Source organism: Heteronotia binoei, chromosome 8 (assembly GCF_032191835.1).
Source record: "Heteronotia binoei isolate CCM8104 ecotype False Entrance Well chromosome 8, APGP_CSIRO_Hbin_v1, whole genome shotgun sequence".
NCBI lineage: Eukaryota > Metazoa > Chordata > Lepidosauria > Squamata > Gekkonidae > Heteronotia > Heteronotia binoei.
In genome coordinates, this window is record NC_083230.1 from 78,770,289 (window position 1) to 79,310,129 (window position 539,841).

The 539,841-nt window shown below is 44.0% G+C and overlaps 3 protein-coding genes across 9 annotated transcripts; 1 reads left to right on the top strand and 2 right to left on the bottom strand.

The window, feature by feature from the left end:
- Positions 1 to 34,507: 34,507 nt before the first annotated feature.
- TCF20 (transcription factor 20) lies at positions 34,508 to 384,733 on the top strand. Of its 7 annotated transcripts, none has more exons than XM_060245336.1 (8): positions 34,508 to 34,700; positions 121,694 to 121,760; positions 203,148 to 203,217; positions 310,768 to 316,422; positions 349,068 to 349,161; positions 370,746 to 370,795; positions 377,969 to 378,096; positions 383,482 to 384,733. In XM_060245336.1, exons 4-7 carry the CDS (start codon positions 310,804 to 310,806, stop codon positions 378,050 to 378,052), a joined length of 5,847 nt encoding a protein of 1,948 aa, XP_060101319.1. In that variant the 5' UTR covers positions 34,508 to 34,700; positions 121,694 to 121,760; positions 203,148 to 203,217; positions 310,768 to 310,803; the 3' UTR covers positions 378,053 to 378,096; positions 383,482 to 384,733. The 7 variants fall into 7 exon arrangements, with proteins under 7 accessions (XP_060101319.1, XP_060101324.1, XP_060101325.1 ...); XM_060245341.1 differs by having other exon boundaries at positions 378,002 to 378,096; XM_060245342.1 differs by lacking the exon at positions 377,969 to 378,096.
- Positions 384,734 to 416,869: 32,136 nt separating this feature from the next.
- On the bottom strand, positions 416,870 to 436,766 carry LOC132576306 (cytochrome P450 2D14-like). The gene is made up of 9 exons (XM_060245333.1): positions 436,378 to 436,766; positions 435,770 to 435,941; positions 434,802 to 434,954; positions 430,864 to 431,024; positions 426,114 to 426,287; positions 424,697 to 424,838; positions 421,274 to 421,461; positions 418,414 to 418,555; positions 416,870 to 417,213 (listed from the first exon to the last, which is right to left on the bottom strand). Exons 1-9 carry the CDS (start codon positions 436,612 to 436,614, stop codon positions 417,035 to 417,037), a joined length of 1,548 nt encoding a protein of 515 aa, XP_060101316.1. The 5' UTR covers positions 436,615 to 436,766; the 3' UTR covers positions 416,870 to 417,034.
- Positions 436,767 to 466,378: 29,612 nt separating this feature from the next.
- LOC132576307 (cytochrome P450 2D14-like) lies at positions 466,379 to 494,069 on the bottom strand. The gene is made up of 9 exons (XM_060245335.1): positions 493,833 to 494,069; positions 491,950 to 492,121; positions 479,180 to 479,332; positions 478,657 to 478,817; positions 476,631 to 476,804; positions 474,139 to 474,280; positions 470,076 to 470,263; positions 467,719 to 467,860; positions 466,379 to 466,813 (listed from the first exon to the last, which is right to left on the bottom strand). The coding sequence occupies exons 1-9, from the start codon at positions 494,055 to 494,057 to the stop codon at positions 466,635 to 466,637; spliced, it is 1,536 nt and encodes a 511-aa protein (XP_060101318.1). The 5' UTR covers positions 494,058 to 494,069; the 3' UTR covers positions 466,379 to 466,634.
- Positions 494,070 to 539,841: the final 45,772 nt, after the last annotated feature.

The window sequence follows — 539,841 nt, forward strand, 5'->3', positions numbered from 1 at the left end:
CGTCCTGTTCACTGGCCCTCCAAGGCAAGTGTGTGGATTAGGAAACTCATAGGAAGGATTTTGAATAGGAACTGAGTGTCAAAGAACAAGAAAGAAGAAATGTACTTAATTCTTGTGGCGGTGCTTCTGTGTGAACTGTCCCAGTTCAGACTACATGGTGTGCTTACATGACTGAATGCTCCTCTCCCCACCACCACAGACACACAAACAATGCACATAAGAGTAGGTGTCAGTGAGAACACTAGATTCTCCTGACTCCCTAGTTTTCCATGTGCAAGGATTTTCTTTTTATAGAGAGAGACACATTCAGTCCCACTGCCCAGAAATGTTTGGATCACACGATTATTCTCTATTAACATAAAGCATTTCCATCAGTGGATTGTGACTTCCTTGCACCTCTCCTATTGAGCAGCCCCACCCCCCACAAGAACAGCATGAAGGGTGAATTGAAAGTCTGTAGAAGAAGGGGGTGAAATCACCCAAAATCCCCCCTTTCCATTTATGGAAATTTACTGTGGAACCCAAGCTCGGTAAGCGCCAAGCTACAAATGATGCAAGAGATCCATGATTGGATTTCCAGGTGCCTTAAAAAAAATTAGAAGCAGCTGCTGGTAGCCCCAAATTGGTGCAAGGAAGCAGTGCTGGGAAGAAGGGGTATTTTACCTTTTTGATCCAGCATACTTTATTGAAATCACACCATGGGGTTAACATTAGTATTAAGCAGCTGCCATTCCAACTGGAATCTGTCTCAATTGCCCTCAGCTGATGAGGAACCTCAGGTACTTTAACTTCTGGAAGCTGATATAACTGTTCTTTGGCATTTGTTAGCATTTGGACAACTTGGGCCAAGTGTTGCACATGAGTGGGCCAGTCAAGGCTGCAGATAATTATGTCATATATGTAGGCAAAAGCAAACCCGAAACACTGGGAGAGGGCGTGGTCAACCAGGTGCTGAAAGGTCCCTGAGGTCCAATGGAGACCGTAAGGCATCCCCTGGAATTGAAACAGGCCCTGAGGGGTGAGGAAGGTGGTCTTTTTTATCTGCTGGGTTCATGGGGACCTCCCAGTAGCCCTTTGTGAGGTCTAGGGCCAAGAGGTACTGGGCCGTACCCAGCTGGTTAATGAGTCATCAGAAAGTGGGGTGGGGTGGGGAAGGAAATGTCTGCTGGAAACTCTATACCATAGAGTATAATGGAAAATTGGTCTGTGGGTATCTGGGGCTCTGGGGGGCTGTTTTTTGAGGTAGAGGCTCCAAATCTTCAGCATAACACCCTCCAAGTTTCAAAAAGATTGGACCAGGGGGTCTAATTCTGTGAGCTCCAAAAGAAGGTGCCCCTATTCTTCATTATTTCTAGTGGAGGGAAGGCATTTAAAAGGTGTGTGGTTCCTTTAAATATGATGGCCAGAACTCCCTTTGGAGTTAAATTATATTTGTCACACCCTTGCTCCTGGCTCCATCCCCAAAGTCTCCTGGTTCCACCCCCAAAATCCCCGGATATTTCTTGAATTGGACTTGGCAAACCTAGTCCCAGATATCTGGCAGTTACCTGGATGACCAGACACCACTCCATGTGCCTGTGGAAGTAGACAGTAGATACTGTCCTCACCACAGTCAGGCACAGGTAGAAGAACTGACTGGATCATGGAGCTTAAGCTCACACTGTCTAGCATTGTAGTGAGCAGGTGACCAGCCTCTTGGATGTCCACCATCAATGGGGGTGGGCAGAAATCCCGTGAGGAAACCTGTATTTTGACCACTCAGCTTGCATTGCATTCCATTAGAGGGCACTCTTTAAAATGGCCCCACTGCCCACAGGTGAAGCGCAGGCCTTGGTCAACTGCTCTGCCTGTAGATAGGGCCACCTTCCATTTGGGACATAGCGGGGGTTATGGGTGGTCCATGGGGCTCCAGAACAAGGCCTGGGCTTCTCTAGTGGGGGATTTCAAGTGTGGCATCTATCTGAGTGAGGGGTGCCCAAGTCCAGCCACTTTGGAGTTGGGATCCCTCAGCTCCTCATTTAGGTGGCTGCCCCCAGGTTCCTAGCTCAGAGCCACTCCACCACCAGTTTTAGTGCCCTCCTGTGGCTGATCTCAACTCACAGATGCCAGGAAGTTTTCCCACAGATCTGTGGCCTCTTTTAATCCCATCAGTCTCCAACAGGCTATCCAGTGACATACCCTCAGGGATAGGATTTGCAGTAATTGTTCAAGCACAATTTGGTCCACTGTATGCCACTCATCATCGGTTGTGGGTTGGAGACATCAGGTGGTAGTGTCCCTAGGGGCTGCAACTAACACTCATGGATGCCTTGTGGGTTAGTGGGTCATGGCCCTGAACTTCTGAGTTTCCAGGGTGACCTCGTATTAGTTTCAGTGCTTGCAGGGCAGCTTGGGTCTCTTTGGACAGGTTTGCTCCTTGGGCCTCTGTGGTCTGCTCTGAGGTCTCCAAGAATGCTTCCATGTCATCTTCTGCCCCCAACTTTGTCAATGGGAACCATGGGGTACGTCCCAGACCCATGGCCGGACCTGGTCCATCTGACAGGGTTTAGGGATGTCCTGGTGGCTTAAAGGGCTTGTTGGAAGTCCTGGAGCAGCATGGCCTGGGCCTTCTGCTGCCTCTGGAGCATCTCTCGTAGGATCTGGGACTGGTACTTGACCAGCCACTGCCCAAATTGGGTAAAGTCTATATTGGTCCCTGGCCCTTCCTCCTTGGGGCCCACCTGGGCTTCCAGTGCTTCAGCAATATCCACTGGCTGTGTTGGGGTGAGCACCTTCAGTGATTGCAGCACATGGTGGGTGCTGGACCACCTACCTGGGGTTGGCAGGTCAGTCAGGGACAACTTTGGCAGAGTCTCTGCCCACATTCTCCACCACCTTGTTATGCCCCCCACAGCCTCTGTAGGTGTAGACCTGGTGACTGCAATATCTATAACCAAGTTCCTGAATAAGTTAGCCAGTTTGGTGTAGTGGTTAAGTGTGTGGACTCTTATCTGGGAGAACCAAGTTTGATTCCCCACTCTGCCACTTGCAGCTGCTGGAATGGCCTTGGGTCAGCCATAGCTCTCACATAGCTTGTCCTTGAAAGGCAGTTTCTGTGAGAGCTCTCTCAGCCCCACCTACCTCACAGGGTGTCTGTTGTGGGAGAAGAAGATAAAGGAGATTGTGAGCTGCTCTGAGATTCAGAGAGAAGGGCGGGGATATAAATCCAATATCATCATCATAAAGGCTGCTGAGTGTTTGTTCGGGATCTGCTCTCCAAATTTTTGACCCTTTCAGTCATAAATGTCCTGGATGCACTAGTGCTCTCTCTCTCTCTGTGATGCTTGCAATTCTGTTGAAATGGGGTGGGGGGAGAGGAAATCAAGATCATTATGAGTGACTTACTCTTCATTTTCGCTGCACAATCAACCCATTCAAACATTGCACAATTCCAGTTCTTCTGTTAATGCCACCTGTCTGTCTTGCTTGCTATGGCTCTTCCCGCCTTTCTGTTCCCAGGGAAACAGCCACCATGTCCATGGCAACCTGTCATTACCACAAACACATGCAAATAGACTTCCTAACGGCTGTTTTAGGTCTTTTAGATAGAACTTTTAATGTCAATAAAAAATTTAGTGATTTCTTTGGGGAAAAGGGATGGCTCAATAATGTAAGATGTTTGTCTTTCTGTATGTGCTTATTTATGAACTTAGATTCTACTACTGTATATTCTGAGGAGAAATAGCAGCTCTAGCCTTGAAATTCAAGCAGAAATTTGCTGTTATTGGAGAATGCTATAAATGCATCACCTTTTGTATTCTTTTCTTACTGCTTATCAATAACAAAAACAATTCAGTGCAATCCTAAGCAAAGTCAGACCCTCCTAAGGCCACTGACTTGAGTTGACTTCAGAGAGTTATAACTCTTCTTAGGATGATTGCCCTGTTACTCATCTCAGCTCCACCTCTCCAAAGAGATTACAAGAGGTCTGAGCACAACACACATGGACACAGAATAACTGCACAATTTCAATCCATCAAGCACATTCAGCTGGGCCTTCCTTCCCTATATTACAGTCTTGTGTTGCATTTGTGATCCTTTTAATGGGAACTTTTTGGCAATGTACATATTTAATCTGACCCCCTAATTTTTGAATGCTGATAGGCTTGCATTTTGGCCTCTTGGACCCCTAGTAAAATTCCCCAATATTTCCTTATTTGCTTAGGCTGGGATGTCAAACATGCAGTTCGGGGGCCCTATCAGGCCCCCGAGTAACTGGCTGTCATCTACTCCCTTCTCCCCCTCTCTTGAGGGAGAGGAGGCGGCTGAGAGGTGATATGATCACCATCTTCAAGTACTTGAAGGGCTGTCATATAGAGGATGGGATGGAATTGTTTTCTGTGGCCCCAGAAGGTAGGACCAGAATTAATGGGTTGAAATTAAATCAAAAGAGTTTCCGGCTCAACATTAGGAAGAACTTCCTGACCATTAGAGCAATTCCTCAGTGTAACAGGCTTCCTCGGGAGGTGGTGGGCTCTCCTTCCTTGGAGGTTTTTAAACAGAGGCTAGATGGCCATCTGACAGCGAAGAAGATCCTGTGAATTTGGGGTAGTTATTTGTGGGTTTCCTGCATTGTGCAGGGGGTTGGACTAGATGACCCTGGAGGTCCCTTCTAACTCTATGATTCTATGATTCTTGCTTCCTTTTGCATCACAGCTTGCTTTGCAAGGCTTGCTCAATCATACAGGAGCTACAGAGCGAAGCCTCTATTTTCGCCATTGGATGAGGTTCCTCCCTTGGTGTAAGTCAAAATGCCCTCAAAACGAGGTTGGGGAATTGTCAGGTGGGCACCAGGCTTAATAAGGATCTTTTATCTGTGTATACAGGATCCACGTCCAGAAATTAATGCTTAAATTTATCAAGGACTCTAATTAAGTAAAACAATTAAAATTTATTCCAGAAAAATATAGGCATACATACAAGGCAATGTGCTCATGAAACATACATACAGTCCAAAGGAAAAATAGAGAGAGAGATAGAGATAACACATGGGTAGACAAACAGGGTGATAATTACCAATCATAGTCTTCCAGGAAGGCTCCAATAGTGACGTAAGAGGACGGGGGAAATAGGACCCTCAACTGATCAGGAATCAGGGGTTGATCTATACAGCGGAGATAGGGTACTGCTAGATGCGCACATGAGTGGAGTTAGTTCATAGGTTAAATAGACTACCTTGGACCCTCAGGGGATGGGAGGTATAGGGGTGGAAAAAGGGGAGGCTCTGTGGTGACCATAAGGGCTGGACTTCTGCAGTAGCCAATAGCAAGTTAATTGGTGGCACCTAATTGGGTACCCATAACTGACCAATGAACAAGCTTGGGCCCTGGTTACCTGATTGGACCTCCGGGTAACAATGAACCAGGGTGGGGATGCTCCAGGATGACCATTGGGGAGAAGAATGTGGGAAATCACTGGGTGGAGGGGTGCTTAAGACTATTAAACTTATCTAAAAAGGTGACAATAGATGGCCAAATTACTACCTAGGTAACACCCGGTTTACACAAAGAACTTGGCTCTGCTTGAAGATGGTCTTCCTCTTCTTCAGTGTTCTTCTTGGCACCAGTCTTTGTCCTTAGTTCCGTTGGACAAAGATTTGCGCGTTCCGGTAGGGTCCATGCCTAAATAAGCTTGATGGCCTCATGGATGGGTGACATCTGTTGAGTACGTGAGCCTTCTGCTTTGCTGAAATGGAGTCTTGGCACTGCTGGAAGATAGCTGGTGTTAGCCTCCCAAAGTGGATTCTATGGTCAAAGCTGAAAACCGCATGGCTTGGATAGCTCCTAGCGGTGCACTTTCTTCCGCTCCAACGATAGAGGTGGTGTTCGCACAAAGCGACTGGAAACCATCCGTTCTTCTTGCTAGCACTCCTCCTGGAACACGGAGTGCTGGCTTTAGCGTTGTGGCTGTTAGTACTCATAAGTCCTTTCGAGTCTGGCAGCCAAACCCACGTCTTCTAGCAGATGTGTGTGAGTTCATTCTCCAGGCGCCCTGGCAACCAGGCGGGTGCCTACGATGTTCTGAATATTAGGGGTATTTTCTTACATTGGGGAAGAAGTGGGAAGGGAGAGCTTGCTTTGCCAAGCTCTCTCAATTGCACAGCAGAGCTACTGAGCCAAGCCTCTCTTCCTTCTATTGGCTGAGGTTCCCCCCTCTCCAGTCCCTTGGGGAAGGAAGGAAAGAGCCAGAGCTTCCTTTGCCCAGTTCCCTGGATCCCATGAGAGAAATACAAAGAAAGCATCTTTAAGACCAATGAGTGTTAATGTTTTAAGCATGTTTAAGTTTTTTAAAAATACATATTTGTGTACCTGTATTCTTTATAAAATGTATATCTCTGCTACCTAATCTTAAATAGGTACACATATGGCCCAGCACAATATGGGCTTGGCCCAACCCGACATGGCTTGGCCCAACAAGGTCTCATTTATGTCAGATCTGGCCCTCATAACAAATGAGTTCAACATCCCTGGTTTAGGCCTTTCAAAACATACTTATTTAATTTGGATGCATAACAAACATCTGTCTTTCCCCCTATTTCTCTGTCTTCAGGCCTTAGGACCTCATGAACCTGACATCTATACAGTCATTGAGGATAAATCATCAGAGAAAGAGAAGCCAACACCTAAGGTGAATTTGATAAGTTTGTTATGTCTTTGCTGAGGGTTTCCTTTTAGAAAGGTCAATGTAATAGGAATCCTCATGGGCTCATTTCTGCATTAGGAAGGCTGGCAGAAAAGGAGTGAGCTATGGACTATAAATTGTGGACAGGCATAACTACCTAGCTCAATCTATGCACTCATTCCACTCAGTGGCATCTTCTGCCTGTTTAAGACTAAGGAAAGCTACTTCCAGCAAAACTAATTTTCAAGGTTATCTGTAGCCACTGGTACAATAACAACTCTTCAGTGGAGGAAAATCCTTCTTTTTCTATGTTTTTGACCCTTGTGTTCAGGACCATATTGCCCACTAGACAAATTAGGCAATTGCCTAGGGCACAATGATCCAGGGACGCAGAATTAGATGTGGTGCCACCTCCCCCGTGCCTCAAGGAGTCTCCAAGAGGCGTGGGCGGTGGGGCTTTCTTGTTGCTTTTGCACCCTGGAGTGCAGGAAAAAGGAGTCTCCTTAGGTGCAAAAACAGGAAAAAGATTCCCACCCCCCCACTTCTCAGAGTCTTCAAGAGGCATGGGCCAGCAAGGCTTTCTTCCTGCTTTTGCATCTTGGGGTGCAAAAGCAGGAAAAAGATCTCTCCCCTTACTCCTTTCAGAGTCTCCAAGAGGTGCAGGAGATGAGGTTTTCTTCCTGCTTTTGCACCTTGGAGCTCAAAAGCAGGAAAAAGATCTCCCTGTTGTACTTCTTGGAGTTTCTGAGACATGCGAGCTGTCAGGGCAACCTCTTTTCTGGGGTCGGGCTGCAGTGATCTGATCTCTTCATTCTGTCCAATGGGCCCACAAGATAGATTGAGCTGCTGCTGCAGTGAGATCCCAGATAAGGGGTTTAAAGTTTAAACCCCCTTCTCTAGTGTTGCACTGCAGCAGCAGCCTGATCTCTCCATTCTATCCTATATAATGGAGAGATCAGGCCACCACTGCAGCACGATGCTAGAGAAAGGGTTTTAAACTTTCAACCCCTTCTCTGGGGTCATGCTGCAGCAGCTGCCCAATCCCTGCATTCTATCCTATGGACTATTGTGTGTATGTGTGTGTGTCAGTGGGGGGGGGGGGGGCAGGTAGTCTTGCCTATGGTGCCAAACAGTCTAGGTCTGTCCCTGCTTGTGTTCTAAAAGTTACCTGTGATAGGAACTGAGTGCCAGGAGTTTTTTTTTTCCTGGATAGGGTTGCTAGCTTTGGGTTAGGAACAAGATTCCCTCTAAGCTGAGTTAGTATGAGCTAGCTCACAGATCTTCTTCGTGGTCTCTGTGCATCACACTTGTGGGATACTGCGCCTGTGCCGGTCCCCGATCGGTATCTGTAAGAAAGCCCGAGAATTTTCCGTGGTCGGCGCCACTGGGCATGCGCAGGCGTCCCATTGCGCACGCCCAACGACGCCATCGCGGCAATCCCGCCAGTTCCTTTCTGACCGCTGCACAAAGAAGCTGCCTTTCCTCGTGTTCCCGGTCGGTGAGCTTCGGGTTTTACCCTTTTTTCCCCTAGCCTCTGTATATATTAGCCTGTTTGTTGTTTTCCTTAGAGTAGTAGTTAGTTTAAAAAAAAAAAGACTTTGTTTTTTCCAGGTGCGTGTTGTGGCGGGTCGTCCTCCGGGGCCTCCCCCCCCGTTGCTCCCTAGTTTTTCCCCTCTCAGAGGACTCTGAGAGGACCTTCCCAGCGACGATTGTCTATGGACAGTCGCTGGGTTTTTTTTAAGAGGTGCCAGGCCTGCGGGAAGAAGATCGCCCCTCCCGACGGCCATTCCCTGTGTCTTCTCTGCTTGGGTGAAGCGCACCATGTGGAGGCCTGCCCGCACTGCCTCCGCTTCTCCAAGCAAACCAGGAAGAACAGGGCGGCAAGGCTCTCGGCCGCACTAACTGCCTCGGCACTTCGTCCTCCGAAACCAACGGCGGGCCCTTCGGCATTGGTACCAAAAATGGCGGCCGCCCAACCCCCCACGGTCCCATCGGCCGATGCGACCTTGGTCGAGGCGGAAGCTCCGAGGGAGCAGTAGCCCGCGAAACGAGCCCTCGAGGCGTCGGTCGAGAGGCCTGCGAAGAAGCGACGGGAGGAAGCGGGGCGGGAATCCTCCAAGAAGGCGAAGAGCAAGGAGAAGCGAAAGCGACCACGCTCCAGTTCACCTTCTCCCGACGTGTCGGCACCGATCGCCACCAAGCCGCCGAGAAGGGTTCCTCCCTCTCCTCTCCGCAGCCCTCCGACTCCGGGGGCCAGCGCGCATCGCCCGCACAGCCCTCCAACTCCAAGGGCTAGCAGCCATCGGCCACGCAGCCCTCTGACTCCAAGGGCTAGCACTCATCGGCATCGCAGCCCGCCAATCCTCGGGCCCAGCGCTCATCGGCCGCAGCCTCCAGCATCGGAAGTGGAGATCGACCTAACCCGTCGATCCCCATTGGTGGCATCTCGTTGGCGGAGCATCGACTCGGCATCGGATGTTGAGCCATTGGCACCGGCCGACGCGGCGACGCCTGCAGCGCCCAAGCGCGTGCGACGAAGGGAGCCGTCGGTCGAGTCTCGCCGCCTCCCACCGATACCCCCTTGGGAGCAGCATAGATGGCAGTCCACCTACCCCTGCTGCCCGCAGTACCATTGGTACCAGCCGACGGAGCACCCAGAGTGGGAGCATCGGTCCGAAATGTCCTCGTTCTCCAGGACATCGCACCGATCCAGACGACCATCGGCATCGGTCTCGATCCCTCCGGAACGACGCGTCGCACCGATAGAGCCCCCGCACCGACCACCGACGCCGATCCAGTCACCGCAGAGGGAGCCAACACCACCCCTGTCGGAGCGCTCGGAGCACAGAGAGTCTTCGCCATCGGGGTCGGAGAGCGACGAGGAGAGAGCCTGGGAACCCTCGCCGGACCCCAACACAGCAGAGGACCTCCCAGTCTCGCCCTCTGAAGACCTGCGGTCCTATGCGGAGATGGTTAAAAGGATGGCAACCACCATTTCTCTGCCCATCTCCCAGCCCAAGCCAGTGGTGGACGATAGCGTCTTTGATATCGTCCAACGGGACACCTCCACGGCCGTAGCCCTGCCAGTGACCAGGGTCATACTTCAGGCACTCAAGGACCCATGGAAGAAGCCATCCTCGGCACCAGTGTCCTCGAGGAAGCTGGAGGGGGAAGCTGGTACAAGGAAGCTGGTACAAGGTCCAGGAGACGGGGGCTGAGTTTCTCTTCACGCACCCAAAACCAAACTCAGCCATCGTCTCGTCTTCCTCGAGGTCGCGCAGGGTGCATTCTGCCCCTCCTGACAAGGAAGGGAAGAAATTGGATACCATGGGCAGGAAGATCTACTCGGCGGGGTCCCTGGGCGCGAAGGTATCGAACTATGCGGCCTGCATGGCGAGGTACCAGTACGCCATGTGGGAACAGCTGTCCCCCCTTCTGTCCTCCCTGCCCGAGGACAAGAAAATGGCTGCCAAGAGACTGCAAAAAGAAGGCCTTGCGGTGGCCAAGCAGCAGCTAACAGCAGCGAGGCACATGGTGGACGTGTCTGCATCGGCCATCATGTCCGCCGTCTCTGTCCGGAGACACTCCTGGCTGAGGTCTACTGCCCTACAGCAGGACACCAGGGTGCTCATCGAGGACTTACCCTTTGAAGGGGACGGCCTCTTTAGTACAAACACGGACAATGCCCTGCAGGAGCTAGACAAAAACCTGAAGATCTCCAGGAGCCTGGGGGTTCAGGCACCCTCCAGACAACCCAGAGCCAGGCAGTGGAGCAGATCTTGGTCTAGGAAACCCCCCCACAAGCTGCCCTCAGACCACCAGTGGCGCCCTCATCCCTCACAGCCCGACAAGCAGGCCTACTCGGGTAACAACAGAGGTCGCTACAGCACCCAGCCCTCAGGCAAACCTAAGGGTGCCCGCCCCTCCAAGCAGGGACTTTGACTTTTCTGTCCCACGCATCGTCGCCCCCACCCACTCCACTATCCGCCTCCGCCCTTTCCTGCCTGCCTGGGAGCGGGTCTCCTCAGACAGGTGGGCCCTTTCCATCATCAAAGAGGGCTACAAAATAGACTTTGCTCAGATTCCAAACCAGTCCGTAGTGATTACCACTCCTCCCTCCCCACCTCTGCTGGCGGAGGTGGCCACCCTCCTACAGAAACAAGCCATAGAGAAGGTACCAGCAGGGGACAGGGCAGGTGGGTTCTACTCCCGCTACTTCCTGGTTCCCAAGAGGGATGGAGGACTGAGACCCATTATGGACCTTCGGAATCTGAACAAATTCATCCTGTACCAGAAGTTCAGGATGTCCACATTGCAATCAATCCTGCCCCTCATCAACCAAGGGGATTGGATGGCCACCCTAGATCTCAAGGATGCCTATTTCCATATCAGCATCCACCCAGAGTTCAGAAGGTTTTTAAGGTTTGCGGTAGGCCCACAGCACTTCCAGTTCACGGCCCTACCATTCGGACTCTCCACAGCACCCAGGGTGTTTACAAAAATGATGAGCGTAGTGGCTGCCCACCTCCGGCTGCAGGGGGTGATAGTCTTCCCATATATAGACGACTGGCTCCTGGTAGCCAGGTCAAGGGAAAGCCTGTCTGCTCACATCACAACCACACTACGCCTTCTCGATGCCCTGGGTTTGCAGGTCAACCTAGAGAAATCAAAACTCACTCCATCAAAGACAGTGCAGTTCATAGGGGCAGTACTGGACACAAACCTGCATCGAGCGTTCCTGCCCGCCCAGAGGGCAGAGGACATCATCAACACAGTACAGCTGCTCCAGAGACAAGGGTGGGGCACAGTAAAACAGCTTCAGCGGATGCTGGGGCTGATGGCGGCGACGACAAGCGTGCTTCTCTTCGCGAAACTGAGGATGAGAGACCTGCAGCTATGGTTTCTCCGTCAGTTCCGCCCAACCAAAGACTCACCTCGAAAGAGGCTCACTATTCCTCCTACGACGCTCCAATCGCTCCAGTGGTGGGAGTCGAAGGACAATATCTGCCAAGGAGCGCCCTTCCACCTCCCGGCCCCCACAGTGACCATCACCACAGACGCTTCCCAGTGGGGTTGGGGCGCCCACATGGACGGACTGTGCGTGGGGGGCCAGTGGCCTCCCAAGCTGGCCTTGCACCACATAAATTACCTGGAACTGCTGGCGGTGCACTTTGCCCTTCGTTCATTCCGCCCGAGGCTGGCGGGAAAGACGGTGGCACTGCTCACAGACAACACCACCGCCCTAGCTTACATCAACAGACAGGGTGGGACGGTGTCCCGTCGCCTCTGTGCACTGGCGATGGACTTGTGGACGGAATGCATCCAGCACGACGTCTTGGTGAAGGCTGCACATCTCCCAGGGGTCCTCAACATACAGGCGGACTCCCTGAGCAGAGGGGGGGCCTCACCACACGAGTGGGAGCTCCAGTGGCGCTTCCTGCAACCAGTTTTCCAGCTTTGGGGATACCCACAGCTGGATGCCTTTGCCACAGCAGACAACAAGAAGTGTCCCATGTTCTGCTCCAGAGGGGGGGCCGACCCAGCATCCCTGGGGGACGGGCTCCTCATCCCCTGGGAGGGCCGTTTCCTTTACCTGTTCCTGCCCCTCCCCCTGTTGACGAGAGTAATCAACAAGATAGCAACGGAGAGGCCACGTTGCATCCTGGTGACCCCCTGGTGGCCCCGCCAGAACTGGTTCTCCTCCCTACTACACCTGTCGGGGGGGAACTTTTACCACTTCCCAGCGGAACCAGACCTCCTGTCATCTCAGGGGGGGCTAGTGCTACACCACAACGTGCCACACCTGAAACTGACAGCGTGGCTCATAGACCCTTAGAGTTCTCGGGCAGGGTCCAGGAGGTCCTACTAAATAGCAGAAAACCCTCCACCAGGGTGTCCTACGATAGGAAGTGGAGGAAGTTCTCGAACTTTATGGCTGACCGGCCAGGCGCACCAAGGGAGGCAGGCCTGCCGGCAATCTTTGACTTTTTGCTGTCCCTAGTCGACGCAGGCCTAGTCTTCTCTTCCATTAAGGTCTACCTGGCAGCCATATCTGCCTTTCACGAACCTGTGGGCGGATACTCAGTTTTCGCCCACCCCCAGTCCAAAAAGTTTATGAGGGGGCTATTTAGACTGCATCCACCATCTAAGCCTCCCACTCAGCTGTGGGACTTGACTCTGGTCCTAGACATGCTAACCAGGCGTCCCTTCGAGCCTATGGCCACATGCTCCCTGCAGCTCCTGTCCTGGAAGACTGCCTTTTTGGTGGCCATCACCTCCGCACGTCGTGTCGGGGAGCTCACGGCGATGCGTTGCGACTACCCTCACCTAGCCTTTAGAGAATCTGGTGTCTCCCTGGCCCCAGACATCAACTTCCTCCCTAAGGTGGCCTCCCAATTCCACCTCAATCTAGAGGTTTGGCTACCCGCCTTTTTCCCTAATCCCTCCTCGGACGAGGAGCGTAGATTGCATGCCTTAGACGTCAAGCGTGCCTTACTCTTTTACCTAAAGCGCTCTAAAGCCTTTCGCAGGGACCAGCAGCTATTCATCTCATACACTGTGCCCAGACTGGGCTCCAGGATCTCGTCACAGAGATTCTCGAAGTGGCTGACGGAGACCATCAAGATCTGCTATCTCCTAGCAAAGAGGCCGCTGCCAGGACCTGTCCGTGGACACTCCACAAGAGCGATGGCGACATCGGTGGCGTTCCTGAAGGGCGTACCCTTGACGGACGTCTGCAAAGCTGCTACCTGGTCTTCCCCGCATGCCTTCATGAAGCACTACGCGCTGGACGTGCATGCTCAACAGAGGACTCGGTTGGGGACTGCGGTTCTACAATCTGCTGTTTCCGGTTGACCGTCTTCCCACCTCCAGGTATGCCTTGCTTGCTAATCTCCCACAAGTGTGATGCACAGAGACCACGAAGAAGATAGACAGGTTGCTTACCTGTAACTGTAGATCTTCGAGTGGTCATCTGTGCATTCACACTACCCGCCCTCCTTCCCCACTGCTGACGGTCTCCCTTCTATAGGAGCTTTCAGCGGTCATGAAGGAACTGGCGGGATTGCCGCGATGGCGCCATTGGGCGTGCGCAATGGGACGCCTGCGCATGCCCAGTGGCGCCGACCGCGGAAAATTCCCGGGCTTTCTTACAGATACCGATCGGGGACCGGCGCAGGCGCAGTATCCCACAAGTGTGAATGCACAGATGACCACTCGAAGATCTACAGTTACAGGTAAGCAACCTGTCTTTTTTTAGCCTCTGACTCACATAGTTTTGTCTTAGCTCAGGAAAAATGGCCCCAGAGCAAACTAATTTATGCAGTAACTCACAGCTTTAATGCCAGTAGCTCACAAAGTAGAACTTTTGCTCACAAGACTCCACAGCTTAGAGGGAGTATTGGTTAGGAAATACCTGAAGATTTTGAGAGTGGAGCCTGAGGAGAGCACAGTTTGGGGAGGGAAGGGACTTCAGTAGACTTCAAGGGACTTCAATAGTGAAGGGACTTCAATAGAGGTGCCAGACTCGAGGAGGGTGTGGGGATCCCCTGATTTCACAGGCCCCCACCTGCTCCCAACAACTGCGATGCAGCATGATGTACCCAATGCAGTGACATCACACTGAAGTGACATCACACTGATTTGATGTTATCATGCCAGGGATGTCATATGGTGATGCTCTGGTATTTGGGTGTTTGCCCCAAACACTGGATTGTCACTGAGCAATGACCCCAGCATGATGACACCACTTCTAGTGATGGCATTGCATTAGGGAAGTTGCATGCAGTTATGTTGCCCTGTCCCCTGCTCCTGGAAAGCTCCCTTCCACCCCACACCAATGAGAGACAACCACCTAGTAACCCTAGGCTTTAATGGGGTTTAATGCTGTAGAGTCACCTTCCAAAGCAGCCATTTTCTCCTATTTATTTATTTACCTTAGATTTATATCCCGTTCTCTCCGTGAATGGACTCAGGGTGGCTAACAATCAGACAAAAAAACTTACAATCCTAAAATCTCTAAAGGAAAGGAAAGGTCCCCTGCGCAAGCACCAGTTGTTTCCGACTCTGGGGAGATGTTGCTTTCATAACATTTTCATGGCAAACTTTTTATGGGGTGGTTTACCATTGAATCTCTAAACTTGATACGAAAATCACTAAAATACAAACATTGTGGCACTACTCAAAATAAACAGGCAGATTCAAAATCATTCTTCAGCAGGCAATTCAGGGCTCTTAAAATGTTGGTGGTCCTTAGGATGTTATAGTTTCTCATAGTTGGTATTGCTGAATCACTATTAGAGTGGCAGCACTCTCCCACTCAGGTGCAGTGCTGGATTAAACCCTGTGGAGGCACCTAGGCAGGTGAAATTTCAGGGGCCCACTTGCAAATTATCTCAGAGTCAGAGTGCCATCCCACTGCCCTTGGCCCCCACTGCAGACACCTTCTCAAAAGCCCCTTTGATAAAGCTGTGGAGGAGAGGCAAATTTGGCAACAGCAGCCAGCAGCAGCTGCACCAGACAAGTAGGGCAAAGAGCAGCTCTGTTGCTGGCTGTGCATGCAGGCTGGGAGGGGGGCAAGCAGGGGGCAAACCATGGGAGATAGCTGGCTCCGAATCCCCAAAAGTGTGGGGGCCCATAAGCCAGTGCCTAGTTGGCCTGTTAATCCGGCCCTGCTCAGGTGTTATAGGCCAATCAAAATAGTTCTGCTTTACAGGCCCTGTGAAATTGGGAAAGATCCCAATTGGGAAAGATCCCTTATAGCCTCCAAGTGAACTGACTTCTGTCACCAGGAGATTGTTTTTAATCCCAGGAGATCTCTAGCCACCTGGAGGTTAGTAACCCAGTTTATGGGCTGGAGGGATTTGGCAGACTTTGCCTTAACCAGATCATAAACAGATTACTCCCAGATTGGTTAAGATAACCTCTGTCCAGTTCAATCTGATTTTACTTTTGCAAGATTTAGGTTAGATTTATATTAATAACCGGAGAATTCAAGCCACCTCGGAGTATATGTAGAAGGGGGAGAGCAGATATCAGGTTTGAGCTGACTGTAGAAAATAATGCCACAAGTGGTCTGAAGGTGTGTGGGTGTAGATGTGATCCTCAGTCACAAGATGCTTGTCATCCTCTTTATAAGTACCTCCTCTCTACTAGATGACCCTGGAGGTCCTTTCCAACTCTGTGATTCTATGATACTGTTGCACATTCAATAAAGAAGGCAGGCAATTTTTGTAGCCATTTTATAGGGTTAGACATAATGGTGTTATGCTAGTAGCTGTATTTAATGTGAATAAAAAATAGCTGGATTTAATTTAAATTCAAAATTGAAATGACATAATGGAAAGTGAATGTAAAAGAATAATTGCATGGTAAGAGCCTTCTGTATTTCTTTTCTTCCAAAACAAAACTAGTTCTTCAAACTGAAGTTAGAAAAAATAACGTTTTGAACTTCATTGTCATTTATCTGCTGTCTTGTTTCATGTACCAGGCTCTGGAAAAGCATAAAGGTTGCCAGAGCATCTCTCTCTAGACAAGACCAATTGGAATGGCAGCTGCTTAATTCTCTGTTATGCCTATTTTGCTCTTGGGGCTGATATGCAAGTTTGTTGTTCTGAGAAAATAGCAGATGCAGGGAGTGATTAGCTCAGCATAGTCACAAAAATGAAATGTGTGAATTAAAGACATGTGGGTCCCATCCCATTCATGGACAGATGCATAGGCATCTTCTTTCACTACTTTGACAACTGAAGCATAAGTGGAGCTTAAGTGAAGGTGTCAGCTGTTCTTTTGAAAGCCTATGAAGTGGTAATATCAGTACCAAGGGAAGATTTTTGGTAAAATCCTGAGACTGATGTGGCAGAGGTGGCTGGTCACACTCACAGGTATAACAGCACTACTGCTGGACTCTTCCTTAAAGGGAAAACACAAAAGTCAGGGACCAGACAAATGCCCCTGCTGAGGGGCAGCATTGGTAGTGACTGGGCCAGTGTCCCCAGCAACTGTGCCATCATTACACCCACAAGATGTTACAGAATGCAACCACTTAACTATGACAGACAGGGGGCAAACAACCAGCCTCAGGACAGTAGCCATGGATTTTTGCAGATGGAGCTCTTCATTGTTACCAGAGGGAAGGATGTTCCCAGGCTGGGGTGGTTCAGGGAGCTGACTGACTCCTGCCACATCTCTGGGTGAATTATCTGGGTCAGCACTCACAGCACTTTGGTGGAGAGCCACAGTATTGCGTGCTAGCATTTGGCAATGGCATAGCAGCACCAGGTCACTATGCTGGCACATCTTTGGGGTGTGCTGATGTAGCATCTGGCCAGTTCCTGTCAAGTCCTGATATTTTCAATAATGAAGTCCTTTGTTTTGTTTCAAATAGACTGCTTTATTTAAAAACTCCAAGGTGCCCAAGGAACATGGTCCTTGGAAAGACTGAGATACCAGAGGTTACAAGATGCTATACAGGGTATCATAAACCGTTACAAAAAAGCACTCTATTCAGATCTAAGGTTCAAAAGGTACAGCAGTAAATTTCCTTTATTCTACAAAAGCATTCTATCACCAACCCGAGAACCGATAAGGGCCTGTGAATGCTGGGGAGTATGTGCTTTAGACATAGCAGGCCAGTTACCGTTACATAAGCATCCTTCGCCAGATGGCAGAGTGTACGTGGAGAGGGTGCTGTAAATAATGGAGGAAAACCAGAGCTTAGGTTTGACATTTGTTCAACCATTTTATACTGAAATAGCCAGGCTTGACAGTTCCCTGAGCACTTTTAGCTCCCTTCCCCTCAAAACCACACTGTTATTTTTAGCTGGTACGGTATCTATTGGCTGTTGACCAGTGGAGTTATTTCAGAGCCTGAAGAAACTCCCTCCTGAACAAGTAATCATTACTATGCACCCTGCCTATCATCCTGAAAATTGTTAATTTTTTTGCTTGTTCCCTGAATTTCAGGTATCTTACAAGAAAACACAAGAGGAATTCTATGATAACGTGTATGAGAACTTCTAACCTGCCTTCACAGCTCAAAAGAAGGTTCTTATTTCCCTTTGTAAATAAACATGGAACTAACACATTGTTGTATAAAACAAAAGGACCTTCTGATTTCAGTACAGATCAGGATCAAGAGAAGGCCCACTTGGAGTGGTTCAGTGTTACTCCTATTCAGACAACCAAATTCAGTTCTGTGGTACACATGCTTGCTGCTGAACTGAATCAAAGAGTGGAAATAGAAAGCATAAAAGGACCTAAGTAAGAACAAAACTAGAATCCCCTCAGCTTGCCAACTTGGTTTGCAACTCCAGTTCCAGGGAGATTTATATGAAGGGCAATGTAAATGTCATTGTTTTGCAGAAGTGCAGAAGAGTATACCATTGATTCACTACATGGAAGTCTGATGTTTTCCAGTTCTTGTTGACATGAGGCCTTCTTACTTTTCATAGGCTTTACTTCACATGGACTGCATGCATGTAGGTGAAAATATTAATTTCTGGATGTTTAGGATGATGTTATCCTTAAAAAAACCCATTACTAATGAGGGTAGTGTCTCACAGTACAATCCCAGGGTGTAATCCTACTTAGGTTTGCACAATCAGTAGTGCAAATAAGAGGTTATGTCTGAGTTTCTCATTCCTTAGTCTCCTCCCCGCCTTGCTCCTGGAGATCTCCTTTTCTTCTAGAGTTCATTATCTGACTGAGGAGGGGAGGAAATTCCATTAAATTAATTGATTAGCCTGATTTAAGCAATGAATAAAAAAAGACTGAGCCACTGTGTGTCTCAAATTTAAATTACAAAATCAGATCACTCAGACGTCAGAACATCAGAGAAGCCATGTTGGATCAGGCCAGTGGTCCATCCAGTCCAACACTTCGGCTGGGATCACACATGAACATAACATAAGAACATAAGAGAAGCCATGTTGGATCAGGCCAACAGCCCATCAAGTCCAACACTCTGTGTCACACAGTGGCAAAAAATTTTATATACACACATACACTGTGGCTAATAGCCACTGATGGACCTGTGCTCCATATTTTTATCTAAACCCTTCTTGAAGGTGGCTATACTTGTGGCCGCCACCACCTCCTGTGGCAGTGAATTCCACATGTTAATCACCCTTTGGGTGAAGAAGTACTTCCTTTTATCTGTTTTAACCTGTCTGCTCAGCAATTTCATCGAATGCCCACGAGTTCTTGTATTGTGAGAAAGGGAGAAAAGTACTTCTTTCTCTACTTTCTCCATCCCATGCATTATCTTGTAAACCTCTATCATGTCACCCCGCAGTCGACGTTTCTCCAAGCTAAAGAGTCCCAAGCGTTTCAACCTTTCTTCATAGGGAAAGTGCTCCAGCCCTTTAATCATTCTAGTTGCCCTTCTCTGGACTTTCTCCAATGCTATAATATCCTTTTTGAGGTGCGGCGACCAGAACTGCACACAGTACTCCAAATGAGACCGCACCATCGATTTATACAGGGGCATTATGATACTGGCTGATTTGTTTTCAATCCCCTTCCTAATAATTCCCAGCATGGCATTGGCCTTTTTTATTGCAAACGCACACTGTCTTGACATTTTCAGTGAGTTATCTACCATGACCCCAAGATCTCTCTCTTGGTCAGTCTCTGCCAGTTCACACCCCATCAACTTGTATTTGTAGCTGGGCTTCTTGGCCCCAATGTGCATTACTTTGCACTTGGCCACATTGAACCTCATCTGCCATGTTGACGCCCACTCACCCAGCCTCAACAGATCCCTTTGGAGTTCCTCACAATCCTCTCTGGTTCTCACCACCCTGAACAATTTAGTGTCACCCGCAAACTTGGCCACTTCACTGCTCACTCCCAACTCTAAATCATTTATGAACAAGTTAAAGAGCATGAGACCCAGTACCGAGCCCTGCGGCACCCCACTGCTTACCGTCCTCCACTGCGAAGACTGCCCATTTATACTCACTCTCTGCTTCCTATTACTCAGTCAGTTTTTGATCCACAAGAGGACCATGTCCACAAGAGGACATGCTAACTAATGCAGTTTCAATTCACTTTCAATGCACTTTCCAACTGGATTTTGCTATTTCACACAGTAAAACTCAGTTGAAAAGTACATTGAAAGTGGATTGAAACTGTATTAGTTAGCATGTGTGATCACAGCCATAGTGTCCCACAATGGCCAAAATCCGTGCCATCAGAGGTCCGCCAGTGGGGCCAGGACTCCAGAAGCCCTCACACTGTTGCACCCAACCATCAAGAATACAGAGCATCACTACCCCAGGCATAATGTTCCATCTATACCTTGTGGCTAATAACCACTGATGGACTTCTGCTCCATATGTTCATCCAATCCCCTCTTGAAGGTGTCTGTGCTTGTGGTCACCACCACTTCCTATAGCAGTGAATTCCAGTGTTAATTACACTTTGGGTGAAGAAGTACTTCCTTGTATCTGTTCTAAGCCTAATGCTCATTAATTTAATTGAGTACTCCTGAGTTCTTGTACTGTGAGAAAGGAAGAAAACTTTCTCTATTCCAAGCATAATTTTTAAAATCTCTATAATGTCACCTCTCAGTCATCGTTTCTTCAAGCAAAAGAGCCCTAACCTCTTTAACATTTCTTCATAGGGAAGGTGTTACACCCCCTTTATTTGCCTTTTTCTGCACCTTTTCCAATGCTATATTTTTCAAGTTGTGATGACCAGAACTGTGCACAGTACTCCACATGAGGCCACACCATAGATTTATATAGGGACATTATGATACTGGTGGATTTGTTTTCAGTCCCCTACCTAATAATCCCCAGCATAGCATTTGCCTTTTTTATTGAAGTTGCACACTGAGTTGACATCTTCATTGAGTTATCTACCACAACTTCAAGATCTTTCTTAGTTACCACAGTTTGGACCCCATCAATATATATTTATAGTCAGGGTGTTTGGATCCAATTTGCATTACTTTGCAGTTACCTATGTTGAACTTCATTTACCATGTTGATACTGACTCGCCCAACCTTGATAGATCCCTCTGAAGCACCTCACAGACATCCCTGGTTCTTACTGTCCTGAACAATTTAGTGTCATCTGCAGTTTTAGCTACTTTATTGCTTATTCCCAACTTCAAATAGTTAATGAACAAGTTAAAAAGCACCGGACCTAGTAGTGAGCCCTGCGGTACCCCACTGCTTACCACTTCCACTGTGAAAACTGCCCATTTATACTCATTCTCTGTTCCCCGTTAACCAGTTATTAATTCACAAGAGGACTTTTCCTCTTATCCCATGACTGTTGAGTTTACTTAGGAGGCTTTGATGAGGAACATTATCAAAAGCTGTCTGGATGTCTAGGTCAGAGGTGTTACACATATGGCCCAGGGGCCAGAACCAGCCATCCCAGGGCCCTTATCCAGCCTGTGAACAACTGGTCATTACCGTTATTGCCAAATGACAGCGGCTGTGCATTATGTCCCTATATATTGTCCAAATGCTAATATGTAATGGGTGGTGGAAGTGGGAGGGTGGAAATCAGGGATATGAGGTTTGCCCACACCTGCACCCTGGTGTCTTGTGGGCTGTAGAAGGAGGGGGAGTGAGTTTTGATGCTAGCTCATGTGTGATAGGCAGGCTTGGGGGTGGAAAGAGCCACCGCTGTTGCCACCTGGACTCTGAGATAATTTCCTTGTTCTTGTGCCTTTGCTGCCATCATTGCCTCTGCTTGGGCCTGCTAAGCCACTGCTACCAGAGTCCCAACGTCTCCCATGGGGAGGCAGGAGGGTCCTGGGAGCTGATGGAACAGATGGGATCATTTCCTGGCATGGCCAGGGCAGCAAACTGCCGATGACAGCGTGCACTGTGAAGGGTGAGGGGGCTGCAGGGGCAGCCACAGCAGAGGGTGGTTTCTGTTACCTGAAAATGGCAGGGAGATGTAGGGGCATAAAGCTTCAGCATTATCATCATCTCTGCAGGTGGAGGTGGATTTTATCATCTCTGCAGATGGAGGTGGGAGAGGCTAAATGACTATTAATTCTAGAAATCCTCCATAATATTATAATGGTAGTTATTTATTAATAGTGGCTATATTATCCTGTTTCAATGAAACAAAAGGATTGAAAAAACTAAGGCCATCCTTTTTTGCATGGGGTGGGAAATATGGGGCATCCTCTTATTTTAGCGGTAAGAAACTAAATTGAATGAGCCTATAGAAGACCTGAAGCATGCGGGGTGTGCTTTGTGACATCCTTTCATTAGTAGAGTAGTGTGATGCTATACTGAAGGATAAACTTTCTGAAGTTGGCATTAGCAAATATTACCAGTTTTTGGGTCTGAATTACCCCCAATTTAAGGCTTTTGCTTTCAAAATTCTGTCTATATTTTGGACAATGTACATCTGTAAACAGTTCTTTTCTGTAATGTCAATACATCACAAGAATGTTGATATACCAGATTACAGACATACACCTGAACATACTGATTGCTACAGCACAGACATTTACTCCAAATTTTGATGCAGTAATTCAGAGCAAGAGACATCAGTTATCAAAGACTGTTAAATAAAGGAAATACCATGAGTGCTAATTTTTAAGCATGTTTGTATTTTTTTTGTTATTTGGGTTCACCTGTGTCCTTTATAAAGTTTACATCTCCAGTGTTACCTCAAGCAGCTTTTATTGGGGAATATTATTTTTCTTAGCTCAAAATGGTAGCCTATACAAGAGGTGAGGTAAGCGAGAATTCTGTCAGTGTTTACCGAGTGAGACCACTGAAACCCTTGGTTAAGATAATGGATTTTATTATTGGAAATGGTTTTCAACAGTTACATCCCAATCAAAGAATTTCAAGCACACAAGAGGAATTTCAGAGGTTAGCTGACAGGGAGGGAGGGGGAAGGTGATACAATACCTAGTTCTTGCAGTATAGGCTCAGTTAGGGAGTGGTGAGTAGGAGGCTCCCAGAGGAGAGCCCAGGAAAGAACTCTCAGGAAGGGACTCCCATAAGGGATCTCTCAAGAAGGGACTCTATCATGACCTATTTTTCTAGAGTAAATTACATCACATCAAGAGATTCCAGGTATCCAATGAAAAAGAAGGGTGTCAAATACACGCAACCCCCCCAAAAGTAATTTTAATTACTTTGGGAAATGGTTTTATGGCCATGGTATTGCAAAGGCTAGTTTCCCTTGAAACTCAGGAAAAGTGATGAATTTCTCTCTATGTGTCAAGATGGATATCCATTCATCATGTGTTTAGGAGATGGTTTCACTTTGATGGCTTTCAGCAGTAATGAAAAAAAATATATAGATTCTATAGTAAATAGTTTCCCTGACAGAAATATGAGATCAGATTAGAGATATACCACACATTCACCACATAGCCAAATGATATTAGCCTTTCACAGTGTCTCTGCTGTCTTTCCTGAGAGACAGCAGACCATACCATCCAGGCCATTTTTTAGGAGTTGCAAGAGTGTTTGTGTCCTGTTGATATTTATGGTTTGAGAACAGGTCCTGGGTTTCTTCATTTCTTTCCTTTCTGGTCCTGGGTTTCTTCATTCCCAGAAACAGAAAATGGATGCCTCTTAACCTTTCAGCACAGCCAAAATGTTTGCCAAGCCTGTGAACTGGACTTGGTGTCATATTGACCTACCTAGGGCTTAGAGATTTGTTTGGGTTTGCCTCTCTTCTGTGGAAAAGAGACCATCCCAGTTCAGGTGGGCATATGCTATATCATAATCCAGGAGTACATAGCTATATCCAGGCCTTGGATTCAGTGGGAGCTCACAGGAGCGCAGCTGCTGAACCTTTCTGAGAGTTCCACCTCCTCCTGAGAGTTCCACCTCCTTGTCCATTGAATAGTATGTGCAGCTGCATAACAGTCCCTGGATGAGCTCCACCACCTATTTTTCTACAGAATGTGTTATGTACCAGTCTGAGAGACGCGAGTCGGGCAACATAGTTTATTGCATGGTACAAACACGAGGTAAGAGGGAGAACACGCGGGCCGGGTCCCGCATATATACAGCTCCGGAACTATTCACCCTGCTGGCCAGTCCAATGCTGGCCAGCCGTATTTCCCGCCACTCACTGTGATTGGCGGATGACCAGCGCTCTTTGCGGAGGCATCTGGTTGTCACCTTTGCCTCCGCGGCTTTAGCGGACTAACGCTTTATCGATGGTACGTTATAACGAAATGGTCGCGCTGTCTTGAATGATGGCGTTCTACGAACGCCATACACTACACTCCTCCCCCCTTAGTTAGTAACATAGTCCTGGAGGTAGGCGGGAGGCCGGCGCTCTCGAGTCGAACGTCGGGGGGTGGCCTGCGGAGTCGTGGTGGCTTCGGGCCCCGGCGTCTCCTCGGGAGCCTGAGCATCCGAGGGTTGCTGGCCGAGTTCGGGGGCTTGGTTTGGCCCTGCGGGAGGGGGCAGCGTCATGGATGGCGGCAGGGTTGTGGTAGGCTCCTCGGGTTGGGCTGCCCCCCTTGCTTCTGTGGGTGCTTCGGGTAGGGTCCTGCGGCGCATCTGGTCGATGTGCCGGCGTAGGATCTGGCCCCCCTCAGTGGATACTTCATAGTGACGGGAGCCCACGACCCGTAGCACCCGCCCAGCCACCCACTCGGGTCCCGAGGCGTAGTTGCGGGCGAACACTGGATCCCCGGCAAAGAACCCCCTGGCTGCCTCGCGGACCTCTGGGGACCCTCGTGTGTCAGAGGCTCGGTCGGGGTGTAGTCTGTCTAGCCTTGTGGTGAGCTTGCGCCCCATGAGGAGCTCTGCTGGACTGATCCCTGTGACAGGGTTTGGGATGACCCTGTTGTCGAATAGGAATGCGGCCAGCCTGTGATCCCAGTCGCCCTGCACGATCCTGCCCAGGGCCTCTTTGGTGGTGCGGACCATCCGCTCGGCTTGGCCGTTGGTGGCGGGGTGAAAGGGGGCCGACCTGATGTGCCTTATGAGGTACCTCTGTAGGAAGGCCTGGAACTCTCCCGAGGTGAAGGCGGCCCCGTTGTCCGAGACCAGGGTGTCTGGGATGCCGTGGGTGCACAGGACCCGGCGCAGGGCTCGGATGGCGGCTGCTGAGGAGGTGGATGCTACAGGGAGGACCTCTAACCATTTTGTGTAGGCGTCCACGATTATAAGGAATATCTGCCCCTGGAACGGCCCCGCGAAGTCTATGTGGAGCCTGGACCAGGGTTTCCTTGTGGTTTCCCACCTTGTGGCCGGGGCGCTGGGTGGGTCCGGCCGCGATTCCTGGCACGCACTGCATCTCCAGACCCAGTCCTCTATTTCTCCGTCCATCCCCGGCCACCACACATAGCTCCTGGCTAGGGCCTTCATCCTCACAATGCCCGGGTGCGTTTCATGTAGTGATGCAAGGACCCTTTTCTGAAGGGGAGGGGGAACCACCACCCGGCTCCCCCATAGCAGGCACCCCTTGTGGGCCGCGAGTTCCTCCCGCCTCATTTTGTATGGTTTGAACTCTCCCCCCAGGTCCCTCTCTGGCCACCCCCTCACCACCCAGTCCAGCACCCTCGCTAGGGTTTTGTCTTTCCCTGTGGCCTTTGCCACTTCGGCAGCGTGTATGGGCTGGTCCGGGAGTGCCTCTATGGACATCACCTGGTGGGCTGGTGCTGGGTCGGGCCCCGTGTCTGGCAGCGGTAAACGACTGAGTGCATCGGCGTGGCCCATCGCCTTGCCCGCCCTGTGTACCAGTGTGTAGGTGTATGAATTTAGGAATTGGTTCCATCTCAACACCCTCTGGGACAAGATTTGGGGGGTTTGACGGTCTGGGGCTAGCAGACCCAAGAGAGGCTTGTGGTCGGTCGCTATCGTGAACTTGCGACCGTACAAATAATCGTTAAATTTGTGAACCCCTGCTACGATCGCCAGGGCTTCCTTGTCTATTTGAGCGTAATTACGCTCCGCTGACGTTAAGGTGCGGGAATAGTAGGCGACCGGTACCTCCCGGCCGTCCGATAGTTGGTGCCCCAGAACAGCGCCCACCCCGTACGGCGATGCATCGCATGCCAGAATGACCGGAAGGCGCTCGTCGAAGTGGTGAAGCACCGCGTTAGAGACCAGGACGTCCTTCACTGCCTGGAACGCAGCGGCTTGCTTCTTCCCCCACACCCAAGGAGCTTTTTTGTCCAGTAACCGGTGTAGGGGTTCCGCGATGGCCGCTTTGTGGGGTATGAACGTGTGATAAAAGTTGAGCACCCCCAGGAAGCTCTGTAGCTCCGCTTTACACGTGGGGGCCGGGGCTTGTACGATGGCCCTGGTTTTCTCCTCGGTCGGGTGGATTCCCTCTGCGTCCACGGCGAATCCTAGGAACTCCACCCGCGGTACCCCCAGCAAACACTTCTCCCTCTTCACCTTAAGTCCAGCGGTTTGGAAACGACGGAGCACCTCCCTGAGACGGTTGCTGAACTCCTCAGGGTTCGGGGCGGCGATTAAAACGTCGTCGAAAAAGGGCTGGACTCCTGGGATCCCTTTGAGGAGAGCGTCCATTATACTCTGGAAGATCCCCGGAGCTACGCTGACCCCAAACTGTAGCCGGTTCACCTTGAACGCCCCCCTATGGGTCACAATCGTCTGTGCCTCGGCCGTTTTGGTGTCCACCGGAAGCTGCTGGTAGGCTTGTGCCAAGTCCAGCTTCCCGAAAATTTTGGACCCCGCGAGGGCGGCCAGGACGTGGCTGACAACCGGCACTGGGTAGGGATTATCCTGGAGCGCCTTGTTGATTGTGCACTTGTAGTCGGCACAAATCCTCAAGTCCCCATTCGGTTTGACCGGAGTCACTATGGGGGTTTCCCACATGGCGTAATCGACCGGCTCTAGGACCCCTTGTGCTACTAGGCGGTCCAGCTCAGCCTCGATTTTTGGTTTTAGGGCGAAGGGGACTCTCCTTGCCTTAAGCCGGGTTGGTCTGACCGTAGGGTCGAGCGGCAGGGAGATGGCCGGGCCCTTGTAGCTACCCAACGACCCGTCAAAAACCTCTGGGAATTCTCGGCACACCTCCCCGAACCCACCGGCTATGGCCGTTTGTGACACCTCAACTCTGATTCCTAGGGGGCCGAACCACGTGAGGCCCAACAAGGTCGCCAGTGGTCGCTTGACTACCAGGATATCTAGCAGGCCTCTGAAGGACCCTCGCTCCACGTGCACCCTCGCCCACCCCGCGATCTGGACCGGGTTTTTCTGAAAGTCCCGCAGTACAAAGTCGGCCGGCCGCAGCTGTCCTTTGTAGCCGGGGTGTAACTGCCTCAGGGTCTCCTCCGCAATTATGGAGATGGAGGAGCCCGAGTCCACCTCCATGAGGCAGGGGGCCCCCTCTATGCGGACCGACACCTTAATCTTGTTGGGGGTGGCCAGGGGCAGGTTCAGTACCTGTAGCGTGGTGGAGGCCGTGGAGTGGGACTCGGCGGCCTCGTGGTGCGTGGTTGGCCGCGGGCGGTGGAACTTGGCTCGGCAAGCCCGCGCTATGTGACCGGTCTTCCCGCAGCTCCTGCAGTCCCAGGTCCTGTACTTGCAGTCCCGCCGGTCGTGGGGGTCGCCGCAACTGGCGCAGTTCGCTCCTTCGTTGTTGCGTTGGTTCGATCTTTCGTTCGCCCGGGGCCGCTGTGGGGCTCGGGAGGCTGGTCTTGTAGAGTGGTGCAGCTGGAGCGCTTCTCCTTCGTCCTGGTGATGGGGGTCCAGCTCCTCGTGGTGGACGGCTTCCGACTTGGCCCTGGGGAACGTCCGGGAGGCGCGCTCGAAGGCCACGGCCTCGCTGAAGGCGCCCTGAAGCGTGAGCTCTTCCTTTGCGAAGAGCTTTTGCTGGAGCCTCTCGTCGCGGAGGCCCCAAGCGAACCGGTCGGCCAAGGTCTCTTCCAAATTCGGGAAGTTGCAGCTTCCGGCGATCTGGCGCAGGGCGGCCAGGTAGTCTGCAGCGGATTCTCCCTGGGCCTGGTCCCTCTTGTGGAAGAGGAACCGTCGGGCCACCCGCGACGGCTGCGGCAGGAAATGGCCCGTGAGGAGGCGGACGACCTCCGTGTACGTTTTCTCCGTGAGGCGGGCGGGCGCCGAGAGACCCTTTGCGATCTCGAAGGTGGCGGCCCCGCAGATGCTCAGGAGCACGTCCCGCTTCATGCCGTCCTCGGTTACTCGATTCGCCCTCAGGTAGCAATCGACCCTCTCCGAATAGGATTCCCATCCCTCGGGATTCGTGTGGTCGAAAGCTTCGATGTGACCGGTGTTCCCGCTGGGACTGGCCATGGCGGCGGTCGTTGCGAAGTAGCGATTCAGCGATGAAGTGACGGGACGACGGGTTGCCCGTGAGTCTCCTTCGTAGCCCTTGCCGAAGGGCTAGGATCCCACCTTCGTCGCCACTGTTATGTACCAGTCTGAGAGACGCGAGTCGGGCAACATAGTTTATTGCATGGTACAAACACGAGGTAAGAGGGAGAACACGCGGGCCGGGTCCCGCATATATACAGCTCCGGAACTATTCACCCTGCTGGCCAGTCCAATGCTGGCCAGCCGTATTTCCCGCCACTCACTGTGATTGGCGGATGACCAGCGCTCTTCGCGGAGGCATCTGGTTGTCACCTTTGCCTCCGCGGCTTTAGCGGACTAACGCTTTATCGATGGTACGTTATAACGAAATGGTCACGCTGTCTTGAATGATGGCGTTCTACGAACGCCATACACTACAGAATGACCCCGGGTTATATCGTATTTTAGGGGTGCATTGCTGGGTATCACCAGTACCTGGCATTCCTTTTTATGGCTCACAGGGCCTGGCCCAACAAAGTTACATTTATGTAAGATCCAGCCCTTTTAACAAATGAGTTCAACACTTCTGTTGCTACAAGAAAAAGGAGGAACTTTTTACCAGAAATCCTGAAGAAAGGACAAGAAGGCATTGGAAAATACATCTTCATTGCTGTACAATGAAGCAAGTTGCCCAGGGAAAATAAAAGCTTTCCATCCTTGGTTCTAAAAGAAGTATCTGGGTATTTATCAGTAAAAGATTATATCAAGCAAATTCTGAACTGTGCAGCCAAATAGTCTTCAACTTCCATTGAAACATATGATTTTAAAATAAGAGATCTCTTACCCATCACAGAAGGGAAAGGAGGATGGGTTTTAGAAAAGCTATCCCTTACACCAGCAGGTGGTGCCCTTTTCTCATTGGCTATTTTCTTTACAGGTCTTTCACCTTTGCCAAAACCTTGTACTGTTTTGTTTTGGGGGGAATCAGTAGAATTGTATAAACATTTAGGCAACAAGAAATACAATCAGCATGGAAATCTGTAACATTATTGCTTAGCTGCTAGTTGTGATCATGCCATTTAGACACAATGGTTCACCAAATTCCATTTTGTATCACCAGATAATACATTTGTGGGGTGAGGCTGTATGTCAGAAAGAAAATCTCTACAGTTCTGCCGCAGTAATATTAAGGTCCCTGATGTTATATGTACGTATTTTGAGAGTGGCATGGAATATGTGGAAGGTCCTCTTACTACAGAAGCAAATCTGGAAAGAAACCTAAGTATCAGATCAATATAGCAGGCATAATACCCTTTTAGCAATGGCCAGGCTTCTTCAGTGCCAAGACTATTGAAGTAAAAGGGACTGCTCTTCCATGCTGTTTGGAAAATCATGCTCCACAGTAACTTGTCTTATAGAATCTGTCTCACCTGCTGAATGTTAAAAAAGATATTGCCATGGCATGCTGGTAGCTACCCCGGAGATAGAAGATAAAAGGGGAAGATGCAGAATTCTATTTTTTGGGCCTTTCTACACATTGCGGATTTCCTGGGGCAGGTGGGAACTGTACAGCGATTGCTGATCCATGCAGACAATACTAACCTGTTGTAAGTGAATCATTGTTTTTATAGCACTCAGATTGCTAAATGCAGCTGTTATGAAGCAAAACTTTTTTTCCCTTTTATGAAAACAATTTAACTGGTGCCCTCAAGGATAAATATCCACTTGTCATAAAGACTGGCCTGACATGGAGACAGAAAAGAGCCCATGGGCCACTCTCCCTGGAGGCTTGTAAGGGCTCTAAATATGTCTCTAATTTGTTAGGAAGATAGCTGTTCGCTGTTACTATTATAGATCATTATTAGCAATGTGCCCTTAGCTGCCTTAAGGCAACTTCCTGCTTCCAATATCACATTTCCTAACTAGTTTTTTCTTTAAAAAACGTACAGGAAAAATACAGAATCTTACATAAGGAATGTTGCCACCCTCTCCTGTGCAAAGATACCCCAAAATATGAAACTGCCAGGAATACCAGTCTCCAGGTGGGAACTGGAGTCCCCCTGGAATTATAGTTCATCTTCAGACTACAGAGATCAATTTCCCCAGGGACAATGGATGTTTTGGAGGATGGGCTTTATGGCATTGTATCCCATTGAGGTTCATGTCCTTCCCACACTCCATCCCCAAATATCCAAGAGTTTTCCAGCCTGAATCTGGCAACCCTACTCTCTAACCCTATTCCCCCATCCCCACCGATGGCCTAGGGGGACCTGGCAACCCTAGAAAATGGTTTTCAAAAAGCTCTAGCTTGTCAGGATTTCCAATCTGTATGCTAAAGCATTCCCAGGAGTAGAAAATCATCATGCACTTAAACATCTTAAAGTTGTCACAAATTGCACTCTATCAGGATTTCATACAAGGAACAAGATCTCCTTCTCTGGTTCATGCACAGCACAGTAGGGCTTTCCCAAAAGGCCTGCTTCCAAATGGGGTGACAGGGATATTAGATCATTCTTTGATTCAAGGTAAGCAAAATGATGTTGGGCATGTGCCAGTTGCACAGGTTGTAAGACAAGATGATCTCTGGCAGGGCCAGTTTCAGATATTCAAGGGCCCTGGGTAAAAAGTTGTTGGCTGCCTCGAGCCAAAGAAAAAGATAGGATGTGAAAAGAAATATGGGGTGTAAATAAAATAACAGCTTAATCCTAGGATATTTTATGTAGAACACTGGCTCCTCAGGTCCATTGCAGCAAAGTATGAAAGCTGATTTTCAAAAAGCTGATTTTCCCATCTAGTGGTGTTGAACTCATTTGTCATGAGAGCCAAAACTGACATAAAAGAGACCTTGTTGGGCCAGGCCAACCAGGCTATGTGCGTATCTATTTAAGATCAGGTAGCAGAGATATAAACTTTATAAAGGACACAGACAAACACAATTAAAGATTTTTTTACAAATACATACATAAAGTACATACATACATACAAAAATATATACTTAAAACATTAGCACTTGTTGGTCTTAAAGGTGCTTTTCTTTGTATTTCTCCCAGATCCATGGAACTGGGCAAAGGAAGCTCTGGCTCTTTCCTTCCTTCTCCAGGGGACTAGGAGGGGGAGGAGCCTCAGCCAATAGAAGGAAGGGAGACTTGGTTCAGTAGTTTTGCTGTGTGATTGAGAGAGCCTGGCAAAGCAAGCTATTCCTCCTCCCTACCCAAGGGAGGAGCCTCAGCTAATGGAGAAAATAAAAGACAGCAGATTTATATCTCGCCCTTCTCTCTGAATCAGAGCCTCAGAGTGGTTTACAGTCTCCTATATCTTCTACCCCCACAACAGACACCCTGTGAGGTGGGTGGGGCTGAGACGGCTCTCACAACATCTTCCCTTTCAAGGACAACTCCTGCGATAGCTATGGCTAACCCAAGGCCATCCTCACTTTTTTGTGAATGGAGGAGTGGGGAATCAAACCCAGTTCTCCCAGGTAAGAGTCCGCACACTTAACCACTACACCAAACTGGCTTTCTCTCTGTAGCTCCTGTGCTACGGAGCAAGCCTGGCAAAGCAAGCTGTGATGCAGAAGGAAGCAGACGACAGCCAGTGGTTTGGGGACCAGATAGGAGCCCTCCAGGCACTTGTATTGGCCCCTGGGCCACATGATTTGACACCCCTGCTCTAGACCATCTTGTTTATATTAGATTGTTCTCTATTTCAGGATTATTAAAATGACATGAGATATATTTGCACCGGCCTCATGTGTGGTAAGAAATTGCTACATATCCAGGATCTGATACTTGAAATGCAGCATGTCTTGCTGGACAAGGGAAGGGAAACTAGCTGGTTTTCAAAAGCATTGCTCACAATTCCCTGCCTGGAGAACAGGAAAACGTTTTAGTGACAACACTAGGGTATGCTTGAATAATTCATATGGGCTGAAAAAGAGAAATTACTGTCACAAGATCGTGGCATAACAAAATATGATAACTGGGTTTCAAAAACCGTATTTGTTAGGATATCCTGCCTTTAAATCTAAGCCCTGTATAGATGTTCAGTCATACAGTCATTAAATGAATCTAAAAACCTGGAATCTTTCCACTGGTCCACACTCAATCTCTGTTTGTTCAGCATCATAGGACCTTTTGTTCATATCAGTGTACATGCATAGACTGCACAGTCAGAACTGATCTTTAATTACACGTGTGTGGAGAAGGCTTGGTGCTGTTTGGGGGCAGGGCCAGCAAGCACAGTCATTCTTGTCATCAATGTACATGTGATAGAAAGTTTGCATGCAGGAAGCTGCCTTATTCTGAGTTATAGTCCAATCTGGGCTTTTTTTTTCCTCTGGAAAAAGAGGTGCCAGAATTCTCAAGAGGGAAATGAAGGAGAAACATACGGGTGCCCCTTATGAACTTTTAAACATTTTTTTGAGAATTTTGTTTTCACAAAAAGGTTCAAGAACCCTGTTCCACCATGTTCCCCCAGGAAAAAAACAGAAGCCCTGCCAATGATTATTGGTCTATGGAGGCCAGTATTATCTACTCAGGCAGGTAGCAGCTCCTCAGGGCTTCAGGCAGACATCTTTCACTTTACCTCCTACCAGATTTTTTAAACTGGAGATGCCAGGGATTGAACCTGGGACCTTCTGCATGCAAGTTAGAAGCTCTACCCACTGACTCACATCCCTTTTCACAAGGATTGAGTAGCAGTGATGATGATCCATTTGGGATTTTCCAGAAGTTAATTTGCTGTCCTGAGTTGAACAAATATAAACTGTTTCATTTTATTTTATTAGTGTGTGCATTTACTATTAAATGTAAATGAAATGTTTTTACTGAATATATTTTAGGGCTTGATATACAATTGGATAATCTACTGGCGGTGTGGATGTATGAACATGAAGTCCTATGTTATTCAGTGGGGCTTACTCCAAGCAAATGTTCTTAGGATCACACCCCTAGAGTGGTCCAAGTCTAGTACAACTCCAATCCCAATCCTTTGTTAAATGTTACAATTATTGCAGTGCTCTGTCGGGAGAATTTTGCACAAAAACTAGTATTTGGCCCAGACATGCTGCCAGGAAACGTAGTATCTTCCATAGCAGGGGTGGCCAAACTCTGGCTCGGGAGCCACATGTGGCTCTTCCACACATGTTGAGTAGCTCTCGATCTCCTCATCAGCCGGCTTGGAGTAGGCATTTCTCTTTAAATCACCTCTCCAAGACAAACCAGTCAGTGGGTTGGATAATGTGTTTAAAGTTGCTTTCTTTCCACCCCTCTCCCCCCATCTATTTTCCTCCCGCAAACATCTGACATTCATGTCTTGTGGCTCTCAGACATCTGATGTTTATTCTATGTGGCTCTTACATTAAGCAAGTTTGGCCACCCCTGTTCCATAGTGACATATCATCAAGATGGGTAGCTATGTTAGTTTGTCTATAGCAGCAGAAAAGAGCAAGAGTCCAGTAGCACCTTAAAGATTACAACATTTGTGGTAGGATATGGGCTGATGAAGAGAGCAGTGACTCACAAAAGCTCATACCTTGCCACCAATGATCCCTCTAAACTGCAGAGCGAAACTGTGAGCAAAAATTCTACTTTGTGATCTACTGGCATTAAAGTTGTGAGCTACAGCATAAATTAAGTTTGCTCTGGGGCCATTTTTCCTGAGCTAAGACAAAAACGTGTGAACTGGAGGGTAAAAATCTGTGAGCTAGCTCATGCTAACTCAGCTTAGAGGGAACACTGCTTGCCACAGATGTTGTTAGTCTTTAAGGTGCTACCAGGTCTTGCTCTTTTCATAAGGAAATGTTGTGTCAGACTTTGATCTGGGAGACCCAGATCTGACTTCCTCTTCTGCCATGGAAGCTCACTGGGTGACCTTGGGCCACTCACGCTCCAACAGCTTAACCTGGCTGCTTCACAGGCTTGTTGTGAGCACAGAATGACGGGGAGGGGGGGGGGAGAGAATGGTGTGTGCTGCTTTGGGTCACCAGCAGTTGAGGAGAAAGGGGGAAAATAAATCAAGAACAAGTAAATGTAGATCTATGCAGGGGTGACCAACGGTAGCTCTCCAGATGCTGGCTGGGGCTGATGGGAGTTGTAGGGAAAAACATCTGGAGAGCTACCGTTGGCCACCCCTGCATTCTATTCTTTCTTTCCTTATTCATTCTGCATTGCCGCCTCTGAAATGGGGGTAATGATTTGCAAGTAAGGAGTCAAACTAGTTTCAACTTGCGGCTGCCACAAGCCCACGTGAGCCTTGTTTCAGTAGCAGAAGCGCTCCAGCTTTTCACCAGCCTCCGAGGACTGAGCTCGGGTCTTCTCTCAGGAAACATGGGATAGGGGAGAGGAAGAGGTGAAGGACCGCGAGGAGGAAACAAGGGGAGAAATCAGATAATCTCCCCCTCCTACTCCTCAAGGCATCACTGTGAGATGCCAGACCCTAATCAACAGCACTCCTCGTACCTCCAGGCTCTATCCTCTCAGTCCCAGCTGCCGCGAAGGGAGCCAAGCCCTGGCAACGGCCGCGGCGCTCCTCCTCTCTGTCATCAGCCAGTTTTGCCTGACACATTGAGTCCCGGCTGCTTGAGCATTGTCCTGAAAGCAGAAAGAGAAGGGAGGGGGGAGAGCGAGAGCAAAGGAGGGGTGGAAATAATTCAATCAATCACATGACTTGACAGGATTTCTAACCATTTTTTTTTGTGTAACAAAATCATATCTATACAAAACACAGTTCCTCACCCCCGCCTCTTCTCACTACACACACACACAAAGGAGCTAAGATGGGACATTAAGGAAGCATCTCAAGGTAAGACCCTTCTTGTGGAAGGCTGATCTCTAGAAACTAAAAGGTATTCGTTTCAGACGACCACCCTTGAGGCGTGGGAGCGGGGCTGACATGCCTAATTTCCCCCCTTATGCCCCGGGGTCAGCAGGAGAGGAGAAAGAGAGGCTGCTGTGGTTCCTGCTGTCCTAGCTTCTTTTCCCACGTTGTTTTTGTGGCTGCAGGGGGGAAAATGTTGGCAGAAGAGATGTGGACTGTATTCATAACTCCTTGATCTGTGTGTAACAACTTCCCCTTCCGAAATATTGAGGTTTTCGTTCAATCGCGCTGAACGAAATACGAAGAAGGGAAACTACTCAAAAGCGAGTAGCCCTGAGTAAAACAATAAACAACCCCGGGTGGGGGAGGTGTGTATGTCAGAAGGTGGTTACAATACTTTTAAAACATGAGCTCCTATACAAGATGTGCAGATAAAAGGGACTCCTCCTCCCAGTGCCAGCAGATTAAAAACTATTAACATGTTTCCAAAGGGGGGAAATGGTTTTCGTGATGATGAGGGTTAAAGAAGAATTCTTGAAGTGTAACCTGAGTCCTTCCGGTTGGGAAGGGGTTTGGGGATCCGCTGTTGAGAAGATGTATTACTGAAGGGAGGGACATAGTTAGTGGGGAAGGATCTGTAGATCGGGATGTACTAAAACGAATGACAGGATGGTCCATAGGAAAATAGCAGAGTCTGGATGGTCCATAGGATATAATGAGAGAGAAGATTGGTCATTGACTTGCATGGGCTTCATTGAATACATTGAAGCACAGAACGGCTGCAACAAAAACCTGGAATGGATAATCTTCTCTCCCACTATATCCTATGGACCATCCAGGCTCCCACCCAGGCTCTGCTATTGTTACCTATGGACAATCAACTGCCAACCTCCAGGACTGGATTGACAGGGGAAAAGGTACCTTGCCAACCCCCAGGACTGGATTAACCGGGAGAAATGTACCTTGCCAACCTCCAGGACTGGATTGACAGGGGAAAAGGTACTCTGCCAACCTCCAGGACTGGATTGACAGGGGAAAATGTACCTTGCCAACCTCCAGGACTAGCTTGACAGGGGAAAATGTACTTTGCCAACCTCCAGGACTGGATTGACAGGAGAAAATGTACCTTGCCAACCTCCAGGACTGGATTGATGGGAAAAGGTACCTTGCCAACCTCCAGGACTGGATTGGCAGCGGAAAATATACCTCGCCAACCTCCAGGACTGGATTGACAGGGGGAAATGTATGTTCCAACCTTCAAGACTGGATTGACAAGCGAAAAGGTACCCTGCCAGCCTCCAAGACTCGATTGACAGACGAAACTGTTCTTTGCCAACCTCCAGAACTGGATTGATAGAGGAAAAGGTACATTGCCAACCTCCAGGATTGGATTGACAGGAGAAAAGGTGCTCTGCCAACCTCTAGGACTGGATTGACAGGCAAAAAGGTACTCTGCCAACCTGCAGGACTGGATTGACAAGGGGAAATGTACCTTGTCAACCTCCAGGACTGGATTGGCAGGGGGAAAGGTACTCTGCCAGCCTCCAGGACTGGATTGACAGGGGAAAACGTACTTTACCAACCTCCAGGATTGGATTGACAGGGAAAAAGTTACTTTGCCAACCTCCAGGACTTCATTGACAGGTGAAAGATACTCTGCCAAACTCCAGGACTGGATTGACAGGCAAAAAGGCACTCTGCCAACCTCCAGATCTGGATTGACAGGCAAAAAGGTACTCTGCCAACCTCCAGGACTGGATTGACAGGGGAAGATGTACTTTGCCAAACTCCAGGACTGGATTGGGGAAATATACTTTGCCAACCTCCAGGACTGGATTGACAGGCGAAAACGTACTCTGCCAACCTCCAGAACTGGATTGACAGGGGAAAATGTACCTTCTCAACCTGAAGGACTGGATTGACAGGCAAAAAGGCCCTCTGCCAGTCTCCAGGACTGGATTGACAGGGGAAGAGGTACTTTGTGAACCTCCAGGACTAGATTGACAGGCGAAAAGTTAGTCGGCCAACCTCCAGGACTGGATTGACAGGGTTAAAGATAGTTTGCCAACCTCCAGGACTGGATTGACAGGGGAAGATGTACTTTGCCAACCTCCAGGAATGGATTGACTGGGGGAAATATACTTTGCCGACCTCCAGGAGTGGATTGGCAGGAGAAAAGGTAGTCTGCCAACCTCCAGGCCTGGATTTACAGGGGAAAGGTAGTCTGCCAGCCTCCAGGACTGGGTTGACAGGAGAAAGGGGAGGTTGACAGCCTTTAGCACTAGATTGACGGGGGGATTGGGAGATTGGCAGCCTCTAGGGCCAGATTGACAGGCAAGAGGGGACATTGGCAGCCTCTAGGGCCAGATGGACAGAGGGAAAGGGAGATTGGCAGGATCTAGGGCCAGATTGTCAGGGGAAAGGGGAGATGAACAGCCTCTAGGGCCAGATTGTCAGGGGAAAGTGGCGGTTGACAGCCTCTAGGGGCAGATTGTCTGGGGAAAGGGGAGATTGACAGCCTCTAGCACTAGATTGACAGACAAAATGGTAGACTGACAGCCTCTAGCACTAGATTGTCATGGGAAAGGGGAGGTTGACAGTTTTTAAGGCCAGATTGCAAAGGGGAAAGGGGAGACTGACAGCCTCCAGGGCCAGATTGACAGAGGAAAAGGGAGATTGGCAGCCTCTAGGACTAGATTGTCAGGGGAAAGGGGAGGTTGACAGCCTCTAGGACTAGATTGACAGGGGAAAGGGGAGATTGACAGCCTCTAGGACTAGATTGTCAGGGGAAAGGGGAGGTTGAAAGCCTCTAGGACTAGATTGTCAGGGGAAAGGAAGATTGGCAGCCTCTAGGACTAGATTGACAGAGGAAAGGGGAGACTGGCCGCCTCTAGCACTAGATTGACAGGGGAATGGGAGATTGGCAGCCTCTAGGACTAGATTGTCAGGGGAAAGGGGAGGTTGACAGCCTCTAGGACTATATTGTCAGGGGAAAGGGGAGACTGAAAGCCTCTAGGACTAGATTAACAGGGGGAAAGGGAGATTTGCAGCCTCTAGGGCCAGATTGACAGGCAAGAGGGGAGTTTGACAGTTTCTCTGCCAGATCGACAGAAGGAAAAGGAGATTGGCAGCCTCTAGGACTAGATTGATAGGGGAAAGGGCAGACTGACAGCCTCTAGGACTAGATTGACAGGGGAAAGGGGAGATTGACAGGACAACAGGAAAAGAAGCGTAAACCTAGGTGGGCCCATTTAGGTGGGTAGCCCATTTAGCTGCCTGGTCGAAGCCATTGATGGGCGCCTCCTCTGCTCTGATCCAGTTACCCAGGAGACCCACCCGGTCATGCTCCAGATCCAACACCATCCCGAGCAAGTACAATTTGATGTTGCTCACATGCCCCGCTTTCCCCTCATTCTGGGTCTCTCCTGGCTCGTAAAGCACAACCCCCTCGTGGACTGGGCACAGGGAAAGCTGAGCTTCAAGGACCCTTGTCCTCATCAGGCCCGGTCGGCCACTCTGGCCACTGCTGCCCCGGCTGCCGGTCCTCTACTTCCCCCGGCCTACACAGACTTTGCCGATGTCTTTGAGGAAAAGGGGGTCAGCCAGCTCCCCCTGCACCAGCCTTATCACTGCACCATCAATTTGGTACCAGGGGCACCCCTGCCTATGGGGCGGCTCTACCCCATGTCTGAACTGGAGCTAGCAGCCCTGCGGGACTTCCTCGCCAAAAACCTGGAATGGGGTTTCATCCGGCCATCCACATCCCTGCTGTCCACCCCTGTTCTCTTTGTCAAGAAGAAAGGCGGCGAGCTCTGGCCCTGCAATGACTACTGGGACCTGAACAAAATTACCGTCTGGTACCGCTACCCTTTGCCACTGATCCCAGAACTACTGGATCGCCTTAAGGGGGCCCAGGTCTATACCAAGCTGGACCTCTGGGGTGCGTACAACTTGGTGCGGATCTGCGCAGGAGATGAATGGAAGACTGCTTTCGGGAACCACTATGGCCAGTACGAGTATCTTGAGATGCCCTTCGGCCTGACCAACGCCCCGCTGTCTTCCAAAGGCTGATGAACGACATCTTCTGTGACCTGCTTGACCACTTTGTTTTTTTTGTAATTTTTTGTATTATTTTTTATTTTATTATTTTTTTATTATTCTACAACATATTATATTACTATTTCATTTACTTCTCTCAAATAAAAGTCATTATGTTGCATCACATTTCCACCTCCCCTCCTCCCTTTCAAGACTTCCCCAGTGTTACTTACAATATAAAAGCAATAAAGGTAATTTAACATTTTAAAAAAACTGTTTAAAAAGAAAAAAGGAACTTATACTTCTTTATGGTTATTACCTCATTCGATTAATGATTCAATATATTACCAAATTACCGTAAGTCATATTATCTATCTTATTATAATCTTTTAAGAAAGAACAAAATGTTTTCTCATACTCTCATTTTAACTATCATTCTTGTCTCAGTAAATTAAAAATAGCTGATAAACAAGTTATCCATTATCAAATATACCAAGTGTCCTTTCACTCTCCAATGTTCTTCCACATAGTTCTGAAACTTTCACCATTCATTACTAAATTTTTCCATATCAAGTTCCTTTAGTGTTCTTTTAATTTGTCCATTTCACTCCAGTGCATAGTTTTCATAACCTAGTCCCATTTTTCTGGAATTTTATTTTGCTTCCACAACTGTGCATACAATGTCTATGCAGCTGAAAGCATGTACCAAAGTAATGTTCTGTCTTGCTTTGGAACATTTTCTATTTGTAATCCCAACAAAAAGATTTCTGGTGCCTTCTTCACTTTGTATCTCAAAATCTTTGACATTTCTTGCTGGATCATTTGCCAATATTGTACAGCCCTTTCACAAGTCCACCACATATGGGAGAAGGACCCTTCATGTTTTTTACATTTCCAACATTGATCAGACATCTGATTATTTGTTTTCGACAGTTTTTTTGGTGTCATATACCATCTATACAACATTTTGTAACAATTTTCTGTTATGTTATTACATATCAATATTTTTATAGAGTTCTTCCACAAATATTCCCATTGTTCCATCTAAATTTCCTTGTTTATGAGAAAAAACCATCCATTTTACTTTTTCCATAGCACAAATATGCATACCAACCAAAAACCTTTCCATGGCCTTCTAATGTTAATAATTTTCTGTTTAATAACACTATCCAATCCTTGTTTCCTTACCAATTTTATCATTTGAGATTTTACCACTTCTTCCTCTGTAGACCATTTCAGTAACAGTTTATATACTCTTGAGATCAATTTTACGTCCTCACCAAACAGCACTTTCTCCATTTCTGTTTGTTCTTGTCTTATTCCTTCATTCCTAATATCCTGCTTCAGTAGACTTTTAATTTGTAACCATTGAAACCAATTACATTTATAATCCAATTCTTCCACTGATTTTAATTCTGCTTTGCCTCCTTGTATTTTTAACAATTGTTTATATGGTAACCATTTCTCTTCCTCAATATCTGAATATAACTTTATTACTTCTGTTGGCACAATCCACAGTGGTTTCCTCTCATCTCCATATTTTTGGTATTTCAACCATGTTTTAAGCAAACTACTTCTTACATAATGATGTGAGAAAAAACCATCCATTTTACTTTTCCCATAGCACAAATATGCATGCCAACCAAAAACCTTTCCATGGCCTTCTAATGTTAATAATTTTCTGTTTAATAACACTATCCAATCCTTAATCCATACCAAACAAACTGCATGATGATATAGTCTTAAATCCGGTACTTGGAAGCCTCCCCTTTCTTTAGCGTCTGTCAGGATCTTCATCTTAATTCTTGGTTTCTTGCCAGCCCATATAAATTCCGAAAGTTTCCTCTGCCATTTATGAAATTGTTTATCTTCTTTCACTATTGGTATAGTTTGAAATAAGAACATTATTCTTGGTAATACATTCATTTTTATTGCCGATATTCTACGCAGGATAGACAAATTCAACTTATCCCATTTTTGTAAGTCCACCTCAATTTTCCGCCAAAGCTTTTCATAGTTGTTTTTAAATAACTCAGTATTCTTTGTTGTAATTTCTACTCCTAAATACTTTACTTTAGAGGCCACTTCACAGTTTGTTAAATTTTGTAATTCCATCTGCTTAGATTTTGACATATTTTTACAAAAAAATTTGTTTTCTCTTTATTTACATAAAAGCCTGCCAGATCACCATATTCTTTTATTTTTTGGAGCAACAACGGTGTAACTTGAGTTGGGTTTTCATTTATAAACATTACATCATCTGCAAACGCTCTGTATTTGTAAGAAAAGCCTTTTAATTTCAAACCCTCTATCTCCTTATCTTCTTGAATTTGCATAAGCAGTATTTCCAGCATCATTATAAATATCAAAGTGGATAGAGGGCACCCTTGTCTTGTTCCTTTACAAATGGCTATTTTCTCTGTCAAATCTGCATTTATACAAAGTCTTGCTTATTGGTAGGTCTATATTGCCTTTACCATTCTAACAAAGTCTTCGCCCAATCCCAGTTTCTCCATTACTGCAAACATAAAGTCCCAATGAACATTGTCAAAAGCTTTCTCTGCATCAGTGAAAAGCAAAGCTACTTCTTTTTCAGGATGTTTTTCATAATATTCTACTATATCTATTACAGTTCTGATATTTTCTCTTAATTGCCTTCTGGGGAGAAACCCTGCTTGTTCCTCTTTAACAAAACTATTCAAATGCTGCTTCAGGCGTTCTGCTAAAATTCTAGCATATATTTTGTAGTCATTATTTAGCAATGAAATTGGTCTATAGTTTTTTACATTAGTCACATCTCTGTCTTCTTTTGGTATCAACGAGATTACTGCTTCCTTCCAAGTATTAGGTATCTTCCCATCTATTCTTATAATGTTCATCAATTTCTGAAGTTTTGGAAATAGAGTTTCTTTAAGAACTTTATAATATCTTGCTGTAAAACTGTCAGGACCCGGAGCCTTCCCTGGCTTCATTGAGTTAATTGCTGCTTCAATTTCTTCCTTACCAATTGGGTCATTTAAGATCTTTTTCATATTGTCCGTTAGGGGTTTAACATTAATTTCCTGTAAATAGGCATCTATTTTCTTCCCCCGCCACATGATATTATACAAATTTGCATAATACTTATAAAACTGTCTTTTGATTCCTTCCTGGTCAACAATTTCTTTGTTGTCCAAACTAATTTTATTAACAATTTTATTTTCCCTTTTTCTTTTCATTTGCCAGGCCAAGTATTTTCCAGCTTTATTTGCACTCTCAAAAGATTTTTGTTGAAGCCTTTTAAAGTTCCATTCTACTTCTTTATTTAACAAGTGTTTTAGTTGGTCCTGTAGAATTCCAATTTCTTTTAAAGTCTTTTCCCCTGGTCTCTTTATAAACTCTCTCTCCTTCTTCTTAATCTCCTTCTGTATGTCTGTCATTTGTTTCCTTTTAGCTTTTCTGTCTTTATTATTCAATGTGATTAAAATACCTCTCATCACCACTTTATAAGCATCCCACACTGTTTGATATTGAACGTCCTCATTTTTATTTACTTGGAAAAAGGCTTTAGTCTCTTTTTGCAGAGATTCTACTACCCCATCTTTCTGCAGTAAATCTTCATTTATTCGCCATCTTAAAGTCTTTTTGGTAGGTTTCGCAGACCACATTATTGGATTATGATCTGCTCTTATTTTCAGAAGAATCTCTATTTCTTTTGTTGTAAGTCCCAATTTTTTTGTACATAACATATCAGTCCTTGAGAAAGAGTTATGTCGAGTTGAGAAGAAGGTATAGTCTCTAACTGTAGGATTTTTCTCCCTCAAAATGTCTACAGGATTTTCTTGCTTGGCTAATTCAAAAAAAGACTTTGATAGTTTACCTTCATTATTCTTCTTCCCAGATCTGTCCAAAATATTTTTAACTGTAACATTAAAGTCTCCCATTAACATGATTTGCTCATATGTCTCTTGATCAAGTTGCTGCATAATGTCCTTAAAAAAAGAATCTTTTGCTCCATTAGGAGCATACAGTCCCAATAGCAAAGTCTCCTTGTGGTTCATCATCCCTTGCACTGCAATATATCTACCATCATCGTCCTTAAAAATCAATTTTGGTTCTAATTCCTGTTTTACATAAAAAACCACGCCTCTTTTTTTCTCCTTAGCCAATGAAAAAAATTCCATCCAAATTGCTTATTCCACAAATATTTGTAATCCAATCGTTTAATATGTACTTCTTGTAGACAAATTATGTTACATTTTTGCTTCCCAATCCAATGAAAAGTTGCCTTTCTTTTTTGTGGTGAATTAAGTCCATTTACATTCCAAGATAATAATTTGTAATCCATCATGGTTTTCTATTTTAATCTGAACCTCCAAATTCTTTATTCTCCACCAAAAACTTCTCCATCTTCTGAGTGCTTGTAATGGTAATCCTCTTCCCCTTGTATTCAAAAACCAATCCTTCTGGGAGAATCCATCTATATCTCATTTGATTCTCTAAATTGCTCAGTCTTTTTTTATATAATCTTCTGTCACTTAAGACTTTCCTTGGTAATTCTTTCATAATTCTAACATCACTGCCTTCCACAATCAGCTTGCCTTCATACTGTTTACTTAGAATCCTTCCCACCAAGTCTCTTGTTACACATCTCACTACCACATCTCTTGGTAGTTTATTTTTCCTTGCATATTCTGAATTGACCCTGTAAATATAGTCATAAAAGCAATTAGTCTCCTCAGGATCATCTCCAACATATTCAGCAATATTCCTTATTATGTATTTCCTTAAATCACCATCCTTTTCAGGCACACCTCTCAAACGTATCTGATTTTCCATTGATTTGCAGTCCTGCAGTCCTGCTTTGTCCTGCAATTTTTTAATAGTGGAATCCACTGTATTAATTCTTTCATCATGGTCTTTCACTTTCTCTTCCACCTCTTGGATTTTTTTGGATACTGATTTAAACCCTTTACTGAGAACTTCTATATCTTTTTTAATTCCTTCTTACAATCACTTATAGAATCTTTAATCAGTTTAGACAGTCTAGCTTCCATGGCATCCATCTGTTCTTTTTTATCAGCCTTTTTGCCTTCTTCTAGTGTCTTGGCTCTTGTCTGTAATGGTTTTTGGGCTGACATTACTGCCTTCGCATTATAAATATAGGCTTTAAAATTGAAGTCACCAAGTTCTTTTTAAATGGTCTAGTCTTATAGATTAGGGCATGCCCTTTCAAAAAAGCCCAAAATCGCCATCCTCCTATGCCCCTGGGTCCAGATATTAATTTTTAAAAAGTTATAATTTCCCAAAATGATGTTTGATGTTTCTCTATGGTTTAGTCCTAGAGGGGCTTAAAAAAACCTGTAGTTTTCCCTTCCCTTGATGGCCTCTTTCGCCTACACTTGCCACAAAGTCTTGTTATCTATGGTTGTGAAGTCTCACGATGTTCCCAGATGTCATTCCCTTAATGACTTGATCTGCAGTTCTTCCACTCTCGGGGGGAGTGACCACAAAAATTCCAAACAATATCAGCTTTTGCCTTTTTTAAGCCTTATATCTGTTTAACTCAGTCCAAGATTTTCCCCTCCTCCTCCTTCTTTATTATTACAAGTTGTTTATGTGTCCAGACCTTCGTTTGCCTTCCAAATATTTTCCAATTTAGTCCTGGAGCAACAGATAAAAATCTCTTTACCTTTGAAGTCCTGACATCAAACACACTGGTCTGTTTCTCATCCACGATTAATTAGCCCTTAAGAAGCTTGACACGTTTAATTTATGTCGATTTTACGACCCGAGATACCCTCTATAGACGTTGGAAGTGGTTCTTCTCCCGAGACTCTTCAAAGCCAAAAAGAACCCCCCCCCCTGGGATTTCTCGTTAGCCAAAGTACCTCTGCTCAGAACTTTAAGCATATCTTGGCCATCATCTTGCCTAGATGATGTAGACAGCAGGTATTAAAACACCTTCTCTGTCCAGAATAGAGGGTCTGGTGAGCTCCCCCACTGGAAAGCTCATAAATTCTCCATGAAATTCAAACCAGAAGCCATGCTCGACCACTTTGTGATCATTTATTTAGATGACATTTTAATTTATTCCCAAATCCCCAGCCAGCATGCAGGGCACGTCCACCAGGTCCTGCAACGCCTGTGCGAGCATGGTCTCTACGCCAAGCTAGAGAAGTGTGCCTTCAGCAGCAGTTGAGTTCCTTGGCCATAGCGTCTCACCCCATGGGACTCGAATGGACCTAAACAAAGTCAAGGTGGTCCTGACCTGGCAGATGCCATGGAATGCAAGGACGTACAGCAGTTCCTTGGATTTTTCAATTATTACCGCCAGTTCACCCCTGCCTATGCCAATGTAACCACGCCTCTGAGCCAGCTCCTCCGGCCCAAAGAGCCATTTCATTAGACTCCCAAGGCAGACCATGCCTTCACCACCCTGAAAACCTGCTTCACCACCGAGCCGCTCCTGCATTACCCAGACCCACAGCTGCCATTCATAGTAGAGACCGATGCCTCCAGCGTGGCCCTCGGCGCAGTGCTATCCCAGCGGGAGGACCCCTCCCAGCTGCTACAACCCTGCGCATACTACTTGTGGCAGCTGACACCCGCAGAGCACAACTACACCATCTGGGAGTGGGAACTCCTGGCCATCAAGACCATCTTTGAGGTTTGAAGGCATCACCTTGAAGGGGCCCGCCATCCTGTCCAGGTCTTGACTGACCACCAGCACCTGCAGCATTTGCAGACTGCTCAATACCTCACCCAGCGTCAGATCCGGTAGTTCCTCTTCTTTTCCCGGTTTGACTTCCGGATTACCTACATCCCACAGAACCAGAACCAGAAAGCGGACGCCCTCTCCCGAAAACTGGAGTACGCTGTACCTCTAATGGAGGAGACCCCAACTGGGCTAATCCTTGTACCCGTGGTCATCGCTGCCACCATGACTCGCCTGACCTTGGCTGCAGACATCCAAGCCCAAGACCCCTGGGCTCAGCAACGCCTCCTGGAAGTGCAAGATGGCCTGGCCGGGGACTTCTCTACCCGCCAAGGTCTCCTCCTGCACCGTGGGCGCCTATATGTGCCTCCGGGACCCCTCCAGGACCTCTCCGGGCTGACGTGCTCCACCTGACCCATGACTCCCCTCCTGCGGGGCACTTTGGCCAACACAAGACCCTGCACCTGCTCACGCGGGAGTTCTGGTGGCCTCGCATCTGTGCTGACGTGGCCCGCTATGTTGGTTCCTGTGAGGTCTGCTGGCGTGCCAAGGATGTACAGGCCAAGTCCCCAGGACTTTTGGAACCCTTACCCACGCATGCAGGACCCTGGGACACCGTCTCCCTGGAGTTTATCACTGAGCTCCCCAGGTCCAAGGGGCACGCTTGCATTCTGGTGATGGTGGACCTCTTCACCAACATGGCTCACCTTGTTCCATGTCCCAAGCCGCCATGGCTCCTGAAACAGCCCAGTTCTACCTCCAGCACGTCTTTTGCCTGCATGGGCTCCCGGCACACTTGATCTCAGACCGAGGCCCCCAGTTCACCCCCGGATTCTGGCAAGTCCTGCACTCCAGTTTAGGCACCCAAGTGCATTTGTCCTCAGCGTACCATCCCCAAACTGATGGGCAGACCGAATGCACCAACGCCACGCTGGAACAATACCTGTGTTGTTACACCAGCTACAGGCAGGATGACTGGGCTGCCCTGCTGCCCCTGGCCAAGTTTGCCTACAACAACGCCGTACATACGTCCATGCAACAGACTCCATTTGCTGCCATCTATGGGTACTACCCTCACTTCTTCCCCGCAGTCCTACCCCCCACAGCAGTCCCTGCTGCTGATGTGCACCTGCAGGAACTCTGGGCTCTCCAGGACTTGCTCTGAGAGCAGCTCCAACAGGCTAAAGAGGCTACAAGACAACCGCCGACTGAAAGCAACAGGTGGGGCCCCCACTGAAGCCTGGGGACCATGTCTGGCTCTCCACCCGTTGCCTGCGTCGGTCTGGCTGGTCTTGCAAGCTGGATCCTCGCTTTGCGGGGCCTTACCTGATCACGGACCAAATCAACACCATTGCTTTCCGACAACAGCTGTCGGCCACCCTCCGCATCCACCCGGTCTTCCACCGGTCCCTCCTTGTTCCTGCTACACCACCAGATCCCATCCGACCACCCCCTCCAGCGCTGCCTCCTCCTTTCCTGGTTGATGACAAGGAGGAATACGAGGTCCACCAGCTCCTGGACTCCCGAATCCACTGTGGAGACCTCCAGTACCTCGTGAACTGGGAAGGCTATGGCCCTGAGGACCGTTCATGGGAACCTGCAGACAACCTACATGCCCCTGACCACATGCAGCAGTTCCACACGGCCTACCCTGACCGGCGTGGCCCGTCTGTGGGGGGGGGCGGTCCTGCAGAGGGGGATACTGTCTTGAGCCCTGACGAGGAGGAGCTGGAAGGGTTAACAGACCTGAAAAAGTTGCCAGTCAGTTCCTCAGCTGAACAAACAGCAGTTGGCCCATCAATCACTTTCCAGGCACCAGTGTCAGCTGTTGACGATCAATCTCCTCCAAACTCTCCTCCTCCTATCTCAAGAGTTCGAAGCAGGCTCCAGAAAGAACTTTCAGAGTGAAGACATGAGGCACGCCGAGGCTTCAGATCTCTTAGCCCTGAGTTCTAGCAGAGACACTGCCATCCAGGGAGCAGGCTGATTGAGACTCCCACATAGCTCCCACCCAGGACCTGGTAACCTTGTGGAAGCAACAAGTCTATTCTCTGGCTTGCATCCAAGCTCCTGCCTGATCCTGACCCGCTTGATTTCCTTGGCACCCTGACCTTTTAGCTTTTGGGCATTGACTTCTGATTCCAGTTTGCGATTCTGCATTGGTGACTTTGCTTCTGCTTGACTTCCTGGACTTTGACCTTGGACTGGCTTTGGACTCCTGCCTGCCTGCACCCTGAGAACATGACATTTATCGTGTGTTATGCTAAGATTATGTTTGTGATTTTTCGCTAGTTTAAAAAAATGAACCTTTAACTATTTAAAGGTTGGCAGTAAACCTTTGTACCACATAATTTCCCAACCGCCTTCAACCATGCTACTGTAGGGAGTCTTGGGAAAAGAAAAGGCATACAGTTGCCAAGGGTGCAAATCCTCCAGGTGTCTCCCCAAAAAGGACTTTGGTTTCCATGATAACCAGATACTGGGTGCCAGAGCACCTCGAGGCAATCTCCCTTTTCTGCTAGCAATCCACTCTCAGAAGCTGGGAATCTAACATCTCCCCTGACAACCCAGTCCTAGAGGCTGTCAATCTGCCCTTTCTCCCCGACAATCTAGTCCTGTAAACTGTCAATCTCCCTTTCCCCCTGACAATCTGACCCTAGAGACTGTCAATCTCCCTTCCCCACTGACAATCTAGTCCTAGAGGCTGTCAATCTCCCTTTCCCCTTGACAACCTGGCCCTGGAGGCTATCAATCTCCCCTTTCCCCTGACAATCTGGCCCTAGAGGCTGTCAATCTGCCCTTTCCCCTGTCAATCTAGACTTAGCTATCAAACTCCCCTTTTGCCTGTCAATCTAGAACATAAAAACATAAGAGAAGCCATGTTGGATCAGGACAATGGCCCATCCAGTCCAACACTCTGTGTCACACAGTGGCCAAAATAAAAAACCCAAGTGCCATTAGGAGGTCCACAAGTGGGGCTAGAAGGCCTTCCACTTTGCCCCCTCAAACACCAAGAATACAGAGCATCACTGCCCTAGATAGTTCCAATAAAGTGCTGTGGCTAAAAGCCACTGATGGACCTCTGCTCCATATTTTTATCCAATCCCCTCTTGAAGCTGTCTATGCTTGTAGCTGCCGCCATGTCCTGTGGCAGTGAATTCCACATGTTGATCACCCTTTGGGTGAAGAGGTACTTCCTTTTATCCGTTCTAACCTTACTGCTCAGCAATTTCATTAAATGCCCACAAGTTCTTGTATTGTGAGAAAGGGAGGAAAGTACTTCTTTCCCTACTTTCTCCATCCCATGTATAATCTTGTAAAACTCTATAATGTCACCCCGCAGTCGACGTTTCTCCAAGCAAAAGAGCCCAAAGTGTTTTAACTTTCTTCATAGGGAAAGTGTTCCAAACCTTTAATCATTCTAGTTACCCTGTTCTGGACTTTTTCCAATGCTATAATTAGGGCAAGAGGCTGTCTAGCGCAAGAGGCTGTCAATCTCCCATTTCCCCTGTCAATCTGCCCTAGAGGCTGTCAGTCTCACTTTCACCCTGACAATATGGCCCTACAGGCTGTCAATCTCCCCTTTCCCCTGACAATCTGGTCCAAGAGGCTGTCAGACTCACTTTCCACTGTCAATCTGGCCCTAGAGGATGTCCATCTCCCCTTTCCGCTGTCAATCTGGCCCTAGATAGAGGCTATCAATCTCCCCTTTCCCCTGTCAATCTGGCCCTAGAGGCTGCCAATCTCCCTTTCCTCCTGTCAATCTAGCCCTAGAGGCTGTCAATCTCTCCTCTTGCCTGTCAATCTGGCCCTAGAGGCTGCCAACCTCCCTTTCCCCCCCGTCAATCTAGTTCTAGAGGCTGTCAATCTCCCTTATCCCATGACAATCTAGTGATAGAGGCTGTGAATCTCCCTCCCCCCCGTCAATCTAGTCCTAGAGGCTGTCAATCTCTCCTTTCCCCTGACAATCTGGCCTTAGAGACTGTCAACCTCCACTTTTCCCTGTGAATCAAGTCCTGGAGGTTGGCAGAGTACCTTTTTGCCTGTCAATACAGTCCTGGAGGTTGACAGAGAACATTTTCCCTGTCAATCCAATCCTACAGGTTGGCAGAGTACCTTTTCCCTGTCAATCCAGTCCTGGAGGTTGGCAGAGTAACTTTTCACCTGTCACTCCAGTACTGGAGGTTGACAGACTACCGTTTCTGCTGTCAATCCAGTCCTGGAAGTTGGCAGAGTGCCTTTTCGCCTGTCAATCCAGTTCTGGAGGTTGGCAAAGTACCTTTTCGCCTGTCAGTCCAGTCCTGAAGGTTGGCAGACTACCTTTTCCCCTTTCAATCCAGTCCTGGAGGCTGGCAGAATAACTTCCCCTGTCAATCCAGTTCTGGAGGTTGACAGACTACCTTTTCCACTGTGAATCCAGTCCTGGAGGCTGGCAGAGTACCTTTTCCCCTGTGAATCCAGTCCTGGAGGCTGGCAGAATACCTTTTCCATTGTCAATCTAGTCCCGGAGGTTGGCAGAGTACCTTTTTGCCTGTCAATCCAGTCCTGGAGGTTGGCAAAGTACCTTTTCCCCTGTCTATCCAATCCTGGAGTTTGACTAAGTACATTTTCCCCTGTCAATCTAGTCCTGGAGGTTGGCAGAGTATTTTTTCACTTGTCGATCTAGCTCTGGAGTTTGACAAAGTACTTTTTCCCCTGTCAATCCAGTCCGGGAGGTTGGCAAAGTACCTTTTCTCCCTGTCAATCCAGTCCTGGAGGTGGGCAAGGTACATTTACCCCTGTCAATCCAGTCCTGGAGGTTGGCAGAGTGCCTTTTCCCATGTCAATCCAGTCCTGGAGGCTGGCAGAATACCTTTTCCCCTGTCAATCCAATCCTGGAGGTTGGCAGAGTGGCTTTTCTACTGTCAGTCCTATCCTGGAGGCTGGCAGAATACCTTTTCCCCTGCCAATCCAGTCCTGGAGGTTGGCAGAGTATATTTTCCTCTGTCAGTCCAGTCCTGGAGATTGGCAGAGGGCCTTTTCACCTGTCAATCCAGTCGTGGAGGCTGGCAAAGTACATTCTAGCCTGTAAATCCAGTCCTGGAGGTTGGCAGAGTACCTTTTCGCCTTTCAATCCAGTTCTGGAGGTTGGCAAAGTACCTTTTCTACTGTCAATCCAGTTCTGGAGGCTGGCAGACTAACCTTTTCCCCTATCAATCCAGTCCTGGATTTTGGCAGAGTACATTTTCCCCTGTCAATCCAGTCCTGGAGGTTGGCAAAGTACCTTTTTCCTTGTCTATCCAGTCCTGAAGGTGGGCAAGGTACATTTCCCACTGTCAATCCAGTCCTGGAGTTTGGTAGAGTACCTTTTCGCCGGTCAACCCAGACCTGGAGGCTGGAGGCTAGAGTACTGTCAATCCAATCCAGGAGTTTGGCAAAACACATTTCCCCCTGTCAATCCAGTCCTGGAGGTTGGCAAGGTACATTTTCCCCTGTCAATCCAGACCTGAAGGTTGGCAGAGTACCTTTTCGCCTGTCAATCCAGTCCTGGAGGTTGGCAAATTAGCTTTATCCTCATCAATCCACTCCTGGAGGATGGCAAGGTACATTTTTGCCTGTCAATGCAGTCCTGGAGGTTAGCAGAGTACCTTTTTGCCTGTCAATCCAGTCCTGGAGGTTAGCATAGTGTCTTTTCACCTGTCAATCCAGTCCTGGAGGCTGGCAGAGTACCTTTTCGCCTGTTAATTCAGTCCTGGAGGTTGGCAGAGTACCTTTTTGCCTGTTAATCCAGTCCTGGAGTTTGATAAAGTATATTTTCCCCTGTCAATTCAGTCCTGGAGGTTGGCAAAGTACCTTTTCCCTTGTCAATCCAATCCTGGAGGCTGGCAGAATACCTTTTTCCCTGTCTATGAAGTCCTGGAGGTTGGCAGAGTACCTTTTCGCCTGTCAATCCAGTCCTGGAGGTTAGCAGAGTACCTTTTCGCCTGTCAATCCAGTCCTGGAGGTTGGCAGAGTGCCTTTTCGCCTGTCAATCCAGTCCTGGAGGCTGGCAGAATATCTTTTCCCCTGTCAATCTAGTCCTGGAGGTTGGCAAAGTACCTTTTCCACTGCCAATCCATTCCTGGAGGCTTGCAGAATACCTTTCCCCCTGTCAATCCAGTCCTGGAGGTTGGCAAAGTACCTTTTTGCCTGTCAACCCAGTCCTGGAGTCTGGCAGATTACCTTTTCGGCTGTCAATCTAATCCAGGAGTTTGGCAAAACACATTTCCTCTTGTCATTCTAGTCCTGGAGTTTGGCAAGGTACATTTTCCCCTGTCAATCCAGATCTGGAGGTTGGCAAGGTACATTTCCCCCTGTCAATTAAGTCCTGGAGGCTGGCAAAGTACATTTTTGCCTGCCTATCCAGTCCTGGAGGCTGGCAGACTACCTTTTCCCCTGTCAATCCAGTCCTGGATTCTGGCAGAGTACCTTTTCCCCTGTCAGTCCAATCCTAGAAGTTCGCAGAACCTTTTCGCCTGTCAATAGAGTCCTGGAGGTTGGCAAGGTATATTTTCCCCTGTCAATCAAGTCCTGAAGGCTGGCAGACTACCTTTTCCCATGTCAATCCAATCCTAGAAGTTGGCAGAGAATCTTTTCACCTGTCAGTCGAGTTCTGGAGGTTGGCAAAGTACATTTTCCCCTGTCAATCTAGTCCTAGAGGTTGGCAAAGTACATTTTCTGCTGTTAATCTAGTCCTGGAGGCTGGCAGACTACCTTTTCCCCTGTCAATCCAATCCTAGAAGTTGTCAGAGTACATTTTCCCCTGTCAATCCAGTCCTGGAGGTTGGCAAGGTAGCTTTTCCCCTGTCAATCCAGTCCTGGAGGTTGGCAAGGTACATTTCCCCCTGTCAATCCAGTCCTGGAGGTTGGCAAGGTACAGTTCTCCCTGTCAATCCAGTCCTGGAGGTTGGCAAGGTACCTTTTCCCCTGTCAATTCAGTCCTGGAGGTTGGCAAGGTACATTTCCCCCTATCAATCCGGTCCTGGAGGTTGGCAAGGTACATTTTCATCTGTCAATCCAGTCCTGGAGGTTGGCAGACTACCTTTTCCCCTGTCAATCCAATCCTGGAGGCTGGCAAGGTACATTTCCCCCTGTCAATCTAGTTCTGGAGGTTGGCAAGGTACATTTCCCCCTGTCAATCCAGTCCTGGAGGTTGGCAGGGTACGCTTTCCCCTGTCAATCCATTCATGGAGGTTGGCAGATGATTGTCCATAGGTAACAACAGCAGAGCCTGGATGGTCTATAGGATATAATGGGAGAGAAGATTATCCATTCCAGGTTTTTGTTGCAGCCATTTCTGTGCTTCAATGTATTTCTATGAAGCCCATACAAGTCAATAGACAATATTTTCTCCCTTTATATCCTATGGACCATCCAGGCTCTGCTATTGTTTCCTGTGGACCATCCTGTCATTCGTTTTAGTACATCCCTGTAGATCTCATGTTTCACATTCTTTTAGCAACCTTCCTCCTCTTAAGTGTGAAGGACACATGCACGGAAGCCGTCAGCATTGAAGCGTTTAATCCTTGGGGATTGGTCTTTGCCTTGCTCTTCTTTGGAGCAAAGACTTTTCAGACTCCTAGGGTGGGAGTCAGAGAGGTGGTGGTGTGGGACTATCATTTTGCACTGACGAACTAGGACTGTTTTCTGTGTAGCCAGTGAAGGTGGACTGGCTATGCAAAGAACTGGATGATTTTTTTCCCTTTTATCTCGATTTTCTTCTGCTGTAATTTCTCCTTGCCTGAATCCTTGACCCTTGTGTGACTACTTATTGGCTCCAATTCGGTAGCTTGAACCCAACCAACATATAGCCACTCAGAATTCTAACACTTGCCATGCCTTTCACAGGGACATCAATCTTAATATTTAAAAAGCATTTTCCCCCAGGAAGCATTGCCATTGCATGGTGACTTCATACATCTTAAAGTGCTTTTTTGAACCAGTCAGAGTTACATCACCTCTGGGCATAACCAGTGGAACTTCAATACTGTGTTTAAAAACTTGTAAAGTACTGGGGTCGGCGCAGTAAGAGACCAGAGTCGGAGAGTGATTTCAGCAAGCTTTACTTCAGGAACACACACACAGACTGAGCTCTGTTCAAACTTCCCGCTCCTTTATACAATTCTTGCTCCCTTCTGATTGGTCCTTAACTATCTACACGGATTGGCTATTTACAGGGCCCTAAGGGCCTATCAGGGTACAGTATGAGCCTGGATGTTGATTGGCTGCTTATGTTTCAATCCTTCCCCTGATTGGGCACGCTTAGGCCTTCTCTGGAACCCTGGTGTGGAGTTCAAGCTCTGGCTTGTTCGCTTCCCTCCAAAAGTAACAGTTCTCCCATTTGAGCCTAGGACACAACAAAACTGTTGATAAGAAAGATGTGTATTATTAGGTGAGCCACCAAAACATTCCACTGATATGTCAAAAGTTTGTGAAAGAAGTCTCTTCAGGATGACCTGAAGCTTTGAGGGGTAGAGTCTTCAACTGAGCTTGCTCAGCTAGGTGTATATTGAAAAGAATTTTGAATGATCCAATTCTAAAATTCTACAGTGAAAAGAATTTTAAATGATCACATTCTATTCAGGGGCAGCAGGTGAAGCCAAATAGTATGTAATGGGTCAGTTCATTTTCTGTGTTAATGTGTGTGTGTAAACTACCATAAAATCACAGTTGACTTATGGCAACCTCATAGGTTTTTCAAGGCAAGAGATTACTCAGGGATGGTTTTGCCATAGGTTGCCAATCCCCAGGTGGGGGAGGGGATCCCCCGGTTTGGAGACCCTCCCCCCGCTTCAAGGTCGTCAGAAAACGGGGGGGGGGGGAGGGAAATGTCTGCTGGGAGCTCTATTATTCCCTATGGCGATTTTGTCCCATAGAAAATCATGGAGAATTGATCCGCGGGTATCTGGAGTTCTGGGGGGGGGGGCTCTTTTTTGGGGTAGAGGCACCAAATTTTCAGTATAGCATCTAGTGTCTCTCCCCAAAATGCCCCCCAAGTTTCAAAAAGATTGGACCAGGGGGTCCAATTCTATGAGCCCTAAAAGAAGGTGCCCCTATCCTTCATTATTTCCTATGGAAGGAAGGAATTGAAAAGGTCTGCTGTCCCTTTAAATGTGATGGCCAGAACTCCCTTTGGAGTTCAATTATGCTTGTCACAATCTTGTTCCTGGCTCCAACCCTAATGTCTCCTGGCTCCACCCCCAAAGTTTCCTGGCTCCACCCCCAAAGTCCCCAGATATTTCTTGAATTGGACTTGGCAACCCTATTTTGCCATTGCTTCCCTCTCTCTAGCAACACACTTCCTTGGTGGTCTCCCATCCAGGTACTAACCAAGGTGAGCCCTACTTAGCTTCTGGGGATCTGACATGATCTAAGGCCATCTAAGTCAGGGAGTTGTGGTAATAGTACATTATAACAGTTGCAGCCTTAGTTGAGAAAAGGAATACAGGTTTTTCAAGTGGCAATAGGATTGTCCCTTAAATGTCATACCTCCATGGATGTAAAATTATAGCTCTGACAAGAAATCTACAGCTTCAAAGACCAGTAGAAGACACTGAATTTGCAGCAATGTTTATGTCTCCAAATTCTGTCTGATAATGTTACTGTGGCATTTGTAGAAAGCCTAATTTGAAGAGAAAATTGCTATGACATAGTTGCTTAAGATAGATTCATGTGCTTAAGAGTCTGGTTTCTTCTTGTGCAGGTAAAAGTACTGTAAAAGTTGTGATTTAAGTGTAAGTAGCTCCCCAACCTGGAAAGAAGTTCAGTCTTGAGTTTATTAGGTCACTGTGCTAATTTGCTGCAGGCTTGGGCAGAACCAATATGTGTATGCAAGCACACACCTATTTACCTTTATGACTCTTACCAAAGAAGCCTAAATATGACATACATAGCATGGAAATACATAGCTTTCTTCTATGTTGAATGATGGGTCTGTGAAGAAGATTGTCTTTTGTAACAGTTATATTTTGCTTTTCAGTGAAGAAAGCACCAATGGTAAAAAACCAAAACCCTATGCTGATAAGGGAAATTTGCTTGCGAACTTACCATCATTAGTATAAGGTTACCTGGGGACAGTGTAGTATCAGGCGGAAAACCCAGACTTGTAACTTCTTACTGGCCACAGCCACCTGCTATTCTGAAAAGAGCAAAACATTCTTATGGAGAAGAAAAATGTTACTTCATGCTGCAGAGAGGCAGGACACAATGTTTAACTGAATAAACAGGCATGTGCACAACTAAGACAATTGTCTGAAATCACTTTGAAGTGCCAGCGTAAAAGCAGTAGAACAGCCCATGGTCTTGACTTCCTGCTAGTCCCTAAAGAGGATTGTTGCATCTTACATAATGCTGTTAAGAAAAATGCTCTTAATTCTTCTTTACCTAATTTTTCCCTGAAACAATCCGTTTGCCCTCTCTTTTTTGGTATTAGGACTCAGTATCTAATCACTTCAGTTTTGATCAAAGAGATCGTCCCCCAGGCAGTTGGCAACCCTAAATTAAATATTTGTATTTTTTAAAACCAATACTTGATATAAATGTGATTCTTACTCACTTAGAGCTGCATTCTCTTCTAAGTGTTGGCATTCTGGCAAATCATACACGAAGTACATTGCAGTGAACTATTTTGGAATCATGTATTTCCTATGAAACTCAGTCTGCGTTGGCACTGCAATTTCTCTCCCACTTAGCATGGTGTCACTAATTGAGGTAGGGATGCCAGCCTCCAGGTGGGACCTGGGGATCCCCCAGAATTACAGTTCATCTCCACACTACAGAGATCCCCTGGAGAAAATGGCAGTTCTGGAGGATGAACATTACTCCAGTGCCTTCTACTCCACTGTGCCTTGTACTCCACTGAAGTCCCCATCCTCCCAAGGCTCCACCTCCAGATCTCCAGGAGTTTTCCAATCTGAATCTGGTGGCCAGGGAGGATGTGGCAATCCTAAATCAAGGGCTATTACAAATAGTTGCGGAATAGCAAAGGATCTCTGCTTTGGTTGTGGGACCTTCCTACGGTCCACAGGGCTTTGTAAGGCTGAGCTTTTCCATCAGGCCTTTCCTGGTTAAGTTTATTTTGTGGGGCTTAATGTTGGATCCACTGCTATCAGTTATGAATGGTATGTTTTTTATGCTTTGTATTTTTATACTGTTTGGACTATATTTATTACTAGTTTGATACCCATCTTCACTACAGTATGTAAGTACTATTTGCATATTTCTTTGCTGCATCTCTAAGTTGCTTCCTCCTTGTAGAGTTGGTGTATCTTACATAACGTCTGCCAGGAGTTTCTTGAGGGCAATAAAAAGTGATGGCTATGAGAGGTGTGTGTGTGTGGGGGGGGGGGGAGTTGGCCTGAGGGAGCTGTGGTGTGGTGGACATTTTGGCATGTTCATGTGAGAGGTTCACTCCAAGTGGACCCTTGAAAGGTTGTGTGCCATTTCCCCAATCATTTTGAAAGCTCAGTTTCCATACTGGCTTTTATGTAAAATCCCTAGTGAATTTTTAGAGGAAGACTGGGGCATGCATTTTTTTCAGGGCACTTTCAATGTCTCCCAGTTGGAAATGCATACTGTTTAGAATGTTGTGGGTGAGGACCCATCAGGACGCATATGCAAGTGACCTCTGTGTTCCAAATGTTTTGGGGGTGGGGGGGAATGAGGTATGGACTGTTGTCAGCAGTTCCTTGTAACTGTTAACTCAGACCAGCCAGGCTCCACAGGAAGATTGGCAAGCCTAGTGAGCTTTAGAATGTTGGGGGTGACGTCCAATCAGGTGGGTTATGCAAATAGCCTTTTGCTCTGACTGTCTCTGTGATAGGGTTGCCAAGTCCAATTAAAGAAAAATCTGGGGACTTTGGGGGCGGAGCCAGGAGACTTTGGGGGTGGAGCCAGGAGACATTGGGGTGGAGCCAGGAACAAGGATGTGACAAGCATAATTGAACTCCAAAGGAGTTCTGGCTATCACATTTAAAGGGACGGCACACCTTTTCAATGCCTTCCTTCCATAGGAAATAATGAAGGATAGGGGCACCATCTTTTGGGGCTCATAGAATTGGACCCTCTGGTCCAATCGTTTTGAAACTTGGGGGGTATTTTGGGGAGAGGCACTAGATGTTATACTAAAAATTTAGTGCCTCTACCTCAAAAAATAGCCCCCCCAGAGTCCCCAATACCCACGGATCAATTCCCTATTATTCCCTATGGGAATCGTTCTCCATAGGGAATAATAGAGTGCCCAGTAGACATTTCCCTCCCCCCATGCTTTCTAAAGGGGGGGAGGACCTCCAAACTAGGGAATCCCCTGCCCCCTCCCTCTCACACACACACAAATACTTACCAGATCTTCTTCCGGACAACTCTTGCTGTGAAAACGAAAGGAAAAAAAGGGAGGGGCTGTTCTCCGAAGCCCTTCCTGCTTGCTGCCCAGCCTTAAAGGGGCCACACATTTTACAAACGGCTCAGGATCTCAACAATATGAAGCCTGCAGGTATGTTCTCCCCCCCTCCACCCCCCCCCCCCCCGCTTCCCAATTTCTGGGGGGCGGGAGATTAGGCTGCGAACCCAGAAGTCCCCCGCCAGAGTGGGGGGGTTGGGAAGCCTACTCTGTGAGCAGGGGAAGAGGCAGCAGCCTCCAAGCCACACTGTATCCTTATGGGGAAATACATTTTACTCCTTTTTTACCCTTTAGGGGTGAATTTTTTAGAATCCTTTTGTTGTGGCTGTCTACATCATGAAAATAATATTCTCCCCAAATTCCAGGGGCTTGATTTGTAGGTCAGGAGACTTGTCTATATACAAACATACACACACGCGCGCACACACACGTATGTGTGTGTGTATATATATGTGTGTGTGTATATTGTTATGAGCCTCTCTGAGCCCCACTTTGTGGAGGAGAGGAACTATATAAATTGAAATATTAAATACATAAATTATCTGGATAGTTCTTATAGCATATTTTTGAAGTCTTCATACCTATATTAATTTATAATTCAAAATAGGAAACTAAAATGCATTTCTATTTATATTGCATGTTTAAAATGCAGGATATTTCTATAATGATCTACATGAGTAATATACTTGTAAAAAACATGAAAGAACTTGCTTTAGTGCTAATTGGGCAAGCTTGAAAATGGCTATTGAGAGGGCCCTTGAAATAGAACATTTTTCTCACTGGTGCAGCAACGTGAAATTGTAGCCTGGTCCAGTGTGGATTTGTGAGTGCCTTCATACCTGACCTCACAGGAGTTAGATATGCTAATTCTCCATAGACTTGAACTATTACTTGTTGTCTCAATTTGTTCTGGATTATCTTCAAAGAAAATGGTGGTAGTGAATAGATGGACCAACCATTGGTTTGGATGTTGACAGTTGGAAAAGTGGTTATGCAAGGAAATAAGAAAAGTTATCTTGTACTATATTCGTTTAAACCATGGCAGGGACCGGGTCAGTTGCATCATTTTAGTGCATTGTGTTTTAGTCTAGAAAAAAGCCTAGGTTCAAATCCCTACTTAGCCATGAAACTCACAGGGTAACTTTATTTCGGTCAGTCACTAACCCTAACCTACCTTACTGGTTTGTTGTGAGGGCACTTTGAAGTATGCATCACTGTGAGCTCTGTGTAGGAAGGGTGATGTACAAATGTAAGGAATATGTGAGCAAGTTATAGAGGTAATTTACAGTGCATGTTAATTTCAGTAGATTTAGACCAGAGTAATTCTCCAAGATTGCATTGATAGTAACTTCCCTTCAGCGGCTGTCTAGCAACTTCCCTTCAGTGACTGTCTAGCAACTTGTGGTAGGTACAATACAGAGTCTGGTTCAGAGTTAGTTTTAATAAGGAAGAAATTGGCACTACTGACATGAACAGGGTCCTTTGACAACAGTGTTTAATATCCCAAGGAAATATGTCACCAAAAGATGCTTCAGTGTGAAATTGCAAAATGTTTGAAAACCTGTCATAGAAATCAATAAATGTATTATATAATCATCACCAAGTACAGCTTAAAAATGAAAACAAAACAGCTTAGTAGGATAGTTCAATAACCCTAGCAGACATACTTTTAAAAACAAAATTTAATTGCAGATAGAGTTCATTAATAATATTAGATTTTTATGACTATTCATTTATCATGTTTGAAGTAGCTTTGCATTCACTTTTTAAAAATCACTGCCTTCCATATGGCATAATTATTTTCTCAATGCCATTTTTTTGCTAATTATCAAACCTGTTTGCCTTAAAATAGGTGTTTACCATTTCACATCCTCCACCCTGTGCTTTCTTTCTTGATCCTGCCCTGAAACCAGGATGCTGAAGCTTGTGATATAACATCCATTTACCATGGCAACAGGCACTGATTTACTTATTTCAATTTAATTATAAAGCATTTTCAATTTTAGATGACTTAAACATCTTTTGTATTAAAAAGAGGAATATCATACTGCATTCAGCTCACTCTATCTGGAAAAACTTAGTAACAAGAGAATTCTTAATCTTTGAATTAATTCAACCTAGATTTGCCAGTTTGTGAGTGCCAAGAGGCCATAGTCCTAAAAACTGTGATAGAAATTCCCTGTATTCAAAGCTGTTAGATGTTCCTTTTTGTTTATCTGCAAGTACCTGAGGTGTTTCCTGCAGTACTTAGGAACCAAGCAGTTATTTCTCAGGAAATTTTCAGCAGTTGTGGCACAGCACAGTTTTTATGAGATATCATGGTTCTAGTCAGTGTGATTTTACTGTTTGTCCATTCTTCATTAGTTCTGAGTTTTGTGTAGTCCTCAGAAATTAACCTCCAGAGTGATTAAAAACTACTGAGTGAATGTAGCACTGCAAAGGGGAACTATTAACTTGAGAAGAAAATATTGACCATGGTTGTCATGGAAATGCCAAGTCATAGAGGTTAGGTCTTGCTCTGTTTTTGTTATATGTGATTTGTGGCATCTGTATAAGAATATTTACCAGGTACATCTTTCTTTTTTAGAATTTACATTCATTATTTGTTTCATGCCTGAATTTTAGGAAGGCTGAAGAAGAAAGGAGTGCCTTGGGATTTTGTTTCCCTTTGTTGTTATACAGGCACAGCCCAGCATCATGGGAGTTGAGTCCTAATTGAGTCTTCTGGGCTGTTTCTGTGGTACAAAATAATTCCTTGCTATAGCCATTGGATTGTACAGGTGATAGTTATGTGTGGTTTATAGAGAGTATCTGCTTTTTGAGCAAGGGAAGCAGGACCAGACAATTGATATGGTGCATTTATTTAAATGGATCATACTGTACAAGCTGGATAGTGACTTCCATGGCAAAAAATTGTATCTAATTCAGGGTTTTTTTCTGAGCAGGAACGCACAGGAGCACAGTTCCAGTTGGCTTGGTGTCAGGGAGTGTGACCTAATATGCAAATGAGTTCCTGCTGGACCTTTTCTGCAAAAAGCCCTGTGTGTAATAATGGTGATGTCAGGGGTGTGTGGCCTAATATGAAATGAGTTCCTGCTGGGCTTTTTCTAATTCCTCTCCAGCACAGTTGACATGTTGTAGAATCTAGAGAGCTTGACTTCTTGAAGTACTGGGGTCTTATGTAATGAATAGGTTAAGAAATGCTTCCCAATCATGCTTCAGTGTGTACTTGAATATCCTATATATGTAAAAACTTGAATATCCTATATATGTAAAAACTGTTTCATCTTGGCAAATCCAAGCCCCCTCATTGGTTGGGACTGGGTGGGACTGTAGTGCATCAACCTTTGCCCTATCAAACCATCAATCAACTGCTCTTGTGTCGCTTTGGCTGTCTCTGCTGGCCCCAGGACAGACAAGGATTGGCCTTTTGGGGAAACTGCTAGGCAATGGCTGCTGTTAGGCAGCTAGCCTTGCTTCTCTCAGTAAAAAGCAACCAAGCTTGGTTCTCTCAGTAAAAGGTGGTGGGGGAGACCATTTCAAGTCCTATTGTGGTCTTTGATGGAGAACTCATTGGTTGATTCCACTCCTCTCTCACCTGAGTGGCTGTTGCTAGCCAGCCAAGCTGCTTCTCTCAGTTAAAGACAGCCAACCTTGGTTCTGGCAGTTTATGTCTCTCCCCACTCTCCCATTGGCTAAGCTGCCTGTCGCTCTGCTTTGTAGAGGAGAGAAAGAAAGCCTTCCTTTCTGGCTGGGGGACAGAGGAGGAGGAGGGAAAGAGCCATAGAGAAAGCCTATGGCTAAGGAAGGGAGGCGGAGGGAGGGAAGGAGGATGAAAGGCTGAGGGATTGGCTGAGGGAGGGAGGAGGAGGAGAGGCTTTCTCTCGATTGGTGAGGACTCCCTTGATTTTATCTAGAACACACTGTCTTTTTGTCAGTCCATGGTATCCATAAAACTCCATCAACACCATATTTCAAAGGAATTGACTTTCATCCTGTCAGCTTTCTTGGTTGTTCAGCTTTGACATCTATACATGGTAGTGGGAATACTATAGTAAGAATTATCTTGATCTTGGTCACCAGCAGGGCTTTTTTTTGTAGAAGCCCACCAGGAACTAATTTGCATATTAGTCCACACCTCCTGATGCCACCAATGTTTAATACAGGGACTTTTTTGTAGAAAAAGCCCAGCAGAAACTCATTTGCATATTAGGCCACACCCCTGACACCAAGCAAACTGGAACTGTGTTCCTTTGTTTTCCTGCTCAAAAAAAGCCCTGGTCACCAGTGACACTTCTGTACACTTAAGGATTTTCCCCTTAATGTCTGCTCTTCCTAGTCTCTATCTCCTTCTGATTTATTGGTTATAGTCTCCCTTTTGGTTGATGATGGAGTCAAAGTATAGAAAATCTTTAACAATTTCAATTTCTCCATCATCACCCTTAAAGTTGTATAATTCCCCAGTAATTATTACTTCTGTCTTCTTGATGTTCAGCTGTAATCAATAGTTGTTTCAAGTCATCAGTATTTTTTGCCAGTGATGGGGTGACTTGGGATAGCCTAGGCTACTGTGGTCTTGTCAGATCTTGGAAGCTAAGCACTGTCAGCCCTGGTTAGTATTTGGATGAGAGAGAACACCAAAGAATATCAGGGAATACCAGAGCTTCTATGCAAAGGCAGGCAATGGCAAACTACATCTGAATGTCTCTTGCCTTAAGAAAATCCTACAGGGTTGCCCTAAATAATCCGTAACTTGACAGCAGAAAATAAAAAAATTATAAAACGCCATCAGTGTATCTCAGATTGATAATATTCCTTCCACTAAATTTTCATTTAAATTTATTCCAGTTTTTATGATATGTTCTGCATATAGATTGAAGAGATATGGAGATAACGCACATCCTTGTCTGACACCTTTGCCAGTTGGAAGTCTTTCCATTTCTCCATATTCTGTCCTAACAGTAGCCTTCTGTCTGGATTATAGGTTGTACATTTTTAAAAAATCAGATGTTGTGGCACACCCATGACACAGTCAGAAGTCTGTGAAACACAAACTGATTTTCTTCTGGAATTCTCCTGCATGCATCAGTAACCAACATAAATTGGCAATATGATCTCTGGTGCCTCTTCCTTTTCTGAATCCAACTTGAACATCTGGTATTTCTTGTTCCATATGTGCTAGCAGTCTTTGTTATGAGATTTTGAGCATCACTTTATGTGCTTGAGAAATTAAGGGGATGGTCCAATAGCTGCTGCAGTTTTTGACATCTCCTTTTTCCTGGAATTGGAATGTAGATGGAACATTTGTAGTCTGCAGGCCATTTTTTTGTTTTCCATATTTGTTGGCATATTCTTGTTAGGATTTAGATGGACTTGGTTTCTGGCTTGAAATAACTCTACTGATATCCCGTCTACTCCTGGTGTTTTGTTTCTCCCAGTTGCTCTCAGTGTAGCTTTCACTTCACTTTTGAAACTGCAGGTTCTTCTTCAAAAGATTCATCTTTGATTTTGATTATTGGTTCTTAAAGGTTTTGTGGACTGAGATGGCTCATAAAATTGTTTTGTGGAGCCATAGGATCAAAGAGCCAGAATGAGCTTTGGGAGATTATTACAACTGTTGTTCAGCAGCTGATCCCAGTCAAGAGCAAACCTTTTACCTGTCTTCAGGGCAAGTTTCCTTTCACAGGCTGAGGGAATTTGTGTTCAGGCTTTGCCAGTGTTTGACCTCAAACATTAAAACTGGGGTAATATCCCAGTACTCAAAATCTTGTTCCTTGGTGGTGTATGCATTACATTTATATCCACTCCTTCCTGCAGGTTCAGAACAACTTTTTTAATGCTCACACCCAGGGGTTATTTTGTATAAAAATAGAAGGTGGAGCTCATTAGCATAACATTAACATATGCCCTCCCCTCCAGCCAAAAGCGATCTAACGCAAGAAAGGAGAACCCCGGGCGAGTGAGATCTGCTTGGGCTGGCTAGAGAGCCAGCCAGCCCAAGCAGGCCTCACTCACCTGGGGCTCTCCTTGGCCACCGCCTCCCCCCCAGTCAATAGGCCAGCAAGCCACCCGCCACCCAAAATCATATAAGAAATGGAGAATGGGTGGCGTGGGCTTCTCCAGGGGTTAATGAGGGCTGCTGGGGGTGTGGCAAAGCACCTGGTGGCTGGCTGGCTACCTGCTCTCCTAATCCAAGGATTGTTATGCAGCTGCACCTACTATTCAATGGGCAAAGTAGGTGGCAGAAAGGTTCAGGAGCTGTGCTCCTGTGAGCTCCTGGTGAACTCAAGCCTTGCTTACACCATTGTGAGGTAGCTGAATGACTTGCTGAAGACCACCAAGTAAATTTCATACCTGAGTTGGAATTTGAACTTGTGTTTCCCATTTCTCAACCAAATACTTCTAACTTCTGTAGTGTATTCTCTTTTGGGGCCTATTTCACATGTAACAGCAAAAGGCTGGTCTTTGTGCTTTCTCTGCAAACTGATTTTTTTTCTTTTACTGGAGTGGAAGCTGCAGGCATTTTCTTCAAGGGGGTGGAGTTGACAGGGTTGTACTGTTTTTTGGGGCGTATGTTTTTAATTTTTAGATTTGTATATGTTGCCTTGAGCCACAAAGGAAAGGAAAGGCATAAATATTTTAATTAATACATTTCTACAGTGTTAGAGTAACATTTGCATGTCTGAAAAATGTGAAACAGACTTTCCACCTGAGAGCTTTGGCAAACTGTGCTGCCAGATATATGTCTACTGTACGTTTGTAGACACATAAAAGCTTTAGAAATGTTACAGAAAAGATATGGCCAACACTCATGATGGAAGTAGGGGAACCCATTTTGCTGTAGTGTGTGAAATTAGCCTGAGATATGGTATCTAGTTACAGAGATCCTTTGAGTTTGTTAATATGGTGTAAGATACATATATCAGGGACTGCTGAACTTTCAGACCCTTTGAGCTACATAGAGTAATCTTTAAAACTTCAAGAATGACAATTATGTGCACATCCTTCAGGTGTATATTAAATATAAATGTTGCCCTCTGGAAGGGGAAAAAGGCTTCTGTATGGTACAGACCAGGTCTTTTTTTTTACCAGGAATGTAGTTCCAGCTGGTTTGGCATCAGGGTGTGTGGCCTAATATGCAGATGAGTTCCTGCTGGGCTTTTTCTACAAAAAAAGTCCTTGTACAGATTAATTCCCCCTCCCTTAGAGAGTGGGTGAGAGGGGAAAGGGGAGAAGGTAGACACACAGGTACAGACCCTCCATCTAATTCAGATGTGTCAAACTTGTTTGTTATGAAGGCCGGATCTGACATAAATATCATTTTGTTGGGCTGGGCCATGCTTGCCATAAAATGTAACATGAGGTACTGGAGATATAAACTTTATAAAGGTGATTTCAGATGTCAAATGGCAATAGGAAGTGAATGACAATAGCAGGCTTGAATGGTTTAAGTGTGATATGCAGAGGGGTAGTAGGCATGGAGATGCCAGCTGTGAGGAATCAAGTCAGAACCTTACTCGAGAGGGCAACCACTTTAAATTTCTCCCCAGTCACCTTCCCTCAGTCAGTTTCACAGAAATCCTGTCAGAACTCCCAAAAATTGACACCAGTCAGTTTTAAACTCAAAAACCACAAAACTATTTATTAGATAACAAAAGGCAAGGGAGAGGGCTAAAATAATATTATTATGACTGTTCAATATTAAAAAGGCAAATCAGTTGGCAGATGGTTGGCAGAATAAATCAATTACTGAGAGTAGAGATTTATCAGGCTGAAGTAAAATATGACAAATAACTTTGGCAGGAGATCTTTAACATAAACAGACAGGTTTTAGAATTCAACTGAATTCTTCTTCAGGCAGGCTGTGCCTTCTGGGCACTCACAATGCTGTTACTTCAGTTGTTTAGCCCTAGCTTCAGCAATGCCAAATCATAAAAACAACAAACTACAATCACTTTTTCCACACACACATAGAGAACTCCTGACTGGCGTCAGTATATTTTCCCTCACAGACCCTCTCACACCAGCTATCTTCCAGGACTCGCACCCCTCAATACCAATGCGTCTCAGCCCAACATCTAGTCTTCTGGTCTGAGTCTTGGGTAACCCTGGTGACCATCAGAATCCAGTTCTCCCCTCAGTGTGTTTTTGTGTGATCTAGTTTGTACATGAAGACTGCCTGATGTGCTGGCAAAATCTCCCTTAGAGAGTTCCAAACCATCTGAAAACTCTCTCAGACAGAGACTACACCGCTCTGTCTCCCACAAGGAGCCCAGCCTCTCTGGCTGCTCTCAGCCCGTCATCCAGTTGTCTTTACAACTGACCGGTCTAAGCCCACTGTCTTTACTTCAGACTGGTTCTCTGAAGACTTCTCTGGAAGACTCCCTGGCTAAGACTCCAATCTTGAGATGCTCCACTGCTGAGCAGACTTCATATGGATACTTTTTCATTGCTCGGGTAACGTTCCAGCCAATCACTGCAAGCCTGTTCCCCCAGCTACTCAGGCTAAGTTCCTGAGTCCGTCACACCAGCATTGGTAATAAGACAGGAAACCTGAGTCTCAGTTCCATCCAGCAGGATTCAGTCCAGGAGAATGCAAAGAATAAATGGACATAAGTCTGACATTAGAAACCACAGCATTCAGTTGCTGACCTAAGAGTAGCAGTGCTTTTACAAAGGAATTTCAAAGGGAGATTAGAATGAGAGACTGTTGCATTGTAATTGATACTGAATCTCATGCTCTACATTGAATTGAGAGCTAGTTTTCCTGACTCATTACCAATGTGTGCTATTATCATTTGACATCTGAAATCACTCCACTTTCAAAGCTATAAGGACAAATCCCAGTGTTCTAATTCATAATCAAGATGTTTTTGAGATGAAAGAAACTCAGATAGGAACAGAGAAATGTAGTCTTTTTTTTTTAAATCAGAATAAGCCAAAATAATTTTTTCAATGTATATTGTGTTTGTCAGAAGAATCCAATCACCCTCCCTGTCTCCAAAGAAGAAGTGGTAGTAGTGTCCTTGTGCACGAAAGCTTATACCTGGAGTAAAACATTGTTGGTCTTACAGCTGCCATGGGAACTTCAACTTATTTTCTCTCTCTTTCCATCCCCTCCCCCCCAAAAAGAGGAGGAGCAGCCCCAGAGAAGGAAGCAGAAGCTGTATGTGTGTTTAAGAATCTTTCCTACACGAAGCAGAAAGCAGCTATGGAGCTCTGTGTGTTTGGGTGGGGGGGAGGCAAGAAGCAAAGAAAGATAAAAGGTAAAGGTAGTCCCCTGTGCAAGCACCAGTTGTTTCCAACTCTGGGATGATGTCGCATTATGACATTTTCATGGCAGACTTTTTATAGGGTGGTTTGCCATTGCCTTCCCCAGTCATCTACACTTTACCCCCAGTAAACTGGGTACTCATTTTACCAACCTCGGAAGGATGGAAGGCTGAGTCAACCTGAGTCAGCTACTTGAACTCCGCTTCTGCCAGGATCAAACTCAGGTTGTGAGCAGAGCTTGGACTGGAGTTCTGCAGCTTACCATTCTGTGCCATGGTGGTACTGCAGCTGCAGCCCTTGAAATTAAAGCAGAAGGAATTTGCATGTGTATCAGATTTGACCTCTGTATGAGCCTTATTTGAACCGTCATCCACATGTTTTCACCCTTGATTTAACTCATGGAAGGAGACCACATGTGTACAAAAGGTAATACCTTCTTTGCACCTTGATAGTCCTCTCTCTCTCCCCCCCCCCCGGCAGGGGTTTATGGCTTGGGCTATGCTCCTTCTTTCTTCTACACTCTGTTCATACTTCCTAATGGTCTTTTCTGCCTTCTGCAGTGCATGCCTTCACACTTTATCCAGTTGCTTACTTAGCATTGCCAAGTCTGTGTTGGAAAATAAGTGGAGACTTTGGGGGTGGATGTGGGAGAGGGTGGGGTTTGGGAAGGGGAGGGCCTCAGCATGGTACAGTGCTATAGAGTCCACCCTTCAAAGCAGCTCTTTTCTCCAGGGGAGCTGATCTTTGTCAGCTGGAGATTAGTTGTAAAAGTGGGAGCTCTCCAGGCCCTGCCTGGAGGATGACAACACATGGTCTTCAGTGGCATCTTCATTTTGAGCGCCTCCATCAGACAAGGATTGCCTGTCTGTGAAGAGGATGTCAGAAGCAGGAATGTCTTTATTTTTCTGGACTACCTCCAGGCAGGAACAAAACATGATATATGTTGATGGATGAACATAGATTAACATTATTAGTAAAAATTTGGAAAAAGGAACATTTTGCAACACTAATCTCTGAATAAGAAACATTCATTGTGCTTTATAGTGTAACTGAGTATGGAACAGTAATGCATATCAATGAATTCTGATTTTTTGGGAATGGGTAAAATTTAATTTGGATGAAGCACAAACCGGAATTAAGAATGTCGGGAAAAACATCATCAACCTCAGATATGCAGATGATACCACTCTAATGGCAGAAAGTGAAGAGGACCTAAAGAATCTCTTGTTGAGGGTGAAAGAGGAGAGCACAAAAGTAGGCTTGAAACTCAACATAAAAAAAATAAGATCATGGCATCCATCCCCATCACACCTTGGCAAATAGAAGGGGAAGACATGGAAGTAGTGACAGACTTCACATTTCTTGGGATCCAAGATTACTGCAGATGGTGACTGTGGCCGAGCGCAGAAGAATAGGTGCTTTTTAGCTGTGGTGTTGGAGAAGAATCTTGAGAGTCCCTTGGACTGCAAGAAGATCAAATCAGCCAGTCCTAAGGGAAATCAACCCAGACTGTTTCCTGGAAGGTCAGATGCTGAAGCTGAAGCTCAAATACTTTGGCCACCAAAGGGAGCACTCACTGGAGAAGATCCTGATGCTGGGAAAGACAGAAGGCAAAAGAAGAAGGGGACAGTAAAAGATTAGATGTAACAAACACGAATTTGAGCAGACTTTGGAGGATGGTGGAAGACAGGAGGGCCTGGTGTTACTTTGTCCATAGGGTTGCAAAGAGTCGGACTCGACCGTGCGACTGAACAACAAAAAATTTAATTAAAACCATTTAGTTAATTTTATTTTTAAAATTCACTTTTAACAATATAACATACAAATATTTAGCTCAACAATCCAAACAACTTGAAAACATAACATCAGATTATGAATGGAGATATCATACATGAAGTCATTAATAAAGAGAAAAACAGTATTGCAATAAGTTTTGTTAGCTTTGGAACTGAACTTTTAAACCACAAATTGAACAAAATAACTTCTGGGTTATTAGGTATTTTATAATTGGTAATATCTTTTATACTGTATATTTAAGGATTTTATCCCCCAAAGGTTGAATTTTGGGGTACATTTACAATAGTGAACATGCCTGTAATTGCACAGCTTTCCAATGTTGTGGGGAGCCAATTGATTTAGAGTGGTAAAGTCTTATTGGGGTTAAATACCACTTTGAGTACAGGTAAAGTTTAATTTTTAACTCCACTGATTGGGCATCATCGTTTCATTTCTTTGGAATCCTGGTTGATCCTGTGCTTTGTTTTACTGAAATCTTTCTCTGTGAGTCAGATGAAAGAAAAGTTAATCTATATACAGTATGTTGAAAAAAAGACACATTAGAGATACTGAAATTAACATGGAAACAGAGGTAAGTGTACTACATACTTCAGTGGCTAATGTGGTCATTATATCTGTCTGATCCATTTTGTAAATCTGAAGCTAAAGATAATGTTGTGAAAAGCTAAAGCACACTGACAGACATCCTCCTGTGCACAGATGAGTGGGCAAGTGAGGAAAATGTAAATCAGTATATTCCACGCCTCACTAGCATCCTCTTTCTTTCTGGTGATGTGTTTCAGGAACCAGGCATCTCTCTTCCCACAGTCCTACTGAATGTGCCACTGTGCCACTTAGGGTTGCCAAGTCCAATTCAAGAAATATCTGGGGACTTTGGGGGTGGAGCCAGGAGACTTTGGGGGAGGAGCCAGGAGGAAGGGTGTGACAAGCATAAATGAACTCCAAGGGAGTTCTGGCCACCACATTTAAAGGGACGGCACACCTTTTCAATTGCTTCCTTTCATAGGAAATAATGAAGGATAGGGGCACCTTCTTTTGGGGCTCATAGAATTGGACCCCATGGTCCAATATTTTTGAAACTTGGGGGGTATTTTGGGGAGAGGCACTAGATGCTATACTGAAAATTTGGTGCCTCTACCCCAAAAAACAGCCCCCCCCCCAGAGCCTCATATACCCGTGGATCAATTCTCCATGATTTTCTATGGGAATAAATCTCCATAGGTAATAACAGAGTTCCCAGCAGACATTTCCCTCCCCTCCCCCGCTTTCTGACAACCCTGAAGCAGGGGGAGGGCCTCCAAACCGGGGGATCCCCTGCTCCCACCTGGGGATTGGCAACCCTAGTGCCACTCTAAGCAGAGTTACAGCCTTCTGTTGAAGAAAATTATTTGGTGGAAGTGTACAACTCTGTTTAGGATTGCATTGTCAATGGTAAAAGCGGACTGATCACGAAGATCTGCACTGTGATGCTGGTGCAACCCTTCCTTCTCTGGGTGGCCCTACACAAATGCAGTTATTGCTCATCTTGACCTTTCTTTGGGCAATGGAATTATTAATGGCCTTTGTTTTGAAGGTGAATTGTTTAAATCACTTTCTGTGTAGAAGTGCTATATAAAATATGAACAATACTGGACACAAGGCATAGCTATTTCTTTTATCTTTATTCATGGCATAGCTATTTCTTTTATCTTTTATCTTTATTCAGCCTTCAACACAAATAGACATAATTGTATTCTCCAAATGAAAGTCACAGTCTTTTTGGGTACCCACCCCTATCCCATACATTACTGTGGTGGCAGCAGCTGTTCTGTAGGACATTCTGTAAGGAGTTCAGCTATGTGTAAGAAAGAGCAATTGTTTTCCTTCAACCCCTTCCATCCACTGACCATGTTATTCTCAAAGCTCCATCACCTTCCAGCACAGTTATCAACAGTGATTTGTTTCTTTCCATGGTACTTTGCTGTTAGTTCTTGGTGCTGTGTGTTCTGCTTGTTTCTCTTTATTTCTAGGAATGCTACAAGTGACGCATCCCAGCCTACAAGGTGCAAATTAGGCATGGGGCAGTTGATTGAATATAATTTGGGGGCAGAATATAGCAGAGTGAGCCATTTCATACTTCCATGCAGCTGGTTTTCTTCACTTGTTGCTTTACAGCCACTGTTGTTTACATGTTGAGGAAGTATATGGAAGAATGAGTTGCTGCAGGCTTGTGCTGTTTAAGTGATGGGAATATATAGTGTATTATAATGAAGGTATAGTGTCATTACTGTTTAAACTACAAAAAGTTTTTTCTTCAGAAATAAATGCTATTATACGCAATGGATATTTGCAATGGATTGTAATAGCAACAACAACAGAAGTGCCATAGGCTGAAGAAGGGGCTGTTCATGATCCCAGCCTTTCCCAAGGAATGGAATTCTACAGTTCCCAAGGAATTCCCGAAGAATGAAATTCTTCACCCCACAGGGTGTTGGAAAGTTTAAGATATTTGGCTATACATGGTTTCTGCCAGTGGTGCATAGACTCCCAGCAGTGCCAGATAGGTTACTGTTGGTGCCCAAAGCCCTGATAGGGCAGGAGGAGTGAATACAGGAAACATCCTCCTTGAAGAAAGGCAGAAAATGGAAAACGTAAGAATGTAGGTAAAGGTTGACAGAACAAACTGCATTAAAGGGATGAATTTTTGAGTATCTTAGCCCTCTCAAGCTGTACTGAAATCCTGCTTTATTAGGGTTGCCAAGTCTAACTCAGAAAATATCTGGGGACTTTTTTGAGGGTGGAGCCAGGAGACTTTCACATTCACTAAAATAAATAAATACAGCAGTGCAATTCCCCTGAATACAGTCTTCATTTCCTCACCCCCCAGCAGCTGCACGTTCCCCCTTCCTCACACACACAGCACAGCCAAAATAAACAGTTTACAAGTACACACTTTTGTGATCTTAATGGGTCAATTTACTCACTGAGTTGTTTGAATGTCTGCTGTATATTCAATCAAGTTCTTCAGACTAACACAGGGAAACCAAAGGTTTTAGTTTACTATTTACTCTCCATTTTACTGTGCAAACGACTTCTGAAAGGAATATAAAACAAATGGAGGAACTGGGATAGTTTCCCTTTCTTACTCACAGTTTCACAGCTCACTGGGTGCAGCCACCAATGTTCTGCCAGCTTGCCCCACTCCCATTCAGCCTGGCTCCTACAGATTTAAAGGTACACACACCTTTCAAAAAGCAAGCAGTTTCCAAGCTGCTTCTAGCCTTTGGAAGTGGAAAGGCACATGGTGGCTATTGGGCTGGGGCTTTTCCCTGCTGGCCAGCTGACTGGGTGTGTAAAGGAACCTGCAAAACTGGGGGATTCCCTTTTGGGACCTGGAGGTTGGCAAGCTTATCTTGGTGTCTTAGAACTGATATTAATTAATAATATCAGAATTAGCACCAACTGTTTTTAAATTGTTTTGAATGTAATTGATTTTATTATGATGATGCACTGTTTTATGATGACTGTTGTAAGCCGCCCTGAGCCTGCCTCGGCAGGAAGGACGGATATAAATTTAATAAAACCTAAAACTACCTTCACACCATAAAACGCACTTTTTCCTCCCAAAAAAGTGTGGGGGGAAAGTGTGTGCGTCTTATGGAGCGAAGGTACCATACGTAACTTCCTGGGGGGGGGAGTGATCCGCTGCCTCTGTCCCGGCGCTTCCCGCCCCTGCCTGCCTAGCTCCAGCTCTGACGCTTACAGCAAGCGTCAGGATCGCTCCCTCCACCCTCCGATCCCAGCGCTTGCTTTAAGCATCAGCGCTGAAGCCAGGCAGGCAAGCAGGGAGAAAGCACGCCGCCCCCTCCACAGCCAGCGCTTGCGAAGCGCTGGGTTTGTGGAGGGGGCGGGTGCTTCCTCTGTCCCTATCTGCCTGGCTTTAGCTTCTGCTGATAGCAAGGGCTGGGTTTGGAGGCAGCCAAGCTTCGCGAAGCGCTGCATTTGCGGAGGGGGCGGGTGCTTCCTCTGTCCCTGTCTGCCTGGCTTCAGCTTCTGCTGATAGCAAGGGCTGGGTTCGGAGGCAGCCAAGCCTCCGATCCCAGCCCTTGCTATCAGCAGAAGCTGAAGCCAGGCACAGAGGAATCACCCCCCCTCTGCAAACGCAGCGCTTGGCGAAGCGCTGCGTTTGCGGAGGGGGTGTGTGCTTCCTCTATCCCTGTCTGCCTGGCTTCAGCTTTTGCTGATAGCAAGGGCTGGGTTCAGAGGCAGCCAAGCCTCCGATCCCAGCCCTTGCTATCAGCAGAAGCTGAAGCCAGGCACAGAGGAATCACCCCCCCCCTTCCGCAAACGCAGCGCTTGGCGAAGTGCTGCGTTTGCGGAGGGGGGGGTGCTTCCTCTGTCCCTGTCTGCCTGCCTTCAGCTTCTGCTGATAGCAAGGGCTGGGTTCGGAGGCAGAAGCTGAAGCCAGGCACAGAGGAATCACCCCCCCTCCGCAAACGCAGCGCTTGGCGAAGCGCTGCATTTGCAGAGGGGGGGGGGTGCTTCCTCTGTCTGCCTGGCTTCAGCTTCTGCTGATAGCAAGGGCTGGCATCGGAGGCAGCCAAGCCTCCGATCCCAGCCCTTGCTATCAGCAGAAGCTGAAGCCAGGCACAGAGGAATCACCCCCCCCTCCACAAACCCAGCGCTTCGCTAGCGCCGGCTGTGGAGGGGGCAGCATGCTTCCTCCGTGCCTGCCTGGCTCCAGCTCTGATGCTTAAAGCAAGCGCCGGGATCGGAGGGAGAGATCCTGGCGCTTGCTGTAAATGTCAGAGCTGGAGCCAGGCAGGCACAGAGGAAGCACGCTGCCCCCTCCGCAGCCGGCGCTCACGAAGCGTTGGGTTTGCAGTGGGGGCAGCGTGGAGCAATCCCAGTGCTTGCTGGAAGAAGCTGGAGCCAGGCAGGCAGGCGTGGGAGAAGCGCCGGGATCGGAGGCAGAGGCAGCGGATCGCCCCCCAGGAGGAAGGTGCGTCCTATGGTCCGGAGCGCCTTATGGACCGAAAAATACGTAATTTAAAAGGTATACAAACTCCATCCTCATGACATTTTAGACCACAGTTTAGCTTCTTACATGGCAATCGTGATGTGATGGCTATGTGGAGATGACTGGAAATGCTTCAATAAAGTGCAGGCTGAACAGCACAGCCATAGTACTTGTAAGTGGCTTGCACATGGATTCATCTCATGGTGCGAAGAGTCTCCATACATGACAGTGCTGCATATTGCTCACCAAGGTTGATTAGGGTTGTCAGGAAAATACCTGGAACCTTTGGGGTGGATTCAGGAGAGGGTGGGGTTTGGGGAAGGGAGGAGTTTCAGCGTGGTACAGTGCCATAGAACAGGGATGGCCAACAGTAGCTCTCCAGATGTTTTTTGCCTACAACTCCCATCAGCCCCAGCCAGCATGGCCAATGGCTGGGGCTGATGGGAGTTGTAGACAAAAAAAACATGTGGAGAGCTACCGTTGGCCACCCCTGCTATAGAGTCCATGCTTCAAAGTAGCCATTTTCTCCAGGGGAGATTATCTCTGCCAGCTGGAGATCAGTTGTAAAAACAGATCTTCAAGCCCCACCTGGAGGCTGGCACATGACAAACTGCTTATTATGTCCCTCATAATGCAGAAGGGCTTCTTAGCAGCTTCTGTAAACTGCTGTAATCTGTGAAGTCATCTTGAGACCCAGTTTTCAGTGAGGCTCCAGGGGGCAGGGTCTTCAACAACAGTGAAGACAGCTCGTGAGACGGTCTTGGTGTGACCTTCCTGTTTAAATATTAAATATTGTTGTAGTGAGGGGTGTTTTCATGGATGAACTGCAAGATAGCAATGGGACATTGTGGGAACAAATAAGGTATTTCCTATATGGAAAATGCTTCATTCTAGGAAAAAGTTTGAAAACTGCATATATGAAAATAATGCATGTGTCTAATTTTCTTCTATAAGTGGCTGTTCAGGGCTTTAGCATACACGTTCTCCCTTTTATGCTAGCATGGCTTCAGTGGGCTGTAGAATATCTCTGCAGCCCATAGGAGCCGGCTGGGCTGGGAGGTGATAGGCATAATGTTTCCACCTTTCCTGTGGCATCCCCTGACAATTGGGCACTCCACGCAATTACTTGGATTGCCTTGGAGATGATCCTGCCCTACTCACTGTCAAGTGGTTTTGTGTTGGGGAGGAATTTGCAGATGTTGCCCCTGTGTACTTCTTATGGAGATGATGCCTACCTATATTGGGAACTCTGGCACTTTTAATGCTTAGTGGAATTCTTTCAAGAACTAATGACACAAGGCAAGTCTAGTTTAGAGGACTATATAAGATGTACTTGTTCAGATTGATATTTTGTGTTAGTCTGAGAGTGCATGCAGGAGCCAGCTGATGCATCAGAAATAGGCTTGCCAATCCCCAGGTTCCAGTGGGGGATCTCCGAGTTTTGCAGGCTCCTTCCCACCCCTAGTCAGCTGGCCAGCAGGGAGAAGCCCCGCCCCAACAGCCACCATGATGTGCCTTTGCACTTCGGAAGGTTTAAGAAGATGCTTGGAAAGGCTTGCTTTTTTAGATGGTGTGTCTGTGCCTTTAAATCTAGGACTGAGGCTGAATGGGGGTGGAGTGAGCCGGCAGAACAACATGGCTGCTCCAAGTAGCTGAGAAAATAGCCCAGGCCCTCCGTTTGTTTTGCAATCTTTTCAGAGTTCATTTGCATAGTAAAGAGTAAACTAGAACCTTTGGCTTCCCTGTGTTAGTCTGAAGAACTTGGAACTTCAGCAACTTGTGAGTAAATTGCCCCAGTGAAACCATACAAGTGTGGGATTGCAAACTGTTTATTTTGGCTGCTCTGTGAGTGTTTGTGTGTGACAGAGAGAGAGAGAGAGAGTGAGAGAGTACAGGTCTTGGGGATGAAGAAATGAAGACTGTATTCAGGAGAACTGCACTGGTGCATTTTTACTTATTTTAGGGAATGTGAAAGTCTCCTGGCTCCACTCCCAAAGTCCCCAGATATTTTCTGAGTTAGACTGGCAACCCTAAAAGAAATAACTTTTTCCTTTGTTCCTTTTAAATTAACATTCCTCTACAATTATGTCCCATATGTACATTTCCTTTTCCTTCCTAATTCATCCTCACTCATCTTTCTCTTGTCCTGCTTTTTTTACTAGTGATCCAATTTCATATTTCTGATGCATTTAGCATTGCTTCATGTTTTTGCCTTTCTATGTTATTGTTTTTATAGGGACTGTTTGGTTCTCTGCTGCACAAATTCAACTGCTATGACTCCAGTTTGTTGGCTCTAGAGCAGCTAGGAATGCTTAGCTATGTTGGCAATCTAAAAAAGGATAATTCTCCATCTGCCCTATGGACTGGTAGTTAAATGAGCAATTTGTATTCTTTCTCTTGTTAGCATTTCCTGTGCCTACTAATTGTGGTTTTTATACTCATTTAAGAATGCCAGGTTGCTGTTATTAGACTTTATGTATCATGCATGAAAGCAATTTAGTGACTAACAACCTGGGCTATGAATGAGGAAGCCCCAGTTCAAATGGTGCCTTGACCATGAGCGAGTATTCTCTGAGCTTCTTCCTCCTGCATCTTCTGCTTCTTCCTCTTACAATATGAAGATAATAACATACTGAACTAACATATTGGTCTGTTGTAAGAATCACAACAGGATAATGTCTCTGACTTGTTTTGAACCCTCTAGAAGTGCTAAGCATTACATCTGTTATAATAAGCAAGGGGCTGGAGGGTACCACTTTAAGAAGTGGTGAAGCAGGATTTATAGTGCTGTGGCCATTGCAAACAACACAAGTTTAATACTAAGCAAAATCTTCCATATCCTTCTCTTGGTTGAAAGGAATCCCAGCAAGTAAAGGCAGGGTTGTTTAAAAGGAAATTCTGATGAATCTGCAACAAGGTGTATTTATTGCTTGGATGATCCCAGTGGATGGAGTCTCTGAGCAGATCTGTGTGTGCATGTAGATGTGAGCAGGGAAATGCAAGGTCTCCAGAATGCTTGATTGCAGCGTTCAAACACTTGCTGTCTGAAAAGCTTGGGGAGTTAATTGGGGTGGGTGTGTAGAAATAAAGGCTAAACCAAATAGGTAGGCTCTGCTGGATTGTCACTTTTTGTGCCAATATTCTGGCAGTGTGTTAGTCATGCATCAATATTTTTTTTATTTCCAAACGTGCTTTATGTTGCTTGAAAGGAATTAAACAGAGAGGCAGAATAAATCTGAATTAGTGCAGCTTTTCGTGCATTAAGCTAAATGGGAGAGATGGAAAAGTGATTTCAAGATACGAGGCATGCTGTTGAGGAGCCACAGATCAAGGCTGATTGCTGAAATATATCACATATTCTTTGACTGGTTACCTAGTGCATGTGCACTATGAAGTTTCTTGTAATAAAAATTTGCTGCTTTCTGCCATTGTTCCTTCCTTGTCCTATTTTTTTTTCCTTGTCAGCCATTTTGAATCTGTGAAACATAGTTTTACTACTAATGGAGAGCCTAAGAATCTGGGCACTTCAGCTGGAAACACCCAGACAAAAATGAGAAATTGAGTGCCAAATGAACTGCTGTAGTTCATAACCCATCTAGTTTAGCATTCATGTAGAACAGATGCCCAGTCACACTACCCTCACTCTACTGACTACAAATATTTGACATCCATAGTCAGATAAGTGTGGTGCCCTTGCTTCCTGATCTAGATTTCTTCAGAAAATGGTATCTGTTACTTCATTGCTCATTTATAGGCAAGCAGAGACCATTTTTCTGAAACTCCAAATTACCAGTAGCAGACATAACATGCAAAGCAGAATTCTTATGTTTGCTATATATTTTGGAGTTTTAAGGAAAGAACATGTCTTTGTGTCTGTGCAGATTTTGAGGTGTAAAACTCTCAGTGGTTCAGTTCCCTATTTATTAATCTGGCACAATATTTTATCTCTTACCAGCAGTGAATATTTCCAAAGAAAAGTAAAAGAAAAACCAGCAGTCAGTTGTGAATTACTCCTTCTCTTGTCCAGGGTTAGCCCTAGACTGTCTGGCACCCTATGCAAGGCTAACTTCTGGTGCCCCCCCTGCACTGATAACGTCACCGAGTCATATGGGGGGGCACACAATTCATCACCTCTAGAAGGCTGGCGCCCTAGGCAACCACCTAGTTTGCCTAGTGCAGAAGAAGAAGACTGCGAATTTATACCCCGCCCTTTCCTCTGAATCAGAGACTCAGAGTGGCTTACAATCTCCTATATCATCTTCCCCCACAACAGACACCCTGTGAGGTGGGTGGGGCTGAGAGAGCTCTCACAGCAGCTGCCCTTTCAAGGACAGCTCTGCAATAGCTATGGCTAACCCAAGGCCATTCCAGCAGCTGTAAGTGAAGGAGTAGGGAATCAAACCTGGTTCTCCCAGATAAGAGTCCGCTCACTTAACCACTACACCAAACTGGCTCTCTACACCAGTTGTGGCAGGGCCGACCCTACTCCTGTCCATCACTCACATTAAGGCTGCAGTTCAGGTGTCATAGTTATATTGTGATTAGTTTAAATCAGTGGTATTCATTCTACTACTAACAAAGAACCACATTTGTAAACCAAAAGAGTCATGTTTACTTCCACCTCTGGGGTTAAGCATGTACTTCAGGGAGGCTTACAGTTTACCTGTTCCTTTGGAAATGGCTACTTCAAGGTGAGAACCACTTGCCAATCACAAGCCCCACTGAGGAAGAACTGTGCCGCTTTCATGAAACACAGGGCAGGTCCTAAATTGGCAATGATACTCAGAAAAGCCTCATGTGACTTTCAAGCCGCTGCGTGTCACTGGTTCAAACCATTGTTTGGGCAACAAACTCTGTTCTTTTTTTGTGAGTGATAAACTAAATCTTGGTATGTGCGTAAACCTGTGTTTGTCTGCTTCTTGCTTTCTCTCACTCTCTCAATAGGGAGCACATCTTCCCCAGAATGCCATCCATCTCTGTGACCAGGTGGTAGAAACTAGAGGGCAGTACTGCTCAACAAAGTGGTCTGTGAATTCAGATATCACAGCACTTAGACTTACCAGGCTGCCCACCACTCAGTGATGCAGTGGGAACAAAGAGCGGGGCATCACACAATACTCTAGGAATTTCCCTGTTCTCTTTGGTAAAAACCATACTGATTGGAGGAATTCCTGGGGCATCTACAACACCATTCCCTTCTCTTGCCTCCAAAATACTTCCCCCACAACTGCTGTCAGCTGGCAACTCTACGCAAACTGGTTAACAGACCAGTTACTAACTCTGGTTTGAAATTCTACTTTTTGGTGCTTATACCAACAATTCACAGCTTCTTGTTTTAAGCAGTTTATCAAGATTCTGGAAGAGTCACTGAGCCTTTCCATTGATTCACAGGTGTAGAAATAATATTGTGTTGATCCAGTGGGGAACTAATTTTATGTACATGAATTCACCATATGCTCAGCAAAGACATAGCGACATGCTAGACAGACAAGTGCATGTTTTCCAGTTGCTAATGTCTGGTGTGTGTGTATGAAATTGGCCTGGGAGGGAATACCTCTGAGTTGGTGATGTGAAAATGCCTGAATCAGGAGTGCATCCCTCCCCCGAGAGCCAGTGAGGTTTTTCTGGGAGACTCTAAATGGTCTCTGATCGTGTTAGAGTGCCAGTGTCCTGGTCTCTTTCCTTTCCCCTTTCTTTCAGACAGTGTTTAAATGAGAGCCCTCTTTGAAATAGTAGCCTGTGCTAGGGAACTCTTCTTCCAACCTGTTGTTAGTGGTGATGATTACTCACTGATGAGGAGAAAAGCACTCTTCATATTCACACAGCCTTTTAAATACTACTACATTTTTTCCAGTCCCTCACTCTTAAAGAGATCTAGAATTATGGTCTGGGAAAAGCACAGTAAATTATATAAACCCTTTCAAGACAATACCTTGCTCACCAGTTGCCACTGGGGGCTGAGTCAGGGACAATATCAGGAGTTTGCATGGTTGAGCAGTTGTCAAGACCTCAGGAAAGTCCACCAGTGATGATCCCTGACTGATGGGGCATGAGATCCCAGGACTGATCCTTGAACAAAGGGTAAGGGAAGTTACAATTCTTCCTAATTCCAGTTTGCTGCTTCCTGCTAGGTATCGTTCTCAAATGGGTGTTGCTCAGACCCTCATGGCTTTCCTATTTGAGGCTGGGAAGAGTGCTAACATGCACCAACACAGCTTGAGAAGAATGAGACAGCCATGTTTGACTCCTTTCCTGAGCCCTGTTCCCAGACGGAAATGTGAAATTGCCCCAGAGTTCCTTGTGACACTGCAGGAACCTCTGGGGTGATCTCCAATTTGCATCTTAGAGGAGTATAACCCAAGCAGCAGGCTGAGCATAGATGGAACTTAAAAATATATGAAGAGTTGCAAATTGTGCTCCATGCGGGAGGAAGGATTAATATATGTGCATGTGAAAAATGCATGCATGGGTTGTGTGCGAGGCAGTGGTGGCATTGTAGGCCTTTTTCTTACCCCTTTGCAACACACAAAGCCAGCTAGGATTGCCAAGTCCAATTCAAGAAATATCTGGGGACTTTGGGGGTGGAGCCAGGAGACTTTGGGGGTGGAGCCAGGAGACATTAGGGGTGGAGCCTAGATCAAGGCTGCGACAAGCATAATTGAACTCCAAAGGGAGTTCAATTCCTTCCTTCCATAGGAAATAATGAAGGATAGGGGCACCTTCTTTTGGGGCTCATAGAATTGGACCCCCTGGTCCAAACTTTTTGAAACTTGGGGGGTATTTTGGGGAGAGGCACTAGATGCTATACTGAAAATTTGGTGCCTCTACCCCCCCCAAAAAGCCCCTCCCCCAGAGCCCCAGATACCCACGGATCAATTCTCCATGATTTTCTATGGGAATAAATCTCCATAGGGAATAATAGAGTTCCCAGCAGACATTTCCCTCCCCTCCCCCTGCTTTCTGATGACCCTGAAGCGGGGGGAGGGTCTCCAAACCGGGGGATCCCCTGCCCCCACCTGGGGATTGGCAACCCTAAAGCCAGCCCTGGGAAGAATGATTCCCAAATGTCACAATACCCGAGTCTACCAGATATTTTAACAGCTACTGCTAATAGTTTTTTCTTAATTCCAGTAGCTCCTAAGAAATAAATTCTAGTAGATCCTAAGAAATAAAAAGAGTTGATGGTTGCCTAACCTTGCCTCAAAGACTAGCCCACTTGCACCTCAGCTTGAAAGTGCTGTAGGCCAAAATGCTTTGAAAGTGGAATGCAGCTGAGGGAGCAAACTGACCAGGGAAAGGAAAAAAAATGGAGTCTAAGGAAGTAAGGCAGCAGCCTGGATCTACATACAGCAGCACATATGGGAGGAGGAGAAACCAATGCGGTTTAATTTATAGAACTAAGATGCAGCAGACAAAGGTTTAAATCACAAGTTAGCCATGATGCTCCCTGGGGGTATTCTTACTGTGTTTGGCATAACAGTTTACTTTGTCAGGCTTGGTCAATCACACAGTAGCTACAGAGCAAAACCTCTACTTTCTCCATTGGGTGAGGCTCCTCCCTTGGGGAGGAAGGGTGGGGGGAGGCAGAGCTTGTTTTGCTCAGTTCCCTGGATCCCATGGTAGATATACAAAGAAAGTACTTTTAAGACCAATGAGTGCTAATGTTTTAAGTATGTTTTATTTTACTTTAAAAAAAATCTTTAATTATGCTTGTCTGTGTCCTTTAAAAAGTTTATATCTCTGCTACCTCATCTTAAATAGGTACACAGATGGCATGGCCCAACATGGCTTGGCTCAACAATGTCTCATTTATGTTAGATCCGGCCCTTATAACAAATGAGTTTGAAGCCCTGGTCTACAGAATCCTGGACAAGTGTTTGTCCAGCTACTGCTGAAAGACTGCCAGTGAGGTTGAGCTCGCCACCTCCCCTGGTAGTGGATTCCACTGTTGAACAACTCTTACTGTAAAAAAGTTTTTCCTGATATACAGCCAGTACCTTCCAGCCCTAGGGTGACCATAATGTCTGAAGGCCAGCCAGGGACACTGGGGGGTGGGTGGGTAGGGGTGTGCGCGCGCGAAGTGCGCGCGCCGCCGGAAACAGGAAGTGACGTCACTTCCGGTGACGTCACTTCCGGTGACGTCATGCCACCACCGGAAACAGGAAGTGGCATCACTTCCTGTGACATCATTTCCCCCGCGTCACCTGCCGGAAATGGGAAGTGACATCACTTCCTGTGACATCATTTCCCCCAAATGACATCATTTCCCCCAAATGCCACTGCCGGAAACAGGAAGTGACTTCACAGCACTTCCTGTGACGTCCCCAAAAATCCCCCAAATATCACCGCCGGAAACAATTTTGTTCTCAAATCCTGTATATACTTCATCAGTATATGGGATAAGGCACTTTCTCAACTGTGCTGCATAATGCAGCCTATTTATTTTGTCCTGTTGGCTCTGTTGGCTCTATCTGCGCCACCATCATCACTTTCGGGGTGTGGATCCCCCAGTGGGGTGGTCTCCCGACTCCCTCCGCCGACTGTTTCTGATAGCCCTGCGCCCCCTCTTTCATTTGATATGTGTCCCGTGCGGGTGCCACCCTCCCGCCGGGAGATGCCACAAAATGAGCCCCCTTGAGGCTTATGGCGGCAGGGCTCGGGGGAAGCGAGCTAGACTGCTGTTCTTTTGAGGGGTTATAGAGTGTTTCGAGCCCGTCCCTGTGGCATCGGTCCCATCGTTGAGGGACCCAGGGGGCCGGCGCAGCGGCACGCCGAAGCAGCCTGTCACTAATAACACCGGTCGAGATGCAGGACAGGAACCTGGAAGTGACCGACAGGCTGCTTCAGCGTGCCGCTGCGCCGGCCCCCTGGGCCCCACAATGATGGGACCGATGCCACAGGGACGGGCTCGAAACACTCTATAACCCCTCAAAAGAACAGCAGTCTAGCTCGCTTCCCCCGAGCCCTGCCGCCATAAGCCTCAAGGGGGCTCATTTTGCGGCATCTCCCGGCGGGAGGGTGGCACCCGCACGGGACACATATCAAATGAAAGAGGGGGCGCAGGGCTATCAGAAACAGCCGGCGGAGGGAGTCGGGAGACCACTCCACTGGGGGATCCACACCCCGAAAGTGATGAAGGTGGCGCAGATAGAGCCAACAGGACAAAATAAATAGGCTGCATTATGCAGCACAGTTGAGAAAGTGCCTTATCCCATATACTGATGAAGTAAATACAGGATCTGAGAACAAAATTGCACTAGAAGACACAAACACAAAGCTCCCTTACACTGAATCAGTGCTTGGGTCCACCAAAGTCAGTATTGTCTACTCCAGTCACAAACACAAAGCTCCCTTACACTGAATCAGTGCTTGGGTCCACCAAAGTCAGTATTGTCACATAAGAGAAGCCCTGTTGGATCAGGCCAGTGGCCCATCCAGTCCAACACTCTGCGTCACATAAGAACATAAGAGAAGCCCTGTTGGATCAGGCCAGTGGCCCATCCAGTCCAACACTCTGCGTCACATAAGAACATAAGAGAAGCCATGTTGGATCAGGCCAGTGGCCCATCCAGTCCAACACTCTGGGTCACATAAGAACATAAGAGAAGCCCTGTTGGATCAGGCCAGTGGCCCATCCAGTCCAACACTCTGGGTCACATAAGAACATAAGAGAAGCCCTGTTGGATCAGGCCAGTGGCCCATCCAGTCCAACACTCTGCGTCACATAAGAACATAAGAGAAGCCCTGTTGGATCAGGCCAGTGGCCCATCCAGTCCAACACTCTGCGTCACATAAGAACATAAGAGAAGCCCTGTTGGATCAGGCCAGTGGCCCATCCAGTCCAACACTCTGCGTCACATAAGAACATAAGAGAAGCCCTGTTGGATCAGGCCAGTGGCCCATCCAGTCCAACACTCTGCGTCACATAAGAACATAAGAGAAGCCCTGTTGGATCAGGCCAGTGGCCCATCCAGTCCAACACTCTGCGTCACATAAGAACATAAGAGAAGCCCTGTTGGATCAGGCCAGTGGCCCATCCAGTCCAACACTCTGCGTCACATAAGAACATAAGAGAAGCCATGTTGGATCAGGCCAGTGGCCCATCCAGTCCAACACTCTGGGTCACATAAGAACATAAGAGAAGCCCTGTTGGATCAGGCCAGTGGCCCATCCAGTCCAACACTCTGGGTCACATAAGAACATAAGAGAAGCCCTGTTGGATCAGGCCAGTGGCCCCTCCAGTCCAACACTCTGCGTCACATAAGAACATAAGGAGGGAGGGAGGGAAGGAAGGAAGGGAGAAAGGAAGGAAGGAAGGAAGGAAGGAAGGAAGGAAGGAAGGAAGGAAGGAAGGAAGGAAGGAAGGAAGGAAGGAAGGGAGGGAGGGAGGGATGGAGGGAGGAAGGAAGGAGGGAAGGAAGGAAGAAAGGAGGGAAGGAAGAAAGGAAGAAAGGAAGGAAGAAAGGAAGAAAGGAGGGAGGGAAGGAAGGAAGGAAGGAAGGAAGGAAGGAAGGAAGGAAGGAAGGAAGGAAGGAAGGAAGAAAGGAGGGAGGGAAGGAAGGAAGGCCACCCCCTCCCGCCAGCCCCCCCCCCGGCCCCCTTACCTGCGGCTAGTCCGGCGGCGGCGGCGAGTCCGGCAGCGGCGGCGGCGGCGGAGAGGGCTTTCCGACGCCCCCCCCCCCGGCGGAGGAGAACGGGGGGGGGAATGCTAGAGGCCCGGGAGGGCGTCGGAAAGGCCCGCGGGGGTCGCTGGAGGGCCTCCAGCGACCCCCGCGGGCCTTTCCGACGCCCTCCCGGGCAGGTAAGGACGGGGGGTGGGGGTTGCGAGGCCGGGGAAGCCTCGGGAAGGCCCGCGGGGGTCGCTGGAGGGCCTCCAGCGACCCCCGCGGGCCTTTCCGACGCCCTCCCGGGCAGGTAAGGACGGGGGGTGGGGGTTGCGAGGCCGGGGAAGCCTCGGGAAGGCCCGCAGGGGTCGCTGGAGGGCCTCCAGCGACCCCCGCGGGCCTTTCCGACGCCTTCCCGGGCAGGTAAGGACGGGGGGTGGGGGTTGCGAGGCCGGGGAAGCCTCGGGAAGGCCCGCGGGGGTCGCTGGAGGGCCTCCAGCGACCCCCGCGGGCCTTTCCGACGCCCTCCCGGGAAGGTAAGGACGGGGGGTGGGGGTTGCGAGGCCGGGGAAGCCTCGGGAAGGCCCGCGGGGGTCGCTGGAGGGCCTCCAGCGACCCCCGCGGGCCTTTCCGACGCCCTCCCGGGCAGGTAAGGACGGGGGGTGGGGGTTGCGAGGCCGGGGAAGCCTCGGGAAGGCCCGCGGGGGTCGCTGGAGGGCCTCCAGCGACCCCCGCGGGCCTTTCCGACGCCCTCCCGGGCAGGTAAGGACGGGGGGTGGGGGTTGCGAGGCCGGGGAAGCCTCGGGAAGGCCCGCGGGGGTCGCTGGAGGGCCTCCAGCGACCCCCGCGGGCCTTTCCGACGCCCTCCCGGGCAGGTAAGGACGGGGGGTGGGGGTTGCGAGGCCGGGGAAGCCTCGGGAAGGCCCGCGGGGGTCGCTGGAGGGCCTCCAGCGACCCCCGCGGGCCTTTCCGACGCCCTCCCGGGCAGGTAAGGACGGGGGGTGGGGGTTGCGAGGCCGGGGAAGCCTCGGGAAGGCCCGCGGGGGTCGCTGGAGGGCCTCCAGCGACCCCCGCGGGCCTTTCCGACGCCCTCCCGGGCAGGTAAGGACGGGGGGTGGGGGTTGCGAGGCCGGGGAAGCCTCGGGAAGGCCCGCGGGGGTCGCTGGAGGGCCTCCAGCGACCCCCGCGGGCCTTTCCGACGCCTTCCCGGGCAGGTAAGGACGGGGGGTGGGGGTTGCGAGGCCGGGGAAGCCTCGGGAAGGCCCGCGGGGGTCGCTGGAGGGCCTCCAGCGACCCCCGCGGGCCTTTCCGACGCCTTCCCGGGCAGGTAAGGACGGGGGGTGGGGGTTGCGAGGCCGGGGAAGCCTCGGGAAGGCCCGCGGGGGTCGCTGGAGGGCCTCCAGCGACCCCCGCGGGCCTTTCCGACGCCTTCCCGGGCAGGTAAGGACGGGGGGTGGGGGTTGCGAGGCCGGGGAAGCCTCGGGAAGGCCCGCGGGGGTCGCTGGAGGGCCTCCAGCGACCCCCGCGGGCCTTTCCGACGCCCTCCCGGGCAGGTAAGGACGGGGGGTGGGGGTTGCGAGGCCGGGGAAGCCTCGGGAAGGCCCGCGGGGGTCGCTGGAGGGCCTCCAGCGACCCCCGCGGGCCTTTCCGACGCCTTCCCGGGCAGGTAAGGACGGGGGGTGGGGGTTGCGAGGCCCGGGAAGCCTCGGGAAGGCCCGCGGGGGTCGCTGGAGGGCCTCCAGCGACCCCCGCGGGCCTTTCCGACGCCTTCCCGGGCAGGTAAGGACGGGGGTAGGGGTTGCGAGGCCCGGGAAGCCTCGGGAAGGCCCGCGGGGGTCGCTGGAGGGCCTCCAGCGACCCCCGCGGGCCTTTCCGACGCCCTCCCGGGCGGGGAAGGACGGGGGGTGGGGGTTGCGAGGCCCGGGAAGCCTCGGGAAGGCCCGCGGGGGTCGCTGGAGGGCCTCCAGCGACCCCCGCGGGCCTTTCCGACGCCTTCCCGGGCAGGTAAGGACGGGGGGTGGGGGTTGCGAGGCCGGGGAAGCCTCGGGAAGGCCCGCGGGGGTCGCTGGAGGGCCTCCAGCGACCCCCGCGGGCCTTTCCGACGCCCTCCCGGGCAGGTAAGGATGGGGGGTGGGGGTTGCGAGGCCGGGGAAGCCTCGGGAAGGCCCGCGGGGGTCGCTGGAGGGCCTCCAGCGACCCCCGCGGGCCTTTCCGACGCCTTCCCGGGCAGGTAAGGACGGGGGGTGGGGGTTGCGAGGCCGGTGAAGCCTCGGGAAGGCCCGCGGGGGTCGCTGGAGGGCCTCCAGCGACCCCCGCGGGCCTTTCCGACGCCCTCCCGGGCGGGGAAGGACGGGGGGTGGGGGTTGCGAGGCCCGGGAAGCCTCGGGAAGGCCCGCGGAGGTCGCTGGAGGGCCTCCAGCGACCCCCGCGGGCCTTTCCGACGCCCTCCCGGGCCTCCGCCGCCACCGCCGGGCCCCGTGGGCGGGCGGGGAAAGCGGCGAGGGAGGGAGGGAGCGTCCCTGCGCGTGCGCAGAGCGATCTGCGCACGCGCAGGGTCGCTCCCTCCCTCACTCGCCGCCTTCCCCGCCCGGGCGCGCAGCCCCCGGCTCTCTGGCTGGCTAAACCGGGACCTCTTAATGGTCCCGGTATACCCAGCCCGGGAGCCGGGAATTGGGGGCCAGAACCGGGAAAGTCCCGGGAGACCGGGACGGTCTGGCCACCCTATCCAGCCCCTAATTTAACCCCATTATTGTGAATCCTCTCCTTTGCTGCCAACAGGAACAGATCCCTGCCCTCCTCTAAGTGACAGCCCTTCAAATACCTAAGGAGAGCAATCATGTTTCCCCCCTCCTCTTCTCCAGAATGAACATTCCCAAGTCCCTCAGCCTTTCCTCGTAGGGCTTGGTCTCCAAGTTCCTGATCATCCTCATTGCTCTCCTCTGCACCCGCTCCATTCTGTCCACATCCTTCTTGAAGTGAGACCTCCAGAACTGCACACAATAATCCAAGTGCAGCCTGACCAATGCAGTATACAGTGGGACTATGACCTCTTGAGAGTTATGCCTCTGTTGATACACCCCAAGATTGTGTTAGCCTTTTTTGTTGCTGCATTGCACTGGCTGCTCATATTTAACTGATGGTCCACCTTTACCCCAAGATCCTGTTCACAAACACTGCTACCTAGAAGTATATCCCCCATCGAGTATGTGTGTTTCTCATTTTTGTTACCTAGATGTAGAACTCAACACTTATCCTTGCTAAATAGCATCTTGTTCCTTTCCATCCACTTTTCCAGCATTTTCAGATAAAATGTATAAAATGGAGCTAGAGACAGATGGGGGAGGGATTTCCTACAAAACTGAGCCTTCCAGGCCTTGGTTTCCATAAAGCAAATTAGAACTGTGGGAGATGGAAGCATAGGTGGACTTGGAGGCCAAAAGAGCCCTAGAAAGGGTCCTGTCCTCCTCACCTATCATACCGCCTGAAGGAGAAGGCAATCACTACCCACATCACTGGGTCTGGATCACTCTGTGCCATCATGCAGTTACTGTACAATTTGACCAGACTTTTTCTTAGGAGGGGCTGCTGGGGGGAGGGAAGGAGGGAAATCTGAAGACAGGGAAGTAGATAAAGGTATATTGGTTGGTGGAAGGGAGGGAGAGAAGGAAGCAGGAAAAGAGGGGAGACTATGGAACCTACCAGGAAAGAGAAAGAGGAGATGATGGGAGAGAGAGATACAGGGGGAAATGAGATGTCCCCTGCAGGTCCTTATGGGTCCCCTACTTGTTTTGTTCTCTTGATGTTCTGTGTCTGTGATACCGAACAGTAGTACACTGTGTGACAGACAGCACCATCCTAAGCAGAATTACACCTTTATAAGCAGGGTGGATTTAGAAAGGTGTAAATCTCTGTAGGATGATACCATAAAGCTCTGAACTATTGCACATTTGCTTTCGAGAAAACCCTGCCAAACAAAGTGGGAATTAATGTGAAAAAAAAACCTGTATAGGATTAAAGGTAAAGCTAATCCCCTGTGCAAGCAGCAGTTGTTTCCAACTCTGGGGTGATGTTGCTTTTACAATGTTTTCATGGCAGTGGTTTGCCATTGCCTTCCCCAGCCATTTACACTTTACCCCCAGCAAGCTGGGTACTCATTTTACTGACCTCGGAAGGATGGAAGGGTGAGTCAACCTTGAGCCGGCTACCTGAACCCAGCTTCTGCCAGTATTGAACTCAGGTTGTGAGCAGAGCTTGGACTACAGTACTGGAGCTTACCATTCTGTGCCATGGGAGGTCTCTCTCTCTCTCTCTCTGATTGGACTAGAATAATTCTTGCTAGGTTAACCCAGCAACTTTAGCAATTTTCTCCACAGAACTGTACTGTATAATTTATAATGTGACAGTACAAAGTTTGAGTCTAGTGGCACCATTAAGACCAACAACATTTTATTCTGGGTGTATGCTTTCATGTGCAATGCATACTTCTTTCAGATATACTAAAGTTTATACCCAGAATAAAACGTTGGTCTTAAAGATGCTACTGGATTCAAACTTCGCTCTGCTGCTTCAGACCAACATGGCTACCCACCTGAATTTATAATATGACAGTTTCTACCTGGAAAACTGTACCTCTTCCCTGTGGGTTTTTTTCATACTATGGTTATACAGTTTGATCTGAAGTCATCAGAACAGGATAGAACCTGCAAAATATGTGCACATAATGGGCACATGATAATTTATGTACTTGGACTAGCTATTTTCTTTCTTGTTGTAAGAGTTCTTAATATTCAGTGTCTTAGCGATAGCTGTGTGCTGAGCCAGTGTTTAAACAGTGTGTATATAGAATGACTTCAGAATTCTTCTCTTGAATTTCTTTGTAAAATCCAACCATAAACTAGTTCAGATTATTTTTCCCCAGTGTGACAATTTCTCACTTAACATTAAATTTCATAGGCTCACTGTGTTCTTCAGTAATCCAATTATATGAGATCTTTCTGAAATACTTACGCAGGCTGCTTTGAAATCCACTGCAACTATAACAGCTTTGTATTAGTGGCCTATTTTGGACTTCATTGTTCAACTTTTGCTTTAGATTGCTAATTAAGATGTATACCAGAACAGGTCATTTCTGTATGCTACTGCTGCAGCAGTGAAGAAAGACATACAGGTAGAGTTGTCACCTGTCTGGTTTTATTTAGCAATTAAATTTCTATTCTGCCCTATCCATTAGGCTCAAAGGAGAACAATAACCATTGTAAAAATACCCACAGAAACATACCTTTATCTATCTGAGCTGCAAAACCCTGTTCAATTAAAAAAAACCACCCTTATCTTACTTGTGAAAGAAGCTCAATAAATATATGTGAAGCTTCTGAATCTGACTCAGATCTTGGTGTTGCTTAACCTAGTGCCATATATTCTGACTGGCACATTCTCAGCAAAGGTCTCTCGTCTTTGCTACTTGTGATTCTTTTTGCTAGAAATGCCAGGATTGAATCTGAGAGCACTGAGCCATGGCTTCAAAAATATCAGTTTTATACAAACCTGCATAGTATACTAAAATACTCTTTTTGTTAATCTGTATTGTTAGGAAGAAACTGCAATTAAAGATAAGCTTGAGAAACCCTGTCTCAATCCTGCATATGGTGTAGAGCAAAGGTCCACAAGGTTACTAGCAGAAACGCAGTTCCGGCTGGCTTAGCGTCAGGGGGTGTGGCCTAATATGCAAATGAGTTCCCGCTGAGCTTTTTCTATCAAAAAAGTCCTGGTTACTAGTATTTAATTCCTAATAGTATTAAATTCCTAACAATACTAATGATGATGAACAATTACATCAGTTAAAGGATATATTAGTTAAGGCTTCTGGAAACTTCTTGGAAGCTTTGTCTCTTTAGACCTGTATGTGTATGGTGTGGTTACTTAGTGCTGGTTTACATGTTGCTGTTACTGCATGGATGTTGCTGGAGATGGTATGGGAGACATTCTGAGTCTCCCATACCATCAGTAGTACTTTAATATGTTATATAAGTGGTTATCAGACTGGGAATGGAAGATCCAGGTTTGTATCTCCATTCTGCCATGGAAGCTTGCTGGGTGACTTTGGGCCAAATGCATGCTCTCAGCCTAACATAACTCACAGAGTTGTTGCGTGAGGATAAAATGGAGCAGAGGAGAATAATGTAATAGGTCCCCATTTAGGAGGAAGGCATGGTATAAATGAAGAAAATAAATATGTAACCTTTTTTCACTATATGGTGCTGTCTATGCTCATGAAAGGCACTTGAGCTATGACCGCTGAGCTACTCTATACTGGAGAACACCTACCCATTGAAGCCTGGTGCAACCAGAACCTTCAACTTAATAGAGTAAGCACCAGAACTTATGATCCAGTGCCCAGTACCCATTGGCTCCTTATACTGGGAGCAGTGCAAACATGCAGATAAAACTGGATTGTCCTAGCACGGGGTTCCCTGATGTGCTATCCATGGGAATCATGGTGCCCTCTGATACCTTTTCCAGCACCTGCCAAATGTTTTTAGAAGGTTGTTGGGGCCAGCAAGGCTTCTGATTGGCCATTGGAGCTTTGATTGTCTATGCAGATTTTAAAAAAATTGCTTCAGCAACAGCTGCTACCACAGCACAAGGATCTTCACTGTGTGTCTGAAGACAGGATGCTGCAGTTATTGCATGGCTGGCTGCACCTTCCACGACAACCATTTTGTGGCTGTACCTACCAGGCTGCGTCAGAATTCCAGACTCAGAAAGGTTGGGAACTTCTATCCAAGCAATTGCACGGAAGACGAGAAAAGACAGTCAAGCTGACCTGCTCCCATTCTTCCCTGAAGCATCATGATCACTGAGCAAAGGTTGTTCCTTCCAAGCTAATTAGTGGTGATGCAGAGGTATTTCTCACTTGCAGAATAGGAGGAAAGAGAGGTAAGGGCAAGGAAACCCTGAGATCAGACTATACTGTCTGGTGCATGAATTCCAGAGAGACCCATGTTCTTATTTTGTGCAGTCTGTTCTGGACCAATTTACCTTAGGCCAGTGCTTTCATGGGAGTAGATGGGGAATATTTGAGATATCAACAGGGAATCAAGACAAGGAATTAGTGTACTGAACACTTGCTATTTTTAGAGACAGGGAAGGCTAAGCAACAGTATTGGGAGGGACTAAAACACAATCAATAGTTGAATTTTGAATGGGAAATAACTTCTATTTAAAATAAGTTAATTTTTTTTTTAAATCATGAAGGTACTTCATAAATTATAGTAATGGAAGCAGGTGAATAAGAAAGCTTTTCCCAATGAAGATCATTTTTCTCTCATGGGTTGGGTAAGCGAATCAAAAAACCCCCAAACTTTGGACATACAGGAGCTTATTCTACTTTTTCCATTGTTCTGTGAATAGTAACTTTGCCTGAAAAAGATTTTTGTGTAAATTAAAAGCTTGCATATGCATCTTTAACAATATAACATTCTAAGCCCACTGACTTCAGTGCATCTAGAAATGTGTAACTTTGTTTAGAATTGCTCTGTAAATTACTTGCAAGTCTAACAGAGGAAATCACTGCGTTAGTTCTATGTTTCAAAGAGTTTCTGATGTAGTGAGATGGGTAGGGCTTTGATCTGGGGCCTTGGTTTTTTGACCCCACTGGGTTGAAACATGACAGAGTTGCTTTGCTCAGGAAAACAGCTCTTTGATTAACATGCAGAAAGAAAAACAAGAGAAACAGAGATACCAAGCCTTTTGTACCATTTCTTGGGTAAGCTCGAGCTTCCTTTGCCTGGCTGTATCTAGCCTTCTGTTCTGTCCCCACATGTTTATTTAAACAGCGCATTCTGTTATGTAGTTCTGGAATACTACCAGTTCTGGAATACTACTACTACTACACTACTTGGTGCCAAATTAATGAGCTTGAAGGGAGCACTACACTTCATATTCATGTGCAGCAAGCTTATAACCCTGTTTTTGGCAAACCAGGGAGTACCATATAATAGGGGTGGCCAACGGTAGCTCTCCAGATGTTTTTTGCCTACAACTCCCATCAGCCCCAGCCATTGGCCATGCTGGCTGGGGCTGATGGGAATTGTAGGCAAAAAAAGATCTGGAGAGCTACCGTTGGCCACCCCTGCCATATAATGAAGGAAAGCCCCTCTTTCTTCTTTTATTTTAACAGCTCCATTTTGTGTGAACCAAGGAGAACCAAGGAGTATGATGTCAACTCTGCAAAACACTAAGATTTGCCAAGTCCAATTCAAGAAATATCTTGGGACTTTGGGGGTGAAGCCAGGAGACATTGGGTGGAGCTAGTAGCAAGGTTGTGACAAGCATAATTGAACTCCAAAGGGAGTGACTGCACACTTTTTAAGTGCCTTCCCTCCATTGGAAATAATGAAGTATGTTGTTGTTCAGTTGCACAGTCAAGTCTGACTCTTTGTGACCCCATGGACAAAGTCACACCAGGCCCTCCTGTCTTCCACCATCCTCCAAAGCCTGCTCAAATTTATGTTTGTTACATTGTCACGTGCTGGGGCTGGGTCAGGCAAAGTCCAGGGGCAGTCCAAGGTCTGTAGCTGGGGAGCAACGAGGGTCCAATACACCAAAACCGAATCACAGTCCAGGTATCGCAAGTCAAAGGTCCAGGAGCCGAAGTCAGGGGGGTCCAGAAGTCAAAGCCAAAGTCAGGGGGTCCAGAAGCCAAAGTGGATGCTAGAACGTCAGGTAAGTGACTAGTTGCTTCCACAAAGCCTTCTCCCAAAGCCTACAGTTATATAGCCCTCTGCTGGCTGTTGCCCATTTGGATTAATTGCTGACTCAGAGGGCGGCCAGGATCCTGCTGGGACTCAAGCATCCTCACTCCTAGAGGAGCCAGGATCCTTTTAAAACTCAGGGCTCAGGGAGCGTCTTGCTCGTGAGCGTGCCGCCCTCCTCCGGTCCCTGAGATCCTGACGCAGGTGGTCACGTACACGAGCCACCCGAGAGGGCGAGGCCGGGGGGCTTGGATCTTCTCCAGTAGGCGGCAGGGGCATGGGTACAGGTGGCAGGGGTACAGTTTCTTCTGCAGGCTCAGCTTCTTCTGCAGGGTCCCCAGCACCCATGACATACATCAATAATGCTGTCCAGCCATCTCATCTTTTGCCGTCCCCTTCTTCTTTTGCCTTCTGTATAGGGGCACCTTAGGGGCTGTATAGGGGCTCATAGAACTGGACCCCCAGTACAATATTTTTGAAACTTGGAGGGTGTTTTGAAGAGAGGCACCAGATGCTATGCTGAAAATTTGGTGAGTTTACCTCAAAAACAGAACCCCCCAGACAGGGCCGTTGCTACGGGTTCTGCTGCTAGAGGCAGTTCCCTGCGCTGCGCTTCTCCCCAACCAACTTCCTTTTAAAAAATTCTGCATATGCACAACATAATGATGTCACAAGAAGTTACATCATTGGAGGGCTTTCCCTGTGCCTAGTAAGCCTCCCTGTTGCCCCCCCGCCACCCTCCCAATCCTTTTCCTTCCTTTTGCCTCCCCCCCTCCCCGTGCAATCAGAGCAGGCTGCACTCGGGCCCTGCCGACAGTGTTGCTGCATGCATTTTATCTTCCAAGAACATGCTGGAGGAAGCTTGGCTCCCCCTCCCTTCTGATTCCGGAAAGGAGGGGGGGGAGAAGCTGCCAGTGTGGTTTTTTTTTAATTGTGGTCTAAAAATGGTCTTCTAAACCTGTTGGATGTCCCTTCATCCCCCGAACTAACAGTAACATGATTACCTGTTTCCATAAGAACATAAGAGAAGCCATATTGGATCAGGCCAATGGCCCATCCAGTCCAACACTCTGTGTCACACAGTGGCCAAAAAAAAAAAAAAATTATACACACACACACACACACACACACACATATACACACTGTGGCTAATAGCCACTGATGGATCTCTGCTCCATATTTTTATCTAACCTCCTCTTGAAGCTGTCTATGCTTGTAACCGCCACCACCTCCCGTGGCAGTGAATTCTACATGTTAATCACCCTTTGGGTGAAGAAGTACTTTCTTTTATCCGTTTTAACCTGACTGCTCAGCAATTTAATCGAATGCCCACGAGTTCTTGTATTGTGAGAAACAGAGAAAAGTACTTCTTTCTCTACTTTCTCCATCCCATGCATTATCTTGTAAACCTCTATCATGTCACCCCGCAGTCAACGTTTCTCCAAGCTAAAGAGTCCCAAGCATTTTAACCTTTCTTCATAGGGAAAGTGTTCCAACCCTTTAATCATTCTAGTTGCCCTTTTCTGAACTTTTTCCAATGCTATAATATCCTTTTTGAGGTGCAGTGACCAGAATTGCACACAGTATTCCAAATGAGAGCGCACCATCGATTTATACAGGGGCATTATGATACTGGCTGATTTGTTTTCAGTTCCCTTCCTAATAATTCCCAGCATGGCGTTGGCCTTTTTTTATTGCAATCGCACAGTCTTGACATTTTCAGTGAGTTATCTACCACGACCCCAAGATCTCTCTCTTGGTCAGTCTCTGCCAGTTCACACCCCATCAATTTGTATTTGTAGCTGGGATTCTTGGCCCCAATGAGCATTACTTTGCACTTGGCCACATTGAACCTCATCTGCCACGTTGATGCCCACTCACCCAGCCTCCACAGATCCCTTTGGAGTGCCTCACAATCCTCTCTTGTTCTCACCACCCTGAACAATTTAGTGTCATCTGCAAACTTGGCCACTTCACTGCTCACTCCCAACTCCAAATCATTTATGAACAAGTTAAAGAGCATGGGACCCAGTACTGAGCCCTGCGGCACCCCACTGCTTACCGTCCTCCACTACGAAGACTGCCCATTTATACTCACTCTCTGCTTCCTATTAATTAGCCAGTTTTTGATCCACAAGAGGACCTGTCCTTTTACTCCATGACTCTTGAGCTTTCTAAGGAGCCTTTGATGAGGAACTTTTATCAAAAGCTTTCTGGAAGTCAAGGTAAACAACATCTATTGGGACTCCTTGTCAGAGTCTCCATGTCAGAGTTAGAAACAGTTAGATCAGCCCAAGAAACTCTCTTCCTGTTTACCAAGCTTCCTGAGCCATACCATCTGTACACTAACATCATCACCCGTTTCCATGTCAAAGTTAGAAATAGTTTTTCTTTTCACTCTTGCCTTTTGCTTTCCATCTTTCCTCAACTTATTTGTAAAACCTCATCAAACAGTCACTTTGCTTTCTTGCATTTCTTTTCCTTTGGGATGGTGCTGATTGCTGCCTTCTGTACAGTATCACGAACCTCCATCCATAGTTCTTCAGGCACTCTGTCTATTAGCTCTAGTTCCTTAAACCTATTCTTCAACTCCACTGTATATTCATAAGGGATGTGATCAAGGTCAAACCTGAATGGCCTAATGGCTTCCCCAGTTTTCTTCAGTTTAAGCCTGAATTTTGCAATGAGTAACTCATGATCTGAGTCACAGTCAGTTCCAGGTCTTGTTTTTGCTGACTGTAAGGAGCTTCTCCATCTTTGACTGCAGAGTATATAATCAATCTGATTTCTGTGTCTCTCATTAGGTGATGTCCATGCGTAGAGTTGCCTTTTAGGTTATTGGAAGAGGGTGTTTGCTATGACCAGTTTGTTCTCTTGATAAAACTCTATTAGCCTTTGCCCGGCTTCATTTTGTTCTCCAAGTTCAAACTTGTCAGTTGTTCTGGTTACCTTTTTACTTCCTTCTTTGGCATTCCAGTCCCCTATGGTGGTGAGGACATCTTTTTTTGGTATTAGTTCTAGAAGGTGTTGTAGATCTTCATAGAACTGGTCCACTTCAGCCTCTTCTGCATCAGTGACTGGCTCATAGACTTGGATTACTGTGGTATTGAATGGTTTGCCTTGGATACAGACAGAGATCATTCTGTCATTTTTGAGATTGTATCCTATTACTGCCTTCCTCACTCTCTTGTTAACTATAAAGGCCACACCATTTCTTCTACGGGACTCTATTTTAGTTCACTGATTCACAAGATGTCAGCGTTCAGTCTTGCCATCTCTTGTTGACCACATCCATCTCGCTTTGAATAATAGATCTTACATTCCACGTTCCAATGCAGTATTGTTCTTTGCAGCATCAGACTTTCCTTTCACCATCAGACACATCCACAGCTGAGTGTCCTTTTGGCTTTGGCCCAGCCACAGTGTCATGGGTGATGATAAAGGGGAACTGCTAACTGCAGCAGAACCAGCAGCTGAGCCCTCTGACAGCACAGCAGCCAGTCCCTTGGAAAAAAATGGCAGTTGGCTGTTGCCACCCTCATTCCCTGTAGTTGAGTGGCCACAAGCAGAAAGCCCTCGCGACTCACCCCTGCAGATGGTTCATCTTTGACAGACACTTTGGCAGGATTGGGTTACCCGGTGCCGAGAAGCACGGTTGAGAGCTAGGCGTTCCCTCAGCTCAGAGTTCTAACAAGAGCCTGGCCACTCTCTAATTGGAAACAGTGGCAGGAAGCCATTTAGCTCCCTGCTCTGGGCTGATTTCCCCTGTGGAAGCAATTTGTCTAATCTTGCAATGTGCATCCACCCTGGCTGGCTTTGAAACCTGATCTTTCAGCTCCTGAACTCCCGGCTATGAGCAACTTGGCTATCGGTTGGTGTGTTTTGGGACATTGTTCTTTATTGGTTCCTATTCTGCTCTGCTTTGTTGGCTCTGACCTCGGACTGCAGACTCTGTGCTTTGGACTTGCCCTGATGGTTCTCCCTCCAACTCATACTCTGTCTGGGATTGGGTCTCGTTCCCTGCCTGCACCCCAGGGCATGACACACTTCACTCTTTCTGTGGTTACTTGTACTTGCCCTCTGCTCTTCCCCAGTAGCATATTGGGCACCTTCTGACCTGAGGGCTCATCTTCCAGTGCCATATCTTTTAGCCTTTTGTTACTGTCCATGGGGCACATTCTGCTAATTAATGGTCAAGACAGTTGGAATTAGCCAAAGTGACACCTTTTGCAAACCCTTGTAAACCATGTGGAGTTCAAACCTACCCAGTCCTCGGAATCAATTTTAATCGGCCTTAACCATGGTGGAACAATTTGCTTAACATGCACCATTTTCTGTTTAGAAGACCACACCTCTTACCTGAGCCCCCTCAAGAATACCCAGAAAGACAGACCTGTAACTTAAAGTGGCACAGATATTATTAGAGATACAGGTACTTGATAGTACCATCTTGTCAGAAACTTTCTTCCTGTGCTTAGAAATAAAGTTGAAAGATTATATCACAGATTTTGGGAGACATTATTAGCTATCTGCTCTCCACTCACAGCCTTGGTTTCTCAAGTCCATGTTCTATTTGGCTAATGATGGCAAACTATCCTGGGACATTGCAGGAAAGGGTTAATTGCCAGCTGTGGTTAATGGTGAGTAGAGGATCTAGAGAGAGTTGCATAGTATGCAAGGCACTGTATTCCTTCACAACTTTACATCTAAGTCAGCAAATCTGTATCAGGATTATAAATCACAATTTGCAAGACTATGCACAAATCATAGTTTTTTAGTTGGAATACACTGGCAAACTGTGGCTTGCCAGAAACCATGAATGAACTTGTTAGTTTGTGGCATGCAAGGGGAGGAAGGTGTGTGTAAACCTGCATCATTTCTGAGTTTGTTCATTTGCATTTTCTATGGTTTCGTCTTACATCAGAACCATGCTGCAGTGTACTGCCCTGCTGAAAGGCATTTGATTGATGATGGTGGAAAAGTGTTTTCGGGGGACTGAGAAGGGATATCAGCATTTCAGAGGCTATGCCATAAGCAGGAGATGAGGTAGTTCTAGAACTAGGAAAAACTGTGAGTAGATTCTGGCATTCTGCAACTATTTAAAGGGGTCACAGTTAAAAACAAGCAACATTGTTGTTAGCCTTTTCTGTCGAGGTTAGGACCAGGAGCATTTGCCCTGATCCAGCGAGGGAGATTCCTGGATCAGGAATGTAGATGCTATGCATGTAGATGATACACATTGCCATCTTAAGCATTTTAAACCCACTGACTTCAAAAGGGTACTGACAGATGCATATCGGCATGTCCCACCCCATCCATTCTGTGGTGCTATTCTAGACAGGATTGAACTTTCAGGATTCTACTTTGATGCCCACTGGGATGTGTATCCAGAAAAACCAGTTGTTATGCATGGCAGGCTATCTGGACTAGAGTTGGATCCGGATAGGGTTGCCAGGTCTGTGTTGGAAAATAAGTGGAGACTTTGGGAGTGGATTCAGGAGAGGGTGGAGTTTGGGAGGGTAGAGGCCTCAGCATGGTACAGTGCCATGGGGTCCACCCTTCAAAGCAGCTATTTTCTTCAGGGGAGTTGCTCTCTGCCAACTGGAGATCAGTTGTAAAAGCAGGAGATCTGGAGGCTGGCAACCCTAGATCAGGGCCAGTTTTTTTTTTTTAATTACAGATCTATGATAAGCATCAGAAAAACTTTAAAATTATTTGAGCAGTTAAGCAATGGAATAAGCTGCCTTTGGAAGTTGGGGAGCTTCCTTCCTTAGAAGCTTTGAAGTGAATGTTGGACAAATACTTGTCCTGTTTTGTTTAGGTAAAGGAGTTCCTGCTTTTGGGACAAGAGCTTGAAAGAGTTAATCCACTGGGTCCCCAGTGATCACCACTCATTCTAGTCCTGAAATTACCTTTGTTCCCACTTCTATTGCTCAAAAGCTATTTCGATTGAATTAATATTGACATTGTGGATGCGAAGACATTTCATTGCATTACAAGAGTAAATTTTACATTTTCTGCTGGAACTGTTTTTGTACGCGTCCTTCATTTTGGCATTTGGTCCATATATTCTGTAGTTTGTGTTGGCCTAATGGAGAAAGGGTTGCTTGGGGCAAATGCTTTCACTGCTTTGTATCTATTTATGAGGCTTCTTTGAAAGAGAAGGCTTTATCCTCCAGGATTTTGTGATGTGAAACCTTTGCTAAAGATACATTTTAAAAAATCACAGCTTTTCACTCTTTTGCACTGCTGAGGGCTGAAGGGTGCATCTAGTTCAGGATTCTGTTTCTGAAAGAACTGGGAAGCAACTGGATTCCCATAATTCTCTTCCCAGTAACATTTAATGTATTTATAGCTAGTTGCAGATGTCCTTGCAATATACAGCTGTGCAGGGGTCATTTCATAAAAAAAGAGTTGCCAGAGCTCATTAACACAACTTATTTGCATAACTCATTTGTATATGCCACACACCCCTGACATTACTGGAAAGTGTACTAAATTATATCAGCTCAGCATCTACCTTAAAATGCTTCTTGATTTATAATTGTCGTAATAAAACCTTACTGCCATCATACTTTTTAAATTACTTTCTCCTATGTGGCCACAGTGGCATGATGAAGATTTCCATCTGTCTACTAGATATGTTTTTGTTATTTTCTCATTTTTGTGGGGAAAAATATTAGAAATTTTGTCAAAGAGTTCAACAGAATTCTCACAGGGTGGTTGAACAATGGAGCTCAGAAGCAAGTATTTTTTTTTGGGGGGGAGGGGTAAGAAAGAGCACAATGAAATTTAGAGGTTCTGCAGCTCTGCTCCTGTGAGCTCCTGCCCAAAATGAGGCCTGCAGCTGTGTGCTTCCATTGTTTCCCCTTATTTCTATCTTCCATTTAGATAGCTATACCCATTTTTCTCCCTGTGAGGACCCAAAGCAATTTTAAGTGGGATAGATCCTACCATCCTCCAGTGAGCCTTCGTCCAACTTAAGTGGCTCTTCTGTAGGAAGAAAAGCCACTTAGATTGGAGGACACTCCAGATCAGGGGTGGTCAAACTGCAACTCAGGAGCCACATGTGGCTCTTTCACACATGTTGTGTGACTCTTGAAGCCCCCACTGCCCTCTTAGCCAGCTTGGAGAAGGCATTTTTTTCTCTAAATCATTTCTTCAAGTCAAGCCAGTCAGTAGCTTAGAGAATGCATTTTAAGTTAAAGTTGCTTTCTTTCCACCTTTCTCTTCCTGTTACCATCTATTTGCTTTCTTTCCTTTGTGTCTTGTGTCTCTCAAACATCTGACATTTATTCTATGTGGCTCTTATGTTAAGCAAGTTTGGCTACCCCTGCTCCAGACCTTGCTCAGTGATCCACATCAACATCCTTCTCCTCTCCTCTGTTTTATCCTCACAACAACCCTGTGAAATAACTTAGGCTGAGAGAGAGTGACTGGTCCAAGGCCACTGTGCAAACTTCCCTGGCAGAGTGGGTGGGGATTTGAACTTGTGTCTCCCAAAGAACATTAGATGGGCATTCTTTTTTCACATATGTGAATAAACTTGGCAGCAAAGAAGCCAAATGTGCAAGCTTATTGCTATAAAATTGGGTGCAGGGATCCATACGTGGTGTTTCGACAACTCTGCTCCTTGAATCCAGGTCAGTGTTTTGGACTGTCCAAATTCATATCAGGATGTGGTGTAAACAGGAACAGAGGAAAAATGAATAAATAAATAAATACTCATTGCAGCTCCACACAGAGAAAGAACTAGCATTAAGAACCCAATACCATAGTTATAAAATGTCCCTACAGTCGGCTGATCAAATAGGAATATCATACGAGCAGAATGGCTGAGACTGTCTAATCTGAGCTGTGCCGATTGGTGGGGGAAATTGTGAGATGTACCCTGGCCATCAGCTGCAGCCAGTACACTAAGAGCCGCCCCCCCCAATCTTGTTTGATTGCTAATTGGCCCTGAGGGCCTTGCAGATTTTTCATCTTCATGGGTCTCAGCCCTACAGTTCTAGTTTATATTCATGTGGGCTGTGGTGGTAAGTACAGCAAGCAGCAGTGGGTGGTGACATTATTTAGAGTCTGAACTCCTGGGTACAATAATTCACAACAGTCAGATCCACCGGCATTTTTCTCTTAATATACCACTCCCTTTCTGCTGATCTGTCTTTAATGGCACAACACATCACAGTGCTGCCTGTTATGTGTATTGTAGATACAACTGGTCAGTGGCAGACCCCTAGCCAGAACATTTTGGGTGGAGGGGCCCAGGTGAAAAAAAATTGGTGGGGGGGCTGCAGGGCTTGGCTGCTTCTTCCTGGTTCTCCTCCACCTGCCCCCAGGCGAGGATCACTTCCCCTACTACTCAAGAGAAAGCCCATGCCTGCCTGAGCAGCCTGCAGCAGGCCAGAGTCTGACCATAGGGGGGGGGGGAATGCTAACAGGGAAGAAGCCCCCCTCCCAACCTTGTCACACCTAGTATGTGCATTTGCAGCACTCCTACAAAACCAGTTAAATTGAAGGGTCACAAGTGGCTAATTTTCAGTCTGCTATGGCAGGCAGCTAAAATCCTTGTACTGAAAAATGATGCTTTCACCCATGAATCGCTTGGCAGTCCGCGGAAGGTCAGCCGCTTACAGAAGTGGGATGGACCATTGATAGGTGGGGTTTAGGCTCCTAGCGACCCTCTTGGTCTCCCCCTCTGCTCAGGCAGTAACAAGAAGGTTGGGCTGGAACATGCTATTATAGCAGGGAGGAGCAAGATATCGCAGTGTGTTTCAGAGCTCTGCAAAGTCGCTGTCGTTTTAACTAAGCTGCCAATGCTGAGTGACAGCTGCCAAACAGTCATGCCCTGCTGAGCAGACTTTCATTTGTTGCTGAGGGCTTCAGGAAGGACATAACTCTCTCCCCCCCCCCTTTAGAATGCAAGTTGTTTGGCCCAACAGGCAACCACTTCCTCCTTCAGCTCACTTGCCTTTCCAGATCTTTGCCACCGCCACCTCAGAGGCAGAGGACAGTTTGAGAAAGGGCCTGTGGTAGCACAGATCCCCTGTTCACACGGGCCCCAAGATGTCTGTGGCATTCACAGCCCCCAGGTGTTGTCGCTCTCTCTCTCACTCCCCCTCCCCCGCTCTCTCTCGCTGTCCGTCTTTCTCTCGTCACCCCCCCCCGCATGCTCTGTTGCTCTCTCTCTCTTTCTTGCTCACTCTCTCGCTGCCCCCCCCCCTTTAACTCCACTTCACCACCTCCAGACCCTGCTCGGAAAGAAAGTGCGTCGGGTTCCTAGAGGGCGGCTCCAATGGAGGGGCCCTATAGTGGGAAGGGGGGTTTAAACAGAGGGGCTGTGCCCCTAATGTAGCTACAGGCCTGGTCTGTGGTATGCCACCACCACCACCTTTTTATGGACAAAGCCGTAACATAGCCTTAGTTGATTTAGAAAACTTAGCTAGCTGCGCACAGATGGCTCAGTGTAAACTGTTATGGGTTTGTTCTGTATTCACATTAGCATTGTCTAACTTAAGTCATTTTAGACTCTGTTCAGAGACTTTCTGGGCACCTATCCCAGAGTTCCCTGCAGAGATTCCCAAAACACTGCACTGTGGGTGGGACGTTTCAAACAGGCTGCATCCACATTAGGATTAAAACAGCAGAGAGAGAAACAGTTCCGAGTTAAATAGGTGTTTGGCCCTGCTGAAACATGATTTACTCAGAACAGCTTGATGCAAGTATGTAAATAATGCGGAACAGTCATATGGTCAGGCAGCATTACTTTCCTAGGGTGAAAAAGCAACATGTTGCATGGTTAATTTCTTTAGTGAGGCAACATGACTAAAGAGACTCACAATGAGTGCCCGGAACCAGGAGGGAAGAAACAAATAGTGTTTCCTCAAACTGGATTCTCTTCTTCTCTGCTTCTATAAACCCATACAATATTTGCCTAAGCCCTAAATGCCTACTCTAAAGCAGTGCAACTGTTTTAAGTTCCACTTATTCTAAAATTTAGATTTTGTGCTGCAGGTGGCTTAAACTAGTGCAACACAATATGCTACTGCCGTTACAAGAATAACCTACACTACCGGTTCTAAAACTTTAGCAACCTAAGAATCCCCCATTTTGACTAAAAATACCCCTGAACCCTCCCCTCCTCCTTTGCAGGTACACATTAAATTTTTCAAGCATCAGATCATATATGCCTCATGAGGTTTTCTGTCCTCAGACCAAGACATTGAGAACCGTATTTGCTATACTTTAAAAGCAAGTCTACAAACATAGTTTTAATTTTCTGTATATGGCACACAAGGTCTCAGAGGGTGACTGATAGGGCCACAATTGAAAACCCAAGTTCTCATTGGTCTCACTTCTTGATTGGAGATGACTGTGTGCTGGAGACCATTCCCACCTTGACGCAGCTATTAGCCTCCCTGGGTTGCAGACTCCATGCTAGGGATGGAAGTAGGGCTGCCAAGCCTCCGGGCAGGGTTTCCCCCACCCTGGAGGTTCCCAGCCCGCTGGCCCAAATTCAACTGGCTGGGAGAAACTCCCCCGAGGTCACCGACACGACATCACTTCTGGGTGATGTCATCACACTGCTGACGTCATGCGCCAGCCGCTCTAGGCATTTCTGGGAAAACAATATGGTTTTCCTGGGTGCTTTAGGAACTAGGGAGGGAAAACACTATGGTACAATAGGTACCATAGAGTTTTTACCTCCTCAATTGCTAGAGCATCCGGGAAATCCATAGAATTTTCCCAGAAATGCCTAGAGTGGCCATGGCACTGCCACAATGATGTCACTTCTGGGTAATGCCATTGCACCAAGAAAAGTCCCCCGCTGGAGGCCGCGGGGGGCTTGGCAACCCTAGATGGAAGGAAACAATATTTTCTCTAAGCTGAGTTTGTGTGAACTAGCTCACTGTTTTTTAGTTCCAGGTCACACATTTTTGCCTTAGCTCAGAAAAATGGTCCGAGAGCAAACTCATTTATGCAGTAGCTCACAACGTTAGTGCCAGTAGTTCACAAAGTAGAATTTTTGCTCACAAGACTCCACAACTTAGAAGGAGCACTGTAAATGTGGCTCTTTTTGTTGGTGGTAATTGTGGATGGGTTATCCATGAGCTGTGTAGTCATTACGACTGCACTGTAGCTTCCTAACACCATAGTGGTTTTCCTACTACCAATCTAAAAACATGGCAAAAAGCCCACCAGAAGTGAGGGAGAGGAAGGAAATAGTAAGAAGAAAAACAGGAAAACATTGTAGTGTGGGAGATTCCATTGCTGCTCTGAATGCTTTTTCATTTGCACTGGCAATGAGAACAAAATGGGGGATCGCCCCTATGTGCAAGCATCACCTATCCTACAGTAACTCATTGGCATGAAAGTTAAGAAGGATCCTTAGGAAAGAGATCCTTTCCAGAGTATGGCAGTCTCCCTTGCAGGGACAGTGACAGCAGGCAATTTATGTTTAAATGCTAGCAGCCCCACAATATCCCCATCAGTGGGAATGGGGAGGATAGAAATGTGGTCCTCTCCCTATGCCCACTGTTGCTGCTTGCTTGCCAGCTTGGAAACATATAAGTTGCTTTGCTGGCATAGCACTCCCCCCCCCCCCCCCAATTTAAATCTTGAGGAATGGGAGTGCTGTAGAGAAATGGCTAGTTATGGCAAGAGTATATTGAACAGGGTGGCCAAACTTGCCTAATGGAAGAGCCACATAGTATAAATGTCAGATGTTTGGAAGCCATAATACAGGAGGGAAGGCAGGCAAATAGACAGGAGGAAGAGAGAGGTGGAAAGATAACTACTTTAAATGCATTCTCCAAGCCAGCCAATTAGACGGTGAGAGCTTAGCCACACAATATGTGTGAAAGAGCCACATGTGGCTCTCAAGCTGCAGTTTGGCCACCCTGATATTGAAGCTCACTCCTTCCTGGTGGGCCAGTGAGGTCAGACCAGTGGGCCAGTGCTGCTGTTTAGGAGTAAGTCACAGTGTGAATACATGAAAAGTGTTCTGTATGCATAGAGTTGCTAAGAAATTCAAACTGGGGTGGGATGGGGAGAACATTCCCTGCATTTAAAACCATTGTAGGAATAGAGATATAACTGATTATTTTTATTGAATCCTCTCACTGGTGAGGTAAACTTGGTCCAACATTAAACAGGAATAGCTGGCACTTCACAGGGCACTGCTGATGCTGTAATTTTCTTTTACTGTCCGCACAGCACCAGGAATGGGACTGTGGGAACTGGATAAATACCTGTGGATACATGGATAAGGGGATACATTGTACTAGTGGTGTCTGTGATGATAGTATTTCCTAATTGTCTGTGCCTGAAATAGTCTGTGTTCTGGCTCTGATAGCAAGGGCTTGAAGCATTTAAAGGATTCCTCTGAAGCAAGAGGTTTACTCAGTAGCTGGAGGCCAACTCCAGTCTTCTAAACAGCAGTGAGCTACTGGGTGCCAGAAGAACTTGGGGAACTAGCAGTCCCGGATCTGGCCCTCCAGGACAGGGAACTGGCAATCTAGGAGCCTGGAAGGTTGGCAGCATTACCTGGAGCTCAGGATTTGGGGACTCTGGATCTGGAAGTCCAGAGGGGGCTCAGTAGTGTCAGGTGACTCCTGAGGGCTCTTCCTGGTCATTTGAAGACCCTGTTCCTGAGTCCAGCATGGGGAGGGGTCATAATAGTGTATCTGCCTGATTCTAGGGGTAGGGGTCAGGGTATGCTTCTACTTAGGAGACCTCCTCCTTCAGGCCCCAGCCCTTTCCATTCTATCTCTCAGTGCATGTTTGCTCTTCTAGTAAGTTCTGCATTTGAGGGGCTTACGTTTTAGGGAAGATTTTTTTTAGAAAGGGGAACTGGAGTATGTTGCGCTGAAAGTGATCTTTAATCATCCTCTGACTGTGCTCCTGCTAGAGGGACTAGTGCAGAGCTGAACATTCAGCTAGCAGTATTGTGGAGTGTTTGGTGCATTTATGATTTTTTAAAGACGAATGTTTTTCTTTGCACAGCGTTGAGCTGGTGCAAGGAGGAGTGGGTCTGTATCCTGGAATTATGGGTTAATCCTGGTGAACCTGTCAACTCCTCCTTCCCTATGACCCGTTCTCCACCCCCTTTTGACCTTGTACCAGTCTAGGTACAACTTGCTTCTACTGTCATCAAGAGCTGAATCTCATCCTGTAATGTGAATACTTAAGGAATGGAACAGGAACTTTTGCACTGATGGTCGATGAAAGAATGCAGGCAAATGTTTAGTCTCACCATTCACAAAAAATTCTGGAATAAATGCAAACAAGACAGAGATAACTCTGATCATGTGTATTTGATCATTTATCAGCATATGGATCAAATAATGCAGGGGTGGCCAACGGTAGCTCTCCAGATGTTTTTGCCTACAACTCCCATCAGACCCAGCCATTGGCAATGCTGGCTGGGGCTGATGGGAGCTGTAGGCAAAAAACATATGGAGAGCTACCGTTGGCCGCCCCTGAATGTATTTCCTCCCCTCCTGGTGGATTTCATTGTAATTTTTGAAACCATAACATTAATTTGTATGGATAGAGACAGCAATCTGCTAATAAAAATCTGAGCAGAAAGACAAAACTAGTGGACCATTTTACTTTTCTCTCAGTCATATCCTACCCTGTGATCTTTACTGCTGACTCCACTCTCTTTAAAATGAGCAGAAAGATGAGGGGGGGGGGGTTTCCACTGGTTCCCTTGGGAGCCCATGCACCAGTCTAATAGACTTCACTGTCAGGAAACATTTCCCAGAGATTTGCTTTAATCATGGGTGTCAGACATTTGTCCTCCAGGGTGGCGTTCCCCCTCTTTGCCTGTATCAGTTCAGGCTCCTCTCTTATAATAGCAGCTGCTCGACTGCCTCTTTCTGGTGCTTGCTGATTGCCTCTGTCAGCTGATGGCCTTTGTGGTTGGCCCTGGAGGTATTTCCCTATGTGTGGGAACCATAGAACCAGGAAGACACTGGCTTGTGGAAGGGGTTTGCTGTGAACTCACTGCAGTTTTCATGCACAATCTGCAGTCAAAGCAACATTGCACTGCTTCATAACCTGTTACAACACAACTGTTCACCACATAGTTAAAATTAATATCATTAGCCAGACCCAACATGTCTCTGAAATTGAGCTATGACTCAGCTTTAATTCCCTTTACTTTACTGCTACCTTGTGCAGTATTAACCAAAGCTGAAGCCAAAACTCTGAGTGCTTTCAGATGTCACATCTATCCCCTGAGCAAAGCAACAAGTAACATACCCCATGGTTTTCCTGTGATGGCATTCATATTCTGGAACTGTTTGGATGTTGACCCATTTTGGCAGTAATACGGTGTTAGTTTTCCATCAAACACATTTCTTCCTTATGTGTGAATTCCTGGATGACATTTGAAAATGCCCTGTCTCAGGATTTGGCATGGTGCCTTACAGTTAATAGGGTGTTCTGAGAAGAGATTGGAAGCGGTTACTCGTCTTTCTGATTGCTTGGAAGACCCAGAAATGAAAACTGTTATTGGAAACCTGTTCATATGTAAATGCAGATTCCTGAAGGCTATAGGAAAGTTGAAAGGAGACAAATTACAAACATGTTTAGACATTTTAAAAGGGGAAAAGGTAAAAATTCTGGAAATTGTGAAGTCATAGAAAAAAAAATTAAGTTCCACTTGAGAGGAAAATGGAAACATCTGCAGCTGTTAATTGCTTTTCCTATGCAGCTTTTTCTACTTAAGATTGATAAATGTGTTATGCATACCTTTGTTAATGCATATAACTGCTATCAAATGGATTTATGAAACTTGTATGTATGCAATATAAATAAGGACAAAAGTATTTCATACTGGTTATGGAACAGAATGTGTTTTGGTATAATCTCAAGACCCAGGAATATTCAAACATCTGGGGCTCGGTCACCTCCTTGTTGTCTGCTCCAGGGACTTGTCACTAGCAAACTGAAATCCACATTTTAGACTCCATGGCAAGGTTAACAATCTCAGTCTTTTGATTGGCAGTGATATTATTTCTTTAGCTGCTGAGACTGATACAGTGAGCTGGATTTTAGAAGCCTTCTGATTGTTTTCTGCAGCTGTTTTGTGTTTGCAGGATCAGATCTGAGATCTAGAAACAAGAACACATTTTAATTTGGATTTAATTTCTGAATACATGAAGCTGTCTGTCATGGAGTGAGATCATTTATTCTTGTAGTCCAGTACTGGCTGGCGGCAGCTCTCCAATGTTCCAGACAAGGGTCTGTCTCAAACCCTACTACTTGAAATCCTTTTTTAAAATGTGAGGAATTAAATTTTCCATATATAAAACATGTGCTTTAGTACTGAGCTATGGCCAGCTCCATCAACCGCTAGTGATCTGATCCTTATGGAGAAAAGAGTCAGACAAGGTTGATCTGAGGTCAGAAACAGAAGAATCCATTCAGAGTGCTGAAGCAGAAATATAAAGTGTGGATCGTGTGTAGTTGGCGGTGGGTGGTGGGTGGGAAGAAGGTCTTTATTTGCAGAGATGATCCAGAGGGGGAATCAGTGGGAAGGAAGAAGAGCACACCAGAGGCAGAGTGCTGCACAGAGGCCTTTTTCTCTGTACCAAATTCCACCTTCAGAATACCAGGGGGAGGCAAGATAAGAAAGAGTCTTGCTGTTTGCAAACAAGGATAGTAGCACCTTCTGTTGCCCCAGGCTTTAACATGAATTTATATTTACATATATAACATGAGCTTATATTTGCATATATATTGTAATGGACAGCTGCTGCTTTGTTACTTGCTGCATTAATTTTACAGAGTAGGTACTGTCTGAATGCATGGAAGAGACAGCAAAAGAGGGTATTATTTGGAGGCAGGTTTGTTTGTTTCCATTTATATCCTGCCCTCCCTGTGTGTGTGTGTGTGTGTGTGTGTGTGAAGCAGGGGGAGAGAGAGAGCACACCAAGCTACAGGCAGAACAATCCTGTACTGCAGCAACTGGCTGCTGTGCTACTACAGTGGTGTCAGTCCTTGCCTTAGAGGGATAAGCTACATGGCAGCCAACAGACAAATTTGTGGGGTTTGCAGTGATTTCTGAGCGTAACCTGGGTAATGTCCATAGCAACAGCCCTGCTGCAGTCAGTGGAAGCATGTGTGGATGCTGTGGCATTGTGATGGACAGATCAGTCAGAACCAATCAGGGGTCATGTGACAAGGGGTGAAGTCCAGTGTTCATCTCAGGCAGGAGGTGGAAGAGGCAGGCCACAGGAATTCTGCTTGTTTTCTGCAGCAACCCCCTGCACCCTTAGGAGTGGGGAGGGAGTGCGACAGGGAGAGCTCCTGTCATGTAATTGAAACCAAATGTTCAAAGACATGGTTGTGGCGCAACACAGATGTCTGTAAACCATGGTAAAATGTGAAGACTCCATTTCCTCCCTCCCTGGGGCCATGGGGAAGAGGACTGAAGGTCCCAGGCACGGCATGCATCTTAGTGGGATGGAATTGCAGGTGAACATCGGAAGCTGTCTTATATGAAACAGTCCCTTGGTCCATCAAAGTCAATATTGTCTAATCAGGTTTGCAGCAACTCTCCAGGGTCTCAGGCTGAGGTCTTTCACATTACCTCACTGGAGATGCTGGGGACTGAACTGGGGACCTTCTGCATGCCAAGGAGATGATCTGCCACTGAGCCATAGCCACAAGTCTCCCTTTGAATTTTCACCTGCAAGAATGCAGAACAGAGATACATGCAGCCATATCAACTGGTGTGAGTGCAATGCTGGGCTCAGCCATGGATGTGTTGTCCTGACAGGGTCTGCAAATGTGGCCCCACGGGGGGGGGGGGGGGTTCACCATGAACCCCCTTTGAGGCACATCATGGTGTCATCTGAATTATACTCACCTGTCCTTTGTTGAAGCACTCAGGGATCAGAGATTGCTGGTGATCCATCCACAGCAGCACCTGAAGCTGCTGCTCAAGGCTCTGATTCTGCAAGGAAATGAGTCAAATGGTTGCCTGGCAAGCTGGTTCACCATGTGCAGTGGAACAACTGCCAGACCGCCCCCCACACAACTGACATGCCCTGTCCTCTGCTAAATGTGGGAAACAGGCAAAGGACACAGCATTTCACATATACGCTCCAGTTCTCCTGGGAAACTTTCCTGGGATTTTTCCCCATGGCATGTCAGGGGACATGATGCTGTGAGGCCATGTCTTGCCCCCTTCCTGCACAAACTCAGTGCTGGGCTTGAATGCAGAAGGTGCTGTCATGGCATCCAGCCTTAAGCAAGAAGAATGGGGGAGCAGGTTTGGGATCCTTGCTTTTGCTTACCTGTCTGTCAGTGCATGGTTGCCCCTTTTGGTCAGGCCTCCAAAGGTGGGGTACATGTTTGGGTTCTGAAATGGGAGAAGTCAGCCACAGAGTATGGACTTTGCTCTCCTTCTTGGATGTTAGCACTAAGTGCTCTCCCTTTTGTGCTAAGTGCCGTCTTTGTGCTTTTCCCACCACCAAAGCGCCTTGCTGCTTGCTCTAAGTCTGCAGAGCAGGAAAGTCTGAGACAGAGTCGAAAAAAAGTTAGGAAAGCTAAAGCTCAGTATGAGCTTAGGCTGGCCAAAGGTGCTAAAAACAACAAAAAGGGTTCTTTTCTTATGTTCAGAGTAAGAAAAAGAGCAAGGACATGGTAGGCCCATTGCGAGGACAAGAAAGTGAAATTGTAACAGGTAATGAAGAGAGGGCGGAACTGCTCAATTCCTATTTTTCCTCAGTCTTCTCTTCTGAGGGAAACGGCGCTCAACATGGCAAAAACAGAACATATAAGGAGGGTATGAAGTTCCAACCTTGGATCAGCATAGGGGTAGTACATAAACACCTAGTTTCTTTAAATGAGTCCTCAGGGCCAGATGAATTGCATCCAAGGGTTCTAAAAGAGCTTGCGGATGTAATTTCTGAGCCTCTAGCTATTATTTTTGAGAATTCTTGGGGAACAGGAGAGGTGCTGGAAGATTGGAGGCAGGCGAATGTTGTCCCCATCTTCAAGAAGGAAAAAAAAGAGGATCCGGGTAACTACTGACCCGCCAGTTTGACGTCTATACCTGGAAAAGTTTTAGAATAAATCATCAAACAGTTGGTACTGGAAAATTTAAAAAGAATGGATGTGATCACTAAGAGCCAGCGTGGGTTTCTCAAGAACCAGTAATGTCAGACTAACCTGATATCTTTTTTTGAGAAAGTGACTACCTTGCTGGATCAGGGGAATGCTGTAGACATCGTTTATCTTGATTTAAGTAAGGCTTTTGATAAGGTTCCGCATATTATGCTTGTTGATAAGTTGGTAAAATGTGGTTTGGATCCTGTAACCGTTAGGTGGATCTGCAACTGGTTGGCAGATCGCACCCAAAGTGTGCTTTGTGAATGGTTCCTCATCCTCTTGGATGGAGTGGAGTGCCTCAAGGATCTGTCCTGGGACCTGTTTTGTTCAACATCTTTATCAATGATTTGGATGAAGGAATAGAGGGAATGCTTATTAAATTTGCCAATGATACTAAAGTGGGAGGGGTTGCAAACACAAAAGAAGACAGAAACAGGATAAAGGATGACCTTGACAGGTTGGAAAACTGGGCTAAAACCAATAAAATGAATTTTAACAGGGATAAATGTAAAGTTCTGCATTTAGGTAGGAAAAATCCAATGCATGGTTATAGGATGGGGGAGGCCTGTCTTAGCAGTAGTATGTGCAAAAAGGAGCTAGGGGTTTTAGTGGATCATACGCTGAACATGAGTCAACAGTATGATGCGGTGGCTAAAAAGGCAAATGCAATTTTGGGCTGTATCAACAGAAGTATAGTGTCCAGATCACGTGATGTCATGGTATCACTTTACTCTGCTCTGATAAGACCTGACCTGGAGTATTGTGTTCAGTTTTGGGCACCACATTTTAAGAAGGATCTAGACAAGCTGGAATGGGTCCAAAGGAGGGCAATGAAGATGGTGAGCGGTCTGGAGACCAAGTCCTATGAGGAAAGGTTGAAAGAGCTGGGGATGTTTAGCCTGGAGAGGAGGCAGCTGAGAGGTGATATGATCACCATCTTCAAGTACTTGAAGGGCTGTCATATAGAGGATGGTGTAGAATCGTTTTCTGTGGCCCCGGAAGGTAGGACCAGAACCAATGGGTTGAAATTAAATCAAAAGAGTTCCCGGCTCAACTTTAGGAAGAACTTCCTGACCATTAGAGCGATTCCTCAATGGAACAGGCTTCCTAGGGAAGTGGTGGGCTCTCCTTTCTTGAAGGTTTTTAAAAGAGGCTAGATGGCCATCTGACAGCGATGAAGATCCTGTGAATTTGGTAGGTATTTGTGGGTTTCCTGCAAGGGGTGGACTAGATGACCCTGGAGGTCCCTTCCAACTCTATGATTCTATGAGAGTCCCATTCTGTGTGCTCTAACTACTGAGTTGTAAAGATACCCTGGCTGAAGTTTTTTGTTGGGTGGGGGATCATGATTGGGTGTTGGGGAGAGGGCTTGGCAGCCCCAGGGAGGGAGGTGATTGGCTGAGCCCGTAGTATGTATTCTGAGCTCCTCTGTGCTTAATGGGCATAGCTGCTGGGGTGTGGGTGTGGGGACTTATTTATTTATTATGTCATATTTATATCTCTCCCTTTCTGCGAGCAAACTCAGGGCGGCTAACAAGCCAAAGTGGTATCTAAAAACAAAGTACAACATTAAAACCTTAAAAACATTGGGAGAACCAAATGATTCTGTTTTAGCTTTGAACTGAGTCCGTGCAAGAAATTATTGAAATCAGGTTCCATTTTAACAGCCTGATTAACTGAAGAACTAGTATTGAAACATCTTGAAATCTAAAGGAGACGTCAATTATGAAGGGTTCAAGGATTTCTTGGCCCCTCCATTTGAAAAAATTTCACAAGAAGTTATGGACCTGCATTATGAACTTTGTTTACTGAAGGAAGGATTTCTGAAACTTTCTCTATTGGAAAGTATTGGAACTAATTGTTGTTTGTTAATAATTTGTAAATTTTCTGGAGGGAAGAAATTGGAAATTGATGTTGATATTTGTATACACTGGTTTAAAGCTGTATATAGGATAAATCATATGTAAGGACTGAAGAATATTCATTGTTTTTCAGTGGTATTCTATCTGCTCTGGTAAATTCTAGAGCATTCCTTGCCAGCAGCCAGGTAAGACCGGCAACCCTATGTTGCCTCTGTTTCCTCAAGCCAAGAACTTTAGCACAGTGCTTGTCCATTCAGAAGATATTAGACAGACTTGTGATTAATTGCTTGAGTTGTTAGGGCAATGTAGGGTTGCTGGTACTGCCTCAGTAAAGGCCTGAGATACTGAGGGCAGTATCTGGGGAGAGCAGTGTTTTAGAGGATGTGATGCTACTTCTGGGTGACATGCTAGGAATTTCCACTAATATCTGTGGTAAAGGTCATAGAGAAACTGGCAAATCCCTAAAGCATTGCTATGGAGGCCATTTTCCAACTATTTTTGCTTCTGCTTGTCAGTTTCTCAAGGACAGGGGGCAGGTTGGGACTAAGGCTGGGGTTTACCTGACAGAGGCAGACGACCAGTTTAAGGTAGGAAAAGCTCTGAGTTGTAGTCTGCAAGTCCCAGTTCAATTCCAAAATGATGTAGATATAAAGGTAAAAGTAGTCCCCTGTGCAAACACCAATTGTTTCCAGCTCTGGGGTGATAGCACATCATGATGTTTTCACGGCAGAATTTTTTACGGGGTGGTTTGCCATTGCCTTCCCCAGTCATCTACACTTTCCCTCCCAGCAAGCTGGGTACTCATTTTACCGACCTCAGAAGGATGGAAGGCTGAGTTGACGAGCTGGCTACCTGAACCCAGCTTCCACTGGGATCAAACTCAGGTCATGAGCAGAGCTTAGACTGCAATACTGCAGCTTGCCACTCTGCGCCATGGGGAGACGTAGATGTAGAGATGTAAAATTTCTTGAAATTTTGAAGCCATTGGGTGAAAAAAGTTTTCTTCCTCCCCCCAAAAATGCAGGGAATGTGGGGAAAATAGAAATATATGCAATAGGCATAATTGATAAATGATCATATAGAGTTTTATTATTTGGCATGCTTATGGAATTTAAAAGTTTAGTGTCTTCATTTTTCTAGAAGAAAAATTGCAAATATATCCTGTACTAATGTGTGCCATTGTTTCCTAACCGGTGAGTTGGGACCCAAAAGTAGGTTGCAAAGCTTCTGAAAATGGATCACAGGTCATCCTTCCCTAATGGCCATGCCTGTCTTTTGAATTATTTTTCCTTTCCTCTTTTTCCCTGCCAGCTTCTCACATTCTCATCTCCCACTTCCTATGTGACAACCAAGGGCTGGGGGGGAGGGGGGGAGATGCAGGAACACTCCACTCAGCGATTAGTAACTTTATGGTAGTAACTGGAACAAGGAGGGAAAATGTTGGAGAGTGAGTGGGAACTGTACAGTACATGGAGAAAAAGAGGATATGCAGTGTCTGGGCTTGGTCTTGGTGTTGCTCCTTCAGCTGCCCAGCCTCTTGATCAAAGGCTGTGTACTTGAGCATGCCACTTGTCTGGGGGTAGCTGCATCCTTTGTGCAATTTTTGCTGGTTTTTCAAAAACATCTAGCTGTCTACTGTAGAAAATGGAATGCTGGGCTAGATGGATGCAAAGTCATAGTTCACCTAAGGAGCCAAAAAATCTTGGGCTGGCCTTCGATGAGTCAATATGCTAAATAAATTTGGATTTGAGGGTCACCAAAACAAAAAGGCTGATAGCTATGTTTTGTTACCATAGCACACTAATCTTAATTTTTACAGCAAAAAGTCTGAGTCCAGTGTGGGGATAAACACAAACCGGAAAAATGGTGGTTTGTGTTGGTTTGTGGTTTGTTTGATTTCATGAACCATGAAGCATGAACTTACATGAACCACTATTTTCCTTAACTGGTTCATGGTTTGTTTGGTTTGGAAGGTAGTAGAACAGCCCTCTCATGAGCTATAGATGCCAAGCTCACAGGGAATATTCAGCAGGGTCTCCTCCACCTGCCCTCCAAGTTTGGTGAAGGCTGGGATGTCCGAGTTATAGCCCCCCCCCAAACAGGTGCCCTCAGGAAAGGTAAGCTCTAGCTTCAGGTTTGGTCCCTGAAACCACAGTAAGGAACACCTTCCCAGCCAGGAGAGGTGTTTAAAAAATTGTCCCACTGTATGTGTGTGTGTGTGTGGAGGGGGAAGAATCCCTCAAAGCCTCCCCTAAATCAGCCATGCAGCAAAAAACAACTGAACTAACTCTTCTCTCTTCATACTGCTAAGTAAAACCAGCTGAGTCAGGGAGTTATACTAGTATATAATCTGTTCCCACAGAGCAGAATGGGAGCTCTGTGGTTGGCTCCCAGAGCTGCCAGTCAAGGTATAGACAACTGCTTTGAGTTCTAAGGCTCTCTGCAAGTCCACCCCCAGTGTTGCCTAGGAATGGACTGAATCTGTGCCGGGCTGTGTGGAGAATGAACCACTCAAACTTCCATAGGAAAAAAGCAGTTTGATTTCAGGTTCAGGAATAATGTGACCAAACTGGGGCTGATTCCGCACTCACCTTTCTCTGTGGCAGGCTTCCGTTTCTGGGTGGAGCACACTGGCGATTTTGCACCAGTTGCTCCATGCTGGCATTTTTCACGGGGCAAACCCGCGATTTGCCCCGCCACAGTGTAAAACTGAAAAAACAGCCTGGTACCAAACAAACCATGAACCGGCCCAGTTCATGCTCGAACCACAATTCATTTTTTGGTTTGTACCCATTCCTAGTACAGTGGCACCTTTAAAACCAATGAAGTTTATTCTAGATACAAACTTTTGTGTGCATGCAGAATACCCAGAATAAAACTTTGTTGGTCTTAAAGGTGCCACAGAACTCAAACTTTGTTCTGCTGCATCAGACCAACATGGCTACACACCTGATTGATCATAATTTTTACAGTCCGAGTGGTAGGAGAAATGAAAGCAGAAAGTAGAAAATGCATTATGTAATAAACAGAAGGAAGTGGACAGAACTCATACAGATATAATAGTCAGGAGTCAGGACTACTAGCATATTTGGATATTAAGTTAAATTTTATAACATTGAAAAAACTGAATTATTTAATAATTATTATGAACACGTTATAAGATATCAATTGTTGCTGAAACATATTTAAACAAAAATCTTGAAAATGCTGTATTTGTCTATAGTAGACATAGGAATTATCACTATTTAATATATAAATACTCTTAAAATGGATAATCTTTTTTCCCCTCCATAAATCAATGCAAAAAACACGTGGCCAAACTGATATTTGCCAGAGATAATATTTTCATACTACACAGTTTGAGTAAAAACGTATCTTTCATTTTGCTTATTGCAAAAGGGGAAAAATAGGAATCTTTTCAGTGCTCCCCAAAACTGAAAAAAAAATCCTTGAGAAAACCCCCCCACATTTCCCCCCTGAAATTTTCAGGTCCCTCCCCCTCTTCACATCTCTATGTGGGTGCAGTCCTACTCCACAAGATCTAAGGAGCGAATGGCTCCCTTCTAGAGAATTATAGGTAACCAGAGAGATTGGGGATAGTCATCCAGTAAGGGAGAGGTTATCAAGGATTCATCCAAACTAGTATGATTAAATAAAAACTTGTAGATGTTGATGATTACTGTGCAGAGCCCTGCTAGATAGGAGGATTAAAGGAAAAATGGAAAGTACAGCACCACACAAGTCAGTGCATCCCTTTAAGAGCATGCCTTTAAGAGTGTTATCAACATTTTGGCATCATCATGCCAACACAAAAGTGATTCTTGCTATTACCATTTACTATTGCTAGAGAGAGTTACATTTGAAGAGCATGAAGGGGAAAATATATTTCCAGGACCAGTCATAGCATTCACATGGATTAGGCTGGAAGAAATGAAGGAAGAGTTTATGCCACCCATGAGAACTGCTCGTGCGTACCTAGTGAGGTTTGCCTCACTGCCTGGGGAACCTGGCTTTTGATATTCTAGTGCTTCCTGAAGGAAGAATTCCACCAAGGAGCTATTGTAAAGCTGTGCTTCTCCTGTAAGCATTTCAGAGTTATGACAGAGTTCTTTTTCCATGTATCTCTCCCTCACCCACCCACCGTGCCCTTCTTTGCGTACTTTAAACTGCATGCATATCTGGCTTAATTCTTGTTTAATATTTTTCTGTGCTTAATGACAGCAGACTGCTTTCTGTTGGAGTGAGGTGTGAGGTACTTGGTACAAGGAATAGAGATTTCATTAAAGTCTCTCCTCACCACCCCGCCATGGCATAGAAATTCTTTTAACAGGCATATAGTCTGTATGTACGTACCCAATTTAATGGTTTGTATATTTATATCTGAAGAGAGGTCTACTAGAACCCTTCCTTTCCCAGTACATTTAGTTTTATCAGCCAAGCATGTGAATGGTTGATGTTTAATTTTTCAAAATTGAGGGTGGATGGGAGGAGAGGACCACACAGGTCAGTAATAAGGCACCTGTTGAAAGCCAAATGAGTAACAGTATAGAAATCCCTATTCCGGCTTCCAAATCTCTCTTCTGGAATGTTCCATAGGCTGTAGTAATCAGAGAAGCATCAGCCTTAGATTGTGATTTTTCTGCCAGTAGAGGAGATATCCTTTTCTAGAATAATTGCAGTGTATCCTAGGAAAAATGAGTGCCTTGCATTATAACTGAAAGCTAGAAAGAAGACAGAGTTAACACATTTAATAAGAGCTAGGGAATGGATTGCATTTATTTGGATAAAACACTGCATTCAAATGTAGAGTAGATTCTTGCCTCTTGAGTTCAAAATGCTGTTTAGGTGACAAATGGAATTAGCTTGGTGGCCTAAATTGTTCCCAGGTGGATGCTTTTTGAAACAGGTTTTGTGATACAGACCCTACAGAGAGAAAGCTGACCAAACACAAGATAGATTCAGGACTAGGGCAGTGGAATCTTGCATGTCAGCTATGAGAATTTATTCAGAGAACAGCATGTGTTGTAATCTAGAAAGAGATCCATGCCAGAGTAAGATACACAGAGCTACAAAGTTGTGTGGGTGATATTTGCAGATCAGAGTCTGCATGGCATTGACAGAGTAACACAGAGAAATTTGCACAGTGACAACCAGATTGGCTTCTGCAGAATTTAATGCTGCATAGCTCACATCAGAGAATGCAAAGAGAGACAGAGAGAAAATGCAAACAGCAGCAAGCTCCATCTGTCTATGTCGCTCTCTTACACACACCGTCTGATGAAACAGAGCTGCCAAAAGAGGTCAGCCCTTGTTGACTTACTGACAGGTTGGCTGGAAGCAGATATAATTTGGAAGGGAAGTGATATTGATCAAATTTTTTTTTTTAAAAAAAACACCCCTTTCTTCCTGAGCTCTTTAAGACATGTCATAAGTTAGTTTTTAAGGGTTTCTTGAAAATCTCAAAATAAGGATGCTCTGTCCTTGGGGAAGAGCAAACCTGGTAGGATGTGAGTGCCAGGAGTAGGCGAGGAGGAATTTACTAGCATCTCTCTCCCTCCCTTTCCGAATATCTACTGTTTGGGGTGGTGGTGGTGGTATTATTTTCCATATTTTTTTCCTGCCAGGTTTAGCTGGTAAATTGATTATTATTAGCCGTGATCATGAAATGCAGTCTCCATACTCAAGGGCATACTTTACAACAACAGATTTGGAGCAATCATTAGGAAATAGTAGTCACCATCTTGTTCTCCTTTTAAACTTCACAGATGATCTGACTGCTGTTGTTGGTGTGCTGGTCTGGTAGAACTTGTATGCTATCCAGCATAAGCAGTTCCTATGTAGTGGGCTGTGCACCTCCATCGCTGAACCTAATCATGCTCTACACCAGCCAAACTTGCTTAACATAAGAGCCACATAGAATAAACATCAAATGTTTGAGAGCCAGAAGACATGAACAAATATCACACATAGATTTTTATTAAAACTCTGCACAGAAAGATAAAATATACATGCATGTACATTACAATATGACCATGCTAGAAGGAGGCTTTTTAAAAAAACAAAAGCTGGGAATAACAGTCCCCATAAGACCCAGCATAGGTAAAGGTTAGGGAATTATTATTTGGCATCAGCGGGAGAAGAAAACATATTTACCATATAATCACTGACCACAGTTTGCATCATTATGCATGTCTCTTTGCCTTGACACCAAGGTTAGTAAATACAGCTCCTACAAGAGTTATGAAACCAAGGGGAAACCCTGCACCACCCTCTTTAATTCCATTCCTCCTTCCAGTGGGACAGCCTAATGGGGGAGGCACCTGAGTGAAGGTGTGAAGTTTTATCACAGGTGAACCAAGGGACACCCAACTTCACCTCCACTTATGCAGCTGCCTGGAACCTGCTTACTTCTAAAGCCCATTGCAGGAGGAGGAAGCAGCAATTCCACAATGCTCAGCAGCCCTGCAAATCTGTCAGGGGACAGCAGCACTTGGCTGGCTCCAACCCCCAACTACCAGGCCTGCACCAGCTGGCCAGCCAAGGAAGGGAAGCAAGCCTTTTCTATCAGTGCCACAGCTCACTCAGCCAGGCTGCAGGGCCTGCCATTGGCCATCCTGGTGCAGTTCACAGGGGAGGGGTGAGGGCAGTTGTCACCCTCTCCCCAGTCCTGTCACTGCTCGATGAGCCAAGGGCTACAACTGGTACTTCCCTTATATTTCTTCAATCAGTCACCACTCTCAATCTTGGTGCCTTTCTTGGTGGCGGCTGCATTTGGGTCATTCTGTCCATTAGGGTTGCCAAGTTTAAAACAGAAAATACAAATACCTGGGGACTTTGAGGGTGGGGATAGGAGACTCTGGGGGGTGGAGCCAGGAGTCTTTTCCATTCCCAAAAATAAATGAAAATACAGCAGTGCATTTCTCCTGAATACATTTCCTCATCTCCCAGCAGCTGGTTTTCATTCATTCATTCATTCATTCATTCATTCATTCATTCATTCATTCATTCATTCATTCATTCTCTCTCTCTCTCTCTCTCACACACACACACAGAGCAGCCAAAATAAAAACAGTTTGAAAACACACTTTGTGGCCTCATTGGGGCAATTTACTCACCAGAAAAGGTGAATGCTGTACACTCAACCCAGTTTGTCAGAGTAACACTGGGAAACCAGGGGGTCTATTTTACTGTGCAAACAAGTTCTGGAGGGGCTGGAAAACAAATGGAGGGGACTTCCTCCCAACAGCCCTGTTGTTCTGCAGGCTCACCCCACCCCCATTCAGCCTAGCTTCAACGTTTTAAAGGCACACACACCTTCCCCAACCCCCCCCCCCCCAAGCCCTTCCCAAGTCTTCTAACCCTTTTGAGGTTTGAAGGCACATGGAGGCTGTGAGGGCAGAGCTTGCCCACCAGTCAGCTGACTGGGGGCAGGAAGGAGCCTGGAAAAGTGGGAGAACCCCCGCTGGGACCTGGGGCTTGGCAAGCCTACTATCTGTCCAGCAGGAAAGAGTGGGAATTCCAAGCACGTGTCCAGCTGGTTTTAGTAGCGTACCAGAGGCTTTCCTCCCCTACATGCTCACTTTTCTCCCTCATTTCTTGCCCCCTTTCTCCCTGCTCTAGGTCTCCAGGTGACCTCTATGGTGGAGGAGAAGAACCTGAAACCCTGCCTATTTCCCCCCTCCTTCCCCATTTCACACACAACAGAAATAGTCACATACCTATGGGTCAGCACTCAGAGGCTGAGGTCCCAATGTTACACACACTTTCTTAAGAGTAAGTCTACATTAAGTTCCTTCTCAAACTCTGGGAGCTGTACAATATGTGTGAAAGAGCCACATCTGGCTCCTGAGCTGTGGTTTGGCCTCTCCTGTTCTATACAGTGTTCTCTACTGCCTCTGGTGAAGCTCTGTAGGTGAGGAGCATTTGTTTATCTTAACTGAAGAACGTCTCTTTCTTTGTAGCTTATTATGCATTTTGTTGTATATCTGATTTGGGTTTGATTTCATGATGAATTTTTATTCACTGTTTGTAACTCACATGTTCTTCCTAATTTTTAATCACATTTACCCCCAACTCAGCTCTATGAGGTAGGCAAAACTGAATGACGGTGACTTCTCCCAAGTCATCTATAGAGTTGGTATTTGAACCTGGGTCCATCTGTTCAGTCATCTGCCTTTTTGGTTCCTGTGCAGAGTTCTGTGTGACAGATGAGAGTTTTGCCACTTTTTATTTTCAAAACAACGCTCTGAGGGGGGTTATAGAAAGGATAGGCCAAGGTCACCAAAGAAGCTTCATAGCTGAAAGGTTGGATATAAATATAAGAAATGAACTTGTGTTTTTGTTCGTGCTTAGTTGTATATATATACAAACCAATTAATTATTTTCATCTCTCTGTGTCTTCCTCTCTTTAGTATTTTCTCTGGTTCTATTTTGACAATGGTTCACAAAAAACTTTGCACTTCTTCACAGAGGATAAAGGTATGAAATAATCCTTTTGTGGAATGGGGGTGGGAATGTTGCCTTATGAGGTGAGAGTTGCCTTTTCTCAACTTTTCTGGACTATCACTAGGATGAATTATCATATATATGTGAGATTTAATGGCCACTTCATATGTTGTACTTAGTATGTACAAATGTGAGCATCAGAAGCTGGTTTTCTAACTCATACATATTACAGGAACGTGTGAAAATATGCTGAGACTGTCTAGAGTTCCCTGCTGCATTTATACATGGTGATCAATGCATGCTTGTCACAGTATAGTGTGTGAAGTGGCCGTTAGTCTTAATTGAAAGCTGGGGATGCAGAAATCTTAAGACTCCTTTATTGTAAATATTTATTAGTCATGCATATTAAACAGCAGAGCAAATATGAAGGCAGGAGATTTAAAGCCAGTGGAAATTAAAATTCTTCTCTTAGTTTAGCATCATTCAGTCTTTTCTGAAGTCACCATTTTACTTGCTCTTCAGTTAAATGCTTTTAGCTGAGACCTAAATTTGCAATGGAAGGAAGCAGAGAACAAAATATTTGAAACAAACATGCTGCCTCTAAAAGCTGCTTTTTGCAGTAAGGCACATATACAACAACCATTCCCTCTCCCAACCTTGTAGATCAGCTTTTCAAAGCCTCATGCTCTACAGCTTCTATAGCAACTCCTTGGGGGGCTGGAACCCCTCCCCCCAAATATATCAAACTCTACCACTCATATAATAACTCCTAAGCATAGCACTTTGTATGCTGGCTTCTGTCCTTTGGGCTGCCTGTCAAATCTGAGCTGCTGATTCTGGCTGAATTTAATGAAAAAGCCCTGGAATGATTCCTGAGAACCAATATAAAGATTCATGTGGAATCTTTTATCAAAAAGCTTAAGACAGAGCCATTGCTAGGGTCTGCTGACCTTGTTGTTATAACTCCTGCATAATGACAGGTAAGCACAGGTAAATGGGAAAGGTCAGCTGCCATGCATCTCTTGGTGATCTGGAGATGCCTAACTGAGGTGGCAACAAGGTTTGCTAATCTAACAGTCCTCCATCATTGAGGAGTGCAGGAAACTACAGTCAGTAAGTTGCATCCAGCATCTCTGAGTGGCTGCTGCCAAATCAGCCAGTTGAGGCACCTGCTTCTCAAAGCTAATGGAATTGAAGAGCTGGGTTTTCAAACTGAAAGCAAGAGAGTCAGATTTTTTTAAAAAAAAATACATAGAATGTTGCACAGTGTGTCCTTGTATGGCTTAAGATCAGTCTTTTTCATTGTAATAGAAGAAGTCATGAACCTCTAAACAATTTTTGCTTTATATGTATAGTGTGTCATGCTTTTTTAAAAAATATGGTCAAGAGTTTATTCCGAGACTGAAAGAGAGGACAGGATAGATTAGGGAAATTATAAACCTGGAATAGATACAAGCATACTTGCTGAGCTGGAATTATTATTGCATTTCTTATGTGTTTTGACTTTTCCTTAAAACTGCCCTGCTTTTTACTGCAAATTTAGAGCCTCTTTTGAACTACTTTTTGATCAGTTGTTGGAACTGTGTGGACTGTCAGTAACCTTTTGCTGCTTTAGTGAAAATGTTGTGGATGCCATGACAACATGCTATACTCTGTGTTGTATGCTGCCTCACTGTCTGCTCTGAACCACATGGTTTCATTTCCTGAAGTGCAGAATTGTCATGTCATTTTTCCTAATGTCAGTCCATTTGGAATGTGGTTCTGGATTGGCAGCATACACCTACATGATCTTATTTATAGAAATGACTGCCAGCCGTAGAAGGTGGAAGCATCCTTGCAGAGTGGCACCAAACAGTTTCTGAATCAGTATAATGAGACTTAGTAAAAAAATATTAAGGAAAATTTTCTACATGTTTCAGAGTCCAAATCTTAAAACAAAAATCAAGGATCACAAAACACTAGCACAGTAACAGTAAACATTAATGTAGAAGAAAAAACAGTATGATCGTGATCTTGAATATTCAGGAGTGGGTGGTGTTTAGAATCTGTTATGCACACACACAGGCAGGCTGTTTCTACTTGTGTTATTTGGCTCATGATTGCTGCTGTTGAAAAGTGGTTTCCACTTGCTTCATCCATCACCCCACTTCCCTACAGCATCATGGTGCATTTTTACACCTCCTGGGGATTTCCCAAACCTGCTGTGCTGCTGTGAGTTTTGGGAAAGATCAGAGCAAAGGCTGCCATGTGGGTGAGAAAGTTCAGATTTTTCCTGGTTCCATCCATACAGCAGCTACTTTCTCTGCTCCTGTTGCCCCGTGGCAATTCCCCATCCCCACCAAAGGGCTTTTAAAAAATCAGTTGGATATTCTTATATCAGTATAACAATATTGGTATCAGGTTCTCTGGATTCTCAGTTTTCATTAATAAAAAGTAAGTCTTTAGACCTTTCTGTCGCAGAGATAGCCTTTCCCCTAATATCCCTGCAATGAAAGATGCGAGAGACTTAAAACAAAGAAGAAAGCTGGGAATTTATAGAACCTGATACAGACTGTAACATAGTTGTAGTGGTAACATGGTATGGGAATGGATTGATGCTGAAGGGGGACTGGGGCCAAGAAACTACAGGAAGACCTGCCATGTGGAATCCTTATTACTGCTGGCAGCTGCAGGAACAATGGGGAAACTATACAAGCCTGAGTCTTTGTGAAAAACACCACAGTAGTATGAGAGAGGATAATGCAAAGAGGCATGACCAGATTCAACCATAATTCCCAACAAGAGTCCTATTGAGATGCCAAACAGGGTTCATTGAAAGTTTGGGGAGAGTGAACAGGATTGAGGTTGGGTAGCAGGGCTCACCATGCTCTAGAGCCCAGCATTAAGCATAAGATTTGAAGAGAGCTGAAAGCTTCTTCCGCATGGTTGGGAACTCTGCAAAAGAGCTGTGTGCTAAGCTTGTGAAGATTAGAAGCCTGGTTAGCCACTGCAGTCACCCCTCATCACCACATTTACAATGCAATCCAAAGCAGAGTTACACTCTTCTAAGTCCGTTAAAATCAATGAGCTTAGAAGTACAACTATGCTTAGGATAGCACTTATGTTGGTGTAGCTTGCTTCGTGACTGAACATGCCCAAGACCTTCAAGAAACAACATCAAACAAGATGTGAAATAGCCCCAAGTGCCCCTGGGCACTGAACATAATCTTACTGAGGCTAATGCCAGGCAGTGAAGAATTGGTCAACAGTGCGAGCCAGTTTGGTGTAGTGGTTAGGTGTGCGGACTTTTATCTGGGAGAACCGGGTTTGATTCCCCAATCCTCCATTTGTACCTGTGGAATGGCCTTGGGTTAGCCATAGCTATCTCAGGAGTTGTCCTTGAAAGGGCAGCTTCTGTGAGAGCCCTCTCAGTCCTACCCACCTCACAGGGTGTCTGTTGTGGGGGGAGAAGATATAGGAGATTGTAAGCCGCTCTGAGTCTCTGATTCAGAAAGAAGAGCGGGGTATAAATCTGCAGTCTTCTTTTTCTTCTTCTTGAGTGCTGAAATTGGTCCTGTTCAAAATGTTATGTAGCTACTTTTGTATTTTGGGCATGACACATTGTGAAAATAAGGAACTTTGGTAGAAAATTGTAGGAGAACTGGTAGTTTGTAAGAGTTTTCTAAATGCTGCACAGATCCTGAAATTTTTAAGAAATTACTTGATAAATTATTGTCAAGGTTGAAATTTGAGAGTCTACCTTTTTGAGAAGTGGGTGTACCTTCCAAATGAATTTTATGCATAGAAATTTGTTTTGCTAAAATGATCTTTCTTTTCAGTTGCTATGGTTATACATTTTCTCCATACTGTACTTCTTGTAACTTTCCTAATCCTTCAGCTTCTGATCTTCATGCTTTGAAGCCTGTTTTCCATTCTTTGGTCCTGATTATAGCCAGTTTCTCACAGTAATTATTGATATGGTGAAGTGTCTTTTATCTCTGCATTTGGTCATCCCAGCCCATGTAGGTGAAAATACCAAGTTGCAACAAATAAGAGTCAAACTGATATGAGAGTTGTGCATGCTTTTCTTATATTTAATAAGAGGCATAACAACTTCACTGTTCACACGCCTAAAGAATAATAGCTATAGGAGGCCAGAAGATTTGAGTAGCCCTGGCCAAAGTGTATGATTTTAAACAAAATAAGAGGTTTATTTTAAAAAAGAGAGGTGACATAAAATCTGACATATGTGGAAAATAACAACAAAATAGCATTCTAACTTAATCAAAACCTTGATTTTGCTAGAGGTATAAAATGCAATGTTATGGCAGGAGGCTTATGGTAAAGTTATATTTGGATTTGTTGTAAAACCCTGTCTTATTCTGTTGATGCTAGTACTCTTTTAAAAAAAGCTGGTGTGGTTTATCATCATGATTCTCAGACTATTGGGTGGTGGATCCTTTGTTTCGGGAGAATGTTTTGGGAAGGGGGAAAGGAAGAAGTTTCTTAGGCAGATGCAGTCTTTCTCCACTCATCAGGCAAAATCTGGAACTCATTAAGGATTCTCATTGATGCAGATAAGATTGGGGATGACTGGCAATACCTGTTTCTTCAAATCTGTTTTTGGAAGAAAAGGCACTGTTTTACATCATGTTTCCTAATGAATGGTTTTAGAAAGGGATGAGACATAGTCTGTTCTTTCCATCTTAATGCCACATTGGTATCAGTACCTCAGTTTACAAATATCAGTTGAGTTATTAGCATTAGACAGAAATCACCCATGGAAAATATGGATGGTACTCAAAGTGAGTGGAGTGGAAGAAGGTGATAAAAATAATGGGTGAGGGAGAGAAAATTACTTAATTTAAAGTAAGGAGGCCTGAGTTCTGTTATTTCTCATTTTTAAAAAGTCTTGTCTAGCAAGTCTCTGACGTGAACTGGTCAGTTTTGTGGATTATGTTTCTTTGAAAGTAATCCTTTTAAAAATTGTGCACCACAAGGGGTTTTAGGATCTGGGGAAACACTGCTGTGTGGGTTTTCAGAGGCTAGAAGTAAAAAGGGTTTGCAACTTAGAACAGATGTGGTCAGGTCACTGATACCCAGGAGAATGTACATAGAAGTTTGCTTGTCTTGATTTTGAGGAGATGTGAGGTTGGCCAGGAGGCCAAGAGGTTATATAGCTTTGTTCCTTTTTAAAAGAATGCAGAGCAAGTATCTTCCTATGTCACAGTAGATGAAATGAGACAAACTGGAATCCAAACCAGTGTTACACAAGGTATTCTGCCTTCTAGGAAAAACAATTGGAACTTCTTGTGTTTTTATTGAATTATTTTATAATTTTAATGTTATTTAAAATTGTTTTAATATTTTATGTGCACCACCTTTGGGATCCAGATCAGATGGAAATGATGCATAAAATGTAAATAAATACAATTAAATAACAACTTTCTGATGAACAAAATTATTTCTTCCAGTTCTAGCTAGTAATATCAATAATCAGGCTTCTTTTGGAAGCTAATCCTATTTTGATTACTTTTCCAGTAAGAACAAACAGTTTAATATACAAATCTCTAATGGGAATCGGGAAAGGGGACAAGTGAAATCCATAAAATTCTTGCAGTGTGATATGTATCAGGAAAGGGCAAACTAAATAGAATAATGATCAAAGGGCTAGTTGTGAGTGGCTCCCCATACACATTTCAGAGCAGCGATTGTCTCTGTCTGAAAGCTTAACCTTTTGGGTCTTGCAGGCCAGACAGAACAAAAATGGCAGCACTTAACAAGAAATGCTAAACATGATGAAGTAAGGTAAGCCTATTTTCTCCACCTGGAACCCTGCAACTTACTTTGTTTTGTGGACGGGTGACAGCAACAAGGCATTGTAGAAGTCTGGCAGGAATAAAGCCTCTATTTTGTGCTCCCCTGTGGCTCTACACTAACAGTTTATTTACTGACCCTGCTAGCACAGTCATTTTGTTATCACTGGCTATTCTGGAATGTGGAGGGAGACACACAAAGCAATGGGAAACAGTGCCAACCATGTGGTAAAAGCAGGGCTTTTTTTGCGCAGGAATGCAGTTCCAGCTGGATTGGTGTTAGGGGTGTGGCCTAATGTGCAAATGAGTTCCTGCTGGGCTTTTTCTACAGAAAAGCCCTGTGTGAAAGAATGATGTCAGGGGGTGTGAACTAATATACAACTGAGTTCCTGCTGGGCTTTTTCTATATAAAAAAAGCCCTGGGTAAAAGACTAACATACTGTCTGGGTCAAAAAGGATTTCTCATACTTTATGGAACCAAAACATCCCAGATTAATTTTAACGCTGCATTTTCACTAGTTCTATCACCAATGTATTATTTGATAAAGAAATTGACCTTTCCTCTTCTCCTCCTCCAATGTTTCTCATTTGTCTCTCCCCCCTCCCGCCCCCACATTTGCCTTACAGTGCTGGATAGTGGCACTGATGAGCTGAGGGAGGAAAGCAGCTGAACAGGGTAGGTAGTGTTGAATGGCAGATAGGCAAGAGGAAGACAGCATCTGTGGTGATGCAGGGAGAGGCAGATTAGTGGGCAAGAGATACTGTCTAGTGGGCAACTGCAACTGAGGAGGCCAAGGATGTGTGTTTTCTTTGCTGTTCCACTGCTGGGGAAATGGTTCCATTATGGTTTCCTTGTGAATGTACTTCTTCCCTTTGAAGCTGGCTATAAAGTAGTGTGGGTGGGAAGATGAACTGAAGTTGTGGTGCATAGCCTAGATTATGACACACTGCCTGAGGGCTGCCTACCTATGATCACAAAACAAGATATTGGAGACTGAATACATACAACCATCTTACCAAATGATAGGGCTTTCTGTGCTATGATTTTTTTGGTCATCAGTAAAAATTTCTGATCTCCCCTCAACCAGATGTCCTCATATGCAGTGAATCAGAGGAGTGGTGTCTGTGATATGCTGTGTTTTCCTCATGTTTTCAGAATGGTTGCATGATCACATGTAGTACTAATTAATAACTAATGATACTGAGTGAGGAAAGTATTGCCATAAATTACATAGTTCCATGCCTGGAATTGTCTTTTTAGGAACATCTTGTCTGTCTTGCTTTTTATGCATGATTTTTCAGATTCTGCAATTACAATTATCTGTTTTCATGTGGTGATTAAAGTACTTGCAGTTTTCCTGGATAATTTTTTTTTGTCTTTTTGGTGCATTAATGATTTTATTTTAAAAACCCTTATTTCTATTTATTTCTTTTGCACCTGATCTTTCTTCCCAGGAGGAATCTAAAGTGGCTTCCATTGTTCTCTTCTGATCCATTTTATTCTCACAACAACCATGAGAGATAGGTTAGGCTGAAAGCCTGTGACTTGTCCAAGGTCACCCAGCAAGTTTCCATAGCAGAGTGAGGATTTGAACCTGGGCTTCCCAGATCCTGGTCCAGCACTCTAACCTCTCTAATATTTCAGAACTGGTGTTTATAGGGATGTTGTGTGATGGAGACTGGGTGAAGTGGGTATGTACATACCGTTCATCTTATTTTCATTGTGTAGAGTTGCCATTTAGTGTTTTTATGCATTTTTTCACTTTGCAGGGTTAGCCTGCAACTGTGTGTTAACCAGGGCTTTTGTTGAGCAGGAACACACAAGAACGCAGTTCTGGCTGGCTTGGTGCCAGGGGATGTGGCCTAGTATGCTAATGAGTTCCTGCTGGGCTTTTCTACAGAAAAACCCTATATAAAACAATAGTGATGTCAGGGGGTGTGGCCTAATATGCAAATGAGTTCCTGTTGGGCTTTTTCGACAAAAAAAGCTCTGGTGCCTCCCTCCTTCACCCTTGTGCTAGCAGTCAAAAGTCTTCCCTCAGTAAAGCTGTATTTTAAAGAGAGAGAAAATTACAGGGAAATATTTTATATTTGGAAACCAGTGCAAGCAGTATCAATATAAGTCAACATTTAACACAGCAAAAACAAAACAAACCATCTACTTCAATCAAGAAGTTTGAACCAGGAATTAATAACAAAATGTTGCCATAATGGATGGCGAGAGTGAGCTAATATCTACATTCCACGGCAATAGATGAGGTAATAACTAGTGGTGAAGCAAGAACAACCACAATATAGTACAAAATAGATCATGACAAACTTTATTATGATACTTTAGATTACATTTAAGAAGTGAGCAATCTTTCCCACATTTTCTTGATGGTAAGTGGATAACTTTTCATTCAGAGTTGGGAAATAGCAAGGGGATCATTAAATTCACCTTCCTGTTGTGAAACAGAATATCCTGTATTTCACACAAGGTCAGCTGGCAACATGAGTGCTACAAGTATATTCTTAAAAATAAGGTGTACCTACAAATATAATGTACGGAGCAGTCTTAATTCCCAGTGGTTTACTTTCAAGTTCCAGACAGTTTCCCCAAACTCACAGATGCATTGTAAAGGGCAGGAAAGCTAAATTGTTCCTGTAAATCAACCTTTTTTGTGAAACTTGACACAAATGCATTTCAAAGTGTTTCTTATGCATGCATACCAACAGCTGATGTGAGACTGAAAAACTTTTAAGTGGAATATGGGAATTACACTTTAGGATTGCAGAGTTAAATTTTCTATTGGGTAAACATGCAATGCAATAATGCATTATGGCACCTGGAAAAAGTCAAATTTACCTTCAGTCATTGCTTAGTATCAGAATGTTTGAAACATTTTAATAAAGTTAACTTACTATGCAGAGTTCAATAATGTTTACTAATAAAATTATTAGGGATGGTGGCTCAGTGGTAGAGCATCTGCTTGGGAAGCAGAAGGTCCCAGGTTCAATCCCTGGCATCTCCAAAAAAGGGTCCAGGCAAAAAGGTGTGAAAAACCTCAGCTTTAGACCCTGGAGAGCCGCTGCCAGTCTGAGAAGACAATACTGACTTTGATGGACCAAGGGTCTGATTCAGTATAAGGCAGCTTCATATGTTCATATGTTCATATGTTTCTGTTATGCCTTGGAATAGTAAACTGTAGCATTCATCCTTTATGTATCTTTTAACTGGGTTTAATTTCTTAATAAAAATAAACATGCTAGTTAATTCAAACATTGTTTGTATGCTTTGTCATCAGAATACTTTGCAGCTTCTCTTCTCTGTGTTACTACCAACCTGTCAAGTTGAAAAATTACTCCCTTTTACTCCAGAGTAATCAATTTGGAACAACTACATTCCCATGGTTCTTTACTAGCAATTGTCTATCATCAGTAATCCTATAGAAACGCGAAAACCTATCTCCTGCCACCCTGATTTTATGCACAAAAGAATGGTTAAAGTGTGCAAAGCGGTAACAAATCAGAATTAACAATGACCTGGGGTGTGCACTGGAGAGTAAGACGTATTGTTATAGTCCTTTGTCCTGGCTAGGGTTCTGTTGGGATCACGTCTCTTTCCTGTCTAAAATTCTCTTTGATGTTTACCTCCTAGATCTTCTACCCCCCCCTCCCATCTGTCATGTGGGTGGCACAGAACTGCTGTCTCACTGTAACCCAGGGATCCCTGAATGCTGTTTTCTGGCTCTAAAGCTCTTTGGTATAAAGGAAGTGCTATCAAAATGCAAAGGTCTTATTCAACGCCTCTCTGGCTTTCTAATGTTACTTTCGGCTGGTGTTTTCCTAAATCTACAGGCTCAGGGTATATTTGGAGTGTGTGTGTGACTGTGTGAGTGAGAGAGAGAGCAGGAGCGCGCCTCTTCCTCAGAATAAGAAGAATGTGTTGAGCCCTCTGGCTGGAAGCCAGGGCTCTCTCTGGAAGTATAAATCGACCCATCAGGGAGGGGGGGGAGAGATTAACGTTGGCCGTCTTCATTAGTGGGTCCCCAGGGGAAGGCAGGACTGCCATGAGCTGTGAATGAGACCAAGCAGGGGAGGGGAAGGGAGGGCTTGCAGTTTTTATCACTCCCTTTAGAGTCTCCTGAGGAGAGGAGAGAATGATAGCAATGGAAGGACATAAAATGAAGGAAGCTGCAGCCTTGTAGCAGAACATTTGCTGCCTTCTGATTGGGTAAAGGGGTATTTGGCTGCTATTCCTCTGCTCCAATCAGTACCCAGTGAGCTGTTTGGACTACTTGGCATGCTAATTGGGAGAAGAAGAGAGGAAATTGGCCCCGTGGCAGCATGATGCCCTGCCATGCCAAACAAGCGAGAGTAATTACACTCACAGCACCTTCATTATATAGATTTTCAAGGGAACCATAAAGGAATAATTCTCCTCAGACCTTTTTCTCTTATTTTTTCCCTGGGTATTTTAGTCCAGGTGATTTGTCTCCAGTCCTCCCATGCATTTTGCATATTTAACCCCCTTTCACACTACATTTCCCCCGCCCCCCTTTCAGGCCCATGTTTTTGTGCATGCAGTGGCCTGTTTTCACATGTATGCAAGTTTGTTTTTTAGCCTAAGCTGTTCAGTATGGAAGTGATTACATTTCTGGGTGTGGAGATTTTTTTTCTCTCCCCCCCCCCCGTTTTTTTTTTGTCTAAATCTTGGAGAAGCATATTTCTTGGTACAGTCCTTGACAGATTGAATTGTGATGGAGCTGCTACCGGTAAAATCCAGTTAAAGCTAGTTGCTCCTCCCCTCCCTTTTCCTCCTCCCCTGTTTCTACATGCAGTGGAAGGATGCAGATATGACAGCTCTGGATCTTGGAATTCTTTATGCATAAATACAGGTATGACACTCACTGCCTGCCTGAACTCTGATCTCAGGGGATCATAGAGAGGGAAGCTTGTCGTCCCCTGCTCTTTCCCTCTTCCTTGGCCTGTGCAGTCTTGCAGTCAAGGGGCTTAGTGACTGTATGAAACGTGATGCTGCTTTTTTGGCAATGGGACACAGAACTGTTTAAGATGTAAACAAAGGTTTGATACATTGGAACCTTAGTTTGTCTGCCTGTCCAGGGACTAAGAGGTCCTCAGAAAGGTGAAATCTAGAAATAGATTTAGAGTCTGTGTGGATAACACAGGGCAGGAATTTGGGCAGAATCCAGCGTATTCCCTATTTCACAATTGCCTGGTACTGTCTGAAATCAGGCACTCAAAGCAGGTGCTGTTGCTTCCTTGGCTCAAATGAGCATCTAGCCAGCCAGGAAAATTGTAGTTCGAGCTTTGAATGCCTGCTTTTCCCCTGTGGAATGAGGCCTGAACAATTCCCTTCCAGACAGCTGATCTGACAGTCCTCCTGTTCCTGTTCTTTTTCATTCCTGTGTCTCTGTGGGAGTCAAAATGAGCATGGAATGGTTAAACAAGATCCAGTGTTTGTCTTTTGCTCTTCCTGGATCAGAGGTTTATACTTATGAATAGTAGATATGTTCCCTGTCTTGAAATGTTGTCAGATATGTGTATGCAGACATATATGTAACTGTGTGTGAGTCATTTGTGTTTTCAGTTAGTGATGGGGTGGTTCATTCATTTTACAGGAGCCTACATTTCATTTATTTAATAAAAATATTATATTTCTAAAGCACCTTGAAGCCCCAAGTCTCTCCTGCCACATATATTGATAGAGAAATTGTTTCTTCTTCAGCGTTTCTATCTCAGAAGGGTTAAAAAATGCAGTTTGAATAATAATAATTATGGTTGTACTTGAATATTGCCAGTTTATATAGGTGAATTTTCACATTTTATGTTTGTACTTGTCATGGCCTTTGATTAGTGCAGTTATATGAATGACTGAAGCATATATATTTTGTACAGTATTGGAATAATAATGGGGCTTATTGTTCATATTTTCAATATATCCTGAATGTTCAAAGTGCTTCATATATATCATTAATCATTACAACAACCCTGTAAGTTGGACCAATATTATTATCCCTAGAGGGCTGGGGTTAAGAAGTAGAGGAGTTTATGGCTAAACTGAGATTTAAATTTCTGCATAATTATCTTAACTATTCCAGTGGCTCTCAAAAAGCATTTTTCTGGAACTGCACATAGAACAACTGAGACAGTCCATTTTCTTGGATTAAGTAATAATTTGTAAACTGTTATAGATGCTGATCCTTTGTCCCTGGGAAACAGGCATCAGTTGCCTACTTCGGGCTAGGTAACTTCCAGTGTTTATACTAAATGGCAGCATGTCAGGCTGTTTTGCTTGGCATAGCAGCTCCCTTGCTCCATTCCAAAAGCAGGAGTGTAGATAAGCAAGGATGAGCTCAGATCAGAGCTGGGAAGCAGCAGGGCATGGTGGGAGTAAATAGGATTCTGGGGGGGGGGGGGGGGAGAGAAATCCCCTCTTTAGAACAACAGTTATTTAAATTTTGAATTTGTACTGTGGTAGCTCTGAGAGTGAAAGTTTAAGTGTAAACTCTCCCAGTGATGTCCTACTACAACCTTGTTCACAAAGGAACTTTAGAGCCAAGCATTATGAAGATATTACTCTTGTCTGTTTCCATCACATTCCCAAGTGTGTACATCTCTAAATATTTTAGTCTTTTAGTCCCATGTTCGCAAAATAGATCTATCCCCAACATTTGCACTGCCTGGCTAAGTACAGCCTTGTTTGCCATAACAGCTGCATATTTGTGGTAGAGGCTGTGTATTTTTTAAGTTCTTGGGCTATAAAGGTAGCCTGCTGTTGGTCTACTTCCTGTGCTGTCATTACACTGGAAGCAGCCTGCAGAGAAGCAAAACTGAAGTGGGGTGAGAGTTAAGACCACAATATGTATGTATGTACTTGCTGCCAGGTTGCAGCTGACTTAAGGTGACTCCAGCAAGGGCTTTCAAGGCAGATGAGAAGCAGAGGTAGTTTGCCATTGGCTTCCTCTGCAAAGTCCTCTGTAGTGGTCCAACTAGGGATGTGCAGCATGAACCCCTCTCCCCCCCCACAGTGGTTTTTGGATGCAGGTATCAGGAGTGAAAAAGTATTGTTATTTCTGGCAGGACTGGATCTTCATGTTTTTTGAGGGGGGTGGAATTAAAAAAATGATGCCCCCTTGTGGGCCCATTCTATCTTATGGGCCCATAGAATAGAATGGACTCCATACCCAATTTGGCTCCCCTTCTCTGGCGGCACCCAGGGCAAGTGCCCCCTCTGCCCCTCCCTAGATCCGGCCCTGATTCCTGGTTATGTGGGTCCCAAATACTGGTTTGATATTTGGATCCATTTTTTCCTTTAGGATTTCTGTATTATTTGGATCCATTTTTCCCTATGGAGAATCTTGAGGGCCTGCAGAGGCTATTTAAAAAAAATCAAAATAGTGGCACCAAAATCACAGCAGAATTGGCGGTGCCTATTGGCTAAATAATCTTCAAGTTTCAAAGCTCGTGTGGATGTCCCACCCCAAGCCTGGTTAGGCAGCGAGTGTATTTTAGCTCGCCCGCGGAGCCTGATGGATCCGGAACTGACGGCTCTACAGGACCCCTGGCCTCCTGGCAACTCTTTAGATGATCTGGTGGAGTCTTGGAATGATAGACTCTCCAGAGCAATCGATGAGATCACACCTAGGCGTCCTCTGCACCCTCGTCCAAAGCCAACACCTTGGTATAACCAGGAGTTGCGGCAATTAAAGCAAGGGCTCAGACGACTAGAGAGGCAATGGCTGCGTACTCGAGATGAAACGACTAGAACACCTTATAGAGAATTTATGAGGTCCTATGAGATGGCAGTCAAAGCCACAAAGAAGACATACTTTGCGGCTACGATTGCATCTGCAATTTCGCGCCCGGCACAATTGTTCAATACAATTCAGACTCTTACAACGCTGCCCCAAGGCAGACCAAATTCTAAGGAATTGGAGATCGGCTGTGAGGCTTTTGCGAATTTTTTTGCAGATAAGATCACATTGCTCCGCCGCAACTGCCCTGCCATATTGGAGACAGTATGTGAACCCGAGGCCTCGTGCCTGTCTTCGGATTATATTCTGGATGGTTTCGGTGCTCTCAGCCTGCAGGAAGTTGACAGGATCCTCCTATCTGCACACCCTACAACTTGTAATCTGGACCCGTGCCCCTCCTGGCTTATTTAAACCTGCCAGAGGGAGCTTAGATATCCTGTACGGGATATCATAAATAGATCCCTGATGGAAGGGCATTTTCCAGTGCCCCTCAAAGAGGCGGTGGTCCGCCCTCTCTTGAAAAAAATCAACATTAGATCTGGCCGAATTGGCACACTACCGGCCGGTCTCGAATTTGCCCTTTTTGGGTAAACTCATTGAGAGGGCAGTGGCGTTGCAGCTACAGAGTTTCCTGAAGGATGCTTCCATTCTTGACCCCCATCAGTCTGGCTTTTGCCCGGGTCATGGGACGGAGACAGTGCTGATTGCCCTGGTGGATGATCTTCAGTGGCATCTGGATCGAGGTGGCTCGGCGGTACTGGTGTTGTTAGACCTATCGGCAGCGTTCGATATGGTCGACCATCGGTTGCTGACTTGCCATCTCACTGACGCGGGGATTCAGGGGCTGGCCTTACAATGGCTTTCCTCTTTCCTTGAAGGTCGGGGACAAAGGGTGGTGATTGGGGGTGAACTGTCCCAGAGACACACGCTTGATTGCGGGGTTCCTCAGGGGGTGGTGCTCTCCCCGATGTTGTTCAACATCTATATGCGCCCCCTTGCCCAGATTGCCCAAAGGTATGGGTTGGGTTGCCATCAGTATGCTGATGACACCCAGCTCTATCTACTTATGGATGGCCATCCTGCCTGTGTCCTAGAAAACTTGCACCTGGCGTTGCAAGCCATGGCTAAATGGCTCAGACTGAGTGGATTGAAGCTAAACCCAGCCAAGACAGAGGTCCTTTGCCTGGGTTGTCGTGGCCCGGGAAGGGAAATCCCCTTACCAGCCTTTGACGGTGCGCCACTGACAATGGCACACAAGGTCAGGAGCTTGGGGGTACTATTGGAGCCTTCCTTGACAATGGAGGCTCAAATAGCAGCCACTGCCAAGTCTGCATTCTTTCATCTTAGGTGGGCGAGGCAGTTGGCCCCTTTCCTGGAGCATGACGATCTGGCAACGGTGATCCACGCAACGGTCACCTCAAGGTTGGACTACTGTAATGCCCTCTACATGGGGCTGCCCCTGTGCCGAACCCGGAAGTTGCAGCTAGTGCAGAATGCCGCTGCTTGGCTGCTATTAGGGCTTCCTAGATGGGAGCACATCCAGCCGGGGCTCCGGGGACTGCACTGGCTGCCAATAACATACCAAGTTCGGTACAAGGTGCTGGTTATTACCTTTAACGCCCTATATGGCCTAGGACCTGCCTACCTTAGGGACCGTCTCTCCCCACATGTTCCTCAGAGAGTGCTGAGATCGAGTTCTCAAAACCTGCTTGCAATCCCCGGGCCAAAGGAGGCCCGACTTAAGTCAACCAGAGACAGGGCCTTTTCAATCACAGCCCCTTGCTGGTGGAACCAGCTACCAGAAGAGGTGAGGGCCCTGCGGGACCTTAGGCAGTTCCGCAGGGCCTGTAAGATAGTCCTCTTCCGGTTGGCATACAACTGATCGGTACTTGAAAATTTCTAATAGAAGGCTATAGTATGGTACTTTGGTAAATGGCTTTGTTTTACTGTTTTACTGTTTTTACTGGTTTATTGTTTAAATATTGTAAATTGATGTATTTTAAAACTTAATCCTATGTTAGAACTTTTGTGTTGTGAGCCGCCCTGAGCCGCTTTGGTGGGAAGGGCGGGATATAAACTAAATAAAATGAAATGAAAATGAAAGTAAATTAGTTCTTTGGCTTCTGAACAATGTGCTTCCACCATCCTCCTTTGTTTCCTAATGATGGGGAAATTCCATGCTTTTTCCAGGGCAAAGAATAGGCAAAGGTACACGACCAAGCAAACCAATGACTGGCCAATGCAAATAGAACCAACAAGCTAAATAGGACCATTGTGGGACCAGGAAATTACAACAGAACCAAGGGACAACACAAATAACAACCAATGTCAACATAGACAAGCCAAACCCATTTAGCAGGGAATACTGTTACAAGGCCATCAAAAGTCCAACTGGCGAATCCAAACCAATGTCAAGTAAGAGAATCCAAGCCAATGTCAAACCAGATAATCCAATACAAACAATCTGGAGCACAGAACACAATATAGCAAGACCAACAGAACTAATTTCAAAAAACAGATTCCAAGTCAAGGTGACCTGGCAAGCTGATAGGATGCCCTGACAAGAAGATACAGGCACAGACACGCAGAAATATTAAAGTAAAACAGTCCTGGGAACCTTAAAATGCTGCCCTTCCCATATTCCTGGTTACTTCTGACTATTTCTGGAATTTTTTGGGACTCATTTACTGGTATCCTAGAAAATGCCAGATACCAACTGGACACCTGAATATATACAGAAAATATGAATAAGATATGTTTTGGATATGTATTTAGACCAGGGATCCAAAAAACATCCCTAGCTACAACTACTGACCCTGCTTAGATTTCCCAAGCTGACCAGGTTACGCCATGCCACCTTCCCTCCCAGAACCACAGTAGGATCTTTCAGTTATCTCAGAGACAGACTTATAAAGAAGACTAATATGTGTTTACACGAGTTACTGAGAGAAAAACAAATTCAAGACAAAGACTAGAAAAATCCAACTGGAAGAAAGCTTGAAAAGTTAAACAAATTATTTGAGAAAATGTGTCATTTCATTAAATACCTCCAGCCAATGACGGCTTTAAAAAATGGTGGCATTTTTTAAAAATGTAACCTTATCCAGTAATGGTTGTGAATTTCAGTTTTACAGGGGGCTGAACTAGATAAACCATGAAATTCCTTTAAAATTAATTATTGTGTGATTGATCAGTACCAGGTGCATAACCCAAAGAGATTTGTTGCAGGGCTAAAAGTTCATGTCTACCAGTTGAAACTGTGTCTTGTACAGTCAGTTGGCAACTCTGGGCTGGGGAGGAATGTAGCTGTGTTGCAGAGGATCTACAGAACAGCTATTATAATTGTACCCAAAGTATTTCCCATTTTTTCAGAAGGCTTGGCTGTCAAAATTGAGCTGTGTACCATTATAGATATTTGATTATTGTGGATTAGATTGACACTGACAATCATATTACATTATCAGCATCTGTATTACTGTTCTAAAAGGTGGATTAAGGAGGTGGAAACTGTAAATGTGGGCTGTAAGAATGGGTGGCATGAAAATTTCCCCTCCCCCAGCATTCTTTAGCCCCACTCCATGGGATTCCTTCAATCCAGAGTGGGAGGTAATGATTCCCTCCCCTCTGCTCAGCCCTTTGGGCTGCTGTCAATAACAAGTGATTTTGCTATGCCTCATTTGCATATTGTTTTAAGTCTCTGCATCTTCCTGCTCTCCCTTACATCTCCTCCTCTCTTCTCCCACTGCAACACTGTGCTAAATGTTAAATTATCCCCCCCCCCCCCGCAATCCTCTGCTCTCTTTCTTTTTAGTTGTTGTTCTGGTATCCAACGCCCAGGAGCAAAGAAAGGGAGATAAACAGGAGACATAGTCTCATTCTCTTTCTCTTACATAGAATTGTAGGCAAGCAAAGCTGTCAGCTTGGCAGCATGAGACAGACTCCATCTCTGAAATGTGCAGAACATGTCTGTCAGCCATGAGTGATCTGCTTACAGTTCCAAACATCATAGTAACTCTCCTGACAATTGTGGATGGGACTTCCCTGCAGAATACTTGCATCTTCTGCTGCTTTTGTTGGGTCAGAAACCAGGATTAGTTGCAAGTCAGGGGGTCATTCTATATGGAACCTCCCCCCTTCTCACTGCATTCATACAAAAATCACGGTGTGAAGGCTCTATATAATGGAAGAGAGGCAGCCCTGCTGTAGGAAAGCAGTTTGCTTGATAAAAAGCAAACCATCTCTAACCCAAGCCAAGTTCTTGGGGAGGGGAGATATGCACTGCAAAGTAAACAATGAGCAACTAGCCATCCTTCAAAAAACTATGTTTTTTAAAAAGTAAAAAGTTTATGAAATGGTGGGAGCAGGTGGCTCTACTTGTGTTAGGGGGAATCCATGGCTCAGTGATAGAGCAACTGCTTGGCATGTAGAAGATTCCAGGTTCAATCCCTGGCATCTCCAGTTAAAAGGAACAGGGGCAGACTGGCCATTTAACTCACAAGGAAATTTTCCAGTGAGCCACTGTCCAAGAGGGGGACTAGTGGCCAGGAGCAAGCAGAGCTGAGCCCCAGCAACTCTGCCAGTTCATCAAGGCCATGTATTTCAGACCTTTCATGAGCCATTACTGCTGCTTATTTGAGGGGAGAATGAAATGGTGATCTAATGCCCATTGTTGTCCCACTGAGCTCAATGTCCTTGAAGTCCTGGTTTATAACACTACAGGGACCACTTAGCTTGGTTTGCTCCAGGGCCGTTTACACTCCCCAGTCCACTTCTGACCAGGATTTAGATGATGTGAAAGGCCTTGACCTGAGAACTGAGAGAGCTGCTGTCAGTCTGAGTAGACAGTGCTGAGGTTGATGGACCAGTGGTCTGATTCACTATAAAGCAGCATCATGTGTTCACTAGCATTTTTTTTGTAAATTATATGAGTGCTTTGGAATGTAAAGTGGAACATTTTGGAGTTTTCAGTTTCTAAAGAAGCTTTACAATTCTTTAAAAGGTTTCTCAAAATTGTATAATCATGGTGGGGTTGTGTGAGAGATAAGAGAGTCCATGACCGGTGCAACTAGCAATACTAGCAACTGCAAGAAAATAAGAAATGTGTGTGTGTATAAGAGAGATGACAATACATTTTCTCAGCAACAAAATACTGCAGTTTTAGATGCTGGAAAAAATGAAATCCCATTTCTTGATGATAGGAAAGTCAGGATATAAATAGTTTAATAAACAAAACATGAACTGAAGTATTTCCAAGAGAGAGAAAAATCTGGATACCCTGCAGCATTTGGATAGTAACTGAAAAAATACACGCACTGATACATCCAAGTCTCTGTTTCCTTGCTTTCCCTCTCCTTCCTTCAGCATGTATCCTGCATCAACAGTGCAAGCTTGACCTCTCAGCATGAGCTCTCTGTTGTAATACTATGTATATTTAGACAAACATCAAGCATAGTATTTTAGAAAATCAAAATGATGATTCAAATAGCTATGCAAGCTTACCCCTTTCCACTATTACTAAATTAAAATGGTTGAACTCTACTGATGTTACTGTTCTGAAGCTTTGTTTTCTTATTCTGAAGTAGGGAGCAATCTTGGCCGGTTGCGGTTTCTTAATTCTCTGTGACGGGTGAAGATTTTTCTTGTGTAAAATGCTTTTGCTGATTCTGAGGTTGGCTAAGAGATTCCTGTATATCAAAGCTATCACTAATTCTGTTGCTCAATAATAGCAGGAAGCATTTATGCTAATAAAAAAATTACTGCTTGATAACGGTAGTGAAAGTCATTACTGTGCCATAAAAGGACATCCTCTAGAGGCCATAGCATCAAATGATGCCCTTGGGGAAGGGATGCATTCCAGCCATCTGGGAGCTATGATGTTTGGGTGATATACGCCTGTGGTAGAACAGGCTCTGGCAATTTTCCTTCTGAAAGGAAAAGCTACAGTGTAAATGCTGTCTTACTACACATTCTCTCAAACTGTGAAGCACATTTTAAAAATTAATAACCATACTGTAATTACTGTGCAATATTTCTCTAGTTTGAGCATAGTCCTCCAATGGATTGGAGACATAAATATAATGCACGAATAACAGATTAAGAACTTGGATAGTTAGTGCTTTCAGAGAAATGGAAACAAATTTTGTAAGGATTTAATTCATTTCCCGAGATAGTCTTTCTCTGAAGGCTTCCATTGTGTTTTCTACTCCTCCAACTGCATTCATAAAAATTCAGATCTGTATGTTTTTCGCGTGCTCTGCAGGTTTTTAGAAGTACTTATTTTAAACTTAGTTTTCTGTCCCCAAAACCTCTTACACAGACATCTTAGTTGGTAGTAGCCAGCTAGTATGTACTTACAGGAACTCACTGGGGCGGGGGGGGGGGGGCCTTGAGAAAAGCTGCTTCTTAAAAACTGTAGTCTCGGTATGAAAAATAAATTTTAAAAAAATCTCATGGGTTAGTCGAGGGCTTCTGTGGTGGAAGTGACTGTCTCCTGGTACAGCAGTATTCCTGCATTGGCCAGGGATCAGGCAAAAGCTCTTGAAACAAGCCTGCATGGGCCAAGATGGCAATAGCGTCTGCAGCAGCTGCACCACTGTGCCCAGAAGATGTCACATGGGCACAATGGCATGGCCATGATGGATAGGGTGAACAAACTAACCACTAACCACAAGGTGGCAGCCATGAGGGACCAGCCACAGAGACATGGGAGGGTAGGGGTTAGCCCATGCAGTACTGGGCCAAGGCACCTCTGCCAAACAGAATAAGAACATAAGAGAAGCCATGTTGGATCAGGCCAATGGCCCATCCAGTTCAACACTCTGTGTCACACAGAGTGCCATCAGGAGGTTCACAAGTGGGGTTAGAAGCCCTTCCACTTTGCCCCCCACCAAGCACCAAGAATACAGAGCATCACTGCCCCAGACAGTTCCAATAATATGCTGTGGCTAATAGCCACTGATGGACCTCTGCTCCATATTTTTCAATCTCCTCTTGAAGCTGTCCATGCTTGTAGCCACCGCCACCTCCAGTGCCAGTGAATGGACACAGCAGCCCCAAAAGGGGAAGGAAGGCACAACACCCTGTACACCATCACACAAAGCACTTATAACATGACCATCTAGCAGCACTGCCCTGCTGGGAAGGAAAGGCTCCCAACCTGGGGGCATGGACAATGAGCCAAGTACTCTGATTTTCAATAATCGATGTAGAAGGAACATGAACTTTGCAGCCTCCATGCCATTTTTAGGCCCATGAACAAGCTGAGGAGCATATGAACTCGGTCTTGCCAAAATTGTTGGAGGAATCTGAGCTCCAGCTGTTATGCACCAAGGCCTAATTTGACTGAAATACCTTGCCTTGGCCTCAGACTGAGAGGGGCAGGGGTTAGGGACCACCCTAATTCTGAGATGGGAACCAGCATTGGTCTGTCCTCCTTGACCTCTTTTCTAAAGGCTTTTGAAGGCCCTAGTTTGGCCTGGAGCATGGCCAGTGGCCTCCTTCTGCCCAGAAGCCATGGTGATGTGGCTCATCCTGTGAGGGACCCGTAGTGCTTCCTGAGCAATTTCTGGCTCATCCCTTCCCTTCCCCACCCCCAAGGTGCAGCTGCCCAATAGCTGATTGTCAGACAACTGGCTGTCATAGGGCCAGCTGTCAGTGGGCTCCTGACTCCTAAAGGATCAGGTGCATCAGTCACTTCACTGGGCCTAGAGGATACTGGGCTGACTCTGGGGGCGGGATCATGGTATAGTCTCCATTCCCCCCTCCCCCGACAGTTTGTCTTCCTATGGCTTGATTGTCTTCCCTGGAAAATGTAGAGAGGTCTTTGCAGTAAAACATTAGACTAAAAGTCTGCTTAGCCACTTAAATACAAGATTTAGCCAGTTTATACTTATCTTTTATTTATGTAAAACATTTTATGCTACCTTTTCATCTGATCTACCCGCGAGCTTTAAAAAACCTAAACATTTCAGCAATTAAATCAATTATGAAATAATTTAATTAAAATGCATAAACAAAAATTCCTAAAAGGAGGGCCAGTAACCATTATAGGGGGTTTGCTAGAGGAAACAAAAAATTCACCTGCTGGTGAAAGACAATGCTAGAGGAAGGCAGCTGAATCTCCCTGGGAAGGGGATTCCAAAGTTTTAACACTATGACCAAGAAGGCCCTTTCTTGAGTTGCCACGTATGTAACTTCACATGGTCAGGGCACCTGAAGCAAGGCTTCTGAAAATGAATGGAATGTATAGTCAGATTTATATGGGAGGATGTTGTCAAGATACGTTGGGCCCAGGCCATACAGGGCTTTAGAGGTTAATACCAGCATCTTTAATTCAGTCCAGAAGCAAATTGGAAGGTAGTGTAGATGGAATAAAACTAGAGTGATATGGTCCCTATGACTCCAGTCAGCACTCTCAGCTTTCTGTTCCAAATGTTGCTTCTGGAAAGTCTTCAAGGGGAAAATCATGTAGAGCTCACTGCACTAATCCAACCTAGATGTTTCCATGGCATGCATCACAGTGTCAAGATCTTTTCTGCCCAGCAAGGGCCGCAGCTAGCTCATCAGCTGAAACTGGCAAGAGGCTAGGGTTGCCAAGTCCAATTCAAGAAATATCTGGGGACTTTGGGGGTGGAGCCAGGAGACTTTGGACGTGGAGTCAGGAGACATTGGGGGCGGAGCCAGGAACAAGGGTTTGACAAGCATAATTGAACTCCAAGGGAGTTCTGGCCATCACATTTAAAGAAACAGCACACCTTTTACAATGTCTTCCTTCCATAGGAAATAATGAAGGAGCGGCACCTTCTTTTGGGGCTCATAGAATTGGACCCCCTGGTCCAATAGTTTTGAAACTTGGGGGGTACTTTGGGGAGAGGCACTAGATACTATACTGAAGATTTGGTGCCTCTACCTCAAAAAACAGCTCCCCCAGAGCCCCAGAAACCTCTAGATCAATTCCCCATTATACCCTATGAGAATCGATCTCAACATAGGGGATAATGAAGTGCTCAGCAGATGTTTCCCTCCCCGCCCCCAGTTTCTGGCAACTCTGAAGTGAGGGATTGGCTTCTTTACTCATGAGTTGCTGACAACTTCTTCCAAGTAACACAGACACACCATCCCAAGAGGAAGCCTTTGAATCAGAGACTGAAGCCTCCGGAGGTGGAAAGGCACATGGTCCTCTGGGGGCGGGGCTTCCCCCCGCTGGCCAGCTGACTGGGGGCAGGAAGGAGCCCGGGAAAGCGGAAGAACCCCCGCTGGGACCTGGGGATTGGCAAACCTACAAGAGGCACTCCTGGCCCTGCTGCCACCTGTTTATCCAAATATGTGAAGCTAGGTGTCCTGAGCTGCTCAAAAATCCCTTAGGATGCTAGTAATGCATAAGGCATTACTACTGACTACTACTACTACTACTTAGTATTACTGAGTAGGAGAGTGCAATGCTAGTAATGCATAAGGCATTACCAGCATTGCACTCTCCTACTCAGTAGTACTCCATAATCAGGGGTGTAACCATGGAGGGCATGCACTGGCACATGCTGCATCACTCATGGCTCATGCCCCACAACTCCCCCTGCCCTTATTAGTCAGCTGCACTTGTTCATCATGGCTGCTACAGGAGAAGGAGAGGCAGCTGGTTGGCTGGTGCAATTAATACTCAGCGAGTACTGTGCTACAGTTGCAGGTGGGTGAGGCCTGCCACTACTGTAGCATGGAGTGCATCTTCACTGAGAATTAATTGCACCAGCCCATTGACTTCCTATCACAGGCCAAGAGAGTGGGTGGATGAGGCAGGTAGGTCTCACTGAAGTCATGTGACCTGGTCTGGGTCATATGAATGCAGCAAGGCCTGCCTCATCTGCTCGCTCACTGCCTTGTCACCTGGCCAAGGAGAAGGAGAGCTGGTTGGCTAGTGCAATTAATACTCAGTGAGTATGTGTTCTGTGCTACAGTACTGGCAGGCCTCGCTTGCTCACTACTGTAGTACAGAGCCTATACTCACCCAGTATTAATTGCACTGGCCAGCTGGCTCTTCTTCTACTGTAGCGGCTGAGATGAATAAGTGTGACCGGAAGGTAAAGAAAAACCTTTATTTTCTTCACCTGCCTGTCAGTGGGATCTCTTTCCCTTCCCCCTCTCTTCCCCATTCCACCACCCCACAGCATTTCCCAGTGCCCCACCAACCAAAGTTTTCTGGCTATGCCCTGTCCATAAGCAAGGAACTGCTGTGTTGTATAAGGGACTTTGTGGATGTCCAATTGAATATCATGATTCCTACAAGGAGTATTAATGAAAAAGAAGAATTAACAGGACAATAGCTTTTATATAAATATTTTAAATAACTAAGCCAGGGGTTCCTAACCTTATAGTAGCAAACTGCTTTATAATGGGGCCTGAATTACTTATCTATGGCCAGTTCACACATGCATGTGTATCACTTGTTTGTCATCACTTGACCACTTGATGCTTCATGACTGGCAGCTGAATGTGTAAATTCACTCATTTAAAAATATTATTTTTAGGTGAAATGGAAGTTCTGACTACAATGTTTGATCAGTGATGAATTATTCATGTCCTCTGTTTTTTATCCCTTCCTTTCCCCTAGGAGTTCCTGTCCTATTTTGTCCACACAACAAACCTTTCAGATAGATTAGGCAGAAAGAGAATAAATGGTCCAAGATCACCCACTGAGCTTCATGACTGGGTGGAAATTTGAACCCAGTTCAAATTTGAACCCAAACCCTTGGTTAACACTCTAACTGCTGTCCCACTTTGGTTTTCATTTTACTGTGGTCATCAAGCAATGCATTTAGGAACCAGACTTTGGCCCCTTTCAGACTTTGTAATGTGTTTTAGTAGCCAGTTGCTGACTGATTTTTTGGGTCATTTCAGACTGTTTTAGCAACTTGGCTGCTAACAGATTTTATGTACCTTTTCATACAATGCCACTTGTGTCTGGTTAGCAAAGCAGGATTGAGCGGGGTTTGAGGCAGACTGCTTCCTTCCATTTTCTTTGCACCTCTGAATTGCTGTAGTGCCTGTTTAAAATGTCTGCAGCTCTTTCAATAGCGCTGCTTTCCCCTACCCTTATTTGCCACATGGCCTTTCTCAATTTCTAAAAAAATCATTCTTAGTTGAGTGCTATAGTGTTAGACCCAAATAACACTTCAGTGCTGCTGGAGGACCATAGAGATGCCTTGGAGCTATTTTGATCTAGAGCTAGAGAGCCAGTTTGGTGTAGTGGTTGTGTGTGGACTCTTATCTGGGAGAACCGGGTTTGATTCCCCACTCCTCCACTTGCAGCTGCTGGAATGGCCTTGGGTTAGCCATAGCTCTTGCAAGAGTTGTCCTTGAAAGGGCAGCTTCTGTGAGAGCTTTCTCAGCCCCACCTACCTCACAGGGTGTCTGTTGTGGGAGAAGGAGATAAAGGAGATTTTAACCCACTTTGATTCAGAGAGAAGGGCAGGTTATAAATCTACGGTGGTCTTTTTCTTCTGCATTCAACTTAGAAAGGTTAAAAAAATGGAAAAAAGACTGCATGGTGAAAAAGAGAAAAAAAACCCAGCATTGTTTGAAATTGCCAGAGCTCTTTGAAGATTGCTCATTAAGAGAATGAAATTCACTGTATGAAATCCCTGTCTCACTTTATTCAAAATGGACCCAACAACAGATAATATCCAGTGAAAAAGGCCTTAGATTAACCCTTAATTGTTTTGTTCAAAGTGTATGATGTTAAGCATGAAGTGATGCTTGAAGTGAAACTATTTCCTATCTAGTTCAGGACTTTTGTCATGGCTTTAAGCTATGATAAGTAACCAAAATATTCTTATCTTCTGAAATGTGATGTAGTATTTAAAAAAAAAACTGTTTTGTGGCTGAAATACTTTCTGTTGCAGAAAAAAAACGTGCATACATTCTGGAGGGAAGATGATAATGTGACATCCTGTGAACATTCGTAGTAACACATTAACAAAAGTATTATGTCTTGTGTGTAAAGAGTGAAGGAGGACCTGATATAACCATGCTTTTAAAACGAGTTACTGCAGTGATAAACAAAATGCTTCGATTTTTAACAAAGTAAGGAATATTGAAAAAATTTTTACATTTTAGTCAACATGCCTTTTAATTTTTCCGAATTATTAGGTCACAAAGTAAAACAATCAATCCTCATATTTTAAAAGGTGATGATGCCTGCTTTCAGATGTCATGATAAACTGGTTTGTCAGGACATCCAAACCACTAAAGTCTAACAAACTATGATTTGTAGGTTGGCAAACCAGAATGTGTGTTGTTTTGTTAACACAGTCTGAACAAATATGGTTTGTTGTGATATCCAAATAATCAAAATTTCTTGAACAGAGGAATGAGGCCTCAAGACAACACTGGAAGCAGAACTGCACAGCCCAACAAGCATTTGTTGGCCAGTAGAAGGACTCCTGTACCATCCGTATCTTCTACAACAACCATGCTGTCAACCTCTAGCCTTCTGAAGATCTTCTTCGTAGTCTCTGTGCAGTCACACATATGGGGTAATCCGCAGGATTGGCCCTGACCTCGGAGAATTCAAAGCAATCTTAATCGTAGATTTGGCGCGCCTCCCTCTCGTCCTGGGGAGGAGGCATCGTCTGCGCATGCCTGGACGAGGGGGGGTGCCTAGCCACTCAGTTTCTTCTTTACCGCCGACCGGATCACACCATGCCCCACAGGGCACAGCAACAACTCTCGCCATCTTCCCCACCTCTCGCGGGAATGGCGCAGCCGGCAGCTTCCGTGGCTCAAGGTCCCTGCAAGCCTAAGTCCGGCAAGCACACCAAAAAGTCTGACGACGCCAAAAAGCGCCGCCGCTCCAACTCCACTCACGCAGATCCGACGAGCAACAAGGCCCCAAAGAAGCCTAAAACGGGACATAAATCCTCCGACCCATCTGCGCAACCTGCGAGTTCGAACCCGACCACGAGCTCGAGCACAGCAAGACCTATGGCATCGAACCCGATCACGAGCTCCAGCGCCTCGATACCTAAGACACCAACGTCGAAGTCGACATCGACGTCGGCTATTACACCACTAGAGATCGTGCGTATCTCTTCCAAATCCCCTTCAATACCCAACTCTCCACCCGACCAGATACTCGACGTCGACTCACCCACCTCCATCATGAGTCAACGTCGCCATACGCTGGACTCACGCGCCTTCCAAGATGTCCCATTTCAACCATTGGAGGCTCACTCTCTAACCAGAGAACCCTCGACTCCGAGGGACATACCACCCCGGCGTCACACACCAAGATCTCACAGCCGCCAACGATCTCACAGCTGCCGGAGAGAGAGATACCATTACTACTCTCCCTCGAGGTCCAGATCACCGTCTCCTCGGGACCGAAGAAGGCACCGACGATCTCCTTCCTTCGACACATACCATCCCGGACCCGAGAATCCGCTCCTACCGCAGTCATCACGACTCTCCTCGCTACCGGGACCGTACCGACAGACTTGATCGTGACGCATCCCCATGTAGGCACCACCTCGACTACGAAGGACTCCCTCGGTACCGTGACGACCACGTTCGCCTTAGCTTCGAACCGAAACCAACATCACCGACCAGGTCCGCATCGGCCGCTTCCGTCAAACAGCCTCCACCCCTGGAGCCTCCGACTGAACTGCCACACAAAACTGATGACGACTCCGAAGCGGAACTCTCTGACTCCGCTCATTTTTCTGCTTCAGATCTACACTCCCCGGCCTCTGATATAGCCAGACCAGCGGACTTATCACCATCAGAAGGTCCTAAATCGTACCTCGACCTCCTCTCGAACATGGCAAACTCACTGAATATCAAACTCAACACCGACGCACCCAGGGTCTCGGACGTCATGTATGACTTAGTGCACGCAGACCTCCCTTCAAGCTCCTCCTTCCCTATGCTCCCCGTCCACCTCGAAACCCTCAAGGAGGCGTGGGACAAACCGGCATCAGTACCTCCAACCTCCAAAAAGGTGGAAGCCCTCTACAAAGTTCATGCACCTGAGTTGAAGTTTCTATTCAGCCACCCAGCTCCGAACTCGATGATCGTGCATTCTTCCTCGAAGTCGAAGCAAACCAGACACCCAGTGCCCCCAGAGAGGGAAGGCAAGAAGCTCGACACTATTGGCAGAAAGATATACTCACTCACTATGGCCACGACTAAAATACATAACTACATGGCGTACTTCTCAGCCTACGCATACAACCTGACAAACTACCTCAATACCTTGGTTCCCTCTCTACCCGAGGCATCCCAGAAATCAGCCACTAATGCCCTGCAGGAGCTGGCAAGAGTGAACAAGCAGCAGATCAACACAGCGCGCCACGCCGCACAGTGCTCGTCTAGAACCCTCGCTTCAGCCATAGCCCTACGTAGACACGCGTGGCTTAGATCCTCATCCCTCCAACCTGATATCAAGTACAAGATTGAGGATCTACCCTTCGATGGCCTCAGCCTGTTCAACGTGACTACGGACGACATTCTCACATCCGTAGACGATAGCAGGAAGAGAGCGAAGAGGTTAGGGGTCTCCCAACACCAACCCCAGCTCAACAGACAGAGGAACTGGAGACCGAGCTACTACAAAAGTTCTAGGTCCCCAAGACAACAGGAAGCATGGAGACGAAAACCTCCACAGTCCAAACAGCCCTTTCAGCACAGGGCACGCCCTCAAACATCCAAGAAGGCCACAGCTACCACCAAACCGTCCCTTTGACCATCCTGCCCCAAGACGTCCAGATACCTCCCCTCAGCCAAACCCCCACTCACTCACCCGACTGCAACCTTTCTACCCCGCCTGGGAGGCCATAACATCGGACTCATGGGTCCTGGCCATCATACAAAGGGGCTACATAATAGAATTCACATCCACCCCAAAACATCACAGATTTCTCACCACACCGCCGTCCGCACCCCTACAAACAGAAATCACGACCTTGCTGGACAAGGGCGCGATAGAACCGGTTCCACCACAGTACCAGCGTACCGGATTCTACTCCCGTTACTTCTTGGTGCCGAAAAAAGACGAAGGACTCCGCCCCATCCTCGATCTCCGCAAACTCAACCTTCATATCACCTACAAGAAATTTCGCATGATTACCCTCCAATCAATCTTGCCGCTCATTCCAGAACAATCCTGGATGGCATCCATAGACCTGCAGGATGCCTACTTCCACATTACCATCAATCATCGTAACAGAAGATTCCTCAGGTTCGCCATCGGGGATCAACACTTCCAATTCTGCTCCCTCCCATTCGGCCTCTCGACGGCACCAAGAGTCTTCACCAAATGTATGGCAGTGGTGGCCGCAACACTGCGTCAGCAAAAGATATCAATCTACCCGTACATAGACGACTGGCTGATCGTCGCTCACTCAAGAGAACAACTCCAACTGGACGTCGCCACTACCCTTTCCCTTCTGGCCACACTCGGCCTCCAAGTCAACGTATCAAAGTCCAAACTAACTCCTACCCAGACGATTCAATTCATAGGAGCAGACATCTCCATGGTCTCCCAAACAGCTTCCCTACCACAGGACAGAGTACTCAGCATCCAGTCTCTAGCCAACACAATTATTGGTCACCGCTCCCAGCCAGCGCTCACATTTCAGAGAATGTTGGGTCTAATGGCAGCGACCACTGCAGTCCTCTGCTTCGCAAAGCTGCACATGCGACCTCTACAAATGTGGTTCGTCAGAGCTTTTCACCCTCACACACAGCACCAATCCACACTACTGACCCTCCCGTCACACATCATTACATCCCTGAGATGGTGGACGATAGAGCGTCATCTCCGTATGGGAATGCCATTCAAACAGGCACCCCCCTCCGTGATCGTCACCACAGATGCCTCCAAGAGGGGATGGGGAGCCCACTTGGGAGCCCTCACAGTTCAAGGCCAATGGTCGGACTACGAACGCTCCCTCCACATCAACTGCCTGGAGCTGCTCGCAGTCCACAAAGCTCTAAGGTCCTTCCTCCCATCGCTACAGAACCGGCATGTCCAGGTCACTTCCGACAACATAGCCACGGTCTTCTACATCAACAGGCAAGGGGGCACCGCCTCCACCAGACTCTGCAAGAGGGCCCTAGCACTATGGCATTGGAGCATCAGCCAGGGCATCTTTCTCACGGCCGTCCACCTACCGGGAATCGAGAACGTGCAGGCGGATGCCCTGAGCCGCCACTCGACCAACAACCACGAGTGGTCCATCAACAGCCAATACATACAGCAGATCTTCAAGGTCTTCGGTACCCCGAAGATAGATGTATTTGCATCACCGTCAAATGCCCAGTGCACCCACTTCTACATGAGAGGGCCTCCATCCCAACTCTCCAGAGGGGACGCATTCCTCCAATCTTGGAAGGGAACGCTCCACTACCTCTTCCCTCCAATTCCACTTATCACCAGAGTCCTACAGAAGATACAGGTGGACCGCACCAATTGCATCCTAATAACTCCATGGTGGCCACGTCAACCCTGGTTTACCACTTTGCTGCTCCTGTCCAACAACACATTCCTCCAACTCCCGCAAGCACAGGACCTCCTCTCCCAACAACATGGCAAGGTCCTACATCACAACCCAGCGTCATTCAAACTGACGGCCTGGAGGATCAGTTTTTAGAATTCCCCCCCGAGGTCCGCCAGGTCCTAGTGAACTCCAGGAAGCCATCCACCAGAAAATCCTATTCACTCAAGTGGAAACGCTTCACACACTACGCCTCGCAACACAACTTTAACCCCAGCTGCGCTAGCATCTCACAAGTTCTGTCTTACACCCTAGCGCTCTCTAGGACGGGACTTTCCTACTCCTCCTTGAAGGTACACTTGGCAGCCATCTCTGCCTTCCACCCCCGCATCGAAGGCGTGACAGTCTTCTCTCACCATGCTACCAAGGCCTTCCTCAAGGGCATCATTCGCCTACATCCTCCAATCCAACAAATTCTACCGACTTGGAGCCTCTCCCTCGTCTTAAGCCAGCTCATGAAGCCACCCTTTGAGCCCATGGCTTCTATTCCACGTCACCTGGAAGACAGCACTACTCACGGCACTCACCACAGGCAAGAGAGCCAGCGACATCTGCGCGTTCAGGGCGGACCCACCATACACAGTCTTTCATAACGACAGAGTGGTCCTCCGCCCCGACCCTACCTTCCTGCCAAAGGTTGTCTCACCCTTCCATCTTGGGAAACCCTCAACCATACTGGCCTTCTTCAAGCACCCTGCGGATGCAGGCCAGAGGGCACTACACAACCTAGACGCCCGCAGAGCCCTTGCCTTCTACATAGACAGGACTCGACAATTCCGTAAAGATTCGAGACTCTTTGTCACATACGCTACTCACAACATGGGCAGAAAAATATCTACCCAGAGACTTTCCAAGTGGCTCGTTGCCGCCATTGAACTCTGCTACCAACTGGCAAAGCAGCCAGTCCCACAGCACATACGAGCTCACTCTACCAGAGCCGTCGCTACCTCGTCAGCATTCCTGAAAGGCATCCCAATAAAGGACATCTGTGCCGCTGCGGTCTGGTCCTCTCCGTCTACCTTCGCCTCGCACTACGCCCTTGACGTTCGTGCCCGGCGTGATTCGTCCTTCGGACAGGCTGTACTGTGCTCCATCTTCAACTGACAGCCCGTGAGTACTACTCTCGTTACGTTTCTTACCTAACCACACATATTCTTGCAGATCCAGCACCCTCCTCCTAAGGGAATAGCTCGCTAATCACCCATATGTGTGACTGCACAGAGACCACGAAGAAGATGGACAGGTTTCTTACCTGTAACTGGTGATCTTTGAGTGGTCATCTGTGCAGTCACACAAACCCACCCAGCCTTCCCCGCTGCTGGACACTCATCTAGCAGATTTTTCCACCTGTTCGGCGGCGGGAAGAAACTCAGTGGCTAGGCACCTCCCCCTCGTCCAGGCATGCGCAGACGATGCCTCCTCCCCAGGACGAGAGGGAGGCGCGCCAAATCTACGAGTAAGATTGCTTTGAATTCTCCGAGGTCAGGGCCAATCCTGCGGATTACCCCATATGTGTGACTGCACAGATGACCACTCGAAGATCACCAGTTACAGGTAAGAAACCTGTCCTTTCCTAGTGCATCCACGGTTGGCAGCACCCACTTATCAACGTGGTTGTTCACTTTCCATCACTTCCACCAGGCACTGATACTCCTATTGCCCCTTCAATCTACAGTGCAGCAGAAAATCAGCTTGTAAAAAGTGGGTCAGAGATGAACACCCGAGTAAGGCTGAACACTGCCTGATTCCTGTCTTCAACTCCAAACCTTTAATTACTTGTAATGTGCCTATACTTTGCACATATTTCTTACTGAACACAATTTTTGATTGTGAACCAGGCATATACCGTACCTTTCAGCCAAAGATAACAAACTGTACTGTACAGAACTATACCCTTAGAATGTGGACATTGTGGTGGATGTGGTGCTGGTATCCTGAATTCTGGACCGTGTAGGCTAAATGTGCATGATGAAGGGTGGGAAGATACTGTCTTGCCTGCGAAGTGTCTTGAGCTACCTGGTCCACATTTTGCTCTGGCCATCATTGCTCCCAGAGATGTTGAGAAGGAGCAGCCACCAGTAGTCTTTCTAACGCTAGCTGGTGTCCTGAGACATACAGAGGAAATTAGAAAGGCAAACCTAATTCATTTGAGGCACATTTTCCTATGTTGGCCACAGAGCCTGAACTGCCTATAGCTGTCTTGCGCTACATCCTTAGTAATCTCTCCTTTTAATATTCACTGTTCCTGATAGAATCTGTGAACTTCTCACAGGTTACGCTTCTTATTTTTTAGCAAGTAAATTTCCCTAAATCCAGACTGTGATTGTCATTATTTAATGAAGGGCAGGCAGGGATTGGTAGGGAGGAGGTTGGGTGGAGCTTGAGATTGCAATTTAAGGAATGTACTAGATGCTGCATGCAGAAGCTTGATAAAGCATGATTTAGACTGGCATACATGTAAGAGGGTGGCTCATTTCAATACTCAGTTCAGTATTAATTTTCATGCTGGATTTTGAGAGTACAGACTTGAACAAGCATTAGCTTGAACACAACACATATCTATCTCTCTTTATGAATTCCTATGGTATGGTGAAACTTCATTGGTTAGGGATACTAAGCAAGAATATTTACAGCCTACATCGTGGGAGAGAAAACATTTGGGAGTGTGAATTCCTTGGATGGGGAAGGAAGGTTTGATAAGGCAAATTCCTTGGTTAATTTCAGTATATTGTTCTAGTTTAGGGATCACTAAACTTGCTCAATGTAAAAGCCACACAGAATAAATGTCAGATGAGTGAGAGCCACAAGACATGCACAAACATTTTTGTTAGAACTCTTAATACTTTCTTTGCACAGAAAGATAAAATCCATATGTATGCACCTCACAATATAGCTATGCTAGAAGACTTTTCTAAAAACAAAAGTTGGGAATAACAGTCCCCATAAAACCAGCATAGGGAAAGGTTAGGGAATTATTATTTGGCACCAGTGGGAGAAGGAAACACACACATTCCATAAAAATCACTGACCACTATTTGCATCATAATGCATCTCTCTTTGCCTTGACACCAAGGTTAGTAAATACAGCTCCTACAAAAACTATGAAACTGTTGAGTATCGGACTCTGCACCCGCGCCGCGCAAGCCGGGACGTCCTCGGGTTACCTGGCGCAGCGCGGGAAAAGTCACCGCCAATCAAGACCAAGCGCGGGAAGTTTAACTGGCCAGGATTGGGCTGGCCAGCAGGGGGGTTGATCCGGGGTGCATGTATATATTAGCGGACCCGGCCGCGTGTTCCCCAGTTCTGTAATGTATCAGCGATTAAAGACCAATGCCTTTACCACGTCTCGTCTCCCAGTACATTACACTGGCGACGAGGATGGGATCTAGATAGGTCCGGCCGGAGACGAGGAAGGCGAGAGACCGCAGGATCGGGCAGCCCGCCGCCACCATGGCGAACTCGAGCGTAACGACGGGCCATCTTGCGGAATTCAACCCGGAGCACCCCGAGAGATGGGAGACCTACACCGAAAGGGTCGAGTGCTACCTGCGGGCGAACCTGATCGACGATGACGAGAGAAAGAGAGACGTCCTGCTGAGCGTCTGTGGCGAAGAGACCTTCGAGATCGCACGAGGTCTCTCCGCTCCAGCTAAGCTGACGGAGAGGACCTACCGGGAAGTCGTGAGGCTCCTCACGGGCCACTTTTCACCCCAACCGTCCATCGTCGCCCGCCGATTCCTCTTCCACAAGAGGGACCAAAAGTCGGGGGAGACAGCGGCGGTCTACCTGGCGGCCCTTCGGCAGATCGCCGGAAATTGCAACTTTGACAAAAGGGACGAAGCCCTGCGGGACCGTTTCGTCTGGGGCCTCCGCGACGAGCGATTGCAGCAGAAGCTCTTCGCGAAGGAGGAGCTAACGCTACAACAAGCCTTCAACGAGGCAACGGCCTTCGAGAGGGCCACCAAGGCGTTCGGCCAGCCACGAGGTGAAGCAGTCCACCAAGGGGAAACGGAGCCAGAAGACCGAACAGAGGAAGAAGCGTTTCAACTCCGGCGGCCCCAAAGAATGGACACAAGGGCCCCCACTAGACAGCGAGCGACGGAGAGGGCCACCGCCACCACCGGTCCCAGGTGCGCCAGCTGCGGCGACCCCCACGAGCGCCGGGACTGCCCGTACCGCAACCTGGACTGCCGCAGCTGCGGAAAGACGGGCCACATCGCTCGGGCTTGCCGGGCCAAGAACAGCCGCCGACAACCATCAGCGCATCACGACTCCCTGGACACCCACACGACGGCATCCACCACTCTGCAGGTATTGAACTTGCCCCTATCGGCCCCAGACAAGGTCAAAATGTCGGTCCTAATCGAGGGCGCCCCCTGCACCATGGAAGTGGACTCGGGTTCCTCCATCTCCATCATTTCGGAGGAAACCCTCAAGAAACTATGCCCCCACCGCCGCCTTCAAACGAGGCCAGCGGACTTCGTACTGAGGGACTTTCAGAAGAACCCAGTACACATCGTGGGGTGGGCCCGGGTGCATGTGGAAAGAAGGGGTTTCAGAGGGCCCCTGGACATCCTAGTGGTCAAGCGCCAACTGACCACACTTCTAGGGTTGGCTTGGTTCAATCCCCTGGGGATCCAGCTGGTGGGGGTGGACCACTTGCAGGCAAGCAATTTCGACGGGGTCTGCCGAGAGTTCCCCGAGGTCTTTGATGGGTCTTTGGGGAGCTATAAGGGTCCGCCCATCACCCTACCGATTGACCCAATGGTCAGGCCCATAAGGCTTAAAGCGAGGCGCGTCCCGTTCGCCCTTAAGCCGAAAATAGAGGCAGAACTGGACCGCCTAACGGCCCAGGGCGTCCTAGAACCGGTAACATACGCGGAATGGGAAACCCCCATAGTAACGCCCGTCAAACCCAATGGGGAGGTGAGGATCTGCGCTGACTACAAGTGCACGATCAATAAGGCGCTACAAGACAACCCCTACCCAGTCCCGGTGGTCAGCCACGTCCTAGCAGCGCTAGCCGGGGCGAAGGTTTTTGGGAAGCTGGACTTAGCACAAGCATACCAGCAACTGCCGGTCGACGCTAAGACAGCGGAGGCGCAGACGATCGTGACCCACAGGGGCGCGTTCAGGGTTAAACGGCTGCAGTTCGGGGTCAGTGTGGCTCCGGGGATATTCCAGAGCATAATGGACTCTCTCCTTAAAGGGATCCCCGGAGTTCAACCCTTCTTTGACGACGTTTTAATCGCCGCCCCCAATGAAGGAGAGTTCTGCTGCCGCCTGCGCGAGGTCCTCAGGCGGTTCCAAGCGGCGGGGCTGAGAGTCAAAAAGGAGAAATGTTTGTTAGGGGTCCCGCGAGTGGAGTTCCTGGGGTTCGCCGTGGACGCGGCGGGGATACACCCGACGGCGGACAAGACCAGGGCCATAGTCCAGGCTCCTGCGCCCAAATGCAAGGCAGAACTACAGAGTTTTTTAGGATTGTTGAACTTTTATCACACGTTCCTACCGCACAAAGCCGCCGTAGCGGAACCGTTGCACCGTTTGCTGGATAAACAGGCCCCGTGGGTCTGGGGCCAACGCCAAGCCGCGGCGTTCCAAGCAGTGAAGGACCTCTTGGTCTCTAACGCGGTACTTCACCACTACGACGAAAACCTACCCCTGATCCTAGCTTGCGACGCCTCCCCCTACGGAGTAGGAGCGGTTTTGGGGCACCAACTCCCGGACGGGAGGGAAGTGCCAGTCGCGTACTATTCACGGACTCTATCTCCAGCGGAGCGGAACTACGCTCAAATTGACAAGGAGGCCTTGGCGATCGTGGCGGGGGTGCACAAGTTCAACGACTACCTCTACGGTAGGCGTTTCACCATCGCCACGGACCACAAGCCGCTCCTGGGCCTCCTAGCTCCAGACCGTCAGACCCCCCAAATCCTATCCCAGAGGGTCCTGAGGTGGAACCAGTTCCTGAACTCCTACACGTATGAACTGGTCCACCGCCCGGGTAAAGCCATGGGACACGCCGATGCCCTCAGCCGCCTGCCGCTCCCCATGACAGAACCGGATCCCGCCCCTGCACATGGGGTAATGCTCATTGAATCGCTCCCCGAGCGCCCCCTGCACGCGGCGGAGGTGGCTCGGGCAACAGGGAGGGACCGCATCCTGGCACGGGTCAGGGACTGGGTGGGGAGGGGGTGGCCATCAGGCAAAGTCGAAGACGCGTTCAGGCCATTCGCGTCCAGGAAGGACGAGCTATCAACCCACAAGGGGTGTGTGCTTTGGGGCAGTCGGGTGGTGGTTCCCCCCCCCTTGCGCAAGCAGGTGCTGGAAGACCTCCACGAGACCCACCCGGGCATCGTGAGGATGAAAGCCCTGGCCCGTAGTTATGTGTGGTGGCCGGGCATGGATGAGGAGATAGAGGGGTGGGTGAGGAGGTGCCAACCCTGCCAAGAATCCCGGCCCGATCCCCCATCAGCCCCGGTCCACAGATGGGAGTCTAACAGGCGACCATGGTCCCGCCTCCACTTAGATTTTGCAGGCCCGTATCAGGGCCAAATCTTTTTTATACTTGTGGACGCCTACACAAAATGGCTGGAGGTGATTCCAGTAGCCTCAACCTCCACAGCAGCAGCCGTCCGGGCACTCAGGAGGGTCCTATGCACGCACGGGATCCCAGACACCCTGGTGACGGATAACGGTACTGCATTCACCTCCCGGGAATTCCGGGAGTTCACGGAGAGGTACCTCATACGACACATAAGATCCGCACCCTTCCATCCGGCCACCAACGGCCAGGCAGAGCGGATGGTGCGGACCACCAAGGAAGCACTGGGGAGAATAGTACAAGGGGATTGGGACCACCGCCTCTCAGCCTTCCTGTTCCACAACAGGATCACCCCAAACCCTATAACGGGATCCAGCCCCGCAGAACTGCTTATGGGGAGGAAACTGACAACACGCCTAGACAGGCTGCACCCCGACCGGGCCCCCGAGGTCCGCGGGTCCCCAGAGGTCCGGGAGGCGGTGCGGGGGTTCTTTCCGGGTGACCCGGTATACGCGAAGAACTTCGCAAGCGGTCCCGAGTGGGTCGCGGGGAGAGTCCTTAGGGTGACAGGTTCCAGGTCATACGAGGTGACCACCGAGGGGGGCCAGGTACTAAGGCGGCACATAGATCAGCTGCGCCGCCGCACCCTACCCGAAGAAACAGAGGAGGTAGGGAATAGGGATCCGCGGGCAACCGAAGGTCCGGAAGGGCGCTCGCCAATACAGGAACTACCCACTTATGACGCCCCCAGAGACACCGAACCAGAGCCGGAGCCTGAAACAGACCCCAACATCCCGCAGCCAGAAGCAGCATCGCCCACAACGGAACCAGCCTCCGCACCAAGAGCGACCCCGAGGAGATCGACACGGGAACGGAGAGCACCGGCGTACCTCCGGGACTATGTGGTTTAAACTAAGGGGGGAGGAGTGTTGAGTATCGGACTCTGCACCCGCGCCGCGCAAGCCGGGACGTCCTCGGGTTACCTGGCGCAGCGCGGGAAAAGTCACCGCCAATCAAGACCAAGCGCGGGAAGTTTAACTGGCCAGGATTGGGCTGGCCAGCAGGGGGGTTGATCCGGGGTGCATGTATATATTAGCGGACCCGGCCGCGTGTTCCCCAGTTCTGTAATGTATCAGCGATTAAAGACCAATGCCTTTACCACGTCTCGTCTCCCAGTACATTACAGAAACTAAGGGGGAACTCTGCACAGCCCTTTTTAATTCAACCCCCTTCTTCCAGTGACTCCCTTGGCTCTTGCACTCTGTTCCCCTGCTCTAGGTCTCTGGGTGACCTCTGTGGTGGAGAAGAAGAGTTTGCAAGCCTGCCTATTTTCCCATCCTTCCTACCCTCACAGACAGTGGAAAGAGTCCTACTTATGGGTCAGCATTCAGAGGCTGACTGAGGTCTCAATGCAAAGCACACTTATGTGAGAGTAAGCCTGCATTAAGTTCCTCCTCAGCCTCCAGGAGCCGCACAATATGAAGAGCCCTGAAGGGTGCCAGGGCCACACTGCATCTCTTACATAATCCCTCCTGATATTTTTTCCAGAATACCAAATGTAAAACTACCACTCTTGACATCTAGTACCAGTGCTTAGATAACTTCCTAGAAAAAACAGGCACAGGCAAACTGTGTTGAACTGTTGTGTACAAAACATGAACCAACAAGTATCTGGAGCTGGGGTGATAGGAGAAATTGGAGAGCACAGAAAGCAACTTGTGGCAGAATGGGAGGCAACATTAGACTGAGGAAAGGCCTTTTTAAAAACACCGTGCTCTCCTCCTCTGATCTCCCAATAATTCTGTTTCCATTTAGCAGGTATTAATGAACATCTAATTAGTGGAGAGAGCCTCTTTAGCTACAAGTGCAGAAGTTCCAAGTTTATCTTCAGTCTTTCCCCCACTTGCTGGCTAAAAAAACAGAGTGTGGCTAAGATCTAAGTCAGTACTGGCCAGCGAAATGCCTTCTCTCGATTCACCAATGAACCCACTGCCAGTGTGCAAGCGGAATCCTGCCAAAATGCCCAGCTGCCCCCCACAGGAGAAAAAGAGACACACATCCCAGACACACATGGGGAGATCCCTCAAGAACTTCTGTCCCACCCCACACTGGCATCTCCCCCCCCCCCACAGTTGTGAGATAAGGAAGTGCAGATAGGGCAGCCAGATCCAGGCAGCTGCTCTGAGAGCTAGAGTTGACTGCAAGGGTTTTTTTGTAGCAGGAACTCCCCCCCCCCCGCCACATCGATGTAGCCAGTCCTCCAAGAGCTTATAAGGGCCCTGTAAAAAGAGCCCTGTAAGCTCTTGGAGGATTGGCTACATCAGGGGGGGAGAGTGTAGCCTGATATGCAAAGGAGTTCCTCCTACAAAAAAAGCCCTGGTTGACCGTATCTGGTTGGGTATGGTGAGAGCTCAGCATTGCTATAAAGCAGGGGGGGGGGGGAGTGGCAGCAATTTTCTCCTCACCTTGGTGGCCATGTGGCTGGGCTGTGGTAGCGAGCCTCCCCCTACCAGTTTGGTGTAGTGGTTAAGTGCACGGACTCTTATCTGGGAGAGCCAGGTTTAATTCCTCACTCCTCCACTTGCAGCTGCTGGAATGGCCTTGAGTCAGCCATAGCTCTCGCAGAGCTGTCCTTGAAAGGATAGCTTCTGGGAGAGCTCTCTCACCCCTACCTACCTCACAGGGTGTCTGTTGTGGGGGAGGAAGGTAAAGGAGATTGTAAACTGCTCTGAGACTCTGAGATTTAGAGTGAAGGGTGGGGTATAAATCCAATATCATCTTTTACCCTAGAATGGGCCTTGGCTGGTTCCTCTGGGTCCTTCCTACTGGGCCGCAATGGTAGGGGTGGAGAAGGAGGCTAGTGGCAATGGCAGCAGTTCTCTTTCTTGCCTTCCTTTCCATGCGCTGGTAGCCACTTCTCACTTCTTCTTTTTCTCTTCTCGTGACATGCCTGAAGCAGACCAAACTAGGCAGGCACTGAAAAGAAGGGATGCAAGCTCTTGAAACCACAACCAGGCAGAGTTTGGGCTGGACAAACCCCTTCACACACACTTTCTTCCCCCTAACTTACTTTTCCCTTTGCCTCTTCCTCATTTATTTGATCATATCCAGGGGCAGAGTTTCATGAGACATCCCAAAACCCAGGCAAGGAAAGCAAAAGAATGGGAAGAAGACAGGCATCTAGCATTTTTGCATGTGATGCAACCAGGGCCGGTTTGCCCACTAGGCAAACTAGGCAATTGCCTAGGGTGCTGGGAGGGTGGGGGCAGCGAATCTTCCCCCTCCCTGCACTCAAGGCAATGCCTAATTTACCTACCGCCACCGTCCTTGCCGCGCAGCCACCTCCTCCCTCTCTCCCGTGGGTAAAACGCTGCCACCCTCCCTCCCCCTTCTGTGGGAGCACACTCCGCCTCCCCCCCATGCTCAAAGGAGTGCTAGAATTGGCCCTACCCACCTAAACGCGGGCCAGGCCTCTCAGCACTTGAACGAGGCTTCGCTCCTCCCTCACTTCAGAAGTGAGGGAGGAACAAAGCCTCATTCAGCGTTGAGAGGCCCAGCCCATGTTTAAGCGGGTAGGGCCAATCTAGCAGCGCTCCTCCTCCCTTCCTCCCCCCTCCCCTTCTGCGGTGGTGTGCTCTGCCCCCCTCAAAGTAGCGCTAGAATTTGCCCTGAGGGAAGAGGGAAGCCTCATTCAGTGCTAAGAGGCCTAGCCCGCTTTTAAGCGGGTAGGGCCAATTCCAGCGGTGCACCTGTGATAGGGCTGCCAAGTCCAATTTAAGAAATATCTGGGGACTTTGGGGGTGGAGCCAGGATCAAGGCTGTGACAAGCATAATTGAACTCCAAAGGGAGTTCTGGCCATCACATTTAAAGGGACGATACACCTTTTCAATGCCTTCCTTCCATAGGAAATAATGAAGGTTAGGGGCACCTTCTTTTGGGGCTCATAGAATTGGACCCCCTGGTCTAATCGTTTTGAAACTTGAGGGTTTTTTTGGGGAGAGGCACTAGATGCTGTACTGAAAATTTGGTGCCTCTTCCTCAAAAAACAGCCCCCCCAGAGCTACAGATACCCGCAGATCAATTCTCCATTATTTTCTATGGGAATAAATCTCCATAGGGAATAATAGAGTTCCCAGCAGACATTTCCCTCCCCTCCCCCCGCTTTCTGACGACCCTAAAGCGGGGGGAGGGCCTCCGAACTGGGGGATCCCCTGCCCCCACCTGGGGATTGGCAACCCTAAGCTGTGAGCATGGAGGAGGGGTGCACCACTGCAGAAGGGAAGGGGGGCGGCGGCGGCAGTGTTTTACCCACCAATCAGCTGATTGGCAGAGGGAGGCTTCCTGGGAAGCGTGCCGTTCCACTGCCCCTTCCCAGGTATCCCGGAGTCTGCCTGTGGAGGGGGGGGGCGGTGGGTGGAGAGTCTGCCTGGGGCGCCATGCACCCCAGGGCTGGCTGTCATGGGTGCTGGGGACCCTGTAGAGGAAGTTGAGCCTGCAGCAGAAACTGCCCCTGCCACCTGCACCAGTGCCCCTGCCTCCTGCTGGAGAAGATCCCAGCCCCCCTGCCTCGCCCTCTCGGGTGGCGCGTGTGCGTGACCGCCTCCGTCAGGACCTCAGGGATCGGAGGAGGGCGGCACGCTCACAAGCAAGACGCTCCCTGAGCCCTGAGTTTTGAGAGGATTCTGGCCCTTCTAAGAGCAAGGATGCTTGAGTTGCAACAGGATCCTGGCTGCCTCTCTGAGCCAGCAATTAGCCCAAATGGGCAACAGCCAGCAGAGGGCTATATGGCTGTAGGCTTTGGGAGGAGGCTTTGTGGAAGCAACTAGTCATCTACCTGACGTCCTAGCATCCACTTCGGCTTTTGACTTTGGACCTCCTGACCTTGGCTTGACTTCTGGACCCCCTGACTACGGCTTCTGAACCTCTGACCTACGATACCTGGACAACGATTTGGCTTTGGCACCTTGGACACTCTTGCTCACCGGTTACAGACCTTGGACTGCCCCTGGACTTCGCCTGGCCTGGCCCCAGCTCGTGACAGATTGCTTCCACCCACACAAACACCCATTCCACAGGATGGATGCTGAAGCAAGTGGAACCGCAGGACTACTGGCTGCCCTCCAAGCCCAGGTACAGCAGCTGACACAGGCAGTAGTGCACTTGCAGCAACAGCCTGCAGCCAGTGCTCCAGCCAAGTGCCCAGTTCCCCCACCTGACAGATTTGGGGGTGCTGTGGAAGAATTTCCTGCGTTCCTGGCACAGTGTCAGCTGTACTTTGAACTAAGAGCACGGGACTTCCCCAATGACAAGACGAAGGTGTGTTTTATCATTAGTCTGTTAAAGGGGCAGGCGGCCAAGTGGGCCACACCCCTACTGGTTGGGTCCTCTCCCCTACTGACTGATTACCAGGGGTTTGAGGCCCACCTGTCTGCTGCCTTCTCCAACCCAGTCCAAGCAGCCACAGCCAACCGGAAAATCAGGGCCCTGAAACAAGGCCAGTCCTCGGTGGCTCAGTATGCCACCGAATTCAAGCTCCTGGCCCAAGACTTGGCATGGAATGAGGCTGCTCAGATGGACCAGTTTACCGAGGGGTTGGCAGAGGAAGTCCTGGACGAACTGGCCAGGGTGGAGCGGCCCCCCACGCTCCAGGAACTTATCACCCTCTGCCTCCGCATCGACGGCCGCCTGGAAAGTCGCCACCAAGCCAAGACCCGAGGGCGCCAGCTCCCTGCGCCATGCCACTTGGCTCCTCTCCCATCCCCAGCTAGTACCAGAGACGAGGGTGAGCCTATGCAGCTTGGAGCTGCTCGACCCCGCCTGACTCCAGAAGAAAAGGCCAGACGCCGCACGCAGAACCTGTGCCTCTACTGCGGCACGGCAGGCCACTATGCCTCTGGCTGCCCTGCTAAACATCGAATACCCAGACCTACATTGCCACCGCCGCCAAAAGGCCAGCCCCAGGCGTAAGTGGACCCTCCAGCCTGGGGCGACTAGCTGGGTCCTCCGAACAACAGGCTGATACCCCTGGCCCGTTCCTGCTACCAGTCAAACTCCATCTGCCCGATGGACGCTGGCTGTTCGTGTATGCCATGCTGGACTCGGGAGCGGCCCACTGTTTCGTAGATGCCGCCTTTGTAAAGCAGCACCAGATCCCAGTGCAGCCAAAAGAGATTCCGACGCTGGTGGAGGCTATTGACGGGCGCCTCCTCCGTTCTGGCCCCGTCACCCAGGAGACCTGTCCCATCACCTTCCACGTCCAGCAGCACCAAGAACAGCTGCAGTTTGATGTCGCCCGCATGCCTCGCTTCCCGCTGATTCTAGGCCTTTCCTGGCTGAAGCTGCACAACCCCATCGTGGACTGGGCTCAGCAAGAACTACGCTTCCGAGACCCATGCCCCCATCTGACTCCTCCCACCACTCTAGCAGCCAGCATCCCGAGTGGTGGTCCTCAGCTCCCTCAGAAGTATGCAGATTTCGCCGATGTCTTTGAAGAGACAGGAGCAGATCAGCTTCCCCCTCACCGACCCTATGACTGTGCCATTGATTTGGTACCTGGGGCACCACTCCCGGTGGGGCGTCTGTACCCAATGTCGGAGCCTGAGTTGGCAGCTTTGCGAGACTACCTGGACAAGAACCTGAAGCGCGGATTCATCCGACCCTCAACTTCTCCCCTGTCTGCTCCAGTCCTCTTCGTGAAGAAGAAAAGCGGGGAGCTCCGGCTGTGCAATGACTACCGGGCCCTGAACAAGATCACCATCCGCGACCGGTACCCTCTACCACTGATCCCTGAACTCTTGGATCGTTTAAAGGGGGCCCAAATCTACACCAAGCTGGACCTCCGCGGAGCGTACAATTTGGTGCGCATACGGCCCGGAGACGAATGGAAGACCGCGTTTGGGACCCGATACGGGCAGTACGAGCACCTGGTGATGCCCTTCGGATTGACCAACGCCCCCGCTGTCTTCCAGAGGTTCATGAATGATGTATTCCGGGACCTGCTCGACCGCTTCGCGATCATATACCTGGATGACATTCTAATTTACTCCCGCAATCCTGCCCAGCATGCCGAGCACGTCCGCCAGGTCCTACAGCGCCTACGAGCCCATGGCCTCTACGCCAAGCTGGAGAAGTGCGACTTTGACCTGCGCTCCGTCGAGTTCCTTGGTCACATTGTGTCACCACAGGGAATCCTCATGGACCCGAAAAAGGTGGAAGCGGTCCTGACCTGGCAGGCCCCTCAGAATCGCAAAGACCTGCAGCGGTTCCTTGGTTTTGCCAACTACTATCGGCAATTCATCCCAGCCTATGCATCTCTGACAACACCCCTGACTCAACTACTCCGCCCCAAAGAACCTTTCCACTGGTCCCCAGAGGCCGATAACGCTTTCTCCACCCTGAAGACCCGCTTCGCCACCGGGCCACTCCTGAGATACCCCGACCCCCAGCTTCCCTTTACGGTGGAAGCTGATGCCTCCAACGTGGCCCTGGGAGCAGTGCTGTCCCAGCGCGAGGAGCCGTCCCAGCCACTCCAGCCCTGCGCCTATTACTCACGCCAACTCACTGCGGCAGAGAGGAACTACACCATCTGGGAGAGGGAGTTGCTCGCGATCAAGGTGGCTTTTGAGGTTTGGAGACATTACCTTGAAGGGGCTCGCCACCCTGTCCAAGTGCTCACCGACCACCGGAACTTGGAGCATCTCCAGACCACCCGCCGTCTCAACCAGCGCCAGATCCGGTGGTCCCTATTCTTCTCCCGCTTTGACTTCAAGATCACCTACATCCCCCATACCCAGAACCGGAAAGCCGATGCGCTCTCGCGGAAACCGGAATACGCTCCTGCTTCGACTGAGACCGTGCCTGCTGCTCCCATCCTGCCACCCTCAGTGTTTGCAGCCACCTCCACTTCACCGGCACTCGTGGAGGACATTCGTGCTAGCCAGGCCAATGATCCCTGGGTCCAGCAATACCTCCAGGCACTCCAAGATGGCTCAACAGGCGAGTTCACGACTCGAGGCGGCCTCTTGCTACACCACGAACGCCTCTATGTGCCGCCCGGGCCCTTGCGGGCAGAAGTACTACGCATGACCCACGACGCGTTACCCGCTGGGCACTTTGGACAACATAAGACCACCCACTTGCTGACACGGGAATTCTGGTGGCCACGAGTTCGCTCCGATGTTGCCCGTTATGTCAGCTCCTGTGACGTCTGCCGACGGGCCAAAGACGTCCCAGCCAAACCCTCGGGGTTGTTACAGCCCTTGCCCACACCCTCAGGACCCTGGGATACCATCTCGATGGACTTCATCACGGAACTTCCACGATCCAAGGGTCAGACGTGCATCTTGGTGGTCGTCGACCTATTTACCAAGATGGCCCACTTCATTCCGTGCCCGAAACTTCCCACAGCTCAGGAGACAGCCCAGCTCTACCTGCAACACATCTTTCGTCTGCACGGACTCCCAGCCCACCTGATCTCAGACCGGGGGCCCCAGTTCTCCTCTCGGTTCTGGCAAGCCCTCCATTCCAGCCTGGGGACTCGAGTGCACCTGTCCTCAGCTTACCACCCACAGACAGATGGTCAGACAGAGCGCACCAATGCCACGCTAGAGCAATATCTCCGCTGTTACACCTGCTACCAGCAGGACGACTGGACCACTCTGTTGCCTCTAGCGGAATTTGCATACAACAACGCGGTCCATTCCTCCACCCAAATGACCCCGTTTGCTGCAACCTACGGGTACCACCCTCGGTTCTTCCCGGCGATCCTGCCACCCACGAATGTCCCCGCCGTTGAGGCCTACCTGCAAGAACTCCGTGCCAGCCAAGACTTGCTCCGAGAGCAGCTACAGCGGGCCAAAGAAGCCTATAAACTAGCTGCGGACCGGAAGAGGCAGGAAGGCCCCCCAATCCAGCCGGGGGATCAGGTGTGGCTCTCAACTCGCTACCTGCGCCGGCCTGGTCGGTCTCACAAGCTGGATGCGCGGTTCATTGGACCCTACCCTGTCTTAGAACAAATAAACCCCGTCGCCTTCAGGCTCCAGTTGCCACCCCACCTCCGCATTCACCCCGTGTTCCATCGCTCCCTCCTTGTTCCAGCTGCACGCCCTGACCCAGCTCGGCCTCCTTCTCCACCGCCACCACCACCAGCGTTGGTGGATGATGAAGAAGAATACGAGGTGCGCCAGATCCTGGACTCCCGGTACAATCGTGGAGGCCTCCAGTACCTTGTGGACTGGGAGGGATACGGCCCAGAAGACCGGTCTTGGGAGCCCGTGGACAATCTTCATGCCCCAGACTTGGTGCAACGGTTCCACAACGACCACCCCGACCTCCCAGGCCCCTCGACGGAGGGGGGCCCTGGGGGGGGGGATAGTGTCATGGGTGCTGGGGACCCTGTAGAGGAAGTTGAGCCTGCAGCAGAAACTGTGCCCCTGCCACCTGCACCAGTGCCCCTGCCTCCTGCTGGAGAAGATCCCAGCCCCCCTGCCTCGCCCTCTCGGGTGGCGCGTGTGCGTGACCGCCTCCGTCAGGACCTCAGGGATCGGAGGAGGGCGGCACGCTCACAAGCAAGACGCTCCCTGAGCCCTGAGTTTTGAGAGGATTCTGGCCCTTCTAAGAGCAAGGATGCTTGAGTTGCAACAGGATCCTGGCTGCCTCTCTGAGCCAGCAATTAGCCCAAATGGGCAACAGCCAGCAGAGGGCTATATGGCTGTAGGCTTTGGGAGGAGGCTTTGTGGAAGCAACTAGTCATCTACCTGACGTCCTAGCATCCACTTCGGCTTTTGACTTTGGACCTCCTGACCTTGGCTTGACTTCTGGACCCCCTGACTACGGCTTCTGAACCTCTGACCTACGATACCTGGACAACGATTTGGCTTTGGCACCTTGGACACTCTTGCTCACCGGTTACAGACCTTGGACTGCCCCTGGACTTCGCCTGGCCTGGCCCCAGCTCGTGACACTGGCCCTGAATTAACAAGGTTGCTGATGAGGAGAGATGGGCACCCACAGCCTTCCATCCACCCCCACACCCTCCGTCTGGCTCAAAGACACATGTGTGCATGCAAGCAGCCTTCTCAACAGTGTTGGCTGTGGTAGGCCTCTAAAGGGTGCTGGGCTGTGCTGCCAAGGGGAGAGGATAGCATGGGGTGAACAGAGGGCAATTTTGTGCCCCTGGACCACCGTTGCCCTAGACAATTGTCTAATTTGCCTAGTCGACAGCCTGGCCCTGTATAGGATGTTTGAGCAAGCCATGAGAAGTCAAGTGAGTGGTGGACTGGTTGGCTGAAATTGCAAACAAATGAATGTAGATTTTCTTCAGAAGTCCAGTTTTGCTAACATGAGATCCCCACTCCCAGTTTGGTGTAGTGGTTAAATGTGCGGACTCTTATCTGGAAGAACTGGATTTGACTCTCCACTTCTCCACCAGCACCTTCTGATGTGACCTTGAGTCAGTCACAAGTTCTCATAGAGCTGTTCTACTCAAGAGCAGTTCTGGGAGAGCTCCCTCAGCTCCACCAACCTCACAGGGTGTCTGTGGTGGGGAAAGGAAAGGAGATTGAAAGCCACTCTGAGACTTCTTCGGGTAGTGAAGGGTGAGGTATAAATCCAATCTCCTTCTCCTCCTCCTCACCTCAAATTCTCTTTGCCTCTGGCAGATAACTGAATGGGACCCTCTCTGCTTCCAATTAGGCTATGAGTGAGTAGTGAGAAATACACGCTTCATCAATGGTTTTTATTATATTTCATTTCAGGATAAAAACTTTACTCAGGTAATGCATTTTGTCTGCACAAGTGTTGCTTTCACAAGTTGTGGTGTATTATGACATCTGAAAGCAGCCTGTAACTTTCTTAAGCAGTTTTGTAATGTAGTCATTTTCTCTGTTATGTTTAGATTGAACATTGAATGACAGAACAAATAGAGGACAACACCAATGAGTGCGGTTTGGGGCTTCAAAGGTTGTGCATCATGAATATGCAAATCAGATGCACTAAATTAGCATTCTTCATATGGGTAACATCTAACAGGTACTTTATCATGGTAATTGTTATATTGTGTGTATAACTCCAATTTCATAATGACGCAGATAAGAAAAGTTAGATGGAGTGGGGACAGTATAATGGACTAGATGCAGGAAAGGAAGAAAAGAGGGTTTATTGCCAAGTGTTATCCAGTTACTGTAAAATAATCTAAAGAGGCTGGAAATTATTCCTGTTGCAAGAAACATGTAATGCCTTTACACCCCTCCCCCATATTCTCTTGCCTGGTGTATAGCTTCCAATAACTGGTTTCTGGGGGTGGGGGGCATTGAACTTTGGAGGCTCCCTGGCATCTCCCTGGAGTCTCAAAACCTCTGACTTGGAATTCATGTCCCCAGTCCAAGATATTTTGGAGAAGACTGTGGTTATGTAATAATGAGAGCCGGACACTTGACATATGCCACTTATAAGCACCACTGCTTAAATGCCCAGGAAAAAAAATCTTGTTTGGCTCACAATGCAAAATAAGATTCATTCTGTAATGCAAGATGTACTGATAAAGCGCAAGGTGTGCTGTAAGGTGATGCGCGTTGGGACAAAACCCCCACCTTCATGTATAGGGGTCTGAACTTGCTGAGACTGAGAGGGAAAAAGATCTTGGAATTGCAGTGGATAGCTCAATGAAAGTGTCAACCCACTGTGCTATAGCAATGAAAAAAGACAAACTCTATATTAGGGATTATTATGAAAGAGATTGAGAATAAAATGGCCAATATTATAATGCCCCTTGGCAATAAACCCTCTTTTCTTTCTTTCTATATAACGTATAGATCTGTGGTGCAGCCTTAGTTGGAATATTGTGTACAGTTCTGGCCACTGTATCTCAAAAAGGACATTGCAGAGCTGGGAAAAGTACAGAGGAGGACAGTCAAGATGATGAGTGGGTTCGAGTACCTTCCCTTTGAGAAAAGGCTGAAGAGTCTGGGACTTTTCCGTTTAGATGATAAAGGGGAGACATGATAGAGGTTTATAAAATTATGCATGGGCTGGAGAGAGTTGAGAAAAAAATTTCCCCCCGTCTTCCAAAATATTAGAACTTAAGGGCATCCAATGAAGCTGAAAGGCAGTAGGTTCAGGACAGACAAAAGAAAATATAACTTTGCACAGGAATAGACAGATTTATAGGGGGTTAGATAGATTCCTGGAGGCAGGGCTTTTTTGGTAGAAAAAGCCTAGCAGGAACTCATTTGCATATCCGGCCACACCCCCTGACATCAAGCCAGCCAGAACCGTGTTCCTGTGCGTTCCTGCTCAAAAAAAAAAAAAAGCCCTGCCTGGAGGATAAGTCTGTCAATGGCTACTAACCATGGTGACAGAGTGGGACCTCCACATTCAGAGATACTAAGAGTCAGGAGACAACATCAGGGGAAGGTCTCAGCCTCTATGCCCTGTCCAGAAGAACTGGTTGGCCATGGTGTGAGATAGGATGCTAGAGGAGATGGACTATTGGTCTGATCCAGCAGGGCTCTTTTTATGTTCTTTTGTTTATATTTTTGTTGTAGTCATTGCTAATAATTCCAATTCTTGCAGAGCTAAACAGATGCCCCGAAGGGTAACATTTAGGCTTGAATGAAATGGGGGACAAGCCCAGGGAAGCTCTGGAGCTGGGGAAGGGGAGGAAGCTGTGTATTCTTTGTACTTGTTGGACTCACCTCTGAAAGCTTTTCAACTTGGTAGGTTATGCAAATAGTTTTTAAAAATAAAATGGATTTGATATTAACTATTCTCCCTAGACCCTTTTTCTTTTCCAGTTCAAGGTAAACCATTCCCTATTGTTCCCCAAAGCCACAATGTGAAATACATTCCTACTGGAAAACAAAAAGTGACTTCAAAAGGGAAGAAAACTGAGAGAAGTATCTGCCAATAAATACATTCATTTTAGTTTCCTTATTATTACTTTCAGTTGTATGTTATGGACCTTGAGATGGTTCACACACTCATAATTCAGCTAATTCCACAAGGACGTCAGAAAAATCATTAACATTAATGAAAATTTCAAATATCTGACTAGTTGTTTCATTGGTGCATGCTTATCCATGATGAATTCAGTGGGGCTTCCTTCCAAGCAAGAGTATAGAGGATTGTGGCCTTAGGGTACAGTCCTGTGCATACACATCTGGGAGTAAATTTAATTAAATCTGGGTGTAAATATGCATAGGATCAGGATGCTTTGTTTGTAGCATAGGCTACTGCCAGGAAGTAAGGATTTTTATGTCAAGGTAGGAGTTGGGGATTTCTAGGCAGAAATCAGCATTAGCCACTTCGGAATTTTCAGAGACTGGGAGGCATGGGACTAGCATCTCTAGGGTTTTGATGCAACCCAGCCTTCTCTCCTCCAGCCTTTGCCAACTTCTATATCGAACCTCTGTTTTAGCAAGAAGCTTTGAAATACACCAGAAGGTGTATTAAAGCATAAATCGACAACCTCCTTGTTGCCCCTTGAATGTTTGCTTTATTTGAAATTATTTGGTAAAGATTCAGACACATAGCTGAAGTTCTTTTTATGGAGTTCTGATAGTTCCCCCCCACCCCTCAACTGTTATATATGTGTGTGTTTTTGGTTGCAGCCTATAGCAATAATTGAATTTTAACAGTAAGCTCAAGCTGCTGTTATCTGAACACAGATAAGACATCTGAAAAAATCTTAATTAAAATGCCTGTCACCACCATTTCTATGTGTTATACAGATATTTGCCACACTTCACTTGGTTTGTGTGCAGGCTTCCAGCTAAATAATAATAAACATGGGGCTGGGTCCCTCCCCATCTAAGAAAGAATTACAGGAACTGGAATTTGGAGAAGTGATTTCAACCACAATCAATTATCATTTGCAACCTTCCTGTGCTTGAAAATTAGTTTTGGAATATTTTCATGTTTTGCTTCTTTTTCAATATTACAATAGTCCTGCATTTGAAATATCTTGTACTAATAGGAATAAATTAGAATTGACCTGTATGTACTATGTGCAGTATTGCACTCTATACATTCATAGTTTAGCTTTCTCTTTGTATTTATAAAGCCTGTATGAGATACCTGTGAGATTCTCATGTGTCAGAACATGCCTCCCAGAGATGGTGTTGAAGAAAACATAGCAGCACTGCAGTTTTTTGAAAACTGGGGAGTGTTAGCAACAAGATATAATAAGTATAGAATTGGTTCATGAATTCTTTATACAGCACCCAGGGATTTTCTTCGATCCAACATGACAGAAGGTCTTGTAGGAATACCTAGTAGTTGCCTTTAGTTTTGCTGCATGTTCTGATAAATAAGACATTCATAAGTATATTGTCTAAGGCTAATAATAGGGTCTTGTGCCTTACAACTTCAGTTGTCAGACTTAGAGAGACTGCTGTACTCTTTATGTTGTGTAAAACTGCTTAATTTGACCTTGCAGCATGGTAGGAGGAAATACCACACCCTGCCAAATTCTTCCTTCTGTATAATTCATAAAGTTACGGACTCTGTCCAGATTTGAACTTCTCATCTCTACAGAAAACTGAAGGACACAGTGCACAACAAGTACAGGTTTTCTCAACTTGGGAATGCAACAGCAGAAAAAACTTTCATTTGTCAAGGGTGTCTGTCTGTCCAGTTGTTATGGAAAGTACATGGAGCTCCAACCAAGTTCCAACTGAAAGATAACTTTCCGCAACATACATACCTTGCTTCACCATTGGCCTTGTAAATTGTGCTTTATGGTAGCTGCAAGACATCATTAACACTGTAAGCAATGTGACGCAGTTGCTTTGGGCAGCAGATTACAGAGCAGCAGCATTTTTCTGTCTCCCATCTTGACTTTTGTAATTTTAAAAAAACAATTCCTCTAGTATGTGTGTGAGAGAGGTGTTTGTTATTTTGACTTCTTGTTTCAGATATGAAAATCTCTAAGGCCAGTTGGAGAACTGCAACAACTTGGCTTCTAAGGATCTGATCTGGTGGGAAATGGGATTCTGGGCTACATGGTCCAAAAATCTGACTCAGTAATTAGTTCCAGTATTCTGTTCCATACTGATTTTCTCTTTTAGTCACTGCCTATCAGTTTCTTTAAAATGGTGACTGATAGCAGTGAATTGTGCCCTGCATTTCAGCATTTCCTTCTTGTCTTTGAGCTTCTTTTCCCTCCTAAGATTTCTCTACAAAACTAGGTTGGTTATTAAATTGTTACTATTGTCAGACAACTGTATGATTTTCTGAAAGAAAATTTATAGGGATTGTATGTGTGTATGCGTGCAGTTGCGGTATACGAGCCCCAATCACTTGGGTGGAAAAAATTGAGTAAATTATATATTGAACTGCTAACTGGTGCGAAGGCCTTGTGGTTTCCATGGTAACTGGGCTGGAAATAGCTCCATGTGACATCAGAACAGTACAGGTAGAGTTGGATCCAGCCTTCTCCCCCCCACACAAGTAAGCACAGTAAGTATACATATCATGCAAGTGATTAGCATACACACTTACATTAACATCACATTTAACATATGTAAATATTCAAACAATGTGGAGTTTCTAAGTGGTCTTGTTTTTTCTAATTAATAAAAAAGAAAGATTCATATACCTGAAAAATATGTGGAGTCTCTTGCTAGTAAGAAAAGGAACGATCCTGCTCCCATACAAGTATCTGTATATCCTTCTTTTTTCTGCAGTTCTGAACTGCACAGAAAAAGAGAACATTAAGAATTTGATTAAAAACTGCAGTGATGTTATTGTGTACTTTAATTTTGTCCAAGCAGTTGTGGTGCATGGTTAAAGGAAATAGGTGAACTAGTGTTTGCTTTTAAGTGTGGCACTAATAGCCTTCTCCCTTTACTTTGTAAATAAAGATGATTGTCTTGCGCTCATGCAAAGTTTTAGCTATAAGTATGCAAAAAAAAAAATGTAAAGTTAGATCACTCTGTCATGGTATTTTAGACTTGTTCTCTGAGTGTAAGCCCTATGATATTGCAGAGTAAGTGCCAGTACAAAGCTTGAAAGATTAAGTTGATTGCTAAAAGATCAGTGGGAGGTATAAATGAATTTATTAATGCAAGCATTTTAGACTTTAATTGAAAGAGAGAGGGTGTTGAATTTTTAACAGAGGCGTCTTCTAATCAAAATGTTAATTAGTCATTGACTTTAAATAGTTTTACAGAAACAAGCAGATCTATTTAAATAGGTTCACTAAAGAATAATAAATAAGAGTATTGTGTATTACACAGATATTACCTGCATCATGTCCTTGCCCATATTTCAAAAGGTATTGCAAATACACAGACTGAAAACTGGCAACTTTTAGAGATTTTACAGTGGAAATGGGCACAGCTATATAGGAAGAAAGAAGTATGTATATTTCAATTTTGGAGAGGCCTGAGTGAATATGTGGGTAAAAAATCCCCTGTGCTTTATGCATATGATGAAATATTCTCTAAGTAATGAAAGCATATTTATTTAAGTACCTTTACCCTACATTTCACCTTGTCCTGGATAGTACATCTCCTGCTTAGGGTTGCCAGGTCCAAGTCAAGAAATGTCTGGGGACTTTGGGGGTTGAGCCTGGGGGTGACCCTGGGGGTGGAGCCAGGAGCAAGAATGTGATAAGCACAACTGAATTTCAAAGGGGGTTCTGGCCATCATATTTAAAGAGACCACACTCCTTTTAAATGTCATTGTAATCAAAGCCAAGCAGTTTCTATGCACATGCTGGGAGAAGTGAAAGTAACAGAACTGCCAGGTAGATCATCTAAGTGACAGAAGGTGGCTGGTTGCCAGATTGCATCAACCTGGACAATGTCAGCATGACTCAGCAGCAAGCTGATTGGTTACCTGGGTGGATGGTTTGTATAAAGGTACAAAGACACTTTACTATGTGTGGGATATGTATGGTGGAGTTGCAGCGGAGTATTCTGTCGGTTTGGAGAGTGGAGGCGTAAATAAATTGTATATAGTGGTTTTATCACTGCTGTGTGCAAGCCTTCATTCTTTGCGTCACTAAAGACCACCCTCACTAAGCACAGGTGCATCAACAGGGTTATGGGCCCAGCACGCTTCCACTGCGTCTGTAAGCTCTGAGAGAGGTGGTGAAGAAGGACGCTGAGGTGCTCCAGAAGCTGTCTTGGAGGAGAGCACCAGCAGTGGCTGAACGTCGGAGGCTGAGCAGGATGGCTACAGCAGCAGCTACTGTGCTGGTGGATAAACTGACTACCACCAACTATAATACCTGGTCATTGAGGCTTGAGCATTTCCTGAAGCGAGAGGGGCTATGGGACTGTGTGTCTGCTCCTCCCGAGGATCCCACGCCGGCAGAGGCCGTTCAGGACCAGAAGGCTCTTGCCACAATCATCTTGAGTGTGTCTGATGACCAGCTGGTGCATGTTCAAGGGCACCAGAAAGCGAAGGAGGCTTGGGAAGCCCTCAAGGGCGTGTATGTCCAGAAATCAGCAGGCTCGCTGGTATCTCTAACTCGGAAGCTGTACAGGAAATGAATGCTGGCCGGGGAGTCGATGAGGGACCACCTCGACGGTATGTCTATGTATTTCCAGGAGTTAGAGCAGCGGGGGAAGGCTGTGCCTGATGAAGACAAAGTCTACTTAATCCTCAGCTCTCTTCATGAGAGATTTCACATGCTTTTAATGGCGTTGGAGGGCCAGGATTCAGATAAGCTGACTTTGCCATATATAACGGGAAAGCTCCTGGCTGAAGACCAGAGGCAGCTGGAATGCAAAGAGCAGGCTGACCACGACCACAGGGAGAAGCAGAAGCCTGGGGGAGTCGTTTCCAGCTGGCAGGCAGAGCCGGAGGAGAGAGCTTTATAAGTGAAAAAGAAAAAATGTTATATCTGCAACCAAGGCGGGCACCTGCGGAGGAGTTTTCCCCAGCAGAGGAGAGGCCGGCAGCCGTCTTCAAGAACAGCAAGCAACTCTGGTGAGAACTGGCTCAGGGCTACAGAGTGTGCCGTGGATTATAGACTCTGGAGCAACTGAGATGTTTTGCTGCAAGGAGGAGCTGTTGCAGGACACCAAGCCGGCCGGTCAAAAAATTGTAAGCCTAGCTGACGGCCGGGAGGCTGACGTGCTTTGCCAAGGCACAGTGCATTTTCCGGGACTAAACTATACCTTTGATAATGTACTTTGTGTGCCACGTTTGGAGACGAGCCTGCTAAGCGTCTCAATATTAGCAACAGCTGGTTTCATGGTATCTTTTGATGTTAATGGCTGTAAGATACTGAAAAAAGGTAAACTGTTGGCAAAGGGTGTGCTAAAGGAAAATGTTTATGTGTTGGAACAGACGGTGGGAAAGGCACAGGCAGTGTGGAATAAACAACCCCACAGTAGGTGCATTCATTGATTGTACAGACGTCTGGGACACGCAAGCTACAATATCATTAATAAAACACTGGCTATATTGCAAGGGAATAAGGTTGATAAATGTGATGTGTTCCTAGATTGCAATATATGCAAAGAGGCAAAGTCTAAAGCGTTTCCAGTAGCTAAAAAGAGTGACTGGGTGTCAGTAAGACCACTCCAATTAGTGCATGCAGATGTAGTGGGGCTGTATGCACCCAGTGTATCAAAGAATAGATATGGTTTAATCATAGTAGATGACTACAGCCGCTTTGCGTGGGTGTATGCAAGTAAGCAAAAATGTGATGTATTTCCAACTTTCCAGTACTGGGCAAAAAGAGTACAAAGGCAATTAAACTGCAAAATAGCAGCTCTCCAAAGTGATATGGGAGGTGAATTTTTGAGTAAAAACTTTGAGACCTATTTAAAGGAGGAAGGCATTAATCACAGAGTTGCCAACGTCTCCTCTCCAGCCGAAAACGGTGTGGCAGAGCGAAGAGGAGGCGTCCTCCAAACCATGTGCCACGCTTTACTGGCAGACAGTGCACTGAAATTGGCATATTGGGGAGAAGCATTAAAAACAGCTTGTTTTATCTCTAATAGATTATGGACTCAGGCTCTGGATGATATACCATATAGAGTACTGTATAGAAAAAAGCCAAACCTTGACTACCTTAGGATCTTTGGGTCTAAGGCATGGATGAATATTCCTCTGGACAAGAGGAGGAAAGGGGGAGCCAGAGCCAGAAAGCTATTATTTGTGGGCTATCAGAATGGCATGAAGGCATATCGGTTTGTGGACTCAAATGACATAGTGAGATTTAGTAGGGCAGCATCATTCTGTAAGGATGAGAACTGGACTAGAATCCATGCAAACGAAATGCCTAAGAGTGTTGAATTCCAGCTATCTCTACAGAGTGAGGAGGGGCACGGTGATGTAAACAGAGAAGCTCCCTCACTGAGAGAGAGAGAGGAAAGTGCTGGCAGTTCAGACAGTATAAAGCAGGAAAGCTCTGAAGCTGTAAGGTGCAAAACGCCTGAGGTCAGAGTGTCTGCTAGAGAAAACAAGGGAATACCACCTAAACGGTATGGGTATGACAGTGACATAAATTATCTGTCTAATGGAGGTTATCTGTCTAATGGGGAGCCCAGGTGTTACCAGAGTGTACTGGATCTAGATTATGGTACCTCTTCCACAGAGGAGGAAGAGTCACAAGTTAAGAGTTCTGAAAAGGTAGAGGCTTCAATAAGGTATCTGGAAAACGGGCTCTATGTGCCAGCAGACTGGTAGTGTTAATGCATTGAATGTAACTCCAAAGACAATGCTGGCTGCTACAAATGTATTAATTAAAGAAATAAACTCGGAATGTCAAACCAATGTGTAAACTCAAAGCTGTAAAAATAGTGTGCCTCTGTAATACAGATGATACGGTATGTGCTCTGGCAGAGTGGCCAGAGGAGAAAAAGGGATGAGCCAGGGGAGGCTACCTAAGTAAACTATCTAACTGATAAGAATGTACTTGGAACAGTAATTAAAGAACAGAACTAAATGTGTGTGCCAACACAGAGTCTCAGAGGCAGTATACTGAATGGTGATGATTGTATATCTGAAAGCAATGTAAAAATATGAAAGCAAATGTGAATGTAAACTGTGTATCAATGTTACTATAGAACATGGGTAATATGTAATATTAAGATATGTTGCAGCTATGTGCTTTATAAACTGAGGAGGGGTGTCATTGTAATCAAAGCCAAGCAGTTTCTATGCACATGCTGGGAGAAGTGAAAGTAACAGAACTGCCAGGTAGATCATCTAAGTGACAGAAGGTGGCTGGTTGCCAGATATCATCAGCCTGGGCAATGTCAGCATGACTCAGCAGCAAGCTGATTGGTTACCTGGGTGGATGGTTTGTATAAAGGTACAAAGACACTTTACTATGTGTGGGATATGTATGGTGGAGCTGCAGCGGAGCATTCTGTCGGTTTGGAGAGTGGAGGTGTAAATAAATTGTATATAGTGGTCTTATCACTGCTGTGTGCAAGCCTTCATTCTTTGCCTTCCCTTCATTGGAAATAATGAAGGGTAGGAGCATCTTCTTTGGAGGCTCATGAAATTGGACTCCCTAGTCCAATCTTTTTTAAACTCGGGGTGGGGGGGGGGGTTGAGAAGAAGCACCAGATGCTATGCTGAAAATGTGGTGTCTCTACCTCAAAAAATAGTCTCCCAGAGCGCCAGATACCTATGGATCGATTTTCCATTATTATAACCTATATAGGAATTGGTCTCCATAGTATATAATGGAGTACCCAACAGACATTCCCCCCACCACACTTTTTGATGACCCTAAAGTGAGGGGAGGGCCTCCAAACCAGGAGATCGCATGCTCCCAACTGGGGATTGGTGACCCTACTCCCGCTTTTACAACTCATCTGCAACTGGCAGAGATCAGCTCCCCTGGAGAAAATGACTGCTTTGGAGAGTAGACTCTGTGGTGTACCATTCTGAGGCCCTTCCCTTCCCCAAACCTGCCTTCTCCCAGATCCACCCCCAGAGTCTCCAGGTATTTTCCAACCCAGACCTGGTAACCCTATAGCATGATTTCACCATATCTTGGGGTCTAAAACAGTTTTGGCTCTGGCTAGTTTTTGGGAGAAACTTCCAAGGAATACCAGGATCATGACATGGAGTCAGGCAATGGGAAACCACCTCTGAATGTCTTCTGCCTTGAAAAACCTATGGAGCCACTATAAGTCATCTGTGACTTGATGGCAACAACTCCATGCCCTACTTTTCTCCTCAATAAATATTCAGAGTAATTCAAATGCAATCTAAATAAACTAAAATAAATAAGTGAACAAGAATACTCCAAATGTTGGGCAGGTCATAGGGTTGTCAACTTCCAGGTGTAGGGACTGGAGATCTCATGGAATTACAACTGATCTCCAGGCTACAGACATCTGTTCTTCCAGAAAAAAATGGCTGCTTTGGAGGAGGGACTCTATGGTGTTATACCCTGCTGAGTTCTCTCTCTGCCCCAAACCCCAGCTTCCCCAGGCTCCATCCCCATATCTTCAGGAATTTCTCAAACAGGAGTTGGCAACCCTAGACCTGGATCCATGAGCCCAACTGCCTTCATTGCTTTAGGCTGTGAGTTAAGGACCATGAGCCATTCGGTTCTTGCTCTTCTGCTTATGCCCCTGGCTGTGCCCAGGCTAAATATCTGGAAATGGAGAAGAAACAAACTATGGCCAGATCTTGTTCAGTGGCTCCTAGCGAGATGTTCCCCACTCCCCACTCTCTCCTGGTAACAATAAATCCCACTAGTTGAGGTTCCAAATAAACTCCTTTTTGTTTTTTTCTGAAACACAGCTATCTCTAGCAAAATTATCTCTTTGGAATTTATTCTTCACTTTGCAGCTTTGACCAAGCAGTATGAACACGTGAATCCATGTATATTTTCAGATTAGCATTTTTAATGCAATAAATGAAGTAATAATATTGGACAGGATCCTTGAAGTGGCTAATCTCTTGTTTCATTTTCCTGGCACTCAAATATCATTATTTTGGCACACAAAAATGTAATTCTCTCTCCCTCCCACTCCTGCTACCACAGTCATTGCAACCATGAGTTTATGCTCTGTGAAATACAGTTGCACAAACCATGTTTGCATCTATTGGCTCATGTTTGTGACATTGCTAGTGATCAGTGGACTAGTCCTGCTTTTGCCATTACCTTTCAAATTTCTCACCTATCATTGACTTATTCCTGGGAGTGCTAATGAACTTCCAGCTTTCAGTACAATTGTCAGCTGCCTCATAGCTGGAAAGGTTTTGCAACTGAATTCATAAAAGGAAAAAGTTAGAGGAAAATAATAAAAGATAACAATAAAGGATCAACTCAGGTTGCAAAGCAGCCAGAGACACTTTCTTCCTATTCTTGTGTCTGGCACATGTTTCACTTATTGTAGTCTTCTGGACACTTTCCCAGTAAGTTTTCCAGAGCATGACAGAAAAGCAGTTAGGCCAGTTCCACACTAGACCTTTAATCCTGGTTCAGGCCTGTCCCTAAACTAATTTTCTACACTAAAATTCATAAAGTCATAAAGTTGGTTTCTATGATTCCATGAGTCAAGTGTAGAATGTCAGTTTGGGGACAGGCCTGAACCAGGATTTTAGACACAGATGGATAAGGCGTAGGTTGTGTATAGGCAAGGATCAGAAAATGGTGTGTGTTTTTGGGGTGGGGGAGTGGGGAAAAGATGAATTAGCTGAGAGACTGTAAAATAGGCTGGCATGACTCTCTGTCTCTGTGTATGAAAAATATATATTCTAGGATCAGATGTCTCCACTGGGAAATACGCAGCAGTGCCTGGCCAGGAACCCTAGGAGGTTTCTCAACTCTCAACTGCTGCTGCTGTGGTTGTTTTTAAAGCCAGAGGGGAAGCAGAAGGCAAGTCCCAGAGGTGATTAATCATGTATGGCAGAGAAGAACTACTTCAGAGAGAAGACTCCACAACCACAGCTGCCTTTTCCCCTTTCACAACTTTCCTTTACCTTGCCCTCATGCTCCCTTTTGACAGACTGACCAAATCCCCCCTCCCTTTTTGTATCTGGGAGGAAGGGGAGCTTAGGCATAGTAAGACATCCATCTTTCTCTTACTCAAAAGGATGTAAGCAGGATATTTAGTATCTCTGAAGAAATGTCAGAAAAATAGCCTGAAGAAGAAAGAATCTAGGATGGGTGTAGAGCTGATTGTAGCAAAGAGGTTGAGAACATTTGTGAGTCCCAGATTCAAATCTCAGTTTAGTTATGAACTCTGTTGGAGGCATGCCATAGTTGACCTATGTGTCCTATACCTAGGGTGCAGTACTGCGAGGAGTTAACATCTTTTGTGGGCACAAGATCTCTGGATCAAGGCTGCTTTTGATATGTGCTAAGAGGGAAGTTGTCCTGGTAACACTCTGAAAGAATGTGTAGGGCAGTTCAGTGGTGAAGGACATGTGTAGCGTCTTCACAAAGGAGTGTCAGGTAGCGTGGCTAAGAAAGGCCAATCTGAGTAGATGATATTAGGCTGTATCACAGCACCCGCCTCACCGTCTTACTGGATCACTTCTATGTGCTGTTTATGGCTACCCCAGCTCCTTTTCCTTTCCTCAGTTCTTCCTGATATAACTTTTACCTCAGGAATATAAAACTCAAGGGGTGGGTATGATATGGATTTCTCTATCTTAGTCTCTTCGGGGTTTTTGCTTTCAGTTGGATGTATAATACAATTCGTAGGGGACCACAGCAGCTTTGACAGTTTTCCCAAATTAAAGGCACCAGAGAACTTTAACGTAAACCACAGATATTTATTTTAAACACGAAGTCTTAACTGGGGATATGGGATATATTTACATGGGCTATAAAGAATCTCATGCAGTTAACAAGTTGCTCAGTTGCTTCAGGCTTTCTAATATATCTTTTTCTTTCTCTTAGGTCTCTCAGGTTTTCAGTTCACATATAATACACTCTCCAACACCAGTATAGGCTGGCCTTTTGGGTATACTGTGCCAAGTCTCTCAAGTCGACTGGAGCCTCTACTCCCAGCCCTTCAGACTCTTAGACCCACATATATTCCCTCAACCACCTCTCTAGCTCTTAAGAGATATGTGTCTGTGACTGTTCAGGTCTTCACGATGACTCTCCCTTTTAGTCACACACAGCCCCTTGCTGTTTTTATAGAGTTAGCAGTCAGCTTTTCTTCTCACGAAGAATCTTCTTAGCTACTGTCTCACCTCCCTCAAAGACCAACTCTCTCAGACTCTGACAGACCACTCACTCACTCCGGCTCTGTTAGGCACTAACTGACTGCCTCAGCCGTTAGCTGTCAATCTTATACTCTGAGAGTTCTCGCCCCCACCCTCAGGTCACCTGACTCAAGCTCTGTGTGACTTCAGTTTTCTGTTTAACCCATACCTTACCATCACAGGCTGTTTTTTATATATTCATCTCATCAGCCTTTCTGCATTAAGGGGATAATGATGGCTTCTGTTTCAGGGTTGTTGTATAGATTACTGAACTAATGTTTGAGGTATGCTTTGAATGTTCAGGGGAAAAAACACTCTATAACATTGTCATTTTTGTCAATAGAAGTTGAAGACCCAAACAGAATGGGGAGCAAAAGGTGAAAACCAATATGCAAATTTAAATTGGCAAAGCTAACACAATGAGGTGAAGAGGTTCACAACTGAATGGAAGATGGAAAGGACATGGCACAACCAGTGTTCCCTAGGTAGCAGAATGTGCTATTTTTCCAAATGAAAATTGAAGGCATGCTTCACTGTTATACCCCAAAAGCTTTACTTTTGCTTCCCTGTGTTCACACTTTACAATGTCTATGCTGAGATGTGACAGAAAGTTAGAACCTTCTAAGTCCATGGACTTTAGTGCACTTAGAAAAGCGTACCGTATTTTTCGGTCCATTGGACGCTCCGGACCATTAGACGCAGGTGCCTGGCTGGGAGACAAGCGGCGAGATCGCTCCCTCCGCCCCCACCGCAAACCCAGCACTTCGCAGGGAGCGATCTCGCCGCTTGTCTCCCAGCCAGGCACGCAGGCGCTGGCGTGCTTCCCCCGCGCTTGCGTGCCTGGCTGGGAGACAAGCGGCGAGATCGCTCCCTGCGAAGTGCTGGGTTTGCGATGGGGGCGGAGGGAGCGATCTCGCCACTTGTCTCCCAGCCAGGCACGCAAGCGCGGCGTGCTTCCCCCGTGCCTGCGTGCCTGGTTGGGAGACAAGCGGCGAGATCGCTCCCTGCAAAGTGCTGGGTTTGCAGTGGGGGTGGAGGGAGCGATCTCGCCGCTTGTCTCCCAGCCAGGCACGCAGGCAGGGAGAAAGCACGCCTCCCCCTCCACAGCCGGTGCTTGCGAAGCGCTGGGTTTGTGGAGGGGGCGGCGTGCTTTCCCCGTGCCTGCCTGCTTGGCTTCAGCTGATGCTTACAGCAAGCGCCAGGATCGCTCCCTCCGCCCTCCGATCCCAGCGCTTGCTATAAGCAGCAGCTGAAGCCAGGAAGACAGGCACAGAGGAAGCATCCGCCCCCTCCGCAAACCCAGCGCTTCGCGAGCGCCGGCTGTGGAGGGGGCGGCGTGCTTTCTCCCTGCCTGTTTGCATGGCTTCAGCGCTGATGCTTAAAGCAAGCGCTGGGATCGGAGGGTGGAGGGAGCGATCCTGGCACTTGCTGTAAGCGTCAGAGCTGGAGCCAGGCAGGCAGGCGCGGGGAAGTGCCGGGACGGAGGCAGCGGATCCCCCCCCCCAGAGGAAGGTACGTACGGTACCTTCGCTCCATAAGACGCACACACTTTCCCCCACACTTTTTTTTTGGGGGGGGGAGTGTGTCTTATGGTGCAAAAAATACGGTAATTCAGTTTAGGACTGTATTGTCAGTCACTGAAAGTGTAGAATAGCATTATATGCCCTCAGAGGATGCCTGTTAAAAGGAAACATATGCAAGATTTTCAAGACGCCATTAATTTAGCACCAGAGCAGTTTTCTGAAGTTGCATTAGTGTGCTCTGCCCTGGCATGTCCCTTAGGAAGGACCAGCACACGCAGGAACAGTGCAAGTATTAAGATTTGGATGATTTTTTTTTTGTTCTAGCCATCTATCTAGCAAATGGCTGGCTCCCAGATGGAGTTCAAATGATGAATACAATGGGACCATCCAGGGCTAGCATAAAGATTTTTGTAGTCCTGGGGGTGAGGCACACCCAGGTTTGCAGAAAAATCTGAAAGTAGAAAAGGAAGTGGAATGCAAAAAAAAGGTCACTGCTAAAAAACCAAATACTTTGACATCTGAAGTCTTGCAAGAATTTCTCATGAGATCTCAGCCATTTTTTTTTGTTGCCAGGGCAACCCCAAGCAATGAAGGGCCTGTTTCCAAGCATTGGGGAAAATGTAGGGCAGAAGGGTATGTGTGAAAGGAAGTAGAGCAGGATGAGAGTGGAGAAGGAAGTAGAGACAGAGCAAGTAATCTGAAGGAAGGGGGAGTGGGAAAGGGTGGGATAAGAGAGCAACAACTAGAGCCATCAGGAAAGAAGTCGGGGCAATGTTGGAGGAAAGCAGAAGATGGCATGGGATGGGGGAGAAAAGTCAGAGTAGGAAGGAGAGCCAACAAGGTTAAAGAATGGCATTTCCTCTTTCCACACAAGTCCCTGACTTGTCTATGTATGATTTTTATAGACATAATGGAGCGATTCTGTCCATGAATAACACTTAGTGTGCAAGTTAGGCATGTTACTGGCACACAGTGCTACACTGCCAGAAACAATTTATGACAGCATAATGATACTTCAGTGTGAACATAGATGTCCTAGAATGAGAATCCAGATCTTGTATGCTATGACACCTGGGATATGGGGACACTGCCCCTGTGTCTTTAAATCTGCAAATATATAAATGGGGACTTCCGTGATGGAACTTGATGCAAACACCTAATGGCCATGGAGAGAAGTATAGGTCAGATGTCTCAGAAACTTACAGGGGCTCTGTTGAAGGACCCCAAACACCAATACCCATCAGCATTCTCAAATATACTGCTAAAATTAGTTCTGCAAGGACAAGGCATTCCATGCTGTTAAATGGTGATGGTGGGAATCACCAGGAGAAGTGACAGTATGCCTGGAAGCATAGCTTCATCCATTCCTTCCAGTCCCTTGAAGAAAAGCAGGAGGCGTGAAGAACATTCAAACACCCATAGACACAGGATGTTCCAATCATCCCACCAAGGTTGGTCCCATTGGAATAGCTATGTGACCTAAACCAGTGGCTCCCAATTTTTTTGGTACCAGGGATCGGTTTTGTGGAAGACAATTTTTCCATGGACTGGCAGAGGGAGGGGTGCTGGTGCTTTTGCTGCCCCCCTGCCTGCGCTCTGTCCCTGCCCCCATAGGGATCTTTAAATGTGGGGAGGGGACACAAAGGCTGCTTCTGTCACAAGGGGAGGCAGCTTTGGAGTGTGGCCACGCTGCCTCTTTCATCTGCCTGGGTCCTGGGTAGGCAAAAGGGGTGGTGGGGCTGCTCTGCTTTGCTCTGAGGTTGCAGAGCAAGGATGTTCTGACTCTTTCATCCACCTGGATCCCGGGCAGGCGAAAGGGGCAGTGTGGTACTTCTACCTCGCAGCCTGGTTGCTAACAGGCCACGGACCAGTACTGGTCTATGGCCCGGGGGTTGGGGACCCTTGACCTAAACAACTCTCCTTTATTCAACGGATTGTAGTACTGTCTCCTGTACATGAGGAAAAGGGCAAAAAAGGTGCCCTATTTTCCGTAATCCCACAAATGATCGTAGGCTGATACCATACACCAGTAAAGCAAAGGGAAATACGAACACTTTTGTGGGTGAACACCATCTACTTCACTGTTGCCACTGCTGACCTACCATTCATGGCCATGTTTTTCATTACAGAATGAGAACCAGTATGACAGATTTCAGAGCACAGACTAGAGAAACTCTTCACTGAATGAGTTAACCCCATTGTCATCCTCAATAAGAGAACAAATGAAACATACACATTATTATGAAAAACTGGAGCGATTGGGTAAGGCAGGGTAGAGAACCTAGATGGCTGCGCTCTTTCTTAAACAAGGCCTTTTCAGTCCCAAATAAACCCCCAGCACAGATCTTGAAGCAGGTTGTTTTCCCCTGCAATCCTGTTACTTGCCCAACTGGGACTATTCCAATAACTGCTGTGGCTGGCTCACCAGCGGGTGTCCAGCTCCACCATTGAAAGTCACAGTGGAAACCTCATGGCTTGGGGTTTCCCCCAATCTCAGGGTTTCCAACCTACTGGCACAGGATTGACCGGCGGGGAAGCCCCACCTGTTCCAATGGTGTCCAATGTCCCCAGTACAATGATGTCACCTGGAAGTGATGTAATCACACCAGACACATTGCATGGGGACACTTTGGTGTAAAACTCTATGGCAGGATAAAATGTTAGAGCTGTCTATGGGGGATTTGGGTTCAAATCCAAACTTAGGTAAAGTCTTACTGGATGTCCTAGGGCAGTGGTCCCCAACTATTTTGGCCCCAGGGACTGGCGCCAGAGCTGGCCCACCCACTGTGGCCCCAGGACTGGCAGGGTGGGGGGCTGACTTTGATGCCCCGCCCCCCACAGCACATCCTCCCCCGTTTTCACCATTTTAAGGCCTGGGAAGGGGCCATGAAACGCCTCCCAGGCTGCCTCCCCCACCAAGCAGCTGATCAGCAGGGAAAACTGCGGCAGCAGTGCCAATGACCCACTGAAAGACTGGTGCTGCCCTTGCCTCATCCCCACTTTCTTCCCACGCCCATGAAGGAAGTGGGGAGGAGACAAGGGCAGTGCCGCTATTTCACTGGGTCGCTCGCTACTGCTGCCATGGTTTCCCCCACTGATCAGCTGATTGGCAGGGGGGTCAGCCTGGGAGGTACTTCACCATCCCTTCTTAGGCCTTAAAATGGTGAAAATGGGGGTATGTGTGCTGCAGGGGGCGAGGCTGCACGGGGGAGCGGGGTGGCAAGACTGCGCTGCCCAATTGCAAACAGGCCGCAGACTGGTACCGGTCCATGGACCGGAGGTTGGGGACCCCTGTCCTAGGGCCAGTCACTATCTTTTAACCTTGATCTGATTGCTGCTGTATAATTTTTTTAATAATGTATATTTTAGCCTTGTTTGTTTTATATAGTTTTGATTGTTTTCTTGTAAGCCTCTTTGAGAATCTTGATTAGGTAAAAAATTGACCCATGAGTAAGAAATAGAATCCTAAGAGATAAAATGGTAATAGTGACTGTGCCAAAGATGTATTGTGAGCATTAATGCCATGTGAAACATTACTTGTACCAACTGTTGTATAGATTATTAATAACAGCAATGGTTGAAAGCTCAGAGGCGGATTTCCAATTTACTATGCTTCAAAATCTTTTTATTTCTAATGTCTCCTCTTTGAGGAGGGGCAGTTGCTCAGTAGTAAAGCATTTGCTTTTGCATGCAGAAGGTTGCAGGTTCAATCCTTGGCATCTCCAATTAAGACTGTAGGTAATGTGCAGCATCTCTGCTTCAGCTCTGGAGAGCTACTGGCCAGTCTTACTGATATTGATAGATCTGATTCAGCTTCATGTGTGTATGCATCACCAAATTCTGGGCCAGTTCTCATCATTGTCAGATGAGAAAGCCACCAGAAAGCAACACTTTCTCCCAACTTCTATGTGGCAAAGCAGCCTTGTAAAAGTGCCTCCATGTGGCAATAAGTTACAACATCCTGATATTCATTTGAAAATCAGTAGAAAAGATTAAGAGTCAAGCAGGACTTTAAAGCTAACAAAATTTGCGGCAGGGTATGAGTTTTTGTGAGTCACTGCTCACTTCTTCAGAGGCAGCTACAGTGTGAGTTCATCTATCCTTATATCTTGGCGTGTGGAATGATTTCACATGCTGAATGACAATAGCAGGTAAACAGCAATAGCAGGTGTGATTGGATTAATTTGATATGTAGAAGGGTAGTAGGTGTGGAGGTAATGAGACAGGAAACATAGGTCACAATTTTAGTCCGGGAGGATGCACTGTCTTGAGCTACATTATCAGTTGCAGTTCAGCAGTTGCTCTTTCTAATCTCCTTTTGACATTCTTTTGTAAGAGAACTGCTACTCTTAGGTCAGCAACTGAATGTCCTGGAAGTTTCAAATGTCCCCCCCCCCCAGTTTTTTTTAATGTTGTGGTTCCTAACGTCAGACTTATGTTCATTTATTTTTTGTTGTAGGGACTGGCCTGTTTGTAGAGGGTGAAAGGGCATTGTTGTCACATGATGGCATAAATCACGCAGGGGTGGCCAACGGTAGCTCTCCAGATGTTTTTTGCCTACAACTCCCATCAGCCCCAGCCATTGGCCATGCTGGAGAGCTACCATTGACCACCCCTGCATTAGAGGATGAGTAGGAATATGAACCTGAGATGGTACGGTTAATTTTGCTGGGTCAGCTATGGTGTTGCTGATGGTGTTGCAAAACTGGCATCTTGGTTTGTTACAGTCCTTGGTACCAGAGTCCCTGCTACTGTTAAGTAGTTGATCATTGTGGGTGAGAGATTGTTTTAAGTTAGCAGGTTGTCTGTAAGCAAGAAAAGGTCCCCCACCCCACCTCAATCTTACTGGATGTCCTAGGGCAGTGGTCCCCAACTTTTTTGGCCCCAGGGACTGGCGCCAGAGCTGTGAGGGAAGTGTCACTATCCAGCATGAGTTGTAGGCTGTTAATACGTTGAACTGGCTTATGTTGTGAGCTGTAGGTGCACCACCTGTGGTGTTCTGTTGTCATTTATTTTGGGCTTGTCTTGTAGCAAGCTGTCTCTGAGTTTCATTCTGGCCCTTCCAATAATCTTTCTCACTATATCAGGAGGATATTGTGATTGCAAAAATGCCTGTTGTATCTCTGTCTGAGGGGTTGGAGCAGATGTGACTATAATGTAGGGCTTGGCTATAAAGGGATTGTTTAATGTTGTTGGGGTGGTAACTGGAGGCATGTAAATATGCTTGCTGATCTGCTGGTTTTCAGTATAGTGTGGTACATATGTGTCCCTCATGTATCAGTACTGTGGTGTCTGGGAAGTTTATTTCTTGTGTGGAGTAATTCATAGTTTAGATTGATGGTGGGGTGGAAGTTGTGGAAAGCCTGGTGAAATCTGTTGAGAGCTTCTTTGCCATGGGTCCAGTCAATAAGTCATCAGTGAATCTCAAATAGAGGAGAGGTGCTATTGGGTAGGAGTTCAGAAAATGCTGTTCTAGATCCACCATGAAAATGCTGGCATACTGTGGAGCTTTGTAGGTGCCCATGGTTGTGCCATTGGTTTGAAGGTATTAAGTTCTCAACAAACCTGAAGTAGTTGTGGGTGAGAAGAAATATGCAGAGTTCAGTGGCTGGATCTGCTGTGGTGTTATCATGGATGATTTTTCTAATGGTTTGTAGTCCATTCTTATGGAGATGTTTACCTCTGCATATCACAACTAATTCAATCACACCTGCTATTGTCATTCACTGGCTATTGTCATTTGGCATCTGAAATCACGTTTAGATTTTCTGGATGACTCATTGGAATTGGCAGGGCTTTTTTGTAGCAGGAACTCCTTTGCATATTAGGCCACACACTCCTGATGTAGCCAATCCTCCAAGAGCTTACAGGACTCTTAGTACAGGGCCCACTGTAAGCTCCACAAGGATTGGCTACATCAGGGGTGTGTGGCCTAATATGTAAAGGAGTCCCTCCTACAAAAAAAGCCCTGGACATTGGACCCACTCCAGACTGGCTTTCAACCCAGCCATGGGATGGAGATGGTGTTAGTTGCCCTGATGGATGAACTAAGCTGGATTGAGGTGGATCAGTACTGCTATTGTTATTAGACCTTACATTTGACATGATTGATTGCAATCTCTTGATCCATCACCTCGCCAACATAAGAGTTGGCCTTTCAATACCTCATTTTCCTGTGGTTGGGGACAGAGGATAGCACTGGTAAGAATGTGTCCTCTAGTTACTTCTTAACATGTAGGGTCCCTCAGGGGGTGCTTCTCTCCCTGGTGTTATTTAACATCTACATGCCTCCCCTCTCCCAGCTGGTGCAGAGTTTCGGGCTTGGGTGTCATCTGTACCCTAATGACACCCAGCTGTACCTGTCATTGGACAGCCACCTGGATACTGCTCCACAAAATTTGGCCATGGGTTTGGAGGCCAAGGTTGGGTGGTTGAAACACAGCAGATTGAAACTGAATCCAACTAAAACAGAAGTTCTGTGGCTGGTGGGGGGGGAGGGGGGCTTTGGGATAGGGGCATAGGTTGCCTGCTTTTGATGAAGTGCCGCTGGCACTGTCTGCCAAGAGCTTGGGAGTAGTTTTGGATGCCTTCTTGAATATGGAGGCTCAAGTCACACATATTGCCAGACCAGCATTTTTCCATCTGTACCAGGCCCAGCAATTGTCCCCTTTCCTGTCATGCCCTGACCTAGCCATGGTAATCCATACAAGGCTAAACTACTTTAATTCTCTCTAAGCTGGTCTGCCTTTGAGACTGACCCAGAAGCTCCAACTGATCCAGAATGTGGCAGTGAGTTCTGATGGAACCTCATGGATGGCACACATACATCTGGTGCTGTGCCAGATGCATTGGCTTCTAGTGGAGTACTGAGTCAAGTTCAAGGTTTTGCTATTGACCTTCAAGGGCCTCCTTGGTCATGGCCCCAAACTTGTGGAACTCTCTGCCAAACTCCATCAGGGCCCTGCAGGACCTTATGCAATTCTGCAGGGCCTGCAAGGCGAAGATATTCCACCAGGCTTTTGGTTGAGGACAGTGATGGCTACCATCTTGGCTGACACCCTCTTCTGCTCTCTATATTTGCCTCACCCCTCTATGCCTCCTGCCTATGAAGTGGCCAGTAGTCTGTACCTGAAATAATTAGAAGTCATCATCTGACTCTTAAATTTGTGGTACTAATGTTTAATGGTTTTACCTTATATTGATGTTTTTATTGTTGTTGTATATTATCCAGAGCCCTGCAACAGCAGGGATTGGGAGATTCATAAATCTAATAATAAATAAAATAAATTTTTAAAACTTCATTCTCCAAGATGGAAGGACAGATGAACTCATACTCTAGCTGTATCTGAGCTCATACTTCTGGAAGTTCATACCCTGCCACAAATTTTCTTAGTCTTTAAGGTGCTACTAGACTTTTGCGCTGTTCTACTGTTATGGACAGACTAACACAGCTACCCATCTCAATCTATTTGAATATCAGCATTTGTCAGGATATGTTAACTTATAATGGTGTATGGGGGAAAATCGACAGAAGATGAAATGACTCTGTTTCGGGATGGCTCATCTCACAGAGTCAACATGGGTCCTGTAAGGGACCATCTTGTCTCACTAACCTGTTAGAATTCTTTGAGGGGGTGAACAAACATGTGGACAAGGAGGACCCAATCGTTGTTGTTTACCTTGATTTCCAGAAAGCTTTTGATAAAGTTCCTCATCAAAGGCTCCTAAGTAAGCTCAATAGTCATGGGGTAAAAGGACAAGTCCTCCTGTGGATCAAAAACTGGCTAATTAATAGGAAACAGAGGCTGTGATCACACATGCTAAATAGTGCAGTTTCAATCCTCTTTCAATGCACTTTCCAACTGGGATTAAGAGTTAGCTGTTACTTTTCTGCAGGGCAATGGATTAGGGTTGTCCACTGAGATGGTGACAAACAATATGGACTACCTGGCAAGGTCTCAAGGCGGCAGGAGGAAGGTTATGGGCCTAACATGCCTGGGAAATTACAGATGTTTATATACAAATGCTAGCGAAATGACTGAGGCGAAATTGGGGAGTTGGAATGCTTAGTGTTCGGGGGAAATATAGACAATAATTAAAGATAGTGGCTAGACGTGAAAACTGTGTTGTAATAGATGATTTTAACTACCCATACTTTCCAGTTGGAAAGTGCATTGATGCCCACTCACCCAGCCTCAACAAATCCCATTGGAGTGCCTCACAATCCTCTCTGGTTCTCACCACCCTGAACAATTTTAGTGTCATCTGCAAGCTTAGCCACTTCACTACTTTCTCCCAACTCCAAATCATTAATGAACAAATTAAAGAGCATGGAACCCAATACCTGCGGCACCCCACTGCTTACCATCTTCCACTGTGAAGATTGCCCATTTATACTCACTCTCTGTTTCCTATTAATTAGCCAGTTTTTGATCCACAAGAGGACTTGTCCTTTTAATCCATGACTCTCGAGCTTTCTAAGGAGCCTTTGATGATGAACTATCAAAAGCTTTCTGGACATCTGTACTGTGTACAATTCTGGTCACCACACCTCAAAAAAGATATTATAGCACTTGAAAAAGTCCAGAAAAGGGCAACTAGAATGAATAAAGGCTTGGAACACTTTCCCTATGAAGAAAGGTTAAAGTGCTTGGGGCTCTTTAGCTTGGAGAAACGATGACTGAGGGGTGACATGATAGAGCAGAGGTGTCAAACTCATTTGTTAAGAGGGCAGAATCTGACAGAAATGGGACTTTGTGGGGCCGAGCCATGCATCTCCTAAAATATAATGCCAGATAGAGGAGATATAGACTTTATAAAGGACACAGGAAAACACAATTAAAATATTATTTTTAACTTAAAATACAAACATGCTTAAAACTCTTGGAATAATTTGTTTAAAGTGGAAAGTAGGGGAATAGTGGGATTTCACAATGCAGTTTTAAAAAGGAAAAGCACAAGGATCACACAGCAGAAAACAAAAAAGGATGCTCTCAGCCTGGGAAAACATTAAATGACAAGGCAATGCAAGATCCTGCCCCCCCCTCCCCAGTCTACTCAGATTAGCAATGCCTCTCCTGTGTAATATCCCCCTTTGGCTGTGGGTTCCCGAGTTAGAGTACTGAATAGGCACTAGTTCTCACCTCACTGAGAAGAGACAAAGCTGACTCAGCATGGATGCTTGATTTGCTGGCACACAACTCCAGGAAGTTTCAGCTGGCCATAGAAATGCTGGGAAGTTAAACCTCTCCATTGAAACAAAGTTGCAAGGAAAACGTGGAGTGGATTTCCCATTCCGGTCTGCTCTGCCAATAGGCCAAAATGGGAAATCCAGTCCACATTTTCTGTGCCACATCACTCTTGGTTTAACCTCTGCAAAGAGAAGGCAGAAGGAGCTGGGAACTTTGTCAGCAGCATTGGAGCTTCGCAGGGTAGGACAGGAGGGGGGGGAGAAGAGAGCCCCGTGGGCCTGATTGAAGCCCTCAGGTGGCCAGTTTGACCCCCAGGCTGCATGTTTGACACCCTGTGATAGAGGTTTGCAAGATATGCATGGGATAGAGAAGGCAGAGAAATAGGCTTCCCAATCCCCAGGTCCCAGTGGGGGATCCCCTGGTTTTACAGGCTTCCCCCCTCCCCCAGCCAGCTGGCCGGCGGGGGAAGCTCCACCCCCATAGCCATTATGCACCTCCAGGAATGATTCCCATAAGGAATGATGGGGAATTGATCCACGGGTGTCAGGGGCTCTGGGGGGGCTGTTTTTTGAGGTAGAGGCGCCAAATTTTCAGTATAGCATCTAGTGCCTCTCCCCAAAATACCTCCCAAGTTTCAAAAAGGTTGGACCAGGGGGTCCAATTCTATGAGCCCCAAAAGAAGGTGCCCCTATCCTTCATTATTTTCTATGGAAGAAAGGCATTATAAAATGTGTGCTGTCCCTTTAAATGTGATGGCCAGAACTTCCTTGGAGTTCAATTATGCTTGTCACACCCTTGCTCCTGGCTCCGCCCGCAGTGTCTCCTGGCTCCACCCCCAAAGTCTCCTGGCTCCACCCCCAAAGTCCCCAGATATTTCTTGAATTGGACTTGGCAACCCTACAGAGAAATAAGTACTTTTCTCACAATACACTCAATGTATTGGACACTCAATGAAATTGCTGAGCATTCGGGTTAGAATGGATAAAAGGAAGTACTTCTTCACCCAAACGTGAAAATAAAAAATACACTCTTCATTGTAAAACTGTTTACCCCAAAATGGTCACTTTATTTGGCCATTGGAGCCAGTTTTCTTATTTTGGAAGTTTAGCATCCTTATGGGCAAAACTCTTGGTCATCCTCAAATGGCTTGTGGCACTGATAGTTCACATTTATCATGTTAGGAACTGTTTCCCTAATAGTAATTTAATAATAAGACTCAGGGTTTGACTCACAGTGGAATCACCAAGCGTAATGTGCCCACAAGCAGTGTGTTCTGGTATATAATTTATGTTCATCATGTATACATAAAATATGCAAATTATCTGTGGTTTTTGATTCATTGTATATTTCAAGGTATCCTTTGGTGCCTGGCAAGTTGTTAATCTCATGGCATTAGCATTTGATTTATGGGAATATTTAGTGAAGTATGTATTTGTCAGTGAATCATACAATTTTGATTCTTTCTTTCTCAAAAGTGCTGACCTTTTCATTTTTGGTGCAGTTACATTTTGGATGAGCTGCTCTTCTGAGGTTCAGCAGGGACTCTTCTATGTTGCCTGAAGGGGGCCTGTGTCTGTTTAGAGTGGGAGGAGATGAGCAGGACAGAACAAGTAAAGAAAGCCTCTGCACTGCCAGGCCTGCCAGGCAGCCAGGGGCCATTTGAGTCTATGCTCTTCACAGAAAATAAAAAATACAGTTACATTTCTTTTTCAGTACTGCGAACCTCCCCCCCCCCCCCATTATGGCAGCTGAGTTAGTACATGATAGATTAATAATATGAAAACTCATTGAGCATGTAAGATAGAAACATATAATTGCATTTATATATTTTCTTGTTTGTGACTGTGTCTTCCTGTATTTTTTCCCTTAAAGTTTCTCCATTTATTTATTGAGCATTTTTGAAGGGATGGAAGTGACTGTATTTTTAATTGTATTTAAGAATGCTGAGAGCCCTACAAAGGGTAGACACATTGTTGGCCTCCAGACATGTGAAGTAAAAGGTGAAAATCACAATGTCTCTGGTAGACTAGGTCTAAACACAAATGGATAAAGGTTGGAACCACAGAAAAATGCCCTCTTGCCATGGGATTTGCTGCCTGAAGCAACTGCCTTCATGCTGCCTCATGATAAAGGTGGCGCTGCTCAAATACACTCAGTGTGAAGGAAAGAGACTGAGCTGTAAGTAGGTAGCACAATGAAATGGTGACTCAGTGGATGACAGGGGTGAAAAATGCCATCCCCTTGCTTGGGATTATTAGGAAAGGAACTGAAAAGCAAATGGCTAATATTATAAAGCCTTGTATAGATCTATGGTGGGGTTCATTTGAAGTATTGAATGCAGTTCTTGTTACTATATGTCAAAAAGGATATTGTAGAGCTGGAAAATACAGAAGAGGGCAGTAGATGATTAAGGGGGTTAAGAGAGTCTGGGTCTTTGCAACTTAGAAAAACAACTGTGGGGGAAATGATAATGGTTTATAGAATTATGCTTGGAGTGGAGAGAGTACTTAGAGATAATTTTTTCTCCTATCCCATAATTCTAGATTTTGGAGCATCCAATTAAGTTGTGCAACAGATTCAAGTACAGACAAAAGGAAATACATCTTTACTTAATGAGTAACTAAATTGTGGAATTCACTGTCAGTGGATGTAGTGATGGCCATGAGCATGGATAGTTTTAATGGGGTCAGACAAATTCATGGAGGATAGGTCCATCAATGACTGCTACCATCAATGACTGCTACCCTTGGTGAGTAAAGGGGAACCTTTATATTCAGAGGCAGCACACCTTTGAGTACCATTGCTAGGAAGCTACATCAGGGAGGGGCTTGGTCTCTATGCCCTGTTGATTGGCCTTCTTGAGTAGCCTAGTGTGAAACAGGTTACTGGAAGAGATGGACCACTAATTCAATTCAGCAGACTCTTCTTATGTGATTGTTCAGCCAAATGTATAGTGAGGGTTTATTTGCTGTCTTCTGGTTCTCTGCTATTTGCTGTTTTATCTTGTGAAGAGAAAAGTTTCCCAGAATATTGACATTAGCCAAAGTTTTGATTTTTAGGATGTAGAGAGAGAGAAAACTATTTAACTCCTCTTGGGACAGCAGCCTACTAAATACAGGACAGATAGCAACTCAGTTCAAGATGTGCTGTCTTTCTGAGAATGTTTTGCTTTGCTGGGGATTCTCCTGAACAGCAGTGTAATGTGATCATTTGACTTCTTGTGATAAGAGTGTGGTATGTATAGCTACTAGTTACACTCTAATCTCTTGAGCTGACAAGCAAGAGGCCTGTCTTGGTTGCTGAAGTGCTGGGGAGAAGTTGTATTACTTTAATCAAGGATAAGGAAAGCCATTGTTAATTTCCCAGAGTATGGGTGTTAACAGTTGCCAGTGAACTCTGCCAAGTTCTTTGATCCCCAGGCAATTTGTGCCTAATTTTTCATAGCTAACAACATTATCTTATTGCAGATATTTTTGCCGTGGTAGTGACTACTTATGCAGTGCAATTCTAAGTAGAGTTACACTTTTCTAAGCCCATTAACTTCAATGGCTTTAAAAAGTCATAACTGGGTTTAGGATTGCTCTGTAAATATCACACTTTGCTTGCTTTGGTATATATTTTGTACCTATCAATCTCCTTTACATCTAACAAAAATTGTTTTCTAAAATTAATTGGTGATGTCTATGTGTGTGTGTCTGTACACGTCTTTTCAAACAGTGCCATAAACTATAGCCCTTATCCCTTATGTTGTCAAAACTTCCTTCAAAACAGCATTAGTTGCTTTTACTTGGATATATAATTTCTCATACAAACTAGCTAACTGTATTTTCTCAGTATATTCAAAGCGTTAATGTAATTTAATGCTCCATTTTAAGATTCTCACAAGTTGATTTCATTGTGTTTAGAATGGCAAACTTACTTGTACGTTATCTATAACTAAGAGTAAGGCCCATTGTGAAGAACAATACAATGGACTCTAGAAGGAGACTCTGGGTGAGTGCCCCCCCCCACTTTTGCTGTCTTCCCACACTACCAAGTGAAGGCATTCACTCCCCCCTCCACCTCAAGGGTAGTTGATCTCTGCCATCTGAAGAGCAGTTGTAATTCTGAGTGATCTCCAGCCCTCACCTGGAGATTAGTAACAATGGTTCCCCAGGAGGAAATGGCATTGTACCTGTCTGAGGTCCCACCCTCCTCAAACCCCAACCCCTACAGGCCCCACCCCTTAAATCTTTAGGAATTCTCTAACCTGGAGTTGGCAACCCTAAATCCTTCCTTTTATCTGCCTCTCTGACTTCAGGTTTCCATCACCTTCCCCTTCCCTGCAGCCTCTACATAGGAAAAGGACAGTCTTTCTTCACAGTGTGTGTGGGGGACCAACACAGTTTACATCATTCTCCTTGCCCCCCATTTGATCTGAACAACAAACCTGTGAGGCAGGTAAGGCTGGAAGTCTGAGACTGGTCCAAAATCACCTAGTCAGCTTCCACAGCAAGACCTTGGGTCTGGCAGATCCCACTGTGAAGCCCTTACTCCTATGCCCTCCTCAAATTCCACCACAGAATCTCCAGGAATTTCCCACCAACCTGGAAAGATATCAGTAAAGGTCTCTGGGTGAGTGCCCCCCCCCCCTGCTGTCTTTCCACCCACTCAAGTGAAGGCATTAACTTTCCCCCACCTCAAAGAGAGCCGATCTCTGCCATCTGGAGAGCAGTTGTAACTCTGAGTGATCTCCAGCCCTCAACTGGAAGATGAAGATATTGGATTTATATCCCGCCCTCCACTCCGAATCTCAGAGCGGCTCACAATCTCCTTTATCTTCCTCCCCCACAACAGACACCCTGTGAGGTGGGTGGGGCTGGAGAGGGCTCTCACAGCAGCTGCGCTTTCAAGGACAACCTCTGCCAGAGCTATGGCTGACCCAAGGCCATTCCAGCAGGTGCAAGTGGAGGAGTGGGGAATCAAACTCGGTTCTCCCAGATAAGAGTCCACACACTTAACAACTACACCAAACTGGAGATTGGTTCCCCAGGAGGAAATGGCATTATACCTGTCTGAGGTCCCACCCCTCCTCAAACCCCACCCTCTCCAGGCCCCACCCCTTAAATCTCCAGGAATTTCCTAACCTGGAGTTGGCAACCCTGCAGCCTCTAAATAAGAAGGGGAGGGACAGTGGCTAAGTGGCAGAGCATCTGTTTGGCAAGCAGAAGGTCCCAGGTTCAATCCCTGGCATCTTCAACTAAAAAGGGTTCAGGTAAATAGGTGTGGAAAACCTCAGCTTGAGACCCTGGAGAGCTGCTGCCAGTCTGAGTAGACAATACTGACTTTGATGGACCGGGGGTCTGATTCAGTATAAGGCAGCTTCATATGTTCATATGTTCAAAATAACTTTCTTTCTTCACATTGGAGGAGGGACCAAAAAAGTTCACATCACTTTCCTCATTCCTCTCCCCGCCCTTTGATCTGAACAACAACCCTGTGAGGCTTCCCTATCTCCTTCTCAGGCAACCACCTGGGGCAAGGCTGAGAGGAGATGGGAGAGAGTGACAAGAAAAAGGCAGGAAGGACAGTAAAGGTGGGACAGCCATGCCCTCTGAGGAAATGTTCCCAGCGATGGCTCCCTGGCTATTTCAGTGGCCTTTGGAGGCTGTGTGTGCTGGAAGGCTGTCTGTTGCTGGCAGCAGCCATGATGCCTTTTGTAAGGCTGCAGTAGAGCAGCAGGCCTTTCTGAGGCCAGTTGACAGAAAAGACAGAGAGAAGCATCAGAGATGTGTCTCTCTCTGAGGTAAGACTGTTTTGACGGCTTGTTCAACATCCCTGGGTCTGCAACAGGCGGCTCCAGAGGAGTCAGCCAATGGTACTTGATGCTCCCAACCAATGAGGGAGCTGGGATTTCCACCATGCCATGGGTTTTGTTACTAAAAAATGTATTAAAGTTAAAAAAAAAAATCTGAAGAAAATTGATAGGCATTTTTTATATGAGAATTATGTAGAGGTTTAATTCCTGATATGATTTAAGTAACATGATAGCAGTTATAGTATTGTTTTAGTTCATTATAGCCATTTGGCAGATTATAATATCAGAGAAACTAGGCAAACAAAACATAATCAACAAAGATAAGCATGTATAAGGCAGTGTAGTTTTGTGCTGATTTGTACCATAGCAGTATTGTGTGCCTAAACACTGCTTTCTATGTAACACTATGGCAAATTTGTATTTGCCACTAGTTGTAAATGTGTTGTGTTCAAATCACTAATCCTAGCAGTGTGCTGGGAGACAGTGTGGTGTACTGGTTAGAGTGTTGGACTAGGATCTGGAAGATCCAGGTTAGAATACCCACTCTGCCATGGAAGCTTGCTGCATGACCTTGGGCCAGTCACATACTCTTAGCCTAACCTACCTTGCAAGGTTGTTGTAAAGATAAAATGAAGGAGAGAAGAGTGATGTAAGGTGCTTTGGGTCCCCACTAGGGAGAACGTTGGACTATAAATGAAGTAAATAAATAATAATAGGTATGTGTAACATACACAAATTGCTTCGACATGATGAGGTTTCCCTGCATTGCTTTCATTACTGCTCTGAATGTAGAGGCGTATGCATGGTGACCGTACTTCCACGCATGGGAGTTTTCTGAACAGTTTCCTTCATCTTTCTCCTTACACAAATCCTCAGCAGCTACTCTGTATTGGCTCTTGGGGATCTGGTTGTCATGGCTGCTATAATGACTCACTGTCCCTCCCCCCCCCCTTTGTACACACATGTGCTTTTGTGCTGTAATGGTTCTGTTAACAACTGAAATAGAAAAGTGGCTATAGATCATTATAGCAATATAGCAATTACCAGTCTTTTTTTTAAAGCCCTCCTTTGATATGACAGGAAAACGTGCTAGGAAAATGGTGTCTCTGAGGGCAGATGGCAGGAAAATGGCACTGATGAGGATGGGTCCTTTGCTGGGCAGGAAAATGTGTATCATTCCTTCCAGACAGTTTGGTAATATGTTTGGTCTGCCTTCTTACCAAAAGCATCAAAGATGGTTTGATAAAGAATATATTGAGGATGGAGAAAACCTCGAAAGAGTGATTATGGCCTGATATATGGAAGCTGAAAAAAAAGGAAATGAAAGCATTGCAGTTTCAAAGCGAAGTTGGAGACAAATCTCCATGTAGAAGTGGTCTTAGCAATCAACATATGTTAGCTCTGTGAACACTTTTTAAATAGATGCACACACATTTTATACGTGCCTGAAAAGCTGTAATAAGTGAAGCACCCTTGGGTTTGGAGCATGTCTGTTTGCGGAGCTGCAGAACGGACAAAATGAGTGTGTTCAATAGTTACCCAGGGATGTTAAACATACAATCTGTGAGCCAGAACCAGTCCATCCAGGGCCCTTATCCAGCCCATGAGCAACTGGTAATTACCTTTCTTGCCAGATGTCAGAGGCTTAGGGTGCCTCTTAGCAATGGTGTGGGAAAACCCCAGATTTTAGGACTTTAGCCCTCTGCTAGCCAGCTGGCTAGCAGCGGAAGCCCTATCCCAAAACAGGGACATCACCATGCAACATCCCAATGCAGTGACATCACCTAGAAGTGACATCATAGCACTGAGGCACTCTGATATTTGGGCATACTCTGTGGTTTTGAGGCTGAAAAAACCAGAGTTTGCTCAAATACCAGAGCATCCCCAGTGCGAAATCCACAGTACCGTGATGTCACTTCCAGGTGACATCATCACACTGGGGATGTTGCACAACATCCCTGCCCAGCTCCAGAATGCCCACTAAAGTTCTCTACTCCAGCAAAGGTAAGACCTGGCAACCCTATGGAGGCTGTGCATTTTGTTCCCGTATACTGTCCTAGTGCTAATAAGTAATAGGCAGTGGAAGTGGAATGGTGAGTATCAGGAAGATACTTTAAGGAAATGTTTTAAGCATGTTTGTATTTTGAGTAAAAAATAATATTGTTAATTGAGTTTACCTGTGTCCTGTATACTTTATATGTCCTGTACCTGGCATTACATTTTATGGCACACAGGGCCAGGGCTGTCAGATCTGGCCCTCATAACAAATTAGTTGGATACCTGTGGGTTACAGTGTTGAGGCAGAGGTCTTCCTTCCCTGTTTAATCATGAAACCCATTGGATGGTGGTGGAAAGTGCTCTAAAGTCACAAATGACTTATGGTGACCCCATAGAGTTTTCAAGGCAAGAGATAAACTGAGGTGGTTTGCTATTGCCTACCTCTGCATAGCATCCCTGGACTTCATTGGTGGTTTGCCATCTAAGCACTAACCAGGGCTGACCCTTCTCAGCTTCCAAGATTAGGCTAGCCTGGGCCATCCAGGTCAGGACCAATTCACTGACTAGCCTTGGGCAAGCCAGGATCATCCTAACACTGGAGAGATTTAATGGGAAAATAAAATAAGATGTTGACATGTATGCCCTCTCAAGTTTTTTGGAAGAAGATCAGGATGCAAATATGATAGCTGATAATTTGGCTATGGATCAACTAATGTTCCCTATTTTACAGAGCAGTAGTTTACTTGTTTATCCAGCTGTATTGGGAATATTTCCAGTGGCCAGCTGGGAGTAACTCTAGGGTAGTTTTGTATGTTCCGAATATAAATCCTGAAAATTGAAGGCATTATTATTTGCATGGGAAATTCTGGTGTTTCTATACTTTTTGAATTAGGCCATTAATAACTGCTGAGGTCTAATGAGTTTTATTTTGGATACATACGCATTCTTTCCATTCAGTTAAGGTCCTCCATTGAAAAATGAAGCTTTGCCTACCTGCAGTGAATGGGTATTTCTTCATATCTCTGCACTGGATTGCTACATGAATTAGATCAAGTCATGTTACCTTCCTGGAGCTTTGTGGGATCCTCGTTTTTTCTATAGATTTTAAAATATATATATTCTAATAGTCACATGTGGACTCAACTGCAGATACTGATATCCACAGATGGGGCCCACATGGGGAGAAGAGAGATTTTTCTCCAAATTTGGGGGGCCACCCAGGTTTGCAGAAAAATCTTAAATCTATAATAAAAAGGTGCAGAGGGTCACCCTCCACACACACACATATACAGCACTGCTGCCATGTGGGGAAGAGAAGAGGACAGGGAACAGCAGCCACTAGAGATTAATGGCTTGACAAGAACAATCCCCTCTCCTCACAGCTCCAGTGTTGCTTGTCCCCACAGTCTCCCCAGTTACAAGCCAGAAGGTAAGTTTAAACCGTGCAGCTGAACCAGTGGCTACAGAGGTGGGGGGAGGGGAGGAGGAGAAGGAGCTGCCTCATTTGCCTCCTCACCTTCAAAGCTGGTTCAGCTGCCCTCAGCTTCTAATTGGCCAGACTGTGGGGATGTGTACTGGAGATGGGGTGAGAGGTTGAGAAGTATTCCTTGTTCCTGTTTGCCTGTCTTAAGCATGCTTCTGATGGAGTCTGGCTACTTAGAAGCCTGCAGGAAAGTTTAAAGAGGATAGTGGAGGCAGTGGCTGTGGAGATGTGTGGGTGGGCAAGGCTGCTCCTTCTCTCCTCCTGCCTCCCTTGCCACTGCCTCAGCTGCTCTCTTTAAACTTTCCCACTGGCTCCTGACCAGCAAAACTGCAGAAAGAAATTGTGCTGGAGCTGGGGGTGGGGGTGGAAAGGAGGATTCTTCACTCACTCTGAATAATTAGAGCTGGCAGGAAATTTTAAAGAGGGCCACTGAAGTGGTGGCTACAGAGGGAGGGATGAGAAGTAGCCCTCCCCTCTGTGCCTCCATAATGTGCAGCATTTTCTTGTGGGGCCCCCCGCCAATGGATGCTCTTTCTGCAGAAGTTTTATTCATTGCTATTTAGGAGGCTCTAGAGGGATCTTCATATCTTTCAGGGGATTGCTGCCAGACCCTAACAGATTTCCTTCATATCTTCAGGGAGTTCCTGTCACAAACTCCAGGATTTCCCTTCTTTATGCCTCACCAAGAAGAACTCCATGACAGCCAGGTAAATTACTTTGCAGATGTTTCCCCCCTTTATTCCCACCACTGTCCCAGTGATTGGTTGCAAAACTAGACCATAGTCAAGCCACTCAGGCACTGTAGTCAGCCTCTATTGCACCCTTCTAGTTTCAAGGAGAGGCAGATGACTGAATTCAGTTATATTTGAGCTTCATTTGTTTTGTCCAAACCATTTATTAATTGGGCAGTCATACAGAAAAATATATACATTACTTTTTAAAAAGAAGATTAGAGCTAACATATGAAGCTGCCTTATACTGAATCAGACCCTCAGTCCATCAAAGTGAATATTGTCTATTCATACTGGCAGCGGCTCTCCAGGGTCTCAAGCTGAGGTTTTTCATGCCTACTTGCCTGGACCCTTTTTAGTTGGAGATGCCAGGGATTGAACCTTGGACCTTCTGCTTACCAAGCAGATGCTCTACCACTGAGTCACCGTCCCTCCCCCAAGGTTTCCCTCTAACAAGAAGGTTTCCCCCACTTTCCCAGTAATTTTTAAACATTTGGCAATTAAATGCCTGGCTTTCCTGGATGAGAATTGTTAGGTTAGAATGCTGGATTATTCCACTGCCATATGGAGGGAGTGCAGAAACTTTTAGCTTGCAACAGCATCAAACTCATTCAGAGTGAGCCAAAAATGCAATGTGAAGAGTCAGCAAAGGGGCTGTAGCAGACTTACTGTGAATACAGGTATAAAAGCCTCTCAGTGGGAAATCTACATTAGTCTAAACTTGTCTCATTGCCAGATAGCCTCTCTCATTTCCCCACTCCCCCTTGTGTATTTTTTCACTGGCTTGTAATTGCATTCCTTTGAGAGGGCACAGGGTAGGAACTGAGTTTGCTTTTGTTGTTTTGCTAGACCAGAGGAGAAGAAGACTGATCTGACTCAGGAGAGGACCAGTGCACTTGATGGTGGAGAAGGATGGGAATAGTGGGAGGGGGAAGCGGAAATAGAGAGTGGCAGGTGATTGCCAGCTTCAAAGAAATGACAGCAACAGCAGCTTCTGTTGCATACTCCACTGCAGGTATTAAGCTAAGCATTGGGATATGTAAAAGGTTATAAAGGTTGGTGAAAAGACATGGGCAAAGGCAGGCTGCTGACTGAGGGCTATTGCATGCTTTTGAATTAGGTTCCAGTGCTTTCTGTAACATGTAATGTTTGGACATTGCAAAATACTATTCATTCATATATCTGGTTTCTAATGACTGCTTTCCAAAATATAATATTTTACAATCACTCAGAGTTTTGCTAGTGCTGGACTCGGGGCTTGTTTTGTAGAAAAAGCCCAGCAGGGACTCATTTGCGTATTAGGCCACACCTCTTGACACCAAGTCAGCCAGAACTGTGTTCCTGTCATTCCTTCTCAGAAAAAGCCCTGGCTCCTCGACTGAATGGAGTGTTCTGAGGAAACAAGGACTTTTTGGGCTTAATGAGGGCTCCTGCTTGTTGTATCCCAAGTGAATAATTGCCAGCATATCATGTATTGGACATGAAAAGCCAAGGATGCAATTTGCACAGTGAGATTAAGAACCAGTTGTCAGGTTTTCCATTGTATTGGATGGGTCTCTGACTTGATGGGCTGTGTAATGAATATTGTTAAAATGCTTTCTTCGAAGTTTAAATCACACAAGCCACAGAATTTCTTGCCAAATAATTCCAAGTTTTTGGCAAACCTGAATTTTCTGTCTGTGATATGCACAGTTCTGGCCTCAGAATGTGGGTTTTCCTTAAATCTGGATAGGGTCAGTTGGCTGCAGAAGTAAGATAAAAAATACTTTGGCCCCAGTCACCAGCTAGAGGAAGATAACCCACTTCCCCTCTCTCCTTAGAAGAACACTAGCAAGAAGATGATCAACGTCTCCCCCAGCCATTGGCCAAAGAAGCAATGGTTGCTTTTCCTCCCCTGCAGTATCAGTGACTGCAGTCACAGAGGTGTGAGGAAAAGACTCCTTGGCTCCAGCCAGAGGAAGAAGGGCTGCTGGAAAGGGCAGGCCTTCCCTCCTTGCAAAAATGATAGCAAAAGAGAAGACCTTGTTTTAATTTATTGTAAAATTTGCGTAAGCCTTATAGTGGATATAAATCAAATGGCTATGTAGTTCTACAACACCCAATTCTGAAAAATGTATGCTGTACACTTTGGGTTGGCTCCAAAGACCAGCCGCTGGCACTGTTCTGGAAAAGCTCCTACACAGCATCTTTAAATTTAGTATGACTTTTTTGCCTAATCCTCTTAATACATGATGAGTGGAAGGCACCTTCTGCATTTGGACAAGCATCTTTTGGTAAGCCTTTTAAGTATAGTTAAAGATAGAGAGCCACTATGTTTAGTTTTTATGCTTTGTGAACAATAATGCTGGGCATATGTAATTTTTGTTGAAGCTTTCACATATGTCAAGCTCAGCACCAAGCACTGAAGGTTATTTAAATTGTAGAAACTGGAAAATCTGGTTTTTACCCACTGTGGTCATTGTAACTCCAGTTTCCACATATCATTTTCTGCTCTACCTTTTGTAGTCTTTATGAAAAAAAAATCCTGGTCCCCTGAATCTTTTTATGGTTTGTCATTGGGTCCTGGAAAGAATTTTAGTTTTGCCTGCAGTAAATAGTTAAATCATTGGCAAAACTGGTTGGGTAGTCCTGGTCAGGTGCTAAACTGATTTTAAATGAAACCCTGTTTCTCTTTGCAGATGAATATGCTTTGTTCAGTGTTTGGGGGACTTTATTTGATCTGGTGGTCTGATTGGGGAAAATAGTAGTTAACCACTATGACTTTTAGTTTTACTTCTTTCAAGTTTTCCTCAAGGACTATCGGCCTCCCCCTCCTTTCTTCTTTTCCTGTTAATAATCTCCCAATGCCCAGAAGCAAGCCTTCTGAAAATACATGTATAAGGAAGAAAATCTAGGGAGTGTAATTAATATTCCTAGAATGTAACATCAGCAGCATGCACACACTGAGTAGAATATTAGAGCTATTAACGATGAGCTTCTATGCAATATCTAGGTTGAGAATTCAGTGTGATTAATCTGCCTCTAAGCAGCAGCCTCTGTGCTGTAGGAATGCTGTAGCACATCCAGAATCAATTTTTTTTTTTAAAAAATTACTTTTCGGCACCAACCAAAACAGCCACTTTGTGTAAAAATAAATACATTCATTTGTCTTTGTGCAGTCTTATTTTATTTGTAGACCTGTCCTGTAATATTTTGCTCAAGAATAACAAGGGTTACCCAGTTACCCTGGCCATATTCCAAGTTGAGTAATTGTATTTCAGGTCAATTTCTAAAGTATCCTTGCTCTAGTTTCTCTTGGAGTGATTTTTTTCTCCTTTATTTATTTATTTGATTTATATCCAACCCTCCCAGCCGAAGCAGGCTCAGGGCGGCTTATAGTGGATATATAGGCAATACAGAATGTTTGCTGAATTACCCCATTGGCAATAGCTGGCTCTGTTATTACTGTTTTGCCGGGCAAGCTTCAGGGAGAAAGACAACTATGGAGAGAAGGAGAGAGAGAGAGAGAGAGAGAGAGAGAGGATGTTCCTAGATTTAAAGAAAATTAATACACAGTTGGATATTGTGACTCTGCATGCATGAGAATCTGGGATGGAAAGGGTTAAGAGCATTCTCTCACTCAGGTACACTTGGCAGTTGGCCCCAGCCCCTCATTGGTTAAATGCTGAGCAACTTTGGCAGTTGCTTGTCTTCTGTTTCATATTATGAGATATCATGATGTGAGATGGCTAGGCTGGGCAATATGTGATGACATAGTAATCTGAGTGCTGTTGAGTTGTCTGTTTATAGAATGTTTTTATTGTATTTTATTGTTTTATCATATGTTGTACTCTGCCCTGAGCCCTACGGGGAATGGGCGGAATAGAAATATACTAAAATAAAAAATAAAATAAATTATTGGAACCTCTTTTCTTCTCTGTCTTATCTGGGCTTGGAGCTGCAGCACATTAACCTTTTTGAAGTTAATCTGTTCACAATAAGCTAAATGTACCTACATGAATGTCATGTGCTTCTATTTTTGTAAGTAAAATTTCTTTCGCTTGTTAGCTCTAGAGTCAGATCATCTTTGTAATTTGTTTGAACAGCATTTTCCCCTTAACTGGGAACATGTAGAATTGAGGATGCTGCATAAAGCTTCTATGCTTCCAAGTCAAATGATTTTTAAAAAACGTTTATCCCAATAAATCAGCCTGTGGTATTTTGCTGTCTACCTTGTGACCTGCTCAGGATTACCACCTTTCTATGATGCAGAAAGATGCTATGTATTAGATATCATTGCGTGCAACGTATTACTTTCCTCTCTCCTCCATCATTGGTTCTTCCTTCTCCTGACCTCTTCCATAGGTCCTGGATAGCCCAATCCTGTGGTCTTGTTAAGTTCACTGCTGCTGGGCTGGCCTTATAGTAATGTAGTAGTCAAAACCCTGTATATTCCCAACAGCAAACTAGACAACACAAGAACTGCAGAAAGAATGAGCTAATGAAGCATTCCCATAGCATCCATAGCAACATTGCCACCACACACCATGACAGTGACTCTTCATAGGCAGTTGTCAGTGCATTCTTCACAGCACATATAAGTTAGTGTCTATGTGAAAGAAACAAGCATTTCTGCTAGGGAGTGAGCCAAATGCATAAGTAATATTAGAAGTTACAACAGCAAGTTCACAGCAGATAGCAAACACATAGCAAGCACCATGATTTGCTGGTAGCCAAGTGGGAAACAATGGTGCTATGGGGAGAGGGGTTTGAGTCTTGCCCTGGGAGATGGTGAAGTGATTGTCATAAGCAAGCCCATCTTTGGGCTGATGCCGCCCAACTCCAACATGAATCCATTCTCATAGACCAGGATTAAGAAGGCTTTATATGAGGTTCTGAATTGCAGTAGAGGAACTCGCTTTCCCTCCAAAAGTATGGGGCAAGGAACATATGAAGTGGAACTGCTGATTCCCAGTGAAGAATTAGAATCTGTGTGTGGCACTACAGACTTGTGTACAAGAGAAAACCTACCAGGAATTTCTTTTGTACATGTTCTGCTGCGGTGAGTGGAAGCTGCAAAGAATTGTGGAAATAGATTGCAGCTTCTGATCCCTGGCAAGGAAGACCAATGTCATATAGCAGGGGTGACCAACGGTAGCTCTCCAGATGTTTTTGTATTGACCATGCTGGCTGGGGCTGATGGGAGTTGTAGGCGAAAAAACATCTGGAGAGCTACCGTTGGCCACCCCTGTAATATAGGGTACTCATGAATGAATGCCATATATGGAATGCTGCATTATGTTGCTTTATGTGCCTAACCGTTATCACATGAAAAGCTGTTTATGTCCAGGGGTTCACCAAATGGGAGGGAGGGAGAGAGAGAGAGAAAAGATTTGTATAACGCAGAAGAAATAGTTATGTCATGAGCAATGTTCCCTCTAAGCTGTGGAGTCTTGTGAGCAAAATTGCTACTTTGTGAGCTACTGGCATTAAACTTGTGAGCTACTGATGGTAAAGTTGTGAGCTACTGCATGAATTAGTTTACTCTAGGGCCTATAGATGAGATGGTGGGATAGTGTTACTGATGTAACAAACACGAATTTGAGCAGACTTCGGAGGATGGTGGAAGACTGGAGGGCCTGGCGTGAGTTTGTCCATGGTGTCGCAAAGAGTCGGAATCGACTGTGCTACTGAACAACAACAAATGGCCATTTTTCCTGAGCTGAGACAAAAATGTGTGAGCTGGAGGCTAAAAAATCGTGAGCTAGCTCACACTAATTCAGCTTAGAGGGAACATTGGTCATGAGTCAGTCAGGACTCATTAATAGCAAGGACTTCACAGAGAAAAGGGCTTTTCAGGAGAAGAGGAGCCCCATGTAGCCAGCTCTGAGTCAGTAGAAGCAAGTAGGAAAATGAGCTGCTGGCTTGTCAGGATTCACAGCCAATAGAGGCTAAGAACAGAACTATGGGAGAGACAGCAAAGTGCGCACCTTCTAGCCCAATGCCAACGGCTTGCTGATTACAAAACTTTTGCCTTGCCTTACTTCTGGAACCCTAACCTCTGGACTGAACAACTCTGCCTGGCTTGACTTGCACCTAATACTCCATGCCGCTAGTCAGTACAAGTTATTACTTCCAGCTCACTAAACTCTGATGTGCCAGTGTATTAATTGGGGCTATTTTGTTCTGGTTAGGCTGAGAATGTATGGCTATTGTGACAAGGAGGGCTTAGAAAAATATATGCAATTGGGTGCCAAAGGTGCAGGGGGCAGTGGAAACAGCAAGTGGCGAATCCCAACAGTGTCCCAGGCCTCAGTGTTGTTGCCCAAGTTTTAGGCATGTTTGTCAGGGCCAGCTTGCACAGTCTTCCTGACCTTGACCCACCAATGCCTTGGAAGGGAGAGAGGGAAGAAGAGTAGGCAGCTTCCCGTTCTGCTGCTGGTAAACCCCTTATGTGCCCAGCTTGCGAGGTGGTAGTGGCTGTTTCTTGTGTGGCAGTTTGTGCAGCACATGGTTCCAGTGGCTTGGAGGGCATGTTCAGGGCATGGTGGCTTGGCTGGTGGGGGGTGCATCTACATGTGTGCATAGTGTGGTGGGGAGATGCATCTAGCTAGTGAATGGCCTAGATTACTGAAAATATGTGGGTCAGCCCTGAGATAAAGTCAGATAGGGAACCAGCCTGGAGCAGAAGATGTCCAACGGTATGTAGTTAGCAGATATCAGGCAGTAGGAAGTATGTGTCTGATAGAAATGGCCTGGTTTCAAAGCAGCAGGATGAAAATCGGGGTCTCCAGATTCAGGAGAGCATCTTGAAATACAGAAGGTGCTCCAAATAAACTCAAAGCTTTACTGAGTGTTTAAAATGTGCAAGTGAAATTAAGCTGTTCACAGTAAGTTAAAAGTACTTACATAAATATGTCAAATAACATGTGCTTCTATTTTTAAGTACAATTTCTTTCTTTTGTTACTGTTGGAGTCAGATCATCTTTGTAATTTGTTTGAACAGCATTTTCCCATTAACCAGGAAACATGGAGAATTGGAGATACTGCGCAAAGTCAAATGATTTTCTTTACATTTAACCCAATAGTTTAGAAGGTGAAAATAGCACATGAAGGCAGCCAATCAGAGCAGTTCTTCATCATGATACAAAAGGCTGACAAAATAAGGATCGGTCATCCCCCAAAAGAACTGCAGCTTCCATGAGGCAGTACAAAAGAAGAAACAGTCTTTCCAAAAAGAATTACAACTCCCATGAGGCAGTACAAGAATGCTCATGCACAAAATGATCCCTGATATTGTTGACTTTCCTTTTAGTTTTCAGTTTGGGTAATGTGTCACGGGCTGGATGCGGGCAATAGCAGAGTGCAAGTCCAGTCTGAGTTCAAACCAGAGAGTTCAAACCAAAACCAAGTCAGAATGCCAAGTCAGAGGGTGGAAAATGAGGTCGTCTGGAGCTGGGAGTGAGAAAGCCAAAGAGTACAAGCAAGGGTGCAAGAGCAAGGTAAACACGAGTCATGCCAAAAGCAACTTGTTGCTTCTATGGAGAGCACAGCCTTGAGCAGGGGGCTAAATGGGCCTCCAGCGATGCCCCAATAAGCAAGCGGGGAAGTGTTAGTATATGTGCAGGCATCAGACCACTGCTGACAGCACAAGATCTAAATGACAGTAGATGATCTGGCTGGCAGGGGCAGTTGGCATACTGCCAGATTGCATCAGCCAGGCTGAGGTGAGCATGACTCAGCACAAACCTGATTGGTCCATCACCTGGAAGAATTGTATAAATGTACAGAAGTACTTCACTACTTGTGGAGGTTGGATGGTGAATTGTAAGCGGAGCACTTTGACAGTTTGTATCATAATTGCGAATAAATTGTATATAGCTAGTTTAAACACAGCTGTGTACAGAACTGGATTTATTGGCGTCTTCAGAGCTCTTACTCAATAAATGCGGAAGACCAACAGGAAGCTCCCATTAAAACTCAGGACTCCGTGACCACCTTCCTTGTAGACATGCTTCCCTTCACTGGGCCACTAAGTCTCAGCGGGGTCATTCTACTGCCAGGTCAGGTACAGGGAATGCTGGTGGCAAGCTGTCAACCTCAGCAGCTCCAGAGGGGCCAGCCACAGGCTCAGTTGCTAGCTCGGGCGAGGGTCCTGCTTGGCCGTCATCATCACCCATGACATAATGCATTCAACTAATAGTGTATTAGCCCAACAACAAGCCCTTAGATGCATCTCCCTTAGTAGCTTAAAAGTTATAAAAAACACTTTAAAAAAATGTAACTCTCCCTTAGTAGCTTAAAAGTTATAAAAAACACTTTAAAAATGTAACTCACTGTTTTCTAAACATGTCTCTTGTTTTGGCTGTTTTATGGTACATTAGTATTTATGATACATTTGTTCGCGAAGCCAAGCCGAGAGAGAGAGAGAGTTTGGTATATTAGTATTTATTTGTTTATATAATTTATTTGTTTATATAATAGTAGCTGTGTTGCAAACTTTGCTTTTTGGGGGTGAGAGGCTATAAACATGGGGCATGATACAACCAAAGTTGAACTTCTCAAATTAGAGTCCATTGGTTTGACCTGATTGACCCATTTCAAAACAGAATTTGAAAAAGCTGGGGGGAAATATGTGCAGTGATCCTTTCTTTTATTAACAACCTGCTTGAAAGATAACATCTACCCTCAAACAAGAGCAGACTGTCTGTTGATCCTAGGCTTCAGCTTTGATCCACAATCTGCTTTAGATTTGGCTGTACTCCCAGAGATTTATACAGAGATACCCCTGGGCTCAAAGACAATTCCATACCTATGGTATTGCAGATACTAAATGCAGCTCAAATTTCTTCTTGTGCTGAGCTGTAGATAACCATGGCAGATACTTTAAAGAGCACTTGCACAGCAGTTGATTGTACAGCCCTTGAGAACTTTTTGTAAGTGAGGGGGGAATGAGGCTGTGGGGTATTCTTGTGATAAGCAAGTGTTACTATCTGAAACTATTATAAAGGGAAACTTTTCCTCATTGATCCTACCCAGCTCACAGGTGATAAACACACATTTCTCTGGACACAGAAAGCTTCCCCCAGGACAACAGTAGTCAACTGATAACTTAAGTCCACCAGCATATAAAAAAAGGGCTTGCAAAGAGGTTGTTTTGTGCCTCTTGCCTATCTTTGCTTGGCCTTCATACTATGTGGTTCTGTGATACGGTACTCCTTCCAGTTCCACTTTCCTTTCAGCCCATCACTGTTCTTGTCTATGTTTTTGTGCTTGGGGAAGAGGTGATGGAAGCAAGCACTGAACCAGCAAGCAAAGTTAATAATACTCTGAGTCCTCCCACCAAGGACCAGTGTTTAGTCTAAGATAAATTTGCTGTGTTTGCTGAAATAGACTGAGTGCTGGCATGAAAGCCACTTTCAGTGCATTTCTGGCAGAATAAATAGCCATGGTTTCACCAGGGATGTGGAGAAGCATCTGATCCTAGCCAAGTAATAACATATGTTGGGTTATAAGGACATCAAGGATGACAAGAGCCAGTCTGTCTCTGTGAGAGTCAGCTTCTAATGTATTCCAAATTGATAGAATAGTTTCTGTGAAATGTCCTGAAATGACTGGATATGGACCAGGTGGGTAGCAAAGCTCTCATCAAGCAAATGGACAAGGGGTGGGGTGGCAGCAAGCAAGGGTAGTTTCTCTGATTTCATATTCAAGAATGGCTGGAGATTCAGGTGTCTCCCCAAAGTTGGCAAGTCACTGTGTGCTGGAGGATTTTGTAGAGGAAGATGTGAATTCAGTTCCTACATTCACTAGAGACTACTGGGTTGAAAACAAACAGATGGCCCTGAGAAGTGGATGAGTGAAAGGACACAATGGCTTAGAGCAGGGGTGGCCAACGGTGACTCTGCAGATGTTTTTTGCCTACAACTCCCATCAGCCCCAGCCAGCATGGCCAATGGCTGGGGCTGATGGGAGTTGTAGGCAAAAACATCTGGAGAGCTACCGTTGGCCACCCCTGGCTTAGAGCATATCATTCTCTGTAATGCTTCTGGGACAGAGTCTTCTAAGCCACTGTCCTAGCTCTAATATCACTGGTATTAATATCACCAGATTTGTGCTGGGAAAGTGCCAGTGTAAGTATTTTCTTTCTGGATGTAGGATTCCTTCCTTTCAGTTTTATAAAACTTTATCCCTTACCTTTTGCAACAAACATTTTTTCCCTTCGTGTTTGCTGGAAACACATACTAAGGCAGTATGTGTAAAGGAGCAAAGGAGAGAAACAGAAGGAGATTTGAGCAGAAGTTATGAGAGATCTTCTGAAAGCTACCTTTTGAGCCACTGTGGCATTGATAGCTTAACTAATTCCATTTTTTGAGACATGAGCAGTCCAGGAAGCCAGTTTAGAGGCAGGCACAATACAATATATAATTTGTGCAAATTATGCAGTTTTTGATTAATAAATCAATCAGATTTGATTAGCCAAAATTATATTCAGCAGAAGTTGCACTCTATCACAGATAGCACTCGTACTAGGGCAGACTCTACACTAATTGCAAAAGGGGTGCTTAGTGTTACAGTGAAAGGGAAGCTGTGATGTTCATGAAATATTGGCAGGTAGTCTGAAAGGAAGAAAGCTGGGAGTGGAACCCTTGGAGAGTCAAGGAGTATGAACTGGAAAAAGTCACTCATCTAAGCAGCTGTTTGAAAACCTTTCTAAACACCCTTTAGAGCAGGGGTTTAAAACTCATTTGTTATGAGGGCCAAATCTGACATAAATGAGACCTTGTTGGGCCGAGCCATGTCAGGTTGGGCCGGGCCACGTGTGTACCTATTTATGATTAGGTAGCAGAGATATACATTTTTTTAAAAAAAAAATCCTTAAAATGTGCTTAAAAGGTTTGCACTCTTGCAATATTTTGTTTATTTAACAGTTTCTGTTAACTGACACCTCTTGCTCTGAATTATTGCATCAAAATTTGGGGACAATGTGCTGTAGCAATCTTGAGTATGCTGTTCACATGTTGTTCAGGTGTGTGTCTGTAAGTTGCAAACCTACTTTTTATTACAGAAATCTCATGGTCAATGCTTTGAGCCTAAGACCCAGGGAAAAACATGAAATGGCTGGGTACTGTGAGCTTTTGTACGTAAGTTGCTTCATGTGCTGGTCAGCCAATGGAGAAAATAGAGGCTTTGCTTTGTAGCTCCTGTGTGATTGCACAAGCCTGGCAAAACAAGCTGTGACACAGAAGAAGCAGATGACAGTGAGATGCTTGGGGGCCTAATAGGAGCTCTTTGGGAGCTTGATTCAGCCCTCAAATTGCATGTTTGATGCCTCCGGGTTAGAGAATCAAAAAATGTTGTTCACTCTAAAAGTATGCACTAGGGTTGCCAAGTCTAACTCATAAAATATCTGGGGACTTTGGGAGTGGTGCCAGGAGACTTTCACATTCCCTAAAATAAATAAATAAAAATACAGCAGTCTTCATTTCCTCATCTCCCACAGTTTTGTGATATTACTGGGGTGATTTACTCGCAGAGTTGTTAAATGTAACCATCTGAGGTATATTCAACCAAGTTCTTCAGACTAACACAGGAAAAACAAAGGTTCTAGTTTACTCTTTACTCTCTGTTTACTGTCCAAATGACTTCTGAAAGGAATATAAAACAAACCATAATATAAAACCAGTTTGTTGTGTTGATTTCCCTTCCTTTCTAGCAATTAATTGGGAGCAGCCATGTTGTTCTGCCGGCTTGCCCCACCCCCATTCAGCCTCAGACCTACAGATTTAAAGGCACACACACCTTCTGGCATTCTGAAGTGGAAAGGCACATGGTGGCTGTTGGGGTGGAGCTTCCCCTTGCTGGCCAGCTGACTGGGGGCAGGAAGGAGCCTGCAAAACCGGGGGATCCCCCACTAGGACCTGGGGTTTTTGAAACCTAGTATGCTCTTTTTTGTTTTACTGTGTTCGTTTGTTATTCATTTATGTTGCCACAAGGTTTTAGTGGGAAATATATTTCTGCTTATAATATTTCCAGTCCAGTTTAAATGAAATGTTCCAAGATTGTATCCCTCAATAAAGGAACCCGCTCTTGCCGATTTTTAGGAATATGCAAAAAAAAAATCTTTTTTTGCGATTAATCTTTCTTGTATAGTGGGCAGAGGCAGACATTGGGCAACCCCAGAAAGCAGGCAGCATTAGACAGCAGGCTCAGAGCAGTGCTTTCTGGTTCCTTGGATTCTGGTTCCTTGGATTCACAAATACAATAATCTTTGCATGCTATGCAGGTCTGAAACAGACTTAAAGAAACAGGCAGAGTTACAAAGGGAGATGTCTTGCACCTGAAAAAGGGCAAGAAATAATAGGTACAGAGACTTAGATTTGACATCCCAGGTAGAAAGGTAGCCTTGGTAGAGAAGGCACAGAGACTTGCCAAGGGTCTCCAAGGTTATTGAGCTGCTTACAGGCACTTTTGGAATTTTGAGAAAGGGGAGTGGGTGCCACCACTAAATGCTTGACATGGGGTGTTGTCAGTCCTAAAATGGCTGTTGTGGATGTGCATCCAGTCACAACATGTTGGGAGTTTCAAACCAAGCACCCTGCCAAAGTGGAGACAGCCTCCCTGCAGAGGCAAAAGTGAGGAATGCTTCCTGGGCTCTTTTGAAGCATCTCCTGCACTGAGAAGGCGGAGAAAAACTGGAATTGGCTCTTGAGGAAAAGACCGTGATTCATTTCCTGTGTGGTCGCATGGAGAGGTATACAAGCCAAGAGATAAGAGGAAGTTGAGGAAGCATGGCTATGATATGCCTGCCTGGGATGAGCTCAGCACCTTGTAGGTTAATCAGCTGGTATGGAGCCACATGAAAGTCTCTTAATTTTTTTTTTTTTTGCTCCAATCTAGTCCCTTTGGATTTTATTGCCAAAACCTGAAAAGCAAGTAAGTGTCAGGAAATACATCAGCAGGTGCCATGGTACTTTGGGGATTTCTGGTTCAGAAGGCATGAGTGCTTAATAGAAAAGAAACAAAGGAATAAAATGCTTTGTAACGTGTAAGGTAACTTTAAGTGTGACATACAGAGACAGATTTTTACTATTAATGCATGTACACTCATGAACACACAAGAATATAGTATTTTTTAGTATTTGTATGTGCTGCAAGCTGCATTGACAGTGGACAAAGATAAAATACAGAACTGACAGACAAATACACTAGCGTGAACATGAAAGGGGTTGGAGGATAGGGGAAACCTCACAGACTAGCTAAACATAGCAATTCTTTCATACACACTGGGAAAAATAGCAAATAAATCACACTTCTTCATAAAGGTATATCATACAATAGCTGTGCAATTTGCACAATGCCAGGAAGAATTAGAAAATGTTCAGTCTTCTAGAGAACAGAACTAACTCAAAGAGATACTAGTTCAGGAAAAATGCTGGGGCTGCTCCTTATACAAAAATATATTTTTTAAAATCTCTCAAAACTACTGATGACTTCTGTAAACATGATAGAAAGACCCCTAAAGAAAAATCTAGTCTATTGCAAAATCTGTTTTAATTCACTAGCTTGAAAAGTTCATGTTAATTTCCATTTTTTTACACTTTATCTTCTACTGCTTGTTGCTTGAAGTCACTAACAAGACTGAGAGGTACCAGAATAATACACATTAACTAATATTTGTTAATAGCAGTGATGTGTCTATTCATTTTCACTGTGATAAAACTAATGGAAGGGATATTTTTGTTCTGATTCATGGTTAGTGAATGAAAGGATGCATATCCCCAATTCAAAGTTGATCTTGATTGTAAAGGGGATGTGGAAGGCCTTCAGCCTGGAACACATACTTACTTGCCCATAGGGTTGTTTACTTGTGCTCCCAGGGTTGATGTGCCGTGGGGACTTGTTCTTACCTTTCTAGTTTCAAGCAGAACCCCAAGATAGGTCCTTAGTTTTGTGGTCAAAACTAAGGGTTTATAATTTTATTTTACCCCATAGCCCTGTATGATGATTTACATGATTTTGTGTTTGTTTGTTTGCAAATGAAGTTTTGTTCCTAGGGAAAAAATGTATCCTTGAAGTTACAATGCAATGCCATGCAAAGATTTCACAAGATAATTTCCTTGCTTGACTGCCCAATTATTAGTATAATTGGAAATGACTGGCATCCTGTGTCCTTTTCAGATAACATTCATATCTTGGTATTGTCACTTGTCATAGTACCTCGTGTATGTCATGATGTACTGTCACATTATGTCGCACATCTTCATGCACAGTCACATCTATGTGGATGCTCTGTGACAGATCACTTCCATCTTTGTTTTCTGCATGTGCTCCTTTTGCACAGTGGCCTTACACCCCAAGCCCAATTACTTGAACTTATGAATAATATGAGGTTATTTATATCTCCCTGCCCCTGGTGAAAATTGTTGAAAGAAATGAATGGCACGACACTGATAGAAGCGGAAAATATCCTCTTTTGCCATTTTGTGGAAATGTTCAGCCTTCTGCAGTGCATCAATAGCTACAGGCTGTGAGTCCCCCAAACAGTTGTCAAGATCTCTATGGCTGAAAATCTAGGCCAGCAGTGATGTGAATGTATTCTTGGCAGGAATGCTCAGTGGAAGGTTAGGTAGGATCTTCTGGTAAAGAGATTAGTTGTGAAAGAAACCCTTCTGCAACATTTCTATCTTTTGGAATAGAGAAGGCTTTTCTTTCCTTGAAGGAACCGGAACAGGACGAAAACAAGTCAGACTCCTATCTTGTTCAACAAATTATTTCTTATATAATGCTGAGAGAAAAAAACCATCCATCTTTTTTTTTCCCATAGTAGATATAAGCGTGCCAGCCGAATTTATTTCCATGACCTTCCAACGCCAAAAGTTTTCTGTTTAGTATCATCACCCATTCTTTTATCCACACAAAGCAGACTGCTTCATTATATAGTTCTAAATCTGGTAATTGGAATCCTCCTCTCTCTTTTGCATCTGTTAAAATTTTCATTTTGATCCTTGGTTTCTTCCCAGCCCACACAAATTCTTAGATCTTCCTCTGCCATCTGTTAAACTGTTTGCTGACCTTCACAATCAGAATAGTTTGAAATAAATACATTATTCTTGGTAAAATGTTCATTTTAATTGCAGCTATTCTTCCCAGCAATGACAAATTAAGTTTATTCCATTTTATCATGTCTTCATCCATTTTACGCCATAGCTTCTCATAATTATTTTTAAACAAATCAATATTCTTCATTGTTATCTCCACACCCAAATATTTTACCTTCGAGGTAACTTCACAACCTGTTAGCTTTTGTAACTCTTTTTGTTTATTTACTTGCATATTCTTACATAATTTTTTAATTTTTCTTTATTTATATAAAATCCCGCCAGTTCTCCATATTCTTGTATTTTAGCTAACAGCAAGGGTGTTACTTGAGTGGGATTTTCATTTATAAACTTTATATCATCTGCAAATGCTCTATATTTATAAGTAAATCCTTTTATTTTTAATCCTTCTATTTCTTTGTCTTCTTGAATTTGCATCAGCAAAATTTCAAGTGTCATTATAAACAACAGTGGAGAGAGCAGAAACCCTTGTCTTGTACCTTTACTAATTATCATATCTTCTGTAAGGTTTGCATTTATACATAGCCTTGCACGTTGTTCAGTATATATTGCTTTTATCATCCTTATAAAGTCTTCTCCCAACTCCATTTTCTCCATAACTGCAAACATAAAGTCCCAGTTTAGATTATCAAATGCTTTCTCTGCATCCGCAAAGAATAATGCTACTTCCTTTTCTGGATGTCTTTCATAATATTCTACAATATTTACAACAATCCTAATATTGTCTCTTATCTGTCTTTTGGTGAGAAACCCCACTTGATCTTCCTTTATAAAGTTTATCAAATATTGCTTAAGTCGTTCTGCCAGTATTCTTGTGTATATTTTATAGTCATTACTCAATAATGAAATCGGTCTATAATTTTTTACTTTCGTCACATCTCTATTTTCTTTTGGAATTAACGAAACCACTGCTTCCTTCCATGTATTTGTTATTTTACCCTTTAATCTTATCATGTTTGTAAATTTTTGGAGTTTCGGCATTAATTCCTCTTTAAAGGTTTTAAAGAACTTAGCTGTATATCCATCTGGCCCAGGTGCCTTTCCAATTTTCATTGCATTGATCGCAGCTTCAACCTCTATTCTTTCAATTGGCTCATTCAAAACTTTTTTCATATTTTCTGTTAAGGGTGCTATTTTAATATTTTGTAAATACAGTTCCATCTTTTCTTTCTTTATTTTAACACCCTTAAATAGTTTAGCATAATATTTTAAAAAATCTCTTTTTATTCCTTCTTGGTCTACCATCTCACTTCCATCAGCCACAATCTTACTAGTAATTTTACTTTCTCTTTTTTTTTCCAATTGCCAGGCAAGGTACTTTCCAGGTTTATTTGCTCCCTCAAAAGACTTTTGCTGTAATTTTTTCAAATTCCATTCCAGTTTTTTATTTAACAAATGTCTCATTTGTGTTTGCAATATTGTAATCTTCCTCATAATTTTCTTTTTCCCTGCCCTTTTTCTTAATTCACCTTCTTTTTTCTTTATTTCATTTTGAATGTCCAACATCTGTTTATCTTTTGCCCTCTTATCTTTATTGTTCAATGTTATCAATATTCCTCTTCATTACTGCTTTATAGGCATCCCACACCATCTGGAGAGCCAGTCTGGTGTAGTGGTTAAGTGTGTGGACTCTTATCTGGGAGAACCGGGTTTGATTCCCCACTCCTCCACTTGCACCTGCTGGAATGGCCTTGGGTCAGCCATAGCCCTGGCAGAGGTTGTCCTTGAAAGGGCAGCTGCTGTAAGAGCTCTCTTAGCCCCACCCACCTCACAGGGTGTCTGTTGTGGGGGAGGAAGGTAAAGGAGATTGTGAGCCGCTCTGAGACTCTTCGGAGTGGAGGGTGGGATATAAATCCAATATCTTCATCTTCTTCTTCTTCTACCGCTTCATGGTGGACATTTCTTGGCAGTATGTCCCAAGGAAGTCAGCAGCTCTATAATGAAGGTATATTGGCTCTGATTAGGTGTTTTCACCCATACTTCCTGGATCAAAATTGGAAGGCATACATACATTTGCAATATTCAGTTTGTATGCATCTGTAATTGACACAGGGCCAGTTTCAAGGAGGCCACAAAAATAATATTTTCTCTGTGTCATTTGATCTCATATTGAAAAAATCCTTTTTTGGTCCTATATCAACTTGTTTACTGCCTTTTGACTGTAACAGGAGTCTGTATGCACTTTAAATTGTTTGACCTCTGAGGAAGGCCCAATTGGGCTGAAATGTGTTAGGTCATAAGTGTTTCGTCTTGTGCAGATGTCACTTTTATTATGTTATGAGGCTTGAGTTAGGCAGGCCTTTGTATGTTTATAAATGCTTCTGCAGTAAATACATGTATTTTTACTTATCATTATTAAGGGTTGCCAATCCCCAGGTGGAGGCAGGGGATCCCGCAGTTTGAAGACCCTCCCCCCGCTTCAGGGTTGTCAGAAAGCAGGGGGAGAGGAGGGAAATGTCTGCTGGGAACTCTATGGGCGTTTTCGCACTGACCTTAATCGGCAGCGACGCCCCTCTTCACGCAGGATCTGCGCAGATTTCGCACCAATTGCTGCGGAGCACCCGGAAGAGCCGGAAAGTCCCGCGGCTTTTGCGGCGCAAATGGAAACTGGTTTTTGGCGGTTTCCATTTGCGCCGCAAAAGCCGCGGGACTTTCCGGCTCTTCCGGGTGCTCCACGGCAATTGGTGCGAAATCCACGCAGATCCTGCGCGGTTAAGAGGGTTGTCGCTGCCGATTAAGGTCAGTGCGAAAACGCCCTATTATTCCCTATGGAGATTTATTCCCATAGAAAATCATGGATAATTGATCTGCGGGTATCTGGGGCTCTGGGGGGACTGTTTTTTGGGGTAGAGGCACCAAATTTTCAGTATAGCATCTAGTGCCTCTCCCCAAAATACCCCCCAAGTTTCAAAAAGATTGGACCAGGGGGTCCAGTTCTATGAGTCCCAGAAGAAGGTGCTCCTATCCTTCATTATTTTCTATGGAAGGAAGGAATTGAAAAGGTGTGCCGTCCCTTTAAATGTGATGGCCAGAACTCCCTTTGGAGTTCAATTATGCTTGTCACAGCCTTGATCTTGGCTCCACCCCAATGTCTCCTGGCTCCACCCCCAAGGTCCCCAGATATTTCTTGAATTGGACTTGGCAACCCTATCATTATTCTATATTTATGTTCTTAATTATTGGCCCCTTACTTGTTTTCAAACTTACCTTTTAAGTTCTTGATTCCATTTTGTTGGGTTAAGTCCCCCCCCCCCTTTCTTCACAAGCCCTACAGGGCCAGGTCACTGCTCCCTGCCCCATCCCCATCTTGCAGAAAGTCCCTGTGCCCCTATTTTTTCTCACTAGTGGCTCCTTCTAGGTCATTGCTGATTTGCTCGAGATGTCCTAGTCCTTAGCCAGCCAATGCCCACACACCTTTCTGGATGCCATGTTTGGCCACCTCCAGGAACATGTCCACTTCTCCATGAGACTAAACTTGCACCAATCAGGGCCAGGGTGGCAGTTGGTGGCTTCCCCAGTGTGGTCAGAGCAGTGCACTGCGCCCACAGCCCCCTGAGAGGATGTGCAGGTCTACCAAAACCACCACCACTTCTACAGTTTGAACCTCTAGGCCTCCTGTGACCACTAGACATCTTCACAAATCTTGTGGCGAGGTTTCCAGGAACTGTGTATGATGCCCAAATATTTGTGGCATCTGACCTGAATCACCTCTTGGCCAGAGGATAGGGGCTGTCTCTTTGGTGAGTGTGGTGCCTTGGCTTGAGTGGGGGTGCATGGGGTGACCTCTGTGATGGCAACTTCACTTTACCCGCAGAAGACCCTGGATATCCCCTGCTGCGGTATCAGATAACACCTTATCCTTAGGATCAACCTCTGGACTGTGCAACATACAACTAGGTTCAACTAGCAGGCATGGTAATTGAGCATGCATTTGGCCAGCTGACAGTGCACTCCTGCTGCCTCCACCACATTGTGGGACTTAGGGCAATGCAGCCCATGGTAGTGTTAAAGCTGTTCTCTCTTTGTGCCATGTTCCACAACATGGCTCTGTAGGTCCATAGCTATGATGGGGCCTCTTGGGGCCCTACCCCCTGACTTGCCACAAAGGCTCCCTGATTTCCTGGACCCCCTTCCCCACTGCTGCAAGCAGCAGGCCAGTTGGCAAGTGCATGGGCAGGCTGCTCCTTACCCCATCTTTGCGGCTGCAGTGAGCACTTGGCCAGCTCTTGCTCCCTTGCTGAGCACCACTCTGCCACCAGCAGGAGTTTTTCAGATGGTGAGTCAGACATCAGGAGGAGGAGGAAGTGACCAAGCAGGAGGTTGTGACCTGGCAGCTGCACACCCGAGATGCGCCGAGGAGGGGAGGAGCGAGCAAGCAAGTGCTGCAGACAGGGAGGAGCAGCAGCCCTACCCAGAGGAGGGGGCGCTGGTGAGTGAGCCCAGCCTGCTGCTGCTTCCATGGATGTGCTGGGGCTAAGCCTTCTATGGCTGCTGCCAACCTCCCAAAGCATCCCCATGCTGAGCTCTGCAGATGCCAGGTGAGGCTGCGGCTTGTGGGACTGACTTCTCACACCTCATTGGAGTGTCTGCATAGGAATGACTACAGTTGTTTTTTGTGTGACATCAGAGCACGTCTGGAGCCTTTTTTTCAGCCCCACCATTTTCCTCATTCCCTCCCCCCCTGATGATTTCCTGGTTACAGTCTTGTGGCCTTGCAGCAGCGCCTCTCACCAGTCCTTCTGGGGAGTGATGTCGAGGACCATGGTTGGGGGTGTATGTGGAGGAGTCACTTTCCTCATGGGCCTCTCACATCAGGACCTCAGGGGACATTTGTAGAGGGAGCATGTGTGGCAATATATCTGGGAGAGGCAACAACCTGAGGGAGGAGGCAGCCTCAAGGTGCTGCTAGCAGATACTAGTTGGAGTAGTAAGAAAGAAGAAAGAAGACTTTCCTTTCTTCTTTGGGATTTCCATGTTTCAACAGACGTGTGATCCTTAGACTGCTGTTTATGTAGGAAAAAACAGCACAGTGCCCATCTCTCTCAAGGTAAGTGAATTGGGACTGTTAGGTTTGGGTCCAGCAGCACTTTAGAGACCAACAAAGTTTTCAGCATATAAGGTTTCAAGAATCAAAGCTTCTTTTGTCAGATACGCTTTGATTCTCAAATGTTTATACCCTGAAAATCTTGTTGGTCTCTGAAACAGGTGTGTTGAACTCATTTGTTGTGAGGGCTGAATCTGACATAAATGAGACCTTGCCGGGCCAGGTCATGTGTGTCCTAAAATGTAATGCCAGGTAGCAGAGATACAAACTTTATAAAGGACACAGGCAAACACAAAGGTTTTTTTTTTTTTTTAAAACAACCCTTAAAATGTGCTTAAAAGGTTAGAACTCTTGCAGTATTTTGTTTATTTAACAGTTTCTGTTAACTGACACCTCTTGCTCTGAAAATCTAGGGACAATGTTTGTGCTGTAGCAATCTTGAGTATGCTGTTCACATGTTGTTCAGGTGTGTGTCTGTAAGCTGCAAACCTGCTTTTGATTACAGAAATCTCACACTCAATGCTTTGAGTCTAAGACCCAGGGAAAACATGAAATGACTGGGTACTGTGAGCTTTTGTACATAAGTTGCTTCATGTGCTGGTCAGCCAATGGAGAAAACGGAGGTTTTGCTCTGTAGCTCCTTGCGATTGCGCAAACCTGGAGCAAGCTGTGATGCGGAAGGAAGCGAGAGAGAGAGAAGGAAGCAGATGACAGTGAGATGCTCAGGGGCCTAATAGGCACCTTCTGGGGCCTAATTTGACCCTCGGGCTGCATGTTTGACACTGCTGCTCTAAGTGCTACTGGACTTGAATCTAAATGTTCTGCTTCAGATGAACACAACTGCCCTCTGAAACTGACTTAGGCCTAATTCCTAGATTCATTTTTGACATGGTATAGCTTCCACAAGGTGGCTATATCATTTTAGTTTACTGTTAGCCAGCAGAAAAAGGCCAACAGGAACTTATTTGCATATTAGGCTACACCCCTGGTGTCACCATTGTTCCCCACAGGGCTTTTTTGTAGAAGAAAAAGCCCAGGAACTTATTAGCATATTAAGGTAAGGTAAGGTAAATTTATTTTTGTATCCCACCCTCCCCCGCCAAAGGCAGGCTCAGGGCGGCTCACAGACATGGGACAACCATGATTCAATAAATACAATCAAGACAAAAGCAGATTAAAATACAATTAAGTTACCGTTATGACTTAGTTAAAATAGGTAAAACAGCTGTTATAAATTAAAATTAATAGTTAAGGTGCTACAGTTCACAGTCGTATATAAGATGGCTAGGTGGCTACAAGTCGATTTAGCCGGGTTCTATCTTAAAAGCAAGCTGAAAGAGGATGGTTTTGCAAGCCCTGCGGAACTGATTCAGGTCCCGCAGGGCTCGCACCATCTCTGGAAGTTAATTCCACCATCGGGGGGCCATTGCTGAAAAGGCTTGCTCCCTCGTTGTTTTCAATCTAGCCTCTCTTGGCCCAGGGACTTTTAAAAGGTTTTGAGAACTAGATCTCAGTGCTCTCTGGGGAACATATGGGGAGAGGCGGTCCCTAAGGTAGGCAGGTCCTCGGCCATATAGGGCTTTAAAGGTAATAACCAGCACCTTATAGCGAACACGGTACACAACCGGCAGCCAGTGCAGGTCCCGCAGCCCAGGCTGTACGTGTTCCCACCGAGGTAGTCCCACCAACAGCCTGGCCACCGCGTTCTGCACTACCTGAAGCTTCCGTGTTCGGTATAAGGGCAGCCCCATGTAGAGGGCATTACAGTAGTCTAGTCTCGAGGTGACCGTTGCGTGGATCACTGTTGCTAGGTCGCTGTGCTCCAAGAAGGGAGCCAACTGCCTCGCCCTCCTAAGGTGGAAAAAGGCGGATCTAGCAGTGGCAGCTATCTGGGCCTCCATTGATAAGGAGGATTCCAGTAGCATTCCCAAGCTCTTGACCCTGTGCACTGGTATCAGTGGCGCACTGTCAAAAGCCAGTAGGGTGATCTCCCCTCCTGGCCCGCCGCGGCCCACGCAAAGGACCTCAGTCTTCGCCGGATTCAACTTCAGCCCACTCAGCCTGAGCCAGTCAGCCACGGCTTGTAACGCCCGGTCCAAGTTTATGGGGACATCGCCAGTCCGGCCATCCATCAATAGATAGAGCTGGGTGTCATCAGCGTACTGATGACAACCGAGCCCATACCTCCGTGCAATCTGGGCAAGGGGGGGTGCATATAGATATTGAACAACATCGGGGAGAGAACTGCCCCCTGAGGCACCCCACAATGAAGTGGGTGTCTCTGGGACAGCTCCCCCCCAATTGCCACCCTTTGTCCCTGACCTTCAAGGAAGGAGGAGAGCCACTGTAAGGCTAGCCCCCGAATTCCTGCGTCGGCGAGGCGGCGGGTCAGCAGCTGATGATCGACCATATCGAATGCAGCCGATAGGTCTAGCAGCAGCAATACTGCCGAGCCGCCTCGATCCATATTGACACTAAGCCAGCTGGAACTGCGCTCCTGTGCATTCCTGCTCAAAAAAACCCCTGCTGTTATAGGCTTCCCAAACCTACCGCTCTGGCGGGAGACTTCCGGGTTCGCAGCCTCATCTCCCGCTCTTCAAAACTCTGGAAGCGGGGGTGGGGGGTGGAGGGGGGATAGAACATACCTTTAGGCTTCATGTTGTAGAGCTCCTGAGCTGTTTGCAAAATGGCTGCCCCTTTAAGGCTGGGCAGGAAGCAGGAAGCAGAAAGGGCTTCTGAGAACGGCCCCTCCCTTTCTTTTGCTTTCGTTTTCACAGGAAGTAGAGTTGTCCGGAGGAAGATCTGGTAAGTGTGTGTGTGTGAGAGGGAGGGGGCATGGGATTCCCTAGTTTGGAGGCCCTCCCCCCCTTTAGAAAGCGTGGGGGGGAGGGAAATGTCTACTAGGCACTCTATTATTCCCTATGGAGAACGATTCCCATAGGGAATAATAGGAAATTGATCCGTGGGTATTGGGGGCTCTGGGGGGGCTATTTTTTGAGGTAGAGGCACCAAATTTTTAGTATAGCATCTAGTGCCTCTCCCCAAAATACCCCCCAAGTTTCAAAACGATTAGACCAGAGGGTCCAATTCTATGAGACCCAAAATATGGTGCCCCTATCCTTCATTATTTCCTATGGAAGAAAGGCATTTTAAAAGGTGTGCTGTCTCTTTAAATGTGATGGCAAGAACTCCCTTGGAGTTCAATTATGCTTGTCACATCCTTGTTCTTGGCTCCACCCCCAATGTCTCCTGGCTCCACCCCCAAAGTCTCCTGGCTCCACCCCCAAAGTCCCCAGATTTTTCTTTAATTGGACTTGGCAACCCTATGCTGTTAGCAGTAGATTCTGTGAAACAAATACCATACCAAAAAATAAAAATAAAAATCAGACTTGTATTTAAAAAGGGCCCTGACTGGGATAGCCTACGCTAGGCTGATCTCATCAGATCTCAGAAGCTAAGCAGGGTTGGTCCTGGTGAGTATTTGGATGGGAGACCTCCAAGGAATCCCAGAGTCATGATGTGGAGGCAGGAAATGGAAAACCACCTCTGAACATCTCATGCCTTGAAAGCTGCACCAGGGGCTGCCATAAGTCAGCTGTGACTTGTCTGCAAAAAATAACAAGCTTAAAAAGAGTATGATACAATTGCTTCAAATAACTGCACCACTTCACTATCAGAATAAATTGGTCCTGAGGATTTTTCTGTGTCCATTCAGCTATGTTGTTGGTCTCTCATCCCTTGATTTCTCAGTACTTGATGATGTACTAGATTGTGTGAATTGTTTCCATGCAAAAGTACTGAGGTGGTATGAGACCTATATCATCTGTGTAATATCTGAGATAGCACTTTCACACATACAAGATATCACTTGATGTTACAGAAGTGAATATGAATATGCATGTATGAATAGGACTTCAGATGTGGTATGTTCTCATGTTTCTTATGGCATTTCCAATACATGTTAAAGCATATCTTTGTAAGTTTCGAGGCTGGAGAATTCTTCTTTTTCTCCTCCTCCTCCACTGTGTAGTATCCCATCCAGTGTTTTTTCTGTGCTGCTGTGAAATCATAGCATATGTTAAGCCTTGTCCATTGTCAGCTAAGTGGGATCATTGGCCCCTGTTCCACCAGACATCCCCATCCCCACCTCCCAAAGGGATATAATGAAAAGCCCATGTCTGCATTTCTTCTTGATTCTGCATGCCTAACATTGTACAGGATTTGTTGTAGGTTTTTGGCTACTTGAAGTTTAAAACAGTTTTAATGACAACGTTATACATATTCAAATGTTAATATATTTGGTGTCTTGGAAGATTAACTCAGTGGTTATACTTAGGGTATTTTAAACAACTGAAAACTAAATTTGAAATTGAATTTTAATGCATTAATCTCAGCAAGAATGTTAATTGCTAAATTAGATGATGGTTAGCGAAAGTTTGGGATAATTTGATTGTAAGTGAAAATAACATTTTGCCTGAAGTTTACTTAGGAAAAATTGAAGTAAATTTCATTTTGGGAATTAGAGAGATTGACCAAAATGTTTGTACATATATTGCATGCAATGTTCCCTCTAAACTGCAGTCTTATGAGCAAAAATTCTACTTTGTGAGCTGTTGGTATTAAAGTTGTGAGCTACTGGCATTAAAGTTGTGAGCTACTGCATAAATTAGTGTGCTCTGGGGTCATCCTTCCTGAGCTAAGACAAAAATGTGTGAGCTGGAAGCTAAAAATCTGTGAGCTAGCTCATGCTAACTCAGCTTACAGGGAAAACTGATTGCATGATATCCCAATTTTGTATCATTTTTTAAAGAGAAGAAAGTGGCAGCTGGCATTTTTGGCACATTCTCCTGGTAGGAGATTCTGGATGTGGTGCTACTTATCACAGAAAATGGTGATTGGTAACCAATAATTCACATTTCTGCCATTGCATCAGCTTGTCAGAATAAAAAAAAATGACTATTACTATAATCAGATATTGTCACTTGGTAGTGGAGGACACACACTTCTCCCACCACCCCACTTCTTGGCCCACCATGGTAACACACTTGGCATCCATCAGGCTCAGTGGGACAGAAGCCATACCCTGTAAAGATTCACATGCCAGCCAGCTGATCTATGACAGCTAGTGCTTTAAGAGCCAGTTGTCTGACAATCAGCTGTCTAGTAGTTCTGCAGAGGGCAGGGGAGTAGCAGGGTAGAGATTGCTCAGAGGCCTTTATGGATCCCTTTCAGGTTTGGTCATACCTTAGGAATACCAGGCTGGAAAATACCTGGAGATTTTGGGAGGCTGAGGAATATGGGGCTTGGGAAGAAGGCAGACTTTAATGGGATGCAATGTCATAGCGCCCACCTTCCAAAGCAGCCATTTTATCTAGGCAAACTGATCTATATCATCTACAGATCAGTTGTAATCCTAGGAGATCTCTAGTCAACACCTGGAGGTTGGCAATTTTACCACACCCCCATGGGAAGGCTGCTGGGCAGGCCCCAGACCTGGCTTGGGGCTTTTAAAGGCTTGAGGGAAGAAGCTGAGGATAATGTATTAGCTACGGTTTCCACTAGCTCTGCAGGGAGTAAAGCTAGGGAAAAAGAGGTGGATAGGGTGGTACTAATGCTCTTCAGGCAAATCATACTGCAGCACACAGCAGTCAGGGCCTAGAACCCTATATCTGTTTCTTGTGTTGCCTTCTGTAAAGGACAGACTCACAAGTTCTGTTTATGAGGATCTCAGGTTGGAAAAACCCTGTAGCCATCCCAAGTCCCAGCTTGGTGACACCACTCCTGTCCTTTACTCTTGGTCTGAGGGGGTAGTGATCACTACCACAAAATCTGAACAAGTATTTCTTACTAGATGGATTGGTACATCTAGCACTCTTTATCTGCATTGGTCTTTGCAATTTCAATATGTTGTGCTCAACGAATGGAGAGTTCTCCTGCTGTCCCTCCCCTTTACTGTTCTTTAGATAGCAAAACTGACTAGGCATGGAGTGATTCCTCACAGGCATTTGCTCCGCCCCTGCACTTCTCCTTGCATCTGCACAAGTTATGAATTCCCCACCAGTTGTTCCGCAGCGCCTCTTGCTTCAGGGCTACTTTTGATTCCCATCGTGGCAACTGGGACTCCAAAAATCCAGCATCCTGTTGCTGTGATGGTAATAGGAAGAAGCGGCGATGTAAGAGGCACCCATGGAGCAACTAGGGAATCCATCGCTTAAGCCGGCACAGGGAGAAGAGCAGGGCACAGCAAATGCCAGTGAGGAATCATTCATGGTGTGTTAATATAGATCAGGCTTTGAGCAAACAAAAATAAAAAAGTATGCATTAGACTGAGCAAGGATACATAGAAAAGGTGAAAACACACAATCCTCTTATCCTAAACAATCCCATACTTATCCTAATTAGGATAAGCCAGTAATTCTTGAAAATTGCAACATTTAATATTCCTTCATTATCCTAGTTCTCAGAGTTGAGGCTTCTCTTGATTGTACCTTACTACACAGAAAATATGTTCCTAGGCAAAAGTTTAGTCTCTCAAGAGCTGTGGACTCTAATTTGGAGAACTGGGTTCAGTTTAGGGGAGGGACGGTGGCTCAGTGGTAGAGCATCTGCTTGGGAAGCAGAAGATCCCAGGTTCAATCCCTGGCATCTCCAGAAAAGAGTCACGGCAAATAGGTGTGAAAAACCTCAGCTTGAGACCCTGGAGAGCCGCTGCAGTCTGAGAAGACAATACTGACTTTGATGGACCAAGGGTCTGATTCAGTATAAGGCAGCTTCATATGTTCTGCATTCTTCCACTTGAAGCCCACTGAATGACCTTGGGTCTGTCACAGCTCTCAGAGCTCTCTCAGCCCCCCAAAACAAGTCTAGCTCACCACCTAATGGTGCATAACACTAAAAGAGTTAGACCTTAAGGATGCCAGACAATTTTCAGATCTCCTGGCTATATCACACACAATGTTATATGAGAATCGTGTATGTATGTGTATGTTTATTTATTTATAACGGTCATAGACCAGCAAACAATTCATAAAAGTCCAATTCATAACCAATAAAAGGTGATATAAATATACAGTATTATACACTAAAATATGATACCACCTAAAATATACATAAAATATAATACAGACTTTAAGACACTGACGATGTGTATGTGTGTGTATACACACACACCTAATTGTACTGGGGACAACTCACCTATCCTCCCTTTAGCTGAGCCACATGGTGCTCAAAGAAAAACCCTACCCTCCAGCCCCGGGTCAGATGAGGATTGGGGCACTGGGCAAGCTGCTAGGCAGAGGCTATTGCTAAGTGGCAAGGCGTAAAAGGATTACTGAAGGAGGATAGGGAAATGGCTGAGAAGCTGAATGCATTTTTTGCCTCCGTCTTCACTGTGGAAGATGAGAAGTGTTTGCCCGCTCCAGAACCACTTATTTTGGAAGGGGTGTTGAACAACCTGAGTCAGATTGAGGTGACAAGAGAGGAGGTCCTACAACTGATAGACGAATTAAAAACTAATAAGTCACCAGGTCCGGATGGCATACATCCAAGAGTTCTGAAAGAACTCAAAGTTAAACTTGTGGATCTTCTGACAAAAATATGTAATCTTTCATTGAAATCTGCCTCCGTTCCTGAGGACTGGAAGGTAGCAAATGTCACCCCCATCTTTAAAAAGGGTTCCAGAGGAGATCCGGGAAATTACAGTCTGACTTCAATACTGGGAAGTTGGTAGAAACCATTATCAAGGACAGAATGAGTAGGCACATTGATGAACACGAGTTATTGAGGAAGACTCAGCATGGGTTCTGTAAGGGAAGATCTTGCCTCACTAACCTGTTACAGTTTTTTGAGGGGGTGAACAAACATGTGGACAAAGGAGACCCAATAGATGCTGTTTACCTTGACTTCCAGAAAGCTTTTGATAAAGTTCCTCATCAAAGGCTCCTTAGTAAGCTCAAGAGTCATGGAGTAAAAGGACAGGTCCTCTTGTGGATCAAAAACTGGCTAATTAATAAGAAGCAGAGAGTGAGTATAAATGGGCAGTCTTCACAGTGGAGGACGGTAAGCAGTGGGGTGCCGCAGGGCTCAGTACTGGGTCCCATGCTCTTTAACTTGTTCATAAATGATCTGGAGTTGGGAGTAAGCAGTGAAGTGGCCAAGTTTGCAGATGACACTAAATTGTTATAGCATTGGAGAAAGTTCAGAAAAGGGCAACTAGAATGATTAAAGGGCTGGAACACCTTCCCTATGAAGAAAGGTTGAAACGCTTAGGGCTCTTTAGCTTGGAGAAACGTCGACTGAGGGGTGACTTGATAGAGGTTTACAAGATAATGCATGGGATGGAGAAAGTAGAGAAAGAAGTACTTTTCTCCCTTTCTCACAATACAAGAACTCGTGGGCATTCGATGAAATTGCTGAGCAGACAGGTTAAAACGGATAAAAGGAAGTACTTCTTCACCCAAAGGGTGATTAACATGTGGAATTCACTGCCACAGGAGGTGGTGGCGGCCATATATATATGGCCGCTGTGTGACACAGAATGTTGGACTGGATGGGCCATTGGCCTGATCTAACATGGCTTCTCTTATGTTCGGGGTGGTGACAACCAGAGAGGATTGTGAGGCACTCCAAAGGGATCTGTTGAGGCTGGGTGAGTGGGCGTCAACGTGGCAGATGAGGTTCAGTGTGGCCAAGTGCAAAGTAATGCACATTGGGGCCAAGAATCCCAGCTACAAATACAAGTTGATGGGGTGTGAACTGGCAGAGACTGACCAAGAGAGAGATCTTGGGGTCGTGGTAGATAACTCACTGAAAATGTCAAGACAGTGTGCAATTGCAATAAAGAAGGCCAACATCATGCTGGGAATTATTAGGAAGGGAATTGAAAACAAATCAGCCAGTATCATAATGCCCCTGTATAAATCAATGGTGCAGTCTCATTTGGAATACTGTGTACAATTCTGGTCACCGTACCTAAAAAAGGATATTATAGCATTGGAAAAAGTCCAGAAAAGGGCAACTAGAATGATTAAAGGGTTCGAACACTTTCCCTATGAAGAAAGGTTAAAATGCTTGGGGCTCTTTAGCTTGGAGAAACGGGGTGACATGATAGAGGTTTACAAGATTATGCATGGGATGGAGAAAGTAGAGAAAGAAGTACTTATCTCCCTTTCGCACAATTAGGGTTGCCAAGTCCAATTCAAGAAATATCTGGGGACTTTGGGGGCGGAGCCAGGAACAAGGGTGTGACAAGCATAATTGAAGTCCAAGGGAGTTTTGGCCATCACATTTAAAGGGGCAGCACACCTTTTCAAATGCCTTTCTTCCATAGGAAATAATGAAGGATAGGGGCACCATATTTTGGAGCTCATAGAATTGGATCCCCTGGTCCAATCGTTTTGAAACTTGGGGGGTATTTTGGGGAGAGGCACTAGATGCTATACTAAAAATGTGGTGCCTCTATCTCAAAGAATAGCCCCCCCAGAGCCCCCAATACCTGCTGATCAATTCCCCATTATTCCCTATGGGAATCGTTCTCCATAGAGAATAATAGAGTGCTCAGTAGACATTTCCCTCCCCCCTCACACTTTCTAAAGCGGGGGGAGGGCCTCCAAACCAGGGAATCTCCTGCCCTCTCCCTCTCTCACACACAAATACTTACTGGGTCTTGTTCCTGCAGAACTTTACTTGCACTGAAAACGAAAGCAAAAGAAAGGGAGGGGCCATTCTCTGAGGAAACTGTTACTGATCCTTTCCCATGAATCCCTTCCTGTTTCCTACTTCCTGCTCAGCCTTAAAGGCACACATTTTAAAAACTGTTTGCAGGTTTCTAAACCTGCAGGAGCTCTAGAACTACAGGATGACTGTGGGGGCAGGGCTTCCCCCGCCGGCCAGCTGGCTGGGGGCGGGGAGAAGCCTGTCAAAATGGGGGATCCCCCGCTGGGACCTGGGGATTGGGAAGCCTACTCACAATACAAGAACTCATGGGCATTTGATTATATTGCTGAGCAGTTAGGACATGCATGGCTCAGCCCCACAAAGTCCCATTTATGTCAGAACCGGTCCTCCTAGCCAATGAGTTTGACACCCCTGCTCTATGGTATACTGTAACACAACCATAGGTCAAAACCCACAGATCACACCACAAGCTCATGCTGATGCTAAATGATGCAGGGCTAAAAAGGTGGCAACAATGCAATGCAAACAAAAGGAATTCTGAGCTTCAGCATCTGTGTGACCATCATCATGCTCCCACCCGCACCCTCCAATTATTCTTCCTTATCTCCATTCTGGGCCTGTTTCAGGGCTTTGAGCCACCACAGACACACATATGCAGGGGGGAAGCCGACATCTGTTTCAGCTGTGGAGTGAGTGGGAAGACAGCAAGGGTGGGGAATGAGTTAGTGTCATAGGGGGAATAGGTGATTGGAGGTAGTCGGAGGAGGGTGGGGGGTGAAGTTTGGGGGATGGGTCGGTGGGAGGGAAGACACCAAGGGTGGGGAGAGTGAATGCCCACTTTGGTGGGTGGGTGGGAAGACAGCAAGAGTGGGGACACTTGTGAGCTTCTTTCTAGAGCTTGTTGTATTTCCCCCCGCAATGGGCCTTGTTAATTATTAGTCCTTCAAAGCTTGTACCCATCCAAATTAAAAAATAAGGAGAAAAGAACAAATGAGAGCTTCCTTCTTGGGTCCCACAAATTTATAATCTCTCTTTTGAGAGTCCATCCCCCTCTGGGTTTTCAACTTCCTGATTTAAGATTGTCTCATGATGCAGTTTGTTTGACATGGATCAAAGATTGGATAATGCTGTTAGATAAAAAACCTTTATGGTTAGAAGCCCACGGAAATAAATTCGTCTGGCACGTGTACATGTATTATGGGAAGAATAAAATGGACGGTTTTTTCTCTCACCACTATGTTAGAAATACTTTACTAAGTACTTGGATAAAATATAAGAAATACGGGGACGAGAGAAAACTGCTGTGGATAGTGCCAGCAGAAGTAATAAAAATAACAGCTGAATCCGATGAAGAAAGAGAAATGTCATATAATCAACTGCTCAAGATTCAAGGAGACAAAATTGAATTAAAATCCTCGGAAGAGCTAAATAATAAGTATGACTGGTTTCAAATGCAACAAATTAAAAGCTTGATGGAAAATGATATTAAATCGGAAGGAATTAGACGAGAACAAACAGAACTGGAAAGGGTCCTGCTTGGTGATAATGAAAAACGGATATCAAAAGTATATAAGTTGTTATTGAAATGGTCTACAGAAGAAGAAGTAGTAAAGTCTCAAATGGTTAAATGGGCAATCAATGTGAATAGAGAAATACAAATGGATGCATGGGAACACCTTTGGAAGAACTCAATGAAGATATCAACTTGTCAGAGTATAAAAGAGAACTGTTTTAAGATGATGTATAGGTGGTATATGACTCCGAAAAAACTGGCTAAGATGAGCAAGAAAATGTCGGACAGATGTTGGAAATGTAAAAAACATGAAGGTTCTTTCTTCCATATGTGGTGGACTTGTGAAAAAGCGAAAGAATACTGGAAGATGATACAACAAGAAATCTCCAAAATTCTGGGCTATGACTTCAAGAAAACTGCAGAGACGTTTTTGCTTGGATTACAATTAGAAAAATTTCCAAAGGAAGACAGGACTCTAATTTGGTACTTGCTATCAGCTGCTAGGACATTGTACGTGCAGCTTTGGAAGCAAGAAAAAATACCGGAGAAATGGGACTGGACCATGAAAGTTTTATCGTGGAGTGAAATGGACAAACTAACTAGAACACTAAGAGACTATGATTTGGAGATATTCAAAAAGGAGTGGAGGAAATTTAAAGGATATATGGAGAAAGAGTGGAAAGTAAAAAGACATTGGATAATTTTTTAGCATTATTGAGAGAAAAAGAAAAGAAGAAAAAAAGAAAAGAAAAGAAAAGAAAAGAAAAGAAAAGAAAAGTGAATATATATATTGAATTTTGATCAATTAGTAGTACCTTTAGTATTGAACTTGAATTTATAACCTCGGGGAAGTCAACATTGGAGGGAGGGGGGATTGAAATGTCATATGGGTTAGTATTGAAATAATTAAGAAATAATTAAGTTTTGTAACCATATGCTATCAATAAATTGTTAAAACACGAGAGTCCATCCCCCTCTGGGGTCATTCTGGTCTTCCTGCCCTGAAAAGAAGAAAATAATATCTAGTCTTTTGGCTGCCTTTTAGGTATGACATGTCAGCAGGGTGTTAGATGTTACACCTTTTGTTCTTTCTTTGGCCGGAGCCATTAGAATAACTTGGAGCTGGAGCACTCTAAGCTGGGGAAAGAGACAACTCATCTCCTGTAGTTTTCCTTTCACCAGTTTTTTACTAGCATTGTAGCTTTGGGAACGTGTAGAGTGTAGCCCCAATTAAAAAACTACCAAGGTACATTCTAGGTTGGAGGGCATTCTCTGCACCTTGTATCAGCCATATTTAGATTCAGTCTCCTTCCCTTTTAGTTCTGTAATAACATACTTAGGTGAGAGGGAAAAGTAGAATTCACTTGAGGCTTTGGAGGTGTCGAACTGGCCTAGCATTGCTTAGTAAGAGACAAAGCTCTGCAATCTGTGAGGAAATTAGTAAGATGCTAAATAACTTGGATGGTCAAATGGCCATCCCGTGGGGCAGAACTGGCCCACCCAGGGCTTTAATCAGGACCACGGGGCTCTTTTCTTCCCCCTCCCCCTCCTATTCTCACCGTTTGAAGCTTCAAGGCTGCCAAAGTTCCCAGCTCCTTCTTTATCCTTTGCAGGTTAAAGCAGAAAGCAATTCTGGGCTTGCAAAACTGCAAAGAAAATGTGGAATGGCCTTTCCATCAAGGTCTCTATGCCCAGAAAGACTACTCTGGGAGTAGACCTTAATGGAAAATCCATTCCATGTTTTCCTTGCAGCTTTGTTGGTGCTACAATGTATTTTAATGGTGTTGAACTCAGTTTCACTTTTCAGCCTTTATATGGCCAGTTAGAAGCTGTTCCTTGCTGAAGTTGCATGACCTTGCAAGTAAAGGGTTGATGCTTTGAGCCAGCATGTCTCTGCTGACTGGACATTAGAACTGCTGCCTAGTGAGGACTCTAACCTGGGAACCCACAGGTAAAGAGGGATACTACACTGGAGAGCCATGGCCAATCTGAGTAGACTGGGGGCCAGGGGAGAAGTTTGCAATGCCCAGTCATTTCATGTTTTCCTAAACGCAGAACATTTTAATTTTTTTGTTTATATTTTTGTTTCTGCTATGATCCTTGTGCTTTTTCTTGATGTTTTATTTTTAAAATTGCATTGCCAAATCCCACTATTCCCCCACCTTTCCATTTTAAACAAAACATTGCAACAGTTTTACCCATGTTTGTATTTTAAGTAAAAAATAATATCTTTAATTCTGTTTCTTTGTATCCTTTATTAAAGTTTGTACCTCCACTAGCTGGCATTACATTTTATGATAGGCATGACCACAAAGTCCCATTTATGTCTGATCCAGCCCTCATAACAAATGAGTTTGACACCCCTGCTTGATTACATCTTCTTTGACGCTACCAAAATGTTCAAACTAAATAGTGCTTTTGCTACCTATATTTCTTTCCATTTTGCTGGGGTGTGATACCGGTGTTGCCAGATCAAAATTTCAAATATGAGCTATGATTTCTGTTTATATAGCCAGAGCTTTCTGGAATAAGGGACAAGCTTTTAAAATTTGCAACATCTGGAGACCTTAGTAGGGGCTTGGCAAACATCTGTGGCCCAGGGAATTCCTTGGTAGGGAGGTAAGACTAAAAGAGGGCTGCTGTGTACCAGATGTAATACTTAAGCAGGGGTTTTTTGTTTTTATTTAACAGAACACTTCTTAGTGCCTTTTAATAGAAATGGATGTCATGTTTTGGGGTGGCAATAAAGGAATATAACTGCTGCATTAGTTATACCTTGCTTCTAGAAGCACTGTACAGCCATACATTGTGATTATGTTTGGGGAGGGGGTCCCCCCATTTTGTTCTTCACACATTTTAGCCATGGCTGTTAAACAGAAAATGTATTTTACCTTCATCATGCCATTAAACGATCCATGCTTCTGTACTAGAGGTGGTGGCTGTAGGGTGTATTTGAGTTAAGGTGAAATACAACAGTGGACAGATGAGACAGAATAGAGGAAAGGAGCTGTGCTATTTTCCTTCCTGGACCTTTACTTACTGAGGGGTTCCTGAGTGCTCTGCCAGCAGACTTATTTAAGCTAATGCTGATTAATGCCAGGTCAATGTATGGGAAGACAGTTACTATCCAGGATTTAATCCTAGATGAGCAAGTCAACCTGGTATGCATTACTGCAACCTGGGAGGATGCAAGAAGATGGAGTTAATTTGTCCCAGATGTGTCTGCCCAAATTCTTCATTCATCAGTGGACTCAACTCTGTAGATGGGAAAGATTTGTGTGTGTGCGTTGCTGTGTCTAATGGAATTTTTTTCACCAGGTGTCCTAATTGCAAATGTGCATACCAGGTGATGTGCTCTTGAGACAAGATACATATTCTGGAGTGTACCATCCATATAAATTCTAACAGTCTGCTTGCTGGAGCTGGCAGATGTGATGGTAGAAAACCCAGGGCTGATTATCCTGGGGGACTTGAAAATCTGTAGAGGTATTTTATCTGGTGTAGTTCAGGATTTCATGGCAATCATGGGTCTGTTTCAAATTATATCTAACCCTACACATTTGGAAGACCATGTGTTATTCTGCTTGGGCCAACAAGAAAATGATTTGGGGAAGGGAAATTTATGATACTTTTTCTATCATGAACATATCATTATCTGATAGTGTTTAAATTTACAGGGACTCCAAAATTTAACTGGTTGAAGGACTGCCCTCAAAGCCATCTGCTGTTTTGGGGGAATTTTCCCGATATCATAGTTGATGGGAGGGCTTTTTTTCTGCTGGAGCCCACAGGAGCACAGCTCCACCTGGGATGGCCAGGGCTTCGGTTGGTCTGACTCACCATGTGGCAGCCATATGCTCCCAGGTGGTGTGGCCTGATATACAAATAAGCTCCTGCTGGGCTTTTTCTACAACCGCCCCCCCCCCCCCCCCGCTGGTTGATGGCCACCTTCTGGAATGGGAAGATGCCCTGGAAAATTGACAGTATCACTCCTTGATCCTTCTCCTGTTGATAGATTCCTTCGTTTACTGAGAAACTGAGATGATGATATAGCAAGGGGGGTTGTTCAAGCATCAGTGGGCTAGTGATTATGACTAGTGAATCTAACCAAACATGTGAATCTAACCAAACATGAGCTACAGCTTACTTGAGACCAGTATAAGGCAATCTCCAGCATGAGTACCAAACAGTAGATTAACAGATCATTTTGCTTAGCCTGCAAGGCCGATTCTTTGGGCCAGCAACAGAGGCAGTCCCCTGAAGCTCTGGCAGTACCTGTAGGAATGGTGGCAAGAAAGAAGGCAGCATGGACTATGCCTGTCATCACTACTTTGGTCCACATAGCAAATGTGTCCAAAGTGAGCCCTTGAGGTGCTGGCAACACTGCTGGGACTTGACTTTCTGCAACAATGTCTGGTCAAATACAATCCTCACCCACCCACCTGTTTGCTGGCATTAGAGGTGTCAAACTCATTTGTTATGAGGGATAGATCTGACATAAATGTCACTTTGTTGGGCAGGACCATGGATACAATAAAATGTAACATAAGGTATTGGAGATATAAACTTTATAAAGTTTATTCCAGATGCTGAATAGCAATAGCAGGTGAATGACAATAGCAGGCTTGACTGGATTAGGTGTGATATGCAGAGAAATAATAGGCATGGAGATTCCAACATTAGTAATGAGACAGGAAACCTACATCTCAATTCAGTCCAGGAGGATGCAAAGAATAAATGGATATAAGTCTGACATTAGGAATCACAACATTAAAAAAAAAACAGTGGGGGATATTTTAACCTTCCAGGACATTCAGTTGCTAACCTAAGAACTGCAGTTCTCTTACAAAGGAATTTCAAAGGGAAATTAGAAAAAGAGACTGCTGAATTGTAACTGATAATGAATCTCAAGATAATGCATCCTCCAGGACTGAATTCAGACCTAGGTTTTCTTTCTCATTACCAACACCTGGTATTGTCATTTGGCATCTGAAGTTATTCTACTTTCCAAGATATAAGGACCTATGGACTCACATTCTAGCTGTATCTGAAGAAGTGAGCAATGACTCATGAAAGCTCATACCCTGCCACAAATTTTATCAGTCTTGAAGATGCTACTGGACTCTTGCTCCTTTCCACTATATAAGTTTGTAAACTATGCTGTCAGGTTTCTTTTTTTCCCCTTCATCTGTTAGAACTGGAGAGGGGGATCTCTTCAAGTGAAATAACATGTTGATTTCAGACTGGATGAAATCCTCTCTGTGATGATGATAATGAAACAGTTAAAAGGGTTTAATGTGAAGAAAAGCAGCCAGTGAGCTGGGAGAGGAGAAAGGGACACATGTTGAACTAGAACATATGGAACTAGGGCTGTGCACACACACGCACACAACTATCAGAGTTTTTCAGGTTCAGGTATACCAAACCTGAAAAATATTGGTATATACCAGGAGTGGCCAGCAGTAGCTCTCCAGATGTTTTTTGCCTACAACTCCCATCAGCCCCAGCCAGCATGGCCAATGGCTGGGGCTGATGGAAGTTGTAGGCAAAAAACATCTGGAGAGCTACTGTTGGCCACCCCTGGTATATACTGATATTCCTGAATCCCAGTATCAGTATATTCAGCTCAGAGGGTTGAAATGGCTCCCTCCTATTCAAACTGAACAGTGTCGCAATCTGCCTATCAGCTGATCAGTTTATGGAAGAAGTCTGAGAGATGGCATGTTTAAAATGCCTTGCCTTCAACCCTGTGCCACCCCCACATTGTGGGGCTGCTTGAAGAAGGAATTCAATGGAAGCAGAGGGGACTGAAACTGACCCACTCTCCCTCCTTCCCCGAGTTGTCCTGCTATGGTGAGTTGGCTGGGGAAGGGATGACAGGTCAGGGAGGCATGTTTAGGTGCCCTTCCCCAGCTGGCCCACCACTGCAGGTTGACTGGGGAAGGGAAGAAAGATCAAGCAGGCATGTTTAAGTGTATCCCATTCCTTCTTTAGCTGGCCTGCCCCTGAGGGTTGGCATTTCAGTGCTCCCTTTTGCTCCCTCCTCCACTTTAGAGTAGGGGAAGTGAAAGGGAGTGCTGAAATATCTGATGGCCATTTAAACCTAATAGCTGATTTACGGACTGCTTGTCAGCTGTCAGCTTTTATTTGGGATCAACTTATTGCTAGCTGAATCAGATTTGAGAAGCTGAATCAGTTGAATAAATACCAAAAAAATGCCAATAAGGTACTTTTCGTGTATTTATTCAGTTCAGTTTATGCCTAATGTACACCCATAAATGGAACCATAAATATAGTTTAAAATACTTAGCAATCTATTTCCAGCCATGAAACAATGGAATCCAGTCCAAATGCTGTGATTCCTAATTAGGGCCTTTGTGAATGAAAATGAAATAACAGATAGGCACAGAGAAATCTAATCTAAAAAAAAACCTTTTCAGAATTTCCTTTTAGTTCTCCTTTCTTCTTATTCTACTGCATCTCTTTGCAGCACCCCTTCCATTTAATGTATGTAGGATTAAGTCTCAAAATAAACAGAGCAATCTGCTTGTCAGAAGAATCCCTACTTCCTCCTTCCCTTTGAAGAAGTGTGCATGCACACAAAATAAAATTTTGTTGGTCTTAAATGAGCCATGGGACTCTAACTTTGTTCTCTGTCACACAGTCTCTCTTTCCCTCCCCCTCCCTTTCTACCCAAAGGAAGAGAGGGAGGAGATCTCAGCCAATGGAAGAAGGGGAGACTTGATTTTGTTCCTCTTCCATGCAATTGAGGGAGCTGGGCAAAAGCAAGCTATAATGCAGCTGCAGCCCCAGAGAAATAAGCAGGAGACAGCTAGTTGCTCATGCGCTGGATACGAGCACTGCACTGCATGGTTTTATCCCATGGACTGTATGTTTAACACCCTTGCTCTACCATCTTCAAAAATGAGATGATGTATTGTTTTAAATACTTGGGCCAAAATGCTTGCATAACCTTGCTTTAGAGACTATTATACAGCAGAATGGCATTGAAAAAAAGCACATTTCTCTGCCATCATTGCTTCTATTCAGTGCCATCCATCGGAGCCATTCCAAATGGCCAGTAACCTATTACATTTTTCCTTGCATTAGTAGCTAGAGAAACCTGAATGACCCCCTAAAATCAATTTGCTAAGCACTTTTGCAGATAAAATCACTCGTAGCCATTCTGACATGATATCACAACTGAACTATAGATAGAGTCTGTATGTTTCTGTTTGGCCAGTTTTGAGGGATCCTTTTCAACCTGTGTGACCTAAAGATATAGACAGGATCCTTGGGGAGGTGAGATATACTTGATCTTTGCCCCTCCTGCTGATTAAATCTGCCAAAGAGGGATAGGCTTGCTATATTGTAAAGGTGCTGGAGGCCTTAGAAGCTAAAGCTCAGACTGAGAGTGAGACCCAGTTTGATGTATTTATTATTTATTATTTTATTTATTTTATTCGATTTATATCCCTCCCTACCCCACTGAGGCGGGCTCAGGGCGGCTCACAACACAAAAAGCTAACAAAATCAATTTAAAATACATTAATAATACATTAATAATTACAATTATACAGTAAAATACATAAAATACATATAAAATACATAAAACACGTAAACACGTAACATGTAGTAGTTAAGTGCATGGGCTCTAATCTGGGAGAACTGGGTTTGATTCCTCACTCGTCCACATGCACCTATTGAGTGACTTTGGGTTAGTCACAGTTCTTGAAAGAGCTGCTCTCTCAAGAGCAGTTCTCAAAAGAGCTCTCTCAGCCCCACCTACCTCACAGGATGTCTGTTATGGGGAGAGGAAGAGAAAAGAGATTATAACCAGTTCCAAGACTCTGAGTGAAGGGTAGAAATCCAGTCTCTTCTTCTTTTTCTTCTAAACAGGGTCAACTCTGGTTAGTACTTGGATGGTATTCTGCTATGCAGAGACAGGTATTAGGAAACTGCCTGTAAACATCTCTTGCCTTGAAAATGCCATGGGGTTATTATAAGTGGCTGTAACTTGATGATTAAAAAAAAAGTGATACCATTCTTAAAGAAGCCCCCACTTGAACAGGAACATATTTATAATCTTTGGCCAGTCTCCAATTTATAGAAGGTGACTATGGAGACTATGGTGGAGACTCATCTCCCTGGGATCTTGAATAATATCTATACATCAGGGTAAGCAAACTTATTAGCCCAAAAATGCAGTGTGTACTTATGAAAATGTGGGTGTCCTGGAAGACAACAAGTCAGATGACACACTAGAGATGTAGTTGTTGAGATATATAGGAAACAAGCTGAGCTGCAGCAGCTGGCAGCTGCATGAATCTAGTACGTGATGACATCATAAACTATGTCTATCACCTTCTCCCATGCTGTTACCCCAGCAGCACTACTGATGCCACAAAGTTTCCTTGGTTGGATGGGCAGAGAACTGGCATCAAACAAAATGGTCAAGTATGTTGCTGTTTGGCACCTGTTATGAGGTGCCTACTCCTCATATGGATCTTTTAGAATCTGGTTTTTAATCTGATCTTGGTACTCTAGTGATACACTTTGTGCCTTGGAAACAGACAGTGGGAGTATATTCCTGTTGGTTCTCTAGATCTCTCAGTGGCTTTCTGTACCATTAGTTATGATACCCTTCTGGATATCTTAATGAGGTGGGGCTATGGTTCAGAAGCAGAGCATCCACTTTGTGTGCAGAAGGTCCCAGGTTCAATTTAAAATTCTGAAGGATCTGACAGATTATGTAAAAAACTGCTGCTTGAGATCTTGGAGAACCACTGACCTGAATCTATCTTGACTGGTAGACTAGTGATCTACTTGAGTGCAAGACAACTTCATATGTTCATGTACTGGGATGGTGCTGGGGATGGTGCTGTTTTGCAGTGGGCAGATCCTTACTAGTGGGCAGATTTCAGAAAGTGATGCTGGAAGACTACTGCTCTGTCCCATGTCTTCTGACACATAGGACGTTGTATCTTGTATTTGCCACATATTCTGACACATAGGATCTTGTATTTGCTGTACCTGAAACTGTTTGGGGAACTCATATGTTGATTTGGGATATGGTGCCTCCGATAAGATGGAGATACCCCACTGCATTTTCCTTCAAATTCTAGGGAAGCATTGATAATTCTGAACCAGTAATGGGGCATCATTAATTGACAAGAAGAGGGAGAATGACTTGCAGTGTAATCCATGCAGGAGTGAAGTATTATTGGTTTTGAATGTGACTCCCCCTTATGACTCAAAATTGCCACTTGGTTGGGCTCTTGGAGCTGGTGCTCAGGCAACAGCAGTAGCTAAGAATGTATTTTACCAGGTTTGAGTGGTTCACCAACTGCATCCTTTCTTAGAAAAGAATGGCTTTGCCACAACAATTCATAACATCAAGATTAGACTACCTCAGTCTGCTGTTTGTGGGAGTACTTTTAAAGCATGCCCAGAAGCTACAACTGGTCCAGAATATGGCTGGAAGTATTAATGGCTGTGGACTGCATAGAATGTGCATCTTGTGTTGGCTCTGAGTCCTAGTAGGTTTCAGAACTGAATTTGGAGTGCTGGTTTTAAATCTGAGTCCAGGGTATCTTCTCCCATTGAAGCCTATTGATGCTTGAATTATGGGGGAGTGGGATTAGATGGGCTTTACTCCTGGCTTCCCTTAGTCCCTGTCACTGATCACTGTAAGCCACTCTGCCAAATTGTGTTCTTACAGGGTGTTGTACAAATTATTCATACTATTGTGATCCAAGTTTATGAGGGCATATGCATAACAATCAGCCAGTTGCTACACCCTCCATTTTAGGCTGCAAACACTACTACTATAGGTTATCACCTTTAAAGCCCTATATGGCCGAGGACCTGCCTACCTTAGGGACCGCCTCTCCCCATATGTTTCCCAGAGAGCACTGCGTTCCAGCTCACAAAATCTCTTGGAAATCCCTGGGCTTAAGGAGGCCAAACTTAAAACAACCAAGGAGCAGGCCTTCTCCATAAAAGCATCCCAATGGTGGAATCAGCTGCCGGACGAGTTGCGGGCCCTACGGGATCTTAATCAGTTCCGTAGGGCCTGCAAAACTGCCCTCTTCCAATTAGCCTTTTAAGATGGAACCAGAACTAATATTACGCTGTCTTGGACAAACAGAGATTGTAGCACCATTGTATTGTTTTAGCTTACTTTTAATATTAATTTATATATTGTATTTATACCATTGTTGATTGATTTTATTATCTGTTTATTGTTATTCCATGATATATCATGCTTTGTAAGCCGCCCTGAGCCTGCCTTGGCGGGGAGGGCAGGGTATAAATAAAAACTTATTATTGTTATTATTATTACTAAGCTTCCTACTCCTCCTGAACTGCCCTGAAAAAAGAGAACTGTGTTCTTGTGATCACTGTATTTTGATTCATATTATTGATTCATATTATTGAACCCTCCCCCTCCCCTACAACTTCAGACCTGTAACAATAATCCTGTTTCCCTTTTCTTCTAACTATACTTGAGAAAGGTGGGATCCAGAAAGGGAAATACCCCTCCCCCATGCTCAGAGATTTCCTCAGGGAAGTGGTATCAACTGAGAGGTATGGCAGATGTTGCAGGAAGGCAGTGATACACAGTGGATTAAAAAGGTAAAGGTAGTCCCCTGTGCAAGCAGCAGTCATTTTCAACTCTGGGGTGATGTTGCTTTCACAACGTTTTCATGGCAGACTTTTTACGGGGTGGCCAGCAAAGCCTCTTCAGCAGTCTGTCTCCTCCACTCTGGGACAAGGTAACATTCGCTGTGAATTCATCTTGCTTTTGTCACCCTGTTGTTTCTAGAAGGGTAGGTTCAAGAATTTATTGCTGTCATTCCCTTTCTTGGCTATCCACAAGGGAAAGAGACCAGCTAAGCCTAGGTATTTCTTCTAGTGCATGTAGACCCAACTAGACAGAATCTAGTTCTCCTCTGCTTGGTTCCTGATTTGAGTTGGACTCCCCCACTACCCTCTCTAGCTTAGTCCTCTGCTAGAGTTCAAGAATATGCGCTGATATCCACTCCTCCTTGTCACAATCAGAGTTCTTTGGGATCCCAACATTGCTCCAAATAGAAGGGAGGTTTTAAAGAAATTAGTGAGGCACTTCCCACTTGATTTGAAAATTCCCTCAACCAGCATAGACTCTTGAGTGGCTGGTGCTCTTGGGATATGGCAAGGGACGGAACAGGAGGGCATATTGGACCCAACCAAGTGTGTGGGGAACAGGCAGGCAGCCACCTGCTGAAAGAAATAATAGAATCATAGAGTTGGAAGGGACCCCCCCAGGGACATCTAGCCCAAGCATCTTGAGAAAATCTATTAGTAATCTTCGGGCCGAAGGAGGCCCAATTGAAATCAACCAGAGACAGGACCTTCTTAATTGTAGCCCCCTGCTGGTGGAACCAACTGCCAGATGAAGTGAAGGCCTTGCAGAACCTTGTGCAGTTCTGCAGGGCCTGCAAGACTGTCCTCTTTGGCTGGCATTCAATTGCCTCAGCACCGATATTTAAGAGAAGTGGAAGAAGGCTGTTGCCACCAGAATAGCACCAACTCAATATTCTGTTTTATTCTGTTTTAACTGTTTTAATTATTGTATATCTATTTTATTACTGAATGTGTAATTTTAATACTCATTAATTTAATTGTTTGTGGGATTTTATGTTGTATGCCGCCCTGAGCCTGCTTCGGCAGGGAGGGCGGAATATAGATATAGTGTTGTAGATAGGCTGATAGACAGTGCTGGGGAGGAGCCAGTGGCCGTGGTGCATGTTGGCACCAATGATGTGGGGAAATGCAGTTGTGAGATCCTGGAGGAAAAATTTAGGCTGCTAGTCAGGAGACTTAAGGCCAGGACCCCCAAGGTAGCCTTCTCAGAAGTGGTACCTCTTCCACGTGCAGGGCTGGAGAGACAGGCACAAATTAGAAGTCTCAATGTGTGGATGAGACGATGGTGTAAGGAGGAAGGGTTTAAGTTTGTTAGGCACTGGGATGCTTTCTGGAACAAGCGGGAGCTGTACAAAAGAGACGGTCTCCACTTGTCCCCAGATGGAACCAAGCTGCTGGTGCTTAAAATCAAAAAGGTGGCAGAGCAGTTTTTAAACTAAATCTTGGGGGAAAGCCGACAGGAGATGAAATGTCTCTGGTTCGGGAGGACTCATCTCAAAGAGAGGAAGGGTTAGCTGTTACTTTTCTACCGGGTAACGGATCAGAATTGTCCACTGAGATGGTGACAAACAGTATAGAGTGTCTGCCAAAGTCTTGAGGCAGCAGGAGGAAGGTTGCAGGCCTAACTTGCCTGGAAAATTATAGATGTTTGTATACAAATGCTAGAAGTGTTCAAAGTAAAATTGGGGAGTTGGAATGTTTAGTGTTGGGGGGGAACATAGACATTGTGGGTATTTCAGAAACTTGGTGGAATGAGGAGAATCAGTGGGACACAGTGATTCCTGGATATGTTACATCGGAAGGATAGGGAGGGAAGGGTTGGAGGTAGGGTGGCTCTGTATGTCAGAGAGGGTATACAGTCCAGTAAGACTGAGGTCAAAGAATTAGATTCCCTTCTAGAAATGCTTTGAGTCGAAATAGAGGGCCCAAAAGGAAATTTAACTATGGGAGTTTGTTATCGCCCACCAAATCAAAAGATAGAGGATGATTATAATATGATGGAAGGATTAAAGATAGCGGCTAAACGTAAAAACTGTTTATTCATTCATTTATTTATTATGTATGATTTATATCCCGCCCTTCCCACCAAGGTGGCTCAGGGCGGCTTACAACAGGTAAATCAAACAAAATTTTAAGTTAGGTATTTAAGATATTAAACATTTAAACATTTAAAACATTAAAACATTAAGCATTGTGGCAGTATACATAGCAAGAATCTGATAGAGCTACATTTAATTTCCTATGTCAGTTAGGTGTAAGCTAGCCGGAAGACAGTTGTCTTACAGGCCCTGCGGAACTGAGTTGTCTTACAGGCCCTGCGGAACTGTGTTGTAATAGGTGATTTTAACTACTGCAGATTGATCGGGTCAATATGTGTTCAGGTCGAGAGAAAGAGATTGAGTTTCTAGACACTCTCAATGACTGTGCTATGGAGCAGATGGTCACAGAACCTACCAGGGGTGGGGCGATCCTGGATTTGGTCCTAAGTAATGCCCAAGACCTGGTGAGAGATGTAAAAGTGATCACACCGCTTGGTAGCAGTGACCATAACGTTATTGATTTCACCATTTGTATAAATAGGGAGTTGCCCCAAAAGACCAGCACAACCACGTTTAATTTTAAAAGGGGTAAATTCTCTGAGATGAGGAAGCATGTGAAGAGGAAACTGAAAGGAAAGGTAAATAAAGTCAAAATTCTTGGGGAAGCTTGGAGGCTATTTAAAACTACAGTCCTAGAAGCTCAGATAAAATATATACCACAAGTTAGGACAGGCACAAACAGGTATAAGATACGGCCTGCATGATTAACAAACAAAGTAATGGAAGCTGTAAAAGGTAAGAAGGACTCCTTTAAGCGGTGGAAAGCTAGTCCAAGTGAGATTAATAAAAGGGAACACAGGCTGTGGTAAATCAAATGCAAGATGTGATCAGGCAGGCAAAAAGGGAATATGAGGAGCATATTGCAAAAAACAAAAAGACCAACAATAAAAATTTCTTCAAATATATTAGAAGCAGGAAACCATCCAGGGAGGCAGTGGGGCCCTTGGATGACCAAGGGGTAAAAGGATTACTGAAGGAGGATAGGGAAATGGCTGAGAAGCTGTATGCATTTTTTGCCTCCGTCTTCACTGTGGAAGATGAGAAGTGTTTGCCCGCTCCAGAACAACTAATTTTGGAAGGGGTGTTGAAAGACCTGAGTCAGATTGAGGTGACAAGAGAGGAGGTCCTACAACTGATAGACGAATTAAAAACTAATAAGTCACCAGGTCCGGATAGCATACATCCAAGAGTTCTGAAAGAACTCAAAGTTGAACTTGTGGATCTCCTGACGAAAATATGTAATCTTTCATTGAAATCTGCCTCCGTTCCTGAGGACTGGAAGGTAGCAAATGTCACCCCCATCTTTAAAAAGGGTTCCAGAGGAGATCCAGGAAATCACAGGTCAGTCAGTCTGACTTCAATACCGGGAAAGTTGGTAGGAACCATTATCAAGGACAGAATGAGTAGGCACATTGATGAACACAAGTTATTGAGGAATACTCAGCATGGGTTCTGTAAGGGAAGATCTTGCCTCACTAACCTGTTACATTTCTTTGAGGGGGTGAACAAACATGTGGACAAAGGAGACCCAATAGATGTTGTTTACCTTGACTTCCAGAAAGCTTTTGATAAAGTTCCTCATCAAAGGCTTCTTAGTAAGCTCAAGAGTCATGGAGTAAAAGGACAGGTCCTCTTGTGGATCAAAAACTGGCTAATTAATAGGAAGCAGAGAGTGAGTATAAATGGGCAGTCTTCACAGTGGAGGACGGTAAGCAGTGGGGTGCCGCAGGGCTCAGTACTGGGTCCCATGCTCTTTAACTTGTTCATAAATGATCTGGAGTTGGGAGTAAGCAGTGAAGTGGCCAAGTCTGCAGATGACACTAAATTGTTCAGGGTGGTGAGAACCATAGAGGATTGTGAGGCACTCCAAAGGGATCTGTTGAGGCTGGGTGAGTGGGCATCAACGTGGCAGATGAGGTTCAATGTGGCCAAGTGCAAAGTAATGCACATTGGGGGCAAGAATCCCAGCTACAAATGCAAGTTGATGGGGTGTGAACTGACCGAGAGAGATCTTGGGGTCGTGGTAGATAACTCATTGAAAATGTCAAGACAGTGTACGATTGCAATAAAAAAGGCCAACGCCATGCTGGGAATTATTAGGAAGGGAATTGAAAACAAATCAGCCAGTATCATAATGCCCCTGTATAAGTCAATGGTGCGGTCTCATTTGGAATACTGTGTACAATTCTGGTCATCGCAGCTCAAAAAGGATATTATAGCATTGGAAAAAGTGCAGAAAAGGGCAACTAGAATGATTGAAGGTTTGGAACACTTTCCCTATGAAGAAAGGCTGTAACGCTTGGGGCTCTTTGGAAATGTCGACTGCGGGGTGACATGACAGAGGTTTACAAGATTATGCATGAGATAGAGAAAGTAGAGAAAGAAGTACTTTTCTCCCTTTCTCACAATACAAGAACTCGTGGGCATTCAATGAAATTGCTGAGCAGTCAGGTTAAAATGGATAAAAGGAAGTATTTCTTCACCCAAAGGGTGATTAACATGTGGAATTCACTGCCGCAGGAGGTGGCAGCGGCTACAAGCATAGCCAGCTTTAAGAGGGGATTGGATAAAAATATGGAGCAGAGGTCCATCAGTGGCTATTAGCCACAATATATATATATATATATATATATATATATATATATATATATATATATATATATATATATATATATATGTATATGTATATGTATATGTATATGTGTGTGTGTATACACACACACACACATATTGGCCACTGTGTGACACAGAGTGTTGGACTGGATGGGCCATTGCCCTGATCCAACATGACTTCTCTTATGTTCTTATATAAATCAAATCAAATAAATAAATAATTGACATGGGTGGATCTGGATAGAATAAATGCAGTGCAAAACTGAAAACCAGTCTGTTGTGTTAGTAGCATGTAATCATGCAAAGATATGGGCATGAGACTGAGGCAGGAAGACCATGAGGTCTTTTGAATATAGGTGTCAAATCTTACTCCCAGGAGCCATATAACTCATTAGCTGCATATCAGAAGTGGCTGGGGTCCCTAAAACTGTACAACTGTCTTTTGCTTTGGCTGCTTCTGCAGCTTCTCTGTAATGATTGAATTAGATGGATTTAGCAGTTATTTACACCTTTTCCAAAGTCACCGATAACCACTTTAATCCAATATCATCAGTGCATTGAACAGCACTAAAGTTAATTGAAGTGCATTGTGTTATTACTTTTTTTTACTATATAAGCACAGAGGTAATTCTGCAATGAAGTTAAAGTAGTGATAAAGTGCCATTCATCCTGTGGGATCCCTCTAAAATGACTGAAAAGAAGAGGATAGTTTAGCCTCTGGGCCAGGTTGCACATGCTGTAAATTGCCCTTTGCTTTGAATGAGGTCTGAATATATGCCTTTGTGGTTCAGAAGACATTTAAAATGTGTTGGTTGAAGGATTTAAACAAATTATTGGTTGGGGGGGGGGGGAGAGTGATCTGAGAACTTTTAGGTTGGATGACCATTTGCTATATAGAATCAGTAAACTCTTCTCGAAAATGCTCCTGCATCTCTTTTCCTGCTAGCATCAGTGCCACTTGGTTATGGGCCAACAGAAGAATGTCACTTGGTATTTAACAGTGTGCTGAAGCTGCTTGCTCTTTTCCATCCTTGGCTGAATCCCTCTGCATCTCCACTTCAGCAGGGGAAAAAGGGAATGGATGACCCAAGGTGGCCTTTCTAGTCCTAGGGCCACCTGTGGGCTGGAACTCAGCCTTGCAACATGGGACCCAGTGACAATAGGAATGGCAGTCTGTGAAACAAGTCATGAGTGTTTTGCAACTCTGACCCTCCCACAAGCCACTTTAAACTAGATCTCAAGCACATCTTGCTGCTTTCTCTCTATTCCTACAGCAATTCTATATGGATTTCAAGCACCAATCAGATTTTGGGACAGTGGTGTCAATACTCTCGAATGGGAGGTGCTAGGGGCAGGTGCATGAGGACAGAAAGGGAATATTTTGTCTAGTTTATGTGTGTGTGTTTCTTTCCATTTGTCTCCTTCTCTACCTTGAGAGATAATTTTTGTAGGAGCAAACTTATTTTTTAGTATTCAAAAGAAATTTAAAGGTATTCCTTTTGGTAGCCTTTCTCCCTGTAATCCCTTTGTTACTCTCACAGATATGTGTTTGAATAAGAGCCTTTCCCCCCCTCCCCTCTCCTTTTTCATCCTCCCTGCTCCATCCTGCAGTGAAGTCACAATCCAGTGTTTGTAGACTCCATGTGATGTCACAGAGTCAGCCTTGTGACTTCACTCGCAGGCTCAAACAGAAGGTGCAGACGGGGCTGGGAGAAGAGGGGAAGAAAAAAAATTGAAGCCCCCACCTCATCCCATCCCCCCACCCTCTTCGTTATAAAACCAGTAGCTGAGATAAATCGAAAGGGGGTGGGGAGAAGCAGCAGGAAAAAAAAAGCTGAGAATGATGCCTGAAAGCAGGTACAGTAGAATTGGCTTTATGTCTGTGTTCTTCTTGAAAGTTCCAAGTGCCCTGGAGAGGCCAGATCTTGCAGACCACACACACTTGTGTGTGGTGGTGTGTATGTGTGTGTGTTGCCACCCAGTGACGCTCTGGCTGTACGGTGCATTCGGCAGTAGTGTGTGTGTGTGTGCATGCGGGGAGGGAGGCAGTGAGCGATGGCAGGCGAGGGGCAGGCGAGCAGCTTCAGACCATTTCTCAGAGGCACGCAGCTGGAGTCCTATTGGGCTGGCCGCGGCGAGCCTCTTTCTTGTCCATTTCAAAAGGCCCCAGCTGCTGGCTGCTCTCTGCAGTCTGTCTTGCAGTTTTGCATAGATGACACAAATGGGTTATTGGGTTTCTGCGTCTCTGAGCTTGTTGTTGTCTCTCTCTCTCTCTCTCTCTCTCTCTTCTGCTTTGCAGGTTAGCGGGGGCGGGGGTTGAAGAGCCTGATATTTAAATACGGCGTAAGCACTGGGAAAGGGAGAAAGGTAGGGCCTCAGGGTCACATTCCCAGAGGCTCGTGTGTGTGTGGGCGATGATTTCCTTGGAGAGAATCTCTCCATCTTTTGAACTGACGACATCACAATAGCAATGCGGATACAGCAGCCAGGCAGGCAGGCAGGCAGTTAGTTCGCGGCGCGGTCTCCCCCCAAATCCGGGGCGAGCGGGGTGGGGGTGTCGTTGCTGAAGCTTACCGCCCCCCCCCCCTTCTTGTTGTCTCTTGAGCCGCGTCTCCTCTGCCATTTGTCTTGAAGGAGGTTCTTTTTTGCGGGGTGGGGGGAGGAATTGCAAAAGGCAGGGGCGGCAGCGGGTGACTTGCCCTGTAATCGGCTCGGCTGAGAGAATCAAACGCAGGCAATTAAGCGAGGGAGCGAGGCGAGGGCTTTGCTCTTTCGGGCTGCCGAGGAAGCCGTCATTTTGTGTTAGCGTGTGTGTCTGAGCGAGGGAAGATGGGGAGAGGGGGCACGACACTGGAAGGATGCGTGACATTGTGCTGTCTTTCTGTAGTTGTTAAATGCACACTCCGGGGGCGGGGACTTCAAAGGCGCTCCTCAGAGAAAAAGGGGGTCTTTCTGAAAGCGACCCTGTGCTTTCAATCACAGCCGCCCAGAGGCTTGCTGACAAAGATGGGGGGTTGTGCTGTCTTTAAAATGAAGGGCTGGAGACAGGCGGCGCAGCGCTTATTCTGGTGCAGATCTGCCAGTGCGCCTCGCCATGCCCAGCACCAGACGCGGCATTCTGCCCTTTGGCTCCCATGCCAGAGGGATGTGGCAAAGAAGAGCGGCATTAATCTGAACCTGACAAACGGCAGAACCTCCAGGTCACCCAGTTCTCAGTCCAGAGGCTCGTTCCCTCCGCCACCAGCTCCGTTTCTTTGGCTACTTGGATCCCCCTGACAGAATACCTGGATGGAGTCTGACCCAGAAACCCATTTCTGCCATTATTGGCTTGATTTGTGAGGGCAGATGTATGCCATTAATTGCATAATCCTTCTGCCTATATAGAAATATTCCCAGTGGCTGATTCTGAACAAATCCAGGAAGGCTGTGTCTCCAACCAGCCTGGAAGACAGCATGGCTTTGCAGTCTCGGGTGTATGTGTTTTCAGTGATTCCTCGCTGGGAAAGGGAACAACTGCTGTGGTGTAATTAAGGCAGCAGCCAGTCCTCTGTGACACTTTAGAGACTAGCAAATGCATTGGGCAGAAGCTTTGGAGGGCCACAGTCCACTTTATCATGCCTGTTCAGTGTAAATAGTTAGTGTTCTGGGTCTTGGGTGTGTGTGTTGGATATTCAGGTTGAAACCCTTGCTCAAAGGAGAAATTCTCTAGGCCAACCTGTGTTTATAGGGTTGCTGTGGGGCTAAAACATTTCTCTGGGCTCCTCTTGAGGAAGAATGGGATAAAAATGGAAATTATGTTCTGGCACTTTGCTTTTTGAATTGCATATTCCAAAGCTGAGCCATCCTACTTAGAACAGATTTTCTTAGACTTGCCCTAGTGCCCATGGATCAAAATCATCCTGACATTTTAGAGGCTGGTTGTTAAACTGGGCAGAAGAGAGAGCTCAGGTTCTCCAGTCCATTAACTGTAAGGGTGAATACTGTTGCACAAAACCATAGTGCAATAACTATGATACTGTGTGTCAATAGGACCTCTGTTTTCTTTGTCTTTGCACCGCCTTCATATTTCAGTTTCACTGTTCTTAATCTGCTTTGTAAGAAGGATTGCAAACATGCAAGGTGTACGCATTTTTTACTTACTGGGAAATGTTATCCCTGTATACCCTTGGCTCCTGTGCAAGGGCTAGCACCACTATAGTGAAATTGTGATGCAATGCATGCCCAGTGGCAAAGCCAGAAATGCAGCAATAGCTGCAGAAATAAGTGTACACTGACACTCTCACAGCATCCCTGGTAACTCAGCTACCACCTCCCACCAATCACAAAGTTATTCACCAGTGGTGCTGCCACATTGGCCATTCAGGAAGGAGACAAATCAGCTGTCAGCTGAACAACCCAGTACACCCCTCCCTACACAGGACAGAACCAAGCAGCCAGGAAAAAAAACATAGCACCTTCCCTATTGCAGACTATCATAGCACAATGAGAAGGAAGGCAGTCTCTGACCCTAGGGGGTTCCCTGCAGGCAAGGGTACAAACATAGACTGCATGCAGACAACTGTTCTTTTGACAGGCAAGCAGCTGCGGCTAGATAAGAAAGCCAGAAATGCTATTCCAGTTTCAACACCTTGCAAGCCCCATAGCTCAATGGATCTGAAAAAAACATGAGGAACCCACAGGCAGCTCCTAGGAGGAAGGTTCAAGTTCTGCTGTAGGAACAGTGCTTTGACACAGACAGTCTTCAGTATATTCTATATAACACAGTTGCCGTGGTGGTGTTTGTGTGAGGAAAAAAATCATTTGGCAATGTAGAAACCCCAGCTGCAACAAGAGTATTTCCAGGGACTAGTATCTGGCAGCTCAGTAGAAAAGAATGCTGGAATGGGAACAGAAGATGCCATTTAAAGCTGACAGCCACAAGGATATATTGATCACTATATGGAAACCAGGTAGGAAAAGAATTCATTTTGGGTGTTCTGCAAGCAGCGATAATTTTAGATGCAAAAAGGCAAAGAGCAGCAAGAGTAGATTGTTTTATGTTTGCATTGAGAGCCACCCTGGGAACCCTTTGTAGATTAAGAATGTAGGATATAATTCTCTAAATAAATAAAACTTCTAACCCCCCCACTCAGTAGAACAGCTTCCTAACCATACGCCTGCAGGAGTTCACAGAAGATGAACTCATGATGGGACTGTGGGTAGTTCCCCAGGATCCTGCTTTATTACATATCCCCTTCCTTTGCTCCCTGCCCTATGCATGGCGACCAGGGAGCACACTCTGGGTTTGTAACCCGGTGGAACAGCACAGGCTAGGTATATAAAATGACCCAGCTTCTATTTGTGTCGTGATGTCTGAGAGAAAACACTTTGGAAGAGAGACATAAACTGGAAGCAGTTCAGTACAATAGGCAATCAGAAGAAGCAGTAAAAGGACATGCAGTCTCATTTCTATAATAATAATATAATAATATTTAATTTATATCCTGCCCTCCCTGCTGAAGCAGGCTCAGGCTCAGGGCGGCTCACAACACAAAAACACTTCAACAATTACAATGATACATATTATAAATCATACATACATATTATAAATCATACATTAAAACCATCTAAGTTAAAAACATCTAAGTTTGTTTGGTGCTAAAATCTTGATGTTATGCATCTTACAGTTTTTCCATGGCGACGGTATTCCTTCTACAGTAGATTCCATATTAAGTAAAAGCCAGCTGGAAGAGTGTAGTCTTGCAGGCCCTGCAGAACTAGGCAGGGCTCCGCAAGGCCCACACCTCCTCTAGCAGTTGGTTCCACCAGTGGGGGGCTACAATCAAGAAGGCCCTTTCTCTGGTGACTTTCAGTTTGACCTCCTTCGGTCCAGGAATTACCAATAGATTTTGAGAACTAGATCGCAGTACCCTCTGGGGAATATATGGGGAGAGACGGTCCCTAAGGTAGGCAGGTCCTCGGCCATATAGGGCTTTAAAGGTAATAACCAGCACCTTGTAACGAATCTGGTACACTATTGGCAGCCAGTGCAGTTCCCGCAGCCCCGGCTATATGTGCTCCCATCTAGGGAACCCCAATAACAGCCTGGCTGCTGCGTTCTGCACTAGCTGTAGTTTCCAGGTTCGGCACAGGGGCAGCCCCATGTAGAGGGCATTACAGTAGTCCAGCCTCGAGGTGGCCATTGCATGGATCACTGTTGCCAGGAAGGGGACCAATCGCTGCGCTCCAGAAAGGGGACCAACTGCCTCGCCCGCCTAAGATGGAAAAAAACAGATTTAGCAGTGGCTGCTATCTGGGCCTCCATTGACAGGGCAGGCTCCAGGAGCACCCCCATGTTCTTGACCTTCCGCGCCATTTTCAATGGTGCACGGTCAAATGCTGGTAGGGGGATTTCCCTGCCCAGACCGCCACGACTCAGTCAAAGGACCTCTGTCTTCACTGGATTCAACTTCAACCTACTCAGCCTGAGCCATCCTGCCACAGCTTGCAACGCCAGGTCCAGATTTTCTGGGACACAGTCAGGCCGGCCATCCATCAGTAGATAGAGTTGGGTGTCATCAGCATATTGGTGGCAACCCAACCCTTACCTCCGGGCAATCTGGGCAAGGGGGCGCATGTAGATGTTGAATAATATCGGGGAGAGCACCGTCCCCTGTGGCAGCCCACAGTTAAGTGGGTGCCTCTGGGACAGTTCACCCCCAATTGTCACCCTTTGTCCCCGACCATCAAGGAAAGAGGAAAGCCATTGCAAGGCCAACCCCTGAATCCCCGCTTCGGCGAGATGGCGGGGCAGTAACTGATGGTCGACCATATTGAATGCAGCCTATAGGTCTAACAGCATAAGCACCGCCAAGCCGCCTCGATCCAAATGCTGCTGGAGGTCATCCACCAGGGTGACCAGCACTGTCTCCGTCCCATGACCTGGGTGAAAGCCGGGCTGGTGAGGATCTAAAACGGAAGCATCATCCAGAAAACTCTGTAACTGTAACGCTACTGCCCTCTCAGTAATTTTATCCAAAAAGGGTAAATTTGAGACCAGCCGATAATGTGCCAATTCAGCCGGATCTGATGTAGCTTTTTTCAAGAGAGGGCGGATCACAGCCTCTTTAAGAGGCATTGGAAAAATCCCTTCAGAGAGGGGTCTATTTTCGATGTCCCATATAGGACATCTAAGCTCCCTCTGGCAAGCTTTAATTAGCCAGGAGGGGCATGGGTCCAAATCACAAGTTGTTGGGTGTACAGTGGAGAGGATTCTGTCAACTTCCTCCAGGCTGAGCATGTTGAAGCAATCCAGAACTGGTCCAGAAGACAGGCACAGGGCCTCGAGTTCGCATACTGTTTCCAATGTGGTGGGAAGATCATGGCAGAGCGATAAGATCTTATCTGCAAAAAATTTTGCCAAAGCCTCACAGCCTATCTCCAATTCCCTAGCATGTGGCTTGCCTTGCGGCATTGTTGTAAGATTCCAAATTGTCCTAAACAGTTGTGCTAGGCGCGAGTTTGCAGACGCAATCTTGGCCTCAATGTAAGTCTTCTTTGTGGCTTTGACTGCCATCTCATAGGACCTCATAAACTCTCTATAAGATGTTCTGGTCACTTCATCTCGAGCACGCCGCCATTGCCTCTCTAACCATCTGAGTCCTTGTTTCAGCTGCCGCAGTTCCGGGGTATACCACGGAGCCAGCTTAACACGAGGGCGCATAGGGCGCCCATGTGCAATTTCATCAATAACTCCGGCCTTGCCAAGACTCTACCAGGTCATCGAGAGACTCCACCAGGTCATCTATTTCTTTGACCCAGGATGCCTTTCTTTTTTGCACCCCCCCCCCATCCCATCCATCCATACCTCCACCGTGTTCCATTTGTGGGTGTCACGGTGTTTTTTCTTACAATGGACCATGTTATTAATTTCCTTGCTTTACTGCATGGACATGAATATATGGAACTGCTTTGTACTGAGTCAAGCCATTTGTCTAGCAAGCTCAATATAGTCTACTCTGACTGGCAGTGGCTGTTCAGAGTCTGAGGTGGAAGTCTTTCATATTACCTACTACCTGACCTGTTTGGCTTTAGTACTAGAGTTGAACCTAGGACCTTTTGCATGCAAAGCAGGTGCTGTACCAAGTCATAGCACTGCCTCAAGTTCTTAATTCACTAAACCAACACTAATGAAGAGGGCAGGAAAGCATTAAGATGTTGGGGTCTGTAAATTAGTTTGTTTTTATCTATGTTGGCCATGGGCCGTAATAATATACTTACTTACTGACTGACTGACTGTTTGGGCCCTAAAAGGCCCTTGTAATGTTTTTGCTTTTTTCTGAGACCAATTATATGTAACAACTGTGAAGACACCTCTTTGTAGTGTTCTGAGGTGTCATGTGTTATGCTGCCTCCTTGCCTTCCTTAGTCCTTTGCCACCACCAAAGCTCTCACCTTAGAATTCTTAGTTGGACCCAAAGAATGGCTTTAATTATATCTGGTAGAATGACAAAACAGTCAATGTATGGGAGTGGCTATGAGGTAAAAGGGGATCCTTTATGTTGAACAAAACAGTTGTTTTCTCTTAAACATATACAGACTTTATTTAGAAGCATAACACTATAGTTGTTTCTGTAACGTTCATAAGTACAATGGTTTCAGATATGATACATAGGTGTAATGGTTTCAGATAGGTACAGTTCTCCTCTTTTCTTTAAATTTCCTTTACTAGACCTAGCCACAAAGGCTTAATTTCTCACTTGACACTTAGCCTAATAACTTCCATCAAGAACATAGATTTCTCTCACAACACCTCAGCTCTGTTCACCCACGCACACGCTGAACAAAATCTCTCTCTCAACAAACCAGTCAACTCCATCCACTAGGGTACAGCTACCACCCAACCATATCACCCACCCAGCCCTCCTCTTTCTTACTCTGAAGTCCTGCCTTTTTAAAACCACAGCAACATACATATAAAACCCCACATTAAAACACAGAAGTAAAAAACACATACAAAATATTTACATAGCAAAACACCACAGCCCTTGTCTTAATTTAAGACACAGGGAGTTCTGATGGAGTTCTCCGCAAGCCGCCCTGAGTCCGCTTGCGGAGAGGGCGGGATATAAATGTAAAGTAATAAATAAATAAATAAATAAATATCATGGCAGGGAGCTTACTCCCTCATCCTTCATTCATATATAATCAGGAAGTCAGCTATGAGGAACAACAAAACAGGGTTCCCCATCTGCTGACCATCACAAAAAGAGAAGCACAACTTGGGCTGCAGTCACGCTACAGGCATGGTGTGATCTGGCCATGCCTCTAATTATACCATTTTATTTTGTATCCAGAAGTTTTGATCAAACATCCCACCTTGAACAAGCTTCCCTGCATGCTCACCCCATGGTTGATCATTCAGGTTGTTGCAGAATCCATTTTTCTCCCTTTTTGTATTCCACCCATGTGCATAAACATGTATCCAAAGTTCTCATTTTTGACAGCTCCACAGTCCCTCTACCAAGTACTCTGTCCTCTCTTAGCCTCCTTCCCGTCACCTCTCTTCCTTGGAATATAATAATAATAATAATAATAATATATTTTATTTGTATCCTGCCCTCCCCACCGAAGCAGGCTCAGGGCGGCTGACAGGACATGGTCTACACCATGATTTGTATAAAACAATTTTAAAATACAGTTAATAAATACATTTAAAAACAGTTACATAAAAATTTAAACTACCATAAATTAGGTGCTATTTCCAATAGATATTTCCAATATGGGGTGGGGTGGGGGTAAAGTGCAGATTTACATGAGAGTATTCCCATTTACTTCAGTACATTTACCCTTGTATCAATCATGGGGTGCTCTCAAAGAGCAACTTGGATACAGAAACAGGAGAGAGGGATTGCAAGGGGGTGGGGGTTGTTGCTCAAAAACAATTCCCCCAGGGATTCCCGATCCAGAATGACTACTTGGTCACAGTGATTGACAATGCAGGGGGCGATATGCATTTATGTGCACACTGCTACCTGGTCCAAAAGGAAACAAAGGAGACAGAAACAAAGGGAAGGTTCAGACTTCCCAAATACCTTGACTTCGCAAGAAGAGAATTCAGGCAGCCAGAAATGTGGGCTGAAAGCACTAGCATATGTAAAGACCAGACATTCCCTTGGAAGATGGGGCCGAATGGGGTGGCAACAACTGGGACCTGAAAGGCAGATGTCGCTTTCTTATCATGGGGCCTGGAAGGCAGATGTCGCTGTCTGGTCATGCTCTTTAAATCCAAAAGGGTACCACAATGATATTAGATCAAACTGCTCATGTGCCTGAAGCCTTACATGGCTAATCAAGAGCCAATCTCATGTATTTGTTAGAGTATTGGACTAGAACCTGGGAGATCCAGGTTCAAATCTTCACTCAGCCATGAAGTTCACTTGTGAGCTCCTTGGGAAAAAGTAGGATAAAAACATGTAGACAGATAGCATTTACTGAACAAGATTGGGGTGAAGTGAATTCTGCGTGTAATCTATAGAAGTATTGTTGGCAACATTTCTGTTCTTGTAGGAGCCTGTGACAACCTACATGGTAGCAGATACAGCTTTGCTTTATTGCATCCCGAACCTAGCTACTGCTTTAGCTGTCAGGCATGTTGGAAAGGGAGAGAAATCTTGGGAGTCCCCAGGGGAAGAAATTGCTTCTCATTCATCACTGCTGCTACTGTCGTTGGTCTCACTGATGGCCTGCACAGCACAGAGCTTGGGAACATCATTGCCTTTGAATGCTGGAGGGCTAGCTGCCTGGACAAGACAGACATGAGAATTTTGATGAAAAAAGTTTAAAGGGTAGATCAGGCGGTACCTGTGACTGGATATATATGGTAACCAAAGGAGAAAGTACTCTTTTGAAAGGTTCCTGAATGCCCTAGGCCAGCTTTTCACTCTGTCAAGGTAGTCCCTGTGGTGTCTACATGTGGCTGTTCACTTTTAGAAGTTTATATAATCAGTTGGAAAATACTCACTAACCCCATGTAAGGAGTTGCATTTGAATGCTGTGAATCCTGCTCTGTTACCATGTGCTTGTATCTAGCAAAAAAGAATGTATCATGACTATTCAGCAGTGATATGTGCAATGCGGTACTTAATGCTTATCACTAACTGTGGTTGTGCTCCTCATTGCCTTTATGGAAAGTGGTGGTTGTTTATCAGTATTTGGCAGTTGTGGCCAACGGAGTTCTCCCTATGTATAAGATGTATGCTTTCCGCATGTCTCCTGTGTGAGAGATACTCCTGCCTCCTGTGAAGTATAGGATGGTTACTTAAGTTTTCGCTTTTCCTGTATTGCAAAGAAAAGAGGAGAAATGCTCTGGCTGTGGGAATTTGAGTATTCCATTGACCTTAGAGTGGTCTGAGTAGATGATAGAGTATGCTTTGTAGGCCCCACTTTCAGCTATGTTTGTCTCCTCTATTCCATGCTTGTGTGGGGTGTCTTGTCTATGCAGTCTTAACAGCAGAAGTGGGGTTGGGTTTCTGAAGACCCGAGAAAAAGTATTTGCTTAAAAGGTTCTAAGATGTGTTTGCAGCATGTCTGTCCTACTTTTTAAAGAGCTGTGGACTGTAGGTTGTTTCTGCAAAGTATCCTTTTACAAGTCTACACATCACAAACTCTCTTCTTTGGTGTTTTTTAGTACAATTAATAGAAGCAAAAAGTAATCTAGCATAATATTATGAGTTTAGGGTTTGGTTGAGTTTGATGTACTCCTGGGTGGCATGCAGTGACTGGGTGAAGATTTAGTTGAAATTCTGTTACTGGTTGTGAGGGTGAAAATGTGTGGGCAGTAGTTTGGAATGACTAGCCACAATGAGAATGTTTAAAGACATCTCTTTTGTACGTACATTGTTCTTTGTGGTGTGCATGCAGGCATGATATTTGGTCTCTATGCCTGTGCAAAGCTTAGAATGTTCTAGAGCCAAGCTGAAAGACTTTTGAAGGCTGTCCCAGCCTATCTCAAGAGAAGGAGCACAGGCCTATAGGAGGAACAGTGATTTTCCATTGAGTTATTGTTCAAGTATTGCAGTGTTCCACTGATCCTTATTAGGGCACCACACAAACCAGGAAAATGGTGGTTTGTGTTGGTTTGTGGTTCATTTGATTGCATGAACAACAAACTTTTCCATTTCCCAAACTGATTCATGGTTTGTTGGGTTTGTTCAACAGTAGAATGCTCCTACACACACACCTAGAAATTGAAGGGGGAAGCAGAGTGTGGCTCAGAATTACAGCACAACAAGGTTTCTTTTTGAGAAGATAAAAACTACAGCAAAGCAAATAAATTAAAGGGAACACCAGCCAGGAGAGGTGTTTAAAAAATTGGTCCATAGGGGAAAAGTCTCCCACTCCAAAGCCTCTCCTTCAGCAAGTCTCTCTCTCTCTCTGTCTTCTTCCTGCTGCAAAATGAAAGCAGCTGACTCGGGGTGTGGCATATATACAAATCTGCTCCTGTAGAGCAGAATAGGAGCTCCGTGGTTGGCTCTCAAAGCTGCTAGTCAAGCTATGGACAACCACTATGGGTGTTTCTAGGGCTCTCCCCTAACATTGCCTAGGAATTGCTTGAATCAGCACCAGAGTGTCTGTAGAATGAATTGCAAAAACAAATCACCTGAGCCACCATGAAAAAGGTGGTTCATTTTTTGGTTCAGGTGTAACACAATCAAATGAACTGGTTCAGAACAAACCACGAACCAGCCTGGTTCATTGTTTGGTTCATGCCCATTCCTAATCCTTATTTCCACCTATTTTCCCTCATTTATGTTGCTGGATTTTTTTTCTTTTTTGATGGCCTAAGGGTTTCACCAATACAAAGACATCACTCCAGTGTTGAAATTCTTTCCCACTAGCATAGTGTTAGTAGCAACCTTAGCCTGCCCTGCAGCTCTAACTGGAGGGTAGAATTGGTCTACAAGAGCAGCTAATGCAAGTCCCCGTATATACTAGTTTGTTGTCTTCTAATCTTGGCTGGGCTGAAGTCTATGTAATTAATTTTTGCAATCAGGCGAGAGCCCCACAAACTATGTAGTTAAGCCCTTGTCTTAAAGCGGGGTATTTTATAGCTGAATCAATTTTGGTTGATACTTTCTCATGTACCTTTAAAAAAAATTCATGGGAGGATATTCCAATATTCCACAGTCTTTCTAAAAGGGTATTGTATTATTGGAATGCACTTTTCTGTACACTATCTTCAGGGGGTATGATAAACGGTTGTTGGCCCCTCTCCCTGATACACAACATACCCCTCTGTTTATTTTCTTTGTGCAAATCTTTCTTGACTCTTACTTTCTTATGATTCCTGCAGACTTGCAGGCTTGTAAGGCATTTCCCCTTAGAATCCTTTCAGTCATCTTTCTTGAATTGTGACATCCAAAACTGAATACAGTCATACAAATGAGGCCTCACTAGTGTAGAATATGGAGTACTAATTATCATTTCCCAGATCTTTGGTTAATTTCACAAATTCTTATTGTGATTGTAAGTACTGCATTGGCTAGCATATATTTCATTTAAAAATAAATCTCTTCTGCTTTCTAACCTGCTGCTCTAACGACATCCACACATGCACAAGAATAGCAGGAGAGTAAAAGTTGATTTTAGCATTGTTAACATTCATGTAGCACTGAGTTTTTATATATATATCATGGGATCGTGCTATTTATGTGTGGTCCATCTTTCAGTACAGATTCTGAAGATGAGGAACAATTATGCCACCACACAATTCCATAAAACAATTCTATAAAAATAAATGAGCAAACTTATCCGACTGCCAATTAAATCAATTAAGAGGACATTAAGCACAGAAAACCTACGTAAATATATAGACTTTGAGGGTGGAGCCAGGAGACATTGGGGGTGGAGCCAGGAGCAAGGGTATGACAAGCATAATTGAACTCCAAGGGAGTTCTGGCCATCACATTTAAAAGGACAGCACATCTTTTTAAATGTCTTCCTTCCATAGGAAATAATGGATAGGTGCACCTTCTTTTGGGGCTCATAGAATTGGACCCCCTGGTCCAATCATTTTGAAACTTGGGGGGTATTTTTGGGAGAGGTACTAGATGCTATACTGAAATTTGGTGCCTCTACCTCAAAAAACAGCCCCCCCAGAGCCCCCTATACCTCCAGATCAATTCCCCATTATACCCTATGAGAATCGATCTCCACATAGGGAATAATGAAGTGCCCAGCAGACATTTCCTCTCCCCCCCGCCGCCATTTCTGGCAACTCTAAAGGGGAATTGGCATCTCTACTCACGAGTTGCTGCCAACTTCTTCAAAGTAACACAGACACACCATCACAAGAGGAAGCCTTTCCAATCGGAGACTGAAGCCTCTGGCGGTGGAAAGTCACATGGTGGTGTGGGGGCGGGGCTTCCCCCGCCAGCCAGCTGACTGGGGGCGGGAAGAGCCTGGGAAAGCGGAAGAAGCCCCGCTGGGACCTGGGGATTGGCAAGCCTACAACTAATGCTGAGATTTATTGGTTAACTGGCAGTTGCTGCTTCCAAATAACTTCCTAGGGCAGCCACATGTAGACTACATTATAGTAATCCAGTTAGGAGATATGCACAATAGTAGCCAAACCCTGCTATTCCAGAGAGTTGTTTAATTATCAAATCAACTGAAGATGTCATGCTTCTGGCCACTACCATCCAAGAGGATTCTATTCCATGAACCTATTCTTTGGTGGCAATGAGAAGCTGGCCCTGTTGAAGATATGCATTTCCACCACTTTTCCCTTATAGGCCTGCCCACCACAAGCAACTCCATTTTGTCTGGATTAAGATTCCAGTCGACTGAGACTAGGAAGGGCAGCCATGGAGAAACTAGAAAAGCTTTTAAAGTGAAAAGATGTGTCTCTGGCAACCAAGATCAAGTTAATTCATGCCATAGTATTGCCATTACCAGGACTTTTTTCCTGGGGGAATGTGCCAGAACCTCTTTGTGGAAACAAAATTCTCAAAAATGTCGAAAAGTTCATGAAGGGCACCATGGAGCATGGCAGTCTTTGATCCAACAAAGTATGTTAAAACATGGTTGCTTCAAGATGATCATTCAGTGTTAGGCACCAAAAGCAAGACCAGAAAAATAACTGAGGAAGTTGGTGACACATCTAAAGTCTGGAAACTGCTTTAAAGTAGAGGTAAGTCTGTAGCACATGAAAATAAAATTGTTTCAAAGAATCCTGTGTGTTTCTCCTTCATGTCCCTCTTGAGAGTTCCGGCACCTCTTTTTCCATAAAAGAAAAAGACCTGCTCATTAGTATGTATGGGTGTAAAAATTGGCCAGTGAAGAAAGCTGACAGGAAGAGATTAGGTTCCTTTGAAATGTGATGTTGGAGGAGAGATTTATGGATACTGTGGACTGCCAAAAAGGCAAAAAAGTGGATTTTAGACCAGATCAAGCCTGAATTCTCCATAGAAGCTAAAATGATTAAATTTAGGCTATCATACTCTGGTCACTTTATGAGAAGACAATAATACTAGGAATACTGAAGGCAGCAGGAAGAGGAAAAGATGAGATGGATTGACTCAGTCATGGGAGCTACCACCCTCAATTTGCAAGACCTGAGAATGGCTGTTAAAAATAGGAGGCTTTAGTTTAGAGGTCATTAATTCATAGGGTCACCATAAGTCAGAAGCAATTTGATGGCACTTAACACACACACAATTCGATCCTGGTGGAAGCTGGGTTCAGGTAGCTGGCTCAAGGTTGACTCAGCCTTCCATCCTTTCTGAGGTCGGTAAAATGAGTTCTCAGCTTGCTGGAGGTAAAGTATAGATGCCTGGGGAAGGCAATGGCAAACTACTCCATAAAAAAGTCTACCATGAAAGCGTCATGATGTGACATCATGCCATGGGTCAGTAATGACTCAGTGCTTGCACAGGGGACTACCTTTACTTTACCTTTAACACACACACAGTTCCGGTTATATTAGGGTTGCCAAGTCCACTTCAAGAAATATCTGAAGACTTTGGGGGTGGAGCCAGGAGCAAGGGTGGGACAAGCATGATTGAACTCCAAAAGGAGTTCTGGCCATCACACTGAAAGGGCCCACACACCTTTTAAATACCTTCCCTCCATTGGAAATAATGAAGGATAAGGGCACCTCCTTTTGGGGCACATAGAATTAGACCCCCTGATCCAATCCTTTTGTAACTTGGAGGGTGTTTTGAGGAGAGGCACAGGATGCTGTGCTGCAAATTTGGTGCTTCTACCTAAAAAAACAGCCCCCCCTCAGAGAACTGCAGATCAATTCTTCATTATAACGTATGGGAATTCGTCTCCATAGGGAATAATGGAGTGCCCAGCAGACATTTCCTCTTCTCCCCCCACTTTCTGATGACCCCGAAGTGGGGGGAGGGCCTCCAAACTGGGGGATCTCCTGCCTCCACCTGGGGATTGGTAACCCTAGGTTATTCACCTTCAGCCAGCCCATTACTGCCTGCAGACAGACACTGAAAAGAAACCTCCTGCTGCCTGCCTTTATGTATTTCTGCAGGGCAACTTGACTGGTGAATCTGGCAGACTATTAATATGGATGGAATTGTTACCTCATACAAATGGTATTTGCAAGACTGGACTAGTCCATTATCTCCCTTCTTTTCTCCTATTGGATTTTATTTTACATTATCCAAATGGACTTTTAAAAATCCAAACCTTCCAAATTATTTGCCATTTTCTCCAGTATTGTATCCTCCTTAAATTTTGTAAGTATAAAGTCCAGCAAAGTTTCAAATGAGCAAGACTACATCCTACAAAAAGTCCCACAATATTTATTTCTAATCTGAATCTGACTGAGCCTCTGATCAGGATGCTTCCAAATAACTTCCAGATAGCAAACTGTGGGATAAAAGCTGCCAACACTAGATGATGGAAACTGTGAAGCATGATAAATAAAGAAAGCTTTCACATCAAATGCTGGCTACGTTGGTTTTAAACAATGAAAAGAAAAGCATGGCTCTGGCTTGCATGCCTTTCACAGCACTTATTCTACAGACACTGGCAGGTGATGACGTGTATCCCCCTGCCGTGAAAAGATTCACCTGCTGATTTCTGAACAATGATACCTCTCTCACAGCCCTTTGGTAGGCCTTTCCTGGCTTTCAGATAGCTTCTTAATCTAAAACAGCAACAATGGGCCACCTAACAGATACTAACTCATGGCTGAAGCCCTGCCACAAACCCAGGTGCCAACTCTGTTTCCGTATATATTCCAGCAACACTAAAACAGGACCTAACAGCATCGAACACATCATCACTTGCTTATCTTCTAACACGATATATGAAATCTGTCAACAATGCCCTTATTCTGTCTACCTAGGACAACTCATTCAAGCTCTGTGAGAAAAACAACAGAGATGAATAAGAAACAAGAGTTGTAAATCAGCTCAACATTTAGAAACCAGCTGGTGAACCTTTCAGTCTATGAAGCCACTCCACTGATGATCTGAAAGTTTTCATTCTTCAGCAAAAGTTGGATTGGAGACTACAGTATTTATTTATTTATATCCTGCCTTTCTCCCCAGTAGGACCCAAATCAGCTTACATCTTTCTCCTGTCCTCCATTTTATCCTCACAACAATCCTGTGAGGTAGGTTAGGCTGAGAGTGTGTGACTGGCCCAAGGTCACTCCATAAGCTTCCATCCTAGTCCGACATTTAATCACTTCGCCATACTGGCTCTCATATAAATCAGAATTAACAAGATATACATTATTAGGACACAATGGATTCCTGTCTCAGTACAGGAGTTAAATTAGCTACATATCTATGAAAACTGTTTACGGCATGCTGTTTACCGCCTGCCTGTAAGATTGTTTACTGTGCTGCTCCTGTTTTGTAATGTCTGTTTTTATGATATTATTTTAATTGCTGTTTTATTGTTGTAAGCCGCCCTGAGCCCACTTGCGGGATGGGGCGGGATATAAATCTAAAAATTAAATTAAACTGCGTTATTACTTCCAAATCCAAATCCCTTTATTGGCATAGAAATAAAAAGTACAGCATAGCAAATTTACATGGAGTTTCAGCTATAAAAACCAGTCAAACATCAAGAAGGGGAGTTAGTCTTTTGCTCCCTGATTGTTATGGCAGCCAAAAGGTACTTTGCAACCAGGCTTGTAAAATGGGAACATTGGTGAGATAGTAGGGAAAAAAACTAACTTCGCTTCAAGTAATCCATAAAAATTAGACAGAATAGGTTTGATTATGCAGTCCTGCACTTCCTCATAAAAATCACAATAAAGTAAGACATGGGCGACCGTTTCAAGGTGCCTTCTATTACATGGGCAGACTCTATCCTGATAGGGGATGTTGGCAAACCCCCCCCCCCCGGACAATACCGCTGAGGGTAGAACATTGAGTCTTGCTAACATGAGCGCCATAACTGGGGTGAAGTAATCTGGGAAAGGTAGGCAGTACACGATCTGGGAAGATACCAAATGCTAAAGGGAAACAAGTTTTATGTCCAGAAGAACAAAGGGACTGTTTCTCAATATCTAAGATCCTCTGTTTCAGGATTCTTGTGTTTTAACAATTTATTGATAACATATAGTTACAAATCTTAATTATAAATTTTCAATACTAACCCATATGGCATTTCAATCCCCCCTCCCTCCAATGTTGACTTCCCCGAAGCTATAGATTCAAGTTCAATACTAAAGGTACTACTAACTGATCAAAGTTCAATATATATATATATATATATATATATTTTTCCCATTAATGCTAAAAAATTGTCCAATGTCTTTTTACATTCCACTCTTTCTCCATATATCCTTTAAATTTTTTCCACTCCTTTTTGAATATCTCTAAATCATAGTCTCTTAGCGTTCTAGTTAGTTTGTCCATTTCACTCCACGATAAAACTTTCATAGTCCAGTCCCATTTCTCTGGTATTTTTTCTTGCTTCCAAAGCTGCGCATACAATGTCCTAGCAGCTGATAGCAAGTACCAAATTAGAGTCCTGTCTTCCTTTGGAAATTTTTCTAATTGTAATCCAAGCAAGAACGTCTCTGCAGTTTTCTTGAAATCGTAACCTAAAATTTTGGAGATTTCTTGTTGTATCATCTTCCAGTATTCTTTCGCTTTTTCACAAGTCCACCACATGTGAAAGAATGAACCTTCATGTTTTTTACATTTCCAACATCTATCCGACATTTTCTTACTCATCCTAGCCAGTTTTTTCGGAGTCGTATACCACCTATACATCACCTTAAAACAGTTCTCTTTTATACTCTGACAAGTTGAAATCTTCATTGAGTTCTTCCAAAGGTGCTCCCATGCATCCATTTGTATTTCTCTATTCACATTGATTGCCCATTTGACCATTTGAGACTTTACTACTTCTTCTTCTGTAGACCATTTCAATAATAATTTGTATATTTTTGATATCAATTTTTCATTGTCTCCAAGCAGGACCCTTTCCAGTTCTGTTTGTTCTCGTCTGATTCCCTCCGATTTAATATCATTTTCCATCAAGCTTTTGATTTGTTGCATTTGAAACCAATCATACTTATTATTTAACTCTTCTGAGGATTTTTTTCTCCTTGTATCTTGAGCAGTTGATTATATGACATCTCTCTTTCTTCATCGGATTCAGCTGTTATTTTTATTACTTTTGCTGGCACTATCCATAGCGGTTTTCTCTCGTCGCCATATTTCTTATATTTTATCCAAGTATTTAGTAAAGTATTTCTGATATAATGGTGAGAGAAAAAACCGTCCATTTTATTCTTCCCATAATACATGTACGCGTGCCAGCCAAATTTATTCCCATGAGCTTCTAACCATAAAGGTTTTTTATCTAACAGCATTATCCAATCATTGATCCATGTCAAACAAACTGCGTCATGATACAATCTTAAGTCCGGAAGTTGAAAACCCCCTCTCTCTTTAGCATCTATTAAAATCTTCATCTTAATCCTTGGTTTTTTTCCGGCCCAGATAAAATCGGAAATCTTCCTTTGCCATTTATTAAATTGTTTGGCATCTTTTATAATCGGGATGGTTTGGAACAAATACATTATTCTTGGCAAAATATTCATCTTGATTGCAGCTAGCCTGCCCAGTAAGGACAAGTTAAGCCTATTTCATTTCATCAAATCTTTGTCCATCTTACACCACAGTTTTTCATAATTATTTTTGAATAGATCAATATTCTTCATTGTTATCTCTATTCCAAGATATTTGACTTTAGTAGTGACTTCACAACCCGTCACCTTTTGTAATTCTTTTATTTTATTTGGTTGCATGTTTTTACATAGGAATTTCAATTTCTCTTTGTTTATGTATAATCCTGCTAATTCTCCATACTCTTTTATCTTGGCTAGCAACAATGGTGACACTTGGATCGGATTCTCCAATATAAACACTATATCATCTGCAAAAGCTTTATATTTATAAGAGAATCTTCTAATTTTTAGTCCTTCTGTTTCTTCATCTTTTTGTATTTGTTGTAACAAAATTTCAAGAGTCATTATAAACAACAATGGTGATAACGGACATCCTTGCCTTGTTCCTTTACTTACTTTCAATTCTTTGGTAAGATCTGCATTTATACACAATTTTGCTTGTTGATCCATATATATTGCTCTTGTCATTTTTAAGAATTGTTCCCCTAAGTTTATTTTTTCCATTACCGCAAACATAAAGTCCCAGTTCAAGTTGTCAAAGGCTTTTTCTGCATCGACAAAAAATAAGTCCGCTTCCTTTTCTGGATGTTTCTCATAGTACTCCACAACATTAATAACAGCTCTTACATTGTCTCTTATTTGTCTTTTAGGAAGAAATCCAGCTTGGTCTTTGTTTATAAAGTTGATCAAATATTGCTTCAATCGTTCTGCTAAAATTCTTGAATAGATCTTATAATCATTATTCAACAATGAAATTGGTCTATAATTCTTTACGGTTGTAATATCTTTATCTTCTTTAGGAATCAAAGAAATTACAGCTTCCCTCCAAGTATTTGGAATTTTCCCTTCTTTTCTTATCGTATTTAACAATTTCAACAGTTTGGGTGTTATCTCATCCTTAAGAGTTTTGTAGAATTTTGATGTGAATCCATCTGGCCCTGGGGCTCTGCCTTCTTTCATTCCTTTTATTGCTGCTTCTATTTCAATTTTCTCTATTGGGTCATTTAAAGTCTTTTTCATGTACTCCGTCAAAGCTGCCACCTGGATATTCCGTAGATACTCTTCGACTTTTTCTTTCCTAATGTTCACACCTTTAAATAAATTCGCACAATATTTAAAAAATTCTCTTTTGATTCCTTCTTGGTCTACTAATGCTTTCCCATTCACCATCATTTTATTTATAGTTTTATTTTCTTTCTTTTTCTTCAATTGCCAGGCCAAATATTTACCATGTTTAGTCGCACTTTCAAACGATTTCTGTTTCAAGCTTTTTAAGTTCCATTCTAATTCTTTGTTCAACAAGTGCTTAACTTGGGATTGTAATATCGTAAATTCTTTTATTAATTTCTTTTTCCCTGGTCTTTTTTTCAAATCCCTTTCTTTTTTATTTATTTCATTTTGCAATGCTGACAACCTTTCTTCCTTGGCTCTTTTGTCTTTATTATTCAATGTGATTAATAGTCCTCTCATTACTGCTTTGTAGGTGTCCCATACTGTTTGAAATTCCATATCATCCGTTTCATTTATTTGGAAGAATGCTGCAGTCTCCTTTTCTAAGAATGCCACAATGTCTTTATCTTGTAGTGAGTCCTCATTAATTCTCCATCTTCTTGTTTTCTTTTGCAGTTTTGTAGACCAGCATATTGGATTATGGTCCGCCCAAACCTTTGGTAGAATCTCAATTTTTTTTGTTATGAGGCCCAAGCTTTGGGAACCCCATAACATGTCTATTCTAGAGAAAGAGTTATGTCTCGCTGAGAAAAATGTATAGTCTCTTACTTCAGGGTTAAATTTTCTCCAAATGTCTACTAAATTTTCCTGTTTAATCAACTCAAAGAAAGAATTGGGTAGCTTTCCTTCTTTATCATTCTTCTTTTGGCTTGATCTGTCAATATTATTTTGTATTGTCCCATTAAAATTGCCCATCATCAATACCTGACCGTATGTCTTTTCATCCAATTGTCGATTTATGTCTTTAAAAAATTTATCTTTTGCTCCGTTGGGCGCATATAATCCTAATAATAACGTTTTTTTCGCCTCCATTGTCACCTCTACAGCGATATATCTTCCATCTTTATCTTTAAAAATTAATTTTGGCTCAAGTTGTTCTTTAATATAGAAGACTACCCCTCTTTTCTTTTGCTCTGCTAATAAAAAAAATTCCAGCCCCAAATTTCTATTCCACAAAAATTTACTGTCTTTGCGTTGTATATGAACTTCTTGTAAACAGATTATGTTGCATTTTTGTTTTTTAATCCAATGAAATGTTCTCCTTCTTTTCTGTGGTGAATTTAGTCCATTTATATTCCAAGATAATAGTTTGTACTCCATTATGATGTTGATTCTTTGTTCTTTTCAAAAAAGCTATGCATCTCTTGTTCACTCCTTATTGTGATCCTTTTCCCATGTTGTTCAAATCCCAGATCTTCAGGTATTATCCATCTATATCTTGTGCCCTCTGCACGCAGTTGGTCGGTTAACTTCTTGTATTTCTTCCTATCACTGATCACTTGTCTTGGTAGCTCTTTCATTATTTTGATTTTGCTCCCTTCTATGGCCTAAGCTTTTTGGTAACCTTTACTCAGAATTTTCCCTGCCAAATCTTTTGATCTTAGTCTTATAACAATGTCTCTTGGCAGGTCTTTATCCTTCGCGTACACTGAGTTGACTCTATAGGCACCATCCAGCATGCTCCTAAATTTGTCAGGGTCTTCTTCTATGTATTCAGTGATAATGTTCACCATATATCCCATTAGATCTGCCTCTTCCTTTTCAGGTACCCCTCTCAGACGAACTTGTGTTTCCATCAATTTGCAATCGTGTATTGTGACCTTCTCTTGAAGTTTTAACAAGGCAGAGGCATGTGTATCCACTTTCACCTCTACCTCCTTAACTTTATTTTGTATCTCCTCCTTGAAACCCTCTATATCTTTTCTAAGATCTCCAACTTCTTTTTTAAATTCTTTTTTCATTGCCATTTGCAATTTGTCCATAGCTTTTAACATTTTCGATTCCAGAGCGTCAAATTGGGATTGCATCTTGTCAAATGAATGAGCCCTTGCATGAGTTATTCTTCCTTCTGACATATACAAAGTCACCAAACCTTAAAAAAAAATTCGCCAATTAAAATTCAACACCCAGTCCAATAGCTTAGAACATGTTCTTTCAAATGAGACTAATTTCGTTTTCCTCCTATCTTCCTCTGTTTCAGGATTCTGAATGCCTGCGTTTCACTTATCATACAGAGGTTGTCCAAGGGTACACCTATGGAATGCATTTTCTTCTGGATCTGACTATACCAAGTGGAAACGAAGGAATCCACTAGCATCATATGCATCATAACTAGCAGGGTCTGCCCTAAAGTGTAGGTGTAGCCAAAACTTTATAGTTAGTAGCCATGCCCTTGTCTCAATCAAATGGATTCCAGTCTCTAGTCACATTGCAGCATAGCTGACACAGTTGGGGACGCCTAAAATATGGCGTAAAAATGCTGCCTGAATTTGCTCAAGTTGGAAATGGAGGGCGGAAACCCAAATGGGAATCCCATATAACAACTGAGAAACTGTAATGAGCTCTGGCACCTCTTTTCCTATGAAATGACCCCTACATCTTGCATTTTATTGATTGCCAGCTGAGAGCATGTTTGATTATCTAATTAATAGGGTTCTAGTTCATGAAAGTTTATACCACAATAAATCTGTTGGCATTTAAGTTGCCACAAGAGCCTCTCTCTCTGTCTTTTTGCTGCTGATTCCTGTAGATTTAGCTGTTGCCGCTAAAAGTACAAGAGAAATCTAATCTGGGTTTTTTTTGGTCAGTTGGCAACCATATTTACATCTAGTTACAGTGCTCTATTTATTTGTGTTAAAAAGTGCTATCTTCAACTCTTGTTGAGAGTTTCCAAGTTAGTAGCTCAGTATTAGGATGATCTCATTTCCCAATATTATGACCTTATATGATGTGACAGATAGGGTTGCCAGGTCTTACATGGCTGCCAGTGGGGGGGGGGAGATTTCCATCACATGCATGAACGCATCACCCAGAAGTGATGTCATTGCACCAAGACACTCTAGTATTTTGGTAAAGAAACCTCTATGGTGCCATAGAATTTTTTACCCAAATGCTAGAGCACCCCCGCACAACGTGCCTGGCATGATGACATCACTTCTGAGTGATGTCATTGCCCTGCGCACATTGGACACCAGCAGAGCTTTTGGGGGGCAGGGCTCCCCCTGCTGACCAGTTCTGGTGAGTTGGAAGCCCCGAAACTAGGGGAAACTCCGCCCCCAGTAGGAGGCTGGGAACCCTAGTGATAGACAAACTGGGTTATAGGAACAGGTTAAATCTTGCTGTGAAGTAAGATAAGGTCCCTGGCTGTTTTCATTCACTCACAGAGATTGCAGTGAAGGAAGGTGGTAATCTCCAGCTGAGTCTGATGCTTCACCAAGAAACTAAAAGCATTTGTGATGGAAAACCAGGCTTCATTGCAGTTTTTTAAATAAAAAAATTAACTAAGGAGAAGAGGAAATATATCCGTTCTCTTTGAGTAAATGTAAAGTCTAAATGGGAAATATCTGTTGTTTTTAAAATAGATGTAATCTATTTTTCTTGTCCTGTATTATAATGAAGTGCTGCTAATAGTTTCAGAAGCTTTAACATTTAATTTTGTTTCATTATAACTGTGTTACTATAAGAAGTAACACACGACTGCTCTGCTTAAGTTCTTGATAATGAAGATGAAGTAACCCTTTGCACTATTATATATACCGTTGACCTCTAAAAGGAACATGGCATGTAGTAGTAAAGTTGTTTTCTAATACTATGTTTTCTAACAAAAATTAATAATTTTGATATTGCTCTTACTGTATTTTTTTTAGCCTCTGCCACGATTTAAAGAGAATGCTGACTATTCTAGCAGCGAAGAATCTGAAAAGAATGAGAATTGTTCTTAAAATAGAATATTTGCATTTTTACCAAAAAACATCAAATTGATTTGAAGAACAGATGTTTCTGATGCAGCACATTCTAAAATTAGGGCCCAACTTTTGATGGTACAATATATTGAATATAAGGTAAAGTGCTGATAAGGGAGTTATGACTTCTTGTTGTCAGATACTGGTGATATCCAGGACTTCAAAAAGTTGTTGCATCTTGTTATAACCTGACACAGAGGCAGGTTCAGTAGGGAATGCAAATGAACTTTCTTGAGCTTGTTGTAGTTTTCATTTTTTTAAATCCCCAAGAAGAAATAAAGTTACTGATGCAGACAGAGCTCTTTTTTTTTTTTTTTTGAAAAAGCCCTGCAGGGACTTATTTGAATATTAGGCCACACACCCTGATGCCAAGCCAGCCAGAACTGCGTTCCTGACTGTTCCTGCTCAAAAAAAGCCCTGGATGCAGATATATAACTCCTCCAAATTAGCCATTCAAAGTTTTTTAAAATGTTGCTGTGACTGCAGGAATTATGAAAAATTCATATTCAGTTCTTACTTTTCAGTGATGTGGAGGACTGCTCTGTTTCCCCCCCTGCTCCTTCCCATATTGGATCATTATGAAATGAATCTATTTAGAATAATCATTATCACTGTTTACTCTGTGTGAAAAAAAGCTTTTTAAAAACCTTCAAAATAAGCTGCATATACAAATCTTCCTATAAAATGTGCTCCAACTGAGTTTTTAAAAGACCATTTGAAAAAATGGGATATTCTCAATAATTGCACTTTTGTATATTACCACCCAGGGATGCTTTTAATGATTCAGGTAATGGAGATTTATTGACTTGCTGGCCTCTTCTGCTGTGCTGGGGACAGTCCTTGACAGCAAGCTATAAATTTGGGTGAAAAAATTTGTAGTGTTCTGACATCTGTTTAGAAGCAAAGAGAGCTTCTCAGTTCAGCTTGTCTCTTTGCCATTGTTGAAGCCAGATATTATGATATAACAAGATCTACTGTTTAAAAGAGAGGACAGCTACACTGCTATGCATATTTGGCCGTCAGCCTCATTGAAGTCAGATTGGGCAGCAAGCTAAAAAAAGAGGGCAATAGACAAGTGAAACTGAGGGGATTTTTTTAAAGGCTTTAGCTCCAGCACTGCTTCTTTCTAGTCAAAGATGAATATTGAAATGCAAAGCAATGTACTGAATATTGACTGAAGGGACCCACTGTATACCGAGACAGCAAACCTCTGAATACCAGTGCTGGGAGGCAGCTGCAAGGCAAGGGCTTAGCCAGTTTGGCTCTAGGTCAACTGATTGGCTGTTGCATGAAACAGTCTGATTTCAGCGGGTTCTACTGATACGTTGGTGAGATGATGATGTGCTATCTTTTCACTAATGTTTCTTTTACAAATAGGAGTGTAACTAGGATTGCCAACCTCCATGTGGCACATGGAGATCTCCTGCTATTACAGTTGGTCTCCGGATGATCAGTTCTCCTGGCGAAAATAGTTGTTTTGGAGAATGGACTGTATAGCATTATACCCTGTTGAGGTCTCTCCCTTTCCCAAACCCCACTCTCACTGGGCTGAACCCCAAAATATCCAGGTATTTCCCAAGCAGGAGTTGGCAACACAAAGTGCAACACAGAATTTCTCTCATCAATACCGATGATTCAGAAGACTGAACAAATTACTTGGGAATGTATGTAATATTTAAGGGACAGCTATTTCCAAAAACTTGGGCAAATCATGCTTCAAGTGGATCAGTCTTTCAGTACATTAATGAAGACAGAACATCTTCCAACTGAAGAGTATCTGTAGATATCGATATATACTTCTATGTTGGAATTGCACAAGGCAGTGGTCTCCAACCTTTTTGGCACCTGGGACTGATTTTGTGGAAGACTGTTTTTCCACTGATCTGGAGTGGGGTGGGGGGATGGTTTCAGGATGATACAATTGTACACTTTATTTCTATTAGTTTGGTGTGGTAGTTAAGTGTCTGGGAGAACCAGATATGATTTCCCACTCCTCCACTTGCAGCTGCTGGAATGGCCTTGGGTCAGCCATAGCTCTCGCAGAGTTGTCTTGAAAGGACAGCTTCTGGGGAGAGCTCTCTCAGCCCCACCCACCTCACAGGGTGTCTGTTGTGAGGGAGAAAAGTAAAGGAGATTGTGAGCCACTCTGAGACTTTGAAATTCAGAGCGGAGGACAGAATATAAATCCAATGTCGTCATCTTCTTCTTTTTCATTACTATTACTACTACTACTACTACATTGTAATATATAATGAAATAATTATACAACTCATGGCCTGATGGCTAACAGGCCACAGACTGGTAGTAGTCCACAGCCCAGGGGTTGGGGATCCCTGCAGTAGGGGAATGAATGCAAAGGCTGAATATGAGCGATTAATATTAGAAAATGCTCACGGAGGCAGTTGCCCCAGAAAAAAACTAAGAACATAAGAAGAAACATGGTGGATTAGACCAAAAGCCCATCAAATCCAGCTTTCTGTTCACACAGTGGCCAACCAGATGCCTCTAGGCAGGTCCATAGCCATGGGGTGGGGGGTGCACAGCCCCTCCATTCAAACCGCCCTTTATTCTCTGTGGCCCCTCCATTGGGCGAGACCCCCCTTCCCTATGTAGGGCCCCTCAATTGGAGGGCCTCTCGGACCCACACTTTCCCGGCAGGCTTTGGCGGGAAAGCGTGAGCTGTAGAGGGCTTCCTGGAAGCACCCCCCGCCCAAGGGCGACATGGCTGCGCAGTTCCACCAAGGCAAGCCCTCTCCTCTCTGTCAGGCGGGCTGTCCCTCTGCCTGCAGCAGCGACAAGGCCTTTCCCTCTCAGCGCCCCTTCCTCTGCTTGCCGGCTGCAGCAGCCCCTCATCTCTGCCATCCCTCCCTCCCTCCCTCAAATCACGGGCCTCAAGAGGGTGGACAGGCATGGCAGCACAGGTGAGGAGCAGGAGGCACGTCTGGATGGGTTGGACGGCATGCAGTGCTGGGGGGGCTCCGGAACCCTCGACAACTAGCCGCGCACCCAGCTCAGCCCTGGCCAAGCTACCTGGTGGCAGCAGCGATGCTGCGAGGGCCTACTCCTCCCCTCCTGCATGTTCCTGCCTCCCCAGATCTGCCTCGTCCCCTGGACATAAAATGGCGAGCTTTATTGGCAGGGAACCCCTGCCTCCAGGGAGGCAGCTGGCAATCGTACCTCCTGCCCATGCTCCTCAGCAGCTACTATAAAGAGGCATACTACCTCTGGTACTGAAGGGTGTAGATAGCCATCACGACTAGCAGCCACTGATAGTCCATCCTCCATGAATTTGTCCACTCTCCTTTAGCACCTTCCAAGTTAGTGGCCATCACCACATCCTGTGGCAGCAAGTTCCACAGTTTAACTAAGTGTAGTATGAAGAAGCACTTCCTTTGTTTGTTTTGAATCTTCCACCCTTCAGCTTCAGTGGATGATTCCAGTTTCTAGTATTATGGGAGAGGGAGAAAAACTTCTCCCTATCCACTCCACACTATCCAAAATTTTATAAGACTATCACGTCTCTCCTTACTTGCTTTTTTTCTAAACTAAATGGCCCGAAGCATTTTCACTGATCTTAATTGGGCAGCTGCTCAAGCTCCTAGACCAGATAAATGTCATTTTGTCAGGCTGGGCCATGTGTGCCATAAAATGTAATGCCATGTACCAGAGATATGAACTTTATAAAGGACACAGGCAAACCCAATTAATTGTATTATTTTCTACTCAAAATACAAAAGCAACTGATTCCTAGCAGTGAAAGCAATTGATTTACTGGGAAACCCACGGATACCCTAATTTTTAATCATAGTTTTTAATCATCATTCTTTCCAAGGGATCCCATGAAAGGGGGGGGCATAATATAGTGGGTTTTCAGGCATCAAGGAGGCGAGGTAGTAGTGATAACAAGCTCTTTATTGAGTACAGCATGGTGGGTGGCTGCACTAACTGAATTGAGGAACAGGGCCCACTGGGCCAACTATATACAACACTGGGTTCCCGCACAAGCACGTAATTGGGTCATTCAAACCAGTAGGGGGCCTGTGATTGGAGCAGGGCAGCTGGGGTTTAGATCCTCCTGTCCATTGTTCCTTAGTCCCCAAGCTCAGTCCTTCAGGCTCCAATGAGTCAGGCAGGAAACCCATTGGTAACATATTCACATACATGACAGGGAGTATCTTATATTTCTATACAAATTAGTTACTTTTTAAAATATATATGGCCTTTATGGTGACAAGCAATCTTCCTTTCAAGTAAATAAGGTTGTTTTACAGCATCCTCCCCATAGTCCGAGCCTCAGCAGCTGAGCATGGCTACAATCCATCTCTCTTTGTTTCCTCTCTTCTCCCATCCTTCCTCTGAGGATCCTGAGGAGCAGGGATCATTTTATAGAAAAATAGGTGGTGGAGCTCATCCAGGGATTGTTGTGCAGCTGCACCTACTATTCAATGGACAAGGTGGGAAGGAGGAGGTGGAACTCTCAGAAAGGTTCAGGAGCTATGCTCCTGTGAGCTCCCGCTGAATCCAAGGCCTGCTGAGGAGGCACACTGGAACCCGCCCCCCCCCCCCAGTCACTTGATCCCCTCAACCAACTCTGCAGAGTGGGCCAGACTGACCAACCAGTCTCATGTTACCTAGACGAGAGGGTCCTTGTTCAGGAGGAGGGGGGGAGTCTGAGGCTGTTTCTGAAACTTTCAGGGGGCACTTTTTGTCCTCCTGCAACCCCTTTTCCCTCATGGGCTGAGAATGGGGATGAGAAGGGAGATTGCTGTCCCTCACCCACCCAGACACTCTACCTCCTGGCTTTGCAGTTGTTCAGATGTGTGGCAATAGCAGCACCCCTCTCCCCCTTCTCTCCTCCACTCACTTCTGAGAGTAGGACATCTTTCTCCTCAGAATGGCATGTACAGAACAGCCAAATTGCCTTCCAATACACACACTGCCCTCCTCCTCTCTCCACTGCCAGCCTGGCCAGCAAACTTAGTAAGACAGGACTTAACTTTGTGGAAGCCCTGTTGGTTTTCCATTATTTGCTAAATTGCTCGTTGTATGTACAAGGTTAGGAGCTGCACTGATGGGAAAATTTGATAGTTGACTTAAACTAGCTGCCAAATGTCATAAAAGTGCCAATTATCCATAATGTGAGGGCTTGTGGAAGGGTGGTGGGGGGGGGGAGAAAGATGAGAGAAAAATAAATGAATGGCAGATGAAAAGTTGAATCATTTTGTTTTGGACCAGTTAATTAGGAACTTGCTCTGAGGATTCCTTTACCTTCTGCAGCATATCTGCATAAGACTAGCCGCAGATGGTATATTTGTTTTTGTTCAAATATCAATGCTATTATTTTTAAAAAGCCCTACCTCTGATGACTTTATAAAAAGGGAAAAGATCAAGGGGTCCCCCCCCCCTTTTAGACAGGTTGCTAAATGTTGGTTCTAGGGCATTCTAGCAGACCAGAACAGGTAGTTATGTAATAGGGAATAGAAAACTGAAAAATATTTTTAGTCTTCTTAACCTGCAAGAGTCTGGTTGCACTAATGGAGAGTTTTCCTCTGTTCTCTGTTAGATCCGGTCAGGGCTGGTGCTAGGCTTTCTGGCGCCCTAGGCGAATCACCCACTAGCCCCCCCCCCATTTAAAAAAATATAGGAAAAATGAAGAGCGCCAAACTTGAAACTTTTCACATTTTTAATTTACTGATTTTTAATTTTAATTTTATTTTTTTTAAGTGATATGTTATTAAAAATTGTGAGAATAAGTGCTTGTCGGCCACACCAGGAAAGAGGGTGGCGGGATAGGATGAGGTGGGAGAGGGGGGTGGCTTGGCTTTGTTGAAAGCAGTTTGGTGATGGGAGAAGACAAGGTGACAGTGGTCAGGAGCCAGAGTAATGCGTCTGGGAGGTGGCGCCCTAGGCGACTGCCTGCTTTGCTTATTCCCACGTAAGGGCCCTGGATCCGGTTTTCTTGCATGCCCTAATGCAAAATGGGAACAGTGGCTTTATGTGGGCAATGGGCCCTCTGGCTCTGTGTGTGTGTCTAGTGGAACAAATGTCTGGAGGCTTTAAGTTGTTGTTGGCCGTGACTTGAGTCTGATTAGTCAGAGTCTGGTTACAAATGTGCGATCTAAGCCAATCCTGCTCATGTTTACCCGGAGGTAAACCCGACTTAGTTCAACTGGCTTTATTCCCTGGTAAGGGTGCGTGGTGATTGCACTCTTTAGTTCGATTTAGGAAAGTGCAACGTTGGATTGCTCTCCTGTAGTGCACATTCTGTCTCAATATTTATCCCTGCAGAACCCTGTCTACTGGATCCCCTTTACATTCCTAATACCGACTGTAAGCGCTGCTGAGTTGTACGATCCGCTTTCCTATCCGTTTGGGGATATTCTGCTCTGTCGCTGTCTCTTTAACAGAGCGCGTGCAAGAGGGAGTGGCCTGCTGTGCATTTCTGTGCCGCTGGGAAGAGGATGGGGGAGCGCGCGCGCACACATGCATCGTGCGCACGCGCCTCTTTCCCACCCTACTCAGCCAGAATCCGCGGCTGCTGTCTCCCCGCGCTCCTCCCTTTTGCGCGCGCTGCTTGCCGCCGCTTCATTGGTCGGGCGGTGTCAGGTGACCCTGTGTTATTTCCTGTGTGTGTGAGGGGAGAATGGAGAGAGAAACCTCCAAGCCACCACCGCGGAGCCGCCCCCGTCCCGAAGCGGATCCCGGCTATCCTCCGCGCTACTGAAAGATCCCACCCGCTCCGCGCTCCCCCCTGGGGGGCGGGGAGAAGAACGAGGCTTAGGTATGATTTCTGTAGGCTTAAGCCCCATCGTGGGCCCCGATCGAAGGGGCGGGGCGCAAATATGGAGGGGGGGGGGAGAAGGAGATGGGGTGCCAGGCGGCCCTTGGGCCGCAGCATCCGTGCCTTTCCTAGCCCAGACTGCATGTGATGCTCATAATATAAATGCACACCGCTGGAGCGGGCGGAGAGGAAGTGCCAAGGTTGGCTTGGAGTTAGTTTTCAAGCTCAGATAATTCTATTTTTTGTCAATTCACATTTGCGTGTTTTAGAACCTTTTGGGCTTTTACCTTTGAATTTCCTTTACTGGGATAAAGGGAGATGTATAATAGGTAGCCAGAGAGAGTCGTGAAATGACTTGTTGAACACCTGAAGAATGTGATCATTTTTCTTTCCTGAGTGGGATTATGTTTACTGAAACTCCCTGGGTTGGGTGGGGGGGAGAGGGAAGGCAATCCCGTCTCATGTTGCACTGCCTAGAATTCATGTTTGAGAACTCTCTAAAGTTCTCCTTATTTCTTCAGATCTTGCACAGGCCTTCAGGCGAAGTGGGTATGGAATGGACCAAGAAACATTGAGTTAGGCCCAGTGATACTGTGGGTGGGTAGATTATGCTTCATCCTGCTGGTTTTCTTTAAAAAATCTGTTGTAGATAGGACTTTTATTCATGCCTGTGTGTTATGGAAATAATACTTTTTCGTACACTGTATTAGAACGCAAACTAATCTCAGCCCTAAAATAACTGTGTGGCAAAAAAAAAAAAATCACTGAGGTTGTATTTCTCCCCGTTTTTGTGTATAAATAAATGATGTGTAAAATGGAGGGGGGGGGGTAAGGACCTCAAACTGAGGACAGTATAATCTCCCCATTGTCTGTATTAGCAAAATAAAATCACATGAAATACTTATGCATAAATACTTCATGCATTTGTTATCTAATGAGTATGTTAACTTTTTTTTTCTTGGCAGAAGTCGAAAAATGATTTGAAAGTGTTGGTGATGAAAAGTGCCATCAAGTCACAGCTGACTTATGGTGACCCCATAGGGTTTTCAAGGCAAGAGACATTCAGAGGTGGTTTGCCATTGCCTGCCTCTGCGACATCCTTCAGTATTCCTTGGAGATTTTCTATCCAAATACTAGTTAGGGTTGACCCTGCTTTAGCTTCCAAATTTTGACAAGATTGTAGCTATCCAGGTCAGGACAATTTGAAAATATCTGCACTCTTTCAGATGTTTTTGTAAGATGTACAGGATGTCACTATAGGCACATTTTAGAAGCTATTGCCTTGAACGCCTAGATAAAGTAGTAATCATTCATGGTGGGCAGTAGAGTTGAAAAAATGTTGCTTACTTTTCAGTATGCTTAAGAGGGTGTTCTTCATATTTTCCAGTATCCATGTTGTGACTTAGAACAGTTTTATTGATTGAGAGGTGGCAAAATAGTTTTTAGATGATAGGTAATGAGAGTATAAAAACCTACTTGAGAGATCTGGATTGAAAGCCTTGTTAACTTGGTGAGTGGCTTATGGTTACCATCTTGTAGCCTAATGTATGTCCAGGGTAAATTGGGATAACTCCAGTCTATCTACCCTGAGTTTTTTGTCAAAGGGCAAGACAGAAATGCAAAAACACCAGCTCTCTGATTGGCTTGCTTTTTGTATGCCAAGTTCCAACAACATAAAAAATTGGGCCTCCCTTCAGTTGTGGCAATATTTGTAAGTGTGGAAATAGATATTGCTCTCTAGGGGTGCTCCATCACTCTGTAGTCGTGCAATAAAAAGTGAAGGATACTAGTTTTCCCTGTTTGTTCTATCATATACTTTCAACGGCATATCACATTCAAGTCTAGTTCAGTCAGCAATACGTAGAGTAATTACTGAATTTTAGTGTGGTCTCTAGATCAGAATTGGTTATCAGCCTCAGGTACTGGGTCCATTATATTCTCTGGGCAGAGATCTGTTGAACAGAAAAGTCTTTCTGTACAGTTGGAGGTTTTGATGGGTGTGTATATTGCACTTTTTATTAAAAAAAGGGAGGGCTTTGTTTTCTGGAAAGAGATCCTCAAGTGGCAGATTTATAATAGTTCTGTTTTTTAAACAAGCCAATAAAATGTATATGAAATACTCATAACGTCTTACTGCTTCTCTGCGTTGATCTAGAACAAGGGTAGCCAATGTGTAGCTCAGGAGCCACATGTGGCTCTTTCACACATTGTGTGGCTCTCGAAGCCCTCATCACCCCATTGGCCTGCTCAGAGAGGGCATTTCTCTCTTTAAATCACTTCTCCAAGCCAAGCCGGTTGGTGGCTTGGAGAATAATAATAATAATAATTTTTAATTTATATCCTGCCCTCCCCACCGAAGCACGCCCAGGGCGCCGAAGCAGGCTCAGGGCGGCATTTAAAATCAAAGTTGCTTTCTTTCCCTCCCTCCCTTCCTTCCTGCGACTCTCAAATATCTGACATTCATGTCTTGCGGCCCTCAAACATCTGACGTTTTTTCTATGTGGCTCTTGTATTAAGCAAGTTTGGCCACCCCGAATCTACATATACATGGATTGGTGTGTGTGAGATCTCCATCTCCTAAATCATGTGGTAGGCCCAGTTGTGGAGATTAAAAAAAAAAAGGTAGTCCGCTGTGCGAGCACCAGTCGTTTTCATCTCTGGGGTAACATTGCTTTCACAACGTTTTCATGGCAGACTTTTTACGGGGTGGTTTGCCATTGCCTTCTCCAGTCATCTACACTTTCCCCCCAGCAAGCTGGGTACTCATTTTACTGACCTTGGAAGGATGGAAGGCTGAGTCAACCTGGAGCCAGCTACCTGAACCAGCTTCCCCCAGAATCAAACTCAGGTTGTGAACAGGGAGTTCAGACTTCAATACTGCAGCTTTACCACTCTGCGCCATGGGGCTCTTGTAGAGATAGGCAGAGAAAAAAATTGCTCCAGAGACTAGATCTTAGCCATTGGTTGCTCTTTCTCCTCCAGTTAAAAGTGAAGGCAGTTTACACAAGAGCTAGTGAACTAGCATGCTTATAGAAACTTATGGGTTTCCACTGTCATCATGAATTCTGATGTATAATATGAATATGAAAACCTTGTTTTAGCCCTCACAGCTGTGCTGCCACCACTGCTCCTTAGTACCTGAAATGGTCATGAAAGAAGAGTGGAGGTGGTAGCAGCAGCAATAAGAAGCACAGTCATGCCTGTAGCTGCTACAGCAGTTGGAGACTTCTGAACACATGGTAGCACTTCTCAGCCTTCTATCTGATAACTAAGTTGGTGGCCACATAATCTTGCTTCGAATGATATGGGGGGGAAAGCCTCTTTGGTGTTCAAGACAGTAGGTGTTGCTTGTTTTTTTTAGTGATAAAATGTAGCATTTGATTAGTTAATTTGGTTAAAACTGTAAGTCATCACCAATGCTTCCTCTAAGATGTGGAGTTTTGTGAGCAAAATTCTACTTCGTGAGCTGCTGGCATTAAAGTTGTGAGTGAGTGATTTGGCTATTGCAGGGCTTTTTTTGTAACAGGAACTCCTTTGCATATCAGACCACAAACTCCTGATGTAGCCAATCCTCCATGAGCTTACAGTAGGTCCTGTAATAAGAACCCTGTAAGCCAGGGGTGTCGAACTCATTTGTTATGAGGGCCGGATCTGACATAAATGAGACCTTGTTGGGCCGGGCCATGTCGGATTGGGCCAAGCCATGTTGGGTCAGGCCATGTGTGTACCTATTTAAGATTAGATAGCAGAGATATAAATTTTATAAAGAACACAAACATATATATATTTTTAAAAACTTAAAACATGCTTAAAATATTAGCACTCCTTAATCTTAAAGGTGCTTTCTTTGTATTTCTCCCATGGGATCCAGGGAACTGGGCAAAGGAATCTCTGACTCTTTCCTTCCTTCCCCAGGGGACGGGGGGAGGAGCCTCAGCCAATAGCAGGAAGAGAGGTTTGGCTCAGTAGCTCTGAAGTGCAGAGAGAGCCCGGCTAAGCAAGCCCTCCCTCCTCCACCCTTCCTCTCCAAAGGAGAAGCCTAATGACAGCCAGGTGCTTGGGGGCCTGATAGGAGCTCTCCAGGGGCCTGATTCTGCCCCCAAACTGCATATTTGACACCCTTGCTGTAAGCTCTTGGAGGATTGGCTGCATCAGAGGGGTGTGGCCTAATATGCAAAGGAGTTCCTGCTATTTAAAAAAACACCTGTTCTACTGCATAAATTAGCTTGCTCTGGAGCCGTACTTCCTGAGCTAGGAAAAGTGTGAGCTGGAGGCTAAAAAACTGGGCTAGCTCACGCTAACTCAGCTTAGAGGGAACACTGGTCTGACATTTGATTACTTACACTGGAAAAATATATTCAGGTGGGTAGTCATATTGGCCTGAAGCAGCAGAATAAATTTGAGTCTAGTGGCACCTTAAGGCCAACAGTGTTTTATCAAAGGTATAAGCTTTTGCATGTAAGCACACTTCTTCAGATACAATAAAATGGAATGTAGAAGGTGAGCAGTGAATTAACATATAGCATAATGAAAATGTTTAACAGAAGATCGTTGTACAATTAAGGATACAGCTGCCCATCAACCTCCTCTGTTGACATTTATTTCATTCACTGTGTTTCCCCCCAGAATTAAACCCAAACAAATGTAACCATATAAATGAAGCTTCTTATTCCTGTTTGGTCCTTGAATCTGATAAACGTATTCCTTTTTCTGTACCGCTCACTCTCTACCTATATGTATGGACAGATAATTTCCATTTCATTGTATCTGAAGAAGAGCGTGTGTACATGAAAGCTTATACCTTGAATAAAATTGTGATGGTCTTAAAGGTGCTACTGGGCTCAGACTTCGTTCTACTGGAAAAACACACGCCATTGCTGTGGCTGTTCCTAATCACCAGTTGCTGAGTAAAACCTTTTGTCAGGTAGATTTGTGCCATAGTTTCAAGTCTGCCAAAAAGGCAAATATAATGGTATCAGAAATTTAAGAATATTGTATGCATTGGGTTCTGTTAGCTGTTAATGAGAATCAGAGATCTGTAATATGTTGATTTTGAAAACTTGTGTGTAGCTTGGCTGTATCTCAACCATGATAATCTCTTTGGGTAGGATTCTTCAGTCTGCTCATGCAAGGACTGTGAACATTTCCTGTGTTGTTACTGTGCCCTTCAGTCCCTTTCAACCATGGGAAGAGGGAGCATTTCCCCCTTTCCTGTCCTCACTGCATCCTCCTGAATTAGATGGCTGTTAGACTTGCGTGGCTTTTAATGGGCTTTTGTTGGAAGGGGAAAGAAGTGTAAAAAATCATAAATCAACATACATGCACTTATTGTAGAAAGCTAAAACCATTTAAGGGCCCATCATAAGCCTCTATCCTATGTAAAATCATAAAACTGCAATGGGAACCCTCTCAACTTTACCTGATGCGTTTCAACCTAGATTGGTCTTCTTCAGAGGTCACAAAGGTAAGTACACATATTGGCTCATAATACAGAACAGAAAAAAACAATAGAACAATGCTGGACCGCAAGGAAATTTAGTGAAGTGACAAAGGCTTAGAGATATTCTTGAGGCCTCTTGTTCTATAGCCTTATGTCTTAATCAAGGGCATACCTATAGCATTCAGTGTTTTTTGTGTGCCACGTGGTCCAGAATTGGTCAAGTAAAGTCAGGGCCTATGTGCCAAGAGGCCACAAGAATATCTCTAAGCCTTTGTCACTTCACTAAATTTCCTTGTGGTCCAGCATTGTTCTGTTTTATTCTGTTCTGTATTATGAGCCAATATGTATACTTACCTTTCTGACCTCTGAAGAAGACCAATCTAGGTTGAAATGCGTCAGGTCAAGTTGAGTGGGTTCCCATTGAGGTTTTATGATTTTACATAGGATAGGGGCTTATGATGGGCCCTTAAATGGTTTTAGCTTTCTACAGTAAATACATATATGTTGATTTATGATTTTTTTACACTTTTTAATGTTCCGCCCTTTAATTGCATATTAACCTTTTAGGTTTCTTACTCCAGTTTTTGGGTTAAGATTCTTTCCCTTCTTTGTTTTCCTTTTGTTGGAAAGGACCATTAGGGGGAAGGGAATATAAGAAAGATCCTAAACTTCTGGTGTCTTTTTGCTGATAGATCAATCCTGTCTAAGGGCAGGGTAAAAACGCATAAAAACAGAAGAGTCTGCTGGATTAGACCAGTGGTCGATCTAATCCAACATCATGTCTCATACAACGGCCAGCCAGATACACTGGAGGACCAACATCAGAGCATAGAAACCAGGCCTGTCTGTGATGTTGGCTTCTGGCGCTGGTATTCAGACATTTATTGCCTATGAATGTGGAGTTTCCCTGTAGTCCTATTGTCTATGAAGCCATCAAATTCTTTTTAAAAGCTGTCTATACCTATGGCCATCACTACATCCTCTGGCAGTGAATTCTATATTCTAGTCACCTGTTGGGTTAATGAATGAATGAGTGTACCAGCATGTGTACTATAGCCAAGAGATCCTAAGATTGTCTGGCAGCCAGAAGTTCTAGCTCTTTTAGTGTTTTGTACCACAAGGTGGTGAGCTAGATTTGTTTTTAAGGCAAGAGATGTTTCAGAGGTGGCTTGGCATTGCCTGTCACTGCATCACACCCCTGGTATTCCTTGGAGGTCACTCATCCAAATATTAGCCAGGGCCAACCCTGCTTAGTTTCTGAGATCTAATAAGATCAGACTAGTCTGGGTCATCCAGGTCAGGGTACCTGTTAGGTAAAAAAGTGTTATCTTTTGTCCATTCAGATGTTACTACCATTAACTTCTTGGGATGCCCCCAAGTTCTAGTTTTGGGAGAAGAAGAAAACATTCTCTTTGTCTACTCTTTCTACTCCATGCATAATTTTATAGACCTGTAGTATGTTCTTCGTTAGTCATCTTTTTTTCTAAATTGAAAAGTTCCAAACTCTTTCTTCATAGGAAAGGTGCTCCAGCCGCTTAATCATCTTGTCCGTCTCTTCTGTACTCTTTCCAGCTCTGCAATATCCTTTTTGATATATGCTGTCCAGAATCAAACACAGTATTCCAGATGGGGGCACACAATAGATCTATACAGGAGCGTAATAGTATTGGCTATCTGATATTTAGTCCCCTTCCTAATAATTCCCCTTTTCACTGTTGCAGCACATTAGGCAATTTTTATTTAAGATATTCACTAATACAACCCTGGGGTTACTTTCCTTCTCAGTCTCAGCAAGTTCTAATACCATTTGTTCCAGTATGTATCATCTTAACCTTACCTATATTGAACTTCATTTTTCACATTATTGCCCACTTATTCTTTTAGGTAGCTCAGGATGGAAGAGGTAATTGTCCCATCCATATTTGTTCTTGGAAAACCCACGTGAGAGACGGTGAATGACTGGCCCAAGTTAGCCCAATGAATATTGTAGCTGAGTGTAGATTTGTACTTGGGTCTTTGTGATCTTAATCCACCAACTATGCAGCATTAATTTTCATGCCTCTAACTGCTGTAAATTTGGCGAAATCATTGCACCATCATCTCCACCAACAACACTGCTCTGCCTATTAAATAGTTGCTCTTGTAGGTGTGAAAGAGCAATCATGGTCATGTATTCTCCCATTCCACTTAGCAGAGTTTGAAGCCTTCCTCCCATGGAACAGCCCAAGCTGGAGGAGCTGCTTCTACGATAAGGCAGAATACATTGCTATGGGGTTGAATCCAGTGGGTCGTGCTTGTTCTGTTTTACTCTTCCCCAAGCAGCCGTTTCAAGCCCTGGGAAGGTTAATTCCTGGGGTCTTGTGACCCCATGGTAATAGCTGTGTGGGTCAGTGAGCTGCACTAGGAAGGGGTAAAGGGATGAAATTTCTTTCTCTTCCATCAGCAGAACGCCACTGCTTTTTCCGCCTTAAATGTTCAGTTTTAGTGGATTTACCAAACTTGTGCTTTCATCAAAGATAAACAGAAGCAATAAAATATTAGAACTGAGTTAGTGTGAGTTAGCTCACAGTTTTTTAGCCTCTGGCTCGTACATTTTTGTCTTAGCTCAAGAAGAATGGCCCCAGTAGACAAATCACCTGCTCACAATTTTAATGCCAATGTAGAATTTTTGCTCACAAGACTCTACAGCTTAGAGAGAGCATTTCTCTTAAAATTTACAATTGTGAAGACATGGTTCTAGGAAAAGGAGCTCTGTTGTATGTTTCAGATGTGCCACCAAAGCATGGTAGTATTTGAATGATCTGTAGGCTCATTTGGGCTCCCTGCCCTTGATACTTTGATTCATTTATTTGCAGTTAGTACAAAATTACGGTTTGATGTTGTAGCCAGATAGGCAGTGTGCTTTCCATAATGCAGGAGATAGTGGAATTCCACTTTCTGTTTTCATTCCTGGTTTGAGGGAGGGCAAGTGAGTAGGTATTGCAAACTATAAGTTTGTTTATTTAAATGAAATGCCAGTAGCACTGTTCAAACATTTGATTGTACTGTAACTCCAAAAGAAGTCCCATACATTATAAAATCATGTTTTCATCTAGAACATATAGTTCCAGGTAGATGGGACCTTTGTGTTGAGTAACTGGTGTTCAGTTTTGGTGCAGAATGAAGAATTTGGTGCTTCCATGCTCTCTTCATGCAACAAAGTAGAACATTTGAGGATAGAGATATGAAGGCCTGGGGGAAAAAATCAAGAAAATATTATTCACTTCCAAGGCCTTTTATTCAGTTTTTCCAATAGGGAATTTGGGGGAGTTCTGAAGTATTTTCTCTTTTAGAATGAGTGAAATGCTTTTTAAGACAAAGCGGATGTGAAGTTTGGGATCTTAGGAATGTTTAAATAGAAAGCATGATGTAAAGGTTGATCAGTGTAGTTTCTATCCCAACTCTCCACCACACAGACCTGAGTGGCTTCTGAATAAAATACATTCAGCACCCATGAGAGAAACAGGAAAAGAATAGTAACTTTGATACACTTCCAAAGATAGGGGAATAAAGTGGTTCAGAAAGGAGGATAATAGAAACTATTTACAGGTATAACACAGTTGATAATTTAGGGAGTACAGAGCAGTTAGAAGCCAAGTTTTTATTCTTGAGATGAATTGGCCTTCCCTCAGCATCAATATTCTCACACTGTGATTGTGAGCTCCTTTCAGAAACAGAAAAGTTTTACTGATTTCCCTCAGAAATTGGAGCTTCAAGGCAGCTACAATCTCTTCTTCAAGCTAACCTGCTTTGTCGCAAATAACAGGTTCCAAGTCTTCTGAGGCAGATTTTCTTGTAACTAAAACTTGGAAGATGCAAACCCTATTTCCACACATTGGTGAATTTGACCTGCTTAAATACAAGGCAGACTCTGAGACAGGATCCTTGAAGTCTCTCTTTCTCTGAAGGTAGCTTATAGCCCTACCTCACTGGTGGGAGGAAAAGATCAGAAGGAGGTAGGGAAGAAGCGGCACCAAAGCATCAGAGGAAAACTTTTAAAGTTCCTTTGAGCTCTCTCTTATCCTGATAGCAAAAATTAAGATTTTTGTGCAAAGAGAGCATGGGGTGCATCAGTTTGCAATTATCTCAAATTTAGGGTATATTTACCATTTTTCTTATAAAAAACTAAGGCATTCTTAACATTTAAATTCCATAAATATGTCACATGTTCACTTTTATGTGCTGAGTTAGTTTTAGGGCTGTGAATTTGATTAAATCTAAGGGAAAAACCCCCATGAAATACTTTGAGTGTTTTCAAAGTATTGATCCAGTCAGATAATGATTATTGTTCATCTATCTGAAATATTTGAGATTTTTGGGACTGCAAGATAGATGAACAAAGTGTATTTAAAGGGATCCCAGTCCTTTTAAATGCCTTCAGAGTTCTCAAAGCTGTGGAGTTGCAAGGCATGGACTGTGATCCCTTTAAATTCTTCTCCCCTAGCCATTGGAATCAGTGGAGGATGGGGCACCTTCTTTGGGGGACCTGTTGGACCTCCTGGTCCAATCTTTTTTTAAACTTGGAGGGGGGGTTGGAGAGAGGCACCAGCAGCTATGCAGCAGATTTGGTGCCTCTACCTCCAAAAACAGCCACCCCAGATATCCCTGAATTGATTCTTCATTATATCCTATCGGAATAGGTTTGGCTGGCCAAACTTACTTAATGTAAGAGCCACATAGAATGAACAACAGATGTTTGAGAGCCACAAGGCAGGCAGGCAAATAGATGGGGGAGAAAGGAGGGAGAAGAGATAGAAAGAAAGCAACTTTAACTTTAAATGCGTTTTCCAAGCTGCCTTCTCCAAGATGGAGTGGTGCGGTCTTCGAGAGCCACACAATACATGTAAAAGAGCCATATGTGGCTCCCAAGCCACAGTTTGGCCACCCCTGTCATGGGGTATAACAAAGCCAAAAACATTAGGGATCCATGTTGATTATAAAGTAAAGAACTCAGCTGTAGATCACTTTGGAAGGTTCTTTCAGAATTGGATTGGTGAACAACAAAGGCTGTTTTCTTGTATGCAGATCACTCAAGTTTTCAAACATGAAATATTCAAAATTTGTGGTCTGCTAGTTAATGTGTAGTCATAGTCAATGTGAATTTTCTGCAAAAAATTAGAACTGGAAATTTTTCTGGAAAATTATCAGATGGACTAAATAGAGCATGATCTGATTTAGTGTGTTTTGGCTTATGTTTAATAAACAAACTTAAAGTTCCCCTGTTAATTTTGTGTCCCTATAGTAACAAATACTTGATATGAAATATTTGGTTGGAGGAAAAATCAACTAAGTCTGGTTTAAAAGTTATGAAAAAAATTAAAGCTTTACATGGAAATTATTTTTATTGAAATAAATACTTGAAAGCTTGAAGATAATATAACGTGTTTTTGTACGTAGTTTAAATATAGAAAAAATTAAGCACTGAAAACACTTGGCATGCTAATTTGAGTATACTCTTAAGAATTTTTCATGAGATATCATGGATGTAATTCTCCACTGAACTGTGGTAGCAGAATTTAACTGTCATTCACAGAATTCACTTGGGTATCTACCTCAATCACTTGTGTTACTTGTTGGTTCCATATCAGGTTGGTCTCTTCTACAACCTGAAAGACAAATTAAAAATTTGATTTGATCTTTATAGCTAGTCAGGTGAATTTATAACTTGATTTTTAAATTTAAATTATTATATGTCTTTGTAGTTTTATCCACCCGTCTTGGTTTCCAAATCAGGGAAACATACATGTATGCTTTCACACAGTTCCAAGGGATAATTAGCTAAAAACCTTAATTACAAATTTGAAAGCTTGTCTAATATATTGTATTGGAAACAGCATCCATTCATTGGGTTGAATATTGTCAGCAAAAGGTGCTGCAGTCAAGTGTCTTCCTGGCTTTCTCCTCGCCAGAACGCATATCTCTCCCTGCGAAAGTTTGTTCCTGGAGTATTGAGCCCCTTGTGGCCTAACAGCTGCATAGGTTATGAGGCTCCAGTGGGGAGGTGGAAGAGAGAAATTGCTCTTTTCTACCTTTCCCATGAAAGAAAAGTGCCGTATCTCCACAGCCGTTGCAGTCTCCCGACTCATGTGGCTGTTATTTAACATGGATCTTGTGATCCTGTGAATAAACTTGCCTGCAGTCAGAAATGACTTGCTGGGGTAAGCTGGAAAGGTTGAAGTCTCTGTGCAGGAGGTATCCCGTTGTTAATTTTATGAAACAATGACTCTTTAGAAATGGAAATTTTCCATCTTGTATCTCTGGTCATGGTGGATGGTATGCTGAAATGATTGACAACTGCAGACAAATAACATTGAAACTATTAGAAAAACCACTTGATGTAAAATTAAAATATTTAAGTTGCATTTGATGTAATTACAACTTGAAAATTACAAGACTTTGTATTGCCACCTTGGAAACAATAGAGGTGGGCAACAATATTTAGAATAATTTGAGGAAACAGAAATAATAAATTTTTGGATGTGGAGGTGAAAAGCACTACTATTTTAAGCTTAAGTACTATCAAGAAAGAGAGCCCCATGGCGCAGAGTGGTAAGCTGCAGTACTGCAGTCCATGCTCTGCTTATGAGCTGAGTTCGATCCCAGCGGAAGCTGGGTTCAGGTAGCCGGCTCAAGGTTGACTCAGCCTTCCATCCTTCTGAGGTTGGTAAAATGAGTACCCAGCTTGCTGGGGGTAATGTGTAGATGACTGGGGAAGGCAATGGCCCCATAAAAAGCCTGCCGTGAAAACGTTGTGATGCGACGGAAACGACTGGTGCTTGCGTAAACCTTCACCTTTTTTATTATTAAGAAAAACATTATTAAGAAAAACTGTACAATTATGCATCCCTTCTTTGAGATACAAGTTGGTTTATGTTGCCTCCTTCCCTCACTTGAGAACAACTTAAATGCAAACTAATTACAAAAACTAATAGCACGGCATAATACGAAAACAAAACTAGTCAGCAAGGAACTGTTTCCCAAATGGCCACTATTTAATTAAATGCTGTAAAGAACAAAAAAAATAATAGAAGGTGGGCTTTCCTAGAGAACAAATTCCAGAAAGTTGGTGCCCAATTTAGCATCCCCCCCTTCTTTTCTTGTCTTCAAAATGGAGAAGACATAGATCTGTATTTTCCCAGTCAACCTCAGAAGATGCAGGAGAGGTTTTTCAGGTGCATAGGGCCTGGACCAATATCTGATTGTGAAAGCTGACTGCTAGTGCAGTTGTGTAAGAAGTGTGTATTGTGTTCCCTGTAGCCTACTTTGCTAGAGGGCAGGCTGATCCCAGAGTTCTGTGTTGCTTAGGGACAACCCAGAATAAAGGGCCTTGCAGATGAAGGGTATAGGGATCATGACTGAGTTATCATCAAAAATGTGTTCAAATAAGTCTTATTCTGTTCCAAGCAGGAATTCTGAGCCAAATTATGCAGCAAAACAATTTTTTTCATACACTGACTAATGGATTTCTGCAACTTATTGGCATGGAATGTTCTGTACTGCAGCACTTGAAAATAGATTATTAAAATGATAATAAAGATATTTAACTGTTATTTAAGATGGTTAAGGAATATAGCAGAAAATGACTATGAGGTCATCAAATACAATTCCTATTAAAATACAAGATTGTTTTATTCTCTTCTGTCAATTTGTGTCTTTGTCTCATATAGTTCCTAATACATTACTAATATTAATTCAGTGTCTTGTTAACACTAACAGCATACTGTTCTTAAATTCATTCAAAGTATTTAAACTACTTCTCCCCATAATTTCTCAAAAAGAGCCTAAGTGCTATTTGTATATACTATATTCATAATATCTGTGGTGTGCCACAAGGAGCGGTTCTTTCTCCGATGTTATTCAACATCTATGTGTGTCCCCTCGCCCAGATTGCCCGGAGGTATGGGCTGAGTTGTCACCAGTACGCTGATACCCAGCTCTATCTGTTGATGGGTGGCCAGTCCACCCTGGAAGATCTGTCCGCAGCATTGCAAGCTGTGGCGGGGTGGCTCAGGCTGAGTGGAATGAAATTAAATTTGACGAAGACAGAGGTCCTGTATCTGAGCCGTCGTGGTTTGGGACCGGAGGTCCACTTACTGACCTTCGATGGTGTGCAGCTCACGCTGGCGCCCAAGTTAAAAGCTTAGGGGTGCTCTTGGATTCCTCTTTAACGATGGAGGCCCAAGTAGCTGCCACTGCTAAGTCAGCTTTTTACCACCTGTGGATGGCAAGGCAGTTGGTCCCCATTCTCGAATGCGATGACTTGGCAACAGTGATCCATGCTACGGTCACCTCGACACTGGATTACTGTAATGCCCTCTACATGAGGCTGCCCTTGTCCCAAATCTGGCGACTCCAGCTAGTGCAGAATGCTGCAGCCAAGCAGTTCCTCTATGGGAGTTCCTCTATGGGAGCACAGTGCTGAAAGCGCTGCACTGGGTACTGATAATGTACCGGATTTGTTTCAAGGTGCTGGTTATTACCTTTAAAGCTCTATGTGGCCAGGGTCCTGCATACCTTGGGAACCACCTTTCCCTGCATATGCCCCAGCAAGCACTTCAGTCTGGGTCTCAAAACCTGTTGACAGTCCCCAGCATCAGAGAAGCGAGGCTCAAATCAACAAGAGCCAGGGCCTTTTCCGTTGCTGCCCTTAGCTGATGGAATGAGCTGCCGGAAGAGATCAGGGCCCTGCGAAAATTCTCACAGTTCCACAGGGCCTGCAAAACGGCACTCTTCCGCCATGCATTTTTATAATGATAACATCTGCAGCAGCAGGACTGGCCCATAGAAACATCACCGATGGTCTACCTCTTTATGTTATTGCGATCCTAGGAGCTCTTAGAATGGCTAAGCACCATTCAGATCGCTGTCTGAAACCTTGATACCAGTATAAGTAGATGTTTTTAGAAATTATTTTTATGTTTTATTTTTTTTATTGTTTTATTTTATTTGGTCACACAATGTAACTGTGACCGCAAATTTGTGAGCCGCTCTAAGCCTGCCTCGGTGGGCGAGCAGGATATAAATTAAATAAAAAATAATAATAAATAATTTTAAAATCCAGGTTCTTTGAAATGAATTCATTATTTCTAACAGAAAAAATCTTCCCATAGTAAATCATAAATGTTATTTGTAAGGTGTGCTTTCATAACAAGGGAAACAGTACTGTGTGATAATCAGGTTGTTCTCAAACAGTTGATTATAACAAATGGCAGGGATGGATATCATTATAAGTCATCAAGAGTTGGGTGGGGAACTTGTTTACTATGGAGCACCGTTGAGACCACCTGAGGCAATTGTATGGAACAGATTGCACAAGATTAATGCTATCTGCATCAGTTTTGAAAGGACACAAGGAACCCATGGCTGTTTACTGTCCTGTAAAGTGGTAAATAGCTATCTAAATGGGTGCTCAGTGATCATCAGCAGGTAAGGTTTGAGGTCTTCATTTGTATCCTTCTTTTAAAGAAGATGTCTAATTGCCAGTGTGTATACAGAGAACAAGAGAGGTTGTAGTGCTTAGATCAAGGATAGTCAGTCAGTGGCTTCAAAGCCACTTGTGGCTTCTCTGTGCAGCATTCTTCAGAGTAGCATCTGCCTCATATTCAGGAAAGTGGGTATGGCCTTTGCTCAGTGTAGCTTGTGGTTGGTAAAGCAGTCACTACCAGAAGGACGGGTAAGCTGTGAGCCTCCTGCAGGTGCAAGCCTCCTGCCATGGATGGAAGTAAATGTGGCATTTTTTGTTGAGGGGCAATTGCAAATGTGGCTTTCTGCGAGTCAGAGTACTACTGGGTTATCTGTTTATTTAAAACATTTATTAGCTGCCTTTGTATCTACAGGAACTCAAGGCAATGTACAAAGTCAATAAAAATAAAATAAAACCTCATTTAAAATGCATAATTTAAAACTGCTGGTGGACAGAAGAACTAAAACTAATAAGCTGCTGCTATGCATAAAACAATCTTCAACTACCTCCTAAAGATTGAGAGTGAAGATGCCAGGAACACCTCTTGGGGAGGTCCGTAATTATGGTACTTTTGCTGAAAAGGACCTATCTTGTGTATCCACCAGATGAGCTTCTTTGGTTGATGGGACAGTCAAGATGGCTTTTCGAGGTAATAATGTATAGGAAAAGATGGTCCTTCAAATGGAAAGTGGTCACATGATACCAGTAATTGACTGCAAACAGCAGTCTAGCTGCAGTATTCTATACTAGCTGCAGCCTTTAAAAGTTCTTTAAGGGTAGCCTGAAGTAGAGTGCATTGTACTCTAGTTGCTAGATGTAACTAAGACATAAATCACTGTTGGCTAGATTTGACTTAGCCAGGAATGGGTGTAGTTGCTTCACCAACCAAAGCTGGGAAAAATGTGCCAAACCATAGCAGACACCTGAGTAGGTGGCCACTGTGTTAGGCAGCACTCCCAAGTGGCAAAACTGACTTTTCAAGGGGTCATTTAAGATGAAGCTAAAGGGTCAGTTTGCTTTATGACCGTGAGATCTGATTGTCAAGAGCTACCTCCTTTTCTTACTGTGAATGGAAAATATAAATGGTTATCAGAACGTTCTGTTGAGTCAATTTTATGATTAACATACTGCAAACAGTCTTTTTTGTAATAGTCAGGGCTGTTGTGCTGCAAATCATGTTAGACAGCAAAAATGTGGAATATGACACACACACAAAATGGTACATCCCCGCCCCCTTTTTGGTAATATTATTTAAATATTTGAATTATTTAAATTTGAGTTGGAAAATGTTCTGATTTGGATTTTCCCAGAAAACCCACATCACTGGTGCCTTGCATCTGTTAATGAATTAGGTAAGCACCTTTGCAATTAGAGTAGGAAAATGCAGGAACTTCTTAAAAGGATGGAAGATAAACTTTCTAATTTGTATAAATGATGAGATACAACATTCTGAGTCTTTCCTGTAATGAAACATGGAATATTGTTCTGTGTGGCATTTCTGGGAACACATAGTTAAAGTATTTCTGTGCCAGCTTCTTAATTTGGTACAGAATTGATGGAGTTATGTGTGAATGATGGGATTATTGGATGTGGTGATGGGAAACTGTAATAGAAACTGACTGAAACATAGTAATAAGTCATGGCCTGTAATCAGTGTGACAGATTTTGTTTCTGTTTCTGCTATCAGCTTCAGTTTTTTGTTTTTGTAAATGCTTATGTGGGCTGGCCAGCATCTACAGTTGAAGGGATCACTCCCCTCTCCCCCCCCCCCAATGCTAGTGGTATGCAGAAATTTGATGATGTGAGGCTACCTGTTTGGAGAGATTTAAGAACAAATATGCCTCCTGAAATATTTCTTCAAATGATGGATTGGTAATTGTCCTTTGATTTTCAGAATGTATGAGAGGTAGCAAAAGGGATATATTGATTTGAACGCATGAAACTGCCTTTTACTGAATCAGACCATAGGCCTATCAAAGACAGGACTGTCTGCTCAGACTGGAAGCAACTCTCCAGGATCTTAGGCTCTCCAAGGTCTTTCACATCACCTACTACCTGATTCTTTTAACTGGAGATGAACTTGGGATCTTCAGCATACCAAGCAAATGCTCTGCCACTTAGTCACACTCTCCCCATGATTTCTGGGTGACCATTCGTTTATAGAGTAATGTCTGAGAATAACTGGTAGTTTCTATATGTGCTTTAATTGTTAAGAGCTGGTTCCTTAATGGCTCTGCAGAGCCATTAAGGAACCAGAGATTGGAGAAGGTAGCAGAGATTGGAGAAGGTAGCAGAGATTGGAGAAGGTAGCTTCTCCTGCTGGAGGGTAGGGAACAGGAGTGTTTATCTGAGTCAGTAAATAGGGATGTGCATGAACTGGGAAAATGGCAGATTTGTGTTGGTTTATGAGCAGGGTTTTTTTGAGCAGGAACACAATTCTGGCTGGCTTGGCACCAAGGGGTGTGGCCTAATATGAAAATGAGTTATTGCTGGGCTTTTCCTACAAAAAAGCCCTGTATGAAACAATTGTGACATCATGGGGGAGTGGCTTAATATGCAAAAAAGCCCTGTTTATGAGAAAAAATAAACCCCCATGAACTTTTCAGTTTCCTGAACTGGTTTGTGGGTTTGTGAGTTGAGAGGGAGCCTCTGCAAGGGTGTGGCATTTTTAAATGCCTTCCCTTCACTTACGGAGGCATGCTGCTGCAATAGTGCAGCTCAGGGAATGAAGGAAAGGAATTTAAGGAGACCTACATGCCTTTTAGTCGCTGAGTTGCACTGCAGCAGCACGCCTCAGCGGGTAAGGGGAAAGCATGTAGGTCTCTTTAAATTCCTTCCCTTCACTTGCTGAAGCAGGTGAAAGGAAGGCGTTTAAAGAGACTGTGAACCAAACAAATCACTGCAAAAAACATGACAGTTTGTGGGCAGTTTGCAAACAGTGTGATTTCCTGAATTGTGGTTTGTGAACCAACAAACTGACCCAATTTCTCACGATCTTTGGTTTGTAAGTTGGTTTGTGCCCGCTGTCCTTATAAATGAGCTGTTAGTAATTAAGAGTTTGGAATGGGATATTAAAACTGTCATTTGTAGGAGTGGCTCTTTATCTTCATTTGTGTTTTACTTCTATATTGAGAAATAGTTAAATAAATGCAATTAATATTCTCTTCTTTGAATAATCATATCGCTGCTTTTCCGTATATTTCATAAAAGTATCATTTAACATTTTTAGCAGTGGGGCACATCCAGAGATCTCCATTTGGAGCTCTACTTTTGGAGTGCATTGTTCTAGCCTTCCCCCATTCCAGCTGCAGTCCTCTGCACCTCCTCTGTAATTGATTCTCAGAATGAGGGAACTCCAGTGCAGGACGCTGTGGTGGGGAAGGTGAATGGACAGAAATTGGACAACCTCTTGTTGCAAGTGGAAGGACCTTACCCTTACACAATGACTACTTTGTATCCAACTCTCTTACATTTAAAACTGATATGGCCGGTGAAGAATCTGTCCTGGAAAACTTCGAATAGGAAAAATGTTAATGCACATCTGATTTAGTGTGATTACTTTCATTGACTTAAAAATATACAAAATCTATGCTGTATTTTCCTCAAAAGTTTTCTTCTGTATTCTTAAAAGATCTTCTTCGTGGTCTCTGTGCATCACGCTGATGGGAGTAGGCGCTAGCGCCGATCTCGATCGGTAAACTTCAAAAGCTGCAGATTTCCGCGCCGACGTCCCAGTGCGCATGCCCGCCCCCCCCCCCCCCCCCCGCGCATGCTCACTGGGACAGGAGCGGACATCCCGCCAGTTCTCTTCTGACCGCCGCGCTGATCAGTCGATCTTCTTGCTACGGTCGGTGAACTTATCTTCGGATAAAAATTTTTCTTCTGTTTTTCCTAGTTAGATAGTTGTAGTTTCTTAGTTTAGTTGTAGTTAGTTAGTAAGTAGCTGCGGGAGAGTGGGGTACTTTTCCCGCCCTTCGGGGCCCCCTCTCCCTATTTTTCGTTTTCCCGCCGTTTGCTTTCCTTCGCATGGAAAGACGGTGGGGGTTTTTTCGCCGCTGCTCCTCGTGTGGGAGTAAAATCGCCCCTCCGGACGGGCACGAACTGTGTTTGCTGTGCCTAGGCGAGAGACACCGTCCGGACTCCTGTCCTCATTGCGCCAAGTTTTCGCGCCAAACGAGGAAGAACAGGGCAGCCCGACTTGCAGCGGCCCTGATGGAGCAGGCCCTTTCTCCACGTCGCCAGCAGGAGCAGGCGGAGCAGCCCTCCGGTCATTCCGACCAGTCGGCACCGAAGTCGGTCGATACCGACCAGACCCCTTCCGACGCCGATCGCCCTACAAAAAAGTCGGGCTCGGCGGTAACTCCGGAATCCTCGACGCCAGCAAAACGGCGCAAGGAGGAAAAAGGGGCATCGACTGCGAAGGGGAAGAAGGACAAGAAGCAGAGACACAAATCGGCGCCACTCTCTGCACCGGTGTCTCCCGTGGACCCCACGGCTCCGATCGTCCCTCCTCTCAAGCTCTTCGCGTCCCTGATACGTCATTCGGGCACCCCCTTGGAGTCGAGGTCGACGCAGTTGGTCATCTCGGATTCTGATTCGGACATTGAACCGGGCCAGCGGATCGGTACCGACTGCAGCCCTCTTGGCCGAAGCACCCCTCGGCAGCGAAGCCCGCAGGTCAAACCGAGTGATCGGCCTCGAGACCGTTCGGCCAGCAGGTCACGATCTCCTCTCGGCAAGGATGACGGCCGATCGCCTCGCGGAGCACCGCCCCACGTCCCGTGGGACCAGAGACAATGGCAGTACTTGTATGGGGCCTATCCGGTACAGCCACATTTTCAATGGCTGCCGCCGCGACAACCCGAATGGGACCAAGCTTCCGAAACATCTTATCGGTCCCGAACGTCGTTTCGTACAGTGAAGGCGGCCCCGTCGGCGTCGGCGTCGAAATCCCCAGAACTACGCACGAAGGAGCACGACGTCACCCCACCGGTGAAGCCACGGTCGACCCCGACAGCCCCAGCATCTCCGAAGCCGAGGCAGCCGTCGGACCTCTCGGACTCCCCGGACGATTCCCCCAGGTCACCGGGAGGCTCGTCTCCTGACGGAGGACCGTCGTCGCCGGATGAATCATCGCCACCAGGAAAGACTTCAGATGAGCAACCAATCTCGCCGTCGGAAGACCTCAAGTCCTACGGCGACTTAGTCAAGAGAATGGCTCAAACCCTCTCGCTCCCGACGGTCCAGCCACAACCAGTCGTTACCGATACGGTGTTCGACATTGTGCAACAGGACACTTCCACTGCTGTGGCATTACCTCTGACCAACGTTATGTTGCAGACTGCCAAGTCCTCATGGGACAAGCCAGCGTCCACGCCTGTGTCCTCCCGCAGGCTGGACCATATGTATAGGATTCAGGAGGCATCAGCAGAGTTCCTGTATGTGCACCCGAGACCGAACTCTGTGGTAGTGTCTTCTTCGTCGAAGACGAAGAAGACTCACTCCACGCCCCCCGATAGGGAGGGTAGGAAGCTGGATGCAATAGGAAGGAGACTGTATACCTCAGGCTCCTTGGGAGTCAAAATAGCAAACTATGCGGCCTGTATGGGCAGATATCAATATGCCCTATGGGACCAAGTCTCCACCATTCTTGGCTCTATCCCGGAGCAGGCTAAGACCTCATTGCGGAAGCTGCAAAAGGAGGGCATGGCCCTCGCAAAACAACAGCTGAACTCAGCAAAACACTCGGGGGACACGTGTTCCAAGACATTGACCACGGCCATCTCCCTCCGCAGACATTCTTGGCTCCGTTCCACGGCACTGCAACACGACACGCAGGCCTACGTGGAGGACTTACCGTTTGATGGTTCGGGATTGTTTAGCTCAAACACAGACTCGGTTCTACAGGAGCTAGACAAAAGTATAAAGACGTCCCGGAACCTGGGGGTCACAAGTCCCCGCACCCCAGCTAAGAGGCAGTGGCCAAAGAAGTGGCACAAGAAGCCATACTCAAAGTCGCCAGAGCGGCAATGGCGCCCCAAGCAACCAGTTTTTCCGCGGCCCCAGTACCAGCAGAAGTCCAAGTACTCGCCACCCTCTACTCAGGCTCCCAGGCAGAAGGGCTCCAAACAAAAGCAGGGCCTTTGACTGCCTCCCACTCTCGAATGGCCCTGTGGACTTGCACAATATTCGGTTGGCACGTTTCTTCCCGGCCTGGACCCGCATCACGTCAGATCGATGGGTGCTGTCAATTATCCGGCAGGGCTACGGGATAGAGTTTTCCAGCCCCCCACCCACCCCGACCTTCGTTTACACCCCTCCTTCGCAGACCCTCCGGGAAGAGGTATCCTCCCTCCTCGACAAGGCCGCGATCGAAAGGGTCCCCACGCACCAGCTCCGGCGTGGCTTCTACTCCCGATACTTTGCAGTCCCGAAGCGGGATGGGGGTCTTCGGCCAATTATGGACCTACGAGCCTTGAACGTGTTCGTGAGATACGACAAGTTCAGGATGACGACCCTCCAGTATATCCTCCCGTTGCTGGGACAAGGGGACTGGATGGCCACGCTCGACCTAAAGGATGCATATTTCCACATATCAATTCATCCCTTCCACAGACAGTTTCTCCGCTTCACGGTGGGAGAAGAGCACTTCCAATACAGGGCTCTTCCCTTTGGACTATGCACGGCCCCGCGAGTGTTCACCAAGGCTATGGTGGTGATTGCCGCCCACCTGAGACAGCAGGGGATAACACTCTTCCCGTACATCGACGACTGGCTCCTGGTGGCGGAGTCCAGGGAGTCGTTGTTGCGACACATAGAACTCACCCTTGCCTTGGTGGAGGAGCTGGGACTTCAGATAAATCTGAAGAAGTCTCATCTCCAGCCTGCACAGCGCGTACAGTTCATAGGGGCGATACTGGATACGCGGGAGTGCAAGGCATTTCTGCCTTCAGACCGCGCGGACGCCATTGTACGGGAGGTAGAGGCGTTCCGGCGGAATCCGGTAGTCTCAGCACGGAAAGTCCAGAGACTTTTAGGGCTTATGGCAGCCACCACGGCGGTGCTTCCTTTCGCGAGGCTGAGGATGCGGACTCTGCAGCTCTGGTTCTTGCGGAGTTTCAAATGCAACCTGGAACCGTACTCCCGCCTCCTGACGGTGCCGCCGGACGTTCTGGAGTCCCTGCAGTGGTGGGGTCAGAAACAGTGCTTGGTGGAGGGGGCCCCCTTCCACAAGCCAGTACCAGTGTCGACAATCACGACGGACGCCTCCCTGTGGGGCTGGGGTGCCCACATGGGGGGAATATGCGTGGGGGACAGGTGGCCGAGTCGCTACAGTCAGCAGCATATCAACCTGCTGGAGCTCCTAGCCATCTTCAATGCCGTCTTCTCCTTCCAGAACCTTCTGAAGGGAAAAGCAGTAGCGGTGATGACCGACAACACCACGGCGGTGGCGTACGTCAACAGGCAGGGGGGGACAGTATCCCGAAACCTCTGCCACCTGGCCATCTCACTGTGGGAGCTGTGCAGATCGTTGGGGGTTTCCCTGCAAGCAGCCCACCTGCCAGGGGTGAAGAATGTGCAGGCAGATTTCCTCAGTCGCGGAGGAGCCCTGTCTCACGAGTGGGAACTGAACTCAGAGTTTCTGGATCCGGTCTTCCTCGGCTGGGGAACACCGGAGCTGGATGTGTTTGCTACAAGGTACAATGCGAAGTGCACCCTGTTCTGTTGCAGGGGGGGAGTGGACCCCCTGGCTCTTGGGGACGGTCTCCTGATCCCCTGGACTCATCATACGGTGTACCTGTTTCCACCCATCCCGCTGCTGACCAAGGTCGTGCAGAAGCTCCTGCGGGAGCGCCCGCGGGGGATTCTGGTGACGCCATGGTGGCCGCGGCAGCACTGGTTCCCCCTGGTCCTGCGACTGGCCAAGGGGAGGTATCACCGCTTCCCCCAGGCCCCTGACCTTCTCCTCTCCTATCAGGGCAGGATCCTCCATCACGATGTGCCGCATCTCAGGCTGACGGCATGGCGCCTTTGATCTCCGACAGGGCACAGTTCATCATGCTGAACTCGAGGAAGTCGTCCACGAGGAAGTCATACGCTACTAAGTGGGCGAAGTTCGCGGAGTTCGCGGCCAGTCGCTCTGTACCCCCCGCTAGCGCGGGGCTGCCCGTGATTCTTGACTTCCTGATTGCACTGCTGGACAAGGGCCTCGCCCAATCGTCCGTGCGGGTCTACCTGGCGGCTATTTCGGCACAACATGAGCGTATAGAGGGCAGGTCGGTCTTCACGCACCCGGACGCAAAGCGGTTCCTCAAGGGCGTGGTGAGCCTGTACCCGGCAATCAGGAGCCCTGCCCCAGCCTGGGACTTGCCCATGGTCCTGAGGGCCCTAACGGGGAAACCCTTTGAGCCTATGGCCTCCTGCTCTCCTCACTTGTTGGCCTGGAAAACGGCTTTCTTGGTGGCCGTCACTTCGGCGAGAAGGGTGGGGGAGCTGGCGGCGCTGCGCTGTGACGCCCCTTACCTGAACTTCTCAGCGGATGGGGTGATGCTCCGCCCCGATATTAAGTTTCTACCAAAGGTGGTATCGTCGTTCCACCTGAATTCAGAGATTTTTCTGCCGGTGTATTTCCCGTCGCCGACTAACGACACAGAACGGCGCCTTCACGCCCTGGATGTTAAGCGGGCGCTGTCTTTCTATCTCCACCGCACAAGTCAGTCGTGGAAAGACCCTAGGCTGTTCGTGTCGTACGCTGGACCCTCCACGGGTCTGCGGATCTCCTCGCAACGTTTGTCCAAATGGATCACGGGAACAATCCGCTTGTGCTACCTGATCCACAAGAGGCCACTGCCCGGCCCTCTGCGGGCTCATTCCACGCGAGCAATGGCAACCTCGGCTGCCTTCATGAAGGGAGTGCCACTGCAGGACATCTGTAAGGCTGCCACTTGGGCATCAGCTCACACCTTCGTGTCCCACTACGCGTTGGACCTGGGGCGGAGACGAGCTTCCTCCGTGGGCCATGCTGTTTTGCAGTCCGTTTCCTCGTGATGGACCGTCGCACCCGCCTCCAGGTAGGCTTGAGCTTGCTAGTCTCCCATCAGTGTGATGCACAGAGACCACGAAGAAGATAAACAGGTTTCCTACCTGTAACTGATGATCTTCGAGTGGTCATCTGTGCAGTCACACTACCCGCCCGACCTTCCCCGCTGCTGACGGTCCCTCCTGAGGGGCTGACGTGGCGGTCAGAAGGAACTGGCGGGATGTCCGCTCCTGTCCCAGTGAGCATGCGCGGGGGGGGGGGGGGGGCCGGGCATGCGCACTGGGACGTCGGCGCGGAAATCCGCAGCTTTTGAAGTTTACCGATCGAGATCGGCGCTGGCGCCTACTCCCATCAGTGTGACTGCACAGATGACCACTCGAAGATCATCAGTTACAGGTAGGAAACCTGTTTTTTTTTCCAATAGCTCAAAGAAATTGAGCTGAAGTTTTTATTAGGGAAGGAAATTCAGTAAAATGTAATTAATTTGCCTTAATTTTTTTAAATAATAATAAATAATTAATAATATTTTTTTTATTTCTATCCCGCCCTCCCTGCCGGGGCAGGCCCAGGGCGGCTCACAACATAAAACATACATTACATCAATTATACTTATAAAACATGGTTAAAACAATTACAGAGTATTAAAATTAACATAACAGTATGGCGTTATAAACAGGTTTCAATAAATTTCAGAAGTAAAAACATTTCAAGAATAAAGCATTTCTAGCAGCATATCTAGATTTGTCACAGTTTTCCGCTAGTTGAAGGCCATCTTGAAAAGGTGGGTCTTACAGGCCCTACGGAATCCCTCTAAACATCGTAGGGCCCTCACCTCCTCAGGGAGTTGGTTCCACAGTAATGGAGCAGTAATAGAGAAGGCCCGGTCCCGGGTGGCTTTCAGTCTGGCCTCCCTTGGCCCAGGGATATTCAGCTGGTTTTTCCCAGATGACCTCAGTGCCCTCTGGGGCTCATATGGGGAGAGACGGTCCCTTAGGTAGGTAGGTCCTCGGCCATATAGGGCTTTAAAGGTAATAACCAGCACCTTGTAGCGAACTCGGTATGCCACTGGCAACCAGTGCAGTCCGCGCAGCCCCGGCTGTATGTGCTCCCACCTTGGGAGCCCCAGCAACAGCCTAGCCGCCGCGTTCTGCACCAGCTGCAGCCGCCGAATTCGGCACAAGGGCAGCCCCATGTAGAGGGCGTTGCAGTAATCCAGTCTCGAGGTGACCGTAGCATGGATCACTGTTGCTAGGCCGCGGCGCTCTAGGAAGGGGGCCAACTGCTTCGCCCGACGAAGATGAAAGAACGCGGACTTGGCAGCGGCCGCTATCTGTGCCTCCATTGATAATGAAGGCTCCAGCAGAACCCCCAGGCTCTTGACCTTGTGTGCCGCTTTGAGCTGCACACCGTCAAGGACTGGCAAGGGGATTTCCCCTCCCAGGGCACCGCGACCCAAGCACAGGACCTCTGTCTTCGTTGGATTCAACTTCAGCCCACTCAAACAGACACAGACACAGAACTTTGCTTAATTTTTTTTTAAAATTGGAATATTTATAAATTGTTAAAGGCATCACCCTCCATGGACCCTAGAAGGTGCCTCCCTGCCCACACTGAACCCAGATTCCATGGGAGGGTCCAGCAATCCATACATCAGTGGGTATCTTCTGCTCATCAGCTGTGCCAATCCCTGTGCCACCCCTGCAGGAAGTAGAGCAGGAGAAGGGCCAGTGGGGTGTGGAGAGGGAGCATGAAGGGCCTCCAAAAGATCCCCCAGCAGCCTCTTTGTTCACCCTTGTCCATCCCCCATGTCTCTTGTGATGGCAAGCAGTCCCTCCAGGTGCCCAGCAGTCACTGTCACAGATCCTGTGAGCCTCTCCATCCATTGCTGTCCCCTGGAAAAGACTTTCCGCCACTCTGTGGCTTTCTAGCTGCTCCCACTCTGCTGCCCACATGGATGACAGCGTGGGGGGGGGCATGGGCTGCCAGGTCAAAATCCCCACGAGCATAAGGGTCAGTCAGCTCCCTGAGCTGGTTCCCCTCACCCACCCTTAGGATTGTGCTGTAAGTAAACTGTCTGGTGTTCTGTATGGTAACTGAACTTTGTTTTGTAAACTTACACATAAATTTCTGTATTAAACTGCAAGGTTTTAACTGCAGATTATCTGCATCTACATATTTCGTAATATGCTAATTGAAGCACAATATGGGAGATTATTTTGAGGTCGAGAGGAGGGAAATGCAAGGATAGTGCTATGGCAGTGAGTTGCAGTTAGTTGAGCCAGACTGGAAGGTTGAATTGTCAACCCTGTGGCAGGGCTTGGAGATCTCCTGTTATTATAATTGACCTCTGCACCATGGAAATTAGTCTGCTGGAGGAAATGGCTGCTTCATGGGACTACATTGCTGAGATCCCTCCTCTCTCCAAACCCTGCTCTTCCCAGGTTCCCTTCTAAACTTCCAAGAATCTTGCAACTTTGGAGCTGGCAACGCTATCAGAAGAAACATGTGTTTTGATGCTTTGGAGTCATACCCAGTAAATGAGAAGATATATACTCCTTTTTGCAACATTGTCATCAGAAAATTAGATTTTCCTGGCATGTTGCTTTGATGTTACCATAGAGCAAAGCATGATGATTTTCATAGGTTTTAATATTGTTTTGTAATGTCAGTCTTTCAATATATAGTGTATTTAAAAGTAGAATTATATTGAATCAGATTCAGATGGTAATTTAGAACATTCCTGTCTCATGTTGACACTCACCTCTTATTTCTAATTTTAGTTGTAGAATTGTAAAACCTGCCATCTCTGCTCTACTGGCCTCTTTTAAATATGAGCAGTCCTATTTTACCACAATCTTATTATTTTATTTTAGGAAGACAAGATTGCTTTGAGGACTGTTAAGGTTTATGTTTATTGTTATTAAGGGACCGCTGATGAAGGAAGCTTTTATTCCTGAAAACTCATACCCCAAAGACCTTGTTGCTCTCTAAGGTGCTTCTGGACTCAAATCTAGCTGTTCTACTGCAGATGGACACTGCTACCCTTTGAAACTAATGTATTAAACATAATTTCGTAAAAATATAAAAGAACAATAATAGAATTGGCAACAGTTAAATCAGATATCTAACATACAGTATAGCTCTGGTAAAAATTTATTTAAGGAATAGAAAGTATCTCTGGAAACAAAGTGGAAGTCTTGCTTTCACTTCTGCAGGGAATAGCTCCAAAAAACCCTGAGCTCTCCACTACCAAATGCATTCTATTTCTTGGGTGTTGCAGTTCCTTCTTGCCTTCAGGTTAGAACTGCAAGGAACAGTTTTAGATTGTTACAGGTGAGTGGGCTCATCTGGAGATTTGTGGTCCTGTAGACTGAATTTTGCAGTACTCCTTGAAACCTTCATAAACTTTTAGTAGCATTTTTGTACCTTAAGCATTTCCCCCTCCATGCAGATGGCTGTAGCTACCCTAATTTAAAGGCAGATGTGAGTTCCAGAATCATACACAGGGCGTTTTTTTGAGCAGGATTGCACAGGAACACTAAGGGTTTTCTAGCTCTAAAACCTTGCTGTTTTAATTGTCAGCACCTTCTTCATTTTTTGGCACTTGGAACAAATATTTACCTTCTGTTGAACAGTTTTCCAAATCAACTGCATCTATAGTTTCTTAATACAGAACTTATCTGAAACCTCAACCTACAAAGTCCTAAGGAGATGTCTTGAGTTATATTGCATGCAATCTTCTTGGGTTGGCATGTCTTGCATCATCTTCATTTGGTAGTTCTGAATTGGAGAATATGGGACAGAAGGTTATTTCAGGCTTTTTGCTTCTTTCTTGGACAGGATCATTGGTGTGTATATGAACAATAAATGTATATACCCGAGCTATTTTTCCTTTCCCCAAGTTACCTTTTAGTTAAGTTAACCCTGTTGGGTTGGGTATTGGTATCTTGATCAGCTTTTAAATGTCATTTGTATCTCTCTAATTTTTTGCTTTAACTTTTTTTTGGTCATCTATGCAAAACTGATAGGCAAAAAAATCCCCTATTATGCAATTATTATTTTTCAGTTACACTATTTTTGAAGCACCTTAAGTTGTGGCAGTAGAAAAGAACAAGAGTCCAGTCGTACCTGAAGAAGTGAGCAGTGACTCATGAAATCTCATACCCCTCCCACAGATCTTGTTAGTGTTTGATGCGTTATTGGACACTTGCTCTTTTCTACTGCTACAGACAGACTAAAAAAGCTACCCATCTTGATCTATCGTAAAGTGTGGGACATTATTGTGAACTACAGAGTAGTGCTACTTCATGGAGAAGAGAGGTTCTGCTATCACTCTCAGAATTCCCCAGCCCATCTCTGTGGAAAATATAGATCATATAGTCATCTTTTGGAGAGTACTGTAAGATACCATACATTAAAGTTGAGATAAGAATGTAATGAGAAACTTTTGCTCTTCTTTTTTGTACATGAGAGAGTTGATGATTTGATATAAGTTTGAATATTAAAAATTTAGTTTAAAATAGGGTAGTTTAAAGAACCTGTAAAGAAAAGAGATTACAAAATGGATGTACATTATCTTTCTCTAGTTTTGGCCAGGGACAGTGGATTAGTGTTAGGACATCTAATTTGCATACAGAAGGTCTCAGATTCAACACCTGGCCTCTGAAGTCAAAAGGATCATGTTGTAGGTGATGTAAAAGACCTTTGCCTGAGGCCCTGAAGTGCTGCTCCTAATTACAGGAGACATTGTTGACTTTGATCAACATTGCAGGCTTATGTGGAAGTGGAGCTAAAATTCTGAAGGCTGATCTGGAAATAATTTTTGTAACTGGTTATGTGACTAGAAAATGTGAATTGTTACTGATTTTGTTTTGTTTTTCTTTTCTTTTCAGGTGGGCTGTTAAGCTGTCAGTCTGCAGCTGAACAGCATGCAGTCCTTTCGGGAGCAGAGCAGTTACCACGGAAACCAGCAGAACTATCCACAGGAAGTGCATGGTGCATCTCGGCTAGAGGAATTTAGCACCCGTCAGCAGGCTCAGATGTTCCAAAGCTTTGGAGGGGGTGGCAGCAGCAGCAGCAGCAGCAGTGGGCGCCGTGGAGCAGCAGTCAGCTCGGCTTCAATGGCTGGGGAGAGCTCTGGACATCAGAATTATCAAGGTTTCAGAAAGGAAGCAGGTGAATTCTACTATATGGCCTCAAGTAAGGATCCTGTGTCAGCTGGAGGACAGCAACTTCCACAGCGTAGACCTTCTGGGCCAGTGCAGAGTTATGGACCGCCCCAAGGTAGCAACTTTGGGAGTCAGTATGGAAGCGAGGGTCATGTGAGTCAGTTTCAAACACAACACTCCTCCCTTAGTGGGGTGACTCACTACCAGCAGGATTACACTGGTCCTTTCTCCCCTGGAAGTGCTCAGTACCAACAACAGACTTCTAACCAGCAGCAACAACAAGTGCAGCAGATGAGACAACAGCTCTACCAATCACATCAGCCTTTATCACAGGCTTCCAGCCAGTCTGCATCCAGCACATCTCATTTGCAGTCAATGCAGCGCCCTTCAGCTCTGCCTTCTTCTTCTTCTGGTTATCAGTTACGTGTGGGTCAGTATGGCCAACACTATCAACCTCCTGCTTCTTCCTCTTCTTCATTTTCTTCTCCTCAGCGTTTTGGCCAAACTGGGCAGAACTTTGACAGTAGTTACAGTGTAAATGCTGGCTCACAGTATGAAGGACATCCTGTGGGTTCAAGTGCACAAGCTTATGGGACTCAATCAAATTACAACTTTCAGACACAGCCAATGAAGAACTTTGAGCAGTCAAAGTTGCCCCAAGGAGGTCAGCAGGCACAAGGGCAGACACAGGCACAGCAACAGCCTCCCTCACAGCATGTTATGCAGTACTCAAATACTACCGCCAAGATGTCTCTTCAGAGTCAAGTGGGGCAATACAACCAAGCTGATGTCCCTGTGAGATCACCCATGCAGTTCCATCAAAATTTCAGTCCTATATCTAACCCTTCGCCAGCTGCCTCTGTGGTCCAGTCTCCGAGCTGCAGCTCAACACCATCTCCTCTTATGCAAGGTGGAGAGAATCTTCAGTGTGGACAAAGTAACATGCCTGTGGCTTCTAGAAACCGCATTTTACAGATGATGCCTCAGCTTAGTCCAACACCATCTATGATGCCAAGCCCCAATGCTCAGGGTGGAGGATTCAAGGGTTTTGGTCTTGAAGGATTGCAGGAGAAGAGGCTTACAGATCCAGGACTAAGCAGCCTAAGTGCCCTAAGTAGTCAAGTGGCTAATCTTCCCAATACAGTCCAGCACATGTTACTCTCTGATGCTTTGGCACCTCAAAAGAAGAGCTCCAAAAGATCTTCATCATCTAAAAAAGCTGATAGCTGCACAAACTCAGAAGGTTCCTCCCAGCCTGAAGAGCAACTCAAATCTCCTTTAGCAGAGTCTATTGATGGTGGGTGCTCCAGCAGTTCAGAGGATCAGGGTGAGAGAGTGAGGCAGTTGAGTGGTCAAAGCACCAGTTCTGACACTACTTACAAAGGGGGTAACTTGGAGAGATCCCACTCCTCGCCGGCACAAGCATGTCAAAATGAGCCTGCAAAGCTCAGTGCCAGCCCTGCAGATGAGGAAGAAGAGGCCTCCCCACCTGATGAAAAAGAGACTCTGGTAGCTGTGGAGACCACTCCAAAGGTCAATGAAAAGGCAGTTGGTGTGATAGTGTCTCGGGAGGCTATGACAGGAAGAGTAGAAAAGTCAAGTAGTCAGGATAAATCTCAACAAGACGATGTTCCTATAGGTGCTCAAGCACTTCCTTCTGCCAGTGGGGTGAAGGAGCAAAGTCATATGGGGCCACAGCAAGAGCCACAAGGAGGAGGGAGTAAAGGGAGCAAGACTGGGGACAGCAACACGAACCACAATGGGGATGGGAACAGCCAACCTGGTCATGCTGTCATTGGCTCCAGTTTTTCTGGCAGAACAGAGCCCTCTAAATCCCCTGGTAGTTTAAGGTATAGTTACAAAGATAGTATAGGGGTTAGTGTGCAGAGAAATACCGGCAACTTCCCTCAGTATCCTTTAGGGCAGGATAAAGGGGATTTTCCAGGGCATAGTGAACGAAAGGGACGGAGTGAAAAATTTCCCAGTCTGTTGCAGGAAGTTTTGCAGGGATATCACCATCACCCTGACAGAAGATATTCTAGAAATGCACAGGATCATCATGGAATAACTGGAAGTCTTGAAGGTACTATGCGACCAAATGTTCTGATTAGTCAAGCCAATGAATTAAGCAGTAGAGGTCTTTTAAACAAAAGCATAGGATCCCTCTTGGAAAATCCACACTGGGGCCCCTGGGATAGAAAGTCAAGTAGTACAGCATCTGAGATTAAACAAATAAATCTGGCTGATTATTCTGTGCCTAGAAAGTTTGAGATGGAATCCCAGTCTTCAGGTCACGAAGGAGGAGGTCTCTCTGAGAGAAGATCAGTCATTTGTGATATATCTCCTCTGAGGCAAATTGCTAGAGACCCAGGGCCTCATTCTGTTGGGCACATGGGTGCTGATGGCAGGAGTGGAAGGAGTGACCGTCTAACTCCTGGTGTAGGTCAGTCCGTTATACTACCTGGTGGCCTAGTGTCCATGGAAACTAAGTTGAAGACTCACAGTGGGCAGATCAAAGAAGAGGAATTTGAACAGTCCAAGACCTCTGCCAGCATGAACAATAAAAAATCAGGAGACCACTGTCATCTTGCCAGTTTTAAGCATGAGTCTTACCGAGGGAATGCTAGCCCTGGAGCTGCAGCTCTTGATTCTGTATCAGACTACATGTTGCAACAGGAAAGTCGATCAGCACAACTGAGGCGAGGACCTGGCAGAATGGGGAGTAGCCGCGAGGGAATGAGGGGTAAATCACCATCTCAGTTCCATGATCTGGCAGACAAACTGAAGATGTCACCAGGTAGAAGCAGGGGTCCAGGGACAGATCTTCACCATCTGAATCCTCACATGGTACTTTCTGACAGAGTCAATCGGAGTTCCTTGCACTCTCCTTTCCCCCCTAATTCTGAAAGTTCATCTTTGGCTTCAGCATATCATTCTAACACTCGTCCTCATGCTTTTGGTGATCCTAACCAGGTGCTGAATTCTCAGTACCACTATAAAAGGCAGCTATACCAACAACAGCAAGAAGAATACAAAGACTGGAGTAGCAGCTCTGCCCAGGGGGTGATTGCAGCAGCTCAGCATAGGCAGGAGTCAGCGAGAAAGAGCCCAAGGCAGCAGCAATTCTTGGACAAAGTAAGGAGTCCTTTAAAAAATGACAAAGATGGAATGATGTATCTCCAGTCTGGCTCCTACCATGATACAGGAAGCCAAGAAGCTGGCCGTTGTTTGTTGGGAAATGATGGCACTCTTCAGAATAAGTGTGCTGAAATTAAACATATGAACCAGAAGATTCAGCAACATGAATCTGGTTGGGATCTCTCTCGTCAGGTGGCTCCAGCGAAAAACAGTGGATCTTTAGGGGCGGCCAGTCAGAAGAGATTTGGTCCTCAAGATGGTGATACACATAGACGTGATGATGCTGGAGATGTACTTAAATCTGGTAACGCCATGGTAAGGATCCCTGGCCAAGAAGATCAGTCTCCTCAAAACCCTTTAATCATGAGGAGGAGAGTCCGGTCTTTCATTTCACCTATTCCAAGCAAGAGGCAGTTGCAGGACATGAAGAATAGTGGCACTGATGACAAAGGGCGAATGCTTCAATCATCAAAGGATGGAACTGACAGAGCATTCAACTCCTATGCCCACTCATCCCAGGATGCTGGGAAGTCACTCCCAAAAGGAGAATCTTCAAGGAACCTTTCAGCTCCTGATAATAGAAACTGCTCTGCTGTTTCCCTCACAAGCCCTGCTAAAACAAAAATTCTGCCTCCACGGAAGGGACGTGGATTAAAATTGGAAGCTATTGTTCAAAAAATTACATCTCCCAACGTTCGGAGGAGTGCTTCTTCAAACTGTGCTGAAACTGGTGGAGATGCTGTCACTCTTGATGACATTCTATCCCTGAAAAGTGGTCCCCCTGAAGGTGGGAATGTTGCCAGTCATGGGATGGAAGCAGAAAACATAAAAGAAGAAATTGTGTTAGATCAAGAGAGCCAAGAACTGACAAGCGAAGTAACAGTATCTTCTGAAGAGTGGCATGGTGATGGAGATGAGTTAGTGAAAAAAGAGTCCTTGGAACTTGCTGGTGTTGGCAAAGAGGGCTGCATGTCTACTGTGGTCCCAACGCCATCACAAAAATCTGTTGGTCAAGGAAGAACAGATGGATCCTTAACTGCAGTAGGATCTTTGAGCGTTTCTGAATCAAAAACAGTATCCCCATCCAGTGTCTTAACTCCTGAATCAAATCCAAAGATTGAAGAGAAAGATGGAGATGCTGTAATCGTGACACCAAAACCAGATCCCTTCCCTCCAAAAGGGTATTTTCCTTCTGGTAAGAAGAAGGGGAGGCCTATTGGTAGTGTGAATAAACAGAAAAAACAGCAACAACAGCCACTTCCATCAGTACCAGTTACACCTCAGCCATTGGAGGCAGTGGAAGATGGGGAACCGAAGCCTAAGAGACAGCGGAGGGAGAGGAGAAAAACCACAGCGCAGCCACGGAAACGGAAACCAAGACGAGCTGCTCCAATTGTGGAACCTCAGGAACCAGAAATCAAGCTGAAATATGCCACCCAGCCTGTTGATAAAACTGATACCAAGAATAAGTCTTTCTTCCCCTATATTCATGTTGTAAACAAATGTGAGATAGGTGCTGTGTGCACAATAATTAATGCAGAGGAAGAGGAGCAGAATAAACTGGTAAGGGGCCGAAAGGGACAGAGGTCATCAACACCTCCTCCCAGCAATGTTGAGAGTAAAGTATTGCCTACATCCTCTTTCATGCTGCAGGGCCCTGTTGTCACAGAATCTTCTGTTATGGGCCAACTGGTCTGCTGCCTGTGTGGCAAGTGGGCCAGCTATCGCAACATGGGTGACCTCTTCGGACCTTTCTATCCCCAGGATTATGCAGCCACGCTGCCCAAAAACCCCCCTCCCAAGAGGGCCACAGAAATGCAGAATAAGGTCAAGGTACGGCATAAAAGTGCTTCTAATGGTTCCAAGACAGATACTGAGGAAGATGAGGAAGAGCAGCAGCAACAAAAAGAGCAGAGAAGCCTGCCTGCCCATCCTCGTTTTAAGAGACGGCATCGCTCTGAGGACTGTACCGGAGCCTCTCGGTCCCTTTCAAGAGGTGCTGCTTGTAAAAAAGCAACCACTGAGGGTGGCAGTGTTGGTGAAAAAACTCCTTCAGACTCTAAACCCTCCATGTCCATTTCTGAAGGTGGCCCTGAATTGGAGTTACAAATTCCTGAACTACCTCTTGACAGCAATGAATTTTGGGTCCATGAGGGCTGTATTCTCTGGGCCAATGGGATTTACCTGGTCTGTGGCAGACTTTATGGGCTGCAGGGAGCTGTGGAAATAGCAAAGGAGATGGTGAGTACTATGAATTAATACTGTAGTGTTTCTTATACAAGCAGTTTTGTGATGTTTCCCGTGTTCTCCTTGTTGCATTTTCACCATGTTGTCAGTGTGCAAATACCATTGTAATTGTGTTCTATAGATACTGAGAACAAATTGTCAGTTTATGTTGCCTGTTTTAATTCAAATGTACAAATCCACTTTGTGTACAATCTGTCTTGGTGGTCTGCATTAAATATACTGGCACCTTCTGAAAAACTAGGTACTCTCAGTGGTTTAAATGATGTGCTGTCACTAAAAATAAGGGATGGGCTGTTGGTGAGCAAGACAGATTTGCAGCACTGCAGAGCTATTTATTCCCCTTTCTGCCTTTTTAGCACCTGCACTACTTCTTGGATTCCTAGGCTTTTCCTTCTGTCTGTCACAGTGCAACTGAAGGAGTGGTATTTTATAAGGAAGCAGTTATTCTACCCTGCTTTTCAGGGACAATCATATATCTGATATGGGAATTGGAATTTAAGGTATACATGCGAGGAGACTTCTTATGCAGTGCAGAGGCTTAGTGGAACTAGGCTTTGTGTTGTCAGGATAGGCAGTGCAGGTCAATTTCTTATGAAATATATGAAGGTGTTTAATTCTGTGCTCCAAAACAAACACTTTTGAGACTATCAAGATGCCGTGGGCTTAAAAACTGGTTCATATTTTAAATATAAATAATTTAATCTATGACTGTAATCACTGATGAATTGTAGAACAAAATAGGAGTCAATTGCACCTTTAAGGCCAACTTAGGTTTTATTCAGAACATAAGCTTTCGTGTGCATGCACACTTCTTCAGACGAGGAATGAGGTACAGTAAGCAGAGACACATAGCTGGTGGGGTTTGGAATGCCAAGTGGTACAAAGTTGAAAACCAATAGCAGAATAGTACAATTAACAAATTCAGGAAACCTTTGATCTGGGTTGTATTAGTGTGGGAAACCATAAAACAATAACATGTGAGAATGCCTGTTAATTATTCTATTGCTAATAGGAAAAAGGAAAGGAAAGGTCCCCTGTGCAAGCACCAGTCATTTCTGACTCTGGGGTGACTCTGCTTTCTCAACGTTTTCATGGCAGACCTTTTTATGGGGTGGTTTGCCATTGCCTTCCCCAGTCATTACACTTTCTCCCCAGCAAAGCTGGGTACTCATTTTACCGAACTGGGAACAATGGAAGGCTAAGTCAACTTTGAGCCGGCTACCTGAACCAGCTTCCGCTGGAATCGAACTCAGGTCATGAGCAGAGGGCTCCAACTGCAGTACTGCAGCTTTACCACTCTGCGCAAAGGGCTAATAAACCTGGGTCAAAAAGAAGGCATTTATTTCCCAGAATTTTTCCTGTCCAACTAATTTACCTTTTAACATGCAACATAAATATATACATCATTCTAGTTTGCCATTAGGAAAAAATAATGGAAGATGGGTTTAGTATATGTAATGAGATACTGGTAGCTGCAAATTTATTTTAAAATATAAAACTGTCTTGTAGGCAAGCCTCAAACATTCACTAGATCACAAAGCCACATTATAAGCTTTTCTACTGTGTTCAACCTCTCTCAGAATTTGCCTAGATTCAATCAAATATATTTATTATATCAGATCCAAGCTTTTCTCTGAAATGTGAGGAAAATGACAGTATACATGAGGTCTCCACAGCCTGGTGTTGTGGAACTACTTATACTTACAGACTGTGTAAAAAAAATTAAAATAAATAGAGTGGGAAAGCAAAAAACCTTTTGTGCTGGTGCTCTCCTGGAGCCAGTTATTTGCTCTGAAAGATGAGTGGAAGATTACCAAGCAGACCTGAAGTAGTTAACTTTTTTCTGAAATTGTCAGCTGATCTTAAATCAGAACTTGGTAGCACATTTCAGTCCTGGAATTGCCAGTATCAAATATTAAATGTTTTCATCTCTATCTGCACTAAGGCTTATTCAGCAAATAAATGATTATTACTATGGAGGTGTGAAGACCCAGGAAAAGAAAACCGTTTTCTCTCCAGAGGACTTTTAGGGCTCTCTGGGAGAAAAACCTGCTATGAAATATATTCTCTTAAAAAATGCATGTTGTGAAAAGGGAAAAGTTGTGAAAATGCATGTTGTGAAAAGGGAAGAGTTGTTACTGACTCAGAATATGTAGTAGGAAGATTTTTATGTAAAATAATCTGCAGCACTACATAGTGATGATCATTGTGTCTCCTGTAGACATGTGACATTTTCAAATATATGTTCACATACATGCTCATTATTTAAATGTGACTAATTTGTCCACAGTATGCTATAAGGGGCCCATGTACAGTGTAGGAAGATTTTTGTACAGTCCTGGAAAAATCCCTAGGGATGCTGAATAATTTGAAAATGGAAAAGAAAAAGTGAAAGAAATTTATCCTCCTCTTTGGTTGAAGTAATCTTTGCAGTTGCATAGTTACTGCAGATTGAAGAGGCAAAATTAAATATTGAAATGTAGTGTCATGAGATCTCTGCTGTCGTTTTTTTTTTGGGAGGGGGGTTGCCTGTTAACCCAAATAAATATTGCTGGGGCAGGCAGCGGGTGAAGTTGGATGACAGCAGTGGTTGGGAGGGTGGTAGAAAAAAAAGGAAATAAAGATGACTGTGGTTGAGGGGGATTATTCTGAGTGGTGCAGGTGGATAAGAAGGTGGGATGAAGAGAAGGCATACAAGTGGATGCAGCATGGAGAAACTGGAGGAAGCTGGATCATGTTGTGTAGGCTCAGAAGACATTGGTTGAGAAGAAGGAAGTTGATGGTGACTGGAGAATGCTGAGGTCAGCAGAGGGGATGGAATTTTTTCTGTGCATTTTTTCTCTGTTTCTTGTTTGTTTTCACAGCACTATAGACAACTAAGCCTTTAATACTTCTAACTTCCATAAATGTGCCAAATAATGCAGTTTTAGTATAAGATATAAATGATGCATTTTATTCTGTTAAAGCAGTAAAAGCTAGGTTTGATAAGAATGTATGAATAAATTTCAGGTTTTTCCAGCATTATTACCAATTTTTAATGTGGCTTCAACATTTCAGAAGAAATGTCGATCTCTTTGAGGTTTACACTTGGATGTTACTATCCCTTGCAGGATTTGGAAGAGGGTTAAAAATTAGCTTTGGATGGTTAAATATGTGGTCTAGAAACTGGTTCTTTTTTGTCTATCATTATTCTGGGAATACTATAAATTAATCAGTTAGGCATATAATTTGTTCAGAATTAGGTGCTAGTGCACTCATGTGTAGTTGTATTTGCAACCAGCCCTTGTTACAGGCAATGCTTTTAAGTTTCTTATTTTCGATGGGGAAATTAGCGAAGAGACTTGGTAGAGCGAATTAGGAGCGAAGATCTTTGCTTTCAATAATACGGAATTTGGGTTTTCATCAAGGAATGGTCCAAGCAATTGAATTTTTATAGTGTTTACTTATGTATCAAAAGGTTTTACACACACACAGATCTTATGTACAAGCAATCAAGAGACTAAGAAAAATAGAGGTTATTGATAGAGGAATTCAAGGGTTGTTGAAGCAGGTAATAGTCACCTGATCCAGAAGAGGAAATGTCCGTCCAAGGGAAAGCACACGGAGAGGAACACGAACGACCAGCGTAACGTGCCCTATAGATCCAATTACAGGAGTAACAGGTGGTATAGACTGCAAATGGCGCCCTACAGAATGCACACCGAGGTGGGTTTTTGACCCACATTATATAGGGGTTCGACGGATGGGGGTCGGTAGTTACCAAAGGGGCTTTGATGTTCCACTGATGGCTATCTTAAATTGCTATGTTGGAAAACTTTGCACATTTTGCTAGGATGATAAGCTTGGAGGGGCTGCATAATTTGTTACCGGGTTTTGTCTGACACTCAGAAAAGGGATCAAAAGACCTTTAAGGGTAGGATCAATCAAGTTATGCATTTGATTGGATTTTGCAAGGTAAAGGTGATAGACTGGAGGAAGAGACAATTGGCAAGTAGCAGAAGATCAGAGTGAGAGTAATACTTACCCCCAGTTCCCATGTTACTATGCATCTTGTTTGGACAGAGGCGCTAGAGGGGAATGAGTGAGATTACGCTGAGAGACAGACTGCAGGCGCCAACCAAAACAAGCTCTCTACTGGGTCCACTTCACCTATTTAGATGGAGTGTTCTCTTGGCCTGACTTTGGTCAGACTCCATTTTGTTTAACAGAAATAGGAGACCCTCTCTCTTTTTTGCACTGTGGTACTCCATTTTTATCAGGCAGCGCCTCTCAGTAACACAGTAGTTCATTACTGTCTTACTGCTGTAAGATCCAAGGTTGTTTGTTGCTTCTTTTGGGATGCTTGATAATTATGGCAGCTTGGAAAAAAATGTAACTTTTTCTCTCCACCTGGGCAGAATTAGACATAGCCTGTTCAGTACTGGCACTGTCAACACACCTTACTAAGTCAAGGAAATATGGGATAATCACTGTTCTTCTCAGGATGGGATAAGAACAGGGGAGCAGCAGTATTTTATTGTCCATTGAGACGCTGAATGAATAGTATAAAAGCTGAAGCTGTGCTGAAGATAAAATACTGTGGTTTTAAATGTAATTTAAAAGCTGTAAATTAAAGCATATTTTTAAAAAATATGTCTGGAGTAGAAAACCAGCCAGAGAAGCAATTGAGTCTTTGAATGACAAAGGAATAGAGTTTTATAATTTTTATTAATTTTAACTACAAAAAGAAAAAGCATAAGCACAAGTACAGAAACATCAAGGAGGGGGGGGAATACAGAGTGGGAGATCAGAAACAAAGAAAGCTGCAAATATATCAGTTACATTTTTACCTCAAAACAAAATACCTACCCTGGAGGGTTTCCTTTCGGCATGGGGTCTGAACTTGCTGAGACTGAGGGGGGTGGGTGGGAGATCTCAGAGTTGAAGTGGATCGCTCAGTGAAGTGTCAACTCAGTATGCTACAGCAGTGAAAAAGGCAAATTCTTTGTTAGGGATTATTAGGAAAGGGTTTGAAAATACAATGGCTGATATTAGAATGCCCCTGTATATATTTATGGTGTGGCCACCTCATTTGTAATACAGTGTACAGTTCTGGTCACTGTATCTCAAAACATTGCAAAGCTGGAAAAAATACAGAAGATGGCACCCAAATGATTCAGTGGTTGGAGCACCTGCCCTATGACGAAAGGCTGTAGAATTCAGAAATTTTCCACTTAGAAAAGAGATGACCCCGGGGGGGTGGGGCATTGATAGATGTTTATAAACTTAAGCAATAAATTTTCCTCCCTCTTCCAAAATACTAGAACTTGAGAACATCCAATGAAGCTGAAGGGCAGTAGAACAGAAAAAAAGGAAATATTTCTTTTTACATAGAGTGATTCAATGTTGAATCTGCTGCCAGAGGATGTAGTGATGGCCACAGGAATAAACAGCTTTAAAAGGGGATTGGATAGATTCATGGAGGATAAGTCTATCAGTGGCTACTAGCCGTGGTGACTGAGGGGAACCTCCACATTTAGAGGTACTACGCCTCTGAATCCCAGAGCCAGGAGGCAGCATCAGGGGAAGGTCTTGGCCTCTTATGCCCTGTTTTGGCTGTCAAGAGGAACTGGTTAATCACTTTGTGAGACAGGGTGTGAGATGGACCACTGGTCTGATTCAGCTGGGCTCTTCTTATGTGTGTGTGGGGGGGTAGGTGTGGGACATGCCACACTTTCAGAATTCTACCTTGAGGTGGTTAAAGAATATTACAGAGAGTTTTGCAAAGAAGTCAGATCCTGTAATTAATTGTGGATGAAAAGCTGTGAATAATTTTGCAGTTATTTACTTGGTTTATATTATTGCTTATGTTCATAACTTTCTCTTGGTTTTGCCATTTAATCTCAAATACTTTTGTACAAACATTATACTGTAAATATTCTGAATTGGTAGAGTATTAAAATGTTCATTAGATTCCTGACAATCCCAGAATAATTTAATGAATAGCAGAGAAGAAGAAGAAGAAGAGATTAGATTTATACCCTACCTTTCACTTGGTTTACAACCTCCTTCCCTACCTCTCCCTACAGCAGACACCCTGTGAGGTAGGTGGGTCTGAGAGAACTCTGAGAAGTGCTCTTGAGAGAACAGCTCTGCAATGACTGTGGCTGATCCAAGGTCACCCAGCAGCTGCATGTGGAGGAGTGGGAAATCAAACCTGTTTCTCCCAGATTAGAGTCCATGCAGTTAACCATTACACCAAACTGGGTAAAAAAATCTTCCCTATTTTGTCACCATTCATTGGTTTATGCCTAAAATCAGATCACATTTAGGTACTTGCTCAGCATTCACTGTGTATCAACGTTTGGTTGTTTGCCAAATTTGTCTTGGATGGTCAGTATTCGCTATATGTGGTGCATTTATTCATATGAACAATTAATTGGATCCCATGGAAAAGATCCATATATGCAAAGGGGAGGTAATTTTCACTGATTCACTTGCCTGCTGTGGCATCCCTTTAATTACCCACTCATGCTGATCTTGGGGGGGGGGGTCCCCTGTCCCTCCAGAACAGCATTGTGAGGCATTTCAGGCAGCAGCAGGAATGGGCAGGTACTTCCATTCATGGAATTTAGACAGGATCCAGCACAGTCTGAGTCCTAGCAGATTTGCAAAAATTGGTTTGGATTATTTTGACTTTATATGTTATGGATCTTTTGAAGAACTTCTTCAATTACAAGTAATTCATCATTTTAAGAATTAAAAATACTTTGGGAGTAAGCATTTTTATATGCATGTAATTATAGCAAAGGGAATAATTTTTAAAATAAACTACAATATAATTGTATGTTGAAATTGTACTTGCTATGACAATAAGGGTTATGAAAATCAGAGCAAAGTTCAAAAATATACCAAAAAAAAGCTTAGGCTCATAACAAATCAATGATCTTGCCACAGCTGTTTTGTCCTCCTTATCACATGGTTTCATTTCAAACTTAATATTTCATTTTTGTTCATATTAAGAATATAACAGTGGGAGAGTCTCTCTTTGCCATGCCATGGTTCTGGTGCACCCTTCCTTCCTGTAAGTATATGAAAAGTTTAGTAAATGTAATATTATCAAGAAGGTGCAGGAACCATGCATAATATTTCTTGCCACATTTCATTTCTCAGCATGTGGCATTTCAAAATTCTTGCCTCTCTTCAAAGCATTAACCCCAGCTGCTTATGAATTGGGTCTTCTCAGCCTCCTAAATGTTATGTTGGAGAGGCTAAAAGTATTGAGGGAGGCACTGCCATAGAATCGTGTGAGAATTTGACTGGCTGAAGTAATGCTTTGCTTCCTGTATTGTGCCTCTAGGAAAGAAATGGTTGAGGTGGGTCAGTTAGTTGTTCCTTCACATGACACTTTGGTAAATTTGGGGTGTTTGTGCAGGTAACAGTTTTTTCTCTCCACCTCAGCTAATATCTCTGATTGAACCAGGTGGGCAGCCGTGTTGGTCTGAAGTAATAGAACATAGTAGAAGTCCAGTAGCACCTTTAAAACCAACAAAGTTTTATTTAGAATGTAAGCTTTCATATGCATGCGCACTTCTTCAGATGAGGAATGAGGTACAGTGAGCAGAGCTACTTATAGCTGGTTAAAGTCACTCTAGTTTCACAAGAGAAAAAGAAATGAGAGCTGTTGACTTATATTCTTTGAAGGATCTACAGTTGAGTATGTTTCTGAGGTGGGGCACAATTTGGCCCTAACTCCATATGCTGATAAACCCAGTGGCAGGAACAGAAATACAAGGTGAAAGGGATAGTTGGTTTTGGTTCTCAGTGATGTCATACATTGGACACCCTTTCCTCCCATAAGTCAAAAGAAGGTGCTCATTGTAATGGGTGAAAAAATACAGATAAAACAGAGTAGCTATGATGGACCTCTTTCACTCCCCCACTGTAAAGTTAATTTGCCCACCAAAATTTTGTTCCCCACTGTGACTGAGTAGCCCTAAGCAGCATGGTAATATTTGTATTTTTGATAACCTGTTTGTCCCCACCCTGTCACACAGGATATAATTTGGCTTTTAGCCCAGGAATCTCCTGAGTTGTGTAAAGCCATTTCCCCTTCACATCAGCCCTGATCCTCTTCAGAGCCAACCGCCTCCCCCCCTTCCCAGTAAAACTGAGCAGGAGTTAATCATCTCCATAAAAGACTGTCAGAAGATATAACCTTTAGGCTTGAAAGGGAGTTTCAGCACACTACTCAATCACTTTTGCCAAACCACCATCCCAGTTCTGGTGTCTGTGTAAAGCATACTTCAGCTTAGACTGACACTTAGACTCTGAATTCTGTTAATTAATTCTTCAGGATAAGAATACAACAGTTAAGGCAGAAGAGTCTTCCCCTTCACTCTAAGGTGCACCTGTCTGACATTTCTTGTCATATTCACTGAATCCAAATTCTGTCAGAAACCAACTGATTGCCTTCAGAATGGTTCAGACGGAACCTCTGGAATGGAATGAACCAAACAGAACTTTCTTCTTTTCAGCACTAGGCTTATTATCACATAGTTTTTCTTAGCTGGCACTGGCCAGTCAAAGACAGCCCATTACTCAAGCTTTTAAGTTCAATGGAGTGTTAACCATTCACCTCTCATATCTCGGAGAGCCAGTTTGGTGTAGTGGTTAAGTGAGCGGACTCATATCTGGGAGAACCGGGTTTGATTCCCCACTCCTCCACTTGCACCTGCTGGAATGGCCTTGGGTCAGCCATAGCTCTGGCAGAGGTTGTCCTTGAAAGGGCAGCCGCTGTGAGAGCCCTCTCCAGCCCCACCCACCTCACAGGGTGTCTGTTGTGGGAGAGGAAGGTAAAGGAGATTGTGAGCCGCTCTGAGACTCTTCAGAGTGGAGGGCGGGATATAAATCCAATTTCTTCTTCTGATTCTGCTGCACTAGGAACCTGGTTTTTAAGTGCATAGTAGGTTTGAGGACTTGAGACATAGGGCCACAAAGGGTTGCTGCATAGGATTGATCAGCTGAGGAGTCAAAGCTATGAATGCCTGATATCAGGGATGGCCAAACTTGCTTAATATAACAACCACATAGAATGAACATCAGATGTTTGTGACCCGCAAGACATGAACACCAGATGTTTGAGAAAAGGCAGGCAGGCAAATAGATGGGAGGGGGAGAGAGGTGAAAAGAAAATAACTTGAACCTTAAATGCATTCTCCAATGCATTTGCCCACACAATGCTTTTGAGATCTACACAATATGTGTGAAAGAGCCACATGTGGCTCATGAGCCACAGTTTGGCCGGCCCTGCTTTATATACTGTGACAGTAAGGACAAGAACTGTTAGAACTCCACAGAAATCAGGATGTTTGTGTGTATGTTCTGTGTTATGTTTCTTAGCCTGCCTATTTCTCTGGTCTAGATAACTGAGGAAGAGAATGGAAATTAAGTTTAGTGGGCTTGTAGAAGCTACTCTTGTTGTGGAAGGAACTATAAGCAACTGCTGTAGCTGGATTTAATATTTACACACTATTGTTAGTTATACATAATAATAAATTAATAATAAATGTTAATTTCATGGTTTTATAGTAACAAGCTAATTACAAAAATTCACATTAGTTGTCATTTTCTGTTATTGTTTTAATCAAGTAATGCTTTAAACCAGGAAGCCCCTCTAAGAAAGGCACCTGGCACTCTGGCTGCATGGGTGGGACATCAAGGCAGGCCACTCTCCAAGAGGTCAAAAGGGCTACATGAAAGGCCCAGGAAGCAGTCACTCACCTTGCTGGTAAGATGATTACTGTTGATGATCATCCCTTCATCCTTGTGAAAACATAGCCTTGCTGCCTTCTGTGGCAATGCTAAAGGCTCAGCTCTCCAGAGCATAAGGCAGAATTGTGCACCATCTGGGACAGTGCCCCCCTTGAGATGCAGTCACTGCTTGATACCTTCCGGTGCCTGGCCGCCCACTTCTCATGCAGCATCAAGCCTGCCCATCTGCTGCACAAGAGTCAGGGGGAGGAGGAGGAGGAACTCCACCTATGCAATATTTGCATGTTTGGTGGAGCAGAAGAGCGCAGCACAGGATGTAATCTCTATGACTATCCTGCACAGGGAAGAGGAGCCTAGCATAATCTCTGACCCTTTCCCAAACAATGCATGATTGACCCTTTGCTGAACAGTGGATGTCCTGAAGCCCTTCCAGGACACCACTGATGTGCTGTGCACCCTTACATCCACCCTGGGGCAAGCCATCCCCTGATTTGAGGGCTGAACTAGGTATCAGCCTCCCTCACGGGAGCTGGTTGTTCATCCATGGATCAGGGCCTTGGCAGAGAGGCTGTAGGTGGGCATCACCACCAGGTTGCATCCTGTCTGCAATAAAGGGGAATACAAGCTGGTCTGTATCTGTGACCTCTCGATAAAAGGCAGCATTGCTTTCCTGAATGCAATGGAAGCATGAGCTCTACAAAGAAGTGTGGCAGATACAAGCCAGCAGATATCACCAGAGGAAACAGTGGAAGAAGTTGGGGTGGAGGGGGAGGAACTGCAGCCCAGCCTCTCTGCCTCAAAGAGCACAACTAGGGAGAAGCTCACTACTGGTTGTCAGTAGTGAACTGAACATTGAGGATGCTAGGCATGTGGCGGTAGAGGATTCAGTAGAGGTGATGGTGAGGGAGTACCTCATCCAATCCCCTGAGCCCAACGTGATTCCCAGGTCACACAAGGCTGTCATCTGGCCTGACCTCACTTATGTGGCCAGGATCTCTGAGTCCACCTAACACCCAAACACCAAGGCAGTTCATAATCAGGAGGGTATACAATGTGGGTCCTCAGCCAAGACACCCAGTAGCTGAGCTCCTCTGCTCGGCGTGAGCAGAGAGAAAGAGTAGCTCAGAGTCCTGAGTCCACCCAAACCCCAGTAGTTCCCCACCTCTTTGTCTAACTGCCAGCAGTCAATTGAGGAGAGGCTGTGGAGCTGAACTGATAGATAATGTTCTGATCCCAATAAAGCGGAGTGGGAACTGTGTTACTGGCAGCCACCAGTGCCTGCTTCAGTTGTTGTTTCCAAGGCAGGAGAATTCCACCCCCCCACCTCCACTGCTTTGAAATTTTTAAACAGTTTAATTGAGCAGAGACTGTCTGTCTGGAAATGTATCCATTCGTGAACTTCCCCAAAGAGCATGAAAGTTCGTGGAATGCTCATGCCAGTCACCCAGCCATGAACACTGCTTCATGAATGTGCAAAAATTTGCAATGAACTTTAGTTCATAAGCCAGTTTGTGCCTATTAACCAGTATATTTTTGTTTTATTAATGACATACTTAAACTTATCAGACCTGCTTCCCAGATGAATTTTGCCCCGGTTGTATATCTAAGACAAATCTGAGATTGTCTGAGAAATGGTTCTGAAATATCTGTCTTGTGCAGATATTAAGCATACATTTGAGATTTGTAAAGGAGGGTCAGCTTTGGGGCAAATTGCCAGATGCGTGGCTCAGACTTGTCTGACATTACCGAAGGTATGCTATAGCTACGCATTTTCTACTTTTTTGTTTCTGTTATTTGGTTCTGCCTTTCTCACGGGACTCAAGGTAGAATACATAGAATTAATCAATACAGTGAACAGACTAGAGGTGAAGCACAGTTTAAGTATTAACATAAGACATTACACAAAAACAAAAATTACATACCTATTTACATCAACAGATAGTTCAAAGTATAAACAGTGCTGTAGTCTAGAGTCCATAACCCATGGGTGTCGAACTCATTTATGAGGGCTGGATCTGACATAAATGAGACCTTGTCGGGCCAGGCCGTGTTTTAAGATTAGATAGCAGAGATATAAACTTTTAAAAGGACACAAACATGACTAATGATTTTTTTTAAAAAAACACCCTTAAAAATGCTTAAAACATTAGCACTTGTTGGTCTTAAAGGTGCTTTCTTTGTATCTTTCCCATGGGATCCAGGAAACTGGGCAAAGGAAGTTCTGGCTCTTTCCCTCTCTCCCCAGGGGATCAGGAGGCAGAGGAACCTCAACCAGTGGAGAAAACTGAGGCTGCAATCTGCTTCCTTCTCCCTCTCTCATGCTTCCTTCTGCATCACAGCTTGCTTTGCCAGGCTTGCTTAGTAACACAGGAGCTACAGAGCAAAGCCTCTATTTTCTCAATTGACTGAGGCGCCTCTCTTGGGAAGGAAGCAGGGAACGAATAGCTTGCTTTGTCAGGCTTTCCCAATTGCACAGCAGAGCTACTAAGCCAAGCCTCCCTTCTATTGGCTGAGACTCCCCCCATTCCTGGTCCCCTGGGGAAGGAAGGAAAGAGCCAGAGCTTTCTTTACCCAGTTCCCTGGATCATATGGGAGCAGGGCCAGCCCTGCCACTAGGGCAAACTAGGTGATAGTCTTGGGCGCCAGCCTTCTGTGGGTGCCAAATTTGGAACCCCCATGTGATTTGGTGATGGTATCAGTGCAGGTTGGGTGCCAGAAGTTAGCCTAGGGCTGGCCCTGCATCGGAGGAATACAAAGAAAGCACCTTTAAGACCAACGAGTGCTAATCTTTTAAAAATGTTTTACTTTCTCTTGTTAAAAAATCTTTCATTATGTTTGTCTGTATTCTTTATAAAGTTTTTATCTCTTCTACCTGCCATTACACTTAATAGCACACATGGCCTAGTTCGACAAGGTCACATTTATGTCAGATCTGGCCCTCATAATGGGTTTGAAACCCCTGGACTTGACTCTTGCTCTTCTACTATAGACCACCTGAAACTTCTTATATTGTAAACATATGCAATATTTTCCAGGATTTTGTTGTTCTTTAAATGTAATACTTATGGCAACAATTAATTTGCTATAATACATTTAATGATAATTTATTATTAAAGAGTTTATGTTAATATCCAAAACTGAATATTTATAAGTTAATAGCCAAACATGCTGGCAGTCTTGCTTACTGTGACTCCATGAGAGAATTAATGTCGGAACAATACATCTCCTTTTGCTTACTACAGACCTTGATGAATTTTCTTTGACTTTAGGACCCACTCCAAAAATTTAAAAGCTGGACTTCCTTTTCAGCCTTTAGGGCTGTATGCTAGTTAAAGTCTGGCTCCTGAATTTTGCTTGCTAATTAAAGTTTCCAGCAAATGTAACCCTACACTCTTCACAGTTGCTTGTCATTTTTTTTAAAGTTATAAGCAAATTTTTTTTAACCTCAGCTTTGTTTTTCTTACAACTCAGATGATTTCTGTGGCTTGGAAATTTCTAAAGGTTTAGGTTCTCCTTGTCTCTATGTTCCAGTGGCTGAAGCATTGCATTTAGACTTCTGATTCTGTCACCTTTTACCTTTTTTTTTTTTTGCCTAAGAGTTTCATCAGTCATCCATTAAGGATTTTCATTTCTTTTGGCTGTAGGAATAATCTTTACACATTCTTCCTTGGTACTATCTCTGGTTTCAACTCAGAGTTCTTATGGTTCATGTTCACTTGAAATTAGTAATGCAAATCCGTGCTTTACATGGTCTTTAAACTACTCAGGAATATTCTTTAGATTGTATTTTGGCAGTATGGCTGTTTCAGTGTTTTTCTTAGGTTTAGGTTTTATTAAATTTATACCCGCCCTCCCCGCTGAGGCAAGCTCAGGGCGGCTTACAACAATCATCATAAAACAGTGCTTCATCATAATAAAATCAGGTGAATTTAAAATAATTTAAGGGCTTTAAAGGTAATAACAGCACCTTGTAGCGAATCCGATATACTATTGGCAGTCAGTGCAGTTCTTGCAGCGCCAGCTGTGTGTGCTCCCACCTGAGCAGCCCCATTAACAGCCTGGCCGCCGTGTTCTGCACTAGCTGTAGTTTCCGGATTTGTGACAAAGGCAGCCCCATGGAGAGGGCATTACAGTAGTCCAATCTTGAGGTGACCGTTGCATGGATCACAGTTGCCAGGTCACTATGCTCAAGGAAAGGAGCCAACTATTTCACCCGCCTAAGATGGAAAAAGGTGGATTTCGCAGTTGCTGCTATTTGGGCCTCTGTTGTCAGGGAGTACTCCAGTAGCACCCCCAAACTTCTGACCTTGTGCACCGTTGTCAGTGGCATACCATCAAAAGTTGGTAGGGGGATTCCCCTGCCCAGACCGCCACGACTTAGGCAAAGGACCTCTGTCTTCATTGGATTCAGCTTCATTCGGCTCAGTTTAAGCCATCCAGCCACTTCTCCATCTTCAGCTATAATCTGATTTTCAGTATCAACAATTCATGGTTTGTATCACAACTGTCTCCTATTCTTGTTTTAGCAGACAGAATAGAGCTTCTCCATCTACTGTTTCCGATAATGTAATTTATTTGACTTCTCTATTGGCCATCCAGTGATGCTCAGATATACAATCGTTTGTTTGGTTGCTTGAAATGTGTTTGCCAAAAACAAATTGTTGTCTTCACAGAATACTGTGAATTGGTATCCTGCTTCGCTTCATGCTCCTAGCCCAAATCTTCCAACGGAATTTGATTCTGCCTTGCTTCCCATTTTTGCGTTCCAATCAGCTATGATTATCAGCACATCTTATTTAGGTGTGTAACCTTCTTCATGGACACTTGCATAAAAAGTTTCATCTTTGAACTCATCAGTATCTGTAGTTGGGACAAAAACATGAATGATGGTTATATTGATAGGCTTTCCATGAAGTCTGATTGACTTTGCATTATAGCTCCTATCCTAACTGTGGTGCATCTCACCTCACAATAAGAGCAGCTTTGTTTCTTTTGTGTTTGTCATTCCTAAATAAAACATTTTGTAATTTTCTGATGGGATATATCCTAATCCAGTCCACTTTAGTTTACTTACTCCCAGGATTACAGTTTTATCATTTTGTATTTACCTTCTGAAGTTCCAAGTACCTATTATATGCTTCAAATGGCTTTGGACTTTCCTTTTGCATCCATTCATGTCAACAATGGAATGTCTTTTTGACTTTAGTGCGGTTGCGTCATTAAGGATAACACTCTTTGTAGTTGTTCTCTTCCCCAGTAGTTGATTTGAGTGCCATCCAACCTTGGGGCTTCCATCCTCCAGTATTTTGTTTTGTTTTGGATTGTCTCATCAAAGGGTTGTCTGGATTGAGGCGGCTCGGCGGTATTGCTGTTGTTGGACCTATCGGCTGCATTCGATATGGCCGACTTGCCGATGCAAGAATTCGGGGGGCTAGCCTTACAGTGGCTTTCCTCTTTCCTTGAGGGTCGGGGACAAAGGATTTGCGGGAGAGCTGTCCCAGAGACACCTACTTAATTGTGGGGTGCCTCGGGGCAGTTCTCTCCCCGATGTTGTTTAACATCTACATGTGCCCCCTTGTCCAGATTGCCCGGAGGTATGGGCTGGGTTGCCACCAGTACGCTGATGACACCCAGCTCTATCTATTGATGGACGGCCAGACTGACGATGTTCCTATAAATCTGGACTGGGCGTTGCAAGCCGTGGCAGGTTGGCTTAAGTTGAGTGGGCTGAAGCTGAATCCAGCAAAGACAGAGGTCCTTTGCTTAGGCCGTGGTGGGCTGGGAGAGGGGATCCCCCTACCAGCCTTTGACGCTGCGTCACTGATACCAGTGCGTAGGGTCAAGAGCTTGGGAGTGCTACTGGAGCCTTCCTTGACAATGGAGGCCCAGATAGCAACCACTGCTAAATTCGCCTTTTTCCATCTTAGAAGGGCAAGGCAGTTGGCCCCCTTCCTGGAGCATGGCGACCTGGCAACAGTGATCCATGCAACGGTCACCTCAAGGTTGGACTACTGTAATGCCCTCTACATGGGGCTGCCCCTGTATTGAACTCGGAAACTGCAGCTAGTGCAGAATGCAGCAGCCAGACTGCTAGTGGGTCAGCCATAGCTCTGGCAGAGGTTGGCCTTCAAAGGGCAGCTGCTGTGAGAGCCCTCTCCAGCCCCACCCACCTCACAGGGTGTCTGTTGTAGGGGAGGAAGGTAAAGGAGATTGTGAGCCGCTCTGAGACTCTTCGGAGTGGAGGGCGGGATATAAATCCAATTTCTTCTTCTTCGTCTTCGTCTTCCTCGTCGTCTTCTGGAACTGCACTGGCTGCCAATTGTGTACCGAGTTCGTTACAAGGTGCTGGTTATTACCTTTAAAGCCCTATATGGCCGAGGACCTGCCTACCTAAGGGACTGTCTCTCTCCAAATGTTCCCCAGAGAGCACTGAGATCTAGTTCGCAAAATCTTCTGAAAATCCCTGGGCCAAGGGAGGCCAAGCTAAAAACAACAAGGGAGCAGGCCTTTTCGATAATGGCTCCCCAATGGTGGAATCAGCTGCCAGTGGAGGTGCGGGCCCTGCGGGATCTTAACCAGTTCCATAGGGCCTGTAAAACCGCCCTCTTCCAACTAGCCTTCTAAGGTGGAATCTTGGCAATGACATCCAGCCATCTTTATATATGGACTGAAACTGTAGCACCATTAATTTATACCGGTTTTAAATTATTTATTTAACTTAAATTTACGAATTTGTATTTTAACTGTATTTTATTGTATTAATTGTATTTTATTGTTATATCATGGTATATGTATCATGTCTTGTAAGCCGCCCTGAGCCTGCCTTGGCGGGGAGGGCGGTATATAAATAAAAATTTATTATTATTATTTTGAGATAAGAGACGATCAGAAGTGGTCTTCTTAGTATTTGATGTGTTTGTGGAATTTAAACATTTGTTTTCAGCAAGCTAAATTTATGTTATACCCAATATTTGAGAGCACTGTGTCCTTCTGCACTTTATGCTACCTTAAGATTTGTACTTAGAACTATCAGCATTTTTGGACATCGTGTTAAACTTTATAATATTTAACACTGAATTCTTCAGTTATGTATTAAATAGTATATTAATTGTGGTTATATCATACTGGTGGTTTCAGAAACTGCCTTCTGTTAATAGAAGAAACCATGAAGGGATTGCCCAACCTATTTTTGTTATCTTGAGATGTTTTTAAAACAAAGCATACTATGTTTAAATCTAGATTTGCAGTGCAAGAATAGATAGTTGCCTGGAACATCTGTTTCTTTGTCCCTTCTGGAATGCTCTGCTTGTATCCACCCTAGGAATCTACCATGAAGAATCCTGTAATTCCTGTTAATTCTTTCTTTTTTGTAAAACAGCAAGCCCATTTCAAAAGCTCTGTCTGGATGATGCTTTGATCTAATTTATTTTTATATTTATGGCCTGCTTCTCTCTTTGGGTCTCAAGGTGGATTTCAGAATATCTAACTGTGCATGTATTGCAAATGTAATAATTGTGCAATTGCACAGAGTATTTTCATGGTGGAACATGCTCTCAGTTGAAATCTGGGCCCCTCGGGATTTATGATTCTGCAGGGCCTGTAAATAGAGCTGTTCCACCAGGCCTTTGGTTGAGGCAGCAGTAGTACAACTATCTCTGCCTCCCTTGCTCGCACTGCTTCAGTTTTCACGGTGTTTGCTATAATTTGCCCTGCTTTCAGACCAATAGGGCATCACCGCAGGAAGCACTATAAATTTGCCTGACTAGTGCCATCTATTTCATAAAATCACAGAGTTGGAAGGGGCAATGAAGGCCATCTAGTCCAACCCCTTGCTCAGTGCAGGATCATATATGAACATATGAAGCTGCCTTATACTGAATCAGACCCTTGGTCCATCAAAGTCAGTATTGTCTTCTCAGACTGGCAGCGGCTCTCCAGGGTCTCAAGCTGAGGTTTTCCACACCTATTTCCCTGGACCCTTTTTTGGAGATTCCAGGGATTGAACCTGGGACCTTCTGCTTCCCAAGCAGATGCTCTACCACTGAGCCACCGTCCCTCCCTAAGATAATCAGTCTAGATCAGTCTAGATAATCCCTGACAAGTGTTTGTCCAGCTGATGTTTAAAGACTGCTAGTGAGGGGGAGCTCACTACCTACCGAGGTAGCTGATTCCACTTTTTGATTGGACTGAAACTCATTTTAAATTTTATTTTAATGCTAATTTGTTTAATCTGTTTGCATTTACCCTTAATGTTTTATTGTTATTACTAGGAATAAGGCCTGTGGTGGGAATAAATACAACAGGCTCTAGAAGGAGGCTCTGGGTGAGTGCCCCAGCCTTGGGCACTCAGCATTAATTTGCTGTGGCATCATAGCATGATGACTATCATACACACAGATGATGACGCTTAGCATTCTTTTAGTCTGCACTGTGTTGTTGCCACATTTTCCTGTTGTAGCATCAGTGTGTGCTTGTTGCGTGATCTGTCTTTTTTGGCCTGGCTATGTTATGGTATACCATAGAGAATGCACCTGCAGGTGGCCATTTTCTGTAGGGAGAAGTGATCAGCTTTCCATCTCCTCCCCCCTCCCTGCAGCCTCTACCTAGGAAAAGTACAGTCTTTTTCTGCAGTCAGCAACAAAAAACATCTTACATAATTCTCCTCTCCCCCTGTTGATCTGCACAACAACCCTGTGAGGTAAGTTAGGCTGAAAGTCTGTGAGTGGATCAAAATCACTCAGTCAGCTTCCACAGCAAGAACCTGGGTCTGGCAGACCCTGGTCTAAAACACTAACTGCTACGTCACACTGGCTGTCATGGGGGGGGGGGGGCTACAGCTGAACAGGAGCGAGCAGCCAGGCCTAGTTAAGTCATGCCATCAAGTCATCCAGAGCTGGCCCCAACGAGTTTTCCCTCAAAGGCCAAAATAAAGGCTTCCTTCCCCTGCCATGTACTGACTGAACCAAACTTGGAATACTATGGTTGCCTAACAACAGCCATTGAGGGAAAATGGAGGACCTGGTGGGATGGACCAATAGGACGCAAAGTCAGCTTCCAAGTGGCCCAATCCCCATCTGTCCTGTTGTAAGGCAGGGGAGAAAAGGCATTCCTGCCCATTCACCTCAGTAGCCAACTAGCTGTCCAGTAGCTGAGAAGAAGCGGTTAGAGCAACCTCTTTGTGCCACCCAGGCCTCCTCTGGATGGCCTTTGCCACTTGTCAGACTTGCCGCTATCTGAAGAGAGACATCTTATACCGGATGTTGTCAACTGATATGTTGTGACCCTCCTGAGCCAGCTTGTGGGGGAAGATGGGATAGAAGTTAAATAAATCAAGTCAGATATTTTCTTTATAATTTGCCTTTTTTTCTGTACTCAGACCATTTGTAAGTATGTGGTAAAATAAAATGTATATGTGCATTTCAAAAATTAAGTTGCACATCATATTCTGTGTTGCATGTGAAGCACCCTGACTGGCTTGCATATTTATTAGGATGGACTATTTGAAAGTGCTATGGAAGCAAAATATTCTCTCTCTGGTTTTTTTGAATGGGGCGTGTCTAAGTGATATCTGGATTTTTGGAACAGAAAAGGCCAAGACTGATCACAATGTGAAATTTCTTTTTCTTCAAAAGGCTCTGGCATTATTGTTATAAAGGAGCTTCTCACGCTCAAGAAGCAAAGTCCTTGGCTTTAATGAAATATTTTGCATTTCTTGGCTCTTGCTGCCATCTGCTGGTCAATCAATATAGGATAGTTTGTGAAATGGAATATGATGGAGTTGATGGCAGGCATAATAAATATTTATTGTATTAACATTTTTAATGTTGGTAATTTATTCTATCCTGCCTGCATTAAGAAGGGCTCAGGAATCTGTTCCAGATGTTATTACAGCACTACTTTATTTTTTGCTCTACCATTTTCACTTTTAATAATCTGTTTTTAAGAGTTGTCTACTTTGTGTTGGTTTTCATGTGCTGAATCTGAAGCACCAGTTTACAGGATCATGCAAAAGAAATGAAGTTAGTTAATCATATACAACAAAGATGGAGGCTTTCATTCAGTTTCATTCTCTCTGCATCATTTGACTTAATTTGAAATTTGTGGTGATGGACAGTTCCGTGTTACCCAGAAAAGCTTGTTCTGAAGATTGCTGTGTGCTACGTTATCAGCCTTGCAGAGTTTTTACAGTTTTTGTAGCAGAAACATAGGGTGAATGATGTAGCCTATGTATTTAAAAGCTCTAGTGAAGTAAAATTGAGAAACTATTTGTGATGATGCCTGTAATGCTTAAGCAGAATTTTTGGGAGCTACTTTGCATATACAAATTCATCACTCACAGCTCCATGAAATTCTGGATGATCCACCTGCTGTTAACCCATTTCAGTCTGGCTTCAGGCCTGAGCTTGGAACTGAGATGGCTTTAGAAGCATTGGTGGATGGTCTTTGTTTAAAGGAGAGTCATCCCTGTTAATATCGTTAGATCTTTCAGTGGCCTTTGTATAGTAGCATAGTGGTTTCCCAGCCAGTTTCCCAGCATGATGACCCAGAAGTCCAACCTTGGTGACCCATTGATTTATTGTCACATGAATTTTAGGTCTTAGAACTTTGGCCACTGTCGGTTTTGTGCATTTTTAGTTTGTCTATTTTATAGCTATTAACTTGAGACAGTGAAGAAAAAATTACTTAAATCAATAAAACTGCAAAAGCTAGTGACTCGCTTTCACAGGCTTCACGGCCCTCAATTGGGTCAGCACCCACAGGTTAGGAAGTGCTGCAGTAGACCACTCTAACTTAGTCATCTGTTAGAATGGGAGATTGTGTTAGCTGAAGCAGCAGAATCAATGGGTTGGGATTTATCCTGTGGAGCAGGTATGGCTAATGTCAGATGTTTGAGAGACACAAGACATGAGCAAATATAACATGCACGTATTTATTAAAACTATTAATACTTCCTTTGCACAGAAAGATAAAATAATATGTATGCACTTTACAACATGACCATAGAAGGAGACTTTTAAAAATACAAACGCCGGGAATAACTGTCCCCATAAGACCAACATAAAGAAAAGTTGGGGGATTGTTTTTTGGCACCAGTGAGAGAAGGAAACACATGTACCATGTAAATCACTGGCCACCATTTCCATCCTTATGCATCTCGCTTTGCTTGACACCAAGATTTAGTAAGTACAGCTCCTACAAGAGCTATGAAACTAAGGGGAAACCCACTTTAATTCCATCCCTCCTTCCAGTGGCTCCCCTGGCTCTTGTGCTCTCTTTCCCCACTTTAGGTCTCCAGGTGACCTCTGTGAGGTCCTGATGCTAAGCACACTTACGTGAGAGTAAGCCTGCATTAAATTAATCCTCGACCTCTGAGAACTGCATAATATGTGTGAAAGAGCTGCCTTGGCTCCCGAGCTGCAGTTTGGCCACCCCTGCTGTGGAGTGTCTCAGGGTGCCATTACCTATGCTTTTCAGTAATTTGTATGAAGCTGTTGAATGAGCTTTGTGGTGGAGTATCATCAGTATGCAGATAGAACCCAGTTCTGTGTTTCATTATCTAAGCATCAACATGTGTTCTGAACCAGTGCTTAGAGACTGTAGTCAAGAGGCTAAGGCAGAACAAGCTGATGCTGAACCCAGACAAGACAGAGGAAATGCTGGTTAGGAAGGCTGATGTTTTAGATGAGTTGCCTATTCAAACGATCTATGTTAGTTGCTATTTTGTTTCTGAGTTCAAATCAAAGTACTCAGCATGGCCTTTAAAAACTTCCATGGGCTAGTATGCACAGATTTGAAGGACCTTCACTCCCTGTCCAACAAAACAATTTTCAGGCTGCCATTATTGGCTGTTCCCCCCACTGATGGTAGCTTACCTACCATTAACCTGAACTACTTTAGTTGCAGGCCCCAACCTATGGAATAAACTCCTTGAGGGAGACATTATCTGCAGACATTTTTAGGAGGTGCTGTATGGCTATTATATTAGCTAGAGTTTTTAATGGAGTGTAGGCTGCAGGCATCTTTGGGGGAAGAAGGCTGGTTATTGGGAATTTTATCATACCGTGTATGTTTTAAATTTGGGTTTGTAAGCTGCCTTGGACCAAAAAGGAAAGGTGGGTGGGGTTATAAATATTTAAGTTGGCAGAATTTTGAGGGAACTACTTCATATGTGCATACACACTCGCACACATCAGTTGGTGACTGCTTGCAGCATCAAGTGTTGTCTTGAACGTGCAAGACATCATAGACAGAACTTTAATTCTATTTCATATGCAATGCTTTTCTGTAATCAGTTTCCATATTGCATCTTGATGTGAGTCTGAAGCATACAGGTCCAGCAAAAGGCTGTAGTGGCTGCTGTCTGATCCTATAGCCTTCTTATTGCACTGATTGTTTTAACATTTTGTAATGTGTTTGGATATAATGGATCTGTCTGTAATCTTTCTGGATAGTTCCCACTGAATCTTTCAAGTGAACCTAATCTATATACAGCTAGGATTTTTGTTTTGTTTTGGGGGGCATTTGAATGTCTTGGGGGCATTAGCTAATCTTATTTAAAGTAATTTAATTAATGCCCCTCCTTTTCGCCCCCTCTTTTCTGCACATGGCTGGGCAGGGGGGTAAGATCCAACCCTGGAGGCCAGGAGAAACCCCGTCCAGGCTCTGTAATGCAGCCACTCACTCCCTCTTCCAGATTGTTGTCAACCTCTACATCAGGGCCCCCAGAGTGAACACTGAGCCACCCGGCCATGGAGCAGATTCAGTGGGGAGAGGTGGGCACGGGGGCCACTGCTGAGAATGCTTTTCCTTGCTGTTCTGTGTTGCCAAGTTCCTCTGCCAGGACTTGCCTACCATTGGAAGGTTCCTCTCAAACAGGGTGAAACAGCCTGCCTTACTTTCCCAATGCTGCCTCTGTGGCTCCGATCACAGGGCTGGTTGTGGGGAGACGCATCTGGGGTGGATGAAAGGGAAGAAGGATCCTCTTCATTATCCTTTTAAATGTTCCCCAAACTACCCCGGGGATCAGAGCTGCAGAGGCAGCACCAGAAAAGCAAAGCAGGCTGTTTCAAACTGTTTGAGAGGATCCTTCCAATGGGAGGCAGTTCCCGGTGAAGGAACCTAGCAACACAGTGGCAAGGAAAAGTATCCTCAGCAGCAACCCCCATGCCCTCCTCTTCCCACTGCTGTGCCTCTCATATCTGCTCCAGGAGGTTCAGCATGTGCTAGGGGCTCCATCAGCTTCTGTACTCTGTGTAGGACAGCTGGGTGTAAGCTGGGTAAGCAGGCAGAACTAAGCCTGGCTCAGCTGAGGCAGCCACCTGCCCAGCCTCCCAGAAACTGAGTCAGGGGGTGGGGTTCAGGGACCTTAAGTTGGTTTGGTTCAATGGAAAGTCAGGTTGGGGCCCTCAGGGCCCCCCCTCCTGTGGCTATGGGCCTGGTGTACAGTAGGATCCCAATTGATACCAGTCATTGTTAACTCTCATTTCTGGGTTAGGTGACAGGCTTTATCCTCCTCTCCTCAGCTGTGTTCCAGGTTTTGCTTTTGTCAGTCATACAGTGCATGAGCTGCTATTCCTCATTTTCTAGTGGTCTTCATTCGGGAGATGGCTTGCACCTTACAGCGGTAGGGAAAAGGGTGTTTGGTAACAGCCTTGCTAACCTAATAAGGAGGGCTTTAAACTAAATTGTATGGGGGGAGCGAGACAATAATTCAAAGCCTCGTATGATGCCAGAAACGGGGGATAAGAACATTAAAGATTTGCAGAGAGTGGCGCATACGCTAGGTAATGTTAACTTGCAGGCTTGTACAGAAACCAAACCCTCAGGATGCATAAAACATGGATTCCGATGTCTCTACACTAAGCACAGAGTATGGGAAACAAACAGGAGGAACTGGAAGTCCTAATAAAGGAAGGAGACTATGACATAATAGGCCTTACTGAAACGTGGTGGGATGACACTCACAACTGGAATATTAGGATTCAGGGGTACAACTTATTTAAAAGGGACAGGCAAATGAGAAAGGGCGGAGGCTTAGCAGTATATGTGAAGCAGGTATGTACTTATGAGGAAATATGTGAATCGGAGCATGGCAGCTCAGTTGAGAGTCTCTCGGTAAAAATAAAAGGTGTAAGAAACAACAGTGATATTATTGTGGGGATCTGCTATAGACCACCAAGTCAGGCAGAGGACTTGGATGAGATACTTCTACAGCAGATTGCAAAGTTCTCCAAGAGAAGGGATACAGTGATCATGGGAGATTTCAATTATCCGGACATCTGTTGGAAGTCCAACTCTGCTAAAAATGAAAAGTCAAATAAATTCCTGACTTGTCTTGCTGACAACTTCCTTTTCCAGAAAGTGAAGAAGGAAACAAGGGGATCTGTTCTCTTGGATTTAATTCTCACCAACAAGGAAGAATTGATTGAAGAAGTGGAAATAGTGGGCACCCTGGGCAGTAGTGACCATGTGATTTTGGAATTTACAGTCTTAGGGAAGGGAAAAGCTATACATAGTCAGACTTATAGATTGGACTTCAGAAAGGCAAACTTTGATAAACTTAGAACTATGCTGGGTAAAATCCCATGGGCAGAAATACTTAGGAGGAAGGGGGTTCAGGAGGGGTGGGAGTTTCTTAAAAGCAAAATACTGAAAGCCCAATCACAGATGATTCCTATGAGAAGAAAAAAATGGAAAAAAGCCTAAAGAAGCTGAAGTGGCTCCATAAACAGCTCTCTAAAGACTTGAGAAATAAAAAAGACTCCTTTAGGAATTGGAAGGAGGACATTATAACCAAGGATGAATATAAACAAATCACCAGTGCTTGTAGAGAAAAAGTTAGGAAAGCTAAAGCTCAGTATGAGCTTAGGCTGGCCAAAGATGTTAAAAACAACAAAAAAAGTGTTCTTTTATGTTCAGAGTAAGAAAAAGAGCAAGGACATGGTAGGTCCATTGCAAAGGTAAGAAAGTGAAATTGTAACAGGTAATGAAGAGAGGGCGGAACTGCTCAATTCCTACTTTTCCTCAGTCTTCTCTTCTGAGGGGAACGGTACTCAACATGGCAAAAACAGAACATATAAGGAGGGTATGAAGTTCCAACCTAGGATCAGCGTAGGGGTGGTACATAAACACCTAGTCTCTTTAAATAAACTAAGTCCTCAGGGCCAGATGAATTGCATCCAAGGGTTCTAAAAGAGCTTGCGGATGTAATTTCTGAGCCTCTAGCTATTATTTTTGAGAATTCTTGGGGAACAGGAGAGGTGCTGGAAGATTGGAGGCAGGCGAATGTTGTCCCCATCTTCAAGAAGGAAAAAAAAGAGGATCCGGGTAACTACTGACCCGCCAGTTTGACGTCTATACCTGGAAAAGTTTTAGAATAAATCATCAAACAGTTGGTACTGGAAAATTTAGAAAGAATGGATGTGATTACTTAGAGCCAGCATGGTTTTCTCAAGAACAAGTCATGTCAGATTAACCTGATCTCTTTTTTTTTGAAAAAGTTACTACCTTGCTGGATCAGGGGAATGCTGTAGATGTCGTTTATCTTGATTTCAGTAAGGCTTTTGATAAGGTTCCACATACTATCCTTTCTGACAAGTTGGTAAAATGTGGTTTGGATCCTGTTACCGTTAGGTGGATCTGTAACTGGTTGGCAGATCGCACCCAAAGTGTGCTTTGTGAATGTTTCCTCATCCTCTTGGAGAGGAGTGACAAGTGGAGTGCCTCAGGGATCTGTCCTGGGAGCTGTTTTGTTCAACATCTTTATCAATGATTTGGATGAAGGAATAGAGGGAATGCTTATTAAATTTGCAGATGATACTAAATTGGGAGGGGTTGCAAACACAGAAGAAGACAAACAGGATACAGGATGACCTTGACAGGCTGGAAAACAGGGCTAAAACCAATAAAATGAATTTTAACAGGGATAAATGTAAAGTTCTGCATTTAGGTAGGAAAAATCCAATGCATGGTTATAGTATATAGTAGTATGTGCGAAAAGGATCTAGGGGTCTTAGTGGATCATACGCTGAACATGAGTCAACAGTGTGATGCGGTGGCTAAAAAGGCAAATGCAATTTTGGGCTGTATCAACAGAAGTATAGTGTCCAGATCACATGATGTGATGGTATTGCTTTGCTCTGGTAAGACCTCACCTGGAGTATTGTGTTCAGTTTTGGGCACCACATTTTAAGAAGGCTATAGACAAGCTGGAATGGGTCCAGAGGAGGGCTACGAAGATGGTGAGGAAAGGTTGAAGGAGCTGGGGATGTTTAGCCTGGAGAGGAGGTGGCTGAGAGGTGATATGATTACGATCTTCAAGTACTTGAAAGGCTGTCATATAGAGGACGGTGTGGAATTGTTTTCTGTGGCCCCAGAAGGTAGGACCAGAACCAATGGGTTGAAATTAAATCAAAAGAGTTTCTGGCTCAACATTAGGAAGAACTTCCTGACCGTTAGAGCGATTCCTCAGTGGAACAGGCTTCCTCGGGAGGTGGTGGGCTCTCCTTCCTTGGAGGTTTTTAAACAGAGGCTAGATGGCCATCTGACAGCAATGAAGATCCTGTGAATTTAGGGGGGAGGTGTTTGTGAGTTTCCTGCATTGTGCAGGGGGTTGGACTAGATGACCCTAGAGGTCCCTTCCAACTCTATGATTCTATGAATTGGCCATATGTCTGCTGTAGAATTACACTGAAAGTTTCATTTTTAAAAATTGAATACATGGATAGAAACTTTTTCAAGGTGCTTGTGAAAATTTATTGAAACCTGTTTAGAAAGACCAAAGTGTTGATTGGAAACCAGGTGAGACTGTCCACTCATACAGCACAATGCAGCTGGATTGCAGTTCATGTTGGGTGGGGCTTTCTGGCAGAAAAAAAATGTAACTGTGCTCCTGATGGACCATCAGTAACTCTGAACATGATGGAGTCTAGTGTGATTGCTTTGCAAGATATAGGTCAAGTTTGGCAAGATTACTGCCTGCTCAGTTGTTGTAAGTTTTTAGCTGCTGCCTCCTGCTCCCAGTCCCATTTTCTTCCAATATAGAAATGAATAGGCATACATTTCCACATACTTTGGAATATGCATGTATTGTTATTTGAAATTGCTTGCCCTTGCCTGATTATTCATATGTGAACCCTTATTCAAAGATAACTGAAACAAACTTAACATATAGCCACACTGTTCGCCCAAACCCTCTCAGAGGTATTTGTTATGTCAGGTAGTAGATTACAGACTTTCTAGTGTCACTGTATGACTGAGCCATGCAGTTGCTTCCTGGCATGAGAAGATCTCCTAAGCCCTTTATTCAGTGGAAGCGCACACATCAGTATAAAATTTCCCTGAGCTCCTTGAAGGATGAGTATGATAAAAATGTACTAAAGAAAGACAGTGAAAAAACAAACAATGGCAGAGTTTGAATACATACAGGGTTCTTCTTAAGGAGGCCAGATGGAAAAGTCTCATGTGAGTGACTCTAGAGGGTGTTCACATACCAGCAGTCTGGATGCTTCATTCCAGAACTTATGCTGATTTGCCCATAGTGAAGGAGAAGGGACACATAAGGCTCTATGTAAAAAGAGGGGGGTTAATAGAGAAGGGGGAGGAAAGGAAAGATCGTTTGGAAGGCAGCAAAAAGTGAATAATGCAGAGGTAAGGAAGAAATGGGAAAGGATTAAGTGGTAGAGAAAATGAGGGAAGAAATGGGAGGGAGGATGAGAGTAAAGAGCAAGGGGAAAGATAAGAACAAAAAACCAGGGATGTAGCTAGCACTATTAAGAAATGATACCATAGAATGGATAGAAGGGAAAAGAACGCAGCAAGAGAATGAAAAATTGAGTAATATGTGAATTAATGGAAGCAGTATTTAGTCATTTACTTAATGTATAGCCTGCCTGTCTTTGTGGGGCTCAAGGAGGATTACAGGATATTAAACAGTGCAGTCAAACAGCATAAAGCAGCCAATGATCAATGCAGTAGGACTAGGATTATAGGATTACAGTTAAAGAACAACAAGAACAGCAAAGTAAGGCAAGGTATATTGTAAGCAATACAGAAAGTGTGTTCCAAAGTACTGCAGTAAAAGCAAGTGTTACCTAGAATAACCACTACAGCGGACAACAAACTTGTGCTATAATAAATGTGCTCTCCTGGACTATTGAAAGATAGGAAGGATCTATAGGGATCCAGGTAAATGACATGGTATTTCAGGCTAGTTAGTCTAACATGTTTCCCAAATAAGTCGGTGGGAAGCATTATTAAAGCTAAAATTGGTGAACATGTTGAGAGCTTTCAGACATTACAATTAGAGATGTGAAATTTCCAGAAATTTTGAAGCCACAGAAATACATGATCTCCTCTCCTCTCCCCCTGGAAAAAAAATGGACATTTGGGGGGAAATTGAAATATATGCAATATTTACTGCTAAGTATTGGAAAGAAGATAGAACCCCAACTAGAGAGGAATTTATTCACAAATTGCTAGAAATTGCAGAATCTGACTTATTGACCACCAGACTACGAAATGGTAGTGTACAGAAGTGTCGGGAGGAATGGGACCCGGTATATATTTGGGTTAAAAGTAGAGGTTTTGATATAGTGTAACTATACCAAGTGTACCAAGTAAGAGTAATTATGGAGCAATGAAAATGGTTTTTATTATGTTTTCCAACCTTCCCTTCTCCCATGGGGGGTTGTCAGGGTATTGTTTTTTGTTGTAGTTATAGTTGTAGATGCATAGATTGTCTGTTTGGCCTTTTCTGTAGTTGAGCGGTGGTTGTATTTGTGTTGTATTTGTGTTGTTCTTATGTTATGCTTTTTATTTTATTTTCTGTGCTTAATAAAATTTTAAAACTTCAAAAAAAAACAACAACAATATTTACTGACATGTCAAACCTAAACTAATCTTATTGCTTTAGCAACATTAAATATATCATTTATAACATACTTAGCATGTAAAATTGCAGTATTTAACATATTTATGGAATTTTAAAATTATGAAGAGTCCCGTGTCACAGAGTGGCAAAGCTGCAGAACTGCAGTCGGAGCCCTCTGCTCATGACCTAAGTTCAATCCCAGCGAACGCTGGTTCAGGTAGCTGGCTCAAGGTTGACTCAGCCTTCCATCCTTCCGAGGTCGGTAAAATGAGTACCCAGCTTGCTGAGGGGAAAGTGTAGATGACTGGGGAAGGCAATGGCAAACCACCCCATAAAAAGTCTGCCGTGAAAACACTGTGAAAGCAATGTCACCCCAGAGTCGAAAATGACTGATGCTTGCACAGGGGACTACCTTTACCCTTTTAAAATTATGAATGCCTTAGTTTTGTACAAGCTAAATTGCTAATAGATCTAGTACTTGAAAGAAAACTACAAGCTGATGCACCCTGTGGTATCTTAGTACATGTACCATAATTTTTGCTGTCTGATTAGAGAGAGCTAAGTTCTAACTTTGTTCTCCCTCTGAGGAGAGGACATCTTGCTGGGTGCTTCCTACCATCCAGTCATTAACAGGAAAGTAGCTGAGGACCCAGAAAGACCCTTGAGTGTCTTGACGTGGCTTCCCCATTGGAGCAGCATTACAATGGCAGAACTTCAGAGCATGCCAAAATCCATTGCTTGCAGCAACAAGCCAGTCAGGAAGCGTGCCTTAGATGTGATGCTACAAGAAGTCTCTCTTCTTGTGTGCTCAGAAGGCAGCTGCAGCAATGCTGGTCCATTCCCTGCTGGCTGCACGGAGACAACACATCTTGCAGCAACAAACTTGATATGTTAATACTGCATTGTGTGAATCAGGTAGCTTAATGTGTAAATGTGAATTAGGAAAGGTGAAAAGGTGTAAGGCTTTTTAGTTTAAGGAAAAAGTGATGGGGGAGGGCGAGTCAGTATAAAGGTGTATAATATTATGCATGATATGGGGAAAGGATGTGCAAAAGTATACTGCAGGATGTGATGACCATTGTTTTAGATGCTTTTAAAGGGATTTGCAGTAAACAACTATTAGCCATAGGAGCCCACTGCAGCCTCTATTTGTAGAGGCAGTTTTGCTGTGAATGTCAGTTGCTGGTGGGTGGACAGCACGTGGAGATAGCTGTTGACTTTTTGTCTGCTTGTCAGCTGCTTGGAAGCATTTAGCTACTGATGGCTGAAAAATAGGATAGTGGACCAGCTAAGTCCTTGCTCTGATCTAAACAGAGCTCTGCATTTGTGAAAGGAGAGGCAACCTCACACAGGGAGTGAGGATCAGCTGTACCTACTTTCCTCATGGGTGGGACAGAGGATATTTACTATCTTGGCAGCCTTCAGTAATTGCTTCAAGAAGATGCTGTCTTGATTAGAGGAAATGTGCGTTGGTGGTGATGGAGCTCTGGTGGGTAGCTTTTGAGTAATACAACTTGTCTAACAGGCAGCTTCTGTTTCACTTCTTATTGATCTACCCTTCCATGTAGGATTCAGTCCATCTGCCTATATTCTTGGAAATATGGGGGAGAAAAAGACGTTGAAACCATGATACTGTGTCAATTGCACACTGTCTCCCTAGCTTTACAGGGTTCAGGATGCACTTTCCACCATAACCATACAATCAAAAGAGCAGTCATACACTGCGAGTGTTGCAGTGGTTTCCTATAGAAGTGCAGCTGGCATAGTATGGTGGAGGGCATACTGCTGGTGGGGAGAAAGGTTAAATGTAATTTGCCACCATCTGCTCATCCAAGTAAACAGCACTGCTGAAGTAGAAATGATTGAGAATTAAGTGACAGTCTCTGGGATACAGTGGGGGAGGTCACTTTGTTTCTGCAAAGGTTCTGTTTCTTGTTGCCAGGATTGTGGAGCACTTTGTATGGATCTCCATGCCCTGTTCACTTTTGAAAGAAGCAGATGGCTTTAGATCCCAGGAGGTGAAGAAGCTGGAGCTATTATGCTGCTAGTAGACTGTGGAAAACAGCAGTATCTGCCAGACTGGGGACTTGTTCAGCAGCAGGGGATCTGGTAGCAGGAGCAGATGAGCTCTGCCTGGCACAGTTACTGGAATTGCTGTTCCATAGGAAATCATGTTTGTGTTGATGGTATCCCTAGTTATCTTGCAGATGGGCAGACTATGCAAGGGAAGTAACTGCCCCTTGCAGTCTGATCTGATGGTAGTGATATTTTTTATCACTCTCTGCCAGCGAGCAATTAAGATTAATAGGAATGTAGTATTCTCATGGTAATTTAAGCAGTGAATTTGGCAAAAGAACTTGGGATAGGTGAGCTAACACAGAATACATTGTGGAGGGCGTATATTTCAGAATGCACTATCGTTACAGAATTTGTGGTAGTTCCAAAAAACCAGGCAAAATTGGCCTTCTGTCCCAAAGAAGGATTGTTCTGAAAAATTAAAGTAAAAAAAGAAGACGTTCACACTCTCCTCTGCTCCCCTCCTGCTTTGTATAACATTGTCCTTTAAACCTTTTAGGCTTAAAGGATTGCATCCAATGACAGTTTCCTGCTCAGTGGGAAACAGTGTGGAGAAGATACATGTTGACAGATTAAACTGGGAGTTTGAGTAACTTGTATTCTGCCTGGAAGAGTGTTGGGAATTTGGAAATGTAGTCTCTGGGGGTCAGAGATGGGCAGAACCGTTCTCTGCCCTGTAAAACAACAGATACCTACTTTCCTTAGCATTTAGTGGCTTGGGTCTCATGGAGGATTTCCACAGATGGAACTCGTGTGTGTTGATTCTTGTCACCTTTGCAGACTTACAGCTTCCCCCGGTTCTGTCCCCAGAGGCCGCCTGTTCCCCAGAAGAACTTAAGGGTGCATTTTGGGATACATCTGGGATAGGAAGGGGAGAAATCTGTTTATGGAAATCCTCTGTAAGATCCAACTCAGTCCGGGCTGGCCTTAGGTAAGGCTAACTTCTGGCACTCCCTGCCCCCACACTAATAATGTCACCAAGTCACATGAGGGGCCCCCAATTTGGTGTCCCCAGAAGGCCAGCACCCTAGGCAGTTGCCTAGTGGCAGGGTCAGCCCTGAATTCAATCATTTGATAAAAATGATTAGAAATATGAATTTTTTAGGGCTAGTGCTCTAAGGATTGATGCTTATAAATACTTTTGTTCCTGTTTGGTGTACGCTTGGGTTGTACTTACCACTAGAATCTATAAAGTTGGGGAAAATATTAACAATGGATAGATTCCAAAATCTCAGTTTTAGGTGCCAGTTCTGCATAAGGCTGAATTTATTTTTAAAATGTTTCGGGACTGGGAAATCCAATCTCCCGTCATGAAAGTGGGATTGGATTCTGGTAGCTTTTGTAATCCAGGGAGAGTGCCACAGCAGCAGCACGGTGCTTGCACCTCAGCGCATTTGCCACCTGGATGGCGTACACTTTCTGAGGTGCAGACGCCTTGATCACCCATTTCTTTCGCCAAGGAGGCGAGGGTGGGAGGGAGGGCCCAACTCATCCCCCACACCACCACTGCCTAATGGACGGGTCACAAGCAGTATATTTTGAAATTCCATAGCTGACACTGTAAAACAATTTTCTGCTTGTAATTTTCTGTCTAACTAGAATTCTAAGCAACTGAAGCTTTGTTTTTAGGAAATAAAAACCAAGCTTTGGGGTGTGATATTGAGAAGTTTTGCTTTATAACATAAAAACCCTAATGTCTGGGTCCCAGGAAAATTTTCTGCTAATAAAAGGTGATTTTTGCAATTTCTTCTCTCCCATTTCATTCACCTTTCATACTGTTCCTGCGGGGATCCCCTGTTCTCATGAGCAACATTTCAGAGTACAGGGGGAGAGGGAGGCGAGGAAGTCCCATTCCATTGACAGAAATTATCTCCATTACTGTGAGGAAAATAGAGGAACAATCTAAGCTTTGTATGTTTTATTTTTCTATTTGTTACAGAAATGTTCTCATTGCCAGGAGGCAGGAGCCACATTAGGCTGCTACAACAAAGGTTGCTCCTTCCGATACCATTATCCGTGTGCCATTGATGCAGGTAAGAATAAGAGTAAACTCAAGATAACTTCTCTTTAAACCAAATATTTCAAGCAAGATTCCCCTTTAATTGGACCAAAAAAAATTGGAATTATTTAGGAATCCAAATTCCTGTTCAAATCAAAGATTTATTCAGTTGTAATTATAAGTCCCTACACCTTTGTTTTACAGTTAATAAAAAAATGGAGTGAAGGTCAGTTTTCATGGCTAGAATGCATCCAAATGATCCATACTTTTTTTTTGCCTAAATATTTATATTTATTTCAGATGGTACCAATCCATATTGCTTACTCTCAGCTCAAAAAATGGCAACGAGATCTAACCAAATTTGTAATAAAAACCTAGAGTAAACCAAAAAATTTCATGCACAAGTAAATCCAAAGGACGTTTGGCCTTCCCTAATCTTAATCAATATTATGAGGCCACAATCCTAACTTACATAATAAAACATTACATACCAATTTACCAAGCAGATTGGAAAGACATAGCAAAGGTATACTTAGATAACAACTCTTTTCGAGAAATCTTATGGGATGAAATACATAAATATTGAAGACTCTGTAAAACTATAACAACTCTATACGCAGCTTTATTAATCTGGTCTAAGTATCGTTCATTATTATCTACACCAAGTGTACACCAAACAAGGAAGAGTGACCTTAATTAGCTTGGGTTGAGAGGGAAGATTTATAATAAAAGAGGGTTGTGAGTTGGATATCTTATTATTAGTATGAGGCTATGGCGGAGACCAATAGGGGATGACCAGCCTGGGGATCCCAGTACTCCTGGGGAGGGGAAGGTATGACAGTGGGAACAGACATAGAGGTAAGGAAAGGCGACCAAGACAAGACGTCTGTGTCCCGTCCCAAGGGTAGCAGGTAGTGAGGCCAAGTTAAAATAGTTGCCTCCATCATTGGTGTTACGCAATGCCAGGTCCATACATAATAAGACCTCAGTCCTTTGGGATTGCCTGCTTGAGCAGGATGTGGACCTGGCTTGCGTGACTGAGACCTGGGTGCGAGACGGGGAGACAGTAGCTCTCTCCTAAGTAGCTCCCCCAGGATACTCAGTCTTCCACCAGTCACAGACAAACATGGTGACACTAGGACTCTCCCAATTTGTAACTACACCCACACACATGCTAGATATGATCTTTGCAGCGGGAGTTTTAGTGGACCAGATTACTGCAGAGGCACTGCCATGGTCAGACCACTATGTCCTCTAGGCTCGCATGAATGTCCCACCCCAAACCTGTTTAGGCGAAGAGCATATTTTAGCTAACCCGCAGAGCCTGATGGACCCAGTATGGTTCCAGACTGCTCTATGGGATCCTTGGTGATTCTAGATGACTTAGCTGAGTCCTGGTATGACTGGCTCACTAGGGCCATCGATGAGATCGCTTCCTGGCGCCCTCTGTGCCGTTGTTCTAAGCTGGTGCCGTGGTATAGCCGGGAATTGCGGCTGATGAAATGAGGATTCAGATGCCTAGAGGGGCAGTGGCAGCAAACTCGAGGCAAAGCGACTACAACATCTTATAGAGAGTTTATGAGATCCTATGAGATGGCAGTCAAAGCCACAAAGAAAGCTTACTTTGCCGCCAAGATTGCATCTACAAATTCGCGCCCAACACAGTTGTTTAGCACAATTTGGACTCTCACAACCCTGCCGCAAGGCAGACCAAATTTTAGAGAATTGAACATCAGCTGTGAGGCTTTTGCGACTTTTTTTGCAGATAAGATCTCGTTGCGACTTCCCTGCTACATTTGACACGGTATGTGAACTCTAGGCTCCGTGCCTGTTTTCTGGACCAGCTTTGGATCGGTTTACAACACTCAGCCTGGAGGAAGTTGACAGCATACTCTCCACTATGCACCCAACGACATGTGATCTGGACCCTTGCCCACCCTGGCTGATTAAAGCTTGTCGGTTGGAGCTACAACATCCTATACAGGATATCATAAATAGATCCCTCTCCGAAGAGCTTTTTCCAATGTCTCTAAAAGAGGCAGTGGTTCGCCCTCTCTTGAAAAAAATCAACACTGGACCCAGCCGAATTGGCACATTACTGACCGGTCTCGAACTTACCTTTTTTGGGTAAGATTATTGAGAGGACAGTAGTGCTACACAGTTGCAGAATTTTCTGAGGATACTTCCCTCCTAGATCACCATCAGTCTGGCTTCCGCCCTGGTCATAGGATGGAGACAGTACTGATTGCCCTGGTAGATGACCTCCAACAGCATCTGGATCAAGGTGGTTTGGTGGTACTGATGTTACTGGATCTGTCAGCTGCGTCTGACACAGTCAACCATCAGTTACTAACCCACCGCCTCAATGACGCAGGGATTTATTTATTTATTTATTATTTATTTATTATTATTATTCAGGGGTTAGCCTTGAAATGGTTCTCCTCCTTCCTATATGGTTGGGGACAAAGGGTGGTGATCAAGGGACAGTCATCCCAGAAACATTTGCTTAATTGCGGTGTGCCTCAGGGGGCCGTGCTTTCCCTAATGTTGTTTAATATCTATATGCGCCCCCTTGCACAGATTTCCTGGAGGTATGGGTTGGGTTGCCATCAGTACGCTGATGACACCCAGCTCTATCTACTGATGGACAGCTGGTCTGGCTGCGCACCATCCTATGCATAATCTTGTAAACCTCTATCATGTCACCCCGCAGTCGACGTTTCTCCAAGCTAAAGAGCCCCAAGTGTTTTAACCTTTCTTCATAAGGAAAGTGTTCCAAACATTTAATCATTCTAGTTGCTCTTTTCTGGACTTTTTCCAATGCTATAATATCCTTTTTGAGGTGTGGTGACCAGAATTGTACACAGTATTCCAAATGAGACTGCACTATCGATTTATGCAGGGGCATTATGATACTGGCTGATTTGTTTTCAATTCCCTTTCTAGTAATTCCCATTGGCCTTTTTTATTGCAGTTGCACACTGTCTTGACATTTTCAGTGAGCTATCTACCACGACCCCAAGATCTCTCTCTTGGTCAGTCTCTGCCAATTCACACCCCATCAACTTGTATTTGTAGCTGGGATTTTTGGCCCCAATGTGCATTACTTTGCACTTGTCCACACTGAACCTCATCTGCCATGTTGATGCCCACTCACCCAGCCTCGACAGATCCCTTTGGAGTGCCTCACAATCCTCTCTGGTTCTTACCACCCTAAAGAATTTAGTGTCATCTGCAAACTTAGCCACTTCACTGCTTACTCTCAACTCCAAATCATTAATGAACAAGTTAAAGAGCATGGGACCCAGTACTGAGCCCTGCGGCACCCCACTGCTTACCGTCTTCCACTGTGAAGATTGCCCATTTGTACTCACACTCTGTTTCCTATTAATTAGCCAGTTTTTGAACCACAAGAGGACTTGTCCTTTTACTCCATGACTCTCGAGCTTACTAAAAAGCCTTTGATGAGGAACTTTTATCAAAAGCTTTCTGGAAGTCAAGGTAAACAACATCTATTGGGTCCCCTTTGTCCACATGTTTGTTCACCTCCTCAAAGAACTAACAGATTAGTGAGGCAAGATCTTCCCTTACAGAACCCATGCTGAGTCTTTCTCAATAACTTGTGTTCATCAGTGTGCCTGCTCATTCTGTCCTTGATAATGGTTTCTTCCAACTTTCCCGGTATTGAAGTCAGATTGACTGGCCTGTAATTTCCCAGATCTCTGGAACCCTTTTTAAAGATGGGGGGTGACATTTGCTATCATCCAGTCCTCAGGAACGGAGGCAGATTTCAATGAAAGATTACGTATTTTTGTCAGGAGATCCACAAGTTCACCTTTGAGTTCTTTCAGAACTCTTGGATGTATACCATCTGGACCTGGTGACTTATTAGTTTTTAATTCGTCTATCAGTTGCAGGACTTCCTATCTCGTCACCTCAATCTGACTCAGGTCTTTCAACACCCCTTCCAAAATTAGCAGTTCTGGAGTGGGCAAGCACTTCTCATCTTCCACAGTGAAGACAGAGGCAAAAAATGCATTCAGCTTCTCGGCCATTTCCCTATCCTGCTTCAGTAATCCTTTTACCCCTTGGTCATCCAAGGGCCCCACTGCCTCCCTGGCTGGTTCCTTGCTTCTAATATATTTGAAGAAATTTTTATTGTTGATCTTTATGTTTTTTGCAATATGCTTCTCATGGTCTCTTTTTGCCTGCCTGATCACAGTCTTGAATTTATTTGCCACAGCCTGTGTTCCCTTTTATTAAACTCACTTGGACTAGCTTTCCACCACTTAAAGAAATCCTTCTTACCTTTGACAGCTTCCGTAACTTTGTTAACCATGCAGGCCTGTTTGTGCCTGTCCTAACTTGTGGTATATATTTTATCTGAGTTTCTAGGATTGTAGTTTTAAATAGCCTCCAAGCTTCCCCAAGGGTTTTGACTGTATTTACCTTTCCTTTCAGTTTCCTCTTCACGTGTCTTCTCATCTCAGAGAATTTACCCCTTTTAAAGTTAAAAGTGGTTGTGCTGGTCTTTTGGGGCAACTCCCTATTTATACAAATGGTGAAATCAATAACGTTATGGTCACTGCTCTCAAGCGGTGCAATCACTTTTACATCTCTCACCAGGTCTTGGGCATTACTTAGGACCAAGTCCAGGATCGCCTCACCCCTGGTAGGTTCTGTGACCATATGCTCCATAGCACAGTCATTGAGAGTGTCTAGAAACTCAGTCTCTTTCTCTCGACCAGAACACATATTGACCCGATCAATCTGCGGGTAGTTAAAATCACCTATTATGACACAGTTTTTACATTCAGTCACTATCTTTAATCCTTCCATCATATTATAATCGTCCTCTATCTTTTGATTTGGTTGGTGATAACAAACTCCATAGTTAAATTTCCTTTTGGGCCCTCTATTTCGACCCAAAGCATTTTTAGACGGGAATCTAATTCTCCGACCTCAGTCTTACTTGACTATATACTCTCTCTGACATACAGAGGCACCCCACCTCCAACCCTTCCCTCCCTATCCTTCCGATATAACATATCCAGGAATCACTGTGTCCCACTGATTCTCCTCATTCCACCAAGTTTCTGAAATTCCCATAATGTCTGTGTTTCCCCCCAACACTAAACATTCCAACTCCCCAATTTTACTTTGAACACTTTTAGCATTTGTATACAAACATCTATAATTTCCCAGGCAAGTTAGGCCTGCAACCTTCCTCCTGTTGCCTCGAGACTGGCAGACAGTCCATACTGTTTGTCACCATCGCAGTAGACAACTCTGATCCATTACCTGGTAGAAAAGTAACAGCTAACCCTTCATTTCTTTGAGATGAGTCCTCCTGAACCAGAGACATTTCATCTTCTGTCAGCTTTCCCCCAAGATTTAGTTTAAAAACTGCTCTGCAACCTTTGTGATTGTAAGCGCCAGCAGTCTGGTTCCTTCTGGGGACAAGTGGAGACTATCTCTTTTGTACAGCTCCCATTAGTTCCAGAAAGCATCCCAGTGCCTAACAAACTTAAACCCTTCCTCCCTACACCATCGTCTCATCCACACATTGAGACTTCTAATTTGTGCCTGTCTCTCCAGCCCTGCACGTGGAACAGGTAGCACTTCTGAGAAGGCTACCTTAGAGGTCCTGGCCTTTAGTTTCCTGCCTAGCAGCCTAAATTTTTCCTCCAGGATCTCACGACTGCATTTCCCCACATCATTGGTGCCAACATGCACCACGGCCACTGGCTCTTCCCCAGCACTATCAGTCTATCTACAACACGCATAATGTCCGCTACCTTTGCACCAGGCAGGCAGGTCACCATACGGTCAGTACGTGGTTTTGCCACCCAGCTGTCTACTTGCCTAGGGAAGACCCCCCCCCCCTTCCTCCCTGCCCAGGGATTGTTCCTTGGTGCAAAAGGATACCTGCTCACCAACTGAAGAAGAGGTCGCTTCTGAGGGCACATTCCCCTTATTCTCAGCACTGTGCCCTGTTCCCTCTCAACCCTCATGTTCCCTGGCAGCAACAGGGCTGCCATGTTCAGAGTGGGGCTCATCTAACAAGTCTCCAGGTGTCTTCTCTGAGTGCCTAACTGACTGTCTGCCACCTCAGCCTCAAGGGTATGAACTCGTTCCTTGAGGAACAGGAGCTCCTTGCATCGAGCACACACCTAAGATAGTCATACATGTGACACTCAGTGCAAAACACTGGAAAGCCCCTACCCCCCCCTGCTGGCATTCTACCTTCATAATAGCTTTTTAAAATATACAGTCCCCCTTTAAATCCTGTTGTGTTTATGTGGCTGTCCTTCTGGAGGGTCTACTTACCTTATTGGGAACACAAGGAATAGGGTCTATTTACCTTATTGGGAAGACAAGGAAAATAGGGATCCAGGTTCCTTATAGAGCCCCCAGGCCAAGAGCCCTTTAGCTCTCACCCTTCGGCTCACGCCAAAGGCTTGCACCTCTGGCAGGGTGCAGCTTAATAATGCAAAGAGGGTGAGGCCTAAGTCTGCCCCAGGAACACAGCCACTCCCAGTCAGCAACAATCACCTACAGCCTACAAACAGCAATTCCCCAGCAACCACAAAATCAGAAATTCTCAGCAATCAGTGTTACACAACTCACTTCTCAGCAATTTCCCCAGCTGTTTAGAAAGCCAGTCCTCACCCTTATAGCACTGCTTATCCGCGCTCTCTCAGAGCTTTATGTTTAAACCTGTTTAAACCTGAACCTGTTTAAATGTAATTGTTAGCTATATTGTTATTGTGATTTTATAGGTTGTGAACTGCCCTGAGCCTGCCCTGGTGGGGAAGGCAGAATATAAATATAATAATAAATAAAATTAAAAAAATCTGCTAATCCCTCATTTATGTTTTGTTTTGTCCACCAGTCATGGTTCCTTCCCGGCATACCCCCTAAATCATTTTTAATTTGGAAAAAAGGAGGGATTGATAGATTAGTAGATATTCTTTTTAAAAAATCCTTAATGAAAAAATTGCAGTTAGAAAATAAAATAAAAAATAAAATCCCATGGTATGAATATTTGCAAACTAAACATTTACTTCAAACAGAGCAGTTTAAAGTTACTGTTGCCAAACCTCTCATGGAATTTGAAAAACTGTTTAAATTAAATTCTTTGGAATTTAAAGGTCTAATTTCAAAGCTGTATATCATTCTAAATCAGTTGCACAAATCTAACCCTTTACATTATCAAATCAAATGGACTATAGATTGTAATAGACACCTCACTTCTGAAAACTGGGACAATATATGAAACTCTCCAATACTTTGATCAGAAATTCTAAATATACAACTAATAGCATACAAAATACATACCCGATGGTATCTAACTCTGAAGCAGTTACACCAGATGAAATTTATGCAAACTCCTCAGTGTTGGAAAAGTTGCAGAGAAGTTGGATCATTTTATCATTGCTGGTGGAGCAAAATATATCAGTTTTGGCAAAATATAGTACAAGAAATCAAATACTAACTGGATATGAAATCCCTGTGGATTGTTCTTTAATACTTCTTAATTTATGGTCAAACCTCAAGATACCTAAGATAAGACAGGAACTTATTATGATTTTATAAATAGCTGCTAAACTAATTGCATCAGTATGGAAAAGCGAAAAACCCTACTCTTGCCCAATGGTGTGTCAAAGTATGGGTTTTCTTTACTATGAATAAAGTAGCCGATACATTAAGTACAATAGATTCTATATTAGGTTTATCTAATTTATTAGATAAATGGTTTCCTATTTTGGAGTACAAATGGCAGACCTTTTATGCCAATAAAGGCTTGCTATTTGCTAAAAATGGCAGACCTGTAAGTTTAAGCAATATCTACCAAGTTATCTGCATCATTTATTTCTATATGTTTAAAGTAGATAAGACTTTACCACTATACAGTAAGATGTACTGTCTGAAAATTTAGGAAGAACTTAAATTTGATAGTTTATTCTCATGTTTGTTTATATAGATATACAGACGTATATATCCTTTTGTAAAATTGGAAATGTAACAATTCCGTGGAAATTTTTCTTTTCTTTTTGAACGGAATAGATGTAATAAGAACATAAGAGAAGCCATGTTGGATCAGGCCAACGGCCCATCAAGTCCAACACTCTGTGTCACACAGTGGCAAAAAATGTTATATACACACATACACTGTGGCTAATAGCCACTGATGGACCTGTGCTCCATATTTTTATCTAAACCCCTCTTGAAGGTGGCTATACTTGTGGCCGCCACCACCTCCTGTGGCAGTGAATTCCACATGTTAATCACCCTTTGGGTGAAGAGGTAATGTAATATATTATTGTAACTTTCCTGTATTTAATAAAAAAATAGAAAAAAAGAGATGTTTTGACAACTGATTGCTGCCAGAGTAGAACAGTAAACTGTAGAACAGGATCATAGAGGTGGAAGGGACTTCCAGAGTCATCCAGTCCAACCTCCTGCACAATGCAGGATACTCTCAAATACCTCCCCTCGCCCCCCTTGCAAACACACCCAGTAACTCAGGCCCAGAAGATAGCAAGAAAACATCCAGGATCTCTGGTGAAACTGGCCTGGAGAAAAGTTGCTTCCTGGGCCCAAAGTGAAGACCAGAATTTCCCTAGTCATGTAAGAAAGGACCATGAGAACTGATGCAGCCCTTCTTGCCTTCCCTCTCATGATCTGCCTAAGTTCACAGAATCAGCATTGCTGTCAGATGGCCATCTAGCCTCTGTTTAAAAACCTCTGAAGGAGAACCCACCACCTTCTGAGGGAGCTTGTTCCACTGAGGAATTGCTCTAATTCTCAGGAAGTTCTTCCTAATATTTAGTTGAAAACTCCTTTAACTTCAACCCGCTAGTTCTGGTCTTCTGGGGCAAAAGAAAACAACTCCGCACCATCCTGTATATGACAGCCCTTCAAGTACTTGGTGATCATACCACCTCTCAGTCATCTCCTCTTCAGGTGAAACATACCCAGCTCCTTCAACCCTTCTTTGTAGGACTTGGTCTCCGGACTAGAGATGTGAAGGCCCTGAAAAATCCAGAAAACAGTTTTTTCTGTTTTTTTCCTGAAGCCTTTTTTGTTTTGTTTTTCTGAAAAATTGAAAAGAAGAAAAGAAAAAGAAATTTATTATGGGGTATTTTATTTTAACATGATGAATGAAATATTTTAAGATAAAATGTTCAAATATTTTTTCAAATCATTTCTAAAAAATATATATGGTATCAGATTATTCTAATTTCTGTGCACTGAGGACATGCAAGTCATGCCCATTCATTGAAACTTAGTCCTACACTCCCTTCTATACACTTTCCCCCTCTTCAGTTCTTTTTATGAGAATGAGGTTTTTTTTATTTAATATGGTGGAGAGGAAATATAAATAATTGTTACTTCTGGATTTTTAAAAATTGTTTTGTGGAGATTTTTTTTGTCTGTTCCACATAAACTAGTAAACAGTTCAGGAGATTGTTGCTCCATCTGTTACAATTACAAATAAATATTATTTTAAAAGTAAATTCTGTTAGTAACAATTGTTTGGATACAGTATATTTTTAATATACTAGTTGCGATAATTTCATGCTAAGTAAAATTCTCCATAGTCATATTTTATGTTCCTAAAGTAACAGAATTACTTTCCTGTTAAAACAATTTTATTTGTAACATATGGGAACAATATCTCTTTCTTCCATCATTAATAACTTTTTTTAATCTATCCCATAAATTACTTTCTAACCACCCCTCCCCCCGTTACTTGACCCCCGCCGGTGTTATATACTTAAAATACTAATATTTAAAGGGTACCCTTAACTAATAAAAAAAAGATTAATATTTTTCTTCCTTCTAAGGCTTAATCATTATCAAAAATTGTCCAATGGCCTTTTATTTTCCACTCTTTTTCTACAAATCTGAACTTTTTCCACTCCTTCTTAAAAATTTCTAAGTCATAGTCTCTTAAAATTCTTGTTAATTTGTCCATTTCACTCCATGTCATAACTTTTACAATCCAATCCCATGTCTCTGGTATTTTTTCTTGCTTCCATAACTGCGCATACAATGTCCTAGCAGCTGAAAGCAAGTACCAAATTATAGTTCTATCTGCTTTTGGAAATTTTTCCATTTGTAATCCCAACAGAAAAGTCTCTGCAACTTTCTTAAATTCATATCCCAAGATCCTAGAAATTTCTTGTTGAATCATCTGCCAATACTTTTTTGCTCTTTCACAAGTCCACAACATATGGTAGAAAGAACCTTCATGTTTTTTACATTTCCAACATCTGTCTGGCATCTTATTGTTCATCTTTGCTAACTTTTTAGGAGTCATATACCATCTATACATCATTTTAAAACAGTTCTCTTTAATACTATGACACGTCGAAAGCTTCATAGAATTCTTCCAAAGATATTCCCAAGTTTCCATCTGTATTTCTTTATTTACATTAATTGCCCACTTAATCATTTGAGATTTCACTACTTCATCTTCCGTAGACCATTTTAAAAGTAATTTATATAGTTTTAAAATTAATTTTTCATTATCTCCAAGCAGAACCTTTTCCATTTCTGTTTGCTTTTTCTTATTCCTTCAGTTTTAATATTTTCCACCATACTCTTTATTTGTTCATTTGGAACCAATCATATTTATTATTCAACTCTTCAGCAGTTTTCAATTCTATTTTACCACTTTGTATTTTTAATAATTGATTGTATGACAACCACTTTTCTTCACCCATCTCAGCTGCTATTTTTATTACTTCTGCTGGCACTATCCATAACGGCTTTCTCTCATCCCCATATTTCTTATACTTCATCCACGTATTTAACAAATTGTTTCTTATATAATGGTGAGAAAAAAATCCATCCATCTTCCTTTTTCCATAATACATATAAGCGTGCCAGCCAAATTTATTTCCATGACCTTCCAACGCTAAGAGTTTTTTATTTAACAGCATCACCCATTCTTTTATCCACATTAAACAAACTGCTTCATGATATAATTTTAAATCTGGTAATTGGAATCCTCCTCTCTCTTTTGCATCTGTTAAAATTTTCATTTTAATCCTTGGTTTCTTCCCAGCCCACACAAACTCTGAGATTTTTCTTTGCTGTCTATTAAATTGTTTATTGTCTTTCACAATCGGAATAGTTTGAAACAAATACATTATTCTTGGCAGAATATTCATTTTAATTGCAGCTATTCTGCCCAGCAATGACAAATTAAGTTTATTCCATTTTATCATATCTTCATCCATTTTACGCCATAACTTCTCATAATTGTTTTTAAACAAATCAATATTCTTCATTGTTATCTCCACACCCAAATATTTGACCTTCGAGGTAACTTCACAACCCGTTAGCTTTTGTAACTCCTTTTGTTTACTTACTTGCATATTCTTACATAATTTTTTTGATTTTTCTTTATTTATATAAAATCCTGCCAGTTCTCCATATTGTATTTTAGCTAACAGCAAGGGTGTTACTTGAGTGGGATTTTCATTTATAAACGTTATATCATCTGCAAATGCTCTATATTTATAAGTAAATCCTTTTATTTTTAATCCTTCTATTTCTTTGTCTTCTTGAATTTGCATCAGCAAAATTTCAAGTGTCATTATAAACAGCAGTGGAGAGAGCGGACACCCTTCTCTTGTACCTTTACTAATTATCATATCTTCTGTAAGGTCTGCATTTATACATAGCCTTGCACGTTGTTCAGTATATATTGCTTTTATCATCCTTATAAAGTTTTCCCCCAACTCCATTTTCTCCATTACTGCAAACATAAAGTCCCAGTTTAAACTATCAAATGCTTTCTCTGCATCCGCAAAGAATAATGCTACTTCCTTTTCTGGATGTCTTTCATAATATTCTACAATGTTTACAGCAGTTCTGATATTGTCTCTTATTTGCCTTTTGGGAGAAACCCCACTTGATCCTCCTTTATAAAATTTATCAAATATTGTTTAAGCCGTTCTGCCAATATTCTTGTATATATTTTATAATCATTACTTAATAGTGAGATTGGTCTATAATTTTTTACATTCGTGACATCTCTATCTTCTTTTGGAATCAACGAAATAACAGCTTCCTTCCATGTATTTGGTATTTTCCCTTTTGTTGTTATCATGTTCATCAATTTCTGAAGTTTCAGTATTAATTCCTCTTTGAAGGTTTTAAAAAATTTAGCTGTATATCCATCTGGCCCAGGTGCCTTTCCATTTTTCATTGCATTAATCGCTGATTCAATTTCTATTTTTTCAATTGGATCATTCAAAACTTTTTTCATATTTTCTGTTAAGGGTGCTATTTTAATATTTTGTAAATATGCTTCCATCTTTTCTTTATTTATTTTAACACCCTTAAATAATTTGACATAGTACTTAAAGAATTCTCTTTTTATTCCTTCTTGATCTACCATCTCTCTTCCATCAACCACAATTTTATTAATAATTTTACTTTCTTTTTTTTTTCAGTTGCCAGGCCAAATATTTTCCAGGTTTATTTGCTCCCTCGAAAGATTTCTGCTGTAATCTTTTCAGATTCCATTCCAATTCTTTATTTAACAAATGTCTCATTTGTGTTTGTAATACTGTAATCTCCCTCATAATTTTCTTTTTCTCTGGCTTTTTTCTCAGTTCCCCGTCTTTTTCTTTATTTCATTTTGAATGTCCAGCATCTGTTTTTCTTTTGCCCTCTTGTCTTTATTATTCAATGTAATGAATATTCCTCTCATTACTGCTTTATAAGCATCCCACACCGTCTGAAATTCTATATCTTTTTTATCGTTTATTTGGAAGAAAGCTTTAGTTTCATTTTCTAGAGATGTCACTATTTCTTTATTCTGTAGTAAATCTTCATTTAATCTCCATCTTCTCGACTTTTTAGACAATTTTGTAATCCACATTATTGGGTTATGATCAGCCCCTATTTTAGGTGAAATCTCTATTTTCTTTGTTATAAGGCCTAAATCCTTAGTGCCCCACAACATGTCAATTCTGGGGAAAGTATTATGTCTTGCTGAAAAAAAGGTATAGTCCCGTACTTCAGGGTTAAATTTTCTCCACATATTTTCCAGGTTTTTTTTGTTTGACCAATTCAAAAAAAGACTTTGGCAATTTTCATTCCTTATAATTTTCCCCCCCAGACCTATCTAGTGTATTCTGAATTGTTCCATTAAAGTTCCCCATTATCAAAACTTGATCATATGTCACTTCATCAAATTGTTGTATAATGTCTTTTAAAAAGCATCCTTTGCTCCATTTGGTGCATACAGTCCCAATAACTTTTTTTTTCATTTAATATTTCTACAGCTACAAATTTTCCATTTTTATCTTTAAACACTAATTTCGGATCCAATTTTTGTTTAATATAAAAAATCACTCCCCTTTTCTTCTGTTCAGCCAATGAATGAAATTCTAGTCCCAATTGTTTATTCCATAAAAATTTGTAATCCTTTTGTTTGATATGTACTTCTTGTAGGCAAACTATATTACAATTTTGCTTTTTAATCCAATGAAACGTTGCCTTTCTTTTTTGAGGTGAATTTAGTCCACTTGCATTCCAAGATAACAATTTGTAATCCATCATGGTGCAAATTCTTTATGTTCTTCATAGAATCTACTCAGTTCCTGTGTGCTTGTAATTGTAATCGTTTTTCCTTGAAGTTCAAAGCTTAAACCTTCAGGTATTATCCATCTATACCTCATTTCATTGTCCCGTAATTTTTCTGTCAATTTCTTATATGCTCTTCTGTCATTTATCACTTGTCTTGGCAACTCCTTCATAATTCTTACTCTGCTGCCTCTCACTATCAATGTCTTTTCAAAGTTTTTATTCATGATCTTTCCCACTGTTTCTTTTGTCATACATCTTATAACCACATCTCTTGGTAGATTATTTTTTTTTTTTGCATGAAGTCAGTTCACTCTGTACATATAGTCATACATCTAGTCCCTTCAGGATCTTCCTCCAGAAATTCTGCAATTATTTTTATTATATATTCTTTCAGGTCATTTTCTTCATCTTCAGGTACTCCTCTCAGACGTATCTGGATCTCCATCAATTTACAGTCATGAATTGCCACCTTTTCTTGTATTTTTAACAAAGTAGAATCATGTACTTTCACTCTCCCTTCCTGCACTTTCTTTGATGTTACCATAGTCTCATTCCTGAGATCCTCTCTATCTTTTTTTAGCTCTTCAATATCTTTTCTAATTTCTTTTTTGGAAGCAGTTATCATCTCCTTCATCCCTTTCATTATCCTGGCTTCCAGTGCATCTAATTGGTCCTGCATTTTTTCCAATGAAGCAGTCCTTGCACAGGTTTGCTTGTGGTCTGACATGTAAAAACACCGAAAATTTTGACCTCACCAAATTAAATTTCAACTATCAGGATTAAAAGAATGAAGCTTGCTTTCTTCAATGAGCCTAATTTCAGCATCCTCAGAGCCTCCTGGGCTCAGGTATTAATTTTTAAAGTTTTTATTTTTCCCAAATTGGCGGTCGCGACTTTTTGCCTCACTTTAAGCATTTTTTTCTTTTTTCCTCTGAGGACTTCTGAAATAGTTATTAACAATAATGTCCAATAGCATTTACCTTATAATCTTCACCTCTGTCGGCTCCACCAATTTTTAATGTCCCGAACACTTTAAAAGTTTTATTTAAACTTTATCCTCCCAGTAATGGCCGCCGATGTTTTTCTATAATATTATAGTCCTAGAGTAGGCTGACTGCTTCGATGATTTCCCTTTTTCATCCAATGCTTCCTGCTTTACTTGCCACCAAATCCTGTTTTCGCTGGTAGAGAGATCTCACGATACTTGACGTATTTTCTCTGTTGACTGTGAGAGCTGCAATTCTATGATGATGGGGCTTTTTCTCAAAAACCGCAAGTAGACCAAACATTAAATTCCTTTCCACTTTTTAGCATTGTCCTTTAAATTTACAAAGTCCAAATTTTGCCCCTTCTCCCCTTCTTCTTCCAAGCTTTCAATATTTCAATTTCCCACCTTCTGATTTTATTTTGTTTAACTTTAATTAGTCACGGAATGAAAGATAGCAATCAGTACCTTTTCTGTAGTTATCCAGATCAACACCGGGCTTGTGTAGCTTTAGATGTTTAGTAGTATCAAAGAAGGTTAGGATCCTGTCAACCTTATGTCAAATAAATGACTCTGGAAACTTCTGCAGATGATGAAAATGCAGCTCATCTCCAGAGACCCTTCAAAAGAGCCCCCCCCCCCCGGGGACTCCCTTTTAGCCAAGGTAAATCTCCTCAAAGTTTCCTGTGCATATCTTGGACTAATCTCTGTCTGAGAAAAGTAGGCAGTAGGCATTAGATTGCCTTCCACTACCCCGAACAGAAGTTCCAGCCTGCTCCCCTTCTGAGAAGCAGTTCAGCTCAGCATTTTCCAACCCCGGAAGTCCCAAGTAACAGAATTACTTTCAATCTGGAAAAGAAGCATTTTTTTCAATTTTTCAAAAAATTTCTAATTTTTTTTCCGGAAAAAAACCAGAAAGGAACCTTTTCCAAGCTTTAAAATTTCCAGAAATTTTACATCTCTACTCCAGACCCCTCATCATCTTCATCCTCTGGACACATTCCAGCTTGTCTATATCATCCTTAAAGTGTGGTGGCCAAAATTGAACACAGTACTTTAGGTGAGGTCTAACCTGAGCGGAGTAAAATGGTATCATCACATCACATGATCTGGACACTATATTTCTGCTGATACAACCCAAAAAGGCATTTGCCTTTTTAGCTGCTGCATCACACTGCTGACTCATGTTCAGTGTATAGTCTACTAAGATCCCTAGATCCTTTTCTCATGCACTACTGCCAAGACAAGTCTTCCCCCCCCCCCCATTCTATAATTATGCATGGAATTTTTCCTACCTAAATGAAGAACTAAATCACAGTTAAAATTCATTTTATTGGTTTTAGCCCAGTTTTCCAGCTTGTCAAGATCATCCTGTATCCTGACTCTGTCTTCTACTGTATTTGCTACCCAATTTAATACCATCTGCAAATTTAATAAGCATTCTCTCTATTCCTTCATCAAAATCATTGCTAAAGATGATGAACAAAACAGGTCCCAGGGCATATCCTTGAGGCACTCCACTTGTCACTCCTCTCCAAGAGTATGAGGAACCATTCACAAGCACTCTTCAGGTACAATCTGTTCACCAGTTACAGATCCACCTAACGGAATGGATCCAACCCACATTTTACCAACTTGTCAACAAGAATATTATGTGGAACCTTATCAAAAGTGTTACTTTAATGAGGATATGCCACCTTTTAACAATAAATTCCAAGAGGGAAAAATAATCTCCTTCAAGCACCAGAATTTATATTTACAGGTGACAGCCAAAACACTGATATTTATCCAACCTGCTTTCTTGTGAAATATAATCCAAGCTTTTAATTGGAACAACCATCACATTCCACTAAACATAGAATTAACATTTTTTATTTGTGTGGTTGATTTTAGTACTTGCTTCCTGTGTTACTAGATGTGATCAGAAGACTTTTGAAGTGCCAGAGATGCAGTTGAGTTTGCACTTTAAGCTTGGCAAGAGTTCAACAGTGCAGACTGGTGAATGGGGTTAGAGCTAGTCTAACTGGAAGATCTTCCCTTCAGGGCATGGGTTATGACTGCATGTTCTGTATCTCCTATCTGCTGAATTATTTGATTGGATTATAAAAATCTTGTGCTAAAATATGCTTGTGTATTGTCTGGCACGATTCAGTTCTGATACACATTTAATAAGGCTATTGCCCTGCGATTTAGTTGTATTGTGTTGCAGAGTTTATGAAAATGAGAGCTCTTTTCCCATACTGTATTTTAAAAGTATTGGGGTAGATTTCCCCCCTAAAAACTTGGCTAAGTAGAATGACCTCCCAAGTAAGATACTGGACACTACACAGATAACCACTCATATTTGGTCTCTTTCTGCATGTGTCCTTGTCCCCTGCAGTATCATTAGTCTTGTGATACAGATGCCATATTAGCTTGGCTACTGTTCAGTGCTTCTTCCACAAGAACGGGGAAATGAGGGGCATAAATGTTAACAAGTGCTATTTAATATAGTCACAGAGGGCACAATTCCTTGGGTGCCTGTTGGATGTAGATTTCTAGAAGCTTGTGATGAAGATGGTACTATTGGGGAAATGTGGCTGACGTTTTCCTGCAGCATAGACTTTGCCTAGTCTATGATGTGTCTGTGGAACAACAAAAGCTAAATTCTGGTCAGGGAGCTGCAGCAACCTCCCCCTCCTCCCAAGGTTCCTAGAGGCATGTTTTTGTTCTTTAAAAAAACAGTTCTTGCTATGGTATGTTGAAATTGGTCTGTTCCAAATGTGTGGTTTGTTCATGAGAGTGTTTGATGTGTTGTTACACTTCTGTAGAGGTTTATTTATTTATTTAATCAAATTTATATCTTGCCCTCCCCTGACGGGTTCAGGGTAGCTAACAACAAATAAAAACAACATCAAATATTAAAAACAAATATACAATAAAATCGTTTCCATTATATAATCATTAAAAGTCCAAGATGCACGTTGATGTTCTGGTTATTCTGATGTTTCTTGTTTCAGTTATATTTGTTCAGTGAGATTGTCAGTGCTGTGGAATAATAGCCACCTTCCCTTAACTGTCAAAAGCAAGTTTGAACAATTTGGTCTTACAGGTGCTGGGGAACTGTGGCAGGTCTCACAGGGCCCTGATGTTTCCAGGGAGGGCATTCCACAGAGTGGGGGCTATTACCAAGAATGCTCTGGCTCTGGTGGTCAACAATCAAGCTTCTTTTGGTCCAGGGATCTTAAGATTTTGGGATCCTGAACATAGTGCTCTCTGGGGTACATATGGGGAGCAGTGGTCGCAAAGGTAGACAGGTCCCAGGCCATATAGGGCTTTAAAGGTTATGACCAGCACCTTGAAGTGAATCCGGAATGCCACAGGCAACCAGTGCAACGTTTCCAGTGTAGGTTGAATGTGCTCCCATACAGGTAGCTCCATTAGCAACCTGGCTGTTGCGTTTTGCACTAGTTGCAGCCTCTGAATTTGAGTCAAGGGCAGCCCCATGTAGAGAGCATTACAGTAGTCTAATCTCGAGGTGACCGTTGCATGAATCACTGTTACCAGGTCATCGTGTTCCAGGTATGGAGCCAGCTGCCTTATCCATCTAAGATGGTAAAATGCAGATATGGCAGTGGCTGCTGCCTGGGCCTCCACAGTCAGCGAAGGCTCCAGGAGCACCCCTAAACTCTTGACCCTTGCAGCTGGTGCCATAGGCATCCCATCAAAGGCTGGCAGAGGGATCTCTCTACCCAGACCGCCACGACCTAGGCACAGGACCTCTGTCTTCACTGGATTCAATTTCAGTCAACTCTGCCTGAGCCATTCACTATGGCTTCCGATGCCAGGTCCAGATCTTCCAGGGCACAGCTGGACTGTCCTCCCATAAATAGATAGAACTGGGTGTCATCCGCATACTGGTGACAGCCCAACCCATATCTCCGGACAATCTGGGCAAGGGGGCGCATGTAGATGTTAAACAGCATCAGGGAGAGAACCGTACCCTTAGGCACACCACATACAAGTGGGTGTCTCTGGGACGATTGCTCCTCTATAGCCACCCTTTGTCCCCGACCTTGGAGAAAAGAAGTAAACCATTGAAGGACAGACTACTGAATCCCCACGTCAGCGAGGTTCACAGCTGGGGTATATTTCTATGAAATACCTGTATTTGGTCCCAGGTAGGGTCATAGATTTGAGATGTCAAGGAAGGGGCTTTCCAGAATTTCCCATATTGAGCCTGGGACAGTAGAAGTACTTTTTAAACATGAAAAAACTGAACTACGAGAAAACCTTAACATTGGGAGGAAAAATTCCCCAAAAACACACAGGAAGTTTAGATCAATAAGAGAGAAAACCATCTTACTGGATTGTAACTGCATAGGCCAGCTACTTATTGTTGCTATTGTTCCCAAGGAAAATTCCCCATTTTTGTAAGCCTTAACAGGGTATGGGACGTATCCCATAGAACAGTAGCATGGGTGGGTAAGACTATCCCATCCCAGAACCACAGAGAATGAAAGGTCATGGTATGTGCTCCCTGCCCTCATTTTCACCAGATTTGTATGAGTGGGCAGTGGAGGAGCAGAGGGTGCTACCTGACCAGCTGTTTGCCGTGGTTATTGCTCACTGTGCAGCAACTGAATGGCACCCATTGACTAAGAAGCACTCCCTGCCCCTCCTATATTTTTAATCATTTTAAAATGTTCCCTCTGTTTCCCACAAAGCAGGAACCAAAGAAGCTATAGTGTAAATGTCAGTCTAAACAGATATGGCAAAACAATAAGCAGCACTAACAATCTCAAACCATACATCAAGTGGGACAGGTCACAGTCCATTCCACCAGACCAGTGTTCTTTTAATGCCTTAGGCATTGTAGCAGCTGTTCTCTCTCTCCCCTGGAACTTTCTCTCTCCTTTCCTCCACCTGCTCTTGCAGGAAACCAGTTAGTGCAGGAACAGGCAAGACATCCTGGTGGTGCTCCTAGCCAAGAAGCTCTGCCTGCTCTCACACAAGAGCTAGCAAAGGAGACTGGGCGTTACCATTAGTAGTTGCAAACTAGGTGGGGCTCATGGTTAGGACCTGGAGCCTGCTACGCTGCTGCTTACTGTTGCTTGAGAGCAGGTTGCATCCAGGTTTGCCAGTTAAGCCAATTTGCTGGGTGCTGGATAAAACATTGCACTAGTTTGGTGTAGAGAGCCAGTTCGGTGTAGTGGTTAAGTGTGCAGACTCTTATCTGGGAGAACCAGGTTTGATTCCCTGCTCAGCACATGTACCTGCTGATGTGACTTGAGTCATTCACAAGTCCTGGCAAAGCTGTTCCTCCACCTACCTCACAGCTCCACCTACCTCACAGGGTTTCCGTTGTAGGGAGGAGAAAGGAAAGGAGCTTGTAAGCCACTCTGAGACTCCTTTGGGTAGTGAAGGACAGGGTATAAATCCAATCGCCTCTTCCTCCTCCTCCTCCTCCTTCAGTGTGTTCACTCCTTCCTTATCCAACTCAGCATCAATTGATAGTATTGGAAAAATGAATGCTAGATTACCTATCCATTAGTAGTTCCTGAGGCAATGTACAATTATTAAAAATGTAAAAATATGAGATACAATACAATAAAAAATGAAACCTTAATTGGCATCAATAAAATAAAACAGCAAGGAAGACTGCCAGCCATTAAAAAAAAAAACCTTAAGGTTTATTGGAGCGAAGGAACCTGATTCAAAATCAGTCATATGTGATAATCTCATGCTTATTTTTACAAATTTTTCCAACAGGATGCAAAAAACAAGAAGTTATACCACATATTTAATATGATTTTAAATTGCATGTTTTTATTTACTACTGTATGAGTTGCTTGGAGGTTGTAGAGAATTGTGGAGAAGAGATCCATAAATTGCTTTCTGAAGTCTCTGTGTTCTGAAGGTACATCTGAAATTTCACTAAGGACAACTGACCTACTAATATCAAGCCCAGCAGAATCAAATGGCTAAAACATGGACTGAAATGTATGGACTAAAGCAGGGGTGGCCAACAGTAGCTCTCCAGATATTTTTTTGCCTACAACTCCCATCAGCCCCATCCATTGGCCATTCTGGCTGGGGCTGATGGGAGTTGTAGGCAAAAAACATCTGGAGAGCTACTGTTGGCCATCCTGGGCTAAAAAATGATGCCTAGGGAAAAATTGTTCTAAAGCAGATTTCACTTTTGGCAGTTTTGTTTATGGAATGAATCTGTGGGAAAGCATGTGCCTTATGTAGAGAAGGGTTTTTATAGCATGCATTCAGAAAATATATGCATGAGAGTCTTTATTTGCTTTTGAGTACACATTTAATGGCAACCAGACACTTGTTTGTCCTTAGCTAATTATACTATGTGGTGCTATGTGCATTCGGGGAGGGACGGTGGCTCAGTGGTAGAGCATCTGCTTGGGAAGCAGAAGGTCCCAGGTTCAATCCCCGGCATCTCCAAAAAAGGGTCCAGGCAAATAGGTGTGAAAAACCTCAGCTTGAGACCCTGGAGAGCCGCTGCCAGTCTGAGAAGACCATACTGACTTTGATGGACCAAGGGTCTGATTCAGTATAAGGCAGATTCATATGTTCATATATAGCTAGCAAAACAGGAAGAATACTGTGTTCAGGCATGTGATTTAAAATAAGTGGTTACTGCATTTGGAGCTGATAATTTTATATGTGCTGTGGGCAGGCATCTTGAAGATGTGGTGAGGTGTACACAAAATAGGAATCCTGCTGTAAGTGTATAAATCCTTTAGCAGGTTTTCATTTTCTCTGTGTGGAATTTCTAATATGGAAAGAGTTAAAAGGTGCTGGAGAATTGTGTGTGCTGTTTTTTCTAAAGACTCAGTTTCAACCATTTTGACCACTCAGAATAGCACAATCACTTCTCCTGTATAACTTCTTTTATTTCTATGAAGAGAAAGCCCTTGTAGCTACATGTGGACGAGTGCTGAATTAGCATACAGTGTGGAGTTTAATTTTATTTTACCAATAATTTTGCATTCTGTTTTCTTTTTCTCCTCTAGATTGTTTACTAAACGAAGAAAATTTCTCAGTGAGGTGCCCCAAGCACAAGGTAATGAAAGATACCATCAATTTGCCATTGCCTTTTGCTAGACTCAGCACAGTTCATTTTAAGGCGATATGTATCATTTTGTGTATGTGTTTTTTTTTTAAGGAGATGCTGGTATGTTGGAGTAGGATATGTGAGACTTCACAAAAGTCAGGCAATATGAGAGCCTGTATTTTGTCTATTTTCTATGGAATTAGTTTCATTTCAAAATTTCTGTGTTACTGCTTCTGTAGAAATTCTCATAGCTGTTCTGAGGTTTTTGACTTCAGCTGTAGTATTCTGCTAAATGGGGAAATGTATTTGAGGAAAGAAGTTGTATGAATAGATAAGGGTACAAATTGGAAAGCCATCAATGGATTCATGGATACATCACTGCAGTCTTTATCTGTGGAGACTAAAGTGTTACAATTGCTAAAGTACCTACCTGAAGAACAAGTTGTGTGTTTCCTTATGTGGCCAGGTGTTATCAGGGCCGGTGTGTGGGAGTCGGCGAACTAGGCGATGGCCTGGGGTGCTGGCTCCCGCAGGGGCAGGCGCCCCCTCCCCATCCCTGCGTGTGCGAAAACATTGTGGTGGGGGTGGCGCAGAGTTTTGTATTGGGCAGCAAAAATCCCAACACCAGGCCTGGGTGTTATCAAGTAGGAAGAACACTGATTTTAATACAGAGCCAAAATTTTAATAAGTGGGAATGATGGTTATGGGAGAATCAAATTCTGTTTGCAAGACATTTGATGATTTATGGCATACCCGCAACAATGTTTTAAAGGACAGACTAGTTATTTAATTTCAACTTACTTAAAGATGCGTCATGCTTATAGAGCTGGTGTTTGTTAAATAGTAATGCTATCAGTGCAGAACACTTTCAAGCACATAGGTCATGTCACTGTGTCTTCAAAAGCAGCCAAGCCTCAGACAGACAACTGAACATAGAGACTGCATATTGTGCCTTCAAAATCCTTCATGTTACAATGGGTTTGTGTTGATCCCTGTTGAACAAATCTACGCCCCCCCCTCAGTAAATGAACTGAATTAATATTGTTATACCAAGACTGTAGGTGTTCATGAACAAAGATCTCAGAATTCTGGAGAACTCCTGTTCTTTATAGTCTCTGTGCAGTCTCTTTGCAGACCCACATGTAGAGGGTCTGTGAAATATGTGTAACTAGTTCTGGAAAAGTTCTAGCCCCAAGAGATTTTGATCATCAGTATACATTTCAAGAACAGGTTGAGCACCTTCATGCTATTCTCTTTTGATCAGGAATATACACTTGGTTTTTTCTTCATATTTTACTGTCTTCCCCTGGAATCTTTTGTACGTATTATATCGCCAGAGGAAAACCCTTACCACAGGTAGATATTACTTTGATTTACCTTTGTGGTAAGGTTGATTTTTGTCTGCATTGTGTGAAATTTACCAAGCGGGACCTTCACAATCACTCTTAGCATTTTCTTGAGGGACAAGGCACTGGTGGCCAGCATTTTTGACCACTCTATTCCCCAATTAAAAGAACAATCTGCATTTTCTCTCATTTGCTCTCCTTCCCTAAGCTGTTCCTGAGGACTCTGAGGTTCAGAAGTGTTCTTAGAAGTGGACCACAAGTATTTTGTCCATCAATTATTGCTGTTCCTTCCCAAGAACCAAAATAAGCATACTGAATCCAGTACATCACTTTGCATCCTCATAATAATAGATAAGTCACTGCTGCCTGGTTAGTTTGTCCCATGGTCTTGCTCAGTTGTGGCTTAGATTACAATCTAACCAATAGTGCCTCAGAACTCTTGCTAACAGGATTAGCTGTCAAGCTTTTGTGTCCACCAGACTCATTTCGCTGGCAACCACAATTTCTCATATCTGTCAAGGAAAAGAGTCTGCTTATCCCAGGACTGAGGCAAGATCCTTCACCACAATATTCATATGCTGAATCTGATGGCAAGTGGGACCCAGTTTTCTTAGGAGTATCTACAGTACCCTGAGGTTCTCCTGAGTCCCAGGAAGCTGTCTGCTAGAAGGTCTTCCAGAGACCATGATGAATTCTCAGCTGCTCTTGAAGTACCATTCATCTTAAGCTATGGTCTTGCTAATAGCTGATAGACCTGCTATTTCTGCCACGTTTGTAAAACATTGTGTTGATTGCATGAGCAGGGAAAGGAACAGTCTTCCGCAGTGCTATTATTTACACCTTATTTTCCTGAGGACATCCCCTTCTTCCTCCAGGTATATCAGCTAACCAGTTTCCCATGTGTGGGAATGCAGAAACCACAAAAAAAAAAAAAGATTGCTTATTTGTAATGGACATTTTTGAAATGGTCATTTGTAGTCTTTGACCGATTTCTCACTAGGCTTGTTCCAGGTGGAGAGCCCTTTTGCTCCCGGGGCTTCTCTCTGTTTTCACACAAGTTGCCCTGGAGCTGTGAATTGGCATGCCACTATTCCGCAGCAATCAAGATCCTCTGACAAGCAGTTTCTGCTTGCTGCGGAAAATTAGCACGCCAACTAGCAGGTCTGCGGCAGTTTATGCAAAAATGGAGTCTTGGAGACTTCCAGGTTCTGTCACCTTGAGCTCAGTGGGGGTCCAAGGAGCTTTTCTGAATCAGGCAGTTGGAGAGGTGCCACAGATGTGGCATCTCCAGGGAGACCCTGAAGGGGTTTCCTTTTGGCATGGGGCTTTGCAAGAAGCCAGGGGCATAGCGGCAGCTGTTCCTGTCCTCCTTGTATGCTCTGAAGCTCCACCGCCATGATCACCATTACGGCAGTAAGAGGTGAACACCCAACCGCTTGCTCTTTTTTTTCTTAGCAAGCTTCTGATGCATTGCTTTCCTACCTCAAGCACGGCATTTCTACTCGACAAGTAAGTTTGTTTTCAATACAGCTGACTAATGGGTCATTTTACATAACAACAAACGGGACAGTTCAAAGGAAGGGAAAGAGGCGGACCCCCCCCCCCCACTTTCCCATGAATGCAGCTTGGAAAAGACAAAGAACAACTTTGAGCATTTGCAACAATTTGAATTAGACTGAATATAGATACTCACATCAACCCAGATTATAATTGAATATGTGTTAATGAGACTATTATATGGCTATAATATGGTCTGAACAAAAATGAGATATATTTTAGAGAGATTTGTCTTTGCCGCCTGAGTGCAACTGAAATGGCAACAATCGAAACACACGACTGGAGGAGATTTGGAGAGACAGACTAACTGGGTCTCTGAGTTACTTTTCAACTTGGATTAATAGACTGAGTTATTTGGTAAAGAAAAATGGCATTACCAAGCAAAATGTTTTATAAAAAAGATATAACGGTTTTACCATAACTTCCCTAAATCAAGATCTTGGTTCATTAACAGAGTTGATAAAAAAGCAAATGGGAGCTTTTATGTTGAAACCTAGCGAAATCTGAAATCTACATGAGCAGAGTGTTAAAGAGATCTCAGTGATATCTGTGGAATTGGAAATAGAGAGTGATTTGCTGGGAAACAAACAGAAGAAAACCAAAATGGAACCTTATTGAGCAGTTAAAAAGAAGGACCAGAAATTGAGACCAATTGAAGTTTTTTCAAGAGGAACAAGTGTCGTGAGATCCTTACTATTTTTACCGAGAGGGATGACTGCACTAAGAAGAGAGAAGGTACATCTCAGCAAAAAAAAATCAAGATGTGGAAAACTTTCAGGAAGAAGGGTCTTTGAACTGTTTCTCTCTCTGTGGGTAATTGGATATGGAATTCTCAACAAGAACTGACATGCGATTTTAAAAGGCCTAGTGAGATTTTTGGGTCTTATTAAGCTGCTCCTCTAAAGCAATATGGATATAAGAGTTAAAGGATTGAAAAGTTTTGAAAAGAATTTTATATAAATAAATAGTTAACTTGGATCAATTTTTAAGGCAGAAACCACAATTATTCTGTAATCTGGTAGATCTGCTCTTAATATGTTTGTTTGGAGAAATTGTTTATACTGAGACAGATAAATTACTATGTTTTTTCCTGCTTATTACTTTTTCTCTCTCTACATTTTATGATATTTTAAACCTGATTTTTTTCCTTTCCATTTGAAATAAGTAAGTTAGAAGGATAAAGATATTTTTTTCTTATGCTCATTTTAATGACAACATTGTTCATATAACTAGTTAGTCTGTATTTTTAATATGGTTAAGCTTAGCCAGTTAGTTCTGTGTTGAGACTTCTCTGACTTTTTTATATTTATATGTGCTGAAGAAGAATAGTTTAGACTTGTATTTTAACTAATAGTTTAGTAAAAAGTGTATAATGAAAGAAAGATGGTAAAATATAAGGGGGAAATTTAATACTTGCAGGTAGAAAGAATTGGGTATTTCATTTGGAGGTAGAAATGTAACTGATATATTTGCATTTTTCTTTGTTTCTGGTCTCCCACTCTGTATCCACCCCTCCCGTCTTTAATGCTTCTGTATCTATGCTTATGCTTTTTCTTTTTATAGTTAAAATCAATAAAAATTATTAAAAAAAAGCAAAAATGGAGAGAAGCCCGGGGGCAAAAGACCTCTCTACCCGAAATAAGCCCAAGAGCTAAATCAGAATTCCTGCTGCTGGTATCTTACCTTTCTGATTAATGGCAAAGTAATTGAATGGTGAAGTGCTTGCCTTGAGGCATTTCAGATAGTAACAGGCTTTCTCTCAAGGAGAGGAGTCAGTAGCACCAGTTCCCTTGGCCCAGTTGTCTCTGCACAAGTGGCCACTCAAAGCAAACAAACCTCCTTCCTCTCCCTGCACATTGGTGTAAAACTACCATAGCAGTTATGTCCAACATCTTTCTCTTGTTAAAGATTGCAAATTTCATAGATATCATTTGCAAATGACAGGTGTGTTAAATTGAAAGTATCAGTATTTGGTCTGATAACGTCAAAGTGGTGACAGGAGAACTGCAGTCATGGTTAGAAGCTAATCCATTTCACTTCAGGCCCTCTGAAAATGTGTTGACAGAAAAGGCAACATAGTGGAAATTTAGAAGATAATTATGGTGCCATAAAAACTAGAGATGCACTTAAAAAAGCTAAGGAACAGGGTAGGGTTTTTCTGTTTTTTTGTGTGGGAAATGGGCAAGCAGTTTCAGCAGCTCTTCATTCATTTTTATGGTGCAAAGCTTCAGCAAGGAGGATATGCAAATGTTCCCTTTGCTGCATAGGACTTTTCTATTTCCATTCTGCCCAATCCCTGTAGGGCTCAGGGCAGAGTACAACATATAATAAAACAGAGCTTTAATCAGGCCCACAACTCTTTTCTTCCCCCCCCTCCCTCTTTGAAGCTCCAAGGCTGTTGAAGTTTCCAGCTCCTTCTGCCCTGTCTTTGCCTGCCTCAGCAGGAACTCTTCTGGGCTTGCAGAGCTGCAAATAAAACACGAATGGATTTTCCAGCAAGGTCTCTGTGCCCAGATAGACTGCTCTGGGTCTGTTTCTAGCAATAAAAACAATGCTCCGGGACTGGAATGACAGCCCCCAGAGTAGAATGACAATTCCTGGCAATAGAATTGCAAGGTGCAGGGTGCAATGACAGTTCCTGGGAGTAGAAGCAGTGTTCTGGGAATGGAATTCCACTCTGGGGGCCCTCATTTCAATCCAGGAATGCTTCTGCTACTGTCATTTCATTCTGGGGGCTGTCATTCCAGTCCCAGAGTGGGCTGTCTGGGTCCAGCAATCTTAATGGAAAATCCATTCTCTGTTTTCCTTGTAGCTTTGTCTGTACTGCAATGTATTTCAATGGAGTGGAGCTCAAGTTTCATTTTTCAGAATTCTGTGGCCAGTTGAATCTGTTGCTGCCTGGAGTTGTCTCCTTGCAAATAAAGGGTTGATGCTTTGAGCTAGTTTGTCTTTGCTGAATGGACCTGAGAACTGGTGCCTATTGAGTACTCTAACCTGAGAACCCACAGCCAAAGGTGAATATTTTACTGGAGAGCCATTGCCAATCTGAGTAGACCTGGGGGTGGGGGGAGGAGAGAGAAACTTGCAATGTCCAGCCATTCATGTTTTCCTAGGATCAGAGCATTTTATATTTTTAGTTTCTGCTGTGATCCTTGTGCTTTTTCTTGATGATTTATTTTAAAAATTTCATTGCCGAATCCCACTGTTCCCTCACCTTTCCATTTTAAATAAAATATCACAAGAGCTTTAAGCATATTTGTATTTTAAGTTGAAAAAATCTTTAATTGTGTTTGTCTGTATCCTTTATAAAGTTTATATCTGCACTACCTGGCATTGCATGGCCTGGCCCCACAAAGTCCCAGCTATGTCACATCTGGCCCTCATAGCAAATGAGTCTGACACCCCTGGATGGGCTGTGCAAAATAAAATCTTTGCCATGAAAACTGACTTCTGCATCTCGTATACTAAATATGCATGTTTGGAAAATGTACATATATTTTCGTGTTTTCTATTATTTATTCTGGTTCTCCTCAGTCTTTGTAATCTTAAAAGACCATTCTCTATCATGAAGGTTCAAGCCAGCCTTTTCAAAGATTCATGGGATATTGTTTTGCACCCATTAATGATTTTTTTTCTTTTTTTCTGCATTTGAAATGTATTATCCTGTTTATAAACCAGCTTTTTCCCAAAGGACACCGAAAACAGCAGTTTTGTTCTGAGAAAGATGTAGGACAGTGAAGAAGCTTCTTTTTATCATTGAGATATTGTTAAAAGTTGGAAGGGAGGATGCCATCAGACATTTAAAATACTTTAAAATAATTGGGGATTACTTTGTCACATTACTGATGCCTCCCATCTGTATTGTTAGGATGTATACCAAAATGAAATCCAGGATTATCAAACTAGATATGACGTTTCTGATATATACAATGAAAACAGCTAAAATCAGAGGACAGTAAAAATGTCCTTGCAGAAAACTCAAAGGAAAAAAGTATAAGAAAAGCACAAACCAATTAAGTCAGTGGCTGTGTTGCTCACCTTGCATGTTTCGTGTAGCTCCATTTTCTGACTAAACTCTGTTTGCTACTTAATAGTCCTCTTGCTTCACAAAAACTCTAACTGCTGTCCTGGGGAAATCCTGCCTGGAAATTCTGTTTGGTGTTCCTCTACTGATGCTGCTTTCTCTCTTTCCATCTCCATATATCCCCCCTTTTTTCTGACTCTCCCTGTTACCTCCCTCTTTCCCCCTCATCTCCTCCTTGGCATACTGCATCCTCAGCCCCTCCTCCCTTGCTCTCTTCCCTCCTTGCAGAACAAGATGATGAAAGGCAGCCTCAGCACAGAGCAGTCGGAGCGGGGGTGAGGGGGGAAGTGTGTTCGTGGGAATGAAAATAAAAACAAGCACAGGTGAGTTGAGGGAACAGTTTTCAGTTTGCCCTCTCACCTTTCCCCCAATCTGAGAGAGAAGTGTTGATCTTGCCATCTAGAGATTTTAATGGAGACTCCTATTCACTTCAAATTGGTGGTTTCATCCTGGTGTTGCTATACTGATCTTTCATGTTTACAGGCAAAGAGCTGGATTTTCTTTATGAGCATGTTTGGCATGTTTCCTCTATATTTACACAAATAAAGGGTTTTGCCAAGATGGATTTCTAAATTTTCCATCACTCGATTAGCAATTTGCAGTCTTTGTTACTCTTAGTATTTTTTGAGCCTTAGTAAGCTGAGATCAGTAGTTGACCAGGCAGCAGTTGGATCATTCTTTTTCATTTCCTGGTGCAAGTGGAATAAAATAAAAGACAAATATAAGAAGTTCATAAGGTTATAATGTGCTGTCAGTTCCCAAGAAAGGGATCCATGGAAGCACAATGCTTGTACAAAATAGAGTTGCCTTTTGACCTGGACAAGACAATCAAAACACAGTGCAAGAGGCAGCCTTGTTTGCCTGTTGGTGGGTTTGTTCATATTTGCTTTGTGCATTCTTGGCATACATTGGGAGGAAAGTTTAATTGGACAGTTCACATCTTCCGTGGTAGCTCCTTCCAGCCTTCTAGACAAGAGCCTAAATCAGCTCTGTGTGAGACTCTGTGTACGTATGAGTGTGTGATGCTTGTCCCTGCTTACTTTACGTGTGATATTCTCTTTATCAATTTACTGCTGCTCCCACTACATATGAACATATGAAGCTGCCTTATACTGAATCAGACCCTTGGTCCATCAAAGTCAGTATTGTCTTCTCAGACTGGCAGCGGCTCTCCAGGGTCTCAGGCTGAGGTTTTTCACACCTATTTGCCTAGACCCTTTTTTGGAGATGCCAGGGATTGAACCTGGGACCTTCTGCTTCCCAAGCAGATGCTCTACCACTGAGCCCTCCCCTGTCCCCTGTCCTCCTTTTCTTCTAGCCATGTCGGGGTTGTTACAAGTGTTTGTTCAAGCCCAGGATAAACTATGGGATACGGCCACATACTCAGCCTCCCTAGTGCTGTAATGTAATGTAATGTAAAATTTTATTTATATCCCGCCCTCCCCCGCCAGAGCAGGCTCAGGGCGGCTTACAACATTTAAAATGAACAATACAATAATAAAACATTAAGAACACATTAAAACCAATCAGTGATTAAAACATTACTAGAATAACAGTGGCGGTAAGCATTATTAATTTAGCAGTAAACATTGGTACCATCATTAGTGAACGCCTGTTTGAAGAGGGCGGTCTTGCAGGCCCTGCGGAACTGATCTAAGTTCCGCAGGGCCCGCACCTCCTCTGGGAGCTGGTTCCAGAGTTGTGGGGCTGCGGCGGAAAAGGCCCGAGTGCGGGTGCTTTGCAGTTTTACTTCTTTCGGCCCAGGGATATTCAGTTTATTTTTGCCTACTGACCTCAGTGCTCTCTGGGGCTCATATGGGGAGAGACGGTCCCTCAGGTAGGTCGGTCCTTGGCCATATAGGGCTTTAAAGGTTATGACCAGCACTTTGTACCGGATCCGGTATACAATCGGCAGCCAGTGCAGTCCGCGCAGCCCAGGCCGTATATGCCTCCATCTTGGAAGACCAAGTAGTAGCCTGGCTGCTGCATTCTGCACTAGCTGCAGTTCCCGGGTCCGGTATAGAGGCAGCCCCATGTAGAGAGCGTTACAGTAGTCCAGTCTTGAGGTGACCGTCGCATGGATCACCATCGCTAGGTCCTGCCGCTCTAGGAAAGGGGCCAACTGCCTCGCCCGCCTCAGATGAAAGAATGCTGACTTGGCAGTGGCTGTTATCTGGGCCTCCATTGATAGTGAAGGCTCCAGTAAAACACCCAGGCTCTTCACCCATTGCGCCATCTTCAGTGGCGCCCTGTCAAAGGCCGGGAGAGATATTTCCTTCCCCAGAGTGCCACGACCCACCTGGAGAACCTCTGTCTTCGCTGGGTTCAACTTCAGCCCGCTCAGTCTGAGCCACGTTGCAACAGCCTGCAAAGCCCGGTCCAGGTTCCCCGGGGCGGAGGCGGGCCGGCCGTCCATTAGTAGATAGAGCTGGGTGTCATCTGCATATTGATGGCAACCCAGCCCAAATCTCCGGGCAATCTGGGCGAGGGGGCGCATATAGTGCTGCTGTATTTGGCAGTAGGTCTTTGGCTAGAATGGTGGTTGGAGGTATGAGTATATGGGTATAGTTGTCATTACACAACATAGGACTGGCTTCTTGCATAATGCTGACATTGTGGAAGCAAAGATGTACCTGGTTGGCTGGAGAAAATTGTTTCTTGCCAAAGGCAACTAGGTTTACTGCTGAGTTGCAAAGCTGGCCTACAATTCAGTGAGTTTGTAGTCAAAAGATACTTCAGGTAGGGATTTTCAACAGCCATCCATCCAGAGACTGTTGCCTTTTATTAGTTTTTCTTTAGGAGTGCTGGTAACTGAAGCCCTCTGGCATTTGACTGAAGTGCCAGGTATTGATACTAATATTAAATTGTTCAAGGGCTGTGCCTATCATTGTATACCTTCAAGGCATATTGTGTATGGATCTGTATATTTGAGGGGGTTTTTTGACAGTGAAGAAGGAAAGTAGGTTAGCATTATTGTCCCCATTTGGAGACAATGAAATGGCATTGCTGAGTGTCAGTGACTTCCCCAAAAGACATACAAAGACTAATTAGTGACCTGAAAATACAACAGAGCTATCCAAGCTCTTTGCAGCACTCATTTCTACCTACACTGTTATTTAGATTAATTTACACCAGAGGGTGTTTATCTGCCTGCTTAAACTAAATGTGGATTCTCAGTGAGCCACGTTAGTTTGTACATCTTATTTTTCTTCAGAGACATAATTTCTGGGTAGGAAGAGTTGGCATCTTCTCATGTATGAAGTGGGGCAAAACATTATTTAGCTCTCAGTGCATATATTTGGGTGAACCTTTAGGAACAGACCAGAGAATGGGGTCCTGGCTTGGTGGCAGAGAATATGTGATTTTGCATATAGAAGGTTCCAGGTTTATCCCCCAGCATCACTGTTAAAATGGTCAGGTAGTATGCTATGTGAATGTCCTTTACTTGAGACCCTAGAAAGCCTCTGCCAATAGACAGTGCTGATTTTGATAAACCAGTGGTCTAAGATGCTGAAAGGCAGCTTCCTAGGTTCCCAGATTTAGATCCATGAAGAAGAAATCTCCCTTCTTTGACAGATGATTAAGATGTACCCTGATTTGTACAAAGATGCAGATTATGCTTGGTTTGTGCAATCTAATGTTTGTAGATTAGCTTGCAGAAGCTAATTGTTACTTAATCTATGATGTTTGCTACTGAGGATTCAAATTTTTCTGAATTCTGAAACAAACTATACTTACGCAGTATACTTATATTTATGCTGCTACTGTATTGTGTTTTACAGTAATCTGTATCTCTACTTCCCCCACACACGTGTGCTGAAAAGGACGTGTGTTAATTAGTTTCAGCGGAGTCTTTATTTTGTGCATTCACTACAGTAAGGTTTAAAACAAAAATGGATCTTGCACATGGAAGCTGCAGTTTCCCTGATGTCAATGTTTTAGTTTTAGGCATTCATTCTACTACACATTTTTAAAGTACATCCAAATGTGTACTTCACATATATTGTCAGCCTGGTTTGGCAAGATTTTCTGCATGCATGCATGGGGAACACACAGAGATACACATCTTCCATCTTGTCTTCTGACAATTGTCTCAAGAATGCCTACTGTGAAAAGTTACATGAAGAGTAAGCCCTCTGTGCACTGGATATTGAAGGACTCTGATTGCCTTATTTTAACACTTTTTAAAGTCAAGCTGGTCCAGTGGGAACTCTCACTGTTTCACTATCTGAATACTTTCCCAAGTATTTTGGTTTGTTGAAACTTACCTTGACATCTTGGACATGTTTTTCTAGCTAAACGAACAGTCAGTGGTGTAAAATGGATGTTTTAATTGCTTGGAGGTAATGGAAGGTATACCATCCATTTGGATTGTGTTGCACATGTGCCTTCTAAGGCACAGTTTTAAAGACTTTATTCTAGCATCAGACCGCACAAGGAGATGTCTGGGTGTGGGTTCCTTTTATTTCTGAGCTGGCTCCTCAACGCTTCTCATCATTTTTGGTCATGAAGGTGAACTGAGCAAGCTTTAACACTCTGGATTGCTCTCATGAACAGAGAGGGGAAAGCATGTGGGAGTGCTGTATGTCTGTTGTGTGACTGAGCTAGTGATGGATTGTTTCCAGATACAGTCAAGCAACCCCTGATGTGTATTGGGGTCCAGATGTTTTACAGTTGATTTTGAATGCCTTTCATTTGCAAGGACATCTGATTATTTCTGGGGGCCTCAAGTCTGCTTTCCCCTTTCCTGTTTGCTTGTATGAGGAAATTCTCCCTTTGGAAGTTCTAGAATTGTGACAACCAGCAATAGGGGATATGTATTAAGAGAGTTCTCTTTCTTTGTTGTTAATGTTCAATAAAATAGTGCTGTTTGTTTTGATTTGTGCTCCAAATTCCACTGGAAGGAAGGCTGTATTCACTGGCATATCCTGAATTGGGGGGTGGGATGCGTGAGGCTGGAAGACATTATGCAAGCCTCTGTGCATTGTGCCATACTGGCTTCCTATCACTATAGGTGGTATCCTTAAAATATGGTGATGTTGAGAGGTATTGTCTTCAGCTCTACCCCAGACAAACTTTAAGCATCCAACTTGAGTCTTTCTTGCTATATATTTGCGGTTGTTGTTTGCATCTGACAATTTCAAGCAAAGAAGCGTAGGTTTATATGGACTGATGCTGGTACTGTATCATTGTCCTTTTCACTTACTGGGTTTATAGAATCGGTGGCAGCCTATATCCAGCTTGAATGTCATAAAAATTAGGGAATAAAGCTATTATGAGCTGTGTTTGTGTTTGAATTGTTACTGTCCTATTATTTGCCAAGAATATATGCATTATGGAGAGAGGCCCTACTGATGAAGAGACCATATGAGAATTCACCACCCCAGCTTGACAAGAGCTGCTCAAATAAGCCTTGCATGGACTTCTCCCACAGCCCTACATGCTAGCAGCAAATTAAAGGATTCTGAGATGGAATGGCATGTAGTTTCCCATATTGTGTGCATATCATTGAAACATGCCATTGTTTTCATGACTCTTTACCTAGAATACCTTTAGAAGCTTTTGTTACTTTCTATAAAAGATTGTATCAGATTTAAGCTGTCTTGCTCATATTTCCCTTGGGCTTTGGTGTTCCTTTTAACTATTAATGGGAAAGTTTAGCACATATATGTATTTTTCCTTATAGCACTGCTTTTATTTTTCTACAGGTTAGGCTGTTGAGATAAGAAAGCGGCAGACATTCAAGACTGAATGGATTCTTTCCCACTGTGCAGTCATGCCCCTTCTTGATGTGCCTGCCAATGCCAGCACTTCCTTCATCAACTCTTTCATCACACTTGACCAACAACATCACTGAATATGATCAAGGAATCTGAACCAGCTGTTTTCATGGACACAATCTCCATAGTGACTATGGGAAGGGGAGGGAAAAGAAGAAGTGGGGAATTAATGAGGGTGGGATAAAATATATATATATAGATTATATATATAAAGATCTATTTTTAGTCTTGATAGACTTGTTTTAAATGAAAGGTGCGCTATCCCTTTTTATGCATTTAATTCAATTTTTAAGACCCACATACTACCAAGTTGCTCATGACAAATATAAGTAAAATCAAAACAAAGTCTTTGGAAATGGGTCTTATTTTGTTTCAAGAGGAAGTGTGGAGTTATGAGCTTGCTTAATCAAATTTGTCTCTTCACTCCAACTTCAGCAACGGAAAAGCCAGGTTTTTAAAAAAAATATTTTTGGGGGGAGGGCAATATCGTTTGCAGGGGTGGGAAGTGGGAGTGAGTGGTTGCAGGGGATGGGATGTTTGTATTTGTGTATGTCTGAAGAGGGGATTTATTTTTTTTTCTTTTAAGAAACACTATTTATTTTTATTAAGAAAGGAAGCCTAGAAGCATCAGAAGACTCCTATGTCATGTGACTTCTGTTAGCTTCATATACAGATACTTTGACCTTATAGACATGATTCTGTCTGTACCAAAAGGTGGGGGATTTGAGCCATTCTTGGCATTGACAAATACTCCCAAATCATTCCAAGGAGCTGCTGCCTTTTCCCAGAGCAGTTGAGAGGAGGATGTTGGCTTGCCTACCAGAAGGGGGCGTTCACCAGGAAGTCTGAATGTTGACATAATCAGTGTGTGTTAAGCTGACCAGGAAAATCTAATTAACCCTTCTTTTCTCTGTCTTTTGTTTCTCAAAGGAAGGGAGGGAGAATGTCAATTTAGCAGCGTACACCACATGGTTACTTTTTGTTTGTTTGTACATTGTGTAATTTTTAAACATTTGAGTTTAAAAAAAACTTTCTCTTGTTAAGGCCTTAAGAAGGGGTTAGTGCATCTTTCAGGGGTCACTCTGCCATGGGAATAAAATAGCTGTTTCACAAACAGTTTTATATAAAAAAACTAAAACAAAAAATCACAAAAAAACTAATAAACTTCATTTTAACCTTGTTTTCTTCTGTGGAGTTTAATGTAGTTTTTCCTGTAAACAAGTCTTTTTTTGTGTGTGGATGTCTTCATTTATTTATGCATTTTTTAACTGCCTTGTTTTCAGACAGGACTTTCTTCATAGTCTTATATAGTGCACAAGGCACATGTAATGACTCTGCTGAATATCTAAACCTGGAGAGTACTGCCATCAGAACCGTTACCAGTGTTGTGGAAGCCTAGAGTAGCCTTGTGGTTTACTTAGATTCTCTTTTCCTCCATATTTAGTGTCATTCAGCTAATTTTACTTACTTTGCCCTAGTAAAAAGCAAAATATTCAAGAGTTCCCAAGAGATACAGAGCCAGGGACCCCTTTTCATTTTATGTAGGCATAAATCAAATTTAAACATAAAATACTTTATCAGTTTGAACTTAAAATAAGAGGCCCTGGTAAGTAAGGTAGGATATCCAGCATCCCTTTTTCAGTACAAGTTACCCTGTGCTTCCTGGGAGCATATGACCTAGGCATGAAGGCAGTCTCCCCTCCCCCTTGTCTCCATTCAACTGGTACCCAATCATATACTGCCTCTGAATCTGGAGTTTTCACTTGGCTGTTATAACCTTCGACAGGCCTATTACCCATCAGCATATCTAGACTCCTTTTAAAGTCATGTAAGCCAGTGGACATTCCTGTATCTTGTGACTGCAGATTCCATAAGCAGACTGTCTGAAGAAATATTTTCTTCCTCTTTCAGTTTCAGCAGATGGCCATGAATTCTAGTGTTACAGGAGAAAGAAAAAAAAATCCTCTCCATCCATTTCACAACTTGGATAATTTTATGAACCTCTGTTTTCTCTACAAACCAGGTGACTACAAAAAAGTGCAACCAGATGAAGCTCATCTAAGGGCAACAGGGAAAATATATAAACAAAAATGACAGAAGCCTCCAGCTATGTAAACAAGCAATGTATAAGTTGGTAAATTTTGATACAGTGAATTACTGATTCAACACAGTTTTCTGAAATACGTTAACAGAAAACAAGTATGAGAAATGAAAATATGGATATAGGAAGTTTTTGAATTATCCATACAGTTTGGAGTCCTAAAAGGCAATTTGGTAAAAGCTAATATTTTAGCCATTGTGGATATGGAATGTTATAGTATAGCCAGATCTTGGAAGATGAGCAGGGTCGGGACTTGGATGGGAGACCATCAAGGAAGACTCCAGAGGAAGGCAATGACAAACTACCTCTGTTTAATCACTTGCTTTGAAAGCCTTTTGGGATCACCATAAATTGGCTGTGACTTGGTGGCACTTTACACACAAAATTTTAGCCTTTCCTGATTTTAGAAGATACCTGCTTGGAGTCCTCTGCAGATGGACCTAATTTCATTAACAAAGCAATTATAATTGGATGCACAGATTTCCCCCCCCCCCCCAGAAAAAAAATGATGAAAATCAAGGAATCTCTTCAAATTTATAAAGTTTAAGTGGGAAGTATCCATTGCTCTGTCAGCCTGTATATTTCTGAAGACCCAAGGAGTTCATTGAAAAAATTGTATCTTCCTGTACCTCATGGCAGCACCATTATTCTCTTGCCTGTTCTTGATGTCATCCTTTGAGAGACTGCCAGACCAAATGGGACCATTCCATTGCAGACTGCTTGAAAGGTAACAGAAAAAGGATGATTTGGTGTGTATTTTTATGTCATACTTTTCAGCCTAATCAGAACCACAAAGACAACTAAAAACAGAAACATCAATTAAAAACATAGGGGCAAGAATTATCGAAGGAACACAGACAAAAAAGTCTTCACTTGATGGTGGAAGACAGCAAAAGAAGTGGGGAGATGAATATCCCTAGAGAAGGAATTCTGCAGTCTTGGAACTATGACTGAGAAAGCCCTCAGAAAGCAGAGGTACCTGAAGAAGGGCCTCAGAGAAGATGACTGTAATGGTCAGGTAGGTTTGAGAGTAGGCAGTATTCTGTCCCCTGACTTCATAGGTCTTTAAAGGTCAGTTCTATGATTTTGAAATGGACACAAAAAAAATTGGAAGCCAGTGATGATGGATCATCCCCAGAATGATATCCCTATGACCCACTCCAGTTAACATCCTGGCTACAGCATTCTGTACCAAATGAAATTTCAGAATTTTTAAGGGCAACCCCATGCAGAACACATTGCAGTATATATTATTGAAACATTCACCAAAGTGGACAGATCTTTTCTGCTGAGGAAAAGGCTGCAACTGTCTAACCAGATGAAGCTGGGAAAAAGCACTTATGGTCACAGCCACCACCTACTAGGTTCAGCAGTACACCCAAGCTAAAGACCTTCAGGAGGAGTGCAATCCTGTCCAGAAAAGGAGATACTACAGTCCACAGGTCAGTCCTTCTGCATGCTAGTAGTAGTTACGTCTTGTCAGGATTAAGCTTCAGTTTGTTAACTTCATCCACCCCAAAACCGCCTCCAGGCACTGGTTCAGCATTTCTGCAGACTCCTAAATTCAGCTGGAAATGTAAGCTGAATGTAATTTGCATATTGATGACAGCCCAACCCAAATTGTTTAGAGCATGGAAGAGAAAAACCATCACAAGAGGCAGTGGATTTTATTGTCTTGGAACATTCAACCATTTATAGTTTGAGCACTAACCCCTCCCCATTGAAGGGAAGATTATTGCTGAGATACTTTAAGCTTCTGCTTTATTTACGTTAAAGCCAACAGGATCGATTGTGTGGGGTTGTGAGTAGACAGTTCCACAGTTTCCTAGATGAAGCGAACTATTTTGATTCTTTGCAGTCTGACTTCAGACCTGGATATGGTACTGAAACAGCCTGGTTGATTTGTCCTGGGAGGATAGGGGGAGTGTGACCCAACCAATTCCTTTTGACTTCTCATTGGTTTTCAGTATGAGCAATCATGATATTCTTCTTGGCTGGAGTTTGGGGTTTGGGCTGGGATGTACCATTTTCCAGTGGTACTCCCTGGAGGATATGTTTCAGGTGAAGCTGGGAGACTGCTAGTCAGCTCCTGAGTCTCTGACCTATGGAACTCCATCTTCCCTTTGATGATTGAAATTTAATCTTGACTTGGTACTACCTTACTCGCCATCAGGGGTGTGGCCTAATATGCAAATGAGTTCCTGCTGGGCTTTTTCTACCAAAAAAGCCCTGTTCAGAACCAACACAATATGGTTGGGTATTCAGCTCTTGCACTTTTCTCCATTGGAATTAAGCTTCCACAGTATTTACATTGGATTTCCTGTGCCACGTGTATCAACATGCACTTGGAATTAATAGAATCCACCCTCCTTTTCTATGAATGAAGGCCTTGCAACTGTGATTCTTTTCATGGTTTTGGATGTATTGCAACTGGTAGTCCAGAAGGTCCAATATTCCTATCAAGATCTCTCAGTGGGGTGAATTATCAAGCCTACTATAAGAATTCAGATTTGGTTGTCTGATATCACCACCATCCTGAAAAACCCTGATACCATCGCCACCCTGGAACAGATGCATTGTCAATTCACAACATCAAGAGAACACATGAATTTTCCTGGGTTGCAAGGCTCTTGCCAATTTTCTGGTACATACAATGTGAAATAATATATAATGAATGAGGGGGCATTGATTCCACTGTACACAGGCTGTGAACTTTTGGAGATGTTTATGTATATTGTTCCCAGAGACAATGTTGACAATATTAACAAAACTGGTAGGTGCCCACCCAGATAAAAAGTCCATAATCCTTATCAGCAGCACCTGAGATGCTTCCCATACATGGAGATGGATCCTTTTGCAACCTCTTCAACAACAAGAGCAAGAGGTTTTGCTCTGGGATGAGCAGGGATGCCTTCACAAAGAAATGAGTGAGATCCTTCCTGGATGTGTTTCTTTTGTTCTATGTGGTCCCTTAGATTCTTCACAAAATATCAACTAACAGAGCAAGCAGCATTTTTGTAGCCCAATAACTGCCATGTCAACCACGGAACTTTTTATTTGTCCCAAAGGTGCTTTGTTCATCATGTCTTGATAGCAATTTCTTATCTTTCTATATCCAGTCCCTTGGCTTCACAATACAGAGAGTTCATCCAGACCAGATCCTGCCTCTGAGCTTTGGTCTATATTACTCAATATGATTAACCCCTTCCCAAAATTTAAGCTGCCAAGTGATCCAACTCGTGTTATTTTTTTTTTGTGATCTTTACATCCTTTCCTGTTCTTTATCAGAGATGCTGAACATGTAGTCTCCATGTGCACTCCATTCATCTATCAGTCATTCAGGTGTTAACATCTGCTTTGGTGAAATGTCATAACATTTCTTTTTCATCCACTTTTGAAGCATTTCTGGAAAAGCATTGGGATTGGGACATTAATGTACTCAGCAGTTAAATCCCTGATCTGAGTCTGAAATCTCCTTGAAACCTCCTCCTAATTAAGTTTCAAATCATTTGCAAGACTCTTAACTCTATGGACTTTTGACTGATATTTCTTTTAAGACAGCTTTTCTGATGGATGTTACCTCTGTCCATTGAGTAACACTGCAGTCCTATGAAGTATTAATCTAGAATCATAGAGTTGGAAAGAGCTTCCAGAGTCATCTAGTCCAACCCCCTGCACAATGCAGGGAATTCACAAATACCCACACACCCAGTGACCCCTGCTGCATACCCAGAAGATGACAACCCCCCCCCCCCATTGCTTCCTGATCACAAAGTGACGATTTCTGTGGGCATGTAAGAAGGGGCCACAAGAACTAAGCACTGATGTAACCCTTCCTGTCCTCCCTCTCATGATCTGCCTAATCTCACAGAACCTAGCACTATATACACAGTATACAAAATATCAAAGAAAAAACTACTTTGAAAAAAGACACTGAGAGTAACAATAAAGGTATATGCAAAAAACTGTTTAGTTATTTCTAATTTATAATAAATCACTACTATAAGAATCTTGTATATCAGATTGCACACCAAAATATACAATAAATTCATTGACAAATCATGCGAAAAACCAAATCAAATTTGCATATGAAATATGTGCAAGTCCAATGAAAAAATCATGGCGAAAAAAATCTTTGTTGAAGATTCCAGATACATCATTCATTTTAAACACAAACTTTTTACAATACAGTCAGATTTTCTGGAAATCAGGCAAATGTCAGTTTTCTTTTTAGGATTAACATTCAGTATTTTCTAACATTGGTAAAATATCTAATATGACAAACTCAAAATAATCTAGGACAAACTTTGTAAACTGGAACTAATCCGAAACCTCAAAACTATCTCAAAGTCTATACCAACACTCAAAGCTTTGAGATTAGTTCTGTTTAAAATTGTGGATTGGTGCCTGTTTTACAAACTTTGTTCTAGATTATGTGGAGTTCATTTTATTAGAGATTCTACTGACATCAGAAAATATTGTTATCTAAATATTGTATCCTATTGAACTTTTATTAGGAACAAACATGTTTGTTCATAAGTACTTGAAGGATAGTCTCTACTATTGCTTGCTGTTACCAGCTGGCTAAGCAATCTCTGCATGCAAACATCAAAAGCTGTTAACTCAAAGGCAACCACATGAACACATGATCAATTAGACCACTGATCCATCAGGTCAGTATTATCTTCTCTCCTGGGGGTTTCAGAGTCTTTTCACTTGATCCTTTTAACTAAATATGCCAGGGGTTAAACCTGGGTCCTCCTGCATTCCAAGCAGAGGCTTTACCACTGAGCCAGAACATGTCATCAGTTTTTTGCTAGACTGGGTGGATTTAGCCCTGTTTAAACTCTGAAAGGCTGCTATGTGAGTTATTCCATCACATTTATCAAATACTATGCTTTCAGGGTGAAAGCTTATGCTGATATGACCTCTTAGAGAACTGTGCTTCAAGCTTCTTGCAATGAGTTTACAAGCACTCCCCTCCAGATACTTTAGCGTACCAGTTATAAAATTGCATAGGTAATATTAAAGAGTGGTTGAATGTTACAACTAGTGTTCAGAACCCAACTGTGGGTGAGAGAGAAATGAGATCCAGGGTGCTCAGCCAGAGAACCAAGCCCATTGTAGTATGGTCTATTTATGTAATTCTGTAAATAGGGATTTTTCTTTCATGATTCATATATGGGATGAGATTATATGTGCTGGTGTATGTGCGGTCCAAGGTTGTACTGAGTTCAGAGAAATGATCCTTGGCCCCTATTGGTAGATTTTGAATGGCCATTTTTGCAATCTGTAACATGTCCCACAGGGCATAAATATTATAAGGCAGGGAGTTCAATCAGGTTGGAGCCAGGGCATAAGGACCCTGGCTCTGGTCAAGAACAACCAGATGTCTCTTGGACTGGAGACAACAAATAGATTTTGATCTGTAGAACACAACACTCTTCTGGGTATATACCAGGAGAGGTGGTCCTAAAGATACATAGGTCCCTGTCTTTTTAGGTCTTTAAAGGTCAATACCAAGCCCTTGAACCTGATCCAGTACTCCACTGGAAGCCAGTGCAGCTTGCACTGCAAAGGATGGATATATGCTGTGTGCAGTGTCCCTATAAGGACCCACGCTGCTACATTCTGTAAGAGTTTCCAGGTCAGCCTTGAGAATAGGCTCATGTAGAGTGAGTTATGGTAATCCAGCCTAGAGGTGACCATTGCATGGATTACAGCGGCTAGGTCAGAATGGGACAGGTTGCCTGACCTGATGCAGTTGGAAAAATGCCAGTCTGGCAACATATGTGTAATCTACACTTGTGTTAGCTAATCACAGATTTCCAGTATAATGTGCAATCCAGCCATCAATTGGCACTAGCACTCCTGAATAGAAGGAACTCTATGCAGGAAAGGCTTCTTTGGAGACTTGTACATACAGGCCAATTCCCTGCTATTGAGTGGAGCAGGAATGCCTGCTTGAGATGGATACTCTGTGCAGGTACAGAATCACCTTGCAAGGACTACACAGATGACTGCTTAAACACCAGCTGCAGGTAGGCCCACTGACTTCCTTAGAGGGATATGGAGGTAAGAGGATGAATAAGAATATGGCTATTAGCCACAGTGTGTGTGTATATATAAATTTTTTTGCCACTGTGTGACACAGAGTATTGGACTGGATGGGCCGTTGGCCTGATCCAACATGGCTTCTCTTATGGTGAGATGAAAACAACAGGTGGCACCTTCTGTGGCAGAGATTAGTTTCATGCACAGCTGTCAACTTCATTTGATATACTATAGATATGCTGAGCAGCTGGAGAATGTGGTAAAGTGCTTGGAAAGCAATTTGATTGTAAAAAGGTTTTGAGTTTCCCTTCTGTTACATTAAATAGATCACAGAAATACTGGAAGGTTCCTCAGTGTCTCTTAAGATTCTAAGGCTGCAGTCTTGTATAGGCTTGTAAGTAAGGAAGTATAGGCTTGTAATTAGAACATACTAGTAAGATCATTGTTTATGTGAGCTCTCGTAGTGGATATGTATAGTTATCCATACCTTGTAGTCTTCCTTACAACATGGCCTTTATCATTATTAAAGAGCCCTGTGGCACAGAGTGTTAAAGCTGCAGTACTGCAGTCCTAAGCTCTGCTCACGACCTGAGTTCGATCCCAGGCAGATGCTGGGTTTTCAGGTAGCTGGCTCAAGGTTAACTCAGCCTTCTATCCTTCTGGGGTCGGTAAAATGAGTACCCAGCTTGCTGGGGGGAAAGTTTTTTATTTTTATATTTACATTTATATCCCGCCCTCCCCGCCTAGGCGGCTCAGTGTAGATGACTGGGGAAGGCAATGGCAAAGAACCCTGTAAAAAGTCTGCTGTGAAAACATTGTGAAAGCAACGTCACCCCAGAGTCAGAAATGACCGGTGCTTGCACAGGGGACCTTTCCATTTCTCTATCATTATTAGCATGGCCTTTATCATTATTAGCAAACAATGGTAAGGGCTATGCTATAAGGAAAACTTTTTATACCCCAAAGAAGTACCTTTTCACAAGGTATAGATACCATACATATCCACTTAATGAGAACTCACACATTCAACCATCTTAAAAATTTCAGTTGTCTTTAATGCTGAAGTTGTAGCTTCATGCTTATAAGACGAAGTTTTAGAAATGCGTCTGCAACGCATCAGGACTCAGAAACAAACCCCTGACCTGGATAGCCCAGGCAAGCCCAATCTTGTCAGATTTCGAAAGCTGAGCAGAGTCAACTCTGGCATGTTCTCAGATGGGAGACCTCCTTGGAATACCAGAGCTGGAGGCAGGGGCAGGCTTTACCTAGTCACCACTCTGAATATCCTCCATGCCTCTAGCAGGGGTCAGTCACCACCATGACTTCCAGGTGTGCGTGCGCTCTCTCTCTCACACACACACACTCACACAAAACACCCCCCAAAATGCTCAAACAAAAGGAAGGATGTGTGACCCTTTCAGTATTCAAGATTTTTTACCTTATGCAACTTTCAACCACTCTTTTTGATTTCAATACATGTAGGTATTCCTCACACTGCAAAGGACTGAACTATTACCTGCTGTTACAAGTCTGCTGTTCGTCTGTATTGCTTCGTATGTTTAATATTTCTTTTGCTGTTGCATAGTTTTTTCCTTTTGTGTTTGCCTTTGTTGCTCCCTATTTTTGAAAAATCTACCTTAAAGTTGGGAGACAAACTTGAAGGTCTAGTCATTATTCCCCAAAACTAAAAAAAACCAAAACAAATCACTAAACAATTACCATATTTTTCGCACCATAAGACGCACTCCCCCCCCCAAAAAAAAGTGGGGTAAAAAGTGTGTACGTCTTATGGAGCGAACGTACCGTACGTACCTTCCTCCGGGGGGGGGGGCGATCCGCTGCCTCCGTCCCAGCACTTCCCCACGCCTGCCTGCCTGGCTCTAGCTCTGTTTACATGGCTCCAGCAAGTGCCAGGATCGCTCCCTCCACCCTCCGATCCCAGGGCTTGCTTTAAGCATCAGCGCTGAAGCCATGCAAACAGGCAGGGAGAAAGCACGCCGCCCCATCCACAGCCGGCGCTCGCGAAGCACTGGGTTTGCAGAGGGGGCGGGTGCTTCCTCTGCCTGGCTTCAGCTGCTGCTTTCAGCAAGCGCTGGGATCGGAGGGTGGAGGGAGCAATCCTGGTGCTTGCTGTAAGCATCAGCTGAAGCCAGGCAGGCAGGGGGAAAGCACGCCGCCCCCTCCACAGCCCAGCGCTTTGCCTGGCTTCAGCTGCTGCTTTCAGCAAGTGCCGGGATTGGAGGGTGGAGGGAGCGATCCTGGTGCTTGCTGTAAGCATCAGCTGAAGCCAGGCAGGCAGGCAGGGGGGAAGCACGCCGCCCCCTCCACAGCCCAGCGCTTTGCGAAGCGCTGGGTTTGCAGAGGGGGAGGGTGCTTCCTCTGTGCCTGCGTGCCTGGCTGGGAGACAAGCGGCGAGATCACTCCCTCCGCCCCCACCGCAAACCCAGCACTTCGCAGGGAGCGATCTTGCCACTTGTCTCCCAGCCAGGCACGCAAGCGCGGGGGAAGCACGCCGGCGTCTGCGTGCTTGGCTGGGAGACAAGTGGCAAGATCGCTCCCTGCGAAGTGCTGGGTTTGCGGTGGGGGCGGAGGGAGCGATCTAGCCGCTTGTCTCCCAGCCAGGCACCTGCGTCTAATGGTACGGAGCGTCCAATGGACCGAAAAATACGGTACATTGTTTTGATTTCTCAAAATAATAAAAACCCAAACTTCTCCTCAAGTGCCTGAGTTAGCATGTTAAACTAATATCTGACACTAGAGGGCATGTTTTATTTGTTCAATGTAATCTTCCAATTCTGTTACCTTGTTTAAAGTTCATTGTTATCCAGCAAGCTTCCTTGGCAGATTGAGGGTTTGAACATGGATCTCTCAGAACTTAATCTGACATTTTAGCTACTACACTGTACTGGTCTATCTCCATTGCTATATAATCAAAGCAGCAGTAGAAAGATTTAGACCACATCACAAGCATCTTCTAGTCTAATTAATTCCACTCCGAGTGGAAAATGTACTTTCATGAGCACTTGCATGAGGGCAAAGTTCATGTATTAAATGTATTGGTTAATTTCTAAGTTTGAATCAACATCAGCATCCAGTAAGAACTAGCAGCAGACATACCAAATGTACATACATGTGCAGTTGTCCTGGTCATGCTTCTGGAGCTAGTGCTGGCTAGGGTTTTTTCCCACCCACCCCCCTTTATACATTTTCACTTCTTTTGTAACAGCCAGCCTGAAGAATTCTTCAGGAGAACTCAAAAGTTCACATACTGTTGTGTCATTTGATTGGTCCTAATAAAATGTATTATGTGGATAGTGGTTTTGGATTTTACTTTTGAGCCAGTATAGCTGTAAACAACTTCTTTCCACTTTTATGATACCTGAATTGGAATGTTGAGAGGTACATGACTTAGCAGGAGACTGTGCCTGTTAGCATACAACACAAGAAAAACTATCTCATTGGCCTCAACTCTTTAAATTTATATCTTGAGTTAATGTCTTCCCAGTGATTTCTGTGTTCTCTTTCAAGAAGGGATTTTGGGTCTCACTGATTGAGAGAGATACAGACATTTGTCCATGGATTTCTTAAAGTGCAGGAGGCACTGAAGCCATCACCCTTCAGGGCCTACCTCCCTGCTTTTGGTTGGAACTCTGCTACACACTAATTTCAATAAACCTCACCTTTTTCTTCTCCCAGGTGTAACTGCCTGTTGGAAATAAGTACTACATGTAATATTGTGAACATGGGACCACTGCAGACCTTTCAACAATAACATGGGAGGTTTTTTGGTGTACTTCTCAGGAACCCCAAACTACTAGAAACATGCAAAACAGAAACTTTCCCCAAGGGGCCAGTTGTACACATTTGAACTCTTTCCCCTTTCCCTGTTACCAAATCAGTGAATAATGAAAATAATGTATAGATTCAGGTGGGTAGCTGTTGCTGTGTTGGTCTGAAGCAACAGAACAAAGTTAGAGTCCAGTGGCACCTTTAAGACCAATAGCATTTAATTCAAGGTATGAGCTTTGTTCATGCACTCTTCATCAGATACCAATAATTGACAGTGTGCATGCACACGAAAGCTTATATCTAGTTGATATAAAAGATGCCACTGGACTTAAACTGTTTTCTATTGAAAATAATGTATGTAAGATTTTTAAAGTGTACATAAGTGAACAGATGGCGCACGGCTGAATTTACCCCCAAAGCCCATAAACTGTAAAAGAGATATCAGGTAAGAGGTTTCAAGTGAATCAAACACTTTCTCAATATCCATCAAAAGCATGATGGTGACTGAGTGGAGAGTCACAAAATAAGAGAATGTTAAGGGTTTTGTGGATGTTATCCGTGATCTCCCTACCTGGCATGAAACCAGTCTGCTCTTGATGGACATAATTCACTATTAGGAAGTTAAAGTGTCTGGCGATGGTGGCTGTGAAAATTTTGTAGTCCTGGTTGAGTAAAGATAGCAGCCGAAAGAGAGCTGGATTGGTGAGATCCTTTCCTTGTTGGGTAAGACTATAATGGAGGCAGAGTTCCATGTTGAAAGCAATAAACCTGTTTCCAGAATTTCATTGCATGCTGCTGTTAGAGGATGAACCAATGAAAAAGCAAATTTCTTATAGAGTTCAGATAAATAACAATCTGGGCCAGGTGACTTGTTATTCTTTAGGTGTTTAATGGTAGTCAGAATTTCTTGAGGTTCAAATGGATGCTTCAGGGCCATGCAATGAACTTCAATAAGTTTTTTTTAATATGAGAATGAGAAACTGAATAGAGTCTGGCAAGAGGGTTGTGGGATGTATAGTTTGATAGAAATTAGCAAAGATCTGATTACAAGCTTCAGACTTGGTGTGTAGCTTACTTTTGCTGTCCCATAAGGCATGCACGGATCTAAAGGCTAGTTTATCTTTTACCCACCATTATCATAGTTATAGTAGTTTCAGAGAGCAAAGTGAGTGAATCCAATGCTTTTGTTAGTAAGAAGATTTTTCTGAATCTGTGAGCTTTTCGGGGATTCAAGGAGTTCACATTCTGCAATGAGTTTCTAATAGATTTTTTTTTTACTCCCTTGTTCTTTATGAAGTTTTTCTAGTTGTCAAATTCTGTTTAGTGTTTCAGTTTTGAGGGCTTCTTTTTCTTTTTTCCAATAAGATGGCATGGAAATCAGATTACCTCTTAAGACCATCTTTAAAGCTTCCCACATCAGGAAAGTTTCACCATTGCAATAAAGTTCTAAGTAGCTTTTAATGTAGGTTTCAATTTCCTGTACATGATCTTCATTGTAGAGCAAAGATCAATTGATAATAGTGTCTTTTAGCATTTTGAAGGGTAGATGAAGAAAAGACCAAGCATGGTCCAACCAAGCAACAGATCCAATGTCAGGGCTGAGTTGAGGAGGGGTTTTGATAACAGAATATAGTCAATGCTGGTGTAAATATTAAGCCTCAAAATGTATAATTCCTGTCTGTTCCATGCATGTGTCTCCAGACATCCATCAATTGAAAAGTCTCAAGGATAGATGCCATCTTCAAAAGGTGTGGAGATTTTTTAGGTTGTCTGGTTGAAAGATGAGAATGATCTAAGTCATGGTTGATGATAGAATTGAGATCACCTCTACCAATCACTTCTCCCTCTTGAAAAGTTAGTACTTCTTTGAGAAATAACAGTTGATCATTATTAGGTGGATACACTTAAGCTATTGTGATGAGTTGTTCATCTAGGACACCCTTAATAAAGATTTACTGACCCCTCAGGTCAGTTTTCATTGCTTGATGTTGAAATCAAACATGTGATAAAAGAATGGCAATGCCTTGTGAATTTGAGCTATCTTTAGCATGAAACTGGTGATGAATCCATTTGGCTCTCAGAACAGGGTTGGTTGGGTTCTGTAGATGTGTTTTTTGGAGTAAAGTAATATCAGCTTTCAGTTTGGAAAGGTTGTTTAGGATCTTCTTGCATTTTATGGGGTTATTAAGACCCTTGACATTCAGAGAGGTGATTTTACAATTGAAACACATTGTGTGTCAAGAAGTAGCAAGATGGCTATATGGAGCTGAGAAACATGAAGGCTTATGAGTGCATAAACAGAGAACAGTTATGTATATGAGGTGGATGCTTTATGACACAGGTATAAAAATAATTCTTGGAAACAAATCAGTGAATGAATGAGTGAAGTCAATGGGGTTAGGGGAAAATAAGTTCAATATAAAATAGAGGCCAATTAATAAAGATAAATTAATTAGGTTAAAGACAAATTGAAAACAGTAGAAATAGAGCTCAAATTGACAATGGTATCCAACAATTATTAAAAGCTGTCTGAATTGCTAAAAGGTTGCAGAAGACTAAGGCAAAAAGATTTAAGAGTCAATTCATTTAAAGTATAACAGTTAGAAACAACAACTGATATGTAGAAGTACTCCTCTACTAGAAAAAGCTTGTAGAATTAAAACTTAGATATTATTAATAACTTGAATAAGGCTAGGCTTCAGCAGTATGTAGATCAGGAACTACCAGAAGTTCAAGCTGGGTTTCGAAGGAACTAGAGATCAAATTGCCAACATTCACTGGATTATGGAGAAAGCAAGGGAGTATCAGAAAAACGTCTATTTCTGTTTCATTGACTACGCTAAAGTCTTTGATTGTGTGGATCACAACAAACTGTGGCAAGTCCTTAAAGAGATGGGAGTACCAGACCACCTCACAGGTCTGAGAAATCTGTATAAGGGTCAGGAAGCAACAGTCAGAACAGGATATGGAACAACTGATTGGTTTAGAATAGGAAAAGGAGTTCAACTTATTTAATTTATATGCAGCGTACATCATGCAGAATGCTGGCCTGGATGAAGCAGAAGATGGAATTAAGATTGCCGGGAAAAACATCAACAACCTCAGATATGCAGATGATACTACTCTAATGGCAGAAAGTGAGGAGGACCTAAAGAACCTCTTGTTGAGGGTGAAAGAGGAGAGCACAAAAGTAGGCTTGAAACTCAACATAAAAAAAACCTAAGATCATGGCCCCATCACACCTTGGCAAATAAAAGGGGAAGACATGGAAGTAGTGACAGACTTCACATTTCTGGGATCCAAGATCACTGCAGATGGTGACTGTCGCCATAAAATTAAAAGACATTTGCTCCTTGGGAGGACAGCTATGGCAATCCTGGGCAGTATAATAAAAAGTAAAAACATCACCCTGCCAACAAAAGTCCGTATATTCAAAGTGATGGTATTCCCAGTAGTAATGGATGACTGTGAGAGTTGGACTATAAAAAGGCCGAGCACAGAAGAATGGATGCTTTTGAGCTGTGATGCTGGAGAAGAATCTTGAGAGTCCCTTGGACTGCAAGAAGATCGAATCAGTCAGTCCTAAGAGAAACCAACCCAGACTGTTCCCTGGAAGGTCAGATGCTGAAGTTGAAGCTCAAATACTTTGGCCACCAAATGAGAAGGTAGCACTTACTGGAGAAGATCCTGATGCTGGAAAAGACAGTTGGCAAAAGAAGAAGGGGACAGCAAAAGATGTGATGGCTGGACAGCATTACTGATGTAACAAACACGAATTTGAGCAGACTTCGAAGGATGGTGGAAGACAGGAGGGCCTGGTGTGACTTTTTCCATTGGGTCTCAAAGAATCGGACTCAGCTGTGCGACTGAACAACAAAAAGTAGATATTAATTCAGCAAATATTTGTAACTCCAGGAGAAATCCAGAATTATGCACAAAATCTTGTGTAACCTGTTGTAGAGATCAATTAATTAGAAATAAGGTGAATAAAAAAATTAAGAGTTTTTTAAAAAAAGACCCACCTGCAATCAATCAAATCTAACATTATGTTGAATTTAGCTACAATTAAAGGATTTGAGTTTAAAGACAAGTTAATATTTCTTAACAGTAACTATGTAAAGAGTAATTTCAAAACTCAAGGAAAAGTCTTACTAAAAAATTTCTGTCTTTTAAAAAACTCACTAATGTGTATAGGAACAATGAAGGCAGGATCAAGGAGGGTATGTGTGTCTTCATTGAAAACGAAATGAACTGAAAGAATGAAAAATGTAAGCATGCATGGGCAAAATTTACAAAGAATCTGGTAGTGTCTCCTGTGCATCAAAAACATAGTACAAAGAAAAGTGGTGAAAATATGGTAAATATTGTTACCAAATATAGTAAAAAGATCAGCAAATAAGGATGGAAGCTTATGTTTAGGGAAGTAATTGGCAGAAGAATTAAAGGCACAGATGAATAAATGGATTAATCAAGAGCAGTGTGTCCGTTTAAAAAATAAATTAAGGAGAAGGCTAAAAAAAAATACAGTACTGTTGACAAGTTACAAAGGCAGCAGTCCCACTTAACCCCCAACAAGCCTAAGCCTACATAAGTTTAAAGGAATAAAAAGCAAGGACTGCTAGAGAATGGGAGGCAAAAACATAAAGGAGTCTCCCCTCCCCCAAAATCTTTAGTATAATGGGTTCATGGCAGAATATGTAGTTAATAAAAGCATCAGAGAGTTTCAGATTGATTTAAAGGGCAAAAATTGGGCGTACATTGAAAATGTTACAGAATTCACAGAGTCGCTAGGTTCATTTGCACTATGATCTTACTATCCTGGGCTGGTGATGATAGAAGTTTTCACTTTTGGGACAGCTTAGTAGAGTCAGACAGTAGAGAGATGTGGATGGCTTGGAGCAGAGCAACACCAGATGTCAGATCGTCTGCATGAGAGGGCTTGTCCTTATAAATGACATGTAGCCGCATCAGGTTTACCCACTTGAAAGGGACTCTAGCTTGCCTGAGAGATTTTGTGATGGGTCGAAGGTCCCAATGCTTAATTAGAACTTTCTGTGGTAGATCAGGGAAAACATGGACCAAGTCTCCACTGAAATTTAAAGACCATTATGATCGGGCTTCATCCATAATTCATTGTCTTGTATGAATGTCTAGAATAACAGCTAGTCTCTGGGACCTCTGTGAGATGGATTATTTGGAGGACCCAAATGGTAAGCTGCAGCTACATACAGTACAATGTTTTCTTCCAGACCCAGGATGTGAGCTAGCCAGTCAGCAATAAGGGTGGAAGTATCAATGTTCATGCTTAGTTGTTCTCAGAAGCCTTGAAATGTAAGGTTATTCCAGAGTGTCAAGACTTCAAGGCTGAGGACCCGATCTCTTATGGTGCAATTTTCCTCATGAAGGGAGTATACCTCATCTTTCAGTGACAGGCTGAGTTCCTTCATGCTTTCTGCTGTTTGGCTGACAGTATTCAAGGCAATTTTAAATTCAGCGAACTGCTCTGATAAAGGTTTGATTGGTGCTGATATCATATCTAAAAGTAAGCCTAGCCATAAGTGCTGCATCTGATGTTGTGGAAATAGGCAGGGTTTTTTCTGTCATCATCTTGAGGGATTCATCAGAGTCGCAGTGTCATGAGCCCTGAGGAGGGGGAGCTGGAAGGGTTAACAGACCAGGAAGAATCAACAGATGGCCCATCAATCACTCTTCCCACGTTCCAGGCACCCGCGCTGGCTGTTGACAATCAGTCTCCTTCAAGCTCTCCCCCTCCCATCTCAAGAATGTGCAGCTGTCTTCAACAAACATTGGCAGAACACAGGTGCACTGCACGCCAATGCTTCTGATCTCTTAGCCCTGATTACTAGGAGAACTACGGCCACCCAGGGAGCAGGCTGATTGAGGCACCCATATAACTCACGCCCGGCACTTGGCAACCTCATGGAAGCAACAAATCGATTCCCTGGCTTGCATCCACGCTCCTTCCGGATTCAAGTTCCTGACCGGTTTGAATTCCTTGGCACCCTGACCCTTTGGCTTTGGGCACTTACTTCTGCTTCTGGTTTGTGATTTTGCTGTGCTGACTCGGCTCCTGACTGACTCCCTGAACTTTGACTTAAGACTGGCTTTAGACTCCCTCCTGCCTATGAGAACATGACACGCTGTCAGATGGTTCATGAGGGATAGTTTTAGGGGGTAATGCAGGTATACCTTGTGGAGGTCATACCATTCAATGAGACTTTGTCCATACAAGATTTGCCAATGATATGGGGACAAAGATCAGAGCTGTGCATTTGATTTTAGAAGTTTTGGGAGGAAGGGAGGATGGAGCTTGTCTTTTAAGTGGCCGTCTTTATCAGTGTCGATACCATGCCCCCCACTAACTGCTTCTTGATAGCAGCAGAGATATTGGCCTCCACATGTGCCTTCTCCAGTTCCTTGGCATGGAGTAAAGCCTGGCAATAGCTGCCCCTCTCACCCTACCTAGTTGCCCTACCCCCTTTTGAAATATCCTCAGGTTTTTTTAAAAAAATCTATAGCATTAGAAAGGTGCAGAGAATGGCAAGTAAAAGGGATGGAACACCTTCCCTATGAAGAAAGGTTAAAACCTGGAGAAACAATGATGAAACACACATGAAACTGCCTTATATTGAATCAGACCTTTGGTCCATCAAGGTCAGTATTGTCTGCTCAGCTCTCCAGGGTCTCAGGCTGAGGTCTTTCACCTCACCTATTGCTTCATCTCTTTAACTGGAGGTGTTGGGGATTGAACCTAGGACCTTCTGGTGGACCATCAGGAGGTCCATCAGTGGCTATTAGCTATAGTGTATTGTTGGAACTCTCTGTCTGGGGCAGTGATGCTCTGTATCCTTGGTGCTTTTGGGGGGGGCACAAAGGGAGGGCTTCTAGTGTGCTGGCACCACTGGTGGACCTCCTGATGGCACTTGGGGTTTTTTGGCCGCTGTGTGACAGAGTGTTGGACTGGTGGGGCATTGGCCTGATCCAACATGGCTTCTCTTACGTTCTGCAAACTTGAGGGGTGACCGTGACATTGAAGAGGTTTACAAAATTATGCATCAGATAGAGAAAGTAGAGAAAAGTCTTTTTCTCCCTTTTTTACAATTCTAGAACAAATGAAATTAATGAGCAGTAGGCTTAGAACAGATAAAAGGAAGTATTTTTTCACCTTAAGAGTGGGCTTCCTGACTGCACCTGAGTTTTTGCCACTGTGCGATACAGAGTGTTGGCCTGATCCAACATGGCCTCTCTTGTGTTCTTTTGTTCTTATTTTTGATTGAAAAGAGATCCTATGGTGATTTTGCCCTGCAGATGGCACCATTTTAACTATTGATTCATAAAATTTAAATTAATAGTATCACAAACTGAGCTTTGAACAGTTGGAAGGAAAGAGTTTTTCAGCAGTGGCAGATCTGTGTCATGGGGCTTGTTGCGTATGGTTTCTTGCTCCACTGAGTACAAAGTGTGTATGCAGTATTTACAATACTGGGAAATTTAGTTATATTTTAGGGGGAGATAGGCTTATATATGATAGGTTAGACTGTATCATGAAGCATAAGATGACCAAAGCAAGGCTGAAAAAAATAACTCAGGAGCTACAATAAAGCATACATTACATCCAAACTTATAAGAAATGTTTAAGAGCCGTGTTGAGCTTTTTGAATGGGGTGAAAATAGTGTTGCCAACTCTGGACTGGGAAATTCCTGATTTGGGAGTGAGGCCATGTTTTGAGGAAGCTCCCCCCCCCCCCGGGGGGGGAATGGATATGTGTTGTGTGGAGGTTAGTTGTAATTCTGGAAAATCTCCATGCCCCACCTGGAGGTTGCCAAGCCCAGGTGAGAAACCTGTGGGACCAAACACTAAGGGCTATGAGCCCTGTGTCAGAAAGTCCAGATTTCCCTTCTTTTTTATTTGCTTCTCCATTTGTGCTGTTCTCCACAGAGATCATCACTGTCATCAAAGAGCTCTAGATCTTTCTCAGGTGGGGCTGAGGTAGATAAATGGCCTTCTTATGGATAGCAGCAACAAGGTTCAAACAATTTGACTGCACAGTGATTTTAAAAGGAAAGGCAAATGTACATTAAATGTCATTTGTTCTTAATACGTTTGGATAGGGCATAAATTCCTTTTATCAAAGCTGAGTCTTTGTTATAGCGGTAAAAGGCTGCAATAAAGACAATCTGAATGAGGAATAACTTTAAAAACTTTTAATATTAAGAACAAACGATGGAATTTGCTGTCAGAGGAGGCAGTGATGGCCACAGGAATAAAGAGCTTTAAAAGGGGATTAGACATTCATAGAGGATAGGTCTACCAGCGACTACTAGCCAGGGTGACTGAGGGGAACCTTCATGTTCAGAGGGACTAAATCTCTTAATCCCAGAGCCAGGGGGAAATCTCAGCCTCTGTGCCCTGTTGTTGGCCCTCTAGAGGAACCATTTGGCCCCGATGTGGGAGGATGCTGGACTAGATGGACCATTGGTCAGATGCAGCAGGGCTCTTATGTTCTTAGGTAACAGCTGAAGGATCTTACATTGCAGTCTCTAATCCTTGTTCTAGAAGTAACTAAGGTCATCTAATCTTCTAGACACGGGGCAGGAGTCACTGGGGATGTGGAGGGGGGAGGTATTTGTGAGTTTCCTGCATTGTGTAAGGGGTGGGACTAGATGTCCTTGAACTACATAACCCATCCAACTCTATGATTCTGTGATCCTAGAGGTTCAAACTACTAGTTCTTTAATAATAGCAATATCTGTGTATTATAAACTCTGTGACTACAAGATCCAGCATAAATTGCTGCTTTGAAGTGGAATCTCAAAAATGACCTGTGCCTTTGTTGTGGAAGCCAATGCAAAGGCTAAAGTTCTGTGGATGTGTTTTTTTATTTCAGGACCAGCTCTGGCCTGAGTAGTGCAAGCTGCTGCTTGGGGCATCATAATGATTTCACTCCTGTGCCTTCTAGTTTCTCAGCCATCCTTCTGTCCTCTGTTTATAATAAGGGGTGTACTTAGCAGTGGCATACCTAGCCTATTTGGCTCCCTGGGTGGATAATTTTTAACACCACTCTTCCTGTATTTTTTTTTTTTTTGCTTCCTGACAGCACCTGACTTCTTCTGACTTCTGCTGACCCCATAGGGTTTTCAAGGTAAGAGACTTTCAAAGGTGGTTTGCCATTGCCTGCCTTCATGTCTGCTCTGCTTCTGAGATCTGATGAGATCAGGCTAGGCTGGGACTATCCAGGTCAGGGCCCTTCCTCTGTATGACAAGATTATTTTCAAACAAGATTCAGTTGGGTAGCAGTGTTGGTCTGAAGCAGCAGAACAAAGTTGGAGGAGGAGGAGATTGGATTTATATCCCACTCTTCCCTCAGAGACTCAGAGCAGCTTACAATCTCCTTTCCCTTCCCTTCCTCAAAACAGACATCCTGTGAGGTAAATTCCTACATGTTATTTCATCATGAGAGTCAGCATGATGTAGTGGTTAAAGTGTTATACCAGGATCTGGGAAATCCAGATTTGAATCCCCACTCATGCCATGGAAGCTTGCTGGGTGACCTTGGGCCTGTCACATTACTCTCAGCCTAGCCCTGACCTGGATAGCCCCAGGCTAGCCTGGTCTCATCAGATCTCAGAAGCTAAGCAGGGCTGATGTGGAGGCAGACAATGGGCAAACCATCTCAGAACGTCTCTTGTCTTGAAAACCCTATAGGGTAAGTCAGCTGTGACTAGATAGCAAACCCCCCCCCCCCCCAAACAATTCCATCATACCACTTGTGTTCTGAATAGGCACTTGGAGGGCTTCCGTTCTCCATTGTGAAGCCCAAGAGCTGACCATCCCAAACATCTACAAGGCATTTTTGAGAGCTAAGAGTCTGCCTTGGTACTAACTTTTACTAACGAACACTAGCCAAAGCATCACAAAATAGTGATTGCAAGGTTCACCAGACTGGATGTTAAGAAATACACTACCCTCCAATGTTCCTTCTAAGCTTCAAAGCCTAGTGAGCAAAAATTCTATTTTGTGAGCTACCAGCATTAAAGTTGTGAGCGGGCTGTCCTACATTTGACTGTTGTGTACATTTTTAGAGCATTATTACTACTACTACTCTTTTCAAATGGCCTTCAGAGAATAGGTCTTCAACTCCTTTCAATCTGGCCACCAGAGAAGGAAGTATTCAGTTTAGTAAGACTTAATTCAGCATAAGTATGTTCATATTCACACTGCACAAACTAAAATGGTCACAAATGTCTTTATGTAAAACAACAACAACAAAATCAAATAAGACCTTGTATTAATGAGTGTAATTTATTAAATATCAGTGCATAGATTTAGAAATAGTAGTATATGTAAAAATGAAGATTTTATCAATCCACAGCAGATTTGCTACTGCAAGTATGCAGCTATACTGAACACCAGGCAGAAAGAAAGAGGGAGGGGAGAGGCGGAAAGAAAGCAAACAGATGCGGAGAGAGAAAGAAAAAGCAAGCAAGGAAATAGATGGAGAGAGGAAGGAAGGAAAGGGAAGCACTTGACACAACACTGATTTTAAAATATGAAATTTTTAATCACCACTGTGAGCAGGGAAAAAAAATCACACAATTCAACCCAACTTTGTTTTCAATATATGAGTGTGACTGAACACCTACATGTAAAAACATTTTTAATCAAAGGACCTTTCGTTCTACAGAAATAACAAGCAGTTTTGATATCCTGTTGGAATGCAACAAGCTCTTTCTTGGTTACACATCTGATAAAGGATATCTGCACTTAAGTTGGCCGTGATAGAATAACAGCACTTGGTACTTATATTTCCTATTTTTTAATTTGGATATTGATACCCTATTTTTATAAAGTACCTATCAAATCTATTAAAATATTTATATCTCTTTCTTCTCCTGAACAAATATATTAAAAACATAAAGAACCAACATCAATACAGGTATAGCCAGCCAATGATAAATTCATTTTCTTTACAATGCAGCCCTCAACATCAGACACAAAGAACAGTCAAAAAGCCCTCTGAAGGAAGATGGCCTTGCACATCATCTGAAAAACAGGTAAGGAGGGTATCTGCTGAACCTCCTCCAGAAGGCCATGCCAGGAAATTGGCCCCAGGACCAAGAAAGATCTTGCGGGAGCAGCAAATGGAAAATGGCACTATGAAAGGGCACCCTGAGCAAATTCTAAGCACCGATCGATTTCACTTACAGATGGCAAAGCAAATCTTTTCATTCACTGTCTGTATATCAATACAATAACAATATTTATCATTTGCTTCAACTTGCCCTAGTAGTTCAAAACAGCTCAAACCAGATGGGTTGGTCATTGTACACCTACACAAACATCTGAAGATCCAGTTAGACTCAGTAATCCATCAGTGGAAGACACTAACAGTCAGATCTTTGCCGAAACTTAAAAATGTTTCCTCTGGAGCTGGGAGGGAGAGTTGTTTGTCTTACTCTGTTCCCAAACTGTGACTCTAAAGCCCCGGTAGAGAGGAAAGGGAATCTCTGTTTCCACACCCTCTCTTAGAAACCCAGAGCAGACAAGTGGGGAGGGAGTGGGCAGATTTTTTTTTTCTTTTTCATGCTGGTCCCTGCTTCCCAGCTGTAGCCGGCTTTTGCTGAGAGAGAGAGAGAGGCTTGTTTTTAAAGGCTTCCTGAGCTGAGAAGCCTCACTGCCAGGAGCAAAGGAGGGGAAAATGCCATTGCTTTGTTTCCAAAGAGGAGGGCTGTTTTTCTCCATGCTTTTTGTTGTTGTTCTCTCTCCCGGGACTTTAGAGGGGGGGCACTGTTTCTGTATGCTTCTTTTCCAGTCTCGGGCAGAGGAAAGAGGCAGCTTAGCTTCGCTCCTGGGCTGCCTCTTTCCAAGAGCGAGGACAAGGCTCTGTGCCCGTTCTATCCCTTGCCCAAGACTTGGGCAGAGGAAAGAGACCGCACTGCATCACCCCCTCCCCACCATTTAAAGATTCCCACCAATCAGCTGAGTATTTAAATTGGAGGAGGGAGGTAGATCAGCTGTTTCTGCCTGGGGGAGAAGCGGCAGAAGCAGCTCCATCTCCCCCCCCCTTTAAAGGGCAGGGATGGGGGTGCGGGTGGGGTAGCTGCCTGGGGCAGTAAAAACCCCAGCGCTGCCCCTGGGGGAATCTTTTGATTCAGTTCTTAAATCCCTACTTTCTATCTGTGAAATTCAGAACTGTGTAGCAGGGGTAGCCCTCCAAGCTGAATTGGGATAACCATCTCTTGAAGCTCAGGCTTGGTTGAAGGCTTTCCCCCTTAAAGTTAAAATTGTTATCCAAGAGAGCTACCTCAGCTGAGAGGACTCTTACGTTTCCCGCTGCGATAAACTTGTAGAGCAACATCTTTCCTTGGGCTCCCTTTATTCAGTTGACAGACAGTAAGCCATATGAATAATTAAGAAATGTCTATTTAAGTATGATTATTATAATACAATCTAGAACATGGCATGTTTGTTCTAGTTAGTTTGTTGGTATTCTTCCGCCTGGAGAGCTCCCCGATTACTGTTCATATTTGACTATTCCTTGCTATAGGCATGCCTTTATGTTGGCATGCCTTAATGCCCTGCCACACAGAGTTTATTTTGGTTATAGATGGCATTGTGTTTCCTTCCTTTCCTTCATTGTTATTTTTTATGCATGAGGGGGCAGGTGAGTAGTAGGGGCACGGCTGAGTCACCCTGTGCTGATCAGCTGCTTCTATTACCGCCTGTCATGGAGCCATCATCAACTTGCCATGGGTGGGTGCTGGCAAGGTTACTATGGATTCCTCAATAGTAATTTTATCTTTTATTAGATGTATTAATTACCGGGGGGGGGGGGACTCCACACCCTTTTTGTCATACGTGCAATGTAATGCACCCCATTGCTTACATCACATCTGCGGGGGAAGTCACCCTGATAATCCCTTCTAAATGTGTAGCAATTGTGGAATGTACTAATCTTAATATACAATATACATCCTTATAACATTTCAAGACTAGAAGTACAATGGAAAATTTATTCACATTTATTCTCAGTTTGATTCAGTAAAATTAGTCTTGTCTTTGAGCTGCTTGACTTGTCTGGAAAAATGAAAGTAACTCTTACCAGAGCTGCCTTCCATTCCTATCTAGTTAACAGCTCGGAGATAATTCTGCTGCAGTGCCATTATTAGGCCTCCAAGGCCTGTGGGCTGCAATATGATTTAATTTAGAAGGGAGGTCAGGCACACAGGCCAAGAGAACACATTATCTCTTTGAAAGACCAGTTCTGATACAATTCTAAAGACAGATTTACAATAGGGCTTGATATTTTGGGATATTTTGATAAGCAAGTATAACAGGCAAGAAGAGCTGTGAAGTGGCCTTGAGATGGGCACTTGAGAGCCAGTTTGGTGTAGTGGTTAAGTGTGCGGACTCTTATCTGGGAGAACCGGGTTTGATTCCCCACTCCTCCACTTGCACCTGCTGGAATGGCCTTGGGTTAGCCATAGCTATCGCAAGAGTTGTCCTTGAAAGGGCAGCTGCTGTGAGAGCACTCTCAGCCCCACCCACCTCACAGGGTGTCTGTTGTGGGGGGAGAAGACATAGGAGATTGTAAGCCGCTCTGAGTCTCTGATTCAGGGAGAAGGGCGGGGTATAAATCTGCAATTCTTCTTCTTCTTCTTTGTGAAGAAGTATTTTATTTCAGTCAGAAGAGCCAAGTAAGAAGGAGTCCTCTCAGCTGAGGTAGCTTTCTTAACATAAACAGTTGCCAATTTCTTGTTTTTGTTGTTGTTCAGTTGCACAGCCGACTCTTTGCAACCCCATGGACAAAGTCTCGCCAGGCCCTCCTGACTTCCACCATCCTCCAAAATCTGCTCCAGTTCATCATTACATCAGTAATACTGTCCAGTCATCTCATCTTTTGCCGTCCCCTTCTTCTTTTGCCTTCTGTCTTTCCCAGCATCAGGATCTTCTCCAGTGAGTGCTCCCTTCTCATTTGGTGGCCAAAGTATTTGAGCTTCAGCTTCAGCATCTGACCTTCTAGGGAACAGTCAGGGTTTATTTCCCTTAGGACTGACTGATTTAATCTTCTTGCAGTCCAAGCAGGGCCATCTTAACAGCATTATGGGCCCCAGGCAAAGTAGTGTACTGGGCCCCTATGACAACTACTCACAGGAATAAAAATGTAAATGGTTATTAATACTGCATCATACACAGATTAGTATGGGGCCTCTATGCTCGTAGGGCCCACGGGCAAGTTCCCATCAGGCCCATGCATTAAGACAGCCGTGAGTCTAAGGGACTCTCAAGATTCTTCTCCAGCACCACAGCTCAAAAGCATCTATTCTTTTGCGCTCAGCCTTCCTTATAGTCCAGCTCTCAGTAACACCGTCCGGCCATCTCATCTTTTGCCATCCCGTTCTTCTTTTGCTTTCTGTCTTTCCTAGCATCAGGATCGTCTCCAGGGAGTGCTCCCTTCTCATTTGGTGGCCAAGGTATTTGAGCTTCAGCTTCAGCTTCAGCATCTGACCTTCCAGTGAACAGTCTGGGTTGATTTCCCTTAGGACTGACTGATTTGATCTTCTTGCAGTTCAAGGGACTCTCAGGATTCTTCTCTAGCACCACATCTCAAAAGCATCTATTCTTCGCTCTGCCTACCGTATGGTCCAGCTCTCACAACCATACATTACTACTGGGAATACTATCACTTTGACTATATGGACTTTTGTTGACAGCGTGATGTCTCTACTTTTTATTATACTGCCCAGGTTCGACATAGCTGTCCTTCCTCTACCTCTCCAAAACCCAGCTTGAACTTCTGGTAGTTCCCGATCTACATACTGCTGAAGCCTAGCTTGTAGGATCTTTAACATGACCTTGCCGGCATGTAAAATGAGTGCAATGGTGCAATAGTTTGAACATTCCTTGGCATTACCCTTCTTTGGGATTGGAATATAAACTGACCTTTTCCAATCCTGTGGCCACTGTCGCGTTTTCCAAATTTGCTGACATAATGCATGCATCACTTTAACAGCATTGTTTTTTAGGACTTTGAATAGCTCAACTGGGATACCGTCATCTCCGCTCACTTTGTTGTTAGTAATGCTTTCTAAGGACCAGATTTTTTGGACTTTTTGAAATCCTTTGATTGTGTCTTCCTTCAGGAAACATGGGCAGAAGACAGTTTTAGACTGACGGATTTTAAAGTTTTTAATCTCCCCGCTTATAGATCTCATTCTAAAGGTCGCAGTAAAGCAGGCCTGGCTGCTTTGGTGAAATCCAACTTACCATTTAAGGTGATCCTCTTGGATCCTTGCCCACCAATTGCCCAGGCTTTCTTGCTGTCCTCCCCAGCACTGACCCTAATCATGATTAATGTTTATTTAGCCCCTTCTAATGGTGAGCTGGAGTTTGATGCTGTCTGGGAGAAATTTTCTGATTATGTGATGTCTTTGTCTAGGAAATTTCATATTGCTCAGCTCATGATTTTTGGTGATTTTAATGCTCGGATAGGCAGTAACAATCAGAAATGGATCTCTCATTTTGGCTTTGAAGCGGTTGAATCCCTTCCACTACAATTATGTTTACTCCGTTGTTCTAAAGATACTTTAACCAATAAGGCGGGTCTTAGATTAATTGAATTCTGCATAGCGCACAATGTTATAATATTTAATGGTCTCTCCAAGTTTCCGGCTGCAACTGACTTTACTTTTTTTTCCACAAGGGGTTGCAGTGTGATAGATTTTTGTTCGGGTTCACCCAACCTTCTGTCATCTATCGATAACTTTTACATCGATCCGCGCACAGAAAGTGACCACCTGCCCCTAACTCTATCCTTAAGATTGGATCTGGAGGTTAATATGGTATCACCTTCCCAATCTGTGAAGGCCCCTGAGAATGTTCTTTAAAAAATCAAGTGGTCCCCAGCCCTAGAAAGGGAGTTTTCTTCCCTCTTTGGCTCTGAAGCGCTACGCAGATTAAGGGATTCAATCATAAATTCCAATTCAGATGATTCAATCCTTTCAGGATTCTCATTATTAATTGATTATTGTAGCGCTAAAGCTAAACCTGTGATCATGTCTAGGTCTAGTTTCTCTAGCTGGTTCGATACAGATTGTTTAGCTTGGAAACAAGAACTGAGAGCTCATTTTAAAGAGGCTTGTCACTCCAAAGACCAAACAAAAATTAAGGCCTACATTGCTTATAAGACTGCCTACCTGGAGCTTACTACATCCAAAAAGAAAGTTTTCTTTCAGAATAAATGGGACCAACTTTACCGCTCGATAAAATCTAATGATAATAAGGCTTTCTGGAGAATCATTTCAGGTAATCTAAAAAAACAATTCTGTTCCTGACCCAAATATTTCTGAGCAAATATGGGTTGATTACTTCTCTAACATTTTTGCTGCTCCATGTGTATCCCATTCTATCTTAGCAAACCCCTCAGTTACTGATATGCTGGTCTGGCCTCCAGTAATTCTAGAGGAAATCAGTGAGTTATTGAAGGATTTAAAAGCAGGTAAAGCACCTGGCCCTGATGGCCTTCCCGCTGAGGTATTCACAAAGTTTGCCGATTGGTGGCTCTTGCCCCTTGCAAAATTGTTCTCTTTTATCGATCTGCATGGCTCCATCCCTGACTCTTGGCTTGATTCTATAATTATTCCAATATACAAAAGGGGGGGGGGGGGTTGGAGTTACCAGAAAATTTCCTCCCCATTAGTTTATTATCTATAGTGGGCAAATTGTATGCAAAACATTTAGAACTCCGATTAACTGAGTGGTTGCGCCTAGGCAACATCATAAGTCCTGAACAGATTGGCTTCTCCAAAGGCAAATCTGCTATGGATCACTGCTGCACTCTGGCCTTCCTTGCTGAAAAATATGTGCATACTGGATCAAAAAAATTATACTCTGCTTTCATCGATTTGAAGGGTGCTTTTGATTCAATAGATAGAGGCCAACTATGGATCAAGCTAGATTACCTGGGAATGGACCCCCGTCTGCTGTTTCTCTTGAGGAAACTTCATTCTAATACCTTTTGCCAGGTGAAATTTTCTTCTAGCGGTGACTTGACTTGTAAAATCCCAGTGTTAAAGGGGGTTAAACAAGGTTGCGTGCTGGCCCCGCATTTTTAAAATTTATTTTTAACTGACCTGGTACAATTTTTGAACCCTATTAACGGTCATCCGCCTAAACTTGCAGGCCGAGCGGTCCCCTTATTACTTTATGCCAATGACACTACCATCCTCTGTTGTACAAGAGTGGGCCTGCAAAGGTATTTGAATGCCTTTTATGACTACTGTAATTGTAATTCACTTTCTATCAACTATGCCAAAGCTAAAGTAGTTGTCTTTTCAAATTGCTGGCGCCCACAGAGATGGTTTATTGGCAACTCAACAATTGAGCAAACAAAAAAATTTAAATACTTGGGGATCACTTTTAATCACAAGTTAAGCTGGGTTTCACATCGTAACAACACCGTCAACTTGGCTAAATGTTCAGCTGCTCAAATTAAACAGTTTTTCTTTGCAAGGGGCAACCAATTAGTTCCAGCAGCTATTAAAGTGTTCAAAGCCAAAACGCTTGCCCAAACTCTCTATGGTATCCCTATATGGATCTCAGCTTTTACCAGGAAAGTGGAGGGCATTCAAGCCTCATTCTTTAGACAAATTCTTGGTTTGCCAAAATGTGTGTCCTACTTTGCTCTCTGCTCTGAAGTGGGTCAGTCTTTGGTGGAGACAAAAGCCTGGATTGCAGTGTTTAAATTCTGGCTCAAAATTCACTTTAGGACAGATCCCAACAGCCTTCTTGATTGTATGAAAAGAGACCCATATATTTCATCCTGGACAACAGTGCTTCTGTCCAAACTCAATCAATTGGGGTTAGAGGTAGATGATTTTTCTACCTCTGATGGGACATATATCTTCAGATGTATTAAATTGAGACTGTGGGAATCAGAGGAAATGATATTATGGTCAACTGACCCTTATATTTGCTCTCCAGCTTCCTTAGGTCTCTATGCTTTCTGTGGCAAAATGTCCAATTATCTATCAGACTTAACCACTCCAAGTCATCACAGGGCATTTATGTTGGCTAGACTAAATGCGTTTCCCTTCAAAGTTTTACAAGGAAGATATCAGCGAGTCCCTTTAGCCAACAGACTTTGCTCCTGTGGAGCGAATACTCCTGACTCAATCCAGCATATATTACTTGATTGTTCTTTTTACCATAACCTCCGCAAAGATTTATTTGGCAAGCTTTCTTTTTTCCCAGATTTGTCTATTCTACCACCCTGTTATTATTTATTGAGTGATCCTGAGGGGGTGGTTAGTGAGACTGTGGCAAAATTTCTGGCTGACATCCTTAAATTTAATTCTGACAATGTTTGAATGCATCTGTAAGCTCGGTTTCATTTTGATTTTATCTCCAATGTTTAAATTTTTATATTCTGTGTATTTTTACCTGAATCTATTATGCCATTAAAGGTTTGGTATGGGTATGGGCCCATTTGACTTCACACTCCAGGATGTCTGGCTCAAGGTCAGCGATTTCACTGTCATGGTTGTCAAGGACATTGAGATCCTTCTTGTATAATTCTTCTGTGTATTCTTGCCACCTCTTTCTGATCTCTTCTGCTTCTGTTAGATCCCCACCGCTTTTGTCCTTTATCATGGCCATCTTTGCATGAAACATTGCCTTGATTTCTCCAATTTTCTTGAAGAGATCTCTGGTCCTTCCCATTCTATTATTTTCCTCTATTGCTTTGCTTTGTTCCTTCAGGAAAGCCTCCTTATCTCTCCTTGCTGTTCTCTGGAAATCTGCATTCCATTGTGTGAATTTTTCCTTTTTACCTTTGCCTTTCGCTTTCCTTCTTTCCTCAGCTATTTGTAAAGCCTCATCAGACAGCCACTTTGCTTTCTTGCATTTCTTTTTCTTTGGGATGGTGCTGATTGCTGCCTTCTGTACAATGTCATGAACCTCCATCCATAGTTCTTCCGGCACTCTGTCTATCAACTCTAGTTCCTTAAACCTATTATTCACCTCCACAGTATATTCATAAGGGATGTGATCAAAGTCAAACCTGAATGGCCTAATGGCTTCCCCAGTTTTCTTCAGTTTAAGCCTGAATTTTGCAATGAGTAGCTCATGATCAGCGCCGCAGTCAGCTCCAGGTCTTGTTTTTGCTGACTAATTTCTTGTGGGCCATCCCAAAATCAGGATTGTCCAATGGAACCCCACCAAGTCAAATGCATTTGCTACCTGTTTATCCAATAATGCATGTTTTGTGCAATTTGCTTATGTCATCAAGGGTATAAGACCCTATTTCAAGCCTGTATTCTTTAGAGAACTCCTGGTTTCCTGAGAGCTTTGTCTCTTGGGGCCTGTTCTCCCAGGTGTATTAATAAACCTCTTAGCTTCTCTTTCTCACAGGACTTCTTGTGTATTCCTTATTTGGGTTGGGGGACACATCCCGTAACAGGCTGCATGGTACACAGTGCTGGCACACCTATTGGGCAACTTTAAGTGGTTGCCTAGGGTGGTGGCCTTGGGGAGCACCAAACTGGGCACCCTCTGGGAGGTGGATCAGCAGAGACCTTTCACTGGTGGGGGGAAGGCAGGGGCTCCTCCTGGGGCCCTCCTGCATGATTTAAATTGCCTGGGAGGGAGGGGGCAGCCCCCACCCTCCCAGCTTACGGTACCAGGAAGCCTGGCACCAGCCCTGTGGTAAACAATCAATATTCTTTCTTTGTCTTTACAAAACCCGAAGTATGAAATCTCTCTGATGATTCCCATATCTAACAATTTTTTAGATTTTGGCTTTCACAATTTCAAGACAATATAAAACTGTGACATGCTTTAAATGACCTTATCCTTGTATTTTAGAATATATCCTGTTCTACAAAACAGAGCACCACATCTCTATGTTTTGTAGTCAGGGCTAAGATTTTCATCTATCTCATTCTCTGATCTTTAGCAGATTAACCTACCAATTAAAGCAATTTAAAGTGTGCAACCCTACTTCACCTGTCCTCCACCTACCTGCTAATGAACCCAGTGATGATGAAAAGGGTGAGCTGTCTCTCACCCGACCCACACAAGTTGTTGGTTGAAGCCAAGGAAATGCCACATCTGGAATTTAAAAGGAAGCACATTTAAAAGAAGAAGAAGATTATATTGGATTTATATCCCGCCCTCCACTCCGAAGAGTCTCAGAGCGGCTCACAATCTCCTTTACCTTCCTCCCCCACAACAAACACCCTGTGAGGTGGGTGGGGCTGGAGAGGGCTCTCACAGCAGCTGCCCTTTCAAGGACAACCTCTGCCAGAGCTATGGCTGACTCAAGGCCATGCTAGCAGGTGCAAGTGGAGGAGTGGGGAATCAAACCTGGTTCTCCCAGATAAGAGTCCGCGCACTTAACCACTACACCAAACTGGCACTAGCCATGATCAGTGTTCCCTCTAAGCTGAGTTAGTGTGAGTTAGCTCACAGATTTTTTGCCTCCAGCTAACACATTTTTGTCTTAGCGCAGGAAGGATGACCCCAGAGCACACTAGTTTATGCAGTAGCTCACAACTTTAATGCCAGTAGCTCACAAAGTAGAATTTTTGCTCACAAGACTGCAGCTTAGAGGGAACATTGGCCATGATTATTTCAAACAGAAAATGCATGGGATTAGAAAAGTGGGGACCCTACCCTCTAAAGCAGATTCCAGATGCTAAAAACAACATGAATACATTGTCATTGGAGGCTGCAGCAGACAGGAAAGGAGGGGTAGAGTGTTGCATGCAACAACAAAAAAAGGCACAAAGAAGCAGTTAACTGCTGAGATTTTCATTTGCATTCAGGCAACCAACTCCTTAGCATACCAATCAAATTAAAACTGAAAAGCTGAATCATGCTTTTCCATTCTACAATAGCAACTATGTGAACTGGAATAGGAGAATGCTGGCTTGAGAGAGAAATACAACTATTAGCCAGAAGTCCCGATGACTTTCAAGAGTCAAGGGCTGAATGAGAACTAAAGGGCCTGCTGGAGTGTTCTTCGGCTCCAGCAGACCTGGAGCATGAAGGATTCCCTTGCAGTTTCTGAGTCTCCTTGAGAGCAGATATATGAGGAGGCAGAGGAAGAATTGCTAAACCCCTGCCACTCTGTATCTGAGGACCTGAGACTGACCAGTAAGGCAAATTTCCTTCCCTGGGCAAACTGGCCAGGGCCTTTAAGGTCCAGGGCCTCAACCTAAGCAAAATGGAGAAATCCATACACAAATGAAGCATCCCCTCTATTGCAGCTATGGATGTTCTGCGTAAAACATTTTCTTAATCTAATATAGAATCCACCAGTGTTTGTTTCCATGCCACATTTTATTTTTTTAAAAAACCCAACCCCTAATGGATTTATTTTATTCACAGGCACATTGCTTTCAAAACAGGGAATCAAAAGGATAAACATCATGCAAAAAGTTTCCACAAATTCTGTCCTGGCAAGTTAAAAATTTAGGTCATCACAGATTTGGCAGCAGCAGATATTTGAGATATTATCTGGGGATGGCACAGATCTGGAAAGGGGCTGGAGTGACTGTGAGGGCAAAGAGCCTGTCTTCTTTGGGCCTGGGATGGTTCTCAGGTATGCAGAAAGTGAAATGCTGCAGGAGGCTGGTGAAGAAGATGAAGAGCTCCATTTTAGCCAATGGCTCTCCAGGGCAGGCATGGCGACCTACAAGAAAGAGGCACAGAATTATTTGTTTATAAGAGCAGTAGAAGGCAGAACTTAAAATCTTTCTGTTCCTACATGCCTGTCTCTCATTATCTTTCTCTGTGACTCTGTCGTAGTGTGGAACTGGCCTTGGCTAAACTAAATTAATTTAAAAGAAATTATAAAATAACTCTTTCTCCCACTCCAGCCCATCCTCCACATTCAGTCATGGCCACTTTTGGGATAATGTCACAGCTATTGGCTCCATGGCTAGTTTATTGCAGCCAAGTAAGGAATGTGATTTCTGAAATGGAGCCAACAGCTGTCCCACAGCATGGTTTAAGGAGAAGAAAACAGCATGGACCAAAAAGACTGAAGCTGCTTCTGTGCATACATCCTAGACACACGAGGAAAAGGGCCTGCATGAGTCTGGGAGGCACAAAGCTCTCATGGAGCATCTGCTTCAAACTCCATGTGTTCATTTATTATCTGTATACCCCACCTTTCTCCCTAACTGGGATCCAAAGCAGCTTACATCATTCTCTTGTTCATGTTTATTCTCACAATAACCCTGTGAGGTTAATGAAGGTGAGAGAGAATGACTGGCCCAGCGTCACCCAGAAAGCTTCCATGACAGATATTGTAACCCCTACATCATGCTGCTGCGTTGTGTTATTGCTCGACAAACATGATGATTCTGTAATGTGTACAGCAGTGCATAGAGCAAGTATCTTTTCAGATTGGTCATCGCTGTCTACTTGTTCTCAAAATAATATCTTTATGTTTAATTCGATTTAAACCCCACCCTCCCCACCAAGGAAATATGCCCATTTCAGATGGAAGTTGCTTGTAAATCTTTCATACATAAGGATCGATCCAAGTGGGTAGCCATGCTGGTCTGAAGCAACAGAATAAAGTAAGAGTCCAGTAGCACCTTTAATACCAACAAAGTTTTATTCAAGGTATAAGTGTTTGTTTGTTGTACACAAATACCTTGAATAAAACTGTAAGGTGCTACTGGACTCTTATTTTATTCCGTTGCATACATAACCATTTTTAAGTATTTTAAAGTGCTATGAGGAGTCTGTAGTACTCTTTTCTCTTCAAAGTGGACAGCCATGAAGACGGGCATCTAATTGTTGAGAAAAGAGGAAAGGAAACAATGCTTATCTTCCTCTGTATATCCCATTCCTAAACCATCTTCCTCTCCCTTGAGTTTACCTATAGAGAAAGGCAGGAAGGCCTCTCGCTTAATGAACTGTCCATTGGCATCCAGGAAGTGCTCAGGGTAAAACTGGTATGGCTTCTCCCACATGGCTTCATCTTTCAACACCGAAGACAAGTGATTGAAGACTATAGTCTCCTAATATGGTATGAAAACAAACAGGTTAGAACAGGGGTGTCAAACTCATTTGTTATGAGGGCCGGATCTGACATAAAAGAGACCTTCTCAGGCCGGGCCATGTGTGTTCCTATTTAAGATATAAAACATTAATGTTTAAAACATTAGCACTAATTGGTCTTAAATATGCTTTCTTTGTATTTCTCGCATGAGATCCAGGGAACTTGGCAAAGGAAGCTCTGGTTCTTTCCTTCTTTCTCCATGGGACCAGGAGGGAGGGAGCTGCTGCCAATAGAAGGAAGAGAGGCTTGGCTCAGTAGCTCTACCATGCAATTGAGAGGGCTGGCAAAGCAAGCTCTGCCTCTCTCCCCTTTCTTCCCCAAGGGAGGAGCCTCAGCCAATGGAGGTTTTGCTCTGTAGCTCCTGTGCAATTGAGCAAGCCTGGCAAAGCAAGCTGTGATGCATAAGGAAGCAAGAGAGAGGGAGAAGGAAGCAGATGACAGCCAGTTGCTTGGGGCCTGATAGGAGCCCTCCGGGAGCCTAATTTGGCCCGCAGGCTGCATGTTTGACACCCCTGGGTTAGAATGTTCTGCTAATTATCAAGATTCTGATTTCCAGAGGCCAGTTGCTAACTATAAGCATCATAGGATTGTGTACTTTTGAATTTACACTTTACAGTTTTTCTCAATATTTACAGTCCTTTTCACTATACAGGGGAAACTTGTCACACTTACCCATGAGTCAGCACTGCTGAGTGTTGTGACTTACTTTTGAATAAATATGTATTGAATCAGGCTATTAATTTAGCAAACTAGAGGTGGTGATAGATGTAAATAGTATGTGCTGCTATGAAACTCTGCCCAAAGCATGGAGAAAGGAAAGAAAATCTACCCTAGAGTCAAGTATGTGTGTTGACAAGAATAGCGACAAGAGAGTAGGCCCCGGCACTAGGGGTTCTGCCACTCGAGGCAGACCCCTATGCCGTGTCCCCCTTCCCCCCCACAATCTCTCTTTATGGCTCTTATCATGTATGCACTTTGTGTGCGAGCGGCACAATGATGTCACCAGAAGTGACGTCATTGCACAGGCCAGCGAGCAGGGGACAAGAGAGTGACAAGAGGACAAGAGTTCTGCTGCACCACCCCTTTCCTCCTGCACTACGCTCTTTGGAGGCTTCCATGGAGAAGAACACACTGCTTTAGCAGCGCTTGGCCACTTTCAACCTGAAAGTGGTCAGGCGCCGCTAAAACAATGCACTCTTCAGAGGCTTCCAAGGAAGCCTCCAAAGAGAATAGTGCACTGTGCAGCGCTCCTCCGATCCTGCCTTTAAGGCAGGCTCAGAGGAGCGCTCAGCGTGGGCAAGGGGGAGTAAGGGGGTGCCTGGTGGTGCCACCAGATGGTGTAGCACCCAAGGCAGCCTTTCTACCCTGCCTACTCCCACACGCCGGCCCTGGTAGGCCCTGAAGTAGAAACTCCTGCTTAAGACCATCAGACAATCCCTGCTGGATCAGACCAGTGGTCCATCTAGTCCAGCATCCTGTCTCACACAGTGGCCAATCAGTTCCTCCAAACAACAGGGCATAGAGGCTGAGGCCTTCCCCTGATGTTGCTTTCTGGCTCTGGGATTCAGAGGTTTAGTGCCTCTGAACATGCAGGCTCCCCTCAGTTACCATGGCTACCACTGATAGATATCTAATTTCCTTTTAAAGCTCTTTATTCCTGTGGCAGCAAATTCCATATTTTGATTTCCCTGCTTCTACAGAGAGAAAATGTCTTTACCTTCCCAAGTAAAACTATTTTACAAACAAGCAGGACAGGATTAGCAAAGTATACAAGGAAGAGAGAAATAGAAAGGAAAACACAAGAGGGAATAAAATTGAACAGGGAGACAGAAGGAACAGATTTGCATATTATTTATTTTATTCCTATCCAGATAGCCTGGCTATGGAAAAAGAGGACCAATTCCTGTGCTTCCAGCATTCTAGTTTACATGGAGGTAGATACAGAGTAAATCTTCTGATTTAAGGCTGGTGCAGAGCAAGACTTAATCTCCTCAGGCTCTGATGCATCTGTTTGAACAGTCGTGTTAGAAAACTCTTGGGGCAAGCATTCATTTTATGGACTGGTATTATCCAGTTTTTAACCAAAACAGAAGAAGTTCAAAGTATGAGGTGTAGATGCAGTAAGGAGTAAAGTTAATTTTCTGTTGCATCTGAAATGGATTTCTGATATCTTGTTCAGCACCAATGCACAGAGTGTTCTTGGCATTTGCACAGGGACCGTGGTGCCTTAAGCTCTGCAAAGGCAGTGAATCCATACTGCTGTGGTGCCTGATGGCTGCCCTTCTATGGAGAAAGTAACCACAGACATTTGTAGTACTTGGCACCATAGTAAGTGAACTGCTTTTAGGCCTTGCCCTAAGACATTGCCTGTTCTTACAGTTTTCTGCAGTATGATAACTTACATCAGGCAGCTAGGCTGCATTTGGCAAGGGTAGCCCAGGACAGCTCTTCTATAAGGCCAGCTGAGATGGTGGATTTGGAGGAAAGATGCAATGCCCTTTTCTGTCTGTCAATAACAGACTTTTTATCCCAGCCAGCCACAGTGTTTTGCTATGTAATCATGAGTTAAAGTTGAACCTACTGGCACTAACTAGGAGTAATTATCACCATCAAGCTGGGTCTTTAATGTAATTTGCCAACTCTTATTTTCTAAAAGCATTTTTTGAAGGGACTGTACCTTAGGGATGACAAATTTGCCAACTTCAGTATCTTGGTATGTTATATAAGGTAATGTCACGGGTACAATATCAGCATAACGCTGGATTTCATGGATGACAGCATTAGTGTAAGGCAGCTTTGCTTGATCCTCCATCATGGGTGCTTTGTCCTTGCCAAGAACTTTCTCAATTTCTTCATGGACTTTTTCTGGAAATATTAATTTATTAATGTATTGCACAAATATATTACTTTCCTCCCAAAAGAGGTCCAGATGGTGTTTCTATCGCTAAACTGCTCTTTAAATGAAAGATCAGATTTCCTAATGTTTTCCTTAACATTAAAGAGTAACTACCAGGAAGGGGGAATTTGGATTGGGAAAGTAACACATCTGGATTGGGGGACAGGTGGAGAGGGTTTAATACTTTCTCTTGCACGTCTTTCTACTAATAGAAATCTCCCATCTATTCTCTGAGGTAGATGAAAGCTACAAGAGTCTAAGCGTTCTAAAAACTAATCTTACACAGGTTAAGTATCTGCTGCATTTCTCCACTGCTCTTATTTATTCCTACTGCACACACACCTTCTCCATTTCTATATACACACCTCCCTAATTTTCTTATCACCACATATGCCACCTGTCTCTTGTTCTGATCAGTCATAGCTCCTGTGCTTAAAATTCTGTCCTACCTCATAAAGTGAGCTGATTGGAATCCAACTGATACTTTTGGAGCAACCCTCTTCACCTCACAGCTAGTAAGCCTCTTTTGACCTTACTCTGGATTTGAAAATATAAATATCAGATCTCCAGGCTGCTTCTTTTGGATTACCATCAATCCTACCTCAGTTTGACTGAAGTAGAGAACTAAGTTTTCACCGAACTCTCAGACAAAGTTAGTAGTGAGCTCTGTGTTCTGATGTTACTTTGTGTGGTCTATACACATGTTTCTTAGACATATATGTCTTGTGTGAATGAGCCTAAATGGCTTCCTAAACTGGATTTAAGGTCACACACAAAAAAATCCAATTATAGGATGGAGACAAATCATCACATTTATGTTTCCCCTGTGCAATGAACAAGGGCTTTTTTTGGTAGCAGGAACTCCTTTGCATATTAGGCCACACAGCCCTGATGTAGCCAATCCTCCAAGAGCTTACAGAGCTCTTAGTACAGAACCTACTGTTTCAGGAGGATTGGCTACAGTGGGTTCTGTAAGGGAAGATCTTGTCTCACTAACCTGTTAAGAGTTCTTTGAGGGGGTGAACAAACATGTGGACAAAGGGGACCCAATAGATGCTGTTTACCTTGACTTCCAGAAAGCTTTTGATAAAGTTCCTCATCAAAGGCTCCTAAGTAAGCTCAAGAGTCATGGGGCAAAAGGAAAAGTCCTCTTGTGGATCAAAAACTGGCTAATTAATAGGAAACAGTATAAATGGGCAATTTTCTCAGTGGAAGGTGGTAAGCAGTGGGGTGCCGCAGAGCTCAGTACTGGGTCTGATACTTTTTAACTTGTTCATGAATGATTTGGAGTTGGAAGTAAGCAGTGAAGTGGCTAAGTTTGAGGATTACACTAAATTGTTCAGGGTGGTAAGAACCAGAAAGGATTGTGAGACACTCCATAGGGATCTGTCAAGGCTGGGCGAGTGGGTGTCAACATGGCAAATGAGGTTCAATATGGCCAAGTGCAAGGTAATGCACATTGGGGACAAAAATCCTAACTATAAATACAAGTTGATGGGGTGTGAACTGGAAGAGACTGACCAAGATCTTGGGGGTCATGGTAAATAACTCACTGAAAATGTTGAGACAGTGTGTGACTGCAATAAAAAAAGCCAATGCTATGCTGGGAATTATTAGGAATTGAAAAAAAATCAGCCAGTATCATAATGCCCCTGTATAAATTGATGGTGCAGCCTCATTTGGAGTATTGTGTACAATTCTGGTCACCGCACCTCAAAAAAGATGTTATAGCACTGGAAAAAGTCCAGAAAAGGGCAACTAGAATTATTAAAGGGTTGGAACGCTTTCCTTATGAAGAAAGGTTAAAATGCTTGGGGCTCTTCAGCTTGGAGAAACATCGACTGCGGGGTGACATGATAGAGGTTTACAAGATTATGCACAGGATAGAGAAGGCAGAGAAACACTTTTCTCCCTTTCTCACAATACAAGAATTTGTGGGAACTCAATTAAATTGCTGAGCAGTCAGGTTAGAATGTTTAAAAGAAAGTACTTCTTCATCCAAAATGTGATTAACACGTGGGATTCACTGCCACAGGAGGTGGTGGCAGCTACAAGCATAGCCAGCTTCAAGAGGGGATTGGATAAACATATGGAGCAGATGTCTATCAGTGGCTATTAGCCACAGTATATTTTTGGAACTCTCTCTCTGGGACAAGTGATGCACTGTATTCTTGGTGCTTGGGAGGGGCAACAGTGTGAGGACTTCTAGTGTCCTGGCCCCACTGATGGACCTCCTGGGGCACCTGGATTTTCTGGCCACTGTGTGACACAAAGGGCGTTTTCACACTCACCTTCAGCCGGCGCGACCCCCCTCTTCACCGCGCAGGATCTGCGCGGATTTCGCATTAAATGCCGCGGAGCAGCCGGAAGAGCCGGAAGCTCCCGGCGCAAAAGCCACTCAAACGTAAACCGCCAAAAAGCAGTTTCCGTTTGCGCGGCTTTTGCAACGGGAGTTTCCGGCTCTTCCGGCTGCTCCGCGGCATTTAGTGCGAAATCCGCGCAGATCCTGCGCGGTGAAGAGGGGGGTCGCGCTGGCTGAAGGTGAGTGCGAAAATGCCCAGAGTGTTGGACTGGATGGGTCATTGGCCTGATCCAACATGACTTCTCTTATGTTCTTATGTTCCTAAACATCTTTAGATGTTCTAATTCAGCAACCTGAACTATGCTGTTAAGAGTCGACCTTGCTCTCTTTTTATAGCTCTAACATTGAATGTCCCCTTTTGCCTGACAAATTCAGCCTTTTTGTGTGTAACTTATGAGGATCAGCTTTCCTTAACAAGAGCCACCAGGCTCAATTGCACGGTTCTTCCACAATGCCAAACAATTGTTTTAGGAAATGGAGCTTAGTATAATGTCTAAGGATTTCACTCAGACAGTGCTAATAAAATAAGCACATTGAGTCTGGAAGAATTTGATCAATGTGTACACAATATTTTTCTTCCAATTGGAAGCATCCCTTCAAAATTGTTTTAAACATAGCTAATATTTTATTTTCTTGATTATTTTGAGCTGTTTTTGGTCCTCTGTTTTGTGGATTCATGTTATATGGTGTAAGGATGCAAAGACTTTTCTCAGATCTGGCTTTGCCTCTTTTCCAAGCGTTATTTAGCCCCTGTGGGAAGTTAAAAGTCTATACTCCTGGGGAAAATCCAGTTTTGCTGGATGGGCTAGCAGACAACAAAGTGAAGTACGTTTATCACTTACCCTGAATCTCAGGATGAAGGACCATTTCCAGCAGCCCCCAGAGTATGGTGGAAGAAGTCGTTTCAGTGCCTGCTCCAAACCATTCAGGAATAATTTTAATGAGGTTCTGCTCATTAAAACTGCTGTCCAGATTTCCTTTGGCCTAAAGGAAATGAAAAATTGGCAATTTATGTGCCAATAATCAATATTATGTTATGTTTGGGAGCTAACCTGTGAATTAGTGATCACTGTGCTTCTTAGCAGATTACTCCAAGTAATCTCAACTAAAAAAAAAACCTAAGAGGTGAAGAAACTGGTGCTCACTGACCCTAGACACAAGGTGGAAAGATAATACAAAGGGTATTATGTAGGTCACATATGTATTTGCATATGTATGATTCAACTATCAACAACGCTACTAGTATTTCTGGCAAAGATGATGAGAGAGATGGGACAGCCTTCCCCCTCTCCTAATTGAAAATGGTGGTTGACTTTCTTTGCTGATACCTGTGGTGTTAACAAAGGCCAGTGTTGTTATCTAGTCATAGGGTTACCTGGTTATCCTTGGCCACTGGTGGGAGATGGGGGTAGGGTTACCAGATCCAGGTTGGGAAACTCCTGGAGATTTGAGGATGGATCCTGGGAAGGACAGGAACTTCATCAGGGCACAATGCCATAGAGTCCACCCTCTGAAGCAACCATTTTCTTCAGGGGATCTTATCTTTGTAGTCTGGAGATGAGCTGTAATTCTGGGGGTGTCACTATTATGTGTAAAAGAGCCAGCTTATAGCATGTGCTGCAGAACTGAAAGTAGATCTGAAGGCTTAGATGATCTACCTGACGGCAGGTGGCTGGCTGCCAGAAGTCTTACATCAGCCAGCAGAGTCAGCATGACACAGCAAGTTGCTGATTGGCTGTCCCATGTATAAATGTACAGAGCAACAGTGGTGATTGTGGGTTTATGGAGTTGGAGTTGCAGCAGAGCATATTGTCAGTCAGGAGAGTGAGTTGGTGTAAATAAATGTATATAGTGGTTTTACAGCTACTGTGTACAGCCTTCATTCTTGCGTCGCTAAGCATCACCCTCTTGGTCTCTCTACGCGCATCGACAGGGGGATCCCTAAGTCCCACCTGGAGGCTGGCATCACAACTAGTCATGTTTAAACTAGAAGCCATTTCTCAGGCTGCGCAGCCTGCACTTGCCTAAATCTACCATAGCCTCCTAAGAATTCCACTAAGTCTTCTTGAAAATCTGATTTAAATGCTCAACCTCAACTCTTTCCTGAATTCTGCCCAGGAACTCAGACCCAACTTTTAAAAAACATCTTGTGCAGTTTGGCCCTAGTGTAGGTAGTAGATTTTATGCCACTAATAAGCTGAGATCTGGATTGTAATGAAAATGGGGGGGAAGGGTCTATGTTCATAGATTTCTTCCTACCTTTTCCATCTCTTCTAGAAATGCATCAATCATATCCCTTTGGAAGGTGGGATCTCTGGTGTTCTTGTGATCATCCACAATCTCTCTTATTATGGCACAAAGACCATTAAAGGAGGTCTCAAGTTTATGGTGAGGTCCTGGCAAATAGGACAACAAGGATTTTCTAGCCATTATCTGGAATATCAGCAAGTAAAGAAGAAAGAATACTTAAGGATAGTATTCAGAGGGGGTTTTTGTAGAAAAAGCCCAGCAGGAACTTATTTGTATATTAGGCCACACCCCTAATGTCACCATTGTTTCACACAAGATTTTTTCTACAACAGAAACTCATTTGCATATTAGGCCACACACCCCTGACACCAAGCCAGCTGGAACTGCATTCCTGTGTGTTCCTGTTCAAAAAAAGCCCTGGTAGTATTTATCATAGGGTTATCAGGTTCCTCCTGGCAATTGACAGGTAGTGTTGCCAATCCCCAGGTGGGGGCAGGGGATCCCCAATTTGGAGGCCTTCCCCCCACTTCAGGGTCATCAGAAAGCAAGGGCAGAGGAAGGAAATATCCGCTGGGAACTCTATTATTCTCTATGGAGGCTTATTGCCATAGAAAATAATGGAGAATTGATCTGCGGGTCTCTGGGGGGAGGCTATTTTTTGACGTAGAGGCACCAGATTTTTAGTAGTATTGAATTCAGTGCCTCTCCCCAAAGTACCCCCCAAGTTTCAAAATGATTGGACCAGGGGGTCCAATTCTATGAGCCCCAAAAGAAGGTGCCTCTATCCTCCATTATTTCCTATGGAAGGAAGGCATTTAAAAGGTGTGTGGTCCCTTTAAACATAATGGCCAGAACTCACTTTGTAGTTCAATTGTTCTTACACACCCTTGCTCCTGACTCCACCCCCAAAGTCCCCAGATAGTTCTTGAATTGGACTTGGCAACCCTATTGGCAGGGGATGGGGGGGGAGTTACCAGGTATGGGAGGGAGGCCCAGGCAATGTTGCTAGTGGCATGGCTGGTGCACATAGGGCTGGCTTGCTCACTAGGCAAACTAGGCGTTTGTCTAGGGCGCCAAGAGACGGGGGGCGGCAAATTGGGCTCTTCCCCCCCTCCGGTGCCCCAGGCAAGCTCTTAGCTTGACTCTCTCCCCCTCCACCATTGCCTCCACTAGCCCCCTCCAGGCCACCGCCACCTGCCCACCTCTCCTGCACGGTGTCTCACCCGCCCCCGGCGTTCTGCTTGCCTGCCAAAGTAAGCTTTGCTGGCTTCGCAGCTTGCGCCTGTGCGTTTTGTCTCTTAACAAAATGCTCAGGCACGGGCTGCAAAGCCGGCAGAGCTTACTTTTAGCTGGCAAGCAGGGGGAAGGGAGCGAGTGAGCGGAGTGCTGCTGCTTTTAGCAGTAGTGGGCAGGCGAGCAGAGCACCAGGGGCGGGTGGGACACCGTGTGGGGGAGGGGGCACGGAGCTGCAGGGGAGAGCCATGGGGGGTGCTTTGGGGGGGCTCCAGGCAGCAAGTCTGCCTAGGGCACCCCATGGCGTCAGGCCAGGCTTGGGTGCACACCAGAAGTTACATCATCACACTGCAATGTCACAGTGATGTTCTGATATTTGGGCAACAACTCTATGGTAAAAATGGCGTCTATCATTGAGTTTTTGCCCAAATACCAAAGTGTTGCCTGGATGTTGCCAGTGTGATGACATCCCTTCCTGTGCATGCTGGAATTACCTAGTCCTTCCTTTCTCCTGGTAAGTCCCCCTGCCAACCAGCTGCTCAGTGGCGGGGATGGGATCCAGCAGTGGGGAACTCCTGCCTCTACTGGGGAAGCTGGCCACTCTAATTTTTCAGTTATTTCCCTAGCAGAGAAATTGTTATGATTGAATGTTCCCAACTTACTACTGTTTTCACACACTGATGTGGAGCACTTTTTGTCCAAATTTCATCCCCCCTTCCCTGTTTCTCTTATTTGGTAGTCTGGGAAATGAAGATATTACCTGTTCTGAGATGCTGTATCTTACATTCATTAAAAAGCATATCTTATCCTAATCACACATCTTATTTGTAATCCACCAAAACAGAGGTACAAATACTTCAAACTGGCAATATCTGTGAAAGTTAAATTTCACAGAACAAGGAACACCTTGGACTTTCCTCAAATGAAAGCAGTGCCAGCTTTATGCAATTTCTGGTAATGTTTTTAACTGAGAAAGCATGCAGGGTACCATGAACAACCCACAGAAGTCAATAGTCAAGTTCCTATTGTTTTAAATGTGCCCAGGTTAGATTCATGATTCTTTTGAACTTTTTTGAGAGTGGAAGTATCTAGGCCAGACCTGTACAACTTATGCCCCTTTCAAGCCCCAAACAGCCTACATCATGTTGTCCTGTTCCGTACTTGACACATTCTGGGTGAGGTCAGACGTTCAGAAAATCCTGCTACGGGCATGAGTGGAGTCTGGAAGCATGTCGGATTTTAAGCTGTTGTCCAAACGTCAGCATCTGCGAAGGGTGGTTAGCTCATTCGAGTCCTGCATTGAGACGACTGGGGCGCGGACTAATTTGATACTGCTTTAAATCCGGAACAAAATTCTTCTGACGGTTCCTGAGGGGAATTTCTCTATTTTAACGCTCCATCACTGGCGACTCGTTGGAAGCACACCACCGCTTCCCATCCAAAGCCCCCTGCAAGTGATATCACTGCACCAGTGAATGAGCGAGCGAATGTTGGCTCGATAAATCATTTACCTGCCCCTATGTCCGGAAACAAAACTCACTTTTGAAACTAGATGTGAACTGATTTGAATTCCTGGGGATTTTTCTGCACGCGTAGTGCTTGTGCTGGAAAAGTAGTGCCAACGGACTAGCAAAACTGTTAGTGATCTGACCCATTTAAAAGCGACGTGCATCCCCGCCCTCAAGAGTGAGGTCATGGTGGGTGTGCAAGGTCTCTCGTGGAGAAGGGAGGAGACGCTGGATCTGCTCGATAGTGCAGATAGCGGGCCATCACTGCACCTGTGCTAATGCAGATTGACGTCTCATGAAACGAGGTCTGGTAGAGCACTCTGATCAACCAACGGTGGGACCCACATGGGATAGAATGGGAGCCTGGCTGTTGTCTGATCGGGAAATTGGTTGTGCGGATTATAATAGAGGCGCATTGCAGATGGATTTAATGGTGAGTGTGACCGCACCCTCTGTTTTTCAAGCACACAATGAAATAGGGTAGCAACAGTGATCCATGCTACGGTCACCTCAAGGTTGGACTACTGCAATGCCCTCTACATGGGGCTGCCCTTGTCTCGGACCCGGAAACTGCAGCTGGTGCAGAGTGCCACGGCCCGGCTGCTATTGGGTCTCCCAAAGTGGGGACACATTCGGCCGGGTCTCCGGACTCTGCACTGGCTTCCAGTGATATACCGTGTCCGGTACAAGGTGCTGGTTATTACCTTTAAAGCCCTATATGGCCTGGGACCTGCCTACCTGAAGGACCGTCTTTCCCCACATGTTCCCCAGAGAGCACTGAGGTCAGGAACACAAAATCTCCTCACTATCCCCGGGCCAAAAGAAACCCGTCTGAAAGCCACCAGAGAAAGGGCTTTCTCCGTTATGGCCCCCGTATGGTGGAATCAGCTGCCGGAAGAGGTGAGGGCCCTGCGGGACTTGGCGCAGTTCCGCAGGGCCTGTAAGACGACCCTCTTCCGGCTAGCCTACACCTAGCTATGATGACAACTGATGTAACTGGCCAGCCATCTGTTTACAGGAAATTGAAATATTCTGTTTTAAAGTTTTAACTGTTTAAATATTTAATTGTTTTATACTTAATATTGTTTAAATTTTATGTTTGATTAAATTGTTGGAAGCCGCCCTGAGCCATTCGTGGGAAGGGCGGGATATAAATCTCAAATAAATAAATAAATAAATAAAAATCACTAGGCTCAATTTACCATGGTATGTCACAACTTGTAATGCATTGCCTGGTGCATGGTCTGGATTGGTGATCTATATATTGCTGAACTCTTAATTTAATAATTAGACACCTACTCAAGATAACTCACAAACAATAAAAATAAGAAAAACAACACAAAATCATATAAATTAAACCATTAAAAACAGCCAGAACATAAAAACACCACAAAATGTTTAGCGGCTTGCAATAATCTTCCTAACACAGTACTCCAGCTAGAAGCAGGTGGTAAAAACCATTGTAAAGATTCAAACCCCTTAGCCTGGTCAAAAATGTTCTAGGATGGTACCTAAAAGAGTAAGTTAGGTACCAGATGAGCTTCAAGGAAAAGAACTTTCCATAGGCAAAGCGGCATTCCAGGTAAAAGCCCTGTCTTCAGTCACCACCCACCTCACCTCTGCACAGAGATGAAGGTCTGTGAGAAGGATCTTAGCTAGTGGGCTGGACAGCCTGTTGAAGCCACCATTGTTAGCTGATATTTCACTGTTCTGCTGCTGCTCTGTCAAAGAAGTGAACTGACCTTGTTAACAATCAAAAGTCCCCTGAGCATTAATGATGTAATTTACAATATCTATATTCAAAAAAATGTGGAGAATTTTCAGTTATCTCATTATTAGGGGAATGAGCCCATTCTTGGGGTGAGCGGATTATAAATAGAAAACAATAAATAGGGGAGCAAGCTCTGACTTGCAATTTGCCCTGCTTTTTCTTCAGGTACAAGCTTGATCTTCTGACTTCAAATCAGACTGATATTCAGGTTGTCTCCCTTCTTTATTATCTACTCTCATAAAGATACCTGGGGCATGAGTTCAGCTATTGCTTTCATGAGTTCTTGAGTCAAATGCATTAGCTTCAGGAATGTTGTATCACTGTATTCAAATCGGTCACCAAATACTAAAGTGCAGATAATATTGCCAACTGCATTGTTTAAAAGGTTTTGCGGGTTAAAGGGAAGTCCTGTGAAAGATAAAACAATAACGGTATTAGAGGTATGCCATCACCATATATATCAAGCTTCTCATTACAAAAACTCCACGGGGGACTTGGCAACCCTATCCCCCAGTGTGGGGGAGAGGTGGAAGAGGGCAATGGTGGTGGTTTCTCTATGGTTCTGGGGTGCGTGTCTGTCTGTCTCTCTGTGTGAAGTCATTTGTCTAGCACACCCCAAATTCTTGGGCCAGCCCTAATTTTGACACCTTCTACTCAAGGTTGGGTGTTTTGAAAGTAGGTTTCCTTCTAATGCTCTAACTCATTCATTATGTTGGTGACTCAGAATCATTAGCAGACATTTCCTCAGCAGTTAAGTATTAGGAGATAATCTCCAATTGTACAAAGATAAGGTTGTTTTGAAAAGTACTTTCAAGCTTCAGGAAGGGAAGGGTTTTAACAATCTGGAAATATTTGATTTAAATGAAAGCACTTTGTAGTCAAATTGGGATTTTTGATCCTCTAAATAATGCTATTGTAGATCTGTGCTACCTTGATCTTTCAACTGACTACAAACTGCTTCCAACAAGAACAACAAAACTGAGCAGTGTGCTCAGGACACATGCTCCCATTCATTCCCTTCCTCTTCTCGAGCTTTAAATATCCTCTATTCTATATAAGATTTTACAGATATCAGAATTTGGGAAGAGAGAAAAAGTTTTATTCCATTTTACGGATTATTAGGAAAGGAACTGCAAATAAGATGGATAGTATTGTAATTTTATGTCCACATTTGGAATACTGTGTACAGTTCTGGTCACTAGACCTCAGAAAAACATATCAAAGAGCTCGTAAAAGTGCAGGAAAAAATAGCAATGTTCAAGAGGCTGGAACACCCTTTCTATATCAAAAGGCCAAAGCAAGGTTTTTTCTGGGAGAACGCGATGGAATGGAGTTCCAGAACTTCTTCCTGGAAACAAAATTCTAAAAAAAATGTTTAAAAGTTCATGGGGGGCACCCATATATTTCTCCTTCATTTCTCTTTTGAGAGTTCTAGTACATCTTTTTCCAGAAAAAAAAAAAGCCGCGGGCCAAAGAATTTGGAATTTTTCAGTTTAGAAAAATATGAAGGGGAACGGTGATAAAACTATCACCGATTTCTCACTAGCGTTGCTCCACCCCCAGGCTTCTGTTTTTCCCCTGGCGCAAGCAAGCAATTTCCCACCAGCTGCTCCACGGGCAAATTTTGAAGCGCAGCTCCCTCCAGTTCCCCTCGCCATTTCTTAATCCTTAAAAGACAGCATCCAAAGCACCTGCAGAGCAACTGGTGGGAAATTGATTGCTTGCGCCAGGGGAAACAGAAGCTTGGGGGCAGAGCAACACTAGTGAGAAATCAGTCTACGTGTTCTATGGAGAAATTTTACAGAGAGAATTTTGGTGCTCTTCCAAGCTCTTGGAGGCACCCAGAGACATTGAAGAGACATTACAGGACAGACAAAAGCAAGGTCTTCTGTTGATATTTCTCTTGGTTGTATAAGTCCCTGTTCTTACAAACCTTACTTTTAAAGTTACTCCACATCCTAGTAAATTTCTAAATTTTTTTGTTTGTGTGTGTGCGTGATATGTATGTAGAATGTATTAAACAAACTTTTATGGGGTTGTATGTGGTAAATTCCAAATCATTTTGTGGGGACCATTTTCTGATTATACTTGAGATGTATTGTTAGCTATCCTATGGAGAAAGGTTAAAACACTTGGGCTAGGGTTGCCAAGTCCAATTCAAGAAATATCTGGGTACTTTGGGGGTGGAGCCAGGAGACATTGGGGGTGGAGCCAGGAGCAAGGGTGTGACAAGCAGAATTGACCTCCAAAGGGAGTTCTGGCCATCACATTTAAAAGTACAGCACACCTTTCAAATGCCTTCCCTCCAATGGAAATAATGAAGGATAGGGGCACCTTCTTTTGGGGCTCATAGAATTGGGCCCCATAGTCCAATCCTTTTGAAATGAAGGGTGTTTTGAGGAGAGGCATCAGATGCTGTGCTATAAATATGGTGCCTCTACCTCAAAAAACAGCCCCCCCAAAGCCACAGATCAATTCTCTATTATACCCTATGGGAATCAGCCACCATAGGGAATAATGGAGTGGGCAGCAGACATTTCCCTCCCCCCCCCCCACTTCTGATAACCCTGAAGTGGGGGGGAAAGGCCTCCAAACAGGGGATTCCCCTACACCCACCTGGGGATGAACAAAAAGGGATCACAGTTGATAAGACAAGCAATGAAAGAAACAAATACTGTGATGTACTGGTTAACAATGTTTAATAAAACAATTTTAAAAACTTTTAAAATATCTTTTTATATTTCACTAGAAATATCAATTCACATAACAATATTATCACAGAGGTCCATTCTCACATTCCAATATTACAAGAAAGGTCCTATGAGCACCTGAATATAGGCTCATTTCGTCAATGGACTTCCTCAGGAGTATTTCTTCCAAGGTTACCAGCCTCTTGTAACAACCCAATGCTAATGCTCTTCTGTAACATCTTCTATCTCAAGTTTTCTCATCCACTCAATAACATTAAAGTTATGTTTATATTAAGAGCTTAAGCCAGTCCAAACTTATTCATTTAACCAGATGCACAAGCCTTCTGAAGTTTGCTGGCCAATAGCTCTCTGCAATATATTTTTTTTAGAAGCAAGCTGTCCTTTTAAATGGCCAATTGCTCTTATACTCTCTATAATTATTATATATTTATTTATTTATAATTTTGAGCAAGCCATTCTTTTGACAGCAAATTAGCTCAAAGCTAGTCCTGTGCCTCTTCTATAACTGAATGCAAAAACCTCTTGCTAGTAGACTCTAAGAGGTTTTGCATTGTTATTGAGTTATTATTAGGTTGGAGAAGTGTTAACTGAGGGGTGACATGATAGAGGTTTACAAGATTATGCACGGGATAGAGAAGGTAGAGAAAGAAGTACTTTTCTCCCTTTCTCACAATACAAGAACTCGCCGGCATTCAATTAAATTGCTGAGCAGTTGGGTTAGAACGGATAAAAGGAAGTACTTCTTCACCCAAAGGGTGATTAACTCATGGAATTCACTGCCACAGGAGGTGGTGGTAAGAAAAAAACCCAGTGGCATGTGCCTGGAGCCTGCCAGCCCAGCCACCTGAGACCACTCACCAGGGCGCCATTGTCAGGGGCTGCTGTTCCACCAACTGCATGCTGCACTGCCTGCCCAGCTGGCCCAGAGGAAGGGAGGAAAGGGCCACGGGATGGAGGAGGGGCCTAGGCACATGCTGCACAGTCATCTGTCCATCCTATCTCCACTGGTGAATTGGGATCATCGGCAGGCTGGCCCTGCAAGGTGGACTCCCATGCCAGCTGATCTGCACTCACCTAGGGAGTGCTCCTCTGGCAGAGGGACTATCCCTGGCTCCAAAGAAAGTGTCCTGAGTGGGCAACAAGCACTTTTACAGCTGGCAAAGAGCTCCAGGAGGAGTGGGGCTTGGGATGGAGTAAGCAGGCAATGGTGGGGCAAATGAACTGTATTGCTGAGCAGTGCCAAGTGATGCCCCATGTGAAAGTGAGGTGGGAGGACCTGACATTCAGTGTAAGGGGGAGTAGGTTTGGATGGGTGCAGAGGTCAGTGAACTCGATTCAGTGTGCAGTGGTGGGGGGAGGGAAGGGTGAGAGGAAGGGAGGGCAAGAGGTAGCCCCTGACTTTTTCATATGTCCCCCAACTTCAAAAATTGTGGCTACACCCCTGCTTCCAAGTGACCCCAAGAATAAGATGCACCTTCTTGTGATTTGAACTCAGAGCACAAATATCTGGCTTCTTCGGACATCTTCTTTTCAAGATTTTTCTTTCCCATTCCAAAGTTTTTCAGGGTGGAAACACAGAATCGTCTTTGCTCCTTCCAGCCATTGCTGTGTGTTGCCATGAGTATGCCTGAAGGATTTTAAGTTCTGAAGTTAAGCATGTTCTGTATTCCCTCTCCCCCTCATTATGGTTGGTGTTATTTTACAAGGATGGAGGTGGACTAATCTCCTTGGAAGTTCCAGGCCTGATTTATCTTCTCCCCCTCCCAGAGTACAGGGCAGGTTCAGGTCTAGGTCAGTCAATTCTTACTTTCAACTACAGTTCCTGCCAACCACATAACCAACAGGTTACAGCTATTCCGTTACCCACAGTGACCAACTATGCAATTATATCTGCCCACTTGCTTCCTCACTTGCTTTTCTTTCTTCCTTTTTTCTTGAGGAAGAAGAGGAGCTGCTGAAGGGAATACACAGCTGTACTTTCTGAATTGTACTAGGTTGCACACAGATGTACTTTTCTATTAAACATAGTATAGATCCTGTAAATTTGGGGTAGGTATTTGTGCGTTTCCTGCACTGTGCAGGGGGTTGGACTAGATGACCCTGGAGGTCCCTTCCAACTCTTATGATTCTATGATTCTAGGCTTGTGGATGATAGACAAATTCCTTCTAGTCTTCTATTCTGCAGATGCTATTTTATGGGGAAAAGGAATTCCACAAACTTCTAAGAAAATTTTTTGTTCTGGGCTATCTCTACTACCATTAATATTGAGTATTTATACTCAATTAATACTGAGCATTTTATTTGCAATGAAAGAAATCAGAGAACCCCTAAGCTCCAAAGTTGCTGCATTTAAATACTATGTCAGCTTTGTCTACATTATTGTTGCCACCACAATTGCTAGAATATGCAGTCTTTCCCATCCCCTCAAAAGCAACACTTGCCTTCACAATTTTTTGAAAAACCTGCTTTCTTCAGTAGTGGTGCTTGTGGTCGGTCAGCAAAATCCTCAGCTTTCTGTCCCATTGCTTCCTTTATCATTTTGAATCCATTCAGTATGACATAACTCTGCCATCCAACCTGGATTGAGAAGGTTGCTCCATACCTTTTTGTCAACTACAATGAAGAAAATAAAGAACACGGGAACAAACACTGCTCTTCTGAGGAGAGCTGTGAAAAAGAGCCCCTTGCCATCATCCCATGTGCCCCCAAACAACATATTTTAACAAACAGTCAAACATCTGCTGCATACAGCTGCAACCTTGACTGAAGAGTTACATAAGAAGCATAGATCCAAGTGGGCTGCCGTGTTGGTCTGAAGCAGTAGAACAAAGCAGGAGTCAAGTGCACCTTTCAGACCAACAAAATTTATTCAGAATGTAAGCTTTTGTGTGCTCCAAGCACACTTCATCAGATGAGGAATTGGGTACAGTGTGCAGCATAGTTTAGCTGTGGATTCTCCTAAGGAACAGGAGGTTAATGGCCACACTGGACAAGTCCTACCATTCCATAATATTATGAGCCATCTAAATCTGGTTTGGCTATTACTTACATTTTGGAAAGTAGTATATGGGTTTCTGAAATCAAACAGCAGCAAGTTTCCAAGGAAAGGTAGAGGGGAAGGTCCTGGTGGAAAGTGGCTGCTTCTCTTCCTGAATATCATATAATCAAACACCAGGAGCAGCAGCAGGAGACAGGTAAGCGTTGCTGTGATGTTGTTCCAGCAGGATGAGACCTGGGTCCCCAGCCAAGAAACTGTAGCTGGGAGCACAGCTGTTGGAGTCACCATCTTTCCAGCACTTTGTCTCTTCCACACTAATTCTTGCTCCTGAATATTTCAGATGTTCCAAGTATTTCTGCTGTTGCAAATTCTCCTTCCTTCTCAGAATTAGAATACTGTAGGAGTGTGTTCCACGACAAATAGGATTACTTCTATAGCATAGTTTTGTTAATGCAATAAATGAATGTACATTTAAAAAAAAAACCCTTTGAATCACAGAGTCAAATTACAAGATATAAGAGGGGATCTGGGATCGTCATCTCTTGCATTCCCACCCCAAAAAACAAAAGCAACTATTAATAGCCCTCATAAGGTCATGTTCATGTGTGGGAGGGTAAAATGGAAGAAGAGAGACCAATGTATACCATCTTGAGCTCCTTGGTAGCAGAGCAGGATAAAAATAAACTTACACACATAATAAAAACAATTCCATGAGAACTCATGTTAGTAGACCATCCTGAATATAATTAGAACATGTACAACAGTGGCAAAGACACTGGGTCTCAAGCAGTGTTCCCTCTAAGCTGAGTTAGTGTGAGCTAGATCACAGTTTTTTAGCCTCCAGCTCACATATTTTTGTCTTAGCTCAGGAAAAATGGCCCCAGAGCAAACTAATTTATGTATTAGCTCACAATGTTAAAGCCAATAGCTCACAAAGTAGAATTTTTGCTCACAAGACTTCACTGCTTATAGGAAGTATTGGTCTCAAGTTTTTATTTTATTTAGAAATATTCCTATCCTATGTCACCTCTTCAGAGTCCTGTTTGGGGCACCTTGCAATTCAGTTCTCAAAGGAAAGCCTCAGCTGAAGCTAGTTAACGGTATCACAAAGGATTTCTCTGCTTTTGTTGGTAAATCCAGGGGTGCGGTCACACCTCACATTAAAAGCATGTGTGTAGCACTCACACATGCGTGATCAGGTGGTGATTTCTGGAAGGGGGGTCCATTGAACATGCGCCTAACTGTTTGGAGGTGGGAAATCAAACGTTACTTCGGGGGGGGGGGGAAGTTTCCAGAAATCCTCCACATTGACAAAAAGAGACTTTTCCCTCTTCTAAATAGTGGGATAACGTCCCCCCCCCTTCGATCCTGTGTTGATTGGAGAAGCAGAAGCGTCACCTCAGATCCCCGGATGATCCGGCAATGCGCATGTCTGCTGGGGCTTTTTTTTTTTTTAAGGTGACAGACAGTATTGTGCGTGAGCTGTCCAAACAGGAAAAAGCCGATCTTGTGCAGCTTTTTAAAAAAAGGACCGGACTTTATGTGCTGTCAAATTAATGCGCCATAGATGTGTAGCAAGCCGGGATGACACTGGAATACGCTCGATTGCCAGATGTGGATGTCTGAATGAACACATTTAATCCATCAGCGAGACGGAGCTGAATCGCCACTAATGGTACGTCTGGCTGCACCCTTGGTCTAACAAAGCTGCAACCCTTGCAACCCCTATCCCAAATAGGTGGTTCTTGCATAGTGTTGCCAAGTCCCCCGCAGCCTCCCGCAGGGGACTTTTTTCATGTGTGCAATGCGTGCGCAGCATGATAACATCACTCGGAAGTGATGTCATTGTACAATAGGTACCATAGAATTTTTACCTCCCAAATTGCTGGAGTGTCCGGGAAAACCATAGAGTTTTCCCAGAAATGCCTAGAGTGGCCAGCACACAGTGTCACCGGTGCAATGATGTCACTTCCAGATGATGTCATTGCACCAGCAACGTCGAGGAAGGTTCCTCCTGCCAGCCCAATAACTTTGAACTTATTTCTGATTTATATTTCATGATACTGATGAAAGGCAAGAGCTTCGTGGCAAGAACAGCCTCTCTTACTGATAGGCAATAATTTTAAAGAAGGAAAATCACTGGAAAAATGTTAAACTAGTTAACAATTTTATTAAAGTGGATGAAGTGAAAAAGCAATCTACTGTTCATTCAAAGTAGATTAGTCCTTCCAACTTCATTTTAAAGTATTATGTCAGGTATTTATTTTATTTTTTGTTCAAAAACTTACTAGGCAGGTAGGTTTCTGAAATGGGATGACTACACCCATTTGTGGGCTGGCAGGTTGGGAGCCTCCAGGGCGGGAGAACCCCCACCCAGTCCCGGGGCTTGGCAGCTCTATTCTTGCAGATCTTGATTGGTCTTATTATTAGCCCAAGGGCATTTCAATCTCACTCAGACTGTCTCTGGACAATCTATGCTAACAATGTCATGTAGATGTTTAGACAGCGTAGAGAACAGAATGAAGCCTTTTGGGTCTTCCATGTTACAAATGACATAAGGCTTACACTTGTTTCCCAGTACCATCTTTGGTAATCAGTTTGCCTGGTAATGTAAGAACAGATGAAGCATGGTACCTTAATTTAGTCAACCAGCTTAGTCAACCAGTCCAAAAGCATACTATGGATGTGTTAGTATCAAAAATGGCTGACAGTTCGAGAAGATTCAATAGAATTTCACTCCCCCGCCCTTCTTTGAGCTAAGGTGAAGAAGAGTCTTATTCTCAAAGACAGGCTTGAAAAGAGATTGAAATTGTGTCCAGAATGGGAATGTGAAGGGTCAGAAAAAATTAGGGGAAAATATTTTCCACCACCACCGCTTTCCCAATCCCCCCCCCCCAACTTTTCCATTGGAAAAATTGGGACACTAAAAAAAACACACTCCTCTGATTTTTTTAAAAAAAATTGGAATTAATGAAATGCTTATTAGGACAAGGGTTTTCTCACCCCGCCCCCCAAATAGCCTGAAACAATGTGAGGGCTTTTTTTCATTCCCCGCCCCCCAGCTATGTAATAACTATATATATTGTAGACATATACAACATACTTTCAACAAGGGCTTTTTTTGTAGAAAAAGCCCAGCAGGAACTCATTTTCATGTTAGGCCACACCCCTGATGTCACCATTGTTCCATCAGGAACTCATTTGCCTATTAGGCCACACCCCTGACACCATGCCAGCCAGAACTGCGTTCCTGTGTGTTCCTGCTCAAAAAAATCCCTGCCTTCAACAATATATTTTTGTTTAAATGCAGGGCTTTTTTTGTAACAGGAACTGCTTTGCATATTAGGACACACACCCCTGATGTAGCCAATCCTTCAAGTGCTTACAGTAGGCCCTGTAAAAAGAGCCCTATAAGCTCTTGGAGGATTGGCTACATCAGGGGTAGGTGGCCTAATATGCAAAGGAGTTCCTGCTACAAAAAAAGCCCTGCAATGTAAATATATTGGCTACAATTAATATGCTATAATACATTTAATGATAATATATTATTTAAATAGTCTAGGTTTTTGGTGTTTTAAAGTTTAAATAGATTTCCAGATATTTTGGTGATCCTACCTATAAAGTTTAAGAGAGTTTCAGTCCAAATAATAAATAATATGCTTTATTTTGTTAATTACAGAATTTGTTTTCTATCTTCAATTTTAACTTTTTCTGTTTCTCAAATGGCAAAATTTAAGATGTGTACTAAAGTAGCACAGGGTGGAGCAATTGGCAGTTTCCAGATATTTTTATACCCCTTCAGATAACATCTTTCTCACCAGATAACATCCTTCTCACCAACCTGTACTCCATAACCACTTTTGCCATCTAAATAACCCTTATGAGGTGTTTGCCTTAGAAAGGAAATATATTAGTATCACAGTATCCTGCATTTCTCTATAACAGATCTCTGTGTGTATTTGAAGTGCATGATTCAAATCACAAACTGGGCAAAATATTTTTTTTTTCAAAGAACACCTCTCACTGTGCTGCAGCCCTAAACTGGCTTAGTTTACAGGTTAAACTGATTCAGTTTATAGGTTAAAAAAAACACTGGAAAGCCATTTTGGCCATTTCCACAGTAGTAAAATTCCCCACATTTATGCTTTTAAAACTGCACATTATGTGAATTTTTTCACAGTAGATTTTTTCTCATCAGGTGCAAACCTGAAGTTTTCTCCTCCTTATCCCACATTTTTGGAATCCCCAATTTTAGCGAGTTCTGAAAATGTGGGGTAAGAAGCAAAAAATGTCAGGTTTGTGCCTAGTGAGGAAAAATCTACTGCAGAAAAGTTCACATTATGCACAGTTTTAAAAACATCAATGTGGGAAATTTCACTACTGTGGAAATGCTATGTGTCTAGTTTACCCTCAGGCAGTAAGCAAATTCAGTGAACTTTATATTCAGCTTGGTGGATATAAAAATGTCAGGCCTACTTTAATGTTTTATGGTTATTGCGCTATGACACTCGTGAAAGACACAAATAAAACTGTCTTATACTGAATCAGACCACTGGTCCATCAAGGTAAGAAGTACTATCTAGTCTGACTGGCAGCAGCTCTCCATGTTCTCCACATAATACTACTGAGCTTTTTAACTGGAGATGCTGGAGACTGAACCTGCTGTTTTCTGTATGTTCTGAGTCACAACCTGCACTTTCTACTGACACATTTGCATGCTCTTTTTGTCCTAAATATTTCTTGACCTCATCTAGCTGGCTATTATTTCCTGCAAGAGAGACAGTATAATTTAATTATGATTATCCCTGGAATGTTAAGCATGATGTAGGTGGAGCGAAATAGCCATAGAAGATGTAAGTCTGTCTTTCTTGGTCTAGGATATAACTTTATATTCCTCTGCCCTGCATAGCTCCTGGAAATTCATATCCATAGTTACAGTTGCTTGCCCCAGCTCATGTTTCCTACCACCACTGAAAAGTGATGTCATACCATTGCCAATAGAATTTCACCCAATTTCTAGAGAGGCATCACATCATTTCTGGGTTTTTCAGAAGTTGACATTACACCATCAACTAACAGACATTTTAAAATTTTTATTTTTCTTCCCCTGTGGCTCAGAGCTGTGGCAGAAAGTGCCATCTGGGCTTGGAGGGATCCCCTTGCCCCACATGGGTGGGGCTAGCAACCCTTATTCTCAATTAAATAGTAGAAAAGAGTAAGAGTAGCACCTTTAAAGCTGGGTCCAGATCGGCATTTTACACAGGCACAGGGACAGGATAAGACGGACCAAAAAAGCAGTCTTCAGACAGGACCCCAATTGGGCTAAAGAGAGCAATGAAAATTCTAGCACATTACTGTCAAGTTAACCAGATTGAAATAAATTACTCAAGATCAAAATGTTAGCCTTTGCAAATAGACCTAAGGTATATCATTGGAAGATAAACGACAGGGCTATTGAACAGACATGCTGCTTTAAGTATTTAGGGGCAGTTTTTCAGGCCTCAGGGGCCAGGAAGGCACACGTGGACTACGTCACAACTAGTGCAGCAAAAAGCTCAGGAGCCATAGAGAAATTCTACCGGACCTCCGGGGCGGCTGCAGTCAAGATCTTTAAGGCCAAGGCCCTCGCCCAAATGTTATATGGGGCACCTTTGAGTATAACACCATATCAGCATCTCTGGCAGTTAGCGGAGAAAGTGCAATCTAAATTCCTTAGGCATATATTACAAGTCCCTCCATGTGCTCCCAACTCACTTATCAGAGTAGAAACGGGTATGGTTACAGTGAAAGCAAGATTGTGGATTGCTGCTATTCTCTACTGGTACAAACTAATGATTCAGCCCACCAGCTTGGCGGGGCTGATAGTAAGAGATTCATTTGTTCCTCCGTGGATCGGAGAAACGGAGTTCAAGTTGGGCTATTATGGACTATCTAAACAATTTTTGCTCAATATGGAGCATAATCTGGTTAAACCCTTTCTAAAACAGAGGATCTTGGATGTCGAAAGACAGCATGATCTGAATCAGCTTAAAGGTTATTTACCAGGAATAGAGGAGTTACATAAAATAACACTGATGCCATACTTGCAAAATCTTGACAAAGCAGAGTATAGGAGAGCATTTACTCTTCTCAGATTTGATATGTTACTGTCAGCTATTATTGAAGGCAGATACACAGGATAATTATATGAGGAGAGACTGTGTATTTGTGGGGACAATAAACTGGAAGATAGGGAGCATGTATTATTCCAATGTAAATTATATCAGCGTATTAGGGCCGATTATATACTCCCGATCTATGCCAGTGTCCCTGGAAGAAATATTAGATTTCAGCTAGACAAATTATTGGCTGATAGGAACAAAGGAACCACTTTATGTGTGGCAAAATTTGCTACGCGAGCTATAAGTCTCCGGAAGCAATTCTTAAGGGGAATACCCAACTGAATGCCTTGGTTCTGGAATTTAATCAGTGTTTTGGGGAGGGAATTTTTTTTAATTAATTTTATTGTTATATATTCCAACACCAATCCACCTCTGTGAGAGTCCCAGGCCATAGATACATTATAATATTCCATAAATTTATAACTATTAACATTTCATCCAAATACAACTCCATCACTCTATTTAAACATCTTATCCATTCATTTTCTTATTAACCAACCAATCATCTTAAATTGTTTAAACTTTTCCAAATATCTCACCATCTTCCTAAACCACCCCTCTTCCTGTTCCCTAACCTTTAATCCGTTCATTCTTCGTATCTTCATCGTTAAATACTCCAAAATAATTATATTATTCATTTTATCCCTCCAGTGATTAATTGTCAATTCCTCAGCTTCTTTCCAATTCCTTGCTATCACTTGTCTTGCTGCTACTAACATCAAATTAATCCATTTACTATCCTCTTTTGATCTTAATCCCACGCCATGCAAATTAATAATAACCATTGCTTTAGATATACTTATTTTCCATCCCATAATCTTTGTCATCTCTATGCCAACCTGCAACCAGAATTTTTTCACTAAGGGACAATCCCACCACATGTGACTGAAAGTTCCAATTTCTCCACATTTCCTCCAACAATTTTTACTCCCTGATTTAGAAATATAATACATCTTAATGGGTGTATAATACCATTTCTGTATCATCTTCAATCCCTGCTCCTGCACTAACCTAGATGTTGTAACAAAGGGAGGTAATCTAAACATCCTCTCCCAATCTTCATCTAAAATTTTATCTCCAATATCTGTTTCCCAATGCTCCTTCAAAAATTCTCTCGGGAATTTCCCTGTACCTAATAAAATCTTATAAAATTTTGAAACTATTTTTGACTTATCTTCGCTATACTCTTTCACCAAGTTTTCAAAGGGAGTATTAATTCTTTTACCAATATTTTTAAGTTCTTCCTCCTTCAACAATGAGGAGATTTGACTTTTTAACAACCAATTAATATTATTCAAAATATTATACTCCTCTTTCTTCACCCCATCAGTACCCCAAACCTCTTTCAATTCTCGAATTGTAATCCTCTTCAGTTTATCTCCTACTTCCTTTGACAGCGATCCCCTTAATGGAGCAAATTTATCATAGTACCACATTTTAGTAATAGATGATATCTCCGGAGCGAGTTCTTTTTTCCACTTCTCCCATACCCTACTGGGCCCCATAAAGGTTGATAATTTAACACCTATCTTCTTCCTCCTTTTCGTTCTCTCAAATAAACTTTCCTTTCCTCCTACTACCTCTAAATTTTCCTTTTCTATCCCATTCAGCTCTTCTCCTAATTCTTCCTCCAACCAAATCATTAAGTGCCTTAATTGATATGCATCATAATAGTAAATTATATTGGGAATCCCCCATCCCCCATCTTTAATACCATAATATCTATACCTATTAGCTGTCCTTGGTTTCTTTGATGCAAAAACAAATCTATCTATATCTCCTTGCCATATCTTCAGTACGTATTCTGGTATATGCCAAGGCAATACATAAAATAAATAAGTCAACCTAGGAACTAGAAACATTTTAACCATAGCATTCCTTGTACTAATTGACTCCTTCCTCTTCCTCCAGTCTCTCATTTTAACTTGAATTCCACTCCAGATTCTTTTATAATTATACTCAAATATTTTTTTAATATTCCTAGGAATATTAACCCGTTTTGGGGAGGAAATTATATTTTATACTGTCTATGTTTTATTCTCATTATAGTATTGCCTAATTATATGTTACACTGTGTATGTTTTATCCCATTATAGTATTGCCTGACTGTATCTTATTAAGTTATTTGTATTTAATTGATTGGTCTTTGACCATATTAAACTTTCATTCACTAACTGGCTCACTTTTAGAGCCTTCACCTATTTGAGCACTTTCAACAAAAGGGCTCAAAAAGGCTACAGAACTGGTCAAAACCTTTTATGTCATCCACCATCATGTTTTGATCTCTCAAGTATATTATGGTATGCTGAACATAATCAAATGAAAGGGAATCATTTGAAATCATCCAATGAAAACACTCAAACTCATTTAAAAAACTGTTGGTTTCTGCAAGTATTCCAGACACGTTTTGTACAAGAAGATGCTTCCATAAACAAACCAACTTCTTTTTCCAGTCCATCTTTCTTTCCTTTCCTTAGGATCTCTTTTGTTTTCAGTGAAGCCTGCTTCAGTTCTATGTTGTAACATTTGATAAACTGACTGCAATACAATGAAAATTCCCAAAACTCAATTCCCACCCACCCCTGCCTTTGTATTTTCTGGATTTTTGTATGGAATATTGACATTAAGGAATATGTGCCACAGATATGCTTCTGTCAAGCCATTTTCAAAGAATGTATTCAATATGGATGGTGGATTGTATTGAGGGGGCGGGGAGGAGATTTCAGGTTGTTCTATGGAAGGAAGAGCAATAGCCACCTTGTTCTGCTGTGTGACAATAATTGTAATTTATATCAGTGAATTCACAGTAACTCTTTAAATTTTCTGTTCTTACTGCATATATAGAGAAATAATTGTAAATCTTCATTATGATGCATTCTGTGTCTACAGACGTTTCTGCCCTTTGATGTTTATAGATGTGCAGGATGTATGCTGGACAACCACTCTTTAATTCATACTGTAAGGCATGGAAGACATTTTTTCTTCCGGAGCAATTGATTCCTCCAAAATTCGTGTTTGTGTTGCCCCCAGAGAATGCAACACCAGGGTCTTTTAATGCTAGTGTAACACAGTCAACTATTATGTTAAAACAATTTCATTTGGTAACATATGGTAACAAATTATATTTCTTGCATCGTTCATAACTTCTTTTATCTATCCCATATATTACTTTCTACCCACTCCTCCCCCCGTTACTTGACCCCCGCCGGTGTTATTTACTTAAAGTACTAATGTTTAAAGGTACCCTTAACTAATAAAAACAAAAATTAATATTCTTCTTTTTTCTAAGACTTAATCATTATCAAAAATTGTCCAATGTCCTTTTATTTTCCACTCTTTTTCTACATATCTTCTGAACTTTTTCAAATCCCTCTTAAAAACTTCTAAATCATAGTCTCTTAAAATTCTTGTTAATTTGTCCATTTCACTCCATGTCATAACTTTAACTTTTACAATCCAGGATTAGTGCAGGAGCTGGATGGGAGGCAGCTGCATGTGTTTGGTCACACTTTTTTGGTCTGCCCGCGTCCCGTCCTTGTGCTGTCATAAAATGCCGGTCTGGACCCAGCCAAAGACTAGCAAAATTTGTGGCAGGGTATGAGCTTGTGTGAGTCACTGCTCACTTCTTCAGATACCTGAACAGGCCCATAACTTTGAGAGGGCTCTCACTAGGCAATGCCCCCTCCCCAATTTCTCCAGCCTGACCAGAAGATTGATTGTGCTGTGTCTGCTCTGGTAGGAGAGACCAAGACTGATTTCCCACTAGCCTTAGACCACTCTCACGCTCTTCTTCTCTGTGGGGGTTCCGTCGGATTTCAGACTATCTGTCTTGGGGCTGCAACCAGCTTTGCCGTTTCTGCACGGCTAACAGAAACCTCTAAAAACCAGTTTCTGTTTGCCGTGTGAAAAAGGCGAAGCTAGTTGCAGCCCTGGGGCAGATACTGTGAAATCTGACAGAACCCCCGCAGAGAAGAGGAGCATGAGAGCAGCATACGGCTAGTAGTCCAAGAGAAAAAACCCTTTTGTAGGTAAAAGCTGTTTTATTTCCCTGCTAGCTTTCAACTTGTACCTGGATGTGTGAACTGACCATTTCCAGCCAGGGAGGTTATTAGCATTTCTAAAGTGTTCTTGAGCAGAAGAGAAATGTGTATGCTGCAGACAAGACCTCACAGGGGTGTCAAATATGTGGCCTAGGGGCCGAATAAGGCCCTTGGAAGGCTCCTATCAGGCCCCTGAGCAACTGGCTCTTGTCTGCTTTCTTCTCCCTCTCTCTTGCTTCCTTCTGCATCATAGCTTGCTTTGTAGCTCAATCGCACAGGAGCTACAGAGCAAAAACTCTATTTTCTCCATTGGTTGAGGCTCCTCCACCTCCTGGTCCCCTGGGGAGGGATGGAAAGAGCCAGAACTTCCTTTGCCCAGTTCCCTGGATCCCATGGTAGAAATACAAAGAAACCTCCTTTAAGACCAATGAGTGCTAATGTTTTAAGCATGTTTTATTTTAATTGTGTTTACCTGTGTCCTTTAAAAAGTTTATATCTCTGCTACCTAATCTTAAATAGGTACACACATGGCCCAGCCCAACAAGATCTTATTTATGTCAGATCCAGCCCTCATAACAAATGAGTTTGACACCCCTGTCTTACAGCATTGTTGTCATTCCTCGTTCATTGTAATAATCAGAAGCACCATAACAGAAAATATTATTGTCTACTTTTTAACACAATGCATTTTCTGTCTTGCTAAATCCTCCCTCCAAAATAAGTGAAAACAAAGGAGTTTACACTATACCCTGTGGTTAGTAAGGCTGGAATCCATTAGTAAAGACATCATTAAGATACAGGCTGCAAGTAGCAAATTCAAGTATCAAAAGTTTAAGGGAACAGAAGCAGTTATGGTAAATTAATTTTAAATGACGGTTGTTCATTCACTACAAAGAGACACATTAAATGTTTTTGTACAAGCACTGACCTGGAATAGACACATATCAGTTGCTCAGTCAAAACAAAATAAAAGCAACTTCTCCATTCCATTCCACTTAGGAGGTTTCCTCAGAAGAAAGCTCCACTGTGCTAAACAGCACCCTGCCTGTCCCCTCAAGAAAAAATTTCTGGCAACAATGTTGTATCTGAAGAAGTGAGTAGTGATTCATGAAAGCTCATACCCTACCATGCATTTTGTTAATCTTTAAGGAGCTACTGGACTCTTACTCTTTTCTACTGCTACAGATATGGCTACGCATCTTTATCTATCTTGGTGAAATAGTCCATAAAGCACAATGGCTTGTCAGACTTTCTCAACCTGTTCACCCAGTACAAAGGTTAAGTAAACTACTATACACATTCAAACACAACTCACAAATCTCTGAGAGCTCACATAATAAACATTTGATACAATTCAATTTTAAAATAACATTACAAATTAAAATATCTACAATAAAAATTAAAATTGAAATCCCCAAAAGCCAATCTGTCAAGCTGACCTCAAGACTTGGTCATGAAATCTTTATGCCATTGAAATAAATTTTACTACTGTTTCCATAGTCTTCTTGTTAGGCCCCTAAGATTTAACAGATTATAATCAGCAGAGTGAGCAGGGAAAGCAACCATAAGCAGAACTAACATGTTGATTCTTTGCTCATCATACATTGTACTAGAAAAAAGAAAATGTACAACAGATCCTAGAACCTGAACTCCACAGGAACATAACCGTTGCTCTCAGAGCATCTACCTAAAGGGAGCACATTGAAATGAGCTAACAAAAACAGGCTGCAATAAGCAGGAACTGCGAGTTATAATAAATATATCTCCTATCTTACAGTTCCTCCTTATTGCAGTCTGTTTTTGTTAGCTCATATATTTTTCTTGTCATGGGTGTTATACTATGAAACGTCTACTATTCTACATTAGAATGAGACAGAACATGGAATACAGGGCTGAACTAGTTTTTTATTTAACTGCATGGGTTTTTTAGAACACAATTCAGATTTATTGTAGAGTTGGCTTAGTTCTTCTTTTGGTGAATTTAGGTGACAAATAAAGCAAGTTCCTTCCTAACCTCCACTCCAGATCCTGGGCTTTTATCTAGACTAAACTGGAAATATCTACCAATTTGCCCTTCCAGTTACAGATCCCCTGCTTGCTATTCCTCAGAGTCCCCTTTCCTCATAAGCAGCATTTCTTGAAGTTTGTGGTGGGGAGGTAGGAAAGTTGCATTCAGCCATGGGAAAATTTAGTCTGGATCCAACCCAGGGAAAAGGGAGTGCATGGACGGCTTTGCTTCTTCTGCACAAATTTATCTGACTCTGGAAAACTTCTATCCTTAAGATCTTGTTGGTCTCTAGGGTGGGACTCACCTCAAATCTAGCTGTAAAACATAAATTAGACACAAATCCAGACTCACCTTGTACCTGGATTTGAATAGAAGAATACACAGACACAACTTAGTTGTCACCTGATGAAAAATATTCAAAAGTGGCACAACCACTAGAGTGCCTGTTGCTTTATATCTCTTCATTTCTGTTTGATAGATTGGATGTCAAACAGTTCATTCCCCTGCATTTAGCAAGATTTGAATTAATCTGCCACCTGATGTGTATTGGGACACTGAATACTGTTTTTAAAAACCAGGTCACAGCCCTGCTGCAGTACGACTTTTTACATTAAGGAATCCTGTTGTGATGTCTCATCTTTCTTGCCACACTGGGGAGGAACACAGAGGGATTAAAGACATTCACACTCCCCCTACACATCCTAAACTGCAGAGACTATTGTCCTGGGTCCTGTTAAGATCTTGAAAACTATGCCATTTGAAGGAGATAGCCAAAATTTGCACCATGTTCACATTATATCCATGTTTGTGCAAGAACATGATGATGACAACCTAGTATTATTCTGTGCTGCTAATCCTGAATATAATGCAGGTGGTGCCTTTAATCCAAACAGTCTCATAAACAAGACAGTGACTAACAGGATTCATATTCTGATTTTGATGACTGCTTTGAATGCAGTAATAAGGGAATTTTTGGAGCAATTAAAATATTTTGTTCAGTCTTCCAGAAGGCAGCAACCAGAGTTCTATCCCTGACAACTTCACAATTCTGACTGGTCTGTAATGATTAGAGATGCTTCCAAAATTCTCCCCATCCAGATTTCATCCTGGATTCTTGAGCTTCATATTATTTAGTCTTGTTTCTGGATTGTGATGTCTGTGTTAGGAAGTGTAATGTTTTGCCATGTAAATACTTTGTGTGTGTTTTATTTCTATGTTTTAATTGGAGTTTTAAGTATGTTGCTGTGATTTAAAATGTCGGCTTCTAGAGTAAGAAAGATGGGGGCTGGATGGGTGAGTGAAGTGTGTAATGATTGGATGGTATAGATGTACATTTGAGGGTGAGTTGACTGGGTGGTTCAGAGAGAGGCTTTGTGAGAGAGAGCTGCTAAGCGCTGTGTCTGTGTGTGTGTGTGTAGGACAGGACCGGTGCTACCATTAGGTCAACTAGGCAGCTGTCTGGAGTGCAGACCTTACAGAGGAGCAGAACTGACAATCAGCATTAGGGTATGAAATCTGCCACATGTCTATCAGGTGTAATTTTTCTAGTAAAAAGGAGGAAGTTGAGGTAAACAGTGTGAATTCTCCTGTCATAAGTCTTCCAAGCCATGGCTTCAAGCCAATGGGCCAAATCTGTCAGTAGATAATCCAGCTGCGTATCCAGCAGGAGGAAGAGCTTGGTGTCATCTGCATATTGATGGCATCCAACTTCAAACTGCGTAATTAGCTCCAATTTTTTGTGTGTGTGTGGAATAACACTGGGGAGAGAATCACACTTTGTGGAATCCCACATTCAATAACATTCTTGGTGGAACACCCTTTTTCAACCACTGCCCTCCAATGGCATCCCTGGAAGAACAAAAGGACCATGCTATAAGGCAGTCCCATGAACCCCCAGTGAGATCAAGTGGTCAACCAGGATTGAATGTGTCAAATGCTGTTGATGGTGGGACTGCTCTGCCTTGCTCTGAGGCTGCGGAGCAAGGCTGTGCTGCCTTTCTCATCCACCCGGGTGGGCAAAAGGGCAGTGCAGTGCCTCACAGTCTGGTTGCTAACAGGCATGGACCGGTACCAGTCCATGGCCCGAGGGTTGGGGACCCCTAGTCTAGAAAATGACCTTGATGTAGACGTGGATCCTCCGGCACACTACTGAGGAAAAAACACACATGCAAGATAATACTGGGGAGACAATCACACCTTGTGGAACTCCACATTTGAGAGAATGGCAGCAAGGTCATGGTGGAGTTTCAAGATTTTGTCTTTGAAGAAAGTCACAAAATTGTTATAGCTAGGGGCCAAATTTCTAGTATTTTGGGACCCCACATTCAGAGGAGTCAATTTGTGTCAGATGCAAACTCACACAGACATGATGGAGGCAGAAAAATATGTCATCTTTGCTGCCTTCACCACCACCTCATAGGCCTTCAAATATTTATATCCCACTTTTATCTGTGATTCAAGGCAGCTTACAAATCATACTGAAAAGCATAATGGGGTGAACAATAAAAATAGTTTTCCACCAGTTTTCCACCATTATAGTCAATGGGCCCCATAAGCTATAATGGAGAATCAATTGAGGGGTTATCTCAGGCTCCAGGGGGACTGTTTTAAAATAGAGGTGAAATAGTCCATTCTATGGGCCCCAGAAGGAGATGCCTCATCCACCATTGTTTCCAATGGAGGGAAAGAATGCCTTGTGAGTTGAAGCAGAAATCCCTGAGCTGCCTGTTAAAATTTTGTGCCAGCACCCCTAGCACAGCTTAGAGCAGGGGTGTTGAACTTATTTGTTATGAGGGCCGGATCTGACATAACAGAGACCTTGCTGGGCCAGGCCATGTCTGGTTGGGCCGAGCCAAGTCAGACCAGGACATGTGTGTACCTATTTAAGATTAGGTAGCAAAGATACTATCATTGTGGCCAAGAGTCCCAAAGAAGAAATGGTGTAGCCTTTACAGTTAAGAAGAGAGTGAGGAACGCAGTAATGGGATACAATCTCAAAGATGAAAGAATGATCTCAATCCATATCCAAAGCAAACCATTCAATATCACAGTAATCCAAGTCTATGTCCCAACAACTGATGCAGAAGAGCCTGAAGTGGACCAGTTCTATGAAGATCTACAACACCCTCTAGAATTAACACCAAAAAAAGATGTCCTCCTCATCATAGGGGACTGGAATCTCAAAGTAGGAAGTCAAAAGGTGACAGGAACAACTGACAAGTTTGGCCTTGGAGAATAAAATGAAGCCGGGCAAAGGCTAATAGAGTTTTGTCAAGAGAACAAGCTGATCATACCGAACACCATCTTCCAACAACCTAAAAGGCGACTCTACATGTGGACATCACTTGATGGGCAACACAGAAATCAGAGTATACTCTGCAGTCAAAGATGGAGAAGCTCCTTACAGTCAGCAAAAACAAGACCTGGAGCTCATTTAAAGCCGTTTTCAGGGGAATTGCAATACAATATTCCTCTAGGAGAAATAGAGAAAGAGCACAAGATTATAAGCAGTTAATAAAAAACTTACAAACCCAAGAAAAGAAATCAAAGGACAATAATAATAAGGAGATTAGAATTAAAATTCAAAATCTTCAACACCAGATAAATCTTCTATTGATTGAAGAATTAGAGAAAAAATTAAGATGGACTAAACAAAATTCTTTTGAAAACGGCAATAAAACTGGTAGGTGGTTGGCTTATATATTAAAAAAAGAAAAAGAACAAAGGATGATAAAGTGCTTGAAGAATGGAAATCAGATGGAAATTTGGGAAAGAGAACAAATGGAACAAATTGTTAGGAATTTTTATCAAGAATTATATGCGGAACAAGAAATTTCAGAGGAAAAACAAGAAGAATATATGGAGAGAATTAAAGTGAAAAAAACTTCCACAAAATTAAGAGAGATACTAAATACAAAGATAACAATCCAAGAAATTGTTGACGCGATAAGAACACAGAAAAACAATAAAGCTCCAGGCTTGGATGGGCTACCAATGGAATTTTACAAAAAAAATTTCAGAAGAACTCCTGCTTTCTTATAAAAAAGTAATAGAAGGTATACAACGTACAGGTAAAGTCCCAGACTCTTGGAATGAGGCCATGATATCCTTGATTCATAAAGAGGGATCTGAACCTACAGATATAAAAAATTACAGACCAATATCGCTTTTGAATACTGATTATAAAATTTTTGCCTCCATTTTAGCACAAAAGCTCAAGAAAGTATTGTTGCAGATAATAGAGGAAGATCAAACTGGATTTCTACCAAGGAGACAAATGAGACAGAATGTAAGAAATATTTTAAACATTCTGGACTATTACTATGAGCACCCAGACAAACAAGCTGCTTGTATTTTTTTGGATGCGGAAAAGGCTTTCGATAATGTCAACTGGAGCTTTATGTTAAAATGTTTGGAAAAGATTGAATCTAGGTCGTATTTTATTTACACAAAACAAACAGCAAGAGTAAACATCAATGGTACATTGACAAAAGCTATAAATATTAAACAAGGTACTAAGCAGGGGTGTCTTTTGTCTCCACTGTTGTTTGTGTTATCACTGGAATATTTGATTCAATCTGTACGAGAAGAATCCGAGATTAATGGTCTAAAAATAAAAGGGGAACAATACAAAGTACAGGCCTTTGCAGATGATGTAGTGTTTATTTTGGAAAATCCGAATTCTTCAATTGAAATTTTGAAAAATAAATTGATCCAATATGGTCAAATTGCTGGTTTGAAAATTAATTACAAGAAAACTAAGTTTTTGGCAAAGAACATGACAAAAGAACAAATTAAAGAACTGGAAATTAAATCAGGCTTCAGACATGAGAAAAAGGTGAAATATTTAGATATTTATATTACGGCTGGAATTAGAAAATTGAAAAATGACAACTATGATAAACTCCTAAAAGAGATTAAAAAGGATTTAGAGAGGTGGAGAGATATACCGTTGTCTCTTCTAGGAAGAATTGCGACTGTTAAAATGAATGTCCTCCCAAGGTTATTGTTCTTGTTTCAAATGATTCCTATAGCCCTTCCAGAAATCTTTTTTTGGCAGTTGAACACTCTAATTTCTAAATTAGGCAGAACAAGAGGCCTAGAATTAAATTGAAAGTATTACAAGACGTCAAGCAGAGAGGGGGTCTCGGCCTTCCAGACTGGCAGCTATAGCACAAAGCCTACTCATTGGTGTGGCTTAAAGATTGGGTCACATTAGCTAACAAAAAAACATTGGTTGTAGAAGGTGCAGACCTTCCGCAAGGATGGCACTTTTACATGTGGTACCAACCCCCTTCGAAAAACAGTTTATTTAACAGACATGAAATTAGGAAATCATTATACAAAACTTGGCAATGGATAAAACCACAATTTTTCAATAAGGTGCCGAGGTGGATATCCCCACTTGAAGAGTTGATACATCCCAATTTGTGGAATTTACTACAAAATACCCACTTACCATACATTATTGGATAGCCAAGCAAATTTGAAGATCGATCCAGGTTTGCAGTGGGTATTGGTGGACAAAGACACAAATCCAGTCAAGATACATGAAGGACAAGATATTGGGATTTGAAAGAAAAATGAATGATTTAGACCTAATTTGGATTGGTACTGAAGAGAAATTGATTGCAAAAATATATAATCTACTTCTAGAATTAAGAATGCAAGAAGAAATTGTTAAAGAAACCATGGTTAAATGGATGCAGAATATTGGTCATACAATTGTATTAGCAGATTGGGAGAAGCTAAGGAAAACAAACATAAAAATGGCTAGATCCTCTGCTCTCAAAGAAAATATATATAAGATGATTTATAGGTGGTACATTACTCCTGAGAAGCTCTCCAAGATATATCAGAACACCTCTAATAGATGTTGGAAATGCCAGAAAACAATTGGCTCATTTTATCACATGTGGTGGCAATGCAAAAAGGCGAGAAGTTATTGGACTCAAATACACACCTGGCTACAAAAAATACTTAAAATAAATATAAACCACCTACCCGAATTTTATATTTTGAGTATATGTCAAAATTCCATTTCTAAGACACAAGCTAGATTTTTGGTTCATGCAACTATGGCAGCAAGAATTATATATGCTAGGTACTGGAAGACACCACAAATACCTAAGAAAGAATTTGTGCAAAAAGTGTTGAAAATAGCTGAAATGGACTTTCTCTCAACCAAATTGGTTGCAACAAAGTTAAATCAATGTAAAGAGGTTTGGCAGCCCATGTATGATTGGTTGAACATGCAGAAATAATAGTAATAAAGGAGAGGGGTGATGGAAGAGATGTTTTAATGAAACTGATAGATGAACTTAGAAGAAGAACCAGATCAAAGTTCTCTTCCCCCAACATGTTCGTTTATGTGTATTTTTCAATTACTGTTTTTGTTTTGCATTGTTATAACATTTGTGTTATTATTGTTTTTTGTTTTTGCATTGTTATAACATTTGCATTATTGTTATTGTGTTGTTTTTATGTTGTTTAGTATGTAAAAAATAAAAATATTATGAACCCAAAAACAAGGCCTGGAGCTGACTGCGGCTGAGATCATGAGCTACTCATCACAAAATTCAGGCTTAAACTGAAGAAAACTGAGGAAGCCATTAGGCCATTCAGGTTTGACCTTGATCACATCCCTTATGAATATACAGTGGAAGTGAAGAATAGGTTTAAGGAACTAGAGTTGATAGACAGAGTGCCCGAAGAACTATGGACGGAGGTTCATGACATTGTACAGAAGGCAGCAATCAGCACCATTACAAAGAAAAAGAAATGCAAGAAAGCAAAGTGGCTGTCTGATGACAAATAGCTGAGGAAAGAAGGAAAACAAAAGGCTGAGGAAAGAAGGAAAGATTCACCCAACTGAATGCAGATTTCCAGAGAACAGCAAGGAGAGATAAGGAGGCCTTCCTGAAGGAACAAAGCAAAGCAATAGAGGGAAATAATAGAATGGGAAGGACAAGAGATCTCTTCAAGAAAATTGGAGAAATCAAGGGAACGTTTCATACAAAGATGGCCACGATAAAGGACAAAAATGGTAGTGACCTAACAGAAGCAGAAGAGATCAGGAAGAGGTGGTAAGAATACACAGAAGAATTATACAAGAAGGATCTCAATGTCCTGGACAACTATGACAGTGAAATCGATGACCTTGAGCCAGACATCCTGGAGTGTGAAGTCAAATGGGCTTTAGAAAGCATTACTAAAAACAAAGCGAGTGGAGATGATGGTATCCCAGTTGAGCTATTCAAAGTCCTAAAAGATGATGCTGTTAAAGTGATGCACACATTATGTCAACAAATTTGGAAAACACAACAGTGGCCACAGGATGGGAAAGATCAGTTTATATTCCAAATCCCTTCCAAAAGAAGGGTAATGCCAAGGAATGTTCAAACTATCGCACCATTGCACTCATTTCACATGCCAGCAAGGTCATGTTAACGATCCTACAAGCTAGGCTTCAGCATTATGTAGATCGGGAACTATCAGAAGTTCAAGCTGGGTTTCAGAGAGGTAGAGGAACTAGAGATCAAATTGCCAACATACAATGGATTATGAAGAAAGCACGGGAATATCAGAAAATATCAGAATATCTATTTCTGCATCATTGGCTATTCTAAAGCCTTTGATTGTGTGGATCACAACAAACTGTGGCAAGTTCTTAAAGAGACGGGAGAACCAGATCACCTCACATGTCTCCTGAGAAACTTGTATAAGGGTCAAGAAGCAACTGTCAGAACAAGATATGGAACAACTGATTGGTTTAGAATAGGAAAAGGAGTTCGACAAGGATGTATATTGTCACCCTGCTTATTTAATTTATATGCAGAGTATATCATGTGGAATGCTGGCCTGGATGAAGCACAAGCCGGAATTAAGATTGCTGGGAAAATATCAACAACCTCAGATATGCAGATGACACCACTCTAATGGCAGAAAGTAAGGAGGACCTAAAGAACCTCTTGTTGAGCGTGAAAGAGGAGAGCACAAAAGTAGGCTTGAAACTCAACATCAAAAAAACTAAGATCATGGCATCCGGCCCCATCACACCTTGGCAAATAGAAGGGGACGACATGGAAGCAGTGACAGACTTCACATTTCTGGGATCCAAGATCACTGCAGATGGTGACTGTCGTCATGAAATTAAAAGATGTTTGCTCCTTGGAAGGACAGCTATGTCGAACCTGGGTAGTATAATAAAAAGTAGAGACATCACCCTGTCAACAAAAGTCCGTATAGTCAAAGTGATGGTATTCCCAGTAGTAATGTATGGCTGTGAGAGCTGGACCATAAGGAAGGCCGAGCGCAGAAGAATAGATGCTTTTGAGATGTGGTGCTGGAGAAGGCTCTTGAGAGTCCCTTGGACTGCAAGAAGATCAAATCAGTCTGTCCTAAGGGAAATCAACCCAGACTGTTCACTGGAAGGTCAGATGCTGAAGCTGAAGCTCAAATACTTTGGCCACCAAATGAGAAGGGAGCACTCCCTGGAGAAGATCCTGATGCTAGGAAAGACAGAAGGCAAAAGAAGAAGGGGATGGCAAAAGATGAGATGGCTGGATAGTGTTACTGATGTAACAAACACGAATTTGAGCAGACTTCGGATGATGGTGGAAGACAGGAGGGCCTGGCATGGCTTTGTCCATGGGATCACAAAGAGTTGGACTCGACTGTGCGACTGAACAACAACAAAGCAAAGATATAAATTTTATAAAGAACACAGACAAACACAAATATATTTTTTAAAAACGTAAAACATGCTTAAAATGTTAGCACTCATTGGTCTTAAAGGTGCTTTTTTTGTATTTCTGCCATGGGATCCAGGGAACTGGGCAAAGGAAGCTCTGGCTCTTTTCTTCCTTAACCAGGGACTTGCGGGGGAGGAGCCTCAGTCAATAGAAGGAAGAGAGGCTTGGCTCAGTAGCTCTGCTGTACAATTGAGAGAGCCTGGCAAAGCAAGCTATTCCTCTTCAAGGGAGGAGCCTCAGTCAATGGAGAAATTAGAGGTTTTGTTCTGTAGCTCCTGTGCAACTGAGCAAGCTTTGCAAAGAAAGGAAGCGAGATATAGGGAGAAGGAAGCAGATGACAGCCAGTTGCTCTGGGGCCTGCTAGGAGCCCTCTGGGGGCCTGATTCAGCCTCCGAACTGCATGTTTGACACCCCTGGCTTTGAGGAAACTATAGTCCCTCCATGTAACTGTGTGCCCCTGATGCTGGTTGTTCCATGCTGGCATCAATGTCTCCTGCTTGGAAAAGAGGAAAATGCCTTTTTAAATTCAAAATGGCCTCTCTGCCTCATCTTCCACTTCTTGCATGCATCTCCCCACACTGCTGTACTCCTAATTTGTGCAAGTCTCAGTTCGGTAAAGCAATCTAATTTATGTAATGAAGCATCATGCTGGTGGTGCTACTTGGGGAGGGGTTGCTTAAGCAGAGTGGACTGCTGCCTTGTATTTGCACAAAGGGAACAGCATAACATTGTCTGGAGGCAATTGCAAATACAAGGGATTCAATGGTGACAGCACTGTGGCAATTGTTCACAATGTCTCTTTTCCTTTAATAGACTCAGATGGTTGCTCTGAAGCAATCATATGAGTAGGAGTACTTACTTAAGTGCTTAAGACAAAATAGTCTTAATGCTTAAGACAAAATAGGCCACCTTAAAGGAGGGAAAGGTTGTGGTCACCCCAAGCATGTTGTCTCCATTTGGTGGGAACTCGCCATGCCAGGATTGCTTGTGCTCCACGATCCCAGTTTTCAGCATTCCATAAAGCTTTCAGAAATGAACATAATTTAAAAACAATACTGCAGATTGTTACTCACCTGGAATCATTATTGAATTCCTTGCCATCCTTAGGTTAACACACTAGTGATACTTTGACACTGCACAACATGGAAGCAGAGTCCTAGGTTTCCTCGGCTCCTTTCCCCTCCCCTCCCCAAGACACAGAATTTTCAAAATATCCATTTCTGATTGGCTGTTAGCCTGGGTGGGGGTCTGCTCTCCTCTACAGTGGTTTTAATTGGCACCCATCACCAGACTGCCATTTTAAAAAACAAACAGAGAGTCTAGCCATAGTAGCCATTATCTTGTTGAGAAACGTAGCAGCCATGGACTCTGCAGAGCTGGTCAGGTGTCCCTGCATGACATAGTGCTTTGCATGAGAAACTCCCTGGCTATATGCTCTCTTTACCTGTGTCACATGCAGGCGGATCACAGAGCACTGATGGACAACCTTTGGGTGCAAAAACAGACTGTTACTAGATGCCACACCTGGAAATTTAGCCACCATGCCCAGCTGTACTGGTTTGCCATAGCTGGTGTTCCTGTTTCCCATCACTACTGGGTGTGCCTGAGGATGGCTGACTGGATGGACAATTATGTTTTCAGAATCTGGGGTAATAAACAGTGGCTACAGAATTTTCACATGACTAAGGACACCTTCACGGAGGTTGTAGCTGCAATTAGAGGACGGCTTCAGTGGAAAAGGACCAGCAGGCGGGAACCTATTTTGGTAGGGAAATGTGTGGCTGTAGCTCTCTGGTACCTGGTGAACTCCAGCTCCTGCAGGGCAGTCATCCATGAGTTCAAGGTTGGGCTTGCCACCATTGGGGAAGTTGTGCTGAAAGTGTGGTTTGCACTGGAAACTGAGCTTTAGTGGAAGACTGTGTGTCTGGGCAACAAGGTTGCAAAAGTAAGTCTTTTTAAAGATATTTTTTCTGCTTGCAAGTTTACATTAGCAATAATATGTTCCCACATTATTTTCACTCTCATAGTTGACCAATGGAGAACTTGCAGTGCATACTCTTTCATCTAACTCTGCCATTTATAAATTTATTACTATTGCATTGTCATGCTTTGCTTTTCAGATAATCAATGGATCCAATTGTATGGGGTTCCCACAACAATGTATTGATGCCATAGATGGCATCCACCTCACAACTCATTCACCTGGTGAGATTGTTGCTAAGTACAGCAATCGGAAAAATTACTCATCCATTCTACTTCAAGGAGTTGTGGACCACACAGGGAAACAAAACATCAGTCTTGAGAAGGGCAAGGGAGGGGGGTTATTTTCGTTGCATTGTCGCCAGCCCAAGAGTAGAGGAGTGGTTTGTCTCATTTGCAACTACTAGGTCATAGGTCATGGGAGCTGTGTGTCCAATAGGCTTTAAATGGTGGGAAAACTGTCTACTTTAAAATCCAACTCCCCCCCCTTTGGCACAGCCCCCCCCCAAGTGAAGAAATGAGTGTTGCAAATGGGAAAATAATGGCACTAATGTCCAAACACAGTCTCATTGTATGCAGAGGCAATATGGAAGAACCTCTCCATGGCAAGTTATGTAAGTGGACAAAGGGATTCCATAAAGTTAGCGATCCCTCCTCTTTTTAACAGGAAAAGAACACACACTGCAACCAGTCAAGCCCCCAACAGTCACAGTTTCCTGTTAAGTTTGTAAATACAACATATTCACTGGCAGTGGCTGAAGGTTAAACCGCTTGACATGACATTTCAACAGCAATGTAGTGTAGAATTCTCTATTGTGAACTAAGGGTTTGCCTTAGTGCTTTTTTGATGAAATGACAGATATGAATTTTAAAAATAAACAGGAGGGAACAGAGATGATTAAGTGAAATGTACTACACTAAAGATCACTGGAGAGCCTGGTTTCATCAAGGTCCTCTTCTCTCTGATGTCTGCTCATTTCACCAACCTAACCTGCATGAACAAGACTGTAGAGGTGGCTCAAAACCCAGAAAAATCAGCCCAAAGTCCCAGCAAATGGAGTGAATGAGTTCACATTGCAGCGATGTGGCAACTCACCTGCAATGTGAGAACTCATCCAGGGCGTGGAAGAATGTATGTCTGATGGATTTACTGTCAGTACATCATGTGAGAACAGTACTTCTGATCTTGCACCAACATCCAAGCTAGGTTGGCATTGCTCAACCACAACCTGAAGATTGAGGCTCCTCACAACATGCATTGGTGCAATGTTGGCATCTCCACAAAAAATGCAGTGGAGCTCATTGTAATGCAGACAGGTTGCAGATGAATTGCCTGAACTATTATGCTACACCACCTTTGTAATCTTGGTAGAGCACCTTTGATTTTGTCTGGCACTCCACTGCAGATTGCTTGTGCAGATTGCTTCATTGCCATCTCCACAGAGGTCCTTTAAAAATGTCAGTGCACCTATGGGAAGACCCCAATGCCTCCTGCACCTTCTGCTTACCCCACAGAGAGAGGAGATCCAGTGTCTCTCGCTCTTTCCAGGACACTCCACATCCACCATTAGCAGGCTTGCTACTGGTTGACATCTTGTCCTGCTCTAGTCTCTCTCTCGGCTTGACTTCGCGAACGAAGATTTAAGAAGGGTGCAGTAGTCCACGTCTGCTGCAGGCTCGCTGGTGGCTGACAAGACCAATGCGGGACAGGCAGGTCCAGCCACAGTGGCTGCAGGGAAAAAGCCACAGTGGCTTGCATCCTGCTGTAGTAAGGATGCAATAAAGAAGGGATTTTCACTGCAAATAGTGCCACAAGGAGCCAGCGTTCCTTGTATCCTCCAAAGCCTTCAAAGTTACTGCCCTCATCCAGTGCTGATTGTATTGGATGACAGAACCACAAAAGTAATTGGATGGGCCAGATGGAGACCACAAGGTAATTCTCTGGTCTGTTATTGGTCCCAATGTGACTACAAGGGTTAGCTACTGGGAAAAATTTGGAAGGAGTTACAATCCTCTTCACTGAGAAAAAAAGGTGTTAGTACTGCAATGGCCATTGTCCACCTGAAAACATCAGGAACAGTAGTATTAATACATTCCTGTCTACATACTAAATTAAAAAAACTAAAGTGCCACCCAACACATTTAACAAAACCATTACCATGATGAGGGGACAGTCACCCCACTCAGCTCCAATCCATCTTCAGATGTTATAAGGCTGATCCATACACAAAGCAAAGAAACACATCCAGTAGCCCCTGGAGATGGATGGGGCAGAGGGAAGAACAGGGGAGTTGTGGAGTTGGTGAGATGGGGTGGTGGTGGGGAATACTGCCACATTTTGGGAGAAAGTTCTTGCTAGTTGGTTCTGTGTGTGGGGAGCAGAGAACTGGTGGTTGTGTGCTGTTGGGAAATGGTGGCTGTCTGCTGCTGGACTTGATTGGCATCACACAACCCAATGTTGGACTTGACCCCCTCCTTCCCCCCTTTCAGAGCTTGTGAAGAGGCTCCTTGGAGAATGGAAGCACGTGTAGCCAAAGAATTTCAGGGCACCACTACCTCTAGAAAAACCTTTAAAGCTTTTCCTGTCAGTAATTACTTCCAGTGATCCAAGACTAGCAATAGTCTCATATTCCCACTTGTAAAATAATAATAATAATGGAAAAAAATTACCGATAGTGGAACTTGTACACCAGTGAAGGGGGGAGGGAGGCTGTTGGAAGGTGTACACTGGGAAGAACAACCTCTTGTCACTGTATCTGACAGGAATGACAGTTAATAGCACATGCTGTAGAAGTGAAAGTAGATCTGAAGACTAGATGATCTAGATGACAGCCGGTGGCTGGCTGCCAGAGGTATTGCATCAGCCAGCAGAGTCAGCATGACACAGCAAGTTGCTGATTGCTGTCCAATGTATAAATGTACAGAGTAACTGTGGTGATTGTGGGTTAATGGAGTTGGAGTGCAGCGGAGCATATTGTCAGTAAGAGGAATGGTTGGTGTAAATAAATGTATATAGTGGCTTTACAGCTACTGTGTACAGCCTTCATTCTTGCGTTGCTAAGAATCACCCTCTTGGACTCTAAGCGCATCGACAGGGTTATGGGCCCAGCACGCTTCCGCTGCGCCTAGAAGACCTGAGAGAGGTGGTAAAGAAAGGACGCTGAGTTGCTCCAGAGGCTGCCTAGGAGGTGAGACCAGCAGTGGCTGAAAGGAGTCTGAGCAGGATGGCTACAGCAGCAGCTACCGTGCTGGTGGAGAAGCTCATCACTACCAACTACAACATCTGGTCGCTGAGGTTAGAGCATTTCCTGAAGAGAGAGGGGCTTTGGGACTGTGTGTCAGCTCCTCCTGCTAATCCCACACCGGCAGAGGCCGTTCAGGATCAAAAAGCTCTAGCCACCATCATACTAAGCGTTGCAGACGACCAGCTGGTGCATGTCCATGGACACCAGATAGCAAAGGAGGCTTGGGAAGCTCTCAAGGCTGTGTATGTACAGAAGTCAGCAGGTTCGCTGATATCCCTGTGTAGGAGGCTCTACAGGAAACGTATGCTGGCTGGGGAGTCGATGAGGGACCACCTCGACGGTATGTCTATTTGTTTCCAAGAGCTAGAAGCAAGGGGTAAAGCGGTGGCTGAGGAAGATAAAGTGTACATAATATTGAGCTCTCTGGATGAGAGATATGACATGCTGGTGATAGCATTTGAAGGGCAGGATGCCAACAAGCTAACTTTGCCTTATGTGACCGGCAAACTCCTGGCAGAGGAACAGAGGCAGCTGGAAAGCAAGAAAGAGCAGACTCACCGCAAGGAAGAAGATAAGCAGAGGTCTGTGGGGGCTGGTTCCAGCTGGCAAGCCAAGGAGGAGGAAAGAGCCTTGCAAGTGCGGAGGAGGCGCTGTTATTTGTGCAAACAGCTCGGACATTTGCAAAGGTCTTGTCCACAGCAGCAGAGAAACAGCCAGCAGCAGTCTTCAAGGACACCCCAGGCAACTCTGGGAAGAACTGGTCCGGGACTGCAGAGTCTGCCCTGGGTTGTAGACTCTGGGGCTACCCAGATATTTTGCTGCCAGAAAGAACAGCTGCAGGACTGCAGACCAGCTGAGCAGAAAACTGTGAGCTTAGCTGATGGACGACAAGCAGACGTTCTTTGTGAAGGCACAGTCTATTTTCCTGGACTTAATCATAGTTTTGATAATGTATTGTGTGTGCCAGAGTTAGAGACTAATTTGTTGAGTGTCTCCGTCCTGGCAAGAGCTGGGTTTACAGTAATATTTGATAAGCAGGGCTGTGAGATCTTAAAGCAGGGTAAACGGCTGGCTAAAGGAACACTAAAAGCTAATGTGTATGAGCTTGTGCAAAATGTGGAAAAGGCACAAACTGTGTGGAATAAACAGCCACACAGCAGGTGCATTCACCGGCTGCATAGAAGGCTGGGCCATGCCAGCTACAACACAATCAACAAAACCCTGGAGATATTGCAGGGAGTGAAAGTTGATAAATGTAATGCCTTCCTAGATTGTAACATCTGTAAGGAAGCCAAATCAAAGGCATTTCCATCGACTAGACGGAGTGAACATGTGTCTGAGAGACCGCTCCAATTAATACATGCCGACCTGGTGGGGCTGTATGCACCCAGTGTTTCTAAAAATAGGTTTGGGTTGGTTCTGGTCGATGACCACAGCAGATTTGCGTGGGTGTACGCTATTAAGCATAAAAGTGATGTCTGTGCAACTTTTAAGTACTGGGCTAGAAGGGTACAAGAACAGTTAAATGCAAAAATTGCCTCGCTTCAAACTGATCAGGGAGGTGAATTTCTAAGCAAAGACTTTGCCAACTATTTGAGGCAAGAGGGCATAAAACATAGAGTTGCAAATGTTTCCTCCCCGTGGGAGGACAGGGTGGTGGAGCGCAAAGCGGGAGTATTCCAGGGTATCTGCCATGCGTTACTAGAAGATAGTGGTCTAAAGCTGGCATACTGGGGTGAAGCCTTGAAAGCGTCCTGTTACATTTCTAATCGTTTGTGGACAGAGGCTATAAATAACATACCCTACAGGGTTCTGTATGGGAGAAAGCCATCCCTGGATCACCTTAGAATTTTCGGATCTAAGGCGTGGGTAAATATTCCTTTAGACAAGAGGAGGAAGGGAGGTGCCAAAGCCAGAAAACTTGTATTCGTGGGGTATCAGAATGGCATGAAATCCTGGAGATTTGTGGACGGTAATGACATAATTAGGATGAGTAGGTCTGCCTCGTTTTGTGAGGATGAGAATTGGTCCAAAATCCATGCAAATGAAATGCCCAGAGAAAATAAGCTGTAACTGTCTCTGACAAGTGAGGAGGGGCAAAAGCCAGAAAGCAAGCAGGCTCACTCACTGGAGCAGGAGGAGGACAGTGCAGGCAGCATTAAGCAGCAGGAGACTTCTGAGGCTGTAAAAAGGGAGCCGGTTGATATCAGGGTCTCTGCAAGAGAAAATAAAGGTGTGCCGCCCAAAAGATATGGTTTTGATGCTGATATAAATTATCTGGGCAATGGAGATTGTTTGCCTGATGGAAAGCCCAGGTGCTGTGAGAGTGCACCGGAGTTAAAGGAGGATACTTCTTTCACAAAGGAGGAAGGAAGTTATACATACGTATATGATGACAACCCTACAACGTATCCTAGTGTGCTGGAACTGCTGCATGGCACGTCTCCTAGAGAAGAGGGAGACACATAAGCAAAAGCCTGGAAGGAGAGGCTGTAAGCAGTAACTAATTAAAAGGATTCAGTGTGCAAATGAATAAATGCTGGAATGTAAAAGAAATGCTATAACATTAAACAAACATACTGCTTTAAAATGTATATTAAGCTGCAACTAAACGGTGATTGTAAAGCTGAAATGTAACAATTCCAAAACTGTAATAGCTAAATGTAAAAATGTTAAGCTAAGTGTCAAAAAGCTGAAGTCTGACAAAATATGTGTATTGAAAGAGAATGCACGTCTACACTAAACTACACGGTACTGTGTTTCTAACAGACCTGGGAAACAAGCCAAGCAAAGATAAGGGAGTGCTCAGTCTGGGAAGAGAGCCAACTGAGGAGATATGGTCAGTCTGGGCAATGTGCCAACTGATAAGAATGTGCTTGCAGGATAATTGGCAAGCGGAGCAAAATGTGTGTGTGTTAACACAAGAGTTCAGAGAATGAATTGCTGAACTGTAACCAATGTATATATGGAAAGAAAGATGTAACCAATGTATCAATGGTAATATGAACAATATGTATGGAATATTGTAATGTATGGATTACAGCATGGTCTATAACTAAGGAGGGGTGTCACTGTATCTGACAGGAATGACAGTTAATAGCACATGCTGTAGAAGTGAAAGTAGATCAGAAGACTAGATGATCTAGATGACAGCCGGTGGCTGGCTGCCAGAGGTATTGCATCAGCCAGCAGAGTCAGCATGACACAGCAAGTTGCTGATTGGCTGTCCAATGTATAAATGTACAGAGTAACTGTGGTGATTGTGGGTTAATGGAGTTGGAGTGCAGCGGAGCATATTGTCAGTAAGAGGAGTGGTTGGTGTAAATAAATGTATATAGTGGGTTTACAGCTACTGTGTACAGCCTTCATTCTTGCGTTGCTAAGAATCACCCTCTTGGACTCTAAGCGCATCGACACCTCTGTGGGTGGTGGAGTGGCCTTCGAGGGGTGGGGAAAGGGTGGGGGGACTTCAAGGGAATCTGTATGCTTTTGAATTACCTTCAGCTTGGAAGCGAAGCAAGAGAAAAATCAGCACAAAATTACTCTTAGAAAACACAAGGAAACAATGAACGGAAAACAAACTGAGTGCTAAAGGGAGGAAAAATAATGCAGAATGAAAAAGGAAACCAGACAGAGTTATGCAATGAAAATGAGGCAAAACGCCTGTGTATAATAGGCCCCCGGGCAGTGGGAGGGGGGGGGAGAATGGGACTTCTGAGTATCACAAATTTGGGGGAATGGGGAGACTTCATTGTGAGGGCAAAAACTGTATAGCTATTCAAAGGCCTTGCCTTCAACATATTCAGTATTAAATTGCAACCACACATGTATTTTGAGTATATAGTTCCTTTATTGACATCCTATATAGGAATACATGTACTAGTAATAAAGAATCTCACATGCTCTGAAACACATGTGAGAGGAATAGTTATCCTTCTTTCCCTATAAGGTACATTTGTCCTCATTCAAAATGTACTAATGTTCTGACCATCAATTTCATTCATGTATCACATTGTTTTGAAAATAGGAAGATAAATCTCATTTCTCCAAATTTCCTTTTCCTGGCAAGTTACAATTATTAGGCCATCATAGAAGACTAGGCAGGAGACATCCTGGAGACATTATCTGGGGATGGCACAGATCTGGAAAGGGGCTGGAGTGACTGTGAGGGCAAAGAGCTTGTCTTCTTTGGGCCTGGGATGGTTCTCAGGTATGCAGAAAGTGAAATGCTGCAGGAGGCTGGTGAAGAAGATGAATATCTCCTTTTTAGCCAATGACTCTCCAAGGCAGGCATGGCGACCTAGAAGAAAGGCAAGCAGGGTTGGGGGGGGGGGGGCGGGTTTAGAACAATTGGAAAAAGGAGACCACAAAGTCCATCTCTCTCTCTTTCTCTCTTGCTCTGTGCACACGTGCATATGTGACTTTCAGTACTCATACAGGGATGATTCTCACAATCATTTTTTGAGACCATGTCACCTATAGATTCCAATCAGCTCAAATTGACTTCCAGGCTCTTCATCCCTTGCCCAACCAGTCCCCTAATGTGTCAACCTGTGCTGGTCAGTCTAGATTCATTTTGACATTCCATCATGAAGTCAAATTTAAAAGAAGTTCTTGCACAAAAGTTAGATACAGTTCAACGACATGGCCTCATGCTGAAATGCTTCTCAGAATTGGCTCTTGAACTCTATGGACTAGTTCCTAAACAGCAAAGGAAAAGGGGATGGTGGAGGTAGATCTTTCCTTCCCATTCTCCAGAAGCCACCAATTTTGTATCACCATTTGGATGGTCATTGGTGGCTTCTGGAGTTCAGAGGACTCCATGTGGAATAAAAGCCATGAAAATTCACTCTCCCACTTCTACTGCTGCCAGAAGAAAGAAGGCATATTATCCTACTCCATATTGACAAAGATGGCAGAAATTCATTGCTATAGAATGAAGGTGAGAATTTGTTTTACGGTGTCAACTTTTTCACAGCTACAAATTTCTAACAAGGTTGTAAAGAAAGGAGGAAAGTAGTTGGTGTAAATGATTGCATCTACTTTTGTTGAGAAGTTCTGTAATGCTTGCTGGGTCCGTGATGTTTCCTCTTCACTGGGCAAATGATCATAAAAGACATCCCACCTTTTGGGAAGATGAATGTAAAGATAATAAAGTTTTTATCATTCCCAATATACTGCTGCCATCCTCCCTCTTGGGTTTACCTGCAGAGAAAGGCAGAAAGGCCTCCCGCTTGACAAACCTTCCATTGGCATCTAGGAAGTGCTCAGGGTAAAACTGGTATGGCTTCTCCCACATGGCTTCATCTTTCAACACCGAAGACAAGTGACTGAAAACTGTGGTCTCCTAACAAGGCAGAGGAAAAATGCAATATTACAGTCCTCTGCTAGTTTACAATGGTACTTCTTTTCTGAACATGTAGAATGTGAATTCTACCTAAATCTGTTGGAAAGATTTTGCAGAGCTCACCTTTTACCCCAATTGGTAAATTGCACCCCAATTGGCAAATGTGCATCTGCCATAGTGAAATCTTTAGCCCAAACAGTGCTGGAGAAAATAAATTTTGTGATGGAAGCCTTCAAAACTGCAGATGAAGTACTGCAGCTACTTAAATACATTTGTCAGAAGGGTCTCAAGAGAAATGAGAGAGATCAGAGATGAAAGTGTCACTGTGATGTCTACTGGAGTGATCTTGAATCTTTCTATTGCCTCTGAAGGAAAGGGATAGATCAAAGGTATCAAACTTATTTGTTACAAGGATATTATTTTCAGTCAACTACAAACAAAAGCAATTGATTCCTAGCAGTGAGAGCAATTGATTTACTGATGAACCCACAAACCCCACCCCCCAATAAATGTATTTAATCATATGCAAGACTAGGTTTTTTCCAAGGGATACCATAAAAGGGGGTATCTTATAGTTCCATTCAAATCAGTTACTTTTAAAATATATAACCCTTTTTCTCTCTGCTCCTCCACTCACTTTTGAGGCTGGGACATCTTTCCCCTCAGATTGGCATGCCAAACACAGCCCAGTTGCCCCCCAATCCACGCTTCAGCCATCCTCCTCCTCTCCCCCCACCCGCATGCCTTGTCTTTTTATTGGCAAACTGCTGCTCTACATGCTGGCTCTTGCCAAACCCCCGCACTCCACTCCCGGTCACAATCTCCAGTTGAAAAAACGTGAAGCCTTTGGCTCCACTCCCATGTTGTAGCTTCACCAGTCCTCACTGAGCTGCAGTCAGAGGTGACAAGGGGGAGGGGAACACCGTGACTCTTCTTTCTCCACCTTTGTTGCCATTCCCTCCACACTATTTTACCGTAGTCCCATTGTCCTGCCTCCTAGCTATTTCCTTTCTATTTCTGGACAGCTTTGACCACACACACCTCACCTCACTGTGTGTTAGGGTTCCCAAGTCCAATTCAAGAAATATCTGGGGACTTTGAGGGTAGAGCCAGAAGATATTGGGGGTGGAACCAGGAACAAGGGTGTGACAAGCATAATTGAACTCCAAGGGAGTTCTGGCCATCACATTTAAAGGGACACCTTTTTAAATGTCTACCTTCCATAGGAAATAATGAAGGATAGGGGCACCTTCTTTTGGGGCTCATAGAATTGAATCCCCTGGTCCAATAGTTTTGAGACTTGGAGGGTACTTTGGGGAGAGGCACTAGATACTGAAAATTTAGTGCCTCTACCTCAAAAAACAGCTCCCCCAGAGCCCCTGAAACCTTCAGATCAATTCCCCATTATACCCTATGAGAATCGATGTCCACATAGGGAATAATGAAGTGCTCAGCAGACATTTCCCTCCCCCCTCCCACCCCATTTCTGGTGACTCTGAAGCGAGGGATTGGCCTCTCTACTCACGAATTGCTACCAACTTCTTCAAAGTAACACACCATCCCAAGAGGAAGCCTTTCAATCAGAGATGAAGCCTCCGGAGGTGAAAAGGCATATGTTCCTCTGGGGGCGGGGCTTCCCCCCGCCGGCTAGCTGACTGGGGGCGGGAAGGAGCCTGGGAAAGCAGAAGAACCCCCGCTGGGACCTGGGGATTGGCAAGCCTACTATGTGTACCTTCCCTCCCAGGCATCAGTTTCTCACTGGCCAGATAAGAGCCCTGGACAGGCCGGTTCTAGCACCCAGGTTTGACAACCCTAGAACAGAACATGATGGATGCTAGACTGGCTTGACTTGAGCTGGAATTTGCATTCAATTTCCATCACACTTATGAACAGTTCTGGAAAAGGAATTGCCATTGCCTTGGCAATCCCCTGTGGGAAAGTCAGCTTAGCATGTTTATGCTCTGCCAGTTCCTCCTCTGTCAGTTCTAACACATTGAAAACCTTAGCCAAGATCTTAGGAATAATTTCTCCTTTTCTACCCACCCACCCATATTATTTTTACTATGTAGTCATGAGATTTGGTTAATTTTATTTGTGCTAGGCTAGGACTTATTATTATCTTTTAGCTCTTTCAAAGGATCCTTTATGTGACCCACAAGGCAATGACTTGTCAACACATATCTATTTCTAACAAATATTTTTGAAGAGGTTGTACCTTAGGGATAACAAACTTGTCAATTTGAACATCTTGTTGTGCTTTATAAGGGAATGCAAGAGGTACAATATCACCACACCGCTGGATTTCATGGATCACAGCATTAGTATAAGGCAGATTTGGCTGGTCCTCCATCATTGGTGGTTTGTCCCTGCCAAGCACTTCCTCGATTTCTTCATGGACTTGTTCTGGAAATATTAATTTATTGTTAAAATATTGCTGATTTATCCCACCTTTCCCCCAAACAGCTTGGAATGATGGATTCTACAGCTGTAATGGCCATCACATGAGTTACTGATGATCAAATTTCTCAATGTTTTCTTCTACACTAAGCAACAACAATTACCAGGGAGGGGACACACATGTCTGGGGGCTGGGCTACTGTGGCAGTGGGGGCGGTCAGTGATTCTTTCTCTCCCATACCTTTTTGCTAATGAAAATTGCCCTCCAGAATTGCTATTCACTGCAGCAAGGGGAAAAAAATACAAGTATCACATTTTGCCCTGAAAACACTTAGAAAACTGCTATGATATCACTCAAATACCTGTTGCCTCTGTTCTTTACCCTTTGCTTCTTATGTAAAACACAGAGCCTACCCTACACGCACACCAAATCATGTCACTGCTGCTCGCTCTGCATTGATCATAGCAACACAGCTTAAAAGTTGTGACCCTTTCAGTTAAGAAAGATGAACATGGAGAGCTGAGGCTTCTTTACATGCTGTTAACCCTGTGTCAGTTGTGGCTTTGGTTTGGGTTGCTGCACACTGAATTTCCCCTTCCCCATTACTCTCGTCGTCACTCATGGTGTTGGAGGTTTGGGAACAGGGTCACAGCAGGTAGAGGTGAGCTCTCATCAACTCAGCCTCTTTGACATTTCTCAAAAAGGTATTTATTGAAAGAGATACATGGTTACAGCAAAAAAAAATGTTTCTTGTTAGAGCTGTCCACTTCAGGTAGGGTCAGATATTTATACAAAATGCATGGCAGTTAATAATGTCAGCAGGCCTAGGTGCACAAAGGAAAAGTGGCAAAAGCATTTGAGATATTATTCACCCAAATCCCACCCCCATAGTTGCTAGGTGACTTTTTACTAAAAGCAAAACTCAGAATTGCTCTCCCAGCCATTCTGATAAGCTCCAAGGTCAGAGAAAAGGGAGGCATCAGTTCTTTTGTGAATCTGCCGTACGCTCTATTCCATCCTTAAGATTACGTGTGCTACACAGTAAGCGAAGCAAAGCAAAAATGTCTCTAAAATCAAATAGCATAATTGGCAGCCAAATAATTCATCAGCAAGAAACCCTTTCTTGACAAGTTGGACTGAAACAAAATTTTCAGTGAACTCTCTGCTCCTTTAGAAACTTGAAACTCTAGCAAGTGATCACTCTTATACTGTCCTTGGTGATGCACCATTTCTGTATTGGTTAGGTAACATAATCCATAAATGGGGATCTATGTTACCATCTACAAATATAGGAAAACCTCCATTTTTCTAGATACACTACCAGCAAGCTTGCAGATTGCCTCCATCTAGTGGAGTCTGTGAAGAAATGCATTGTTTTTCCTTTGGAGCCTTCACTTTGAGTTTTAAAACTTTCCCCCCTCTCTCTGGGCAGAGAACCAGCAAAGAAGAGGAAGTCAGTCAATCGCTTTCCAGCAGAGCCAGATCTAGGGGGGAGCAGAGGGGGCACTTGCCCTGGAAACCACCAGAGCGGGGGGGGAGCGCCAAATTGGGTATGGAGTCCATTCTATTCTATGGGTCCATAAGATAGAATGGGCCTATATGGGGGCATCATTTTTTAATTTTGCCCCCCCTCAAAAAATGTAGATCTGGTCCTGCTTTCCAGACTTACCTCAGTCCATCTTCATACAAATGCTAATAGGTCTAGACAATGGGATGGCCAAGCTCGCCATCTTCAAGCAGGGAACAGAAATTTGAGGTGTTGAATACTAGAGAGGCTTCAGGAAGGAAATTCCTGGAAGCTTCAAGAAGAGCTTCGATGACCCAGCCTGACCTGGTCAGTGGGTAGAGAAACAGATATGATAAAAACTCCTTGCAGAAAGGAGGAGGTCTCTTTTGTGTTGAGTTCATCAGAGCAGAAAGAACTCAATGGAAGGTTGAAAGAGTTGGCCGACTTCTGTAACTTCCTAAGCTAAGGAGTCTGTCCTATATTCTAACATCTGGTAGGGCATGTATAGAGAGAATTAAGTTTTACCCATTTCTTTTAAATCCCTTGCTCTGTCCGGTACTGTGATAAAAGTATGCTTGTGAACATTTTCTTTTAAACAAATATGTTAAACTTTCGATGCTTGTAGTGGTTCTCTGCACCACATAGTCCACCACCATCTGGGACATGCTGTTTTAAAAGTAGCACCAGAAGGAAGACAGGCAGTTAGCAAGCAGCTATTCCTCCGGGGGTGCACAAGGCAGTAAACTGTCCCCATAGTGACCCAGAGGCAAGGCCTCAGAATTTGGAAGTGGAGCTGTGAGTCCTGATCCTTTCAGCAGGCAGTTCATTACAAAGGTCAGGAGGTGCTGGCAGGTTCCTGAAGAGAGAGACTTTCCAGGTGTTGAGAAAAACCTTGGAGGGCAGGGCAGAATAGAGCTTGCAGATTAGAGCAGGCCCTTTCTGCCAGAGTCACTGGACAGATCTTCATTTGAGGTTGCAGTCTGCTACTTAATTTTGCATGAGCTCAATTAGACATTTTAGATAATGGAATTTCTTAGGCCTCTGACTATCTAGTTGCCATCTCATGTTCATTAGAGTCTCAACTGCTTCCTCCTTCCAGGAGTGACCCGTCCACTAGGCAACCCTAGGCAACTGCCCAATTGGACCCTCCCCCCCACCTCTGCCTCCAGGGCGATTGATATCACCTGGGAGGAGAGGCCCCTGGGAACCCGAAAGAGGTCACGTGCCACCTGGCCTCCTCTGCAGCACCCACCCTTGCCGCTGCCCCCATGGGCAAAGCTGGAGGGTGGGGAAGGCATACATGGCACAGTACAGGGAGGCTGCATGCCACCCAGCTGCTATAGCTTAGCTTCGGTAGCGGAGTGACAGCAAGTGGGGGCACACAGCCTCTCTGTGCTTTGCTATGTGGGTAGGGTTGCCAAATCCAATTCAAGAAATATCTGGGGACTTTGGGGGTGGAGCCAGGAGACTTTGGGGGTGGAGCCAGGAGACATTAGGGGTGGAGCCAAGATCAAGGCTGTGACAAGCATAATTGAACTCCAAAGGAAGTTCTGGCCATCACATTTAAAGGGACGGCACACCTTTTCAATGCCTTCCTTCCATAGGAAATAATGAAGGATGGGGCATCTTCTTTTGGGGCTCATAGAATTGGACCCCCTGGTCCAATCTTTTTGAAACTTGGAGGGTATTTTGGGGAGAGGCACTAGATTCTATACTGAAAATTTGGTGCCTCTACCTCAAAACACAGCCCCCCCCCAGAGTCCTAGATACCCGCGGATCAATTCTCCATGATTTTCTATGGGAATAAATCTCCATAGGGAATAATAGAGTTCCCAGCAGACATTTCCCTCTCCTCCCCCCGCTTTCTGATGACCCTGAAGCGGGGGGAGGGTCTCCAAACCGGGGGATCCCCTGTCCCCACCTGGGGATTGGCAACCCTATGTGTGGGCCCTCTCTGCCCTCCGGCTTTGCCTGCAGGGGCAGTGGCGGTGGAGGGGGCAGCGGGGCTCCTAGGAGGCCTGACACCATAGGGCCACCCCTGCCTTCTTCACTTCATTTGTACAATAGAAAGACGTGTAGTCCTGACTGAGTTAATGTTTAAGGAACACCTACACTGATGTCTTAACACATAGTGCCAGTATTTGGAAAGGGGGGGTGAAATGGAGTGAAAAGGAATGTGGGCATTACATATTAGAACACATGGCTACCACGTTACAACTTTGTGAAACCTGCCATGATGATCCTTTGGAATGGAAAATAGAATAGAATAAATTCGCATCTACGTATCAAACTAATTTTGAGAATATGGGAAAGATCTTGATAGTACACAATCTGTCAGGAATCCCTCTCCCAGCTCCAATGCTCATCACTTACTCTGAACCTCAGGATGAAGGACCATTTTCAGCAGCCCCCAGAGTATGGTGGAAGAAGTAGTTTCAGTGCCAGCCGCAAATATTTCAAGAATAATTTTAACAAGGTTGTTCTCATTAAAACTGCTCTTTGGGTCCCCTTTGGCCTGAAGGAAATGAAACATTGGGAATTTATATGTAAATATGCAATATTATATGCTTTTTGTCAGCCAACCCAGTGAATTAACTATGATTGCACTTATCAGTAAGCTACATGTGATACAAAGGTAAAGAACAAAGTAAATTGTACTGTCTCTAGATAGAAGGTGGAATAGAAAGGTTAGTGGTGTAATGGTTAAAAGTGGCAAACTCTAATCTGGAGAACCAGGTTTGATTTCATGCTCTTCTACAGGAAGCTTGCTGGTTGACTTTTGGGTTACTCACAGTTCTCTCAGAATTCTCTCAGCCCTCACTACCTCACAAGATGTCGGTTATGGGGAGAGGAAGAGAATGTGATTGTAAGCCACTTTTAAGATTTCTTAGTATAGAGAAAAGCAGGGAAAAGCAGCTCCTACTCCTCTTCTTCTGGAACGAGATGGGAAGCTGCGTGATCTCTCAACTTCATAGCTCTGAATTCAGCTTGCCACAGCTGAGATATCTTTTCATGCACAAAGAGATTAATTATCTTTCACTTCTATTTTTGTGGGCCACATATTTATTTATTTATTTATTTATTTATTTGGTTTTAGCCCACCTTCCCTTGCACAGCTAGCTCAGGATAAGTTACAACATGGTTAAAACATACAGCATAATTGAAATATGATGCAACCTTAAAATCTATAGAAATACTACTTAATCAGTTCATCACATATTTCTAAAACATTGCCAAAACATTTGATTGTGTCTGCTGCACAGTTAAAAAGTCCCAAGGGGTTCTGATTGTGGGTAGTTGTAAGTGGAATGGCACATAGAGTCCAGTACATAACAAATGGTGAAGAGCAAATGGGTGGGTGAGAAAGTCAGTCATGATGAAACAGAAGGGCAGAGCAGGGGAGGCCAACATAGACAAATTGCCTCCCCCTCCACCAGAGGCCTTGTGGAACATCTCCATATATGGGCCCTACAGAACTGCATTAAATCCCACAGGGCCTGGATCTCAACTGGGAGAGCTGAAAAAGTTCTGCCTCTGGTTGAGACCAGGCATACATTCTTTGGGCTGGGGATTACTAGTAGATGTTAATCAAAGGAGCTCAGAGCCCTACAAGGGATGTATTGGGAGAGATGGTGCTGTAGGTATGTTGGTCTCAGCCACACATATACCGTTTTCGCACACAGCTTACCATGAGGTCACGTTCCTGTTGTCTCCGCAGCGTCCGTCGGATTTCCCACTATCTGCGCCGAAGTTACAGAAAGTGCCGCAGCTTTTGCATAGCAAATGTAAACTGGGCTTTAGCAGTTTACGTTTGCTACGCAAAAGCCGCAGCACTTCCTATAACTCCAGCGCAGATAGTGGAAAATCCAGTGGATGCTGCGAAGAGAACAGGAACGTGACCACGTGGTAAGCTGTGTGCGAAAACGGTCATTGGGATTTAAATGTTAGAACCAGAACCTTGAACTTGATCTGGATTTCAACTTGGAGCCAGTGCAGCTGACACAGCACCAAATGTATGTGTACTCTTACTGGTGTTCCCATAAGGACATGCGCTGCTGCATTCTGGATCCGCTGCAGTTTCCAGGTCAGTCGCAAGGGTAGCCCTGCATGAAGTGAGTTACAGCAGATGTCCTCAACCTTTTTGGCACCAGGGACCGGTTTTGTGGAAGACAATTTTTCCACAGACTGCGGAGGGGTAGTGGTGCTGGGGTTTTTGCCACCCCCCTGCCCATGCCCCCATGGGGGTCTTTAAAAGGGGGGAGAGAGAGTATTCTCCTATATACCTTACTCTTACCTGTGAGCTCTCTGGTTTCACACCTTCTTGCAAGGTGGCAGAAGCAGCCAATCTGCCTCCCTCTCCCTCGGAAGCTGAGCTTGAAGGAGAGCACATGCCAATGTGCCATTCCGCCACTCTCAGGTTCCCAGGTCTGTGACTTGGGAAGCTGAGATCACCATGCCTGTGTGGCCTGGTTGCTAACAGGCCATGGGCCGGTACTGATCCATGGTCCGGGGGCTGGGGACCCCTGAGTTACACTAATCCAGCCTGGAGGTGACTGTTGTGTGGATCACTGTAGCTAAATCATGAGGAGAGAGACGGGACCAGCTGCTTGATCTGCCAAAAGTGGAAGAATGCAGATCTGGCAATTGCTGTGACCTGGGCCTCAATTGAAAGTGAAGCGTCCAAGATTATGCCCAAACACCTCACTGTTGGCACAGGTGTTAATGGCATGCAGTCAAGAGTTGGGAGCTGGATCCTCAATCTCATCACCCTGTAACCCAAGTACAGGACCTCCATCTTCATTGGATTCAATTTCAATCAATTCTGCTGTAACCATGCAGCTGTGGCATCCAAACCCTTTTCTTACCTTTTCCATTTCCTCCAGAAATGCATCAATCAAATCTCTTGCAAATGCTGGATCCCTGGTTTCCTTATGTTCCTTCACAATTTCACTTATTATTTCATTCACATCATTATAAAGTTTCTTAATTTTTTGGTGAGGCCCAGGAATATATGAGAGCCAGGATCCTACAGCCACAATCTGTTATATCAGCAACCAAAGAGAAAGGTGCTTGGTAAAAGTAGCATACATTCAGCTGATTCCCTGAAAATGAAACTGTTGTAGAATGTTTCCAGCTAGATACCTTTCCACATACTAGCATTGAGGACCCTTTTCCCAACTTCATCCCTATTCTTTCCCCACCTCTCTCATATCTGAGGACCTGAACTATTAATATTTTGGTTTAGAAAAAGCTTTAATTGCATCAACATCCCTCATTCCAAACACACTACACACCAGATTAACCCATCATGAAAGATATGTTAATGTACTTGTAACTAACAAGATGTTTAACTGTTAAATAACTAAGATGAAAGAGGAACATTTTTATTTTCCTCATCTTAACATCTATTAATGTTTGTAATTGTGAAAAAATTTAGTCATAAAGCATACAAGTTGCCTTGCATATCCCACAGAAGTCAGTGGTAAAGTTTCCACTGATTTAAATCGGTTCATATTTGACTCACATTCCTTCTGAGGCAGGAGGACTTCATTCTGGGTTATGTTCATATTAGGCCTCCTCAACTTGTGACCCACAAACCCAGCAGCCACACATTGTGCTGGTCTGGCACATATTTGGGCCAACCTATTATGCAGGCATGAACCAAAACTGAAAATTCACTGTAGGGAGGTGACAAAATTCTGCTATGGTGGACTTTGTTTCCAAACCTTTGTCCCTCAGCCTTCAGCTGCTCACTGGATCAAAGCATAACCTATGGGAGAGTTAATGAATCAGCCTTTTGGACCCCACCCTCTTGTGTCCATGGAGATCACAAACAAAGAGAATTTCTGAAAGAATTCTGAAGTATTCTGCTGTTTAGTGGAGAACATGATGATTACTAGTTGAAGCACCTACTGCCTGTTCTTCACTAGCCTCTTTTATAGTCTGGAGCTCAAAAGGATCAGTAACTATTTTATCTATATTGAAACATACAGAAGATTATGCTAGCCAGTTAGATTCCCAGATGCTGCCAATTATCTTTCATTTTTGTTCATTCTACAATAAAGTAAATATTCCATATGCTATATCATAGAAACCATCCAATGTGTATTTTATTCTGTAAAAATTGCAGATATGCACATACTACAACATTGTACAGATGATACACTATTTTATTATGCATAGGCAATGGTGCTCTGAGTCTATGCGCTGGAGCAAGGAAATTTTCAGCATCTCCCAGATACACTAACTTAATTTTTTTAAAAATTGGGCTTTTGTTGTAGCTCTCCAAAGGAAATGATGAGGCTGACCCTTTCTAATTTTTTTAGAAGAAATTAACTATTCCTCCTCCAGTTTGGAAGACTGTTTGCAAAAGCACTTAACTGTACACTGGAAGCCTAGAAGCTCACAGAACATGCTGTTTCAAAGATGAACTCCAGAGACAATAGAAGTTGATTATTAAGGGGTACAGTACATCAGCTGAAATTAATTTTCAGATTCTGAGTTCCATGCTTGTTTTTTTTTATTATTTTGAATGTTTTAAAATTGGAAACAATGGTTACATTTTAAAAGATATTAATATATAAATGAATGCATGGATAAATAACTAAAAATCTCAGTGAATATAGCATATGATGCTTACAAGATGAAAGGTGTTTCTGTTCCTTTTGTGGAACAGAACATTTTTCATGTTTTTGGAATGGATATCAGCCCCACCCCACCCAATGAAAAGCTGATCTTCAGTAAAACCTTTTGCATTTGAAATGAAGTCAAAAGGATGCTCTTTGAAATATGAAAAAGCTCAGCTCTATGTTTTGCTTTCCCTTTTCCCAGCCTCCAAATTTGGCCTTCTAACATCAGTCTCCTTTTTTCATTAGTGATGTGTGAAGATACCTGGGGCAAGTTTCTGGAAACTGTATTCATGACATCCTTGGTCACATGCAGTAGTTTCAGGAATGTTGCATCATTGTGATCAAAGTAGTCGCCAAATATTAGGGTGCAAATAATGTTGCCAATGGCATTGTAGAGAAGAGTTTCTGGGTTAAAGGGAGCACCTGTAGGACACAATAATGAAATGTTTAGGAATTATTCATCCTACATGTCTGCCATGATCAGAATCCATGTGGACTTGGTTTCTTTGTGAATAATGCTGCAATGCGTGTAGGGCTGATTGCATAGGCCTGTTTCAGGGAACTGAAATCTTCTGCTAGAGTTGCATGGTTCACATACATCTGCTAACTACAGCTCACTGCTGTAGAAAAAAACAACTCACACCTCCTTAAAGCTGTGTATCAAACCATGCTTTAATCTCCACTTGCAAAAACTTGATAATATGGCCCAGGAGCCCAGAGTTAGAAAAGAAGAGCTGGTTTTTTATGCAACTCTTTTCTCTATCCTAGAGGAATTTCAAATGCACCTTCTTGTGATTTGAACTCAGAACACAAATATCTTGCTTCTTCAGATATCCTTTTTTCAAGTGTTTTCTTCCTCGTTCCAGTGTCTTTCAGGATGGAAACACAGAATCTCCTCTGCTCCTTCCAGCCACCGCTCCACCTTGCCATGAGTATTCCTGAAAGATATGAAAAGGATTCTTCTCAATTTAGTTTGTTTTCTACAGCAAGAAAATACTCAAAAGTCAAGTGTGTGTGTTTTTATTCAATGTTTCATCCTGGTTGGTGATATTTTACAAGGATGGAATGGGCTACTGTTGCTTGAATTTATAGGTTTCTCCCTCTGAGCATATGGCAGCTGCAATTCTAGACTGAAGGTGATTACGCATTAGCCTTTGCTCCGGCCCCGACGCTGTTTCCCCCGGGGCAGATGTTGGTTTCTGTACATTTTGACCCAGGGCGGCAGTTTGACCCGCCTCCGAAGCAGTGCTGCCCTGGATTAAGGAGATCGGCAAAATACGGACTTCCGGGGAAAGGAAAATGCCGAGCTGAGCTGCCTCCCATAACGGGAGCAGGCTGAAACTTTTGTTCGGGGTAGTAGAAGGCAAATTAATGCCTACTGCCTACTTTTCTCAGTGAGAGAAAGGTCCAAGACTTGCACGGAAACTTTGATAAGAGATTTACCTTGGCTGAAAGGGAGCCCTGGAGAGGATCTTCTTTGAGGCTTTGAGGGGTCTCGAAGTTGCATAGTTATCATCTGCAAAAGTTCTCAGAGTCATTGATTTGACATAAGCTCGTCAGGATCCTAACCTTCTTGGACATTTCTAAACAATTAAAGCTTTGAAAGACCAGTGGAAACTTGGATAATTGGAAGAAAAGGTACAGAAGTTTTCTTTTCATTCCGAAGCTATTTATAGCTTAAAGGGACAAAATTAAAAGGTGGGGAAAAGAAAAATAGAAAGCTTGCAAGAAGAAGAAGGAAGGGGTGAAGTCTGGATTGTTTAAATATAAAGGACAGTGCTAAAAACTGCTAAAAAGTGAAAAGGAATTCATTGTTTAGTCTATCTGTGGTTTTGAAGTAAAAGCAACTGCGTCACATTGGAACAGACCTGCAGCACTTCTGAACAAGACAGGAAGTACGTCAAGTATCGTGAGATCTTCATGAGAGTTGATGGTGACAGAGGCAGGAAGCAGTAAAGAAAAAAGCCTACTCTATATCATAGAGAAACATCGGTAGCCATTGCTGGGAGGCTAAATCCAAAACAACATTTTTAAAAGAATCTGGGACATCAAAAATTGTCAGAATCAACTGGGAAAAGGGTAAGAAGATAAGAACTATTGGCTGCATTATTTGTGGGCTCCTAGGGTGATTTTAAAAAGAAAATTTTTTTTGAAGAAGGAGTAAAAAATCGCGGCCGCCATTTTGGAAATTTTAGAGAATTCTTTGATAAATATCTTGACTTTGGGGGCTCAGAAACCAGTGAAATTGGGCTTGCTGGAAAGGGCAAGTTCTACTCTATTGAACCTGACTGTCAGATTGCAAATTGGTGAGGTCAAAAATGTCATCATTTTTTAAAGGTGTAAAAACTATTTAAAAATTTATATCTTGGCCTAGGAAGCTCAGAGGAAGATAGAATAAAGTTTAACTAAAAGAGTAAATTCAGATCTTTTGAATTCGGTAGTTAAACTTGTAATTTGTGAGACCAAAATTTTTGGTATTTTTATCCCTTTGTTTGTTGCCTAAATGTCTGAACCCAGGCAGACCCGACAAAGGGCTCTTTCATTAGAGAAAATGCAGGACCAATTGGATGCCATGAAGCCAGAATAATGAAAGGAGTTAGGAGAATGATAGATGAATCAAAGGAAGAAATTATCACAGAGATTAAAAAAGAAGTGGATAATCTAAAAAAAAAAACCCTGAGGAAACAGCTAAGAAAGTGCAGGGGGTGGAAGAGAAAGTAAATGTGCATGACACCACCTTGTTGAAAATTCAAGAAAAAGTGACAATCCACGACTGCAAATTAATGGAAACTCAGATACGTCTGAGAGGAGTACCTGAAGCAGAGAATGGTGATTTGAAAGGATATATAATAAAAATAATTGCAGAATTTTTAGAAGAAGACCCTGATGGGGCCAAAAACATGTATGATCACATGTACAGAGTTAATTCACTTTTTGCCAAGAAAAACAATTTACCAAGAGATGTTGTTATAAGATATATGACAAAGGAAATGGTGGGAAGGATCATGAACAAAAACTTTGAAAAGTCACTGATAGTGGGAGGAAGTAAAGTGAGACTCATGAAGGAGCTGCCAAGACAAGTAATAAACGACAGGAGAACATACAAAAAGTTGACAGAAAAACTGAAAGACAATGGCACGAGGTTCAGATGGATAATACCCGAAGGTTTGAGCTTTGAACTTCAGGGGAAGAGAGTTACAATTACAAATGCTCAGGAGTTGAGTAGATTTTTTGAAGAAAATAAAGAATTTGCACCATTATGGATTACAAATTATTGTCTTGGAACGTTAATGGACTAAATTCACCACAAAAAAGAAGGGCAACATTTCATTGGATCAAGAAACAAAATTGTAATATAATTTGTTTGTAAGAAGTACACATTAAACCAAAGGATTATAAATTTTTATGGAACAAACAATTGGGGATGGAATTTTTTTCATTAGCTGAACAGAAGAAAAGGGGAGTAGTTTTCTATATTAAACAAGAATTGGAGCCAAAGTTAGTATTTAAAGATAAAGATGGAAGATTTGTAGCAGTTGAGATAATATTAAGTGGGAAAAAAATGTTGTTATTGGGACTATATGTGCCTAACGGTGCAAAGGATGCTTTTTTAAAAGACATTACACAACAGTTGGAGGAGTTGACTTATGATCAAATACTCTTAATGGGAGATTTTAATGGAACAGTCGAGAAATCACTGGATAGATCTGGAGGGAAAAAAACGATGGGAAAGAAGGGAAATTGCCAAAGTCTTTCTTCGAATTAGTTAAACAAGAAAATTTAGAAGATATATGGAGGAAGTTTAATCCTGAAGTGCAGGTCTATACTTTTTTTTCTGCAAGACATAAGACTTTTTCCAGAATTGACATGCTGTGGGGAACTAGAGACTTAGGTCTCATAACAAGGAAGATAGAGATTTTACCTAAAATTGGGGCTGATCATAACCCAATAATGTGGATTACAAAATTGTCTAAAAGATTGAGGAGATGGAGACTGAATGAAGATTTGCTACAGAGCAAAGAAACAGTGACATTTCTAGAAAAAGAAACTAAGGATTTTTTCCAAGTGAATGATAAAGAAGATATTGACTTTCAGATGGTCTGGGATGCTTATAAAGCAGTAATGAGGGGGTTGTTGATTACTCTGAACAACAAAAACAAAAGGAAAAAAGAAAAACAATTATTGGACACTCAAAATGAAATAAAGAAAAAAGAAGGGGAGCTGAGAAAAAGACCAGGGAAAAAGAAAATTCTAAGGGAAATTTCAATATTACAAACTCAATTGAGACATTTGTTAAACAAAGAAGTGGAATGGAATCTGAAAAGGCTTCAGCAGAAATCGTTTGAAGGGGCAAATAAAACAGGAAAGTATTTGGCGTGGCAATTGAAGAAAAAGAAAGAAAACAAAATAATTAGTAGAATTGTGATACATGGAAGAGAAGTAGTTACTCAAGAGGGAATAAAAAGAGAATTTTTAAGTACTATGCCAAGCTGTTTAAAGGTGCTGAAGAAAAGAGAGAGAAGGTAGATGAATATCTACAAAAATTAAAAATTGAGCTCCTAACTGAAAATATGAGAAAAGTCTTGAATGACCCAATTGAAAAAATAGAAATTGAAGCAGCAATCAACGCGATGAAAAATGAGAAAGCTCCCGGGCCAGATGGGTATACAGCTAAATATTTTAAAACTTTTAAGGATGAATTAATACCAAAATTGCAGAAGTTGATGAATATAATAAGAACAAAAGGGAATGTACCAAATACATGGAAAGAAGCCGTTATTTCCTTGATACCTAAAGAAGATAGAGATGCCACAAATGTGAAAAACTACAGACCAATTTCGCTTTTGAATAACGACTACAAAATATTTACAAGAATTCTGGCAGAACTACTTAATATTTGATCAAGCTGGTTTTCTTCCCCAAAGGCAAATAAGAGACAATATTAGGACTGTTGTAAATATTGTAGAATATTATGAAAGACATCCAGAAAAAGAAGTAGCATTATTCTTTGCGGATGCAGAGAAAGCATTTGACAATTTAAACTGGGACTTCATGTTTGCAGTAATGGATAAGATGGAGCTGGGAGAAAGCTTTATAAGAATGATAAAAGCAATATATTCTGAACAAAGGGCAAGGTTGTGTGTTAATGCAGATCTTACAGACGAAATGAAAATCAGCAAAGGTACTAGACAAGGCTGCCCGCTTTCACCATTGTTGTTCATAATGACTCTTGAAATTTTATTGATGCAGATTCAAGAAGAAAAAGATCTAGAAGGATCATAAATAAAAGGTTTTCCCTAAAGTACAGAGCATTTGCTGATGACATAATGTTTATAAATGAAAACCCCATACAAGTTACACCTTTGTTGTTAATGAAAATACAAGAGTTTGGGGAGTTGGCGGGACTTTATATAAATAAGGAAAAATCTAAAATTTTGTGCAAGAATATGCAGATAAATAGACAACAAGAATTACAAAGACTAACAGGCTGTGAAGTTACTTCTAAGATAAAGTACCTAGGGGTAGAGATAACAATGAAAAATATTGATTTGTTAAAGAATAATTATGAGAAGTTATGGTGTAGAATAGAGGAAGATGTGCTAAAATGGAACAAGCTCAATTTTTTATTGTTGGGCAGAATAGCTGCAATAAAAATTAATATTCTACCAAGGATAATGTATCTGTTTCAAACTATTCCCATTGTGAAAGATGATAAACAGTTTGATAAATGGCGAAGGAAAATTTCAGAATTTGTGTGGGCTGGGAAGAAACCAAGGATTAAAATGAAAATCTTGACAGATGCAAAAGAGAGGTGGATTCCAATTACCAGATCTGAAATTGCATCATGAAGCAGTTTGTTTAGTATGGATGAAAGAATGGATAACGTTGTTAAATAAAAAAATTTTGTGTTGGAAGGCCATGGAAAAAAATTTGACTGGCATGCATACTTATATTATGGAAAAAAGAAGATGGATGGCCTTTTCTCTCACCATTATATAAGAAGTAATCTACTAAATACATGGATAAAGTATAAGAAATATGGTGATGAGAGGAGACCTTTGTGGATAGTGCCAGCTGAAGTGATAAAGATAACGGCTAAAACAGCCAAAGAAAATCAGCTATCATACAATCAGCTACTAAAAATACAAAGTGGAAAAATAGAACTGAAAACTGCAGAAGAACTGAGTTACAAATATGATTGGTTTCAAATGCAACAAATAAAAAGTTTGGTGCAGAATGATATAAAAACTGAAGGAATAAGGAAAGAGCAAACAGAAATGGAAAGAGTTCTGCTTGGAGATAATGAGAAATTAATTTCAAAAGTATACAATTACTCTTATAATGGTCTACAGAAGATGTAGTGAAATCTCAAACGATAAAATGGTCAATTAATGTAAATAAAGAAATAAAGATGGAATCTTGGGAATATTTGTGGAAGAATTCTATGAAACTCACAACATGTCAAAGTATTAAAGAAAACTGTTTTAAGATGATGTATAGATGGTATATGACTCCAAAAAAATTAGCAAAGATGAACAACAAGATGCCAGATAGGTGTTGGAAATGTAAAAAGCACGAAGGTTCTTTCTACCATATGAGGTGGACTTGTGAAAGGGCTAAAATGTTTTGGCAAATGATTCAGCAAGAGATTTCTAAGATTTTGGGATATGAATTCAATAAAGTGACAGAGACTTTTCTGCTGGGATTACAAATGGAAAAATTTCCAAAAGAAGACAGAACTTTAATATGGTACTTGCTCTCAGCTGCTAGGACATTGTATGCGCAGCTGTGGAAGCAAGAAAAAATACCAGAGAAATGGGATTGGATTACAAAAGTTATGTCATGGAGTGAAATGGACAAATTAACAAGAAAATTAAGAGACTGTGATTTGGAACTTTTTAAGTTGGAGTGGAAAAAGTTCAGAAGATACGTAGAAAAAGAGTGGAAAATAAAAGGACACTGGACAATCTTTGATAATGATTAAGTTTTTTTAAAATAAGAATATAACTTTTGGGGGGTTTTAAACAGTTTTTTAAACAGTTTTTAACCTTTAATATTTGTTTCCTTTAAGTAAATAACACTGGTGGGGGTCAAGTAACGAGGGGAGGGGTGGGGGAAAAGTAAGATATGGGGTAGAAAAAAAATTCTTTTTCTTTAAGTTTTTATAAGTTGTAGATATAGTTTTGCTACCATATGTAACTAATAAAAATTGTTTATTCAAAAAAAAAAAAAGATCGGCAAAATACCAGATCTTTTTTTGCTGCGGTTCTGAGGCTCGGAATTTTATGTGCGGAACTCGCACCACTGCGCTGTCAAACTTATTGCATCAGTAGAACATACCCACATAACTCCACACCCATGATTCCGCCCAGTTATTTCATCATACTTCCACAATTTTACTCCCTTTGAAAATTATGCAATATTTTCCTGAAATGGATTAATTTTTTAAAAAAACCCAACTCGTTTCACGTTACAACGCAAAAACAATATAACGATGTAACGCTATTTTATTTTTCCAAATGCATCACTTACTTGTACCCGCCCCCTTCTTTACTATATTCCACGTGAATTTGTTAACGTGATTGCATTGTGATTACGTTCTTCCCCCCTCTGAAAAAAAATCAATCCTGACTGCTATATTTTTTTCCAAATAAGATTGTTGCAACACAACTAAATAAAAAGCAATGTTGCACGAACTACTTTAAACATGCGTGATTGCCACCTTTATCGATCCCCCCCCCATGGCCTCAAATGGGAGCGGAAATTTGATTATGTTTACAGCTTTATATTTTTGATAGGTTGGGGAAACTTTCTCCCTTAACCCTTCTGCATATTTCTTCCCCCCCCTTTCACGCATCTGTTTGTAATTTGTTATAGGTTTTAACAGAAAACTGTGCTTAACATTCAGCGTGTGTGGATAAAAATGGTGGATCGCCAACTCAAATTTCATGGTGCTTAACCTGCCAATGGCAGGGCGAAAGGAAAACACATGACTTTGCCAGTATTATGCCTCTGGCATTACGTTGTAATGCAAACAAAGCTGTTACACAAACACGCATGCATGTTAAAAAAAAAAGGGAAACGTATGAGGGAGGGGGAACTCCGGGAGCAGCGGTAATGCAGATTGGGAATTGAATCCGGGAGAAATCCTCTAATGCGGAATCAAGAAATCTGGCCCGCATGGAACAACCCCGGAGTGAAAGGAGGGCAAACGCCAAATGCGGAATCAGCCTCAGTCATGCAAACTCTCCACTGCAGTTCCTAGTCATGCTCCTGCCATCCACATAATCATTACATGACAGCTAGCTTGGTGCCCTTATGTCTCACTTTGCAGATCTTACTATGTCAACTCTATTAAAATGCTTATTAACTGAGCACGCTGCATATTTCTCTGTTAGTCATGTGTGGCTTGAAAGGAAGGATAAACTGGAGTAAAGTAACCTCCCTGATCACTTGAATGCATTTCCTCGCTACTGTCATCTAAATGATTGCTGTATGCAAGCGTTCTTACTGACCTAATCCACTTGTTTGTCTGCTCCATCTCGAATCCTTTCCTGCCTTGATACAGGCCACATTTATTTGGAGATTAGATTCTTGTAACACTACTTAGAATCACCCCTGAAGACTATTTGGCAATTTCAGTTGATTCAAAGTGTAGTTGTTGTTTTTAATCAAGACTAAGACATAGGTCTTTTTCACACAGCCTAAATATTCTGGTATGGCAGCTGGCCAGTTACTGAACAGTAATGGGTTTCTGCTGTCATTTCAGACAGACCCAATTCAGTAACTGGTCGCTACCAGAATACTGTTACCTTTTCAAGCAGTCCCATAGCTGTCCCGGCACTGAGGCATGCCTGAGTCATTATTAACAAACAGCAGCTTCCTCCAGTTTCCAACCCCTCCTTCTGGGTTGAAATCACTATGGCATGCTGTGTGAAATGCCCCATAGCTATTTGGGGAGCGCCAGCCATTTTCGCACCTTTTTTTGCCTGCTGGTGCATGATCCCTGCAAATTGTTTTTGAATGTTGGGCTAAGAGCATAATGAAGTATCAAAACAGTGTAACAGCACCACCATTGGGATGCCTGGGCTCCATTGAGATGCCTGATATCACTGCTGTTGACACCTGATAACAAGTACCCTCATCAAGTGGGAGAGCAGGGCACCAGGCATTGATCTGTCACCTGTTGCTAACCCTTCCATGCCCACAAGGGAGTCAGGAGAATGTGATGGGTTTCTAGGTGACTCTGAGGCACATATATGGGGGGGGGGGGGCTGCTGCCATCTGGATATAAGTTGCCCATAAGACAGCACATTTAGGCGGGAGATCAGACCAACAGTGATTGGTGAGACAGATGTTGTTAACCCAGCCTGATGTGCACCCATCCATGCCCAGGCTGGAAAGTGACTTGTGCTAAGCTGCAGCAGGTATAAATGTCAGGGGAGGGGGGGAGCCACAGATTTCTGTGGGTTGTAGTTGATGAGTGGTTTGTTTGGCTTAATAGGTTGGTGAGTGGTTTGTCAGGAATAGTAAGGAGGATAAGTGGGTGCAGGAGGGTATCCAATGGGGTACTTGTTACCAAGTGTCAACAGCAGTGATCTCAGGCATCTCAATGGAGCCAAGGCATCCCAATGGTGGTGCTGTTGCACTGTTTTGATACTTCATTATAATGCCATAATGCTCTTAGCCAGACATTCAAAAAAACTTGCAGAGATCACACCAACAGGCAAAAAAAGGCGTGAAAACGGCCAGCACTCCCAGAAGCAAGATTAAAATGGAACAGTGTGAAATGGCTTGCTTCAGACACTAAATGGAACCCTACTGGAAAGAAAATCATGTGTTGAAACTCCCATCCCTGTCCCAGATTACTCCAGGGCAGAACAATACAGATTCCCTTCTGGTTTCCTTTGGTAAGTGTGAAAAGCCCCATAATGTATAAATTACACCAGTATTACAAAGCACTGCATAGGAAGGGCTGTGGCTTAGAGATATGGCATTTGCTTTGCATGCAGAAAGTCCCAGCCTCAGCCCCTGCCTGGCATCTCTAACAAAAGACTCTGGTAGTCACTGATGGAAAAGGCCTGCTGTGTCTGAAACCTTGGAGAGCAGACTATGACCAGCTGTGATGGACCAAGGGTCTGATTCAGTATAAGAGAGCTTCATCTGTGCTTATGTATGTTCCTTTTCAATAGTAACTCCACGTAATGAAACAATTGGCAATTGAGGTTAGAAAGGCTTCTACTCCACAGGTTTTTAAAATGAAGGTAAGCATTTTAATAAGAGCCCCGTGGCGCAGTACTGCAGTTGGAGCCCTCTGCTCATGACCTGAGTTTGATCCCAACGGAAACTGGTTCAGGTAGCCGGCTCAAGGTTGACTCAGCCTCCCAACCTTCCGAGGTCGGTAAAATGAGTGCCCAGCTTGCTGGGGGGGAAAGTGTAGATGACTGGGGGAGGCAATGGCAAACCACCCCGTAAAAAGTCTGCCATAAAAACATTGTGAAAGCAATGTCACCCCAGAGTAAAAAACGACTGGTGCTTGCACAGGGGAGTACCTTTACCTTTAAGCATTGTAATTAAATTTTTAGATAAACGTTTTTAAAATGAATCTCTGAGCTTATGTCAGTAGGGAATCTGTTTTATGTTGTTGTTTTTAGGAGGACCACATAATTCGTTTTATCCACAATGAATATTATCATAGGAGATAATATTATGTTCTATAAAGTCTTTTTTTTCTCTGTAGTGTCATAGATGTAGCACTGTATGATAATATTGTTAGAACAAGGTCCTCAACCTTTTTAACCTGTGGGCAAGTTTTAAATTTGTGGTAGGGTGGCAGACACCATCAGAAAATGGCTGCCCCAGTGTTCCATCTAAGCTGAGTTAGTGTGAACTAGCTCACAGTTTGTTAGCCTCCTAGGGTTGCCAAGTCCAATTCAATAAATATCTGGGGACTTTGGGGATGGAGCCAGGAGACTTTGGGGTTGGAGCCAGGACACATTGGGGTGGAGCCAGGAGCAAGGCTGTGACAAGCATAATTGAACTTCAAGGGAGTTCTGGCCATCACATTTAAAGGGACAGCACACCTTTTGGAATGCCTTCCTTCCATAGAAAATAATGGATAGGGCACCTTCTTTTGGGGCTCATAGAATTGGACCCCCTGGTCCAATCCTTTTGAAACTTGGGAGGTATTTTGGGGAGAGGCACTAGATGCTATACTGAAAATTTGGCACCTCTACCTCAAAAAACAGCCTCCCCAGAGCCCCTGACACCCGCGGATCAATTCCCCATCATTCCCTATGAGAATCGTTCATGGAGGTGCATAATGGCTGTGGGGGTGGGGCTTCCCCCACCAGCCAGCTGGATGGGGGAGGGGGGAAGCCTGTAAAACCAGGGGATCCCCCGCTGGGACCTGGGGATTGGGAAGCCTATAGCCTCCAGCTCACACATTTTTGTCTTAGCTCAGGAAAAATGGCCCCAGAGCAAACTAATTTATACAGCAGCTCACAACTTTTATGCCAGTAGCTCACAGCGTAGCATTCTTGCTCACAAGACTCTACAGATTAAAGGGAATATTCTGCCACAAGAGACAGAACCAAACATACACAAGATCAAGGGGGATGAGAGTATACAAGGCTTTTTTCTGGGGCAACGTGGTGGAACAGAGTTCTGAAACCTCTTCATAGAAACAAAATTTTCAAAAAAATGTTTTAAAAGGTCATGAGGGGCATCTGTGTGCTTTTTTCTTCATTTCCCTCTTGAGAGTTCCAGCACTTCTTCTTTTAAAAAAAATCCCCGGGAATTTATGCATACATGCACATACATAGGACATCCAAGGGGAGATAACATACACATGCATACACAGAATATGATGACCAAAGGGAAACGAGAGGATAAAACACTCAAAGAAGAAGACAATGACCAGGAGAGGATAAAAATACATATACACAGAAGCAGTCCAAGGCGTGGAGCAGGGAGTATTAAATTACAGTGTGTTATTGTCTTTTGCATCTCTCTCTCTGTTTCTGGAATCTTTCTGGGTGCAGCATAAGGAAGTCAATCCCCTCCCCTAAATTGGGTCAAGGAGTAAATTGTAGAAGGGCTGCACATGCTTTTGTTGCCCCTTGTGGGTTCCTGTGAACAAAGTGAGAGAGATGCCAACGTAGGGAGTACAACTTATCGTCTGGGTCCAGACTGCAGCTTGGGATGGCAGCCTCCTGTCCCAAAGTAAGCCGGCAAAGGGGAAAGTACCCTGGGGACAGTCTAGGGTTGCCAAGTCCAATTAAAGAAAAATCTGGGGACTTTGGGGGCGGAGCCAGGAGACTTTGGGGGTGGAGCCAGGAGACATTGGGGGTGGAGCCAGGAACAAGGATGTGACAAGCATGATTGAACTCCAAGGGAGTTCTGGCCATCACATTTAAAGGGACAGCTCACCTTTTTAAATGCCTTTCTTCCATAGGAAATAATTAAGGATAGGGGCACCATCTTTTGGGGCTCATAGAATTGGACCCTCTGGTCCAATCGTTTTGAAACTGGGAGGGTATTTTGGGGAGAGGCACTAGATGCTATACTAAAAATTTGGTGCCTCTACCTCAAAAAATAGCCCCCCCAGAGCCCCCAATACCCACGGATCAATTCCCTATTATTCCCTATGGGAATTGTTCTCCATAGGGAATAATAGAGTGCCTAGTAGACATTTCCCTCCCCCCCCACACGCTTTCTAAAGGGGGGGAGGGCCTCCATACCAGGGAATCGCCCCTCCCTGCCCCCTCCCTCTCTCACACACACAAATACTTACTTGGTCTTCTTCTGCCTGCTGTGAAAACGAAAGCAAAGAAAGGGAGGGGCCGTTCTCCGAAGCCCTTCCTGTTTCCTCCTTCCTGCCCAACCTTAAAGGGGCAGACGTTTTACAAACTGCTCAGGAGCTCTACACCAACATGAACCCTACAGGTATGTTCTCCCCCCCTCCACCCCCCCCGCTTCCCGATTTCTGGAGACCGGGGGATGAAGCTGCAAACCCAGAAGTCTCCCGGCAAAGCGGGGGGGGGGTTGGGAAGCCTAGGACAGTCAGACTGCAGCAGCCTGTTTATGGGATCCTGAATGCTTCTCTAGTGAGTGGTGGGAAGGATTCAGGTGAAAAAAATCTTCATTTGCATAAAGGCAGCCAACCCCTGGTCTTGCCTTCACTATGGTCTTACTTCTTTCCTGAAGCACTTGGCAGATGAAGAAGAGACTGGATTTCTACCCCGCCCCTTCACTCAGAGTCTCAGAGTGGCTTAAAATCTCCTTCCCTTCCTCTCTCCACAACAGACTCCCTATGGAGTAGGTGGGGCTGAGAGAGCTCTACAAGAACTGCTCTTCAGTGATTGGCCCATGGTCACCTAGCTGGCTGCATGTGATGGAGTGGGGAATCAAACCCAGTTCTCCAGATTAGAGTCTGCCGCTCTTAACCACTACACCAAACTGGCTCTCTAGCACATGGGACCCTGCAGGACCATCCACAGAGACCTGTGCTAGAATATATACTGTACACAATCACTGCATGAGGAATACTTGCCTTCAGAATATTTCGTACAACCTATTAGACTCAACAGCGGAACGCATGGTCGGTCAGCAAATTCATCTTTTTTCTCTATCAATGCCTCCTTAACTGCCTTGAACCCATTCAATATGATGACACTGTGCCATCCAGCTTGGAATGAGACAACGGTTCCATACTTCTTTGCCAACTGTGATGCAGAAATAAAAAACAAGAAAACCGGAAAATATGCTGCTGACTTGAGGATTGTGAGAAAGACCCCTTGCCGTAGCCCCAGGCAAATCCCTAAACAAATATGCTTTAGTAAGTAGTCAGACACTTGCTGCAGACATATGCAGATATGGCTTCAGGAAGCTGAAGAGTAGGATGTAGGGGTGCTCAAACACCAACAAGTTTGGCTTCTCATCAGCTTGATGGTGGTGAACAGGGAGCCAATTTTCTATGGGCCAGTTAGTGTTGTGATTAGTTTGAGCTGGCTCCTTGGGTTACTTTTCAAGCATTCAAATACACTACAGAGCAACTGTTAGGGTTTCACACATGCACATTCTCACGTAGCCCAAAGGCAGCCCTACACCAGTTGTCTTTATATGCCCTCAGCAATCAATAGTATAAACAGCCATTGAGCAAATTATTCAAACAGCCAGTGAATAGAAGTAAAGACCTGACCTGACCAACTGTGACTTCATTGCACAATTCCAAATGTCCTTGCAAGGAAAGGAAATGAAACTCCTCCACTGGAAGGGAACAATACTTGTACAGTAGGGGTGTCAAATGTCCAGCCCACCCAGAGCTTTAATTGGGCCCATGGGGTTCTTTTCTACCCCCTTCTCTTCTCTCCTGTCCTCACCTTTTGAAACTCCAAGGCTAACAAAAGTTCCCTGTTCTTTCTGCCTTGTCTTTGCTAGCTGCAGCAGGAAGCAAAGCTGCAAGGAAAATGTGGAATGGATTTTCCATTAAGGTCTCTGTGCCCAAATAGATAGGGCCCAGAGACCTTAATAGAAAATAAATCCCATGTTTTCCTTGCAGCTTTGTCTGTGTTGCAGTGTGTTTCAATGGAGTGGAGATCAGTTTCACTTTTCAATGTTCCTATAACCAGCTGAAGCACATGCTTCCTGGAGTTCTGTCCTTGTAAATAAGGGGCTGATCCTTTGAGCCAGCTTATCTCTGCTGAATGGACCTGACCTAGTGAGTACTCTAACCTGGGAACCCACAGCCAAAGGGGGATATTACACTGGAGAGCCATTGCCAATATGAGTAGACCCTGGGGAGGGAGAGGAAGAAGCTTGCAATATCATTTCATTGTTTCCCAGGCTGAGAACATTTTATATTTTCAATTTCTGCTATGATCCTTGGGCTTTTTCTTGATGTTTTATTTTAAAAATTGCATTGCAAAATCCAACTATTCCACCACATTTTCATTTTAAACAAAATATTGCAAGAGTTTTAAACATGTTTGTATTTAAAGTTAAAAAATAATATATTTAATTGTGTTTGTCTGTATAAAGATTATATCTCCACTACCTCACATTGCATTTTATGACACAATGGCCAGACCCTGCAAACTCCCATTTGTGTCAGATCTGGCCCTCCTTACAAATGAGTTCAATACCCTGGTCTACAGCTACTGTACAGCTGCAAAGCTATTTAAGAGTCATTCAGAGAGGTCTGTTGACACACAAACAGATCAGATGTTTGGCCCTGAGGTGATCTTTGCTGTCAAACAAGGTATGTTCAACTATCAAATATATTCATCACTGAAGTTTGTGATATCTCTAGTAGGCAGCACAATTAACTGTAATACCGCCACAAACACACCATTTTTGCCCCTTTCAGACATACAGGAGGTTCTTGGGGCTATCATTCAGTTTGAGCCATCCAAAGTTGGTCTGGCTGGTACTTACATGCTGGGCAGCGATATGTGGATTCCTGATATCAAACTGCAGCAAGTTCCCAAGGAAAGGCAGAGGAGTAGGTCCCGGTGGAAAACGGCTGCTTCTCTTCCTGAACATCACATAATCAAGCAGCAGAGCCAGCAGTATGAGAGAAATTAGCAATGGTGTGATGTTGTTCCAGCAGGATGATGCCAGGGCCCACAGGCAAGAGAGGGAAGCTGGGATCACAGCCATTGGAGTCTCCAACCTTCCCTCTGCTTGGTGTCTGCCAAACTAACTCTTGCTGCTGCGAAGGGTTGTGTCAAGTGTGTCAAGTTCTTTCACTCATGCAAATTCTCTGTCGTCCTCGTCTTAGAATTAGATCCTTAATAAAATGTGATCCAGTATTTATGTATCTACAGCAGCCCATGCAATTTTTCACTGTAATTAAGAAATTACATAAGTGCTGGTTCAATTAAAAGCTCTAAGTCAAAGTACGCATGGGGTTCTTTCACACAAGAGATTTGGTCCGACCTAGCCACGCCCTCCATTTGGATTAAATGTGCATGATCACACGAGCACATCTGCCCTCCGAGCCACACCCATTCTCTCCTCATCTCCAGATGCCTCCTATCCAGATTAAAAAGCCACCGGATCTTCCCAGTAGTTCCCCCCCTGAATCGCATTTAGGTCACATATTTGCTGGCCATCTAAATGCCCACGTGCGACTCATAGGTGGAAGAGCAGTGTGATTGTGCTAAACCATTTCTGGTGCATTAGGGTTCCCCACCCCAACCCCATTCCAAGTAGTGCTTGTGCACCAATGGACTTTAAAAAAACCCCCACAACCTTTCCGCAGTGGGTCCGTGGTTAAGGCACGCTAGCAGTGTGAATTGGCAACCGTGGACCGATGTCACGGTCCTGCTGCTTCAACGGCCAGTGTCCGATCCCTCTGAAACGCACCAAACTCAAGCAGATTTTTTTGCAACAAGATAATACCGCATCAATGTCCCAGTGTGATAGCACCCATGTAGTAGCAATCTGTGATCAGGTCATCTTTTCTAAAGATAAAAGCATTTGTAAGGGAATCTGGAGGAAAATAAGGATTCAGGTAGCTAGCTCAAGGTTGACTCAGGCTTCCATCCTTTCAAGATTGGTAAAATGAGTACCCAGCTTGCTGGAGGGAAAGTGTAGATGACCGGGGAAGGCCATGGCAAACCTCCCCGTAAAAAGTCTGCCCTGAAAACGTTGTGAAAGCAATGTCACCCCAGAGTCGAAAACGACTGGTGCTTGCACGAGACTTAACTTTTTTTTTTTTTTAAGGATGGCATGGCTTGGCTGTGGTTCATTCCAAAATCCACTGAGCCCCTTGAGAAAGGGGTGTTGGAGGACACTGTTAGAGAAGACTTTTGTTAAATATGTGAACTGGAGGAAGATCCGTGAAGCTAAGCAAAAGGATGAGGAAAGTCCAAGAGATTATTATGAGTACCTGTGTGCCTTAGCGCATCAACGTTCGTGATGGCAATGATCAGGCACCCCAAATGGTGTCTCTTCTTCAGGAGCAGAGGTGTCAAATTCATTTGTTATGAGGGATAGGTCTGACATAAATGTCACTTGGCCAGGCCATGTATGACAAATGTAATGCCAGGCACAGGAGATATAGACTTCATAAAAGAAAAAAAAGCCCACCTCCAAAGTGGTTCTAATGCTTAAGATGCAGGGAATGGAGCTGGGAGTAGCTCACTTGGGCTGGGGTCAGGGTTTTTTGGGGCAGGAGGCTCATCTTCCCTTGGTTGCTTGCAACAGCTGCTGCTGCTGACTTGCTTGCCTGTGCCTTGCTGCTCTGCTCTCCCCCTTTTGGAAAGCTAGTATTCGTGTATTTCCTACTCCAGCAGAAGGCTCTATTGTTATTTATTGTGTGGCTGTGTTGTACGCTATGCCTGCTGATTATGCAGCACCTATACTGTATTTTAGAAGTGCACATAGCACTACACTAGTTATTATATATCCAGTTTTTGTGAGCACAGATTTTCGTTTGTACAGCTGCATCAATTGTAATTCCTTTCTCTAAAATGAAGTATATTCCCTTTCTGTCTTGCAAAGAAAAATATTTGAGACTCATTTACCCAGTCACTACAAATCAGAGCTTCATTCAAAATAGAATTACTAAAACACACATACCCCCTATAAATGATGGGGCTATTTACAGCTGCCTGTGGGTTATCACACCCTCACAAACCAGCCCTGCAAGAAGAAGAAGAAGAAGAAGAAGAAGAAGAAGAAGAAGAAGAAGAAGAAGAAGAAGAAGAAGAAGAAGAAGAAGAAGAAGAAGAAGAAGAAGAAGAAGAAGAAGAAGAAGAAGAAGAAGAAGATATTGGATTTATATCCCGCCCTCCACTCCGAAGAGTCTCAGAGCGGCTTACAATCTCCTTTACCTTCCTCCCCCACAACAGACACCCTGTGAGGTGGGTGAGGCTGAGAAGGCTCTCACAGCAGCTGCCCTTTCAAGGACAACCTCTGCCAGGGCTATGGCTGACCCAAGGCCATGCTAGCAGATGCAAGTGGAGGAGTGGGGAATCAAACCCGGTTCTCCCAGATAAGAGTCCGTGCACTTAACCACTGCACCAAACTGCAAAAGGTAACCACCATCACCAACCTGAGAGATTGCTGGGTATGTGAACAAAACATCTTTTGAAAGAGCCAGGAATATCAGATCTTATAACAGTTCCCATTTCTCTAGAATACTGGACAAAGGAAGTATAAATAGATTATGCACCTGAATGAGTGATGGATAATAAACAGTCATATGACGCAAATAATGGTTCTAGAAAGGATGTGTAAAAGGATGTGCATAATGGTCACAAAAGGAGATGCTATCAATATTGGGAAAGAAACTTCTACTCTCTAGGCATTCCTGAGTATCAGCTACGTCATGAAAACGTGACTCATTCATTCACAGTGTTTTTCCTCCTCAGAGACAGCTGGTGCATTCCTGGATAAGAATTGTACCCATATCATTGGATTTACTCTTAAATGGTCTATGGAATGTCTAGGGTTGCCAAGTCCAACTCAAGAAATATATGGGGACTTTGGGGGCAGAGCCAGGTGACTTTGGGGTACAGCCAGGAGCAAGGGTGTGACAAGCATAATTGAACTCCGAAGGGAGTTCTGGCTGTCACATTTAAAGGGACCACACTCCTTTTAAATGCCTTCCTTCCATTTGGAATAATGAAGGATAGGGGCACCTTCGTTTTGGGGCTCATAGTATTGGACCCCCTGGTCCAATCGTTTTAAAATTCAGAAGTTTTTTGAAAAGAGGCATCAGATGCTATGCTGAAAATTTGGTGCCTCTACTTCAAAAAACAGCGCCCCCCTCCCCTGAGCCCCAGATACCCATGGATCAATTTTCCATTATACCCTATAGGAATTGGTCTCCATAGGGAATAATGGAGTGCCCAGCAGATATTTCCCTTCCCTTCCCCTTGCTTTCTGATGACCCTGAAGTGGGGGGAGGGCCTCCAAACCAGGGGATCCCCTGCCCCCCACTGGGGGATTGGCAGCCCTATGAAAGTTCTAACACCCCCCCCCCCCCCCAGGCAAACCTTACAAGAAAAGAAACCCTTAGTTTTCTGTGTGAAAATATTTCTTTTTTGTTATTTCTTTTTCCTTACACTACTTTCTCTTATCTGAATTTCACTTCTCCTGGCTGGGTAAATGAGTCTCAAATATTTTCTTCACAAGATAGAAAGGGAAATTTTTTCATTTTAGATAAAGGAATTACGATTGAAGCAGCTCTACAAATCTGTGATCACAAAAACTGGATATACAATAACTCTATTGCTTGTGCCTATCATAAAACAGAGGATTTAGAAATTCTGAATGCAATATGTTAATATAACAAAAACTTGCCAACTTCTTTTCCAAGGGGGTGACATGGACCCTGAAACCAAACAAGACCAACTCTATAATTCAGAATTAGGATTAGGAAATGAAAAAAAGAGGAAGAGGAAATCTCCTGACCCTAATATTGGCCCTTTCTGCACTTCCTGCCTACAGTGACTTTGGCCTGCTCTTAATTTTGCTTTGACTCTTAAATAGTCCAGACCAGGGATGGCCAAACTAGAACTGAAAGCCACATGTGACTCTTTCACACATCTTGTGTGGCTCTTGAAGCCCCCACTGCCCTGTTGGCCAGCTTGGAGAAAGCATTTGTCTCTTCAAATCACCTCTCAAGCCAAGCCAGCTAGCAGCTTGAAGGATGCATTTAAAATTAAATCTAAGTTGCTTTAAGTTAAAATTAAAATTGCTTTCTTTCCCCCTCTCCCTCCCTCCTCCTTCCCTCATCTATTTGCTTGCTTGCTTCCTGTTTTATGGCTCTCAAACATCAGACATTTATTCTATGTGGCTTTAACGTTAAGCAAGCTTGGCCACCCCTGGTTCAGACTGTCTTTCTACATTCTCAGCTAGTTCCTGTCTTTCATCTGTTTATGCCATCAGGAGGGGAGAAGAATGACGTGCCTCATCTCTAGCTCACTTGCTGTCTCTCATTCACACGCAGCCAGGCAGACTAGGAGGCACACTCATGTGCACTTCTGCTCTCCTTTTTCCCTCCCCAAACCCCAAGCAGAGGAACAGCTGGGAATCTTTCTTGCCAGGGTGAGTGTCTAGCAAGTTGTCATCCTCCCTGGCTTGAGTTTACGCTAAACATGCTTTTCAGTACACTTTTTAAAATGAAGCAAACAGCACGTGAGAAACTTTCTTTAGAAAATCCCTCTGCTGTTGAGGTTGCACCATTCTAATATCATAGTGGCACAAAAAATACAAGCAGCCTTTCCCTCTCACAATGTACTACATAAACCAGTATGTACTGGGTTGGGGAGGAGATGCATCCTGTAGGGTGAAGAATGAGCACACGATCGCTAGAGGTTATGAGAGGAGTTAAGCACTGTGAGGAAACAGTTCTAGTTCAGTAAAACAAAGTAGAGTCAAGTATCACCTTTAAGATCAACAAAGCTTTATTCAGAATGTAAGCTTTCGTGTGCTCTGAGCACACTTCATCAGACAATAGGATGGATGGCAAGCAGTCCTAAATATAAAGAAAGTGGGCAGTGAATCAACATGCAAAATCATGGAAATGTCCCTTAGCAAGATCAAAATAATCACAAGTCAGGGCCTAGCAACTGCCAACCTGTGTCTACTGGGCTAAAAAAACAAAAACAGCAATAAATGCCAGAATAGCAGATTGATGTCCTTTAAGTATCCTGCAATAAATGATAGTCTGCTCTAGGTTAAAAAGAAGGCATAAGATTCTCAGAGGCTTAATTTAAACATGTAACACACATATAAAAACATCATTCTAGTTTGCCATTTTAAAAAATGCATTAAAATAGTGGATTAGTATATGTAATGAGATAAACAGCCAATGTCCCTTATTTGAGTATGTCAATATAAAAAACATTTTTTCTGATACACTATTCTAAAAGAGAAATACATTGGAATACTGTGGATATATAGCTATACTTGGTGAAAGTGGGTTTAGTATATGTAATGAGATAAAAATCCAATATCCCTGTTCAGTCCTGGGGAGGTATTTGTTCCAAGTTTCATAATAATTTGTAATTCAGCAATTTCCCTCTCCATTCTGTTCTGTAGGTTTTGTCCTGTTTGCCCTATGTAGACAACTGAAGGGCATTGTTGGCATTTAATGGCTTATATAATTTTGGAAGATGAACAAGTGAATGAGCCTGAGATGGTGTAGTTAATGCTGTTATGTCCTGTGATTGTGTTGTCTGTGTGTATGTGGCAGCAAAGTAGATTGGACCAAAATAAATTTAGAAGGAGGAGGAAAATGCAACAGGAAAGGGCAGGGCATAAATCGAAAAATTAAATTAAATTAAATGTACAATTGAATATGTGGTCCCAAATATTACAATAGCATCACATCTTCCCTCTGAATATATCCCAAGTTTAGGTAATTTTGCACATGTTGCCCAAAAGAGAGAAATACCTGAAAGCCCTTTAATTGAAAGGTCAACAGGTTTCCATATATTCACTAGGAGCCTGCTCCCTTGGCTTGGAGTTTCAGAAGTGGAAAAGGCAACAAAGAACATATCTGTTGAATTAGGACTCGGCTTCAATTCTACCATTGAAGATCTCAGTGGTCTACAAGAAGAAGTACACTGTCTGTCTTAGAATAGACACAGCAGGGAAGAGTTTGTGCCATAATAGAAGTATTATTTTTACACTGATGAAACAAACTATTACAGAAGACATCAAGGCTTTAAAGGGTCCTATAAAGGTGTTTAAGAAGTTAACTGAAGGCAAAAAATGACATCTGGGGTTTGTTACATAACGTATCAGCATGGCTGCAAAATATAATAAAAGGAGCTGTTATTGTTGGATGTATTATCATTAGTTTAGGTTTCTGCTGCATTATGAGTTAAGAACATAAGAACATAAGAGAAGCCATGTTGGATCAGGCCAATGGCCCATCCAGTCCAAAAATTTATATATATATATATATATATATATATATATACACACACACACACACACACACACACACTGTGCCTAATAGCCACTGATGGACCTCTGCTCCATATTTTTATCTAAACCCCGCTTGAAGGTGGCTATACTTGTGGCCGCAACCATCTCCTGTGGCAGTGAATTCCACATGTTAATCACCCTTTGGGTGAAGAAGTACTTCCTTTTATCCGTTTTAACCTGTCTGCTCAGCAATTTCATCGAATGCCCACGAGTTCTTGTATTGTGAGAAAGGGAGAAAAGTACCTCTTTCTCTACTTTCTCCATCCCATGCATTATCTTGTAAACCTCTATCATGTCACCCCGCAGTCGACGTTTCTCCAAGTTAAAGAGTCCCAAGCGTTTCAACCTTTCTTCATAGGGAAAGTGTTCCAGCCCTTTAATCATTCTAGTTGCCCTTTTCTGGACTTTCTCCAATGCTATAATAATAGTTTAACTTGCCCTGACTTGCATATTTCAGGCTAGCTTGATCTTGCCAGATCTTCGAAGGTAAGCTTGGTCAATCATGTCTGGTATATGGATGGGGGACCAGCAAGGAATGCCAGGGTTGTGGCGCAGGGGTGGTTAGTGGCAAACCACCTCTGAAGTCTTATCTTGGAAATCCCACTAGGTTGTCATAACACAGCTGTGATCTGGCAGCAAAAAAAAAAAAGTTTAGATTTTTTTTGCTAGGAATAGCCTTCTAATTAACTGTATATGATTCGACCATAAATTTAATATGTTTCTAAGAACTCTGTGCTAGAAATGACCATGAGAAGAGTGGCATACTACGATGATTCACTTACTAAAAATGTAAATGACTTAATAGGACTAGACTAGTCTGCTGAATACATAGTTGATACTATAATATCCTTTTTGAGGTGCGGCGACCAGAACTACATACAGTACTCCAAATGAGACCGCACCATCGATTTATACAGAGGCATTATGATACTGGCTGATTTGTTTTCAGTTCCCTTCCTAATAATTCCCAGCATGGCGTTGGCCTTTTTTATTGCAAACGCACACTGTCTTGACATTTTCAGTGAGTTATCTACCATGACCCCAAGATCTTTCTCTTGGTCAGTCTCTGCCAGTTCACACCCCATCAACTTAGGGAGTTCCATCCCTAAGTGCTCTAATACGATTTCTTGATTTCCTAGTTGCACCCCCCCCACACACAACATAAATGTGTAAAAGACCTCTGAGTCCCCTTTATAGAGAAGCTGCATTTTATAATCTATAATTTTACTTTCTTTTGAGTTATCTCATGCTCAAAAGGGAAGGAATGTTAGAGAAATTTGGTTCATTATTAGAATGTTGAATAAGGATCTAATATCCCCACGTAGCTTTGATTATTGAGCATAAAATAGATTGATTATGTTCTTTAGTTTTCTATATTTTGATGTTTTTGTCCTTTCTCTCATCTTTGCCCAAAATCTGTTAATTAACAACCTGGAACTTTAGGCAACCAAGGATCGTTTTCCTTTTATGCTCTTCCCAGGTATTTGAAATGTTCTGTAAACAGGGAGTGGAGTGAATTATATCTTGGGGATGGGATTTATGCTGTCCTGTAAATTAATGAAGCCTGTCCTTTTGTATTTTCCTATAAAGGATGAACTCTGTGTCTGTTCAGGATGCCAGTTTGTTGTTGGTGTCAGAACGCACAAATAGAATTGCTGACTTTGCTAGAGGAAAAGCATTGAACTGAGAGATTTTTCTCTATCAGACAAATCCTGGAGAAAAGGGGTAGGGGATTTCAATTTAAGAGAATTCTCTTACAACATTAATGGGAATATTCCTGAGAATAATTGATTTTTAAAAGAACATTATTTGACTCTAGTCTTTACTTTCAAATATTCAAACACTGAATACATATCACTACATGAAAATATTCTTGTTTGGGATTTATGGATGTGAAAATGGGCAAACTACTAAATGCAGGACCTGCACTTTTCTCCCTGTGAGGCAAATAACAGCCCAAGGGGGCAGCAAATCCAGGTTGCAAAGATGGCTTGTGAAAGGAAATGCAAAAAATACACAAACAGCCCATCCCCTGCTAGAAACTAGAAGGAGTTTTGAACTAATAACTTATTGAATAATGCTTGATTGAATTGTGCTTTTTTTAACCAACACACAATGCTAGCTTGCACCTACTGTAACTGATCATTGTTTCATGGAAGGCATGAGGCATAAACATGGCTCAAGGCATAAAAAGATGGGTAAGTGTGGTTTGATGTGAAGGCTGTACAAAGACAAACAAAAAACAAAAGAGTCTGTCCCATTGTTTGCAGTGAACACAAGCTAGTGGAAGATACTTTTCTCAAAAGGACATCATAGGCACAACTGCTTCCCCCACCTCAGCTCTTCTGCAGAGGTATCCTGCCAACTCTTCTGGGTCTGAGACCTGAAGCCGGTATGTAACCAGCAAGGGGCAAGGAAGAGGCAACCTCCTTTACCACCTTTTAGTATTCTCCAGTTCTAACTGTATCAACTGACTAGAAAGCTGGCCTAGATGTGTATGGAGGTGAGTGTGCATGAGTGTGAGTGGAATACAATCAGGCGCTTTTGGATTTCCTTGGTGTCAGTTTAATAAACATTACTTCTGAATTCAAAAACATACTGCCTGATTTTTCCTCTGTCAATCTGGAAGAAGTCCTGCTGAGTCAGGGTGGATATGAGCAGATCACCTTTTTTGCTCATTTGTTCTGGGCTTGGACTCTTTGAACAAAACAAGGCTCTGTATGTGACTTTTGTCGACCTTACCAAAGCTTTCAATACCGTTAGCAGGAAAGGCCTGTGGCAAATCTTGGAACGTTTAGGATGTCCCCCAAGGTTCCTCAGCATGATCATCCAGCTACACGAAGACCAACGAGGCCAAGTCAGACACTGCAACGACCTCTCGGAGACCTTCCCAATAGGCACAGGTGTAAAGCAAGGCTGCGTTCTCGCGCCAACTCTCTTTACGATCTTCTTTAGCATGATGCTTCAAAGAGCCACAGTAGATCTAGATGATGACGATGGTGTCTACATCCGCTATCGCACCGATGGCAGCCTGTTCAACCTGAGGCGACTAAAGGCCCACTCCAAGACAATGGAAAAACTCATCCGAGAGCTACTGTTTGCTGATGATGCTGCACTTGTCTCCCACTCGGTATCAGCTCTGCAGCATATGACGTCCTGCTTTGCAGAGGCTGCCAAGCTATTCAGCCTAGAAGTTAGTCTGAAGAAGACAGAAGTTCTCCACCAGCCTGCACCCCAGGAAGATTATCACCCTCCCTGCATCACTGTGGGTGAATCAGTTCTGAAGACAGTCCAGCAGTTCAGCTACCTGGGGTGCATCATCTCCTCAGATGCTAAGATCGACAAGGAGATCGACAACAGGCTGGCAAAGGCAAACCGTGCCTTTGGCCGACTGCACAAAAGAGTGTGGAGCAACAAGCATCTGAAAAAAGGCACAACGATCAATGTTTACAAAGCGGTTGTGATGACAACCCTCATCTACGGCTCCGAATCGTGGGTTTTATACCGTCATCACCTGCGACTCCTTGAGCGCTTTCATCAGCGCTGCCTTCGCACCATCCTCAACATCCACTGGAGTGACTTTGTGACCAACACTGAAGTTCTCAAGCGGGCGGAGGTTACCAGCATCGAGGCACTGCTGTTGAAGACGCAGCTGCGCTGGGCAGGGCATATTTCCAAGATGGAAAATCACCGCCTTCCCAAGATTGCCCTGTATGGCGAACTCTCCACCGGCCATCGAAATAGAGGGGCACCAAAGAAGAGGTACAAGGACTCCTTGAAGAAATCCCTTGGCACCTGTCGCATCAACCATCACCAGTGGTCTGACCTAGCCTCAGATCGCAAAGCATGGAGGCACACCATCCACCAGGCTGTCTCTTCTTTTGAGAATGCACGCATAGCTGGTCTTGAGGACAAAAGGAGATTGAGGAAGAATCGCACTGCTACAGCACCAACCCTAAATCAGACTTTTCCCTGCAGCCACTGTGGCCGGACCTGCCTGTCCCGCATTGGTCTTGTCAGCCACCAGCGAGCCTGCAGCAGACGTGGACTATTGCACCCTTCTTAAATCTTCGTTCGCAAAGCCAAGCCGAGAGAGGGGACTCTTTGACCATGACACCCCCATGCAATTTCCTTATCAGAATCAAAGGCCTAAGCCACTGCAATTTAAATCAAATAGCAGGGGATTGATTCACTTATCTCCTGCCATCATTTGTACTTGATCCTGAAGTATCATGATAGTCAATCGCTAATCACATAGGGCTCCATTTATTTATTTAGACTTCTATTCTACCTTCCTCGCAAGCAGGCTTAACAATTCTGTCCTTGATAGCTTTGCTGTGACAGATTGCTTACTCTCTCTTTCCCAAATAACAGAACAAAGTTTGAATTCAGTGGCACCTTTAAGACCAACAACGTTTTATTCAAGGTGTGAGCTTTTGTGTGTTGCACACTTCATCAGACAAACTGAAATGAAACTTACCAGTCCATACATATAAGGCAGAGGATGCACAGCAAATCAGCATACAATGTAAGGAAATGTTTTAAAAGATGCAAACAGGAATGACAAGCTAAGTTTATAAAATCATCATTGTTTAGATTTAATTCCAGGGGAAAACAATGAGGCAAATAAAGATGTCAGAACTGGTGATAAGAACATAAGAGAAGGCATTTTAGATCAGGCCAATGGCCCATCCAGTCCAACATTCTGTGTCACACAGTGGCCAAATATATATATATATATATATATATATATATATATATACACACACATACACACTGTGGCTAATAGCCACTGATGGACCTCTGCTCCATATTTTTATCTAACCCCCTCTTGAAGGTGGCCATGCTTGTGGCCGCCACCACCTCCTGTGGCAGTGAATTCCACATGTTAATCACCCTTTGGGTGAAGAAGTACTTCCTTTTATCCGTTTTAACCTGTCTGCTCAGCAATTTCATCGAATGCCCACGAGTTCTCGTATTGTGAGAAAGGGAGAAAAGTACTTCTTTCTCTACTTTCTCCATCCCATGCATTATCTTGTAAACCTCTATCATGTCACCCCTCAGTCGACGTTTCTCCAAGCTAAAGAGCCCTAAGCGTTTCAACCTTTGTTCATAGGGAAGGTGTTCCAGCCCTTTAATCATTCTAGTTGCCCTTTTCTGTACTTTCTCCAATGCTATAATATCCTTTTTGAGGTGCGGCGACCAGAACTGCACACAGTACTCCAAATGAGACCGCACCATCGATTTATACAGGGGCATTATGATACTGGCTGATTTGTTTTCAATTCCCTTCCTAATAATTCCCAGCATGGCGTTGGCCTTTTTTATTGCAAACGCACACTGCCTTGACATTTTCAGTGAATTATCTACCACGACCCCAAGATCTCTCTCTTGGTCAGTCTCTGCCAGTTCACACCCCATCAACTTGTATTTGTAGCTGGGATTCTTGGCCCCAATGTGCATTACTTTGCACTTGGCCACATTGAACCGCATCTGCCACGTTGACGCCCACTCACCCAGCCTCAACAGATCCCTTTGGAGTTCCTCACAATGTACTTGGAGGGAAGTTTTATCTTTAAACTGCAGCTGCATGAGCCCCTCATTCAGATGATATGAACAGCTTTCTTTTTTATTCTTTTCCTCAACCATTCTTGGGTTTTGAATCATGTCCCCATCTCTCTGAAGCTGAAATTTATCCCATGAACATATAGGTCATGCATATGGTAATTTGTACCTTTTCATATCCATGAATGGACAAGACAGTTTTGAATAGCACTATGTGTGAATGTTCTCAAAAGGTTGTTTTTAAAAAATCCAGACCTGTTCTTTTTCAATGAAGTATTGTAAGAAATTGTATTTGACCACTCTTGTGTGCACATAAAATTATGTCCAGCCTTAGGAGAGCCAATTTGGTGTAGTGGTTAAGTGTGCGGACTCTTATCTGGGAGAACTGGGTTTGTTTCCCCATTCCTCCACTTGCACCTGCTGGAACGGCCTTGGGTTAGCCATAGCTCTGGCAGAGGTTGTTCTTGAAAGGGCAGCTTCTGTGAGAGTCCTCTCAGCCCCACCCACCTCACGGGATGTGTGTTGTGGGGGAGGAAGGTAAAGGAGATTGTGAGCTGCTCTGATACTTTGAGATTTGGAGTGGAGGGCGGGATATAAATCCAACTTCTTCTTCTTCTCATTTCCCGTAGTGGATCTGAGAAGAGGATAGGTCAAGGGACTAGGATGGAAAAGCTTTGTGGCATAATAACATTCTTACTATATACTTCCTTGTTGCCATTTTGTAAAGAGAGGCTTTTGGGAGCTCTTTCCTAACAGGGAGCACAGAGAAATTCTGGATGGTTTTGGCATGTTCTGTCCACAAATAGTTTCTTCTGACACTTCAGTATCATTATGTCATGTGTGCAGGGTCATTAATCAATTTCTTAGTTATTTCCATTGGTTTCCGTGGGAAACTTATTCCTACTTGTAACTTTCCCCTTCTATCAAACAAGAGAAAATTCTCAATCATCAGAATGGGTATGGAAATAAGAACCACTCCCATATGACATAAATAATAGGATTAGATGGTGATCAGGAAAATTCCATCTACACACCCTCACTGACCATTGGCTCTAAGTGGAAACAATGGGTGCAAGAGATTATCCTTGGCAGGCAGATATCCCTGTTTATGCAATTCATTCCGCAACAAAGAGTTCCTTAAATCTGATCTAGGTCACTGGTTAATTCAAATAAGCTGACAATTTTAAGGGTGGGATGCAGTAGGCATCCACCTAATATGTTTTTGGGGCAGCTGCATCCTGGCTCCAAACTTGGACAGTGCTTCCACTGGCCTTGCTTATCACCACCTACACAGCCTTGTGTGCTGAGAAGTGCCGAGCTTCATCTCTCTCCCCTGATATACCAACAAGGCTCCAATCAGGTTTAAATGATACTGTTCAGCACCAAGAGTGCTCCTTCACTGTACACCCAGCCACAATGCAGACGATGGCCTGGACAGCCACTTCATCATGTCAGATGTCTCAGGATGCTTGCCAATTCACCCTTATCTGTTTTGAGCCTATGACAACCTCATCCACTTCCCTCTCTCTGAGGCAGGATTTTCCTTCCATTTTCTCTTCCTTTCTGACTGACCAGCCCCATTTATCATATTTCTTTTTTTCTGAAGAACTATGGCTGTCCTACCTTGTCACACTTGGCAATTTTGTTGCTGGCTCAGCCCAAGAACCTAAGGGAAGAGTAAAGATCCCCTTTTAATTTAAACCACTGAAATGGCACTTGAAGCTTTTTAAAGTTCAAAAAGAATTAAATATTTTATTCCTCCTCCTCCTCCTCTTCTTCTTCTTCAACTGGATTCTCCCATTGGCCATCATCCTTGCCAAAATTCAATGCCTGCATGATCCCACTTCTCAACACTGGCAGAAGCAGCAGCATGAAGGGTTCATTTTAGACTTCTCTATTTTCTTTTTTTCAAAAGTAAAAGGGGGTACAGGAGGAAAGAAGGGGAAAGTTTAAATTCATCAATAATTTTCAAATTTTATGAATAGTTACATATAACAAGTAAAATCTAATAAAGTCAACTATTTTGATAAGAATACATAATTCACATGTGAGACCAGACAATAAAACATCCTTATTACAGTATGTTGTAGTTTGCTGGTCCTTGGACCATAATAAAGAATTGATTGTAGTGAGTTTTCTCTTTAAAAGAACAGATAAGCATTTTCTTGGTTACAATATTCTATTAATAAAAAAAAAGGTTACATCTTTTACAGTTACACAAATTCTTGTACTAAATTTAAACCATTCTGAAAAACCTAGGTATTGTATTAATCACTTAAAAATTTCAAATGTAACAGTAGATAGTAATACATCATTGTTACAGTATTTGAGGCGAATTATCTCTTTAAAAGAATAATCAAAAACTTTCTATTAACATCTCTTACAATAAGATAAATTCCAATGCTAAGTTTAAATCATCTTAGGAGCCTAGATATTATCTTAATTATTTAACAATTTCTAGATGTTATTCTCAGAAAGTATTTAAATGCTAGTAGAATACCGAGTACTAAAAAGAGTTATAATTGTGATCAATATCTTCATCATCTTTATAATATACAAATAGCTTCAGGAATCAAGATACTTAACTGTTCTCATAATATGAGTAATAGGCTTGCCAATTCTACGGAAATTCTTTCAGTGGTCTTCTGTTTATATAATTAGTTTGCCACTGTTGCATATTCGGCTGGTTTTCCTTTCCAGATCTCTATTTTGGGACAGTCTTCTGCCTTCCACTTCATTGCAAATATTACTCTGGCAGCTGTCAACATATATCTAAGTAAGTTTTGTGAAGTTCTATCTATATTGTCTGGCAGGATTGCCAATAGTATAGTCTGGTTTCATTGGGAATTTAGTTTTTAAAATGTTTTTTATCTCTTCAAGTATGTATTTCCAATATCTTTTCATCTTCGTGCAGGTCCACCACATATTGTAAAATGTGCTGTCTGCTTTTTGCATTTCCAGCAGAACTCTTTGTAATTCTTGTCCATATTTTCAATATATTCTGGGATAATGTACCATCTATAGAACATCTTATACCAGTTTTCTCTTAGTGCTTGACTAGCAGTAACTTTATGTCCTCAGTCCATAGGTTTTCCCAGCTTTGAAATTGTATTTCCTCACCAAAATTTTGCATCCATTTGATCATGCAGGATTTTATCTGTTCTTCTTGAGAATAATATCAAAGCAGTAACTTATAAATTCATCCTAATATATGTTTTCAAAGTCAGCCAGTCAGCCAGTTCTTTGGTAACACCTCTCTTGGCATAGATATTATTTTTCTTGAAGACATCCAAAAGTATGTCCACTATTTTATTTCCTTTCCTTCTTTTTTTACCGTTTGCCATGTCTTGATCATACCTTGCACGTTTATCATATCACCATAAGTTAAAAAGTCATTATACCAGTTTGGTGTAGTGGTTAAGTACATGGACTCTTATCAGGGAGAACCAGGTTTGATTCCCCATTTCTTCACTTTCAGCTGCTGGAATGACCTTGGGCCAGCCATAGCTCTCGTCCTTAAAAGGGCAGCTGCTGTAAGAGCTCTCTCAGCCCCACCCATTTCACAGAGTGTTGTGGGGGGTGGGGAAGGTAAAGGAGATTGTGACTGCTCTGAGTATAGGGTGGGATATAAATCCAATATAATCTTCTATCTTCTTCTTCTTGTGTGATTATCACAGTAAGCACATATTGGTGACATTTGTGGGATTGCGGGGCTGATTTTCTTTTGTGGTGTTTCCTATTTTTTGAATAAACTATTTCCAACTATGTAGTCCATCATCAAGACTTGAAGATTCTAATTTAATCAACCTTTTCATGGGGGTTTTTGATCCAATCTGATATGCAAACTAACCTTGCTGTTTGGTAGTATAATTTGATATTAGATATTGCCAGCCTGACTTGCAGTACTTTAAATCTTATTCTTGGCTTCTTATTTTTCCATACAATTTATTTGTTTTTGCCAGTCAATCAAAATCGTTTTGGGGATTGACTCTGAAATAATCTGTTACAGAAAGTTTAATTTTGGTAATACCAGGGGTGGAATCCTAGCAGGCGCTTTTTTGCACATTAGACCACTCCCCACTGATGTAGCCAATCCTCCAAGAGCTTACAAAAAAGCTACATCAAGGGTGTGGAGGATTGGCTACATCACGGGTGTGTAGCCTAATATGCAAAGGGGTTTCTGCTATAATTCCACCCTTGGGTAATACATTCATTTTTATTGCAGATATTCTTCCAGGCCAGGATATATTGTAGTTCTGATCATCTTTCAAGATTTTTTTTTTTGCAGGGATTTTTTGTTGAAAAAACCCAGCAGGAACTTATTTGCATATTAAGCCACACACTCTGGTGCTGAGCCAGCCAGAACTCCATTCCTGTGCATTCCTGCTCAAAAAACCCCCAGGTTGCCATATAATTGTCTTTAAATAGTGTATCATTTTGTCCTATGAGATATATCCCTAAGTATTTGATTGGGTTGCTTGTTACATCACATCCTGAGATTTGCTTAATCTCTTCATGTTTTGATGAAAATTTTAAAATAATCTTGGTTTTCTTCCTGTTGATTTTATAACCCGAAAAGAACCCAAACTTGTTTATTTGCACCATTACAGGTTGGAGAGATAATTGGGGTTTTGAAATTGTAAGGACTATATCATCAGCATAACTATTTAGTTTAAATTCTTCTCCTCCTTTTAGTCCTTCAGTATTAGAATCTTGTCTTATTTTAGAAGCAAAAATTTCCATTGCAAGAATAAATAGAAGTGGAAAAGGGGGACATCCTTGATGGGCTCTTCTTTCTATTTTAAATCAATTTGTCAACTTTTTCTGCATTTCTTCAGTTTGAAGTGAATCCAACTGATTTCTTAATTTTTTGTTTTCTACTAGAACTGTTTTTAAAAGGATTTTTATGCTGATCTTCTGAGGTTTAAATTCTGTCAGTTTTTTCCTTCATTTGTTCCAATCTTTCCCTTTTTCTTAGAAGCAAGGGCAATTAATGTTCCTCTCATATACTCTTTACTTGCTTCCCAAATAGAAAGATGCTCGGTGATATTTATTTTAAAATATTTTTGTATGTCTTGTTCACAAGCTTTTAGAATATCTTCCTACTCTGGATCTCCAGAGCAGGGACATGTCTGGGGCATTTCTCCAGTACCCCCCTGAACATAACCTGGCTATGGGTCTGCTCCCAGTAGGTTGATGACCTCCCCACAGCTGGGCCAGGCCAGCCCTGTGACAGAATGGCTACACCTGCCTCACCTAAGCTCCTCATGGTGTGTGTCTGTGGGGGGAGGGGTTACAGCACCTGGCCAGCCCAAGCACCATGTGATGCAAGGGAGGTGGTGCCTGGCCAACCCAAACCCTGTGTGAACTGAGGGAAACAATACCAGCCAAAGTGGTTAGGCAAAGTGATTAGGCAATATGATCTATTGACCCACCGCCTCGCCGTCGCTGGAATATAGGGGGCAGAGCCAGTTTGGTGTAGTGGTTAAGTGTGCGGACTCTTATCTGGGAGAACTGGGTTTGATTCCCCACTCCTCCACTTGCACCTGCTGGAATGGCCTTGGGTCAGCCATAGCTCTGGCAGAAGTTGTCCTTGAAAGGGCAGCTGCTGTGAGAGCCCTCTCAGCCCTACCCACCTCACAGGGTGTCTGTTTTGGGGTGAGAAGATATAGGAGATTGTAAGCCGCTCTGAGTCTCTGATTCAGAGAGAAGGGCAGGGTATAAATCTGCAATTCTTCTTCTTCTTGATCCCCCCTTTGGGAAGGATCAGGCAGACTACCTTTTCCTCTGTCCCTCCCCCCTTTGGGTGTGAAGTTAGGACATGGTCAGGATGGGCTGGGGATGTGACTTTTTCTGGGGACACTATTCACTTTAGTCTCCCCTGTCTGTAAAGGCATTTTGAACTTAGCCTCTGAGCATTCACCAAAGGTAAAGCCAACACTCAAAAGCAAAACTGAAAATTCCCACACAGATAATTTGTTGATGTGTCCTGCTTGCTTTGCATTTGATCATGATCTTAGTTTTTCTTGTTTCATTGTGTCTTTCTAATAATTCAAGATGTTTCTATATCTTTTATTCTCATCATAGAAATATTGTAAATAAATAGATATCACCTTTACCAAATGTTTAGGCCTTGGTACAAAGAAGTTCAGTTCATTGTTTGAGAAGTCTGGAACTATGAGAAAGTTTGCTGTTGCACATCTAACTAACAAAGATTATAAAGAAAAAGATTGACAGCATATAATACTGTGATTCAATTTGCCCTAGTCCCATTAACTTCAAATGAGGCATAGGACACAGTTCACTGCACAGTTGCTCAGTCAATCAGGAGAGAGTGGCAGGCTGCTATTCACCTGAGCCCTCACCTGCAGGCAGGGTTTTTTTTGTAGCAGGAACTCCTTTGCATATTAGGCCACACCCACCTGATCTAGCTAATCCTCCAAGAGCTTACAGTAGGCCCTGCTGCAGCTGACCCATTTACTGTCCCTAAGGGCAGCAGAAGATCAGCTGGTCACTACTGTAGGGCTGAGTGTGAATTTGAGAATCTGCTTGACTGACTAGGAACAAAGCCCCTCCACCCCAATCATCATCATCTTCTTCTCCCTGACCCGAACATTGCTGGCATAGAGTGTACTGGTCTGGTGTGGGAAGCTGAGGAGAGTGTGGTGATCTGGATGGTGTACTGACTACCTACCGCACCACCAGAGAGCAGGACATGGCGTCCACCTGGGCATTGGACTTCCCCAGACTTTAGTTCTGGGGGATTTCAATGTCCATGTTGATGACGCAGCGTCCATGCAGGCGCAGGACCTGGGTATCATCTATGGAGGCACTGGGACTCAGCCAGATTAATTTTGACTCCCATACACCGGGCTGGACACACACTGGATCTGATCTTCGGGGCAGGGATATTGGTGGATCTGGTAGACGCTGTTCCATGGTCAGGTCACTCTACCTTGAAAGTCCAGCTGGACCTTCAACTCCACCCCTGTTTAGACGGAGAGCGGATTTATGCTTGCCCAGGGAGCCAAATGGATCCAGAGCACTTCCAGGAGGCCTTGTGGGATCCAAAGCCCCCTAGTGGGTCGTTAGATGAGCTTGTGGAGGACTGGTATTCCTGGCTCTCCACTGCCATCAACAACATCACTCCCCGGCGCCCTCTTCGCTGTCGTGCCAAGGCAGCACCCTGGTACTCCTTGGACCTGCTAAGGATGAAACTACAGCTTAGACGGTTAGAGCGAGTGTGGCAGCATGCTCGTGATGAAGAGTCCAGAACCTCTTATAGAATGCTTATGAAAGTCGATGAAAAGTCTGCGAAGTCTGCTAAGAAAAATTTCTATGCAGCCTCCGTATAGTCTGTGAAGTCGCGCCCAGCTCAATTATTTTGAGTGATTCGGTCCTTAACAACTTTGCTATCAAGGAATCAAAAAGATAGGGAATTGGATATTGGTTCTGAGGCCTTTGCAACATATTTCACTGATAAAATCTTGACTCTCCACCAGGACCTCCCAGCCACAGTTGATACAGTACACGATCTGGAAGCCCCTTGGCCATCGCATGGTCCAATATTGGACTACTTCAGTTGACTCACATTGGAGGATGTAGACAGGATCCTGGCTGCAGTGAAACCTACTACCTGCCCCCTGGACCCCTGTCCATCTTGGCTTGTGAGGGCCTGCTAGGATGATATCAGGACTTCTCTGGGTGACATTGTTAACCTGTCCCTAACAAGTGGGACATTCCCAGAGAAATTAAAGGAGGCGGTAATTCGGCCACTTTTGAAGAAACCATCGCTGGACTCTACGGTTCTAGCTAACTACCGCCCAGTTTTGAATGTATCATTCCTGGGAAAGGTAGTCGAGAAAGTGGTGGCAGAGCAGCTATAGGTTTTCCTGGATGAAACATCCACCCTGGACCCATTCCAATCTGGTTTCCACCCGGGCCATGGGACGGAGACGGTACTAGTCGCCCTCACAGACAACCTAAGAACCTATGGACGGCTGGCCTGCCTGTGTCCCAGAAAATCTGGACCTGGCGTTACAAGCCATGTCTAGATGACTCAGGCTGAGCGGATTGAAACTAAATCCAGTGAAGACAGAGGCCCTTTGCTTAGGTCGCCGTGGTCCGGGGGGGGGGGGGAGAGTCCCTTACCAGCCCTTGACGGTGTGCCTTTGACAGCGGCACACAGGGTCAAGAGCTTGGGAGTACTATTGGAGCCTGCCCTAACTATGAAGGCCCAAATAGTAGCCACTGCCAAGTCTGCATTTTTCACCTTAGGCGGGCAAGGCAATTGGCCCCTTTCCTGGAGAACGATGATCTGGCAACAGTGATCCATGCAACAGTCACCTCAAGGTTGGACTACTGTAATGCCCTCTACATGGGGCTGCCCCTGTGCCGAACCCAGAAGTTGCAGCTAGTGCAGAACGCTGCTGCCCAGCTGTTATTAGGGCTCCCTAGATGGGAGCACATTCAGCCTTGGCTTCAGGGACTGCACTGGCTGCCGATAATATACCGAGTTCGGTACAAGGTGCTGGTTATTACCTTTAAAGCCCTATATGGCCTAGGACCTGTTTACCTTAGGGACCGTCTCTCCCCATATGTTCCCCAGAGAGTGCTGAGATTGGGTTCTCAGAATCTCCTTACAATCCCCAGGCCAAAGGAGGCCCGTCTGAAGTCAACTAGGGACAGGGCTTTTTCGATCATAGCCCCTTGCTGGTGGAACCAATTGCCGGAGGAGGTGAGGGCCCTGCAGGACCTTGGGCAGTTCTGCAGGGCCTGTAAGACAGTCCTCTTCTGGCTGGCATACAACTGACCGACATCTGAACATCTGAACATCAGAATATTGGAATATCTGAATACCTGAATAGCTGAATTTTAAGGACTGTAGCATAGCACGCTGACAATTGTGTTTTATTTTACTGTGTAAATTATTAATGTATTTTAATTTTTGATTTATTGTTAGAATTTTATGTTGTGAGCCACCCTGAGCCCGCTTTGGTGGGGTAGGGCGGGATATAAATTGAGTGAAATAAATAAATAAAAATAAAATAAGAAGACATCTGGATCAAGGCAGATTAGGATTTGTACCCTCTTGATGCTTATACAGAGAAAGCAAACCTTGCAAAGCAATGCAATTATAGAAATTGCTCCAGGCTGTGGTGCAGGCGATTGGGACACAGGGACAATTATGTGATTAGTCAACTTGAAAGCTAGAATTTAACTAAAGATATGCAGATGAGCAAAGATGCTATTGAAGAGAAAGTGTGGGCTGCATGAGAGGAAAGAGGATGAAATGTGCCTTTAACAAGCAGTATGGCATAAGTCAAACAGAGTGACCCATAGAGCTGATACACAGTGATACTTGTGGACTAAGGAAAATTAGTGGGAATAAATATGTGCTTATCCGGGGGTGTTAAACTCATTTGTAATATGGCCAGATCTGACATAAATGAGACCTTTTCGGGCCAGGCCATGTGTGTCATAAAATGTAATGCCAGATAGCGGAGATGTAAACTTTATAGAAGACACAGACAATCACAATGAAAGATGTTTTAAAAACTTAAAATAAAACATGCTTAAAATATTAGCATTCTTGCAATAAAGAATTGATTGATTGAATGACTGATTGTAGTGAGTTTTCTCTTTAAAAGAACAGATAAGCATTTTCTTGGTTACAATATTCTATTAATTGCATTCTTGCAATATTTTGTTTATTTTTTCAATTTTAAAACAGTTTTATTTAGTAACATATGGTAACAATATCTATTTCTTGTATCATTAACTTCTTTTTATCTATCCCATATATTACTTTCTAGCCACCCCTCCCCCCGTTACTTGACTCCCGCTGGTGTTATTTACTTAAAATACTAATATTTAAAGGTACCCTTAACTAATAAAAACAAAGATTAATATCTTCTTCCTTCTAATACTTAATCATTATCAAAAATTGTCCAATGTCCTTTTATTTTCCACTCTTTTTCTACATATCTTCTAACCTTTTTCCACTCCATCTTAAAAACTTCTAAATCATAGTGTCTTAAAGTTCTTGTTAATTTGTCCATTTCACTCCATGTCATAACATTTACAATCCAATCCCATTTCTCTGGTATTCTTTCTTGCTTCCACAACTGTGCATACAATGTCCTAGCAGCTGAAAGCAAGTACCAAATTATAGTTCTATCTTCTTTTGGGAATTTTTCCATTTGTAATCCCAACAGAAAAGTCTCTGCAACTTTCTTAAATTCATATCCCAAGATCCTAGAAATTTCTTGTTGAACCATCTGCCAATACTTTGTTGCTCTTTCACAAGTCCACAACATATGGTAGAAAGAACCTTCATGTTTTTTACATTTTCAACATCTATCTGGCATCTTATTGTTCATCTTTGCCAACTTTTAGGAGTCATATACCATCTATACATCGTTTTAAAACAGTTCTCTTTAATACTGTGACATGTCGAAAGCTTCATAGAATTTTTCCACAAATATTCCCAAGTTTCCATCTGTATTTCTTTATTCACATTAATTGCCCACTTGATCATTTGAGATTTCACTACTTCATCTTCTGTAGACCATTTTAAAAGTAATGTATATAGTTTTGAAATTAATTTTTCATTTTCTCCAATTTTTCATTATCTCCAAGCAGAACTTTTTTCATTTCTGTTTGCTCTTTTCTTATTCCTTCAGTTTTAATATCCTTTCCCACAACGCTCTTTATTTGTTGCATTTGAAACCAATCATATTTATTATTCAGCTCTTCAGCAGTTTTCAATTCTATTTTGCCACTTTGTATTTTTAATAGTTGATTATATGACAACCACTTTTCTTCACCCGTCTCAGCTGTTATTTTTATTACTTCTGCTGGCACTATCCATAACGGCTTTCTCTCATCCCCATATTTCTTATATTTCATCCATGTATTTAACAAATTGTTTCTTATATAATGGTGAGAGAAAAAACCATCCATCTTTTTTTCCCCATAATACATATAAGTGTGCCAGCCAAATTTATTTCCATGACCTTCCAGCACTAAGAGTTTTTTGTTTAACAGCATCACCCATTCTTTTATCCACACTAAACAAACTGCTTCATTATATAATTTTAAATCTGGTAGTTGGAATCCTCCTCTCTCTTTTACATCTGTTAAAATTTTCACTTTAATCCTTGGTTTCTTCCCAGCCCACACAAACGCTGAATTTTTTCTTTGCCATCTATTAAATTTTTTACTGTCTTTCACAATCAAAATAGTTTGAAACAAATACATTATTCTTGGCAGAATATTCATTTTAATTGCAGCTATTCTGCCCAGCAATGACAAGTTAAGTTTATTCCATTTTATCATATCTTCATCCATTTTACACCATAGCTTCTCATAATTATTTTTAGACAAATCAATATTCTTCATTGTTATCTCCATACCCAAATATTTAACCTTAGAGGTAACTTCACAACCCATTAGCTTCTGCAGTTCCTTTTTTTATTTACTTGCATATTTTTACACAGAAGTTTTAATTTTTCTTTATTAATATAAAGTCCCACCAATCCTCCATATTCTTGTATTTTAGCTAACAACAAAGGTGTATGGGATTTTCATTTATAAATACTATATCATCTGCAAATGCTCATCCTTTTACTTTTAGTCCTTTTATTTCTTTATCTTCTTGGATTTGCATCAGTAAGATTTCAAGAGTCATTATAAACAACAGGGGGGAAAGCGGTCAGCCCTGTCTTGTACCTTTGCTAATTATCATATCTTCTGTAAGATCTGCATTTATACATAGCCTTGCACATTTTTCAGTATATATTGCTTTTATCATCCTTATAAAGTTTTTCCCAAACTCCATTTTCTCCATTACTGCAAACATAAAGTCCCAGCTTAAATTATCAAATGCTTTCTCTGCATCCGCAAAGAATAATGCTACTTCCTTTTCTGGATGTCTTTCATAATATTCTACAATATTTACAACAGTTCTGATATTGTCTCTCAAGCGGGCGGAGGTTACCAGCATCGAGGCACTGCTGTTGAAGACGCAGCTGCGCTGGGCAGGGCATATTTCTAGGATGGAAAACCACCGCCTTCCCAAGATTGCCCTGTATGGCGAACTCTCCACAGGCCATCGAAATAGAGGGGCACCAAAGAAGAGGTACAAGGACTCCTTGAAGAAATCCCTTGGCACCTGTCGCATCAACCATCACCAGTGGTCTGACCTAGCCTCAGATCGCAAAGCATGGAGGCACACCATCCACCAGGCTGTCTCTTCTTTTGAGAACGCACGCATAGCTGGTCTCGAGGACAAAAGGAGATTGAGGAAGAATCGCACTGCTACAGCACCAACCCTAAATCAGACTTTTCCCTGCAGCCACTGTGGCCGGACCTGCCTGTCCCGCATTGGTCTTGTCAGCCACCAGCAAGCCTGCAGCAGACGTGGACTATTGCACCCTTCTTAAATCTTCGTTCGCGAAGCCAAGCCGAGAGAGAGATATTGTCTCTTATTTGCCTTTTGGGAAGAAACCCCGCTTGATCCTCCTTTATAAAATTTATCAGATGTTATTTAAGCCATTCTGCAATATTCTTGTATATATTTTATAATCATTATTTAATACTGAGATTGGTCTATAATTTTTTACATTCGTGACATCTCTATCTTCTTTTGGAATCAACAAAATAACAGCTTCCTTCCATATATTTGGTATTTTCCCTTTTATTCTTATCATGTTCATCAATTTCTGAAGTTTCAGTATTAATTCCTCTTTGAAGGTTTTAAAAAATTTAGCTGTATATCCAAGTGGCCCAGGTGCCTTTCCATTTTTCATTGCATTGATCACTGCTTCAATTTCTATTTTTTTAATTGGATCATTCAAAACTTTTTTCATATTTTCTGTTAAGGGTGCTATTTTAATATTTTGTAAATATGCTTCCATCTTTTCTTTCTTTATTTTAACACCCTTAAATAATTTGGCATAGTACTTAAAGAATTCTCTTTTTATTCCTTCTTGATCTACCACCTCTCTTCCATCAACCACAATTTTATTAATAATTTTATTTTCTCTCTTTTTTTTCAGTTGCTAGGCCAAACATTTTCCAGGTTTATTTGCTCCCTCGAAAGATTTCTGCTGTAATCTTTTCAGATTCCATTCCAGTTCTTTATTTAACAAATGTCTCATTTGCATTTGTAATATTGTAATCTCCGTCATAATTTTTTTTCCCCTGGCCCCTGGCCTTTTTCTCATTTCCCCTTCTTTTTTCTTTATTTCATTTTGAATGTCCAGCATCTGTTTTTCTTTTGCCCTCTTGTCTTTATTATTCAATGTAATCAATATTCCTCTCATTACTGCTTTATAAGCATCCTACACCGTCTGAAATTCTATATCTTCTTTATCATTATCTGTTGTGGTTTTAATTAATTATGCTATTTATTTAATGTATTTATTTAATTAATTAAGCTATTTATTTAATGTATTTTATTGTATTTTATTGTATATTGTATTTATTGTAATTCATGGTACTTTCCATGTCTGTGAGCCGCCCTGAGCCTGCCTTGGCGGGGAGGGCGGGATATAAATAATAATAATAATAATAATAATAATAATAATAATAATAATAATAATAATAATAATAATAATTATTATTATTATTATTATTATTATTATCATCATCATCATCATTTATTTGGAAGAAAGCTTTCGTTTCATTTTCTAGAGATGTCACTATTTCTTTATTCTGTAGTAAACCTTCATTTAATCTCCATCTTCTCGACTTTTTAGACAATTTTGTAATCCACATTATTGGGTTATGATCAGCCCCTATTTTAGGTAAAATCTCTATTTTCTTTGTTATAAGGCCTAAATCCTTAATGCCCCACAACATGTAAATTCTGGAAAAAGTATTATGTCTTGCTGAAAAAAAGGTACAGTCCCGCACTTCAGGGTTAAATTTCCTCCATATATCTTCCAGGTTTTCTTGTTTGACCAATTCAAGAAAAGACTTTGGCAATTTTCCTTCCTTATTATTATTTTTTCCCCCAGACCTATCCAGTGTATTCTTAATTGTTCCATTAAAGTCCAATATTATCAAAACTTGATCATATGTCACTTCATCAAATTGTTGTATAATGTCTTTTTAAAAAGCATCCTTTGCTTCATTTGGTGCATATAGTCCCAATAACAACTTTTTTTTGCATTTAATATTATTTCTACTGCTACAAATCTTCCATTTTTATCTTTAAACACTAATTTCGGATCCAATTCTTGTTTAATATAAAAAATCACTCCCCTTTTCTTCTGTTCAGCCAATGAATGAAATTCTAGTCCCAATTGCTTATTCCATAAAAATTTGTAATCCTTTTGTTTAATATGTACTTCTTGTAAACAAACTATATTACAATTTTGCTTTTTAATCCAATGAAATGTTGCCTTTCTTTTTTGTGGTGAATTTAGGCCATTTACATTCTAAGATAATAATTTGTAATCCATCATGGTGCAAATTCTTTATGTTCTTCATAGAAACAACACAGTTCCTGTGTGTTTGTAATTGTAATCCTTTTTCCTTGAAGTTCAAAGCTCAGACCTTCAGGTATTATCCATCTATACCTCATTTCATTGTCCCATAATTTTTCTGTCAGTTTCTTATACGCTCTTCTGTCATTTATCACTTGTCTTGGCAACTCCTTCATAATTCTTACTCTGCTGCCTCCCACTATAAATGTCTTTTCAAAGTTTTTATTCATAATCTTTCCCACCATTTCTTTTGTCATATATCTTATAACCACATCTCTTGGTAGATTATTTTTTTTAGCATAAAGTGAATTCACTCTATACATATAGTCATACATGTTTCTAGTCCCTTCAGGATCTTCCTCCAGAAATTCTGCAATTATTTTTATTATATATTCTTTCAAGTTGGTTTCTTCATCCTCAGGTACTCCTCTCAGACGCATCTGGGTCTCCATCAATTTGCAGTCATGAATTGACACTTTTTCTTGTATTTTTAACAGGGTGGAATCATGTACTTTCACTCTCCCTTCCACCTCTTGCACTTTCTTTTATGTTACCACAGTCTCATTCCTGAGATCTTCTATATCTTTTTTTAGCTCTTAAATATCTTTTCTAATGTCTTTTTTGGAAGCAGTTATCATCTCCTTCATCCCTTTCATTATCCTGGCTTCCATTGCATCTAATTGGTCCTGCATTTTCTCCAGTGAAGCAGTCCTTGCACAGGTTTTCTTGTGCTCTGACAAAAATTTTGACCTCACCAAATTAAATTTCAGCTATCAGATTTAAAAGAGTGAAGCTTGCTTTCTTCAATAAGCCTAATTTCGCCATCCTCAGAGCCTCCTCGGCTCAGATATTTATTTTTAAAGTTTTTATTTTCTCCAAAATGGCGGTAGCGACTTTCTGCTTCACTTTTTAAAAAATTTCCTTTTTCCTCTAGAGGCTTCTAAAATAGTTATTAGCAATAATGTCCAATAGCATTTACCTTATAATCTTCACCTCTGTCGGCTCCACCAATTTTTAATGTCCCGAAAACTTTGGCCTCCTTGCAATGGCTGCCGATGTTTTTCTATGATATTATAGTCCTAGAGTAGGCTGGCTGCTTTGATGATTTCTCTTTTTCATCCAATGCTTCCTGTTTTACTTGCCACCAAATCCCGTTTTTGCTGGTAAAGAGATCTCATGATACTTGACGTATTTCCTGTGTTGACTGTGGGAGCTGCAATTCTATGACGATGGGACTTTTTCTCAAAAACCGCAAGTAGACCAAACAATAAATTCCTTTTCACTTTTTAACACTGTCCTTTAAATTTACAAAGTCCAAATTTCGCCCCTTCTCCTGTTCTTCTTCCAAGCTTTCTAGATTTCAATTTCCCATCTTCTGATTTTATTTTGTTTAACTTTAATTAGTCCCAGAATGAAAGATAGCGATCTGTACCTTTTCTGTAGTTATCCAGATCAACACCGGTCTTATATAGCTTTACATGTTTAGTAGTATCAAAGAAGATTAGGATCCTGTCGAGCTTAAGTCAAATAAATGACTCTGAAGACTTCTGCAGATGATGAAAATGCAACTCATCTCTGGAGACCCTTCAAAGCCTCAAAGGAGCCCCCCCCCAGGATTCCCTTTTAGCCAAAGTAAATCTCAAAGTTTCCTGTGCATATCTTGGACTAATCTCTGAATGAGAAAAGTAGGCAGTAGGCATTAGATTGCCTTCCACTACCCTGAACAGAAATTCCAGCCTGCTCTCCTTCTGAGAAGCAGTTCAGCTCGGCATTTTCCAACCCCGGAATGCTTAAAATATTAGCATTCTTGCAATGTTTTGTTTATTTAACAGTCTCTGATAACTGACACCTCTTGCTCTGAATTATTTCAACAAAATCTGGAGACAATGTCTGTGCTGTAGCAATTTTGAGCATGCTGTTCAGGTGTTGTTCAGCTGTTGTTCAGGTGTGTATCTGTAAGTTACAAATCTACTTTTGATTTATTGACATTCATTATGGAAATCTCATAATCTATGCTTTGAGCCCAAAACCCAGTTGAAAACATTAAATGGCTGGGCATTGAGCACTTTTGTACCTGAGTTGCTTCATGTGTTGGTCAAGAACATGTGAAGGCACCATGACACAGACTGAAGGCTATGTGTTTGTCTACAAAACTATAGTCTTCCCCAGAGAAATAACTAAAACTCCTATGAGCAGTGCAAGAATATGGAGACAGCAATGTACTGTGGCCAGTATCAACCTCCTTATTTGGGAAGCCTAGGTTAAAAATCCCCAGTCTACAAAGGAAATGTGCTGAGTGAACTTGTTCTGGACACACATTCTCAGCCTAATCCACCTCACGGGTTTGTCGTTATTTCTCATCTAAATAGTTCACATTGTTTTTCTACTGGATAATGAAGGCATAAATAAAGTGAAAAGGGAGAGGCAAACTCAGTTGCATCCAGGAGAGCCCTGACATAACAAGTCAATAAAACACTCTCACACTCTGTAGCAAGGCAAAAAGCTCATACCTTGAATAAAACTTTGTTGGTCTTAAAGGTACTTTATTTGTATCTCCCCCATGCAACAGAAGGAACTGGACAAAGGAAGCACTCACTCTTTCCCTCCCTCCCCAGAGGATGAAGAGGGGGAGGAGACTCAGCCAATAGAAGGAAGGGAGGCTTGGCTCAGTAGCTCTGCTGTGCAATTGAGAGAGACTGGCAAAGCAAGCTCTCCCTTCCACCCTTCCTCCCCAAGGGAGAAGCCTCAGCCAATGGAGAAAATAGAGGCTTTGCTCTGTGGCTTCTGTACAATTGAGTAAGCCTGGCAAAGCAAGCTGTGATGCAGAAGGAAGCAAGAGAGAGGGATAAAGAAGCAGATGACCATGAGTTGTTCACAGGACGAATAGGACCCCTCTGGGGGCCTGATCCATCCCATGGGCTGCACTGTTTTCATCTTTATTGATGTTTACTCAAGATACACGGTGACCTACCAAATTAAAGAGAAAAGTCAAGTGCTAGAAAAGTTTAAAGCATATGTGGCAATGGTCAGTAAGATATATCAAAGAAAACCACTAGCAATCTGCACTGTTAATAAAGAGGAATATGTGGGGCATGGCATGAAGAATTATTTGACTGAACAAGGAATAGAGCATCAGCTTACAGTTCTATACACTCCAGAGCAGAATGGTGTATCAGAAAGAAAAAAACACACATACTCTAACTGTCTAAATATATGCTCCTTTGAGGCAGAGCTACCTGGCAAGAACTGGGGAGAAGCAATCAACTCTGCTACCTACCTGTGAACAAATTACCCAATAAAGGTGTAAGTAGTACACCATCTGAACTATGGTATGGGCACAAACCCAGCCTGAATAAAGTGTCTGGATTAAAACCTACAGTTACATTTCAAAAGATGGATCTTAGAGGAGAAGAAGGCATTTTAGGTGACTATGCACTGGGATGCAAAAGATACAGAATTCTCACCCTAGAAACAGATCTGCAATGTGACCTACACTGATGAAAGGGAGAAATCAAGCAACATGGAGAAAGTAGATATTAGTGAATCCACATCAACAGAGAAAAATGAAGCACAGCAAACAGAAACTAAGCATCTGAGCACAATGGACAACACACCTAATGAACGTAAAGAACCAAAAGAGGCTGCAGAACCAAATGTTGGGCTGTTAACTGTATCAAGCAAAGGACTTTCACCAAGAAGTCTTTCTTATCTAGCAAAGGCAGAAGCTTTCTTATCTAGCAAAGGTAGAGCCAGTTTGATGTAGTGTTTAAGTGTGCAGAGTCTCATCAGGGAGAACCAGGTTTGATTCCCCACTCCTTCACTGTATCACTGAAGCTGGCACGGTGGGGCCACCGTCCACTATGGTTCCACTTCTGTGCAATAGACAAATGGCTTCTTCCTCTGCCAATAGGTATGTGGAGGATATCCAGTGCTACCAGTTGGGTGTCCCATGGGGTTGGCCTCTCTATGTTCCACAACAACAGGGAGTTTACAATGTGCTTGTCCAGTCTGTAGAAATGAGACACAATCTGCCATCCATGGCTGCTGACCACTATGCCCACATGCTGAGCACATGAACACAGAACCATGCACTCCAAATCAGCCTCTCTGACCAATGTCCGACACTCCCTTGCACCAGGAGCCAGGGAAGCAAGGTGGAGGAAACTTGGAGGTGGGCACCACTCAGGACAAGGCTGAGGTGAGACACCCACAGTTCACCCCAAGTCACACTGCTCGGCCCCTGGCTTCCCACTGTCAGTGGGTTTTCTCACTAGGGTGGGCCTCCACCCCCTCTGGATGGCATCTCTCTGAGATGTATTAGTGCACATGCTCCTACTGTAGCCCATCAAGGTCCTAATGTGTGGAGACCCTTGGAGAGACTGGCCCCTCCTCTCCTCTGGACCATGCCCCCCCCTAATGTCCAAATCCAGATGGAGTGGCGGAAGGCACTGCTGCAGATCAATGTTGTGGAGCATCTGATCATATATGGTGGCAGGGGATAACCTTGGTCTCCCATGTGGAAGGGAGATGTTGCCATCAAACCAGGGAGAGCAGGGAGCTGTTCCTGTTGGCAGCAGAGTATAAGACTTGCAATAATGGTTTAAATTAAAGGTGGTAAGGTACTGGCTAGATATTAGGAAAATCTTATTTACAGTAAGAATTGTTCAACAGTGGAATCAGCAACTTAGTGAGGTGGTGAGCTCCCCCTCGCTGGCAGTCTTTAAGTAGCGGCTGGATGAACACTGGTCAGGGATGCTCTGAGTCTAGGCTGATTCTGCATTGAGCAGGGGATTGGACTAGATGGCCTGTATGGCCACTTCCAACTCTGATTCTATGAAACCTCTGGGCGCCCTGTCCCTTTCCACATCCAAGTCACCACACTCACCCAGGAGCCAACCCCTGCTACCTGGCCAAGTGACTAGAAAATGATTCAGATTAGAGGCCACATATACCTGGGTGCTGTGAATACTGACAGGGAACATTTCCACAAGAACATAAGAACATAAGAGAAGCCATGTTAGATCAGGCCAATATCCCATCCAGTCCAACATTCTGTGTCACACAGCGGCCAAATATACACACACACACTGTGGCTAATATTTTTTTATCTAACCCCCTCTTGAAGGTGGCCATGCTTGTGGCCGCCACCACCTCCTGTGGCAGTGAATTCCACATGTTAATCACCCTTTGGGTGAAGAAGTACTTCCTTTTATCCGTTTTAACAAGGTCTGTGAAGATGCTCTGGTGGTCAAGGAAACCTGGATATTCATGCTGTAGAAGTGGTAGTAGCTTCAGTACACCTGAGGCTCATCTCAGGGAGCTGTCAGGGCAATGTGGGTGCAGTCCTCAGCTCCTACCACATTTGGGAAGCTTGTGAAGGCTGCAAACTCCCTGCAGTCAGCTCCACCCAAAAAACCCCAAAGGAATTGACAGAATAACTAGGCTGTATCCTTTTATAAAATTAATTTGCACAATGTTTAAGTATTTGATTTTGTTTAACGATGTAAGAGTCTTATATGTTTTAATGAAATTACATTTGGGATTGAAGTTAAATACATAAAAGAGATTTTTTTAAAACAACTGTCTCTCTTTCTTGACGCAATTGGGAAACCAGCTTCCCAAACAAAACACAGTGAAATGGGATTGTGTGCAACTGTTCCTGTACTTCTCATTTCCTCAACACCAACATCTGCACCTAAGGCAAGTGCCTTTTTTAGTCCATGGTAGTGCAAGAACATGATAGTGAAACACTTGCATTCTTCTGGATTAATCCTATGTATCATGCAGGTAATGTCTTTAATCCATGACGTCTCATCATCAGCCCAGGGAGCAACAGGTTCTGCTAGTGCTGATGCATGACCATAGTTTATTGGCATACTTGAATCACATGTGCCACACACTCATCACTGGCATACCATTAATCCTTTAAAATCATGTTTTGAGTGTCTTTCTTTTACTTTTGTACAGTTGGCAGCATTTATCAATTGGCAGCACTCAGAACTTACTGGATCAGGCTATAGATCCCATCTGGCACAGAGAGAATGCACAAACTGATCTAATATGGAAATCTCAGTTAACAGGAACATGCTTAGCATTGTGGGTCAGGCAAACAAAACAGGAAGAGGTAAAATACTAGAGAGAAATCATGAAACCCTCCACCTTTCTACCCCCAACACAGCAGGGCTGGGGGAAAAAATCCCAGAACACCTTCTTTGTTAGTTTGAACCTGTTTCATCTAGTTCAGGGGTGGCCAACAGTAGCTCTCCAGATGTTTTTTGCCTACAACTCCCATCAGCCCCAGCCATTGGAGAGCTACTGTTGGCCACCCCTGATTCTAGTGGGTTGGGCAGTTGATTAGATTGGGAAGAAGGAATAGGAAAATCAACAGAAAAGGAATGTGAGGACATTTTCAATACTGTTTAGAATGAGGATATTCAACCTTGCTGAACCTTTGGACACTTTTAGAAATGCAAGAGCAGCAGGTAGTGTGTGCCACAACACAATGGCCCATGGGGGGTTGGGATGCATCACAAAATGGCTGCCATGGGGGCTGGTAGGTTCCACAAAATGTTAGGAGGTTCAAAGCTAAACTTCTCCCTGTGGTGGATGAAAGATGCAGCTCCCTGAAGACACAAAGGGGATGCCTCCTGAGCTCTTCTGAAGCACCTCCTTTGTCAGTGAAATGGAGGAAACCTAGGGCTGGCTCTTTGGTCTGGAGAAGAGATGTTTTGAGGAAGAGATACTTTTCATGAGTGTCAGGGAATACACTGAGGCAGTATGGGCACTGTTTTTAGAAATTGCTGGTTTAGGACAATTTCAGTTATTCAATAGAAAGTATTTCTCAAAGAGTTTAAAGTATTGCAATCACTTTGCAGGCAAACTGATTTTCATCACTAATTATGAAGTGCATTCCTTCTGCAGTTAGCATATCTTCAGTTCTAATTGGCAGTTTCTGTATTCTGTCCAAGCTGGCCATGAGAAACTGGAAGGATGACTTGATGATGGAGGGGATTTGGTGTGGAAAAACTGCTCTGAAGTGTGATGAAATGTCACCTCACCACACAGGTAAAATATAATTCTTTCAGCTTAGATTCTAAGTGCTGTGGGCAGAGTCATACCATAGGAAGGCAATTCCCCTGCCTCCCTCCTCAGCAGTCTTCTTTGATCCCTAAATTTGGGTTGGTCAGTTCAAAGGAAGAGCATTGTTAGAAACTAGTGTGGGTCAATGCAAGGGTAATTAAGTCTTACAGTCAATGCAAGGGTAGTTAAGTTTTACAGGCTATTGAAGCAGTGTAATCTTGTTTCCCCTTTTGCAAAACAGGTAGATTGCCCACCCAAGACTTAAATTTGTGTTTGGGCCTGAGGGGGCCTAGGAGCATTGTGGGTGTGCTTTGCTAGGTGCCAGTGCTTGCCAGGGGTCTCTGCCAAACTGTCGTGAGGTTACTTTGAGGACCCCCATTTGAAACTCTGGGGATATCTGCATTTCTGTCCTTTGGAGACTTGGGGATGGCCCTACCAGCTCAACATGTGTTTCCATTCCTTTGCTGTGTAGAAGAATATGTCCTGGTTGATGAGTGTGCTTTGAAGTAGTGTTCCCTCTAAGCTGAGTTAGCGTGAGCTAACTCACATATTTATAGCCTCCAGCTCACACATTTTTGTCTTAGCTCAGGAAGGATGACTCCAGAGCACACTAATTTATGCAGTAGCTCACAACTTTAATGCCAGTCACTCACAACTTTAATGCCAGTAGCTCACAAAGTAGACTTTTTGCTCATGAGACTCTGTAGCTTAGAGGGAACATTGCTCTAGAGTGTGTTTCCGCCCTGGGTGGGGGGCTGTGAGCATTGTGAGCAAACTTCTCTTGCTTGTGCTGTGTGGCTAGGGCGCCTGTCAAGCTGCTGTGAAATTATTTTGGGGGGTCCCATCACAACTCAGTCAAGGAACTATGCAGGCTAACGTGTGTAGTTCCTTGACAGTAACCAGACTGATTTATAAAGATATATATATTTATATAATTTATTGAAAGAAATGATAAGTTAATAAGCTAACAGCCAACAGATTGTCAAAAGTCACACAGAACACAAAACAATAAAGTTAACTTATGCTACCCAGGGCTTTTTTTTCTGGAAAAAGAGGTGCCGGAATTCTCAAAAGAGAAATTAAGGAGAAACACACAGTTTAAACATTTTTTGAAAATTTTGTTTCCACAAAAAGGTTTTGGAACACCATTCTGCCACATCCCCCCAGTTAAAAAACCCTGATGCTACCTAAGACTTTCAGAAGTCAGTCAGTGCAAAATTTACATCCCAGAGCAGGCTTCAAATTAGTATAGACTACTTTTTCAGCAATTTGCAAAGCATAGATTCAAGCCCTTCACCCATGAAATCTCAGAGAAGAATCCCTGCCCTCTGGGGAATATTACAATTATAGTTTTTGACCTCTCAAGTCAGGTGGTAACATCCAATCCCAATATGCCTTCAGGAAAATTCTCCAGAATCTTTTATCATTGTTCCTGATCTTCTCCCACCCCACACATTCTCTTGGGAAACTCTTTCCCCTGACCTTAAGCTGATAGGGCGCCAGGTAGGCCAAAGCTCTTAATTGACAACACCTGCAAGAAGAGGCCAGACCTGTTTCTTATACATCTACACTTCAGAGGAAGTAAGAATGCTGCTTGGTCTCACACTGCCTTTCTGTCCTTCAGAACCTGCCTTTGGAGACTTGGGAGGGGAGGGGTTGCAAGTTTAGGAGAGATGTTTGCCTTGCTTTGAGTGTTTGGATAGGAGTGGTCTGCCCAGGTAAAGTTTTGTATCACTGGTTTGTTCCTGAGCTGTTCCATAGACTCCTGTACCTGCCGCTGTCTTTTCCAGAGAGAGCACTGGGGAGACCATTTTTTAGAATTCCATAACTGGAACTCCCAAAATGTAATCTACCCCCAACTTGGAGAGACTGTAGAGGAGCAGGCAGCAGGGTGAGGTTCCCTCTGTGTTTGGTGTGAGTAGCTTGCAGGGGGTCTATTCTACACACTTTTGAACCTGCATCTGACATTTCTCCCAAAAGCACATTCCTGGGGGCATCTTCTTTGGGGGGATCATAGTCAGAACCCTGAAGTCCAATCTGCATGTAACTTGGAGGATCAGGGAGAGGTTCCCTGTGAGTTTGATGTTTCTAGCTTGCACAGGGTCCTTCCTATACACTCCTGAATCTGCTCCTGTCATTTCTGCAGAAAGCACCTTCCTGGGACCCCTTCTTTGAGGAGCCATACCTCAGACACCATACATCCAATCCTCACCAAACTTGGAAGGCAGATAGAGGAGAGTCATCCAGAGATCCACTGTGAGTTTGGTGACTCTAGCATGTTGAGGAGCCATTCTACTGCATCATGCATCTCGCAAACTGAACTGGTTTGTTTGGTGCTAAAAGTTCATGACAGTTCAGGGCTCAAGAACTGGGTACACCACAAACCAAAATGAACCACACTTTCCCAGTTCATGCCCACTCCTAATCTTTGCAGCTTTAACTGCATTATTAGCTGCCCTGAATCTTAGAAGTTTAGTTGGTTTAAGTTTAGTAGCAGTCCTGAATAGCGTTTATAAGTTTTGGTTTTACATTTTTTATGTATTTCATTCTATATGTTTTAGCTAAGTTTATAAACTAACAAGCTCCGTAAGGAAAAAAGGTGACCCAATAAATGTTTTAAATAAATAAGGTAGAGTATAAATATTTTAAATAAATAAAAGGTGTTTGTAGCAGTAGCTGAAACAACAGAATTGGAACATTGCTTGCTGGGAGATGTAGTCTACCTAGTCTGGAACCTAAATTGTTGCTTGGTTGCTTGATGCAGCAGTATTTTTCTGAATACCCAGTTTAATAAGCTCCATATAAAGTCTTGCCAAGAATCAGATTTCATATCTCCATTTGTCAATATTAAAGAAATGTGAAGATTCATTCACCAAAAAGAGTTTTCACCCAGTAGCTGATGGCTGCTTTGTAATCCTGGATAATTGTTGTTCTAACTACTATTGAAGCTGTTGAAGAAAGATCTATCAACAACAAACAAGGAAACTCATTTTCATCTACTTCTAAACAATGAAGACTTTTCCTACATGGACAATGGCATGTCTCCACTGGATTTGGAAGCTTGCACATGATGCTGCGCCCAATCCCAGAAAACTGGGCAAGCAGCTTGAAGCTTCTATTGATGAAGTGGAGTTTTTCTAAACCAGCCACTTATTAGTTATAGATCTGGGGGCATGGGGGTGGATCTTTCTTGGTGGGGGGCATCATTCAACAGAATCTTGGCTGCTGTGCAGCACAAGTGAATGTTTATAACGAAATAAGAAGACTTTTGCTGCCATCTGCTCTCTTAAGGCTATACTGTCACTAATTGTCTAACATTTAAATAAGAAATCTTTGCTGTCACCTGCTGGTTGAAGGATGAACTGACCTTGTTGGTTGAAGATTGAACTGGTTTTGATTGAGATAAGAAAATCTTTGCTGTCATCTTCCATGTTAAGATTCCAAATATCTGTTGTTATCTGTTTTTTATATATATTTTCCATATTATATTTTCTATATTATAATTATTAACATTTATAGAAAATATTAACATTTATTAAATTGCAGCAACAGTTAATAGAAAATTAAGGTACAATTGTTTATGTAAAGTATCAATTAATTTGTATGGCTATATGGTGATATTATTTAAGATTATATGGTTTTATGATTACATGATATGGAAAAATTGTATGGAGTACAACGGAGAAAGGTTGACAGAGCAGCAAAAAAAGGAATTCAGCTCCAAAGACAATGTAGAAACAATAACTGAGAAGATAGCATGATATCTTTTATGACAAATTAAAGTTCTTTTAACAGAGTTAAAACAAGAAAACAAAAAAATGTCCTAACTCAACCACAATAAAGTGATAAAAAGACTCAGGATGTTGAGGAAATAAGTCAAGAAAATAAGAAGCTCCTACCTCAGCTATAGTAAACATATCAAAAAGCATAGGAAACTTTAACGGGAATAAAAATATACAAATCATAAAGGCAGAATTATCATCTGGATTGCAAGAAATAAGCCCCAAAATCCAAGAAAATAAACAAGATATCCAAGAAATTAAGATATAGTAAAAAAGAGGGAAACAAGAAAAAACTGAATTAGTACAAAAACTACTAGCAAGCTCTCTGACAGAAGCAGATCAAAGAATCGAAGCCTTGGAAATGAAACTCAGGAACAAAATCTACCGTTACATGGAGCCCCAGAAATTCTAGGTGACTTGGTTTTAATACAAGACTATCTGAAGGTGCAAGGTGATTTCCAGAAATTGAACAAATTTTCAGAATCAGTTCAAAGTACAATAAAATAAAGCACCACAGGACATACTAGTCACCAGCCCCATAGACAGGATTTGTTTCCAGAGGGGAACTGGAGTGCTAACTGAATTAAATTTAAATTAATTGAATTAAAGGAGCAGGGGAGAGAGAGGAGAGAGAGGAGTGTGCCTGGCCAGACCCACCAGCAACGAGTTCCAGGCTTGGACCTCCCCCGCACCTGCATCTTTTTTTCTACAACAGATCTCCATTGGCCAACAGAAGGGCAGAGTGTATCAGGGCTGCAAGTGGAAGGAGGGCACCCATCTCATGCTGGGTGGTCTTGCTGGCCTGCAGAGAAAGAGAGAAATGAGACGGACGGAGACAGCCAGGCGCATGGAGAGGCTTTGGCTGCTGTGACAGCTGCCAGCCCCCCACAGGCACTTCAGCCTTCCAACATGAGTATAAACAGGAGGAGGAAGCAGTGAGGATTGATCATGGTGGGCCCTGGCTGTGGCAGAGCCCCACAGGCCATCAGGTGGGGGAAGCAAGGATGGGCTGGTACACAGGGAAGCAAGGGCAAGCGGGCTGCCTTTCTCCTCCTGTGTCAACTGTCATTTGCCACCTGCCTTTCCCATGGGACTCCAGGAGGAGGATGACATGGAGTGCAGCCCAGAAAGAGTGGGATGAGGCAAAAAAGCTGCCACAGCCTTCTTCTCCCCTGAGGCTGGCTCACCAAGAAGCTCCTTGCTACTCCAGATCGCGGCAGACCCCTGAGGGGCAAACAGCACATCTCTTGGGGGACATGAAGGGACACCCTTGTGGGGACACAGCCCATTTTAAAAGGGGTTAGAGCCCCATTTGCCCCATCACTGGTCATGACCCCACTATATAATATACAATAGGGCAATCTCAGAATTTCAAGAAAAATGGAAAGTATTTTTCAACGATAAATCTAAATTTAAATTAAAATAGAAAATGGTGTATATAAAAAACAAGAGACTTGCAACTTGTTTGTAACAAATTCGTTATTAGACTAAGAATAAGGCCTATTGTGGAAATAAATACAACGGGCTCTAGAAAGAGGCTCTGGGCAAGTGCCCCAACCTTGGGCACTCAGCATCAATTTGCTGTGGCATCATAGTATAACAATGATCATGCAGTCACTGAAGCTCAGCATTCCTTTTGTCTGCAGTGTGTTGTCGACTTTTCCTGTCATATTTGGCCTTGTGGCATTTAACATCAGTGCGTGCTTGTGGTGTGGTCAGCAGAGCCCACACACAACTCAGTAGGGTTCCTAGCCTCCTGCTGGGAGCAGGGATTCTCCTGGTTTTGTAGGCCCCAACCCTCAAGCAGAGAGCTGGCCAATGGGGGATCCCTGCCTCCAAAGAACTCTGTCATGCCCAATCATAGATTTTTACCCAAATTGCTAGAGTGTCACCATGTGATATGCCTGCCACAATGACATTGCTTCTGGGTGATGTCATCATGCCACATGCACAAAACTTTTCCCTGCTGGGATCCAGGTAAAACCTGGCAACCCTAGTAAGAAACCACAACTAATGAGGCCCTAAATCAAGATTCCATGCAACTGTAATTTTAAACTCAAAATAGTGGAGTATCCATTCATTATCATCATGTCTAACAAAAAGAGCAGTATTATTGTACCCATGATGGGTAACATTTAGCCTACTAGATCATTAATTGTACATTAGCATTTCTTTATCCACAATAGTTTTCTTTTTGAGAAAGGGGCAGCCTGGGACATTGTGACCACCAGGACAAATGCAGGTGGGCTGATGGCTTTGAGGGCCATCTCTTCTGAGCTACTACCTTGCCCAGGCTTTTTTTGTAGCAGAAACTCCTTTGCATATTAGGGCACATACCCCTAATGTAGCCAAACCTCCAAGAGCTTACGGGGCTCTTGTTACAGGGTGCACTTTAAGCTCTTGGAGGATTGGCTACATCAGAGGTGTGTGGCCTAATATGCAAAGGAGCTCCTGCTACAAAATGAGCCCTGCTGAACACTATACATTTCTGTCTCTCATAGGAGTTGCAATTATTTCTCAGGGGAAACTATAATTGTGTAGACAAATGCATAGCCCTAGGTCTATGTCATGGTGCCTTCACATGTTCTTGATCAGCACATGAAGGAACTTAAGTACAAAAGCTCACAATACCCAGCCATTTCATGTTTTCCTCTGGGTCCTAGGGTCAGGGCATTGTAATTAATTCAATAAATCAAAAGTAGGCTTGCAACTTACAGATACACCTGAACCACACCTAAACAGCATACTCAAGATTGCTACAGCACAGACATTGTCTTCAGATGTTGATGCAGTAATTCAGAGCAAGAGGTGTCAGTTATTAGAGACTGTTAAATAAACAGAATATTGCAGAAGTGCTAATCTTTTAAGCATATTTTAAGTTTTTTTAAAAAAAAATTCTTTGTGTTTTTCTGTGTCCTTTATAAAATTTATCTCTGCTACTTGGCATTACATTTTATGACACACATGGCCTGGTCCAATAAGCTCTCATTTATGTCAAATCCAGCCCTCTTAACAAATGAGTCTGACACCCCCGCTTTAGTGTTTTAATCTTTTTCACCTTGGGTAAGCCTGTTTTGGGTGGGGAGGCAGCAAAATGTTTTAAATAGAAATAGTACATAAATAAATATTGAAACTAATTTGTTCCTTAATGATCTGGAATTGGGGATGAATATGTAAAGTGGCCAAGTCCTTGAATGGCATCATTCAGAGTGGTGAGAACTGATGGGGAATCAGTAAGCAGAAGTACTCCAAATAAAATCTTTCTGGACTGGCTACTGGGCAAAAACATGGCAAGTGAGAGTCAGTAGGAGCACGTGTGAAGTAAGCACATTGGAGTAAAAAACACTGAGTTACATATATGTGAATTGGGCCTGAAAAAGCTTGTTGAGTATCGGACTCTGCACCCGCGCCGCGCAAGCCGGGACGTCCTCGGGTTACCTGGCGCAGCGCGGGAAAAGTCACCGCCAATCAAGACCAAGCGCGGGAAGTTTAACTGGCCAGGATTGGGCTGGCCAGCAGGGGGGTTGATCCGGGGTGCATGTATATATTAGCGGACCCGGCCGCGTGTTTCCCAGTTCTGTAATGTATCAGCGATTAAAGACCAATGCCTTTACCACGTCTCGTCTCCCAGTACATTACACTGGCGACGAAGGTGGGATCTAGATAGGTCCGGCCGGAGACGAGGAAGGCGAGAGACCGCAGGATCGGGCAGCCCGCCGCCACCATGGCGAACTCGAGCGTAACGACGGGCCATCTTGCGGAATTCAACCCGGAGCACCCCGAGAGATGGGAGACCTACACCGAAAGGGTCGAGTGCTACCTGCGGGCGAACCTGATCGACGATGACGAGAGAAAGAGAGACGTCCTGCTGAGCGTCTGTGGCGAAGAGACCTTCGAGATCGCACGAGGTCTCTCCGCTCCAGCTAAGCTGACGGAGAGGACCTACCGGGAAGTCGTGAGGCTCCTCACGGGCCACTTTTCACCCCAACCGTCCATCGTCGCCCGCCGATTCCTCTTCCACAAGAGGGACCAAAAGTCGGGGGAGACAGCGGCGGTCTACCTGGCGGCCCTTCGGCAGATCGCCGGAAATTGCAACTTTGACAAAAGGGACGAAGCCCTGCGGGACCGTTTCGTCTGGGGCCTCCGCGACGAGCGATTGCAGCAGAAGCTCTTCGCGAAGGAGGAGCTAACGCTACAACAAGCCTTCAACGAGGCAACGGCCTTCGAGAGGGCCACCAAGGCGTTCGGCCAGCCACGAGGTGAAGCAGTCCACCAAGGGGAAACGGAGCCAGAAGACCGAACAGAGGAAGAAGCGTTTCAACTCCGGCGGCCCCAAAGAACGGACACAAGGGCCCCCACTAGACAGCGAGCGACGGAGAGGGCCACCGCCACCACCGGTCCCAGATGCGCCAGCTGCGGCGACCCCCACGAGCGCCGGGACTGCCCGTACCGCAACCTGGACTGCCGCAGCTGCGGAAAGACGGGCCACATCGCTCGGGCTTGCCGGGCCAAGAACAGCCGCCGACAACCATCAGCGCATCACGACTCCCTGGACACCCACACGACGGCATCCACCACTCTGCAGGTATTGAACTTGCCCCTATCGGCCCCAGACAAGGTCAAAATGTCGGTCCTAATCGAGGGCGCCCCCTGCACCATGGAAGTGGACTCGGGTTCCTCCATCTCCATCATTTCGGAGGAAACCCTCAAGAAACTATGCCCCCACCGCCGCCTTCAAACGAGGCCAGCGGACTTCGTACTGAGGGACTTTCAGAAGAACCCAGTACACATCGTGGGGTGGGCCCGGGTGCATGTGGAAAGAAGGGGTTTCAGAGGGCCCCTGGACATCCTAGTGGTCAAGCGCCAACTGACCACACTTCTAGGGTTGGCTTGGTTCAATCCCCTGGGGATCCAGCTGGTGGGGGTGGACCACTTGCAGGCAAGCAATTTCGACGGGGTCTGCCGAGAGTTCCCCGAGGTCTTTGATGGGTCTTTGGGGAGCTATAAGGGTCCGCCCATCACCCTACCGATTGACCCAATGGTCAGGCCCATAAGGCTTAAAGCGAGGCGCGTCCCGTTCGCCCTTAAGCCGAAAATAGAGGCAGAACTGGACCGCCTAACGGCCCAGGGCGTCCTAGAACCGGTAACATACGCGGAATGGGAAACCCCCATAGTAACGCCCGTCAAACCCAATGGGGAGGTGAGGATCTGCGCTGACTACAAGTGCACGATCAATAAGGCGCTACAAGACAACCCCTACCCAGTCCCGGTGGTCAGCCACGTCCTAGCAGCGCTAGCCGGGGCGAAGGTTTTTGGGAAGCTGGACTTAGCACAAGCATACCAGCAACTGCCGGTCGACGCTAAGACAGCGGAGGCGCAGACGATCGTGACCCACAGGGGCGCGTTCAGGGTTAAACGGCTGCAGTTCGGGGTCAGTGTGGCTCCGGGGATATTCCAGAGCATAATGGACTCTCTCCTTAAAGGGATCCCCGGAGTTCAACCCTTCTTTGACGACGTTTTAATCGCCGCCCCCAATGAAGGAGAGTTCTGCTGCCGCCTGCGCGAGGTCCTCAGGCGGTTCCAAGCGGCGGGGCTGAGAGTCAAAAAGGAGAAATGTTTGTTAGGGGTCCCGCGAGTGGAGTTCCTGGGGTTCGCCGTGGACGCGGCGGGGATACACCCGACGGCGGACAAGACCAGGGCCATAGTCCAGGCTCCTGCGCCCAAATGCAAGGCAGAACTACAGAGTTTTTTAGGATTGTTGAACTTTTATCACACGTTCCTACCGCACAAAGCCGCCGTAGCGGAACCGTTGCACCGTTTGCTGGATAAACAGGCCCCGTGGGTCTGGGGCCAACGCCAAGCCGCGGCGTTCCAAGCAGTGAAGGACCTCTTGGTCTCTAACGCGGTACTTCACCACTACGACGAAAACCTACCCCTGATCCTAGCTTGCGACGCCTCCCCCTACGGAGTAGGAGCGGTTTTGGGGCACCAACTCCCGGACGGGAGGGAAGTGCCAGTCGCGTACTATTCACGGACTCTATCTCCAGCGGAGCGGAACTACGCTCAAATTGACAAGGAGGCCTTGGCGATCGTGGCGGGGGTGCACAAGTTCAACGACTACCTCTACGGTAGGCGTTTCACCATCGCCACGGACCACAAGCCGCTCCTGGGCCTCCTAGCTCCAGACCGTCAGACCCCCCAAATCCTATCCCAGAGGGTCCTGAGGTGGAACCAGTTCCTGAACTCCTACACGTATGAACTGATCCACCGCCCGGGTAAAGCCATGGGACACGCCGATGCCCTCAGCCGCCTGCCGCTCCCCATGACAGAACCGGATCCCGCCCCTGCACATGGGGTAATGCTCATTGAATCGCTCCCCGAGCGCCCCCTGCACGCGGCGGAGGTGGCTCGGGCAACAGGGAGGGACCGCATCCTGGCACGGGTCAGGGACTGGGTGGGGAGGGGGTGGCCATCAGGCAAAGTCGAAGACGCGTTCAGGCCATTCGCGTCCAGGAAGGACGAGCTATCAACCCACAAGGGGTGTGTGCTTTGGGGCAGTCGGGTGGTGGTTCCCCCCCCCTTGCGCAAGCAGGTGCTGGAAGACCTCCACGAGACCCACCCGGGCATCGTGAGGATGAAAGCCCTGGCCCGTAGTTATGTGTGGTGGCCGGGCATGGATGAGGAGATAGAGGGGTGGGTGAGGAGGTGCCAACCCTGCCAAGAATCCCGGCCCGATCCCCCATCAGCCCCGGTCCACAGATGGGAGTCTAACAGGCGACCATGGTCCCGCCTCCACTTAGATTTTGCAGGCCCGTATCAGGGCCAAATCTTTTTTATACTTGTGGATGCCTACACAAAATGGCTGGAGGTGATTCCAGTAGCCTCAACCTCCACAGCAGCAGCCGTCCGGGCACTCAGGAGGGTCCTATGCACGCACGGGATCCCAGACACCCTGGTGACGGATAACGGTACTGCATTCACCTCCCGGGAATTCCGGGAGTTCACGGAGAGGTACCTCATACGACACATAAGATCCGCACCCTTCCATCCGGCCACCAACGGCCAGGCAGAGCGGATGGTGCGGACCACCAAGGAAGCACTGGGGAGAATAGTACAAGGGGATTGGGACCACCGCCTCTCAGCCTTCCTGTTCCACAACAGGATCACCCCAAACCCTATAACGGGATCCAGCCCCGCAGAACTGCTTATGGGGAGGAAACTGACAACACGCCTAGACAGGCTGCACCCCGACCGGGCCCCCGAGGTCCGCGGGTCCCCAGAGGTCCGGGAGGCGGTGCGGGGGTTCTTTCCGGGTGACCCGGTATACGCGAAGAACTTCGCAAGCGGTCCCGAGTGGGTCGCGGGGAGAGTCCTTAGGGTGACAGGTTCCAGGTCATACGAGGTGACCACCGAGGGGGGCCAGGTACTAAGGCGGCACATAGATCAGCTGCGCCGCCGCACCCTACCCGAAGAAACAGAGGAGGTAGGGAATAGGGATCCGCGGGCAACCGAAGGTCCGGAAGGGCGCTCGCCAATACAGGAACTACCCACTTATGACGCCCCCAGAGACACCGAACCAGAGCCGGAGCCTGAAACAGACCCCAACATCCCGCAGCCAGAAGCAGCATCGCCCACAACGGAACCAGCCTCCGCACCAAGAGCGACCCCGAGGAGATCGACACGGGAACGGAGAGCACCGGCGTACCTCCGGGACTATGTGGTTTAAACTAAGGGGGGAGGAGTGTTGAGTATCGGACTCTGCACCCGCGCCGCGCAAGCCGGGACGTCCTCGGGTTACCTGGCGCAGCGCGGGAAAAGTCACCGCCAATCAAGACCAAGCGCGGGAAGTTTAACTGGCCAGGATTGGGCTGGCCAGCAGGGGGGTTGATCCGGGGTGCATGTATATATTAGCGGACCCGGCCGCGTGTTTCCCAGTTCTGTAATGTATCAGCGATTAAAGACCAATGCCTTTACCACGTCTCGTCTCCCAGTACATTACAAAGCTGTTGTATATTCCTTCATTAAAGCCTCATTAGTTATAAAAAAAAGAGATCTTTTGTAAAGGTGATTGCAAACAAGATGGCCTGATCACAATCACTTGTATAGATTTAGGGCATGCCTGCATTTCAAGTAAAGTATACAGTTCTGTTAACAATATCTCAAAATGAATGCTGTGGTAATGAGAAAAGGGGCAGAAAATAGCAACAAAGTGATGAAGGAGATGGAAGAAAGGCTAAAGAGTCTGGGGCTTTTTAGTTTATGGAAATGACAACTAGAGGGTTATGAAATTATACATTGTGTGAAGAAGAAAGTAGAAAAGACTAAGGGCCCAGTAGCACCTTAAAGACTAACAAAATTTGTCATAGGGCATGAGCATTTGTGAGTCACTGCTTGCTTCTTCACTTCATGAAAGCTCATACCCTATCACAACTTTTGTTAGTCTCGTTTGTCCTTTAAGGTGCTACTGGACTCTTACTCTTTTCTGCTGCTACAGACAGACTTAATATGGCTACCCATCCTGATCTGTCTCTGTGGAGAAGACAGAACTTCTTCCTTGGCAATAGATTTTGG

Coding starts and splice junctions, on each gene's coding strand:
- TCF20 (XM_060245336.1), top strand. CDS start 310,804: ATGCAGTCCTTTCGGGAGCAGAGCAGTTACCACGGAAACCAGCAGAAC. Junction 349,162..370,745: donor TCCGTGTGCCATTGATGCAG/GTAAGAATAAGA, acceptor TTTCTCCTCTAG/ATTGTTTACTAAACGAAGAA. Junction 370,796..377,968: donor TGAGGTGCCCCAAGCACAAG/GTAATGAAAGAT, acceptor CTGCATCCTCAG/CCCCTCCTCCCTTGCTCTCT.
- LOC132576306 (XM_060245333.1), bottom strand. CDS start 436,614: ATGGTGACTCCAACAGCTGTGCTCCCAGCTACAGTTTCTTGGCTGGGG. Junction 421,462..424,696: donor CCTTCATCCTGAGATTCAGG/GTAAGTGATAAA, acceptor TAATATTTCCAG/AAAAAGTCCATGAAGAAATT. Junction 417,214..418,413: donor CTTCCTGCCTTTCTCTATAG/GTAAACTCAAGG, acceptor TCTTTCTTGTAG/GTCGCCATGCCTGCCCTGGA.
- LOC132576307 (XM_060245335.1), bottom strand. CDS start 494,057: ATGGCTGTGATCCCAGCTTCCCTCTCTTGCCTGTGGGCCCTGGCATCA. Junction 492,122..493,832: donor CACATATCGCTGCCCAGCAT/GTAAGTACCAGC, acceptor TCTGCATCACAG/TTGGCAAAGAAGTATGGAAC. Junction 470,264..474,138: donor CCTTCATCCTGAGGTTCAGA/GTAAGTGATGAG, acceptor TAATATTTCCAG/AACAAGTCCATGAAGAAATC.